The sequence below is a fragment of the Falco rusticolus genome, chromosome 8 (genome assembly GCF_015220075.1).
Source record: "Falco rusticolus isolate bFalRus1 chromosome 8, bFalRus1.pri, whole genome shotgun sequence".
Classification (NCBI taxonomy): Eukaryota; Metazoa; Chordata; class Aves; order Falconiformes; family Falconidae; genus Falco; species Falco rusticolus.
The window spans coordinates 53984707-54551743 of NC_051194.1; the positions used below are offsets into that span (position 1 = coordinate 53984707).

Sequence of the window (567037 nt, forward strand, 5' to 3'; positions counted from 1 at the left end):
ATAAAGCTCATGGTTTATGAGGTTATGTAAAAATCTATTTTTCCTTTGTACAAAAATATTTCCCCACTATCTTTTAGTGGGATGATGCTTTTTGATCTCTGCATGAATATTTCTAATAAAAATATGTGCATGCATTTTAATATCTCTAACATAAATTATAAGGATTTTTCCTGTCTTAAAATGTCTAGTGTCAACACTGTTGTTGAATATTTAATGTAAAGTATAATGTAATTTGACTAGATAATTATGTCAGGGAAAATAGCAAATGCCACGTTGGTTTTTTCTGTTTATTTTTCATCATCTTTGATGGTTGTTTAAAGGAGAGCTGCAACTGAATGACTAACTTCCAAGATTCACCTTCTCTCTCTCTGCAGTCTGCTGCTGAAAAGAGACAGGCTGCTACCATACTGCATCTGAGCTAAAGGCATTGATTCCTCTGAGCTTTTCTCCGTTTTTTATATCACCCCTCTGATCTCTAGGAATGCCTAATGGACAGCGCAGTCTACTTACTGTACATGGTGTCTTTCCATTAAGATGTCTTTTCCACGATGCCCAATTCCAACAAAAGCATAAGGTCTCCTTTTTAAAAAAAAATTATAAGCTTTAAATAAATCTAATTTCCATTTGGATGAAGTGTAACTGTTTCTCCTTGATCAAGTCAACTGCTCATTCCCTCTCAGGGCTCCTTCTGATTAAGCTTTATGTAAGCCTGCATTCATGTTATCTAGGTGGTGAAAGAAAGGGCTTTGCATGGCCAAGTAGGCCTCCAAGCAGAGGCACAGAAGAAGACAGCAGGGGGAAGGCACTGCTGATCCTTGGGGTGCTGGGGACGCTCGTGCACATTCTTTGTGCACTGAACGGTTGTCTTTGCATCTGGCAGTCTGGAAGAAAGACTGCCTGCAGCAAATCCGTTCCCTCTGAAAGCATCTCCTCTGGATGGATATACATCACTGATGGTGAGTAACCAGAGGGGAACATGCCGGCTTTGTCCTCTCAGCAAGGTGCTGTTTCCTTTGCATGCCACTGATGTACAGATGAAATGCTAGAAGAGGGAAGCAGCAGTGGTGGAAAGTTCTCCCAAACAGCTCGAGGAGGACTTGGGAAAGGGACTGCGTCTGTAGCCTTGACTCACAGACACTTAAAAAGGAAAAGAACATTCCCTGATTTAACAATACATAAAAATACTTAACAAAATTATTTGGCATCCCCAAGCCACCTTACTGGCATTGTCATGGGACTGGAATATAATCCAATGTAGTAGTTGTTGAGGGATGGCCATGTCTGTCTCACAGCTGAAGGAACAGAAGCAATGGTAGGGCCTACGTTTTCCTGAACTTGTGTTTTGCCCACCTAGTCTAAGACACATAAAGCCCAACTTACAGATATAAAATACTCTAGAACACCTGCTAAAGTCCATGAAGAAAAAGAGCACTTAGTACTCCTGAAAATCATGCTTGAAATCAAGCTGGGCACCTAAATTAGTGAGGCTTTGGAAAAAACATTGATAGGGTACTTGCTCAGAGTGGTGCAGCAAAATGAAAGAAAACTGAAATTAGTATTTGAAGTTTTGGCACTGCAGTATGGGTTACAGTTAGTGCGTGTTCTGGCACCCAGATATAAAGAAGAATAGCAATATTTATCTTTACTGGATGAAAGCATAGTAGCTGTTTCAAAAGCAGGTATTAGGCTAATACATACGTGACATAGAATTCCGGGTTAAGGTTCTGACAAACTGGCTTTTGCACATTGGTTTTTAACAAACCCATTAGCCTAACTTGTTTAGGAAATGGAAAAGGTAAGACAGTACCATTTTACTCTTTCATCTCCAGCAAAGGGAACTGAAACCAAGTGACGCTGACTGAAGGGTGCGATGGGCCGAGGCTGCAGCTCCACCACCTCAGCGGCGCTGCATGATGGATGGCTTTGCCCTTGCCTGCTTTATGGAATACGGAAACAGTAATGGATGTCCTGAGGGGCTGAGGGGGAAAGTTCAGTTTGAAAAGCTGGCAAGTGACATAGTAATAGAATCTCTGTTACTGCCGGATTCCGGGAGATGGCTGGAGAGCTCGGCCCTACAAGACCACAGTAGGTGAGCTAGCAGGGTGCAGCCTCGGAGGTGCCATAAATGCGGTTTTTCACCTCTCTCACCATTATCCGTTCTCTTCCCCCAGAGGGGAAGGGGATGTTCGGTTGAGCTGAGCCTCGCACCGCCGGAAGACCCAAGCGCAATCAGGTGAGGGGCTCTCGGGGTGCTTTTCTAGACGGCGGGACGATGGCCCCGCGGCAAGGCAGGGTGTCACCCGCTGGGCCGCGGGCCGGCCCCAGGGCCGGGACCGGCTGCCGCCGAGCCCCGCAGCGGCCAAGCCCCGCTCCCTGCCAGACGGCCCCGCTCCCTGCCAGACGGCCCCGCGCAGGTACGCGGCGGCCGCGGGGCCCCTCCGCAATGCAGGGGCCGCTGCGGGCGGCGGGCAGGGCGCGGGGCGGGGCGGAGCGAGGGGGCGGCCGCGAGGGGGCGGCGGCGACGGGCCGGCCGCTGCTACCGCCGCCGCGGGGGCCCTGCGGGAGCGGCGCCGGGGCCGGGCCGGGGCGGGGCCGGGGGCGGAGGAGGGGGGCGGGTCCCGGGGGCTCGCGGCGCGCAGGCGGCCGCGTCCCGGCGACAGCCCCGAGAGCGGCGGGGCGGGTTGAGGTGGGCACGGCGGCGGCGGCGCGCCCTCTCTCTGCCCCTCGGCGCGTCCCGGTGCCGGCAGCCGCCGCGGCGCTCAGGTAAGGACGCTCCCGAGGCCCCAGCCGCCGTCCCGCTGCGGGCGGGCTGTCGCCGGGTGCCCATCGGAAGAGGAGGAGGTGAAGAAAGGACGGGACGGCCCGTGGCGGCGGGGGGGGCTGGCGCCCCTCGGGGGGGTGGGCGCGCACCGGCCGCTGGGGACCGCTGGGGACCGCTGGGGGCCGCTGGGGGCCCGGGCCCACACGCGCTCCCTCAGGCGGGCGCGGGCTGCGGCGGGGGGCGCCGCGCCCCGGCCGAAGTTTGCAGCGGGTCGGCCCCGCGGACCGCCCGGAGCCGTGGCCGGAGGTACGGGAAGGGGGCGGCCCCCCAATAACGCCTCTTCGGCCTTCATAGGGGCGGTGGGCTCGGGCCCAGGGCCTGTCAGGGTGGTGAGTATCTCTAGACGGTAAAACCCTCTCAAGGATGTCACCTCCTGTCCTCTCCTGCCCCCGCCCCTAAGCTCCTCTGAAGGGACCTGTAAGGCTGAACAAAGGGCGCTGTGTGAGACCGGGGGGTGCGATGTTTGCAAGCGCTTTTAATTTGCTTTGGGGAGGTTAAAAATTACAAAAAAAAAAAAAAAGAAAAGAAAAAGAAAAAAAAGCCATTCCCTGTATTGAATGGATCAGCCGTGGAGAGGAAACAACTGTGCACGGGGAGGCTGGTAACCGCAGTGAGGCGGTGGAGAACAAAGCCTTTTTATGTAAGAGAAAATTATGCAAAATGTGCCCCGCTTGAACTGCTGCAGGTACAAGCCGTGAGCGTATGCAGCTCTGTGGTGCCGTAATGTTGCACCGAATATCATCTACCAAATAAAGACTGCTTGCCTCAGTTTGTTGCGTATATGTTTGAGACACTAATTGCAACCTGGCGTATGAGTAAAATATTCTTTATGAAATACCTCTGGGAGAGAAGGGGGTGTGTCGCATGCCGGGAGAGTTGCTTTCTGTGTGTAAGGTACCGACATCATTTATTTCCCCGTGCTAAGCAGGAACTTTCAGTTTTCCTCTGAAAAAAGATACACTCCAATTCATCGGTGGATTTTCATGTAGGCTTCTTCCCGGTATGAAGTAGCAGGCTTTCTCGTGTAAGTGGCCATTAGCATGAAATCATGCAGTAGAATGGGATGTATACATATGCATTTTTAAAGTCTTATTTATTCTAAGTCTCTAGCATCCCTTTTCATATTTTGTTGTGTGTTTGTGGTTGTGTCAATAAATGTTACTCCATCCTTTCTCAAAAAAACATTGCTGTCCAGCATTTGCGCTGCTTGCGGTTCAGAAAACCTGTCCCTTTCATTTTCAGAAGGGTTCTTTCTTGCCAGATTGAAGCACATATCCTTTATGTTGTTTTTTCCCATTTCCTCCCCAAACCTTTGTTTTCCATCTGTGAAAGAACCTGTTTCTTTTCACCTGTGCTGGTTTAGACTTGCAGGGATGTCTAGACTACAGATCTCATAGCCCATGCACTGAAGAAGAGGCTCAGCTGCAGAATTCTATTTATTTTCTACAGCTTCTCTCACTTCCCTCCCGACTGGATGATGTGATCACAGCATCTCAGCCCTTCCTGGGAAGAGAGGGAGAATGTGCTGAGAGCATTATCTAGTGAAGTTACCCCTGCCGTTACTTCATAGATCACTGAGAAGTGATTCACCAACAATGAAAGAATGGGCACCTTCCCTGCGTGTGCTAAAATCTCTCTTCAGTTAGCACAGAGATGTTCCGGTTAAGTTTGTGGATGGGTGTGTGTTTCTGGTGCTAATGTTCTGAAAGTCTGATGTGTAGAATGGAGACCAAGTTCACCCATGTAAGCATCTAGGTCTAGGAACTGCTGGATTCCTCACTGTGTATTTCATTTCACTCATTTGCAAAACACTGATGATGCAGTCAGCAGTGGGCAAGACCCCCATCTTAATATGGTACCAGTCTCCTGGAGCTCAGGCATTTACAGGTGAGCTAAACTAGTACACTGCAAATAATCCCGGTGGCTTAGTGAGTCCGTTCAGTGTGGAAATGGAACATGCAGGTGAGCCCTGGTGCAGTAGGACTCTGGGAAGAGGGGTAATACCAGCAGTGAGGAGCAGTGCCATAAGCGCTCTCTCTTTTTCTCAGCTTTTACCCAAGGGACAGGGCTTGGTTAATGGAACTTTACAGTGTGTTGCACCCATATTGCACGTTGCCTGTGGGTGTTTGAGAGAAGCCAAAGAGCTGTCATCCTGAGAATAAAAAGTTGCTGTTCTTCTGTGGAGAGTTCTAGCATGCTTTGAGCATGGAGGGCAGTTCGTTGTGCTTATAATGCAGTTTGTTATATAAAAGCAGCATTTGCGCCCTTGATTTAGAGATCTGATGTAATTGTTATGGTACGTTATGTCACTACCCACTTAGCTGTGCTCTTTAAATATGTTCTGACAATAAAGAAAAAGTTGTAATTTAATGACCTCTGAGGTGCTGTGCCTAGGCACGAATGATCTGATCACAGTAGTCCCTAAGACTTGCTACAGTCTACAGGTTAAAAATTCCCTTGTCGCTAGATGTTTTTCCAGAAGCATACCTTTCCTTTCAGCCTGTGTTGTGCTGCTTTCTGTATGAGTTACCATTTGCTAAACCATATATCCGGATTCATGGGGGGGAACACTTGCTACATGTACTGACACCAGAGCAGGATCTGGCCCCGAGTTCACTTAACAGTTGTCTGAGCCATGGAAATCACTAGAAATACCTAAACACAGTGGTGGTGTGGGTGGGTGAGGCCCACTGCAGACTCTGCTGGACTGTTTCAGCTATCACCCCCCAGATGTGGGATGCCATACACATGTGTTGGAGACAGGTTTGTTTCCTTAAAGGGGTGGGAAGAGGGAGAAGTCAAAATGAATTTAGGTTGTGAGGACTTTATGATGATGGCTTTCAAAAATTTGCTTCTTTATTACTACAAGCTCTGCAAAGTCACAGGGTACTGACAGAACTTGTAATGGAGCTGCAGCATCTCGAGATCTGAAATCTGATCAGCCATGATGGGACAAATGATGGTTAGCTTAAGAAAAAGGGGTAAAAAACATCTCAGACAGTGCTTCTCTATAAATTGTGGGTGAGTCCAAAGGCCTGAGTTCCTTAGAAATCTTTCACCTATAGCACAGGCAATGGTGGTGCTGAAAACTGATCTGGTATAACCTTTGGCTCACGGCAAAAGAAAAAACCCACCCCTAGGCTTTGTTGAGGTTCCCCAAAGAGGCGCTCCTGCCTGCAGGACATTTGTAGCTGAACTGAAGCCTTACCTAGAAAAGGATCAGGGAGCATTGCAGTTAACATGCATACAAATGAGTAACAGCCAGAAAACCATCACTAGGTGACTTCCCAAGGTCCCTTCTAGACTGAATTAGCTGATGATCTGGGTATTTTGTTTGTGTGCTACCTTAATGTCCGTGCGTGTACTTGATGAGGAAATAAAATTATGCATGTGCCAATAAGTAGAATTTTCCCCTGAGACTCAAGGATGCTTGTTTTGGTCCATCTTGATTTATTCAGTTGTTTAAACACAAGCTTAACTGCCCTTGAAAGTGAGCCTTAAGCATGCTTAGAAGTTAAGCGTATTTCTAATGGAAAAGGGAATGGTTTTGCTTAAAAGGGAAGGAGTGTAAATTCAGGATATGTGGGCTCACTGGTGAAAAACCCTTGACGGTGTTCGGTGGTGCCGAGTACCTCCAGAGAAAGCACAGAAATGAACAGTGTTCCGTGAAACCACAGCATTGTTTATTCCTCCCCAAACACACATGCACACAGTAAGGGAGATTATGGGTGGGTCTTTACATGTTTAGGGCTTGTGCTTTTTCTTCCGTTCTTTTGCTTCACGTACAGGTGTGCTTATTAGCAGCAGTTCTGTAGTGCATCTCAACAAGTAACAAAAACCAGCATGAGACTGATTTCCATAGGGTGGAGCTGACTTAGAGGATTGGCGCTGGAAACAGAGGTGTTGTTTTAAGCTGCCTGCCTCGGTAGTGGAAAAAGCTTTTATTTCATGGGTAGGTTTAATCACAAGTTATGCTACTAAACTATAGGAGGGTGTTTTAGAAGGAGATTCAATGTGACACTTGTAATTGCTTTCTAGGTATTGGAGGAAAGGACTGATGTATCGATAGGGTTAATTTGGTTTGCTGTGGGCACATGGGTTGACTGTGCTAGCTGTTAAGAAGATTTGAGGTCTTGATTGACCCATTTTAGTTTAACACTAATTGTTTGCTGCTGTATTAAGGAGAAAAGATGAGCTAATGCTGTTGCTCCTTATGGTTTTACACTCACTGCTGTTTTTCCCTGCAGCAGTCTTGCAGATGAAACTGATCTTTGTTCTTTTATCTTGGCTGGGGAGGTGGTGAGGAGCTCCTCACAATCATTCAAAATGATAATGAAACAACAGTTTCAGAGTGTCAGTGTTTGTACTCAGTATCTTGCAGCATTGTTAGGGTGCCGGTTTGAAAGGAATTATGGTGAAAAGGGGAGGACTGGGCAACCTCAGGAATATAAAGATTTATCAAATCTCTTTGTTTTCTGTATTCTGTGAGACAGGTTAGTGCTGGTTGATAGGCTTGACAAATGTTACAGTATACTGTTTCTCTTTTAGCATTTTTCTAACTGTTTTTCTAACTTTCTGTGGTGTAATAAGTATTTGTATATTTTAGCACATGGTGTCCATCTTGCAGATAAAATATACATACATGTATGTGTATTTGTATGTTCATATACTGTAAGGGAGACAGCGGACCTATTGCAAGCAAGAGTGTTAAGTGGAGAAAATCAATATAACTGTGTTGAATTCATTGAATCTGCACCTGACTCGCACCATCTGGAAAAAGACAATGCCTCTTTCTGTCCTGTTTTCTCATTATTGAAAATCTCGGATACTTTTCTCCTTCAGGAAAATAAAAGTTACAGATATGTACGTAGAATTCTGCCCCTCTGGAAAATTCTGCTCCTTCATTTACAGCTGGCACTCATGGGTATGTGGATCGGAGGAGTATTTCTTGTCGCATGTTGGTGAAGCCCCTGGCAAGAAGTAGGAGGAGTTTTCTGTTATTAATTCTACTAGCTGTAGTGCAGTTAGATCACAGTAGCTTCCACTGAGTTGAGTCTATGAAAACTTAGTATTCTGTTTGTGAAACTTGTCATTTTGTCCTCTGAGGGAGATTTAAATTTCAATAACCATTTGCAAAATTACTTGTATTTAAAGTGTATGCAACCTCTGGATAAATAACTTTAAAAAACCCCCAACAAACAACAACAAACCACCACAAAACCAGCAGTCCAATCATGCCAGCTAACTTGGCAGCATTTAATTATAAGACCTATTGATTCAATTAACCCTATTTTTTCACTTTATTTTCTGGAGGGAATGATAGGGGCTGGTTTCTGGTTTAAACTAGGATCTGTCAGTTCTATTTTGAGGAACATACATTATCTGTTAGAAGAGCTGCTACACCGTGCAAAACTTGCCACTTTTCCAGAGGTTCTGATCTTGGATGAACAAAGTTAGAAAATATCTCAAAATGAGAACATAGAGTAGGGATATTATAAAAGTTCAGAACAGTTAGGGTTGTGCTTTTGAAAACTCCAGCCTTGGTCCAAATTTGGTACAGAGATGAACAGTAGAAAGTGCTGTAGACCTTCAAAAGTGAACTGAGTGCTTTACTACTGGGCCAGAAACCCAGATCTGCTGGCTGTGGGCGCATATCAACATTGATTGGCCTCCTTCCCTACATAGCTCAACCGTGGTATTGTCCAGGCTGTGCCCGGAGAAACTCTGGCTGGATGCAAGGTAGGGCTAAGTGTCTGTCTCTCTTTTTTTTTTTTTTTTTTTTTAATTTTTTTGCGTGCGTTCTCCTTATTTTCTGTGGATGGTTTCTGTACAAGTTGTTAAGCCAGTGCAGGCAGTTTCAAGGTGCCAGACCTTAAGTGCAAGGACCCCCTTAACCTCTGGGAAAGCTCAGAGACTGAGTGGAACAGTGAGGAAAGCCTCTTTTCTGTGTTTGCTGTGAAATGGGCTGAAAGTGTGTGTTCAAAATCCTTTTTAAGGGTTCAGGTCTGGATCTGAATGCTGGTTAGCTGGGGAAAGCTGGTTAGCTTGTTTTAGCTAACCAGCTCTTTTTGTGCCGAGCTACTCTGTTTTTGGCAGCAGCCTTTTTGTGACTGGAGTGAAGATCTGATCCCCTCATGGGGAATTCTGTCTGGACCTGAGGTTGTACACTGCAGTATAACGGCTCCCAATGAAATGTTAACATGATTCCACTGTCCCCTGGCCGATGTGGGACAGAGAGACCCCACAGCCTTTTAAAGCCCCTGTCCTGTTCTTGCAGCTGCTTCCACGTGATCCGGTAAGATGTGCTTGGGCACCCATTCCTGTTCTGGCCATGTGGTATCACTCAGCGCAGAACTGCTACCTTTGTTTGAGCTACTGTGACTGTGGCTTGATTAACAGCAGCTGTATGTTCACGTGCAGGGTGCCTCTCACTGACAGATCCCTGTCTGCTGGTGCCTGACGTGCTTTTCAGGTGTCTCAAGCTGCTGTTTGGTGGTTGTGTCGCAAGGCGTGCCAGGCAGGCTGCTCCTGTTTGCAGCAAGGCTGTGTTCTTGCAGTTAGGTATTCGCCTGCTTCCTTTGAGTCACGCTGAAATCAATACTGGCTTTTGTTTCCCTCAGCAATTAGAAAATGTTCAAGAAGGCTGAGGAAAAAATCCAAGGGCTCAAAAAGGGAGAGATGCAGGGTTAGAGTTGAATGGTTTGCAAAGGAAAAGGAGAGTAGAGCTTGCACAAAGGGTGGTCTGGGTGTTGGGTCATTCACATCCCATGCTGTTTGTCAACCTGTAGCTTAGGATGGGAGGGAATCGGAGATGGAGCCAGCTGTGCTGGCACCAAGCTGCCTCCTGACCTGCAGAATTACCCTGCCCTCCTTCCCCTGCTCCCCTGTGCCTGTATAAGAAAACATGTGGTGCGGGGAGATACCCACAAGAATAGGAGAGAGGTTTCTGAATTAAGAGAGTCAGCTCCTCCAGATTTGTATCAGAGTCGTTTTTGATTTCTAGTGATTCAGTCAGGGCAGAGTCTGGCCCTAATGATGCTCTTCACAGGCTGTCAGCATGCTCAGAATACACCTGGGAGTTAGTGTACATGTTACCAGGAGTCCAGAGCAGACCTGACATTTAGTGTTGGGGCTAAGTGTCTCTGGAAGGACAGTAGCAAGGTAGTGTTTTGTCCCCATCCCTGTCTTTTTCTAACATGATTGATTTGATGTCCCGTAAAGAAAGTCTCCCCCAGGAAAATGATGAAGAAACCCATGAATCAAGAGGAAGGAACTGGTATATTTCTTTTGGTTAGGAGATAAAATATGTATATTTCCTGAAGTAGTAGAGGGAAAGTTGGTAAACATATGTGAAAGAGTAATTTAAAAAAAAAAAAAAAAGAGAGAGAGAAAAACAAACAAACCTCTGTGTGTGTGTGAACAGTTAATAACATGATTCATTCCAAAGAGCAAGGGATAGAATGTGGTAAATAAGAGCTTTCATTCCACGTTGTTCTGCAAAGTTAAGCTTTTTGGGGTATAGAGAGCTGGTTGTGCCTGTGGGTAAGACTTAGCAAAATATTCAATGTAAGCATTTAATATTAACCAGTGCTATCCGTTACAGCATATAATAAATTTATGTCTAAGTGAGTAAAAGGCATTGTGTAATATGAAAAATGAATTTCTATAATTTCATATTCCACATAGTTTGCCAAAATTAGCATCAGTGATTTATAGATAAGACCTAAAATCTGTTAGGTTAGACCATTTTAAATGGCATGCTACTAGTGTTGCTTAAAACACTGTTGGTATTTTGAATGCGAGATTAAAAATATAATACTTTTGAATGTGCCTTTCAATATGAATAGTTGAGAACTTTTTAGTGGAATGTGTTTGAAAAAAAAAAAAAGTGTAGTCAGATTCCATTCACTTAGAATGATGAAACTTTCTATGGGCAAAACCCCTGAATTCAGTGAGGCTTCGCCCCCCTTTTTTTTTCTCCTTCACTTGTTTTGGTCCACTGTACACTTGCAGCATCACTGTTAGCAATAAGTGGAATTAATAATATGTTGCAAAGCTTTAATTGATAATTACAAGGATTCAGAAGTTACAAACAGAATTTCTCATTTTACCTTATTTATGATATTGATTCTTCAGATGCTTGAATGGTCGTGTTTGTTTAGATGGTAACGCTGGTATCAGCATGCCAGCACTGACGTGCTTTATGTGCTTTATTACCTGTAATTACCAACAGGGACAGAGTCAATCAAGCCTTTCTCATCAGCTGCCCCTGCAGCTCTGGAGTTCATTTAGGGACTGATTTTTGGGCGTGTGCTGACTCGTCCAGGTGCTCCCAGCATTGTGTGATGTGCACCGATCGGCTGTAATCATGGGGGTTTTCTGTTCTTTGGTTCTTCTGGACTAAGTTGTTTTTGAAACCCGCATCAGAAACTCAGGCTTTGAGACACAAAGTCAGGTCAGTATCTGCTGAAACAATGCCTTATGCCTTGCTTTGAGATCTCTTTATCAACTTGATTCTACTTGTTGTCTTGCAGTGCAAATAAGCATGTATGCTGCTATTTATGAGAGAGTAGCCCTTGACTGTAACTAATTTTTTCTTTTAAAAGATGCTGACAGTGGCAGAGTTTAATTGGTAAAGGTGTGTACCTTTCTGAGCCAGCAGATAAAAATGCTACAGGTTATTTTAAGGCAGATACTCCTTTTCATGGGTGGGGTCATGAATTTTCTGTTTTCTTCCAGCAGTGGGGACAAAGCAACATGGTGATGGTGACAGCTGTACTTTAAGTAACTTGTTTACACTTAGAATTAAATGTTCTAGAACCAATTTTTTTTTATAGCCTGTTACAAGCAGGAGGAGGGAATAAGTACTTGGGCAAAAATATTGGGCAAACCTAATGTTTTCCATGCTTCAGGACGTGAAGCTATGTTTACTACCAGGATGAGAAAGAGCTATTTCCTTAAAGACATGGTATTGCACAGTTGACATTATGGGTCCTTTCTCTGAAATACCTCTGGCTATGGTCAGCACCAGGTGATTTGTCTTGCCTATACTGGTCTGCCATTCTCAGGTGAATTCCAGTTCTGAAATTTCAGTCACTTGGAAGATCTGAGTTATTTTTGTTTCTAATTCATTTTATATACTATATAAAGTAGTAATTTTTTTCTGAAGAGTGTGGAATTTTCTTATGAATTTTAGATTATAGCCAGATCAGTCCCAGTGACATTGCTTATACCAATGTGCAACAGACTAAGTGATCTCTCTGTGTACTGGGGTGGGAAAGAAAATGAATATTTTAGATGCAGTGGGGTTTTTTTTGTGTTTTCTCTGGCAATGTTTTGGTAACTTTCTCTCACTTGCCTAACAGAGAGGGAAGGTAAGTGAAAAATGAGTTTTCCTCCGATAGGGGAGTGAACTCTGCATGCATTAAAAAGGCAAAAAGCGAGGTTAAAGGCATGTGTTGTTTTTATTTGAAAAACTAGCTGTGGAGGCTTGTTTCAGCTGTAGCTGGTAGGTTTCAGAGCTGACGCAACAGTAGGAATACAATTTGCCTGTCTAGGATTTCCAGAGACTGTTGAACAACAGATATGAAGAAGCAGCTGCCTCCTTATGTTCACCTCTTCCCCATCCAAACATGATATAAACATAACTTTCTTTTGGATTCTGTTCCTCTCATGCCTTTGCAGTTGGAAAGTCTGGTGTATTTATTGTTTGCTCTACTGCCCTTACCTGCAGGCAAGGCATGATCTAGATTAAAGTGTAATCCTCCTAGATTAGTAAACAAGCCCTGCCCCATGCCTGTGTCACTAAGCAGATGAGTAGCTCTCTGAAGAATGTTCTGAGGCTTGCAAAAATGATTTCTAGCAGAAACCTTCCTTTTAAAATATAGTAAAATATGCAAATAGTCAAACAAGCAAGCAAGTGTGCCTCAAGAATAAAGGTGCTCAGTCTTTAGTCACTTGTTAATATTTTGCTTTCCATGATGGATTTACTTTGCAGCTGAACTTGAAAATCCTTCACAACTGGCAGTGGTACTAGGCAGTTTTCCCTTCCACTGTAGCTTTGCCTGCATTTAAGTGTTTCTGTCTTTCCATTTGATGCTTTTAGTTTAATCACTCATTTTGCATTGAAACATAGCTCTGGGCAGAGCTTCACATAAGTAAGAAATCTACTATATAGATGAAACCGTGGAAAAAAGAACTTGCGATATTCTCCTGCTGGACCTTGTTTTGAAATGAGGAGTTGCTCCTCTCCTGGAGAGCTTACAGGAGTCTTGGATCATGGGCAAGACAGCCATGGGGTGGGCAGCATGTGCTAGCTGGTGGGGCTCTGGGCTAGTGGTGAGAGCCTCTGGCATGTCCATCACAGGTGTGCTGTTGGGTTTGATTTTAGCTTGTCCTGTTTGCTTAGGTCCTGATCCACAGTAGTACTGGTGAAGCTCTTCTTGGCTTGGAAGTGATTCCTGTGGGGAATTTCTGCGCAAATTTCAGCCTTGTCTTTGCAAAATCATCCTCTCTGTATCCCCCAATAATTTGATTAGGACCTCACGTCCCCATAGGCAGTGCAGTCCTAGGGCACCTACAGCCTGTGCTAAGGGCTGCAGGCTGCTGGAGCAGCCTCTGGGGAGTGGCTCTGCTGGGTACTGTGTTTATACCCAAGCCTGGAAAACCGTGTTCCTGGCTGCTGGGGCAGAGTAGACGTTTTTACCTTGTGTGTCTGCTGAGCAGGAGCAGTTGCTGTTCCTTATCCTACTAATTCTCAAGGACAGTGTGAGGATCAAGACTGACTCCCTGGAGCTCCGAGCACAGAGCCTCCTTCCATACACTGGGAAGACTCACAAGGTCTTTTTTTTTTTTTTGCTGTAGCAGAGATCTGTTTTCCCCACCCTGTTTGAGAAATATTGAGACAATTTTGCTATGCATGTCCAACAAACCTGGTACTTGTATATAACCAGCCTGAAACAGTTTCCGAAAACTGCCTTCTGCAAGTGCCCAAGTAAATGTTTCCTGGGTTTAAGCTGAAATGTGAGATGCCTTATGCAAACTAAGTCTTAGTGCGATTATGGGAACCAGGAGAAGCCTTCTATTTGGTGGTCTGGGATGTGGTCTCTTGGCAGCCAAGGCTTATCTCAGCTGGTGCTGGGGGGATCCTGCACCTGTTTGCTCCCACGGTGCCTGGTCCTTGCCTGACCCTGTGGCAAGCCAGCTCAGTAAGTTGAGCCAGGGCAACGTTAGTGCTGTGCAAAAATGACTTTATCAGTTCAGCTCTCTAAAATGCTTGAGTGCTGGTGAAGGGAAGGGGCAGGAATGTGTATATGAGAGCTGGAAGGCCTTTACCTGTCTGAAAGACAGGGATTTTAAGGAAGCTAACGTGCCATTTTGAAAATAAAGATCACAGGATCCAACTTCCCTGAATAGCTTGCGTTGCTTCCTGAAAGACGTCAAATTACACTGGTTGTGAAGTTGCCTAGTGCTATTTGCATCACTTGCTTTTTGTGTAAATGGTCCTGTTCTGGAAAACTTCTCTCTTACCTTTAAATTCTTTGGGTGGTGGTTTGGTGTATGGGTTTTTTTGTTTGTTTGGGTGTTTTTTGGTTTTTTTTGTTTTTTTTGTTTTTTTTTAATAAGTGAAGGACACAAGGTACAAAGTTACAGTGAAAATGTTGCACTTGGCTCCCTTCCTATTAACAGAAATACAGTTGGTGCAGTCTTTTGCTGGTAGTCACAGGGAGATACATATGGTAATAAACAGCCCTTCTAGGCTTTCTGCTGCAGGCTGTGAACATTGCTGTGCTGCAGCTGACTTGCTTGCAATAAAGCCCTTGCCTGTGTTTTTAATGAAGGACTGTCCTGAGGTAGAAATTGCCTTCCTTGGAATTAGAGGAGAGGAGGAGGGATGTGTATTGTGAGGAAGAACTAAGCCAGGAAACACCTGGCAACCAGATGGTCCCTAGCATGCTGCATCATACCCACACCTTCATTAAGGATTACTGTGGCTGTCTCTGGGTAATAGATTTAGAGGTTTGGGGTCACAAAGAATTAGAAAATTGTAGCCAGTTGCAATTAAACATAAGTTATTCTTAGAGGACAAAGAACTGAGCTGAGCTGAAAGCTGAATTAGAGCTACTTGAAACGTTAGGGCTCAAATACTACGGGTGGTATTTTCTAGACAACTGACAAAAGAGCCCATACACTTCAATCAGGGGCACAAAGCAGCCCAGGGTGGTGGCAGGTGGGCTGGAGACAGCAGAGCTGTGAGCAGTGGCTGTAATGTGGAACTGGTATTATTCTGCTTTCTGAGGGCAGCATTATGTACTTTTGTCTGAATATTTATGTATGCAACAGATAAGGGTTGCTCAGACCATTAGTAGGATAGGACTGTGTGGTTTGCACTATAAGCCTGACTCAGTATCTTATACTAATGTTTTACCTGTATTTAATTTTGTTTGATATTTCCCCTTCAGGGCGTCTGCCATCCAGAAAGGGCAAACTCAAAGTTTTTTAAAGTTTCAAGTGAATTGTGAGAGTATTGGTGGGGAAGCAGAGCTACGGGAAGAACTGTGCTAGCACACAAACCCTTTCTTTGTTGGTGACCAGTCAGTGGCAGCAGTTGGTGGCATGTAGTGGGTCAGGAATTCAGGCTGGCTCAGGTGGATGCACAGAAGTGAACGTTGGGAAACTGTTCTCCCTCCTACATACCCTGTACTCACATGACTACTCTGGCAGGTAGAAGGGGTATGGCAGTACCGACATGTGTGGGTAGGTTTTGGCGTGCTCACTGCTGCATTGGAAGATGGGAGATGCCTCTTCCTGAGGAAGCTGTTTCTGTGAATCGGTGGCTCTTGTCTCCCAGCTCTTGCTGCATATGGGACCGATTGATACCGTCTTGCACTGCTAACCTGCTTGCAGCCCAGCTTTGAAAGATCTTTTGGTTCTTTGTGGGAATAACAAGTGAAGAAAAAACTTTGCTAGTCCAGGGGCTGTGTAAACTTTAATTGCCTTCCTTACAAACACTTTGGAGCATCCACAGGAAGCTTGAATAGGTTGTTCATTACCTCAGGTTTTGTGGCGTTGATGGAATAATCAGTGTCGCTGACTTTTATCCTGTATATTCTTTGAGCAGCTTCTTTGCAGACAGTATATCTCTTGTCACTTTCATACTAAAATGTTGATAAGTACAACTTGAAAACACTTATTGAAATATCTGTTTAATTACTTGTTAATGTTGTTACCAACACCTATTGTAAATTTCATGCAGTGGGTTCTGAGGAATCCATCTCAAAAAGCTTCAGTGTTTTAAGGCTGCTGCCTGTGAGATTGGTTCTGCAGCTGAGATCCTTGTTAAAGGTGAGCTAACTTGCATTATGGAACGCAAGTGTTTATATTTTATTAAAGACAAGCCAAAGGCACCCTACCATATGATACAGGGCAGCCACATGAATATGGAACAACTCTGTCTTGAAAGGGTGTATCGAGTTGTTCAGTAAGTCTTTTCATTTTCTAACATTTCTGAATCTGAAAGACTGTATGATATTTCTTATTTTACCCTTGGGAGAGGAAAAATAAATCTACTCAGTTCCTGAAAGCTACTACCCCAGTTTAGGCAGTCCTTACATTAACAGTTTGTTATCCAGAGAGGCTCAAATTTCCTTTTGTTATGTGTTGATGTGCTTCAACCAATGCAAAATGCCACAGCAGCAACTTGGCAAGAAGAGCAAGGGGAACGTGCCTGAAGGATTTACTGTGCTGCTGTTAGTTTTCCCCTGAGAGGAGCCCAGCTGTCTTGAAGCTGAAATTAAAATGTAAATCCGAAAATAGGCATAATTAGGGTACTTCCTTTAGACAATGTCTGGTACAGGCAGCTTCTGGTTTTGGGAGTGTGCAGTTTTTTTCAGTGAAGACGTGTTTGAGGAGTGGATGATTCAAGCTGTGTTGGTGCTCTCCAGCTTGAGGAAGTTGTGACAAAGAACAGAGCCCAAGTTCTTTTACCCCGCCAGTCATGCTGCTGTAGTTTACAAACCTGATGAAGACTTGTAGCTCTGAATGTACGGAATTACTGCTTTAGTAACGAGCAGAAGGTGCTGGTGTGGATCCTGTTGCAATCTTGCATGGTATTTTGCCGAGTTGGGATGGAGAGCTCTTGGGGTGCCTCATCTTAGCGGGGGCTGCCATGGGCCTGCTAAAGTGCTGAAGACCTCTGTGAACTGGGCTGTGAGGGGACTTGCCTTTGGTTGGAATCTTTATTTTGGCTCTGCTGGACTTGCGTTAGTCCTTGAAAGCAGCATATTTTGCAGAAACATTGAAAGCAGAAACCCAGGCACAATAACCTCATTTTTGTTGGGGAGTTTGAGTTAGTTGTAACAACGTGTGGAACTTGCTGGAGGCCTGAGCATGTATGAAGCAGTAAGAGAGAGCTGGAGCTAAGTTTTGGTTGGAATGGGCCTGGAGAAGCAAGCTGGGACTTATTCCCAGCTGGAAGCTGGGCGGCTGTGGTGTTTGTTGTTCTCTGTTGGGGTTTTGGCACCTGCTTTCACACCAAATCAGCTGTTGAGAATGTTGTATGTCTGTGTAAAGGTGCTTAGAGCTCTGTGTGTGTGTGTGTCTGACAACTCTGGCATATTTGCCTCGTAGGTGTTTAGCTTTTTTCTTTATTTCTTTATTCCCTGGAAGACTTGTGGTGTAATTGTGTAGGGGACAGAATAGTTTCAAGACTCCAAACTTATACCCACTTAATAGTAGTAATTATTGTTTATATTACTTTGCTTGGGGAATGTGATGAAGTACTTTGCCTTATTGGGGTAAGTTTGATAGACATTAATGGTCTGAAGAGATCTTAAATGGTCTTGAGTTTTATTGCTAAGGCTGGCCTACAGTTTCAAACCAGAAAAAGACCCCTTTCAGCCTGGCTTTTTAACGGTGTTATGAAGTGGTGGGGTGTTGGATTTAATCATGGTCCTGTCCGTTGATGTTTAAATTTGATGGCTCAGAGACATGAATAATGTTAGAACAGTGCTTTAAAATATTGTTTTTCACATTGTCTAGCTTAACAGATGAAAAACCCGCAAACTAGTGAGGCAGAAAACAGAGCAGATGTTCATTTTCCTTTTTCCATACTGAAAAAGCTGTAGCTCAGTTTTGGTTTTGTCATTTAGATTTTTATGGTGACAACTGGTGAAACTATGCTGTATGTCAGTTGGAAAAGTACATCTTTATAAAATGTCGTTTGAGATACTGGAAAATGCCTGGCTGGGCTAATGCTGTCATTTATTCTAAGCAAATGTCTTTGATACTTTCTGTGATCTCCAGGAGTCATATGACAGTTTACTTTAAATCCTGTATTCATGAATCATGAGCTATGACTCAGGGTTTCTTTTTTGTTTCTTTTTTGTTTCTTTTTTGTTTCTTTTTTGTTTCTTTTTTGTTTCTTTTTTGTTTCTTTTTTGTTTCTTTTTTGTTTCTTTTTTGTTTCTTTTTTGTTTCTTTTTTGTTTCTTTTTTGTTTCTTTTTTGTTTCTTTTTTGTTTCTTTTTTGTTTCTTTTTTGTTTCTTTTTTGTTTCTTTTTTGTTTCTTTTTTGTTTCTTTTTTGTTTCTTTTTTGTTTCTTTTTTGTTTCTTTTTTGTTTCTTTTTTGTTTCTTTTTTGTTTCTTTTTTGTTTCTTTTTTGTTTCTTTTTTGTTTCTTTTTTGTTTCTTTTTTGTTTCTTTTTTGTTTCTTTTTTGTTTCTTTTTTGTTTCTTTTTTGTTTCGGGAAGAGATTGGAATAGAGATGACTTTCCACAAGAGCCTAATCTTGAATCTGACAGAATTTTATAGAGAATTGCTGCATTTCTGTGAAATTTTTAAACCAACTTCTGTCCTTTACTAGAGAATTATCCCTGTTTCATAATGCCATCTGTTAGTTACCAAAAATTCTTCAGGAAGAATATCTACTTCTTTCCCCCCAAAGTGCTGAGGATATCAGATTTTTTAACAGAATTGAGTTGCATCCTTGTGAAGTTCCCCAAGGCTTCTCCATACTGATCAGCATAGGTGCCTTTCAGTAATTTTCAGTAAACTTTCCATTGTACATCCTTACTTTTAAAAATACTTATAAATGTGCATACATTTGTGTGCACATATATTACTCCACTGAGCTGAAAGGAACTTCTACAAATACTACGGGAATCTAACACTTGGACCGTGTTAAATAGAATTAGTGACAACAATAGGGCCATTACTGTCAATACATGAGAGTTGTCACCTGGACAGTTTCCTAGTGAAATATGTTTTACCTGCCATCAGTGCTGCTTCAGTCAGTTTTGTACTAATGCACATGAATGACTACTACACTTGCACGCTAGAGCAATAGCTCCTCCACATACAGAAGGACTGTAAATGGGAAACTTTTCCTATGACAGTAATGACTTCTGCAATAAGAATAATGTAGTACTGCACCAAAGGAAATAAATTGTTATAGAGATCATCCTTGTATAGTCTGTCAAACATGATGTGTAATAATGTATATGTAATCTCTGTCAGCTCCATGGAAAACGCTAGAATATGAAGAATGACAGAATAAACTGTGCATGTGTGTTGAAATATGAACATTCATCTCATAACCATCTTTATAATCAACTGATGAGAAAAGAGCTATTAAATAATCTTACTCATTTCCTGATTTGCCCTCCTTGCCATGCTGATGTGTGGATGGCTTCTACAGTGTATATTGATAAGTTCGCCCCTTGTCGTCTTCACTCAGTGACTTGGTAGCATTTTTGGTTGTACAAATTGCAACTCAGACCTCAAAGAGAAGAAATAGTTTTTGTTCATTGCTCTGTGAGGGGGAAAGTTCTGTGATCTGTTTCCCATTGCAAGTGGGAGAAGTTACGCAGTTTAAGCTGGTTGTTGAGAGGCTGATGTCGGCTTCAGTTGTGAGTCTTAGCTTCTTGATTGACAGTTTTATTGTCCTTAAGGAAGGTGGCTGTCATGGAGGACTTTACCAGTGGCCCTGGATAGCAGATCAGACCTGAAGTTTCAGTGTGAATCCAACCGGAGAGCAGGAGTAAAGGATGGAAAAGTGATACATGATGTAGATCCTGTTTGATTCAGTGAAAAGAACCATGCATTGTTAATTAGCATCTTCCATTGAAAGAGTTTTAGAAGGCAGATAGTATGTTGTGGGAGAACCCATAATCATCACTAATATAATGTTTGACTCCTACTGAGACATTCTTTACCCAGAATCCTCAGAAGAATTAAAGGATATTTTATTTTCATTTGATATGGTTACTACAGCTTTATAACAAGCCTATGGCTTTGGTTTATTTTCTACAAAGTCTGTGGGAAGGATGGTAATAACTTGGATGAGATTGTTAGTGATTTGCAGAGCTTTTTTCTTTGTTTTTATTCATTACTTCTATCAGAAAGAGTAAATTTGCTGTAATTTTCTTGACTGTCCTACAAGAGAGCAGCATATAGACCTTGCTAAAGATTGTGGCTTAATTGCTGATGTATAGGGATTTATGAAGGGATTCCTTGGGGACTGAGGGCAGTGTGTAACAAAATCAATGGACTGTCAGCTCTACAACATCTGTCTTCAAAGGGAGAAAGTACAGATCCTTCAGTGTCGCTTGCCAGTTATTGCATGTAACTTGCATCATGACTTCTGAGGAGGAGGAGGAGGGAGGTGTCCCACCCGTTTGGGCCATGAACACAAGCAGGCAAATTCGTGTAAAAACATAAGTATGTTCATATCCATGCACAAAGGTGACCATTCATGTTTCTTCTCTGTACTCCACTGAAGTAGTAGGGAGAGAGCGTGGTTTGTGCTGGGTCAGATCTAACAACATTATTTCAAAGGTAACTGACATTTCTATTTACTTTTTCTTTATATGGTATTCTGTGGACTTAATAGTTTTACTCATACTGTAATCTCTGGAAACCTTGTTATGAGTGTGATATTTTCCAGTAAAATAGCTAGCAGGCTTTATAAATCTTGATGTGTCAGTGGAAGGTCACCTGCTTAAATGCCACTGAACAGGGTTTACTGTTCAGGTATAAGTGACATCTGTGCCTGAATTTCTTGTTGGCCATTAGTTAATTTTTAGTTATTGTATCAGAGTTTGTTTGGCATTTTACAGTCTGGGCCCAAACCTGGTTTTGGGTGTGTTTTCCAGTTGTGATTGAGTCCCTAGTCCTCCATCAAAACCCAGGTATCTCTGGCATCAATGCATACATGTGAGCTCCCAGCCTCTTCATTAGGGATAAAGAGGAGTCTGTGCTTGTAGGCTATGTTGCAGGATTAGCACCTAAAGCGTGATTATGTGCTTACCGGCATGATTATTCCCTTTGCTGCCCTTTGAACAGTGCACACCCTGCTGTGGCACTGTCTTTAGACCTTTCAAGCCTTTGGGGCAAAATTCCTCCTTTGCTCAGAACAGCCTATGTTAGAGTCTGTGGGTATAAATTTGAGAATTTTGGGTGTATTAACAAACAGGTGGGTTTCAATCTGCCCCTGCAGACTTGGTTTGCATTATGGTGCACTAAGATGAGGGATGCTCCTAAATATGCAGGGAGACCCATGTTGATGCTAACGGATCCAGGGAGTAAAGGCATGCTTGAACTGAGCATTTTGTCTGCATTCCTGCTCCCCTGGTCCTGAACTCCTGTGTTACTTCTGAGGTGTGTGTTTGTGTTTGGCTGGTTGGTTGAACTGACAGTTGCTAGTGAATGGCGATGGAAATGACAGCTGCCTCCTCCACCCAGCCTCTCTAACTAGTGTGGGTAGGCAGGAGAGTGCCTTCTTTTGTGGGAAATGGCACTTCACAGTTCCTCTGTCCTGCAAGGATCTTCAGGTGATTTTGTTATTTCCTTCATGGTTTTGAGCTCAAGAATATTACTTTTGGTGTGGGTTCTTAAAGCCCTGACACTCTTTACAGTAGTGCTGCTGATAGCATCACGCACTGCCCAGGTAATCATACAGACCTTCCGATTCATAAATGTTCATCAGTTCATATCACAAACATCAATCCCATGAGCCAACTCCAATCAGCAGCTGAACTGGGGCCAGACTTATTAGGAGAACCAACAAGTCTCTCTTTGAATGCAGGGCACACAGAGGAGAAAAGGGCAGGTCTTAAATCAGTGTGTAGTTTAATTGTTTTTATTTTCTCAGAGGCCCCGAAGCAACGTAATGCAGGTTTTTCAAAGCTGACATCACAAACTACTGGGACATGCTGCCAAGTCCATGTGGGTGGAGAAGAAAGGAGGTGTTTTTGATTCTTATAAACACTTGTGCTTCTGTTCTCAAGGAAGAAAAAAGGAACAAACTTTCCCGATGATTCTCTGAGAATGTAAATGCCACATGAGCATTTTGGCTAACGGCAGAAATGGCATTTCCTGTGCTGTCTTCCCTGCTCAATTGTCTTGTCCTAGTTACGTAAGTTGTGTTTTATCAACTGGAGCATATGCATAGAAAACCAGTTGGAGAACTCTACAAGTCATTTATCACCTCCTCATAATTTCCAGCAGAATTACTCATACTCACAGTTGCTCTGAAAAGAGTGTTCAGGTATTCTGCATCAAAGCATTGAAGTTGCATCCTTTCATCTGTAAACTAAGTATTTTTTGTCTTACATCTGATGAAGTGTAGGTTGCAAAACCTGAAAATTAGCACAAACATCTGTCATTTTCCTTCGGAAAGAATCTCAAAACTTTTTAGCAATTATGCTACTTTTTCATAGAGGGAGGATTGTTTGGCTAAACTCATCCCTCATAAAACTTCATTTCTCTTAGTGATTAGAGAGAAGTAAATTTTCACACATACAATTACACCCTCTGTGCTGTGCAGCATGGGAGGGATGCTTGTCACCAATTTACACAAATTGTTTGCTTTACAACAGTATATTGATCAGCCCAATATAGTCTTTTATTTATATAACCAAATGTAAAGAAGATGCTTTTCATTCAGACATTCTACGTATAGAAAGTGAATTAAGACACTTGTGTAAATAGTGTTCAGGTCATTGTGAGCTCCTTAAAACAGCACGGAGAGTCACTTTTTGATTATTTGAGAGTACACAGTGTGGCCTGGAAATGGAGACTCTTTAGAGGCTGTTCAGTTTGATTGACTCATAGCAGAAGAGGCTTAGAACCACCTAGATTCTTCACACTGTTTGGTTTGTGCTTCTTTTATCCATCATTGAGAACTTGTGCTTTTGATACACTGAAGATGGCCCTTTAAAGATGCTGTATAGTTTTTATTAATCTTGTCATCAAGCACACTCTACGTAAAAAGAGTGCTTTGCTGTTCCAAAGCTCTGAGATGCTTCAGGGCTGGAGCAGCATTACTTGAAATAATAATGACCAACTTGGCTCCTGGCAAGCCAAGGAAGGGGATGTGGGAAGAAAACAAATTTAAAACTTTAGCCCCAAATGGAGTGGAGGACACAGTGTTTAGCATAGCTCAGAATGGTCTGGATGTATGACTCTGGAAGTGTCTTGCTTATGATGCATGTCTCTGTTTGTGGGAGTGGGGAATTAAATTGCATAGTGACTTTAGCAGAGTGGAATGTGAATGGAGGAACACATTTGGTTTGGTATCTTCTCACATGCCTCACCTGAACATGCTTGCCGGTAGTAGCTGTGGAGATGTTGATCCTAGCAGGGAAAACAGCTTGCTGTACTAATTGTTGAGGCAGGCAGCGGACTGCTAAATCTTGTTTGCTTTAATTGGCCTAGTAGTGCCTTTGAATCAGTGGGACTAGGGCGTATAATGCACTCAAGATTTGTCCTGGTATCTCCATCGCAGGCCATAGGTCTTACAATGTAAACTATTAAATTACTGTAGATGAAACACCAGAGAGATTGGTCTTGGAGTCCCTTGGGGATTCTGGAATTGCAAATTAACTCCTCACAATTTACTTAATCAGAGCATGTATTTATTTTTTTCAGAAGACATTCTCTTGTGAGAAAAGTTCATGAAGCGGCTAATTGGAACCGAGGTACAGCTGGGACTCCGAGCTTCCTTCTGATAGTACTGTGCTCCTTTTGTGTGTTTCTTTGTCTACGGTCTATGATGTAGCGTCATGTAAGGACTTACCACTGAGTGCTGGTGGGGCAGGTAGGCCCAAAACCAAACCACCTCAGCACTTGCTATGGAGGGAAGAAAAAAAAAAAAATTAGCTTCAAATTCTTTCCCAGAAGTCCCAGTAAATGATGACTTAACATGACACAAAAATGCACATGGGTCAGAATAACTGTACTGACATGGTGCCTTGTAGATAATGTAGTTTGCTCCCAGTTTCTAACATGCTCCTCTTTGTTCTTCCCACTATGATTAATGCTGCAAGAGATATTTTTGTTATGTTACTTTTCCTCCAAAACAAAAATTTCTATTCTGTTTTGTGATAGTGATATCTCTCCCAATCTATTGGATCTGCAGTGTTGACTACAGCTTGTAGAGTTTGGATTGTAGAAGGGCTTTTGGGCATAGTGTCTTCCCTGTTAGCCTGAAAAATCTAGGTCCTCAAAGGAAATGAGTACAAATGTTTGTTTCCCCTGTGAATTCATCTGTTGCCTTCCACATGCTTTCAGGTATGGTTGCAGCGGCCAAAGCTTGTAAGGTTGGCATTTGCAAAAGGATTTAAGGAATGAAATGCAGTGGGAATTCAGATGCACACAAATCCTGAATTTCTTTGTACCTGGTCCCATTAAATTACCAGCAGCTCCTGGGAGCTGTGCGCATAATGTGTTCTTTCGTATGTAAAAGTACAATGTTTCCCTTCTGAGCAGCTCAGTGTCTGGGTGGGTGACCCCACAGAGCTGTGTGGGGTGGGCATTCAGGCTTCTTGGTGCCACCTGGCTGAAGACCTTATGTCTCCAACTGGCTCTGAGTTGTCCCAGAGGACTTGAGGGTAACTCTTGGAGGGGAAGCAGACTACCTGGGCCTTGGTGGAGGTACTGTTGATGGTGATGGTCTAATTCCCTCCATGCAGTGTACGACCAAAGGAGATAAAGGCCTTTAGGTCTTGAGTATGGTGACAGTATTTCTTCTCAAAAAGTGTGTCAGTATTTCAGCTCATGAGATGGAATGAGGCAAAAAGCTTTAGTGGTCACAGTTAAGTTTTTATTTTAATAGAGGGAGACAATATGTGAACTTGTCACTCAATTTACTTTCCCTAACGCTCATTAAATTTTTCTTCAGTGCATTTGTTTTGTGTTCAGATTATTTAATAAGCTTGCAACTACTCCTTTTCTTTTTTCTCCCCCATTTCTCATCCCTGTCATCATCATGAAGGAAAACATTCTGTAGCAATAGGTTTTGCTGCTCAAAAAGGAGGCAGTTCTGTTTAATAGATGTGTCTAAAAATAGAAAAGCCCAGGCTTGTCTCCTGGATCAGGTAGTTATAATGGTGAAGACCACCTGTCACAGGAATTTTGTGTTTTGTTCTTGCAGGCAAGTATTTTTCTGACAAAGAAGGATATGCAACTTTAGGAAATTGAGACTTGTAACTACTTCAACTCTGATGTCAACCAAAAAATGAACTGCATGTGCTCAGATAGCAGAATATAGTTTTTCTGTAGTTAAGGCTGTGTTTCTATCTCAGGACTTTCAGTATCCTTAGGGATTACAGGATAATAACTCAACAACTAAAAAAAAAAATTGCTATTGGAAGTTGGCTTCAGATGTGTTCTTCTGAGTAGATTTCTTTAACCACATCATAAAAAAAAAATTACTGATATATTTAGATACTCAGATTAAAAAAAAATTCTTAGCAGTATATCATCTGGGGTTGGATCTGCATGGTGAGAACTACCATCTCAAAAGGAATAATGCAGTTTTGCTGTTGCCACGTCAAAACTTACTGGTTTGGGTAGAGCTTTTTAAAATGCATTGGTGATTTCCAGCTGGTTGGTTGTGTTGTTGTTGTTTTTTTGTTTGTTTTAAAGTGTGCTTAACCTTCCTGTAGTTGCAAATGCTGTCCACAGCTAACTCTTACTGGAAGTGCTGGGAAGTGAGGTGCCTGGGCACCTATCTGCCCCTCTAGAGACACAGTTGTGTTTAAGGTTGTGTCCCTGCATGCCATGTGCTTCTAGTGGGAGCTGGCTTCTTAGTCATGCAAGCATGCTGTGACAGTTCCCATGCGGATGCACATCTATGGATGTAGATCCTGATTCTGCAGCACATGCTGTAGAAAGCCATTCTAGCTCCACTGGGGTCCTTTGAAAAGGAATGGTTTGCTCTGGGAAGCCGTGCCTCCACTGCAGCTCTGCATATGGGTTTGCTTTCCATTTCCCCTTCTTCTTGTCTTTGAGGAGGACCAATGCCTTGCACAAAACCTATGTGATCACCAGGAAGTCATTCCAGCCTGCTTTGCAATAATTCCCCCTTCAAGTAGTTTGTAATCTAGCAATAGTGACAGGCATATTGAGTGCAGTTTGCTGAAGGAAAAATAGATAAATTCCTTTAATATGAAGAGTTAATTAATGTGTTTCTGTTTTGAAAATTAATTTTTGTACAGTTTTGGAAGCTGGATGGAATAGTTCTGGAAGCACAGAGGAACAGGAATAGCAAATGTGCAGCTTGAGTGCAACATCTGAGATACTGTCCTGTGCAGAGGCAGGCCTGGAGATTCTGCCCTGGTGCTTTGAGGTGGAGTTGCTGAAACAACAGTCCTCTTTAAAACCAGATCTTAGTGTTTGTTTTGCTCTTTCTGTAATAAGCCATTTGTGAATCATTGTTTTTGTTATTCATCTAGCCTCAAAGATGGAGAAATAACATCTAATGAATTCATGCACTAATATTTTTCCATCAATAACTGAATAAATTACTGGAGGGTGAGCCATCCATCCACTTCCATTTGACGTATGACCATTCAGTCCCTGGGCTCTTTGCTGATGCTGTCACTGAAAAAGCCAGCTGCCTGGGTAATGGATCTTGTGGCCTGGATTTCTGTCCATGAGCAGCTGGATTGCACCATCAAGTAATTTCATATAGGCCATTTGCGCAGGGGTTGGGTGGAGCAGCCAAGTGAGGCCTGGGGAAGAGTAGTGTAGATAGGCAATGCTGTGGTACTATCCAAAATAATATTTTCTTGATTGCTCTCTTAGAGCACCTGTGCTTGTCGTAGAGGTTAATGCTTCAGCCACTGATGCCCGTTCCTGTCTGAACTACCTGTGTTTGCAGGCTCCTTCTCCCAGTTTGATGAACTGAGTTATTGTGTGGTGGTAACTCTGTGCTAACCTACTGTGGTTTAACAGATTTGTGTGCATGACTGGATTCAGGGCAGCAACCTCAAGTAGGAGACAGTGTTAATGATTCCTGGGGAGTAGTGACTGGAGAGCTTCCTATGCATTTTGTTTTGTAGGCAGTATAGGAAGGTCAGCTTTGAGTTTAATTTTTTTAAAAAAACTTTCTTGTAATTTAAGTCCATCTCTCCATTTAGAGCAAGTATTTGCATTTCAGCCTTTGGAACTGCTTGCAGTCGGAGCCACTAGCAGCACTTGCAGGCTGACACCTCAGCTAATACTTGGTACCCTCTTCAGTTTTGTGGCAATTTGGGTAGGGAGATTAAAAGACTTGGGAAAACTGGTATGCGTGAGTGGTTGAATCGAAAACAATTTGGGTTGGTCCAACCAGGAATTGTTGAAAGATGCATTCACCTGTATGGTAGACAGGACACTTCCCGGGCCTTGCACTGGCTAGCCAGGGTTACATGTGTCAGGTGACAGTTGAGGACATTCTCTGCTGAGATAAACCAAATGCATATTTGCAGATATACATATTGCAAATGGATGGGTCATGTAACATCTTGCTGGCAGGTTAGAAAGATGTGCTGTAGTTTGTACCCTCTTGTGTTACTAGGCCTTCTCTGCAGACTTAAACTTGACTCACCCGTATGCAGTAGGCTAGAGGCTTGCTAGCAGCAATTGCGTAGTTCATGTCTGCAGTTGTCCTGGAAAGTCTGATAGCGTCTGCTTGGGTTCTTAAGTTTCACTATCTCTGTCTGACCAAAGGATGCTGGCAATTTGTTAAAGACGTTGTGGCTGCTAACAGCCTACTTGATTTTTTGGAGGGTTGCGGTCACTTGAAGTGAAGGATGAGAGATAGGTGAAATGTGTTCCTCTTCTAGACTTCTGTTTAGCTAAATGGATCACATGACACTAGACCAACCTCTCCAGCTGTTCAGATGCTCTTGCTGCACAGAGGCCCAGGTTTGTTTTCAGAACCTGGTGAGGGTTTTGCCTTGCACTTGGGCTCAGCTTTCTGAATCACTTAGGGAAGTTTTATTGTGTTTTCATCTTGGTAGGGAGTCCCTCCTCTGGGAGCTCAAAGCAGTTGCTCCCTTCTGTGTGAGAAGTACGATCTCTCCCAGCAGGTAGGGTGGATAGACCTGAACTCCATGTGTCCCACTGCAGCTCTGGGAAATTCCACAACAGTAATATGGTGTGTCTTTGGGAGCTATTGTGCCGTTTCCCCAGTGAGATTTGGTTCTAAACTGGATAATAAATAAATAATAAAATACACTGCATCAGGGTGTATGCAGGTGAGCTTTCATGACAGAGCAAACACAGTGGAATCTCCAAAACATGTCACGATGGGAGCAGAGGTCTTGCTACAAAGTGAGTTAAGAACAAAGATTTGACAGAAAGTAAATCAGAATTTCAGGTGAGCATCTTTTGTCTGTCTATGGGAGCTCCATATTGCAGTTTCTGTGAAAAGCAAAACTGTAGTGCTGTCATGTCTCAGTGCACACCAAGTGCATTGTTTTTAGCTGATACATACTACAGCCCGCCCTTCAGGCAGGTGATCTCTAGAGTAACAGCTGAGTGTCAGAGCTCACATCTGGAATATTATGTCCAATTTGAGGTTTCCCAGTGTAAGAACAACATTGATATGTACTGGAATGAGTCCAGTGGAGGGCCACTGGGGTGATTAAGAGGACAATGAGGTATGAGGACAGACAGAAAAATATTTTTCTTCCATCTGGAAGAGGGGAGGCTGTGAGGGTATCTCAGTGCTGCCTCTAGCTACCTTATGGGTGAGGAGGGTGTAGAAAAGATGTTGCTGGACTCTTCTCAGAAGTGTGCAATGAAAGGGCCAGGGCAAAGGATACAAGTTGCAACAGGGGAAATTCCAGGTAGATAGAGGAAAAACTTTTGTACCACAAAGGTGGTCAAACACTGGAATGGAGACTGCGAGGAGTTGTAGACTCTTCAGTCCTGGAGGTATTTTAAAGCTCAACTCAGTGAAGTCTGGGTGACCTGCCTGGGACAGGTGCTTGGACTAGAGACACCCAGAGGCCCTTCCAACCTGTGTCATTTTATGATTCTAGTTCTGCTTGAAGACCGTGGCCTCTTCTTGAATGGAAACTGATGATGAAGATCTGATGCGCTGAGGGTCATCAGTTCTGGTGTGACTTGTGCAACCATCAGTTTGAGGTTCTAGCATTGACTTTGAGCGCAACAGAGAAAGTAAAGCAGATGTGTGGGCCCTCCCTCCATCCTAGCTCACTCTCTGCTACCATTCTGCTTTGGGGAGTTTGCTGGAGGTTGTTGAGTAATACTATTTACCTGTGGGTGGAGTTGCGAAGAACAGTGAGGGTACATCAGTGGATGTGCAAAACTAGAAGAGTAGCTTTCTGAAACAGAATAGGTTTTTTCCTTTCCTGTCTTTGTATGCTGTATCTGCTTGTTAAAAGGGACTCCTCTATGTGATGTTCTTGGCCCACCAAAGAGTCAATTTTAGGTGTCAGGGAAAGAGCTGTACTGTTGTTGCTGAAGAGGGAGGGCACAGAGGCCCAAATAGGTCAACAGAAGATATGAGCAAAGATAGGAAGAAGCAGGTTTTATTTTTGACACTTCACAGTTCAGCTGCTGAGCAGCCACGGGGTCCACATGCAATTCATGACCAAAATAGCTGTTCCTGCACTGCAGGTATTGTCTCGCAGCAGCAGAACATTATCTGCTGCTTGTAGGTTACTTTTTTTTTTTTTTTCTTCCTCCTCTGGCTAGTCTTCAGTTGGCAAAAATTTTTATCAAGATCAAGCTGCTGACTGTTGTAGCTTGTGCCAAGGTTAAATCTCTTCTGCCCGGTTAAGGCTGACTTCTGTGAGGTAGGACATGAAAAGTGCATGAGCCTGGGAGAGAAACAGAGGAGCAACACCAGCTTCTGGTTTGTGTCTCAGCAACCTGCTTGGGAATCTGCTATGGAAATGCTTGAGGATTACAAAATTCCTTTCTTTAAAGGTTGAAAATGTCTTTCAGAAGCTCATTAAAAAAGCTTGAGATAAACAGCACTTTTCATTTGTGGTTAATGTCAGAATATTAAGATTTATGGCTTTCACAATGACCTCTTCGTTCCAGTGCATTACTGCGCTTGGGCTCTCTGCCAGGCCTGAGCCATGCCCAGTATCCCTTAGCAAATGAATGTGGCGTGTGAACATATGAACATGATATTTGTGTGTCCATCACTCTAACAGAGCAGAAATCTTGCTGACCCCTAAAATTTTATACAACATCAGTCTGTGTTATTTCTCTGATGCTGTTCTGTACTTTCTTTTGTGTTTTGCAGTTTGGGATAGGTCTGTTAGGCCGTTATCAGGCACCATAATGCCAAGGCTGTCCGTGCCCCTGAGTTCATTTATGTCTTCTGAAGACTGAAACTGGCAGATATTGTAGTTAAAATGGCCCTGTTCACAAGGCTCTTGGTGGGGTTCAGCCCAACAGATTGGACCTTGGAGCCTCCTTCCATCACAACACATCCCATGCAGCCTGAGCTGAAAGCTTCACGCGCATGGCAAAGTGGTGTTTTAGAAAATCTGCCATAGCATGTTTCCTGAACAAATCACATTGCTTCTCTGTCTTGGGGAAGTATCACAATGATAATTCTCTGGAAATGTTTGTTTCCCATCTGTCTTGGTGAATGAGGAAGGGAGATGGAATAAGACATCTAAACTGTTTTCTCGCAGGCAACGTTGCCTATAGGTGGTATGTCGTTTAACTGCTAAGGGTCTGTTGGCTTAAACTGCTGGAATTCAGCCAGGACCACTTTACTTTTCTCAGTATTAGTACATTCTCTGGGAGTGAAATGTTTTTTTGTTTCTGCTGTCCTATTGTTACTACTACACAGGAAAGATTCATACATCTTTTGCAATTGTGTTTGAATAGATGCTTCACACACAAAGGCAAAAGTTGAAGAAGCAAACCAAACCCAGCCAAACCAACAAGAAAACAAACAAAACAACTGTGTTGGGTAGAGATGTTTAATTAGTTCTCCCGTGTGGTCTCTTTCTTATTCTGCTAACATTGCTTGCGTTGGTATTAAAAACACGTACGTTGGTGTTTCCTAAACATGTAGTATTTGGGTCTTGCCCCAGGCAGTAGCTGTGGTGTGTGGAGCTGTGCTTGTGTGGGAGGAGGAACTGGGAGGTTTGGGAGGTGCTTGGGTAGTGGGACCTCTGCCTTAATCTCTCTCTGTCCTCCCTGCTTGGGCAGGTGTGTGCTGAGGGCTGTGCTGCTCCCCTTGGCAGAGTGGGAGTGTGTTTGATGTCGTTTAAATGAGAAACTTTTCAGAACAGAAGTCCTTATAGTATTTATGATGCAGCACATGACTCAGTTAAGGTCTTCATTTCATCTGTGGCTCCATGACATGTTTGGTATATTAAAAAAAAAAATAAAATTGTCTGATAGCATTTTATTTTCACACTTGGTAGGTTGTTCCATACCACTGACCTTTTCGTAACAGGATGACAAGTTTATTTCCACTGATAGTAATTAGATTATGATAAAACAGTAACAGTGTACTGTAGGCAGTAAAAGTGTTATGTGAATGGTAAACGAAACATTAATTGTCATGATACTAAATGAATTGCCTTTGCATCAAATAATTGTTCATTTTCTGTATTGCTGTTCCTGGTTTGCTGCTTTGTTCCTGCTATTAATTACTGATTTCAGTTCAGATACAGTAGCTTTGTTTCACTGCCTTTTTAGTACTGTCAGGTTCCTGCAGGAAGTAATGGCCAATGAGTTTCACTTATTGGTTTTGGGATTTTGTGTTTGTACAGTTAAATACATCTCAAAGGGCTGAAAATCCAAGTATCTCATTGCTGCCACTACAAAGCCAAAAGTATTTTTTACCTTTTTAAAAATCAGTATTTGCAAGTGATTGAATGATAAGTTTCTTCCCTCATATCGCATAAAAGTCTGAAAATATTAGGGGATTTCTTACAAGGGTGCTTTATAGAACTACTGATTGGCTAGACTTGCAATCCTTTGAAGTATTACTGATAAATGCAAACTGTGTCTGCATAGATAGTCTTCTGCTGATAAACATATTTGTAGATTTTGATGTTCTTGACTTAAGAATGACAAGACTGTGCGGATGTGCTTCTCAAGTTTGTGAGAAGATTTCTTCTCCAAGGAGATAATTTCCTTTGGGCCTCTTGGTATTCTGATCTTGGAGCTATAATCCACGAAGTCAATTCTTAACTGGGCTTAAGGGTATAAATGTTATCATAAATGAGACAGTAATACAGTTACTGGGAGCGAAGCTGAAGAATAGTCGATGATTGTTAATCAATACTTTTTTTTCCCTTCCTAAAGATAGTGCAAGACAAAGCAGTGTGTCTGTCAAATGAATACGGAAATTGTTGTTAATTCTTTTGAAGTGCCTTCTGGTGGTAATGAAAACTGCATACACAATTAAGAAGAAACAAAAATAAATATTTGTCCAGATGAGAATGTGAGGAGGAGATAAATAAGGCAATGATAATGGGGCTGTCAGAACCATCTGAAAGCCAAAAAAACAGAGAAGAAAATCAGTTTGGATTTCAGCAGCTAATTTAGGACGGAAGGTCACTGAGGGCAACAAAACTCAAACTTTATCAGTATTTAGAGTATGTTCTGATATGTTCCAGGGTATATGTGTGTGTGTTATTTTTCTTACTGGGCTTGGAGACATTTAGGTCCTAAAACAGAGCTTCCCCTTTTTTATTCAGTCAATATAGGAGAAGTGGAGTAGCTTTGTGGAAGCTTTAGTACCTGCAGAGAGGTGCCAGCTGGAGCCTGCTGAGTTGCAGCAAGGCTGACAAATGTTTAAATGGCTCTTGAAATTGGAACTTAAGTTTTCATGTAGCTTACATTGATGCTGGATGCAAAGTGTCCTTGCTATAAAACTATTTGTGCGGTAGCAACGTCTACATGCTGCAAGGGAGCCTGTCTAGGCTAGACAACATAAAAATTTGTGGTAATATGCATGTTGTTGTTCTGGACAACTGACATCGAAGTAGGATAAGGGTGGAGGGGTGCTGGGCACTGATTCACCCAGAGTTATTTGGAGTGTGTGTGGGGGTGTGTGTGAGGAGAGTGAGGGATGTATTGTGTAGAAGCCAGACCTGCTGATTGCCATCCCCTGCTGTCCCTGCACATCAGTGAAATGTTTGCTTTCAATTGTTCCCAACCTGCACAAGTACTACTTCTCTTGCAGGGGCACAGCTGCCTTTGAAGGGCTGCAGAAGGTAGTTTCTGCCCTAAGTTGATTGGAGCTGTCCCTTACTGCTCTTGCTTTCAGAGGGGCTGAAAGTTTACATCTTTGCCTAATTGTACTTCTTAAGAAGTGGGTTCCAGCAGCTCTTGTGTTAATAGCAGAACTGTGAGCTCTGAACAGCACACTGAGGACCAGGTGTGAGGTGTTCACATTAGTGTTGGTGGGTAATGAGGTATGGTGTTGTACCAGCTGCTCACCACACTGTACCATACCTGGGCGTTCTCTCAAGTTAATCCTTGTGGCACATCTTTCTACTGAAAGAATTTATTATCATAGGACTTGCAGGAGTGGTTTCCCTTCTGCATCTAAAGTTTTTTACCTTTACCTTTCTGTATTATTTGTTTCTTGGTCTTTTGCCATACTGTCTCCCTACTCCATGTCCCCCTTTCCCACAGCTTTGGTTCTTTGGTCCCATCCTATTGAATAGCCCCACATACTGTCATTCCCACAGGCCGAGAAGCACAGCAAGTGGCTGGATGCTCCTGAAAAGAGAGGTCAAAGAGTAATAAATGATGCTCATTAGCCTAAATATGCCAGACAGCCCTGTACACTAAAAAAGGATGCTCATGATGTTTTAACATAACTATTACAGGGTCTAATTAAGCTTATATTAGTTGAAATCAGTTTGTATTTTATGTGTATTTGAAAGGGAGAGTTTTCCCCTTCAAATATTGCATCTAAGTGTCTTCATTTTCTTTGAAACGCAGACTTGTCTGAAACTCTTGATGTCACTAGGGGTAGTATGTGCTGGCAAACAAGGATTTTATTTTTACTTTTATTTTATAAATCAGGCCAGCCTGATGGATTTTAAGGGTGGGGAGAGGAAGGCAGTGAGACATCTGTGCTTTAATCCCCTTATGGTTGTTTTCACAGCAGTGAGAGCTAGGTGAGGAGTCACATTTGCCAGGAGGACTATTGAAAAGTTCTGTGCATGACTGGGTTATTGCTGGGCTTTGGTTTGCACTGACAGTACTAGTTTTACTTGTGCACATGCCATGTTGTTGTGTGTTGGCCAAGACCGCCTTCTGGCTGAAAACCAACCCAGTTGCAAAGCTGGCAGCAACAGTAACAGACTCCGTTCCTGTACAGTGGAAGCAGGTCTTAGGAATGTGCAGCAGATGTTGCCCACTGGATGACAGATGCATTTAAAATCAGTTGTAAAACTGGATTTGGGATTTTGCAAATTAAGTTGAACAAGGACAAGTGCTATTTAACAGTCCGCATGCTTTAACGGAGAACTGCATTTCTGTTACACTGAAGTTCTATGAAAGAATAAAAGCCAAGGCTTGGAGTTCTGCTCTAAGAAATAGGACACTGGATTACACCTGGACCCTGGAAAGCCAGGTTTAGTCCTTGTTTTGTATATAAACTCCATTTGAGTGACCACATGTGGCTAGCAAAGTGACAGGCTGTATGATGCAGAGATCCCTGCTTTAGTCCAAGACCCAGAAGTGGGTGTATTAATAGAGATGTGAAGGCAATTAGCCCATGAACAAATGCTGCACTATTGCAGCTGTACAGCTTCTGGGATGCAGGGCTCAATGTGTTTCTGGTTGTGTGGCCAGAGCAGCCACCTTAGCATTCTGTCACGCAGGACTCTGGTCTGGTCTGTTCTGCTGTGAGAGTGATGTGGTGGCAGTGAGGCAGCTGGGCACAGTTGTGGTAAGGACTCTGAAAGCTGGTGAGTTACTTAGGTTGCATTTCAGACCTGCCTCTGAGATCGTGTAGGTGTCAACATAATTATGCTGCAGTAGCACTGCTTTGCATTTGTTTTTGTTTTAGTTTTGGAGGTGTATGCTGCAGGTACAGGGAAAACACCAATGTCAGTGCCATTTCTGGAAAAGAGTTGAAACAGTTTGTACTGGTCCACTTTGAGGCTTTATCTCAAGTAACACCTAAAGTCAAGTCAAAATTCATAAAGACTAACATGCTGGCAAGACCATTTGAAGGTGTAAACAGTGGTGTGCCATACATAATACATTTCTCACACGCAGGAAATGAGGTGGAATGGTGGTGTGGCATTGTGCCAGTATCTCTGTTTGGTTTATCTTTTCAAACGTCTGTTGTTCCTTCTAAATATTTTTACTGTGTACTTCTGAAATATCATTTTGATTGTTAGAGAATAAATGGAAATAAGATACTGTAATATACCGCGACTGCCTGAATGGCTAAGGGTGGCTGTGCTGATGGGAAAATGATGGAAGAATCAAGAAATGACTTCTAAGTAGAATATCCCAGCTGTTCCAAGCACTGAGACTGTGGTACATGACAGTTAGAGGCAAAAACTCTGTGTCTTTTAGAAAAGCACAGAACATAAAAGATGTAGCACTTAAATGTATAAAATACAAGGTAAATACATGCACTTCTAAGAGATGCCTTATCTGTCCTTATATTGATTCTCATTTGAGAATGGAAAGAAAAGCTGTGGTCAGGTTCCCAGATCTGCAGTGATTGCTCTGGGGAATATCCAGTTTTTCCTGCTGTGTTGTCTGGGTGGAGTGCCCTGCTTTGTCCTTGTCTGTTGAAGACATGATAGAGATGCCTTAAGAAAAAGGTTGAGGAGGAGTTACAACCATCTCTGCCACCCTACCATTGTATTGCATGGAGAATTTTTCTTTAAGCTGGTGAGTTTTGCTACTGTATAATATACTGCAAATTCTCATAGGAAAAAAAACCCAACCACTGAAGTACTGGTATCTTTTCTAGTTTTAAAACATTTATTTGAAGTAGAGGGCAAGACACTTGTCAAGCATCTGTTTGTGGTGAATTAAGTAGCATCAACGACAACGTAAGAAGAACAGAATGAGTGAATAAAACACATTTTCCCCAGAAGGTTTCTATTTGCAAAGGAAACTCCTTTAATGGTTTGAACATAGAATCTCCTTTTAAAACTTTGATATGCTTGATAAAGAAATTGAGGGATTTCCATTGGGAAGCTCAAGATCTAAGGAATAATTGTCAAGAACAGTATACAAAATAGAAAACAAAGATTCTGAAAACTATACATGTTTGACTTTTGTATGCAAAAATCAGGCAAAAGGAGAGCGTACAGATAGTATTCTTTGCTACATCTGACGTATGCAACACTGAAATGGTTGGGAATGTTTTCACTGTCTGTTATTGTAGGAACTAATTTAGAAAAGAATCTGAAACATTCATGTCTGATGGACAAGCTTCAAAAATAGTATTTTAAAATTTAGCAATGTAAATTCTTCTTTCCATTGGAACAGGATCTCATCATTACTAATAAATATCCTAATTAAAAGATAATGTACAGCATTGTTGCTGAAACTGATTTTATGTACCATAATGAGGGTGGCTTGAATAATAATAAATGAACATTTCTGGCAGATTCAAATAGAAGTCAAACTTTCACCAGCAGCATTTAGGGGAAATATCTTTTTTTTTAATTTTTGCAAATATTTCTTTCAACTGAACTACTTGCACATTGTTTGGAAACAGTTTGAAATTCAGAAAATCTCAGGCTTTTATCGCTGGTCAAAGAAACTCAAACAACCCCAAAAATTAAGGAGACTTGAGGCAAAATGGAAAGCTTTTTGCTGGTTTTGTCTGAGTAATAAATTTTTCCAAGACTTTACCTGTTGTACTCTGAAGACAAGACATAATTGAAAAAGACTGTGTTCTCATGGTTGCTTTTTAAAACTAGATTTATATAAAAAAAATTCATCCTCTTGTATTTGCTTGAATGTTTTAAATGAGTAAAAATGCAGTAAGCCTACTCTGAAGAACAACAACAAAAAAAAATACCTTTTTTGACTGCTGCTGAGGCACCCCATTAATTAGCCTTCTTGGTTACAGCATGACAGCGATGAAGAAAATACCGAGATACTTAATTTTCTTTTTCCCCATGGCCTTTGCAGAAGGAGGAGTATGTTGTGCACCTTTTCCCAAGGACATTTGCAAGCACAGATGTTTTTAATATAATAATGAATGGAATTATGCATTTTTTCCTGTATATTGCTGGAAAACAATATTGGAGGTTATATTATTGTCAAACAGATAGTCATATGAAAATTCTTTATTTCCCCTTGTAGCACAGTTTTGAATGAGCATTCCTGTTACTCCAGTTATTCTTCCTTAGCTGTTGTCTAAATGTTTAATGTTAAATATAATCTGTCTTTTGGAAATTGCACATTCAATTTACAGGCTTCTCCTCTTCCTGTTATAAAGCATAATTCATGTGTGTATGCTTTCCTGCAGTACTGGGTAATATGAAAGTCTTGCTCCTTGTCATGGAGCATCATCTTTAGTAGATGGGCAAGGCTGTGGAAGCTCATGGTGACATATTTGCAATGAGAAGAAATCCAATGACACTTTTTGTTGTGTTAAATACCTTAATAACTATTAACTATTACCAACACCACTCAGTCAATAATATTTTTTTAATTGGAAGACTGCCATTTTGATGAACTTTAAACTATTGTATTTGAAGAAAAATTGAAAAGGCCCCCACACTGGGATTTGGGACATTTTTCCCTGGCCTGAGTAAAGATGTATTTGGTAATCATCCAAAAGCAGCTGCTCTGTGTATAGCGGGATGGTTATGGTCTTGCTTTTGTAAATCCACAAGATTTTCCAGGCATCTGGGAAGGGAGGAGCAGGGAGGATATCCAGCTTGTGGTTCTTCAGAGAAGTAGCCAGAACTGTATTTTGAGGTGTGTCAGTGTGTATATGTATGTATCACCTCCTCAGTGGGTTGCTTGCAGAGTATCCAAACTAGATACGTGCAAGGAAAAGGTCCATTCTGTGCAGCAAGATTTAGCTTTTTCCTCCTCTGTTGCAGAAATCTCTTAGATTTTGCTTGATGAATTAAGAGTGGTCAAAGAATATGGTTTATAATCCCCAGTTCTAGGTCTTACTTTGAGTATAACTAGTACTGTGGGTCCTGTTACCTTCAAAAGGAACTGAATATTTGAAGGCACGCTTCTTTTGAAAGATTATTAGGAATTTGCATTCTGTCGTCTGTCCAGATGGTACTGTTTTTAAAAATTTCTACCCTAAAGCAGACAAATCTAAAGAATTGGTTTAACACATCCATTTTCTTGGAAAGCAAGAGTAATTTTCACAGAATCACAGAATGGTCAGGGCTGGAAGGAACCTCTGGAGATCATCCAGTCCAACCTCCTGCTAAAGCAGGTTCACCTAGAACACCTTGCACAGTCGTGTCTGGGCAGGTTTTGGACGTCTCCAGAGAAGCAGACCCCACAGCCTCTCTGGGCAGCCTGTCCCAGCGCTCTGTCACCCTCAGGGTAAAGAAGTGCTTCCTCACATTCAGATGGAACTTCTTGTGATGCAGTTTGTGCCCGTTGCCCCTTGTCCTGCCGCTGGGCACCACTGAAAAGAGCCTGGCCCCATCCTTTTGACACTTGCCTTCAAGATATTTATATGCATTGATAAATTTTTATCGGTTTATTTTCTAATCTGACAAGAAAATAAATCCTTTACTTAAATGGATTCCATATATGCCATGTTTGGCAGATCTTCTCTAAAGAAATCCTTGTAGCAGATTACTGAGTAATTCAGTTGATTCAGAGATTGACAGGGATAGAATATATAGCTGAATATCCTAATATCCTAAGTGTTGGATAGGAACCAGAACTGCTGTCCTGGACAAGTATGAATTATGAAAGCAAAGCTGTCAGTTCATATCATCAGAGTTAACACCGGGTAAGATGGTGAGAGTGATTTTCCTGTAAAGATAAAACAAGTGGAAATTAATAAAGCCTCCAGCAACCATTGACTTTTTTTTATTATTATTTATTTACCCATCTCTTATCCTTCAAGAAAAGGAAAAGTGAAAACAGTGTTCACTGATGGGGATGGCGAGGTGTATTCTCTTTGTTTCATTTACCTTGTTTAATTTTTGATTTAGGGTCTCAGTTGGGAAGTTGTGCTTTGGTTCTGTGCCTTGTCTTAAGGCATAGTACTTGCTGAGAAAATGAGAATGAGGCAAAATATACAGGCTGTGACCACACGACCAAGTCTTCTGTGCTGAATGTGTGGTCGGTCGTTGGGTTTGCCGGCAGTAATGCTGCATTCTGCAGAACGTTAGGCCTGCCACGCTATCCTGATGGCTTCCTCTGCTGTGCCTGGGCCAGGTGCATCGTGTGTGCCTGACAGGATCTATTCACAGTGCTGAAGTGACTTGCAGGTGACAGCAGGTGCTGAAGTTTTCTCTTACCAGCTATGGTCTGACTTTTGATTCAACCTTTACCGAGTGTTGTTTCCTTAGGGCAGAATTATCTGGTTCTTTGGTTCAATTACCGTCGCTGCTGGCATATTTGCCTTTTAGCTGGGGGCAGTGCAGAATAGGCTGTAGCCTTAAAAGCCATCATCAACTCAATGTACCCGCGTATGTAACCACCATTGCATTTGACTTGAGTGATGTTTGCTGATTGTTGCTTGGTAATTTGATCTATTGAATGCTCTTTCTTCCATGGTCAAGTGCAGAAGAGTCCTGTGTGGGTAATTATGGCCGTGCAGTGTTATCTGTAGGGCTTTAGCACAGCTATTTTGCCTCTCAAGTTCCCACATCCCATGTCTGCCTGAGGGCCACAGATGGCAGGACTTCGTTGCAGTCAGCTGATGGGGAAAGTAATTTTTGTATTGAACTCTGGGTGTTTGTATCTCATGCTTCATAAGGTGGAACAGTTGAGATGAGATGTCAGTGCTAAGCAGAGAAGAGAAGAGAAATCATGGGGTTTGCAAGGAACAAAACAGCAGATCATGTGCCTTACCTGTTTGGTGGCGATGACGGTACCCCTCTGCTGTTACAGCACTTGGCTTACATGGTCCTCAGGACTTCTGGAAGCTGTAGAAAAAAGTGCCGACAAGGGTGACAGTAGTTGGCCTTGCACCAGCACATTGCTATGGCTAAGTGCTGTAGTGGAAAGGTACTTGAGGATTGCGAGCAGATACTGGGAAAATGAGAGGGGAAGGTGTTGTATTTGTAGAGCAACCTGCTGAGGATTGAAACCTGAGGGAGAAATTCCAGAACAGTGTAGTTTGTCTAGGTGGCTGACAACAGGTACTTGAGTGCTGAGTATCCTAACCAAAGACAGCTGATTTTAAACACTTAAGTGGTGAACACCTGTATCAGGGTTACCTGGCAGTACATGTGTTTCCTGATACATTCCATAATGTTATGCTGGGGCCACATATTCTACAGTATACCTTGGGTCAATGTGTATGGGTAAGATGCCACTCTTAACACATGAGGGGAGGAGATGAGAAAAACCCTGAGACCTGGACAGAAGAGCATACACTTACTCATTCTATATAGTTTTCAAATAAATTGGCACCCTAAAGGTTCTTGCTGGAGTGTCTGCCTTAATTTGCCTTGGCTAAAGGTGTCCAGCTACCAAAAGCCAGTATTTGTCTCAATGATGTTACTCGAGAAGAGTGATCTAAGGATGACAGTAGGAAGTGATTTGTCTGCATTGCTGAGAGACTGCAAAAAGCTGCACAGTAAATAGGGAGGGGTGAAAGGGAGAGAAAGCCTAAACCATAAAGCCAGTATAGTGCAGACAGAAACTGAAAATTGGATGATGGGACTTACCAGTAAGAGCAGATTCTTTTCTGAAGAATTGTATGCTTACTATATAACAGAGAAAAACTAGCTGCATGTATGGAAGGGTGCAGCGAGACTGCAGTCATTAAGTCAAGTTTCCCCTAACTCCCATATGTTGCGGGGTCTGTTTAGCAGGGTTCAAGTGGGCTGTTGGTCAGAGGTTCACAAGTAAGCAGTGGAAATGGGTCCCTGTCTCAAATGTCCAGCGGCTGAATGGTCAGCAGTGAAGTTTCTGGAGTGAACATTTGTAGTTTTAGGTGCCTGTACCTAAATTTAGGGATTGGTATTGCACCTAAGAAGTGATTTATGCTTGCGGTGTTCTCTTGCAGCTTCTGGCTTACTATACCTCTGTGGACCACATACAGGTAATTCCGTCTGTGGTTTGACATTGATGCGTATGAGGAGATCGCAGCTGTTAGTACAGGCTTTCCATGGAAATGATTTGGCATCTGAGGTCCTTTTGTTATTGTGCTGTCCTCTGCATTGCTCTGTTAGTGATCTTATTGGTGCTTTTCGAAACCTGCAATTACAGTGAACTCTGTGATTGATGGGAAGCAGCATTAAAGGATTAATGAGTTGAACTGAATATTTTGTGATTCCTTGAAGTGTCAACATCAGCATGCAACAGCACACTGCTGATTAGCTTGATTCAGTCTTTGGCAGCCAGCACAAAGCATTATCCTGAGTGTGCAGTACAGCCACTGCAGAAGGACTCAGTGTCAGAGTTAACTGTCATGCAGGATTAAAAAAAAATTAAACTCTTTAAAAGTGGGACCATGGTTACATGCTTTGCAGGTATAAATTGACACGGCATGAAGGCTTAAGTCAGGTGTGCTCTTGGTTTGACCTCACAGAGCAGAAATGGTTATACTGATGCAGTGGCAGTCTTGTGCTTGTAGGAGCCAGTGCACAGAAAATACTTGCAGAACCTACTATAATTGAATTGAATGTTAATTTTCAATAGTTTTGATTTTCAGATGTTTGTTTCCTGGCTGCCTTTCATTTTCCATGTGCTTTTCTTTCCAATCTCTCCTTAAAAAAAAAAAAAAGTTTCTGAAATTACTCTGTGTGTATATATACATATGGACACATACATGCACGCCCAAATATTCAGGACCTGAACCTGTGCAGCTATCGCAAACCCTCTGCTCCCTTTGATGTGGGTCCTGAATATAGTTATTTCAAGTGGCCTCTGCCTGTGTAGTGAGGTTAACATTGCATGCCCTGTCAGACACCTTCTCTATCTCAAATCAACACATGGTTTAGAGTTTCGACAAGTGTATTCTAATTTATTTACTGCTGCAGCTGTACTTGCTTGCTCCCAAGTGCTTTCCTTGTATCTTTTGAAAAAATATGCTGTCAAAGAGGCTATTCCAGAATCAAAAAGTGTCAGCAGAAATGTTGCATGGGATACCTTGAATCCTGTGCTCTGTATGTCTCGGTTGTAGAAACAGTTATGTGGTGGGACCCACTGAGGTTAGCAGGGCTGCTTGCATGATTAAGGACTACTTTCAAGAATCACAGCTTGCTGTGTCAGAGCCATTTCCTTTTTTGCTCATAAGAATAGTTGCCACAGTGGTCACCTTAGGGCTGTTGGAGCAGTTTTCTGAGTATCTGCTTTGAGTGACCAGCCCCTGTTAAATCAAACGCCTCCATTCTGAAAGCCCCTTGAACCTTTGAAAATCTCTGCCTTGAAAAAAAGCTGGAGATGAATTATATATGTAGTGTTTTGAAATGTACCAAGACAAGCTCTTTGCTCAGCACCTATAATTACAAACAGTGTTCTGATCCTGAGTACAGGGTTTTAAAAGATCACATTTAAAGCTACTCATTAATTATGTTACTGAGTGTCAGCCCTTTTAATAAAGGAAAAAGTTTGTTCTATTTTGACTGAAATACAAATACAAGAGAGACCACGTCACTTCCCAAGGAAGAGTTACTTAAAGTTAGTGATCCTTGTGCCTGCTAATTAGAAGTTAATAAATCTGCAAAAAATGGAATTTCTAAGACAGACTTGAATGAGTTTGCCATTGTTACTTGTGACTGAGGTCTGTGGGTGAGGCACCTAGAAAGTCCTGCTACGTGTCCTTGTCTTCCCCAATTAACCTTTAGACTGGGTAGTGTTGTTAATGTGCTGTTTCTATGATGCCACTGTCATTCATACAGGGACTAGGAGGCCACCCAAGGCAGTATTTTTATATTTTATTCATAATAACAATAATAAAAACCTAATTAAAAACTATTTTTAATGAATTCAGAGTTCTGTAGGCTTCCACATGTGTTTCTGGTATGGCTGTAGGGATAGATTGAGTGCTAGTCAGCTCTTGCAGCTCAGACAGTGCCTCTTTTGTCATGTTGTAGCACAAAATGTTACTCAGATCTGTAATGTACTTGACCTCAGTTACATCTAGATGATGTATCACAGACCGAAAAAGCTGTTAAAGGAACCTTTTAACATTGCTGAGTCAAATGGCTCATTTCAGGAAATACCGGAATAAAGGCTGTTTGTGCACTCTTTGTGGCAGCCTTCTGCATATGTATTATAAAGCAGTCTTTAATTATGGGATCACATTATTACTTGTTTCCACAGAACTCCTGCCTCATTAAGTGCATGGTATGGATGTTGCTCCATTTGGGAACAGCCGCTCAGTGTCTTCATTTTTCTCCTGTATTTTCAGTGCATGTCTTCATTCTTTTTGTTTTCTGCAAACTGTATAAGACTGTTCTGAAAATACTACCTTTTCTGTATCAGTCAGTCGTATATTATCTTGCTGTGTCACATGGTTAGGAATTTTGTATTTCAGAACCCTGCAGTGAAGTAGACATGCACTCCCGCTGTAGAGGTGGAACAAACTTTTAAGGTCCAAGTAACCCTACTTGGAGGTGTCCAGTGAAAGCTGTAGAGGTTCACTGTGAATTCATCAGTACTCTGCTCTGGCCCTGTGTGAACAGTTTGGGCACGGAGATGCAGGCAGGACACCAGACCCTGGACAGAGGCTGGGAAAAACAGTTATCTAAGACAACCTGCTTTGACTCTGAGGCCATCCTTCTCACACCTGCACACTTCTTTCCCCATCCTCAGTCCTTTTTTTATTATGTGCCTTTGAGTTTTGGTGTCAGAGTGAGCTGTCCCACAGATACCTCCTTTGCTTCATCCCTGGAGTAGCTTTAATTTCTGTAAGAGTGAGGAGCAGGTCCTGTGGAAAGACACTGTGATCTTGTAATTAAAACCTCAGGAAAGTTAATTCTTTAACTTCTTAACTTTTTTTTTTTTTTTACTTATCTAGAATGGCAGTCTTTTTAGATTATTCAAGATTCATATTTTCAAATCAGCCCATTTGAAAGTTTCTGATCTTCAAGGTTACCACCACAAATTGAATTGATTTGTTATCTAATTGAGAAATATGCCTCTCTAAAGTGATCCTTTATGTGTGTGACACTTAGAAGCTCCAGAAGCACTCTCATTGATTTCTGATATGAATACCTTAAATTGAACTTGATTTTTAGAAATTAGTGTCATTTGGCTGGTGTGTTTTTCTTCTCCATATTGTTGAAGCTGTGCATTGTATTTTTCTTTGATTTGCTGGTTGCTGAAAGGAAGCTGCCTATGGTGGTTGTTGAAGAGTTTTTCATCAACTATTAACCCTTGAGTAGGGCTGCTTATGAACTTTTCAAAGTAGTATAGCTGCTGTGAGCCTGTTTAATAAGTACCCTTAGCATCAGCTGCGGCTGTGTGACAGATGTAATCTGAACTGAGGTCTGTGTCTGTTTTCAAAGATTTTCTTGGGAACTTGCAGTAAATAGCTTAATCTCTCTGTGCCTCAGTTATCCTTCCGTATTGGGATAACTAATCTTTTGCCGTATTTAGAAGAATCTGGAAGGTGAAGGCTGTGGACTGAGAGGTGTTTGGACATTAAAATAGGACCCTGTAAGACAGGGAACACTGTTCATTGAATGCTTCCTAATGAAAAGTTGTGGTTGGCAGGGCTGACTGTGGTAATGTGGCTGGCAAGTAGTGGTCAGTGGTGAAGCTCTGATTGACTTTGTGGGCTCAGGACCAGATGTTTTACAGGAGTAACACTCAAGGATTTGCTTTAGGGAGAGAATAGGAACATAAAGATTCTCTGGCAGCAGAAGAAAGCAAAGAAAGATACTTTTCAAGCATCTTTTCATCACTACAGAGAAAGGAACAATTCACATTGTGGTTCCTCAAGATATGTATCTAAGATGGGTCCTTAGCTACTATGAATCAGTGGCATTCCCTGGAATTTTGGTAGAGCTGTGCTCACCTGTCCTAACTAGGAGTCAGGCTTTTCAGTATGAAATTTCACCTTGAATGCTGTGTTCAGGTTTGGGCCCCTCACTTCAATAGGGACACAGAGGTGCTGGAGCGTGTCCAGAGAAGGGCAGTGGAGCTGGGGGTCTGGAGCACAAGTCGTATGGGGAGCGGCTGAGGGAACTGCGGGTGTTTAGTCTGGAGAGCAGGAGACTTGAGGAGGACACATCTAATCACTCTCTAAAACAACCTGACAGGAGGCTGTAAGCAGGTGGGGGTCGGTTTCTTCTCCCATAACTAGTGATGAGACAAGAGGAAACAGCCTCGAGTTGTGCCAGGGGAGGTTTATATTGGATATTAAGAAAAAATTCTTCACTGAAAGGGTGGTAAAGCATTGGAACAGGCTTCCCAGGGAGTTGGTGGAATCACCATCCCTGGAGTTGTTTTAAAAATACATAGATGTGGACATGGTCTAGAGGTGGACTTGGCAGTGCTGGATTAACATTTGAACTTGTTGGTCTCAAAGATTTTTTTGCAACCTCAATGATTTTGTGAAATCTTACAGAAGAAGAAAAAAGTTTCAGGCAATTCTTTCCTTGCAGGAAGCTTCCAACCGTGTTCTCTCTTACAGTGTTGATGCCAATAAATTGAAATTGCCTAAGCAGGTAATAAATGAATGTAATTTAATTTGTAGGTCCTAGATAAACTTCCTGTAAATCAGAATTGCTATGAGGAAGACGTTGCCTATGAATGAGAATAGGAAGCAGTTCAGAATTTGCACGTTCATGCTAACAGAATTGCCTTGTCATGAGAGGATAAAGAATTTGCTTGAATGGGAGCAGTGTTAGACCAAAACTGATTGCTCTTGAAAGTAATTTTTTTTTTGTTGTTTCTGCACTGTTGGTACCCTTGCAGTGTGTTGAGTTGCACCTTTGAAAATGTGTTTAAGCATTAAAAAATGGCAAAAGGATAACAGGATCAGTAAAAGAACAACACAGAACTTTGAGGTTCTGTCACTGCAGAAGTACCAAGAGCACACAACGTACTTTTGGAGTGAATTCCTGTTCTTGAAACTGGGAGATTAAAGGTGAAAGGGTATGTGCTGCATATAGCTCCTGGGAAACTAGGCTCTCAGCTTCCATTAACGATACTGACTGTGTATCTGCTCCTTTTTTTGCACAGCAGGGAAGATGCCCCACAGATCTGTTACATTACTCCCTCTTCAGCTCTTATAGATCACTTTTCATATGTAAACAATCTAAAATGTTCTGGGGTTTTTAGAATTGATTAAACTTTTCATTTCATGAGATGTGGTAACAGAAGCTATCAGAAGTACCATAGCAGATGAGGAACGGTCTTACTCCAGTTAGAGATAAAGTGGACTTGGAATTTTTTTGCTTTTTAAAGAAACAGAAGATTAATTTGTTCTTCCTTCACACAGTCAGCTCGTAGTGTGCTGCTGCAATAGGCTTTAAATATGAAACTCAGTTCAAAATGAGTATTAGCCTAGTGTATTTTCAGGAATGAGGCCTTCAGAATACATATACAGCTCCTGCTGCTCAACTTCATCACATGCAGGCAGGCAAACAACCAAAAAATCTTGGACTGTCCATTATTTGCAGTGGACGGATCAAAGAAAGGTAAATGCCACAAAAGGAAAGAATTGCAAGGGATACGAGGCAGACCTTGGTTGTGGAGGCAGGTTCCCTGAGATATGCCTGTCCTGTTTACCTAGATATTTTTGACTGTCCAGTGAAGGTGGTGTACAGCTTCAGTAGGTTCCTAATTTAGTTAGATTATCTTAAATCTCCTTTGCAAGTCTTTCAGACATGTTGAACAACTGCTAGCTTTATACTTTGGAGGATTATCTTCTGTGTTAAGGCATGTCTGTGTTGCAGACAGCAGTTAACAGTACTAGGTTGATGGATCTGACAGAAGAGCTCTGGAAAATCTGACTGTGGAAGCTGAATATCCAGTTGTTCATTTCACTTTTCTGTGGGGTGTGACTGGCCTCCACCTTAGAGTCATCACAGCAGAGAGGAATGTGGGTTTGCACGCCAGCTCCTCCTGTGCAAACTCATGTATCTGGGCTCAGCCTGCTGGGCTTCAGCTAAGATGTTGGTGGATGAAGCTGTGTGCTGAAACGTTTCTTCTTGCTGCCTCTGCAGCAGCACTGCTACAGCACTGAGTTTGATGGCATCAATTTTGGACCTAAGGAAATACTTGTAAACTCTCCTGGTTCTGTGCTTTCTTTTGGCTAGTCACACAAAATACTGTGAAGAAGGGAGCCTAAGGCTGACACCTCTGAGAACTCAGTTCAAACCACTGAAGAGTATAGTATGTCTGTGCTGTCCCTTTTCCAGTAAATATGCATACTGTAACAGAAAACTAGATTAGACCAGATTAAGATTAGATAGATCTTGGTTGGCTCTTCACAGAAGCAGATTTGCTGATTTTGATCATCTAACCATCTTTTGGGTATTTATAATCAATTAACAATTTGATTCAGCAATCTGAGTTAGTCTGACAGGTCTCTAGTTCCCTGTGTGGTCATCATCCTCTTTCCTTTTAATGGTAGCTCTGTGCTTGCCTTTGGGCAGAGCTTTAGGGCTTCCCTCATCTCCCATGAGTTCACAGTGTCAGTGGTTTTATCCATTAGTGTGTGCGTTTTTTGTTTTGGGCTGTGTTTTGTTTTTTTTGGTTTTTTTTTTTACATAATAAAGGAATTGTAGTTTAATGTCATCTGTTTCCACTGGCTTGCTTGCTCGAGTCTCTTCTTAATATTCTTTAAACATGTGTCTCTGTTTTGGTCAGTACTGTAGTTACTTAATGTCCCATCTTTCTTTTGCCAAAGCAAAGTTAATCTTTGTATCTTTATTCCATCTCCAGCACTTGTAGCCTCCCATGAAGCCCTACAGACCTGTGCAGGGTTGCTTGAAATTTTTTATTTTTTTATTTGAGACTTACTGTCCTTAGTCTGCTGCACTCATTCCTTCCATTTGAATAGTTGGTGTTGTCACTTCGTGATCACCATTACCTAATGCATCTCCTGCCTTCAGATTTTCGAAGTTTCTTCCTTTTAGCCAAACCGACTCCATGTTTTGAAATGAAACGTACCCAGGGTGTTAGAACATCTTGATGTGTCCACTATGCCAGTGGCTATTTCGGGTAAGTACAGCTGTCTTCACAGCATGTGCCCCTCTCTTGAGGCTGGTGTAGGCTGAAAGATTGGAATTACTGGACAGCTGTATTTTCCTAATGCATGTTATTGGAAAGCTGTTGGTGAAGGACATTGCTAACCAGATCTGTCAGTGTGACTCCTTGCGGGAACACTGGCTTCACATAAATGCTGATAGCGTTAGCAAATGCCACTATAGTTACAAGAAAGGGGTAGATAAATTATTCAACATAGGCATGTTCTTTAATAACAGCTCCTGATTTTATTAACCAACAAGTATTCAGAAGACAAAATGCCAACATATATCAGTGCAAATTGTGTTTTCTCTGAGTCAAGCAGCAGGCATGGTACTTTATTTATTAGTGATCTTTTCCTAAATGGCTCCTGGGTGTTCACCACAGGCTCCGTGAGCCAGGGCTGTGATTTTGAAAATTCTGAGGCTTCTAAAGCAGAGTCAACTGAGTGTAACTGTAGCAGAAAAAGTAAATAGGTGTCAGATTGATGTTTCACAGCCATATTATATTGCTAGCAACAAGTCTGTTTTCCTTTTGTCGTGACCCAAGATACTAGGATATGTAGAGTCTCCCAAGGAATAAACATTGTGGGCCAGGCCTTAAAGATTCTGGAAGTTCTGCTTGCTGGAGGTGCCAGGGTTGTGTGCTTGTCCATCATATGCTCATCAGAAGCTTTATAAAAGGGATCCTGCCAATACTGGCTGTCCTCATCTCTTGCTTTGGAGATGGACTGGGAGCTCCTTGGAGATTAGCAGGTTCTGAATGGGGTTCTACTCAAGAGGGGAATGTTATGTATTAGTTGTTAGGTGGCTGTGTTTTGCTGACCATTATCAACAGTGTCTGGACAGTAGCATCTTCTTAAAGAATGCCAGATCTCTGGTGCATGACACCGCACCTGGGGGTGGGGCTTTAGACAAATCTCTTTTAGCAAGTCTAACCAGCTTTAAGCTGATTTCCTTCTCAGACATATGGAATTAACTGAAGATAATAGGTACCACGCCTGGCCAGCATATTGTAAGAACTGACTTCTCATTTTCTGGTATTGGGGGGACTTAGTCTTTTTACCGACTTAGTCTTAGAGTTAATCTTTTTGTGCTTTCAGAGAGTTGCCCCATGCTTAAAGGAAGGAGGTAGGGATGGGTCTTCTTTCTTTCTGCTCATGATTCAGCCAATGACTCTTGTTAACTTTGACAAGCCACTGAATCTGCCCTTCACCAGCTTTCTGTGAAATGAAGCGCTTCATTTCTAAGTCTGATAAAGTCAGAGACAAGACTCCCATTGCTTTCAGCGGCCATCCCTATGCTCATGGGTACAGTGAGACATAGCAAAGTTGACTAAAAGTAGAAAGTGCTTTTATTCTTGCTAGCGTTTATCTTCTCCCCACCCTTCCCTTGTCAAGCAGTGAATATCTTATATAGCTTTGTTCAGCTGTGATTTTTGTTACTCACAACTTCTGGCAGAAGTTAATTCTGCAGGTAGAGCACGTGCTGATTAAGGGTAGTAGTACTGGAAAATGGTCTGTTTGGCTGTTGGCTTGAAGCTAGGAAGAGAAGTCTGTTTTCCCTTCTTCTTGGGCAATCCAATGCAATTCGTAAATACCAACACTTTGCACTTTATAGGTGCTTCTTCCCTGCCCAGCGTTTCCCAGGATTTGCAAAGCAGTAATTAATCCTCATTTATGCTGTTGTGATGATATTATACTTATTGTATGATATGGTAGTAACCAGAGCACAAAGTAGTTAAGGAACTGCCCAAGGTCATACAATAAATGGCGGTAGCACCAGAGAGAGTTCTCCTCTATGACTGCTCAGCAGCACTTCCATGTTGCAGCTTTTCTGTGGTTCATGATCCTCTATTAGATGATCTTCGATTCGTAGATCACATCAGTCTGGTCCACAGCTTGTAAATGCATGATTTTTTACTGTGTGATATAACTGGGATTCCTGGAAACAAGGAAACTTTTGGTAAATAAAGTGTATTGTCTACACTCTTTTTTGTTGGCTCCTTGTACATTTGGTTGTTGCTGTTACCGTCTTTTGTAATTCTTGGAGAACCATCCCCAGTGAATCTAGATACATGCAAGGTCTTCTGCCTGCCGATCTTTTTGTAAAGGAAGGAGGAATTTAGTTGTTTCTGTGAAACTCTGATCCTAACAGAAACCATCAGTGTAGCCTGTGTTTCAGTAGAATCTGCTTTTCTGTGGATTTCCACTGTATATAAGAGTAGGCGTTCTAAAGGCCCAAGATCTTTGATGGGATGTGGTCTGGTGCATATGACAGGACGTAAGCTATGATGGCAGGAGAGGTTCTAGTCACTGGAAAGGAAAGCCTGGTATAACTTCGCACATGTTACCAAAAGCAGAGAAAAGGGGTATTTTGTTAATCACATGTTGCAATTCATGAGTAATTCATTTAATAAAATGAGAGCATTTTCCCTTTAATAGCTGCCACTAACTGAGAGCTTTTACTTTCTTTCAGATTGTATAAACCTGAACTAAAATATCCTGTGACTGACAACGGGACTACACCAAAAGGTGGGTTTTCTGGTTTTGTTGGCCTCGTGTCAGTCATTCCAGAGAGCTGGAAATGCTGTACGTTTTGACTTTACTAGGATGGATTGCCTAATAAATCTCTGTGGCTTGTTCAAACAAAACCAAATAGTTTGACAGGATTCCTCCTGCCTGCGTGTATGTGTGTTATGTATTTGGATCGTGTTTTAAACAAAGAACGCATGCATTTCCTGGGCTGTACAGTGAAGGTGTTGATGGCATAGAGGTGGAAACTTAAGTGAAAATAAAAACACGTTAGGATTTTTGCCAAATTTTTGTGCAGGTGTCTGGTTTTCTGTAGGAAATATCCTGCTGGCATTACAAGTTGAGCTATCCAAAAGCTGATGCTGCTGAGTACAAGTACTGCAAGCTGAATCTATGACATGGCATTTTTCTCTTTTCACACTTCAAATTTAGGGTTCATGGTTGCCAAGAATGTTCTCTGCAACATGTGCTGATTATTTGTCTATCAGTCACCACATCCACCTTGTCTGAGGGTTTGTTGCTCTGCCTTATTGAAATGTTTTATTGAGATTGTTTACAGAATGCACAAATTCGCAATGCAGCACAGATGCAAAGAAACGCTGATCCCTGGATTTCCCACTGCACCCTGGCATTATCTGTTGGGAGGAGGGTTCAAGAAAAAAAAACATGGAGAACTGACAAATACCACTTTCACTTTATCCAGTAGTTGTTGCAAGTACAATTATTAAGTCATTCCTCTTGAGCCAAGAAACATGCTGATCTCAGCTATTTGAAGTTTTCAAGCACCAGGTTTATGTGGTGACACTGCACAGCCATGGTGAAGTCATGGGTTTTGTTTTGGGGGTTTTTTTTGATTGTTTTTTGTTTGTTAGTTTTATTTTTTCCTCTTTTGGAGCTGGTTCTTGTCTTCTTTCTAGAGTGGGGAATGGAGTAAAAACTGGGACATGGTTGCCTGCATCTGTGTGCTGGGGGCAGTTTCTTCTGGCCACAACATTGCTGCTCTTACTGCAGCCTCTTGTTTCTCTCTTGGAGGTCATAGCTGTTTTTTCCTAAGTCTGAAGGCACGAATCTTTCTAGAGTACATGTCCAGAGTACATCAGGAGAGTGACCAGCAGTATTGCGGTGCAGAGCAGCATTATCTTTGCTGGGTATTTCAGAGTGGAGTGTTTGTCATCAGCTCTGACATACTGCATTACAGCTGTGATGGGCTGCAGTGCAGACATACTGTTTGTATTTTCCGGTTGCTAAAAAGAATTGCCACAGTCACGTAAGCCTTGTCTCATGTGTTTGTGGAAGGCGGTGAGAGAAACAGGTGAGGTAGTGAAAATTTATAAGCAAGCCTGCAGTTGTCAACATACTTGAAATGAAACTGCCAAAGGTCCTGCTGATGGTATTAATCCTTGTCCAGCAAGAAATGGTCTAGCTTTGATTTCAAGTACAAGATTTGAGTACAAGATGCTTCTTCTAGCTGCTCCTTGCCAGCCTCTGTGTGTCATTGAACATGATTCATTAGGCAAAAAGTTAAATAGTCAGGAAGAGCAGTGTCTTTCAAAGCTGTAATGAGGCCAAGTCCAATAACTCTAATGGGAGGGACTGATTTGAGGATCTGAGCTTAAAGTGTCAACGAAGCTGTTTTGGTGGTGCTTTTTGCAAAAAGTAACAGTGAAGTCGAGGAGAGTTCATTCTGCATTTTAATTCAGTGGTGCTAGTCTGAGCTTCCGAAATCTTTATGGCAGGTGTTGCATACGCTGTCTCCTCTTACCAACAGCTCATCACAAACAGTAATGTGTGTAATCAGGAAAGCCAGTGCAGGCTGGTGAGCTGTCAGCTGAAAGGGATAGGTAAACTCCTGTCTGCTCTTAGAAGTGCGTAGTAATCTAATTTTTCCGGTACACAGCATATGGGTACTTTTAGCTGTATTCGATCTGCATACAGGTTATCATGTGGAGAAATAGTGTTCTTGCATAAATGGGGAGCAAAAAACCGTCTTGTAATTAATCAGTTGCCTAAGTCTCACTTTAGTAGGCTGATCGGACAGTGAGTACAATCTTAAGGAGCAGCTCTGGACCAGGACTGAATAAACACTGAACTTTTTGAATTTTGTTAGTCTTGTTCTCCTCTCTGATAGCATTCTCTTCCTCTTCTCCTACATGAATCTAACATACATTCAGATCATGTTACTTTTTCACAGCACACTAAATGTTCAGCTCTCCCTTCTTTTCTTGATAGCCTTCCTTATAACCTTCTCTTAACCTTGTACACAACCCATGTAATGGCACAGAAAAATTCTTCACCTGTTTCTTGGTCTCGCTCTGCATCACTTTCTGGACTTCCCCAAAGCACTTTCCCTCTCCTCCTTGCTCATTACATAGCAGTTCTGTATCTTGCACAAAGGAATGAAAGCAAGACCACTTGTCTCAAGCCTGTCTCTGCAAGCTCAGGCACATATTGAACCAAAATATTACCTAATTTTTATTGCCCTGCAAGTGTGAAAACACAAATCCTCAAAACAAGAAATGTAAGTATAATGGTTGTGTTTTACTGAGAATTAAAAAAAAAAAACAACCCAACAACAAAAACAAGAAAACCATGTTTTTAAATTTTATCAGAGTATTTCACAGGAATGTCACAAGTGCATGTAGGAAACAGTTCCCAGATCTGTACTAATTCACGGTATTTTTCAGTGTGGTATGAAAAAAAAAGAATTGAGAGAATTTTATCAAAAGCCTGAAGACCTGCATTGCCAAGCTTAACATAGGCCCTTGTGTGTGGCTTCTGCTTGCAAGACATGTGCTCATCCTGCTGTCCTGCAGAGAGCAGAGCCTGTAGATTAGCACCTCAGGAGGACTGTGAAGGTCACATGTGGTTGAGCCATTTCCTGGAGAACCTCTCTCTTTCCATCGAATCTAGAAAAAGCTTTTGGTATTTGGACACCTCTGTTCTCTGTATAGTGTGAGGTATGAAGAAACTGAGTGAGCTGTTGTTCTTACAAGCCCTACAGAGCTAGCTGAGCATTTACCTCTATCCTGTTGAGAGTGATATGAGAACTGTGATCATCACTTATGGAGTCTTTTTTGCTTCTGTCTTTAAAATTGCTTCTCTTTCAGACCATTTATTTTGTAAAAGTGGTCTGCTATAACATAGCAAATAAACAATTGTAATAAGGCACCCGATTTCTTGGAGAAATCTAAGTGTCATTCCACCAGGGTGTACTGGTTCTCTAATTCCCCGTGTAAGATTATGTACCTCAACTTGTTTTCCAGAGCTGCTCACATATACTCATCGTTACCACTCTCTCCTACTCTACTACTAGGAACAAAAACTGTGAAGGGATTCAGCAATGCAAACAACTCCCACAGCAGAGGTTTCTGAGAAGGGCAATGTCACATGTGTTGTACAGGGGAGTGAGGACAGTCCACATGGCCAAACAACAAGGATGTTATTTTTAGGCCCACTCCTTTCTCTATTGCAGATTTCCTGTGTAATATGCTTCTCTTTGTGCTAAAATAAAGACGAGAGTAAGCCAGGCTTGCTTCCTCATTGAAGGTGCTGACATCACATCCAACATCCTTTGGTTTAAATCTAAAGGCATATCTAAATACCATAGACAGAGAGTCACATGAGGCAGAAGCTGTTTAGACTGAGCCGAGCCTTGGCTGTTCATATTGGAATCACAGAGAACTTGAACTTAACAAAAAGAAAAAAAAAAAAATTAAAAAAAATCCAGCTGATTGGAAGTGCTCCTTGTATTGTTGTTCCAAGTGCTACTCTTGTAAGGAGCATTCCAGAGTGTGAAGCAGAGAGGGAGAGTTTCTCCATCTAGAGATCTCCTGGTGTTTGCCCGCAGCAGCACTTTGCTGGGATGTGCAGCATACTGCCTTGCATGCTCGGTGGTCAGTTGTGAGCCATGGGTGGCAGGAGGGCTGTGGTCTGGCCACTATGCTGGAGTTAGAAAAACACATGTCCTGGGCTGCATCCAGCAGTTCAGGATGGAGACCGTCAAACTGCACTGTTAACCAGCCCTGTCTTGTGGACTGAGAGCACATGTTGCAGACCGGTGTGACATTCCCCGTGTTTGTAGGTGGAAAAGTAAGAAGGGTGATGATGTGGCACCTTCCTTCCTGGGACCCTGTGGGTCGGATGGGCACCAGGGAAGCCCGTCTGCCATAGGTCCTGTGCCAGGGAGGAAATGAAGGGGGAGGTGGTAAATGAATGCTGTGGCTGTAATATCTTTTCTCCAGTAGTGTAGGGCAAACCAGCTGGCACCCATATGACTCTGAACCAGCTATACTTGCAGTATTAAGTCAGATGAACCAGATTTCTAATTGGCATGGCTCTACTGAAGTAAGCATAAGCGTGTCAATATTGCACAGCAGCAGAACTGGCTTGTTGTTTTTGTTCTCTTTTAGGTCCATCTGGGTGTACGGACTACATGTCCAAATCCCACTCACTGCAAATAATTCCAAGCCTGAGATTATGAATATACAGAAATAGGTGCTCTTTTTCAGGGCTACTTTGTTTTTTGTTGTCTGAGACTCCATATAATGTATAAAGATGCAGAGTTTAAAAAGCAGCAGTTTTCTGAGTGATAGCAAATGCTTGAGTTAATATTCTACCAAACACCAGATGTGAAATGCAGAGGCAGGGCCAGAAAAATATTTATTGAGGGAGTATCCAAGGAAGTTGTTCTTATTGACGCCAGCAGCTCCCGAGTGCTAGTTAGTTAACCAAGTAAGTGTTCGTGGGTTGTTTTTTAATGACTAAGTCCATTGCCAGCAATGTCTTCAAGAAAAAACAGCAAATGGAAGGAACAGGTGGTATACAACTTTTTTTAAAAGGAAACAACATATTGTAGAACTGCAAGCATCTGCTTCTACTTAATGCTCAGTCTTCAAACACTCTGTGATGCAGTTCATTTATGTGGAATAAATTACTAGACCAGCCAGTAGGCCCTTACAATATATATATATTTTTAATCCTTATTTTAGTAATTCAGCGGGGTAAAAGCATATCCCTTGTTACTTCCTGCATGCCATACCAGGAGGCTGGAAGGCAGGAGGATAATAACAGTTTTGATTAGTTCCTTCTCCTTAGCAATGAGTGGGAATTTTGCTCTTGACTTCAATGGGAGTAGGAGCCAGGCCCTTTCTTTGTAATACAGCTGTGACGTCTTCTGAGACAGTATTAAAGAATAGATGTTAGGCCCTTTCATTCTAACCTGAAAAGTTAAATTAAGCAAGACGAATCTCTTTGGAAAGAGAAAACATCTTTTATGAGATTATGTGATACAGCAGGAAAAACTGGCAAGTTTGCAGGCCAGTGGTGAAGATGTGTATAAAAGTTTCTGTTCCTGAAAGCTTTTCTTGGTGTAGGTTGTTTTTGGGTGGGTTTGGTTGGGTTTTTTTTTTTCCCTCCCAGCTGCAGATGTTATCTCTACCTACAAGTTTTACTTCACTTTATAGCCTTTGAACATAGAGGCTGTAATGACTTTATGACTTGAGTATCTTTTGTTATTGGTGGGGAGAAAGCATTTCAGTGTGTAGCAGTCAGAAATAGAAGCTTTTCTGTTTCGTACAGTCGCGACTCATACCCTGTTCATAGATTTTTATCTCCTTATGTCCTCACACATTTCTGGAACCATTACCCCTCAACAGGTGATTTGTCAAGAGTCTTTCCTTTCTCCCATAAAGTCACTTGTAAATTTTTTTTCCACTGGTGTCATTAACAACAGAACAAGTGTTAAAGCTATTTGATCTGATAAGGCAGTATGGAGGATCTCACTGCAGCTCTGCCTAAAGAGAATGTCAGATTTTCCATGTGGACGTGTGGAAAGGGGTGGAAAGAAGGAAAGGGGTGACATCCTGAAAGAAGTGAGATTATAGTCATAGGAAGAATTGGTTATTTTTCTTTCAGCTCTTAACTGCTGCAGGGGTAAGCAGTGCCTCCTTATCTAAAGGCATTACAGTATCTCTTATAGTATTGCCTCTCACCTTGGAAGCATATGGAATTAATGACAGCCATTCACGAAATTCTTGATTTTCAAACTTTGAAAGGTGGATTGTAGAATTCAGTTGATTTCTCTATGAGCTTCAATCATTTGTCTGAGCAACGTATAAAGGCAGGATGTATTTAACTTTGAAACTTTCATATGAAACCCCACTGGTTTTGCCTGGAACTGATTTGCCTTTTTACTATTACAATAATCTGGTTGTTTTACTGTGTGAACAAAAAACATGACACTTTTTAGGATAGAGAAATCATACATCTTCAGTTACCTCTTCTCTAGACGTTGCTGTTCGCATTACTGCTGGTCTCGGAGGTTGTGGTAATAGTGAGCACGTGGTGGAGGGCTTGCTTTCTTTCTGGTCAGGCTGGTCAAATTGTCTGGGAGTGTAATGCCTACCACCTTAAAACATTAGCAGTTATGGTAGTGGTGCAAGGACCCAGCTTTGAGGAACCTCAGCTTTGCTTCAGTGCGGAGGTTTGGCAAGACATCACACAGGAGCATGTCTCCATGATTTCTTCTTGCTTTCCATGGGATTAATGCTTCCTCTGTGTGAAGTCTGGCCTTCCTGAATCCATCAGAAACTTTGCCAGCAGGGTCTGGTGCCACTGTTTTCCCCTTGCAGGCCCTCTGGAGCGCTGCTGCAGGCTCTGTGGGCAGCAGCAGCCCCAGGTTTCCATCCCATGGCAGACCCTCTGGTTTTGCTGTGTTGTCTGGGGATGAGAAGGAAGCGCCTTTTGTGCGTGGCAGGGGAGGTGGTGCTGGTGCTGGGAAAACAGTCGTAGGCCATGAGCAGCGATTATGTATTCCTCAGGATCTGCATCCCTGATGGTGTTAATCAGCACTGAGGCCTGAGATCAGTGAAGCACCTGCTGCTTGGGCTGCTTTTTGCCTGTGTTCAGGTGCCTTACAGTCTTATGCAAATAAAGCATTTAAGAAAATGAATTACTTGGATCAAGCCATTCTGGAAAGAATAGCACCGGATCCTGTAGAAACCAGGCAGACACCTGAAAGATGTCCTGTATTTACGCAAAACATAGCAATTAGGTTTTCCTCTGGTATCTTTTATGTTTTTCACATTGTTTGTCTATTATTTCTGCAAGGGTAAGAGGAGGAGGTAGCGTGAGTGTTGTAACTACTGCCTGTAATTATACAGCCAAAAGAAACAGAAAAAAAGCCTTCTGGGTGTTTTCTGCATCTTGGGATTTATTAGGTATCTCATGTGCTGACAGAACAAGATGTAAAATTGCTTTCAGTGTTCATCTCTCACTGTGTAAGATGGAAGAAGCAAGTCTCACAGAAGTACTGTAGTGCAGGAATTCGGCTTGTTTATTTCTACCCATCATGGGCAGTTTGCTCCCTTTTAAAATTAATTTTCTGGTCTCTCCACAAATAGACAAAAGTGATTCTGTTTTCACAAATGCAGTACAGGGAGAGCATCTTTCATGTAAAGAATATTTGGAAACAAAATCTAGAGCTGAAGACTTTCAAGTGTTTGGTCTGTTTCTGCAACACTGGTAATTAACAAATAATGAAATAATTTGCAGTTTGGAGAAATCCTGTAGCCTATTTGTCCTGCAGGGAAATGTTACTACTTTCACCGTGTTACCTGGGGTAACTGCAATTATCTGGGTGGGGGGGGAAAAAAAGTTAAAAGAAAAGAATGTTCTGCTGCACCTCAGCTGAAGCAGCTCTGCATTTTCTTTGCTACTGTAATGAATCAAAAACCTCCAGTTAGGAAGATGGTAAAAACAAACATGTGAACAGAAGCTGCTTGCCGGTTGTCCTGCCCAGCCCAGCGCTAGGACCTGATGGATGAGCTCTCGCTGCCCAAGTGCTTTTATCGTTCCTCTGTCGAAAGGCCAGAGAGCAACTGAAAGCAAATGGGGGAGTCCCACAGACCCAGCTGCTGCTGCTGGGGGGAGGGCATGACTGTTCAGACCCCCAGATTCAAACTCTTCTGTATCACATGATTGCAGTGAAGGCAGCAGGTTTAAAGCTGGGTGGGCCTTGCAGCCTGTTTGCTGAGGCAAGAAGGTTCAAATTCAGCTGAGCAGTACATAGAAAGGCCGCCTGGTTGGAGACCGGTGGGTTTCACAGGGGGTGCACCATTTGGACCCCGCAGGTTGCCTGGACAAGCTGCATGCTAGATAACCGCATTTGAGGTAGGGACAAGCGGATATTTTTTTAGACAGAAGTCATGAAGAGGATGTCTGTTTCCTTTGTGCTGACTTCACCCACCCTTCCTCAGCAAGGCCTTACAGCTGTGGGAAGAGTGAAAGCCCTGACTGCACAGGGATGCTGCTCTTCTGTGTGGGAGTATCTCCTGTCTTCCCAATCAAAAAGATGTATTTTGAAGATGCAAGCACTCATTTTTGGGAGCAGTATTCATTTGACAGATCACAGACACTGGCCACTGATGTAGTCAATACAGTCTTTTTTTTAAACCGTAATCTCTTCAGGCATACTCAGATGTGTGTATGGTGTTTCCAGAAGCTACTCTTTCTCCAGCCTATATGTGGTGATGCTGACATTACAAAGTTGTGGGATCTTGGAGCTCTTCTCCGAGTGTGAATGGGGTTTGTATTTTGCTGTGCTTTGGCTTTGTTAGGGAGAGAAGAGAGGTGTGGGAGATGCCAAGGGGGATAGTAACTCACCTGTATGGTGGGTATTTTGCAGGTAAAGAACGAAGGTTACCTAGCTTCCATGAAGGTCACAGAGTATATTTGCAGAAGCAGCAATCTGCATCTCATTTTTAATCTTCAGAATTAGTGTCAGTGCAGAAGAGAGTAGGTAAGCCTCAGACAACTTTATTGTGGTTATGAATCACGTGCCCAGGCACAGCAACTGTGATTTGCGGGTTCAGGGCATTTTTAAGGTGCATGACTTTGTGGATAAAACTTGCTCTTGCAATGGAAAAAAAAAAAAAAAAAAAAAAAAAAGAGAGAAAGAGAGAGGGACATTTAGGCTATAAGTAGAGTGACAGCTGGTCCAGAAGTTTTAAAACAGCAGTATGGTATTTTTCAGTTTTAAAGGTTGATTTATAGTCTTTGAGCAGGAAAGCCCAAGATTAGCCCTACAGGGCTGGAAATACTGCTCGCCTGTCTGCAAATCCTGTGTTTCCCCCTTGCACAGAGCCCTGTGGAGCCTTTGGAGCCAGAGCAGGGGGTGGCATTTTGCAGACCTTTATACCAGAGAGGGCAATGTGGCAGCCCTGCAGCCAAGTCAGCATAGCTGAAGCCTTGCTGTAAGGCTAAGGGGTGAACGGTGTGTCCTTCTCTGTAATGGTGCAGAGTAGACACTGCCTTGCCTCTGTTAAGCTGTGTCTGCCTCAATCAGGAAGCAGTATTAGCTTCCTAATTAGCTTTATACAGCAGTTGGAAGTTGGGATTCAGGTAGGTTCAGCAGTGCCAGGTGTGGACTCAGAAGATGTGGCAAAGCAGGGTGAAATTCTCAGTCTTGCATTTGCAGGTGCAGATGTCACTAAGACATTCTCAGGAGATTTTAGACCAGAGTGTGTTTTTCATACCAACTTTCACAAGAGCAACAGATCTCGGGAGGCTGTGATCTACCTTAGGAGTCTGAAAATAGGCCCCTTTGAGGAGGGGATAAGCAAAGGTGATGCTGCTGTGCTAATGGAAGGGCTTGGGACCTGATCTAGTTGGATTGCTCCTGGCCTGTTCTCAAGGCAGATTGAACAAAGTATTTTAACTGTGAAATAAATCTGTGTTCCTGAGAAGCAGCCTTTAAAATGTCAGTGCTTGCATTTCTTCAAAGGCTACTTTCTTCAGCTCCAATTGATTTCTTCTGCAAATATGCTGCCTAGTTTTGTAGGGTTACATGAACTCTGTGTGTCTCAATACATATGCCGGTAGACTCTTTGCATGGGAGCTGTCACATTCACCACTGCGATTTAAAACTGTCTTTGATTCTTCTGTTTGAATTTTGCCCTCCTCTGAAGGTGTTTTCTGATCTCCACTTGATTAAAAAGTATGGTACAGACCCTCTTCTCTACTGGTGACCAGTGGATGGGTGTTCTGGTGAGTTGTTGGGAGATGGGTACTGTGCTTGCCCCCATGGGCATGCCCTGTTGCAGAGGGCAGTCTGCATGTTTTATGGGGCACTGTGCCTCTCCACAGAGCCCCTACGATTGCCTGTCTCTCATCTCAGTCTTACATAATGCAGTTGTGCTGTGTTGTGCTAGGTCATGCTTTTAAACTGCAGGACTTTTGAGTGCTGATTGCAAATTGAACAGGAAAGATTGCTTGGATTATCAGCAAGAAAACAGTAGAAGGCATGACCTTTCTTCTGCTCCTTGGGGCAGACCAGAGATTTTTGTAGTGTTCTGCTTTGAAACAAATTGGTAAATAGCAGGGATATTCTTATCTATAATAGGTTAGCTGCTGAGTTGTCCATAGGCTTCCCAGTGCTGAAGGAGGTGGGGTGGAAGACATTAAACAGAGATAAGAACTTTAAGGAATAAAAAAAAAAAAAAAAAAAAAAGTCATGCAGAGGTGTGGAAGTAGCTTATTCAGGCAGGAATAACAAAATACAGGAAAACTATGCCAAATCAAGCAGTGCAGATGAAAATTTTGCCTGAGTGCAGAGCACAAGCTGTGACTATTTACCATCATGAGGTTAGATTGGGGATAGTGTAAGCTGCAGGGAGTGCAGCAGCTAGGAAATAAAAATGACCATAAGGTCAGTGCTCAGAGCCAGGTAAATGAGCCATGCTGTAAGACGGGACAGGGGCAGTGCCAGAGCGCCTTGTAGATGTGATTCCAGAGGTGACGTATGCTGCTGTTGTCCTTGACAAGGAGAACGGGGCTGACAATGACTGGCTGTTCCTTATATGCTTGTTTGAATTTGTAGAGAATTTGTCATGATAAAGTTAGTACAGTACAGCCTGCATGTAACGAATCAGCAAAAAACTTCAGGACTTTGTCACAACCTTCATTTTTAACAGTTTGATTTTTTTTTTTTTTACAGTACCTTGTAGTGTCTCTGTAGCCATGTATCATGTAAGAGTAAAGAAGACTTGCCCTTTGAGGTGAGGAGGAGTCCAGCAAACATGAGCTTTACAAGGACCTGGGAAGAGCCTCTTACCTGCCTCCCGATGGGCAGGGTGCCAAATTGTTCTAAAGGCTCTTCAGTAGAGAGAGACACTGCGGTCAGCCACACCTTTTGTAAAAGCCTGTCTTGGTGTATGTGGGAATTATGCTGGTGTGGAGTAAAGGAAGACTTGGTGTCTTAAACATCTAGAACTTTAAATTGCCTTTTAGTAGAAGTAAGTTTCAGATCCCCTTTTCTGTTCGCTAGCTGCTGGAAGATAGATTTCCCTTATCAAACATGATTATGACCTGTGAATTTCTCCTGAGCTTTCATGGCACATACTGGGGAAAACCATCGTTCTGCATAGTACGGGTTATTTCTTTGAAGTGGTTTTCTTTGAAAATACAAATGGAAGAAGATACTTGTTAGAGAAATATAGGAGCAGCTGGCGTATGATTGTATTATGAAGGATAACATAGGTATAACAGTGGCCTTAATAATTCTGGGAGTGAGTACCAGGAGGTAACAATACTGCCACTTCTTGTCTGTACATTTAGGTATAGAATCTGAAAACTTACCTAGATTTCTCAGACCAGATGTTTAATTTGTTACGTCTTTAAAGTTTGCAGTTTCATATAACTTCTTCTCCAGACCAATCCTTTCTTATGATCTATAATTTTGACCTTCATATCTGTGGCTACAGCCCGGCTAACCTCTGTAGTTTAGCACCATTGCTGGTCCTTCATGGTTCTGCTGGCTGCCCAGGAGCCAAACTCTGCTGCAGCACTGGATTTGTTGCAGATTGCTGCTGTAGCAATGGGAGTGTTTGGGGAAGAAGGTGCTAGATAGTATGCATATCAGGGGCAGAATGTGGTCCTTCAGAAGTACATAAAAAAAATGCTGTGGATGGAGGAGTTACCTAGTCCAAGCTGGTGAATGGCTTTTCTAGGTATGATAATATTGAAGCCACATAATGGAAATAATAGAACTGTCCTAAAAGTCATGGGTCAATGAGAAAATAGAAGCTTAGCAGGTGGTGGAAAACAGCTCTAGCTTGTCTTGCTCTTAGTAGTATGATAAGAGGTTTGATCCAAAGTTTGCTCTGTATCTAGAACTACTCACTTTGTGACCATGACTGGTTTTGAACACTGTTATACAGGGCAGAGCACGATATAATACCTCTGTGTGTGTTGGTCCCATGGCCAACAGAAAGGGAGATGGCGACTGGGTGGGCTGAGCTCAAAACCCAGCTCTGCTATTGACTTCCCAAGTGATCTCAAGCAATATAAAAAATAACGGCTAATGATACACTTACGGTGCTGCAGAACCTTGGAGCAAGCACGCTGTTGTTACTTGTGTAGCATTGCTGTCAGGAGAACTGGTTTCACAAACAAAAACAAATTGTCAGTGAATAGTTCGGCATTTTTTTGAGAGAAGCCTGCAGTTTACTGCCTGTGGAGCACTGAGGAATAACTAGTAAAAAGCTGCTTGAAGTCCTAGCCAGACGATAGAGCCAAATTGTGATTATGATTGCACATCACAAAAGCTGTCTGTTTGGGAGGAGATTTAGCTATTTGTTCATTCATGGCTCAGGCTCTATCATGCAATAGCAGCCACAATTTTGCAAATGTTTGCTCATTCTGTGACAAAACCACTCGTATTGGCAGGTTAGGAAATGTAGCATTTTTGTATTAAAAGGCAATAGGTAAGCTTTGCCTGTAGCTGTAGACCTTTGTTAAGTAATGTGCTATTAAGCTCAATTAGAGTGGCACAGTGAAAATAGGCGTAATACTTCTGCAGTGAAACAGCATGTAAAGACCTGAACAAATAAGACATTATTACTATGAATAAAGCTCCCTCATATGAGTAGAACCGCTGAATTCAGGGGCCCTTCACCTCTGTTTTGTGGTGTATCTGTTACTGTTTTGTTTACTTTATTGCAATGCTTTATATTGGCTGAAGCATTTTAATGTTTTTATTTTAAATCTCAGTAACTGAAAGTTGTTAATGCAGTGGACAAAGCATCTTCTGGGATACTTTCTGCTTTGCTGGTATGGACTGAAAAGGAAAAGCCTCTCCATTCCCTTTCTTCCCAGCATACAAGATCGCAAGCTAGGTTGTCCTGTGATAATGTTTTTCTGTGTGTGTGGAAAACCATCCTGTCTCTGCACGATCCATGTAATACATGGGAAAAATTTTCCCATCCAGTTAACTGATGAGGGCAATTTCCTGTAAGCCAGCTCTTCTTGTGGTCTCTGGTTTCCAGCCAGTTCTATTTTTACTGCCTGCCCCCACTACCCACCCCCTACCCCCCTTTTTCTTTCCTTTTTTTTTTTTTTTTTAATTTAAAAAAAGGGGGGGGGGGGAAAGGAAGTTTCTGTTTGGCAAGCTGTTACTATAGTGGTTCTATATTGCTTTGTACACCCAGACAGGCTACAGTTTTAAAAGGCACCAACAAAAGCCATGAAGGTAACATGTATCCTGATCACATTTAATTAAAGCTTTTGAGCCACATCATAAAGTCAGCATGAGCTGAAGGGAACAGACAAGAGTGAAGCCTTGGCTGCCCTGGTTATTGTTGCCAACTTAAAGCCAGGTCCAAGTAATTCTGTATTACTGTAGTCAAAATTGTTTTGTTCCTGACACTGCAAACACTTAGATCGATGTACCACCTTACTCATGTGAATAAGGATCCGTGAGCACGTAAGTAGTTGCAGTAGCAGGCCTGGTAAGTCACTTGACTGGTGAATAAAGCTGGGGAGATTTACACTGAGGGTGCAAGAGGAATCAGTCAATCTAAAGCCTGGTGTCAGTGAAGGCGGTCTGAATGTATGGGCAGAGTGAGGAAATGGAGGGAGATCCAAGTAGGAGCGCAGGAGGGTAGAGATGTGAGAGGGGAGCCATTTAGAACAGTCACTTTACATTAAAATAAATGGAAACCTTGGCAGCATTTACAGAAATATCATGCTGAAAGGCATGTGTGTATTTAAAACCAGTGTCAGCCTGTTTGAACCTTTTCCCAAGACTTTAGGAATCTGGGAACTCTTCAAAAAACAGTTAACATCATGCAGGAGAGTGGGTTGGAGATATGACTTTATGATGTTAGGAACTGTGCTTGAAAGGCATTCTGATAGCCAGATTCCTAGAAATATAAAAGGAGGAAAGCAAGATGATGTTGTGACAGTTACTGTTTCACAGATGATACTGTCGGTTTCGGAGCACTGGGGCCTTACTTGGAGATTTGGGCCTTCAGGCATGCTCCACCACTCCCTGACTTTGCAAACCACATCTTTGGACTGGATCAAGAAAGCTGCACATTCAGCAAGCAAAATAGCAGAAGAATGCAGCATATGCACAGGCCAAAGTGTGGGTTTCCTAACTGAGGGACCATGGATGTGTATTGGTGCTTGCAAACAGTTACCCTGGTTTGTGCCTGCAGTATGGTAATGAGATACTTAATTAGGAAGATGAATATCCCTGCTTTCTCATAGATAGTTGAGAAAAGATGCTGAGAACTTAGCCCCAGGAGTCATTGGGCATCTGAAGTACAGTTTGTACAAGTCAGATCTAGCAACAGTTGCATTTTCATCCCATTACATTTGTGTCTTGAGTGGTTGTAGATTGTTTTAAATGTTTATTAACCTGACTGCTGTAGCCTGAGTGCATCTGGTTGTCTGATCTTGGAAAGGGGAAGCATCTGTGGATCTGCCTTCAGGTTTCTGGGTACTGGTCCCTCAAGCCACTAAGATACTGGTAAGCTTTCAGTGCACAAATGCTGCCATGCATTTTGAAAAAATAAATTACAGAAAAACATTTGCTGAAATGGCCCTTTTTCACATGAAGTGTTGGCAGATTTTTTTTTTTTTGTGCTACAATGACAACGCATCATTAGAGTGGTGGATTTGATGTGTGACTTCTGCCCTTTTGACAAGGTGCCACCATTGCTTTGAAGCGTTGCTGGGGGTTGGAGGGAGTGTTTCTGATCCTCGCTGGGCACAGCGGCAGCCTTCACAGCACTAGCGCTGGACTGGGGCTGACATTTCATTGCAGGAAATCATATGGTTATTGCATGTTATTCCTGAGAGCTGCAACATCACTTTGACTAAATACTGCTGTGGGTAGGCTGGCAGTGGTGTTTGCTGTGAATCGTCCCCACTGATGGAAACTATTTGATAGAGAAACAATAGTTATCAGCAAGATGACACTTCTGTTCTGAATCTCTCCTCCTATGTCTCTCTTCCCCCCCCCATGAACTGTTTTGTAAGTTAGCTTTGGGGTGAAGGGCCTCATTTGCTTTCATTCTAGCAACAAATACTTTGGTATGAGTGGAAAATACCTTCAAGAACAGGAGGGGCTTTTTGTTATTTCTGAACTCCAAAGGTGTTTGCTTCTGTTGTGTTTTTATTCTGATTTCATTTTGCACTTGAATAACCATGGATGACTGGAAAATGTTAAATCAATCATATAGCTAGTGCCACAGGTGGACTGTTTAAATGTGTGTATTTTTCAAGTGCTAAACTGAGGAGTGTGGGCATTAAATAATAATGTAAATAAAGTTGCCTTGGAATGCTGCTATTTACCATCACTTTAGGAAATCATAGGCTTCCTCCCTCCAGAAAAATAATCCAAGTATAGTCTTAATTTTCAAGCCTGTAAATAGACTCTAGGGGATTATGTGTATGGTTAAGGTTATACTCCTACATATGAACTTTTTTCTAGGCTATGGCCAGAACTCTCAGGTGTGAGTGTGGCTGTTTGCTGTCTGTCTGTCTGCTTAAAGAGCTTTCTGCTCTGGGTTTTTGGTTGTGCAGAAGGGATGTTACTGAACCAACTCCTGTCCTCGGGAATAATCTCATGCACCAGCCGAGGCTGGGGCTGACCTGCTGGAGGGCAGCTCTGCAGAGAAGGACCTGGGCGTGCTGGTGCACAGCAAGGTGCCCGTGAGCCAGCAGTGTGCCCTGTGGCCAAGAAGGCCGATGGCACCCTGAGGGGCATGAGGAGGAGCGAGGCCAGCAGGCGAGGGAGGTGATCTCCCCCTCTGCTCTGCCCTGGTGAGGCTCATCTGGAGCGCTGTGCCCGGTGCTGGGCTCCCCGGTTCGGGAGAGACAGGGAACTGCTGCAGAGGGGCCGGCGGAGGCTACAGAGATGGCGGGGGGAGTGGGGCATCTCCCTGGTGAGGAAAGGCTGAGGGAGCCGGGCCTGTTCAGCCTGGAGAAGAGAAGGCTGAGAGGGATCTTATCAGTGTACACAAATCCCTTAAGGGCAGCGGCAGGAGGATGGGGACAGGCTCTTTTCAGCGGTGCCCAGCGGCAGGACAAGGGGCAACGGGCACAAACTGCAACACAAGAAGTTCCATCTGAATGTGAGGAAGCACTTCTTTACCCTGAGGGTGACAGAGCGCTGGGACAGGCTGCCCAGAGGGGCTGTGGGGTCTACCTTGTCGGGAGACATTCAAAACCTGCCTGGATGTGACTTTGTGTGACCTGATCTAAGTGATCCTGCTTTAGCAGGGGATTGGACTAGGTGTTCTCCAGAGGTCCGTTCCAGCTCTGACCATTCTGTGATTCTGCCCCTCCCACCTCGTTCTAATGTTCTCCGTGAAGCAGGGGAATGAGTGCTCTAGGTGAAGCATGTGGGATCCATCCAGGAGACCTCTATGGATGCAGGTGTGGACTAGAAAGTTGAGGCAGATTCTTCAGGGGCTTGAGAAATATCAGAGGAAGTAAAAATGTCTTGTGCTTCTGTGGGTGGAAGGCAGTTTGTACCAATACTTTCAGGGCTGTCCTAAAGTTGGCTCAGCTAACTGAGAAACGCCAAAGGCCTTGAGTCATTGCATTCTCCAAAGCTCCTGGTGCCTTTCAATGGTAGAAAACCATTACCAAAGTGATGCTGCAAGGACTCACCCACATGAGTTGTTTTATCTACCCAGTTTCTGGCCTTTAGGCAGCTGCCCTTTCAGTTTAATAATACTGAGCCCTACCTTTCATTTCTACCCTTCAAGTCACCAGGGGATCTCTCTTGTCCTCTACTTGTGCAAAACAAGAAAGAATTCAAGACACTTTCCAGGCAGGAGTGGGGAAAGCCTCTCTGACGCTCACCGAATGTCAGTCAGAGGCCACTAAGGCTTGATGCATGGTCTTATAGCAAGGAATGCAGTGATGAGACCTATGTGAGGAGACAAGATTCTCAGCAACGATGCAAGCCATAGCCTTGCTCTCCTGATATGCATCGGGCGAGTGGCAGTTGTTTTGCTGGAGACTTTTGTGCTAAAGCAAGTGCTTTTTATCAATATGAGGTGGCACAGGCATGAAGCTGGGACTGAGAACTGATCCCTGGATTTCTAAAAATCACAGTCCTGGATGTGTGCTTTTTATTTCCTTACCTGCTATGTATCTTGGACTTCTGTCTTACATCCTTTTCCATTTATTTTCTTTTTTTTTTCTTTTTTTTTTTTTCCTGATCTCTTTAATGGGTGTGTGTGGAGTGTTAGTGTAAGCTTTAGCAGGACTTCAGAGAATGGGTGGGTTTGTACTTGTATGGAAGACTTTTATCCTCTTTTTGCGTTGCTCTTGTATTAGGAATACAAGTATGGTTTAATAAATCACACACAGAACACTCATGTTTTTGTGAACCTGTAATGTTGTGCAGTGTTTTATGCAAGCTATAATACATGATACTGCGTCGTCCATTTAGAATGCTGTGTGCACTTTCTTTCTTTCTTTCTTTGATGTAATTCAGTTGACAGCAGTGGGGTTGTTCCTAACACACCTAGAAAAATGAACAGGGAGTAAAGAGCAACACAAGTTCACACCCAGGGTGTGCTGACTCATTTGCTTGTACTCTTATCTGTAGCAGAAAATACTTTTAGGGTACTCCTGAGGAATGCATCAAAGTAGTGTCTCAGATGTCAAGTTCAAGACGAGGTACAAGTTTAGCGAAGGGCTGTGTAAAGCCCAGAGGCTTGCAATACAATTCATAATGAAGGTGAAAATCTGTGTTTTCAGGTGGGAAAGGACTAACATCCACTGACCTGACCAATTAACATGCAGGACTGTGACGTTTTAATTGCATTTCTAATTAAACTGGACCAAAGGGTTATTTTAAATGGGTTGCTTCTGGACAAATATTTGCTGATGTGAATAAATGCAACCCTGCTTGTGCAGAGGGGTTTGGACTAGACAATCTTCAGCGGTCCCTGCCAACTTCAACTAGTCTGTGATTCTTTTCTGGGAATGCACAAGGACTTCTGCTTTTTATAAAGCAGTTTGCTTTGTGCTGTCCTTCATTTTCTGTCTGTCTGTTTCATTTGGGATGTTTCCAGTGTGTGAGTTACCTCATCTCAAGTTCCTCCTTGTCTTCTCCTCCCCTCTGCTGGGACCCAGTCACAGATGTTGATGTTTCATCATGGTGATCTATGAAACTGTTGCCTTTTTATAGTAGTTCTTGCACCTCTTAGCTCTGGGTGTTTTTGCAGTGTGAAATACAGGGTAGGCTGCAGCACCTCAGACCTAACTGTGGCTGACAAAAGCCTGGCTTTGTATCTGGATCAAAGCACCTGACACGTGCTTAAGTGGAGCCATCTTCCCCAATCTGCTAGTGGAATGTCAGTAGCTTGCTTTGCCTTTCCCATGCCAAAGCTGTCTGGACCACATTAATAGTCTGGGCCTGTGCTAAGATGCTGAATATGTTTAATCTCTTTGTTCAGAGAGCTTGGGTTGAAGCACCCTCTTAGCATGAGCCAGGGATTTACAATACGAATGGTGCGTCAGTCTGATCTGATGGCAGGCTCTTAGCTGATGGTGTAGCCATGTGCTTACTATCTTCTGTTCCTCTGGGGCTTTCCAAGGACAGCTTGGTCCTGCCTGCATGTTTTGCTGGCTCAGTTTTCAGCCAATGCTCTGTTGTGTCCTAGTTAGCTTTTTCTTCTGTGTATGCAAAAACTGGGTGGCTCTGAAAGAGAAATATCTTGCTGTCCTGTCTACAGTGTTTCTTGGTTAATAAATACAAGTTTTAAAATTGCTCATCTGAGGCAAAAAAAAAAAAGTATTATAACCGGTGCAGAGAAGTCATCATTGTTTTGGACTCTATTGCAACTTCCAAACCGAGGTGATAAAGGGTCGATACACCAAAGAATGATACCTGGGATTTCAGAGCCAATATTTTTTTTTTCATATTAAGGGTTATTTTGTTTTTGTTGATTAGATGAATGGGAACAGCAGTAATTAAATCAGCAACAAGCCTGCCAATGACTCGGGTGGGCTTGTGATGAAAACTGTTAAGTAGTTGACACAGAGCTCAAATTGCACGCCGGAACCAATGCCAGAAGTAAATCATATAGACCATTAACCTTGAGACCTGCAGAGGGCAAAATAAAGAGCCTGGCTGTTTGAAGCACCTCTAGTTACTCAGCGTTTGGAGATGTGCATGTGGGGGAGACATCTAAATAAAAAACATAAACAACTCCAAATCTGTTCCAAGTTGGCTGAAGGAAGGGAAAGGAGAGGCGTAAGTATCTGGTAGTTTTAGATGTGCTGCCATGGTGACGAGCTGATAAACTAGAGCAAAACCAGGACTAATCCATAACTGAAAAGTATAGCAGATGCAAAGTTGCAATGCTGTTTGCACAGATTCAGGTATGTAGTAGTGAACCTGCTGCTACATCCATTGTGCTCAGTCCTGCTCTCATCCTGAAGAGTGCTTGTATTTACTGCTGGTTTCCAAAGGTTACTTGTTAGTAAAAACACATACATTTATTTCTTTTAACAGCAAGTCAATGACACCTGTCAACATCTGATCCCAATCAAAGCTTTTCATGTACTGCACATAATAGGCTTATGGTACACTATCTGCTAACCATACTGTCTTCAAAAAGCTAAGCCAATTTTGGTCTGTAACTTCTGGAGCTGTTGGCTTCATATTTCAGTCACACTGTGGAAGCTGGATAGTCCTGTAAAGACTTAACATTAAAGCCTTGAGTCAGTGAAGCCACCAAGCACATGATTTACAGTAAGTGCTTAAGTGCTGTGCTAAGTGAGGGTGGATTGCCCAAGTGCCTGAAGTTATACAGATCCTTAAATGCTTTGTAAACTCAATGTTTAAGAATTTTATCCCAAAGGATGCTGTAGGAACTTCTGCTGAAATCAGGATGAAGGGGACCTCGTGCAGTGCTCAGCTGCTACAACAACTGTGTGAAAGACATTATTGCTATTATGCTTTTACATATTTTACTATGGAAAGAAAAGTTACCAGAAGGCATGATTTCTGGGTTTGGGTTTTTTTGGGTGTGTGTGTATAGTATGGTAAGAGTTTGGATAATTTAGTCAGTATTAAAACATGCCTTGAGTAGAAAACTAGTATAGGCGGGCAACGGGACAGAATTCCGGAGACAATCCATCCTTTCAGGGTTGTGAATAGTTCTTTTCATTTCCAGAGACATTTATATAAATGTTAAAACAGGAAGGAAATCATTCCATTGATTTAAAAATTGAAGTCAAAATTTCTTAGTGACTAAAACAATGACTATTCAATTAATGCCTATACATAGTCATTACCTAAACCCTCCTACTCTTGCTTCGTATGTTAATTAGCTTATCAGTCTTTTGTGCTTGCACAAATTCTTCCAAGAATTGTGGGCAGGGGTCCTCGGGATGTGGGTGGTGGTCTTTGGGAGGAAGGTCGTAGGTCTTCCTCAAGGTGTACTTTTCACCTTTTGCCAGAAAATGCTGAGTTGGGTGAGTTACCGGTTTCAATCAGCTCTTGCTATCTGTCTTTCCTCCTTGGGTGTTAGGATGCCGACAGATAACAGGTTGTCCACAGCCTCACAAGGTGTCGGTGGATAACAGGATAGCATTACAAGATGTTGACAAACACAATACACATTGAGGATGTCATTATTCTATCCTACAGTGAGTTCATACAATATCACCATTCAAAATCATGTTTATGATCCATCCCTTACAACAAATTTTCAAACTGATGTTAACACACCAGGATACTAATCTTTTAATGTTATTTACAAGTGTTAGTGGGATTGTGCACTTTGTTTTACTTGTGTTTAAAATGAGAGATACTTTAAAAACAAGCAAATAAAAAATCATGGTATAACATTCTGATTCTGTGCCACATCTAGGATTTTGCCCTCTAGCCCAAGTCATCTCAAATAATAAAAAAAATCTGCTGTTTTAAACAGAAGTTGAGGCAGTTAATGTAATAGTCCCTGTTCAGAGATATTTTGTATTTATACTATATAAATGAAGGAAGGCTGGTTTTTTGTTTGGTTGTTTGCTTTTCCTTTGATATTTAATGATGACTGAGATAGCAAACTCTTTGGGACATAGATCTTCCTCTGTCTTTCAGTAATACCAACGTTTTCGAATTCTGAAATCTTTCCTGCTATACAAGTTCCCACCAGATTAAAATAGGTGCATGTAACTTCATGCAAGGCAACATTTTTACCACATCAGAGAAGAGGTCCTGGAGTTGCTGGAAGGTTTGTTTGTGGTACGCTTTTACAGCTCATTTTCCACAAAAACATTGATACTGTACAACACCTATGTATCTATATAAATGATTTTGCCATGTGTTTGTACAGTACCTGGTACAATGCTGCCCCATTCTCAGCTGTTTCCTGAGCACTGCTGCTATCAAAATAAGCAGTAATATCTTTGGCTTGATAGGTATAAGCTACCATAAACTTGCTCACAAAAGCACTCTGGTGGAATACCTTGTTGTGCCAAGGGAGCAAAGCAAGCATAGATGGACAAGGAGCACTTCCTCTGTGGAGTGAACAGAAGAACTAAGAGGTTTTCAGTGTGGTGCCTGCTGGTTGAGGCTTACGAGTCAAAGCATGTGCAAAGTGCAGAGGGCAGATCTGCAGCATTGCGCGCTGCGGCAGTCCTCGTTCGGTGCAGGGTAGGATGGCAGCATGTGGGGCAGAGCTGTAGTGGTGTTTGGTTTCTGCTTATTGGGCCGAGTTGGTGCTGAGACATTAATCCCTTTTAGAAAGCTGCCTGCTTTGCCTTGCTGCAGCCATGGCAGTTGCTGGCAGGGAAGGGAGCCGCGGAAGCGGAGCAGCTCCTGGGAAGCAGCCCTGTGATCCAGATGGTGCTGGGGTGGCTGTGTGGGGGTTAGCGTACTCCTGCACTGTTCCCTTGACAGGGCACCACAGCATCGGGTCAGGCCTTGCAACAAGTGAGCAAAATGGGGAAAGGATTGCTCCTCCACCAAAGTGGTGCTGGTAAGAAGCCTGGTCCTGGCTGAGCACAAGAATAGAAGAAGTTGTAAAGAGATGACATAGAATGTAAAATTGTAAGAGACGATCACTTCTGCAGGGCAATTGAGCACCATTATGAGTTTGGTGGTGGTTGCAGGATTGGGGTTTTTGGTACTGCTGGTGAGCCATGTAAGCAGTGCTAAGCCTGGATGTGAAAGAGGCAAATCAAATCCTTCCCCATTAAGCAAATGATTAACTCCACGCTCCCTATGAGAATGTTGTTCATGTTGGCCTGACTCGTTCAATGTGAGACGTTTCAGGAAAGGAAAATCTTGTAGTTGGACAAAAATTTTCAGTTTCATTGCATTTTCTCCTTGATTTGGGGGGCAAGAGTGGCAAAACCCAAATAAACCCCCTAAACAGTCGAGGAAAAAGGCAGGAAAGTTTTGTGGAGGTTTTATTCTTGCACTTTCTTTTCATGTTCTTCCACTTCAGATACTACCACTGAACGGAAGTATTTACCCCAGTAGTTCTAAGGCTCAGACCTATAGGCAGGAGGAGGAAAAAGGCCACACATTCTCTTTCCCTCCTGCCCACCCCTCCGTACTCTGCTCAATTACTTTCTGTGTTCATACAAATAAAAAAGGTAATTGTTTTCCTCCTAACCTTGCTTGAAAACAGCCCTCATTAGACTCTTTGCGGGGAGGCGGATTGGATGGAACACCAGCGTGTTAAAGGGCTTCTCTGTCCGACTTGGGGAGCATCTTACGTAAGGAGCAGTCGCACCGTGGCAGAGCTGAGGGCACAGAGACAGACGGTGCCTTTTAACGTGACCCTAACTAGAGATCTTGCAGCGCCTAGGGTGGCCCTGGGTGAACAATGTGGTGGTTCTTCCCCGCCAGCCAAAGTACCTCTGCTCTGCAAGATCCATGTTGGTGTAGCCTTGCTGCTGCCTGCTGGAATGAAATCAGCACAGAGCTGCCTCTGGCCCTTTTACTACAGACAAGCTTTACAAGGGAGACAAGACTTTGTCATCTAATAGCACCCTGCTGCTTGAAGAAATGATTGGCCTTTTTATGGCATATATTGTCTTTTTCTTGTGCTTTCCTAGCTGTTTTTTTCTCACCAGATGACCCAGCTAGTGCGCTAGTGCCTAGAAGGTGTTCATGGGATTGCTTCTGAATTAAAACTTTCAGCAGTGTAGCAATATGCACCCCATGGTGCCTTGCACATCACAGAAAATGGAAGGTTAAAATCTAGCAGAAAGGCTCTTTGCTGCCCCTAGCAGCAGGACATTAGCTCAGAGGGAATGAGGCAGGACAAAATTATGGTGTATTAAATTGAAAATCACAATAATGGAGAGGAGAAGCAGCTGTGTTGGGAGCTGTCAAAACTGCAAGTAAGTATTTGGGTGGGTGAAGGAAGTTGGTTAGCCAGAAGTTAGAGCTCATTCCCCAGTTCCCTCGCTGTGGTTCAGGGATGTAGTGCATACACCCGTCCTAGTGCTCCTTCATTTCTGATTCACTGTGCTTACCGATAGAAAATTTCTTCCAATAACTACCTAGATTTTTAGTGCTTTGATAGACCTGTTTTTCATATCTCTTGCACATATTCTCTTTTCTGTACAGTAATCTTGTAAATCTTAGAATATGATACTTTAATTATCTCTCTTCAGTATTATCTGAACTTATCTCTTGTTAACTTAGTCTTTTTTTTTATAGGTCTTGCTTGACTGAAGTACAGTTGTTTTTATTGCTGCACCAAACCGGGTAGCCAAAGGGAATGAACTCCAAATGATCCTCACAGAGAAATGGCTATCAGTCTGGTGTTTTTGGAGAGGCTGCACTGGCTTTGGCAGCTCTGCTGAGCTGAGTTGCAGCTGTATGACACAGGTGAGGAGGGGGATGCTGCTGATACACAAGTGAAACCAAAATGTGTCTTGTAATATTCTGAAGTCCTGTCTGCAGTTGCATTCGGTTCAGCAGCACAGCAATTGATTACTTAAATCTGAGCTTTTTTTTTCTGCCCTGTCAGCTTTATCCTTGGCCACATCAAGTACTTGCAGCAAGTTGCCTTTGAGAATTCAGCCTTTGGCTGCTTCTAATTCAGAGGACAAGATTTTCTGAATTGTGAATAACATGCTTTTGTCCTTGCATTTCCCTTCAGTTCTGGCAAACCAGAGTTTTTTATATTTCAGCTTAGAGGGACAAGAGAGGTGGAAAAGAAAGAGTTGAAAAACGGTAGAACTGCATTCAATTCAGGAAGAACCGTGGTACTTTGCACCATCGTGGCCTGCTGGGTACAGTGGCTGTCCTGCTGCTTGTCGTGCAGCCTGGCACCAGCTCTGGTGGGCATGTAAATGAGCAAACACCTGGTTGTCACTGAGAAACTTGTCTTTCTATAATGCGAGTACAGCATTTCTGCCATATAGCAAACCTGCCTGGATTCGGGTATTAGGAGTTTTGCACCAGGTTACAATCCGGTATATATTTAGGTTTTCTTCATACATGTCCTTGGAACTAGATGCTCTTTGAGGTCCCTTCCAACCCAAACTGTTCTATATGTAGACATGCCTCACTCTACCATAGAGGTAAAGGAATGGTGATTTAGCAGTAAGTAGGCTGGGTGACAACGTAGTGACTACTTAAGCCAGTTACTTTGTGCTATGTATTCGTTTATTATTTGTGTGTGAATTTCTCACAGAACTCTCATGGTCTTATGTGGGACTCTGGGGAGATAACAGAGGGAATGACAGGGCTGCTTTAGTGCGCTGCTTACGGAGGTGTCTCTTCTGGGCTAAAGGCTTTGCTGGTGCATGTGTACGTGGCTGCAGCAGCATCACTGTGCTTGTGAGAGTCTGAGCTTCAAAAGCAAACCTTACTCTCTGCAAGTGAGAGGAAGTGTGTGTGTCCTGGGGCGAGCAAGCTGGGGGAGCTATCGTATGTTGGTGCAGTTGCACAACTGTCACCTGTAAGTGTAGGATGAAAAAGGCTGCTACAACAGAATGATTTGTGTTTATTTAGCAAATATTCCTGAGTAATTTGGTCGGCTTGACACCGGTTTGTGACGATACACTTTGAGGGGTTATTGGTGTCATCAACCAGCTTGTGCTTGGCTGGTGCTTTTTTGTGGATTTTCTTGCCCTGTTTCTTCTTGAAGAACCAGGTAGGTGTTGTTATTTAAGTATTATCTTTCTCCTAACCCCAGGAGATACATGTGACATGGTAGATATTATGACACATCAGGTTCCCTTGGTCTGTTCATCCTTGGCTTCTCATTTGGTTTAGTAATGCCTATAAATCTAGCTATTCCTGCTTCCATATAGAGCCTACACCTGTGGTTTCTGTCAGCCATGGCTATAAGAAACTGGGTAGGTGAGACCAACATGTGAAATAGCAATCTATAAATGGCTGGTTATCAGAGCTGTGATTCTGTCAAGAATTTATGGTGGTACAAGAATGAACAACAATGAATTTTCTACGGTTCGTAAAACATTAGAACAGAGCCAATTTGGGCATGCAGCCTTGTAAAGCACATGATGATGCTATCTCTGAAATAACAGTAGTTTCTTAAACACACATACATAAGAGCTGCTTCTGAAGCAGCTATATTTATACAGGATGTTTAAGAAACTGTTTCAAATATCCTCCTCAATAAGTGTATTTCATGTTTCTTACCCCCAAGTTTTATTGCTTGCATCTGCTACAGTTTTAGTTAAGTAAGGACAGTTTTCAGTAAGATTAGTTTTGCATTTAAAGTCACAGTATTATGCTGATACTCTTCTTGAAGAAGCAGCTTCCATAATCCAGTATGTTATGAAATAGTCTTCTCTGCAGTGATGTAAACAGCTATCAGCTTTTAGTAGTGGTTGGAAAGGGGAGGTAACATGCATCTTGGCAAACTAGGACAGGCACAGATGAGTGGTTTAAATTGAATGTTGGCTTATTGCAAGTTTTGTGTGTGGCGTGCTGGGAGGAGAGTGCTGGTGTCCCATCCAGACCAGGTAGATGATAACCGTGAGGTTCTCCATCATTTGAGAAGACACACGTCCTGTGCTTTCAAGCGAAAGACTTGGAGCACTCATTTTACAACAGTATGTCAGTGAAACGTTCACAGTAATGGTATTTATCCAAATATTTGTTACTTTGATTCATGATGTTGGCATCAGGGTGTTGGATTAAAGGTTGTTTGACCGTAGGAACCATTTGTGCTCAAGGGAGTATAAAACGCCGCTTTGTGTGTGATTGTGCAAATGGGACCCCGTTGTGACTGGGTGAAACGTAAGTGCAGCAGCAGCCAGGCTTCTAAAAAAAACTCAACTTGCAGAAATGGAGAAATCTGGTCCTGGGGTCCACCCAGGGGAAGCATCCAACTGCTTTTAGGTAACACGATGAAGATACAGCATTTGGCTTGATCGCTTGCTGAGAGGAAGCACTGCCTCAGGGAGTGTGGTGAGTCTTTCAGCAGTGGCATAGGACTCTGTGGCTCCAGACTCTGCAGAGGAGGAAGAAAGCCAGCCAAAGTCACATGTCAGTGTTTTGAGGGTCCCTTTAGGTAAAGTTTATTTAGCTTTCTAGGAAGCTGCAGTATTTAATCTGACCTGAAGCAGCAAACAGATGGAGGGGTATATTCTGTCAGAGGAGAGAGCTGTATTTTTGGCTTTCACTTCAAGCAAGAGGCTTGTAGGTGGCTTGCTTAGTGTTTTATGAATTTGATGCTCTATATATGGCTAAACTGGGCCTTTTTTTTTGTAAGTAACATACATAATTTTTCAGCCTCTTTAAGCTTAAACTTCTTCTTTGCCCAGAAGTTAAAAACAGGTTCCTTCAAAATTAGATGCCCTGTTAGACCATACGTTCTGCTGCGTCAGGGAGCAAGTCATTCACGTTGGCTTGACAGGGAGTTATTTATATCCTGTAGTAGGACTATGAATTTCACTTCTCAGATGAACCAGTGAATTCTGGGTTTGTGTTTACGTATCTGAAAGACAGGATTCTTTCAGAATTCTTTTCTTTATAAGGCTTTTAACTGAACAGAGGCTTTTTCCTGTTAGATTGAACTCAACTTTCATCAGTGTGTATGTTTGGAAATTTTTCTCTCTCCCTGAGACCATATCCAGTTAAAATAGGAGGAGAAAAGTGAACATTCTTGGGAGGATTTGTTCTCGTCATGTAACAACTTCTAAAATAAAAACAAACCCAAAATTGTTGCAGTGCTGCTTAATTAAATGACAGTAAAAGTTGGGGGCTTGGAAATACTGTGGTTCTCCCTTTTTCAGGGTAAGCCATTCAGCATTCCAAACTGGCTTGTGCTGGGAGAATCAGACATCACCAGCAAGGTATTTCCTGGCTCCTTTTGCCAAATGCTAATAATAATAATAACAACAGTAATAAAAATTAAAAAAAAAAACCCAAAACCCTCAGATCTAAACCAAGCCACTTGTGACTTCACTTGGCAGCACAGGCCTGCTCTACGTAACTTCTGCCTTTATTTTGTTACTCATATGCCTGCCAAGAGCTTCTGAAGTGATTTGCCCCATTCTCCCTCCCTCTCTTACCCCTGCCAAAATGAAGGCATAGCATATCATGCTTTGTGAGCCAGAGGAACATATGGGCTGGGGAAGCTTCAACCGACCAGACCGAGGGCTTGGCTGGATGTGAGGCGCCGCTCCAAGTCAGGGCAGTGCCTCGGCCACCAAGGTTGGGGTATCTCTCTCTTTGGGCTCCATCTCAGACATGCTCTCTCTCCTGAGCCCTACTGCTGCTGGAGGTTTTAATTTCTTGCTGGCTTTTCCTGGTGGTTTTCTCTCAGCTTGGGCCTCCTTTCCAATTGAGTTTGGCCAAACTGACCGTAAGAGATAGGTGCCCACCTTTTCTTCCCTGCCTCCTCTGGAGGAATAAAAACATGCTTTTTTTATATGTACCAATCCAATGAGAAAACAACTTTTGTGGGAGCACAAGGTGTCTCTATTTCGTTACATGAGTGCCTCGTCCATGTCGGATCTTAGCCCTGCTTTAGAATGCTTCAGACCCCTTGATCTGTGGTTACATCAAGGAAAGTGAAATAAAATGTGTGTAGTACTGAGTGGTGGTGAAGAAAGGGAGTTTGTATGTTAAGGGTGAAAGCCTGATCTGCTGCAGATATGCAACAAGAAGGCACAGCCCTGCCAACAAATTTCAGTGTTGCAGGGAAAAGCGTGAGAACGTTTCTGAAGTTTCAGAGTCCTGCAGAGAGTAACCAGGAAGGAACGACTGGGAATTTCTTTTTCATTGAGGGAAAAGGAAATATATGAAAACATTTTAAGTGTGAAGCTCTAAGCTGCTGAAATGGTGGTACCCTGAAGAAGCAGGCTTAGATTGTTGGTACATTAAAATGAAGTAACAGTTTCATGGTAATTGATAGTGCTTTATGACACATCAGTTACAGTTTCTGCTTTGTTAAACACTATTAAAGCTGCTTCAGTGCCTCTGGCTTCCCTTCCCTAACTGCTGGGAACTCTGTGAACCACTGGCTTGTCTGTCTCCAGCAGAGCTGGAAATGCTGCGTTGGTCCCAGCGTCCCATTTTGCCTAGGCAGCACCTGTGTTTCCTCAGGTAAAATCTAATATGCAAACGTGAGCATCACTTCTGGAAACTGCATTCTTGTGGTCCTCTGTGTATGTGTTTTTCTGAGTAGCTTTTCTTCGAATTGCTAAATTTGTTGTGGAAGAAAATGCTTTCAGTGGAGCCCAATTCTGATGGGCCTGTATGGGTTAAAAGGGAAGGAGTTCCTGTCCAGAAATCACTTTCTTTTGGCATGTTCCCTCTACATTCTCTGTGACCTCACCTGAAACCGTTTATCTGACATTGGTTTTGGGTTGAGTCTGCATTGCTGATGGTGCATTTGGCTGTAAAGATGAGATTGGTAATGGTTTAATTGATTTTCAAGGGTAGGAGAAAATGCAGTTCATGATAACCATTGTGATTTCAGGTGATGTATGCTAACTTTGATGTATGGGCTGCTCAGAGCTAATAATAACCTGTCTGACCTGACCTGCCTTGGCTTCAAAATGCTTAGTAGGAGCTCTTCATGGCTTTGTAAAAGAGATTTTGTATTTTTGTGTGTATCTGATGATAGATCTCTACTGTGAGTCTCCCTAGCTTTGCATCAGGATTTAATTATCAGTATATAAACAAACCAGGTTGCTCCAGACTTTGTCCGTGTTGTTGTGGCTCCTTAGGGTGGAGGGGCTTTCAATGAGGGGATGAAAAAGTTGTACCCTCCTGGAGGACAAAAAACCCTGTATAGACACTACTCTAGCTGTTTCTTGGGATAATGCACAATTTACGTGTGTCTCAATGGTGTTTCATGAAAGTTCAGGTTAACAGCCTGATGTATGTGGTTAATAAATACCTTGGTAGCTTTGACAGTGAAAACTGGGCACCCTTGTTGGCATCTCATGGCTACTTCAGAAGTCAGCAGCAGGCTGGAAAAACTGCATTACATTAATTTTCACCTGACCTGTTATTCCTGCAAAGTTCCTGCCAAGGAACTCAGGAGGAGACTGAGTTTTATTTCAGAGCACCAAGGAAAAATATTTAGGAGTTTGGAGATTAGTTGTCAGCACTGGAAGGGGGGCTTGCCAGAAGTAGTGACAGACCAAGCTTGTAAGGCAAACAATGCTGCACCACGGACTGACAATACCCCTCCCGTAATCTGTATTAAAAATAGGTTTTACGGCCTCCACTTTTAGCATGATCCATTCAGTAATTCATATGGCATTCCATATGTTAGGGTGAGAGGAAGGTGGAAATAGTGGGAGTCAGGGAAAAAGACACTGACTGATCCAGATTCTTATGCCATTTCAGTTCAGTTAATTGCATGCATTTAAAGTGTTGTAACGTGAGCAGATGGGGTGTTTCACAGTTATGTGGGGGGTGTGTGTATATATATACATATATATATATATATGAAATTCTCTAGCACTTGATTCCACAGGGCTGCACTGAGGCTTTACCAACCACAGACTGGGCGTGTATGGGGGAGAGGATGACAGTAATCAGTAGTGGGATGGGTTGAGTGATTGATCTAGTACTGGGATCCCCCAAACCACATGAGATGTGCTTGTGGATATTTAGTGAAGAGTCCAGTAGCCTGCAGCTTTGTTGCATTTGGTGGCAACCTCAAGGCGCCCTAAGGTTGTCATGTCTCCTTGTTTGAAGCCACCCAGTAGTTTTCCTCAGTCTGGGGAATGACCCTTTTAGAAGAAGGAGAATTAGCCCTGGAAGCAGGGACTTTGTTTCCTGCAATGTTGCAGGGATGTGGGTTCCCTCCTCTTGCTAAGACTGCTGGAGCAGCCGGGCTGCCAAGCTCTGTGTGCCAGCAAGCACTGTCCAGCTCACGTGATGCTCTGGTTACAACCAGGCTAACAGGTGATCTGAGCACGGGGGCAATCCCGCTTCCCCCCCCCGACTCTACAGTCTCCCTGCTCCCCCTCGCTGGCAGTGCCAGCGCTCAGGCTGTGATGGGACCCCGAGTCACTGGGCCACGTGGGATGAAAGCGCTCCGCTTTTCCCAGCCATTTTCTGGTCTCGTTCCCCTGGCTGTGTCCCCGCCTGCCTGCCCTGCACCCTGGCCCCTTCAGCACGGGTGCTCTGGGGGCAGGGGCAGCCTGCCTCTCCGTGCACCCCACCACAGCAGGAGGGTGGCAAACAGGCTGTCTTCCTCGCTGCTACAGCCTTTTGAAGAGTATAGTAAAGCAGATGGCGCCGTGCTTATACATAATAAACAGCAAGCAAATGAATAAGCCTGTTTGTCAGCCTGGGCTTTGCTCTGCGCCATCTATCCCTTGATCACAAATGCTGGGCCTTTCTGTTGGAGCCTCTGCTCCTGCTGGGAGCTCACTGGGAGAGGTTTGCCGGGGGGGGGGGGGGGGGGGGGGGGGGCCCTCCCGGCTCTTCCCTGGGGGCAGCCAGGCCTTCAGCAGGGCATTGATGGAGGGTTGGGCTTTGTTTAGTGCAGTGTCATTTCTCTGAATCTTCAAGTAAGACAGAAATGTTGTTTTTAAAATTATTTTTCCTGTTTTTCTTACCTTATAGAATTCTGTGGCCAAGTCTTCCATTTTTAAGAGGTTGAATGGACCTGGCTACGTCAGGGGTTTGGCTGTCTTTAACTTAGACTGGTAGAAACATTTGCTTTGTTTGTCCAAGGTCATCATGAACTGTAAATGGTTTGGATCCGACTGCTCTTTATTTACAGGGATTTTGTTTGGGTGGAGGTTTTTGTGTGTGTGTGTTAGTCCTCTTCCCAGTCCATACACCACTTGCTGCCAATTTTCAAGGTGCATTCTCTTTGCTTTTTTTCTTCCCTGCTTCCCCTCCACATGGACTGGAAGGTGTGAGGAAGCAGCTTGTGGCAGCTAAACCGTGGTGCTACCCAGGGAGGATTCCCATGTCATACTGTGCCAGCTGAAAGTGCATCAACAGGTCCCAGCTGAGATACCACTTCATGGTGCAGGCGACTGGCATTTGTTTGCTGTGCAGGTGATAAAAGGTTGCGGTACCTAGTACTCTGGAGCTGGTTTGGGACCGAAGCCTCAAGCTGCTGCAGTGTAGATAAAATGTAAACAATACAATAATTGTTTGCCGTACTAGTGGGTAAGGAAGGCCAAATGTGGGGAAGAAGCTGGGTTGCAGGAACTATTTTCTCACCCAGTTTCTGGAAGTCAGGGCAGAGATGCAGGAGCTGGACTGGTCTCTTGCCTCTGGTTCCAGTGAGCTACTTTGCGCCTTATGGCCTCTTTCCTCCTCCCACCCATTATCTCATCTCATGCATTTATTTCTTAGCAGGTGTTTGTGCAGTGCCCTCGTGCTGAGAGTGCTTTCACTGCTGAAGAGGTTTTGTAGGCTTCAGAAGGAGCATAATAAAAATTGACTGGGCAGTGCAGGCAAGGATCAGCTGTCACTACCCTTGGTGTACCCAGGGGGAAATAAGGAGATTCAGTCCAGTGCTTTTCAGGAATGAAAGATTAATTCAGGATGAGAGAGTCTTTTGGTCTTTTAAAGGGGCAAAACCTTGAGCCACGGAAATTAAATAGCAACATGTGGAGTGGTAGTTGAATAAAAATAAAATGAGATGGCAAAAAAAGCCTTAAGCTTTCTAGTTTATCTTGTTCTCAGAGTTCTCTATCAGATGGCAAACACCTGCTCAATGCATGGATATTAGGGGCATGCTGTCAGGAGACTTATCTTCAAGTGATACCTGCCTTTTGCACTCTGCCTTCTGCTCATCAGATTGCATGTTGCAGGGTAGAAGACATGTGCTGGTCGCAGTGACTTATTTTTCAAGTTAATGAAGTGTAAAATCATTTCTACCAAGGCATAACAAAATAAAATAGTGTTTGGTTATTTCTATCTCGGCTATATTTTGGAGTCAGTCTGAACCAATGTGTGTGTATACTTATTTATAAAATATAGCTTTGTATAGAGAAGGTTCCTACACTTGGTTTCTCCCTTGTTCAAGGGGATGGAAAGAGACAAGAAAAAAAGCTTGAAGGTTAGGTGGGGAAAGTGGAGAGAAAACTGCTCCATTTTGCTTGCCCCAATGGCATGCACATTGAATTTTTGAAAGCAGTTTGACGACAAGGTGCAGCACATGTAAACAGCTTTCACTTGAAGATTGATGCACGCATTGCAAAACGGTAATTTTTTAGGCCTTTTCACACCACTGTGAGATGATTAAGCCATGCTTGATCTGCTTAGGATGAAGCAGAGCAGGGGGCAAGAGGGAATGAGAGCCAGAGGGTGGAGGAATGCGGTGAAAGATGCACCAGGGACACTGTGTGGGTTTGGGGCATGGCTGGGAGTAGGTGTTTATACCATGTGTAGGATGACCTGGCCGGGGACATGTGTTTAGCATGTAACCAAGGATCTGCAACATGTTGCAGCGGGGGTGTAATGTGGCTGTGGAAGCCTTGCTCTTGGGGGGGCTGGGAGCTTGCAGGCCTTCAGGGGAGCCTGGGTGGAGGGCAGGCACAGCCCGCAGCAGTGGCAGTGGGCAGGTGCTGGGGCAGAGTTCATGCAGGCCTTGAAGATGCGGATGATGGAGAAAGATGGTAAATTGAGTGGAAGGGAACAGAGATACAAAGAAGCAGCAGGAAGGGGAAAGACATGGATGGAAGCCACAGAGTCAAAGAGAATTGTTGAATATTGCAGCAAACAGGTTGAAGAACAAGGGAAAAAAAGGTGGAAGAAATGGAGTCCTAGTAATGTAACTGTGTATTCCACATTTATCTAAATCTAGATTTATATACATTTGTCCTATTTATAACACAAAAACATGTCAGAATTATCCTAAATCTTTCAGGAGAAAACATTGGTTTCTTAGCCTGAGAGCATTGTGAGGTTCAGGGCAGGAGAGCTGCTCTTCCCTGCCGTCCCCATCAGAAGTGACCCCTGGGTAGCGACTCAGGAAGCAGAAATTAGAGAAGATAACCTCATCCTTTTATTTTTTTTTCTTCTTTCTTCCTTAAGTGCTTGAATACTTCTAAGTATTCACAGCTTGTAATTGGTTTAATAATTGATAGATCCTGTTAAACTCTAGAGTAACAGAGTATTTTGGAATTTGGGAAAGGTGGGAGACAGGAATCAGCTAGTCTGTTTGACAGTCAGTCAGATGGGGCATGTGTAGGGATGTCTTTTTGCTGAGAAGATGCTCTTAAATCTCTCCAAAAGGTGTAAGGGAAAACAAGCTCTTTTGTCCTACCAGTGCCTTTCACTGAATGTTGGTGTATGCTCCTGATGTGACTTGCCTCTCTAATGTTGAACTCTGCCCTCAGGAGGGGCTGAAGAAGAGAACAGAGAAGAGATCTGTGAGTGTAAGTGTGGGTAACAGCCGCAGGAAGGAAATCTGATTTGAGAAAGCTGTTTTCATTAGGGCCCCCTTTTAATGGACTAATGGTGGGGGGTCAGCAACTGGAAATGGCCTAAATCCAGCAAAAAGAATCAGCAAGTACTGTCTGCTGGGGGAACAAAAAGGGCTGGAAGAAAAGTGTGTTTCCCAGCATTGCAGTCGTTAAAGTTCAGATTATTTCCAGCACCCAGGTGTAACCAGTCAATGCTTTTTGAGAAACAATTAGTGTGAGTTTTTTCTAGAGCTCCCAGTCCTTTGATGGCCTTAACAGATGACATCTTGTACCAAAGAATTGAAATATCCTGGAGAAAAATCACAAATTAACAAAGGCTTAGGTGGCTTTACCAAATGTGAAGTTTTCTGACTCTTGACCTGCAACTTCCTGCAGCAGGTGTAGGTTTCCTGTGTTTTGTTTGCATGCTGGGTTTTTATGTGTGAAGGCTGGTTATTTTGGCATGGACCTATATTTTTTTATTAGTAAAGCTGTTCATGATTTATTAATAACTTTTCATGGTTTTCCTTTATTAAGAAGTGTGATAAATATTTATTTCTCTCTTCTTCAAAATGTCATCTCTGAATAGCAAAGAATAAGAAATTAAGTTGAAGTGAGGATTAGTAGTTTTCAAATAAATGCACAGGCTGGTTTTGTCCCTTAAAAATCTCACATATGCAATGAATAGAGAATACATCCCATAATGAAAACCTATTCCTTTTCCAGAAATCTCTTGTCCTGTGAAAGCTCTGTCAGGCAGAAGATTTATAACTGAGTGTAAGCAATGAAAATTTGAAGGGTGATGTTGCTAGTTGTCCAGGTTCTGAGGTTTTTGGTTTGCATTGTTGGAAAGCAAAAATAATTAATGAAGGCAGTACAAAATACTAGACGGTTTGCAAGTCCTATGAATAAGGGCTGCTATTAAGGGAGGTGAACCCCAAGATTAACATACTTGAGTTGCCATGGGGTTTGGTTTCTAGTCTGAGCTGAAGTCAAGGCTCAGTTGTGGGAGGTAGGTGTGTGTCTTTGGGGGTGACTTGTACTGAGGTGGGTGGGATGAATGGCCCCTCGAGCTCCCTCTCTGCTCATTGGAATGCTGCTGAGCCACGGCACAGCGGGCTAAGTGTTTTTCCAAGTTTGCAGCAAGTTCTGTAAAGAGGGACGAATCCCAGGAAGGCTCAAGAAAATAACACAGTTCCTAAAAGCCAGGAGTTACAAAGGTGAGTCTACATGTTAGAGATCCCCAACAGCTAAATAAGATAATGCAACCCCCTGCCCCTGTTCCCATAAAACTGGGTTCTGTCCATTCTGCTTCTGTGTCTCCATGTGTGTACCTGCAGCGTACAGCCAAGAACAGGGTCTGTCCTGCCACACTTACCTGGGTTGAGTAGCTGTTACAGCTCGTCACCCTGCTGATTGCAGTGGGGATATTCAGAGGACAGCAGAAGGTGACTTGAGCAAAGCTAGCAGACCAGAAAATGCAATCTTTGTGTGGAGTTGGGAAGAAGTCCTCTGGGTGTGAAGGGTTGCAGGAGGGCCACCCTACTCCTTTTTTCAGGGCTTTTTTCAGGTGGGGCTGCAGACAGGTTGTGCTGTGTTGTGTTGCTCTGTTGCATTTTCTATCTTAACTTCTTGCGGAGTGGAGTTGTTTCCCATCGACTTAGCTGTGGTGAGCAATGAAGCTAGAGTGTAAATCTGAAAATGCCTTTGTGGTTTGCATGACCATGTTCACGGGGCTTGGAAAGGTTTGCAAGAGTAGCTTTTTGAGTGAATATATCAATAGTTAATTTGGACTTCGTTACCCTTGACAGAGCTTTAGGTTCATGACAGGTTGCTAGTAGTCCCCTCTGTGCATGCTGTGGAGTTGTGGGTTAGTTTCTTTGTTTGCTGTGGGGTTTTTTTGCCCCCCATTCCCTCCTCCTAGGAAATTTATTTAATCTCATCTTTTCTGTACTGTTTTTGAAGATGTAGCTTTTTATTCTTTATGATGAAAACAATGCATTTCAGTCTTACTGAATACTTTTCTCCCAAAATATGGCAGTGAGCCAGTAAAATTAACGTGTCCTTTGTTCGTCTCTGTGCAGTTTGGTTGCTCAGAAACAGTCTTGTGCAAAACTCAAGGCTTCGAACCAGAGGCAGGCATTGAGTGTGTGTGACTCCACTGCTGGTGGCCTTCAAAAGGTATCGGTGGAAATTCCTCAGTGCAAGATTCAGCTCCTAAGAAGTGATACCCTCCTTTCTTTTTTTGGTTGATTTTTTGCTAGTAATGTTGGTCCTGACTTGGTCTGTAGGGCCAACTTCCAAAAGCAATGAAAGCCCAAGCTCCCATCAACTATGTACAGAGAATCATCAGAGTTAAGAAAAGTTTAGAAAGCTGGATGCTTGTTAATATTCATCCTTAAATAAATTATGAGGCTAAAAAATGTAAACAAGTGACACTTTATATTTTGCTACAGCAGTCTCCTATCCTTGTTTAATATTGTTAGTGGAGAGCTTGTGTCCGAAAGGGTGTTCAGTGACACCATCAGTTGAATAAGGTCTTTTAGATGGGTCTGTCTGCATTAGTAATGAGAATGCTTGCTCTCATTTTACAAAGGAACTATTTCTTTTAAATATAACCCCCTCCTTCCCAGCCCCCCCCCCCCCCCCCCGCCAAGATACCATCATCAGAGTTCTCATTACAGCCCTCTTTCATCCCTTTATCTAATGTTGGCTGAAAATGCCTTTGTCTTCAAGTTCCTTCAATTATTAATGATTCCGTTGTATTCTTTTTGCCAATTGGTGCAGAGAGAACCTTGGAGCAAATGTGTATTAGTTATTCCATTTATTCTCTCCTCTTCATTCCTTCTGCGGTCTTTCTTAATAGTGTTGCTCTCCTGGGTTTTCACTTGCAGGTTCCGCATCATTGCTTGGGTTTTTTGCTCAAATATAAGAGCTGTTGTGTCCCAAAGACTGGCTTTGATTCTGAAACCTTTTAAAAAGAGGTAAGGAGCCTTCTTGCAAATGCTAGGAGCATCTGTGTTTTTCAGTCTCTACTTTGACATTTGTAAGTGGACAGACACCTTCATCTGAACCAATCCCACTCTGTGGACCAGCTGGAAGTCTGGGAGATGGCAGGTCGCAGACCTAGCAAAATGTTGCTCCCAGACCCTAATGTATGATCTCAATGGCACTGTGGATAGACAAGGGCCAGCCTTGGCGCCCTCCCCAATCCATTGAGGTGCTCCAGCAGCAGAGGGTAGCAGGACATAGGATTCACGTGGAAGAGCTTAGGCCTTGTCACACTTGCCTTGTCCTCTGAGAGACCAATTTAATGTAGTGGGAGCAATGTTGGTGCAGTGCCGTGCTCCCCTTGGTATGCCTTTTCCAGCCCCGGTGTCCTTGGAGCTGTAGGCTTTGTGGCTCTCTGAATGCTAATGGCAGGTTGGGTCTGGGGCTGAGATCCCCCGCACCATGGCTGGTGCAGGTTAGAAAGGTGTGGAGGGAGCAGTGTTGGTGCAGTGCCGTGCTCTGCACCGGGGATCCTGATCTGGCTTCTCGGGAAGCCTCCTGAAGTATGGCCAAAAGGCAATATGAGTCAGTCCTGTGGCCCAGGTGAATTTTGCGGGGGGCTGTACCAGTTGCCCAGTCTGTGCACAGTTGCATGGCTGTAGAAACCATGTGCCTGTAGAACAGGACAACAGGATCCTTATTCACTCCGAGGAGGATGCCAGCATGTCTAGGCACTGTCCTTGATGCTTTTTTAATAAAAATAATAAATAAATACATTTTGAACTTCCTCAGTAGCTGGGTTTTTTTTTTAAATACCACATCAAAAAATCATCTTTGCTTTTAATTAGCTCAGTGAATTCCTTTATCCACACACTCCCACACCCCACACACACCCCCCACTCCCCCGTTGTTTTAGAATGTAATTGCTTGCTTGCGTTATCTTCACAAATTAGATACCCTGGAAGATTTTTATTACTGTTTGGTATTCTGTACTTCAGAGAAACCTATCTGAAAACATGTGCTTTACAAGGAAAGATTAGAAGAATGTTTTCCCAAACTCCCTTTTGCTTGTGTCTGGACTCTCCCCAGTTTGCCAATATCTTTCTTACTGTGCAAACCCCAAATTTTGGCACTTCGCCAGCTGAGACATCACCACCAACAAAGAAAAAGGAATAATTATCCCAGTGTTTTAGGGACAGCATCCCCATTAGGATAAATAAAACTGATTTCTTTTTTTTTTTTTTTTCCCCACAGTAAGCCTTTTCCTGCCAAGCTACTGCCTAGCTACTTCTGATTTGTCTAGTTACGTGTTTGAGGCCTCGTCTCTCAATATGCTGTTCAGTCCGTTTCTTTTAGATTTGGGAGATGCTCTGCAGTATGCTGCAATGATCTTCATTTTCAAAGATTCTTTCCGAAGCGTGACAGGCTCATCTCATCTTGGGGTCAAACCCAAATTCTATAAATGCAGAATCGGGAGGCAATGAGGTTAATTTGTTGGGATTTGTTACTGACAAACTCATACTGTCAGTAGTATTTTTTAGCCACAGTCTTGTCCTGTAGGTGCTTGTAAACTACTTTTTTGTTTAGTTTTTCCAAAACCTTTGCAAGGATGAGGCTTAACTGACTGGTTTGTAATTTCCCACAGCTTCCTTTCAAGAGGGAGCGTGACATTCTATCTTCTCTGGGATCTGTTGTGAAACCTTAAGTACTCGTCTTGAGTCAGGGAGGATTCACAAAATTTTCTGATGTATCTATCTTGTTTTGAGTGTTTCTGAAGCTGCTCTTTCCTATTCTGACCTGAGGTTCTGCTTCTTTTTAAAATTAATTATATGCAGTATTTGCTCACTGTTGATCTTACTTGTGAAAATTGAGGCGAATGTTGAATATGTTGAATCATACCCTTCTGTGCATCATTTTTGCTGTGCCTCTCTGCTGAACCGTGACTTGCCCTGTCTGCTTTTCAGATCGTATTGAATTTTTTTAGTTGCCTTTTATGTGCCTTTCTAATTGTAATTCATTTTATTCTTTCGCTTTTCTGATTATATTCCTGTGCTTTTGCTGTCCCTTAGTTACACAATGTTTGTCTTTGTTTTTGGTAAGATTTTTATTTGAGCATTCAGGCTCTTAAAAAGCGCAGCATATTCTTCCTCTGTACTGGTAAGTGTTGTTAAAGCTGCTAAACTCTCTTATTTCTGTCTTTCCTTCCTGGTTCTGTGTACCTTGGGAGCCTTACACAGAACGTAAACCCTTATCTTTTGAGCTGTCTGTGCTTTCTTCTGTTACCCTCCAATCTGAATGGAAATCTTCCAAATAACCAAGATGGTATGGTAAAAGAGCCGAGAGTGGCAATTTCTCTCTCTGCCTTCCCTCCTTTTAGCTCCAGATCATATTTTCATCAGTGCTGCAGCATTGCTGTGGGATCACTCCTCTGCTGAACGGTACCATCCTTTGAATACAGTATAAACCAGTGTCTGGATGGTTTGAAGTAGCAAGAATTCCTGTGGCACTTGTCGAAACAGCAGGGCAAGTTCCCTGAGTTACTGGCAGTGCTGCCATTTGGGCCTGTCGTCTAAAATGCCATTGATCAAAGTACTACTTTATCTAAAAGAAGGTCATGTCCCTTGAGGTATATCAGATAAGTTCCAAGGTCCTTCATTTATCTGGAATTCCATTTTGCCTAATGACTTTCTTGTTTTCCACCCCATTCTGATAAACCAGATGTGACTATAATCACGTTACACCTCCCCAAAGTCTCCCTGGTGATGGCGATTGGATGTGGCACTCTTTGCTTCATACCCTGAGCTCATGGGCAGTGTAACCAAGTGCTGTTGAACAGCTGCTGCTTTTCACCCTTGAGGGAACTATCTGGTAGAGATGAGGGAAGTAATTCTCATGTACAAAGAGCTTTAAAATATTTCTGGACAGTACTGTGACACCAGGGTGAATGAAACCTATGTTTAAGTTACCCAATCCAAGTGCCCAGTCATTAAACCCATTTTAGTCTTGACATAGCAACTGCTGTGGGCTCAGTGGAGCTGTGACTGACTTAAATGTGTGTAAGCAAAGAGGGAATTGGGATCATTGTTAACCACAGGAAATCTGCTTTTATGGTGATGAAAACAAGAATCAATCACAAGGAGCTAATGAATTAGCCTGCAGTATCTGCTATGTTCATTTCACAGTAAATGCAACAGTCCAAGTCCATTAAGAAGCCCTTTGCAGCAGGGTCCTCTGCAAAGAGGGTATCTGTAACATACAGCACACACACTGCCAGCCCTCTTTGCCTTTATCTGAAGTGCTTCAAGAGTGTGTGTGAAATACAACTTCTGATCCCAGTGCACCAAAGTCAAGGAAGGGCTTCTGGTGTTTGTAGCTGGGCTTTGTCTTAGAGGTCAAAGTGGCTGTTAATTAAGGTTGGCTTTACTGGCAATCTGCAGTCTGGGAGGGACAGCTATTGGACAGGCTCAGCTCCATGCAAAGGACCTGGATGCCTGTCCGAAGAGGGAATAAGCTGTTGCATCATGCTGGCACAGCGTCACATCTGCAGCCATGTGGGTGAGGCTGACTGGTTGGCGGCATTCTCATTAGGCGGCTTTCATGGTCCCTCCGTAGCGAGGACAGAGCTGCTTCCCTCCTGCCCCGCTCGGCAGCTGGTTGGTTTTCCATGGGTTTCTGCCTGACTGCCTTTGTTACATAAAGCGCTGCTAAGTGAGAAGCTGTTCAAACCGATTCTGCTACATGTTACTACACGTTACTGCAATTTCCATTGCCTGTCTGGTTGGTTTTGCTGTCAAGGAAAAGCAGTGAGTTATTAGGGCTAACCAACATTTTAAAAAAATTCTTGAAGGAAAGTGCAGACATGGGAGAAAATAACTATCTGGCAGCTTTTAGGAAGACAGTACTTAGCTGCTAGGGAAGATATCTCTGGGGAAAAAAGAAGTTTGATCTTTAAATTGACTTATGAAAATGAAGGAGCAAATACCCTTCCTCTGAAAGGAGTCACAGGTGGAGAGGGACCCACTTCAGGAAACCTGTATTTTCAATACTACATTTCAGTAGGTGCTAGTGTCTCACGGACTGAAACAGAACTTCACCATTTGCTTACACATTATCCTAAATACAAACGGAATTGAAATGGAGATACTGCCCCAAACCTATGATTAGACAAAATGGTTAAGCTTCTGTATTTTATATTGCAGTTATTGCTTCATATATGTTTAAGGCTGTGCCAGCTCAGAGTTTATTTTTCAATTGCATGTCATGCAAAATCTGATTCAACAAATGATTCATGAATTTAAAGTCTTTTATTTATAAACTTAATATAGATTAATAACTAAAGGTTCTGTTATGAGGTATGACATGACAGTTGATTGAAAAACATTAGGTTACATAGTTAAGTGAAGTACAAACTGGCGTTTGAATAAATTCTGTCTCTGTAGCTGTGATATTTTATTGTAAGCAAGTTTTTGTCTTGATTCATCACCCCACTGGTAGGCCAGGAGAGCGAAAAGATGAGAAGTGGTAGGGTTTGCATGTGCAGTATTTTTTTAGTCATAAGCGATGTGATAGGATGGAGAAACACTCAGCGTGTCTCTAAGATGCACATGGTATGACAGACTGTTGTGTGGAACCCCACCAGGCCAAGGGCTGTGCGTACTCAAGGGCTACCAAGAACACCTGTGGCTAGGCTGAGGTTAAGGCTGGGGTTGAGCTGGATGGTACCAACTGTTACGTGCTCTCAGGAGTGTCTCAGTCTAGCCAGGGGTGTCATGGGAAAGTTGACCATGGTTTTCAGCATTAACTGTTGGGTTTGGATCCTGCAGCTTTAGGAGCCTGGTTTAAGCATCTCTCAGAAGCAGGAATTTATGTTGGGCAATTGCTTTCCTTTTGTCTGCAAGCAGAGCACGAAGGGCAGAATTGCCTCTAAGGACAGGATGAAGCTGTGGGGGAAGGACTAACACAGGCAAGCAGAATAAGTAACAGGATGCTCAACAGACGTCATGCAGCCCATGCTGTTCACGCTTTTGACTTCTCTGTGTCCTTTACCTGTTAGGGGAAGCAAGGCTTGTGAGGAGGAGGTATCAGAAAGAGGGAGGTAAAGGAAGGATGCATGAAAAAGAGAGGGCAGTGATGGAAGCAAAAGGGGAAGGGTGGAGACAGTGTAACGGGAGCAGCAAGAATGAAACATTGTTATCAAGAGCTGGGAGGAGGCTTTTGGGGCAAAGAGCCAAGCAGTGGCAAGGGGGATTTTGAGAACTGGAATTACAAAAAGTGGTTGGTTACCTTGTAACAGTCAAGGCAACACCACAAGCACTGTTTTTACCTATATCAATCTATCTTTGCCTTTTTCTGACACCCTTAACTCTTAATTTTCATTCAGAAAATCAACTTCTGAGTGTGACAAAACCTCATCTTTGCATTTAACTTGGGGGTGGCCATGAATCCTGAGTCTCTTGCAGTCTTACAAGACTCGTTGCTTGTGGTGGCCACAGGAGCTGCCTCCATCTCTTGTTGGCACGTGAGGGAGGGTTTGTAGGAAAAACAGTATCTTTAGGTAGACCATAGGGTTAATTATAATTTGTGTTTTGACTGGTGCGTGCACCAGCACTGCTCTGATAAGAGCAGATACTATTCCCTGAAAACTTGCCTTCTGTTACAACCTTAGCTCGTTGTGGCTATAACGCTACGGGTACTACTTTATGTGGTAACGCAAAACTGCAGTTTAGCTTCCTGAAGGAAGTGGAATGAAAGACGAAATTAAAACGGAAATGGAGAATAAACCCACCTCTTCACCTACATGTTTTAAACGGTAACAGATCTATTGTAGACACACCAGTGGCTCGGTACCGTCAGACACTGGCACTCCAGAAGCAACAGGCTGAACAAGTGGTGAGACAGGACTATTCCCTTCCGTGTGCAGTAGCCAGGGCAGAGGTGGTGGTTTATTATGGGGTTATACAAAAGTTTGCATTGGAGCTGTTACTAGTAACTATACCACATCAATGTACAAGGTTTGGGGCTAACAAACACCTTTTTTGAATTTTTCTTTCTTAGTCTTTTGTTCTCACTGGCCTGTAAACCAGAAACCAAGGATCTCCTAAGAAAGCCCAAGAACACATTTGTCTAGTAGCTTCAAAGTGTTCTGTGCAGAATTAGTTGTTTTGAAAAGCAAGCCTGGGAGGATTTCAATTATCTACATCTTCCAGCTTGATTTCTGTGACATGCTGGCACAGAGTGAAATGGAAATAGGAGATCCCTTTCTAGGTATTGCTCATATCTATTATTTAGTTGAAGAGAGTCAGCTTGGAATTCACAAAAGAGAGATCATGCCTGAAAATATGTGTCTGACAGGTTTTAAACTAATAAGCTGAGGTAGGGGAAAGAGAGGATGTAATTTCCCTGGATTTTGAAGGCTTGTTTATATAACCATGCTGCACAGAAGCCCATGTGGTGTTAATTGCTGGGTTAGTGGGTGCATGAGAGCTGGCTGTGGTACTCGGTGTGAAGGGATGCCTTCGCATGGATGCTGGGAAAGGGCAATGTCACCTGTATGGGCCTGTTTTATTTGTAGCCTGGGAGAAAGGACAGGTAAGTCCTGTAAAGATGTTGAAATCTGCTGTGGATACAAAGCAGGGGCACTGCTGTTGTAAAGCAAAAAGCACAGCTGAAAAGGCTTTGGAGGGGCTGGCTGCATGAGGGAGGTACATCAGCTCTTGCATGCTTGTCTTCGGGTGGGGGGGAGACTACAAACAAAACCAGGCCCCCTCTGCATCCCACATCTTTCTAACCTGCCTTGAAATCCTTTGCACCTTGTTACCCACAGAAGCTGCTAACTCAGCCTGCAGCTTTTCCTAACTCCTCCCCATCCTTCAACCTCTCAATTATCAGTAACCATAGAGATACAGATGGTGACTCCAGCCTCAGCCTTCCTCACCGTGTAGCTCTAGTGAAAAAGCTAGTATGCTATATTGCATGTGTTTTTTCAGAATTGATTAATGCTCTTCTGTTGTCATGTGTGCTCCCCCTACAAGGAAGGAAAAAAAAATAAATATCAAGGCTGTCCCTCAAATGGCTGGTAAAATAGGATAGTCTGATGTTTATTACTACTGCAGAACAACAGGCAGTATTTACAAAGTCAAGTGAAGGATCCATCTCTTCTCAACCTCTCCAGCAGACAAACATCCCCAGCACAGTTATAACTGGTAAGACAGTAGTGAATAAAATTAAAATCTCTTGTTCCAGGGCTGTTTTTACCAGAGTGGTGCAGTTTCTGTTCAGTAGACTTACTCTTCTTAATCTAAATCACTGATGATGTTGGATGCTATTTTAGGCATTGCATAAAATGTTCACCCAGTCTTTGCTAAAAAAGAAGCAGGCAACCCCCAAGTCCTTTGTTAAAGGGATGTAAGATTTCAACAGCGATTTGAGTGGAAAGATCTTAGATGGAGGTTCTTGCAGGGTCTTCCAGCTCGGCTTGATAACAGAGGTTGTGTGTGACCTTGAGCAAGCCCAAGCCCCTTAATCGTTCTTTTTTTCTATTATCCTGAAAATTAGTAGAATGCTACCGGTATTCCCCTTTGTGTTTTGGCTCTTCTAAGTATTCTGTTCTAACAGAAGCAGTCTCCTGTTTTGCCCAGTACCTTGCAAAGAGGGATCCAGTATGCAGCTGGATTTTCTAAGCTCCTCCTACAGTGCAGAAACTGAGTGGACTATCTTCCATCTGTCAGAATTTAAGAGAAAAACTCACCTGAACATGCAAGATCTTTTGGAGTTTAGACCAGGCTTCAGTCACAGTCTCACCACCTCCTTTACTGAGACTGTAAATGTCTTTATTCCTTTTTGAGAGGTGCGGTGCTGAAAATGCATGCTATGTAGCATGAGTTCACAACTTAAAATGTTTTCAGGACCTTGACTTGTCAACTTACAAATGTTTGTGTATTTCTTTTTGCTCACAAGTGTTCTTGTTTCACTGTCTTGGGGCGCATTAATTTTATGTGATGAGTTTGCTTTGTGACTGATCCCGCTTTCCTGGCTGAGCCAGGAAAACCTGACGTTAAATCTCAGGCAGAGCTGAGTGTTCTCTGTGTTCCAGCATCTACCTGAATTACGCTCTTCATCCCTGTCTCCTCCCTTTTTGTCTTGTCAGAAATGCTTTTATGGGAATATGAAAAGACATATTGCACAGCACCCAGAACAAACTTGATTACTAAGATTATGTCTTATTTGCAGTATCTGGTGATGAAACCATTTGCCATGGGCTGTTCTGGCAGATTGGGTCCCCATAAATGCTTGTATTGGTAGGGTGAGGGTGATTTGGGTGGCTGGTTTGAGATTCAGTTATGGGCTCTAGCATATAGGGGACAGCCTGGCAATATGATCAATCCCTTGTGAACCACATAAGGTCTGTCAGGAACATCTGAGAGCAACTGCAGGACAGTTTTCAGGACTTCTTGCCCCCTCTACCATCCCAACCCCATGGTGGTGTTTCTGGGACCTCCCAGAGCTTCTGGTTGCTTTGGGGAAAGAGTGGCTGGTGGAGGGGAGCTGTAGAGGGGAAGTGAGGGAGGGATGGTAGCAATGCTGTGAATAAGCACCAACTGTTAAATGGTGGAGGTGAGGAAGACGAGGGCAGGATTAGAGTTTCCTTGGTTTCTGCAGAGGATGAGCTCTGCAGTGGGAGGTTTGGCAGCAGCAGGCACCCCTTCCGATGAGTCACAGGAGGCTTTCTCAGAGGAAAGGTCTAAGAATTGTGATAGTGCTGCTCTTGGTTGTTTTTTCCATTCCTTCTGAAGGCCTTTTTGCTGCCATGCAGCACCTCTTCCACTGTTATCTTTGTCCCATACAAGCTGTCTATGGGGGCTCCATTACTTCGTTTCCTCATCCTCCTCACTGCTGTGGTGATTTAGAGAGTGAGGGGAAAACTGGCAGGTCAGTACAGATGCTTTTAAGGCACTAGGATCTGTTTATAGCAGCGAGGGTGGAACTTCTGGTTGATGCAAAGTTTGATGGATGTGTGAAAAGTCATGTTGTCGTAGTTGTGGAGGAAGGCAGGAAGGAATTGATTCCCTTTGCAGCCCTCTACCCCCGGAGTTTTGGTAGAGAAGCTCTGGAAATCCATTGGAGATTTATTACTCCTTCCTGTAAGCTCCTTATCCCTCTCAAAGGTAGATGGGGTTTGTTGGGCCTCTCCCAACCTTTGTGTTGGGGAGATGTGTCCTTTTCTTGTGGACATCCTGCCCTCTCAAGGGTTCTGCTGTCACAGGGACTGAGAAACGCCAGCTTGCTGTTGGGAAGTGGATCTGTTCGGCTTGTGTGTCGTGACTGCGGAGACTCAGTCCTTCAGAGTGTGGTTGGGTTCACTGGTTTCTGTTGACTGCTCCTTTGCTGCTTGCGCTGTTTCGTTACAGACTTACAGAGCTCAAAACAAACCAGTTCATCTTTCAACTGTTTCTCTCACTCTGTCGTTTTAAAAAATGACTTCATGTTCCTCTATCCCTTCTCTGCTGCCCCTCCCCAGTCGTGCTGTGTCTCCTCCCAAAACACTGGGTGATTTCCCAATTTGCAGGTCCCTTGTCCTGCTCAGGTTAACGTTGTTGTGGGGAAAGCCTTGGAACAGGGAGGCGAGATCAAGGCAGACTTGGTGGCTGCACGGGGGCAGTAAAACCAGACTCCTCACAGCAACTCGCTTGTGAGCTGAACCGTGCAGTGAGCCTTGTTCCTTTGTTGTGTTAGTCCTGAAGGGTCCCCGCTTGTCCCTGCAGGCCTGCAGCACTTCTGCATTTTCCATGGTTTTATTTTCCGTTGGTGTGAATAAGCAAATGCAAGGCTCAAATAACAGCATAGACGAGTTGGTTCCAACATGTGAACAGAAGCGCTAGATAGAAAAAATAAAGGGGGAGAGTGAATCGCCCTGCTAATCCGTAATGCAGAAAATGCTAAATCCCTCAAGACCTCCTTTTCAGCATGTACCGTCCGTAAAACCTGTTTAGGATTTGGATCGGCATCACAGTGGAAACCGGGTGCGCTGCTGTCTCTGTGCAGTGCGTGCCTGTGTGTGTTTGGCAGCAGCACAAAAGAAACCAGTTGATGATATTCATAGGATTAAAGGCCTGATTCCTGGGGACACACTTGGTTGGATGCAATTAAAATGCCTGTCAGGCATTTGTTACCAGCAACCCCCTGACAAACTGCTTCAGCAGCCGCGAGGTGCAGCATCCTATTGTAAGTGGATGATGGCGGAGCCGGCTGGTTTGTCATCATTCTCGAAATTTCTGTGGCCAGTGAACTCCCTCTTCCTCTCCCACTCACCCTCTTTTCCTTTTCACCACTGCGGGGACTTCTTCTAATTTGCAGTTTTCCTTTTCCTGACCTACACATGGTAGATACAAGCTGGTGGCTTGCAGACTGCGTCTGTCTGGAGATAGGCAGCGAGCCGATGGATAACAACACTCCGGGAGAATGATTGTGCAGCAGTTATTTAAGGATAGGCTTTTGTGGTATGGCAGCGTATGAGCTGGTAATAATTTTCTTTTTAAAATGTCAGCTTTCTTTGCTTCTTGAGGATTTGAAAGAGTTACACCTTTATGCTGTAGCTGTTTGGATTTAGTCTGCTGTAAATTAAATTCTGTAGCGGTGCACACTGGATGAATTAAAATGTATAGGTAATAAACTTCTGTGGTTTTGTTTATAAATATATTTGATGCATACATAATATATATCATATGCACTCACACCTTCATATACACATACTTGTATGGATATGTTTATACATCTATGTCTTTGTGTAATAGAAAAAACCCTGCTTTTCTCATAGCTGAAAACTCTTTTTCAGCAAAAATTAAGTATTTTCAGTTCCCCCACCCCCCAACACTTTTGTTTTATATTAACAGATTCTCCGGTATATAGTCTTGAACGTGACGCACTGATTGGAATCTGCTTATTCACAGATTGAAAAGGTAGGACACCTCTGTATTTGGACATGATTTTGAGAATGTGGGAATGAATGTGATACAGGGTGTGGACTGTTGTTTGGGTTTTGTTTCTTTTGATTTTACTTAAACAATAGTAGTTATTCTTTATTTTGTCAAACTATGTTGTGTTGCAGCTTTGCATAGATTTTCAAATTGTTTTGGCAGGTACTGTGAAGTAATTTTTGATGTGCATGCATATGCTGCAGCTATTTAATTAGTCCTTCCAGCTGCAGCTACCAAAGAGCGAGAGACAAACCTGGGTGCTTGTCTATTGTCTTGGGTTAGTACAACAAGGGTGCAAAACTGGCTTCTGTCATATCAGACGTGGGGTTGTCTGAACATTGATTTTAGCATCAGCAAGAACAGGGTTAAACTCATTGCCTTGCTCAGAGCAGGTACAGTCTATCAGGGCACTAAGCATAGTGGTGGTTTCATGCTGTATTGCTTTCATGGAGGAGGGAAACTTCTTTTAACTTGTTCGCTGCTGCCGAGAGCTGCATGTGTCTCGGCTCAGGGGTTTTATGCCCAGTGTTCCAGTAGCCTGGCAGGGTGGGGCGGTGCTGGATAAGCATCTGTCTGATGGCTTTTTGACATATTGCTGGTGCTTCAGAAATAATTTCTGCGTACCAAAATGAAGCAAACTGTGGGTTTTTGACAGTGTCATTGCTAGTTCCCAAGAGAAGTAGTTTATTATCCTGTTCCCCCTAATACCTCTTGGCTTTGGTTGCTTTAATCCCTTGATGCTGTAAAGGAAATGGTGAGATAAAACCCTGCAGAATAAAAAATGTTAAGCAACTTTATATTAAACTTTCAGATGTGTCAGTTGGGTAAGGAATGCAGATCTCATTGATTTGCAGTGGGGACTGCCCCCTTAAAAAAAACCAACGAGGTAGATAAAAAAAAGTCTAAGCAGGATTGAAAGTCTGCTCCCTCCACCTTGATGGACAGAGGGAAAGGTGTATCCATCTTGCATTAAGTTCTGAGGTGCCAGTTCTTGCTCAATGTCATCCAAACCAGACTATATCCTGTGTTGTTCTTCCCAGGTGTCCTCCAGGTGATTATACTTAGCTTTGCATTTAGACCTGGAGGGAATATGTGTTTGTAGGGCAGCAATCAAAACCTGTGTATGTTTTTACTCTGAAGTTTCAGGGTGCCTTTTGAAAACCAGAATAAAAGAGGTGAGAAGTTATTCAGGAAAGGCAGTTATGCTTCTAGCCTAGGTAGCTGTGAGAAAGCTTGGTCTCCTGAAATGGCCAGGCTAGGTCCACAGACAGGCAGGAATCCCAAGCCAGAATGTCAGCGCTGGCAAAGATGTGAGCCATTGCTAGCAGCAATGCATCCCTCTGAAACGTGATGAATAATCAGTTTCATTGCAGTAAATTGCTAGGACTGATTGATACACGCTGTTCCCTGGGGGAAAACATTTGTGAATTTTTCAAGATATTCTCTCTCCTGTTTTTCTTATGTATACAGTTCTATTGCTCGTTTTCCTCGTCTATACATCTTTCTGTTCTCTTGGCCCTTGTGTATTTTCTGTCTTTGGCAGAAGGCATCTTACCTAACAGTTTTTCCTGGCTAAATAAAATTATTCAAAGGAATGCTGTACTAGTTAGTTTTTCTTAGTTGCTTTTAATACTATTTCCTTCTGGTTTAAATTATCACTAGACTTACTGAAAGAGAAAACCTGAAGTAAATAGTGTATAAAGTATTTTAATTCTTGAAAAATGCACTCAGCAGTCTGTTTTTAGCAACGAAGCAAGTCCCTTGTCTTCCCTCTACTTTTAATTTCACTTCTATTATCCAAGGGCAACAAGCTGAACTGCAGTCTCATTTTGATTTCATTAATGTTTTGCAAACTGTCTCAAGGACTAACGCTGCTTGCTGGGCTTGATGTCAGAATCCAAGGTTCTGCTGCAGCATTGGAGAAGGGGAAAGGAAGGGTCTCTCACAAATAGAAGTGATGACATTGTTAGCAGATGAGTAGAAATGCCTAGTTTTTACAGTATCAGTGTACAATGAGTCAAATTTGTTGACAGTGTGATCCCCTCAGATGAAAGGTTTTCATCTCCTATGGAAATGTCTCTTATCTCCTGTGCACAGCATCTTATCAGTCCTTTATGGTCTCCTAAAAACAGAGAAAGGCTGTCAGCTGTTTGTTAATAAATCAAAGTTGGTGAGGAGACTCTGGGTTTTTTTTTTTGTGTGGGTTTGGGTTTTTTTGTTGTTGGTTTTTTTTTTAATGTAAACAATACATGCACATTTCTTACACCTCTGTTTTATTTGTCATTTTAACTTCCTCCTTTGATCTGTTTTTTTAAGATTCACATCACAAATAGTTCCTTCTGGTGGCCAAGAAGAAAATGAGATGTTATGCTGGCAAAAATGGAAATTATTTCAAATAATATAATTTTCTTGAAGTAGAGGTCAGGGGCACTTATGCTGTAAGAAGAGAATTAATTCTAGATTGACAAGACTTAAATATACTATGGCCACAGGGGTAGCATAAGATGGCTTGGAATATCAAAAGCAAAACATTTTCTTAGCTGATGCAAAAAGGCAACAGAAGCCAGAGCGTGCCGTGTCAGTGAGGTGTGTTGGATGGCAGTCTGTGGACTCTAGGGCATGCACCCAGAATGACGTGATGTTTGGCACTTGCCTTCACTTAAACAAATGACATGGTGACCAAATGCGCCAAAGGCATTCAGAAGCAACGTGTGGCGTCAGTTCATCCCCAGGGCTCTCTTGTGGGGAGCAGTGTCAGGAGCAAGCTTGGACCCCTGCATCTGCCTCTGTCCTGAGCTGAGATAGTCATCTCTTTTTTAACCCCAGTTGTTAGATGGCCCTCTCTTGGCGTGTGTGATGGAGGTAAGGAAAAGGTTTGCTTTGTGACTCTTCTGGGTCTCAGTATCCTCAGTTTGTTTACTAGGGTTAGGGTTAGATCACCAGTATTAATGTTGTTTTTTCCTATGATTACATGAAACAAGTATTTTTTTGAGCATCTCCATTAAGGGTGCTGACTTCCCTGTTGATTTATGCCTTGTGCTCACGGAAGAATTCTCAGTGAAATTTTTCCTGCAGTTTTACAGATTAGAAAGGCTGTCTTCTAGGCAAATTTTTCAGCAGCAAATAAGGGTCCTATTTTATGGCTTTCCTTTCGGTTGAGACATGAGGGGGGGTCACTTGCACGGTCTGTCTTTTCTACTTGTATGTCTGTTTTCATGTGACTTGCAGGAAGACAGTTATCTCTACTTCTATACCAAAGCAGGCTGACATCGGTCATTGGGCTCAAATTACTAGCTGGGGAGAATGAAAGCCACGTAAAACTGGTTTTCTATGGAAGACTGGAGCGAATACATTGTAGTCCTGGTGAAAGTTGTTTTCACACGGGTTTACGTTTTGTGTCCTCTCCTCCCCTACCCCATTTTCTATTCCCTTTGCAGTAGAGTAACCCCATTTCTCTATGGCCTTATGCTGTCACTTAGCCAGGATATGGCATTGAGCTAGAGCTGCTTTTGGGGTGCTGGCTGGCCATCATGTGCTGTAGAGGACTGAAGGCAGTGGGCTGATTAGCATCGATAATGTGCAGCTGTGGCCTTGCCTCGGCGGCAGTGGGTTGATTGACATGGATGATGTGCAGCTGTAGCTCGTTCCCACAAAGTGGTTAAATAGCCCTGAGGATGGTGGGAGAGGGGGTTGGATGGAGGAGGAGTAGTGTGGTCTGGCCTCTGGAGGAAGGAGATACAGCACAGACAGTAGAATCTGACCAACGGTAAAGCCTTGTTACAGTCTACTAGGTCGTTTGTGTGTGCTGCAAGGATGTGCATGTGCTGCTTGCCTGGAAGATCAGAGGCAGCAAGTGGTGAGGTTATGTCACTGTTTTCCTCATTTGAGGGAAAGGAGGACTCATTTCAGTTCTGCCTTTCATTCTAGGAAGAAAACACATTTCTTTCCTTCACTGTCTGTCAAGCTATGTTTAAATATTCAGTGTTAGGGACAGTTAGACAGCAGAAGTTTAGTTTAGTAACTTTAGGAAGGACCCTGTATAACCTGTCAAGAAAACAACCATCAAAGTGCAGAAATCCAATGGAGTATGAGCTGGACCAGGAGATCAACAGACGTGGCCTCACCTGGAGGAAGAAGTGATTAGAGGCAGGCCTGTGGTTCCTGTGAGGAACTATGAGCTGCCAGGTTTGTTTCTGAAAGTTTGTGTACTCCTTCTCTTCCTTGTTTTTTTATTTTTTGTTTGTAAATCAGACAAAGAAATGCCAATGTGTTCCTCAGTAGGGGTCATCGTCAACTTGGCAAAATGATTGAGGTTCTTGGTTAGAAGAAGCTGTGTATGTGCAAAATTTGATGATGAGGCTTGGTATATGGGGGCTTTTGTCTTGGCTGCAGTAGCAGAGGTGGTTGTGGTATTACTGTAGTAGGAGTACCAACAAAAATGTTAAAAAACATTTAGTAAAAGACTTGATTTCTCCCACCTTCACCCATCAACTCTTTATTCTTGTGGAGCTGTTTGCTGTATATTGTGATCATACAGGTCTGCAATAACTTTTAACACGACAATGAATAAATGGCAATCAATTCACCTGTCCCATTTTATACAAAAGGTGGCTATTTCCTGATGGACATTTAACGCTGACATACCAAAAGCTGGAAAAGGCAGAAGAGACTCTGCTGCCAGTAGCATGCTTGGTAAAAACCTCTACAGCAGCAGTGCTGCTGACTCATGCTTTACAAACCTGGAACATTCCCTGAAAGGCTGGAAGTGCAGATTAACTTCCTTTCCCTGTCTTGGTCAGGGGACAATTCATTGTGTTCTTTGCCACCAAGTGAAGCCTCTAGATAGTTATGCACGGCTGCGTTTGGACTGATGTTTTATGGAGTGCATTAGCATGGAGCTTGCGAGAAATCATGGGCAATTTATTTTAATACATTGGGTGTCAGTCGGCGCTACATCACAGAAGCTTTTTACATTTGTTTTCTGAGTCATCCTGGTTCTTGCGATAAGGTGATTTTTCAGTAAGTGTGGTTAGTAAATTGGGTTCGCTGCTTCTTTTTCTTACTTGGTGTGTATATTTGCTCTTGAAAATGCAAATGTACACTTTAATTGGCTAGAAGGAAATGAGTCACACTTAAGAAAGTGCCTTTCTTTAGCCTTTTCATCATCAAGGGTGAGAGGTTCATGACTGCTGGAGACAGGAATAGAGAGCAGTGGGGGAGAGATGATAGATCTGTGTATTTAAATGTCAGTATAAAACTCCCCATATTGTCTAGTTGCCTGTGCCTCTGGTTCCTAAGTCGCTTCCATCTGCATGCCCGAAGGGACCTGAGCATTGTGTGGCTCAGCATTGTGTAGTATTTAATACTGAGAAACTTCATCTTGTGGTGGAATCCGTGGCCCCGAGTTCGGCTGTGGAGAGAAGGGTCCATGTGATGGCTCTGGGAACTTGGCATGCAGGCACATCCTCAAACACTCATTTCGCGTGTTTGAGCTACAGATACGGAAACAAACACACAACACATCTCTGTGAAAAGTTCCTTGGCAAATCCCTGCTGACTTCATGTGCATGGCAGCACAGTCTACTGCGTAGGTAATAGAGCAGAGAAGAAATCGTGTTAAACTCGCATCTCATTTTTACGCTGGGGAAAGCACCTAGTTCTGCTCTGTGGTGAGGAGCACTGTTCACATACTTTGTGTATCATTATGCTGTCGGGGTACTACTGGTCAGCATGCTGTCAGGCCCCACGTGTGCTTCTGGCAGCAATGGACATCAGTGACTGCGACTCTTGCAACTGTATTTTACATCCTCTGTGTGCGCTGGGAAGAGTGTTAGGGTTTTATTGGTAATTCTGTAGTGATAATTTCCAAGATAAGATGTCAACAGAGATGATTTGGATTTCACAGGGTTAGAATCCTCTCTTTCCAGTGTGGATTTTCCAAATTCCCCTACTATTTTTTAAGAGATTTGAGACTGAGGTATTGTGGAGAAAGGGCAGCAGGTGTGGAAAACACAGGGCTGTCATGATCTGGAGATTGATCAGGTTCTGCCTTTGGACAGTGTAGCCCTGGAAACCAGGCTGCCCTGTCCGGGACTCAGCACCTTTCTTCCCTTGTATCCAGCCCTGAGCACACAGGGAGCAATCTCGCTGACAGCTCCAGCTTGCTTTTGTTTCTGTCTGAAAGCAGAGGCATAAAACCTCAGTCTGCATCATCCACCTGAAGCTGCCTCTGACTGGGGTCAGAGAAGGGACAAACCCAGTAACATTTAATAATTTCAGACAGAACTATCTGCCTTAAGATTTCCACAGTCACAGCAGTTTGATATCCCTTCAAGGGTGGATTTCCTTGCATCAATCCAAAACCCTTCTCAGCACTTCTTAATGTGATTGTGGTGACCTGGCTGATGGAGTGGCGTTAGGTTCCTCAGTGTTGACTTAATGCAGTATAAATCAAGTTTATAAGAATTCAAGATGGCTGATACCTGTATTGAGAACTTGATGTTAAATCAGGACTTTGTTAGTGCTGCAGTTCAAGAGTATGCCAGCAAGTCTGTGTTGCCAGGCCTCACCCTAGTGCTACAATGGGGTCTAGTCCTGGCCAGCCATGGAGGTGCTCAGCTGCCCTCAGGATCAGCTGTCCGGTGAGGACAGATCCCCAACCCAATGACATACTGCTCTGGTGACTTCCCTATGCTCCCAACAAAGTCGAGCATAGTCTGAGTTGATTTTGTGTCTTTCTGAAGTTTAGAGGATGTTTGAAACACACCTTCTTTTTTAAGTGAAGCAAAGTGTAGCTGAATGTGCTGTGCAGTGGGTCCTCGTAAAGTGCTCTGCTAAAGCCAGCGTGCAGCTCCTACACCGCGTGCTCTGAACCTCTAAAGGACAAGACAAGAGTTGAGTAATCTTTCCTTGGGTTTAGCAACATGACAGTAAAACTAAAGGAACATTAGATGCCAAAAATTGAGTCAAGATTGATCTGATAATATTTTTTTTCATAGTCAAGATAAGATAGAAGTTAAAGCAACAAATTGGGATGCTCAGTAATGTGCTGAATGCCCTCAGAGAAGATGGAAGTCTGAAACATAAAGCTTTGTGATCCCCCCCTCACCCCGTATTCCTATACGTATACCAAAGGGGCCTCCTGTCTCTTTTCAAAACCCACTGGGATCTGCAGAGGTTTGTGCTCTCGGCGCCTGGTGCTGTGGGCTCCCTGTACTCGGAGCTGCTGCCGCCGCCCCCCTGAACAAGAGCTCGGTTTCTCCTTGGATGGATGTGTGGTGCCTAGGAGAACTGAATCCTCTTCCTTGGAAAGTTGCCACAAAGTACTGCTGCAATACAACTAAGCATATTAATAATCATTAAACTAAGAATCGCTGCTATTATTTGTAGTGATGGTGTTACGTAATGAATGATAAGGGCAGCCATGAGACATGGACAGAACTGCTAACTGCAGCAACCTTTCCTGCAAAATACACAAAATGCCCTTGAGTATTTAAATGAATGTGCTTATTCTAAGGTTTATTGTATTTAGTGTCCATTAGTAAAAATCTCTTTCAGCGAGCACTTGTGGAAGTAATTATGAGAAGGTAAATTCAAGCCTGATGTATACAACTACTAAAAGTAGTTTTACATTTGTAAAGTTAGCCAGTGTGTGTAAAAACTTTAAATACTAATGTGTGTGATGGGCAGGAAACTCGAGCACTTTAGTGATTAATTATAGAGCAGAAGGGATGGAAACAGTGCTCCGTGATACAAGTAACGCATCCATGTGGCTTGCAGTTTGCAAATCAAGAATAGCTCCCTTGAAAGAACTCACTAAAGAATATTTGAATTAAAAATAAGCAACAAAAAAAGAGTTCTCTGTGGCTGTATCACACACAAAAGGAAATTAAGACTGTCATTCTGAACTGTTGCACATCTCACTGGTCCCTGTTCAGTCTGCTCTGTGCCCTTACTGTTGTGTTTGCCAAGAGGGGTGTGTGTGGAAGAGCAGGGTAGTTAGAGATTTTGATCTTCATAAACCTTTTAGTATGATGTGGCTGTACAGCCCTGAGTACAGTGGGACTGGCTAGGAAGGATTCTTGGGGGGTTTTGAGCAAGCATATTGTTGTTGTGATGGAATCCTGTTATTTTCCGTGTTCTTGTCCTGTAACTCTTTCACCTCAGAGTGATCTTTACAGATCTAGCAATGCTTAGAGCCTACCTTTTTTGTGTGCTCCCATTCCTCATTTACGTGTTTTGCAGGAAACACAATATGTTTGATTTTATTTAGAATATCAAATGCAGGGAACAACGGCAGAAGGGTGCATGAAGTGTAATGAGTCCTGCTCCTGGGGTTTGTGCTTGGCAGCCAGACGGCCCAGGTGCAGGTCAAGGTCCTCCAGGCAGAAGGCCCTGCACAGCTGTATTGCTGTGGTTTGACTGTGTGAGTTGTCTACGTGGATGCCTTTGGGTAGGAGGTTCTGCGGGTGTCCAAGAGGTGCCTCCCGATTCTGCTGTCTCTGTGCTGGTGATGTTCTTCACGGCTTGTGAAGGCCACTGTTACTGCTGCTAGCTGTGTCACTCCAGCACAGGGGGAAGCGAGGCAATTGAACCTTTTGCAAAGATCGTGCAGCACTCTTGAGCTTCCTGAGCAAGACCTGGGCCTGGGGAACTCTTCTCATGACATCAGTTTGAGAGATGTAGCAGCAAGACTGTCTGTCTTGTCCTTTTTTTTTTTTTTTTTTTCCCCCCTCCTTTTTCTTTCATTTTTTCCTCTTCCAGTTGTAAGGTGATCTGTGTGTGTGTAGAAATCCCTCCACCTTCTGCTGCTTATGTTTAAAACGGGACTCACAGAGGCTTAGGGCTATTGTGATGTCCTTTATAGGCAACTTGGCAGATGATTGTGGTTCTGTTCCACAGACATCTGAAGTGCTGGAGCCGCCTCAGTTACCTTTTGGATTGTGATTTGAGATCACCACAACTGTGCTACAAAATCCTTTTTGGTGGTGTGAACCCAGACTTATTTTTTGTTCTTCGTCTGTTGAAAGTTAATCTGTGCCCAGCAGGGCAAACAAAAGTATTCAGCTGTGGTGTTAGGTTTGCAATATAATAGTGATTTTTTTCCCCTAAAATACCAACCTGTAATGAAAAAAATGGAGAAAAGCAGTGAGACAAGGAGGGGGATATAATCAAATCATTGCATCTGTGTCCACATGTTCACTTAGATTTTGTTAGTGTTTACATTTACATTTTTCAGAGTGCTTTTTATTGTGAGGAACCCTTGTAATAACACTGTCTTGACCCATAAAATCCTTTCTGCAGTATCCAAATGGGCAGGAGAAATACCAAAGCAAACTCTTCTTCCTAGTATCAGTGGAGGAGTGTTGGAGTTAGAAGTATTTTTATGAGGTCTGTTGGAATAAAGTACTGTGGAAAATCTAATTCCTGGAACAAATCAGCTTTGTTCTGTAACCAAATATGAGTTTGGCCTGTGTATATGTGTGTATAATCATGTATAATACAGAAACATAGACTTTAAATTCATAATATTAGGGAGAAAAAAGGAGCATACCTTCTTTCACTTACCCAGAATTTAACTCGGTTTATAAAACCCCGGTGTTTGGGTTGTATTTTTTTTTAAGCTTTCTACATCAGTCAAAGAGGAGATGCTTGTTTCTGTTGACAGGCAAAAAGGTTATTTAGGTGTTCTGAAGTACTGTTACTAAAGTAATATTGATAAAATTATTAAAAAAAACCCCAGTCCTACTGGGTGTAACCTAGCATCTGTGGAATTGACTGTTGACCTGAAAAGCCTTAGGCTAGGCTTGGGGTGAAGGGTAGTCCCAGATGTAAGCATCTCCTTTCCACCTGTAGTTCTGTTTGTGTAGTTTACTAAATGTAATGAGAGGCCCAAATTGCTCACGTGCATTCTGCCAAAAAAACATTACCACCTTTGGATTCAGTTCATGTTACGGTACTAACATACTTCCTTGCAGTTATGTTTCCGTTCTTCTTAATACGAGGGAAAGAAAGAGTTGTATAATAAACTATGTCATGGGAAAAAAAGTCATATGTTATGACAGAGCTTAAAAAGGCTTTTGAGGATTTACAGCCATGAGTGTTTATGAGAACTGAACCCAGAGCATTTTCATTTCCCAGCAGTGCTGCTTGCAGAGGTCGCCAGAAGACAGGTGTGTACAGAGATGCAGCAGCGCAGGGTGCCGTGCAGGTGGGAAGCAGGGGCACTCAGCCCCGGCAAGAAGCTGTAGTTGCTGGTGGTGCCTGATGTGCTGACTGGCCAGGCTGCGGCTGAGGGACCAGCTTGCAGCCGAATGACGGTGGCACTGTCTCTGCGCAGGTTCGCTGTAGGAAGGTTAAGCCTATGGATTGAAGTAATCCTTGCATTATTAAAAGCCCCAGTCTTGCAGTGTCTCTGGGGGAAGGGCCTGTCAGACTTCATAGAAACTTGCTGAGATGGTCTGTCTTGCCAGCCCCCTGATGCTTCCCTTCCAGTTTTTCCACTTCTTTCTAGCTGCTGGTTTCTCAGACTCATCAGTACCTTTTGATTTTAATAAAGTGCTCCCCATAGCAGAAATTGGTTTTGGATCCGAGGCCCTTGGCTGCTTAGTAGAATTAAGTCTTTTACCAATCCATGTCGTTCAGTGCAGCCTGCCCGCTCTGGCCACCCTGGCTGGCACTGGTGGCTTTCTGTTTCTTTTGATCTGTATCTGTTACTGATTCTGTTTGTACAGAAAGTCTGCTTGGGGATGGCCTGCATCTCTGAAATGAAATGGGAAACACTTGTGCAGCCCTCTGCTGTCCATGGCAGTTTGTCTCTGCCGAGTCTCAGAAATGCAGTAAAATACTGGACTTGCCAGGCTGGTGGCTGCGTTTCCAGTACAGTGCTCCTCTGCCTCTTCCGGACCTGTGCCGCTTTGTCCCGGGACCTGGAGCACGTGTTTGCAAGGCACAGAGGCATAGCTTATCGCTGCTGGGCAGGAGCATCTGTCCCAGGCTCTGCTGACTTTGCATTTGATGGAGAGAATGGACAAATTTGTAAATGAGAGTGTGGAAGGAAAAACCGTGACCTGTGCACCTGTTTCAGGTTAGAGGGCTCCATGCAAGGAGAGCCAGTCTTTGAATCAGCACGGCTAGTGCTGGGGTGGGCGTTAGGAAGACTACTTATCTGTTTAAATAGACTTGATGGCTATTGTGTGGCTGCCATCTGTCCCCTTTCACACAGGAGAACTTTTATTATTATCTTTAACCATATCTTACTAGGTCTCTAAACTGCTGGTCAGTCTGCATTCATTGTTGGATAAAGGAGCTGCCACTCTTCTTAACAGAAAATAGTCTTACTACAATAGTGGTAAATGAGCCTCCCCTCCTCCCTTTTTGGCATGGGTGCCTTTCTGCACAAGAAATGTGATTGATAGCAGGGACCTTACTGCAGCATTTATCATCCTGATTAATCACTGCGCTTTAAAAGAGCCTTGGCTTTAAACAGAAGAGACTAGCCATGCAAACAATAGCTGGAGCATTAACCATTGAAAGCCAAAATACACTTTATGATTTAATATAATAGGAGGGAGATAAATGAAACGTTTGGAGAAGAACATTGGACATGGAAGATGCTTCAGGGAACTGTAGAAATTTTGCTAGCAAGAGTTGAGAGGTTTGAAGGAGTTTTCAAGTGGGCTAACAGTAATAAAAACGCAATGGTAAATGTGTCACATATTTTAGTCATTGTGCCAGTTTGTATCCAAGTCGGTCTGCTTACCTGCTGTTGGGAGATGGTACTTATTCGTGAGCTGGTGGCTAGTTCTGCTGTCTGCGTGGCAGTGTTGAGCAGACTGAAGGCCTTTGCATCTCTGGACCAAGTCCAAAGCTAGTTATGTGCAGCAGCTGCAGAAGGTCTGCAGCAATGCATGTGCGTGGGAGTAGGAGTCAGTCTGCAGTTCATGTTTCATTGATCTGTTCCATCCAGGTGTTCTCGACATCAACGATGAAGACTTTTTAAAGAGTTGCAAACCTAGAAGTGCCCAAGTGAAATTCTTCATTTAGACAAACTGTCCATGCCATGAGAATTTTAGCAAGTGCAAGAAAGCAGGAATATTCTGGAAGATTTCTGGAGGTGTTTGTCATCCCCAGACAGAGGTTAAGCCTGTGCAAGTTCAGACTCCCACTGTTGCTGCTGGAGGCATCCTCCTACTGTTGTGCTCCTGAGAGCTGCAGGGTTAGCCCTGCAGGTTTTGCGAAGACTAAAGACTGTCAAATTGTCCTCGGGTGCTTAACACAGCCTGTCACTTGTCAGTTTATGGCTGAGTTAAAAATTAAATGGTGTCTTACCTCACTTTATACAAAGTCCTGTACAGCTTTCTGTGCTGATAGGTTTATGGGCAGGGGTGAAATGTGGCAACGCGCTCAGAACCTTGCTTCCTTCACCGAAGGTGAAAGTTGGGAGCTGATTGATGTGCGAGTGGGTTAATAAAAAATTGAATTTTGAGGTCTTTGCTGTTACATATTGATCTCTTTTTGCTGGTTTCCAGTCTTTGTCCCATAGATATCTGTTCAGCTTCTACAAAATGTTTGAAGTACCCCCAAAAGCACTGTATAAATCCATTCTTAATATATCCTAAAGGAGATATTGCTGTGGAGTGCGGTGCTTGGGCTGTTGAGTCAGTGATGGTGGTAATCAGCATATCAGCAAGCTGAACAGTGTGACCAAGAAAGTATTTCCTTTTGGTACTCCTGGTCACAGCTACAGCATGTTGGCATCCCTTGCGGGAAGGTGGCTGCTGGAGGGGCAGTGTCTATCTTCAGAACTTAAGCAGGGGGACTGTCTTGGGAAAAAAAAACCAACCAGCCAACCAAAATCAAAGGTGGTGAAGGAAGGAGGGGAAGAAAAAGATCCTTTTCTGTATTGAATTCCTGTTAAGACTGGTCAGTAGTGTGACTTTGGTATTGTCCTGCTCCAGCAAGTCACAATTTGCAGAAAATCAACCTTCATCCCTCCTGCCCTAACCACCGTGAGCATCATTTGCATTTAGGACAGGAGGAGGAAGGACTGTGGGGCTGCTGCAGTCACGTTTAAACAAGACTAAAGATCATCTACAAACCAGTCGGGCCATTGTAAAAGAAAATGCAAGTAACTGTAGTTGGTTAGGCACACTGAATAAAACAGCTTGAGGCTTGAGAAACTGATGTGGGGACACAGACACAACACGATTGCACGTAAGAAAATACATTCTTAGTTATTAAGTACACTTCACTAGCTGTGATTTTTAAATTCAGAGCAATGGAACAACTGCTATCCTTAAAGAGTAGAAAAATGGATTAAAGAAAATAAACACCTTCATGTGAAAGACTTTTTTTTTCCCCACCTTTCCAGCACATTGTACTATATAGGTACCGGTCGGGAAGTCAGGTGTTCCCAGGGCTTGTAGCACATCAATCACAGCACTGCTGCGGGAGCCTGCTGCCACATCTCCTGGGTGCCTGTGGCAATGGGTGCTTGGAGATTGTCCAACAGCAGTTGTGTGTTTACTGGCTATTGCTCGGGTGGTCTTGCTTTTAGGATTTTCCTCACTTTAGTGTTTCAGGTGTGTTTTTTGTCTTTTTAGGCTTCAGTCATGCAACTGGTGATCCTTGCAAAGCCCCAGTGATTTCATCCTGCTTACCCTGGTATCGGTTACAGTTTCTGTAAGTGGGAGAGGAGGAGGATGGAGGTGAAGGAGCAATCCACAAACTTTAAGTACCTTATGTGATGGGGCAATCCTACAGTGCTTAACGTAGAGTTCTCTACATGCTGTTACACAGAACTACCTGCATGAAGGCAGTTTTCTTCTAGATCTTTCACTGACAGCTCTGCAACGTGGGATGAGTAATTTAATTCCTTCCTTCAGACCTGACTACGTTACTCTGCTTTCTTACTTAGAAAATGTATGGAAAACCCCAAAACCTTCATGTATCTAGAGGCGATGAGGTAGATACATAAAATATATGCATTTATATAGTTATCTAAAACCTGTACGTGCCCTATATTGGCTTGAAAGTTAAGTGACTGGGTCAGTCACTTGCCGAGACTGGACCTAGATCTTGCAAAAAGATTGCAGTCTTCCCAGGGGATTTTCAGGTTGAAGGCATTGCCGTGAGAATGTGCCGTTGATGGGATAAGTCCAAAGAGCTAAGTGACAGTGCTTTGGTTTTTGGAGCAAGCAAAACACTGCAGTCTGTAGCATGCGAGGGCACTAGCCTAGCAAGTGCTTGTATAAGCAGAAATGGTGAATGCATTTACTGTGATACTTAAACCACCAGAAATGAGCATTTTAACTACCTAGAAATCACCATATGTAGAACTTGATATTAGGACCAAAGGTGTATTGCACAGCATATGTTAAATGAAACTCTTGCGGGCACCTTGAGTCTTGAAACTGCCAGGTGAACCGCTTCAAAGGGTAAATCCTAGTTGACTGTGTCAAGGCAGAGCAATCAGGGGGCTTGGGTTTTGTTGTTTCTTCGCCTAATAAAGACCCAATTGTTGATACTGAAGGCCAGAGAAGGAGAAATGCTCCTGGACTCTCAAGGCAGAGAACTCCTTACTACTTTTTTTTTTTTTTTTTTCAGCATTCCCTCACAAAGTTGAGATGTAACAACGGATCTTAGCACTTTAATATGCAGCTTTACCTTCCTGCTGATTGTCCTCTTTCTTGAATCATATAGCCTCACCATGGCATGGGATGAATTTGTGTACGTGTTTGTGTGCAGTCAGTTCTTGTAGGCTTGTCTGCATGCAAAGACAATACCATTTTTCCCCATACATGCCCTACGGGACTATGCACAATTAAACAAACATGCATTTTCTTTTTTATATCATCTAAGAAACTCTGATGTTTCCTTCATTCTTGGATCATGTCCCTCCTCTTCTTTCCAGTCTGTCTAGCTGTTAGGTCTGTAGAGATTTTGATGTTATGGGAGACTTCTTTGGTGTCCTATCGCTCTGATACGATGGTCTGTGTGGTCTCAGCCTTGACGTGCAAGTTCCCTTTTGCGAGAGAGCTCTCTCCCTGGGAAGGGGGTGGGGACTGGAGGTGATGTCTACAGGGGCAAATACTCAGCTCCTATAAACAACCTCTGTGCACAACCATATCCAAGAGGGAAACAGATGTGCTTCTGCTGGGGACATACCCCACATTGCCACTGGGTCTCTTCAGCTGGTAGCTGTCACTGCACTGTGCACCACAGCTGTGAAATCAGCTTGTGATGGATTCCTTAAATCAACTCTTGGGTCCTAGGCGCTCCTGATGTAACAGAATGATCCTCTTGTCTACTCTTTCCTTAAGGTCAGGGGAACACAGGATTAGATTAAAACAGGTTCTCACCCTCTTCCCCTGGTGTATCTTGTGGGAAGTGTGTGATGGTCTCAACAGAACTTGGTTCAAAGCCCTACTACTGAGAGCAAAGTAAAAACCTTGATCAGCTTTAGTGGGTTTTAGATTGGGCTTCTAAGGAGCCGCTTACTCCATGAGGAGAGCGCACTGGGCTAGTTTAGATGCTGGCATAAGGGCTGCTCTTGCTAGTGGGGACTCTTTTTGCTGAGGTCCGTAGGTGAGCACAGTGGCTCTTTGGGTTCCCTTCCACTGTGCAGGGAGGGAGAGGCAACCGCTCAGCCGGGAAGCTGGGGAGGAGGGCATGTCAAATGACAGCTCGTACAACGTGCGGAGGGACTTGTACCAAGTGGAGCTGAGATGGCATGACCTACTTGACTTAGAAGAACACTACACCTCCGCTGCAGTCTTGTTCTGAGAGAACAAGGAGTAAACATGCATTTTTTATCAGGTGACCTGTGAGGTAAGGATGAGGAAAGTTAATTGGAATTGTCACTGCAGAGCTTCTTGCCAGAGGCTGTCATTATGCTGAAAAGTGACATTAATCATGTTGGCAGGATGGGACAATTTATTGTTTAATATTAAACTACTAAGATTTACCTTCTTAGTTATTCAGTCATGTTTTGCTGGTAGAGCTTTGGCTTGCTTTAGTTCCTGAATTGCCATTTCCTCTAAAATGCTCGTGGCTGCTATGGATATACTTGTAATACAACCCTTACATCTAAAAAAACCTATATAAACATCCACGTTTTGCTGGTGGTGTCTATTTCTTGGTTGATCATCTTTAGTAAATTGGTGTAATGACATCCCATACGTTGCTGGTTAAGGTGTAGCTGTGGTGTGAATGTGGAGGTGTTTAGGTATGTGCTATGCTTATACAAATGAAGATGTTTTAATTCACATATCTACCTAATTGTAATGAATATGTAGGCAGTAATTGTGATGGACTTAGCTGAATGTTTAAGGGTAAGAATGGGGGGGGGGGGGGAGAAGTACTAAAAAGGCTGTTTAAATTATATTTCTTCCAAGTGGTTTAATAGCAGCACATGCGGCTGTGTGGGCTCAACCTTAAAAATTAAACTCACGTTGAAATGCTTTCATTTCCATATTCAGACAGATTTGTGTGGTTTTATTGACTGGTTGCAAACAGTACATTAAAGCATATGCCGTCAAAATTAGGGCACAGTTTCCTACAGTGTAGTTCCTTTCTGCATGTTATTTACTGTTTCCATCTACGGAAATCCCAGTGGCAGAAGTCTCTACATATGTTCTCCATAAACCCACAAAAGGGGTGTGTGTCGTAAAGAATGGGGCTCATTAACGATGTGAAAATGGTACAGACTTTTGAGATAGCTTTTAGCTTTCCTGTACATGTTTCGGGATTCAGAATGTGTTAGAAATTATTAGTTCCTATCCGAGCACCTTATCAGCTGTTGGAGAATGCTGGAAGTTGGATGAGGCTTTGAACTCATGGTGTCTGTAGGGCAGGCCACATTGAATATTCCCCCTTTTGCTTCCTTGTGAGCTCCTTTAATTGATGCCAGCCGATGCTGATTTCCTGTTGAACTGTCTCACTTTTGGAAATTATTTTCTGTCAGTTTGTTCTATTAATAATCAGTAGTAAAAAGTAATGTTATGGAAGCCACTTCTAGGACAGGGTCCTTTTGGCTCTGTTATAACCAACAAGATCTTTCCTTTGCAACTGATGTGATGGTGTTGGATGGGTAAAAAGGTAATTTGCACATCGTGCTTATCAGGACTGTCCTGTGGTACCAGGTGGAACGGCTGTGAGCAGCTTGGGAGGTCCATGGAGACATGCATCTTTCTGCTGCTCTGCTTTCACCTATGGATAGCAGGAGGGGAGCTGGGATGTAGCTGTCATCTGATACGTGGATGTGGGGAGGCAAATCTCGTTCTCGGAGGGATCCATGAAGCCGTAGTTGCTCTCCTGCTAAGGCAGCTACCCTTTTGTGTCCGCATATGCTGCGATAGGAAAGAAGCCTTTTGTGCCCTTGTGGCTCTTAGTTTGCTGTTTCTGGAAGCCGAGACACACACTAGCTCTCACCATGCAAGGCATTGCCTCATGTGCAGCGTAGTTCAATTAGTTCTGATGATAAAATACTTTTGCAAGATTTTGTCTGTAGGTGGTCAGATTAGGATGGATCATTTGTTTAACTAGTTACTCTATTTTCCTTAGGAATAATAAGATTGGAACAAGTAATTCACAACGTGCAGTTCATCCAAAAGAGTAAGTCCTCTCTTCCAAGCTCTTGAAGCATATGAACACCCATTAATCTCCTAGCACTAGAACAGCCACGTGGACTAGTGTTACTGAGACTGTTTCTTCATTGATTGTCCATCAACAACTGAAAATAGCTGAAGCAAACGTATTCCAAGTGCACAGATAAATACAGGAAATTGTTTTGTAGTAGTGTTTTCTTGCTTTAAACTGTTACTTTCATACCAAGTGTGTGCTCGGTCTTTATTTCCGCATTTCTTTGTTTCGTTTTCCTTGGAATTTGTGCTGGTCGGTTAAATCCTCCTCACCTATTCAAGGTGTTACTTGTGAAGCTGACTAAGGTATGCCATCTCCTATGTCCATCTGAATTGAAAATACCATGGCTAACTTTGCAGAGTAAACCACTGAAATACTAGAATAAAGCAAAGTCATTTTATGCAGTAATTACTGATACGTGAGGGGTCGGTTTCACCTAGCTCTGCAGTTGGCAAGTAGACGTTGTGTGACAGCAGGAGGATGTAGCCTAATTAAGACAAATTGATTATTTATTTTGTGACACCGAGCACATGTACTGGGTTACAGGAGATTTATTCTATCTTCTGTTTCCCAGACTTCATGGCCCCACGGTCACACGTGTTCAGGATGAGTTGTGTCCGTATTTACTTATGGTGGAGCCTGTTATTGGGACACCATATGTCTTTACAGAACTCAGACACACATTTTTGGTATGTTATTTTGGTGGCAGCTTCTCCTCTGTTTATGCCTTCATTTTTCCTGAGTGAAGAGCACCATGTTGTAGTTTTGCCTTTGTAAGTCAGATTGGGCTTAGCAGTTGTTTATAGGAAGCCTTTGAACCTCTCTGTCTCAGCCTTAATTTCTCTCTTCCACTCTCCCCATCATTAGACAGGGATGTGGCACAGCCTGAACGCTTGCATCTGGGCTCTTTGACCACAGGAGGGAAGACTGTAGCTTCCCTCAAGTAATTTTGGGCTAATGCCCCCGTGACTGGGGTATAGCAAGGACATAAAAGACCATGATAGTCAATAAGGAGAGCAAAATACTGCTTCATGAAAATATGCTCAGCCAAGAGGCAGTTCATTTTGAAAACAGTTTTAATTGGTTTGGAATGATTTGGGGTGAGCTACTTCACATGGCATATGTTTTCTAGGAAATGGGCCAGCTCAGTAATAAGGCTACCAGAAAACTGGCACTGTACATGTGGATGCAAGGGGCTTGAAGGAAGGAAACCTTAATAAAGGCTCATACTATCTTATCTGAATAACCTCAAGAGGGCTCAGTTCAGATGCCTCGTAGTTTCCAGGAATACTGACAGTTCTGCTACCATAACCAAGGTAATTGTACTGGTGATCAAACTTTGAGGTCTACCTCAATTAGCTTCTGCTTCAAGGCTGTTCCCTTGGCTGGTACAATCTAGGGTTGTGCCATGTAGGTCTCTGTGGCTGTTTTGAGTCAGGTCAGGTAACAACATACCTCTTTGGGCAGAGATATACTCGTGGCCAGGCAGGCGTAGAGAAGCACAAATGTGACTAAATTAGGTGCAATCATATTAATAAGGTACAGTTGTATTTTTCTGATATCTGATGATGTCATTATGAGATAGGGCATCATCCTTTTGTTGGCAGATCCAGCCCAGTCTTGTTCCCATAGTCTTATGACATCATCCCCAAGATGCACTTAGAACTGAGGAGACCATCTCCCCAAAGGAGGGAGCGTGTGTGCTGGGTATCCTTTACCTGATATTCTCCCTCCTCACCCAGTTGGGTCCTCATCCAGCAGGAGAGAGAAAACATACCATGCCATGGCCAGACTGATGAGGAGATAGATATCCCTTCTTTCTGGTGGAGAAGCTGGTGTTTGGCAAAGTGTCCTAGTCCATGCCCAGAAGGAAAGATTGGAATAAGGAGCAGCTGTCCATTTGTAATAGCTAACAACAAGGTTTTCATTCTTTCCACACCTCCAATTTGGTTGTGCCTCCTCCAGTCTCCAGGCAACTTTTTCTGATCAATATGCAGCTGGAGGGTGGCCTTCAGCACCTGAAAGGAGAAGAGTGAGACTTCCACCAACAAGAGGAAGGAGGGACCAGACAAAGCTCCTTGCTGCTCCACTGCTCATTTCCTGTTTTTATGTATTTCCCCAATTCCTACAAAACTCAGAAATCTGTTTCTTAATGCCTGAGAATAAGAAGCGGTAGAGCACTGGAATTTCTTAGTTTGCATTCAAAATACCATGTCTTCTAATCATCTCAGAGCCACAGACATGAAAGCTCCTTCCAGAGAGATGTCACCAGAGGTCACACGTTTTCCTTTGAATGATGAGCGGTGCTTTTAAAGGAGCTTAAGATAAACTTCAGGCCTATGGCCCATATGATCTATTTACTGCAGCCCTTAGTTAAGCAGGAGCAGTGATTCTGTTATTAAAGCTTGGATTGAAACTCAGAAAATCTTGCGTGCACTTCCCTGATGCGCTATAGAGCCTGTGCATATTTTCAGGCAAGGCATTTTATTTTCCTTGGCCTCAATACATAATCTTTTTTTTTTTTTTTTTTATTAAAAAAGGCACAATACAACATAGTTCTTAAAACTATTTTCCTTGAAAATGAAGCCACAGATAATCCTCCAAAATCAGAGACAGGGAGCAGGCGGTAGCACAACAGCTGGGGAACAGGAGACGGGCTAGGGAAGACCAAAGGCAGGTAACCTTCCTGTTGTGTAACTTATATATGAACATATTCTGCACCGATGCTGAATTACAAGTTACTCATTTATTTCAGAGAGCCTCTGTGTCATACATACAGGTACATGGTAATAACTGCGGTTTCCTTTTCTGTCTTCTGTTTGTCTATATTGGGCTATAAACTTTTCAAAGACCAATGTCTTTTCTCAGTATGTGCACTGCCTACTGTAATGGGTCCCACTCTCAGGCAAAGCCTGCGTGCGTTAACAATGTACTTGGCATGTAGTTATAAACTAGAAATAAATAGGATCAGATCCTAGAAGGTTGTTGGTGTTTGCTCTTGTGATTACATCTGTGAGAACTGTGGGATACAGGACTTCAATTTTTTTTTTTTTTTTTTAGCAGACTGCCTTGGAGTCTTTCAGGCCCTGTGGTTGAAAGGAAAAGTCTTCTTTTTCTCAGCGTTCAGGCGCCTTAGTCCCTGATCCTGACCTAGAAGACAGCTAGAAAAGCTTGAGCTGGTTTAGCTCCATAAGCTGCAGTGCGGGGCTGACTCTGTAAGTGAGATGGGGCTCATCCTGAGCTCAAGATGCACAAGGGTTGTACGAATTGGCTCCAGCAGCTGTTCTCCAGCAGCTCTGTGCTCCTGACAAACGGAACCCATGGCTATAACATCTGGCAGCACTGAGAGGTGTCTGGCTAATCATGTTGCTGGAATCTGATGGTATCTTCCACATGTACAGGAAGAGCAGCCTCTCAACTCTGGGAGCATGTGCAGGGCTTTCTGCCTCTCCACAACAGCCATGGAAGTTTCCTGTTCCTCTTGGCTCACCTTCCTTATGCTCTTCTAGCACAGATGTTCGCCCTCAGCAGAGCTCATGGCCTGACAGGCACTCAGCCAGGAGCAATCCCTGAAGTCTGGACCAAGGACTGTGAGTGTTGTCACATCCTCTTGCATGTGACATGATGGGCAGAACATGATTCTAGAGCTGAAAGGTAAGGCTTTTCCTTGTGGCATCATAGCATTTAGGTTGGAAAAGACCTTTGAGATGATTGATTCCAACCGTTAACCCAGCACTGCCAAGTCCATCTCTGAACCATGCCCCTAAGCACTGCATCTACATGTTTTTTAAACACCTCCAGGGATGGTGATTCCACCGCCTCCCTGGGCAGCCTGTTCCAATGCTTCACCACCCTTCCAGTGAAGAAATTTTTCCCTAATATCCAATCTAAACCACCCCTGGCACAACTCGAGGCTGTTTCCTCTTGTCCTGTTGCTTGTTGTCTGAGAGGAGAGACCAACCCCCACCTGCCTATGATTCATCCACTTCTCTTAAGGAGACCTAGTATCTTTCTACATCTGTAGAAATAGTTTTTAAACTGTAGGGTGGTTTTAAAATTTTAAATATCCCCCAAATAGAAATTACAATATTTTGTTACCAAATGCATCAATGCAGAGGTTGAGATTCTTATTGTGTTTTTTATTTCTATACACGAGTGTTTTTAAACAGCTTTCTGTTGCTCTGTAATGTTGTGTCTAGATCTGTGAATCCGTTTTTAAACGTGTGGATCAGGAATGTAAAGATCAGTATTTGCCAGGTGGGCAGAAGTGCTGGTCACTATATAATTGAGTTTTAGGACGTTGTATGCTATGTGTGACTCATTTGACGTGAGGTCTGAACTATGCTAAAGTGTCTGAAATCCTCTGTTACAGAAGGTTGCGGTCCTTCTGGTCAAGTGGGTCAGTAACCTTTGGTTTTCAGTCACTTTCTTTAATATTTGTTAAGGTATTTATGTAACACAGCTTAGTGTTTCAAGGAAGCTATTACGCACTTCTGATTAATGAGCTTCTGTTCTGAAAGTTCCCCAAGTTTTAGATGCTAGCTCTAAAGAAGAGACAAGTTCGCTAGGTAAATTAGGTAATAAAATACTTGGTTTTAAAATTGTTCCAACAGGTGTTTGGTGTTGGTGGCTTTGCTGTGACCTATCAAGTCTGTAATCTAAAGGTCAAAACACTATTTTTGACTTGTTCTTTCTTTATAAAAGTATTGCAATCAGTGTTCTTTTTTGTGGGGAAAAGCATGGCGCTGTGACTAACCAGTGCAGCCTGGTACTTATGTAGTCTCCAGCAAGTGAAGTACAGCTTTCAGTCTGCAAATCATTTCCTGAGATTGGTCAGCTTAGGAAAAAGCATTGTTATTTTAATGCATTTTGATACAATCAGAAGCATGTGGTGCCGAGAGAGAATAATAATTTTCTTTACAGGGATTTAGTTTCAAGAGGGTAGAAATCTGTATTTGCTCTGCTTTTCTTGTTGGCTTGCCATTGCTAAGTGTTTTCAGATGTGCCATACAGTTCTTTTTGAGGGAGGAAATAAGGCATCTAATGCTTTTGACTGTATTGCACCATGGTTTCTCATCTCCTTAGCACCACCTGCTTGCTTAATCCGTAAGCCAATTAAAGTATAATAATGGAAAACAGTTTTGAACTGCTCATAAATAAAGGGAATTATCAGAGAAAGGGTGATAGGAAATTGAGAGGAGGAACCATGAGCATTTTGCCCAGCACTATAATCTGTGTCTCCTGCGGTGCTGGCTATTAATGTTCATGGTGAATTTGTCTCATTTTGTCTGGTCACCGACACCAGGATTTTCAGAGGAGGGAAGGGGATATACCATGGGGATTTGAGAACACCAGGGCCCTTTGAACTTCCTCTGGTTTCTGTTTCACTGCTTCGTCTTGCACTAGTCTCATGTCACAATGTCATCAGCTGTTAATTAGTTCTCTCTTGGGAAATGTCAATATCAAACAGGATCTGAGGAATTGCGGTATCTACGTGGCAGAGACCCCCGCCTGCCCTGGGGCAGCTGCGGGCAAAGCCTGTGGTGAGATGCAGGGCTTCATCCTGGAGACTGTGAAGCCTCAACAGATCAGTGCTCCTCAGCCTATCTCAAACCTACTGCTCGAGCCAGGGCCTTTCACATTAACTGCATCCTAGCTGATGCTCAAAGCCTCCATAATTTGCAAAAAAATGCCTTTGGATTGGCTGATTCCTGGTCTTAAAAGCCAAGTCCCATGTTAGGTTAGTGGCGAGCAGTAACAGGCAGCGATGATCACTGCTTTGCCTGGTGATTCCTCTGCGTTACCCACGGTGGCCAGGAAGCACAGACTTCAGCACCCAGCATCGACCACCTGAGCTTTGTGAAGCAGTAGATGATGACAAATCTGCTGCAGCTAGAGGCGGTTGCTCCTACAGGCTCATCTTAGCTGAGCCAGATGGCTGTAAAAGAGGAGGCGGTACTGATTTCTGTAGGATTCCTAGACCCTCGACCCACAGGAAGTTTTCCCAAAATGCAGGAACCTCCACACAGCTTCTGGCTTCTGACAAAAGTAGTTACAAGTTAGCATTATTTTTTAATTATGTGGGAAAAAAGATGCCACAGTTCCTCATGAAACTGGGGTATAGTGGTCTCCCACTGCTGGCAGCTTCTCTAATTTTTTCAAACTTTGTGAAAGATGTAGGGTATTTTATGAAAGTAAGCAGAGTTATCGGGAGTGCTGTAAAAGGAAGATACTCCTGTTTTTACTGAAACCCTAAACTTTAATAAGGACACACAAGTGTGTATTCTTCATGGGCATGCTGGCCTCGGCTTGACCTCAGCTAGCCATCTGGATCCCTATTTCTTAATAACATATAGTCTGCTGAATTTGGCTTTTATGATTTATAGCTTAAGCTATTTAAATGCAGAACATTTGTTTCACAGGAACTATGTAATTTTCAAATAAACAAGTGCTTGGAATATATATTCCATTATGGGAGAGAGTTTTCACAGCAAACTCTTCTCCCAAATGAAGGCAGGTCAGTTTTTCCTGTCTTGTCTTTGGGGAAAGCACTTGTTTCCCCGAGTTAGGTTTGGATTTGATGTTGAAAAAGCTAGGAAGTTGAGCTAAATGGACTTTTTCTAATCAAACCTTTTTTTGTTAAATGAGAAAAATACTATTCATAAAATGAAAACTGTTCTTGCGAAAGGATTGGTTTCAGAACCTTCTCATTCCTGAAAATTTCTCCCCCTTTTTTAGACACCTTTAGACAAACAGGAGAAAAGAATAATTCAGTTTGGAATAGCTTGAATTTCTGAAGGAAAACTCAACTCAGAGGAAAAAAATAAAGTAAAACCCAGTTAAAACATTTGAGTTGACCCAGTCTGAAATATGCAGTTATGGGTTGCTTTGGGGTTAAAGGGTCGGTGTTTTTTGTTTGGTTGTTTTTTTTATATCTTGAGCTTGGATTGAGGAAACGTTTCAGAAACCTTGTGGGACCTGCCAAGGCAATCCCTGCCAGCTCTGGGCGTTGGTGATGGGTGCAGCACCATGCCGAGCAGTACCGATCCACCTGGGGAATTTCCACCTGGCTGAGTGCAGCCCAGTAAGGAAACAATAACTCAGGTTTCCAAAGCAGTGTGACTGCCTCGCCTGGCACCTCAGCCCAGCTGAAAGTATTCGTGTTTCAGGAAGGCTGAGGGTGTGGGGTGCTGAGTCACCCTGGGCTTCTGCTGCGTCTGAAGCTGAGAGGGTCCCCATAGCGTGGATGACTCCCAGGAGCTGCCTATTTATTGGTACATGGAGAAGGCCAGTCCACAGTTTCTTTAGAAGCAAAAGAATCAGCATTAAAATCAGAATTAAATTAAAAATCTCTTTTAATTTAAAAGAGAGGGGATGAAAAAAGATACTGGTCAAGTGGGTAGCAGCAAGACTTGTGTCATTAGCTTTATTTATGGACGTTGTTTCATTCTAGCCCTGCTGCCTGTGTTCTGAGCAGAAAAAGCCCTGAAAATAAAGTAGGATTTGTCTCTCACAAGAGCAGACAGGCAGAATGGATCAATGAGAGGATGCGCTTGCAAGTGCCCACAACCCCCAAACACAGCTGAGCAGTGGGATGGCTGCTCCCGGCTGTCAGGCTGGCCCTTTGTGCCCGCATGTTATAGAGGTGGTAATGTTGATGCTGGTAAGCACTGAGCCTGGCTGGGAAGGTGGGTAATTGGCAGGAGGCTGCGTGGGACTGCATCCCCAGAGCCTGGGGAGGGTAAACGAGCTGGGGAGTGGGTGTTCATGGGCCCTGGGGAATGGGGAAGCCAGAGATTGCTGCTGCAAGTTGAGCTTCAGACTTTTTATGAATTGTATAAATGGAGGGTTACAGACTTGCTGAGTATGGTGGTCTGAACTTTGAGAAATTGTTTACACATCCATTTTGGAGAGAAGATTTGAGCCTGGCCTTGACAGCATCTCAGGGAGCACCCACAGTCTGTTTTGGAGCCTCTACCCCAGCTTGAAATTCTGGTTTATGACAGCCCTCTGCCCAATCCCAACATTATATTTCCAGCTTTGCTACCTGCATACAGTGAGGCAGCTGTGCCTGAATTGTTATCTGCTGAACCCACCCATGCTCCACTGCAAACAGGCAAGGGCTTGCATGTAACTGGGAGAAGAGGTTTTGCCCCTTTTCTTAATTTCTTTATTAGATACAAAGTATGAGGTTTTGTTTTTAGGGAATCCATGGAATGAGACTCTTAGGGACTGGAGAACTATCATACTTCAGTTTCTTCAGACTGTTTTCCTACTGTCACATCTCTGGGGACTGTGTGATGGTGGCACTTGTGGGGCCCCTGTTCCATCAGCATCACTGATCTTTGAAAGAAATTTGCATTTCTTACCAAATGCCTCATGTTAAGCAAATGTCATTTGAGTTTGCTGCTCTTAAGAGTTTAGCAAGGAAGAAGACGACAGGTGGACAGTGGAATGAGAGGAAAACCGGAGAAGGGGGTAAGCCTGGATGTGGATGTGCTGGTGCCAGCTGTGTTGAGGCTGAATATGTAACTGCTGGCGCGTCCTGTTTCACAGTGGAAATATCTCTTCCTGGCTGGTTCTGGTATCATATTTTCTCTGGCGGGGAGCGTTGCTCATTTACTTAAGTCATCAGCAGGTTACTAGTTTTCCACAAAGCAGGAACCAGGTGTATACTAAGAAAAATTTTATGGCAGGTGTGGCTGCTTCAGCAGTCCCCAGCCTGGGAGAGACAGTCTGCTTTTATGAGCATTGACATTGGTCAAGCAGAAAATCAAGTTCAGATTTGGGGATAGATGTTGTCTGAGTGAGGAGCTGAATTTTTTTCAAAGATTGTTACTTCTTACTGAACTACAGGAAGGCATGCATATATGCGGGTCTTTGTCTCCTTCCACTACAAGTGGCTTCATGCAGCGTGCAGTCCCTAGTCATCGTGTCTGGCTATTTGTGCAGTGGTTCTCCTACTCATGGCCTTCCCGACTGAGACACAAAACCTGGCAGCACTCGCTGTCGTGACTTGAGATGTTCCTTACATGATGTCTGTTCCACCTGTCTGTCCATGGTGGTCTCTCCCACTGTAGGGGCAGCAAGACAGACCATGTCACAGGGCTCCAGGTGACTCAAGTCACAGCTCAGAATGTTAGGTTGAGCTACTGATGTGATGAGTGTGAGCTGAAATTCAAGATGAATGATAAAGTCAAACAGCCAAGGCACACATGAAACTATTTTCCCCATCATGCTGGCTACTAGTCAGGGAATCTTCTGCAGCAGTGTCAAGCAGCTGGCCTCGGACAGCGGTGCCTTAACCATGACAGCTGCTGTGGTTAGACAGTGTCTATCCAGAGTAGGAAGACAGTGGTGATTCTGTCCTCAAGGGCTGCTGTCACCCCCTGTCCTCTCCTAAGTCACCTCTCGCTATACATTCTTGTTGCAGGCCCTGGTGAGGTCTCAGTCACGGTCTCTGGTTCCTCCAGTGAACTCCACCGTGGCACAGAAGGGAGGCTGGCCCTCACCAGGGTTGATGTTCAGTCTGTGGATGTCTTTTTGTGAAAGCGTCTGGCACCTCAGAGACTTCCCCAAAACCTCTGAAGCTGAATGATGGAGTTGGTTGCTGGGCTGTCCTGCTTAGCAGCTCCTGAGCCGGTGTGATGTGGCTGATAGTAGGTTGATGACAGTTTCTGGATGCTGTTCCTGGGGTGCCTGGCTGGGATGTGCAAGGGCTGGCAGCAAACATTTCTTGGGACTCCAGAGGTGCCTGGAGGAAATGATGACGGGGGATGTCTGGAAAATCCCCAGCAAAGCAAGCAAAAATCTTCCAGTTGTCAACTACTAAAATACTTTGCTTTACTTAATTCCACTTCACTCTGTGACAGGTGACTTGTGCATTCCAGATTGCTAATGGAGATAAGCAGTTTAGAGGTGATTTAAAAGATAAAAGGTTTAAAGTCTCTGGGAGCTTTTGCTTTGCAGTTGTAGGATGCATAGGAAGGCCATGTGTTAATGGGCTGTGTGTGAAATGGGTCTGTCAATATGATCATGAGGAAAGCAATGTGGTTCGTTCCAAAATAGTGCCAGTAAAACTTCCATAATTCGCCATGGTATGTGGTCAGTACTGCCCCACTGCTGCTTGGCTGCAATGCTCTAAACTGGGGAGAAGGAAGAAGCAGAAATGCAAAGTACAGTACTAAAATTTTTTTGGGGAAAAAAAAAAAAAAGGCTAGGAATGTCTGCTAACCTGTACTGCATCACCTGTCATGTTTGCTCCCAGGTGGAGGTCTTCAGGCAATGTTTTTATGCCATTTGTATTTATCTTGGGCATCTCTGGTGGCACATATGCCACAACATTGGAGTCGTGCCTTCGAGGATGTGCTCTAGCCAATGTCTTCTGTGTCCCTTCATTGTTTAATCTGGTGCTTTCAGCCTTATTATCGCAAATATATCCATCTCAGTGTAAAACTGCAGCTTAAACTCAGTTACCATGGGTACCACACAATTTGCACAGCCTGCTCTCCACTCCTTAAAGTTAACTTTGGAGCATTTAAAATTAGAGATAACATACAGCCAGCTGATTACAGAAACCTGTGGACTAGCTTCAGGCTAATGTGGCTTCCCCATAACGGCCCCAGAGCAACCCCGAATCCTGAACCGTGGCGTTTCTCCTGGCATCATGTAGTTTGTGTTAATACGCATGCTGGGAAAAAGCTGCCCTGGGTTACTACAGGATTATGGAGTTATACAGTGTGTTACATCAGGGGCAATTCTGAGGATATGTGTTCAACCTTATTATTAGAAGCAGAGGCTGAGACACCTTGGTTTTCTCCCTGTCTCGGGGAGACAGTGCTCTGTGTGCTCTCTTACACACAGGAATTATCTCACTCTCCAAACCTGTAAAATGGGATTTAATCAGAACCATCTTCTGAAGTTTAATTAACACCCTTAAACTGTGTAATATCACACCCACTAGAACAGTAAACCCAACCCAAGCCAAAAAAAAAGTGACATATTTTTATTGTGTTATACTTTGCATTTCCATCACACCTCTGAAATACCAAGTTGACTTTTGTGGGTATAGGATGTACTGAGGAAATCTGTCTGCCTAATATATCCCAGGAAAATCTGCAGGATGAACAGAACTGGTGTGTTAGAGGATCCTCAAGCAAGAGAATGGAGCCAAGCTAATGCAGCAGCTCTTGCTTTCTAACGCCCTCTCATGTCCTCCTTCAGTTCTCGGGTGCAGAAGGGCCCCTTCCTGCCCCTTGAGACCCCCTGTAATGGTGAAAGACTCCTGCGCTGTCCTTTGGAAGGCAGTTGTTGCAGCTGCCTTGTCTGTTCACTTCTGCCCTGTGCATCGGCTGTATCTGTATTACAGTCCTGTATGCTCTAGGGAAAGGAAACCCCGTCTTTAACTTTAGACGAGATTCTGGAAAACAGAGCAGCAGAGAACTTAGCATGGAGAAACTACTGCTGCTTTCCCTCTGGGATGAATCTTCTACCACTCCGGTAGCACAGGACTCAGCAGTAGCAACCGAGAAAATGCCCTTGTTGCTGCTGGGTTGGAGCGTGTCCCCGGAGTTGCAGTGCAGGCAGCACAGACCTGCGGCTGGTCTGCAGTGTGTGCTTGCAGCAGGGTTGTCCAGATGCGCAGGGTCCTGCTCGCTCTGGGCAGCGCACCTGCAGCTTCCCTAAACCCATGCTTAGCAGAGCTGGAAGTGGCTCTGCCCAGCCATCGGTCTCATTGCAATGCTTTGTCCTGATGCTTTGTCCCAGCTGCTCAGGCCCTCTTCTTCCCTCCTCTCCTCCCTCAAATTATGTGAGATCTGAGGGAAAGACTCCTATACTGTTGGTTTGCAACAGCCTGGCTGTCAAGGCTTTTGTAAGGAGATGAAAGGCAATGGCTGATTTTCCCTGTTGATGGTGTCTGTCGCTCATGACTGAGTCAGAAAGCCCTCTGCGATCCTGGCGCATCCTGGCTTTATTCGCTGCAGGAGCTCTGCTTGGGAACAGCCTCGTTTCAACACGCACTTTTGGTTTTGCATCCATGAGCTTACTGAAGGCTACGGTTTGTTTTGGAAAGTGCTGTTAGTCCAAAGACAGATTAAATGCAGTATTTAATAAGACACATGTAGTATAGTACCCATGTTCTGAAGTCACTGGGGTTTTTTGTTGTTGTTCATTCAAAAAGGGGAAAGAATAAAAGGAAGAAATCTCAATCACTTCCTACAAACTTAGTAGTAGTGTTTGGCAAATTCCTGGCTACGAGAGGTAGCGGGGAATGTAAAGTAATGTCCCAAATGGAAAAACCTCCAGCTTCTGCTGGGAGCTCTGTGTGTGTGGTGCTGGACCAAAGTGTGGAAATATGTCTTCTGGTGTGTGATGTTAAGGTGAGGACAGTGTGCCCTAATAAGTGGAAGATTCCTTAGTCCCAGATCTTAAATACTTTCTCTTGGCTACCAACTTGCAGGGTTGCTGGTTTCTATTTCACTAAATGACTGTAGCAGACAGTCCGTGTCCAGAAAAGTCTCTAGTGATCTTGTCCTCTCCAGCATGTGAAGTTATAGTTTGTGTCCCTACAGTGGTTTAATGGGTATCTGAAATAGCTGAGGCTTCTTAAAGCAAATGGCAAAAACTGTGGTATGTTTGCTATGCCAGCATCTCATCAGCAAGTCTTGTAATGGCCCTTCTCCTGGAGGCCAGATTCTTCCGCAAATGAAGCCAGCCAGAGCCGCAGCCAAAGAGGGTGTCTTGGAGGAACTCAAAGTGACCTGAGCTCTTTCTGTTTTGCTGATGAACTGAGAAAAAAATAGGCTAGCAAGTCATTTTACAAGTCTCTTAAGCTATCATAAGAATTTATAGGAACTCATTATAGAATAAATTATAGATATAAAATAGCAGGTGGCACATCTTTCAGGCAGTATGCATTAAAATTCATCTTGACAAGACCAGGAAAACAGCCCCCAGACCTATCTTCACTGAGCAACTACAAAGGAAGTAAGTTGTGGTTAAGAGAAATTGAGTATTAATGACAGGTCTATGCCAGTAAATGCAGCAAAACGCCTCAAATGCCTCAGCAATAATTGTCATCAGAACAATTTCTTTCCCTGCTAGTTATAAAATCAGATACACTGTTAGAGACACCATTTGTAAAACCCAGACAGCATATATTTTCATCAAACGTAGCAATTGTCTCTGAGGTTCCAGAAACAAACCCCCTTGGGGTCTTAACTGGGCTGCTATACGCAAGCTGTGAAAACATTGATGTACTCGTTTTATCCTTTGCTTTCCTTGTCCTTCTCAGTTTCCTTTCTTTATTCCTTACTTTCTGGCAGCCACTAATGCAGCCAAGTTACTTCTGCGCCAAGAGGATGAGGAAACTGTTTCCTCCCAAGCCAACTATGCTGACATGGCTAACTTTGATTTCCCTAAATGATTGAGCACTGTCTCCTGTCTGCAGCGTATTTCAGACTCTAGTTACCCAGGATTCTTGGATGCTGAGAGCGCTTTTCATCTTTCCCAGCTCCTCCTCACAGCTAAAACCAAGCTGGACTCTGTCTTCTACCTTCACATGGGCTGTGAGCAGCTCCGACTAGCAGTAGCAGCCCCAAGATGCTTTTCTCCATGAACAGACTTCTCTCAACCTGTAGGGTTTTAAAAATTTCTTCTAACCTACTGAAAAATTTGATGTGGATGTTACAGTGCAAAGGAAATTTCTGTAGTCACCAGACAAGCAGTGGGAATGAAAAAGTATTGAGAGAAATCCAGTCATTTTGACACTGAAGCACTTTAATAGCTTTTAGAATAAATAAATATGTGATGGCAAGATCAGCACTGCTTGTTTTTTTGCAGCATTAAAACTTTTTCTAGATCAGCTGGATCGAAAGGGAACATTTCCTAAGAGTACTGCTGAGCCAGCTTTCAGAGGTAGGACATGTTCTAGGAGTGAGAAGAGTACTGGGTTATGTGCTGCCTCAAGCCCATTCAAACTGAGGGCGAACATTTTGGTGTGGGTTTTTCTCAGTCAGGGTGGCAGTGGACTCCTGATTCCCAAGTTGGGGCAGCATCCTACTGCAGTCCTTCCTCAATTTCTGGGCCATGTCTGCAGCAAGGGTAGGCTGCTGCCTTCTGCCGATAGTCAGCAATTTACACCAGCATAACCTGGTGACTGGATTGCCTCCTTTAGCTGCAGTGCTTTAAAAGGTATTTGCTATCCACATCAACGCCAGCGTAAATTGAGATATATTTGACCTTCATTCTGCAGCACTTTGGAAGACTGAATAATAAATGCATAGTGAATTCTGCCCTCCAGATATCAGATTCTTTTTCTTTGCATCCCTTTGAAAAATGTTTCTTATCTTATTTTAAGCCTCTGCTGCAGAGGGAAAAGCATGGGGGGTGTGGGAAATGGGAAGGAGGAGGAGCGTGTACCCTAAAAGGAAAAATCTATGTGGAATCGGGGCTAACGGGTCAGATACGTTTGCAGCCTTAGTGTTTGCAGACTAACGTGTATAGTGCACTGCTGGGCCAAACACTAAATGCTTAAAAGTATTTTGTGGCAATTCAGGTTTTTATCGTTGCTTGCATGCTGCTCTGGGGGATTATGTAGGAGAAGACAAGCTCCCAGACTGAAGAGTTTAAAGTCTTAAATGTGCAATTCTGCAGCCAGATCGGTGAAGCTAATAGAACTCTGCAAGGCAGAGTCAGGGTCTTGGGGGGATGGGCTGACCCCTCAGGATAACAGCACAGCTCCTTTCTGAGCGAGCAGCTTAGGAGAGGTCTGCACTTAGTCCTATAATTTTCATCACAGATAACTGTGCAGAACAGGTGTGGTATTGGGGAGGTCATACCCGGAGTCTTTTAAACAGCCCCCAAAATGAAAGAAAGGGAAACGGCTGTAACAGATTTTTATTTTTTTTTAATTGGATAAAATATATAGCTCTATCGGGCCAGTTGTTTTTGCATGTTTAATAGGAGGAGAAGCAGAAGCAGGTGCACATTAATGAAGAACAGTTAACAAATACCTCGTACACGAAAGGGAGTCTTAGTCCTCTGTTGTACATATGTATGTATATGCACAGTGGGGTTTTTCTATCAGTTTTTATGTTTAACCAAAACACACAAACATGTTTGTTTAACAAAATGAAGGAAACGCAATCCCTAATATATGCAACAGGACAGTAGGATGCAGTCAGTGATATGTTCTACTCATAGGTGAATGGCAGAGCCAGGATAAGCAGGTATCCTTACCAATTTTACACTAGGTTGCAGTGTATTCAGTTTAGAGCTGTCTAGACCTGTGTTAGTCTGCATCAACAGAAAATCTGTACAATGTACCTAAGTGAAAGTAAATGTATGCTAAATGCACTTAGGAGTCTGTATTTGTGAACAGGACTTCCGCAAGGTTTCTTCATGGTGATAAGCTCGCATGATCTGATAAAGGTTTCCATATCCAAGATTGAAGGGTCTCCTAATGGCAGCTTCCCATTAGGAGTGGAAAAAAACTCATCTCTTTTGTGCCCTGTCTCTTGGGAAAGGTGACGCTTGGACTGGCCAAGGCGCTGTCCCCTGCTGTCCTGGCTTTTGGACATTGACAGGCCAGAGTCTCCCTTTTCTAAAGGCTGTGCCAGTTTTAATGAATTCCTTATTGGGACAGGTTCTTCAGGGATTTCTGTCTGAAGCAAGAGGGTTAGAGAGAAAAACAAAAAGAAACCCATCCTAACACATTCTGCACTGTGATTATTAAAGATGCTTATGGGAAGTGGAAAAACCCATTCATGTATGTGGTGCCAGGTTCTGACCAGGCACTTAAATGTTAACTTCTTGCTTTCTAGATAACTGTCCCAAACGTGGAGCTGTTGGCTGCTCTGTGTGACCAGGTGTCTCCTCTGTTTCCTAAGGGAAGAATCTTTGAAACATCTCCCTTACTTCCTGGTCGGCAAGAGGTAGAAGTGCTGATGACAGCCTGTCTTCAGCAAATTCCTGGGGCAGCAAAACTGATTTCCATTTCTGGCATCTGTATTTGGATTGTCTGGTATTTTTTGTATTCTACTGCCAGCTAAAATCACATTTATTGCAGTAGAACTTTAGCAGAAAGGTGATCGATGTTTCAGTTCAAACTATTAGAGTGCACGTTCAATGGTGCTAGTAGACCATGTGAAAGTACACAGCAGGTTTTTTTAATGCCATCTGATCATCTGGCGTACATGTTGCAGGTGTGTCCATGCTTCTGTTAATGTCTCTGTTGAATGCCTCTGTCTTCTGCATTTACCTTTCCCAAGAGGCGTGCATCCACCTCCTCTGGTTCTGACTACGTGGCATTATTTTGCATCGGTGACACATCAGAGGGCTGTTGGGACGCCAAGTGCTGAACACTCAGCTGTTGAGAACATCGATCTTTCTGCTGAGCCAGAGCAAATTTAATTAGCTTATTTTAACATTTCTCTTCATCCTGCGGGTGGGTAGAATTGATGCTGTCTGGAGCCTTGTTTCCACGTAGCTCATTTAGTGTAAGTAATTATTGCATGTAAGTGAATGGTACACTCTGCTGACAGCCTTTGCAGTAAGGTGGAGCAGTCACTTTCCACTTATGTGCTGTCGAAACCATCTGAAAACTTCCTCCTTCAAGGCAGCAAAATCTTTCAGTTCTTGCTGGATGTTAACTGGGGAAACTGGTGGAGCGCTGCAGTTAGCACAGCCTCGCGCCAGTGACGTGGTGCAGGCAAGGAGACTAACTCGGTGTGAAAGAATGGAGTCTAGGCTTGGAAATAGGAAAAGCCTGAACTGCTCTCCAGTTTAAGGTTAGTTCTTTCTGTGTGTATGCATTATGATTCTCTCTAATTGCATACCGGCATCCTGGTTTATCATTACCTTAATGTTATCTTTCTTTTTAACTCTGTTTTAGTAATATATTTGTCACTATTCTAGTTCCTGGAAATGCCTCGTTTGTTCTTGCTGAAGCTTTAAAACAAACAACTCTTAAACAAACCCATTAGCTTGAGTCAGATATCATACATGGGGAATTACTTTCTGAACAATTAAAATCGGCAACATGAAAAGGTGACTGAGCGGTGAGAAACTGTGCAGTCTTAAATATAGGTGATAGTACCAGCTGTCCCTGTAATACTTAGGGGATGCTCAAACACCACACCTGTGGCAAGGAGGCTCCTTTCTCCCTGAATGCAGCCACTTCAGTGCCTGGCTGCTGCTTGCATCTGTAACGTTCTCCCCAGTGCGCCGTGATCAAAGACTTACAGTAAGGAGAGAGGGTGCGCAGCAGGATGTGCGGAGGAGGATATTTCAACGGGCTAACAACATTTAATGTCCAAGCATTTCTTACTGAGTACAGAGGGTCACAAAAGGGGAGTAACATCTGTGGTAACTTTTGCTATTTATCCCAGATGAACTGGAGAGAACTGAAGACCCCTCCGATATATGAGTGAGGCAAGAAAAACCGTTTTAAGATGAAATTGGAGTAGTTCCCTGCACGGGGATCTTCAGCTGCTCTGAAGTGTCATGCTGGGAAGTCAGCGGGGGGCTCTTGCTCTTCTTCCATTACTTTCTGGCCATCTTTGCAGCCCCTTTCCTTGTTCCTGCTTGAGATCCCCCTGCAGCAGAGACTGTGTGTGTGTAGCAGCCCTGCCATGTCTCCCAGTGGAGGGAGTCTGGCTGGGAATATGCTGTGCTCCATTTGCCTTTCCTGATGGGTGGCTTTTTGGAGCCATTGCCACCTTTTCTTAGGGAAGGTGTAGGGATTAAGCAGCTCCTTGGTGGTCCCAAAGCAGGGTGGACAGAACAGAGTATCTGAATTAATGTGTCTTAAGTGAGCCTTGGGAAATAAAGCCGAGAGAAAAAGGCTTGGACATCAATGTACAGATATGCAGTATGTTATAGTCCTCATAGTGTTGAGTTTATTCTAAATTCATTGAATAGAGACTAAATAGTGTGTATTTCTCTATTTCTTTATAGGCAGAGAGAGTTTCCCTTGTTTAACAACCAGACACAGCATCCTATCATCTGCTTAAACAGGTATGACCTTTTTACTTGTTAGCATAGTTTCACAAGGAGGCTGCTTCAACAGAACCAAGGAGGCTTGAGAAGAGAGCAAAAAGAAAACTCCTCGAACACCTTATTTTTCTGTGATCCTCCTTGGTTTTCATCTTAAAAGCCTCCTGTATCTGATGTGAGCCACCATACCATTGTCAAAACAGCTGTCATCTTAGTTTTGGCTTAGCAAAAGCCTGCTTACGGCTTTGGGTAGAAAGGGCCTAAGATGTTGTTGATACAAAGGCAGAGCATCTGAGACAGGTGACTGTTGCTGCTTGCTCCTCTGGTTTGTCATGTCCTGCTACTGCAGTGAGTTCTACCACAGAAAAGATGAGAATGGTTTGGCAGAGTAAGGGCAAGTAAGTAATATTGCCTTGTCTCCAGAACAGAAAATGATTTGTGTTAGATCAAAGAAATGCGCTTGTTCTCCAATTTGGGAAAGAAAACTTTCAGGAGACCCCTGTCTCAGACGACTAAAAACAAGTAGTATTTGAGGCAACCTGTGCTGCCTCTATCATGTAGATGAGCAGATACTTGTTTTGCCAGTATTTCTGTAGGCTCATGTATTCATTTCAGCTTGATTTACAAGCGAACATAGTTTCTGTTCTTAAAAGCATGAGTTTGAAATGCTAAAGACAGAATATTGAACTCCAGCAAATGGGAATGGAGTTTGTTTGAAAGACTACATATGAAGCGTAAGGAAGAAATGCGGGAGGGCAGCGTGGGTAGGGTGGCAAAGCGCCCAAGTTTCTGCTGTTGTAACTTGGCTTGGGCAGGGCAGGGTGAAATACTGGCATTCTTCTGGGGTGAAGCGTTGTGATCGCTCTGGCCTTACAGCACAAGTGAAATAAGCAAGTTTCAGTGAGCTCAGGAGATGCCTGTAGAAGCTCACGGAGCGTGAGATGTAAGACATAATGGGATGGTGGTCCTCTTCCCAGGATCTTCTCTCAGCTTAGCAAGATAGAGGAGGTTCAGACTCCGCGTCCTTTGAGGGGTAGCGTGAACACACACGCAAAAACCAGTTTTATTCAGCTGGTTACTGCCTCTGTGTTGTTATTAATAAAAAGGTGCTGGATTATGCCAATTTAGGACATGTTTCTTCTGTGAGATTATACTTAAAACAGCGAGCAAAATTTATCTCCCTATTCTCCTCAAGTACTCTGCCATGCTTCTGAGGCTGCCAAGATATTTAATGATGGAAAAATGGAAAGATCAAGCACAGCTTTAAAGTAAGGCAAGAAGATACTGAAGAATGAACAACAGCCATAACAGTATATGATGGGGATCTGTGCGTACACATACATATGCACTTAAATGTGAAGTATTGCATACAAGGCTGGCTTTGGACTTCTTAAGCCCATAAATATATTCATTTCCTGACCACCCCCTAGTTTAATTCTGCATACAGTCTCTTCTGGCTCTATGAATTTGAAGGAAATGGAAATCAAGATTCAAATTTGGCCCTCTAGGTTTTTAGGCTGTAGAAAGCACATGTGCAAGTACCAGGTGGTTCACTTCTGTCCGTGAGCTTTTCTCTCTCGCAGGCCATGGCAGCACAGACCTGCCATGGGCTGTGGGAGTCAGATAAAGGCTGTGTGTGTAAGTGTCTCGGGGACAGGAGACACTGACGTGCCTTATGTTTAAGGTGTCTCTTGTTGTCACGCTAAATTTCAGTGCAACTCCTTCCCTTGGAAAGCATGGCACAAGCAGCGCAGCAGTTCGGGAAGGAGCATTCGCCTTCTGGATGGTGAACTTGAAGGAGGGCAGGAGCTGCCCCAGCCCTGGCATTTGCTCACGTCAGGCTCCCTGGGGCAGCCAGCACATACAGCAACCCAGCATGCCTGCAGGCTGGCTCCCTGCCAGCGTCTGCCAGGGTGGAGGGCAGCATAAGGCTGTTTGCAGTGATCTTGCACGCTTCAGGAATTTTCCCATGGCCCCAGAGTACCCTTGCGGCAGCATGCATGTACTAAATGAAGGATTAAATTAGCCTGTAAGACTTAAAGTAATGGGCAGTTTTATTGCATTCACCATTTGTCCATTGATAATATTCCACTGGTGATAAAGTAAATTCTCAGGCGTCTACTGTGCAAAGCTTGAATTGTCTCTGCATGTCCCGTCTTTATCTGAAGGGCCTAAATTATTGCTCTTGAAATCAAACATATATCTGTGGAGTGCCCCATAGCCTCCTGGTGCTGCTGGGATACCATAGACAGAAGTGGGTGGGCAAGTCTGAAATGAAAAGGGTAAGCAATCGTATGTTAGAACTAGCATTTTCTACACAGAGTTGCTACATCAGTGGTTAGGAGGTAAAAACCAAGGTATAATACCTTGTGACGTTGCTGTGTTTCCTGTGTCCTTTTCTAAGTAACAGTGAAAACTAGCAGTGGAAATAAGGTGCTGCAGGTGAGTGACGGGGGAAGCTGTGATAAAGGAGGTAGAGGCTCAGGAAAAGGACGCTGTTGCGTTGCCTCCTGTGTAAAAGCATCCCCCACGGCTGGGCTCTTGGATGGGGGGGAGGAGTAACAGAACCAGCAAGGTGGTACGGAGGGCTGCAGGAGTGGGTGATAAAGCTCATGTCTGTCTGAGCTAGGGCGTCAGTACAGCCTGTTTGCAGCATTTGGAGTCGAGGGCTCAGCTTTGGATGTGTTATGGCATTATCTGATAGTGTGTTTTTGTGTTCTGTTAGTGTGTTGTGTGTGATAGTTGTGCTTCTGGGTCTGCTGCGGTGACTGTTCACCCTGGTCACCAGGCCCCGTGATCCCTGTGTGCTGTGAGCAAACTCGGCATCTCCTTCTTACACGAGCTTTTCACTGTGCTGTCTCTGCGTGTGAGCTGGGTCTATGAAGGCACGACAGGAAGATACCAAGACAGTTTGCTCACCTATACTCTGCTTAGGCCTGGTGTGGGGCTGCTTCTAAGCAGGACGGCGAACTCTAACACCTTCCAAAGGCTCTGTCTTGTTGACATTCCCAATGATTTTGAGTAGCCTTTTAAGTATAAGCGTTACTTGTGCTTTTTCTACTGTCAGTCTGCTGATGCTCAGAAGGAGAGATGCGTAGATGGGGATGGTGCTTGGCAGCAGCCATCCTGAGCAGAGTCTCGAGGATAGCGTGAGGCCAGGGTGAACATGCAGTGTACTCAGGGAGAACATTTCTGCATTAATATTTTGTTTGATTAGATTGGAATGTCTTCAAATACAAGTGCATCTTACATGCATTCTGTAGAGAGCTAACTGCACTTTAAATGACTGCACTTTAAATACACTGTAGCTTTTATTTCAGGCTTAGAAATTTTCCTCACTACTGGTTGGAAGTTAACATTGTACAGAAAGACGTCATTGAACAACGATTAGAACCATTTTTAGGAAAAGGGTTGCAAATTGATACTTGTTAGAAGGACTTCTTGTAGTACCTACAGATGAAATGCTGTCTTGATTTCTCAAAAGTCAAAAACTCGAGGTGTTCTCTTTTTTCATTTTTCTTGCTTTGTGGGGTTTTTTTCTCAATGATCTTTGTAGCGCTAGGAAAAGATAAATGGGCAGAGCGCAAGATATAGCTTAGTGGTGTTATTGGCATTGTCTTCACTTTTCCCATGCAGCCAGCTTGAGTGTCTCCTGTTTGACATTGGGTGGGTCGCAAGGAGGCATTCCCACCTGGGTAGTTCTGACACAGGGCTGAAGGAGGGCTCTTGGCATGCCTGCTGTCACAGCTAGTGTTGCATCCAATCCTCCTTCTTCAGCCTCCCTCTTAAAAATAGTCTCCTGCGAACCGGTAGGCTGTACTGCAATCTCACTTGCAAGGAACCTCTAGCTTCCAGCTAAAACCTACCAGTGGCCACAGGGTTCTTGTACCAAACTAGCCTTTGGTTTTTCCCCCTTTGTATTTATCCCTTATCATCAATCTACTTCTTTCCTCCTCTGCAAGGAGGGCTGTCATTGATTTTATAATCAACCTTTCTCTTTCATCCTTTCTTCTGATTATCTTAATAGCCATTATCTGCACCTTCTTTTGTTTCAAAACACCTGTTTTGAACCAAAGTTATAAAGGCAGAGCACTGTGTTACTGTATTTATCAGCTATCCAAGGTAGTATTTGCTACATTTCTAAAGAATTCAGGTGCGGTCTTTAAGCCGTGGAAAGCAAGAAGAATGTCCCCTGTCACTAGTAAATCACGATGATGATGATGGTAGTGTTAGTACTAATCCTGCCTAGCAGGGTGACTCACTAGCAGATGCTTAATACTTGTTTGCATCCAAGAAGCAAAGCTGTTCAGGCAGGAATTGACAGGCAGAGGTTATGTGACTTGCTGTGGCTTTTTGGTAAGCATCTCCCTAGCTCCTTGGGTGCAAGAGGTGGGCCAAAGAAACTGGGTGGGGTGGGGGGGGTGGGGGGGGGAGAGGAAGAGGGAAATGTCATCTTTGCTTTTCTATCTGAAGTGATGAGCAAAGGGGCTTAATTCTGAGGAAGAGTTTGGTAGGTAAGGGAAACTGGACTGTTCTCTGCGTTGTAGCTTGTACTCAATGTTTTTGTCAGGATCAGCAGCCAACCCCAATACTGAGCTCTTCTATTCTTCTGCAGTACTTAAATGACTTTATAGAAGGGCAAAATTAAGCAAGGTGAAGGTGAGCTGATGAGCTGATTTTTGGTTTTGTACAGACTTACTGCAGTTGAGAAGTATATTTTCTTTTGCATCTCCAACAGTAAAGTCAACAGAATACGTCCTGTAGCTCAAGAACCAGTCCAGTGTGGTAATGCTGAATTCTCACAACTGTGAGTTTTGTCTCCTGAATCATGTGGAGGGAAAGAAAACACCATGGAGCAGAAGCTCAGCTCCCTAAAGGCAATTGAATTTTTGCCACAGACACCCTTTTGAAAATATATCATCTTGCTAAGGATTATAGCTTTATGGCTATATGAAAAAGGAACTACCCACACTCTAAACCCGATTGTTTTGAAAGGTATACAGTCCTTGCCATGCGGTGCCTGTACCAGCCCTTCATTAATGGGAACTGGAGAGCAGTTGTGTGCCAGTCTGATTATGCCATCCACCACGATGTGACTGGACTGGTGACTACCCAAAAAGGGCTTGTATCACATGCCTCTTCCAGTGGTCTGACCTACCAGATCTCCCCTGTTTATCTTCACAGCAAACCCAGCTGCTGTCTAAAGTCACCTTTGTCTATAGCACCCCGCTGCTGAGTTCTTCTGAACTTCCCTATGAAGCATCTGGTTCTGGCTGGTGTCAGGGCCAGGATACAGGGATGCGCTCTCGCCTGTCAGCACTGAGGGAGGGATGGAAGTCAGTGCTGCCTACAAAGCGCTCATGGGAAAAATTATCCCTTTCCTACTCGTTAACTGTAAATGGCTTTGTAGCGCGAGTCACCAAAAGCCTGAGCATCACAACCCTGTTACATTCAGTGCTGGGAAACGACACTCAGAATGAAGCCTGAGTTTCGTGTATTTAAGCAGTTGTGTTAGTAAACACGCTTTTGAAAAATAGTGGGAGTAATGGGAGTGCTGTGAGCGTTCTCCATGAGAGGAGTGTGAGGGGCGCAGGTTCATTGTATTGAGGAATGAAACTTATGAGGAGAACAGATGTTTGAATCGTAATGTTCTTTCCAGCACAGTTGATGAAAGAGAACTCTTTATAATCGTGACCAAAAAATACTCTAGTTGTCATCCTTAAGATGAGTCATTTTTTTCCCTCATTTTGAATCCCTCCAAGACTTCAGTCCCTTCTGAAGCAGGAAGCTGTTGTTCAGCCGGGGCTCTGGCCATGACACTAGCCGTTGGGCAGCTGCAATAATTACGCAGAGCGAGCGATGTAATATGTGATTCTATTCACGTACAAGTGTGGTCTGCACAGGAAAAGTGAGATCCTGACATTACAGACACATCTTGTTCTCTTTGTTTTCCATATCATCCTGGAATTCCAAATCAGAAGGCTTCGGGATGTTTTTGTAACAAAATTGTAAGATTGCCTGTTGTTGTGCCTTTTGCCATGTCTGTGTGAGATATCTGGGGTAGGTTGCAAGGCACTTTGATCAGTAGTCCTTCCTCAATAATTAATTCATGATGTTACCAGTCTGTAAGATTTTTCTGCAGTGTACTCTTAATAATAACTCCCCAGTGTCCTTATTTTAGTTATGACTTCTTGTGCGCAAAAAAAAAAATATTATTTTGCTTGCTTATACAATTATTCTTGCATCAGTTTTGCTGCTAAAAATTGTCAGAACATGGAAGAATTATATTTCCATTTAATGAGTGTAATGAAAACAGAATTAGACACAACAGGATCGAGTCTGGGGTTAGTGGCAGCATGCCTGGGAACTAGATATGTGTGCAACAGCTTTGCTGTGATTCTTGTTAATGCTCCGTGATTCATGGCTCTAGCTACCATAATATTAAAAACTAGGTGTCCAAGTCTGGATTAGGTCACTGTTGTGTTAGACGCTGTGTGCTCAAACAGCAGAGTTGTTCCAGACCCTGTAGAGCTTACAGTCAAATCTACAAAGAGGTGTGGAGGTATAAGCAGCCAGACAAGCACACTGGTGAGGACCGTGTTTGTCAGTGTAATTAGTAGCTTAGAGACCCCGTAGTTCATGCTGGGAAGTTGTAGATGGAAAACCATACCCATGTGATTCAGTTCACCTGGGATGTATCAGCATGAAAACATATACATTATGCAGCTACAAGGGATCTAATCCTATTTTACTTTTTTTTGTTTGTTTTTACTTAAAATCCAGTGTATTATGAGTTGTAAAACACATGTGGCCAACTTAATCTCTAGTCTCTCTGCTGTTTTAGCATGTTTTCTGTTGGGAATATTTTTCGCTCTAATACAGCAAAAGTTCGCTATTGCAGCTCCATATTCCTGCTTATTGGCCAGCGTAGTAAGTAACAGAACAGGAAAAATAATTCAGCTCCATTAAAAACTAATCTAAATGTTGGACTTAAAATGGAATTAGACCCCCATGCCCCCTTTTTTCCCCCCAGGTTCTGAATGTTTAGATATCTGGCTTCAGGTAGCAATAAACCCAGCAAATTAAGATGAGAAAAGCTATTATTTTCTGGCCTGAGTGAGGAGGATGTGGTAAAGTCATGAAAGTGCCTTCTCTCACAATCTGAAATGTGCCTGTACCTTTCAGAGCAAATCCGTACTTTGAAATGCCTGAGATCAGATCTCCCTCTTGGTTAGAGTTCAGCTCAATGCTGGAAACGGTGTTGCCAATTAAACTATTTTGTAAACTAAAATAATTTGTATTAATTTTTAGGAGGGGGTGGTATCCAGTGTGGGCACTCTACTCACAACTCCTGACCTTTTACACCACGCTACCTGCAGCCTACACCTAACTCTCCAGCCCCTGTGTTCCCTTCCTGTGGTACCAGGTACCACTAGTGTTCTCATCTCCTTGCTTCCCTGTGAAAGATTCACGCTCTCTGCTTTGATCCTTCGCACCCACAGCACTTGGTTCTTCCCTGCATCCTCAGCTCTCTTCCCCTGATTTTTTTCTGATTCTGAACCAAATTATCTCCATTTACTCCTCAGACCTTTGGGGTCTCCTGAGTTCGAGTTCCACGTAGCATTGTCTCAGCAACTTTCTATGTCCTCTCTGCCATGACTTCCCACTGTAGGTTAACCAGCACCTGTTTCATCCTCTACCTGTCTTTGCTTAGACAGTTAATCAGGCCAGAAAGAGCATATGCTATGGCTGCATGTGAGCTCTACATCTGATTAGACCGCCAGGACACTGATAATCAGAAGAAATAAGGGCTGAGCTCTTCTCCTTGCATTTCCCTTCATAGAGGCGTTAATATCTTATCTCTCCTCTACCCATCTGTGGATTTCCTATGGTGAAAGGTAGGAGCTTAACATCTTCTGTCAAACATGATAGGAGCTGGCTGGTGTGATTCATAATTAGGGATAGACACAGCAGACAGGCAGAGACAGGAAACCAGAGCACAAACACAATGAGAGAATTAGGGAGCACGTATTTTTGGGTTGCTTGTACATTCACACAGCTTCAGCTGAGTTAACCGGCAGAATTGAGCTGGGGTTGACAATACTGGTTTAATGTCAGGGAGAAATTTTAAGTACCTGGCATGTAGTTGTGGAGGCAGGTTGGCATCAGGGACTCGATGCGTACCTTGTGATTTATGTGGTCTTAAATGCATTCTGGCACTACATGGTGTCACATTTTTAATTTCTACCAAAGGCAGCTCTTTGTAAAAGTATTTTTGGAAATGAGCATCCATCAGAAGTAGAAATGCAAAAAGCTTTATATAGATCTCTGGAGGAAAGAGGGGGGAAGAGTTAAGCCATTTAGAGACAACCCAGTTGGTCAGGCCAGCAGTCCTACAGAGTTGAAATAAGAATCTGCATTTTTATTTGTTTTTATGCTAGCATCAACAGCAGGGGCTCCTTAATGTAGTCTGTGGGCTGCAACTTTCATCAGAGGCTTCACATACATATTTTAAACTGTGGCTATTCTTGATAGTCCCGCCTGATCATTGAGAGTTTTAAGAGATCAGGGCCCCTTTCAGCAGCACCAGGGGTCTGAGCTGAGCTTCTAGGCTCTCAGGGGCTAGAGCTGTTAAACAGCCAAAGCTGAAGGCTGCCTCTGTCCCCAGAGCTGTCAAGCAGGCACATGGCGTCCCAGATTCCTCTGCTTCCCCAACATGCTCAAGAAGCAACTCTGGCTCTGGTGCCAGTGGCTAATGTTGCAGTCCTCTCCTTTGGGGTCTCCTTTTTGTGGCTGCAACTTTGTCATCCTGCCTCCAGGCAGATGCTGTGTCTGATAAATGTCCCTTCTTGAGCAAAACTTTGTGAGGTCTGGATGCAAAGGCTTTGGTTGGGAGCCAGAGCCTCCTCGCACATATGGGAAGAGACAGCCCTTGCCCTGAAGGGTTTGCAGCATAAATAGTCAAGTTACAGACAGTGTGAACATTATAATCCATGTTTTACAGCTGGGAGAACTGAGGCACAGCTTATTTATTCAAAAGTTCAAGGTCATGGAGCAGGTAAACAGCAGAGCCCTGGCCTGAATCTTGCATCTCGGTGCCTTAACCATAAAACTGTTCTGCTTTTCACAGGATCCTCGTGATTATAGGAATACCTATATTATACCACAGTGGTAGGAGAAAGAAAACCTCTATTTGAGTGAGGTAATCTTGAAGGTACTTAAATCAGTGCATGAATTTCTTCATCCTTTGGTCAATTTTAGGAAATTCTATGCAGCTAATGCCTAATGGAAGAAGATTAAGTTGCCAGCAAATAATAAATTAACAATAATCCAAAGAAGAGGTGAGACAATCATAGTCTCAGCAGTCTATAGATAGTAAAAGCAAAATCTCTTTATTTAAAGAACCTTATAATTGCTAACGTTATTAATTTCCTGGAAAATCCATGTCTATGAAGAATAAGCCAAGCTTTTCCTGGAACACAAAGGAGAGAAGTTTTGTTTATCGTCACTGATAATCGTAACATTCTTTGTCCTCTCTTTGCAACCCTATGGGAATGTGATCCTGGTTTCACTACAGTTAGCAGGAAGAAAAAACAGAAGGAAAGGAGGAAAAAAATAGAAAAGTGATGCCATTGATCCAAGGGGCTGTCTGAGCTGGTCCTGCTGGGCTAAACTGGCCCATCCACAGTGTTACGTGTCCTGGGCCTGAAAGCAGGTAATGCAGAGCTCACCCATGGCTATTGTAACTCTGGTTGCTCTTTGTGTCCCACCTCATACGTCTTTTGTCAAATCTCTTTGCACCATGTTCCACCCTCAGGCATGATATGCCCATTGTCTTCTGTATATAGGGTCAAGCTTTGCTCATGTTTTGGCTTCATGGTGTATATCCCATGGAAATTGGTGGGAGTCAGTCCTGTACGTGTGTGGGAGCAGGGAGAGGTTGAGGTGGGAGCTCCAGGCATTCAGTGGGTGCCAGATTTGGAGGTGAGTTAGTCAAGGTAGTTCTCTTGACCTCACTGAAATCACTTGTGATGGATGCTGCGTAGAATTCTTACCCAGAATATTGATTGACGGTGATTTTTAAAAAAAATCTCCTTTAGGACCTTGCCTAATAGGGGGTATGACACACTCCCAGTCTGACCTTTTAAGTTCTAGCAAGTAGTACACTTGTATTTTACTGCACAGCTGTGAGCATCCAGTGTCACTGGAAGATGTTTGTACCTCTCTGGCCTAGGTGGTACAATCTCCCTGTACAGCCTGAGCTTTTCCCTGCTGCTGCTTCCTGGATTTGTCACCTCCTCTGGTGAAGAACACTATCATCTGTGATGCTTAACTCATGACAGGTCAAAGTACAGCTGCAAATACACACATTACACATAACATTCAAAATGGATAGACCTGTAAAGATGCAAGTGAGGAACTGGGTCTACTTCACTGAAGGTCTATTTTTTCCCCTTCTTTCAACTCACTTTACATTTATTTTCCTCTTGAGAAGATGGTAGCCAGGGTTTCTGGCATAGGGCATGCCATCTCTCTCTGGCTGATGGATTTTTCCTCTTGGAGCTGGTTTGTTTGAAGTCTAAAGGATGCCTAATGCTCTGGCATGGACAGTATCCTCAAGAGGGTGATTTGGCTTTCACAGGGAAATTCATTCTGTTCTCACCTTAAATGGGATACAGTCTGGCTGATGTCTTAGTGAGAACAGTGGTAGTTTCCTTCCTGTAGATGTGTAGATATGTCATAGAATCATAGAATTTAGGTTGGAAGAGACCGTTGTGATCACCAAGTCCAACCGTTAACCCAGCACTGTCAAATCCATCACTAAACTATGGCACTAAGCACCACACCTATGCATTTTTAAAACGCCTCCAGGGATGGTGATTCCACCGCCTCCCTGGGCAGCCTGTTCCAATGCTTCACCACCCTTCCAGTGAAGAAATTTTTCCCTAATATCCAATCTAATCCTCCCCTGGCACTCGATGCTGTTTCTTCTTGTCCTGTCACTAGCTATCTGGGAGAAGAGACCGACCCGCACCTACCTACAGCCTCCTGTCAGGTAGCTGTAGGGAGTGATAAGGTCCCCCCTGAGTCTCCTGCAGACTAAACACCCGCAGTTCCCTTGGCTGCTCCTCATCTGACTTGTGCTCCAGACCCTTCCCCAGCTCCGTTGCCCTTCTCTGGACACGCTCAGCACCCCTACGTCCCTCTTGCAGTGAGGGGCCCAAAACTGAACACGGCATTCGAGGTGCGGCCTCACCAGTGCCGAGTACAGGGGGACAATCACTGCCCTGGTCCTGCTGGCCACACTGTTTCTTGTACAAGCCAGGATGCTGTTGGCCTTCTTGGCCACCTGGGCACACGGCTGGCCCATGTTCAGCCAGACATCACCCAGCGCCCCCAGGGCCTTTCCCACCAGGCACTTCCCAGCCGCTCTGCCCCAGGCCTGCAGCGCTGCGTGGGGCTGGTGTGACCCATGTGCAGGACCCGGCGCTGAGCCCGGTTGAACCTTGTACCATGGAACCTTGGCCCATTGGTGCAGCCTGTCCAGATCCCTCTGCAGAGCCTGCCTGCCCTCCAGCAGATCAATGCTCCCCCGCAACTTGGTGTTGTCTACAAAGGACATCTTTGTTAAGGGAGAGCTGTGTGAGATGACTCCTTGAGTAAGTGGCTAGTAAGTTATTCTGATCAGAGGTGTGAAACTCTTCCTCCATCCTAGCCCACCATTGCTGCATGTCATTCCTGTAGTCTGTCAGCTGCAGCATTAAACACATATACAGCTGAACAAGCTACTTTATGTAGTTTATTACTGGCTCTTGATTCAGCTACGCTGCTAATTACCTCCTGTGAAGCGGCTGCAGGCTTGGGGTGCTTGTTCTGCAAACTATGGCTCCTAGTCAAACTGCAGTAAAGCAGTGTCCATAACCATTAATCCAAAGGTGATGAGACTGTAAATTAAAAAGGAAAAAAAAAAAAGCCTAGATGATACAGTGTTATCTTTGAAATTTCCAGAAATATAGATACATAAAAATCAACCTAAATTTATAAAGCTAGCAAATGGATAAAGATGGAGAAGAAACTGAAGGGTTTCATAGCTTTGGTTTATCTCTGATATCACAAAAAAAAAAATATTTTGTCCTGAGCAGCTGTCAGAGTTGCCCCCGGCTTGTATATATGTGTAATTGTCTAGTTTTCAAATCAAGCCTTGTAATATGGTGCAGAACATGTATGTGTGCTTTATCTTCCATACATGGAACATTGCATAATAGTACTGGATGACAACCGTGCTGTCAGCTATATTTTTTCCAGAATAAAGTGTTCAGCAAAATATATCTGTCTGGGCATCTCTGCTGCCTCTTACTGCAGAAGGTTGTGAAGCTTATGAAAATGCTGCAATGCAGCAAGTGTACTACCAGTGATTAAAAGTAGATTCTTTTTGTTGTTGTTGTTGTTTTCCCCCCCTTCTGCAAGCTTGAGGGTGGCATTTTGATCAAGTTCTCATGGTAACAAACATAATTTAAAAGCACTGAAGCCTACAAAATTAGGGTTTTTTTCTGTATGTGCTTGAGGTGGGTGTTAAGTCATTACAACTGCAGCAATGCTGGGTTTTCAGTGTTTCTGGTGCAGATGACAAGGGAAGTAAAATGGAAGGCGGTGTTGCTGAATGCAGAAAATCTTTTGCCAGGTTCTATTGTTGTCTTTTCTCTGAAGAGGGTGCCATTAAAGTGTAATGCACTCCTTACATTGCTTTTTCGTTCTTTTAGATGTATTCTGGCATCACAGTTATGTCATGTTTGTAATTCCTGAGAGAGGAGTTTTATTGACAGATGTTTTGATTCACTATCATGAACATGAGCTCCCATCAAAACACATATGAAAATGCATGAGAAACTGGAATGCTGTATGAGTTGTCAATTGTTTTTCTATGTATGAATAGATGCAGAGAAAAGCAGGAGGAAGGGGTTAAAATGAAATCGAGTTGGGTCTGAATTGAATACTTCACTTTCTGTTAACGAATTGATCTTGAAAGCACCACATGGCTGAAACATGCTAACTCACGGAAACGAGGCAGTCATGTCCAATCGCTAGATGGTCCGCTGCTTTGCCATGTGTAATGGAAGTGTGTTCAATTGCGTTTGATGCATTCCGTGTTACAGTTAATGAATTTATACTGCAGTATATTTGCAGTCCTGCAGATATGCAGTGATCGAGGGAATCCAAGTCAGTAATCCCGTGGGGGTGTCAGAAAATGTAAGATACAGTTCCCTCCTGGCTGCCGAGGAAGAAGTTGATTTACAATGAGATGGGCTGTTTCCTGCTCTTAAATATGTGTGGAAATGATGTTCCAGTGATTATTTTTTTTAAAATTTATTTTACTGCAACCTGCCTATTAGGACCTGAACAGTATAGGATTTAACCCTGTAACACCCGAAATGTCCCTGCCTGGCTTACCTGTAGCAGAACCTACAACCTTGTCTCAGGAGCTGTATGTCGGGGATGGTTAATGCACCGCGGTGATCTCCCCACACAGAACAGGCGGGTCTGGCTCTGTCAGTATGGCCAAGCCCACGCTGTCATTAAAGTGTTGAAAGGAGGGTTTTCAGAAATACCAGGCTTGCCAGTAAGACAAAATGCTGCAGTTAGGGGTTGGGAAAAGACAGAGGTGTCTCGGCTATGGGAAAGAAAGCTCTCCTCGGCTCCCTGGTCTTCCACACAGGTATTGATCTGCTTTGCAGCGAGGCCGGACTGCTCTGCTCTTACTCCTCCTCAAGAACAATGTGTTGGATGCTTAGACTTTTTGCTGCAAAGGGGCTGGTTATTCACTTTAGTGTATAAAAGTCCAGTTGTGCCCTTTCCTGTCTAATTTGGTCTTGCATAAGCACTTCACAATGATTTGCAGAGATGGGACAGTCCAGGGACCTTAACGTATTTTCTAGCATGGCTACAGCACTGGGCTTTGCTGCTGCCCCATGTTTTTATGCTCTTGTAACTTCCTTGTTCAGCAGTTGCTGAAATGGAAGAATGGATGATAGAAATTAAGTTGTGATGAATCTTTTTATCTAGAGTTTGAAGAAGAGCTGGAGTGACAATTATCTTAATGCCATGTCTTCAGAGTGTTTTCCCTGACCATTTTCCATACCACTGATTGAGAAATTGTCTGGGATTTGAGCAGAAGGCTCTGAATGCTGTACTGATCGTCACTAATGTGAACTCGTTCTGCTCCTCTCTTGCCGTGGCAGATTGTTCTGATGTGATAAGGAGAACGTTGGACAGTGTTCATAAATCTCTCTGTTCATTTTGGAAATCTTTCATGTTAAGACCTCCTGGGATTCTGAACAGGTAAACCATCAGAGAAAGCAGTAAAAGGTCAAGAGCCAAAGAACATAGAGCCACTTTGGTTTTTTACTAGGAAACAAAGAAGGCAAGGAAATATTAGCTGTATGGAGAGAATGGATTCTACAGTAACTTCCTGTCACCTTTGTGTTCATTGAGTATTGATAGAAAGAAATAGAAAGCTTTCCATTTAAAACCACGTTGTCTCAATAGTCATTTCTTGCTGTGGAAAAAGGAAGAATACCATCCTCGTTTCAGAAACTGCAAATAGTTATGAGCAATGCTCCTTGGAAGCAGTACAACAAAGTGAAGTGCAATATATTCTTCAAAGCAGTGTATCATTTGAATGGTTGTGTTTGAAATATCAACTGTATCTTTTAAATGCTAATTTTTTGCACTTGACCCTGGGCTTTATGTCAAATATAATGATGTGGATATTGTAATTTTTATTAGCGTAATATTAACAATTCCCACTTCACCAAGTAAAGCCCCTCTAAAATGTTCAGGAATTTAAAGAAAATTTGAGTGTGCTGAGGACTGCATTTTTGGAGTATCCTCCCACATCAAATCCTTCTGTATCAAAGAAGGTGCATCTTTGAAGGACAAGTAAAAATTTGCTTCAAGAAAAATCTTCTGACTTTTGTAATATTCCCGGAGAATACTGACAAAGCACCGGAGTAAATCCTCACTGAAAATCTCTGCCAATTGACATGCACACAGTAGGGTTTGAATCCTAGCAGTACTTCAGGAAAAGGAGCTTTAGGGTTTTATTCTGCTATTTTGTGCTGCAGCCTTACTTATGTAAAACGTTAACAGCTTTATTTCAAACTGATAACAGCTAAAAGGACAGTAGCAGAGTCCTCCTTTTTATAATATGCAAGTATTGTGTTTTTTAAAAAAAGTGGTTTTCATCGTTTCTTTGTTCCTGAACAAGGCTTACGTAGGGTACCCAGTGATACTGGAAAATACCTCTATACTGTCCCCTGGAAAAATGCCCTCACATGCCAGCTCAGCCTAATACAGTGTAGAAGTCACGTGTGGGGTGGGAGGTTTCCACAGACCATAAATTAGTCAGGAATTGAATGCCTGAACCAGTCTGTGAGGATTTAGCACTGGCCATAGGGGAGTTTCAAAGATTGGTGTGAGGCTAGATGTGGGCTGACGTATGTCTTCTCTTGTGCCCGGAGCTGGGGTAGGAAAGGAACGAGACTGAAGAGGGACACCTTGGTGCTGGGGCAGCCACTTTGTACCTTACTGAATGTAGCACCTGTTTCTTCATGGGCACGTTCTTCACAGTTTTGTAGGGGTGCCCAGCATTTGATGTTGGGGCTGTTCTGTTCCATATGGTGTAAGTCTAAATGCAGAGAAAGTAGTGGTGGTTTTATCGCTTCAGAGCATTTTTGGAGGTAAAGAGGTATCTGGACTTCAGAACAAGGTGCCCTGCCGTTCTACGTGTGGTCTGTCCCGTGGGCTGCAAGGAACCTCAGTATGACTTTTTTTGGCTATATCCTGAGTTCTGGCCAGGACAAACCTCAGCTCAGAGCCCAGGCTGAGTAAATTCAGGCCCTTTTACACCTTTAAGACAGGATCTGGGACAAGTGTCTTGCTGCCTGTTACTCAGCACTAGCTTGCTGAGAGAAGAGATTAGGGGAGGTCCCAGCATGGTGTGCTCCTTTGGCTGGCTGGGACCTGCCTGGGGAGGGCAGCTGGGGCTCAGACATGTAGTGGTGGCAACGCTGGAAGAAAGGACCAGAGATTATGGGACCCACAACAGGAGACATGGATGCAATATTACCTTCAGCAAGAGGCACCCAGAGGGTCCAAAGCCATTCTCTTTGCAGTCCCAGCATCCAAGCTGGCTCTTCCCGAGCCACTCCACCAGTAGCAGGAGTTTGGGCAGGAATAGCACCCAGATCTGAATGGCTGACAACTCTTTGCTGGTCAAGAGTGTATAGCAAAGCCTTTGAGATGCTTTTGTTGGGAGCTCTTACGCTTTCCCCTAATTGAACCTATACTTTCTTTTGGGGATGCAAAGAAGGGTTGTCTGCATCTCTGGAAAAGTCTTTCCAGGTCTCTTTACACCCTGTGCTTCAAATTAGACCATCAGACTCTGGCCTGCAGTACTACCATTGCTTCACTTGCCATCACTATGGATACAGCGATCTTACCTGTCAGCGCACCCCTGAGCATAACATACACATCTCTTCACACACGCTCCATTTACTGATTGTGGTGTTATAGGTGAGGCTGCCAGCTGAGGTGGCTTGCTACAAGACCCTGTTTCTATTACCACTTTGCCAAACTTTTTGTGGTTTAGGCTGCACCTTTCCTCTCTGGCAGTCAGGCTTGTCTTGCCCTCTTAGGCACATGTTTTGGTCCAAGCCGCCCTTTCCTGGAGCAAGGCTGCCTTCCCAGGCTGGGTTGAGGAAGCCAGGTTTGCTGTTTTAACTCAAGATCTTGTCTGCAAAGTTCTTTTAGCATCCTGGTTGTGGAGGAAGGGACAACGTATCATTTGAAAGTTTGCGGAGGAAGGGACAACACATCATTTGAAAATTTGCTGAGGGTCAGGAGAGACTTGCTAGAGCCTCTGCTGCTTCCAACCTCCCTGAGCCTGACCAGCCCAATTTATGTCATGTCACATCGTATCACTGTGAGTGGAAAAAAAAAAAAAAAGAATAAGCTGCCTCTCCTTTGCTTATAATTGCTGAGAAAGGAGAAAGTCCACACTTTCAAAGGCAGAGGCAACCAAAATTAGAAAACATGGCCAGGAACTTGCAGAAGCAGGGGATCCAGGGCAGAAGAGAGCTCTGATAAAGGATGTGTGGAGAAAGGGTACGGATGGGTAAGGAACGAGCTGGATGCAAGTGAGGGACTGGATGAGAAGTCCAGGAAGGAAAACTGGAAGTTAATAGAGGAATGGGAATGAGGAAACTGCTGCTTGGCATGAAACCTGCAGGAGGCAATCTGAAAGTGGGCCTTGGTATGAGGGGGATAAAACTTTCACAGTTTGCAGTGGTGAAATCTGTGGTCTGGACAGCAAACATGGACAGGGCCTGGGTGAGGGGCTGGAGCCCAAGTGGGCAATGCCTGGGCTGCGACAGGGGGGTGATGCAGTGGAGACTGGGATGATCTAGGCAGAGGGAGCAGGAAGTATGAAGTATGTTTGTTGAACTAGGCAGTAGCTTAGTACATATGCAGAAGGGGCCCTAGCTACGATTATGCAGTCATCTCTCATTTCTTTCACAGCCAGCCTCCTGAGGTATAACGGTGCAATCTGAATGTCAAATAGCTTTGTATGTGTGATACATGTTGATGCACCTCTAGACAAAATCCAGCTTCTGACAGTTACTTCTTTTTCTCTTTGCATTTTTGGCAGTCTTTAATATGCTCTGTCAACAAAGGCGGAAGAAAACTTTCCATTCCTAAACAAATAAAGTTCAGCACTATCCAGATGCGTATATTTAAGTGGCTGCCATGGCTGGATTTTGTTGCTGCCAGACAGACAGTGATTTATTCTGTAAGTTTTGTGCCCTGAGCTTTCAGAAATACACGTCTTTTCATCCTGAAGCCTGGCAGAAGTCTAGCAGTAATAATTAGCAAGCCATAAAAATCGACCTGATTTGAGGGAACCACTGAAGGATGCAAAGAGACATTGCTGTTCAAGGAGCGAGGAACAAAAGCGCGTGGTTACTGACCCAGTCATGTCAGACCTAAATTTTGAGGGAATCCCAAGTGATAAGCGTTCTGCAGTCTGAATACTGCCTATTCATTCAGCCCTTCTAGCAGAGTGAATGAATCATCTTTTCAACCAGAGACAGCCCCTCTGGGTCAGAGTTGAGTTCAGTGGTGGGGCATGTGTTTCCGACTGCTTGCCCTAAATGAAAAAGAAAACACACAAGACTTTGCTTATGCTGTGCAGCTTTGAGCATCTCATCTATAAAACATTTACATATAGTCTAAGACCTCTTACAAGCGGCGGCCCTGGATACATAACCAGGTCCTTCTGGAAGGGCCATCTGTCTTCCTAGCTGTTCATGTGCCTATTCTCTTCAGCGTCACCCCTACTCGAGAACACTTTTCTCAGTTTATCTTCCTGTTGATGTCCCCAGCCCTAACCATTAGCTCAGTGTCACCGTGTGCTGTCTGTAGATTTTCAGCATAAGGTGGTCAGGTTGATTCTGCCGAGCAGCTTACAAATTAGCATCTTCTTTCTTCATCTGGTGAACCAGTCCCACGCAAGTGGCAAGACGTAACCTGCAGAGCCTGGTTTTGCTGCATCAGCAGAGGGATGTACGTGTCTGGGATGTGAAGTCGTGTTTCAGTTAGAAACTTTGCAGACCACAAAACTGTTCGTTTGCTAGAGCCTGGCTGTGTAATAGGTGTTTTTCATTTACTGTGCAATACAGTCTATGTCATACAGTGCATTTTCATGTAGAGTTTGCTAAACGTAACACTCATCAAGGGGCTGTGACATTCTATCACACTTGATGGGGAAGAGTTGCCTTTAAAAACCTATGACAGGAAACCACACAATTACTTAAAGTCAATATTAAAATAGGAGGTAAAGCCTCTAAGCCACGTTAGATCTAGATATTACTTACATGGTAAAAACATTCCTTTCCCAGAAAAGGCTCTTAAATTGAGAAACCATGGGCAAATCAATGGAAGAAAAATTCAGCAGCTGCTTTTTAACCTATGCAAACTTGTATTGTGCACCATCCCCTGCACCATGGAATTTCCTACAGTGGGAAGAACCACCATTTTTTTGCAGGGAGCCTGCCACCAGAGAGTTCTGGCTGATGCACCATAGCTCTTTGTGGAGAGAGTGACTGTTTTCTCTTCCCTGCTTTTCTTCTCTGTGCTGCATGTGTTTTTATAAATGTCTGGCCCATTCCCTTCTTTGCCAGGATGAAGAGTTATAGCCTGTCTAGTCAGTTCTTGCATAGAAGCTTCTTCAGATCTTTTATCATCTTCATTGAGCTCTTTGTACCTTTTCCAGGTCTACTTTATTTCATTTGTGATTAATAGTTAATGCTTTCAGGCATCCTAAACCAACATAATCTTTAGTGCTGCTGAAAGACTTTGCAAAAGAGAAAATACAGAGAAATTCAAGATGAATCGTATGTTGGATCCTGCATACCTCTCAAAAAAGACATCTGAATCACCTGAACTGATAAATGTACGCATGAATTTTCTGTCTCCGTCAGTGCTCTGCACGTCCTATATCCCATTGTGCTTTTTGTGTCCTTTATCCTTTTAATGGAAATCTCTGATGGCAGTCCATGGAAGGACACAGGTTATTTCCCTTGTCCACAAAGTCTCCTTGAGGGTATCTTCTGAATGTACTGCTTGTATTGCAAAGAGCACAATGATCTGGATCTTCATAGACATGTAGGCACCGGGCTCTGATGGAAATCAGCAGGTCAGTGTCACCGGGTGGAGACTTTGTGCATTGAGAGAACGCTGATGTGAGACTGAAGCTCTGTGGAGCTTCTTGCCTCTTCGTGTGGAGCAGCTCGTGCTGGCCACTGCTTGTGGCAGGAGTCTAGGCTGGATGGTTTGATTGGAGATGGCACATCCTAGCTTCCCTCCTTCCCCCTGGCTGTCTCTTTATATTAAAGCAATGTGCGTTCAGCCCCATGGCTTGGGTTTTTTCCAGACTTTTTCCTCAGTTACTGAATTTGTTCGTCAGTCACATCTTATCATTCTTGACATGCACTTTCTTCATCCAATGCAACTTTCTTACCCTTCCCTACTCCCCGACCCTGGGCTTGTTTCATGCCTCCCACAAAACTCATTCATTCTTCACCTTCTCCCAGGAGAATGCCACTGGTTCATGTACATATGCCAACCCCTCAGCACAGGGTAGGAAGAAAAGGGGTGGCAGCAGAGCAAAATTAAACCCAACCTGTAGCAAGAATCAGGTAATTGCATACACCTGTGGGAGCCTGGGGAGGAAACAATTCTCTGAAATAGTTCTTTGCTGTGACAGCAAGTCCTGCGATTAAAATTTCAGAAGGACTGAGTGACTTAGTGAGTTGATTCCTCCTCACACTTCAGATACTTGAATTTTCTTAATTCAAAACCCCAAGGAATTAAAAGTTAAACTTTCAAAAAGATCACGGTAGTTAAGGTACAAGCTGGACCACATAAACTCCTGTTTCTGTTTCAGTGCACATCCCAAGATCTTAGTTGAAGCCCTTCTGAGGGAAAAACTTCCTCTGAAAGCAAGGGCTGCAAAATCAGCTCCTGTGGCTTCAGGTTCCTTCAATATTGGCTCTGTCCTCCCTGCCCTCCTGCCCGAACAGGCTGGAGGGGTGGCTGCTTGCCTTCTTTTCTTTTGTAGGCAGTAGGGTTGGTTGAGTAAAGATTTGGCAGGAAACAGCTACCACATGATAAAATTATATCCCAAATATTGTGATTTTACTGTCTAGAGCATGTAAGAATACAAAAGATTACTGGGTATTCTCATTTCCAGGTAGGGAGAGATTATTTTATTTGCCTGAGTATACAGTCACAGGTCATATGGGTGGGTGGCTAAATGTGGGTGGACAGCGTATTTTTGAGTCATACAAGCACAGGGGTATATTTAAGTTAAAAGAAGTCCTATGTTTATAACATTGTTGGTTAGAAAATAATACAAAGGCATGAAATAATCTTACCACTTCTGTAGGACCAAGGTTTGCAGCACAACAATTCACCGCCCAGATGTGCCCTAGGCAAGAAAATTCTAGTACTAGCTAATCCATGCCAAGTTTGCTGTAAATACAGAAGCAAGCAGACTTTGCAAATAACCTCATTCCCAATCAGTTTTCCAACTCTTTGTCTCCTTATTTCCATTTTTTTTATTTACAGTTAGATGTTTTGTGTTGCAGTTAAAAGCATTGGCTTCTGTTGGCTGTAATGGGTTCCAGGGCCCCTGCCTCTAAGGTTTTCTGACCACGAAACTGAGAGTCAAAGATGCTTAAGTGAGTCTGGGTGGAGGGACCTCAGAACAAGCTTTCTTCTGTCTTATGCTCTTTTTCAGCATGAATAAACAATGCCTCTGTTAGACAATGAGATGCTTCTGCTCCCACTGTGTGCCTGGCGTAATTGCCTGGTGTGTCTGAGTATTATGAAGTGAAGCTAAAAGCATTCTCAGCAAAGGAATGATCTACTGACCTTGACCTGGGGAGGAAACTTTTTTCATGCAAGGAAGAATTTTCACCCAAACAAACTAGAGCAGCACATGGCCTTGAAGATCCTTTCCTGTTATCACCTCCATACTTCATTTTCACATCAGTGTCTTTGTGTTGCTTGTTCAGTTGCAGAATAATTGAGTGTGTTCCTTCAGCATATGGAAGGACAGAATTAAATTGGGATGGCAGCTGCATCAGGAAGTCTGCCCCTGGAGTTACTGAACTGCCCCCTTTTTAGGGGTCCATGGCCCTGGGGAGGGCATAGAGAGCTGGAGTGGGATGTAGATGCCGCGTTCCGGTTTTCTACTGTAAGCTGGTTCTCCTGCGTGTATTTATGGGGAAGAATCTGCCAGAAATTAGCCCAGGACATGCTTTTTACCATTTGTAGTAGCTGACGTGATGGTGATCCCAAAGATAGCATTAGGGTATTTTCAGAGATCGTACTGTAGCAGAGATAGAATTAGTTTTAAATGTTAGGTAAGACCTTTGAAGAATCAAAAAATTGTAGAGGCAGCATTTTTTTTTTCCTAATTTAAAGCTCACTGAGTAAAGTTAAGATCATGTGAAAATGTGTCATGCTTGATGACATCTCAGTGAAACTGGAAGAAATAAGGGATGTAAAAGTAATTAAAGTATGCAGATAAGGAAAAGAACGCACCAGTGTAGTTAAAGTGCTGGTTCTGGAGTGAGATTTTGTTGTGCGGGTTTTTGCTTAGCAGTTAAGTTTGTAGCACCTCTCTGCTAAATGGTCCAAACTGCCTCACCTGCATGCAGAGTAGCTCCACTGAAGTTGGCAAGAGCACAGATCTGTCAGCGTGGAGAATATGGGGTAACATTAGCATAATTAATTAATGGCTCACTAGCTAATCTTAGCTGACATTTATCATGGAGTCTCATGAGAGAAGAGATGCAACATCAAATCAACGTGTCTTAGCAAAGTCAGTGTGGGGGAAAAGAAATCCTGGAAAATGTCACTCCAGTCTTTTCGTGGGCTGCCTTTACCGGACCCTGTCCGAACACAAGTATTGATCAGTGCGACTGAGAGTACAGCAAGCACAGAGCTATGTAGCCTGTTGGCAGTAGCTGCGGCAAATCCACAGTTTGGCTGGCATTCCTTCCAACAACAAGCTTGGAAATCGGAGTCTGAGAATTAGGCAACTGTAAGCTTGGTAGCGTGTGCTGCTGTCAGCTTCTGTACCTGTGCAATAAATAAGCAGAAGATGACTTTACTTCAGCCGTTTATATGCACTGAAAATTATAATGGCAGTTGCAATGGGGAGGGGAACCAAGCATTCCGTGTTCATTTTTATTAACCAGCCAGTGTTTGTTTCTGACAAGTTTTCAGCTGGCCAAACTTGTGAAATGTTGACAGCCACAGTGCTTTTAGTGTTACGTGTTTGTGGGTATTTCTAGTAGCTCTACCTTTCTTTTTTCCGCAGCCTGCAACGACAATATCAAGTTGTATATTTCTTCTTCCCTGACTGATGAAGAATTAAGAATTTTTCCCCTTAAGTAGTATTGTGAGCATTCTTATGTAGCCCGTACTCCAGCTCAGCTCTGTTGTCCTTCCGGATTTTCAACTGCCTTCTTGCCAAGGTTTGAAGTGACCACTGGGGTAGGAGGGAAATAAATAAATAATAATAATAATAATAAAAAAAATCTGTTGGAGAGGTGTTTCCTTGATGCTATCTGAATCTGCTTTTCCCTTCAAAATCATCATCTTAAAGTTTTTCTCTGTTCTTTGTGTTTTGAAAAATTATCTGTAATAAGTGGGGCAAATCTTTTATAATTGCTTCAGTAGCAAATAACAGACTGTAAAAGTATCAGTAAGGACTGAGTTGTTGAGTGTTTATTTAACTGAGATTTTTCAACTCTATATTTATTCATATTATGGAAGAACCACCAAGTACCATGTAGAAAGGTTTAATTTCCAGTTAAATTACTGCAGTGCTTTGAAAACCAAAGAGGTGAGGAGGGGGAAGCTGTGCAGAGGGTGACAAAATATTTCAGTGGGGAAAGACCACTTCAGTGTGCCCACCCTGAGCAATCCTGTAGCAAACTGGTGAGCTCAATTACCCCTGAAAGTCCCTGAGAGGGCCATGTAGTGCAGCTGCCTCTTCGAGTGTTTCCCTGTCTGATCAGACCCCAAATAACTTTACCTGCACACAGCCCTTGGAGATAGCTCTGTTTATTTTTCTTTTTTTTTTTTTTTTCTGTGCCTCCTGCACTGAGCGTGAAAAAGCCAATGTAGTTACAGTGTTGGTGAGTCTTTTTCTCTGCCAGGTTTGTAAGTCAGGGCCTTGGCATGGGTCATTTAGATGGTCGCTGGCTGACGGCTGCGGAGCCTCATGTTTCAAACAAGCCTGCCAAATGCAATGGCTTCTCTAAAGTGCACAGAGAGGGCTGGCGATGCCCATTTGAAATTGTGCTTGGTGGAAAAATCAATGCAGTGTGTCTGACTCTGAGGTGCTCCCCTGGGAGCAATCCTGTCCTTGCTCAGGGCTCATTTCTACGAGTCTCCTGGAAACAAAAGACTCTACTGAGAAATTTGGGAGTCTTCTGGCTGCCAGGAAATGTCCCTGCTTCCCGGCAGCACTTCTTCCATCCTTCAGCCCCTCCAGCTCCCTGAGGCAGGAGAGATCGCAGGTAGGATTGAGCAGGGGCTGCTTCTGTTTTTACTGAATCAGGAGAAGACAAAGCTGTCATGGTGCCTCATCTTAAAATCTGGAGAAGAATTGTGTACACTTAAATCCAGAGAGACTTGTGTTTCTTCGTGTTGGCACATTTACTGACTGGTGGTATTGCTTCTTTAGTGCTTTTGCCATCCTTATCGTGGACCAAATTTATTGGTAATAAGTTTTTGCCTTATTTCTTGTTTCAGATATCACTTACAGTCGTCATGGTGCTGTTGTTATGGTTACCATCTCCTTCACCAGCTAAAATGCGTTTCCTCTCTCCTGCAGGAAGGAATAATGATTAGTGATATATGGGTGTGTGTGAGGGTGTTCGATGAATGGTAAATGGTGCAAAACCACAGCATTGTAGATAGAAACGGTTTGTTGAAAAGGGGTGATATTGGAGCAGGAAGGGGTGTGCAGGGATTCTTCTGGCTTTTTAGCTAGAAGTGAGCTTTACAGTAGACAGGTTTTTTGCATGCAGAAGCTGCTAGTACCATGCTTTTACCATTGCAAGAGAAAAGGGCACCTGGTTTTAGATTTCTGTAGCTTGAGCAAGTTTATCAGTCCCTGGTCATGGGAGCAAGGGCAGCCCTGCATGCCAGGCAACCTTGTGTCGTGGGAGAGGAGCATGCAACAGCAGGTTGTCTCCGGTGTGCTCTGCTGTCCAGCAATCTAGAGGGATGAATGACTTCCCCAGGGAGGAAGGGCTCTGACAGTCAAGCGTAGCAGCTGAAAGACTTGTTCGCATATGTTTACCTCTTTCAGTGTTCTCCAGCAAGATGGACCTGCTTGCTGCCAATGGAAATGCAACTGGTGCTGCACCTCGTCCCTCCTGTACACCGCCTGGGTGTGCTGCTTGGCCAAGCAGGGTTTGTTACTCAGTACAGAGTAGAGGGGCTCTGTCAGGTTCCCTTTTCTCCCAGTGAAGGCATTCCCCGTCACCAGGAGCTGTACAGCTCCTGCAGCAGGGTGACCCACCCTTCCGACCTGCCTGTCTCCGCTGATGCCCAGCCCAGCTTGTGGGAAACTCGGAGAGGGGTTTAAATCCCTGCACCCACAGGGCAGGACAGCGTGCAGGAGGGAGCGGAGTGTGTGGAGCGGGAGCAGCCGCTCCTCTGGCGCTCTGCTCATCTTCTGCCGAGCCACTGCTGCAGGTCTGATCGACTGCTTCAGAGCCTGCAGCCATCTCTCCTTCTCAGCTCTGGCAAAGCTGCAGATTGCGGTAAATTTTCTTCGTCTTTCCACAGTGAGCCTCCTTTGTTCAGCCTCTGGTCCAGGCACCATCCGTTATTTTTCATCTGTTTTCTGATCCAAGGTACGATCAAAAGGATTTTCTACAAAGAATATGTGACTATTGACTAACTGTTTGCAGTGTGGAAATGGAAAAGCCTTTGAAAAATGCCAAAAACTAATACAAGTGTGAGAAGAACGCTGCCTGCATTTTTAACAGTTGCAAGGTGGTATTTAAGAGGGTAGTCTTGCTCGTATTTTCTAGAAAGAAGGAACTAGCTGCAAATTAATAGTTCAAGCAGTGGATAAGGAAGAAATAAATGAGATCTGTTTTAAATTACCAGAGAAGCTTGTCCATCCTTTATTAGGCTTGAGAGGTAGAGTGCCTCAATTGGAAGAATGTATAATTCTAATAATATACCATAGTACCAGAATTATGGCACTTAGATGTTTAGCATCAAGTGGACTTTTGTTAATCATTTAGTGGCTTCTGAACCATGACCAAGCATTTTAAGTAAGAGGGAAGCTAACATGTTCCCTGTCAGATGCCACGAGACTTCTTCCCCATGCACGCTGTTTACTGTGATTCTTTTTGATCAGTGTGAAGCACACTGCTCACATCTGGAAATAATCAAATTAATTTGAGAAAAGATGCACATTAGCTGAAATGAAGGCGTGAAATGTGGCTGCAAAGCTCTGCATGTGTTGATGCATCCAAAATTAGCCCTCATGTTTTGTAGATATGTGGGGAGTCCATGAAGACAATAGCACCATTAGGGTTTGGGTCCTACAAACTACAGACTGAGCTTTTTGATGGTGGCAGGAGGTTATTGGAATTTGTCCATCTAGATTTCCCATTCTGTCTCTTGTTTCTATTCCAGCCTCATGATACCTACCCACTTTCCTTGGCTCTTCTAAACCTAAGTTGTCAGTAAGTTAAATTTACTGACTATTTTTTGGGGACCTTTTAATCCACAGTGCCTGATACTTAAATTTCAGACACAACATCTCAATTGGCCAGTTGGTATGTGGACATGAATTAAAGGTTTTCTTGGTTGTGTTATTTACCAGTAGACATTAGATTGCACCCCATATATGTATGTAGTTTGGGTTTTTTGCATTAAGGAAGCATGGAAGTTTTTTATGGGTTTGGGGTGTTTCAGTGTAACTCATTTTGAAGAACATCTTAATTTCATTCTTCTCTACTTCTTGGTTCCCTCTCTTCAATTATTTATTAACACCTCACCTCATAAATTCCTTTTCTCTGAAAGAATTTATCAGAATTTCTTAGATTTCATAATTTAGGCAGTCTCATTCGGGAGTTTTAGAAGCTCTAGGTACCCGAGGTCATGGTAGCCGTGTCTCTGAGCCCCAGCCTGCCTCCACAGAGCAACCCCACCCTCTTCTTGCTCTGGCCTTGGGAGCAGGGTGGCTGAGTCAGTGCTATGCTGTGTCCAAGCTAAATAGCCTTCTGGGAAGCAGGATTTGGCCCTGGAGAATATCCCTGGAGGACAGGGAGCAGTTCCCCTTTCCTCCTATCTCCTCCCACTGAGCTCAGGATCTGTCCATGCCCCTTGTTTTTCTTTTTGAAGGTCTGTTGTCTGTGCAGAAAACTCCAGTGTTACTCTCTCCCCTGAGCTGGAATTGTAGCTCTTGCTCCATGGATCCAGATGGCTGTTTCTCTTAGTTAATGAGTTAGCTTCTCTGAAATCAGGTAGCCTCATTTCACTGTGAATGGGCTCATAGACACAGGAGCAGGTAAAACCATGGCCTGAAGCAGGAAGGCAGGGTATTTGCAAAATCCTTCAGTATTCGCCTAATTCTGTTCTCTTAAAAAGTGAAATCTGTAGAAAATTCATCTGCTTACATGCAAAGGCAATGTTAATATAATGCTAAGATGATTCTGCAAGATGTACTCACAAAATATTTAGAAGGACAGCTAGCATGACAGGGTGTTTACATCAGCATTATCTTGGGTTTTGCATATCATGATCTCATGATCTGTATTACTGCAGGTGATTTGTTGTGTGTTGAGTTCAAAACAGTCAGGTGCTTCAACCCAGCTGTGGCAGCAGGAGCTGGTGTCACATATAAGAGCATATGGGGAGGGCTGTGCATGGCCCACAGATGTGGGTCAGTATCACTGATGTCTGTGGTGCATAACAGCACCTGCTTGATCCCTCTGGAAGGAGGGGGCATTGCCACCCCGCTCCCATACCCTGATTTGCACAGCTGGCTTTGATTTGGCTTCAAGGTGAGGAACATACTGAGGGAGGAGTGTTTCCACAATGCCATGCCGTGTAGCTAACGCAGCCTGTGCTGAGGCTCATACTTGTGCCCCGTGGCATACCAGCGTGGTGTCACCAGAGGTGGCTTTGGAGTAAGGGGCCGTGCTGCGGTGTTGGTGCAGCCAAGGCTGGTACAGCCTGTGAGCCCCAGTGCCCTTCTGGCCGTGGTGCTGTGCCTGCCTGCTCACCCTGTCACTGCCACTGACTTCAGCTGATGGAGGAGAAGAGTGAGAACATACTAGTAAGATCTCTGATGATGAGGTTCTGCTACAACGGGTAGGGAAGAAAGGTTCATAAATATCCAAATTAATTTTTAATTAAGGCAATGTGATATTTTTGAGGACTGGCTGTGTCTTTTTTTTTTTTTTTTTCCCTCTGATACTTTTTGAAAGCCTTTGTTGTAGTTTATGCAAAGAATAAGAAAATTGTAGTGGAAAGAGCAACTTTTTGCTTCCCTGAAATACTGTGTTTTCCTAGATTGTCCAAATTATTCCAGGTTTGTTCTTTTTTATTTAAATTCTACCATAATATTTGTCCACTCTTGGTATTTCTATGTCAATATTTTCAAATTACCTGATTGATATAATTCCATGGTATGCTAATGAAATGACAGAAAAACAACTAGCCTATGGTAAAAAGCACACCTGTGTATTCTGGATTTGAACCTGAGCTGCAGATGAATCACGCTGCACAGCAGATAGTTATTGCTAAATTGCTGAGTATAAAGATGCATTGTGTGACTCACTCGCTGTGTTTCTACTACCATTATAAACTCTGAGAGCACTTGATGAATAACAGAGAGTCAAGAATGAATTCATCCATGTTTCACTCTGTAACCATCTATTATAAATACTGAGCCAAATTCTGCCTCCAGATACACACAGCTCTCATTGAAGCCTGCCCACTGCATTTATTTTTAAAGATAAAAGCACTTGTTACTTTCATAGAGGACTTCTGTGACACAGTGCATTGTAGGGATGTGAATAACCTTCCTCAAGAGCTTCAAGTGAAGCGGGGAGTGTCTGCCTGGAACTGGGAAGGGCACCTCAGGGATAATAGCCTCCAAACTGTGGTGTGGGATCTAACTGTTGCGTTCGTCCCAGTGATTTCCAGAGCCATGCTCCCCTCATGGTGAAGCTGATGGGCAGGTTTGTACTGCTCCTGGGACTTGCTGCCAGGTTCAAAGCGCACTGGATCGGTGGGAAAGGCCTTGAGTTAGTTTGGGGGTTGGTTTTTCCTTCCCCCACCCCCCGCTGAGCTTTCCTCAGAGAGAGGACGGGGGAATGTTTCCTTTTTTCCCAGAACAGGCTGTGTTCTGTCCTTGGACCCCAAACATTGGTGGCTTTGGATGTGTGCTACTCACTCCTGTGCAGAGGGGGACATTTGTCTTGTGGCCTCATGTTTTGGAAAGGCTCCGATCAGAAAATGTTCCCCGGTGTCCTGTGGTAAACAGACCTAGAGGCAGAGGGTTATCTCTTTGGTTCGCAGGAGGTGTCCTTTGCCCAGCTTGGGCTCGCTCCTTCATCGTTACCCCGTCAGCCCTTCTGGTATGGTTTGAGCTGGCTGCATGAGGGCTCTTGCTGTATTTGTAGGATGCCCACTGAGGAGTCTTCCATCAGGGTTGGAGGAGGGGGGGGCAAGGCAAAGAAATGCGGAGCGTGTTTACTGTTCCCGTGGTTGACTGAGCCATGTCTCGTTGCCATTGAGCTGATACTGCTCAGCCCACCGTTTTCATTACAGCTCAGAGGAAACGCTGGGCTTGGAGTTTCACCTGCTCCCGCGGTCTTCATGCAATTAGTTATCCCCAGGGACTGGTGCTGGGTCAGGGTGAGAGCAGACGGAACTGTGCTTCCCAAAACACTGGGAGGCAAAAGAGTTATTAGTCCTTTCTGGGGTGCAACTACAGCTTGAGTCACGTATTGTGAACGAAATCTTCATTTTCATGATCTACCATGATTATTTTTTTTTTCCATTCTAAAGTAGCTCTGTGAGCCTTTATTAAACAATAATATCTGATCAGAAAGGGGTTGAGTTCATTGATTGTGAATGGTTATCTGACCAGGTACCAACAGCTTTTTCTCATGTTTAGAGGTTTTCTGCAAACTGACCCGACCCTGTGGAAACTAGGGCTTTTTTCTGGTTTGTTTATTGGGGTTGTGTTAAATGTCTGCAGAATATAAGCACCATCCAGTTTTGTGCCTTCTTTTCTCTAGGCTGCTCAACCTCTGAGATAGGTGGCAGGTTGACTGCGTTCAGCTGATTTCTTATACGTGTGGGTTTTTTCTCCCAGGAAATAAAAGGTGGGAAGTGCTTTTGGAAAAGGCTTGCTGCTGGTTTTCACTTTGAAATAGCTAGCTCGGGTCAAGCCTTTGTCTCCTCCTCAGAGGCTACTTTATCATCAAAAGACAGATTATGATAGATTTTCTTTCCTAGGTTTACATATTAAGTAGCTACTAATACATTTTTCTGTGAGGAGTAGCTGAAGTCTATGGCTTGTGCAGTGGCTTCTTTTCCTGGCTTGGACAAATGAGAGCTAATTAATAGGAGTGAAATACGTGTGAAGTAGCAAATAATGATTAGTTTTGTTTATGTATAAATACTGATAGTCATAAGAGAATGCAAATGCTTGTCTGGGAAACAGCTGTTCCCCATGAGCTGTTTTGGACAAAAGGGAATGAGTGTGAATGTTCACAAAACAGCAAGTAAGAGGGGATATAAACAGGGTCAGATAGCACATATGTTTGGGAACCCAGTCAGTGTTCTCAAATGTGGTTTCTTTCATGGCTAGCAGCAGATTGCACATGCCACAGAGGACACATCACCTTGCGGTTCTGTGCCTGAAGAGCACCTGCTTTTTGCAACTGCAATGAAAACTGCAACAGCAGCTTCACTTCTTTTAGCAGTTGTGGCATTCTTCCCATTATCACCCTGGGAAGATGTCGTTGCATTATGATGACCAATTCACTTCTCATTAAGTTGGTCAACATTTAAGTGTAATTAATGAGTTAAAATTAGATTAATGAAAGGGCAGCCCTCAAGAAACTGATGCTAATAATTGCAAGGCATATGAGAGTCAGGGAGGACATGACCCATAATTTTTACCGCTTCTGATTTGTTTTGGTTTTAAAGCAGTTCACTCATGCCCAGGACAGATAAGCAGAGCCACTTCTGCATTTAAACCCTCTCTCATCTGCTGGACACGAGTTTCCCTGGCAGTATTGCTGGTAATGTGCCTGTGCTGCACCCGGTCCCTGCCTGACAGTCAGGGGCACGGTCACCCGCTCGGAGCTGATCTCTCCTGCTAATGTCGTTACAGGCCAAGTGGTGAAGGCAAGGAACCATGGCAGAGGATAGGAAAGACGAAGCCAAGGCACCGCACTGGACTTCAGGTCAGCTAACAGAGGCTTCTTCACACCCACATTCACCTGAAATTAAGGAACAGGGCGGTGCAGGTGCCGGACTGGTCAGAAGTGCCAATGGATTTCCCTACCGAGAGGACGAGGAGCCGGGGCTGGGCGCCCATGAGCAGCCGGGGACGTATGCTCGGACCAAAGAGAATGGGATCAACGGCGAGCTGTCGGCAGGGGACAGGGAGACCGCAGGTAACGCACCTCGGTGCCCTGCCACAAAACACAGGTCTCTGGAGACCACCGGATAATGCTTCTCCAAGGGAAAATGTTAGGTGGAGCCAAGCATGCCCTGGGGCATGGGAGAGCTGCTGTAAGGGAGCATGTGCTTTGGAAGGGCACTAGCTCTTCACAGCAAAAGCTGCATCTTCATCCAGGTTTGCACAGCTTACCTCCTTACCCAGGATCCTGGGCAGTGCTCTGAGAAGACTTCAGGAAAGGCATGATGGTGCCTTAGTGCGTCTTGGTAGGTGGGACAGGCTCACCTCTCTAGGGACGAGAGAACAGGCTGGCGTAGGGCGGCTTCCCAGCTCCTCTGGGCTAGGAGGGAGTAGAAAACCGCTGAGCTGTTGCACATGGATGGCTCATGTTGCTCTTGCATGTGTTTGTGCTTCTGCGTACATTTGCCTGAAGGATGGGTTCTCCCGTTACTGCTCACAAGTAACAACACCTTCTTGAAACCACCAACTCTTTGCAGAATAATGTGTTGCTCAGTCTGACCAGGAATGCCACTATTCAGTCAGCATTTATTCACCCTCGCCCAAGTGTATTTCATTGGGACTTTATCTATTTGTAAACTGTATTGGGATTTTAGGATTCAGCTTGTAATTTGAGGGGGGAAAAAAAGGGTGACTGTGTGTCAAAATAGAATATGCAAATCAAGTTGCCTGTTTTAGAAGTAAATGCTAATTCTCTCTGTGCTGAGTTCCCACTTTAAACCCCGAATACACATTGCAGGAGGAATTTCTCTTGTACAGACACAACTGCCCTTGATGCATCCATCCATGCGTGCTAAAGAGATCTTTCTAGCAATGTTTATTGGCTGTTGAAGCATTTGGAGATGCCTATTCATAATTTCTCAGCAGCTGGAGAATTTCAAGGGTCTTGGACTCTACAGTTGTTTCGAAAGCAATTGTTCTGGAAATGGATCTCTCTGCTAAAAGGGAACAAGTTTAGATTTTAAGACTCTCTTCTTGTGGATAGCCAAAATGTGAAAGTGAAAGGTAAAAGAAATCTTGTGTAAGCATTCAGATGAACACACTGTTTGGAGAGATGATAAGAAGGTCTTGTCTCTTTGCTGTAACCCAACTTTGGGCTATGCTTAGCCAGCAGATAAGCAGGAGCAGGTGTGCAGGAATCTCAGGTGGAAGATGCTGCAGTTCTTAGGGGTTGACAAGGGTTGTGGGGAGACCGAGTGTATTTTTCCTCTTTGCCACAGATTTTTCGCACAATCTTGGACAAGTCCCACCCATACACGTGGAGAAGTGGGATAAACTTTATGGGATGAAGAGGAATTTCCTATCCTTAAAAAGGGAGGAGAGAAATGCTCTTCTCAAGCTCTTTCACGCTCAGGTTCTGAGTGGTGATGACTGTCTGAGACAGACAGGACCATTTAATTGAGGAGTTTGCAACTAACGGGTGAGAAGAGGCAGGAACCCACTGCTGCCCAGCAGCAGGTGTTGTTGTCATGTATTTTCGTGTTGCTTTCTGAGGCAAGGGGTTAAAAAGCAGGACAGGAAAAAAATGAGGCAGTATGGTCTAGGGCAGGCAGTGCGAGTGGGGACTCACATTTGCCAAGGGAACAAACTACTCTTGATTCAGGTAATGTTCTCTGATCACCACCGTATGGCCTCATTGCCTCCTCTCCTGCTTTTTTTCTCAGTGTCTGCTTAGATTGAGAGATCTCTGGTGTGGGGACTTACTGTCGATACGTACAGTTTTTGTTTGGGAGTCTTATATAGCTTGTCACGTGGCATCCTTGTTTGTCCTTGAACATCAGAAGAGTCCCTAAAAATGCTTGCCTTCATGCATGAATTCCTAGCTCTCTGGAAACTTGTACACTGCACATGCACACACTGACTAAGCCCATATTTGATTAATGCAATGTAAAGCATCTTACTTAAGATGTATTTAACTATTTTTCTCTTTCTGAAGGAGAAACCTGTTGGCAACTTACTGTACTGACAAAAGGGGACCAGGGCAGTTTTGCCATTTTACACTAGTATTTCCTAGCTGGATGTGCTTAAAGCTTTGTGAAGCAGGAACTTTAAAGTGGATTTTTGGTGTTTGATTCAAAGTTAGATCTTGAAATCAGGATTGCCATTTGCCACCAAATTCAGTCATCTTTGCTGTGTTTGTCTGCTTGCAAATTCTAACTGCAGTGGGGTGGTGTATCAGGTAAGGTTTTTAAATGCCGCTCCGATACACATAATTACCAATGAAGTGAATCGTTTAATCATTTGTAGTAGCTTACCTATTCCAATCAGCTGAGAAGAAAATGCACAGGAAGCCAAGGTCAACTGAGATGATTAAGCCAAACTGTGAGTTTGAGTGGATTTACAGGGATTTTATTTCCCTGGTGCAAGTCCAGCACCATAACCTAGGAAAATCTCTGGCTTCTCATCGTGTCAGAGTTCGTAAATGCCCAGCAACTGCAATAACCAGCTCAGCCACAGTGAAGCCCGAGTATAAACAGGGCATTTCCCCAGCAGCTGCCCATCGCCCCATCCCTGGTGATGAGAGCTCAGTTACATTTTGAGGCATTTTGCCTGAGGAAGCTCTGCAGTACCTGACTGACCCAAGAGCTGGGGTTCAGTCACGAAATGGACCTCTCCTAGGGAGGGGTATTCTGCAGCAGTGCAATAGTCCCTTCAGGGCACAGAAAAGCAGCAGGGTGTACCCATTTGCAGGGCTCGTGCTGTAAAATCCGAGGGCTGTGTGTTAAGGGGAAGGTTAGAGCCAGGCCACCGGGACAAAAGCACCTTATGTCAACACTGATGCAGAGGCAAGGGGTGTTACTAGGGGAGGATATAACAGTTCTTGCCAAAACGCATCTAATCGATCACTGCAAGTGACATTTTTAGATTTGCACAGTTAAAATTTGCCTTCCTGTATATATGTGTCTCTCTCTCTTGGCATCTGTCTAAGAGTTATTGAGTCTGACCTCAATTTTGGAATCCTCTGAATCTGGCTGTTGTGTTGCCTTTGATTGATCTGTCTCGGTATCGTGCTGGTAATGGCTGCATTATGGAGACACATCAATGCCCTCCTTTCAAATGGACCGATGGGAACGTGGGAGAACGCACAGTGCTGCGGGCAGGGCAGCCTCAGGGCCTGATCCGGCAGCCACTGAAGTCAAAGGCAAATACGTATGAGAGAACAGGCCGGGGTTTTTGGCATAGTGCATAGGAAGCTGTTATGGACATGATATAAGTAAGAGTGGTAACGCAGCTATTCCTTTTTATATGTATTTGTGTATATAAATTTATATATATACTTGGGCTGCCCTTGGCAGACCATCTCAACCCCGCTTCATCCTCAGCCCCGTGCCTCTGCCAGCTGCAAGTCCCATGCTGCTCCCGAGGAGCTCCTGAGAACACCTTGCCTTTGACACGCTCTGTAGCATCCCGCAGCCACGACCCACCAAGTTTCAGTGTCCTCCCTCTGATTCATGCCTGTCCGTGTCCTTTTCACTTACACACACACACACAGGGCATCTTTGGTGAGGATTTTGGAAGTATTAAGAGTGGAGGATGAGATCTGTAGCTCTTGTTAAGCCAAACATTTTCATGTCACACGAGATGTGTGCTGCAAAGGAGACGTGATAGAGTAACCTTCAGAAACTCACTCTGGAACAGGCTGATGTGGGAAGCTTCGGATTGGACCCCACGGTAGAGCACAGGATGTGTTTGTCTTGCGATGGAATATGAAAAGCTGTGGTCAGGTAACTGGGAGGAAGCTGGGGGGCAGTACAGGTGTGCTGCGGCATTCTCTGGGAAACAGCAGTTCAACACAATCCATCTTATTTGACTTGCAAGGAACATCAAGCTGCAGAGATTTGTTTTTTTACACTTAAAATGCATTTATTGTTCTTCTCAGTAATGTAATGAATAACCTGTCAAATTTATGTAATTAGGGGCAAAAGTGGTTAGATTCATTATGAAGCATCTTCTACAGTATGTCTTTATGTACAGTGACTCAACTGAGTCACTTTATTATATGCCAAATTCAGGTTTATAATTGGAGGGGGTTTGGATTACCCACACAGTTATTTGATGAATTATTTTCTTGACAGATGAAGGGAAAGCATTTCCTGAAATCCTATTACCAGAGCCTCAGGACAGTGGCTCTGTCCTGGTGTCAGTCAATGTTAAGGATGGTAACACATCCTGCCAGAGTGGCAAACAGAGCCCTTCATTAATTGGCAGGGTACCCAAACCATGTGGGATGCAAAGAGACTGCCGGAAAATTGTGGCAGAGTTCCTGACTCAGCACAGCGGACCAACTGCAGGTTGAGTGCTCCTGCCTTGTTTTTCAGAGCTCTTGACTCATAGGAAAGGTGGGTGAGAGGGAGCTCATGACAGATAAATGAGAGAGGCCAGCTTTTCTGATGGCTGGGGGGACCCAGAGATGTCAGTCTCTAAGTGAAACAGAAAGAGCAGGGAGACCTAGACCTGTGAAGAGGAATGAAGAAGTGGCAGTATTGAGCTGAGGAAGGAGTACGCGACCCGGGAATGGTGGGGGAACAGATCCAGCGGTGGGAGAGCTAGGGGAGCTAAAAAGGGCCAAGAGCTGGCGAGATGAAAGCTGTGAGGGAGCAAAGCAGGGGCAGGAAATGGCAGGGAAAAAAGAAAAAAAATTAAGATAAGGTAAGGACAGTAGAAAGAGGTTCAGTTTTATCTGTTCATCCAGAGCCAACTCAGTTTTTGCATGATGGCAGATACTACCCTAAAGAGGAGGGGATTCAGAATAGCACAGTCTGCAGGGAACAACTGACGAGAAAAGTGGGAAGGGGCAAATCGTCTTACAGCCCTAAATGTAATTTATTGTAATTGAGCCATTTGTTTTAGGCTTTGTTCAGCTGGACCAAATGGACATCTGCAACAAATCTATTCCTGTGGCCAAGTACTCATTAAATAAGCATATTTCAATAATCTGCAGGGAATGTGAGTCTGAAAGATTGCCCTGGCATAGCCAGTAATACTTGAGCAGAGGTGGGGAGTCCCTTTAGGCTGGCTGTGCAAAAACAACATGTTGAAGACAGGGATTGTGCTCGTTACAGCCACCTGGCAGTGCATCAAGGAAACAGTCTGTATCCCATCACCTTCCATAGCCTTGCCCTGTAGTCAGTCTCCAGGTAAAGAGGATCTTGTTCACAGCGGTCATCACCACTGCACTTAGAAAATCACTACGATGCTTAGTTCTGCAGGCTCAGGGCCCTCAGCTCAGAAGGGCCAGGCCTGGAGCATCAGTGATGGCAGGCTGTGTTGGGGCAGGATTGCAGCCCTGTGCATGGGGTCAGTAAACACAACAGCTTCTACAGGCTGAAACTTCACTGAGTCGTCTCCTGGTCCCATGTGAAAAAAATATGTTCCCCCACCCACCCACTCCCCTAGTGACATCTCGTTTAATCTTTTCCTTTTTCTCTCTCTCGTGCTATACAAGTGATAATACTCAGATGGCACTGCCAGTACACATATAGACATGCCTTCTTTGTCTTTCCAGCAGGACGGCTTTGTCAGAGCTTTCCTTTTCATTTGGCTGCGTGCACTGGCTGTCCTGCTGATGCCTAAGCCCTCCTGGAGTTAGCAGAGCCCTCCACAAACTCCCTGGATGCCTTTTTCCCAAAGGAGCCTCCCTGCCCTGTTGTCAGACGTGCATTTTCAACAAGCGGCTTGTCTCAAGCAACACAGACAAAATGCACAGAAGGATGCAAAATCGATGACATTCAAAGATAAATGTGATTGCTGTGTTTGTCCCATTTCAGTTGTTTATTTTACAGAGCTGGAAGAATGCATCTTATCATGTCATTCATGGCTCCCATGGGAAAGAAGCTGTTAATTAGGCATTTTGATCTTCCACCCTTTGCCCAGGGAATGTGACAGTAATTACTGTGCACCATCATTTTTGCCAATTTAGATACAGGCAAACATACCGTGCTTCTGAAACTTTTCTTCTCTGTGTTAAAGAGTGATGCAAGTGTCATTTTCTGGGACACACTATTGCAATATTTTAGGCACGTTCATATTATGTTGCTGAAGATAGCGTAGGTGGAGGTAGCAGAGCCTCTTTGGGGCACTTGTAGAAAATGGGGGGTTTAGCGTTCTCTGTTAAGCTTACTCTAGAGGTCCTTCTCAGCTGCTGTTCTGCAGAGGATCAGGAATGAAACCACAGAAATTCATCTTTTGCTGTGTGTGCCCTACCCCCAGCTATCTTCCGTCTGACTCTGAATACTTAATAACTGCTGTAGAGACGAGTCTGCAGGTTTTTCTGTGTCTGGCACTTGTATTGGTCACTGAATCCAGTAAGACATCCCGTTTTGTCCAACCATGTCCTCTCTGAGAGGCTTCCTGGGACTTCAGAAATCAGTCAGTGATTGAAATGTATTAGTAGGAGCAGGAGGGTCTGGCACAGTTTTGGGCAGTTCAAGCGTGCAAAAATTACTGCCTGAAAGGGGGTGGGGCGAGATAACCCAGTGTGCAGGTGCTGTTGACTCCCACAGCTGGGAGTCAGATACCCAGAGGAGTTTAGCCATCGGTCTCTTTTATCCCTAAAGGTCCTCTGAAAATGGCAGTGTGGGGTTCAGATTTGCTTTTGAAAACCGTATTCCAAACCAGGTGCAGTCATCAAGAGTCAACAGTTGCATCGTGCTGTGTCAGTGTTGAATCTGGCCAAGAGAAGGCATCAAGCAGCCATTTCTTTTGGGCTCCCTGTTGGTGTTTTGGTTCACTCTGCTGTGCTCTTGTTAGGCTATGAGCATCTTAAGAGGGAATTGCATGAGCAGCTGTGCTTCCTTAAGGAGTAAGAGCAAAATGCCTGTGATTGTGTTGGCCTGGCAACCAGCACTCAGTCAGTGCCATCAGTGTTCCCAGAAAACATAATTGGTAACAACCTTAGAGATGCAACAAGGAGCAATGAGGCCGGGATATGGAGGAAATATCTTTCATAACATGTTGTTCCTACCACACTGGAAATTCAGACTGTACGCCATGAGTGCTGTTTATCAAAGCTGCCTTTTGAAAATATCTGCAGCCATTCTTGGGCGGCTGCTGTAGCCAGGATAGCTATTGCTGTTGAAGGATGAAGCCTACCAAATACGGAACATATCCCGGGAGTCAGATTTTCACTTTTGTCTCTTCTTTTTGTGGACAAAAATTTGCCCTTTGTCTGTTCGCCTCTACCCTCCCTCCCCGCCATCCGTGTTTGGCTGCCTGCTCTGGTGGGGGCTGTAATGAGGACTTTGCTGTTTCTGTGGGCTGGATCTTGACCCTCCAGCACTGGTGTTAGCTGAGTGACTGCTGGGGCAGTTAAGTCCAGAGGCTGTGTTCTAAATTGTGGCCTGGTGCGCTGGAGTCCTTTTCCGTGTGTGGTAGGAGACAGTTTGTGCATTTATGAATTGCATAAAGAGACAAGGCTTGTAAAGGCCAGGAGAGAGGGCACGCAGGTGCAAAGAGAGCCACCCCAGGTCGCCCAGGAAGGCTGCGGCAGAGCTGTGGGCAGGTGGCACAGCCCTGTGCAGAGCTGCGTGCTGCCTCTGCAGTCTCCTGCCCTCTGGGCTTGGCTAAGCTCTGCCGCTTGCAGAGAGGTGGAGATGGAGCACTTCACTGGCTCTTCCTTGTCATGTCTGAAGGGAAGCCATCATGGTCTCCATCCCCAGGGTGGCAGCATGAAGGATGTGCAGGAACACTAGGCAATATTTGGCAGTGGGCAGAGGTCTTTGCGATTGCAGCTGGAAGGTGGTATTGCTGGGGATTGTGCCAGCATATAATCTTCCATTCCAGTTTTGATCTGAGGGCAAGAAGATTTGGAGGAAGGTTCATTACCAAACAACAGAGCCTTGTTTCGCAGGCACACAGCTGCTCTTGTTTCAAGCAGACCTGAAATGGCAACTTCTTCTCCAAAGTCACCTTGAAAGGGAAGCAGCAGGTTCTTAGGTGACAGCCTGGGACGTGCTGGTGGGCATTCCCTGCCGTTCCCCGCCTCGTTGCCTGCCCCTCACCCTGTGCACAGGCCATTACTGGCTCTCAGGGTCTCTCACACTGTGGAGCAGAAGAGCCTGGAGGTGCAACCATCAACCTGCTGCTCGCCCCCGTGCTTCACAAATCCCTCCTTCCCCTTTTCGCAGGGCAGAAGCTGATGCGCGTGGCTCGGTGCACTGCCAGGCCCAGCTCCCTGCCACCCCCAGGCATCTCCCGAGGCCGGGCCCGGGCGCAGCCGGCCGGGGGTTTAACCTTTGGCGGGGAGGAGGTAGGTGCCATCAGATCACTTACAAAAATGAGTCGCACAAACAGTCTGCTGCTCCTGCGAGGAGTGCCAGGCGCTGCTGATTTCTTTTTTCCCTGTTGCCATGCCAACACGTCCCTGAGTAGAGTGAGATCTCTTTATAAGCTCCGCTGAGAGAAAGTATGTAGCCTGGGAGCTTATTTAGCATTCAGGAGTGCACAGCCTCTCGGTAACGGCTCTGAGACACAGCCAGGCTGTCTGACAAAGGAGAGGAGGATTTAATTTTTTTCCTTCCTTTCCTCTAGCATTTCATTCTCAAGGTTAAGTGAGACAGGGTAGATGGGGAGAAAGACTGGGAACACTTTACGATGGGCACCTCGCTCTGCTGTCCTCACTGAGGCACGACTTTAATGGAAATGAAAAGCAGATATCACTTTGGGGCATATTTACAGTGCAGAATACATGTGTGAGAGATATATATATGCAAATTTCTTGGTTCAGCTAACACTGATGAGCTACTGTGTATTAAAATTGGAAAACAAAGGCAATCCAGGTTTTAATTTTAGCAAGGAACTCAAAAGGAAAGATTAGAAGGAAGCCAGGGACAAGGCCCCTGTCTTGATCTTCCCTGCTGTTTTAGTCTGTAAGGTTACAATACAGAGCAAGAAATCATCTCTTCTCATGCTGCCTTCATATCCTGAGTAAGGACAGCAAAACCCAGTGTGTACTGGTGCTTTGGTTTGGGGTTTTCTGTTTTGTGGAGTTGCTACTGGTAGATTAACTGCTCACTTTAAATTAAATCTTTATAGTGATGGTTAGTACAGGTTTGCTTGCCTTTGCAAGCTGAAGGGGTGGAAATCAGCATAAAGTAGCTGGCATTAGCTGGCAGATGAGCACTGATGATCCAGTGCCTGTCCGTACCAGCTGTGAAAAGGTTAATCTGGAAATTCAAAGGCAAGACTCAAAGTGAAGAAGGCTATGTGCTGGTGTTGACGCTGTCATTTGTTCCTTGGGAGGTGCTGAGCAGAACATTTATGTTTCCTGTGCTGTTTCACAGATCGACTGCAGAGTGGAGTCAGTGGAGCTTGGAAAACCCATCCTGAGGTGATGGTTTAGAAATGCAGTCTGTTTTTTGGGGGTTTGGTTATTGCTGAAGCATTCCTTGTGACATGCAAAAAGTGCAGGAAACTGAAGGCATTCCAGCTGTGTACGTTAGATCGTGTGAGTGAGCCCTCCTCCTGTCTGTGGAAAATACCTGGTCAAAATTTTAATTTTAGTTGCATGCAGTATATGGAAAATAACTGTGAGATATCGTTATCTCCGAGGCAGGAAAACCTGTTAGCTGCTTCCCAGAGACTCATTTTCAGTCTGGACTGAGTAGATCGAATACTTCATGGAAATCAGTTTCACTTGGTAGCACTATATATTTTGGGACAGGGAAAAAAACCCAACCCAGGTACTTCCCTTTTTTTGTTGCTATTTCTTTCCTTGAGGCTAATTCACAGTGATATACGATCAGTTTGCTACAGCTCCCAGCAACCCATATAGCCTATGGCAGTTATAATAAAACTCATTTATAGTCTGGGCCTCCGTCCGTGGCAGTCCCCGTGCATCTGGCGAGACATACTTCTGCTCTTCTTTATTAACCGATCAGCTGCCCATGCTGCATGGATGTGGCAGTCGTGCTGACGTACCCAAACAGTTTTCAGCCATAGCCTTGCACCGCATAGAAGGAAAAGGCTTCAGCTGTGGATGTTGCTTTTTACCCCAAATTCAGAGTATGTGCCAAATCCAGGGTAAACACAACCTGCACAAGCTGTTGGTGAGCTGTAAAGGGAACTAATCCTTAGCCATTCCTGCCCATGAGTTGCTGCTTTTTGCTTTCACTGTCATCTGTTCTCTCCATTTAAGAATATATTGTCCTTCTCAACAATTACTCTGTCAGCTTCACCTTCTTTTTCTCTTTTTCTCACTTGCGTTGCCTCTAGCTTCTCCCCGCCCCTTGTTCTATGTACCCCCAGCTTTATCCCAGCCATCCAGTGTAGCTTCTCTGTGACCTTGAATTTCCACTGCCACTCCTCATTTTCAGTACACTTGAGAGCTCCGCTCTGGATGCAGACCTTTCCCAGTGGCTACAGTGACCCAAACCCTGGTCTCATCTCCCCACAGCACCCACATGTCCCCAGCACTGGGGCTGCAGAAGCTTGCAGGTGTTTAAGTGCCCAGAGAAGACGGCTCTGTTAAAGTGGAAGAGGTAGTTCAGAAGGTGCACTGAGGGCTTTTATGTGCATCTCTCACATCTCCCTTCTGCAAGAGTAGGTGCATATCTCTCTTTCCTAATCATTTTGCACACTTGAGTTGTGAGCCAGTAGCTTCCAAGGGGGGGCAGGCAGTGGACGGGAGCAAGGTGTGTGAGCAGGCAAGGATGAGTCCCAGTCACAGACAGCGACCTGGCAGAAACAAGGCTCCCTTCAACTGGGGTAGTGCCAGAAGAGAGGAGGAGAGAGGGCAGAACTCTTGAGCAGGGCTGAGAACTGCTCTGGAAATCATCCACATCATGACATCTGTGGGACTTGGTTAATTTGTATGTGACGTAGGACCTGTTCCGCTCTGCCTGTCTGTGGGAACACCTGCACACCCACGTTTGTAAGTACGCAACACTGTTCTGCACAGGCGGCAGGAGAAAAACATCTGTCTTGGTACAGGCACAGGGCTCGGCTGGGAAGCGGAGCTGGGAAGAGATTAGCTGCGCAGCTGTAGCTGCATTGCAGAGCTAGCTGGTTAAATGGGGCTGGACTGGCTGCGTGAGCCCTGGAGCGAAGAGGACACAGTATTGCTGCCTTTTGTATGTCACTGTATCCCCCAATGGCTTGAACCAAAGTTCTGTTGCATTGACAGAATCTTCAGTCCTTCTGGCCAGGCACAACTAGAAATCCCACACAACGCATGCACAGGTTAATGTTAATTTAAACTTAAATTCAGCAGAGTTTGTATAGCATACCTGGAATTCTTTTTTTAAAGAGATCACAGGAAACGCTGTAGAAAGTGTTTAAAATCAGCTCAAAAGGAGCTAAAAATGACCTTGTAAGGCACATGTCACCTCCTGCTGTACGTGGCTGAAGCTCCATTGACTTCTGTGGGCATCCTTAAAAGTCTGTTTAAAATCTGAGCTTGTACTGAAGTTCAAAACAAATATTGATTTTTAAAAGTGAGTTTCCTGTTACGTGTATTTACTCACACTCAAAAGATTAAATATCTGGTTCTTTCTTTGGAAGCCAAAGTGGTTTCTTCTGCATGAGTCTTAAGGAGCTAATGTTTTAATGAAAGCAAGATAGAGCTGCTTTGTATGTGTGAATGATGTTTTCAGCTGATACCAAGTCCTGGGAAAAGCAGTGGGACCTCACTGCATTGTCCTGGCTGAGGGTCTGGTGGTGTCTGCTTCAGTATTGCATGTTAACTGTAAATTGTGTTGCAGATGCATCAGACAAAACAGAACCAATTAGCTTTTCCCACCTCTGACTTGGCTGGGAAATGCTGACAGTAGTAAATATTTTGTTCCAGACAGTAGACTTAAGAAGATGCGACTCAGGGGATGCACAGCGAGCAAGTATTTGCAGTAATGAGTGCTCATTTTAAAAGCATTGCTTTATTGTACTGACATTTGTATGACTCCTTTTTAACAGTCTTTCATATTTCAGGGGAGGAGGGGTGTGGGGACTGATCCCTGGCTGTTTTTACAGCTGCTAGACAGCATGGCAGAGGCCTCTGCCTACTGAACGTGCACTGGGGTGTTGGGGAGGCAGAGGAGGGGGCTTACTGGAATGGTCAGAATTGCTCCCTGCTCCTAGCATGAGTCGCTTTGGATTTCGACACTTGAGTGCCTTGGAGAGTTGGACTATCTGTCCAGCTCTCTTGCTGAAGAAGGTGACCAGGGAAATGCAGTCAAGGCAGTGGAGCTGAGGTACGTGCAGAAGGTGTGGAAGTGGTCCAAGGATGGGCAGCCCAGGCTGCTGCTTCCCCTGAGGCAGCCAGGTGTGCATGGCCAAGCTGCCCCCCAGCCTCCCTGTTTGCCTGTACAGAGCACGACCGGTCCGACCCAGCTCAGCTGCAGCCACAACACCACCTTTGCTCTGTTATGAAACAGATACGTTAAGGGGCTGGATGATGGCAATTCAGATTTACAGTCTTGAGTTTGAGAAGGTAGAAGGGGCTGTTGAATACCTGAAGTAGCCCAAAACACAGAGGCGTAAACTGTTTGCTGTGGGGCACCCCAGGGCATGAAGCTACTGTGTCAGGTATCCAGCTGTAGTTCCCCCCGCACATGTCACTGCAATATGTCTTTCCCCAAAGGTTGTCTGAATGTTCATGCCTTTGGGTTTCAATGCATTAAACAGTCAAAGCTCTTTTTCTCTCAGAACACAAGCCTTTTCTGACCTGTTCAGTTGGTTAGCTGGTAAATCCTGGTGATTAATCTGTCGCTATCCTCATTGATGCAACAGTAGCTTAAAGTCAACGAGTTTATTAGGGAAATGATACTTGTCAGTTGTGTTGTGGTTTCATTTAATTTAAAAGCTGATGTTCCCATTATTTGCCTTCATACCTCCTGCCAATTACTGTTGATACTGCCAACATCCAGATCAAGGACCTACTTACAGCAAAATATTTATACTCACGAAAGCCATTTGAGAGCAAATATTTGAATTCTGTAAAGCTATGTTACTGCTTTTTTTCTTCAATCGCAAGCACTAATCTGTTGGCATTATTTGGGTTTTCTATAACTTATGCCTACTGCTTTGATTGCTGCTGTGCATAATTCTTTTCTAACCTGAGTGCAAAAGGCAGTACTTAAGAGTTGTCGTGATCCCACTGATAGAGTCCAAGATGTGTCTGTTTTTTCCATCAGAACTGTCACTGGGTGAAACCCAGATCTTTTTTCCCCCAGGATTGCAGCAGTCTTGACCCAAACAAGACTTGTCCACCAGCTTCCAGGAGAGCTGAGCATGAATTCAGGACCTGGCCTTAGGGGACTGGCTAATGCCTCTAAACAAATCGAATAGCTATTTGCTTTATAGTCCTGCTGCACTCGGAATTGCAGTACCCGAGGGGGGAAAAAATCCATAGGTCCTGTTTGCTTTTCAAATTGTCAAAGATAGCAAATAGCCATTTTGTGTCTTTCCTTTCTGCAGGAATATATTTGGAGTATTTTGCCTCACTAAGCAGCACAGGTTGCTCTGTGCTTTTGTCATTGACTCGATTCCACTGTGCCAACAATTAGTGCTGGTTACCTTGGAAACTGCTCTGCACCCCACTGAGGATTTTGACAGGCACATTTTGACTGAAATTGCTTTGTTTTCCCAGTTCTGCAAGCACACATGTAGCTAATCCTTTTGCTGGGCTCTGCCTGTGTTTCTTCCTTAAAATGCAGCAAAATTAACAAAACATACTATTTTATCCTTTCCATCTGTTTGCATCTTTCTTTATCCCTGTTTTAGCCGCAGTGCTCCAGGAGCGTTAATTACCCTTCGTTTTAACCGAGCTAACTGTTAATTTTCTTGGTAGGTGTCTAAAGGGTGACATTGTGAATGCGTGTAAAGTTTTGACACAATTTTCAGTCTCCTCCTCCCTGTCCCTCCTTCCTGTCATCCGTTCGGTTTTCTCCTGGTGCATTCGTTGTGCCATGCAGTTCCAGAATGTTAAACTTTGTTTATGTCTTCAACAAGTTCTGCTTTACAGAGGCCAGGTGGCATCTTCCATGGCTATGGCAAACTCGGGATCTTCTGCCACCATAGTGGAATCAGTTAGAGCTGTTGCTAGAAGAAGCAAGGGGTGATGCTGCTTCAGTCTGGGAAGAGTGTCTCAGTGGAATTATGGGGACGTGAAATGCCTTTTCATTTTAGGAGTAGCTGTCCCTGTTGCTGTGAAATGGATTCTCGAGTGGGAAGAAGCGATAGATAGGTGGGCTGACTGAACTGGATGAATGGCAGTAATGGAGCACGGGTGACTACAGTCAGGGAAGGAGAAGAGCTTGGCAGACAAACTCTGGTCCAACTGGGGCAACTCTGGCCTGAGGAATCACTGACACTGTTATGTGAGGTGACGAGACGGCTGTTCCCCTGGGCAAGCTGCACCAGCCCCGGTTCCTCTGCCAGCAGGATCCTTGCGGTGGTGCTGGTCACGTACCTGCGAGGCTGGAAGACGCTGGGAGCACTGCCCATAGGAAATGTCTCCTGTCAAAAACAATCCTCAGGATAATAATACAGCATTGCATTGAGGGGTAGGGGGGAGAGAGAAGATGAAAGGTACTGCTGGGTGAGGGCTGTCAGAGGCAAGTATCTGAGCCTGAGCGGTTTCACCTAGGAAGTGGTGTTCGTGGCAAACTCAGCTCCTCAAGAGATTGAGCCTGAGGCTGTGGTACGTTGGAAGAGAAAAAGGTGCCCGAGGCTGAAGTAAAACCATTAAAAAGGGCACAAAGCGAGCAGACACCACACATTGCTGCAGAGAAGTGTTGCAGCTCTAATTTTTGCTCTTGTCCTTATAGTTGCTAATTATTTCTGAACAATTTTCTGGAAATATTTGGTGAAAGCTCAGACACCATTTTTAAAGACTCTTGCCACCATCTGTACATCTGTCCCTGGGGCTGGTAAAACCTGTCTGTTAAAAAACTTAATGGACTGGAAAGGTTTCCTGGGAAATGGAAGTGCTGTAGGTAATGGATTCAGGTGCCAGTGGAGACATCTGCAGCCCATTGACGACTGCAGCAGCATCAATAAGAAATGAAGGACTTTGAAATGACATCTTGGCCTTGTACAGGATTTGATCCCAGATCTTTGGCTGTGCTGTAGCCATGCTTTGACATGTAACCTTGCTTAATGGCCCCTGGTTGAGTCTCTGTCAGTGAAGGGGGGCTCAGGTGTCTGAGGCAGTGTGTGGCTGACACCTGCTGCAGTTTAAACATTGATGCCAGAGCAAGCTGGGGTGAGGACCGGGCAGCTGTTGTGCCCTTGGGTGTGCTTATGAGGAGTGCAGCAGGTTTTGGAGGCACCAGGCGTTCTAAACCCAGCCAAGAGGAAAGGCTGCGACTCCCCATACCGTCAGCAGCTGGTTCAGCATCCCCTGTGCTCTGAAAGGGTTTGTGTCCCTGAGTTACGTGAGGGGCAGGGAGATTCCAGATGGCCTGATTTGGTATGCTGGGTGCTGGCGTTTGTAGAAGAATTGGGCTGGCTTCTAAGTGCTCTCTGCTCCTGGTTTTACTCATTTGATTTTTAACTTCGGTTAAAATTAGCGTAGTGCCCAAGACAAGGTGCCTGCCCTCTCAGCAGGGCAGAGTCCTCTGTTCCTGCCAGAGAGCAGCCATGGCACTAGTTGCAACTGGCTGCAACTTGACCTGGCAGCCCCATCAGGTCTTGCTCTGAAGTGGCGACCTTTAAGAGAGCAGCAGAATCCCTGTCCCTGTGTGTTAGCTCCTGGCCTCTCAGCTCAGCCTGCTCGTGTCAGGGGGCTTTTGAAAGCCTGTGTTGAGGATCTTCCACAATGTCTCCACCCTATTATGGACGTCACATTGGAGGACCACCCGTACTTTTGGGTACCACATTCCCTGACATCAAACTGGGAGACTCGCTCTGTGTCCTGTACCCATGGGCAGCTGATATCTTGGTAAAAAGGAGAAGCATTTTACTCTCTGCAAAATGCAAAGGAAAGCCATGGTGCTGTTCTTTGTTGTGCTGGAGTCTTATTTGAAGCCAAGGTCCTTGTAGCCTTTAAGAAATGTATATTTGGTGTTACTTGTCATTTGTTAGTGCCGTTTTGGTGGCACAAATTAGAGTCAGAGAATGTCTACCTGCCTAAAGAGAAGGAAAACAAATCTCTAGAAGCAAAACTATCTCAAATGAATCCAGAGCTTTTAGGCCATGAAAAATTTGCCTGGCATCCTTTTTTTTTATCCTTTTTTTTTTTTTTCTTTATCATTAGGCTTCCTTGAACTTTAACTGAACCATGAGGAAACTATGAAGAGTCTCAATAGCTGCCCTGTGAGGATTTGACTTACCCATTGGATCTGCTATTTATAGTGTCCATTAGTACAAAAGTGTCTGTCCTTTTGCAGCAGTCATGTACAGGAAAAGCAGTGCTCTTCTGGCGAACTGCCTATGCCTCCTGTGTCACCCAAAATATCCATCAACAGAGTGTTCAGAAGTGAGCCTTTCTTGATTAAAAAAACCCAGCCAGACAAAACAAAGCAAAAAAACAAACCCAGAGGCCATTTGTATTTTTATTTACTGATTTTGTATTGAAATTTCTATTTTTCATGAGACAGCCTTTCACCCCCAGCCATATCTCCCTGTGGAACGTAATCTTTGTCCCAAGCAAATTAAATCGGGAAAAGAGCTGAGAGGGTGGGAACTGCCTTCCAGGCTTGGAGAGCTCATCTGCACCACAGAACCAGGCAGGATATGAACAAGTATAAATTCTGTAATGAAGGAGACCTTTTTTAATAGGCATTTGTCTTACCTTGCTGGAAGGAGGCTTGCAGTAGCTTGGGTGATAGAGAGCAGGTGACCGAGTAGGTTTCCTTTAGATATGCTCTAGGGTAAATCTGCATAATCTGTATCTGAAAAATTAATTGGAGTCTTTTCTTAGAAGTTTCATGTGAAAATAAGCTTAAAAAATTGATTCTCCTAACATCTTCCTAACGGAGTCTTGATTTGCTCATCTGAACGAGCAGTACAGACTCGATGATGTTACTTTTGTCAGTAGTGTTCTGATCAGTAGATTCATGGAAATTTTGATAGAAGGGTCATGTGTCACATCCTCCAGGTGTAAAGCGGGTAGTGTCAGTTGGCGTGGGGTCTTCTGGAGCTGTGGTACTCTGCGAAGCTCTGTGCCATTCTCCACGCTCACCAAAGCTGTCAGGGCAATACTCTTTCCTATTCTGAAAGAGCGGAATCTGAGCAGGATATAACCGAAGGATGCTGTGTGGTTTGTTTCCTACCCACGTGTCCCACCCATGCAAGGTGCTGCAGCATGCCAGCTGCGTGGCGTGGGAGAGGGCACCACGGGTCTGCGGGAAGAGGCTGGGCCAAGCTGCAGGTTCGTTCTCCCAGTTTCCCCCTGTACCGCTTGTGCTTTGCAGTCAGCGTGTCCCTCACAACACGGGGAATTGTCAGGACCTGTAGTGATTCCAAGGGACCATTTGTGTCCAGCTCACTGCTCTGCAACAGCAGCACCACATGACAGCCTGGGAGGGTCTGCAAGGTATCTATTTCATGTTTCTCACAAGAGGAAGGAACCAAGAGGTGCCAAGAAGCACCCTCAGCATCCAGCAGGTGTGGAAGCAGGAGAAGGTAGAAAAGCCAAAAAATGAGGTGCAGGCCTTTGAAAGGCAGCTGGGAAGAGTGACGGACTTTAAATCAGTGTCCCTGTTCTTTGGTCCATAGGACTAGCCACATGCATGACTTGGTTTATGGGGGTTATGGTGCTTGATTCGATCTGCTTAACCACAAAGTGGAGTTTTATCTCACGCTAGGGGCGCGTTCTGAACAGAGGGACAGAGAACTACAGCTGCCATTCGCAGTCTCCTGCTTATACAGGCGTCTATATCATGTGTTGCTCTTTTTGTAAATGTATTGAGCTCCACCTTGAAACCAGTTGAGTCCTTTCCTGCTGTGTGGAAGACTGCCAGAACTTCACATCCCTGACAGTAGGAAAGCAGCGTTCTCAGATTTCTAGTCTGAATTTATCCTTGGGAAGTTTATACTCACGTATTCTTGGACTAATGGTTTTTTATTTCAGCTGATTTTTTTCATTGCTTGGTACATGCTCTGACATACTCATCCATCTACTCTTGCTATTGGCTGGAGCAAATAAAACTATTGCAGTCACTGCCCTCCTGGCGACCAGTCAGGAGGGAAGTGAATTGTAAGATATAAATACCAACAATTATGAATATTCTTCTTTGGCAGGTGTGTGTGTTTTAATATCTCATTATGTAGTTTGTGCAAACGAAGGATTAACTTAGCACTTTGTTTTTAGATAAACACAACTATGAAAGTCAAGTAACTCACATCTGTGCTTTTGGGGAGAAAAAAATCGGCTTTTCTAAAAGACAAATGAAGAGGAATAACTTTACATTAAAAGTACAAAGGAATTCTGTAAGAGTACTAGCTATGAGAAGAAATCATCATTATTAATCTAATGGACAGCATCCCTCGTTGGGGTGGTTGCTGTAAAGTTACATGTAGGGCATTGATTTAAATATACTTCCCCTTCCCAGCTGGTCCTTGCCTGAAGGATGCAGTAATGGGTGAGCAGAGAGCTTTTATTTCTGCCCCCAGGGTGGTGATTAATGGGGGCTCGGTGAGCGTCTCCTGTCAGGAGCAGGGTGTTTTGCCGTCTGCCGTTAGGACCCTCGGTCTCCACGCGAGGGGTGGCTCAGCACTGAAATTCTTGCTCCGTTTTCAGGGGTGGGCCCAGCTGTGCAGCTGGTGGGTCTGCAGCTGTGCAGCTGGCTGCCATCCCTAGGGCTCAGCTCCGTGTGTCAGGTCCTGGCACCCTGCATTTGAAATACCTCTCAGCCAGCACTCGGAAACAGCCGGGGAGTGAAGGAGTTTATTTCCACCAAGTTCGGCTGTGAGAGGGAGGAATATTACTGAGCAAGGGAGAGTGGGCTAACGGATAGGAAAACAAAACCCTTTTTCTCTGAATTCTTTTGTAGATGATTCTGCTGGACTAACCCCTAAGTCCTGGATTTGCTGGATCAAAGGTGTCTTAACTGCCCTGAGGGCAGGAAACCTCACCGGTTACTTCCACATGCAGTCCTGTGCCTGGTGACGTTTCACTGCACTTTTGAATGGGTCTAGACCTGAGATGAGCTACAGTTTCTCATTTTAGAAGCAATTACTCCCTGAGCGGTCCCACCACCATCCTCCACTCACCAGAGCACCCAGTTTCTCAGCCCTCTGGGACATGCCACACATCGAGGGCAGTGGGGAAGCCTGGGCACCCAGGTCTGTCAAGCATGCAGTGCCTCAGCTGGCTTCACACACATCCCCCCTTCCCAGCACAGCCAGCGAGTGCGAGCGGCTGGGAGCCAAGCCTTTTCCAAGACCAGGGCCTGAGAGCCCACCCCATTAAACAAATGTTATCCTCTGCAATCCTTCTGCAGGGTGTTCAGACCTACTGTTTAATTAAAGCTTTATCTTGCAGTCTTAAAAGGGGTGAGGAGGACAAAGCATACATTTTAATCATACAGAAATGTTATTTGGCCCTTCTTTTTCAAGTCCTTCATCAGCATAGATGTCTGTCTGGGAAGTGCCTTTAATGCGTACTAACTGTGTGCTGATGAGGAGGAAGTATCATCCAAAGTGCATGTACGAATGCAGCTAACTCCATATATTAAATGTCAAGAAATCCCATTGCTCAGCTGGCCCTTCTACCCCTGTTTGCAAAACAGTACCTGCAGAAAAAAAATTTCTAGATGTTTAATAAATGATCATCTTGAAATTTTGCAGTTGCTGCACGTTGTCCCTAACAGAAAGAACATTTAATAATGATGCTCTGTGCATCATACTGTAAAGGCTGGAGTCCTGTTTTTTATAAATAATCACTGTTTTCCACTGAGATAGATCTTTGGAATATCTGGTCTTTCTGTTTTATTTTTAAAGATTTGCTCATACTTCAGGAAAAAAAAAAAACCTTTTAAAGATGGATTGTCAGCCTCCATTTTTTATTGTTCAAGCTAATCTTTATCTTTTTAAAACATTGTTCTCATTAGCATACTTTTCTTTGTTTTTTCTAACTTCGCTGCTGCCACAGAAGAAGTGTCTGCGAGGATAGTACAAGTAGTAACAGCTGAAGCTGTAGCTGTTCTGAAAGGCGAACAGGAAAAAGAAGCCCAGCACAAAGACCAGCCTGGACCACTACCTTTAGGTAAAATGAGACAAAGAAGTTTCAAAGTATCCTTGTGTCTGCAAATGTTTATATATTACAAAAAACACTGCTGTGTATTCGCATACATTATGGTCATGGGTAAACTGCGTCACTGGATAAATGCTGGAACCACGTAATAACAGCGGTATCCTTGTTGCCCCAGTTCTTCGTGGCCCTGTGACTGTCTCACTCGCTGTTTGCTCTAACAGCAGTTCTTCACCTGGGTTCTGACTCCTGAGTGGCACAGCTGCAAACGTAGTCAGTGGCAGTGCTTTTGTGGCTGTGTTTGGTGGGACCCAGCAGCATTCTGAGCCCGATTGTGTTCATCCACGTACAACATGAGAAAGACTGATGGATTGATGTCTGGAGAGGCCTGTGAAAAGAGAGGCTTTGCTGGTTGGCAAGAAGATGGAGGAGGAGCACCTCAACAGGAAGCAGAGGGGAATGGGGCACACCGGGTAGGGATGGGAGGGAGGCTAGCAGCCGGGCAGGGTGAAGGGAGGCTGTGGGAGAGGGAGTTATAGGTGGTAGAAGCAAGTGGGAGTGGTCCAGACTGGGATTAGTACCGCTGCCATTGGTCCATGCTGTACCCCCATGCTTCTGCTGGCTCCCTTGTGAAATGTCTTTCTGAAATACAAGTATGCGTGTGTGTGTATATATATATATGGATATATAAGTGAAGTATACAGCTGTTTGTACCTACAGTGCTCCCTGCCTGCCAGAAAACTTCCACAGTAGCTCAAAACTTGTACACCAAAGGCCAGAGAAAGGCCATACTCTGTCCTGGGGCAGAGCCAGTCTTGCAAGCCTACCCCAGGATAAGTTCTGCCCGAGTGCATGTACGTTGTGATCAAATCAAAATAATGCCTTCTGGTGTTTTCCCCTCAGGCACTCTGTTTGGTACAGTGGCTGAACCCTGCTCAGGAATGAATTCAAGTCAATGAGTAATTTAGAATATTTATTTGAAATTTGGTTCCCAAGGTCTTTCGCTTCATTGAACTAATTTTGTACTGCAGCAGGGAGATGTGTTGCTTGGTATTTCCCTTTTTTACAGAGACTCAATTTACGTGGGAGACCCCAATTCTGCAAAACACTTCACACGTACTCACACAGATTGCTTCACTGGGGTCTGGGTGAGGCAAAATGGATATTCAGTTCCATCTAGTCAGATAAAATATTTTAAGAATAGTGTGAGGAGAATGTCTTTAGTTAGCAACTGTTGGTGTTACAGTTCCTGTGGTCAATGACTATTAAATAAGTGCGAGTAGAATTGCATTGCGATGAAGATATAAATACTCTGTCCCTGGACAGCACATCTTAAGGGCAAGTCACATAAGGGTCTTTCCCAAACCACACGGAAAATCAGTAGGAAAAGGCCTAGCAAATTCTGCTGGGACTTTGAAACTGGCATTTCTATGCTTGGGAAGAAGCCCTGAATCAGAAAAAGCCTGTTGAGAGGTGCCATTTGTAAGACAGATCTGTTAAAACAGATTTGTTGGTTTTGTTGTTTGTTTTGTGGGGTTTTTTTAAAAGCATTGGTTAAGCTCCAGTATTGGATCTGGTTGTAAAGAAAAAAAAAATTCTCAGTGATCGGTACGAGATCAGATGCACAGGTTATGTTGAGTTCATTTAAGAAGCAGTTTGTTTAGTATTTCAGTCATGCTTGAATTGAAATAACTGAAAAAAACATCATCTGGTTTCAGCATCTTGTAACTGAGAATGAATCTAAAGCCTAGTGTAAGTGCATTTAAGATTTCACTGTGCCTTTGTCAGCTGAATCATTGTTACGTCATGGCTGACATAAGTTCCCAATGTTGATGTCTTTTGTATTTGGACAGGCAGTCTTTTCATGTGTTCTGTGATTAACCTTGAACTCAGCAAAAGGAAAAAATAATTATGCACAACATTTTTTGTTCATGTACTCTGGGTAAATTGGAGATTGGATGCCAATTTCTGATAGTCACCATGAACTTATAAAACACTCATGTTCAGATGCTTTATTGTTGTTGCCTTGGGTGTCTGAAGGTTTTCTAAGGGGCAATACTGATTTAAAAGATTATTTCTTAGTTTTTCTTTGTATTGTACTAGATGACCAGAATTTTGAAAATAGTTCATACCATCTGAAATAAAAAAAGTCCTTTTATTATAACTAAAAATCTATGTATTCTGAAAGGGTCTACCTGAAAATCCACTAGGCAGAAGTCCCCATTGAATAATCCTCTCAGCTAGGCAGTACAGGTTGACTGCAGCTTGCATCAAGTGCCGGTCTCCCTGGAATTAATTGCTGTATCTCATTTTCATTGTTCAATTTCCAGCAGTCGAAGAGTCAGCCAACCTGCCTCCTTCCCCGCCTCCGTCGCCAGCTTCCGAGCAGACTGCAGCTCTGGAGGAAGGTAAGGGTCTCCTGGATGTTGCAGTGCACAGCTGTCAGCAGAGGGATGAGACATGAATCCAAAAGATGGGGGAATCAGAAAACGGAGATTCATTCTGCACCTTCATGTGAAAAGATAAAGCACTCCCCAGCAATAACGCCCCATCTGCACACCAGCCACAGTGCATGGATGAGGTAGACACTTATGCACAGAGGTAACTGACAGGATACGTTAAGTGCATCCATGTTTAAAAAAAAAAGGAAAAAAATATGGTAATGCTCACCTTTTTACTTGTTTTATGCTATATGCAACAACACGTCTGTTGTCCCAATGTGGTCACCAAAACTGTGATTCAGTATGGGTCATCTTTCTTTTCTTAGGGTTTGTTTGGCTGCTTTTTTTTAATTACCATTAGCTTTGTTTTAGGAATCTTAAATGCATGAAAGCAAGGAGATTCAGAGTTGAATTGTTTCTTTGGTCTTTGACATCTAATTCATGCTGCCATGCCTGTGTGTATTGGGGGTTCTGTACACAGAGTGCAGGAATCACATTCTCGTCTCACAAGACAGACTTCTCCTCTGTTCTGCACAATTCCAGCAGCCCATGATTACTGCATTTTGCTCATGCTAATATCCCCTCCAGCAAAGAACTTCAGTGTTGGCTTAATTTTAAGCAGAGGCTTAAATCCCAGTGAAGTTGTCACACGGTAAGCACGTGTGTCAGTGCTTTGTTCAACAGACGACTGCTGCATCAAGGCCATCAGTATAGGGAGACAGCAATACGTTACACCTGAGCTGTATCATCTGGGTAAAGAGGGAAGGATTTGGGTTCAGAATCTCCAGAGGACTGTCAGTTGAACTCTGCCAATATTAATAGCGTTTTTATCTGTCCATTTATTTCCTTCTTGGATTTTCTTTTAGCATTTTTTCTTTCTTTTTGTTAAATAAGTGCATGAAAATAGTTTCTTATCATATGCTGAACAAACTTGGTTGGTATCTTAACATGGAGCCTCTATTAATTTTGCAAGTGGATGGTCACTATTTCATGTGCTAACATAGTGTGACTGTTTATCAGGACACTGCAATTAGGCATGTTTCATCCTGCGGTCATTTTTGAGATCATGCAATTACAAGCTGTGTTAACAACAGCCTTTGTCGGTCCGCTGTACTGGATGTGGTTAGCAACCAATATAAAGAATTTGATTGACTGGGTTTGTTTTTTTAAAAAAAAACATCTGCCCATTGTGTGTTTAAAGAAATATTACAGCAGTTCCTAGACTCATCACCCAGAGGTAATGACAATCAAAACTACTAACTGAAAAGGAAGCTAGTAAGGCATTAGCAAAGGCTTTTAGAATTATTACCACTATTTTTAATATATAGTTCACTTGACTAGTTCAGCATATGCTTTCTGATTTTTTTCATATCACAATAAAGGGCTTGTTGTTCTGCTCCAGGCCAATGTCAAGGTTCTTCCATTACCCTTATCTGAGGATTAGCTTTGTGTGCTCTTTCTATCAGCAGTATTATTTGCACCTATTTTAGGATTTTATAAAGTACTCGTATCGATTAATTGGCAAGAGGTGGTAGATTGCCCCCTAAGCAAATGGCAACCATTTTGCTAGTTGTATTAACACAAGAAGGTGGCAAAACACTATGGAACTCGAAGTTATTATGAACTACCAGACTGTGCTGTTCCCAGCTGTGCATATGACTCAGCAAGTCACTTAACATCATTGTTTTTCTCTTTCCTTGCATGTAGAATTGAGCTAATATAATAGCACTTACTTACCTGCCCCTCAGGGGTGGTTGCAAGGACTGAAAGGTCAGTGTTTGGGAGACATTTTGATGATTTACTCAATGCTACAGTTTTTTAAAAGTCATCAAAATAATTTCCTTTAAGATCAGTCAAAAGAGACTCTTACATGACAAGATTTTGATTCAACTCTTCAGTTTTCAGAGCAGATGACCTGTATAAATCCTAAAAGTTCAGGTTTGTAAGGCAAGTATTGACAGAAATGATCCGCTGAGTCATTAATGCATTCTGCTGGAACCTTCTTGTTTGTGTCCGGCTCTGAAACTGGATCTTACAGTAGAGTTGGTTGATGAACGTAAGGAACTTCTTGATAAAAATTTTGCCAGAAGTATATTATGTTAGTTTTTCCCAAAATATCAGTGTTGTCAATTCATTGTAATTAATAGTAGTAAAATTATCTTATATTCTCCTCTGTGTTAGATGTGGCCCTTATTTTCTGTGGCTAAGTCAAGCTTTTGCTGACTTGAGTGAGCCAGACCTGTCATTTTCATTCAGGCAAAGCTCCCATTCAGAAGAGTTTGCCTCAGTAGGGTTTGACCCAATTTTACTGTACTTGTTTAAACGTTCGGTTCCCTGTACCATCTGGCTATCCCATCCTCATGCACCTTTACATTGTCTGTCTGTCTTTCTGTTCTGTAAAATACAATATATGAATTTAACAGAATTCTACAGTTGTTGAACAAAAAAGGTGTTTGGTGTGTGTATCTACCTCAGACCTCCTTTTTTCTCCTTCTCTTGGAATGTTTTCCTAATGCACTTGTCAGTATGTGTTGCATTGCTTTGAATCCAAAAGAGACTTCCTTCAGTCATAGCAGGAAGGAAATCACTGTTGTAGATGTGACAAAGGTGGACATGGCCAGCCATGCAGCAAACACAAATTAAAAAAAAAAAAAAAGGTAGTAAAGACAGAGAGGTTTGTGGGTCAAGTGTATTTCATGAGAGAAGGAGTCAGTGGATGTAGGTTTCCGCCTTTCATTTGGCTGCAGAAAAAACGATCAGATGAGCCTGTCCCTTTTTACGGCTGCAGAAGGTAAGATAACTAATTTACCTTATTGAAATTATTTCATTATTTCAACTATAGTAACATCATTTTGCTTAGGAAATGAAATTTTCCCTAGCATAGTCAAATCCTTTTAGCAGTTGCATCTGGACATGCAGGGCATGTACAGTATTTTCTTGCCAATTTGGCATTTCTTTTGTGCTCTGCGCCTTTTGACAATGGTCAACAATGTCTTCATGTAAACATTTTTTCTAAATGTTGCAAGACAGAAGGATGCCTTTGACAGACTGTCTTCCATTTTGAAACAGGCATTTCAGATTAGGCTTTATATACCAAATAAAAGTATGTTGCAAACTGAAAGGAACCAAGTGTCCTATAAAAATTGATCTATTTACAGTGAAAATTGCTTCTTGAAAGGCATTTTCAAAAGATACCTGCAAGCTAAAGCAGAATTAGCCCTTGTCAGAAGTGATTTTAATCTTGGACTTCAGAATAAATTTGGGGATTTTTCCCACGCTTTGAGATGAAAAAGAACTATTAGAAGGGACTAATTTAACAAAGAAAGGATTTTTCTTGTTGCTGAAATAAAAGCATATCCTCCTTTAAAGACATCATTATTCTGTTAATGAAATTATCTGCAGTAATTTTGAAAATACCTTTATTGAAACTGACAAATAAACAGTGTAAATCTGTAGTGGCCACAGACGTAACAGCCCCAAACAATACTAGACTTTGCACTCCTACTGATTTTAGGGCATTACAGTAATATGTATTAAGCATTGTTGCTGCTGTCAGTTCCTGTAGTTTTAAGGAACAGAGGCAGGGCCTATGGTTTTTGCCTACAATCATTGAGAGCCTATAAAGAAGGAATTTTCAGCCTTGTTTGCAACAGTACAGAGAAGTCCTGGGGTTTCATCTTCACTCTTGTTGATGCATTTTACTTCTGAAGGGCCCATGGATTAATATGACCCACAGCTGGAAGGAGAACCTCCCCTTTTGTACATCCTCCTTGTCCGTGTCCTGCTTGTGACCGTATGAGTCCTCTGTTCTTTTTTCCACGATGTCCCAGTTCCGGCAGAAGAGGTGGCAATTGCATCAACCCTTTCCACTCTTGTCCACAGTAGTGCATGGACTAGTGTGAGGGCACCCTGTGAAGAAGCAGGAGTTGTAGTTTTGAATCTTCTCAGGTTTAGGAGGGAGTTGATTCCTGGTCTCCCACACCCTGAGACATGTCCTCTTTCCCTACCCTTTTGGAAACTGTGATCTCCCTTGAATCTGTCACTGAATTTTGTAGAAGTTTCTGTAGAGAAGAAATCCACAGGTTCTGCGTTGCAGGTGGATCAAAAGGCTTCCCTAAAACCTTACTGCTGAGTCTTAAGTATGAGGGAAAGGTGGGAGCTCAGGTACAGCCCTGTGTTTAGCATTTCCTATTGCAGTGCTCTGCTTGGCAGAAGCAGGTTGCTGGCTTATCTTAGATATAGGTAGACCCACACCTACCTCTTTTAAGCATGCATAAACCCCTGAACCTGAGGTTTGAGTTCCACTACAAGAGTGAAGCAACTAAACTATCAGTGGTTCAGGCACTCTTTGTGCCCTGAAGAAAATGGTGAGAACTGTTCGCTTTAAACTTAAGTTCCAGGGGTGGTATTTGTGTACGTACATAGGTGCACGTAGCATACCTTCAGTCCTGGCCAGCCTCGGGGCTGTCACAGGATCTTAAACATGGATAATCGGGCTTTTGCAGCACGGTGGCACATATCGGAGTTAACAGTATTGCTGTCCATTAATAATTTTTCTTCTTTTTTGTGGATGATTGAGCCTGAATGGGTTGATACTGAGTGTTCTTTTTCCCAGGCAGAAGAAATACATGTCATTATGTTACTGGGCACTTGCTGCCATGTTGGTGCAGAAAGCAGAGGGTGCTGCTTTTAAAGACATAGATGTTGTCTTGTCATGGTGTGCTATAGAAAGAAACTTAAAACTTACCGTTATTTGCTAGGAAGAACGTTAGAGCTCTTATAGATGGAATTGTTTTGTATAAAAATTGCTTTCCAAGACGGGTGATGGCAGTTCCGACAGCATGCATGAGCCATCTTGTTTTCGGGTCACACACAGAGGTCTGGTTAGTATCTGTTACGCTGCCTGTGTTAAAGCCTTGCTTTCTGACTCAGTGTTTTGGATCTGAGAGGGATGTTTTGGAGGCTCTGGGGAAACTCATTTAAGTTGTAATTGCCTGGAGTAAGGCCAAGGACACCAGGCATGGAGTTGTTATTGAAGCTAGTAGGAAATCCAGTGGGATAGCTGCAGCTGCTAAAGGCACCCCAGGAATGTAGTGTTCATCAAACTGCTAGTTGTCATACACTGAGAATGGGCTTAAACTTATTTTCTCTGGTACTAGATGCTTAATGTTTCATAGCTCTATTCATGGCAAGAGGGCACCTTAGCCTACATGAGCTCTCCAGTCTCTAAGTTTGTATGGATCGGATGGTAGGCCAGTCATTTTTATTTGGCACTATTGTTTTTCTTTGTTTTGCAAAAACCCACCCAATCTCCCCGTCTCTGTAGCTGTCAGTAGCTGGTGTAGTCCTGAGATGATTAGGTGATAATCTGCGATGCTACAGTGACGGGTGAATAAAGCTGTCATTCCAAAGCACTGCCAAACACCCGGGTGGGAGCTAGTTCACCCACAGAAACGTGACACAACAGCACAAAATACAGGACTAACCAAGATTGCCGTGAGCAGCTTTATGTGGCCTTTATCAGGAAAAAAGGTAGCTAGCTATTTGGGGAAGGGTTTGTTTTGCTTGTTTGAATGTTACTTATTTATAGGGAAAAGAACAAGGTGGGGAATTTTGAAGCAGGTACAATGAGAAATAAAACCACCACTGACCAAAGTGTAAGCTGGCTTGCTTTTTAATTAAAGGACTTTTAAAAATCTACACTTTCAGGTACTTCACCTGATGACTATGAGGGATACAACCGTGTCAGGATACTTCAGAGGTTTTTAATACAGTCAGTCAGCTGTATAATACATATGAGTATCAGTGCAAGTTGTGAGATGTGGTCTGTGTACAATATGTTCCTCCAAGTAATGAGTTTTGAAATTGATTTATTCTGACGGCTTGTTTCTGATCTTCATAAACACTGTAGGAAATGCCACATACATGGCCCATGTGTTAAAATGCACAGCTGCCTCATTCCTCCATCCTGCACTAACCCGCGCCCTGGCTGATTTCATCCACAGTATGACATAGTGGCTAGTGTTGCTAGCGCATGTATCCATCCTGTCTTGTCTTTTCTGTGTCTGTCTGTCTGTCCTGCAGTTTTTGTCTGTGTGTGTCTATTTGTAGATGAAGGGGCGGAGGATAAGGTGGGACTGCTACACCACTGCCCAGGCTGTGGGCCTGCTGCCGGCAGGGAGTGGCGTAAACACCTGGCCCCCTCCATTTCAGTGTCTGTGCCTGATGATGAGCCCTACAATTCGGATGAGGAGTACTATGAACACCCTTTGTTCAGCTCAGAGTGGACTGGCTCTAGTACACACTCCAGTGCCACAGTGAAGAGCACAGAGGTCTTGTTGGGCCATGATGAAGGTGAACTGAGCATGGTCCCATTTTGTTCCTCTTCCCTTCTACCCACCTGACATCCATTCCATTATATATGTGCCTGGGATTGCTGCTTTCTGGGGAGGGAAGCCTAGTTGTGTTTTCTCCCCACATGGAAATGACGCCCCTCCAGAGTATCTCCATGTCAAAGTGAAGCTTCAGCATGAGCGATGAGTGCAACTTTGGGGTCAGTGAAACCATGGTCCGTATTTAAATCGGGGCTCTTGGTCTACTGGCCTGGCTTATAACAGAAGAAAAAGGAGCAGCTAGTTAAAAGAAGCCTAAGCTAAACTGTTCTTTGTGCCAGAGAACTGCTGCCAAGAACAGTGTGCAAAATAGGGCAAAAGATTGTTGCTGGAGGTAAGTCAGTTGATAATGCAATGGGGAAACCCCCATGTCTATCCCTAAGATAGCAGTGGCGGGTCCTTAATTCTCCAGCAGGCAAAGATAATCAGTTTTACCCCAGTATGCCCAGGTGACTTCAGGCAGTATTGGGTCATGTTTGATGTCCAGTTGTTTTGTGGATGCAACCAGTTAACATCGTGTCATTTGATTGCAAAGGAGAAGAAAAAAAAGTTACTGTGTTTCTGTATCCCCTTTTTCGATGGCCTGAGCACATCAGTATCATTTTGTCAGTGGGGGTTACGTGAAAGTGAAATGGCTTTTGGGGAATCAAGGGAGAACCTATTTCAGTGACTACCAGGAACACTGGCGTCTTCTCCAAGGCAAAATAAATCACGTTTTATCTAGCAGGATTTGACTAAGTCAATCTTGGGACACAGGAGCCGAAGTGAAAACCAGTACTGAATCCTCTAAGGGTTTGAGTCTCAGGAAGATGAAGGTGTATACCTGAAATAGCTCACTGGGTCATTCCAAAGAAACCAGCATTGTTCAGAATTAACAGGATAATATAGCCTAATACTGCAACAGCACCAGAGGAGATCAATGCTAATAATTGAAGGTTGTTAAAGTCAGCATGTCTGCCTGAAGCTAGGGGAGGCAGAAGATCACAGGAGAGCAGCCTTACTATAGCTGGGTGCCTATAGCTGTACTTAGAGCTCCTTCATGGGCAGCTTCCTTTGCAGTCACATGCGTCTACCTCTGGTGAAAGTGTAAGATCTCAGAACATCTATGAGGAAAAGAAGTACAGAAATAAGACGGATCATCAGTGAAAAGACAGGCATTGTGAAACAAGCCTCCCCACCCTGCTGCCTGTAAGCTAGCAGTCTGTTTGGCTTAAGAGAGTCTGCTGCACAAAGGGAGCCTGTAGGATTCCATTGTTAAGTCAGGGGTAACTTTCTACTTTGGTGAGTAATTAGTTTTAATCATGCGGCATTGTGTAAAGTGTCTCAAGAAATGGAGGTGTATACTGGAAATTCTTCAGAGTAAAAGGAGAAGCTTTGCTTAAATTTTTTTTTAATTGAAAAAGATGCAAATACAAAACTAAATAAAATCAAAAAAAGAAAAGTAAAGCAAGTTACTCAAGGCAGGGCCTCTTTTAACTGGACACCTGCTGTTCTGCCAGGCTACATTTACAATCTGCCCATGTGTAAATATCCCTGTAATACTCAGGCATCGGTCCAGTTCTGATTCTGAATCTTCTGGCTTCTGTTCATTTAAGATATAGTATGTAACCTTAATTACATTTTTATATGTTATGAATAATGTGTTGTACTTCTCAGAGTGATATTTTCTCAGCCTCAGATAGTGTTTGTGTTCCTTAAATCACTCTTTAGAGGCCACAACTGAAGCGGATGGTTGATTGTCTAGCTTTTGCCAGGCCAGTCTCAGGAAAACAATCAAGCCCTGGTAAAGAGGTTTTATTTGAATAATAAGAGGCTGAATACAGCCATTTCCAGATTTGAAACGCTTTGTTCTAAGTCTTATTCAGCAAAGGCCTTAATCATGAGACACAGTTTAAACCCAGGGAGGTCACCAGGTTGACTGCAGCATGGCTGCTGGTCAGCTGCTTAAGTATGTTGCTGACTCAAAGGTTTCACACTTAATACTGACTCCTTATCAGAGGGGATACTAATAGAGCAGGGTAATATTCTGTCTGAGTGGCAACGGCCGGAGTACAGTCCAGAATGGAGACTTTTCTTCTGCTGTGGCATGAGTAAAGACTGATCTTGGTACTACTGTACTGATCCTAACAGCCCATAGGCTGAGTGACGCATTGTAGAAATTCGGGTGAACAAATAGTTACATTGCATTCACTGGTTTCTTTAGCATAGTTGGTGATGAGGAGCTTGGGGGCTAGTGGGGAAGCTAGAAAAGAAAATTGAGGGTCCTTATGTTAAAACTGCGATTTTCATATACAGCGTTCAGCTGTCAGGCAGCCTAAGGTAGAAACTGTTTATAATGCTCAGTGTAGAAATCATGGCTGAATTCTTGTGAAACCGTTAGTTCTCAGCCATGCACAAGACTTACTGAGACTGTGGAAGTATTTTGCCAAATCCAGGATTCATGTGATAGATTGACTTGCTGGCATTTAGCAGTCAGTGTCGCCAAGGTCAGTGGGAAGAAGTTACTGCCTCATACCTTCCTCCACCTCAATTGAATGTCTTGTACTGGATTAAACGGCACATTTATCAGAAAAGTACCAGTGTACTTTGAGTTCATTGATGCATTGGTGTTGTTGGAGCCATCCATCATTCAAGACCATCTCCATTTGCAAAGAATATTTAATCCACAGTCATCTCTGGGAGAGGTATACCTGTAAAACACTTTCAGCTCTCGTCTTACAGCATAAACGTGCTTCTCTGGGGAGATGGGTTTCTTGGTTTGGTTTGGTTTTTTCCCTGAGGAAAATTCAGTTCCACAGTGACTGGATAGTAGCAGTCCTTTGACACACTTCAATTCAAAATGCTCAGAGCTGAAAGTGTTACGTAAAAGCAGTCCTATTGAGCTGTGTGCTTGGTGTTTACTGTTAGTGTTGATGTCGCCTCCTTTTTCCATCCCCAAGAAGAAGAACCAGTAGAGAGTCCGATGGCTGTGGAAGTGAAACCTGCTGCTCTTCCTGGGAAGCAACTGGGGAAAGAGCACGGGCCCACTGAGCCTTCGGACCAGGCAAAGGGCCTCTGTGAGGGCCCGTCGGATTCTGGTTTGGATGCCAAAGTGTGTTGTGAAGACAAAGTGCCAAGTGTGGCATCCAGCAGGGAGAGTGTAACCGTTGTGGCGGAAACACCCCTGAAAGACACATCCCCTTCCTCGGCTGAGGAAGGTGTGTCCTCCTTAGGTTTGCATGTCGTTTGCTGCTGATGTAATCCTCCTCCAGCTTTCTCCAGCGCTTTCCAAGGCTGCTTCATTTCCTGTTTTTCCCATTTATTAGTATGACTGCTCTTGTTATTATGCTTGAAGAGTGTGTAGCAGATAATATGGTTGCATAGGTGCTGTATGACAACATGGTTTCCCACCACTGCGGCTGATTCCTGATTTTTTTTACTTTGCCATGATAAAATGTGCTTTGCAGCTAAGCTGATTCCTCTGCGTAAACCTTTTTCCCTCATCTCAGATGTGTTTGCCAGTCACATTGCTATGTATATTTTTTTCTTTTTGGTGCAGAGATTCATCTGCTTTTCTTTCAAAAAGTAGATTTATTGACTTTGACTATGACATAAAGAGGCTTAAACTGTAGAAATGTTTTCATTAGCAGTGTGCAGGTGTTTTGTTTGGTTTTTATTTTTTGGTGTGTGCTTCAGTGCATTCTGGTTTAGCTTCCCTAAAGCTGTTGCTTCTTACATCACGTCCTTGCCATTCATTGCAGTCTACCCCTCCTCTCCTCAGTCATTGCCAGAACTCTGATTTTTTGTGTCTTACCTTATTACAAATGTTTACGCTTGCTTGAGTGCCCTTCTTTGGCAAAACCTCCATCACTTCCACTGGGATGCTTGTCTTCATAGTGAAGTTTAGCATAGGGTGTATAGGATGAAGTTCTGATCTGCTTACTGAACAAAATATTTACTGCAGTCGTCTTTCAGTATGGAAGAATTAGGCTTCAGGATTTTCCTTTTAATGGTATTTCTCTTCAGCTAGTGCAACAAGGTGTAAAGGCACATTGTGTGGAGCAGTGATGTACCCATCTGCTACCTGACTAAGAAATGCTGCATTTGGGAGACTGGTGTTCTAGCTGGCCCAGCTAAAGAGTATTAAATTCCTTTGGCAGTCAGAATATGTTTTGGTGCCATTGAGATTGTTCATTTGCACTACAGTAAGAGGTACAGTAGGATACATAAAGAAAGTCAGTATCTAGCTATTTAATTTCTGTGAAACGAGAATGACATCAGCTCAATGGCCATATTTTTATACCTCATAGAGTTTGCAAGGAAGTCACTAAAAGTAAAAACATAAAGAAGTAAAATTGCTGTAGTTGTAGACCTCTGTTTTTTCTCCCTGTAGAGTTTAGAATGGCCGTTGCTTTTTTTGACTAAATGTTAACATATGCAAGTACTTAAAGAATGACCAATACTTTGATGCTAATTGTTCTAAAAAGTACAGATTCATCAGAGCAAAAAGGTGGCTTCATGGACAGATATGAGGGGATTCAGTTGGCCCAGTACTTGTTGTAAAAAGCTTTAGAAAAAACTCATAAAACTTTTTTTGCGCATTGCTGCAAGAAAGCTCTGCCACACTCTGCAGTATATCTCTTCATATTTTCCATGATAGGAATATTTCCATATAATAGAAATCATTATTTTATTTTTAAAAGAACGAGCTATTAATAATTAACAGAACAGGTATTAAAAAAAAATCGTAACTTGGTATTACTCCCTAAAAGCGTAGTGGCAGACATTGAGAGTAGCATTTTTAGCTTCAAATTGACTTAATTAGGGCCTGATCGACAGTCATTGAAACATGCCAGCTATTCTTTGACTTCATTTACAGCTGAAGGTGGCTGGCCATTTTGAAGACCAGACCTTCAGGATCTGGAACTATTGATAGCTCTGTTGCTGATTTTACACATACTGGTTTTGTGACAGCAGTGAGATTTCTCTCATTTGCCAAAGAGTGAATGTCAAAAATCGGTACAATTGGAAAAAAACAGCCTCTTCTAACAGTTGTGAAACCTTTTGTATGTGTTATTTCTTTAGTTTAGGCTGTATGTAGAAGAAAAAAGAAAAAAAAGATACAGAAATGTATCATAACTATGTATGTTTAAATGTCAGCAACGCACAACTGACTGGACTTACTGGCAGACTTTACTAACACAAAACTAACCTAAGTTACAGAGTTCAGCAAAGCATACCAATGAAGTGAGGATTACTTGTGGTTTTGCTCTTGTATATAAACCATGAAGATGAAGAATTCATACTAAATCATCTCATTTCAGTGGTCACATATTTATATGTGTACAACTCACATTTCCACTGTAAAACCTCATATATTGAAACTAGGATTTAACACTTTAAAGCAGATTTCTAGGTGGATGGCCTTGCTGCATGTTTGCATCTCTCTCCCCCTCCTTTCCATCATTCATACCAAGACGATGTTGTAAGCCACATGACTGCCTGCCTGTAAGTGCTTTAAATAATTTTGTTATAAAACCCAAACAAACTACTTCAGATTTACTTGCAGCCGCGAAGATGGAATTCCGCATCCAGGAGGGCGCACGCCCTTTCGCAGCAGAACCATTAGACACAAAGCAACATGAATCTGGCAAAGACAGTAAGACTGGTGAGCAACCTAAACATGATGCCTTAGTTCCACAGCCAGCAAAAACAGAGGCTATAGACAAAAAGGATTCGCAGAGCAAAGACAAAGAAAAAATGCCTACACCTCTATCAGAACAGGTCTTAGAAACTGATTCACAAAAGAAAGGGGAAGCCAGTTTGGCAGAACCTGCGGTCAAGCCTCCTCCTCAGGAACAGAAGGACTTCTCATCTGAACTGCCTAAAGGGAGCAAAACAGATGAAAGGACTGCAGATGTGCCCTCATCATCCAACCAGGTTATGTCTATGAAATTTAAAGATGACCTTAAAGATGTCCAAGATCTTGCTGTCAGCCATGGTGAAAGTTCTCGATTGCTATCAGAACCCAAGGCAGAAGCAGCCAAATGTGAACTTCCTTCAGGCCCAGCTCCTGCTGTCCCCCAGGAGCTTCCACTCAAAGGCAGTTCCAAAACAAAATGGGAAACCACCGACCAACTGTTTGCCAAAGATGTCACTAAAGATGAACAGATCCACAGAGACAGGACGCTAGCTCTGCAAGAAGTCTCAGCAGTAACTGTAGATGGCCTGAAAACACCAAGCACCCAGAAAATCCCTGTGTGGGGGGAGGAAAAGGACCTGACCAAGGATGAGAGTGATGAGGAAGAAAGGTATGACTTCTATGATAAAGGGGAGGCTCGAATATTAGATGATGGTAAATTTACCACAGAGCCTGAAGTTAAGACACTTTCCCTAGACAAAGCAGACTTTCAAAAGGATGATGAAGCTAAGAGGTCACCTGATCTTCTCAAAGCAGAAAAAGAAATGGACCAAAGTGGGCTCCCAGCAATGGTAGACATGAAGAAGGAGGTGCAGCCAAGCACACAGCCACCCCCAGCCAAGTTAGGCCATGAACTGAGCCCCGAGAAAACGGTAGAGTACCCTGATACCACTCAGTTATCCAGAATAACAGAGAAAACCCCTGCAGCACCAAGTTTAACCACTGACAAGACTCCTACTCTAGAAGCTTCTCAAGAGAAAGATGTTAAAAAAGATACCAAGGAGGATAAGACAAGTGTTGCAGCTCCTCATCAAATGAAAGAAGAGGAGGATCGATCGGGAATGTCGAAGTATTTTGAAACCTCTGCTCTGAAAGAGGAAGCCTTCAAAGCCGAGGCTCTGAAACAAGGCAGTGATTACTATGAGCTAAGTGACACTAAAGAGACTGTGTATGAGCCTTATCAGACAGATCGCCTAATACCTGAAGACAAAGAGGAAGAGGAGGAAGAATTACAGGCAGAACTGGATCAACAGCAGAATGTGCCTGCTCACGAAATAGGTTACAGTACCCTGGCTCAGAGCTTCACACCAGACAAATCTGAAGAACCGAGTTCCCCAACAGAAAGAATGTTCACAATTGACCCCAAAGTCTATGGGGATAAGAGAGAACTCCACAGTAAAAATAAAGATGACCTGACTCTGAGCAGGAGCCTGGGACTTGGGGGCAGATCTGCAATTGAACAAAGAAGTATGTCTATTAACTTACCCATGTCCTGCCTGGATTCAATAGCTCTAGGATTTAGCTTTGGTCGTGCGCATGATCTTTCTCCCCTGGCTTCGGATATTCTAACTAACACTAGTGGAAGTATGGATGAAGGTGATGACTACTTGCCAGCAACCACACCAGCACTGGAGAAGGCCCCCTGCTTCCCCATTGATAGTAGAGAGGAAGATGAACACATCGAAGAAGAAAAAGCAACGGTGGAAGAAAAAGTCCAGCCTGAGACCTTAGCCGAATCACCTTTCCTTGCCAAAGATTATTACAAAAATGGGGCTGTCCTGGCTCCTGACCTGCCTGAAATGTTAGACTTGGCAGGGACAAGATCTAGATTAGCCTCCGTGAGTGCAGATGCTGAGGTGGCGCAAAAGAAGTCACTTTCTTCTGACACTGTTGTGGAAGACAGCAGTGCAGCCCTGCCACCTGTGACAGATGAAAACCACGTAACTCCAAAAGCTGAAAGTCAGCTAGAAGACTTGGGCTACTGTGTGTTCAATAAGTACACCGTCCCACTCCCTTCTCCAGTTCAGGACAGTGAGAATTTAACGAGCGACACCTGTCCCTTTTACGAAGGCACAGATGAAAAACTGAGGCGTGGCCTAGCTCCTGACCTGTCTTTAATAGAAGTAAAGCTGGCAGCAGCTGAAAAATCGAAAGAATTCCTCAGTGAAAAAGACTTAGGTCAGCATGTCACTGGTGAGTCTGTTCTGGCAAGGGACCTTGAGCAGGAGAAAAAAGAGAAGCTGGATACTGTGCTAGAAAAAAGTGAAGATCAAGTTGACTCTAAAGAGGTCTATCCCGTTAAAGGTGCAGAGCCAGAGAAGACAAGACCTGAGGCAATCTTAGAAACGAAAGAAGAAAGTATGGCTGATAAAGTTCACGTAACTGATGATACCAGGTATGACAGAATATCAGCTTCTGAGTTAGCAATAGAGAAGGATGCTGCTGCTTTGTTGATGGAGAAGGAGGAGAAGTCTCTTAGTGTTGTTCCTGAAATAGCTGAGGTAGAAGCTCCAATTAGACCTGATTACAATGCCATAAAGCACGATTTGGAAGTGGCTGCAAGGAGAGCTGACCAAGAATATCAGAGTCAGTTAGAGACTAAGATCAGTGAGGTGGTTTCTCTCCCTTCAGGGAAGGACAAAGCCTCTGTTAAAAGAGCAGAGCCTGAACCCAAAGACATTCAAGAGAAAGATCAGACCATCCTATCCAGAGAAGCAAAGGATGCAGATGTACTTTCCAAGACCGAGCCTAGTTATGTGAAGGACAGCACCAAACTGTTGGAAACAGAAATTAAGGAAAAAGTAACTAAGCCCGATCTGGTACATCAAGAGGCAGTTGATAAAGAGGAATCTTACGAGTCTAGTGGAGAGCATGATCAAGCCCAAGAAGGTTCGAATGGTGAATCCTTGAAACCAGAGGATATCAAAGCAGAACCTCCAAAACCTCCCATGTCTGGGGAAGAGACGCCTGCACAGTTACCAGCAAAGGAGCCTTCTGTGGAGCTTCTTCCAAAAACTGAGCCTCTCCAGGAAGAGCCTGCTGAGATTCAGATGGAGACCATACCACAGCCTGCGGAAGGAATTGAAAAGATTCCTGATACAGCTGTGAAACCTACGGAAGTCCAAAAGCTCCTGCCATGTGAAGTGACAGCTGGGGCCACAAAAGGGGAAGAACATGAAGAAGAAGTAGAAGTAGAGCAAAAAGAAAAAGAAGAGGATAAACAGCATCTTGTGTCAGAAATGCCCCCAGAAATAGACTTTGGGAAACCCTCTGCTGGAGAAATGCTAGCCAAGGGTAGCCCAGAAGCACTGCCTGAACTGAAAGGCATTATTGAATCCGTGGTGACAGTAGAGGATGACTTTATCACAGTGGTGCAGACAACAGTTGATGAGGGTGAATCTGCTTCTCACAGTGTGCGCTTTGCTGCTACTCAGCAGGAAGATATCGAGGCAGGGGACTCCCAGGCTGAAGAGGAGCTGGAAGTTGAGGAAATGGTTGACATTCAAGCTGAGCCCAAGGAGGGCTCCCCAGAAGCTCCTGCTTCACCCCAGAGAGAAGAAATCCTGCTCACCGACTACAAGACAGAGACGTGTGATGATTACAAAGATGAAACAACAATCGATGACTCCATCATGGATACAGACAGTCTCTGGGCAGATACTCAAGGTGTGCATTATCCTTTCTGTTTTGTCTGTTAAATATTTTTTCTTCCAATTCATAATGATCAAAAAGCAAAATTATTATAGTGGTAATAGTAATCTCAGCATGTTTCAGAAAAATGGTAAAATAGTCTGCCTTTTTTTAATAATCCGTCTGCTCTGTCTTCAACTATTTTTCCCTGCTCCACCACAGTATTGTTAACATTTGTTACTAATCTTTTGTTTGTTGTTATAATTTGCTCTGATCCTACAGATGATGATAGGAGCATCATGACTGAACAGTTAGAGACTGTTCCTAAAGAGGAGAAGGCAGAGAGAGAATTGCGAAGATCATCTCTCGATAAGCATAAAAAAGAGAAACCTTTTAAAACTGGGAGAGGCAGGATTTCTACTCCTGAAAGGAAAATAGCTAAAAAGGAACCTAGCACACTCTCCAGAGATGAAGTGAGAAGGAAAAAAGGTTCATTTAACACTCCCTATTACAATTTTTTTTTCTGTTATTAATTTTTTTAATTATTTTTTACTATTGTACGATACTATCCAATTACTCTATTGCAGATGATGTGCACCTTAACAGTATTTACAGTAGTGCTTTATAATGAGACATTCCACAACTATATGAAAAGCCATGTGCAAGGCTCACTGCTCCACCGGTCCCGTTTCATTGTAGGCGTCCCCACTGATCGCTGGGTAACACATCTGAGGTCAATGCACCAGTGCTGCCCCTCTTCCAACTTTGGATTTGTTCATCCCAGTAGAAGCGGCGCATCGGGTTGGAGTTGTGGAGCAGTGGGCCTGCCACTTGATGTATTGTCATATGAAACTGTTTGCTGGGGTTTTTTCCTGATTCTATGTTTTTGTGTTTTTTTTGTCCATAGCAGTGTATAAGAAAGCTGAACTTGCTAAAAAAACTGAAGTTCAGGCCCACTCTCCCTCCAGGAAAATCATTTTAAAACCTGCTATCAAATATACTAGACCAACTCATCTCTCCTGTGTTAAACGGAAGCAGACAGGTGACTGCGTTCTGTTCAGTTATGCAATGTGGCTGGCAAACATAGACATTTTTTTTTTTTGTAAATCTCATGGCTATAGCAGCTTCTCTATTTTTTTTTTTTCCTCCAAGAGTATCAGTCTTCACAAATAGTATTGCTTTTGTAGTGGTTTGTATCATCTTTCTTTTCTTTCTTTCTTTCCTGGTATTTTTTTGTTTATTTAATGGAGGCCATGATCATGTATGCTTGTCATTGCTTGGACCTCCCAAGTGCTGTGGTTGTACCTTGGCATCGTGCTTATAGTGTGGTGTTGTAGGAATCTTTACTCATCTTTTTGTTCTTTTTTCTTTCTTTCTTTTTAATTACCCATGTTTTGTTTTTTTTTTCTGGTGGGAAAATGTTGACAGCTTAAACCATGGTATGCATTTCCATTATTTTGCTTTTTTACTCTCATGCATAATAAGAAGTGTTTCAGACTTATACTTTGTTGATTGATGTTATCTGCATTGACGCTTCCCAATCTGTTACTGATGTTTATGCTGTACAGTCAAAATCCACAGGGGGAATCCAGCCACATGCAGCATGAAGCTGAGAGAGAAGAAATCTGAGCTCACACTACGAATGCATTGCAAGCAAAAATCTTAATATTCAGTAGCGGAAGATGAAAGGATGAAACAAATTATTCCTGTTACATCTTGATAAGTGTATCATTATTTAAGGACCAAAAAGAACACTTCCAGCATTTTCATCATACTATTCATTGTTACTGTGAGTTCAGGGTGGAAAGATGAACATCTTCTCTGGTGATCTTAAAAAAAAAAATTTTTGCTAAGAGAGGTCAGGTTTTCTGTCATATAATGTAGCCGCATAGTGTAGCGCAGTTGTTCATCAGTAAAACTCAGGCTATTAAGAGAAGAACCATGCACCGCAGTGCAAAACTGCATAGGCCTCTTCTCATGGCTCAGAAATTAAGAACAGGATTTATTATCCATCCTGTAGTTAAACAGTGCAATACCAAAAGTGTTCCTAAAAAGCCATTCCCATCCAGTTTTGCACCAATGAGTCACTCCTGTTCTAAATTCAGACCAGTCTTGGTATGGATGTGTGACTACTGAAAAATACAGTAAGGGGATAGTTAAGCGAGGGTAGCTTTAATGTCATGCCTCAACTGTATGAAGTGTGTATTGTTTCCTAGTTGCATTCCATCAGCACAACAGAAGTAAATACTCAGTCCCATCCCCTTGATCCTGTGAGGGAATCTGGTCCTTTTACTTCCGCCGTCACGAGGAACGGAGCCAGGCAAGGAAAGGCTGATCCAGGCGCTCTGTGTGGCAGGGACGGCTCCTCCTCAGTTTGCAGTTTCTCTGTGCTAACTTGCACTCTGGACCAGAACAACTCAGGAGTGAGGAGTATTAAAAAAGGATTAAAACAACTCTTGGTACCTCTTGCTCTTTGCTGAAGCGCAGCTGGATCGGCTCAGAAGTTATGACCCATCATTGCCATATTGCTTCAGAAGACCCAGGGGGTTCAATGAGCAGTGGAAAGGGGGGTGGGCGGGGAAGTGTCAGGTTTGTAGTGCTCTCAACTTCATTGCACTTCTACAGCCATGTGGTCAGTGCTGTCTTGCCGTCAGGTACTCTACTACTAACTACTACTGACTCCTCTGAATTCTTCTGGCCCATATTGTCCTGGAGAGTCCTGAGTTGTATTTGCGTAAGGAAATCTGCCAGGTGCCTTAAATGTCTGCTGCCTGGAAACTGTCAGAGCCTTTTCTCTCTCATTCCAATACATAGTGAAGCAGATGTGTTAGTCAAAGTGAAAAATGTAATACAAAACTGACCTCCCAGGACATTTAAATCCTGAAGTGGAGAGCAACCAAAATGATGGACACAAAATGATCGTAACATTTTCAGTAATGTGGGTTGAACTTTGAGGTTTGGGCTTTAAAGCAGAGGAGCTTGAACCACACCACAAAGTGAACAAAATTATCTCGTAGAATGTTTCACCATATCAGCGTTGCTGGAAAATTCACAATAGCCTGTATTTTCTTCTACCTCACCTTTTTACACTTACTGATGGGACTTGAGTGGAGGCTGTGAGAAAGAGTCCAGTGCTATGTGATATCCTAAGAGTGTGGGCAGCCATATGTTAACCTACATATCCTTGAGCCTGAACCAGTCATCCAGTTCTTTCCAGCATCTGGAATTTAGAGGGACATTGTATGTCTCCCATTTTCCTTTTATATAAAATATAGCACCATTTCTTGAAGCTGGATTTGACTGTCAGTGTACTTGATTTGGAATGGTCTTGTCAGCTTTAGTGATACCTGGCCAGTGGGCCCACACCAAGTCCCTTGGCAGTGTAGTCTAGACAGCTTTGAGTGTATTGCAGTGAAAACCTCCATGTTGCATTTCTTGTGGCTTTAAAACGAAACATGTCCAATCATAATGTACAAGTGTCTAAAAAAAAAAGTTAATATTTGCTCGTGTTTTCTGTGTAGTGGCCTGGGAAATGACATCTTTCCCCTATTTCCTCCCAATACCAGAAGAAAATTCCCATGTCACTGGTAAGCACTGGCAAATACTGGTAACTTACAGTGCTGTAGCCACAAGAGTGGGATTGCTTTTTAAGAGACTCATCCTTGCCATTTGAAAAAGAAACTGCATGGCCAACTCTGAGGAAAGACTTGTGAAGTCTTTGCCTTGACCGGTGTAGCTCCATGAATGAAACCCCAATCTGACTGGTGTTGCGTTAGCGGCAGTGAGATGCCGCTGCATTTATGCCATCAGAGCAGTATTTATGGTGGCAAGGCCTGGGCAATTACCTGGCTATGAGCGGGAGTCGCTATGTGATACACTTCTGTTCCTTGTCTTCAATTCTGGGGTCACCCCCTGAGGTAAAACATGTCTGTTGTGTATTTAAACTGGCAGCAGAGCCTGTAGAGATCTTTTGTTCAGATGGAGAAGTGATGGTGCTTTCAGGTAAGTCAGCACAAGCAGCACGCTATTCTTTCCACTTTGTGATGGTGGCTGGTTAGGGTTCGATACCAAGGGACTGAGGGAAGATGCTATTTGTGGTTATTTAGAAAAGGTGCAAAACAGACCAAACCCAGCAGTAATGGATGTGCTAAAATGTGATGCAGGAGGGCTGTGTTGTACTTATCCCTGCTACAGATTTAGAAAAACTGAAGTATGCAGTTACATACTCCTTTACCTCTCACGAGTTTTCTCTTCTACTCCTTCAATTAAACAAAAATAAATATATTAACAGGGCAGAACTAGAGTGGGAACTGTGCCAGATAAACCAGAGGTCTCCTCACCACACCTGGGAGCTGCACAGGGAAAGGAGGAAATTAGTTGGTTCTGTCCTGTACGATGCATTGGGGTTGGTTTTACAGTTGGAAGACAGTTGGGTTTACAGCAGAAGATTGTCATCTGGGACTACTGTCCTGCTTCTGCATTTACTAAGGGCATGGCATCCTGGCATAGATGCCAAAAGAGTTCACATCTAGTTTTTGTGTGGCAGATTACATCCTAAGCAGCAGTGTTGGGGTGAAACTAATAACCTGCTTTCCAAAAAGCTGCCCCATTCCAAAGCTTCTCGTAAGGATGGGATCTTAAGTCAGAGTAAAATCTTGTTGTATCAAATAAAGGAAATAATGAATTAACGTACTTGATGTCCCAGATAGAATTTGAGTTGGTAAAGTCTTGGCTTAGTTGACCCACAGCACACTGACCTTGTTGATGCAACTAGGGTGATAATTCAACAGTGAATCTCTCTCTTTCCATTAGGAATTTTAGCTAATATTTTGACAAGTGGTGATTTCAGGGGCCTCTCTTAAAATTTTCGTTTGTGGATTACTTAAAGCAGCCTGATTTTTTTAGAAGACAGTCCCAAAAATCAGGTTGCTAAGGTGTTTGAGGACTGACCTTTGGAACTAAAGCCTCTTATAGTTGTCAGCTATTTCTTGAACTCTACTGTAGTTTCTAGACTTCTAGGAACATGAATACAAAATACTGATTTGTTTGGAATGTGTAGAATACTATTTTGTTACAAGTATGATGAATACAGGACATAATTTTAAGGCAGGTACATTTCTGCATACAGATCACTGAGAGTAATTCACAAAGTACTTGCTTTGCATGTAGTTCCAAGGCATTTAATTGTTCTAACAAATGTACTAAGTGGAAATGCTTATTATTATTGATTTTAACTATCAAGTCTTTCTTTGTGTCTCTCAGCAGCAGGTGGTGAAACTAACCAGGCTCCCAGTGTATTTAAACAAGCAAAGGAAAAACTCTCAGTGAGTAAAATCATCTTATTGTTCATCTTTATGATCTCTGTTTGTCCTCATTTCCTATCTTTTTGTGTTAATTCAGTAAGTGTGTGTTCCATTTAAAATTTGTGTTCCATTTAGAATTTGTTTGCCATATTCATTATTCATTTAAAAGGGTAATTAAAGCCACCTTTCCTGAACAAGCTCTGAATTACAGTCCCGGGTAGTAGATGATGACAGTTTGCAGATTCATAGGGGGTACACAGACTCCAAACTGCAAGAGTTGGATGTGTTCAGCATTTTGAGCCAGGACATCCTCTGGGATAAACTATGTACCGTGGCCTTTTCTGCAGCACCCAACTCATAGTGCCACCTTGTTCAGTTGCTGTGTAGGCAGAAACCCTCCCCCAGGACTCACTGGTCTTCTGACGCACCCCTACATAGCCGTGCATTCTGCAGGAGCCATGCCTGTGTAGAAGTTACTGGCCATTAGCATTTTCTGTGCAATTAAGTGCTTTCTGAATGGCCATTTCCTGGGCTGCCAACTTCTGTCTGTGTTTTAATGTGACAGTTAGGTGCCCTGCCTTCAGCTGCTCTGCAGCCTGTTCTGTTCCCTGTGTTTGGCTCTCCCCCGCTGAGTTTCCTTCAGCAAATGCTGCAGTGCCTCTCCGCCCTGCTCCCATGCTGACCCTATGCTCTTCCTGTCCCATCCCTCCAAAATCCCCAGGAAATCAACTTACTTTCACTATTCCCTATGCAACTGTTTCTTACATCACCCTGGCACACGCTAATTCACATCTGCAGCACAATGCTTTGTCATTGTAGCCATCATGAACAGTGAAGTTCCTTAGGATTCCTCTAAATTTCCAAAATATTCCATGGCTGATTCGTTTCCTTTGTCTAACCGGATCACCAGTTCATCGGGCAATGAAAAGGTCTGCCTCATAAAGTGCTATGCATTATTTATGAATCATAAGAAATCATTAATGATAACAGCATAACTGATTGGAGAGTTTGGAGGAGCTGTGAAATTCAGAGTTGAAAATCAGCCGTGGATTCTGGGATTTCCTGTGTTTTTTCAGGTCTGATCGATTTCAGCTCATAGCTGGAAGACTGCTAGAGCTTCTTTACTAGTACAGTAAGAAATATCTGGACAGGTTTCTGGGCTGAGTCAACAGTATGGTTTATTACTGTCTTTTCTCGAGGGATGATCAGCACTTAGCACAAGAGGAGTCAATACTAGCCTATTTTCAGAGTCATCTGTGTTCATGCAGTGCTCTAAGTACAAGCAATGCAAAGTCATTCTCTGAAATGGTCTGCTTTCTACACACCTTTCTTATTCCTGTCCTTTACATTATAGCAAAGATCAGAAGTCTGTCCCCTGCTTACTTTCTCTCCCTGCTGCCTTGCTTCTCTGACTGCCACACTCACGCAAATCTTGGACATTTTCTCTTCTTTGCCTTGGCTTCACCAGTGCTTTTATAAAGACCTCTGCCTTTTTGTTGTTGTTTCTGCCTGATTTTCAGCTTTTACGTCCTTCAAGTGCAGTCTTTTCCTCTCCACTGGTAATGTGAGATCATCCAAACTGGTCAGTTTTGTTACCCATCTTCAAACTACAGTTTACATACTGCTTTGCAGAACAAGTTCAGGAAAGGCTAAGCAGTTCCATCTGCTGGAAGGATCTGTGTACCTGTGGTAGCGAGATGATAAAAACATTGCTTATGTTAGGAATACCTCTGAAATAAAGTGAGGTTACTGCATCCCAAGTTCAGCAATCCTTGAGTCTTAGTCACGGTTACGTAGATCTTTGTGCTGTGGACAGCTGGCACTTCCAGCAACGTGAATTATAACAGTCAAAGGTAATGTATTGCTAACAGAGAATAAGAATGTTTTTCTAGGTAAACCACAGGCAGAGATTGAGGCGTTTGGTTTCTTTGGTTGCTTTACCAGCCTCAGGCATGTCACTGAAATCTGGTTGGACCAAGATTCTGCTGCTTTTACTGATACTAAAAAGTGCTTGCTCCCTAAATAACGCTGAAGGGATCTAGACTGTGATAATCTCAGAGCAGTGCATTAGCTCAAGGTCATGCATTTTCCCCAGCTGTTCCACTGAAAGATCTCAGTCTCATCCATCTTTAGCATCCCCATTAGATGCACGTATTCACCGAGGACGCTATGCAACACGAGTAAAAAGGACAAGTGTCTACATTGTGCTTAGAATCTTAATCTGTAAAGAGTTTTCCAGTTGTCTTGGAGGAATCGTTTTGTATGACCCACAAGTTGGAAAAGATGAAAACCACTGAATGAACATTTGGGCCTCAGACTGTGCATGCTTAGTTATATCTCAAGTTCAGAAAACCAGGTGGAATGTGTTCACAGAATATCTGCTCCTTGGAGCCACCCAACATAGATACCCTGCTTCCACAGAGTTTAAGCATCAGTAAACACCTTAGTGGATTTGTAAATAATGGCCCAAAGCTTCAAAAGGGGCCCATAAACTGAACTATGACAAATCAGTCAAAGTCTGGAGGAGCCTTTGGTGTGACAGAAACACATGTTGTGCAGTTTCTATGTAAAATATTATTCAGTGATTTTTTTGTTTATTCTCAGACAGTGAAATAAGTATTAATAGAAAGAGTCATAAATGTGTTGCAAAATTCATTCTAGGAAGATGTTCTTGCACTTCCATCCTTTGAATTAATTTCTTGTCTTGCTACTCGATATGGATGATGATATCCAGTAGAAGTCCTCTGAGCTGTGTTGTAGGGCTGGGATTGTTTGTTACACAGTTCTGCAACTCTTAATCGTATTGATGATGTCACGAGTGATGTTCAGCACACCAGCCTCAGTTTTCTATAGGCGGGGTACGTAGCCTAAGCCAGATCCTAGACAATCCATTCTCTTCTCATTTTCTAATAAAGACAACTTAAGAAATAACTTATACACCTTTTCTGAACATTGAGAAGGTCTAGGTGACTGACTTAGATCAAATGCCAAATTTTTCATTGCTAAAGTTCTGTATCAAATCCCATAATTACAGGCCCATTGGGATTGCTCTGATGTATGAATACAGAGAGAATCAGGATCAAATTGCCAAGATAACAGCCCTGCAGTTGTTCTTTGTTTTATCAGTTATACCTGTGGGAGAAAAAAAAAAAATGTCACTGAAGCAAGTAGCCTGGTTCTCTTTCAAGGAAATTCTTTTTTTCAAAGCAGTTAGGCGCTCTTAAGGTTCAACGAAGAATTTTCAATCTCCCCTATTTGTGTTTTGATTGTTCTTTCAAGGGGATATATCATTATTCAGAATCAGAGAAGTATCTGATCACAATGACATGTCAGCTTTTCAACCATATACGGGTTTCTTCATCCCAGAACTCCACATTGTCAATATAAATCTATGAATTTCTGTAGAGTGACACCAAGTGCACAGAATACAGTGTTTGAGGTGCATTAGGGATTTTGTGTGTACACAGTGGCACAAGAAGCAATACTGTCTTGTCCTTCTGCCATTGTGGGAATGCTGCTCTAACTTTGCTTTTAAGATTTCCACCATTTTATTCTTGACTGTAGCCCTGGAGGGTTATATTTCAAATGCACAACTTAATTTTAAAGGACTAGGATCTCTTGGTGCTCCTGTAGTTTAGCATTTGTTTCTAATGCAGCCAGCCAGCAGTTGTACCAGTAACTGGCACCAGTTTTGTCCTATTAACACAAGAAAAAAATAGTAACTTTGCCCAGCCCCAGACAGCACAGAACGGAAACTTTCATGCATATCAGAACTGCATAGGCATCATTACCAGACACAGGAAAAGTATTAATTCATAGCTTGGCATTTTTTTTCGTCCATGTTGCATGTATTTTCCTTTTGTCCAGCTTCATGTTGTGTTTTCTTTTGTTTGTTTTCTCATGACTAGACTGCCTCTTTGTCAAAGATTCCTGCCTCAAAGTCTAGAGCAAAGTCATTGCTTCCTCCAAGACCCAGCTCTGCTTGCTCATTAACTACTAAAAGGGCCACTTTTCTCGATACAGACAGTTATTATGTACGGCCCTCCTCAGCAGGCCCAAGAGACTGCTTGCCCTACTCAAAATCAGATGCTAAGGTAAGGTAGCAGATTTGGTAGAGAGAGTTAGCTTGGAGAAATGTAGGTGAACTCCATGGATGACATTCTTTACCCACTGAATTTGAGTAATTCTCTGCGAAGCTTACGTGGGATTACTTACATCCTGATTATCAGGCTACAAGATTTGTGCTACCAAATGTATAAAAATGAAGATTTTCCAGAGGAAACATAAGTGAAATAAGTTATAACTAGAGGGAAATATCTTCTTTCTATTGGTGATATGGATGCTGCTTCATTGATCGCTAAGAAGTTGCACCCATTTGCACATGGGTAAGTGGCAAGGAACATAGTACTAATTTGCCTTCCAAGTTCAAAAAACATAATTTTCTACCAGTCAGTATTCTCTGAAAACAAATTCAGTCCCCAGTGTAGGAGAGTACAGTTCTAATCACCAGCAACAAGGGCAGAAGCCAAACACTCTGGGAACCAAATTTGGCCTATGCATGGGAACCCTGTTGAAGTTGCAGTACAAATTTAAAGAGGTGTTTGGCAGTCCACCCTAGCTTCCCCATGTTTACATTTCACTTGTGTTTCAAATCAACTTGATGCTGAGTTGATGACTAGCCCCATTTAAAAACTGTTTTGACTATTGACTTCCATTTTCTGTGTAACACTGTGCTTGGTGTGTCTTTTACTGGTTGGGCCCATCACCGTATTTGTCTTTGAAAGGGCTATATGCTTATGCAAGGCTGTCTTTGGCTGCCCATCCCGTAAGTTCAAAAATATTCTAACATACATGTCCATTGCTCTAACCATGGTAAAAGAAGGTATCTGCTGATTTCAAAAAGTAAAAAGTTGAGTATGGGAGTAAATAAGTAACCACAATTAATAGTCCTGCACTCAAAAAAAACCCAAAAAACTGTAGCTAAAAATTTTTCTCTCTCAAAAAATTACAAGTTAGTGTTTGAAAATGGTATTCTAGGCACCAGTATTGCAGTTACTTTGCAGGTAAATTCACATAGGAATTTCAAACCTGAGCTCCAGAGAATTCTTTTACTTTCAACTTGCACTTAAAAAAACCCCTTTGTTCCTTCTTAAGAACCAAATATTCAATCCGCCCATATTTGGATCCAAGATTAGCTGTATCTGTCTTAAGGTAGCTCAGAAGGTGACTATTGGGTGTTTTGACACAGTAGAGAAGGACCAGGGAGCTAAGCAGAGGGCATTGGGGGGTGGCTGAATCCCCACAGGTTCCTATGTGAGTAGTAAACTGAGCCCATAGGATGAGGTATCCTCCTCTGTATATAGGTTGAGAGAAATCGCAGGCCAGAAAGGGAGTTTTGAAAACTAAACCTTCCTTTTTTTTATTTTGCTGCTATTAGGATGGAGTAAGCAAGAGTCCCGAAAAGCGTTCCTCTTTACCAAGACCTTCCTCTATCCTTCCTCCTCGAAGAGGTGTATCAGGAGACCGAGACAGAGAGGATAACTCTCTCTCCCTCACAGCTTCACTTTCCTCTTCAGTACGACGGACTACCCGTATGTTTTTTGCATATTAACCTTCTCCTACTGCTGTGCGTGTCTCCCATCCTTGTTACATTTAGCATCATGCGTCCCTACCTTTTATGCAGAGGGGTAGGTCTGGGGTTTGCTGTTGGAAATCAGAGCCCCACAGACTGATTTTGTTCAGGTAACAAGTGCTGAGCAGCAAGGGCTTGAAACGAGCGACAGGAAGCACCCCTTCCATAGCCTGCAGTGCCCAGAGCGAGGACTGCTGTTCAGGCTAATCACTGACACTAGGCAATGCCTTTGCAGGAAGCTCAAAGCCAGGTAAGATATTTAACACAGGGCATTTACAAACAGCGGGAAGAAAAATGAGACAAACCTGAAGCAGGCAATGTAAAATATTCTGACGGATCTTGGAAAAGTGAACCTAGTAATTACAGTCAGTAATTTGCTGTTTCATAGTAATGATCTCCCTGTGGTCTAATCCTAGGGTAAAAACTCTGCTGAGATGTTACCTAGTGGAATGAGTCACTAGGGGAAATTAGGATAGTAAACCAGCAAGGTCCTTTTATGTGGACCAATGTTAGCAAATCACAAGGCAAAAGAAATTACAGGACAAAGAGAATTTTACCATGTACCCCCAGAATTTTTAGCTAGATTTGCATTCATCCGAGGCCTCAGAACCTGGATGTGGCTCCCTGATTTCCAATAGGAATTCCTCTGTGTTCTCTCATTAAAAACCAATCTCAGCACTTTTTAAGACAGCTTAAGGGAACTAGATGATTAAATTTGACAAAAAAAGCCCTTTGAAAGTCTTGGGTGATGCTCCAAGGGTAAAACAGAGACCCTTTGTAAGCAGAGTGACCCCCAGCTGGCACAGCAGCCCATTCTGCTGACTAAGAGTGAGAGGCCATTGAGCATTTGCCAATGTGGTGATGGCCTGAGGAATGAAAAATAAATATACCAAAGCTGCAGGGAGCTAGGGAAAAAAAAAATCATTCCCGTTCTGTCTCGGTATAGTGAGAAGGTTCTGGTTTAGGGTTGATTTGGAAAGAAAGAAACCGTTCAGGGAAACTGGAGGTAAGTGTGGAGTATGTTCCATCTATCTAATGAGTTATGCAGAGAAAAGAGTTTCTCCTGGACCCCAGGGGCAGCAGTGAGTTGGGTTTGGTCCACCAGCATTATATGAACAGAATGATTAAGAAATACTTTAAATGAGATTTTGATTAGTCCTGCTGGTTGCTGTAGAGAGGCCCATTGGATCTATAGTTCCTGAACATTTTAAAGATGAAAACCTATGTTCACCCCTTTGGTATCAGGGTTCCCAGGTTTTGGTGGCTGGTTTGTTTTGTTTGTTCTTTCTCTCCCTGAGTATTCTCAGCAAAGCTTTAGTTCCAGCAGCATATGGAGGTATCTCAGTTTCTGTTTATTTGCGTTTTGAGAGTTACAAGCAGAACTGGCTGCGGAAAGCGCAGTGCCACTCCTAAACTGGTTCTTGTGCTCAATGAAAAGGACTGACAATGCCATAACACTGAATGGAGCTACTACAAAATGTTACAGCATTTATTTATTTTGAACTTGCGTGCATTAACTGGAATGTGACATTTAATTAAGGTTGCCTTCTGTAATTGCTTTCTTTCACTGCACTCATAAGAAATAGCAATTGAATGCGAGGGACACCTGCCCATCCACACAACAGAGCTATGACTTGTTCATCAGCCAAATGCTCACCCAGGCTTCAACTGGAGATACCAGATTACCGGCAGTGGTATGTGACCAGCAGCAGCCAGGTACTCAGAGCCTTTAGTTTCAGGATTACAATCAGAATTTTTCCCACTCTCTCGTTTAACACCCATATCCATTGAAATTGGTGACAACATTCTTACTGGCTAGTCAGGTTGTCAGATCAAGTCCCAAAGGTTAGATTCCAAGGGTGCTTCTCGTCCTTTCCCCAAAACAGAATTCAGTGTGATATTGTACATGGTTTACCAAGCTTTGCAGGAAGCATAGGTGTTACGGGAAGCACACCTGTGTTACAGAACAGAGAGCCCAGTTACCATATAGGCAATTTACCAGCTCAGTCGCACATGACAAGGTAGCTCCTGGCAGATTGATTAGTAAGACACAGAGGCAGACATCCAGTCTGCTGTTCCAGCCCTAGCATGGCTGTATTAGAGCTGCATCTCACTTGGCAGACAGGGCTGCAGTCTTGAGAGGTACAGAGGGAAGAAGACCTGTATATCTGTGGGTCTAATGCTGTGATTTTTTTCTTGCACGTAGGATCAGAACCAATTCGTAGCAGAACAGGGAAAAGCGGAACTTCTACCCCCACTACTCCTGGCTCCACTGCCATCACTCCAGGGACACCACCAAGCTACGCCTCCCGTACGCCAGGCACTCCAGGGACACCCAGCTACTCCAGAACCCCACACACTCCTGGGACCCCTAAATCTGCCATACTGGTTCCTACTGAGAAAAAAGTTGCCATAATTCGCACTCCTCCTAAATCTCCAGCCACTCCAAAGCAGCTACGAGTTATTAATCAGCCTCTACCTGACCTCAAGAACGTCAGGTCCAAAATTGGATCAACAGATAACATCAAATACCAGCCTAAAGGGGGGCAGGTAAGGATTCCACTCTTTATGTTCATCCATATGTGATTTAGTCCTATGTGTGCGCTTTTGGGATAGGTATGGGATGACAGACGTTTTGAGTTGCCTCACAAATGCTGCTTCTATTGTCCATACATATTGTTTAAATGATGTTAAATGGCGAGAGCTAGGACAATCTTCAGAAAGTATTTTGTCACCTGAAAACTAACAGTGCCTCACTGAGACCAGTTGAAAATTTTCAAACAAGAGTTTGCACTTCATGCCATAGATCTGTTTCAGCCTGAGCCTCAGCAGTTGCTGCTTTCTTAGTCTTCATCACAACCATCACAAATGAAAGAGGTTTGTTTTAATTCAAGCAAGTGTAAATTCAACTTAGATAGATGTTAGCAGGATTGCATAGCATCATGACCTTTTCCTGTGTCATTTTACGTAACACATGCATTGTGTTGGGTGATGTTACTGATGGTTGCAGCCTCCAACCTGGTAAATCTACCCCCAGTTAAAGATGATGGGAGGGGACAGACCTGTTTTTCTGTAGAGTTTGAATAAGCAGGAACAGGGCTTAAATTTTATTAAAAAAAAAAAAACTAAATTGTGTATTACATAAACTGGAGAATGTACATAATATAAGAAAAGGTGAATGTGTAATAAGGGAGATCAGGATTTTCTGTTCTCACTTTCTGAAAGAACAAGAATTCAGGGACATGCTGATGCAGTTAAAAGGCAAAAAAAAAAAAATACTCTTTCATACCTTGCAGAGTTTTGCAATGAAGTGCATTTTCATGAGGATTGCTTTTGGCTGAAGACTAAATATGTATGTAGGGCAACAAAATCATAGAATGGTTTGGGTTAGAGGGGACCTTAAAGGTCATCTAGTTCCAACCCCCTCCAGCGTGGCCTTGAACACTTCCAGGGATGGGGCCTCCACAGCTCCTCTGGGCAGCCTGTTCCAGTGCCTCACCACCACCACAGTGAAGAATTTCTTCCTTATAGCTGGTCTAAATCTACCCTCATTCAGTTTAAAACCATTAGCCCTTGCCCTATCATAACAACCCCCGCTAAAAAGCTTGTCCTCATCTTTCTTATGAGCCCCCTTTAAGTACTGGAAGGCTGCTAGAAGGTCTCTCCAGTGCCTTCTCTTCTCCAGGCTGAAAAGCCCCAACTCTCAACCTGTGTTCATAGGAGAGGTGCTGCAGCCCTCTGACCATCTTTGTGGCCCTCCCCTGGACTCATTCCAGGTCCATGTCCTTATTATGTTGGGAGCCACAGAGCTGAACACAGTGCTCCAGGTGGGGTCTCACAAGAGCAGAGTAGAAGGGGAGAATTGCCTTCCTCAGCCTTCTGGCCACGCTTCTTTTGGTGCAGCCCAGGGCTCGGTTGGCTTTCTGGGCTGCAAATGCACATTGCTGGGTCATGTTGAGCTTCTCATCCACCAACACCCCCAAATCTTTCTCCTCTTGGCTGCTCGCAATCCATTCTCTGCTCAGCTTGTATTTGTGCTTGGGATTGCCCCCACCCATGTGCAGGACCTTGCACTTGGCCTTGTTGAAATCCCCTGTTACTACAGACAGAACTTAGCAAACTTTGGAAAGGACAGTAAAGGTGTAGGCTTTTAAGCTAAGCAGAAATTTTTGGAGATTGAGGAAAAATCAGATAGGAAGTCCCATATATCTTCCTGAGATATGGTGTTTATACCTTCCTCTGAAGTGTCTCTGTTTAATGCCCTACCAAGCAGAGCTAAGGCCAGTGCTGGAATAGTCTCTCATTTGAGGCAATGCAGAAATGGTAGCACAGAGGGCATTCAAAGCCAAAATTACATCCAAGCAATTTGTCTTTCTGTTTGGAAGAACAGTTGCTCTAGCTTACAGCGTTAAGCATTCCATTCTATTAATACTTAAAGAGTTATAAAACCATTTATAACCTTGAAGAAATTCTATTTTATTTAGAAACAAAGAGGCTGAATGAGGGAAAAGAATATAGCTTACCAATATTTATGCCAAAAATATAGACAACTCAGTCTTGCGGGTGTAAAAATTATGTTGATTTATTTTTTGTAAAATGCACCTGTGCATTTCATATTGATTCTGGACACAACCCCACAAGGAAAACACCCAGTGCCCCCAGCTCCCTTTTCTTCCCTGGGATTGCTGCATGACAGCAATGGCAGTGTGAGTGCTTTAGAAAAGGTTCACTTCTCAACTACCTCCAGGGACAGGGCATCAGGGTGAAAAACATGCTCCCCCATTCAGCTCTCCTGACAAGACATTCCAGAAAGTTGAGTTGCACAATGTTTCCTGATCAGATACTTACATATATGTATCCGAGTTTTGGAATTCATAGTGAAACGTACTGAACAGTGAGGTTTGCCTAATTCTGTCTCAGAAAAAAAAAAATAAATTTGATCAAAACTTAACACTGGAACCCTACATCTACCATAGATCTTCCAGAGAAAAAACCTTGGCTTATATTTTAAACTGTATGGTCTCTCTTAGGTGTTGATCCTGGTTTTATGGTAAATTAACACTTTCACTGCTTTCCAGGATTTGCACGGTAGCCAGTTAGATAAAGTCAGGAAGACAATGCCTTCAGCAAAGGTTCTTCTCTGTTATTTTTGCAAGTGTCTGTGTAATTATTTTGTACGGGAGTCAACTCCCATTTGACATATTGCATGGCAGACGGTCACAGTGCACAGGGGCTTCAGGAGGCTCGGAACAAGAGTTCAAACTGTGCATCTGGATGAGCATTCCTCAGAACAAGCCCAGGTGCTGGACATGGGGCTCGAAACCAGCACCATGTTAGCCTGTCCTCCTCCTCCCTGTTACTCTTTGTAGACTGTAACAACCTACAAGACCAGGGATCCGGGCCCACAGCAAATCGTATTTCTTTGCAAACAGCACGCCTAGACAGCTATGTTTCCTGAGCAGTTCTATAGAGCTGCACAGAGTCTTTGCTGGATACTGAAGGATGGCACAGCAGTTGGTATTTCAGTCTTTCAGAGATCACAGGGGAAATCTGCTGGGTGGACGTAATGTCATTGAAGCTAAAGCATTTTTTAATTCCCAGTGGTATGTGGCTATCGAGCTGTGGAGAGACTCACTGAGTTTTTCCTTTATGTCTCCTTTATGCCATAGTTGCTCAGTCTAGACAAGAGGTTTCAGAATGAATTCTTTTCCAGTTTCTGCAGTTGAATTTCATAGGGTCTGTGAGAGGAACACACGAAAGCTAATTTCATTTCCTTGTGTCTGCTCACTTCTTCAGTGTCCGGTGGCAAATACTGCACTGGCTGAAATGAGCTGTTATCTGCTATCTGCTTTTAGTGATGATACGTGAAACAAACAGAAAGCTGTGTAAGTTTTATAACCTGAAATGGAAGTGCTGATAGTGATAACCACACAAAAAACAAGCAGACAAAAAGCCAGCGTATATCTGGGCAAGTTAAGTACATAAACATGACGTGCAAATCCCTAAATGAATACAGATATGCAGCCCAAAAGTGTCATTTGGAGACAGACTATCCTTTTTTACCAGAGGCATGTCTGAACCTAGTACAAGGTCTTTTCTTAGCTTGCAGCTGTCCTAGAGAAAGCAGCCACACTCTGAAACTGCCAGAGGCTAAGGTGCAGAACTGAAGAAGCAGGGGATGTTTGAATGCTAAATAAATCAAGAAATACAGTGCTTCAGCCTTGAATTTCATCAAAAGCTCATCAGACAGCAGACTGATTTTACTTCAGCTCTGACTTGCCAGCCACAGAAACAAAGAAAAGGAGAGAAATTGCTCCACCTGACAGGGGGAGGAGGGGAAAGAGCATGCTTCTAGGGGAAGAAGCAAGCTAACTTTGCACTGCATTAAGCTCCTGCTAGGAATAGATGGCTTGAGATGTTTTTAATTGGTATTCTGCAGTCTGGAGAGATGAGAGCTGCTCTGCTCTGTGATGCAGCCAGTAGGTGGTTGTCTGGTTTTCTCTTTATAGTAGAGTATGGTGAAATGTATCATTCTTGGCAAAGCTCAGAGGCGACTTGCTCATGGGTATGTCTGCTGGGCTTCAGATGGATTTTCGCACCGCATCAGCTGTGGAGGAAATGCTGTGCTTTCAAAAGTAACCCATTTGCATCTGTTATTTCTCAGACAGCCCAAGGGAAGCATGGGGGAACGGGGGGAAGGGGTTTTAAATCTGTTTCAGATGCCAAGACTGGGCTTTTTCTTCTCTGTTCAGATTATTTTTCTTCTTGAAATTCCATCTATGGATGTGGTTTGTACCATATTAGAGAACAAAAGTGCACTAATTGAATCTTTTTGTTACTGACCAGGCAGAATATTTAGAAAGCATCATAGGCCAGCAACCAAGGATAGATTTCTTTTAATTTAATCTGAAAATTTATATCTAAAATCTCAGCCGTGGGCAAGAACTTCAGTGGATGTGAATCAGCATAGCTTCATCGAAGTGAATGGAGCTGTACAGACTAGACTGCCATGCGAAAGGTTTAAACTACCAATAACTATAGTAACAGCCAGGCACCTTGTAAAGAAGTAAGATGACACATAGAAAAATGAAATGCCTAAGCCATATTGAAGAATGAAGTGTTCCTTGAAGGTTTTTAGGAAGATTAAGTACAAACTTTACCATCTTTCCTAAACTGTAGAAAATGAAGTGCAATAAGTCATGGGTCAGAAAGTCTGAATAAATTGATGACATCACTATTCAGTCCAGAAACTAAAAAAAGGTTGGCAAGGAGAATAGGCATCTGCATTAGATGATAAAACAGACTGGCACAAGGAAAGATAAGACATCTCAGAGCTGGGCAGAGGAGGAAGCTTGGATAAATATCTGTCACTGTCTTTGAACAATTTTTTATTAGCTTCAAAATCAATTTGGATGGCAGGAGAGATTCCCTCACAACACACACACACACACCCCCCTGCATCATCACAATTTACAACCCCATCTACAGAGAACAGTAGGCTCCTGAAGTGTTCCCTGCCTTGGCTGCAGCTTGCCACGATGCAGTCAGTGCAGAGACAGACAGGTCTGGTGGCGCACCAGAGCTGAGCACCTCCTGAGAGAACTGCAGGTCAAAAAGGAATTCAGGAAATTCCCCTTGAGATGGCGTCTTAAGCACTCCTCTCCCTCCTGTTTCACATGTCTTTGCACCACATTATGAACACTAATGACTGCCCAAAAATTAATCGGAAGTTCTAGGTTATATGCTATTGGTGCACTGGCTGATGAAGTATCCTGAGAGGTAGTGGAGAATATAGCCCAACAAAAAGCGCAGTCTGAGCTGTTGCTGGGTTCCATTCTGTCTCCCATCTCTTTCTGGTACGTTATGCGCTTCTTCTCCAATCCATTGTGATCTGCAGCATAGCTGAGCCAAAAACACTTTGGCCCAAGTTAAGAGAATGTCCCTGCTCAGGACAGCAATGAACATAAAGGAGCTTGTGAGGTTCCAGCTTTGGTGCTTTCCCTAGCCAGAGCCACAGGAGGCAGCTGTACAGGGAGATGTGGATTGACATAGTAACGTTGTTGTTAAAATACTTGGCTAATGAGAGACTGGGAGGCAATTGTTTCCACACTGTTAGCTGCATTCATTGGAATAAGTTTCTGCATTTACCAAGTCAACAGTTCACAACTGTAAGACAAATTCATCTCTGTCAGTCTCCTTTTGTTTTCCTTATACATTCCGGGTTTTGTGGATTTGCAAGACATTTCAAGGGATTTGTTCTAGACTGAAAATTAGAGACTAATTCATTCTTTTTTAATTGCAGATCTACAAATGCAAAGAGAAATTAGGAGTTTCGGGCACACCTTCAAAACTCTGTCATAGCACAAACCCCTCATTTTTAACCTTGAAATTCAGAGTTTTGGCTGATCGCTGTGGATTGTACAGAAATAACATCTTACAGCTCCTGTGTTCAGACTGCACTTATTTAATGGAAGGCTTGCCCGAGTACAGTCTGTACAGTTAAGCCTTGAATTATTCTGGATAAAAAGCAAGATCATCTTCCTGACTCATATTTTAGAAAAATGAAGCAATCGTTGCCAGGCTCTAGCAAGTTTCAGAAACTTTCTTTGAGGAAAGAGGTTGGTTTGGTAGAAATGAGCAGGAAACTAGGACTTTCCATTCAGATCTAACATTCACTTTCTGTGTGGCTGGGACAAAGTAACATCACTGCTCTGCCTCAACCACCTGTAAAATGCACATCATTTTACAAAACTTGCTCATTGAGGGCAAACTGTGAACCATGACTGAGAGAGTCACAAGCTGTCTGATGGGGCTCTAGCCAGTAACAAAGCTTCCACTGACTACAGTAGCCATAAACCAACACTTTTCCCTCTTTTGAAGGCAGTTGGCAGCAGTGCACTGATTGCTGCCAGTCAGATGAGAGTGTGTTCGATCTGTCTACCTAGAGTTGAAGGTATCACTTTGTGAAGGATTCAGTATCTTTCCATCAACTACAGTGGCAGCTTAAGTGACCGGTTCCAACTCTTAGCTGCCTAATGTTAGAGAAGACAAATCCCAGCTGTGACATACCATACTTTGTTGGTGTCCTATTAATAGCAAGGGGAGAAGCTGATTATTTTTTTTTTTTTCTGGAGTAGATTGAAATTGCCAGGACATAAGTTCCTAGAAAGTCTGAGTCATCCCAGGAGCAAGTTCAGCAGAGGAGGCTTTTTCACCTGTGCTCTAACTCGTCTACATTTTGAGAAATAAAATGGGGAAGGTTGTTCTTTTGGAAAAAAAAAAAAACATTCAGGCAATATATAATCTGGTTTAGAGGTGTTTGGTCATATAGTCGTGTTGTCTTTCATGGAAATGTGAGAGCAAGAGTTTATTTTGCTATATGGGAAAGGGCAGGAAGGAAAGGGTAAAAATATCAGGTTTTATCTGGAAATTTGGATTTGAACAATAAAAAGAGATGCTAAGGGACACATCTGCTGAGCTTTGGGAAAGCCAGCTTGTACGAAGAGATACATACAAGTTTATTTTTTTTTAACTTGAACTGAACAACCTACTTTTCTCCATTATGCTAAAGAAAATCCAGACATAGTGACTCAAAACTCATCCTTTCTTAAAGGTTAGGCAACTGATTTGAAAACTATGAGAGCTGACGCTCAGCATTTGATACTTGAAACTACTTGTACTCTTTCCATGAGTGGGGACTGTTGCCTTTAAAATTTAAGTATCAAACTCTGTAGTTACGTAAAATCTGTTTTGTTGGGTTTTTGTTTAAGGGACTACTAAAACAAGGACCACCCTGTATTTTAGATGGATTAATTGAGCTCCTAGGATCTTTTTGATTTCTTTTAACATTCTTTTGATTGGCTCCCCAGATGTAGTAAGGAGTATGATTACAGAGCACGTGTTACAGTTCATCTGACATGGATCTTGTACTTCCCCGAGCTGTCTGTTCAAATCAGTTGTTGTTTCTTGACTGTAAACTCTTTGGCATGGAAAATGGTCATTTTGCTTTGTATTTCCCAGCACAATTATGCAAAACCTCTCAGTGTTTTTTTATAGGCCTTTTCTCCCTTTATCGGTAGGGACATGCCTAGTTCAGTATGGCCACCTTATTAATTAGGTGAATGCACTGATTTCAAGTAGGTAGAAAGAAGCTTGTAAGTCAGCCATCGTTGCACTGTCCCATGCAAGTATTAGACATGGCTGATTGCAAGACACCTCTTTGATTTTACTCATACTTTCCACTGAAAGCAGTTGTTTCTAATTGTTTCACAGTTTAGCTGTTCAGGCTGAAATACTACGTGCTGTGTCTGTCTCTGGGTACGTTTTTAAGAGTCAGAAATGAACCAATCTTGTTCCCCTTTTACGAGGAGCAAGAGGAGGATGATACGTTATTTTGTCTATGCTATGTCCAGTGCAGCCTTTTCTTTTGAATCTCACTAGCTTGTAGGCTGGCAGCTTCACCAGTGTTATGTATCCAGTAATTTTAGGAGTGCAAAGGCTGAACATGGTTGCAAGCTCTGTTTGTAGATGTGGAAAGTCTGAGGCACAGTCTTTCTCTTCAAGGACTTTGCTAAGCCAAATAAATACCCTTCCCCCTCCCTTTCCTCTACCTGGAGCCTCTGCCAGGAGCATGAAAACTGTAGTATCATTTGTCCTTGGCAGCATATAGATTTGGAAGCACTTAGAATTGCTTCTTGATTCTAATCAGGTTTTAACCTTAACCTTGCTTCCAATGCAAGACCAGTTCTTGTCTCATTCAATCCCTGTGTTAACCAGCAGACCGAACACTGAAATAATGTCTAGTTCCTGGGACGTAGCTCTGTCAAATTACTATGATGCTGTGGTAAGCAGGAGGAACCTGCCCTTTTTGATAAGTCGTTAGGAGTCTGGGAGCTTTTCCCAATATCACAGCCCCACAGCATGTTTGAACTGCAAGCTGTGCCAAGCTAGAGTATTTTGAAACACTTCAGACACAGTGTTTGTGGTAGAGCTTCTCAGAGGCCATAATTGCAAGGCAGGGAGAACATAAATCATCAGCATCTTGGAAAATAAATTCAGAGCCTGTAATTTCATCAGCATCACAATATTTGTTCTTCAAGTATCTTTGTTTTGGTGTGTACCAGTGTCATACACCATGGGGAGGAAGCTGTTTACGGATTCTGTGCCCAGATGCTGGTAAGTTAGGGGCTTTCCCTCTTGTGACAAGTAGCTGAACTAAATGATTCTATGCACCCATGGAACATATTTTTTTCTTTCATAAGCAGTTTTCAGTTATTGATGTCTTTAGCAGTGAGGCACAACTGAACTAAATTCTCTTGCATTTCTCTGCCTTTCTGCTCATCAAGAACCTAGCAGTGCAGTACCGACAGAGGAGGGCCTGCCTGAGGTCATGTCAGCCAGCTAAACCCCAAAACATCCCCTCTGGTCTAGTGTAGATGTTGCCCTTGGACCACAGCCCTTTCCTGTTTAGATTGCCAGTCAGGCCAGAAGGGAATTAGTTTACCCTGATGAGTGCAGATCAATATATTCTTCATCTAAATTAACTGTGGGGAAAAATACCTTCAACACTTGGTTTCCTAGCAGACTACTCGTAAATGCCCTGAATCTCCCAGTACTTTTACAGATAGCATTCAAACGGCACAGAAGGTATTGGAGCACAGTGTCTGATTCCTGCTGGGGATTACCTAGAAGTACTGTGAGTCAGTGAGGCTGTGGCCCTGGGCTTCAGTTTTGGACTAGTCACCAGAGGACAGAGTGGGGAGAGGGTCTTGTCAGACTTTCAGAGCTTCAGAGAGAAGCCAGTTTTTCCTTGGGCAATGTGGTTTTCTGGAATAAACCCAGCATTGTCTGTAACGCTTAGTTTCTCCACTGTGGTTTCACTTCATAAAGCTGAGGAACCTCAGCTTGGTCATGATCAAATTACTGACTTCCAGGCCCTATCCAGCATACCTGGGCAAACCAGTGCTGGATCAGAAGAGAATGTACCCATTTCAGACTGGCAAATCAGCACAAGTGTTACGAGGGACTGTCAGGACATCATCTTGTTGGGATGTTTAGTGAGTGTGAAGAGAAAGCTCACTAAAGGGACTAAAATGTTCCCTTTCTTGAGTGAGAGTATGAACAGGCTTGATCATTCATTTAATGCACAGCACAACTGAAGTGCATATATGTACATCCCTACAACACCTCCACCCCCGTATAAGATGTACATACACATTCAGGAACACTGAGACCTTCCTGGTGAGTCATGGTGTTCATGCTGTCTCTAGTGCAGGCAGCTGCATCATCTAATTCCTTTCATCAAGTGCCATCATAAAAGTTTATAATTTTCTTGTTGTAGCTCTGTTCCCTTGGGAGGCAGCTCCAGAGACTCCCAGCTCTGGTAATTACAAATTTCCCTCTAGGTTCCAGCTTCAAATAATTCACAGTCAGTTTACACTCTTTGTTTGCAAGCCAAAGTTTCTCTTTAGCCTAAATAGTTCCTGTCCCTCTCTGGTACTCTCTCTCTCATGTTTACAGACCGATTTCTCAAAAGAAACAAAGCTCATGCAGTCACGCTGTCTGGCTGGCAGTCTCAGCCTTCCTCAACTCATTTGTAACTTGTTGGCTGATTTCAACCAGTGCTGGCAAGGGAGCAGTGGTTAGAAACACAGGTGGTCCCTCCAAGTTGGGTGATACTTTTTGACTGGATACAAAACAGAGACTCAGCATAACACAGTCATTGGTGTAAAGGCAGCGGTAACTCAGCCCTCCTCCACAATCAGAGACAACAAACAGCTGATGGGTTGTGCATGGGCTTCTGTTCGCCGGGTCTAGCAGACCTGGGAGAAAGCTTAGGAGATACTGCTGGCGAGAGGGGATCACTGAAGAATATAGGGTGGAGGGATTAAGCAGTTTAAAGCCTTCAACTATAGGAAACAAGACGCCATTAGTTTGTGGAACGTTTAGTTATAGAGGGCAGTCATGATTTCAGTATGTGCAGGGATATTGATATATTCCAGGAAAGTGAGAAACAGATCATCAGGGAAAACCTGGATCACTGTAGCTCCTCCCTTGCCAGATGATCAGCACAACACATCCATATCACTCAGCTCACTTCAGCCCTCAGCATAGGACATAAATGATACATAGGTCTCCTGCTGGCCCCTCTACACAGGGGCACATTTCACCAAGTGAGACAGAGTATAATTGACATGATTGGTCCTTTACATGTCTGCTAGCCAGGTCCATAGGCCGTGAGACTCATAAATTGTCAGACTTCTGGGTGCAAATCAACCTTTAGGCACTTGATCAAAGGCACCCTCTCAACTTATCACCTTGCTTTGGCTTCATTTTAAGCTACAGGCCCCCAGTGCACAGCACTGAGGTCTTGCCATGACCCCTAAGTTAGCATTTTCAGAGCAGATGCTTCCCTGTGGCCATTGCTAAGAGGTACTGCTGATCCATTGCTGAGAGATGTGCTCAGAAAGTGCTAGGAAGGTTTTCTGTTTTGCCCAGTTGTGTCTGGCCTGAAGCTGTCCGAGAGCCAGATCTGACTGCACATCTGACATGTGTTTCTGTAACTGATGTGACACCTGTCTTCTATAGTACCGCGTTACATTTTTAAAGGAATAGTATATTTGGAGAAAGCACAAGCATAAAACTCCAAAGGCATTTGCATACAATGTTTCAGTGTACGTTGGTTTACTTGAAAGGATTAAGCAGATAGGAGGGAGAAAGACAGAAATTGGTTTGCCTGCAGAAGATGCCTTTCTGAAGGTGACCTACAAGTTGTGGGATTTTCTGGCGCTGTTATCACCCTTATTGCTGAGCATGCCATCACCACAGATCTTTAACAATTAAAGCAAGAGAACACTTTAACATCCTAATGGTTCGAATGCTTTAGCAGTTATGTTATATGTAATGAGGGGGACCCATGAAACAGCTTGCTGTGAAGGAATTCTTCACATTAGCTGCAAAGTGTGATCCTCTGAAAGTTTCTTCTTGGAGTTTACTGGACTTAAGTCAAGGGTGTCCTCCAGATGCTCAGTGCCTGAGGATTTGACTCGTTACCTAAATGTGATGTTATGCCCACTGCAGGAGCCAAAAGCTGCAAAATCTGATATCCCTGTAAGGGGGCAAATAGTCTTTTCCTAGTTTGGAGAGGTCAAGCACAGAGAGGGAGTGTCTCAGATTTATTAGGGAGCTTGGGGCAGTTTGGGGACCTGAAGCCAGGAAGCAGAAACTGCACAAAATTGTTCTTCCTCCCACTGACTGCTTCAGCTGGTTTGCAGCTGCTTTGTGTTCCTGGAGTGGTAAGAAGCTGCAATAAGGTGCTCCAGTGTATTTTTCCCTCTCTTTTATCTCAATGTTGTTTTGTTGCTGTAGGTTTACTTACAGCCAACAGGACTGTTCTAAGTCATATGTCAGTGAATCTCATTTAGCAAAATTAATAGATAGTGCCCAAAATTCTGTGGCTTTCTGTACAGGAAAGAGTGTATATTCATATTAATAATATAGAGATAAATAAAATCCAACATAACATTTGAATAGACTTCATATTTACCTAGAGAAAGAATATGTTGCACAGGTGGCACTCTGAGTAACTAAAAGCTTCTAGTGCAAAGAAGGCTCTGGTGCAGCCTCAGCCAGAAACACCTTCTCACACACCTGAAAAGCCTAATACTGGTGAGGACAGTCCCCTGCCCTTGTGCAGAAAGAAGTCTGGAAGTGGTGTCACTCAGGTGTGTACCCTACACCCAGTTGTCCCTGCCTGCTGGTAATGGCCATCCAGCAGCACATCAATCCCTGGGAGGGTAATTACTGGTGGCACCTGAGTTCTGCCAGGTGGAGGAACTGCTGTGACATGAGGGTCAAGATCAAGGTCAAGCATGGGATAATGTGGCCTGCCCTTTGTGGAGTGCACCTCCAGGCACTGCCATATGCCTGCAGTGCACCTGTGGCTATGGTAACACAGAAAAAATGTGGGCTTCCGGCATCTGTAAGGGAGACCGGTGCCATCAAGGGAAGGTCAGGTACTTGTTCTGCCAGAAACAAAGAGCACAGGAGAGAAACACAGTGCCGCTAGCACCAGAAAGTTGTAACCAATTTTATGGCCAGCAACAGAAATCAAGAAGCAGTGATTGCAGCTGTACGTTTCCAGATGCTGTTGTTTTCTGCATTGCTCTTTAGTAGATGACAGTAAAGAGAGTGAGCAGTAGAGAGCTCTGGTTTCAGTTTAATTAATTTTATCAGTCCCCTTTCACAGGACACTCTGAGGTCTGTTGTATGTATGTAGCCACTGCTACGACTGTATGGCAAGGAGGGGCGAAATACCTCTGGATTTGAACCCATGCCTGAGCTGGCTGGATCTGGGTTTTCTGCATCAAAGGCTGGAGGTGCTGAGCTGTGGGAAGGAGGGTTTACATCTTTACCTTGTGGCCAGTTCAGCAGAAACACTGGTCATTGCTCAAGAGAACTTAGGACAGGCTGTCCAAGGACTATTTCCAGTCCAGAGAAGCAAAGAATTCTTTGAGTTTTTCAGGGAAAAGGCACCTTTCATATCTCTCATCATGAAAACTTTCCCCTTTATATTTCACCGCCACTTCATGAGATAGAAAAAGAGAAGCATGGTGTATTTACATAGGCTGTGTTAATATACCAAGCATAGAGAGTCACGTGGTTTACTTTCTCACATTTCAATACAAGTGTCAGATGAAGTAATCACAGCAGGAGGTAAAATTACCCCGGCTTCCTCGTCCTGCAGCCTGATGGAATGTGTGTACAGTATATAGTAAGTTACCTCCGATTCCTTTTAGGTTAGGATTTTAAACAAGAAGATTGATTTTAGCGATATTCAATCCCGGTGTGGTTCCAGAGATAACATCAAACATTCTGCAGGGGGAGGAAATGTAAGTAGTACAGACACCCTGTGAACAGGCATCTCCACTGTGGTGACCCACCTTGCACAGCCAGACCCCTCTGTCTCCCTTCCTTTCAGCACTATTTTCCTTCTTGCTATTGTTTCACATGTGAGTCTGGTCTGGTAGTCGTGTGAGCCCTGTGTATGCAGTGGTGGCCTCCTGATCTTTCTCCATAGAGCACAACACATTTCCAAAACTTGGACAGGAAAAGAAAATGAGAAAAGAAGGGTTATCTCTAAGTGCCCAAAGGTGCCAACAGTAAAAGTCCAGTGTGAGCCAAAACGGTTCAGTGCCTTTCATGGGAGTGGCCCAAGGAAGTAATTTCCAGGAAGAAACTGCAGCTCACAGTGAGACTCCAGCCTTGTACCTGGGTATCTTCCAGTGCATCTGTCCTTCCTAAGCTAACCTTGCAGTTACATGTATTCATCAGAGAGGAAGAAGAAAAATAAAACATAAGGACAAAGAAAGCTCAGAGAGAGGGTGTGAGCAGCCAGCATGCTGAGTGCTAATGTTAATGTCACAGCATTATTCCAGTATAACAAACTGAGGTTGCTCAGGGTTTGGCCAGATGCCCATTAGTTCCAGCGGTCATGCCGGAACAGCTGAAGGTGGTGGCTATGACAACCCTGACAGAAATGATCTCCTGTTCAGGTGGGAGAGCTGATGGCATGGGCATGTCTGATCCAAACAGATTCAGCACAGCCACCGGTGCTGGCTTAAGTCATTGCTGGTGATGTGAGCAAACCAGTGGCTTTGCAGTCATTCTGAAGCTCCTGTCTGGCTTGCAGAGGCTGCAGCTTCTCAAGACCAGTGAACACAGTCACTGTGATTGTGGGCTGCATATGGGAGCACGATAAGGTGAGATTGTTGCTCTGTGGCTGTTCTAAAGTGGGGCTCACCACAGTCATAGTAATGTGGCCGGCAGCAGAGGAAGGGAGGGTGCCTGTGCTGCTGCCTGGCTGAGCAGAGTGGTGCCACTGCTCTCCTGTGAGCACCACCGAGCCGAGCGGCTGGCTGAATACCAGCCAGCTCAGGTACAGCTGCGGGAGTCACATCTGTAGATTCATCAGACTCTCAACAGCAGATTAACATGAAATGCATACCATATTTAGATGCAGAAAGATATGGAACAGATGGTAGAAGAAAAATAAACAGCCACTGAAATATTCCTAGTTGCCAGGATGCACGTTCAAGAGCAGAAGCAAATGGAATGAGCCCTGATACATGCAGGGCTTTAGAGCCTCCACCCTGAGAGAAGGCTGAGAAACATTTTAGAAAGAACCCACAAGCTGATCTTCTTTGTCCTCCTCTTTGTTTTGCTAATAGTAAAGCTTAACCCAGCTCTGTCATTTCCCTAGGCGGGAAGGAAGCTTGCTGTATTAATGTAGGTGTTTGCTCCTTTGTGGCATGGTCTGTTTTCTACTAACCATCTCTCCTTTTCCAGTGGTTTGTAGAGGCTTGGGCTCTCCCTCTGCAGGGTTTGGCTTTTTTGTTTATTTTATTATTTTCATTCCTGTAATTCATGTGTGTGTGTGCTTTTGACAGGTACAAATTGTAACCAAGAAGATTGACTTGAGTCATGTGACTTCCAAGTGTGGCTCACTCAAGAACATCCACCACAAGCCAGGTATTGTAGGAATTTCTGGGAGGCAAAACAAAGCAAAGACCTAATCCTGTTATGTAAAGGAGAAATCATGGACAATAGTATTCTCTTTTATAGTCTAAGAGAAAGTAAATACACTTTGTTAATAAAAGTAATATTCTTAACTCTACTTAACTACATATATAAAGACATAAAGGTATGGGACCACCTAGTTCAGAGAGGAGATAAAAATATAATGCGGAAGGATGCTACTGTGGCATAATGTTAGTTTGATAAGATACTGAAATGCAGGCTGAAGTTAGCAAAATACTTAAGCATGTGCTTAAATGCCATGAAAATCTGTAGGGCAGCAGCATATGCTTACAGTTTGAATCTGTGTTGTAGATTTTACATTCTACTGAACAGGCAGCATGGTTTTCTGTGCTTCTCTAAAACCATTAGATCTCAACTAAAAGGGAAGTAATGTGAGTGCATCCATGTGCATCAAGTCAGACTTTCTCCTGAACAATTCCAGCCTCTTAATCTGTATTTCCTTTTTCTGTGTAGGAGGTGGGCGTGTGAAAATTGAAAGCGTGAAACTGGATTTCAAAGAAAAAGCTCAGGCTAAAGTTGGTTCACTGGAAAATGCCCACCATGTACCTGGCGGTGGTAATGTCAAGGTAAGGGGACAGCTATCAGAGAAAAAGACTACCACTGCGCCCCTGGCCCAGTGAGGTTATGAGAGCTGTGAATTCAGTGATGGCTCTGAATTGAGTAGGAAACATCTGTTTGATCTCCTTCAAGCACACTCACATGATATTTGTTCCCTTTGGAATTTGGAAGGACCAATCTCACATCCATTTCTAAGCTGAGAGTGAATTTTAAAGTGAAACCTCCCGTAGTTTGTGCACGGGCTTTCCCCCTAAAGGTAAACCTTGTTTGGGACCATTGTACAGCATAGGTATGATCTAGCAAGTTTGTAATGGGGGTATCCCAGAGGATCAGGACTACTTTGTGAAACAGAAGGAAAATATCTTGAAAGTAAGATCACTCCCACAAATATAAGAAAATACAGATTTCAGAAACAAATTCAATGCCCATAAAATATCTGTTAAATTCATACAGCTAGGAACAATGGTACTACTCCTTAAAGCATCCATCAGAGCCAGAAATAGAAAAGAGAATGTGACGTAGTAAGCCAGCATATATAAAACAAGGTGCCAAAATCTTCAGCTTCAGTTATTCTAAGGAGTAAAAAAGCTTCAATCCTTCTAAAGAGTTCTTAAAAATAAACAAAATAAGACCTAAATGATGATCTATAATAAGATAATTTGGTGAATACATAATGTGTTAAATTCTTTGCTTTCCTGGAGCAGATTGACAGCCAGAAGCTAAACTTCAGAGAGCACGCTAAAGCCCGTGTTGATCACGGGGCTGAGATCATCACGCAGTCACCAGGCAGGTCCAGCGTGGCTTCACCACGCAGACTCAGCAACGTCTCATCCTCTGGAAGCATCAACCTGCTTGAATCACCCCAGCTTGCTACCCTCGCTGAAGATGTCACGGCAGCCCTTGCTAAGCAGGGCTTATGAATTTGCTCATTTCGCGTTGTATGAAGTAATAATATTTAGGCATGAGCTCTTGGCAGGAATGGGCTCAGAGCAGGTGTTACATTCATTCTTTACCATGTCTAAAACTAAGTCACATCCCAAGACTTGTAGTTACCATACAGTTAAATAAAAGGAAAAAAAAATAATTAAATAGATGCAGAAATTGGCCTGATCTCCATTTACAACAGGAAGACACTGGCTTTATATGGGTATACAACTGCAGTATGTTACATTGGACAATTATTGTTGCTCTGCTCTGTCTTGCATGGAGTACCGTACTATGATAAAATGCATTTTTACCTTTCATGTGCCTGAAGGCCATCCACCTCTTTCTGAAGAGCCTTGTTAATATCCCAAGTTGCTCATTTCACTGTTCTGTTGACAGATGGGGAAATAAAAAAAGAAAAGTTGCCCATTGTAAGTTATTACAGGTTAAATTAACAGTCTGCTTACCAGAAAGAAGGGCATATAGAGAAATTCAAGTTTTAAAAAAAAAAAAAAAGTGTTATTTTGTATAAATGAGTAGAACAAAAGTTGGGTTAAGTTATTAACATTTTTTTGGGCCTGGTTAATTATGTCAGTGTATAGCTGAAAAGCCAATAAATTATTTAACTAATAACTAAAAATAGTTGAAAACATTTGAACCATGCTTGGGGAAGTGATGTAAAAATGCTGTTGAAAGCAAGCACGTCCACCCCAACAGACTTGTGTCTGATTAGAAAGTTGGTTAAGCGGCTAGATTTGTGTACACACCACTGGTTTCACATCCTTTCCATCTGTTTGATACAGTATTATAGATATATATATTTCTCTGTGGCCATTTGTGATATACCCTCCTCATATACTTGAATATTCTACTTCTTTATTCACAGTATCTGTGTCTCTTGCACCCTTTGGTGTTGCAATTTTAGGTATGTAAAAGTAGATGTTAGCAGGGGTTTTTTTCCCTATTCATAAGAATACATTTAAAAAAGAGGAAAATTTTAGCATGAAGTTGCTTTCTGTAACAACTAAAAGCCGTGACCCTGTTTTAGTGCCAGATGCAAGTCTCTTCTGTGATGCTAGAAAAAGGATTCCTTCCCTCTTCCCTTCCCTCCCTTTCTTCACAAAGCTATGATTTTTGTGGGGTCCAGACGTTTGTAAAAGGGTCTCCAAAGATGGCAGAGTTTGGATTATGGATTTTTTAACAATCCACAATAGTTTGGTTCTGGATTTTTTTTCTTTATTTCCTGTTTGTTTGGTTTTTTAAACTCCCATAGTTAACAGTGAATGTTAGATTTATTTATTTTTTTCTTTTGCTAAAGTTGAAACACAGAAAAAAAGTATTCAGATGTTGTTTCCACTCCTTTAAGTGATGTCTCATGTATACACTCAGGCACTCAGAAAACAGTGATAAACATAACAGAGATGCCTGTAAATTATAGTACGTGAATAAATAAAATGCGCTCCCTAGACTGGGTTGCCATAGCGATTCATCGATAGGTAGGCATCTTAAAATCTGAGCTGAGCAAAGTGGGATTATATCGACTATAAAAAGTATAAGAAAAAGTGTGCATAAAAGATAAAAGGCAGAGATATATAAACAACTGATCTAACGGAGTTACCTGTGAGAACTGCAACACTATTGTATGGACACTAAGAGAACACTGCAGGTAATATGGTAGTATTACTCATCAGCGGATAATAATCTGCTGATACTATATGTACAGTAGACATTATGAAATGACCAGTTTACATTCTTGCAGATTGTTTGATCTTTTCCTTTTGAAATCTCTTGACTAAACGTTGCACTGTCAGTTGAGCTATACTTGATACATGTATTAGGTTAACATTGTGTGTTGGAAGCTTTTGATCTGTTCTTTTTCCTTCCTAATGTGTGTGTGTGTGTTGGGGTTTGATCTGAAAAGACTCCTAGAGAAGATTTTTATGTCTGTGGAGAGGTATTCTAATAATTAATAGCACAGGATTCCCTGTCATTAAATTCAGGTAGTGAATGTACAGTTACTAGACAGTAAATACTCAGTGGACCAAAGGGGGATTTTGGCTAAGCTTTCACAGCAGTACAAAGAAGAACAAAATGGTTACATCTCTAAAAATGTTACTGAAGATGAAGTCCTAACAGCCTCACACACAACATTTCAGCTCTGCAAAAAGCTTTTTCACACTATAAAGTACCTAATACTGTTTGTAAGTCGGTTGTTATATACAAAGGACAGTGAGTTTAGAACCATGCTAAGTGCATCTGGAGGATTCTGATTTCTGCCTTCTATTTGTTATACTTTTGCTTAGAGTAATCCTAAGAATTCACATGGAAACAGCGTCAAGTGAGGTGCATTAAAAGCCTCTTCCCATTTTTCTCTTCTGAAAAATAACAGACAGAAAGAAAAAACAACAGTATTTATATCATGTTGCTCTGAACATGCTATCAATTAATATAAATTAGCCTTGCAGTGCTTCTTATTTTATGCCTTTTGCCAATGTGGGAGAGGGCCTGCGGTACTACTGAACCTCAGCTTCTCTGAGGCTGAACACCAGCTAGTGACAACAGTGTTAACTTGAGACTCAATTTTTTTTTTTATTCTGCTTTTAAAACTGACATGATGTACTCGTACTCTAGGAAATGAAGCTTAGTTAATCCACCTATGAGTCCAAAATTAGAGTGGTGTAACACACAGAGTCATTGATTTCATGCGTTAAAATGAGCTTTCTTGTCTTGACTCAAGCAAAGACCTTTGTAATCATAATCATCCTTCCATAGAAAGAATCCTAGAACGATGTGGAGTTAGATGGAAAGAAATCAAGAGTTTTGTGCTATCAAATAATAATTTAAAAAAAAAAAACAAGTTACATGACTCTATATGTTCACTGAAAAATGTCATATTAATCTTAACTTCTCAAGAAGAGTGTTGGTTTTAAAAACAATGGTTTTGTAAATATGTAATGCCCACTAAAGAAGATAGAGCCAGCTTCCTGGAAACTGCATCCGTTGTGTTTCTTTTCCACAGGCATGTTGAGCCAGCAGGTATGTTGGGTGCCTGAGACCCAACTCTGTAACAAAGCAGAGATAATCCAGACAAAAGGAATAGTGAAACCTTAGCTAGGGGAGAGCCCCAAATCAATAATCCATCAGGTTGTAGGGACAAAAGAAAAAGTGCTTCTGCCCCATCTGCAGAGTTCTGTTTCTATGTAACTATAAGCAGAAAGAAATCAAAGTTGAGCAAACCTCTGTCCAGCAACAATAAAAGAAAAACTAATACTGATGAGGGAAATTGTGTGCCCACAAGGGCTATTATATTTTCACTGTACAGCAGTAAATGGTATTACCCATTCAACACTCTGCTAAGGTACAGTAGTAACCTCATCATGACTGCTTACAAATCTAAGTGTGCCTATATACACGACCCAAAGGGAGTCGAAAGGCAGCCTGTGTGGACTACCACATGTGAGCAGAAGGTTTTTCTGTGCTGGACCAAATACCGTTTGAAACCCAAGTACAAATGGCCCTTCAAAGGCAAATGCCTTGAAGAGTAGATCATGTTTGCTATGAAAATCAACGCAGGTAGATTTCTAGCCTAGGTGTGTGTCGAGTTCACTCGCTAGTCAGATTGCTAAAGCAACTCCCTCTGCAACTCCAGCAATTCCCACTGCAGGAAGGTAAATTAGTTTCACACTTGGAAAAGTCAAGCGTGTAAAAGCCACTTCAACTTTAGCAAAGAGAAAAAGCCAACAAATAAACATGCTGTATGCTGGGATGTTAAGAAATACAGTCTGCTGTTACAAACCTGTGTTTTTTCTGATAATTCTAGAGCCTGTTACCATAAAAGAGGCATTTCTTGAATGGCTGGTGGTAGGTAGTTCATGTTTTTCAATCCGATTTGCAATTGTATTTGTTGCTGTATAGTGATTGTTTTGCAAAATAAAATCGCTTGTCATCTAACCACTTGTGTCTGTTTCCACTGTTTGTGACACAGCTCCTGCTACATTCAACCTCTGCGCGTCACTGCCCAGTGCGGAAAAACGTGTGATCCACCTGCTGGTAGTCAGTCTCGCCAGAAGCCAGGGCGGATGAAGTCGTATTTCTCAGCTAGTCCCCGTTACTTCTTGCCAAAAGAACCCGGTTTTACAGCTAGCGTCCTCTCTGGGCGGTACTATTTCCCTGCTTTGTGTGAATAGGTTACCGCGGCCTTGCCCCCCGGGGTGCCAGCCCGGAGGCGAGGCTGAGCAGCACCCCGCACTGAGGCGATGCGCCCGCCGGGCAGGGGGTGCCCACCGCAGCGCCCGCCTCCCGCCCTCCTCGGCGCTCCCCCGGCTGCCTCGGCGCGGGGGCGTGCGAGGGCCTCGCCGACGGCCGCAGCCGCCCCTCCGGCGCCAGCGGGGGCTCGGCACGCGGTTGGGCCGCGGCTCCGCCGCCTTTCCCGCTCGGCTGAGCCGCGGGGCAGCCTGCCCGCCTGCCGGGAGCCGCTACCCGCCCCCCGGCGCCGCTACCCGCCCCCCGGCGCGACCCCCGCCGCGGGACTGGCGGCCACCCCGCTGCCCGGCACGGCGCGCGCGGCTAACGGCTGCCTCGCGCACGCAGCGGGGCGCGCGCGCTCCGGCGGGCTGTGAGTGGCCGCGAGGCCGCTAACGGTCGCTGAGCGGCCGGCGGCTCGGGGCGTGAGGGAGCGCGCGCCGCGCGGCCTCCCCTCGCAGCGGCAGGGGGCGGCCCCGGCCGGCCGCGGGGCGCTGGGCCCGGCCGGCAGCGGCAGAGGGGCGCCGCGGGGCCGGCTCCCCGCAGCGGAGCAAAGGTAACGGGAGCCGTGGGGGATGAGCCCCTGGGACCGCCCCGAAAAGTAACGGGGAAACGGCCCGAGGTCTGGGGTGCTGCTTGAAGGAGTTGGTTGGTTTGGATCCGTTGGCGGGTGCTTAAGCCCCTCCCGTAGCTCGGGTCAGGGAGAAGCATAGTCCGTGTTGCAGGTGGAATGAAGAAATATTCCAGAAAGTGTCTGTGTGCTGGCCCGAGCCCCCCGAGCGGACCGGGTGCTCCCTCGGCCTTGTGAGGGGCTGTGCTGAGGGGAAACGCCTCCCCCAGGCTTTCCCGCCCTTGCGCTGCCAGCTCTGGGCCTGCTTAAGCAAGGCTGCTTCTGGTGCCCCCCGCTCTGGTGCCTGCCCCGGGGGGGGTGTGTGTCTCTGTGTGTGTGTGTGCAAGCCTGCGCCATGCAGCTGGAGGTGCAATGACACAGGTAAAATGAGCTTCAGTATCAGCTGCTGTGTGAGCTCTGCAGGGTTGGGTAGCGGCTAAGTGGGGACTTGCTAAGAGAAGAAGAATCCTCTGAGCATGGCTGGTAGCCTGAGCAGTAGGAGGGAGGTAAACTGAGTACGCTGCCTTAAGTACCCTAGTCCCTGAGAAAGCTGGACTTTTCATGTAGTGCTGCAATATTCATAAATAAATACAGTCTAACTACCTGGAGGAATAATTAAGTGCTGTTAATTATCCATTAGAAGCACCCTCCTAAGGGTGCTTAGGCACAAGGCAGAACTAATGTATCATCTGCTAAAAGGGAAAGGATTAAGAGGTTGATAACAAAAGGATAAATCCTGATTTAAGCATCCGCAGCTAGAGCAATGGTTGAGGACAGCTCGTAAGAACCTGTTTTCTACTTGCAAACTGAATGAAGAGTGGATGCGATTTCTATGATCATTGTGTCTTACTAGCAACATGTGGTAGGTAATGTATTTTATAATTTGCTAGCAGATTGTGATGTTGGAGCACTGAGGTGAGTACAAGCTGTGAATAAAATCCTGGTTAACTACAGTGTTACTGAAAGCGAGGGAAGCCCAGGAATCCAGCTACAATGTTTGCTAGATGTAGAGAGGACCTGTTCACCCCGTGCCTATCACAGCTCATGGGGTTTTCCTTGCATTGTATAGGAAAATGATAGAAAATCCAGGTGAGTCAGTGACATGGATCAGATCAGAGTGGCAGGCAGAAGGCCTAACACCTACAGGTGTGTGGCCATGTGGAAGTCTGATGCTTTGAAGGTAAAAGACAGTGTGGCCCTGATGGAGGGGCTACCAAATCTGACTTGTGTGAGTGCCCTTGTTCTGGAAGGAGAAGCATGTGGTAGAGGCAGTTCTCAGCTCTCTGCAGAGTAACAGAGAGGAAGACATGTTTGGTAGCTCAGTAGAACAAGAGTTCCACACTTTCTTCTCCAGGAATAAGGTGAAAAATGTGTTTGGGTGTGGTGAGGTTTGGGGGGAGGTGGTTTGTTGTCCTTCAAAGTAAAAGTTTTGCAGCTACCATCAAAGCAGTCACATCCCAGAGCTTGGAAAGTCCTGATGCAAGGGGTGGTATGATACCCTGACACTGAAGGCTGGATTTTTCCCTCCAGTCTTGTCCAGAGAATGACACCCTCCCCCCCATCCCCCACCCCCCATGTCATCTCTAGGATTTTGTTTCTCTCCCTGCCTTATCTAATTAGAGCACAACCTGCACTTGTTATGTATGTAATTGCGATTAAATGGCTCTGTGAATATGATTTGTTGCTTGAACATTATGCAAAGGCAATAACTTGCTGTGCTGACTGTGGAGGATTTGTTTCTGCTCTGTTCGAAATAGGATTCTCAGATGCATGAGTGCTGTGCCATTCCCACTGACTTCAGCTAAATGTGGCCCAAGGATTAAATATCTGATTGTCCTTACAGAATCTGATCCAGCTAGACTAGAGCCTGCTCTTGCCCAAATTCATGTAGCAATATGAGAAAACCTGGTAGTTTTAAGAGTTCATTTATCCTTGTTTCTGAATGTATAGTTGTGCTTGAGAAGGGTTGACAAGAAGAGCTGTGAAAGCGACTTCTGAAGAACCTCAGTTGAAATGTTTTCATGCTGAATTAAAAATGCTTAAAGAAAAAAACAACTTTCCTATGTTTCTTTAATTTTCACAAAACACCTGGGAATGAGAGATTCAGGCCTTTGTTTTAACCCACCCCATACGTCTACCTTGTGTAGCTCATGACGGTGCAAAGAGGATGTATACAGTTGCTATGGCAAAACAGCAGCCTTTGACCCACTCTACACTGATGTAAATGACAGTGCACACTGTACTGCTAACGAAACAGCCCTCTGTGCTCGCTGTCTGCTGATGCTCTTGCTGTGTTCTACTGTAGTTACTTAACAAGGTCCAAAGACTTGCTAGAAAGAGAAGTGGATAGATGAAGGAATAACTTGCTTCTCCTTGACAGACCCGTATTAGAAAGGGTAAAATGAGTCGCACCCATCAGTTACTGACTTTCTGTGACTGGCTGTCCCAAGAGAGAAGGGGTCTTCAGCATGGGTCCTTTCAGCCAATGATAAAAGCCTGCTGGCAGCTTATGGAGGACTAAGCTCAGCAGTGTGGCAAACAATTGTGTTTGTTCTCTGCTCTGGGGTGTACTGTTAGGACCTGTTTACGGCTTTGCTCTTGGAAAGGTGGCTGCACAACAGAATGGCTCGAGGTACTCCTGAGAGTTTGGATTATGGCTCTTTTTGCACAAAGAGAATAACAGATACATTAAAAGGTATGAATACTTAGGAGTGTGTTTGGCAGGGTGGGGGCTGGGGACTTGGAGAGCATCAGCATAGAAACAACTGTGTAGCTTGAAGTTCCCTGCTCTGGGCACTTCTGTGTAGGGTGGAGGCTTCATGCTGAGGTTCTGCTCAGTGTTCCTGCTCTGTGGCATGCTGTCAGCTTTGTTTCTGGATCAAGACTGAATCCTACTGTGATGGATGTGTAAACATGACTGTGTGATGAGTAAAGTGGTGATCAAGCAGAATCAAGTGATCTGGGGGGATGTCAGACTGATGCTACCTATAGTAAAAGAAGAAATGGAAAAATAGTGTCGTGGGCATCTTTTGTGCCCAAGCAGTTGGGTGGGCTGGAATTGCTGGAGTAGAGCAGAGCCTAATGATGCCATCTCTGCTCTTCCCCATGCCTGCTTCCTGAAAGCAGTTACTCCTCACACTAGCCTTGATCTCTTTGCAGGCAGGCAGACCTGTGTTTCTGTGCCAGCCCAAGGTGCCAGTGTAGCCTAGTAAACAGAGCACAGGTTTTTCAGGACACCTTGTTGTTGTCCTACTATAATGACCTCCCTGAAGGGTTTGCTTCCTCTCTAACCCCACTGTAAGGGAAAGCTGGGGGGACTGATCTGGAGTATTTTCTCTTTGCAGTACCCACTGCAGTGTTAGTATTTATGTACAGTCAAATGCTGACTGCAAATCTGAAAGCAGAAGTTCAGTATAGAGATAAGTAAAATCTTCCAGGCTGTAAAGCTCCTCCTTCTCCTACACATGCAATTCCCAAGTTGTGAGCTGTTTCACTTCTATAACTTACATCGGTACAGATCACTTCAGCTTTGTATTCCCTTTGTGGTGGGTGGGTGTTGTCTCCAAAATGAAGGAAGAACAAAATTGATCTCTAGCCGCTAACTAATATAAACCACCTTTGCTGCCTCCTGGGTTTAGTGCTGGTCACAGCCAGGCTGGATTGGAGAATCTGAACCTTTGTGACTGCAGGTCTTATGACAGTGCGGGCTGCTGGCAATCTTTTTGCTTTCTGATTTATTTTGCGTCAGAAGTTCTGTAACTTCAAACCTCTGTACAGAGGGATTTAGGTGTCTTTTATGGCTGTGTGTTGTGGAGAGCAATACCCTGGACTCACAATGGCAAATTTGACTAGAACTGCAATTTGCAGTTAGGTTTTCAATTACTACAAAGTAGTAGCTATGCCGTTTCCTCTCAGTGTCTGTTGGGCTACCTGAGCTCCACTTGCTAATGGCTGTGTGACAGAGCAAGGTGCTGGCTCTGCACAAAAAAAGAGTAAGAAAAATAATACTGTACTTCAAAACTCTTTGTTTCTCCTGAAGAATCCTTCAGGAATGTAACAGAAAGTAGGGGTACTAGTGTATTGTCCTGCTTTCTGCGTCGTAGTTGGCACTGACAAGTATGCAGCTAGTGTGCAGTTGCTTCATGCATGCTCTGCTCCTCCTGCTCTGACTGAAGGAGAGGGTATTTGGATTCCCTTTTGGAAGCTCGATGAAGTGCTGCTAGTGAGTTTCCAAACTCTGCTCTCTAGGACTGCCTCTGTTCAGGGGCAGCAATGACGTTTACCTGGGGAGGTTTGAAACCAATGCATGCCAATGTTTTCCTACTAAACTTGTTCTGGGTTTTTTTTGTGGAACTTTGTGTTCATGTTTTCATCCCTGTTTACCCATAAGCAGCTGCCTTGGACTGACCACACCAAGTGTCTCTGGTGTCCCTGTCAATCAGGAAAATTAATAGATTTTGGTTGTAGTCTGCAAGCAAGCTGCAGTGCTCTTTCACTCTTGTGGGAATAATAAGTTTAGGCTTAGAGCAGCAAACTGGAAGCTATTTTAAGTGACTGTTCTTGAATGCAGGAATAAGGAGAGATACTGGTTTAAGGAAGAAGGGGAAAAAAAAAAAAAAAGGGAAGAAAAAACCAACCAAAAAAACCCCGCAAACTAGATCTGAGCTGTGCTTACCAGTTACTGAGAGAATGCAAGTGTCTTAAATTCAGGCCAGTTCAATAACTAAAATGCCTGATGGCACTAATTTTGAGAGTAAGACTATACAAAGCTTAAAAGAACAGCCAGGTAAACCATCCCTACCCTGCAATCCTGATCTCTGGCTGAGCCTTAGTAATTCTTTTAACTGTAGTGAAGCTATGAGTTCTAGTTATTGTGAATGTCTTTTTTAACGGATCAGTTCAGTTAACTTATTTTCTTTAATTGCAAATAGCATTGAATCTTTCTTTGGTCCTCATACTTCTCTTGCAAGAAGAGCATTTCTCCTGCTTGGTAATTACTAAAACTCCAAATAAAATTAGACTTCAGATTTGTTATTAACTGAAGTTATGCTTTATTCAATGATTTCATAACACATTACAGGACTGGAAAAAACAATTTTTTAAAAATACATTTATCACTCCTACTGCATTGTGTTTCTGTCTGACTCTCAAGAGGCATGCTGGTGGGAATTAAAACTCAAATTTGCTCTCCAAACAAGAAGACTTTGTATAAAAACTCCTGGACACATTCAGGAGTTGTGGAGTAGTTAAACTTCTTTTAATATGTACCTTGCACTTAGAAGCAATTTGTTTTAACGATCTTCTCTCTGTAGTTAGTTCTTATAATCTTGATTTCTGAAATCTTACTTTTTCCTGTCTGATCTCACTTAATTGAAGGAAAGAAAATAGTAATTAAAAACTTTCCTGAGCAAGCGAATCTTGTGAGTAAAGGCCTTACTTCTGTGCACTAGCAGAAAAAGTTACTGCTAGAAAAAAACCCAACCACACAAGACAAACAAAACCAACTGGTTTAGCATTTCAGCACTCAGGTTGATTAGTGATTTTAATCATTTAAAACTTCTTAGTTGCAAACATGTTGCTTAGTTTTTGTTTAACAGATTGGCTTCTAATTAACTGTCTTAATACTCCTTTTGAGCAAGAGGAGGATTTTAGCAAAATGTAGACCACATAGATTCCTGTTCTCCGTGAGTGGAGTTGAAGATCAACCTATGTCACTGCAAGGAAGTGTTGGGTTGGGCACCAGAAAAAAAAAAAACATTATCCCAAGTGGGAGTAAATGCAGATCATGAAAGTATTAGCACTGGGTTCTCAGAAAACCTGTTTCTCAAAGTGCCCATAGGAAAGGAAATACAGGTGTTGATCAGTTCAGCTCTAGTTCAAGGAAGGAATGACCTTGGTGAGTCTTTAAGTGCCCAATATTGAGTAGGAAGGTTGAAAGACAGAAAGAAATATGGCCTTGGCTTGTTGGAGCATCTCTCTTTAAACTTGCAATCGTTTTATATAAGCAATGGAATATCGTTTTTGGGGGTTTTTTTTGTGTGAAAAATTAACTGATAAGGGTGGACTTGCATTGCGTTTTCATTTTATTCTATTAATTATTTGTAGTAGTAGATGATCTTGTGATATCCTTAGGTATTTAAGGTGAGCTAGTCTAACAGTGACAGAGAAATATTTCCAGCAAACTTGACTCAAATATATATTCCTATTAGTCAAATCAGTCTGGTGCCTAGTTGGAAACACAAATCTGCTTTGACACTGGCCACCCTCCCCACCTGTTTGTCTCGACTCTTCGTAAGAAAAAAACGTGGAATAACTACCCGAAACTTCCCCTGCTCCTACCCCCAGCCTTCGCCTGCTTCCTTTCTCCCCACTCTTGAGACGAACGAGTATCTCCCCGTTTAACAGCCCTGCTCCGTGCTGTACCGGGCGCCGGGGGGGCTCCTGCCTTTGCAGACCCCGGCCTTACAAACCTCAGGTGAGTCCCCGCCACCAGCACCTGGAAAACCCTCCTCGGTCCCACCCCGCGGCGGCTGGCGGGGGTGGGGGGGGGCGCAGCTCGGCCAGACCCCACCCGGCCCGCAGGAGCAGCCCCTTCGACCTCTCCCGGCCCGTGCGGTTCTCGGCTGCCCCCCGCATCCCCCTCCCGCCGCGGGGCTGTGGCGGTTTCGCAACTTTCCGCCGGTGGGGCGGGGGCGCAGCGGGCCTGTTGCTCGGGGCCGGGGAGGGCGGGGGCGGCCCGGGGCGGGCGGGGCGGGGGGGGGCCGGGGTCCACCGCCCCCCCCCCCGCCCCGCCCGCCCCGGGCCGCCCCCGCCCTCCCCTGTCACCGCCTGCCGGCGCGGCTGGCGGTGCTGGGAGCTGTCCACAGAGGGAGGTGCTGAAGGCAGGGAGGAAGCAGAGGGACGCGGACATCTTCGCTCCCCTAATTTCCTCCCTGCCTTCTTGCAGCCATTTTGCACCAGCAAAGCTGAAGGGAGGTGTGAGGGGGCGGGGGGGGGTAGGCTGCAGAGGATGAAGGGAAGAGGGTAAAAGAGTTACGGAGAGGCAGCCATGGGAGAGCCCGACCGGGGTGTCTGCTAAGACTGGCTCGCAGCGGCAGCTGTCATCAGCATCATGGTGAAAAGGAAAAGCTCAGAGGGACAGGAGCAGGAGAGCGGCCGTGGCATCCCTCTACCCATCCAGACCTTCCTATGGAGGCAAACCAGGTGAGAGCAGCAAGCCCTGGGTACTTGGGATGCAGCTGCAACAGGGCAGTGGAAGTGGGGAGGGGGGGCGGTGGGCCAGCTGCTGCCCAGTGGCAGGGAGGAAGTGGTTATCGCAGCTGCAACATGAAGGCTTGAAACAAGCTCTTCTCTTTGCACTCAATATAGAGCTATCTGTGTGCGTTGGGGATGGGGGAAGGACTGGAGGCAGCTTAACCTAGTGGCAGTCCCAGGCAGCTTCTTGATTTGACTTTAAAACATCCATGTGTATATGTATCTGTGCAGCTTTCCCCTCCTCCCTGTCCCGTACATCCCCCCCCCCCCACTTTTAAGAGGACTCCTGGAGCTTTGGCACCAGAAGCAGCATCCCTCTGCGCTGCACCAGACTGGGAGGTTTGCTTGTGTCTGTAATTGCAGCCGTTCTGGAAGTGTAATCTATGCTTTGAGAGGTCAGCATGCAAACAGATACGTCCCAGTCTCACCTTATTTCATTGGATTGCAGACTAATGATGTGTGAGGGGCAGGCTGAATGTGTGGCTGAGGTTTCATGTTCCTTGTGAATCCTGTCTATCTCCTGTCTCAACAGCATCCTAAACTGAAAACATTGCAGTAGGGGGGGTGGGGGGGTGGGGGGGCAGGTTGGAAGGTTTGAAGGTTGTGGCTCTCATTTAAGGCCTCAGTCACAAACCCCCTTTATTCCACAGTTTCAATGTCCTCAAACAAAACAAAACAAAACACACCACCCCCCAAAAACCACAAACCAGTAATGCTGCAATAAGGTGACCTGATTATTTTTTTTAATATTTAACTCTGATCCCATTATGGAGGGGAATGACAGTAGAGGGTGGGTATTCTCTACTTACAGGGTACAGGCCTGCGTTTCATCATAAGCCTTCCACATCGGCAGTTATGTAGGAAAATACTTAATACAAAACTGGCAAATGGCTTAAATCTGGCTTAAAATAGAGGCAAGGCAAATTTCAGTAATATTTAACACATTTTAAACAGAATGTATTGAAAATCTTTCACTGAGGTAAAATGGCTGAAAACTGTCTGATGGAAGATTTTATCCATGGGGAACAGGACTTTTCTTAAGGGTGGATTAACTAACTTTTGGCATATCAATGTGGGTACTTATGTCTTCTAGAGAAGATAACAGCATTTTGTCAGATGTCAACAGGTATCTGAACATTGTTTTGGCCTTATGTCTCCCTTTATGTTAAGTTTCTCAGCCTTTTGTCAACCTTCTGACATGAGAAAAATCCTAAAAATGAATATGCAAAATCCATGCTTGAAGTAGTGGATCTCTAACACTTTTTCTCCCTTCCTTCAGTGCATTTTTAAGACCTAAACTGGGGAAACAATATGAAGCTTCCTGTGTGGTATGTACATGTCTCTCTTTTTCAACTCTTATTAGTAACTAACTTTTCATGCAACTTGATCTGACCATTGTGGCTTATTGTCCAGCTTCTCAGCTTATGCCAGAAGTGGATTTAGTCCATTCAGCTCAATTTTGTACTCTTATCACATGGAGGATGTGAAATCTTTTCCCATCTAGAGAATTTGGATATCATGCACCTCTCTAGACACAACAAAAATATATTGATTTGGACACTAGTAACTGAACAAGTTAGTAATTAAATAAAGTAAGTAATGGTATGAGCAGACTGATCTATGACAATCTGGGTCTAAACTTGGGGTTCATCGTGTATGTTTTCAGATGAGATTGATGTATTTTCCGTTTGCGTTTACTGCAGTTTTTTCAGACTTAAAATATTAGACATCTAAATATTACTAGCAGGCTTTAAACAATACTTTCACCATTGTGTAAGATGAAAATACCTCCTCCACTGGAAAATACATGGAGCATGTCTTAGCAGCATAATTAAAGAGAAATTATTATGCAGATACTAATAACTCTTGTTTCTATTTCAAATGAAACCTCAATCTACTATCTAAAGGGAGGAGAAAGGGAAGGCATGCAGCAAGTTCAGCGAAGATGGGTGCCTAGGCAATTTCTGAATTCCTTGAACTGTTGCTGATCTTTGGATAACTTAAAGTACATTAAGCAGTTGCAGCCAAACTTGACAGACTGGAAAAACTTGGTCTGGACATGTATCTTAATAGTTTAAAGTACTTAGGTCTCTCTGCAGCAATCTTCTGACTTCTCACAAGATGTTAAGCTGGAGAAGCCCTAGCTGCTGCTGACTAATTTTCTTCTAAGAAATCCATAAATTTTTCAGGGTTATTGCTAGATACCACATACTAATAGAGGACTGCTGGCTTACTGTGTTGGTGAGTAAAGTATTTTGCAATTCTGGCACATGGAGCAAAAAGCATCATCACTGGTTTATACCATTGACAGTTCCTGGTTGTTCAGAGACTGGAAAATGGAGCTTGTTGCCTTATGTCCTTTACCAGAAATCTCAGTACCATGCAGGAACCATGCCTTGAAGCACCTATAATTTGAGGTTATGGCCCCACCTGTGAGCTAATGACTATTACTGTTGGACAGAGGGACAGAGCTTCTTTCTCTGTTGCATTCTCTGTGATGTACCTATCTGTCTCTGATTTCCTTGCACTTCGTGCTGTGCTGTTGGCTTCAGGTCTTCCTCTATGTCCCCAAGGCTGATTCTAAAGCAGCTTTCTTCTATGAGGACTTAATGGAATTTTCTAAGTGTGAAAAAAACCCCAAACCCCCAAACCCCACCAAACAACTCCCCAAAACAAAAGAAAAGTTGTCACACAAAAAAAAAAAACCAACCAAAAAACAAACCCAAAACTTGACAATATAAATCATAAACTTCAGCTAAGGGAAAGGGAGCACTGGAAAAATGCATTTCACAAAGATCCAATCCGTTTCCACCCCTTGGATGAAGGAGAACTTGATTCTTCTCCGATTCTTAATGTAATCATTAGTTAATGAAAAGTGAGGCTTAGTTTTGAGTAATTGGTGGGATACAGCCTGAGCTGCTGCATCTGCCATCTTCTTTTGCCCAACAGTTTCCCGTCCCTGCCAATGCACCGGAATTTTTGCCCGTATCAACACCTTCCATGTTATTCAGTGGGGTAGCAGAGTGCTGCATGCATGGGTGAGACAGGGTTTCTGGAAATTGTCAGGTAGCTGGCTTGTCTTCTGAAACATCAAGCTGACTATCTAACACGACTGTATTGACTAGTGTGCCTAAAAATACCGTGCACCTGTTATATGACCTGTCCTTTTAAAATTCTTTAGCTTGAATTGTTCTAGGCATGTCTATTGGCAGTTAGCTGTCGGACAACGTATATGTCACCACATTGTACAGTATTCTATTATTATTATTGGCTTTAAACTTCCTGCAGTAGAATTTGCTGCATATTGAACATTGAATAAGCAGATGCTGGAGGCCTGGATTCAGCGAGTACAGCATCTGGTCTGCAAGAGCAGGCTGCATTGCTTCTTTGAGCTTTTCTTTATACCGTAATACTTAAGGAAAAGCCTGGACCATTCAGTCCCTTGTTTTCCTTACCTGAACAATGACACAGACTTCAACTGGTGTATGAATAACAGCCTTTAATCTGAAGATAAATTCCAGCCCCCTGCACGTTCTCTTACACTGTCTAAATGCTCATGTGCTTTAGTATGAAATTAATGTTCTTCCTTCTCCCCATTCTAAAGTTCTTCTTCCCCGACACAATGTCATTTCTAATGTGCATAAGTCGAAGCTCTAAATGACCTCACATCTATGAGAGTGCTGTACACAGCTAATGTATTTTTTGGGGGCGAGGGTAAGGGACTCTAGGATATGCTTTAAATTCTTTTACTCTAGATTGCATTGGGCATGGAAGAACCCAAAGGTTTTCACAGGGATCCTGTAAATTCAAACTTTACCTTTTTCTGGTTTTGTTTTTTTTTTTTTTTACTTGTTTTTTCAAACACAGCAATATGTTTTGTTGTTATGAATGATTAAAAGATAGATACAGAACAAAAAGAGGCCACCTTTATTTTCTCTAGCCAATGGACATGGTTGCAGAAAACAGAATTATTTAACACAGGAATTTTGTGTAAGTGAAATGCTTGGTATCTGTTTTCCCTTGTTTGTCAGTGTTTGTACTATTACTACATTTAGTAAACAATGGAGCCTTACCGTCCCTTGTGCTATGAACTCCTAGATTAATGTTTTAGATTTTTCCAGGAACTCTTCCCTACTTGGGGGACCTTCCCCAGACTAACAATACTGTCTGCCTGCATTTCAAGTTCTTTCCAGTCAGTCTGAAGCGACTTTAGCAACGGTTTCTGCCTTCCACCGTGATGCAGCCTCAGCTTTGGAAGGACAGGACAGTAAGGTTCCCTCCAAGGACAGAAGTCCAATTCAAGAAGCACTAATAGTCTCTCTGTGTCACTGCCAGGGTCCTTCTGTACATACACTAGTCTAAGCACTGGGCCCTGATCTCCTAGATAATCTTTTTTGGATGGTTTAATTTTTTTCAAGTGAGATCCTTTAGGGCTACTTCCCCGGAGGAGACTTGCAGCTTATCTGGCATTCCTGAGAGGATGGAACAAGGGTGTGCTGAGATTCCCAAGGTCCTGGCTGTCCAGTGGGGGCTAGGGGCCTGGCTGAGCCCTTGCTGCCTTATGCAGTTTGCTGCAGATATGGCTACCCTGGCCTTAGAGCAGTGGAATTCCATGCAACTTGAGCAAAGCTGTCTAGAAAACCATGGCAAAGCCCAGCTGGAATCTGCTCTGTCCTGTAGTGCTTGTCTAGGCTTCTTCAGGCAGCTACCTGTTCCCATTCCAGCAGCAGTGACATACAGGCTGACCCCGGTCACAGAGCGTTTGACAGCCCTCTGGTTCCTGGTGGAGAAGAAGGTAAAAGGAGAACAGCAGCAGTGGGAAGGCAGCCAGACAAGACTGACCGCCACTCTGTGAAAACAGATGGCATCACCAGGCTAAAAGGGAAAATGCTTGTGGAAAGTGGCCCCGAGGGAGCTGAACACACACACAGTGTGCTGCTGAAAGGGACTGCCCTTTCTCTAGCCAAGGCATAACAGTGACTTCCCTTGCTACCACCTTGGCAGGTGTTCCTTATCCTTTGACACATGGGGTGTTGCAGGCAGGGACAAGCCTGCTCTAAGTAGGGAACTGTTTTCTTAGCCAAGAAGAAGCCCTGAGGCTGCAGCTCCAAACATACCCATAGGCATGACAATATCTCTCTTCTAACTGACTTACAGGGAGCTTACTTCTGACATTGTTATTCAGCCTTCTTATTGAAGCATGTAACTCCTCTCAGCTGTAGCAGCAATTGCTTAGTTCTTGTGGGGTGAAAATTAGGTCTTTCATCTTAATGTCTGTATATTCTCTGTAGCAGGTCCTGGAATTTAGAGTAGAGCCATAGCAGACTAAAAGGGAGGCTCTACAGGAGCAAATGCTAACCCAGGGCATTGCATCTTGAACATCTGGTGTAGGCAGAAGCTGATGTGAGCTGGACCCTTATGGAGAACTCCAGGCAAATCCCATGGGAACACTTGTCCAAAGAACTGCATGTTCTTGTTGGGCTGATTGTGACAGTTATCAGTGTGGGGACTGATGCCAGCTAGATCCACTGACAGCACAGGCACAGTGGCAGTTGTGTACTAGCCAGTGCCCGTAGCACACAGGGACGCTTGGTGCTTTCCGTACAGTAGCCTTTGTGTTAACATTCTTGTGGTGACATACAGTACTTCTGTCTCAGATGCTTGTGATCACATATGCTGTTCTGGAAGCTAATTTTTCGTTGTGGTACAGAAATATATTTAGCTTTGTGCTCAGGCCAGGAGAGAACAGAGGAATCTGGTGGCTAACTGTGTAGGAAAAGCTTCATGTGGCTCAGAAACACAAAATGTTGAGATGAATATAAGCCTAATTTAAAGACATAATTGCAGACTCTTTGGCTTCCTTTTGAGGTTCTGAGGTATGCAGAATGTGGGCCAGGGCTTCCCAAAGACAGTTGTTGGAGGACTTTCTCCCTGATGCCATTGAAATACCTGTGAATGAAACCTTGAATGGAAAGCCAGAGAGCAACAATGTGTCTTCCATCACAGTTCAGAATGATGTTGCTGATCACAGTGGTGGTTTCGTGGGTTTTGTTTATTTTTTTTTTCTCTCCCTTGGCTGTGTAAACTGAATAGCTTCATCATTGTACTGAAGTATGAGCTTATGGTTTGGCTTTTCTACTGGAGGTGAGAAGATAATTTCTTTAGATAAGCCTAGGTCATCACTGGTGCTTGGCAGGCCTTTCAGTGAGCTAATTCAGCTCACTAACTTGATGGAAACTACTTACCTCTATGCTGAGCTTCATTTTGGCTTGTGTATATACTTGGTTTGCCTGAATGAAAGCTTCAGTGAGCCCCAGAGCTGATGCAGGAGTAGAGGTGGGAGTGTGTGGCTGGTGCAACAGGTAAGGAGTGCCACCCTGTCCCCTTTTGACAAAAATAAATAAAATGTCATGGTTTTCACTGGCTCTTTGACTTTGTTTTGCAGTCATGCATTAACCACGCATCTCCTGTCTTGCTTCTGGGGATATTATGTTGTTTTGTTCCCCGCTATTGTTTAGGTAACCTTGTCTGGGATAGTTGTTCTAGGCCTCTTGTCTTTATAGCAATGTGCTTTTGACTGCTACCCTGATTTGATGACTTTGTAGTTCCTGAATAGAACAGAATACTCAGGCCATATGATGAGTACTTTGCTTCCCCGCCTGCAAAGGCTTTACAAGCATCCGCCATCCCTTCATGTTCCCCCCATTCCTGAACTGATAGGAATGAATCGGGAGGTTCATAGGAGATTCAGTAGGAGACTGTTTACCTTTGTAGACAATGTGGCCCCCAGCAGATAGCTGCAAGAGTGGTTTGAGGCATCCTTTCCCTGGTAGACACGTTAGCCAGTCCTGGTGCTAAGAAATACATGTTGCTGACAACCTAATCCATGGCACAGTATTTTTGACTCAGGCAGCCAGTGGTTTTGTCCATATACTACAATTAATGCCCTCCAGTTTCAGCCATTGTTCTATAAATAAAGTCTATTAGTTTCCTAACTAGAATCTGGGATTTCTTATAGGTGGGCAGTGTGACTTCCTATACACTGACGTTTGTTGGCAGCTTTGCTTTGTGACCTGTAATAAGGTCTTTGTATATGGTCAGAGGGAAAACTTCCTGAAATGGTTGGAGCAACTAGCAATAAGGAACTTCCTTAGGGATCCTTCCTTAGGTTGTCTTGCTTTGTGTTGCTTGAGGTGGAAATAATGAACTTGCTGTAGCCATCAGCTCTTTTAAGTGTTCACAAAACCATTACATCATGGCTCAACATAGAATTCTGTACACTGATTATTTTTTGTGGCAGGGTGTGAAAACATTTCCTGAGGCCCACATACCTTTAATGGGTTGCCCTTTATGTTACATTAAACTGAAAAAGCGTGTGTGTGAGAAAAATACCCAGCTCTCAGCTCCACAAATACAGGCTTCATTAGCTCCTGTGACTTCCAACAGGATTACTGGCATGCCAGATTAATACCCAGCAAAATTCTAAGTCTGGCTTGATGTCAGCACTTACTAATATACACATGATACTTGCTTTAATTCCTTTTTATTACATAAAATATATTGAGTGGCCAATTAATTTCTTAGCCAAGGATGTCCATATGTCTGGTGAGCTTTAGCTACAGTCTGTGGCTTTCAGGAAAAATATTATAAGGCATGATTTAGTTACGTAATGAAAAATTACAGTTTTTTAAAAAAGAATGTACTTACTATGTACTAGAAGGTATGTGCAGAAATAGATACATAATGTCTTTTTTTCCCCCTTTGTTCTTACTTTTAGTCTTTTGAAAGAGTTTTAGTAGAAAACAAGCTGCATGGCCTTTCTCCAGCTCTCTCTGAAGCCATCCAGAGCATTTCTCGCTGGGAACTCGTCCAAGCTGCACTCCCGCATGTGCTGCACTGCACCGCAACATTGCTCTCCAACCGAAACAAGCTAGGTTAGTGCTCATGTGAATTTGTTTTTTACATTACTAAAGTTATCACTCAAAATACGATATGTTGATGATCAGGGTGCCGACGTATTCTAAATCTTAGAATCCCAGTTAGCTCATTCTGTGGATTGTCTTTCTTGATCTGTTCTCATATGTAGCAGGGTAACCTGTGAGATCTTCCCCAATGAAGCTGATGGTCTGATGAGCTGAAGAATCAAAGTAGTTCAGTAATATTTTGCTAGTTATTTTCCAGAGATAATAAAACTAGCTTTATCAAAAGCCTTACCACCCAGCAGGCATGGGTTCCTTGAAGGAATGCATATTTCTATCAAGGCATGCTGCAGTGGCCAGATGTAGCCGGTATTTTCAACATCTTCAGTACTCTTCTTTTTTTTTTTTTTCTTTTCTTTTTTTTTACTTTTTTTTTCCTTCTTTTTATTCAGAGCAATGCATGCAATTCTCAGCAGATAAGTCAATCAGATAATAGTGTTAGAGACAGGTTGAAATCTAACTTACTTTACTAGTCTTTCACTGATTTCAGCAATGATTTCAGCAGGAACTTGCTTCGTGAGACATGCCAGTAGGGAACATCAACAGGACAAAGCTTGGGCACCTTGCAGTCCTCACTTGCATTTTGTCTTATTCAATAGAGTCAAACAGACAAGACTGTCAAGCTGACATCTTTTAGGATGACTCTATGTCTGTGCATTCAGTTGCCTTGCAGCAGACATCTCGGGGACTGAACTGCAAACACTGTGAAGTAAATGAAGGCTTATGAATTAGGAGGTTTCAAACACAGTGAAACAAGATGCTGATACTTTTAATGGCAGAATTTTAATTTTCAAATTCTTATCAGGAAGTTGGATGCCCAGTTTTCTGTGCAGCTCTGAAAGTCTCAACAGTGCCATTAATAGAAACCTTGTGAGATACTGTGATGCATTTTTCCATCCAGGACATCAGGATAAGCTTGGAGTGGCTGAAACAAAGCTTCTTCACACTCTTCACTGGATGCTGCTGGAGGCCCCTCAGGACTGCAGCAATGACCGATTTGGAGGAGACAGAGGCTCTAGTTGGGGAGGGAGCAGTAGCGCCTTTATCCACCAGGCTGAAAATCAAGGATCACCAGGACATCCCCGGCCCAGCGCCACAAATGATGATGAGGAGAATAACAGAAGGAAGTTTTTCCAGAATTCCATGGCCACAGTGGAGCTATTTGTATTCCTCTTTGCTCCCCTTGTCCACAGGATTAAAGTAAGTGGAACACTGATGCAGTACTTTTGTGGAGACAGATCTGAGCAGGAAAATGATTCTGCTTGTGTGATCATTACATTTCATCCTACAGCGCACACTGGGTTGGCATTGGAAATGTTTTAACAAGCTGGCAGAACACCACTGCCATCAGAAAGAAATACTTCCAGTCACATGCACAATCACCACAACATCAGGCAGACACAAAGGCAAATAAATATGAAGTGAGCCATTTTCAGCCCTTGGGAATGTCAAAGATCTGTGGTCTTTGGGAATTCTTTGAGACACTGGAACCTACAGAAAGGATGGCAAGGTTTAGCTTGCTCCAGAGATTCTCAGCCATTGCTCAGAAGGGCCTTGCTAGCTTTTCAGAGATTCTACTGTGGGGCTGCTACTGGGATTTGTTGTTGTCATTACTAATCATCTTGACGCTAATTACCAGGAATGCATGATAGTGGTATAAGCATGGCAGTAGGAAAGGCAATTGAGCATTCCTTTGTTCTGAAATTGGAAGCAGGCTGTGGGCTTCCTGTCTACTGGGGTCCTTTTGTTGGTTTTATGCTGAGTGCATCAGCTTTGCAGAGCGGTGTGATGAGGGGACATTTTCTGCATGCTTTGACTCCTGCCTCTTGTCTTCAGCTTCTCTGGAGGGCCACCATTTAGCTTTTATGTTTGCAGGTAGGCCTTGGAAGAGAAACTGGCTTTGGAGACTAAGTGCTTGGAAAAGGTCTATAAAGTCATGAAGTGATGGAGGCTGTTATCTGTCCTAATCTTGCCTCATATGCTGCAAGAATTGAAGATAAGAAAGTACAGGAGATAAAGAATAATCTTTTGGTTACAGCAGGTGAAAGCAGGTCTGGAGAGCTGCATTCTTTCCTTACTTCTGCTACTGGGTTCCTGTACAGTATTGCTCGATTTATTTAGCCCAAATTTTTCATACTTGTTTACTAGTTCCACATTTTTTCTGTAAGCTACTGAGAAATGACAGGAAGAAATGTTGAATTCTTTCCACTGCTACGCACACAAATGTGGGCTGCCCTTTGAGTAAAGGAAATGGAACTGGAGGTAGACCCTGGCTATTAGAGATTAAGTTTCCAATTTTTTCATATTAGTTTTTCTGGGATGTAATTTCCCATTTACTGGATGGGGTTTATAACAGTATCTCAGGTTAACCTTGAAAATCTCTGAGATACTGTAGGGATGAACGTTGAAAAGCCTACGAAAACAGGTATGTTGCTGTCACCAAAGCAAAGCTCAAAAAAGGTACGGTAAATGAGGCATGTAACTGGCTCACTAATTTAGCATTGTCCCCTCTGTGTTTTACAGTTGTATAGGTCTCAGGGGAAGAATACTATCTGGTTGGATAACCAAAGTAATTCATGTGCTCAAGGAAGATGATACATGTTTGCACAGGCAGACCGAAATGATGGAATTCTTAACTTCTGAGAGGATCTGTGTATTTAGCAATGTGATTTTAGATGAGGCTTTTGAGGGGCGAGTGGGATACATGTAATCCTGTAACTTAATAACTGTAGATAAAAGTGGTGGCATGTCATCAACAGCTAGTAGTGCAAAGTAAAAATGCAACATGTTACTGCTACTGCTTCCAAAAGCATTGCAAGGTGCTCCCTAGTAAAAGTAATAATTAAAAATAAGCTTCATTTATAAGAAAGCTTGTGAGCTCATTATGACAAGACAGCACTAATAAAGAATAGGGAACAGAAAGGCTGGAGATGTACAAGCTGTAAGCTCCTGCCATTCCTTCAGCTCTGTCTGCATCATCAAGTTCAACTGCTGAGGCATGAGGAGCTGTGCCAACAGGGAACTGTGGTGCAGCTATAAATATGCTGCAAAAACTGCTATTACCATGTTTGTTTGCCTTTTGGGGATAGCTGGACTATACCAACATCAGTGCCTCCTAATGCAGATCTGACCTTAGGTCAAGTAAGTGCATACCTGCACTTTGATGCTGCCAAGATTTACTTGTGTACTACTTTACGTGATTTCAGCTACTTGCATATGTAAGAAGATGATGGCACAAGTGTAAGTGACTATGTATTGACATAGCTCAGGTACTAATAGTGCTAATAATAATATTATTATATATGGCTATTTCATAGTAATTTGTTACATTTCGTATTTCCTCAATTTCTAAGTAATGTTTTAAAATTTAGTATTCTTATTCCTTTGGGGCAAGAAGTTCAAATCTTGAAGTGTCAATCCTAAGGCTGAGATTGAATGCTAAATATGCAGTGGTTATATATGGTCAGAAGGGATGCTTTCTGACACAGGAATGGCCTTTTATTTTACAGCTTAATGTCCTAGGAAAAAATGGGGTTCATTAACTAGTATAGAATTGTCATTTGGAAAAAGCTTCCTGTATATTTTTGTATTGAGATTTCCCCATTATATTTTAATAGCTGTCCTTGAAATGTCTGCTGGGTAGTATCAGTGGCCCTTTAGTTAGCATATACTGACCACAGAACTGAACATGGTATCACTCATTTCTTGAAAGATCTGTGCATCACAGAAATGACAGTCCTTTAAATGGGAAACAATGTTCTTTTGTGTGAGCTTGTGTGATACAACCTCTGTTTGTCTTTCTAGGAGTCTGACCTTACATTCCGGTTGGCTAGTGGCCTTGTTATTTGGCAGCCTATGTGGGAACACAGGCAACCTGAAGTTTCTGCCTTCAATGCCCTTGTAAAACCAATCAGGAACATCGTTACAGGTCTGTGACTTTGCTGTGGTAATGTAGCTCCTGAGAGCTGGGAAACTTTTCCTTTGTTTGCCTGATGCTACCTTACGTTCTGTAGCCATCATATTTGAAGGAATATGTTAATCCTGCAGGAACTAGCCAAACCTTTGAGACTAGTTTAAGGATGTTTCCCTTCAGAGTCAACAATTAAATAGGAGATGAGAGAGAAATCACAAAGAGGAAATGAGAAACTCTTCAGTGGAGTTATAATTACCTGTCATCCTCACATCTCTCTTTCACCATATCTTCCCTAGCTCCTAAGAAGGGCAAAGGCAGTATTTAGCAGCAGCCTGACACAGTGGAGAAAGCTTGCCCAGACTGGCATGGGACAAAAATTAACAGTGAAGAACACTCAGTTGGCAGTGTAGGTTCTCCTCCTATCTAAAACTTGAATTTCACCATGTTATGAAATTAAACAAAGTAGTTTCAAGAGGCTCCAAAGAAGGCATAGGTTGTGAATTTCACTTTTGCATACTGGAAGGGATTGCTCTTCCTTTGTACTTCAGCCATAATGAGACTGGAGCTGGGTGCTTAGGCTTCCAAGCCTTTGTGTCTGGCCTAGTTCTAAAAAACAGGTTTTGCTGTTATGTTTTTAGGCAATGGCTTTGCATAATTCCTGCAAGGCAGTGAATTGAAAGTGTGCTGGGTGTATCACTGTAGCATTGCTTGCTTGTTCTCAAAAGCACAGAACTGTAATTTTCACAGTAGTGAAAATGTAGTACTCTAAATCAGATTTTTCTGATTAATAGCCATTCTGGATATCTTATTTTGTTCTGAAGGCTTTGTGGGTCTCTAGGACAGTTCAGAATTGAAAAGATTCAAGTCTTTCAAATGATTCAAAACCATCTTTGACATCTAGCTCTACCTCCCTCTGCTTCAACTTCTGGAATTAAAAAATAGGATTTTGCCCCTGAAACTAATAAAAGGAATTAGTCCTAAGATTTCCTTGACTGTTGGAATTTTTTCCATAGGTCTGGGGTGTGGTCAGAAAATCCCTAAAGAATAACTTCAGGAGTAAAGTTGGAAATGAAAGTACTATTATGTTTTGAAAACATTTTCAGCAGAATGGAAATAGAAATTGGAATGAGGCTCTTTTTATCAAGGAAGATTTTGCTATCTTAGCATTTTTGTCTCAAATTGGGACAAAATGTTAAATTTGCTTATATTTTCCTTCAAGCAACAAAATAAAAAAATACTGAAGAAGCTTTGCAATGTTTTGTTTGGAGTCAGTATAATACTAAGTCATATCTGAATAGCTTGCAATGTGACAGGATTTCAAGAACTGTCATCCTAGTCTTTGTGATGCCTTTGTTCTTCTACAGTATTGTTGATTACACTTTCTGCATGACATCTGTGTGTTTCCTGTGATAAAGGCATTTGTCAAATTGTAAATCACAATGCGTTCTGAGAGATGTAACCTAGAAAAGGAGTTGAATATATGTGAACATAGGAGGAGGAAGATCTCCAAAACAAAAAGCACTACTATGCACAGGAAAACACAATTTGATGCCAAATGGATTTAGGATAAAATCTATATTCAAATTTAATTTTAAAGAAATACAGTTTTTCAGTAGACGGTGTTGTTGACAACACAGTTGAATGAATTGTGGAAAAATTTAAGCAGTTCTTTTAAATTTTTCTCTTTATGGCTGAGGCTAATGCCTAGGAAGTCTGCAGCAGACAGGTGCTGCTTTGGGTTTGTTTTTGTTTTCTGGTTCATCCTTTCAGTGATACATTTTAATATTAGAGGCGATTCCTGAAATGTCCTCCTTTGCCTTCTTTCCTCAGCTAAGAGAAGTTCTCCCACCAACAATCAGAGTGTGACTTGTGAATCCCCTAATCTGGACAGTGGACATACTGAGGTAAGTTGTATGCTAACGTTAGACAAGCTTGAAGAAGGAGCTGAGGGAGGGGGGAAATTAATATTGAAATGGCACTTGCCGTTACCACCCTAAAGTAATTCCATCTCCAGAAATTACAGTTCTTCACAGTTCTTCCAAAAGCTCCCAAACTTTTCTGCAGTGGAACCAAAGGGTATTGAGTATAGTTGTCAGGATCTCCTTGGCTTTATCCTATCTTATAAGATGGAAGACTGATCTTATGGTTTATCCTGGGCAAGAGCCCTGGCTTACCCTTTGGATTTACCATGCCTAGTACTGAGAAGCCCCAGGCTTAATTGGTTTCTCTATGGTATTACCATGGTATTACAGTATGAGTAATAGTCATGTCAAAGCACAAATTGCATTAAGAAAATTAACATGGGAGAGATAAATATGTTTATATACCTATTTCCTTTTATTAAAACTATCCAAAGGGACTACAGGTGGTCTGTGAGACAACCCAGCCAGATTCTGTACCTCCAAAAGCCACTGTTTCAACATGTCATCGTGGAAATTCCTTGGATGGAAGTGTATCCTCCCAAACCTCTCAGGAGAGAGGTACTGCGCATCCCAGGTACAAACCCTTCAGTAGAAAGTTAGGCTTTCTTTAGTGTGACTCAATAGTGGAGGTCACAGAAGTCCTTTATCCTGAATATGCTGTTGTCAATACATGCCAAGGGTACTGGATGTTTATTTCAAACACTTAATTCAACAAATTCCAGTTCTGGGTGATAATCAAGACAGTGACATTTGATATTTAATGTCGCTTTCATTGGAGAAATCTCTAGCTGGCCTGTTGGGACAGTTTCTTTGGTCTTTTCTAATATGTAGGCTTTTTATAATTAAAGGTACTAACAAATAACCTGCAGGTTCTACCCTCCTTAGCTGGATTCAGCCTCAGGCAACCAGTATCTTTTCTGGCTTCCTTCTGATCAAATTTTCTTTCCCTTTAGCAAAGGATTTCTGCAAACCTCTCTCCATTGCCTTCATTATGCCTTCTCTGTACCCTGCTGCTTAGCTTTCTTTAGACTGCTGGCCCAAAGGAACAGATCAACAAAGAAATGCAGCCATGCAAACATTCTCCCAGCTTGCCTTGCAGAGCTCAGGCCATGTTTTTCCAGCATGGCGCTGATAAATTAACTACTTTTAATCTAGATTTGGGCTTTGGTATTGCCATCAGGTAAATGAAGCTGATGAGTGTTTTCAGGGGGTGGAGAGGGAGGGAAGTCTAGCTATATTTTTAGATCTCTATGGATTTAGGGGTGTTACTTAAAGTCCTCCTGAAAATTTTGGTCCTGTTGCTTATCACTTTTGGGAAATGTCATATCCAAGACACTGCAGTGTTTTAAGAAATCGCTTCATTACACTGACTGAAGTGATGCGGGATGGAGTGGGTTTCTGAATATAATCTAGGAACAGCTCTGATATATCACAAAGGGGTTTGGTGCACCCTTTCACAGGTGGAAAGGGCAAAGGTATTCTCTAAGGCTCTGATCCCATCAGGAGGCTTCCCGTGGGATTTTATATTAAGCTTGTTGTCAGTTCTGGGTCTTATTTATGTTAAAGTAAGCCAGTAAAACTGAAGTTGGGGACAGAACTGCCTTTCAATGTGTGAATGCTACTGCTCAGAGAGTGCACAGCCATAAAAAAATAAGCAGCCTTTTAAGAAGACAGAATCAGGTGATCAATTTATCAAGCTGGGTCTGGTGGTTGCCATGGGGATGAAGCTTCAGACAGGCTTTGAAGAGAGCATCATTACGCCTTCTCATTTGCAGGACTCATTGATCAGTTAAAACTGTACAGGGAGCTTTGGTTGCCAAGCAACAGACAACTGGGGAACAAATGTTGTTTACTTACCAACAGCCGCAGTATTCCTTTGTCCTTGGCCCGGGGTTGAAGGAAGGCTGCCTTTCCACTCTCCCTGCAGTTACAGGCAACCAGGAGCCGATTATATGAACACTAGGTTTCCTTCTAAATGAAGTGCAGAGTTTAATTTCTGGTTCCTCAGACACTTCTTGAGCAAATGGCTTGTTCCTCTGATCTTGGCTAATTATCCCTGCTCCACTCAGTGAAATTCTTCATTTACGGATGCTACAGTTTAACACTGAAGCAAATAAAGCCACAGCCCTTTATCTAGCTGCTGCCTTGAACACACAGCCTGGGAGATAGACTTTGCAGGAAGGACTTCAGAGACAAGTATTTTATAAGGAGGAGAACATGCCTTGCTCCAGGGTGTGTTGTGCCTCAGGTTTGCCTATGATGTGTACAGAGGAGCATGAAAGACTTTGTAGACTCAAACACTGATCTGGGTCCTGCAAAGTGACCAGAGAGCAGTGCAACATCCTCTACAATTGCTACTGAGTTAATGGGCTTTATTTCCTTTGCTGGGATGCTCTGAGTATCTGTCTATCCTTATGGGTTTTTACAGGTTGCATCTATGTGACACAGTCTTGACCGTGACAAAACCAGCCTTCGCATCAGGTTTAGGAGGAAAACTTTGTAGCATATTTCCATTTATCATTGTTTTCTCCTTCATAATTCAGTTCTACATATAACAGCTCATTTTAAAGTCATCAAACTTGTAACACTTTTACCTTGAACACAGCACTAGGGGAGAAGGTTTGAATCTATAGATTCCATATAGTGACATATGCTGACGCAGACGGGCTGATCTGCAGTTGCCAAGTCTCTTCAGCATTGGCCTGTGGGGCTGGCAGCAAACCAGCTCCTGCAGGTTTGAGTTCTAGATGCACACGTTCCAAGCCCAGCCTTGCCACCTGCCCACTGTTTCCAAACGTGTAATATGGAGCAAGGTTCACATAATTTCAAGTGGTGTCAGTGTCCACTGCACACATCTTTCTCCTTTGCCAGTCCTATATCTACCTTAGACACACAGGGCAGCTTTGTGGTGGTGGGCAGCAATCCAGCAAAGCACTTCAAGCATGCATCTCACTTAGAGGTTCCGAGGTTCCACTGGTCAGTATTGCTGCTTGTTCCTTAATGCTTTGCTGGGCTGTGGGCTTGGACACCTCTGTTCAGAATGTGGTGGAACCCAGCTGGAGATGGGTTTGTCCTGCCAATGATGTTTGCATGTTGTTTAACAGAGTTGATAATATTAATGGCTTTTAAAAAAAAACCGACCAAACAACCCAATATTCTTGTGATGCTTCCCAAATGCCTGAGAATACAATTCATGGAAGTGCTGTTGATTTTTAAAGAATTCAAAAATCAACAGAAGTATTCAGTTCACAGAGGTGTGTTTTTAACACAGAGTGGAAACATTCAAATTATGTACTTCAGCAGGCAAAACCAAAACAGACAGCTCTCCAGAGTTCCTGCCCCACCCCCAGCATTTCACTGCTTTTGCCATGTGTTTCTCATTCCTCTGACTCCCTTTCACTGCTTCTTTTCTGACAGTTTGTTTCCTAACAGCTAGTGACTAGTCATACAGAGGGTAGATCAGGCCAGTTGAACTCTGCTGGGAACGATGAGGTAGAAAAAATAAATAATAAAAAATTTGGAGCATTTTTATTGCAATAAGATTGGCTCTGAAAACAGGTATGATCCCTTTGAAATCTGAAATCTTTGAAGTCTCCTTTCTGAAGCTTACTACAAGACATCTTGCTTTTGCATGCACAAACTTCTACAATACTTAGGAAATTGCATACTAAAGCCCATCAGGAAATGACACCATCTGAAAGGCAGGAAAATTATAACGAAGGCTAAAAATGGTCCTTTTCTCTGGCACACCTTGGCAAAGATGCCCATAACAGTAACTTTTATTTGTGTAAGGATCAATTTAATTGACTTAAAGGGTTAACTGGTGTAGCTGCCCTGCCTGCTCCTTCTTAGGTAGGGCCTGATGTGTACAAATGTAAACCATTCCTTAATATTTATTACAAGTATCTGAACAGCAGATGCTCAAAGGTTGAATAATTTGTTCAGCTGGAAACAGACAGCACAGGTGCTGGAGGCTTATCTTCAGACCATAGTTTAAGAAAGCAACCCTATCCAAGAAAGCGCTTAAGAAAGCATGTCCTCTAGGGAGCTGAAAGCTAAATAGCCACTTACGTGTCTTCAGTAATGCTTTCCTCAGTCAGGGCCTTAGTCCCAAAGGGTAGTGTCAAACATCCCTGCAAGCGCTAGCTGGCACAGCTGTGTGCACATCCTGGTGATTTCTGCAGGTGGCAGGAGAATGAGAATGGCTTACAGCTCTTGATGAGTGGCTACATTTTAGGCCTCTTTAGTAGCGCTCTTGGGTCTTATGGAGTGGACCAGCACGTATGCTAGGACAGAACTGGTTTCCAGCTAGCAAAGAAAACTTTGTGATATCAAGAGTGGCCCTTTAAGAACAGTTGAACATACAAACCTGACAGACCATCTAGTGGTTCTTTATTCAGAAAGCTGAGCATCTAAGAAGGGCTAAGGAGCCTGATGATTAACATTTGTACTCATTTTTGGAACAGGGTGTCCTTGGTGATCCCACCATGCCAGAGGTCTCGCTATGCCACATACTTTGATGTGGCAGTGCTGCGCTGCCTGCTGCAGCCACATTGGTCTGAGGAGGGCACACAGTGGTCACTGATGTACTACCTGCAGAGGCTGAGGCATATGCTACAGGAAAAGCCAGAGAAACCACCTGAGCCAGAGATCACCCCTTTACCAAGACCTCGCAGCAGCTCCATGGTGGCTGCTGCACCCTCTCTGGTGAATACCCACAAAACTCAGGTAAGCAGTTACCATCAATAAGAGAACAGCAACTGTTGTGGTGATGCTGGGAAATGATGGCTGGACAATTAGTGAAAAGCACAGCTTTGGTGTTGGTTAGACTGCTCAGAGGTCAGGTGTGTGCATTGATTCAGAAAGAGACTTTGAGAACGATGAGGGATTTTGAGGCAGAGTCTGATGCAGAGTCAGAGCTGAAAGCTTGAGGGTTGATCTGAGATAGTTACTGTAGGGTGAACTGTGATAACATTAGTCTTTAATGTGAGAGTATACTAATGTGGCTGTCAGAAGAAATAAGACTGGTTTTTCATTATGGTTGAGCTCCTTTGGTGTAACCCCTCAAAAGAGAGAAAAGGAATTGCAACACTTCGGTTAAATATTTATTAAAATAAATAGGAAAGGCAAACACTTGGGTTAAAATATTGGAGTAGATTTTGCAAATAGTGACAGTGAGCAAAAGTCCTCCATGTTGTTACCTTTTCTGCTGCTGTTATTCTTATTGTGTAACTTTTATATTTGCCAACACAACCTCAATAGACATACTGCCGTAATAGGTGTCAAGACTTGCTCCCTGTTTTGCTGAAAAAGAAACTTCAGACTCCTGACCTTGGTGCAGTAAATATCTTTGTGTTAGAGCTGAAATGTTTTTTCTTTTGGGTAGCTCGCTGTTGTTCCAGGGATAAAAAGGGGATGCTGCTGTGGTTTCAGTTAATCTGCTTGTTGATTTGTGCTACTTTTAGGTTGTGCACTCTTTTTCTGCCATGTGGGCTTTTAACAGCAAATTCTGATTTACTGACTTGATGAAAATGCCTAACTAAATTTAATACAGATTCTATTTTTGCAATCCAATTTTATGACACACCTCAAGTAAAAGGCTCTATCTTCTGTTAATGTTACTTTCAAATGTCTTTTTTGAGTCGGAACTCTCAGAATTTTTGGTGTTTTTTCTTAAAATCCTTGCTTTCAGTATTGTAGACCTCTGGCAGTTTTTGACCTGTCATTTTACAAGGGAGAAGGGTGAAATATCTTTTTTCCCATACAGCCCAGATGCTCGTAAGTCAGAAGACTAGCATAAACAATGTAAATATTAGTACAGTTATTTTTAAATCTCCATATTGTATAGCCATTCTTACAATTTTTATGAGGGCTGGTGATTACTTGTGGTTTTAAGGGCTCAGCAGCAGCAGTATTGTTTAAACTGTATTATACTTCTGTGTCATTTCTATAAAATGCTGTCTGTTTTATCCCTGTAAAAGCTTGACATATCTTCATAAAGGCCAGGTGATATGCATTACTGTTTAGTTTTAATCTACCTTTGCATGGGGATTTTATAGGATTGCTGTGCATGTGCAGAAAATCCTCCTTAATATCATCTCCTGGAGGGAGAATTGGAAGATGTTGCTGTTGATGTGGTTCACTGTTTCCGTGCGTAAACTGTCCCTTTGCCCTTGCTCATAACAACCTCGTTATTTTGCACATTAGCAAGTTCAGCTACGAGCACAACCGGGAGTGCAGTCAGTGGTTCTCAGTGGAGTGGCAGCATGAATGGAGCTACCTTCCATTGGCACTGTTTGCACTAGTATTGTGCTGGTTCTTTTCTATATACTCTGAGACACTTCCCTCCTTGGCTATTTCTTGCTTTTCCAGGCTGTTTCTCTTGCAGAAGATTCCTTTGCTCAGTTCCTCTTGACTAACATGTTTCTGTTAAAACCATTTGGCAATTCCACTGGGTACTTTCTAGCTGTTAATGTGAGGACTCCATCCAGGGCATTCTTCCCTCCAGGGCTAGGTTTGATTGCTTTTGGTAACCTTTGTGTCACTCCTGTGTATTTTTACCGTGCTTCATCAAATTGGAATCCTGTTTTAAAAGGTTTCCAATTTGTTGCACAGAACAGCTGTGATGGAGGAGGTGAAATGGTCTTCCATGCAGCAGAAGTTTCAGCTCGTGCCATTCTGTACAATGCTGAGGACTGAAATTCGTGCAATGCACAGAGACACCTAGGCTCTCTTTCATGCCAGCCAACTGTAGTGACTTAACTGCTGTTCTTAAATTCAGAGTCTCATCACTCAGGGCTGTCTGCTAGCCAGAGGAGAGAATGCCACCTCCAGAGGGCTAAGACTTGTCATTTTTTTCTGTCAACATGAGGGGTTGTATCCTGAGACTTCACAAGCTCATCTGACACAGGGATATGCTTAAAGCCTACTTTTTCGGTCTAGATCTTAAATTCCTAACACAATGTCATAGTTTCTGCTCAAAGGTTGATCAGTAACTTCTCAAAAATATCAGCACATTGTGTTTCAGCAGGATAGATTTAAAAGGCAGGCAAAAACTGATTAAAGACAAAAACAGCTGCCTGCAAATCACATCAGGGACCAGTTGATTTTTCTGGTAAATCCACATTCTTTCTATTGTTCTGCAGTTTATCAAGGTCACTTCCTCCATCTCCCTAAGCCTCAGCAAAACTTTCACACTTTTTGTTGGTTTCTGTGTGCCTAAAATTATGTTTCAAATATAAGCTTAGGCTAAAGCAGTTGGGATCAAGAAAGCATGAGAAACATCCTCCATGTATTGCCTAGTAAACTGAACAGCAAAGTAGAAAAAGATTCAGTGCAGCATGCCAGCACTCCTTGTGGCATAGGAAAAGCAGTACTGGATGGAGTGTTAATGAAATGAATATTAGCTTCCTCTAGAAAGTTACTTTAGTCTAAACATATTTCAGACCTGGCAACATGTGACAAAGGAAACCTGCATTGTACCTGTATGCAGTGAATTCAGTATAAGGACAGGTCTAGGAACGGAAACCTTCAGAGGCTCACAAACCTCTACAGTCTTGCACTAGCACCACAGGGGCAAAGAGCCAAAGCTTAAATTAAGCATAAGACCAATGCAGCTGTAGTGCTTGCTGCAATGCTAATATAAAGCCAAGAGTCTCAAGTGTAATATCTTGAGAGCTGAGAGAAGTACTAATGAGCAAGTAGCCATACAGTCACGCAGAAGGAAGACAACAGAAACAACAAAATCTATAGAAGCAACCCCCAAACTATTTTGCTTTCTTATCCATCTTATAATTGCCACATGGTGTACAGCACAGAATAGCCATATTTTTAATCACTCTTCAACAGGAATGCTTGCTTGATTCCTTAAAATAGAGTAGATTTAAGGTGATTCTGTAATTTGCTTTTCTAGTGTTGTTTGCTTGTTACCTACCCTAAGCAGGTTTCAGAACTGGGACCGTGCCTTTCTGTGTGTTTGTATAGCTTGTATCACAGTAGGCTCTGATCCTTACTCTGTCCTTTTGGTGGACGTGAGCCACCTAATAAAACACTGATTTTGTAACTAGCGGACAAAGATAATGATTCTGAAATAAAAATTCATACAATGTTTTCCAGCCAGAAGAGGCCAGAGAGCTGGAAAAGCTCCAAACCAAGCCATGTGGAGTGCTTGCTGGCCTTGCTGTTGAGAGCACCTAGGGCTGAACCTTGATTTGCTGTCTGTGGGATTTTGTGTGTGACTCCTCCCCTGAATCTTTAGCCATATATGCAAAATGGTTTAAAAGATACCTTGACTGAGAATAATGGTGAAGAGGAATCTTTCTGTGGTGTGTCTCCTTCATTCTTGTGTTGATAAGAGTAAGAGGAACAACTCAAGTGTGATCTTTGTTTAGTCTGAAAGGTCTCTGAAGAATGTGTGGTCCTCAGTTGCAAACTAACTGGTGCATAGGACTTCAGCTGCAAAGACTGTCACTGGCTTCTGCTGGACCTTCATTGCATAAAACTGCACACATGTATTGCAGAGCTGGTTTTCTCTGTAATATGCAGTCTGGCTAGGCAGAATCTAAACCTCCCATACCATAGGAGTCACTTCATCTATCATTGGTATATGGCTATCTCTGGATTGAAAGCAAAAAGGTATTTTAACATGACCCAGTTGTTTAGCAGAACCTTTCTGACGGGCAAGCAAGGAAAAAGAGCATATCCATTGGAAACAAGCTGATATTTAGGCAGGAGAAAATTATCCTGAGGGAACTTGGTCAGGTCAGCTGCACAAACATCTCATGAAAAGTGGCATCAGATCTTTAATGAGAACAGATGGCCAGGAGCTGAGCTTATGCCACCTTTTGTAGCAAAGCCTTTCTTTACGGTAGACAGCTGTAATGCATTTTGCTCCGTGCAGTAGGGGGGTAGAGCGCCCTCTACTGTAATTAGAGTAAATTAGTCTCAAGGTTTTTGCTGTCGGACATTCTGTGCTATATCTACAGAGGCTTTCACAAATATGAACTGTGATGGACAGGCCTTGGAGCACTGTTATTAAAAGTGAAGGCTACTTCCTGATGTAGAAGTCTTGGGTTTCTTTACTGCGTAAATATTTTATTTTTTTTTTACAAATCACCTCTGTTGAAGGAACAGTGCTGCTTATTACAGTTCAGTTCCAAACCACATTTTTAAAGGTATATGTTATTAAGGGCATATTCTACTAGATCTTAAATAAAACGCTTCAGAAAAGGTAGTCATTGTGATTGCTTATAAATGTAAACCAAGGCCTCAAGAAGATTGTCAGCTACCCAGAGTTGTATCTGTGATCAGAATCAGAGTGGAGCAGAACATGGCTTCCATGCCACTAGATCATACTGATTGCAATGCCTGAGGCTTTCTGTGGTGGTACAATGTGCTGTACTTTTTTCCTATGGTGACAGAAATATTAGACAAGGTCAATAATTCTAGGAGTTTCTAAATTTTGTTTGTTTGTTCCTTTGGTATTCTTTAAATGTGTAAGTAGTGTTTTGTGTAATGAGTTGAAGATCCTTTTCCTCTACAGTGCTCCTGTGACAGCTCTTGGAAGTAGCTCTTTTCTTTTAAGCTGACTATCCTCTGTTTCTCCTTGTGCTTATTGTCTTCTTTTGGGAGCTGCAGGATCTCACAATGAAATGTAATGAGGAAGAAAAATCACTAAGCACAGAGGCATTTTCCAAAGTTTCACTGACCAATTTGCGTAGACCAGCAGTTCCAGATCTCTCCACAGACCTGGGGATGAACATCTTCAAAAAGGTGAGAAAACTGTAGTTTAATTTACATATGATTGAGCACCGCAATGTCCTCCAAAGTCGCAGCTGAAGGTCTATTTGGACTATATATTCATGCCATGTGTGAGATTGACATCTCTTTTCATGGGAAGTGATTCCATGTATTATTACATAGGGGATTTTATGCACATTCCAAACACAATACTGAAATCTTTATTCAAATACCTGTCCTGCTGAAACTGCATGAGAGGAGGGTACTCAAACAGTGCTGATTTTTAAGTGCTGGTTCTCAATGTAGTTCCAGCTAATGCCATGAGTTCTGCTGGTTTTACCTCATGAAGCTTTGGCTTTGCAGCCACCCAAGATACTTAACAGAGTTTTGTGGATTCTGTAAATCTAGAGAAGGTCTGAGAATGTCATACAATTATACAAGGGCATCCATCCCAGTCTAGGGCAAGACTGATGAGTTCCTTTAAATTCTCATGTGGTCCCAGAGTGCAGGTAGTTGCTGTCAGGGTAAATGGCCAAGATAAAAAAGTGGAGGGTTATACTTCAGCCACACATCTGTGTTACCTTTTTCCCTCAGATGGTAGTTTGCTATGCCTCAAAGCCTCTACCTGCTCTCATATCTGCTCCTCTTCCTCCTGCAGTTTAAGAGCCGCAAAGAGGACAGGGAGCGTGAGCGCAAAGGGTCAATTCCTTTCCACCATACTGGGAAGAAGCGTCAGCGAAGGATGGGGGTACCCTTCCTTCTTCATGAGGATCATTTGGATGTCTCACCCACTCGCAGCACTTTCTCCTTTGGCAGTTTCTCTGGAATTGGAGACGACCGGCGTGGCATTGAGAGAGGAGGATGGCAAACCACCATATTAGGTGAGATGATGTTATCTCTGCCCCAGGTTCTGTGTCATTCCTGTCCTGAGCATTCAGAGAACAGAAGCTCTTTATTTCTTCATCCATCCTATTGCCACCTTATGTCCTTGGCTCTGCAGCTTTATATACCCGTCTGTAGAAGTGGCAACTGTGCTGACAGCAAATCTTGAATGACTTGTGCTATAGCTCACTTTTCTCTGAAAACTATCAGCTTTACTGGAATAATAGCTACTGTAGCAACCTGTAGTGATGTCTGTACCACTTGAATACAATTTTCCTGAGTGACAGCAAGCATTGCACAACTGCAGCTTAAAATAGATCCAAGGAACGGTTGTATCCCCTTTTAAAGAGAAATCTCTGGAGAAGCAGCAATATAGTCATTAGGAGTATGGCAAAAAATATTCAGTGTCTTCCGCAAGTAAATGTTGGGTACAATATAAACAGGGTATTGCCTCAGATAATGAGGCTTATACTGTCTTGATATTGCAAAGATACAGTGTTTACATCTAAATATTGGCTCCTTTAAGCATCCAGATTTGTCGAACAGTGTCTAGGCATTATTTCTGTTTCACAAACTTACTCCTAATGTCATAGATTTTCATCCTGGCACCCTTTCTTGGAGATGATAGGCAGCAAAGTGATTGCCTAAGGCCATGCCACACCTCCTCTTTTTCATTGGCTTAGATAGCATCATTTAGGTAAACTCTCCATTGTAAACATGTCCCTCTTTGGCACGATGAGCTCAACCAAGTGAATTCTTAAAGACTCGTATGTGTTTTGTCAGTGGTTAATATACAAACATCTACAGATTTGTACAGGAATAACAAACATAGTATCCAAATCCTCCTTTCCATATCTTCCATAGCTGAAGAAGTTAGTTAAATTTTGATCTCAGTGGCTTCAGATTCCTATCTTGGCTTAACCTTTTGTTCATTCTTTCTGATATCTCAGTGAAATCATGTATTTCAGATCTGATGGTCAACAGGTCTTGCCTACTTCAGAGACAGTCCCCCTCTTTCAGTAGGTTCTTTTGATTTGTATTTTATTGTATTCTGGGAGAATTTCCTTTGCCTTGGCACTCCTGAACCTAATATATATATTCCTTTTGGACAAGGGGAGAAGAAACCAAATTCCTATAACCTTCCCCAAAGGTTGGAGTCTTTCAGTGCTGACCAATCTTATTTTCCTGGAGGGTGACAATGTGCTGAGGGGAAGAGCCTTGCAGAGAGTTTGTATGTTCAATCTTCATGTCAGTGAACTCCTGCGAGGTATCCCACTATAATATTTGGTTCTGCTTCATAGGATCCTGGAAGGCCTTGACTTTTGTGGATTCCAATCCTTCAATTTCTAACCTCAGCTACTTGTCTCCTGCCTCCCAGCACCTGTCAGAGGAGTAAACTAAACATCCGCGTCTTGCCTTCACCCTAGGGAAGTTTACCAGACGGGGGAGCTCTGACACAGCGACGGAGATGGAGAGCCTGAGCGCCAGGCATTCACACTCTCACCACACGCTGGTTTCTGATCTGCCGGACCACTCAAACAGCCATGGGGAGAACACAGTCAAAGAAGGTAAATTTAACACATCAGGAAAGAAAATTTTTACTGAAATCCCAACTCCAAGAAACTGAGGAAGTGTTGCTGTTTCTATGTATGAGTATATGACTATTTTATTTATTTATTTATTTTTGTCCTACCTCTCTTAAGGGTTTTTTTTTTGTTCAGTGTAGAAATATCTTGTAAACTTTCATGTTTATCTGGTGCAGTTTATCAAAAAAATTGGCAGTCATCAACAGGGAAAAGGCAGGTTTTGGTGGGTTTTTTTTGGCTTACCACAACACATCACAGACGTTTGGGCAGAACTTTAGTATTGCTACCTTGTGGTTTCATGGGGAATCTTGTGGTGTTTAATGTCCCTTCTCATTTCACTGCTGCTGGATTGTGCTGAGAATCACAGTTTTTTCTTAATTCTCCTGGTTCTAAATAGAAGCCTGGCTTTGAAATCTGCTCAAAGTGTCCCTGGGGCCCATCTGTCTTGGAGGCCCCTGCAGAAATAGCAATGCCAGTGTGACCATGATGGGAGAGATGGAAGAACCCCTGGTGGGATGAAGTCTGCTCCAGAAGGAAGAGTCTTTCTGTTAGCTAGGCAACACCACCTTTGCCAAACAATGTTAGCCCAGCAGATGAAAGCTCTTTTCTGTCAGCAGAGCTGTCTGCACCAGGGCACTTTGCTGGCACTGCTCCTACTGCCTAAACAGCGATTTTATTTTCTCCTTCATGTGTAGCGCTACTGGCAAAACCTGGTCATAGAGATTGGGCCTCACTTGTGGCAAGTGCAACCTTAAACCTTGCTGAGGGAACAGGATATCATGCACCCCACGGAGCAGAGCACAGTCTGTCTCTGCACAAGCTGTCAGGCAGCATACCTAGGAGGCTACAGATGCACTCATGTGATACCTGCTGTAGCTTTTGAGCTCTCAAAGATCCATGCTATTTTAGCACAACAAATCTGAATAGTCTGAGAGGGCATGGATTTGCATCAGCTCTAATCCAGCATGGGTGCATCTCCTTCATCTCTGCTCTGTGTCTCCAGGGCAAAGCTCTCCTTCTGGATCGATTTTATGGAGTCTGTCTTCTTGACCTGCACTCATTCTATAGGACAGTAATCCCAGTCACTACACGAGCTTCCTAGCCAAATATTTTCTAAAAGAGAGCCATATGCAATGCTTTTTTTTCTAGTTGTACCCCAGGTACAATTGTGCAGCAACTATATGAACAATAGGACAAGTCATTAGTAGCCTATGACTTTGAATAAACCATTCTGGAGTTACAGAATAAGTACAAATATTAGGTATTCTTTTTTGTTGTTGTTGTGGGACCAACTATATCCAAGTATACCGGTCATTCATATTTTCCTGTCTTGTTGTCTACTTTCCCTGGCCAGGAGACATTTGCTAATGAACTAATTTCTTCTTGCTGACACACTGAAAAGCAGAGATGAAAAAGTAGTTGTGTCCTAGGTAGCTGCTCAAGAGGAGTCATGGGCACATGCTGCAGGCATGTATTGATATAAATGAAGAGTCCTTAGTCCTCCTTCCCTGTCTCTGTGTGTCCCATCCAGCAGTCAGCTCTATCAGTGATAATGAAATACAGATTCCACACAGGAAATATTACTTTATGCTGAGGTGAGTGGCTCCGGTGCTGGCAGGGTGGGCAGCAGAGTGCTCCAGTGTGGTGCACAGCAGGGTTTCCCAACCCGGGGTAACCTCGGGGGAGCTGACAGACCCACCTGGAGCCCACAGTTCATAGAACAGCAGCTGAAGGGACTTGGGTAGGGCCAGGAGCAATGGCGGCCAAGCCCCCCACATGTAGAAAAGAAGCCCTTGGGCAGTGCTAGTGACCAGCTGCACTGCCAACAGGGCAGGCAAACAGAGCCTGGTGCAGCGGTTTGTGCGGCAGGGCAGGTTCTAAAGCCATGTCAGCTCGATGGGAGCAATGATATTCACCCATCAGAAAGCCATGGCCTCTCTAAGCTCTGCACCCACCACAACTGATGCAGCTGCCCAGACAGAGCTCCAGTGGGAACACGCAGCCACCCAGATGCCAGGCTGCTGACCGTGCCCTGCTCTCAGCCAGTACTGGGTGGCACAGTGAGCACAGCTGTAGGAGTGCACCCGGGTAGAGGACCTCCGCTGACCAAGCTCCGGGAGGGCGTGAGTAGGTTAAGGATTATCAGGGAGAGCGACAGAGACAGAGAGTGTTCAGCATGAGTTGTACAACAATGGTGAATCCTTGACAAAAATTGGCCTGTGTGGCCAAAATTCTGCCACTACCTGAGCTAACCAATTTAAAGTTAAGCTTGGCTATGTCATGAGGTCCTTTGAGCATTGTGGACTTAGACACAACATTGCCTTTCTCACCAGTTAGTTTTGCATTTTGGAGATGGTTTAGACTGTCACAAGTACTATTAGGAACACACTGCTCCATTCTTTTCAACTGGCGTGATGAAATATTTCAAACTGGTGTGACTTAGAAAGCTCTTCCAAATTGGTGCTGCTGTTACCCTATGCTCCGTCCTGCATCCAGCTGCAGTGTCCTTCCTTTTTTCCCTTGCAGGGTCTGTACTGCTTTTAAGACCAGGCACTGGACCAATACAGGGAGCAAAGCTAGCCAAAATCTAATCCCCCTCTTGGATTAGCTTTAGGCTGGCTGAGCTCCCTGATCTACTTAGCTGCCCAGTTGACTGAGATCAGCTTAAACTGCCATGGAACTGTACTGCTACAGCAAGCTTGGGATAGTTCTAATTTACACTGGCTTAAAGGAAGAAATGAATCTATACTTTCATCCCTGTACCCATCATAGGAATTACAAACCTGTATTGTCTTTCGTCATTACAAACTGCATTAAGAGCAGCTCCCTTCTTGTAAACAAGTGCAGTCTCAGTTTTCCATTTCATAACTCTAGAGATGGAAATTTACAGGAAGCCATTTCCCTCCCTGCAGTGCGGTCCCAGATCTCTACCATCACTGTGGCAACCTTCAACACTACCCTGGCCTCATTCAATGTGGGCTACGCTGACTTCTTCAGTGAGCACATGAGGAAGCTTTGCAACCAGGTGCCCATCCCTGAGATGCCCCATGAGCCGCTCGCATGTGCCAACCTCCCGCGGAGCCTGACAGACTCCTGCATCAATTACAGTTGCTTGGAGGATACGGATCACATTGATGGAACCAACAACTTTGTCCACAAGAACGGCATGCTGGATCTCTCGGTAATTGGCAAGGAATGAGGAAAGCCAGGTCCCTCTTCTGTCAATATAGCTGTACCATTGAGATCAGGGGTTTGATGGGCTTTTCCTCCACCTCTTTATATGACTTCTCTCAGCAGTGCGTAAAGGTCAGTCAGATACATTTGTGCATATCATAAAAGTCTTCTCTGAGATACTGCAACTCCTATTACTCCTTGCAAGAAGCGCATGTGCATGTGGAATGCACACATCCAATCGGAAGCGATACTATGTAATGGCTGTGTTCCTGGGGCATGCACCAAGTTCCCTATAAAATAGAATAAAGCTGAATAGCACCTTCGTAGTGGCACCTTAAAACTCACCTTTTCTGCATTCCCCTTAATGACTTGGCAGGTCCTGGTGTGCTGAAGCAGAGCTCTCAGGCTCACAGATGTCATCTCATGGTTTCCTTTTCTGCCTGACTGTGCCCGGCCTGTGGTTTCCTGTCTTACACTTAGATTGTAGGCTCTTGGGGCTGAGGGTTGTGTGTACTTCATTCTGAGTTTGTACTGTGCCTGCTATGATGAGTCTCTGGTCTTTGACTAGAATTTCCAGGCACTAAATAGTTTTAGGAGAGAAAATAAGTCTGACTTTAAATACAATGTTTGAATCTCCCAGGTGGTCCTGAAGGCTGTTTACTTGGTCCTGAACCATGACATCAGTTCCCGGATTTGCGATGTGGCACTGAACATTGTGGAGTGCTTACTTCAGCTTGGTGTGGTGCCCTGTGTAGAGAAGGCTCGGCGGAAGAGTGAGAACAAAGAAAATGAGGCCCCTGAAAAGAGACCAAGTGAAGGATCTTTCCAGCTCAAAGGGGCTGCTTCTAGTAGTTCAGCTTGTGGATTTGGGCCTCCTCCAGTTAGTGGAGCTGGAGATGGAGAAGAAGGAGGTGGTGGAAGTGGTGGAGGAGGTGGAGGTGGAAGTGAAGGAGGTGGTGGAGGAGGAGGAGGAGGGCCATATGAGAAGAATGACAAGAACCAAGAAAAGGTTTGTCTTGCTTCCCTTTATACAATTTCTGAATGTACTGTAAGATCTGTTAAGATTGAGTATGCATGTGTGTGCAACTGTCCTTCTGTTTTCTCTTTTTTTTCACCACAATGACGAATTAATTTGTTTTGCTCTGGTACTTTGGAGTTCCACTGAGGAAACATGATTGGGAATTCAAGCACTGTAACTACTCCAACAAAGCAACTGCCAAAAGCAGAGTTTGTGAGCCTTGCATCGACATTTTGAATATCTTGTCAAAGTGCCTGAAACCTCAATCACAATGATTCTTTTCAGGTTCATTATTCATAACTTACAAGAAAAAACAGAATCCAGTGTGTGAGCACAGTTTCTTTTCTTTGATCACCAGAAATCATAAATTTTTCAGTATTGCTATGAGAACTGGCCAAGAGATGCTGTTGCTGATCTCCAAAGTTGCTATTCATACTAGCATAATACGTAAGACATTCTTAAAAGATGCTTGTTTTTCTGCTCAAGCAAGTCAGCTCTTGGTTTTTCAGGCAGAAATTTTTGAAGTGCTGAATGGTATTCATAGTAGCATGTAGGGGGCTTTGCATTTATAGCATGACTTTTTTAGGTGAGCTGAAAGGGAAGGGGCTGGTCCCTAAACTTGAAAAATAATTGGAGGTAACATTTCAAGAGTAACTCATCAGTAATGGAGTGTCTGAGAGGATAAATGGACAACAATTTGTTAAAAGTACAATGCTAACAGAACTCCAGTAGTTGTGCCGGGGTTTCACACCATCTTCCCCTCTGTGACCCTCAGGATGAAGGCCCATCTGTCAGCACCCATAGGCTGGCACTCACAATGCTGATCAAAATTGTTAAGTCCCTGGGTTGTGCCTATGGTTGTGGAGAAGGACACCGAGGGCTCTCTGGAGATCGCCTGAGACACCAGGTATTCCGGGAGAATGTAAGAGAATTAAAGCTCATTAAAGCGTCTCCTTTGTACTTTCGACATGTGCTGCTGAGATTGCTGTCTGCCCCCTCTGTAGCTTTTTCTGTATTGACAGTAAATGTGTTGCTCTTTGCCCCAGCTCACAGACTGTGTTGCAGCCCAGCTGTAGCAGATTTTCAGCTATGGTGTTACCTTCCAGCCCTGGGGCTTGCTAAGAGCACACCTGAGGCTCAGGGTGCTTCTGACCACCCCAATGGATAAGTTGTCTGGGAAGGGACAAATATATGGGAGCAATTCCCCTGTGTGAGCTGGTGTAAGTAATTTTTCACCTTGTTGGTACCCCAACAGAGTATGCTGTTTACAAGAGATGCAGCTATCTTGGGTTGCATATCTGAATCCAGAAGTCCAAGGTTATGTCCACCTTTCCTAATGGTGATTATGACTGGTTGCTGCTGGGCTGCTCCCTTGGCTCCTGATAGTTGGAGTGCACTGTACTTGCAGGCATTTTAGTGTGCTGCAAGGAAGCAGAAGACTCATGCCCTGTCGAAGGGCAGGGTGGATGGTCACCGTTGATAGCTTACATTTTTTGGTTCTGACCAAGTTGAAGCAGTGGAAAGTGCCCAGGATGTAGACCAGACACCTGATTTCACCTGGAAGAGTTTGACCTCCTGAGATTAGTCCAATGCCCTGTCAAATGGGACCCTTTCAAAGGCTGTCTCCAGCACATGCCCCCTCCTCACCTGTGTTTGCAGCAGGGAGCATTTCTGATGACTGTAATGAGTATTTACACTGTGCCCATCCTCAGCGTGGGTGGGAGCCAGGTGCTTTGGTTAGCCTGAGCCATGCCAACAGAGCTATGATTTGGTTCTGCAATCTGAGCTACATGGCTCAGAGATGGTTTGGCTGCCTCTGTATCATGCAGCATTCTTCTGTTAGCTAAACTTCTGGGTACTGAGGAGGCTGCAGCAGTAACATTTGTTGGGGACACAGTGGGACAAGATGGGGTAAGAGAGTCTCAGTGGTAACAGTGGAAGGGTTCTGCACACAGCAGTGGTTGAACATACGCCATATTCATCAAAACTGTGAGTTAGGCTTTTATGTTGTGTTGTAGCTGAGCCAGCAAAACATTTAGGCCTATACATAACATTAAGCATAAATGAGTAGGTCTCTTGGAGCCAAGGTCCCTATCAGACTCATTGAACTGAGGTTTTTACAGTAAGAGATTTTCCTACGTGTCAAAGTTTGCTGCATTTCCTGTGCATTTGTCTGGCCAAACTGCTTTGCATGCACCATCTGTGTTGACTGCATGGACAATCATGTCTGAGTTTACTGGAAAATTAAGCACCCTATTGTAGGTAGCAGAGGAGTTCATGTTTCCCATAGAGCTGATATTTCAGATTCTCTTTGCATGGGGTCCTGATAGGGTGGATACTTTTATGATAAGAAGTTGACAATTAATAGCTTTTAAATAAAACTCTAATGTTTTGCATGATATAAACTGGTCACTGGGTGTAGGTGCATCAGATGGGTTGGATCTGAGCCAGAGGCTGAAAATCAGATGCCTGAGGCTAAGAACCTGTTTCACCAAGGCAGTAAGCCTTGACTGAAGTGGTACGTTGCTACTTCATTCATATTCAGTGAGATTTTACCTTGGGCTTGGGGCGAGGAGGACAAATCTTGAGACATGGCTGGCAGTGACTTCACCGCCACCTCCAAACAGTGGCACCCATACTAGTGCACTGTCTCCTTGTGCTGAATTTCTTGTTGGCTTCAGAGGTGAACCTGTATAATGTTAGAGGACCCGAACCTTCTGACTCCTAGGGGAGGTTGCTTTAGACAGCACAGCAGAGCACTGGCTAAGCATGAGCAAAAAATACTCTGTTCCTGTTAGCAAAACTTGAACATGTACTTTGATGTGATGTGATTTGGTGGATATCATTGCAGGCTCAGAACTGCCTCACAAAGCTGTACAAACTGGATAAGATGCAGTTCCGGCAGACCATGAGGGATTATGTGAACAGGGATTCTCTCAATAATGTGGTGGATTTCCTACATGCTTTACTGGGTTTCTGCATGGAGCCAGTCACTGACAGTAAGTATAGACGGCATCAGAAATTCTCACATGAATATTCCTAAACTATACCATCGGAAAGAAGCCACGCTCTTTCATTTTCCTTTAAAAAAAGAAAAAAAAAACCAACTGTGAATTAATATACTCAAATTACACAGAGCATATCCTCAGCCAGTGTGGGTCAGGGAAGTTGAATCTCTTCTGATTTGACTCATCTAGCAATCTTGTATCACCCAGTGCACCTAAAATTGAAGGTCTCTCTTTTGATTCATCCTACCTGTTGTTCATGGCTCTTCAACGAAAATGTTTTCATTCAACTCTGCCTCAGGCAGGAAGTTTTCTGCTTCATGACATGACCAGGCGCCAGCTGGAATGGCCTGTTTAATCCAGGGTTTATTCTGAATGGAGATATAATTGAGCATTAAAATCTTCTGTGGTGCCTCCAGTGAGGCAGTAAATAGCAAGACCAGATTGAATGAACAAGAACATGAACACGCAGATGCGCATGCCTGCAGTTGCAAGCATGTGTGCATGTGTGTCTGTGTAGGCATTTATGTTTTCTTTTTTTAAGTTAGGAAAATTATTCCAGGTGCTATTAGAATTACCAAACGATTATGCTTGGTCACTGCATGCAACAACAGTTAACAATGACTGTGTACAGAGCAGGACTAGTTCCTCTGAAGCACTTGGAGAGTCTGACTATATTAGCCTACCTCTGATCCCAGGCATTTCAGAAAAAGCATCAAAAATACTATATCACAGGATTTTGTGAAGAATATGCCCGTAGGAAGTTTCCCCAGGTATTCGTCAATTATTGACTGGCTTATGCTTTGAAACATGACAGCTCATACAGCTTTTGAAAGTCTTTCCTGTCACCTAATGAAACTGGGATACTTCTTTTTATTCATATAAATGTAATTCTTTTTTGACTCTCTAAGAGCTTGGTCTTCTTATGCACCTTGCAAGAACAGCATTCCTATAGTTCAGATTTTCTTTTCTTTCCATGGGTGTTGTCACTTTGCAGTTTAATCAAGCATTTGTGGTCCTTTAGAACAGTAAATAGAAAAGCTGGAGATATTGTTCAAATGTTATGCCTTATTCTGTACAGCTCTAAATGAGAGATATGTATAAAAGGAGGCCAGAATGGTCCTGATCTTTACAATCCTTTTTCGTACTACAACTATTTCTGGGAAGATTTCATCCTTCTCATTTATTTTACCCTTCCCTTCTGCTTTATTTGTGTTGGTTTAGGATTGCAAGAACTGAGCATAAGCTATTAGGTGGGGACTTGCCATTGTCTTACATATCTGAATCCCTTTACACATGTCTTTAAGCCATCTTTTTAAACTGTTCCTAACAAGGGGGTTTTCTTCTACTTGAATTTTACAGACAAAGCTGGATTTGGGAATAACTTTACCACAGTTGACAACAAGTCTACAGCCCAGAGTGTAGAAGGGATTATTGTGAGTGCCATGTTCAAGTCATTGATCACTCGCTGTGCTTCCACTACACATGAGCTGCACAGCCCGGAAAACCTGGTAAGCACTTGATTTCATGTTAACAAAGTTACTTTTTCACTTGAGTGTCACCAGTGAGACTTTACAGTGAAGAATTAATTTGGTTTAGCCAAATCCCTTGGGTTTAGCAAGCTATACAGTCACAGTTAAAACATGATATAAATTTGATACCCTCCTTGCATGCCTGCCTTGGAACCAGGGGAGTTATTCAGGGTAAAAGTTGTTGACTCTGAATTGCATTTTCCTCTCTGTTCAAGCAGCTTCTGCATTTTTTTTGGTGGTTTGTTGTTGGGGTTTTTTTCCCAAATGGATTAGTAGTTTAGTCTGCAGCAAGGGATTGATGAACAAGACTACAGCCAGCATGAATCAACTTTCAGCAAAGTTAAAGCCAGTTTAGTTGGTTAAGGACATGGCCCACCTGTGACAGAGTATGTGAGTTACTGAACTGCAGTTTGGTAGGCCTTCCCAAGGGTTAGACAAACATTCCATTTACCAACACCTGGAGGAAAGTAAGATGCTGCTCGTTGCTGCCGATGTGCTGTTTCCCCAGAGCAGTCAGTAGAATGGATGACATGAGCTCTCTTCTTCCAAATTGGTGCAGAATCTAGCAGCTAATTTCAAACCACCTCCTTTATTATCAGAAATTAGGATTTGTCATGGAAGCAACCAAGAAGCGCTCTTGTGCTCCATCCTTATGGCAGAGCTGCAGAGGAACTGAAGTCCAGTTAAAGGGACAGTAATTCTCTGTGAGGGGAAGGGAGAGGGAGAAGAAAAACACAGTAACCTCTTAAACCAGCAGAGCTGTCTGCCTATGCCAAAGTCCTCTTGTTCTTATAGATATTCCTTCTTTGGAATGTTTCTCAGCAGTGATTAAGTGTTGGGATACAGAAAAACAAGCAACATTGTGGATCTAGATTAGGATCACGAAGTATAAATTTTCCGTGTCAACTATATGTCTTTCTGGACTCAATTTTCCTTAATGTGTAAGGTGAAACTTATCTTGAAGTGGAGCACCATTAATTGTGCCTGTATGGAGGACATGGTATACAGAGTATACATGAGGATTTCCTGGTGTTGGATCACTCTTTAATGTCAATCTTGTGTTTCAATATCTTATGAAAAAAAAAGCCTTAATCAGTATACAGATCCAATTATTTGTCTGTTTGGGTTTTTTTTGTTGAAGGCGGGGAAATTTGGAATAATGCAAGATCTTTCAGAAAAGTTCACAGATCATAAATCAGGTCTGGTAAAATTGTTCCCTCCATCCCCTTGCCCTCAGATATAGAGGTGGTTTGTCATATCAGATGTGTATGAATGTTCAGCACTAAAAAGAGCCTTGAGTGTAGGAGTAGGCTGGGGAATGAGTGAGTCATTCCTCTCTCTTCCCGTGATGTAAGGCTCTAAAATAATTAAGAAAAATCCCAAGACACCCACTGGTTTTGAAACAAAACATGCAATTTTTTGCACTCTACTCCCCTCCCCTCCACCACCCCCAGCTTTTTCATGCCTTTTAAGATTATGGGCTAGATGAAAGGAATAAAATAGGCTTTAAGTCATCTTTGCAGCTCCCTCATCTTTCAGCTGTTTTAGCCTCTGATACCTCTACATCTGCTGTAGTCCATTACAGAGCATGTTCCATAACAGTAATGCTCCTCATTGTCTGCTTCTTCTGAGTGCACTAAATGGAGTTTCCACATTTTGATCCCAGCCAGAAAACCCAAACCCTGTACATAGAGAGTATATCACACAACAGCCAAAGGAAGTAATGGCCTGCTCTGAAGTACCTTAGAAACTGTTGATTCTCACTGCTTCTTCACAAACAACAGACTGAATTCTTTCATTTTCATGATGTCTTTCTACTCAGGGCTTGTACTGCGATATCCGACAGCTGGTCCAGTTTATCAAGGAGGCTCATGGGAATGTATTTCGCAGAGTGGCACTCAGCGCCCTCTTAGACAGTGCTGAAAAGCTAATACCAGGGAAAAAAACAGAGGAAACGGAGCAAGAACCAAAACCTTCTGGGAGCAAAAGGTGGGTGTCTAGGAGGGAGAAGGCAAATGACTGACTTGCATATGGCTATATGACTACATGAATTGAACACGAATGTAGAAAGGTTTGTGTGTTTTTTCTTGATAGCATATTCAGTTCCTGATGTACAGAATCGTATTGTGGCAGCAGTCTCCTTTAAATTTTAATGAACTGAGACAATAATAGATTTGCAGCAAAAAGTGTTATTCCTCATGTACAAGGAAACACTGGGAGAAAGAAAGGTTAAGAGAAGTAAGAAGCATAGTGTCAGTCCCAAAACACGCATCACATCCTTAATGTTGTTTATCTGACAAGTAAACTCATGTATGCAAAACAAGTCCCAGAAGAAATCTAATCCTGACATGCTTCTTTATCAAAGATACATTTTCTCTGGTGCTTTGAGACTTGTCATATTAAAATGTTGGGAAGGATTAAGAAAGTTGAAAAACTCCTAAACACCTTGGCTTTGCTTCTAAGCGCTGCTGCCTTTTTCATGAATTATATGTATAGAGACAGTAAGTTCTCAAAGAGGGGGTACAACTCTAAGGGTGCTTTGTTGCTCAGCAGCACTGGTTTCCATGTCTTGTAGCTGTGTGATGACCATGAGATGGGCCATCCATTTGCTTTAGCTGATGATTTATATTGTCTGTATAGGTCTGAGGTGGGAAGTGTCATCATTGACAAAGGCCAGGCATCAGCTGCCCCTGATGAATGCCGTAGTTACGTCTCGAGCCGCCCAATGCAGACTCCAGAACAGTAAGTAAATAATGAATTTTTTTTCATGTGTTATTGCCAGCAGCTTTCTTCTAGGATTAGTACAAACGGGCAGGAAAGCAAGGACTTATCTCTTTGGATGGTACAATAAATGCATTGACTGTCTATTCAGGAGCTGCTGATAACATCCGGATAATGCCTATTAACAATGCTGCCAGCAGGACCCACCCTGATTTTGATGGGGAACTACCAGAGATTTTCAAAAGACAGTGCAATAGATTTGTCAATACCACATACTACCATAGCCACGAATAGTGTTAATTCCTCAGAGATGTCATCAGAGATGTTCTCCATGCTTTGTTTGTACTTCTGGGGAATGATTCTATTAATTTTCAGCTTCCAAGTTGTTGCTAAGGGTCATTAATCCTTTACTGCCTCACAACAGCCAGCCCATTCCTGACCTATCTTGGGCATGTAGTCTCCAAAGACTGTTGCATTTCCCTTATCAGCAGAGGTTCTTTACCAGTTTTCTTAATGAGCAAATCAACCTGCTGTTAGGCATCGCACGTTTGAAGTCTCTGTTGTCCAAAGAATTCTGCCATTTAATATTGAAGTAAATTTAATCAATACTCTTAAGAATTTTAGAAGATTTCATAAGTGGTGACTAGTCTCTAAGTAACTTTGGACAAGTCATTTAACTTCTCCAGGCCTCTGAATAGTCCTCTGTCTTGTTAAAGTGCTTTGAGATACACTGCTTGAAGACCTTGCTTGCACAAGGGCCCAGAGCTCTGTATTAGGTATTCTTCTGCATTAACTGAGCTGCAAAGTCTCACTGTTGCTGAGACTGCAAGGATAACACAAAGCCCTTTATTGCTCTGCAGAACTGCAGCAAGCTGTTCTGCTCTGAGCCCTGCCACAGCCATGGGAGATCTTAAGTGTATAGCAGATTTGCTGTCCCCATTCCAATACATTAATGAGAACTGTGACTCCAGCATCTTCAGAAATGGCTACCGTGATGTTCAAAAGCTCTCCAGTACACACGCTTGTAGAAAACAGCAATGTAGTCCTATCAACATAGGTCATTTTGACCTAAAGAAGATGATTTCTTTTTCACATGTAGGAACTAAAAATTGGAATGGACTGTTCTGTGGACAAGCTCCTTAGGGTAGAAAAGATGGTTATTTTGTGCCTTGAACAACACTGAGCATGTTGTCAAACTTGATTATGTCCCACTGAGAAAAGTATGTTTGGAATTCAAAGTGAAACAACCTCAAATAATAGAGAGGTTAGGAGGGGGCTGCGGGAGGGAGGCCTCATTTCCCTGAGCATCCAAACTTCACTGAAATGCAGTTCACACTCTGCATCCCCTTTCTTCGAGTGATGAGCAAATCCAAGGGGCTGTTCTGGGACGCAAGGACTTCTGGCGGAAGATGTTCAAGTCACAGAGTGCAGCGAGTGATACCAGTAGTCAGTCTGAGCAGGACACATCCGAGTGCACCACTGCACACTCTGGGACCACCACAGACCGGCGTTCCCGCTCCCGTTCCCGACGAATCTCCCTTCGAAAGAAACTCAAACTCCCCATAGGTAAATGTATGTTTCTTCCTATTCTATACAAATATTGCATGTGCAGAGAAACACAGATAGATATGTGTCTTAAGAAATATTGCAACACAGTTCCTTATTGTCCAAGTATATCGTATGTTCTCCCAAGGAAAGCTGGGAAATGCTGCTCTCTCTGTTTTACAGATGGGGAGCTGAGGCAAAAGGAAATGTAAGCAATTTGCCAAAGATAACAGAGGATATCTGTGGCAAAATAGAATATTGAATCTGTGTCTCCAAAGTAGTAGGCTAGTACCTTAATCTCACAGGCGTCGTTCCTCTCTACAGAAGAGAAATATTCCAAATAGTGTTTGATAGACAAAGAATATATCCTTCACAAGTCCCAGGACCTAGCCTTGCATGGTAAATACATGTAACATGAAAAGGTTGCCTCCACCTTTCCTCCTGTTTTCCCATGTCCTAGCATGGCCACTTTGGACAAATACGGTGCAATTGCTAATAAATAGGTTCTGCTTGGAAGCATTTTCAGAATTGTCCTGAGTGGCTTATTCTGCAACAGGGAACTGGCTGAAGCGCTCCTCCCTCTCTGGCCTGGCTGATGGGGTAGAAGATCTCCTAGATATCAGCTCTGTTGACCGTCTCTCTTTCATCAGGCAAAGTTCCAAGGTAAATGTGTCAGGCTGGATTGCAGAGAGCTTGGAAGGACAGGATCTGGCTGGTTTTAGGTGTCCAAGGAAACATTCTATTCAATGTGGACACTGCAGCCAATGAGACTCGGTCACAGAAGCCTTCAGAGTAGAGTGCTATGGGAATTTGATAATGGACTTGTGCAGCTCACGGTGAAGACTAGGTTAAACCTACACTGTATTTGTCAGTCTGCCTTGGTTCACTGAGAAATGCAGGCTCTGTCAACACACTTAAGTTTTAATTGTTGGTCACACTTGTCCTTCCTTCTTTGTGCCCTTACAGCCTCTTGCGAAAGACCAATCACTTAAGCAGAAAGTTTAAAAGACGAAGTGTTTCAGCGTACGTAAATGTGTGCAGACCCACTTGTGTTGCTATGGTGATCCGCCGTGTTACAGCTTTTCTGTAGATGCTTTATGCCTAAGCGAGGAAGACCAAGAGATAGCGGTATGGCACAGCCTGACCCGGCCCTCTGTCTTTGCACAGGTGAAGTTCACCAGCGCAGTGAAGCTGTCAGAAGGAGGGGGGCCAGGAGGTGGCCTGGACAATGGGCGAGACGAAGAGGAGAATTTCTTCAAGCGTCTTGGTAAATGGCGCACCTGCCGAAGACACCCATCCAAGCTTCATCACACAGAAGAAAAAGATGGTTAGAAATCAGGGTTCTCGTCTCCTTTTTCCTTTCCTTTTAACTTTTTTTTTTTAAAAAATGTTTCTTTCTGTATTTTACCCCTTTCCCTTTTTTCATGTTTTCTCCATAGTTTTTGTATCCATTCTAGCCTTCTCCAACTTTTTTAGTCTTTGCAACTGTTTTCTTTCCCTTTCTTCTTTCTTTTGTTTTGGTTTAGAAAAACTGTAGTAAAGACAATTTTTTAAAAAAGCAAGACTATCCAAATAAATTACGCAAGTACAACATTTGGGCTTTTTAAACCAATTTGAATTTGATCAATACACTTGAAAAATTAATGCTTGCTTCAAAGCACTTATTCAGTTCAAAATTAGGTGTGTAAATCTTTCATTGCCTAATATGACAATGGGTGTTCCATCAGTTTTTTGTTTGTTTTGGTTTTTTTTTTTTTCCCAATTTGTGACCATTTGACAGTTTTAGCAAAGATCAGCACAGAAATGGAAAACCCTGCACAAACCTTGTTATAATTATCTCTTTTCTTCTGTGTTTGCATGTCTAGTGTCTGCATACCATTTGTTAGGGATGCTGTCCCTTTTTCTTAGCACACAACATAACACCACCACCACTTTTCCTTTCCACAGAAGTATATTTAATTGCAATGTATTTTCAAAATCAGCAATGCTTGAAAAGTGCCTTTATGAATAATACAAGGTCATCATATACTCTGTCTTAAAATGTCATGCAGGCATTCATATGCTCATGTCCTCAGCTCAGAGCTCATCCTTGCTGTCAGGGAGACAACCTTATATCTTGAAGTTATGTTACTGTTTTTTCAAGAAAACACAACCTGACTCCCAAAAACACACAAAAAGTAGATTTTCTTTTTCATCATGATTTCTGTAGCATTATGTCTTTTATTTTCTAACATTATATTTTGACACTGCGTTCTATGTATTTCACCATCATCTGTCCCAGACCTGCAGTATAATGCATGTAAGGCATGTTCAGGCAAGTGACACTAGCAAAGGATGAGCATATCTTGCCAGTGTAAACTGGTCATCATTCTACCACTGCAGAAACACTGGTGGTGGTTTTCAACTAGCTCCTAGGTAGAATGTATCATTCCTTTAGCAGGAGAATACATCAGCTCAGAAGTCTGTTATAGCTTGGTAGCTGAATACCCCCAGGATGGAAGGAACTGCATTGTTTTCTTCATCACATACTTTGTGCTGAAGTAGGTGTGAAATACTTCCACCATATTTTCTCTCAGCTCTTGCTGGGAACAAGTAACTGAGGGCAGTCAGATTTTTATAGACTGCCACAGATGTTTCTACAGTGGTCATGTGAGATGTTCTTCGTATTTTCTTGTAGGAATTTTTTTTTTCCATCTTGCTAATGCTGGTTTTATGCCACTGTGAGTCTGCTTCTGCCTTGAGTGCCCATATTCTTGTTTCAACGGCACAGATTTAGTCGTGGCCCTGTGAGCATCAAAAGCTTTGTTCAGTATGTGTGGCACATCTTGTATGTATACAAAACTCAGATGACACACTAGTATTGGATTTTTGAACTTTGGAAGTTTTGTCCGTACTTCAGCCTTCTGTGAGTAACATCAGAATTTATGTAATTAATGAGGGGAACTTGAAACATCTTTTACCTGCCTGTGAGAGAAGAGATGTACGTGACACATGCTTGATTTTGACATAAGCATGTGCTAGAAATGCCATAATAAAAGTGATGCAATGGGTTAAAGACAGAGAGACCTTTGCATGTTAGTATGAGAAACAAGCAAATTGTCTAGTGATGGTGATGAGGAGGACTGGGCTATTGCCTGATCGTTAATTGAAGCGAAAGGAGGGTATTTAAGGTTTCTAAGGCAGCGTGTGACAGTTAAGGAAGTTGTATCACCACGTCCACACGGATCTCTGGTATGCAATGAAAGCCACATATCACTAGCAAAAATAGTAGAGTACTTGTACACGCCTGTGTGTGCATGCACTTGCATGTGTGCAGTGACATTGACGTGAGGCCTTTTCAGTGTAGGACGGTTTATAACACAGAACAGCAACATTACTGACAGCCTTCAAATTTCCAGTGCTTCTGTATCTTCCACGAAGGTCAGCAGGTTTTATGTGCTTATGGAGAAGAGAATAAAAGCCTGTTGTAGGTGGATGGGCATGCTATTAAATCTGTTAGGGTCTGACCCCAAAGCTGGTTTTGCCTTCTCATTCTTGTCATTCATGATGCTATGCCATTACTTTGCTCATGCTTTTCACATGTGGTGTTTCCTCTTGTGTTTTTGGGTTTTGTAACATAGTAAACCAAACTGACAGAGAGATGAGAAATACATTACAGTAAAAAACAATAACGTAAAACAATTTGTCATATCATTTATGGATTGCGATCTTCATTGTATCATCTAGACCACTGGAAATTCTGTGTTGGATATGTAAGTAAGAGTGTGTGTGTATATCTGTATGTGTGCGTATGTATACATATATATATGCACATTAATATATGCACATTGATGCATAACAAAATGTTGTTTTTTATGATCTTTTTATGTATACTAAGAACAAAGTACATACATAGAAGTAAGTTACAGTATGTTTACATGAGACCCTTAACATTCCTTTGGGCACTTACTGAAGACATTGTGAGTGACCGCAGAAGTTGCCAGGGTGTCCAAGGCACAACAGCACAGATGAACCACATCACATGCTTGCTCTAACCGGTGATCTCACGTTCACACACGAAGTAACTGTGGGGGCAGGAGCTTGGTCGTCCATTGTCCCCCTATGTTAGGAATGGTCTCTGCTCTCTGTATGAGATTTTCTCCAGGGCTGAGTTATGTTAACATTAAGCCAGTGAGGGTTCCCGTGATTACAGCAAGGCTACTCCAGGATGGGCATAGTGGAGGACAGTCACCAGCTACCTCTGAAGGATTCTCTTGTAATGCTTCAACAAAGTGCAAGGCTGGAACGGCAAAGGGCAGCAAAGTGATAGACTTAGGTAGTACCGCTGAACCCAGATAGACAAAACCTCTGCTAGATCTTTATAGCAGGGGTTAGGGAGATGCCTTAGGCATGCCTTTCTGGGTCAGAAAGTCAGGTTTCTGTTCTTTACCTCATACAGGCCCAGCCCTAACAGGGCTCTGAATAGGAAACACTAGTTTATACCTCAAATGAGTTAGTGTTACAACAGCCATAGCAGGAAGGCTCAGATAGTATGCTACAGGCTATAAGGAAACAGGAGCTGGAAGAAAAGAGTATTTGTGCCCGCTCATTTATGTGATTGTTTTGCCTGTTCTTTCTACTTTGTTTGTTTGTTTGTGCCATTTTGATGAAATATTTCCCAATATAGGAACATTTTGTTTACTGGAAAACTATGTACAGCTTCACAGAAGAGAGAAAAGCCACAGGTGTCATAAAGAATCCCTTAAATTTGATATACCTCTGTCTTCAGGGGAAATTTGAAGATCTACATTGTCATTTTCTGTTGTGACTATTGTTTGTGGTGCATAAGTGCTTTCCAAGTAATTCTAGGGAATGCGATCTCAAAGGAACTTAGATTTTCAGCCATTCTTTTTTCCTGAGGAAGGAGAAGTCACAAAGTCCTATAGAGCTGACATTTTGCTTCCAGTCTTTCAGATCCATGTTTAAAGCCCATCTTGAATTCTCTACTTGGTGTTCTCTTCTTCAGATATTTATCCTTCAGTATTCTGTAAGCTTCTATACTTTCACATGTAAACAGGGAGAGTATTATAGATAAAGACAAAAAGCACAGAGCTGACTATTCTTGTTTTGACCTGAAAATACTTTCCTGATTTTTCATATATGTCTTTCTACCCCTCTCTCAGCTCTCGGTAATGACTGCGTAATGATCTTCTGCATTCGGAAGTGTCCATTCCAATCTGCATTGGGATTAGTTCATTTATCATGTGAACTCTATACCTGGAGTTTAAAATTGTGCTTGAAGGAAACCTTGGAGTGGGGTGCTAGCTTCATTTCAAAAGGAACTCTTATTAGGGAGCTTTCCATCCCAAAGAGTGCAAGACACTTCAAGAGAGAGAGGCTGGAATGATGATGATACTTCGTTGTTGAGTCCAGTCTCACTTTGGGTGTTTTGGTAATTGTGGAAGATGTATGCCTGAAAAAAAGGACAGTACTTGACTTCCACAGAGAACATTTCTGATATTTGGTACTGATTTTTGTCTCTTAGTAGATGATATATTACTAAATTGATACATGAGAAATAAGGTTTTTGCATGCCTCACTTTAAGGTAAACTTTGAGGCAATAGAGAAGTAAGCTAGGAGATTATTCAGGAAAAACAGTAAGCAAGATTATATGCGTTAAAGAGGTGGGGAGGAAAGGCCATATCTTGGTTCACCTATGTTGAAATAGGTCCTGGGCTTTGACAAGGAGTATATGGTGGAATTGTTTTGGGCAGACATCAGTATGACCAAGGCCAGAATCTAGCTTGCTGCACGTCTGTTTCACAGAAGTCATTAATATTGTAAAAATGCCCCTGTTATCTTCAAGATAGCACGTCAAGGCGAGCAAGGGGTTTAGACTGTATTCATCAGGATTTTTGTTCCACTTTTTTTGTTGGTGAGAAACTGTGTTCCCTTCTCCCCACCCCTCCCTGCATCCCCTCTGTACTTTCTACCTCTTTAGGTTGCCATAGCTTTGATGATCACTTGACCTCCAACCAAGAAGGAGGAAAACCCAAGAACGTTGTGAACCTGGGAGCAATCCGTCAAGGCATGAAGCGCTTTCAGTTTCTCCTGAACTGCTGTGAACCAGGCACTATCCCCGATGCCTCCATTTTGGCAGCAGCCCTAGATCTTGTAAGTCATTTGTTGGTGTATTTTTACCTGCTGAGTGAGATCATGTTCATATGTGGTGGTCTGTTGTCATTCACTAATTCTGTTCATGCCTGCACAGAAAGCAGGTAAAGCGTCACAGCAATGCCAACTGGTGGTGTTGTTATTAGGTGGAGTTTTGGCAACTATGACTGGATGAGTATGCAGACAGAATGGATCTTTTTTTATTACATGGATCCCCAGAACTATACTATTGCCAGCATAAAGCATTTATTGTAAGACTTCAAATTTTGCTTATAGCCATTCTGCTTCTGCCCCTAGTGTCAATAATAACCTACAGAGTAAGGATTGAAGACTGGATAGCTACTTGGAGAGGCACAGGAATTCCACTCAGGAGTTCTGACAGAGATATAAATATATTGGGCAACATTGAACTATTAGTCACCAGAGCCAGTCAGTGGAAAAAACTTCAAATGTCAGAGTGTGCATGCTTTTAAATGCAGTTATTGCTAATTTGCAGATACAAATCATAGACGTGATACGATTCAGGCCCTCCTTCCTGACACCAAGTGTCTCTTCTGTATCTCCCTCCTTCTTTTCCTTGCAGCTGCTGTTTTTTTAACAGTTCCTTGATTTCTAAAACAGTGTCCTTTAGCCTGTGGTTCACAGGCCAGTGGGGCTCTGTGAGGTGCTTATGTGACAAGCACAAGAGCGTGACAAATATGAAAAGCTATGAAAAGCCAGCCAATGATTAGTAACTTCTCTGCACAGTGCTCTTCTGCTTCCTTCCGTAAGCGTTTGGATGTCTACAAACTGAAAAAGATTGAAAGCCTGTGTTCATAGAGCACCCATACGTTCTCTATCCCTTTGTCTTCCCACTCCCCACCTCTTGCCTCTCTGAATGTCATGTCATTTATGCTTATATTCGGTTTATTTGCTCTCTGCTGGAGAGGCCAGGCTCATGGACTCTCCTGTTCTGCTAGTGCTGTGCCCTGAGCTGTGCTGCCTTTCCGCTGCATAGTTGTAGGGACGATACACTCTGTGCACCACTCCTTTATACTTTCTTCTTAACCTTGCATCCTTAAGCTGCAGGTTCAAGCAAGTCTGCATTAATATTGGCCCAAAGTCACTGTTGCTATCAGTTCACATCTCGCTCTACCATTTGGACTGGTCTGTGTTCATCTTCCAGTAGACAGGTATTTTCTTCACTACTTCCCACTCTTCCTGTTGGAGATCGTTGTCCCTCTGGCTGGAAGCTATGGAAGCAGTGGCTGATAGGGAAGCCTGTCCTGTGCTCTCACAGTCAGAAGTGGTTCCTAGCAGTCAGGGTTGCAGTGAGCTCAGAAGGTGGGTTGAGGAGATAGTCACTCCTACCAGGTGTGCTGCACAGAGAGAACTTGGTTATTTAAGGCTGCCAAGCTGCCGCCCCATTGCAAATTTTAAACTAAACAGGAAACATAAGGTGTATGGGCAGGAAGGAGCTTATTGCTGAAAAGTATGTCATTAAGATGCTTCTGGGCATGTGCTACTCTGTGTACTAATAAATCTGATGATAAAATAGGGGTTTGAAAATTATGTCCTATTGCCTGTAACCCTCTTGTTTATTTTATAAATTTGCCTAACGCTTAAGCTACAGACCAGCTTACTCTGTGCCCATGTATGAAGTTAACTGAAAACTACCAATCAGAGTGAACTGTTGAAGATGTCTGTTCCGACTTCCAGAGCTGGCTTTTACAAAATGGAGTCTTGACTCTCTTTCCTATCTGCTTAATGATTCAGAAGGCTTTGGTATCAGAGTTTCTAGAAGGTCTGCAGCTAAAGATGAAAGAAGCCTTGCTCTAATTACAGACTTGGGAGACTCCTTACAAGTGTCTGCTCAGCTGGCATTTTGTCTACAAAGTATTGGAGATATAGGAAAGTCAAGAAGTCACATGCAATGCAGATTTCAAAAAATGACAGCTTGTCATCTCACTGTATTGCTTAATAACAATGTATGTTGTTATGGAAATTTCCCATATTTTATGTCAACAGAGCGTACCCAACAGAAAACATTCTGGTTTTTCAACTTCTGGTTTTGGGCTTTTGAAGTAATAGTTTGAATCAGGTTTCATACAAGTTAAAATCTTGAGTAATTTTATCCTTTAAAAAATGAAAGACAAACAGCTCTGGTTTCAGTTCTTTCATAAACATTTTGAGCATGCTTTTTCATGCAGATTTTCAGAATTCCATTCTTATACCAACTTCAAGATCTTTGATCAGCCTGGATGTTTATACAGGTTTGCCACAATGATTTAGAGAAATTAGAACTGTGAAACAAAGGCTGATGAATCCTTACAGCGGTAGTGATTTATTTATATGTTAAAATGAGTGTTGCTTTAGGTTTAGAAACTACGTAGTTAACATATTTTCCTAGAAATAGCATCCATCCTTGACTGAATTTTATAAAACTACAATCAATTTACAGCTTTGTAAACATTCAGTGACAATTGATAATATATTGCAGACAGCTTTATCCTTACGGTGCCAGCTTAAATTCAGACTTGGCAATAATAAAGTTGATTTCACTTCCCTTCTTACGAAACTTTGGAGGTTGATAGGCAAGTAATATGATATTTCAGTCTGTGGTCAAGTTTCTGCAGAGGGTTCCCAATAAACTGTCTAGCACTGGATAAAGATGTTACCTAAGTATCCCAATTAGACTAGTGTAAATGACTCAGGTCGGGAAACAGAAACTAAATTGACCAATTTAGCAATGTGTGAAACCTATCACCTTTAAATACCTCCAGTAAGATGTGTGAGCTGCTCTGTTCTAACACGTTCTCTTATCCTTGCTGAAATGCCATAATGGCACTGCTTTATGGCAGGGTCATGTTTGAGAGGACCTACTAAATATTGGGATGGCAGAAGCAAAGTCTAAAGTGCACAAATACTTGCCAGTATCCTGACTCCATGTCACTCAGGGTCTTAGGCAGGCTCTGTTGTTCCCATGTCCCTGTTTCCATACCAGAAATATTGTCTATAGGACGTCTTATGACCTGGAAGGAAACCAGATATTACTCCAAACAAGTTCCCGAAGTAGAGGATTGGAAACGGAAACAAAGACCTGTGTCATGGATTGTACTTGACCGTTTTGAGATGTAATCAGAGATTGGAGCTAATTTTCCGAGGCAATTCTCCAAGACATTGGTTAATAATTTACCCACAACCTATCTTCATATACCTGCTAAGCTTCTCCTCATGTCAGACTTATCCTGTGGCTAGACAAAGCAGAGCTATCTAGTCAGCACCATTTGACTGTCCTTGAATTTACTTTATTTACTCTTAAAAGTAGATTGTTGCTAATTTGTGCCCTTTTTTTTTTTTTTTTTATCTTGCAGAGACCAGTGGAAATTAATTTTGCTCAAATTGCCTGTGGAATATAAGAAGGGGCACAAGAAAATTACCACTGGTTGATTAGTCTTATATAATTGATTATCCTTGGAAACAAAGCTAGACTTAAATGTTCTGCAGTCATAAAACTCTACAGAATCAGCTTTACTTGAACAGTAATGTGATGCTGTAAAATTCCAAATCCATTCTGTATTTGGTCCATCCCACTCAGGCCATTGCTTTTACTGTTATTAGTACAAATCAGGTAATCTGTTGAAAAGCTCCAATGGGAGTACTTGAAATTTTATTTAAAAAAGGTGGTTCTTATTCATGTCAATTTATATGGGAAAATTTTCAAAAGGCAAAGTGATACAGTAGACCTAATGTTAAAAGTTGACTTGTGAACAGTTTCACAGGCATGGGCAGGCTTGTGAGAGAATTGCTGCTGTGTTAAGTTTTGACAGTGACTATGGTAACTTGTGTTCTTTTCAGCTATGCATCACCTGCCTGATTCATTTCTCTCCATTTGTGATGTGTTTCTCTGTGGTGTGAATCCATCCTGTCCATTCTGTCACATCTTCATCTTTCTCTTGCTGCTGCTTCAGGTTTCTCTGATCCTCAGGTAAGCAATCGCAGGGAGCTTGTGCCCCATGATATTCAGAAAGTCCTCCTTTGTGCAGGAAGTCTTTTCAGTGATTTTTAATTTGGAACTCCAGCTCCTCCCCTTTACCACCCCCCCACCCCCCACCCCCAATTCCTACATATCATCCTTTAGTTACAGTAGTTGACTGCTTCATTCATTTTTACAACGAATATTTTTACAAGATTCATATATGCTAAGAAATTTCTACTTTACCAGTGGTGAACTAAAACAGGAGACTAAGTCTGGGGCTTCATCTTTTCATTTATGTCTCCATGGTTAAGGTTTTACTCTGTGAAAATAAAAGAATGAAATCCTCTCCTATTGTGTTTCATATTGCATGTGAGCAACGTGTAATTTGTAATGGTTTTTCCAGGTGCTAGGTGATTAGTTTTGTTTCTGTTTGTCAGTAAGTGTCTGGCTTCAGATTTCTGCCTTCTAAGAGAATTTCTAAAAGATTTCTATTTTCTTCCAACACTGAAATAAAATATGAGCAAAAAGCTGCAACAGGATGTTGTGTCAGGAAGCAATTAATACACATTTTCTTGTTAATCTATAAAAAACATAAGTCTCTCTCTTTTTTTTTTTTTTTTTTTTTTTTGACAGTCCCCTAAAAGGCTTGACTTTTTTCAGTCCTGTTAGCAGTACTTTCTGGCTATAATTTTAGCTGCAATACAGAATTTCTTAAATCAATTCCCAAACTTTTGGAATATTGGTCCAAAATTTCTTGCTTTCTCCTTTTGATTAAAGCACTCTTAGAAGCACTATTTAATAACGTTCTATAGACCATCCCCATGGTCTCAGGACCTGTCTGTTATTTATGGACCACAGATGAGGAACCTCCCCTTATAAGTAGATGCTGATCTGTTTAAATTATCTCATTAAAGCTGTCAGCATCTAAATATGTGGAATACACGTTTCTGTCCTGTGAAATCCCTGTTAGGGAATCTTTCAAAGCCAACTTGAAAATTGTGGGCATTGTTTTATTCTTAGTTTTACAACCTGCTGGCCACACGGGGTTTTGCTTGTGAAAACTGCAGGAAAAGAGGGTGGAAGTTAAATGGAAATGAGGAGAACCATTTGCTTTTAGTCGCTTTCCATTCTGTAAAGATGTTATTTTTGCAGAGTTGTAGACTGCTGGGAAGAAAGCTTGTTCCTGAGTCTAAGTTATACCCGTTAGGAAACAAATTGCAGTGTCCATTTTTGAACGTACTTGAGAGTTTCAGAAGCATTCTTTATTGGTCTAACATGGATCCTGTTGGGTGATTTAATACAATCAATATAATTTTGCTGAGGGCAGGAGGATTTTCCTCTGGAAAATAGTCAATCACTTCAAAACTCAGCTGCCTGATGTTGTTTCAGTGCTAAATTGTCTGATGCTTGCTAAGGCCATTGAAGTTAGGCCAGCACAATTTTGTTGACTTATGCCAGTAATGGACATCTCTCCTCATATCTGCTTGTTATAAGTGCAAAGTAGCACTCTTGCTAGTTTCAGCAAGCCTCCATTCATGCTTCCACCCCGAAGGTGTGCAAGCAGAACTTAACATGACAAATGCCAGGATTCATGTGGCCGTGCTGCCATTTGCACTTGCAATATTTACAGCCCTACTAGCAAAGGTGAAAAGAAAACTTGATGCATTCCTCCAGTTAGTGTCAGATGCATGCTTCTGCTTTTTGGAAGTCATGTGGTTTCTGAAAGAAAGCATTACAGGGGGCAGTGATACAAGGTTGTTTATAGGATTATAATGTGGCTCTTTCTGCCCGTCTAGTGGCTGGACTAAGTGTAACTGTTCAGTACTTATGAGCCTTGGTTTTATTAGCTCAAGAGGATGAGACTTACGTCAGAGATCCTGTTTTCAGTTTTTGATGGAGAGATTGCTCAGTCTGTGCAACTCCATGGCAAGCTTGCAAACCAATTGATTGAAACACAAAGTCCTCTAATGTTCAGGGAGTTTTTCCAATGTGTTTGTATTTAAGGTGCTTTTTTGCAATCATTGCAGGAAGCTCCTGTAGTGGCGAGAGCAGCCCTGTTCCTCGAGTGTGCACGCTTTGTTCACCGCTGTAATCGTGGCAACTGGCCTGAATGGATGAAGGGCCACCATGTGAACATTACTAAGAAAGGCCTGTCCCGCGGACGTTCTCCTATTGTGGGCAACAAAAGGAACCAGAAGCTGCAGTGGAATGCAGCTAAGCTTTTCTACCAGTGGGGAGATGTAAGTGTTTGTTTCTCTTCTACTTACATTAAAAAATATAGCCAAATGTGAAGATAATTGGATCCTATACAGAATTTCAGTTCCAGTAAAATGGGGACTCATAAGCCTCCCTTCCAACTTGACTTTGCAGCCTGCCAGAATTAGTTCTTCTCCTAATAGGAACAGACTTTGTTAGGACACAACAGTGTGCCCTTCCCTCCCCTCCACTCCCCCTGCTTTGTTGCCTCTGAGGATCCACTTGGTCCGCTCTGCCATTTCCAGCACTTGTCATATGTGAATGCCTAAGGAACAGTAAAAGCAGGGTGTGTGATACTACTTGCTTTTTTCTAGCTTTGAAATATTTTTAGCCTAGGGCTTCTTGAGCTGGATGTGCTACTGTATATTTAGTAATAGATTTCTCTTTGACATACTTACTCAGTCTCTCTTTGCACCCACAGAAACTGTTAGCACTCATCATTCTTTGGCAAGGAATTCTACAGGGCTACTACATGTCATCTAAGGAACTTTCTCTGTTTGCTTTGAGCTTGGCTTCTTCAAGTTTTATTTGATTACATGAACCAGGCAACTGCGCTGTTTGGCCCTGTCAGTGCTACTTGCAATTCCTTTGGAAACCCACCAGGGTATACCTGCTGAAGGCCTGACACTTATTGCAAGTAATTTCACACAATTCAAAAAAGTGGGAGAAGTTTCTTTGACCTCTATGGTGCCTGTTACATATGTCTGTCTGGAAGCAAGCTTTATGCCTCTGACCTCTTCTCACAAACCCAGAGATTTTTACAGTGAGCGTGATTAAAAAAAAAAAAAAAAAAAAAAAAGATGAGAAAAAGAGACAAAAAATCCAAGGCTTAGGGGAATTCGAAAAACATGTATTCTGCAGTCTTGGAGTACTTACATAAGCCATGCCAAAAAAGCCTTGCTGACCTGTATTCTCTTAGGTTAAGCCAATGCATGCTTCTCAGTGGAGCACACTGTAGGGAACCTTGAGCTAGTGCTGACCATGTCAGTACATTCCCACTGCAAAACGCAGCCCAGAGGGAGAACCTAGCTAGCATCTGAGCACCCAGGCTAACATGCTTTGTCTCTTGGCAGCTCTTCTCCTTCCATCTCTAAAGCTAACTCAGGGAATGCTACCAGGGCACCATACTCTCTTGTTACGTATCAAACACAAGTGACTATCTTAATAACAGCACTAATACCAAAGTTCCTTGGAAAAGTACATAGTGTGAAAGTATTTGCTTTCTGTGAGGTCATCACCTTAGCCTAGCTCCTTTGAGAACTCTTTCTCAGTGGAGAACATAGGATTACATAGTCCTTGTATTTTTGCATGTGTTGCTGACAGTCAAGACTATCTCTGTTTGTGGATTCCATGCTTCTAGACATTCCTTTTTTTCAGAGTCTGAGAAAAATCGGAGCAAGCACGTCAGGAACTGGTAAAGCCAGTTAGATTCCACCTTAGCTGCCATTTTTAGAGACTGAAATAGCCTGAGCTGGAAAAATTCCAGGAAGGTTTTCTTTTTAAAACGTTAAAAGTACAACTTCATGATGCAAGGTCACAAGAAAGGACCCAGGGAAATGTGATGGCAGGCAACTTGGTGTAATTCTTTTCCCCTTAACTTTAATGGCATCGTAAGACTTACCTGGATACATTCTGCCTGCTAGGAATAGCATATGTTTGGTGGCTGCTTAGGAATGTCCCAGAAGGGAAAAGCCTTACTTTTACTTTTACTGTAAGGGAGGAGAAGAATTGGAAAGTAGTCTTTACAGTGCACATTTCTTCTCTTTTTACTGCAAGGTGTCCTGCCCCTCATTAATATTTGTGTTTCTTCTCACTGGAGTCTAGGACAGTACAGTTACCCACAGCATCACTAGCCCCCAATCAAGCTCATGCTTCAGGATTGGTCTGCACCAAACACTGCTGAGGTGCAATTCCTTTATGTCCTTTATGCTGAATAATGGGCAAGGCTGGTCCTCTGGCACTGCTTCTCCTCCCAGAAGCTGATTCAAATTAAGCTGGCTGCGAGTATAAGTGGCAGCCACCAGCCAAGCCCGTAGGGCTGGAACCCTGCAAGCTGTGCTCCTCAGGTGGCTGCTTTTGTTGGCTCTGACCAGATTCCAACCAGATAGGCTGAACTATAAGGAGAAACAGCTCTCTGTTGCTGTAGTACAGGCACCTGCTGTAGAACATGCTGCCATTTCTGTGTGTTAACCTGCCCATTTCACCATGGGTAGTATCAGCATGAAGGGCGGTATGACTGCACTCATATAGCTCCTAAGCAGTTCCAGTGCCAAGAAGACGGGCTACCTCACCCAGCCCATCTCTGCCTTCATGCTGCCAGATCCTAGTCAGCACTACAGCACACCATCCTTGCTGCTTAGTGGCAGCAGAGCTGCTGCTGTGGAAGGAAGATTCTTGGACAAAGAGAAAAGACTATATTAATCTCTGAATGCACTGAGGCCTTGTTCTTTTTTCTTTTTTTTTTTTTTTTTTTCTTTTCCTTGCAGTAAATAAGGCTGGAAATTTGTGCTCATTAGGGATTCTTCCTTGTCTATCAGTGCTCATTAATTGTGATATAGAATGCTATTGTCAAAGTTTAGTGAGATCAAGAATAAATGTAAAACATTTTTTTCCTCACACAACTCCTTTAATTCAGCCTCCCTAATACTTATTGGAGAATAACAGTGGTAAACCCTTTCTACCTGAGGTAAGGTTTGGACTGCTCCTAATAGTGATAAAGCCTACTGAATCAACCAACCTCACTTGTTATGCTCCTTTTTGAAACAACACAATCTTAAATCTATTCTAATTAGGTTAGTCTGTCACTGCCTTTGGCTGCTACTGTTAAGATGCATTTTCTTTTTAAGTGTGGCATGCTCTCTGTTTGCTAGGAAAACCAAGCATAATTCATGCAGATAATACTTCAGGAATTCAGTGCTCATTAGGTAGGAAGCTGTGGGATTATGTATGATTGCTTTAATATTAGGGTGGACAACACAGTGTAAATAATATGTGATAAAGTACTACTTTGTGGAGAGGCATGCAGTACATTTCTTCCTTTAAAAGCCTGAAACATGAAAAAATTGAGGGAAATGTGGAGTTTATTTAGCGATGTGCAAGCTCACAGACAGCTGAGATTAGCAACTATTTGCATCAGCTTGCAAACCACAACAATATCACCTTATTTTCTTTGTGTAGCAAGAGTCTACCCTCTTCATAGTTGCTGGATTTCAAAAGGACTACTTAGTAGCAAGGAAGAGCAGCTGTAATAAGTGCCTGTTTATGTATTTCTGCGTCACTTCAGCCGAGACAGCAAAACTATATAGTGCTGGCATGACTGTCAGTTCTGACTTTAGAAGATTCAGAAGTTCTTTTAGTATCTTCCTCTGAAACTATCCCAAAATCAAAAAAGCCAAAAGACAAGTACTGATAAAAATTCTGTAATTAAACACGTATCCTCCCTTACAGATTTCACAGAACAAAGTTTTACATACTATGTTCTCTTCACCTACCTGCAGTAAAGAAAGTTAAGGAAATCCTTAATAGCTCTGAAATGTTTTAGGAGGAATGCATTCTTCTTGCTAACACACCCTTATCTGTAGCTTTACTGATAGCACCATGAGGGTGGTTTACATGCTGATAATGATGCTGGCAGACAGCCACAAATAAACCATCAGTGCCTTTCTGGAAAATGTAACAGTATTCAGTGGAAATCTGTCTGTCTGTGTTCTTTACATGGATTCCCTCTACATCATTGCCCATGCATGCTCCCAGCTTTTATAAGCATATTCTTAGTTCACTTTTTGGAAAGTGCATCTCCTTTAAAGATAGAAGCAGGCTTTCCCATGGGCATTCAGCAGTTTTGTGGAGGAAACAGGGGCTGTTATTGGATTCCTAAGTCACAGGATAGTTTCTTAAACAGAAGGCGTACACTCTGAGTGGAAAGGCTTAGCAAAAGTGTGGAACACACATATCAAGGGGAGAAAAAAAAGTGGAAGAAATGCATGCAAAATAATGGCATAATCTCCTCCTCCCTATCATGTAGGTTGGGTGTTTGTGTTGTTATCTAACCAAATCTGCAAAAAATTTCACCCTGAAAATTGACACTGTTTGCAAATTTTGGATTAAAAAATGGGGAAATAAATTATGGTCTTCATAGTAATTAATCTTCTTTCATCTCTTTCTCTACTTTACTGTACTTCACAGATGATAAAGCCAGGACATTCTGTTCTGGCTGGAACATCTCCACAGCCTGCATGGGCCAAGCCCTTGACCACCAGTGAGTTGGCCTGAAATTCTCACCTCCTTGTGCTTTCTCTTCCTACCTGTCTGCAGGCAATCGGCGTCCGCCTCAACGAGCTGTGCCATGCTGAGAGTGAGAGCCCTGCCAACCTGCTGGGCCTCATTTATGATGAGGAGACCAAGAGGCGCCTGAGAAAGGAGGATGAGGAAGAAGACTTTTTAGATGACAGTAAGGAGACTCCCTTTACTACAAGAACCCCCGCTTGTAAGAACCTCTGTTTTAGGAGCACTTAATTTTTCTTCTCTTTTCATCCTCTTGCCACCCAGCTGTATTTCCCAGTCCCTCACCTTCACCCCAGCTTTCTCCCCTGTTCTTTCCGTGCCTAGATGTACAACATGACAGATGGGTAGCAGCACTGAGAAACTGAAGGAAAAGGGCAGGAAACCAGACAGTGAGTTGCAGTTCCTGTATAAATCATAGAATCATTTAGGTTGGAAAAGACCTTTGAGATCATTAAGTCCAACCGTTAACCCAGGACTGCAAAGTCCAGCACTAAACCATGTCCCCAAGCACTGCATCTACACATTTTTTTTAAACACCTCCAGAGTTTGTGATTCCACCACCTCCCTGGGCAGCCTGTTCCAAAGCTTGACCACCATTTCAGTGAAGAAATTTTTCCTAATATCCAATCTAAACCTCCCCTGATATAACTTGAAGCCCTTTCCTCTCGTCCTGTCAATTGTTATGTGGGAGAAGAGACCAACCCCCACCTGCCTACAACCTCATTTCAGGTAGTTGTAGAGAGTGATAAGGTCCCCCCTGAATCCTTTTTCTCCAGACTAAACACCTGCAGTTCCCTCGGCCACTCCTCATCTTACTTGTGCTCCAGACACTTCCCCAGCTCCGTTGCCCTTCTCTGGACACACTTTAGCACCTCAACGTCCCTCTTGTAGTGAGGAGCCCAAAACTGAACATGGTATTTGAGGTGCGGCCTCACCAGTGCCAACCAGGTACAGAGGGACAATCGCTTCCCTGGTCCTGCTGGCCACACTGTTTCTTGTACAAGCCAGGATGCTGTTGGCCTTCTTGGTCACCTGGGCACACTGCTGGCCAATGTTCAGCCAGACATCAACCAGCGCCCTCAGGTCATTTTCCACCAGGCAGCTTTCCAGCTGCTCTTCCCCAAGCCTGCAGCGCTGCGTGAGGTTATTGTGACCCAAGTGCAGGACCCAGCACTGAGCTTTCTTGAACCTTGTACAACTGGCCTTGGCCCATGGGTCCAGATCCCTCTGCAGAGCCTGCCTGCCCTCCAGCAGATCAACACTCCCCCACAACTTGGTGTCATCTGCAAACTCACTGAGGGTGCACTCAATCCCCTCATCCAGATCGCTGATAAAGATACTAAACAGAACTGGGCCCTATACTGAGCCCTGGGGAACACCACTTGTGACCGGCTTGCCCACTGGCTTTAACTCCATTCACCACCACTCTCTGGGCTCAGCCATTCAGCCAGGTTTTTACCCAGAAAACAGTACACCTGTCCAAGCCATAAGCAACTTGTTTCTCCAGGAGAATGCCATGGGAGATGGTATCAAAGGCTTTACTGAACTCTAGGTAGACAAAATCCACAGCCTATCCCGCATCCACTAGGTGGGTCACCTTGTCATAGAAGGACATCAGGTTTGTCAAGCAGGACCTGCCTTTCATAAACCCATGCTGGCTGGGCTTTATGCCCTGGTTGTCCTGCATGTGCTACATGATGGTGCTCAGGATGGTCTGCTCCATAACCTTCACCAGCACCAAGGTCAGGGTGTCAGGCCTGTAGTTCTCCAGATCCTCCTTCCAGCCCTTCTTGTAGATGGGCATCACATTGGCTAATGTCCAGTCTTCTGGGACCTCTCCAGTTTGCCAGAACTGTTATAAATGATGGAGAGCGGCTTGGTGAGCTCCTCTGCCAGCTCTCTCGGTAACCTCAGGTGGATCCTATCCCGACCCATAGACTTGTGTGTGTCCAAGTGGAGCAGCAGGTAACTGACCATTTCCTCCTGGACTGTGGGGGCTTCATTCTGCCCCTCATGCTTATCTTCCAGTTCAAGGGGCTGAGTACCCTGAGGGTAACTGGTCTTGCTGTTAAACACTGAGGCAAAGAAAGCATTAAGAACCTCAGCCTTTGTCACTATGTTTCCCGTACCCACATCCAATAAAGGATGCAGATTATCCTTGGCCCTCATTTTTTTCTAATGGATTTGTAAAAACATTCTTTGTTATCTTTTATGGCAGTGACCAGCCTGAGCTCTAGCTGGGCTTTTGCCTTTCTGATCTTTGCCCTGCATAACCTCGTGACATCCTTACAGTCCTCCAGAGGTGCCTGACCCTTCTTCCAAAGGTGGTAAACTCCTTCTTTCCCCGAGTTCCAGCCAAAGCTCTCTGTTTGGTCAGACCAGTCTTCTCCCCTGCTGGCTTGTCTTTCGGCACACAGGGACAGCTCGCTCCTGTGCCTTTAAGATTTCCTTCCTGAAGAATGTCCAGCTTTCCTGGACCACTTGGCCCTTCAGAGCTATCTCCCGCGGGGCTCTGCCAACCAGGCTCTTATACAGGCCAAAGTCAGCACTCCGGAAGCGCAAGGCAGCGGTTCTGCTGAGCACCCTCCTTAACTTCTCCAAGAATTGAAACCTTTCTCATCTCATGATCACTATGCCCAAGATGTCCTCCGACCACCACATCACCCACCAGTCCTTCCCCGTCTGCAAACGGCAGGTCCCGCAGGGCATCTCCCCAGGCTGGCTCCCTGCCCAGCTGTGTCAGGGAGTATCTTCCACACACTCCAGGAACCTCCCCAGGCTGTTTCCTCTCTGTTGTGTTGTATTTCCAGTGGACATCTGGTAGATTGAAGTCCCCCACAAGTACAAGGGCTAGCAAATATACGTATGTATACTGGCAACTGCAATTATAAGCAGGGTAAAAATTTATTTCTTGAGTCGAATTTCTGTCACCCAAGTGCCAAAAGTGCTTCAGACTCCCATTCTTCCCAGTTATTTCTGCCAGAACATTTGTATAAGATTAGCTGCTTTTCTGTTTCTTAAGATTGAAGAGTCATCTCCTTACCTGATGTGAATTGGCACAGCTCTACCAGAGGCTTTTAAATCTTGACTTCAGTATATTTGCCTGATTCTCAGACAGAAATACAGTACAGTGGTATAAAAAGTATCATTAAAAATCTGTGTAACAAGATGAGTAAAACACACACAGTTGTGCCTGTGTGCATGTATGGGTGGGAGGGGTGACAGATCACTGATTCTGAAAGTCTAGATAGGCATGCAAATTATAAAAAACACTGTGAATTAAAACAAATTAAGTCAAGCACATACTGTTGTAGATGTAGGTGAAGGTGGTATCAAAGTTTATGTCCTCTCCAGATGTCATTTGTATATATGTGTGTGCTGTAATGTACAGGTTCCTGTGTACATGTACTGTTGTTCACCATTGATGTAGTGTGCTAGCACTGTTTTATCTTCTGGTTTCTTTTTCTGTGGTTCTGGGTTTGTTCTTACTGCATACAGGCCCACTTTGGAGTAGAGAGGAGTAGCTGGGAGCAGTGGAATGGCACTTGTGGGAAACAATCTCAAGAGAAGGTATTGGCCCTAAGCTAGACCTTCATATGTGCCACTGTAGTGTGCTAGTGCTAGCTACGTGAATGTGGGTGGCTGTTCTGGGTATTTTATTTGCCCTCTAGGAGATATATCTAAAGCAGGAGGTGGGTGCACCCGAAATTTCCCCTTTTCTGCACCATGAATGAACAACTGCATTTCCATGACTGAGTGACAGAATAGACTTTCTTGTCCCTGTTCAGCCACAGATACTAGGCACTCAAGGGGGTGTGGAACTGCTTTTTTAAAGGGTTGCCTAAAAGAAGTAAACAGAGAGAACAGGTTGTGGTCTAGCAAGCCATTTAAAAGCTTAAGTACTCTCCTGAAAGCCAGGGTCTGAAAATAACTGATTTGCATTCCTGATGAAGGCAGAGACTTTCCAAAAGCTGACCTGTGTGCTGTTGGGAGTAGACTGAGAAGAATAAAATATGCAGTTGGATATTCCGTTACACTGTACGTCTCATCTGTATCTGATAGTTCAGATTATTTTAGTCCCTACAAAGTCCATACATAATTCATTACTGGTAATGCATACAGAGGAATTAGCAAGCATCACAGAGTTAATGTGGTTTTAACTGATCCATGCAGTGTCCTCTCACTTGTTTGGTTCAGACTGTTTCTTTGCCAAAAGTAATTAGATCATACATGGGGGAAAGCAAGTGAAAACACAAATATCTCAGAAATGTATGTAGATGGTAATATCAGGCATTATTAAAAAATGGGTATGGTCAGTTGATTTTACAACTAATTTTATTTTTTTTTTTCCCTGTCCATTATCCTAAACATTATTTTTCAAATTGATCAAGCACTGAAGAAACCTTTATACTTCTCAAGCTTTGAATGGCATTAGATGGGTTACAAAGTATAAGGCTTTTGAAGCTGATTGTTTAGATGCAGTTGAGACAAAACTCCAAGTATTTTGATAATCCTGCTTCCCTTTCCCAGTTTTGTTTTATGTTAAGCATTTGAATGGATAATTTGATTAAGCACTTTGAATTTTTTTTCCTTGATTATCTCTAAATAGCACTTGGATTCGCTGCACAAATAAAGAAGCCTGACTTCAAAGGAGGCTGTCTTTTCCAGTTATCAGGGTAGTAATTAATAACAGGCACAGTACCTCTTTGCTGGCTAGTCATAATTCCATGTGTTTTGAGAAATTTTCCTATATTTGAAAGTGACTCTTTTCTAGAACTGCATATTTGGCTGAATGCAAAACTGTAAACAGGAAGAAGGGTGTCTACCTGTTAACTTGTATAAGTTTTAAAAGAGGTGTATATAAAATGCTGTAAGATCATGTTAGTTTAGTAGGTACCTCACCGTAATACACTATAATATATACTATAGTACACTACAGTGTTACTTCACTATAACAAAATATAATACATGCTATAGTACACTACAGTGTGTTAGTACTGTTGCATATGCTGGTAAATACATGGATTCATACTTGTTTGACTGTTACTTTTAGTGTAGGAATAGTAGCATAGAGAGAAGTCTGGGTTCTCCTTGTTTTTAGTGCAGCTTGCATTGTGGACCATATGTGAAAATGTCAATCACCTCTTGGTTCCGGATTCTGTGTAATCCCCTTGCTCACCATAGAAATATTTTTTTCCCAGGCACTGTGAACCCTACCAAATGTTGTTGTCCTTTTGCACTGAAAATGGCGGCCTGTCAGCTTCTCCTGGAGATAACCACTTTTCTCCGAGAGACCTTTCCCTACATGCCCAGGCCACGTACTGAGCCTCTTGTGGTAAGTGGACAACACACTGTGGAGAAGGAGCCATGGCCACCAAAGTCATTGGGCTCTGAGCCTGTCTGAGGAGAGGCAGGGTGGGGCAGTGGCTCAAGTGGATCTCTGACGGGGAGAAAGGAGCCCTTGTCTGGTGAATGGAAGATGGGCAGGGCGCTCAAATGGGTTGATTAAGAAGGTAAGACTGTGGAAGCACATGCACTGGAAGTTCAAGAAAGTTTCAGAATAGAGAAGAGGGTAGCAGATGGATTGAGAAACTAGTGTGGGGGACCTGAGAGGGGTGGGAGATGGACTGCAGGAGGTGACAGCTCATGTGCTACCTAGCTGATTAGGAGGGCCAGTTGACAGAGAACTGAACAAGGCAGATAGAAGACAGGAAAAGGATGGTTTACAGAGAATTTGCTGGAGCTTAAAACTTGCAGATTTTTCGTTTGAGTTAAACAACAGAATTGAAGGGACTTGGGGGGAGAAAGAAAAGAGACAAAAGAAGTGAGGAAAGAAAGTCTCTGTGAGACTGAGAGGCACAGACAAATCCTGACATGAATAGTAAGCTAAATGACTGATAGGTGACAACTAATTTTGTGAATAGCAGAGCCCATGAAACCTGATTTCCAGTGGTTCACTCTTGTGTGGATTTTCTTATGACTAATGTGGTTTAATGCTGCCTTCAGTCTGTTGTTTCACAAAATACACAGGCACTTAGTTATCTTTTGTCAAATTGGGTTGAAGGTGACCATCAGCTCTTTAGAGGTGGTGGGAATGGCATGAGACAAGAACTGAGTGGCAAACATGCAGTTTCATCTTATAAGCCTGATTTCATTAGGAAATCAGGATAAAAATTATAAAGAAAGAATGAGAAGTTAAATTTCCAAGTGAACACGAAGGCTTTAGCCCTGCTATTCCAGTTTTTGTTAATGACACTTAGATCATATTTTGCTGATGACAGTTGTGCTTGACAGGCTGATTTGGCTGAGCATTACTGTAATTAAGTTATGAAATTTATTTCAAAGGCTTTAGATGACCTATGATGAAGTGACTCAGCCCCCAGGTATGCAAGAAGGCCAATTTTAAAAAACAGGGATAAATTCAGCAGAAATCTTCCTAAACACTTTCTTGATATTTTTACCATGTAATAAATGACTGCGTCCAAAAGCAGGATAATACCAGGGTTTAGAATTCATTTCAGTTAAGTAGTTAGGCTTGGAACTAAGAATATGCTGGGTAATGAAGGTCAACAGAATTTGTGCTTTTGTGCCAGACAGAGATGTAACTGATTAATAGCTTTCCAGACTTGTTTATGGGATAGAAGGAGGAGGAATTATTCTGTGATGCGTAGGCAGAAGAAACATTAAGGTCACATTATGCAAGAGCCTATTAGAGAAAACGGCCATTGAGTGCTGCTTTTAACTTTGTATGGAGAAAAAAAACCAAAAAAAACCCAAAAACCAAAAACATGGAAGTTTTCAATTCTAGAGATACTACAGACCATTATTTTAGGCACCCAACTTTTCATATCCCAGGTTTTGTTATTGAGGAAAATAAAATATTTCCCTTATGGCAATCAACTGTTAGCTTTTCTGACAATCACTTATAATTTTCCCTGGAGATGCAAAGCTGACTGCAAATGGTTTGGGAACTTCAGCTGGTGTTAGATAGGCTAGTTAACCCATTTCAGCACAGCTCAGTCTAGAACATATGTTTGAGAAGACCATTTTTTATTTATGTATTTATTTTCAAACCCACTCTTAGAGTAGCAGGCTTTGTCACTACCCAAGTAACTCACAGTAACTTCTATGGGAGTTTTGTGTGCAAATTCCAGTATAAGATCTCCTGAGCCTACAGAATTTTATCTGGAATTTTTGGATAAATTCAGTGATATTATCATTCACATTCATCAACCATTTATCCACAGCAAGGAACTTTGTGTCATCTTAGATTTTAGCTCGTTCCATCTTGGGTGGGGAGATCTCAAAGCTGATGATATCCCCAGTCAAAAAGCACAAATGGTGTTCTAAAAGAGCCCGGCATTTTAACTGTGTTTGCCAGCGTGGGAGTTCGCAGTCATTCTTTCTCTTTTTTTAGCTGTGGTTAGAGAAAGTGGATGATAATCCACAGCTTGTGGGATTTTAGGACTTCTGCTTTTTTGGCCCAAGCTGGTAGCCAGTAGATTGCACAAATGGTGCCATTTCTGTTAAAAGGAGAAAATGAGGGTGCAAAGTAGTTTCTCTCTGGTGCAATGGTGTTTGTTTTCTAGAATTTAAGTGCAGTCAATGCTTTTAATACTCCCTGTTTTCCTCTGTGTCCCTTCAGCCTGATCTGCACACATAAAGCTTTCTGTGGGCCATGCTGTCACGGCTGTCACACTGCAGCTAGCTTTCTCTCAGCTTCTCTGCCTCTGATGAGTACAGTAGCAATGCATTCCCTAACCAACGACAAGGAGCCTTTTGGAGCAGAGACCTAACCATCCTCCCCACATCTTGGGCAACAGTCACCTTTTATTGCCACCTATCCATTAGGGACCATTTATGTGATTTATGTGTTTTCCCTCTTGTGAACTTGCAGACAGGGTGCCAATTCACTCAGCATTGTTCACCAGGCCCGTGTGTTAACACCTCTTAATTCTTCCATCCTGATAGCATGGCTCAGTGCGCTGCAAGCTCAAAGAATAGCTGGATTAGAAAATGTCAGGGTAGATGGAGAACTGTGTGGTAGAAATAAATTCCCATCTAAAGCGGTTCTTCCTGAAGCTTCTGTGGTTGCAGTGGAAAGCATGGGGGCTCATACCGCTCGCACATCTGTGTGGTCTCTACATTCTGATACAGGATCTGGAGAGCTGCAGGCTGCGTCTGGACCCTGAGATGGATCGGCACAGGTATGAAAGAAAGATCAGCTTTGCTGGGGTTCTGGATGAAAATGAAGATTCAAAGGATTCCCTGCACAGCAGCAGCCACACCCTCAAATCTGAGGCTGGTTTCGAGGAGAAAAAAGGTTTGTCAGCACAATGAGGCTTTTGTATTCTCAGGGCTTGTGAAGTGGCGCTTGATTTTATGTTTTCATTTGCATAGACTGTGTTAAAAAGCAGGCGGCCATGGAGTCACGTGGCTTTGAATCATTTCTGAGATGCTTCTGGCCTTCTGGGTTCAATATAATAAATGTGAGAAGCAAAGATGTTAAATTTTACGAAACACTGCTATGACTGAAACCGATTGAGAGCATTGCAAGATTTCTAAAAAGGAGGATGCCTTGATTCAAACTGTCTCTCAGTGAGATGCTGAGAGAAGCATCACTATTTGATTCACTTTAAAAATAAAGATCAAAAGTGTTCTTGATTGGTTTTTATTCTGATTACAGTTTTTAGTTTTGGGGAAACCACAGAGGGAAGACTGTGATCTTTCTGTGAAAATTTGTACTGGTTTGGAAGTCATGGCATCTCACAGAATTAGTGGTTGATCACTTGATCTCTTGAATTCTTTGCTACCACATGAAAAACACACACATGTGTGGCTTTTGATGGCTAGCAGATTATTGTTACCAACATATTGTATACTGTACAAGCAAACCTCAAGCTCACTGTGTTTGCTGAGAACAGCAGATTGTTTCCATTTTTGAGCCATCTCATGCAAAACTCACATACTATCTGATGGTACAAGTGTTGCAATACAATAGACAGTCATCGTGCGTATTTGCAATTAGTGGCTAAACTGCTAGGCAGTTACCTGTAAATGATTCTCCCTCTAAAAAGTCTTGTAGAACTGTTTAAATTCTGTCTCATAATAGCCATATAAAGGTGTGGATGTTTGAATGATAATTTTGATGATTGCTTGAAAAGGATAAATGTTTGATGATCATTTGAAAAGGATAGAGTCTGTGGCTGGTTATCCTCTAGGAACTGTAATGTGTATTAATGATTCAGAGGAGCTTTTACTGACTTCAGGGGGATTTGGATAAAGTTTGCATTGTCTTCAGCTGTGACCCTGCCACAATTACTGGAGAAAATATCAGAACTGCATCCAAGACTCACATGGTGTAAAACTGCCTCCAAGATTGTGTCAGGTGAGACAGCCCATGAAGATAGCGAGGTATCCACCTGAGAAAGCTGGATAAACTCATGCTCAACCCCATTTTTTGTACCCTTGGTATATTGGCAGCCCAGAGAAGCGCACAGCCTTATGGTCTGTCTGACAGTCTAAGATCAGTAGGATAAGATGTCTCTAACTATTTAGATGAGGAAAAACTTTGTTTGGGGCTTGGGTTTTTTTGAAGGTAGTTGTGTCGATTACTTGAAACAACTTTTCAGCCTCTTGGGCAGCAGTCCCATCCACTGGGATGTTACCTGAGTGGGAGAGTGCCTACAAGCATACAGTCCTGCTGGAAAATGCTGGTCTCTAATTGTCCTATTTTTATTAGAGACAATGCTGACTTAGGTTTTCCTTCATGTGTTGTTGTGCTACAGGCATCATGCAGAATTGAGTTATTTTTGCAAAGACAGTATTAGCTTTCTACATCCTTGTCTCTGTCAAAATACATTTTCCCTGCAGTTTGAGCTTGATTTTTTTTTTTTTCCCCACTCTCCCTTTTCCCTAAGCTGTCATGTAGTATTCCTTTACTAAAATTGCCTCTTTAATGCATTTTAGAGATGGGAAAAGTGATTCTGGTAGGAAGGCTGAATCCTAATATACTAATATACTCTAGGAAAAATATATTTGCAGTATTTTGGAAGGTAAATAAATGCAAGATAATGTTATATTTAAAATTACAATAATGATGTTCTTGTCTCTGGCCACAGCATATTCTTCTGGGGATCCGCCTGGGCCAAACATAACCGATGCTGAGGCATCTTTCATAATCTGCACTCTTCTAGATAAGAAAATGCTGTATGAATGTAACTAAATTTTTCTTGCCTGCAGTGACAGGTTTCTTTACCTCAACCTCTTTAATAAGTACTAATCTGTTTCCTTTCATTTTTTCCGGAGTGTTAAAAACTTTGCTCTCATTGCTTACCCCAGGTGTGGCTTAACAGCTATCCAAAAGCTACGAGTTTACTGTATAGAATCTGCTCCAGGTAGGTCTGAAATACAGACACTAAAGCTAGGTAGAGGCAAGCTCTCAGAGGATCATATATAGTATTTGTGTGCTAAAATGGGGTTCTGCAGACTTCATGCAATGCAGTTACAAGTGTTTAAGTGGTTTGGTGTTCAGGGGAACTGAGCCACTCTATTGAGGCTAATCTGAACAGAATTCAAGCAGTAGAGATTGCTAAGGAACTCAGCGTGGTCACTTGGAGGGAGATTCTCTGGTCACTCAGCAGTGATTTGCCCAGCTCATTCACGAGGACTGAGGAGTAGCTCTCAAAAGCTATCCACCTGTCTTCGGCCAGGACATTAGCCACTGGAAATGGGAGTGGGAATTTGGTTCTGGAGGAATTAGGGGCACTCTCAGGAGTAAAGGTGTGTTTGATTTTTCCTGAAGCCAAACCACAATTCTATTAAAGTATTTTGCTTTCCCGTGGTATCCAAAAAGCTGTATCCTGTTCATTCTCAACAACACACCAAAAGGTAATCGATCACACATGGCCTTGCCTGATTAGATCTGCAGTAAAATGACTGAGTGTTGCAACATTTGGACTGACATTCTGCCATGTACTGCCTTTGAACTAAAAGGAGAATGAAAGTGCAAACGGTTGGTGCTTTGAACATTGAACCATTTCATGTCTGTGCTCATCAAAAATGCAGAGTGTCAATGGATGTTGTTAATGCCTGAAAGCTGCTGATTTGTCTGAAGGAGAGGATCTACGTGCTCCCGTTTCCTCTAAAGCATTCTAATGACGAAGAGTAACATGCAGAGACACGGATTTATGCAAATCTTACTTCAAAGAAGTCTTGCGTGCTAACCTCATGAAGCAGACTACTCTTCTGCAGTCACACGTGCTGTATGAATAAATAATTGATCCTACTGCAGAGCTCAGTGAGGTTTACAGAACCCAGGCCCACAGGAAAATAGGTTTGTCCACGGTGCCTTGTTCATGCTTGGGATTCAGCCATCTATCCCTAGCAAGAGGTGATTCTGCACTAATGTAAACCCCAGGGGCTGGCAAAGAAAACTGCAATTTACATCCTTTGGGCAGATCCTGTTTCCTGTCGGGAATTGATTCAAATTGGTGTAAATCGTAGGTTTTCTTTGTCCATATTTTGGGTTTCTATTAGAACAGCTGACTCTACTTGCTAGTGGTTGAACGAGGGCTAGTTCCAAATACAGACAAGGCCTGAGGTGACGTACCAGGTCTCCAGGAAATGAGGTGCTGAACACATTTCCGTAAAGCATCTTTACTGCCTGATTGACAGAGCTGCATTGGCGGTGGCTTTGGAAGGGAGGCTCTAGCCCCACATTCCTTGGTAGAAGAAAAAGACGCTGCAATACAGGCTGGCAGCAGCGGGTCGGGAGGGAGGGGAGGGCCAGGATATCTTTCTTTTTTAAATGGGGAAAAATTAAGGGGAAAAAAGTCCTTTTTTATTCTTTTAATACAGTTCCCAGCAGGAAGATCAGGATAGGAGGCTCCCGCTTGCTCCAGATTAAAGGAACCCGCAGTTTCCGGGTGAAGAAGGGGGGTTCCCTTTCCAGCATTCGCCGGGCCGGCAGCCTAAAGAGCACCAAGTTATCACGGCAGGACTCAGAGTCTGAGAATGAGGAGCTGCAGCTGTCCCACAGCAGGGACACTGTCACTGATATAGGTAACTTAGACGAGTGGGTGGAAAGGGAGGGGACAGTAGGCAGGACCTAAACTCTCGATGTGATTGCAGCAGAGCTAGAAATGATGAGAGACCCCCATCCCAGCAGGCTAGGAAAAACCTAGGCTTCTTCGTAGGGACTGCCTGAACTAGTACCTGGGAGGAACATGGTTCAAATCCCGGGTGCAGCGTTGGCTCCGTGCACAGGTTGTCAATCGAGAGCTCCGTGTTAGAGCATGAACTCTTGGAATGCTGATGCCTGCCAGCCAAACGCATGCTGTCTTTAGGGGAGCATATGCACGTGTGTATATGCACATACACACACCCCTAAACTGTATGATATAATGAATCCATGAGGTTATATGCATATATGGTATTTTATTGTCCATAGTAACAGATAGGAGATAAATATATATGTGAAGACATGCCCTTCATATTCTGTGTAGGGTATGATGTCATTGACATGTTGTGTGACATGTAATATATATATTCCTATATGTAGAACATAACATGTACATGCTACATACTATATTTCTGCATATTGGCATATACATATATTTTTACAGCTTGCAGATGCTTTCCTTAGTCTTCGAAAGATGAATCACCATATATTTATCTTATGGAAACCAAATGCGCATCCTGCCACGAGAAATCTCCTTTACAGCTTAACTAAAGGGGCTCCCTCTGCTAGGGGTGTTAACAAAAACCTACAGTTTGGATACATTTGGAGCTGAAATAACCTCCCAGGCTTAATGGTCATTTTTATGTTGCCCATAAGATGCTTCAATATGTTAACATGGAGACTGGGATCACCTGTTCTGTAGACTTTGGCAAGTCACAGTTCACTTAAAAAGGGAAAGAAAGGATTAACCACAATTCATCCCCAGCCATCTCTTAACAGCATTAATGTTAGTTTTATAGGAAGCCTATAGGTTATACAACAGCTGGAGGAAATACAGGGATCAGTGAAGTTCCTGGAGAAATCTCCCTTGCCTGAGTTCTTTAGGACTAGCATGCTAGAATCAGGATTTTTTTCCCCTTTCATCCCCACGACATTAGCAGTTTCCATGGGCAATTAGCAGTGACGTTGCCCATTGGCATTTCCAGTTGGATGCCACTTCTGGTTGGATTTTTGTTGACATTTTTAACCACAGAGCCCAGTCAATGCAGATCACTAAACCAACCATTTGCAGCATCTGAATGGTACAAATAATTTTTCTGACGTTTTTCATTTACCTTCTCCCCTTCCATTAAAGAAAAAAGCAGGGAGGGAGCAGCATTTGCTACTGACAAGATGGCCTGTGAGCCAAGTCTAAATGGTTCTTGTAATTGTCAAGCCAGCATGGTACAAGGATTGGGGAGGGGCGTCCAAACGCAGTCTTTCCAGTGTGGCATATTCTGTGTACTCTGGTCCATTCCCACAAGGCTGGCCTGGCTTACAAGTGCTGTCCTTAGTCTTAAAGCACATAGGGAGCAATAAAAACAACCACCTTTTGGGTATTTTTCTTTTGAAGAAGGGAGCCCTTGGAGCGCGAGTGAGCCTAGCATTGAGCCCGAGGTGCTGAGCAACACAGGCGCGGAGGAGAACTACCATCGGAACATGTCGTGGCTGCATGTAAGTATGAGTCACCAGCAGTGCTCTCAAGGATGGCATTTTCAGTAGGAATACCTTTGTGCTGGCATTAACCAGATCACAATCTGTGCTTTCTCCATATAGCATCAAGGATCTCAAGTGTAAACAAGCTGCAACCATTGGTAATCGTCTGTTTGCTGTTTCTAAAATGGACTAAACCCAGGAAGTTTTTGTCTTGCTTCCTCCATCTATTTCATATATTTAGTTTGTAAGGAAAAAGGGACTATTTCTCTCTAGGGGTGCAGGGACAGACTTGTTACTTCAGCTGAAAAATCCATTAGCTCAGTATCTCCAGCATGGCTAGTAGCGGGGGTAGGTCAGGAAGACTAATAGAAAGGACTACAGTGTAAACTGGGCTCCCAGCTTCTGGGAAATGGCATTTGAGCTGGAGGTTCTGTTGTGACCACTGTGTTCACTAACTACCAGAATATTTTTCTTAGGGAGTTTTTCCAGCCCCTTTTTGAGCCACTTTATATATTTTTATTTCCATTAACTCTGTGGCAACAAACTTAATTATGCATCTTGTGGGGAAAAAAAATGTTTTGGAGCACTTTCTTTGATTCCATTAGATGCGTTCTATCGCACTGTCTAACACAACAGGGCCTTGTGTAGTTTTGACTCTCAAACAGATGAGGAGTACAGCAGTGCAAATGTGGTTTGATCATGCAGGGCCTAAGACATGCATTTTGGTCATCTCCTATGTACCTATGATTTAGACATGCTAAAACTCAGTTGGGCAAGTCTACACAGTTCAATCCACTGCTGTCCAAGGACTGTCCACCTCTACCTCTGTTGCCGCATGACACGCTGTGATGGTGCAGTACAGTCAGTGTGTCCTTGTGCACATGCATTGCAGAAAAGTTGGACTGACTCCCTGTGCACAGATCGATTGTATCCTACATATATGTATGAGTTTTAACTTCCGAGTTGCCTTTGGGAAAAACAACTGCCAATAATGAGTTGATATACCCCTCTTTCCTGCAAGTATTTCATACAGTCTGTTCTCAACTGCCCCGTTCCTATAGGGTGTGGGCAAGAACAGGCTTAATCTGGTACTGTGATGTCGGAAGCGGTTCTTGATTGTTGTCTTTTTTGGAAGAGGGTGGCAGGCCAGGGAATTTAGATGTCATGTCTTCCAAGCTAGTTCCTCAATCCCTGGACTACCCTGCTTCTCTGTCAGTACTCTAATGCTCTTCATAATGATTAGATCTCATTTGGAAATTCCAGTGTGCTAAACCAAGTATGTTAGACATGAGAGTGTGTACTAGGTAATGAGTTGCTCGAGGATAAAGGCATCTCCCTAGCTAGCAGCTTAGGATAAGTCATGGTGCATTTGCTCAATGTAGGAGGATGCATGGGCTCATAAATACGAGGTATAAACTGAAAGGAACTTGAGATGTTTGTCTCACTTTACATGTGATTAGCCTGCATAGAGGAAAGGAAGATTTGAAAAATCACCCGTTCCATTAATGCCACGCAAGTACCAGTATCGCATGAGAACTTTCTCTTTTTGTTTGTTGGAAGGAAGGTGCGGGTGGATGGTCACTCAAACTACAGGCAAAACAAAGACCTGCTTTACTTAATGGTCATGAGCAAGCCACTCAAAAGGATCACTGGCTCCAGTTGCTTCTACACAGGCACCAGCATTTCCTCTGCCTGTCCCTTATGGCAGCCCAGAGCATGATGTCCTCACTCTGTGTCAGTGTACCGTAACTACAAGTTATAACAGTGGAGCAAAGGCTGGGTAGAGGCTATACAGTGCTGATCAGATTTATACCATTTGCATGTTGATACAACACTATTGGCTTGAGTTATTCCTGATTGACCCCAAAATAACATGAGGCCAGAACAGGCATGCAAAGACAAGAATCCTGCATATGCAGCACAGACTTGTTTTAAATCAAGCTCCTGACTTTTTAGAAGCCTAAGTATTTGAGGGTTGAGAGTGAAGTGGCTGCCTTACTTGACAGAGCTAGTAGACTGCAGCTGCACAGACCATAAATGGATGGGAAAGGTGAGATAGCTTCTTTCTGGTAGTTCTGAGCATTTCTGCACTAGGTTGTAGGATGAAGAAGAGGATTCATAAAGGCCAGTTATACCTACAGCATGAATGGCTTGGGGCTGCCTGTGTGTTTTCCTCAGAGTGCTACTACTAAGTGTCTGGGTTTGTGTGTAACATGAAGCCCGATGTACAAAGAGCTGCTGGACTGAGCTTCACTCCTCTGGGAAGAAACCCTCTGAGTTACACCAGAGAGTAGACAGTGAAGTCTTGACTTACCTCAGGCTGTCTTTAATTAGTTTAGGGACTAATAGCAGTGCCACTGTGGCAAAGCAGGGTTCAGAATAGCTAAATGCACAGATATTTACTCTGTTTCTTAGATGGGTTTTTAGAGCTCCTTGTTTCCATATAGCAACACCACTAGATGTAGTAACTGAGCCACTAACATAAAGCCAGGCCGGGTGGGCCTACACAAGCACAGTGAGGGAAGCATATGCAGAACAACTGGCACAGCTTACTCAAAAGCATACTGAGATGTTTCCTTTCCTACTCCTTGAAGGAAACTAACCCTCAAACTTGATGGGTTTGCAGCTTAAATGATGATTGAGTAGTTGACAATTTCTGGTCTAAGCCCTCATCTCAGAGTGACGATACAACAGCTTTTTGCAAACTGAGAGAATACTGTTTTCCTCAGCCTTACTCTTGCCACCAGCCAAACATCCACATCTACAGCAGCTCTGTCTCTTCATTTCCTTGTTAATACTAGTGTTTCTTTAGCCATGCCTAGCTAGATTGTAAACCACTTGTAAGTACGGAGCTCTGCACCGACACGCATGTCTTTTCAAAAAGCTGTGTTGAGCTTCACGGCTCCCCAGCTAGGCTGTGGGCAAGTTAGCTTGACTGTCCCCATCACAGGCTGTCCTACGCAGTTCGCTGTGTAATTCCCTTTCTATAAGTAACTCTTCCTTTTTTCCCCCCCAAGGTTATGATCCTATTATGCAACCAGCAAAGTTTCATATGTACCCACATTGACTACTGTCACCCACACTGCTACCTCCATCACAGCCGGTCCTGTGCTCGCCTTGTCCGGGCCATCAAACTCCTGTATGGAGACACAGTGGACTCTCTGCGAGAGAACAGCACGTTGAACAGTGTGGCAAGAGGCAAAAAACAAAAGGAAGTGAGTAGATAAAAAAAAGCAGAATGTTTTGGGGTTTGTCTGGGCAGGTCATAATTACCTTCAAGGACTGCATAATGTACTCAAACAGTTCTTTCACTACAAAATGAACACAGCCCTTGTAAATGCAGCTGTGCTGTAAAAAGAACTATTAAGTCATTTAGGATTCTGGAAGGAACGTAATCTGTATTGATTGGGAAGAATCTCAGTTGCTGATAAGGTTGTTTAAAAGCTTATAACCTGACTTAAATTTTAATGTTCTTTAATGGCCGCTACTTCTCAGCCCCTGGAGTCCAATCTCTGTTTTTTTCAGGGTTCACCTCATCTGTTAGTAAGAATCACTCTTGAAATTCCTCTAAAATCTTGCATAATTTCTTCCTTTTAGGACTAAACTCTCAGAACTGTTCCAAGAATTATATGCATTAGTATTTAATGTTAGTCTCTTTAGTGGCACATTTGTAATGACTAGTTCATCAGGTTATTCAAACAAGATTGTGCCTTTTTAGCCATATAAGTGGTGCCTTTAACTTCAGTGGAAATATATTTCTGCTTTCAGTGAAATGCCCACCCAGGTACCAACTGAATCATGTCAACAGTTGGTTAATACTTTCATGTTCTTGACCACAACAGACTAAGTTATTCTGAATACTTGTAATAGTAGAGCCATTGAACTACTTTGCAGTAATGTTGAAAACAAAAGTGTTCACGAAATTCTCATGAAGATTTGAGTAAAGAGGTTACCATCCCTGTAAGTGGAAAATGAAGGAGTAGGAGAAAGTTCGTAACATTTCTTTGTCAACCAGCAGATTGTTTCCTGTCAAGTTGGAAAATCGAAGGGTACTTGTATGGAACAAAGCACAGAGCATATGAAACAACAGCTAATGATTCTACTTCGCTGAAAACTGTAACCCTTTGACACAGAGAAGTAGTGTGTCAGTTATTGAGGAAGACAGGCAGTCATTTCCCCTACAGAAGGCAGGCTTGAGATGAGCAGCTGGCAGTGTTCATGAAAGGCAGCAAAAGAACTCCGTGCATTACTGTGTGTTGTTTCATCTATAGCTTTGAATTGCAAGGCAAAGTGATACACATTTAATCATCCATCAAACCATCAAAGCCTTTAAGCAATAGCAAGGAAAAAAGAGGCTGGGAGGCAATAAGGTTTCCTACAAACACGTGCCCCATGTTTGTACAGATGAGACTGCGGGAGAGTGATAACTTCTGAATTTCATGTAACTGTAGACTTTTCATCCCAGTTCTTCATACTCTGGAATTCTTCAGGTGTTGTCATTCTCTGACTGCATGGACACCATTTCCACACTTATCTGGGATCCAGAGGAACCTCTTTTTTTACAGCTTGCAGAATGAAAAGCTGGAGGTAGCTGCAATATGCAGACCTGGCTGTGTGCTCCATGGGGCTTTGTGAGCTCTCTGGTAAACGAGGACCCCCTGTGTTAATCATCAGGCTACTTGATTGAGGAGAAAAGTCTGTGGCAACCCAGCATTCTGGGAAAAGTCCTTGGTATTGCGAATAATAAACATTAAAAGGATTTGTCATTATCACTGTCATTGACAATCTGCTAGGGACAACTCTCAGGCAGGTGTGAAATCTTTAGATTTTAGGAAATCTAAATGTGAAGTCCACTCTTTTTTTTTTTTCTTTTTTCTTTTTTTTTTTCCTTCCAGTGCTCAGACAAGTCATGCTTGAGAACTCCTTCTCTGAAAAAGAGAGTGGTCGATATCAACTTGGAAGGGAAGAAGGACTCTGGAATGCTGAAATACATCAGGCACCAGGTACTGACCAGGCCGTATGCTAGTTAGGGAGGCTGATACATAGATGTCAGGTTACACTGCAACAAGAAGGAAAATGTATATGGATCTCCAAGCCTGTGTGAAGAACTGTTCCTGAATATGAATCAGTTCAGCTCTGCATATTTTCCCCAGCTGAGTAATGCTAAATTTAAGCCTCTTTAAGGAAACCCTGTCAAGAATCCTTCAAACATGTAGCTCCATTAAACTGCAGTCTGCATCTCTGGCTTCCTATAGGGACATATGCATCAAAACTGGGGATTAAAAAATAATAATAATTAAAAAACCCCACATATGTGTCCAAATACAACCTGTCAGTTTACAGCAATAATTTTCTCTGTTCTTTCTTGTTCAGTATTCCTGAAGAAGCAACAGGCTTTTCACAGACTTGTTCTTGGCAGTCCTTGATATTTTCATGGATCTGTATCACTGTTTGTGCACCACCTTGGGAGAGTCTGGCTTTCCTTTCATCCTCTTTATCAGTGTTTTTGTGACATGAGTGACTAGTACATGATTCAAGGAACTAGGCTGCAAACACTGCTCTTTCAGTGCAGGCTGAAAGCGATGTTCAGAAGAAGCCTTATCTGAAATGGCTGAAACAAGAAGTTAACAGTGGGTAATGTGCAGACCAAAACTAGGGTTTGCTGTAAGGCATGACTTGTTTTTTTGCAGGTAATGAGCCTCTCCCCTGCACCTTTGTCACTGCTAATCAAGGCAGCTCCTATCCTCACAGAAGAGATGTATGGGGACATCCAGCCAGCAGCATGGGAGCTGTTGCTCAGTGTGGATGAGCACATGGCTGGGGCAGCAGGTAAGAGAACAAAACCACTTAGTATGGCTAACCTTGCAAGACAGCTTTGTAATGGAAGAGTCTGAATGCCACCAAGGGTTTATTGGGAACTGTTTGGTTTTCATAGACCTGCATGTGTTTTTGGGCTCTGTACAAAAGAGGTAGTCAGAAGGATCAGGAAGGCAGTCTCTCAGACCCTGGTTGTGGTCCGTGATTAGAGAGCATCAAAATTAGTATTTGTGTTTAGTTGGATTTCTAGGCAGAGGAAATAGTGATTTTGTCCATCTAGAGTTTACTCAAGTGCTTTGTATGTTGCCTCATGGAAATTGTTAGTACCAGCTGAGGGCTGATACAAAAACAGAGAAAAGGGATAAGAGTGGAACTGTCATAGCCCCTCTGCTTTGTTGAAAGGAAAATTCTCATATTGCATGGAGACAGCAGCATTGCTCAATAAGTAGTCTTACGGTGTGGTATTTATCTAAATTTTCCATTTCCCTTTGGTATTAAATTGTGCAGATGATATTTGCTGATGACACATAGTTGGGAGTCATCTTTAAGACAGAAGATTAGAACATCATACACCTGTAAGAGTATTACCTTGAAGAAGAAATTCCAGATATGAGTTGAAATTTATTACTACAAAGTGTAAGATCATGTCCTTGCAAACTAATAATAAGGATTTTTCTGTTATGAGCTTGAATCTTCTCCACCAGTGCACAGTGTACTTCCTCAGCCGCAGGTCTTCTCTGTGCTCTTCCCTTCACCTTTGTCTTTCCCAGGCCAAGACAGGAAGAGAAAGGAGCGAAATAAAGAAAAGAAACAAACTGCCTGAAACTGCACTCTTTTCTCTCCTTCAGGTCCCCTTCTGGGGGAATAATTTTGGATACTCTTTCTTTCTTGTCAAAAATTTACCATGGCTCACAGGGAAGGGAACAAAGCTTTGCTACTTTTCCTGAGGAGTGCTAGCTGGCGGCTCCTCCAAAGCAGCCTCTGAGCTACCTCTTTCTCCATCTCCCATTCCTGAAGGAAGGTTTAAAATCGATTTGAGGGTCTGTAGTAGCTTTTTTAGTAGAGAGTGATTTCAGCCCAAGCATAAATCACCTTCATCAAGGTCAAAACCTGAAAACCTATAATGTTGCTATCCACAAGCTGAAGAACTTGTGTGTTGGTGTACAACAGCACCATCTACTGAGCCCTGCCAAGGCTGTATTTCTTTTTTTGGTTACCTCAGTACGAGACTATGAGTTCACACTTTTAAAATCAGTCCTACAAAGACTTGACATAGTTACATTGAAAAGATGAAAGAGTAGAAAGTTCTCTGAGCTGGTGAAACAGAAGGTCCCCACAGATTTGGAGCAGGGACGGGAGCCTTCACAGTGCAAGACAGGACCCAGGCAGCCAAAGAGCCGCCTTGTTTTTCTGCAATGTTCAAATGGCCTCCATTCAGCACTGCTCTCATGCCTGGCACCTTCTGAATAAGTGTTGAGGCAAACACGATGGCAAATGTCCTGTTTCTGCTGTAGACAAACAGCCATCAAATCTAGAGATATTGCCTCCAGTGCTCTGTGGTGAGCAACTGGTCAAAGCAGCCATGGATCCTCTGACACCCACCGAAATCCCACAGCAACACTGCTCTCTCTGCTTTTGTTTTGTGCTCAGTGCCCCTCAGACACCCATCTAAATTAATTGGCTTCCATCAGTCTGGAGCTTGACTATGTCTGTTTATACTACAATATGCTCCACTGAAATGACTATGGGCCAGCTCAGCTTCTATTGTGCTGTTTTCCGTCATGACCTGGTCCTTTGCCTTGCAATTCGTAGCAACCCCATTTTCTCTTGGAGGCAGTTTGTGATGATTGCACGGTGCCCATTTGACTAAGAACCTTTCTTTTTGGTTTTACCTGTGAAAATAGACAGGTGAGACCTCGGGGCACTGTCTCCTGCTCTGAGGGGAACACAGAGCTTCTGTTAAACCAGTCTATATTAATCATCACAGAAATCACTTGGAAGCTGAATCTTTGAAAGTCAAACCTGATTATTCCTGTTACTTCAAGAGATGCTTCTTATTTAAATTAGTAATGACTGAGATTTTTCATGAGAGGAGCAAAGCTGTATTTTATTTTAAAAGCAGGTTTTCCAGAAGCTTTTCCAAGCTTCACGTGTAATGCTGTGTGGCTCCAAAAGGTGGAATCCTGCGTGCTTGGTTTCATGAAGCAGTACAGTTTTTGCTAAGCCTGGTAGACTGCTGATCTCATTTCTGGAGCCAAGATTAGGTTTGCTTTGGTGGGGGTTTGTACAGCTGCAGTTTTTCTCTGCCAAATAAACAGATTCTTAAGGAAAACAGATGATCAGATGTTGTCTCCCTGCAGCCGCCATGTTCCTGCTGTGTGCTGTGAAAGTGCCAGAGGCTGTTTCTGACATGCTGATGTCCGAATTTCATCACCCAGAGACAGTGCAAAGACTGAATGCCATTCTCAAATTTCACACGCTGTGGAGATTTAGGTATCAAGTCTGGCCAAGGATGGAAGAGGGCGCACAGCAGATCTTTAAGGTAGATAGGACACGTGAAAGACAACATTGCTGTTTACAGCTTGCCTTCTGGGATAGATGTGTAATGACACACTGCCATGAAATTGCCTGAAAATCTGTTTAGAGAAAAAAAATGGTTGTGTAAGTTACACTAGTGGGGGAGGTGATGTGTAGAACTCCTGTATAAAATGGGGAGAGTATAATGGGCACACAGGTCAGGAAAAACATCAGAGAAAGAAAAAAATGCTTGTCATACATGGTGTTACAGTGTAGTGAGATAACAGAGTTGGGAAAAAATTCCAGAGGTAATTAATGTCCTGGGTACTTTTGCTCATGTTTAATTAGCAGTACTGACATTAATAATAGTCTGCTGTAATTAAATGTCTTTCATGATTTTGTTTAGATCCCTCCTCCAAGTATAAACTTCACTCTGCCTTCTCCCGTCCTGGGAATGCCATCTGTGCCAATGTTTGATCCACCCTGGGTCCCTCAGTGCAGTGGGAGTGTGCAAGATCCTATAAATGAAGATCAGTCGGTAAGCAGACATTGTGAGAGTAAGCACTGTTTTTTCTCTGTAGCAGCATGGGGGAAGTTAAGCAAAAAGATGTGGACTAACTGAGTTTTCTTGTCATCCTCAGCTGGGAAAAATCTTGTACATAGTGCGTGTAGGGCACACAGAATTTTCTGCATGGGCATAAGGCTTTTCTGTTTGCTCACTGAGGTACTGTACTGCATATCATATCCCTGTGTGAGCAGTAACTCAGATCTTAGGAGCACACAGCTGTTCTCTCCCCAAAAGAACATTAGTTCACTTGAACTACTTGACAGACAGTTTTCTCTGTGGCATCTCTTGGGAGAAGTCTGCACCAAAGCTTGTTGTAGACATAACTGCAAGAGAAGTCTCCTGGTGAACCTCTGTTCAGCTAGCACTAGTCTGATTTGCATTTTGAAACTGAGTTGCTGAATGTCACTGAGGTCTCTGGCAGAAAATGCAGGATGCGTGCATCTTAACTAACAGCTTCAGGCTGTGTTTCTTCTCTTTTCTTCCTGACAGAAGTCATTTTCAGCCAGAGCTGTGTCACGTTCCCATCAGCGAGCTGAGCACATCTTGAAGAACCTGCAGCAGGAGGAAGAGAAGAAACGCCTGGGCCGGGAAGCCAGTCTCATCACTGCCATCCCCATCACACAGGAGGCCTGCTATGAGCCAACTTGCACACCCAGCTCAGAGCAGGAAGAAGAAGGTGTGCTCCAGGGCCAGCAATGGCATTCCAGGAATCTGAGAGCACCTGCCACCAACATAGAGCACTGCTTAGGGGTGTGATGTCCAGGAACATAGATTGTTAGTGTTAGGAAAGTCACAACCACATCCATTTGTTGAAGAGTCCAAGTCATTGAGAAAAAGTGTAATTAAAAATTTGTGCAAGAAAACCACAAAACCTTGGACATATTGAGTGCTCACAGTGTGACCTGAAGCCCCTTACCTTTTCTGCCCCAACTTCGGTGGATCTTGCCTGCATGTAACATCTCAAAGCTCCCAGCATCTTGCAGGATTGAATTTGTGACACTAGGAATGAAGTTTGCCTTTTCTAACTTTAACTGTTTAATAATTAAAGTATGGGAGGATCTGTCTTAAGACACATAGCTTAGGATAGACTGAATTGACCCTGGAGTTTTCTACCTTTGTGGTGGCTAGTGGGAGAGTCTAGATGACCCACTCAACCTCAGTACCAAACTTCCAGACAGCCAAAGTTATGTGATGTGATTCATGAAAAGCTTAGTCTTTGGGTGAGGATTTTCACTGGTCCAGGCTAGCAGCACAAAGCTGTCATTAAAGGCATTCCAAGGTATGTGCATTAGGTGAGTACAGTGATGTTCAGGTCTAAACATACACTGGGAAATCTGTGAGCAGAAATCTGTGAACAGGATGTAGATGAAAAGAAGTACAGAGCTGACTCAGTTACAATGTGACTCACCAAAGCATTGTTATGGAGCAGTGCTCTGCTGGTTCCCAAAGCATGAGCAAATTACTTATCTGACCAATCTTTACAGATTTTAAATTGTGCCTTTTGAGTGTCACCTGACTTGAATTTTCAATGTTCCAATTTGGTTGTAAGTGCTGTCCTCCAGAAAGTTCCCTAAAGTCTGTCAGTTGGACCTGGATTGACATTTCCCATTCTCTTTGTCAGTAGAAGAAGTTGCCAACCTGGCCTCCCGCCGTCTCTCTGTGAGTCCTTCCTGCACCTCCAGTACATCTCATAGGAACTATTCTTTCCGCCGTGGCTCTGTCTGGTCAGTGCGGTCAGCAGTCAGTGCAGAAGGTGGGTTGACTTCACTTTGAAGTGTCCTTTCCTGAGATTTCAGTCACTGGAAGCCTTTCCTGTTGAACCATAAAGCTGGTGGCATTTCCTTTTGCTGAATGTATTCCCAGGCTTGAGCCAGTTTATAATGAATTACTGCCCTGCATTACCTTAGTCACCCCTGCTGTCACAATGTCTTCATCTTTCATTTAGACAGTAGTGCCATCGAAAGCATTCTAGCTTTAAAATGGTAATGAAATGGGATTTCATCAAAAAGAAAATGGGTTCCCTACAAGAAAAGAAATGGAAATGGAAAAAACATATATTTACAATGAAAATTCTTGATCAAGAAGTTGGCTGGAGGCTCAGTTTCTTCTTGGGTAGAGAGCAGTAAACCTGCTGTGCTTGCACAGCAATCAGCCAGCCTATCATTTTTTGTTCTGTTTGTACAGAACCTAATATAAATGTTTATCTAACCTGCCTGGATAATACCAGAGCTTATTCACTAACACTCACCTTCTACTCTTCTTACTGCTCCAGATGAAGAACACACTACAGAGCATACTCCAAACCATCATGTGCCACAACCACCTCAAGCTGTGTTTCCAGCATGCATCTGTGCAGCAGTGCTCCCCATTGTCCATTTGATGGAAGATGGAGAAGTTCGGGAGGATGGAGTAGCTGGTACTGCCCTAGATTAAACTTCAAGGGGTTCTGGCTCAAGGGTGGTGGAACCTGTGAGGACTTTGAACAATGGCTTACATTTGTTAGGTGCCATAACTAAAGTGGAAAAGAGGTGTAACACAGTCACAATGTATTTGCTCACAGTTCGTGTTTCCTAGAAGTATTACGCACCGCATGTTGTTATGAGTATTAATGAATAATCTATTAAATCCTCACAAACTATTTGGAAGTAGATTCACAACAGAAATGTGAATTTGTAGGGGTTTTCCTTTTTATTTTTTTTTCTTCACAATTTGTGTTTTGTTTTGAGAGTTTTTTGATCTTTTGGGGCCCTAAAAAAGCCATCGATTCAAAATATTGAGAAGTGAAAAGGGTCTAGTGAGGGGATCCCAGGATGGCAAGTGGCCTAAAACAGGTGTTTTGTGAGGAGTGGTTGCAGAAGCTGGACTTGTTTGCTGTGATGAAAAGGAAACAGTGAGTTAGCGGAACTCTGACCTAGAGGTTACAACTTGGGAAGTTCAGGTTAGAAATTGGTAAGTGACTTCATAGCCAGGAGCATAGTGCAATTTCCATTGCTTGGTTGTCCACAGCAGTTATCAAGCCTTGGCTAGTCAAAGCCATGGTTGGCATAACCTGGTGTAGGTGGCAGTTCTGCTCTAAGCAGGGCTTGGACTAGAGACCTTCAGAGGTCTACTCCCATGAGCATTTATTTGATCCTATGACATGGAAAGCCACCTATATACAGCTTGAACTTTTTGGTTATGTTCTGTGATGTATTCGTAAAGTAATAATGCGGGGTTTTGTATTTTTTTCTCTAAAATGTTTGTAGATGGTGGAAGTGGATTGTTGCCCTTCCTTCCTTTCTCATCAGTCATCATGTCAGTTGATTGCACATTTAACTTTCTGTAACATTTTATATTCTGTTTTCAGTGGATGTAGTCAGCTACCTAAATAGTGTAGTTGTCATTTTGTGATCGGGAACTGAATACTGAAGACAAAATAATGAGTAATTCTCTGTTGTTACTAATCTTCACAGGATTGCAATTAATTTCACACTGGGGAGTTGATCATCAACATAATTCCCTGCTATCTTACGCTGTTCACCAATACCAGACAAAATCAATGAATCACCATGATGTATGAACAAAAAAGTACATGTATTTATGTTTTTTAATTGCCAGATTTCTCCATCTGGAGTTGTGAATCCAAATAATTATTTCTTTATTATTCCTCTGACTACAGTGGTAAAGTGCTTCCCATCATATCACCAGTAGTTAGAGAAGGTTCAAATATTAGACCTGTCATTATTGCTTGAGATGACTGCACTGGTGACCAGGAATCCTAGCACATCAGAGGTGCCTGTGTGTTTCTGTACAAAACATGGCAATTGCCGTAGAGAGTTCAAAACATTTGCGTCTAAGTGTACCAGTTCGAGGCTTTTCCAAGGGAGATGGTTCTGACCTTGTTTTCTCTTTTACAGTAAGTGCTGTTGCTCAGCAGGTCCTGTGGAACTGCTTAATTGAAGACCCCTCTACAGTTCTGCGCCATTTCCTTGAGAAGCTCACAATCAGCAACCGACAGGTAAACTCTTCCTCTCCCCAGTGGGTGTTATGTATTGCTTAGAGCAGGGAGCACAGCTGCAAGCAGAATCACTCTGTGGGCATCGCTGGAGGAAAACATTTGCTGTTATAATGTAGCTCAAAGTCTTTTAGGCCATATCATCACTTGGCCTCAATCTTTGCCCTCTACTGTGAATGGGACACAGCTGATTTACCGCCACTAAGGATCTGACTTGCTCTAATCCAAGCTTTGAACAGCTGTCTGGCAAAACACAACACTATCTAACGTAGGCAATATTGCCTCCACCCATGCCACTGTTCAGCTTTCTTGGAAAGACGGGGGTGGCCTCTTCTTTCCCTGGCTTATTTAGAGCACTTTCTAGTGCCGTGGCTAAGCTTTACGGAAGAAAGATAATGAGACTCTCCATACCACTTTCTCAACTGTGGACTTGGTGTACGATATCAGAAATATCACTGTCCTCAACTTCCAAGACACCACCTAAGAACTGACTAAAAAATGAATGTTAAGCTTAGAGAAAGGGCAGGAAAGGCTGCTTTTTGGTTCCTTGAGCAACCAGGTCTCAGTGGCCTTGCTGTTCCTGAGACATCTCAGCCACAGTTCCCAAAGCTTCTATTTCAGTTTAGAGGGTTGTTTCTGTTTGTTGAGTATCTTTGAGAAGGAAGCTATATGCTGTGTAGCCTCAGAGATATCATAGTCTGCTGTTCTACCATCTCTTCATAGAGCTACTACAACCACAAGTAGAGAACATAGAGAAGATGTGGAAGCTTTCAGCAGATAAGATCACTGGCGTCAGTTGTCCTATCCATATTTCATGCCTGTAACACTAGCTCAAATCTGCTGTGCATTAAGAGGATGAGGGCCATAGAAGACATTTTAGATACAATCTGTCAGTCCTTAGCCATTAGTGAGATTCTTTCTCCTCTACAACTCCTTCCCACCACAAGAAATGTATTAGCCTACATTTATAGCAGGCAGCCTCTAAAGGAAGAAAAGTTAGATTCTGCCTGCACCTCCTTCCCAGCAGCCACAAGCTATTGAATTGAGCTGAACTAGATTTCACAGGTCATTTAGGTAGTCATTTGTTGTGATAAGCAACATGGGGGATTATCACAGAGAGAGAAGTGTAGAATCAGGATGCTACAGTGAGTACAAATTGCAGTAGGAGATATTGGCCTCTCTGAGATAAAAAAGAAATACACTGACTGGGCTGCTGTTCTCTGAGCCTTATCTGGGGAAATGTGGGAGCCATCACAAGCATATAATTCTACTTCATGCACTGAGAGACAGAGCTGAGCAAGGGAGTATGGAAAAATAGGAAGAAACAAAGCCAAAGAAGACAAAAGGGAGAAATACATTCTCTGTTTTGTGATAGGAAGAAAAAATAATTGCTCTTTTTCCAGGATGAGCTGATGTATATGTTAAGGAAGCTTCTGCTGAACATTGGAGACTTCCCTGCCCAGACATCTCATATCCTCTTTAACTACTTGGTGAGTAGCTTGTGGGTCCGCTGTGCAGCCCAGAATCTCACCTCTGCCTGCATGCATCCTTAAAGTTAATCTCCTATTTGCAAGGAAATAAATGCTCTCAACTTTTCCTATATAGCTCATATCTTCTTCTGGCTGCAGGTGCAAGTCACCAGGCTTACACACCAGCCTTTGAGTCCTTTTAGGGAGAGGAAAAGGAACCCTTAATTTTTTATTAAACTCCTAAGCAGTCTGTCATGTATTTCTGAATTGAACCACGGACAGTGAGTTGTGGACTAATAGAAGGATCCCAGTGCCAGAAACCTTTCATTATTTTCCTTAATTTTGATTCAGACATTGCTTTCCTCTTGGATAGTCCTGTTGGAGAAAATCTAGCAGCTTCCTTGAAGATTGTGGAAAATGCATTTGCTGCAGTTAGGAGATGAAACAGACAGGATGTATGCTACTCCAGGAGGCCTCTGTTGGTTGTCAGTTGTTTATGTGGCAGCAACACAGCAGAAGGCATAGGGAGTCTCTTGCTGTAGAGGGTCTCCCTTTTCCTCATCTACAAAAGCTTTTAAGGCTGGGCTACAACAGTACTTTTTGCCCCAAACCTCATCCTCTCTAGAAAAAGGAAGAATAGTACAGGCAGATTGTTCTGTAGTATGTATAAACTTTCAGCTTATCCCTCTGAGTGAAGAAAGGTAAAAGAACAATGTTCTTGTTCTGTGTTTATACAATGCTCTGCACAGTTAAAAGAGTGTGTATAACCTGATATTCCTCTCACTTACTACCTGCAGGTAGGACTGATCATGTATTTTGTACGCACTCCATGTGAGTGGGGCATGGATGCCATTTCTGCCACACTTACCTTCCTTTGGGAAGTGGTGGGTTATGTAGAAGGACTCTTCTTCAAGGATCTTAAACAGACTATGAAGAAGGAACAATGTGAAGTAAAGCTGCTGGTGACTGCCTCAATGCCAGGTATAAGAAATTATTATTTAAATCTCCTTCACTTCCAAGTTCACGACCAGTCTACCGAAAAGGAGATGCATCAGAACTAGATCAGAAAAAGACCTGCTACTAATGGCTGCATATTCTAAGTCAGTTTTCCTTGAGCTGAGGATGCAGTCAGTAAATTCCATCTCTAATTCCCTGAGATTCAGATAGCCACTTCAAGAGCTCTAAAAGAAGCAAACAGAAAGTGAGTGAGAACAGTCTTTTCAAGCCAGAGCTTTTTTGCCAGGTGGGCTGTGAAAGGTTGGCAGGGTGATCATTATAAGACTGTACGATTCAGACTCAGTTTGATTTGATGCATTGCAACCTCTCATTTAAGTCTTGAGAGAGCCCAGGAAGAGCACGCTGTTAGCCTAGGCCGTCATGAGTCAGGCAAGAGATATCTGGCTGAAAAACAGATTTGACCTTTTAGGTTTGTTCCTTCCTCAGAGTGACAGTTGCTGCTAAAACCAGCTCATCCTTCAGAAACAGATCAATTTCTTATTAACTATGGAAGTGTGAGGCTACGCTAACACCACATAATGGATTCCAGACAGGTCTGGCATTGTCTTTCTGCCCAGGAATGAATTTGAACCATCACTTCTCCTCCATGGACAGTCTTTTGAAATTGAACTAATTAAGGAGGCCATGGAGACTGCAACTGCTTTTCTTCCTTTAGGTACAAAAACCCTTGTCGTGCATGGACAGAATGAGTGTGACATCCCAACTCAGTTACCAGTCCATGAGGACACACAGTTTGAGGCTCTTCTGAAGGTAAGAATGAGTTTCTCAACCAGACAAACTGCTTAATAATACATTTACTGCCATACCTGTACGCCAGCAACACATTCTGCTTGATCATCCTGTTTCGTGTTGGGAAGTTTTGCTGACAGGCATTTCTGCCTCCCTGTGAGGACAGCTTGGTTGCAATAAACAGGACACTGTATTAAAGGATAACAGAAATGCCCTGACCTCACAGACAGCCAGAACCCTACAAATGCAACTATATTTGAAGACATTGCAGCTTATTGGATATTTGCTGTATATTATGCTTTGGATAAATAGATAAATCGTTTAAAAGTTTGGCTTTTTCAACACTAAAGGCAACAGAATGATCATGGAAATGAGAGTTCAGTAGCTATGATGATATCTTGGGATCTAGGAGATGTAAGGTCAGTTCCCCCTTCTGCCAAAAACTTCCTGGATGGCCTTAACTGAGCCACATAGGAAACAGATTTGTAAAAGCCTTCAGTTTGTCCAGCTGGTGGGAATCACACATCTCAGTACTTTGAAGGACTGGAACTTCAGTGCGTCTGTGCAACAATTATCACTAAAGCTTGATAAATACATAGTATGGGAATGGAAGCTGCAATACCCATATGGCTCATATAGCCAGACAAATATGTGTGATTATGAAGACATCAAAATTCAGTAACATCAGTCTTCAGGACTGTGATATCAGCATGGCTTGATTATCACAAACATATTCATGTACTTAAAGAAAGAAAGTAAGAATCAATGCCAGAACTGTGTAACAGCCTGTCTGAGGCTTGCAGGTTTGTGCCTTTGTGCATTATTAGCTGGATATTCTTCTTTTAGATGTTGTGGTCTTTCTACAGGACAGCTAATAAGTAACAGGATGTTCTCCTTCCTTCCTTTTCAGGAGTGCTTGGAGTTTTTTAACATACCTGAAACGCAGTCTTCGCATTACTTTTTAATGGATAAGCGATGGAATCTTATTCATTACAACAAGGTAAGGCAAAGGTCAGGTTCAGATGACTTTGTTCTTTCCATTATGCCCCTTTTTAAATATCAGGGTTATCTAAAGGAGAACAAGCAGGCCATAACCACACAGAATTCTGTCCTGTGGGCACCACATCTTGGGTGTTTAGTTGTGTGTGGTGAAAGATTGGAGTCTGACAGAAGAGGGAAGATTGGAGTCCCTTGCTCTTAGGTCATTAGTGTCTAGCTTTCTTAGAAAAGAGCAAATTTCTCTTCTGTTTATGCTTTTCCATGATGCCAAACACTGTCTGAAAGCCCCTATCCAGAAGCTTCAGAAAGGGCTAAAAGACCTTTTTTTTGATTCTGTTGAGTGATGCTGTTACACTTACATTTGTTTGAAATACACTTGTTTTCTTTCCTGGCAGACCTACGTCCGTGACATTTACCCTTTCCGGAGGTCCGTTTCTCCCCAGCTCAACCTAGTGCAAATGCATCCAGAAAAGGGTCAAGAGCTCATTCAGAAGCAGGTAACTTACTGCCACCAAACAACTCTGCCCAGAAAAAAACCCTGAACCTAAATGAACCTTTTTTTTCCCTTTAAAGGCCTTCACTCACACTGCATGCAGGTAAGAGAGCTTTGCTGGGGAAGTAGCAATTGGCATAAAATCTGCCCTGGTGCCGTTGGACAGGTGTATAGTATTTTAAGAAGAGTCAAAGAACACAATGTGAACTCTCTCCCATTCTCTCCAGCCAGCTTCTTTTAGGCAGATTGTTTTGCATTCTCATATACCTGGCCAGAAGAGCTTCAGTTGCCTCAGCTTCAAAAGTTGCTTATTTCTTTCTTTTAGATTACCTCTGGCTGTGGAGCAGGATTTCTCCGTTCTACCTTCCTCTCTGTCCTCTCACTGTAGAGAATGTTACCTGTCTCTCTTCTTTGTCCTGCTCTCAGTTGCTAGTCTTTTACCATAGCTACTCCTAGGGGCAAAGCAGTAGCAACTGTTTCATCGGGGGAATATCTGTCCTCAAAAGAGCAGTCTTCCCTATCTTCCAGCCTCATGACCTGATAATCCAGCCTCATGATCCTGCTAACGTTCTGCAGATCCCAGGAGCTCTACCTTAGGAACTAAATCCTAACTAAAGTGGCAGGGCAATGCCTTTAATGTGCTGCAAACCCTTACAAGTATCATTTCTTTGGACAGTAAGATGATGGCATTGAGCTCACTCCACCTGTGGAAGCCGCATGTTCTGCTTTCCACAAAAGCAACGTTGTCTCAGTAACACAGAGTTGACTGTTTAGGGAACAGTTGCTTTAGCTGTACCTGCAAAGAATGGTAATAAGCAGGGAAAAAGAAAAAAGGAGGGGAGGGTGGGAATGTAGTTAAACAGTGTAAGTTTGGTGTTAACAGTTGTATTATTCTAGCCAAAAAACAACTTCTGTGGTTGTCTGTAGCAATGTGAGTGCAAGGGCAGGAAAATATCATCAGGAATGGTTATAAAAAGTGGGTATAAAGCTGCTTAAGATGTACTAGCAGCTAAAATAATGGAGAATACAGTTAATGATGTCTCGTGTATAGTACAGAATAGGGTAATATTTAATGTGCTGTATCTATCAGTGGGAAGTCTATAAAAATTGGAAATTTCTTGGAATAATTTTGGTTGGTTCTCTGACAGAAATTATTCTGGCTCTAGTAGATGTGCCCCACATACTACGTAAATGAGTTTGATGTGCCCTACATGACCAAAAAAAGCTTAAAATGGCCCGTCCAGTTTTGTCAGGGCATTATTTTGCATTCCGCTTTTTTCTGTTTAGAGTACATAGAGGCCAAAATATTTCTAAGGTAAAACTTAAATCAAGTATCTACCAGCCTCTCTGTAGTCATGCAGTAAGTTGCTGGACAACATCCAGCTTCAGCAGAGAAAACAGCACGTAGAGCCTACCCACAGAGCTGCAATCCATGGAAAAGTACTTTCTTTACTGTTGATTGACTGAGCACCCAATTCTAAGCTGGGTGCTCTTCAGAGCAAGGTCATAGCAACTGCAGGCCCTGGGAAGCTGAGCTTTGTCACATGGTAAGCCGCATGCTTAGAATTTTGGCTTTATCCCAGTAGCTAAGAGCTGTCGTGAAACGGCTTCCAAAGACAGTTGCTTCTACTACTGAGCATCACTCTGCCTTATGGTTACTTTTAGCATCAAAATAAAATAGCTAGCCTGACTAGCCTTATCAGTCAGAAGTTCAAAGGAGGCTGGTAGAATGGAACTTGGTTTCCCAGTCGGTGTAATCCAGTTGGTGTAATCCAGAAGCGATAATCTGAAGTGAGCAGGGCTTCACTCACATTCAGTAATGCAGAATCTGATCTGCTTTGTTTTATTGGCTACTTCTCTTTTGCAACTATACATACACTTCCTATGGCCGGACATGAGCCAATCTCAACCCAGAAGGTAGATAATATTCCAGCCTCATGTTGACTATAGTCTAAGACCTTGCAGAGAGCAACTACAACTGTATGGCTTTCAGTTTGGAGTTGGCTTGCCTCTGAACCACCTTGGGGTTCACACTGGCAAAGCTTACATTAATCTACAAAGGACCACATGTCACAGTTGCAAAGTGTTTGACAACCACTCCAAGTCCTCCACAACACTGAAATAGAAAGTGTTGCTAAAAGCTCTTTTGCAAACAGTATCCATCTTTGTGGACCTGGGCTGAAGAACAGTGGTCACACAAATTCTAACAAAAGGGTGCAGCGTTAGCCCTGTGAATTCTAACAGGATCCTCTGGGCCACGAGCGCAGCATCCCTGCCATGGAAGAGAAAGCCATAGAAGCTAACCTAGAAAAGTGCATATACATTGTAAAGAACACTTTGATCAGACTGATTCTGATCCTTGTCTCTTTTTCTCTTTCAGGTGTTCACCCGCAAGCTAGAAGAGGTGGGGCGGGTGTTATTCCTCATATCACTGACACAGAAAATCCCTACTGCCCACAAGCAGTCCCATGTATCTATGCTCCAGGAGGACCTCCTCCGCTTGCCTTCATTTCCCCGAAGTGCCATTGATGCCGAGTTCTCACTCTTCAGTGATCCCCAAGGTATGGCCCTTTGATAGCTTTCTCTGGTGGTTGTACAGGGTCCAGAAGGTTTTTGTGAGGCACTTAATTTGCCTTAGAAACACACAGGATTGTAGCATTACTGAAAGCTAATAAATCTCTTCCCAGGGAAAGCAATACATAGCTGTTGGTTTGTAAGCACAACAGCAGAAAGGGCTTTGCCCTTAGAGGTCTCCAGACAAAGCTACTTTCTTTGGATCCAAATGAGAATAAGTTATAATTATATATTAAAATCATGCATGAGGCTACAGCTAAAATACTGTGTCCAGTGGCATAACTGCACCTAGAAAGGATTCGTCAGAGCCCTTCACCACCCACCCTGAGGAAGGAAAGGACTTCCAATGAGGACTGGCAAATTCTGAAGCAGGGATATAGAAACAGCCCACTTCTTAGAAGCTTTGCTCTGAATGTCAAGTAGGGTTTCCAGCCTGACTTGTGGATTAAACAGGCCACTGTTGCAGGGTGGTAAGCACTGGCAAGTTTTGTAACAGGCCCTAAAGGCACTTGCTTTCAGAAGCATTATTGTAACTCTGCATCAATGTCCTGTAATGTCTGGGACACCTGAAGAATAAAAATTCAGCATAAATCCACACAGCCATTCAAGTTGTATGAGGCAGATGATACAGGTACAAGCTCAGATCTGCTTTCACTTTTTAAGAGGAGAATTTCCAACCAGTGGGGAGCAGACTTAATGAGCTGTGTGATATTTGTCATTCATCTTTAAGTGTGTTGCTTTAAGTGAAGGTTTACTCGAGCCCTATGGGCACTTTCAAAGTACAGGATGGGTGAAATAATTTTAAAAAGGCAGAACAATGGTCGGTGTTGTGGGATGATTCTTTGGAAGGGCCTTTGACTTCTGGGAATGTTGTGAGGCTGGCTGTGGTGGACAGAGTTGATTGCTGTTGCCTCTTCTCCCCCACAGCTGGGAAAGAGCTCTTTGGTCTGGATACTCTTCAGAAAAGCTTGTGGATTAAGCTGCTGGAGGAGATGTTCCTTGGCATGCCCAGCGAGTTCCCCTGGGGGGACGAGATCATGCTGTTCTTGAACGTCTTCAACGGTGCCCTGATCTTGCACCCTGAGGACAGTGCCTTGTTGAGGCAGTACGCTGCCACAGTCATCAACACAGCCGTGCACTTTAACCACCTCTTCTCCCTCAGCGGGTACCAGTGGGTCCTCCCCAGCATGTTGCAGGTGAGCCATTTCCATGAACAATACAAAGGAAGACTTCCGAGTGAGCACTTTGTCATAGAACTGACTGTTAAACTGCTGAGTCCTGGTGAGATCACAGATTTTGGGGGCCCCAAGAACACAACAGATCAAGGTGGGATGGCTCAGATCAGAACTCCTGAGACTACATTCCCTTTTCTTCTTGAGTACCTTTTGTCGTCTTCTTTATGTTAAGTAAATGAATGTCTGCTTCCCTTACTATGTACTTCCACATAGAAATGTGAAATTTCTGGAAAAACTTTGGACCTTGGGTCTCCCTCAGTGTTCTTTCCTCCAGGGATGGCTGAAATTTGGGGAATAGTTGAAATATCTGGATTTGCTACTTGCTGATGGAAACTAAATTATATTCACTTTTTGAAGTATGATAATTGTATTCTCTGCAATTTAAACAGCAACAGAAAAGAAGACTAAATGTTTGTGAAAAACTGTATGTGGTCTTTGCATGTGAGTGATGACAAATATTGGAAGTGTTAGAGGTGGAGTTTCTCTTTCCTTTGGGGTGTACAAACATGCCTTTTTCCTGTTGACATTTGACAAAAATCAGATACTGAAAATAAATAAAAAGTAGATACAGTTCTTTTACAGACAGAAAGATTATTTCTGCAGGGCTTGAAGACAGTATCCAAATAAGGATTTAGTATTATAATGCAAATACAGAAAAAAACTATTGTTTCTGTAAAAGAAGCAATGACTATGGCATCCTTATGCATGCTCATTTTAATATAGTTAACAGAGCACAATAACTAGGACCAGTGATGAATTTAGCTATCTAAACAAACTCTTTAGTAACTGGAAATTCTAATGTCATGCCTTGCATGGTTGGATAAGTACATATTAGATCCAGGTTTGCAATGCACAGATTTATTCATTAGAAACAAGACATTTTGAAATAAAATAACTCAATAGCTTAATTTGAAGTATTTGGCAGTATCCATTCAAAATTGTGGAGGACTCTCCCTTCATTTCCACTTGTCATATTGAGAGAAATTAGTTTTGTAATTCTTTCCTATCCTCCCTTGCCCCATACCAATTATTTTAAACTACTTAATGAAATTAATGAAATACCACTCTTAGGAGGCAAAACAGTAATTCCAAAAGAAAACCCAAGTGTTTCTGAGTTTATTTGGTTTTGCAGATCCTCACTTCTCCATTCCAGGCACTCGAGATCAGCTGATTGGTTTGTGGTCATTACAAAGAAATTCTTCTACCGCTTCTGAGCTTGAACCAACCATTAATAGCTTAATTCCTGATGCGTACATGCACGTTTCCCCACAGGCCTCTTTTTGTTATGCTTTTCTTGGTGAAATGCACGTACAGTTAATTATTTCCCGTTTGTCAAGTAAATGAGATATTGTAAGTGTAACGGGCCATGGTGATTAACTGTCCTTATAAGCTCACTAGAGGCTTCTGACTGTCTATAAGACATACCAATCTCTTCAGCCTACTAGGCTACTAAGCAGTGAATACATCTCTGCAGAGGTGTCGCACACTAACAATTTTTTAGGAACCTTCAAGAGCCCTGTGCTGTAATGCAAATTTTGCACTACCATAAAATCTCAACTTTACCTGTTGCCAGCAAATAGCAAGAAAATCCTGCATACCCCCACCCCAAACCTCCCCCAGACTCATACCAGGAGAGAAGTTCAGACAGGCTGTTGAACTGGACAGAAGGAGGACACACAGTGATGTTGTTCCTAGCAATTTATATTGTTTACATACCTGAGAAACAAATCCCACGTCTTTGGCAACACATTGGCTGCATGGTTCAGTGGCCAGCCCTGAAGGAAATGCCACTCTAAAAAACTTAAAATATGTAAAAAGTGGGCAGAATTGACAGTGTGTTGGAGGACAGGCTAGGAGTTCAAATTGTCTTGACAAACTGAGGGTGCAGTCTGAAAATAAAAGAAAAACCCAGATTATGTTGAACAGGTTGGACATACGTTAAGTCCTTACTTGTGAATAACCAGCGGCATAAATAGGAAGGGAAAGCAGCTGATTCAGTAACACTTCTGCAGGGCAGAATACTGGAGTTGTTACAGATCTGAAAATAAACATGAATCAACAGTGTCCTGTGGAAGGAAAAAAAAAATCTCTCTCAAATGCCATTCTTGGGATGACTATACAGATTGATATCTTGTGAAAGAAATGTGGAGTAATTCTGCTGCTCCAATCGGCAGCACTCCTGGCTTGAAATGTCCAGCCATGGGCACTGCACAAAAAACATCAGTTAACTGGAAAGACTGCAGACTGGAACAGGGATGTACATCTAGAAAACATGTCATGTGAGAAAGGACTGAAAGAGCTGGGACTTGCCTAACTGAAAAAGGTGAAGACTGAGGAAGAAAGCACTACTTTCAAACAAGTGCTTCTAGGAAGGAGAGGGAAGGAATCTATCTCTGATACATAGGACAAAAAATAATGGACTAAAGCTGTGACAAGGTTCAAGCGTGACAAGCAAAACTTTTTTTTAAGGATAGTTTGTCCCTGAAATGCATTGCCGGGGGGGTGGTCAAGCCTCCACCTTTAAAAACGTTAGGCAAACATATGGGGAATGACAAGGCCATAGTTGATTCGATCTGGCGTCAGGAGATAGAGAGCCCTTCCACTGGAGTAGTATTTCCATGTCCTTTTTTATTTGCTCAGGTATACGCCGACTATGAGAGCAACCCACAGTTACGCCAAGCGATTGAGTTTGCATGCCGCCAGTTCTACGTTCTGCATCGCAAGCCCTTTATTCTGCAGCTGTTTGCAAGTGTGGCCCCTCTCCTGGAGTTCCCTGTGAGTAAAAGCTGTTCCCCAGTCTCAGTGTGGGGAAGCCTGTGTATGCAGCCAGACCCTCATCAGAGATAACAAAGAGAAAACAGCTGGAGCAGCAGCACAGTTCTTACTGAACACGTCCTTACTTGCACATGGTGCTGCACAGAGCCATGTCTTGAACTTATTTCTGCGTGCTTTTGTTCATCAATTGATTGAGCAGGATGCTGAGGTAATAATGGGTCACTGGTATCCAGGCTAGTAAACGTGGTTTCACTTTAAAGTCCTGTGTATAAATAGGTTATAAAAGGACAATAATTATTTGCAACTCTTTAAATGCAAATCCTTTCTTAGAATCCAGCAATGGGAACTAAAATTTTAATGCCAAGTTTCAGTACATGTGAACTATAAGACTGGATTAGCTATGCTTTGGAATATTCACTAATTACTTCTTAACATTTTAGTGAGTTAGAACAAGTTAATGAAACTTGAATTTTAAATGGGACTGCCAAATATGACTGCATATACACTGTAAACACACACAGCTTTCTCCTTCCCACGACAGCAAAGATCTGGTTTTTCTGGAAAGTAAAGCTGTGTGCAGTTTTTAGATCATGCTTCCACCGTTGCACCAATCCATTGAGTCAGGCAAGGCTTATCGTTTGACAGCAGTAAGCTCTCGAACTCCATGTAGGCCCTTTGCTAAAAAAAAAGGTTGCCCACACCTCCAGGTAAAGATGCCTGGGATGCACAAAAGCCCTCAGAAAACCAACCACGGATGTCTGTTGTTGAAACAGGATGCTACAAACAATGGGACCAGCAAAGGAGTGTCAGCTCAGTGCCTGTTTGACCTGCTGCAGTCTTTAGAGGGAGATACTCCAGACATTTTGGACATCTTAGAGCTGGTGAAAGCAGAAAAGCCTCTCAAGTCACTAGGTAACAGCAAAGCACCCTTTATTCAGTGATTCTGGTTTGTTGTTTATTGATTCAACATGCATTTGATGCAGCATGATTTGTTCAGGGCCCTTTTCTTCTCCCAGAATGCTGTCCTAACAGTTTCTTATGCCTCATGAGGCTTTTCTCATGAGGCTTTATCACCACTATCCTTTTGATATTTTCTGCAGGAGGGGAATTATTAATTTATTTTATTCTAAAGCTACTTTTTCTGCATTGAGACTGCTAGTGTGAGACTAGCCCCTGGCATTTTGAATTTTATCATGTGTGGGTGAAGAATAAAGATGCCTAATAAACTGTATCATGCTGACAAGATCAGTGTCATCCTCTCCACTGCTCCATGTGGGCAGGAAACAAAAGCATCCTCTCCCGTGGGCAGACTATGACTAGTAAATGATGGATGCCATTCAGACATTCAGCAGTGCTGAGCTGTAGGGGGTGTGTTGATTTATCACAAAGCAGAATATATACGGCTGTATGATGTATCCAGGGTACTATAACTCTTGATAGTTATATGTGCAATGTGGCATTTAAGAATTTGGCTGCTTTGTGATTTGCAGGGAAGTAATTTTTGCTGATTTTTATAAGGATCTTTAACTTATTTTCCTAATTTGCATTTCCCTTAAATAATACTTCTTTTGATGAACCGTGAAGCCTGTCTAGCCTTAGAGCTAAAGCTTTCTTATATACTGGGATTTTACAATGCTGCACAATTCTATCACAAGTTATAATAAAAATGGTACAAAATATCACAAGTTATAATAAAAATGATACAAAATAAGATATTTCTTCCTCTTTGTGGACTGTAGTAAACGTTACATAAAATATTTAGGTTTTCTGTGGAGGGTTATTTGAAGGCATCTCTGAAAATTCCGAAGTGTGTGTTGATGAGACTGTGGATGAGTATGTTGTGTACCTGGTATTTTTTATATGAAGATCAGAATTGTCTAAAGCATCTGACTTCCACGTTCCATTGTTCATAGTCATTTACATGCTTTGGGACCTTAACTTTGACTTGGGCTTCTATATATCAAAGTCACTTCTAAAAATGGGACTATAGTTGTATTACAAATATTGTTCTTTGGATACTTTAGTTTCTTGGTGCCTGGCACTAATTATCCCCAAAGTAATATTTGTAGCATGGGACTTAAATGCTTTTGAAATTTTTTTCTCAAATCACTAGCAAACCAGACCCACTCTTGTGCTGGTGCCCATGTGGCTGCCAGCATAGAAGGGGCTTGATTTTTCAGAAGTAGGACTATCTTCTGCCATCTGTGGTGTATCAGCATAATTTTTAGTGTGGTGGAAACATCTAGGAAAAAGTGGAGGGAGCATAAAAAATGTCATTAAGTTGACATGTGTTCTTGTCATGTATGAGCTTAAGATTTTGCTTGTGATGAGTGATGTTTGAAATGGGACTCCAGTGGCAGCTGCAGGCCTTATGCTCAGCATAGTTGACCTACTGAGAACTGTTTCTCACCTACTGGGTTCTTGGATGGCGGGGTGCAAGTGGGAGTGTAACATATGTTTCCTTTATATAGACAGATTTTTGTCAAAAATCAAGAGCTTATTGGGGATTGTTAACGTGAGAAGCAAGCAATTGAAGAGGGAGAAAAAGAAAGAGTGTGCTAGCTCCTTTCATATTCGCTGTTTGTGTGATAGTATTCTCATACTGCTTTACTCCCTTAGATTTCTGCTATGGGAACGAAGACTTGACCTTTTCAATCAGTGAAGCCATCAAGCTGTGTGTGACGGTGGTGGCCTATGCTCCTGAATCATTCAGAAGGTGCTGATCTGTTTTCTTGGTTTGTGCAGACTCAGAAAAAGCATAAAAGCTGTGTATAGCATGCGAAAGCAAGGCTGACAAACGGAGGCAGAGGACATAGCAATGCATTCCAAGCACAGGGCTTCTCTGTGAGGCCAAACCTCTGCCTGTTGATACCTTTCCTAGGGCACTTGGCTCCAAATTCTGCCAGCCACTGGCTGCAGCACTAAGCTGGATGGCAACCTGAGCAGCAACACATAAGCCGTACTTCCAATGTGGAGATCACGCTGTGTCCTGCAGGTTTCTGTTTTCAGAGAAGCAATGGAGAGGGAGCTGGAGAGGGACAAAGGGGTAGCTGGAAAGAACAGGAAGATGCAGAAAGAGGGGAGGTGGACTGCTAAAGCAAAAAGATTAGTTTCCAAGAGGGAACCAGAGAGGAAAGGAGTCTTTGGAAGGGAAAATGAATGAAGGCAAATGGATGACATGTTCAGAAGATATACCCAGAAGTTTAGGTTATTGTTTCATATATCAGCTGATTTCCCCCCTGAAGTCCCTGACTCAAGAGTTTCTTTGTCCCAGGACTCCTTATCTAGTAAGAAGCAGTGAAATCACAAGGCTAGTGAGAGATCCAAGGGTCTTCAGATAGAAGCTTAAGCCTCTGCCTGATGGGAGTTTCAGGACCGACAAAATTAAACAGACCAAGTATTGGTTATTTTTCCAGCCTCCAGATGCTGATGGTCTTGGAAGCGCTGGTTCCCTGTTACTTGCAGAAACTGAAGAGACAAACCTCTCAAGTGGAGACTGTGACAGCAGCCCGTGAGGAGATTGCTGCTATGGCTGCCCTTGCCACCTCTTTGCAGGCCCTCTTGTACAGTGTAGAAGTTCTCACCAGGTAACCCACATGGTTCCAAGGTCTGAGTCTGCGTTTGGTTATGAGTGTGGGGAGAGGCAGTGCACTGGAGGTCACGATACGCAGCTTAGCTTGAATAATGGTTGAGTTTTAGACATGGTAAAATTAGCGCCAAATTTCACCAGATCACAAGCAGAATTTCAGTGCAACTGTTAGTCTTTAGTGTGCTATTCACCTTCCCTTTGCCAGGCCTATGACAGCCCCACAGATGAGTCGATGTGACCAAGGCCATAAAGGGACCACAACAGCAAACCACACCATGTCAGCAGGTGTGAACACCAGGTAAGTCAGTGAGCTTTTCTGTCTTTCTCATTTTTCTGAACAGGTTTTTGTTTGTTTGTTTGTTTTTTTCTTGATTGGTTGGGGGGGGGGGGGGGGATGTTAGGTAAGGTAACATCTTCATCTTATTGCTCAGAGTGCTTGGAGCACTTCCTCAGCTGTCCAAGGAACTGCTCTAGGTACTGTGAGAGAAAATAGTTGGATAAAAAGAGCATACAGCCCAGGACCAAAATCCCCAAGACTAGAATTTCTAGTTTAAAACCATGGGACTACATAGAAGACCAGGATATCAAAATGGAGGACATGCCATCTTGTTTCCCTTTTCACACTCTAGAAGCATACTGACAAAACAGCTGCGTCCCTCAGTTCTCTGCGTTGCCTTCTTCTGAGCCCACTGTCAAAGCAACCACTGGGCGGAGCCCACTTGGATAGCAGAAGGGTCAGATTCCCTCTGGCTTTTTTCTGAAAGACTGAACAGCAGTACAAGCTCAAACTGAATGCCGTTTGGGATTCACAGAGACTAGCACCTCCTCCAGTTTTTCTTCTGTTTCCTGATCACTTTTACTTTTCCTACAGTCCCTTTCCGTCATCTTTGCCTCCACGTTGGTCTGGATTTTTTTGCAGTTACAGACAGCAAAGGAATGGGTGGCAGAGGATTTGAGAGAAAGGGAAGAATGACTGGGAATACTTTTGTTCTTAGAAAAAAAAACACAAAAAGCTCACATAAAAACCTCACATGGAAGGAGGAAGTAAGGAAAGAGATGGCACCAGCAGAATGTAATACTGCTCCCTGGCCATACTGGCCATCCCAGTTAGGCTGCTGTGAATTAGGCGAGGCCACTGGACAATTTACTCAGTCATAGGGCAAGGGTTTAAGAAATCTTGCTACAAAATCCACCCACAAGCACTTGGGATTATGAAGGTGTTCTTTGCAGTACTGATTACTGTTCTGGGCAGCCCTGCCTTCTCCTGGCCAGGCTATGCCTTACTGTGCTTAAAGTTGAATGTTTGTGCGGACTTAGGAAGGGAATTTTCCCCTAGCAAAAGCTGGAGTAGCTGTTCTTCCAGAGCAGAGTATTTACTCTGGATTTCTCATTTGAGTCTGTGCACACCCAATAGTCTAGTACAATACTGTGCACCATATAAGACGGAAAATCAGGAACGCTCTCCTGGCAAAGCATGCTTTCCAAGTTACTCCCTGTCTTTTTTTTTTTATATTGAAGAGAGATAGAAATCAGTCTCTGCATGGATCATCAAAGAGCTATTATGACAATTTATAGATGTGTAGTGTAGAAATCTTGGTTGCTAACTCTTGGAATCAGTCTGTTATTCTTTAAGACCAATTCAGGCATCGATGAAACATAGCTCTGAATTTCTATCCCGGATCTGAGAAGCAGATAAACCCCTTCATGCTCAAGTCTGAAGTGGATATATGCCATTTACTTCCATTGCAAGATTGCCCGGTCTAAGGTAAATAAGGTGTAATGGAAAGTAGTGCTCTATTATTTGTCTGCTGATTTTGGAGAGCAGTTAATATGTATCTGCTGACAGGCAATGTAGAAACTCCTGATGCTGTGTGACTCAGACATCTTGGTTTACATTTCCAGATCTTTCTGGTTATCAGTCGTTCAGTCTCTGATCCAAAATATTTTTGCACTGCTCCAGGTTTCCTGCCCTTGTTTCTTCTGTTGTGTTACCATTGCAACAGACATCTGCTAGCAACAGCAGGAATCTTGTGATGGTAGAATGGTCGCTGTTCCAGCCTAGGACGTGTTAGCCAAGCGGTGCAGGGTTTGTTAATGCTTTCTCAACAAGAAGTGGCAAGAGAAAATGACAATAAAACAAAAAAAAACACTCACTAGGTGAGCTCTGGCTTCTTGGAACAGACTGAGCACTGGGGTGAAAATCACTAAGAGAAATTGCTCGAAAGAGAGCTATGGTTTTTAAGCCTGAATTTTTCCTTTTGTGACAAGGGCAGTAACTATAGGCATCTCTAGTTTTCTGCCAGTTGGGAGGTAAAGGCTATTCAGTGTGGTTGCTCACTGCATGCAGCCATTGTTCCAGTGACACCAGATACCATCCTGCCCATGGTGAGTATCTATCTGGGCTAGAACAGGGTTGCCTTCTTTCAGAAAGGCACAGTTTAGGCACTACTAAGTTGCTGTTTACAATTGCACTGTTTCTGTTTTTCCAGGTACCCAGAACAGGGAGCCAAACTACACTTTATCAGGTACGTAAATTCTTCACCCAGTCTTCCTTGACATGTGATGGACTGTTCCCCAGCAGTTTCCAGGTTCACTGAGTCCCACCCACTGTTTCTGTGACAGGCAGCCTTTTCTCAGGGGAGGGTAGCAAAGGATAGTTCATATCGAAATTATCTGTATTTTTAGCATGAGTTTGCAGACTATAATTTGCCCTTTTTTTTTTTTTATTGCAGGTGCATCTCTCTTTCTTTTCATTTGCAGTAGAAAACGTGTTGCAAAACCAAGTTGGAGAGGTTGTTATAATCTGCCTCTGCTGTTCCACTGCCTATAACACTTCCTACTTTTTCCTCATTTTATATCCTCCAGGGAGAACCTTCACTTACTGGAAGAGGGCCAGGGTCTTCCCCGAGAGGAGCTAGATGAACGAATTGCCAGGGAGGAGTTCAGGAGACCGCGGGAGTCGTTGCTGAATATCTGCACAGAGTTTTACAAGCACTGTGGTCCAAGGCTGAAGATTTTGCAGAACCTGGCTGGTGAGCCCCGAGTCACTTCTCTGGAGCTGCTGGATGTGAAGTCCCACATGAGGTATTCCACAGGCATTCTGCTTTTACTTGTTCATTTCAGGGGGATTCCTTTCTTTTAGCTCTTCATTTTTCGTAATAGCAGATGGAATCACTTTTTGGTACTGCAGTTGCGTGTTGCTGTCTGAAACATGCAGAGCTTGTTTTGGATGTTGGATGTTCCTTGGATCATACCTTATGCTACTTGTGTAAAAGAAAGGTTTCATATGTTCTCCTCTGGTCTCATTTAGACCCCCACCTCCAGTGGCTGAAATAGCTCCCTGGCAGCCCATCTGATACATCAGAATAAATTGCAGCAAGGAGCAGAGCTGATAAGGCTGCCTCTGCGAGGCAAGGGGTGGGGAAGCTGCCTGGCTGGCTGACTACGACCTTTATCCTCCCCTGTGACACTGTGCATCAGAACCAGCTGCTAACGAGCAAGAAAGGCAGAGCAACCACTGTACTGCATAAATGCCTGAAATATGGGGGAGGCTGGGGCAAAAGGCATTTAGGACCACCACCTCAGTGTGTGATACAGCAGCTGCATATCTTTTAATAAGGTGCAGCACTGAGTCCAGCTTGCTGATTAGATGCTCACTGCAAACCATTCCATGTGATGCTGGCCTAGAAGTTGGGGGTATGGCTTTCTAAGCACTTTGGACATGATTCTCCCCTCTGTGTTCGCTCATGTGTTTGTTCATGGTAAACACAAAATAGCATTAAGTTGCTACTGAGACGTTTGCCCAGGTGTAAATGACAGCAAAAACTGGGACAAGAGGGAATGGACCTGATTCCGTTTTCAGTTTTTCATTCATTTTCAGGGAAACCCCTTTCTGATGTAGTATTCCCTCAGGAAGCATAATCTCATTAGATTTGTTTCATGGTAAGGTGTGTCACCATGAAAACAGCACAGATATTCTCCAAGTGAGCCACAGTTAGCAGTGTTCTGACTGGCACCTGTCAGAAAGAAAACTGGGATTAATATGAAGCAGTTCTAGTGCATCCCTTGGCAGGGGTCACAGGGAGACAGGTATCCGAATTCTGAAATCTGAATGGCAGAGAAATACTTCAAGATCATTCTTTGAATACAGAATAGCTTAATACCAAAAGGCACTTTTTTATGGCCTAAGCCAAACGGTGCCCAGTAGAGTATTAAAGTAAATAGGAAAGATAGCAAAGTTATCTTAAGCTGTTTGGGATGGGCCTCAAAAGTGAATCACAACCACCTTAAAAGGAATTTATGTTGCTCCCTGAACCCCAAGAGGCCTGTGAATTATTCCTCTCTTTGAGTGCTATACTTTTTTCCTCAGGAATACCCTGTAAAGTAAGATGAAGGGTGACAGATACTAGCAATGCACTGAACTAGCTCTCTTCCTGCCCTTGGATCAAGGAAAACCCTCTAAAAGCCCTTCTACCTTTTGCATGCATGCTTTGAAAAAAATGGCAAAGCTCCTTAGCTGGCAGATTCTGTCACCATCAGAGATCGTTGGAATCGGGCTGTCTCTATAGAACACAAAACCGTGTTTGTTGTTAATTTAGGTCATCTTTAACAAATGCCACAAATTCCTTTGGGAGTTGGGAGGTGGGTTTGTGTGTTTCCATATGAATTGAATGTTGCTGTTCCCCCCCCTCAAGCCCTGCACTGGCAAATATAAGAACTGTAATCTTATATTAGAAACAAAGGTGAGATTCTCAGGACAGATTATGCCCTCGGTTAGACATGGGTTGGTTTTCTTTATGATTTTAATGGGAGTGAGGAACATGTATCTGATCAATGAACTTTACTTAATACAGTAAAGAAAGGGGCTGGCTTCTTTTTTATTATCCTAGTCTTACATTTGTATGTAACATAAGAATGCTCTAGTGTACTACCCAGAAGTATCTGCAGTTTAACAGTAATGTGGGAACTGAATTTGTACAAGTTTTTATATTCCTGAGTACTTGAGTTTAATTGTTCTTGACCTATTTTATATCCCTCTCTTAAAAGATGAGCTTAACAAAATTAAATCTGTATGTACAGAAGGTGTTATTGGTATATTTTCTGGAAGGATACTTTCTTGTGAGAAGATTTCCATAAAGCAGAGTCGCAGTACACAGTATTAGCTGGCAAATACTGCATTCTTTTCAAGAGAGGTGGTCTTCCATGGTCAAAGGTTACAGCAGTAAAACTAAGGGATTGATGGATTGATTTGCAGAGGACTATAAGTTGTGCTCTAATTCTCTTACATCTCCTGGAAAGTGTTAGAAATAACTGGTTTATTGGGGTTGGAACCTGAATTGCTTTATCATAGTTAGCCCTAAATAAAAGCCAGCATCATCTTGATTCTTACATAAATTCATTTCATAAGTATCAGTGGAATGACTGACACTATTTAACCACTGTAGGCAAAAACCTTACCTCTAAGCAGAGAGCAGATTTACCAGAATGTGATGTGACAGCTATGGTCTTGGGAGGCTGGCAGATGCCATTTCAGAGACTTCAGAAAACAAGATCATATGCTCATCACTTCAGACAGGATTAATCTCACATAATTGTAGCCATTTAAAAGTTAAATGTTTAGTCTGTAAAAGTCATAAAGATCTTTTTTGATCCAGTGAAAAGAGATGAATATCCAATGAGCTGTTTATCCCAGTATTTCAGGAACAGTAAAATTTTCTAGGTTGCTTGTTTCTGCATGAACAGAGCTGGAAGATTAATTGAGATTGACATCTCAAGTCGGATGAGATGGCTCTTATACTTTATAATGCATAAGAAAGTTTCCATACATCATTATGTGCCACTGATACTGTATTGCCACTGATACTTTATTTCCAGAAAGAAGCATAATTATATGATAATTTAAGTTTCACAGTGTTTAAGAAAACAGAACTACTCCATAATAGAACAAAGTTGTTGTATAAAGTAATAATAAAGAAATACTGGATAAAGAAACACTTTTACAGCACTTTTGGTCAATCTAAGGAACTCCTTTCCCTTGACATTGCTAAGCAGATTTTAAAGAGAAGTATGTTCCATTGGTTGAAAGCATTTCAGAAGAAGCCCCCACAATATGAGCAGGTTTGTACTGTACTTGTCCACTACAAAGTCTGTTCGTGTTTCAGGGAGTATATAGATTTCTGTCCCTTTTATTAGTAGGTGTATTTTTATTGCTTCTCTTTGTCTACTGCAAATATTCAAGTATTTCAGTAGATCTTTGTCCAACCGCAAGTGTAAGTTAAATGTTGCCATGGTATTTCACAGTCAATACAGAAAATGCCATCGGCAAGGCCATCTGGGAGGGTTAGAAGAAGAAACAGCAACACAATCTGTAGAAGTGTTAGGAGAAACAAATCAAAGCTGCAGGGAGTAATCACACAGAGTACATGTTGTGTAAACCTATGGGACAGCACATTATTTTTAAATTTAACGCCAAGAAATTGCACAGTGAGACCTCTTAGAAGTGGTGACACTGAAAAACAACTACAAACCCGAACCAAATCACTCATTAATTGACATACAGGTGATGTCAGGTCTGTGTTTCAGAGGCAATTGCAATGTTATAATCTTATGAACAGCTCAGGCACTTCGTTTTTAGCTGCACAAATTCGTGGTTCCTGATGTTTCTTTGGTGCATTTAATACCAATGTGAAAATATTCTTTAGGCCATTCACATGTACATAAATATAAACAGTGATTTCAGCAAAACAATCTTCACAGACCAGGAACTATGATATTGGATCTAAGAGTTTAAATAGCAGCAGATCTGACTTTTACAGTTTTTCTTTTTACTAGGCTACTGAAGATTTATCTGTTAGTTCATAAGCACGTGTGGAGAAATGCCGGTTGTGTTTGATTTTCCTCTTAATAAACCCTGTTTTTAGACTGGCGGAAATTGCACATTCCCTGCTGAAACTGGCACCTTATGACACACAGACGATGGAAAGCCGAGGTCTCCGGCGCTACATCATGGAGATGCTGCCCATCACTGACTGGACAGCTGAGGCGGTGAGACCTGCCCTTATCCTCATCTTAAAGAGATTGGATCGTATGTTCAATAAAATACACAAGATGCCTACTTTGAGGTGAGCAGGTATAATGGAAACCCTCTGGGGTCCATTTCTGATGTTGCAAGCCTTGAAGTGTGGGTATGTCATCTAACTAAAACTGCCATGTTAGAGTGAACCTTTATAACGTATCAGAAAGTGAACAGATGTTTCTATCTCTGTAAGTGTGCATTTATGTTGACATTTTTGTTGTGTCTTCTGGTAGCCAGAGAAGAAATGTGTGGTTATTAAGAACTACAGAGGGAACTTGCAGAAATATCTTTTTTTTTTTTTTCTTTCTACAAAATAAGTCTTCAGATTTATACTATATCACTACCCCCTTTATTTTAGCTGTGAGTTGAGGAGATGAATTTTATTTTTTAATGGAAAGTTAAACTGTAGTAATTTCCAGCATGCCTCCTCATGAAAATACTGTTATGTTCTCTGTAAAGATAAAAACAGTCTGGAGCTATGCAGTAGCTTCTGAATGCTCCTTAGCGGAGGGAACAGAATGGCATCGATTGCATCCAGTCAGTGTCTGGCAAAAGCCTGGTGCATCACATAGTAGCATTATGGTACAGGCTTTGGTGACTTCAATACGGAGCATTCCTGCCTCAGAGGCAGTGATACAAATCCAGTCTGGGTAGTATAAAATCTCTCAGCCCTGTGACCTGAGTAAGAAGAGTCACTGGTCTCAGTCACCCTCATGGGCATATGTCCTCAACTGCTTCAATTAGTCACTTTGTTGGCAGTCTCAGATGAGAAGCCAAATGACAGAGGACATCAGAATTTAGGACTTGGACACAAAATTTTAGGTCCCAGTGGGAATCATATGTACCCAACTAAGGTGGAGCAAATAACAGGGAGGTGATCTCTTCTTTCTGGCATCACTGTCTATTGCTTTCCTTTGGCTAACGGTCTGCTTTAAAAAACTCCTACCCTTGTAGGGAATTCAGAGGCAGAGATTTTGATGCTTCTCCTTCCTGTTGGTTTGATTCTTTTGGACATGTCTTGCCTGCTTCTCAGTCCTTCTTTTCCTGCTCATACATTCCTCTGCCTCAAAGGCAGCTTAGGGGTCTTTCTGTTCCTCAAGATCTTTCCTTTTTGTGTAAGCTGAATGAATGCTCATAAATTAGAATTCCCTTCATATTCTCTCTGTCTGTGCGTGTACCTACACCTGCTGAAATTGCTCTTCTGTACCCAAAGGGAGAGACAGCAGAGCCACTGAACCAAATGCAGCAACTACATTTAAATGTCATTGGGCTATGAAGTCTCTTAGGGATGGGACTGGGCGCCAGACCCCAGGAGCCATCCGTTGGGGTACTCGCACCAGAATCTTATACACTGTATCCTGTGGGCACCCCCTTCCAAAACCAGTGTCTGATGGGAGGTGGTATATGTGTAACAACAAGAACAAACTACTGTTCAGGAGACTTAGGAACAGTGGATGCTGAAAGACGAGATGTATGCTCGTCTGCATAAGAAGTAGTAGATACTTGATCCCCCACGTGACTCTAAGAAGTCCTCGGAGGAGCTTGACTTATTGTTTAGCACTGAGCTAACAAGTTGTGCAAGCCTTGTCTTTCTGTCCCAGCGAGTGCACAGTCAGATGCTGGCTTGAGAGCTGTGCTTACTCGGAGGAGTCAGGCCCTGAGCTGAAGGGTGCAATCCGCTTTCATGTTACCTACGCTGTGCCTGCTTATGATTAGGAAGGACACCATCAGCATCTGTCACAAGCCTTGACAGCTGTTTTGGTGAAAAAAACCAAAGTGTCAGGGAAGAAAGAATCCTGGAATGAAGGACTTTGGTGCTGGTTGGGAACAAATCAGCCCCCCCCACACACAGGGTGAGGAAGGTAAAGATTGTACTGCTGGGCCAGTCTATGTTTAGGGCAGACTGTGTCTGGGAGTTGCTCTGGCAGAGCAGGCCGGACTGCAGAGCGGCTTACCGAGGGCACTCACGGCTGATGGGGTTTGTTCCCTTCGGTGAGAACGCCCACAAGCCACAAGGGATGGAGGAGTCCCTTCTCAGCTGGGAGCGTGGCACAGCAGACCTTTTCCCCACACAGGCACCCCCGAGGCAGCTGGCTGGTGGCTCCATTGCATTCACCACCGGCCAGAGGGAAGCACCAGGGAGTGAAACACAGCCCGTCCGCCACTGCTGTTGTGAGGGGGTTTGTGTCGCTAGCGCGGACCCCTCTGCTACGTTTCTTGTCTCTCTCAAACGCCCAGTGTGCTCTGTGGCTCTGCGTGGATAAAACCTTTTCTCTGTTGCGCACTTTGTGCTCATCTTGGACGTCATCGCTGTCTGAAACGTTTCCTCTGTGGGCATCACTGTGTGTCGGTCGCCGTGTTTGCAAGCGTCTGGTGGGGGGCAGGAGGCCCGCGGCTAACGGCACCTACTGTTGTATTGCAGGCGCCAGGTTGAGTGGGAGCCTGCCAGCAATTTGATTGAAGGGGTTTGTTTGACACTTCAGAGGCAGCCTATCATATCCTTCCTGCCTCACCTTAGGTCTCTGATCAATGTGTGTGTCAATCTGGTGAGTAGCCGAGCGGCAACCCCGTGAACCTTTGCTAAACCTCCCCCTGGCTGTTGACTTCTCTGGACAGAAGATAGTTCATTCCCATTCCTGTCATTTTACCTGTCCCCCTTACCACTCGCAAGGGGACTTCGCAAGTGACACTAGAGAGAGCAAGGTTCATTTTTGAAGTGGTGCATGGGGAGATACAGTGACCGGTAGCAGTGGTCAAGTGATTTATTTCCGTTGCTTCCCACGCACCACTTTGAAGATCCACCTGTGCCAGATTGAGCTGAGAGTTGAGGGCTGCAAGTTGGAGAGTGGGGTGGTGGAGACTGCACACACCTGGTAGAGATGGGGAGAGGGTGGCACTGGGGATACCTACCGTCTCCAGTGGGGAAGGACCCCGATGGCCCTGACAGAGGCCATCAGGTGTTGGCTAGTCAGAAGGGTTTACATGGGTGGATTCACGCCACTGTTTGCAATGTCCCTGGCTTGATCTAGTACAGGTTTGCACTGTACAATGTTCAGATCCCACTCTCAGTACATTTTATGCTCCTAAGCGTGTTACAACAGAGGCACGATACAGACGGGGTCTGGTCATGCAGTGACAGGCTGTAGTGTTTCTGCAGCTGTTACACTGGGGGCAAACCCTCGGTTTGACATCAGTGTAACTCCAGGCATTTGGACAAACATGCCTGCTTTCATTCCATGTTGAAAAAATACAAATAAATGGGGAAAGGCTGCACTAGCTTTTCTGTTGTTGGGTTTTATAACGCTTTCTCCTTAGAACACAAACGTCATAACTTTTTCTAGCAGTTACAAGACACCTATCAGGGTTCACCAGTGCTCTGAGGGGCTTTAAAAACAATGATAATCAGCTACAATGCAGTATCAGTTCTTGCCAGGTTCCTGTCCTTCGAGTCCATTCGGCACTCGTCGCTGCAAGGGCAGGGAGGCTCCAAGCTGTCAGAGCCCATAAGACTCCTTCCTTGTTCAAACTGAGGCAGCTGCTTGGAGGTACTGCAAATGGGGGCCCTCAGACTACTTGGGGTTGCTACATGGGGAGGTTGCTACAGAGTTAGCTCAAATACAAGTTTAGAATGGCCTTGCAGTTTGGCAGGCAGGCATGGTAGAGTGAATCACGCCAGCAAGCTCTCCGGAGGGCCTGCATTAACAATTAGCCAGCACTCCTAAAATAGCAGAAAGCTCCGCAGTGCTGAAGTGCAGTCATCATGCTTCTGTTCAGCTGGCTGGGAACATCAGGGAGAGCTACCAGGAAAAGATGTACTCTTACTGCTAGGAGTAAATTACCTTTAGCTGTCAGAACTATGATGGCCTCTGTGAGCTGTGGGAGCACCCCTAACTGCATGCTATATCATGTGTAGACCAGTTGCATCATGAAACTCAAAAAGACACCAGCCAGGAAAGTGGGGAAATGTCTAGATTATAATCCACAATGATACAATGAAAGGGCTCTGCCTCTTCCCCTTCTAAATTGTCCTTGGTTTTCTGGCAGAATACTGGTTATGCCTTTTTTCCCCAGGCTGAATTTGTTAAAAGAAGAGTGTGTTCACTTCCCCTAAGCTTAGGCATCTGCCAGGAAGCTTCTCCCTGTTCCCGTCATCTAGATGCGTCTAGTCCTGGAGAGAAACAGGCATATGCAGGCCTGCGATTTAATTCCGCCTGAGGGACACATCCAAACTGGTTTGAATAACTCTCCCCTATTTTTTTGCACTGTTATTTCAAGTTGCTCGAGACAACCAGGTCACATGCAGGTGACTCTGCTTCAGACGTCTGGGGTCAGGTGAGATTAATCGTAATTAAGAGCTCCTAAGAGCAGACTGTGTTTGAGAGGAATCTGAACATTGTACAAAACCCGACTTGGGTCATACTTAGGACATTATTTTTCAAGTAGATCAGCAAGAGAAGGGGAATGATGTACAGTTTCAATGCAGACTTTTTGCTTTGATGACATATTTTTATCTGTTACAGTCGTTACATGACATATCCTCCAACTCTAACTGTTCCACCAGTCCAGTGCTGGTCATTCAGGGCTGGTACTGGGTACATTTATAAATGTACCAGGTTACCTCTGCACTCCTCCCATCCTTGCTGGTTCCCTCTTCTCCCTTCCCTTTCCCTGCTAAAACTCCGTCTCCTCACTGGCCCCAGCTCCCACAAGGACCACTGGGGGGGCTGGTTCTCCTAGATCCACCCCAACTCAGTGCTCAGTGGAAGACACCTCCATTTCACTGGCGTTGGAGGATATGGCATGGATGAAACTCTTAAGTAGTCAGTTGTGGTGATGTGCTCTGTTTGTATTGCAGGTGATGGGAGTGGTAGGACCCTCCAGTGTGGCTGACGGATTACCCCTTCTTCATCTCAGCCCTTATCTCTCGCCACCTCTGCCCTTCAGCACAGCTGTTGTCCGGCTTGTAGCATTGCAGATACAGGTGTGTCTGCCCTGGCCTGTGGCCAGGTCTGTTATAGCTTCTGGTTGAGACACCAACTCATCGGTGCTCTGTTTTCTTTCTGCAAAAGCTGGGCAAAAACTGTGGAACATACACCAAAAATGAAAGAGAAGCAGCATGTAAATTCTCCCTTCTTTTTGGAAACTTGAACTAAGCTCAGGATTCACCTTTTGTGGCCAAGTCCACAGCAAGCATCCATCAGCTTAACGCTGCCGTTGAAGTCCAGGGAGTTCGGCTGATCGATGCTGTTTATGGCTCTGACAAGCACGTTAGGATTCTTTGCAGGATCCAAGGATTTAGCATAAGCCTCCTGCCACAGGGAGATGGGCCTCCGCTTAGGTCACGTCCACGCAACCCTACCTCTTACTGTGGGACCATGTGTGCAACTGAGAGTGGAGTTTGTGCTCTTCTACTCTTACCTGAGCTGGTCACACAGTGCGCCAGCTCAAAAAAGCAGGGCAACTTGGCTTTTCAGCTGCTGACTCAATAGCATCCTTGTTGTCCAGAATAATAATAGAAAAATAAAAACATCCTGGAGTTTTTGGAGAATTTCATCACTATTCCTTTCTCATAGCAGTGCCATAAGTGTTGCAGAGTCTTTCTGCCTCTGTATCCCTTTCCCACCCACCCCTACCCCCCATTGGCATGAAATCAGAGAGAATGGTGACCAAAAAAGGGATAAATTTCCTAATCTAGCTCCAACCTGCATTTTTAAATATGCATTGGCACATTCAGTTGAGTACTTCAGCAGGTATTTCTGAGCAGCAGGGCAGCTTGGGAAGGAAGGCTTACAGGGACCAAAACACTCTGCTGTCCCTCAGAGCATGAGGCACACAAATGCTTTTTGGTACCAACATAGAAAGAGGACAGACTTCTTCCAACTCTGAGGTAATGGTTCTTTAATCAAAAGCAAAAAAAGGGCCACCTTCACCTTCTCTGAGGTCTTTTCTCTTTTTAAAAACCAGATGCCAAATTAATATTTTTTTAAAGTATTGGGACTTTTTACTTTTGTTTTCATCTTCTCCCTGCTCACTTGTTCATGAACTTGAAATGTAATGAAAACCAAACGTGTCAAAAAAAGATGGGAGTGATCATAATTCCTAATACTTCCAGCAGGATATGAAACAGAAGTACTTCACACCCCATCAGAAAACATCTTGTCCTGGAATTTCTCAGCCCAGGTCTGCAAGCTTGAGGGGTTGCAAGGTTCAGTTGCATTTCACAGCCAAGTCTGCAGCAACTGAGAAGCTGTAAATGAGCAGAGGTTCTAGTGACAGTCCTTTATTTGTATTACCTCCTCTAAAGAAGATGAAAGACTTTTCAGTCTAGGCTTGACTATGTGTCAAGGAGTAAACATGAATTTTGTTTATTTTTCAGTTCATTCCTTGCGTTGGGGAGGATGATTGGACAGTACAAAGTGAGGCAGAACAAAAAATGTGTTTGGGAATAACCTCCATGTTTGGACAGCAGAATATTTAGATTATGCCCTTTTTGCAGTTTCCTCTGTTCCTTTTTTTATTCCCCATAGCCTGGGTCAGATCCTGATGCCGTTTACAGCAGTGCAGAGTTTAGGACAAACACTCAGCTGACTCCTGTGGGATACATCCAATTTTGGTAATGGTATCTATGGAATCTGGGCTTCTTACATCTTGGCTCTGAGGAGAGAAGGTGACACCTGTGTTACTCTGTGAATTCCTTTTGCTCCTGACTAAGTGGTCTCACAGCTTCTAATTCAATCAGGTCGTCAATGCTGGTGTTGTACTGTGTAAACAGGGTGCCCAGGGGATCCTCATTCCCTGCAGTAACTTGTGTGCATGATCTGCCGATGAAATCATTTAATCCTTTCTTATTATTACTGCACAGGCTTTGAAAGAAGATTTCCCCCTAAGCCATGTCGTCTCCCCATTCACCAATCAGGAAAGAAGGGAAGGAATGCTTTTAAACCTACTGATTCCATTTGTGCTCACAGTAGGATCTGGAAGCAAAGGTCTGACTAATTTAACAAAAAGAATTTTTCTCCCCCTTTTCTGACAACTGATGTTTGCACTTTCCCTGCCCTCTGTTGTTTTGGGGGGTTTGTTTGTTTGTTTGCTTGTTTAATTTGGTTTTCTGTCACTGGCAGTGTGTCAGCTAAGTGCCTGTTGGGTCCGAGACTGAAAAGAGCCCCACTGGGAGAAGTACTTGTTGTTGTTTCTTCTCTTTGTTTCAGCTGTGCCATGGTTCTTGAGTCAGGTCTTACACAGATGTGCTCCTTCTTTTGAAACTGGAGTGCAGGGCAAGACAAATCTGTTGTAGCAGAAGCCACAGAGGGAAGCAGAGGTCGCAGAAATTGTGTGCCCCTGTGGATCTCAGTCTGCCCAATCCATGCCGCTTGTCTGGCACAAGTCCTGCTCCTTGCTTTCTTCTATAGAGGGTGATCACTGGTGAATCCCTACATGAAAGCAAAAAGTAAAGGGAAAGGGGAATGTCAAAAGGAAATGAGATCATGAGACAACTGAACAGGACATTTCTTTGTGCTGTGTAGCTCTGTGTTCTTGTGTGTTTCTGTTGGTGCTAAAATAAACTTTGCCTTTGCTTGCAGGAGGAGAAGCAGCATAACAAGGTGTGGGGGACGGAGTTTTGGCTTAGGGGACATTTGAGATTGCATCCCATTTTGGAACTGAACAGGGTCTGGATCTTTTGGGTGTCTTTGATGGGATGTAGCCTGATCTTTCTCTCTCTCTTCCTTCCCAATGCATCTCAGACAGCCCCTGGCTGGAGCAGCCAGAGGTCCTGCTGCTGCTCCAGACTGTTATCAATATCCTCCTGCCACCTCGCATCATCAGCACTTCCCGCAGCAAGAATTTTATGCTGGAGAGCTCCCCTGCCCATTGCTCCACCCCAGGGGATGCGGGGAAGGACCTGCGGCGGGAAGGACTCGCAGAGTCCACCAGCCAGGCTGCCTACCTGGGTGAGTGATGGCTTCTTCTGACCACTGAGAAGGGACAAAATGGAGTGTTCAAGACCGTAGGCAGCACCAAAGAAAACCCTCTCAGGCAGGAGCTTACTGAGCTCTTTAGAGCTGCTTTAGGTCTTGTCCTGAACAAGGGGCCAGGCCAGAGCACGAAGCCAGGAGTACCTCTGGAATCTATTGCAATGTGAGCAGTGTCTGCACTGCAGCTGGAGGAGACTGCAGCACAGGTAGAAGTCATTCAGTTTTCATACTGCCAGAATATAGCAGTGAAGCCACGAAAGGCAAGTCACGCTGCCTATCAGCCTCTAATATCACAACTTTACTGGCCCTTGGCTAGCTAGGGTGAAGTGCCTGCTGGCCCTGCGCACACACGGTCCTTACTGACTGGTATTCCCTCTACTCGCTATATACTGCCGCAAGGTAGTACTATATTTTCTCATATATGACCCACTGGCACAAAGAAAGAAAAAAATCATTGAATTGGGGATGCAGCAGCACTGCAGGTTGTCAGAGCTATATGGTTAGAGTGTTTTGTCTCAAAGCTCTCGCTCCTTCAAACAGCTGCTGTGTTTTATGACTTTGTGAGAGTATTTATCTAAAGACTTATATTCAGGTCTCCGTTAACCCGTGTCTGAGGAGTGGGGTAACACTGATAAAAGAAGGCAGTTCACCAACTGATTTAGTTCCCCCACCCCAACAAACCTGGATATGTATGTGTGATGGCTGAAATGTCTTGGCCATCCCATCAAGGAAAATGGAGTACTCAGCCTTCCCCCAGCAATTCCCGGGCCTCCCTGTTTGTTCCAGACCAGGGGAGCATGGAAAGGAGGACATTCCTTGTCTCTCCTGTGAAATATCTTGGTCACTGCCCACCTTAATATACAGCATTGTTTTGAACCTCGTCGCTGTTCATCCCCATTTGTAACACAGTGCTCTTGTGAATTACGGCCCTTGGCTTACTGGACCATATTTTTGTTTAGATTACAGTTTGGCCATGACTCATGCAGCTGCGCTGCTAGAAAGGTTCTTTTCATTAGCCCATAAATAACCTGGAGGTTATTGTGCTCACAGGCTGACTCTTTGTGTGGATATGCTTGATCAGAATTTTTGAGGTTGTCTGATCAGCCAGGGTTGTACTCACCCCTGAGCTGCTTTCAAAATATCTGAATTCCAGGAAGACAAAAGAAATCTGCAGGGAGGGAGATTGGAAACTACAGCAAGAAAACACAGAGGAACTTAGATGTGAAGTAGGAAAATTTATTTGCAAATGGGACTCTCAGTCCTGATCCTGAAGCCTTTAATGTAAGAAGGTTGCCCTCCTTCCCTGCCACGTTTGGAGACTGATAAAAAAAGACAGTTGTGAGTCTGAGGTGTGTGGGTGTGCATGTGCACGTGCATGCATGCATGCCTGTGTAGGTTGGTGCCCACTGTGGGGCCCCCCCCCCCCCATTCCTCCCTCCATGCTTGCAAGGGACACTGATAGCACCTCTGACTGCCGTTTGCTGGTGTGTGTTCCCCTGTAGCCCTGAAGGTGATCCTTGTTTGCTTTGAACGCCAACTGGACAGCCAGTGGTACTGGCTGAGCCTGCAAGTCAAAGAGATGGCACTGCGGAAGGTGGGAGGGCTGGCCCTGTGGGATTTCCTCGACTTTATCGTACGAACACGGATCCCTATCTTTGTGCTCCTTCGGCCCTTCATCCAGTGCAAGGTAACCATTGCTTTGGCTCCTGATAGATCACTCCCTGAAGGCAAGATACCCTTTGTTCCCCTGCTGAGAACAGAGGAACAGCACTTCTGGAAGAACTGTGTTTATGTAGGGAGTGGCTTTTCAGAAGTTAGTAGCCTGGGAACCCTTTGAAACTAAATCACAGGGCTTCTTCCTAGGTGACACTGCCAGTCACACAGGAGCTCTGATCCATGGAGCACAGCTAGTCTTAGTTCCCCTGGATGGGAAAGTACTCTCAGGCTTGACCAAGAGGGCTTGCATGCGGACTTGCTTTTGCAACAAAGACCCTCAAAGCACTTGGAAGTAGCGTGGATGCTCTGCACCTAGGAGGGGGTTGGCATAGTTGGCAGAAATCTTCCAGAAATCTCTCTTCTGCATAGAGCCAGGCAATACAGGTAACAGCCAGGAAGGACCACTCCACTTCCCATCTCGTGGGTGAAGGTTCTGACAGGACTTCTGTGGATGGACAGACAGCTGCTAGGCTGAGGCAGCCTGGGCTTAAGTTAATCGTGGCTCTTCCCTGCTAACCAGGTAGGCTAGCACATGGTACCCCACGTACCCATGGTACCGTGTCTCACCACCCTGACAGACTAAATCATTCTGGAGAAAGGAGCTGTCTCACGTCTGAGGGTAGAGCTTAGCATAAGCAAGCCTTCATCCCCACGCACCAGTGTCAGTGAGGTTTTGATATCTGTTCAGTCAAACGTAAGGTTGTCCCTGACAGACAGGTGGAAACCTTGTAGCTGGAGTCAAACACCTCATGCCTACAACGAGGACAGTCTGCTGGCTGCAGGCTCCTGCTGGTCTGGAGACTACTCCCAGTTCCCTGGGCATCATTTCCCTGCAGCGCTAACCTGTCCCAATTTTGCAGCTGCTGGCCCAGCCAGCCGAGAACCACGAGGAGCTGACTGCCCGACAGCACATCGCCGACCAGCTGGAGAGACGGTTCATCCCGCGCCCGCTCTGCAAGAGCTCCCTCATTGCCGAATTCAACAACGAGCTGAAGATCCTGAAAGAGGCAGTGCACAGCGGGTCTGGTAAGGAGGAGCGGGGAGAGCCGAGGGCCAGCAGCCCAACCTGGCCAGCGGGCTCACTCGTACGTTAACCTGTGAGGCCAGACCTTCCTGCTGCCCAGGAGGGGATGGGGTCATCGACTTGCCCCCCAGCAGCCTGCCCCGGATCGGGCCCTGTGCCCAGCCCAGGCTTATCGCTGGACAGCCAGCACAAGCCAGGTCGGTAGTGACACGCACCTTGCCGTGCCCACTTACTCCACCGAGTCCCGTCTCCCAGTAGCTGCCGCTCGCCGTCCCAGCTGGCCCGTGCAGCCCCCAATGCGTGAGCCCCCAGCCACATCTCCCTAAAGCCAAAGCTGCTCATGCAGCAACACGTCAGCTTTTCTGCAGCAGATCGGCCTGCTCCTCTCTCCTCTTGGTTTCTTCTTTATTTTTCTCCACTGCAAGGTGCAGCCCGGCGTCCCTGAGCTGCCGGTGCGCTGCGTTCGCCCCTGCACGAGGGGACACGTTCTCCTCTCACAGCCGCGCTTGTTGCCACGAGATGGCAGCCAGTGCTTACGCACGGCAGGAGGTTTTATGTGCTTTGTTCCCAAGAAGAGAAAACAAATTCGAAAGAAAATGCCTCAGCCTCGTTTCCTTGGTAATAATTTGCCTTGTTCCTAAATGTTGAAGCTGATCTGGAAAAAATGGCGCCAAGGTTAAGGGAGAAAACCAGACTGCGTAAGAGGAACAGGCAGAGATTTTGGAGAGCTGAGGTGAGCTGGGGCAGCCGTGTCTGGTTTATCACCCCTGCCCCACTAGTCTGGGCACAACCAGGTGCCTGACGTGACAGGAATGCTTGGCTGGTTTTTGATTTCCGGTGCCATCACTGACTCGGGTTTGGTTTTCCCACTCTTGTGCAGCTTACCAAGGGAAGACATCTGTCAGCACCGTGGGGACCTCCACCTCCGCTTACCGCCTGAGCCTGGCCACCATGTCCCGCTCCAACACCGGCACTGGCACGGTCTGGGAGCAGGACAGCGAGCCTTCCCAGCAGGCCTCGCAGGACACGTTGAGCCGCACGGATGAGGAGGATGAAGAAAGTACGTGACTACTGATTTGAGTTAAGCCCCCAGCACTGAAGATGTTTTCCTGATGCCCCAGAGGATGGCTGGGAGGGGAAGGCAGTTGTCCCCGTCCCAGTGTGAACAAAAGACCACAGAGGCATGAGGCAGAGAAACCGGTGTGGTCGCTACACAGCTCAAGGTGCTAAAGCTTGGGTCGTTACACACCTCCTCGTTCCCCCGAGCGCTGGGCAGGGGAAAGGGAAGGGCACTGGCAGATTTTTAGTGTGTGAGACCTGGGCTGCGATGCAGTCCTCACAGTGCTGGCAAGGCACTTGGCAACCAGCCTTCTCTGACCTGCGTCCTGGCCCTAGGCTCTGTAGTTAGGATCCTGTTCCTGCAGGACCTCAGTACTCCCTGCTCATCGCTTCTCTCCAGGTGCTCCGATGTGGAATACCTTGTCATTGTGCTGCAAGGGGTCCAGCCGTGACTTTCTGCAGGGTGGAATGTCTGTGTGCTTGTGTTACTCGATTAGCAGAGGAAATTAAGCCTTAAACCTACTGACAACAAAAGCTTGATCTCGCTTTCGGTCGGCAGGCATGTTCAGGAGTTGCCAGGCTTTCTGGCACCAGTTTAGAAGGAATAGGGTGGTGAAACTTTTGGGGACTAATCTGCAATGACCTGAATGTTGCTTTGTCGTTACAGTTTCATGTTATTCTTGGAATTTTGCCTTCTCTCTGTTTCTGAGCTGCCTATTGTTTCTGGGTTGTCCATCACAGAAAGCCAGGGTAGAAAACTCTGCTCATACGTCATCAGGCTTGGGCTCCCCCCTACTTTAGCAGGGATACTCTCTTCTGGTGCTGCAACTGTTGGTTGCCTCAATGCCTGAAACTCAGGTGCTTCACTCCTCTATCTGAGGACTGCTGACTATTCCCCAAAGGCAAACATGAGGAGTGGAAATGGGTGCCTCAAAAAAAGGCCTGTGTGGTTACAGCAGAATTGCCTTTTGGGAAAGAACAGCCTGAAACTTTCCAGGCTCAGCCCAGCTTTATTTTAGCTGGGTTCATCATTAAACATTGTACGATCCGCTCAGCATGGTACTGCTGATACATTGCTCAGAAACTCACTGTGGCAAACTCTGGTTTCAGCCTCAGATTAATTATGAGCCACTGTGTGGAACGCTGAGCACTATCTTCCCATTTGCGTACGGCCGTATTACCTCAGCCCTGCCTTGGCTTAATGCTGCCATAAAATATTTCAGTATATCAAAATTGGAAAATGTTGAGAAGAAAAGAGAAAATTACACAAAACTTCCCCTTTGTTTTATTTATTTATTTGTAGTTAGAAGTTGTCATGGTAAAACCCACAGAAGAGGTATTTCTTTCCAGGTACTTCAGGTAATTTGAAACGGCACTGACAATTTCAAGCAGTCCTGATCACAATCCAACTGTGTGCGTAACTCAGTTGCAGTATGATGTAGAGTCAATTTGTCCTTTTTTTGGATAACGTTTTAAAACGCATGTCCCGAGGAGTGTTCAAGGGTGTCAGTTCTGCATTTTGCTGTCAAGTATTGTAACTTTGGTAAATGTGCTTTGCTATATCATAGCTGCAGTTTATTTCATAACAGCAAAATGTCCAGTTACAACCTTTATGCCAGAAAACACTGTGTATCAACAAACAATGTATTAATCACAGGAATTAAGCCCTAGTGGAAGCCGAGTTTCCCAAACACGTTTTCGAGAGCCATATAAGCTGAAAGCATACATAAACCCCCTCCCCGTGTGTGCTGAGTTCCTCATCCTGCAGGGTTTCATGGATATGTCTTTCTGAACTGTGACTGTAAAATCTAATGGAAGCATTCAAATTTGCAGGCTTGGCGCCTTGGTAAGTAAAGTGTTGGGTACACCTTTGGCATCCTGTTATCTCTTGACAACTGTGAATATGTAGGTGGGGTTTGGGGTGGTTATTTCCTCTCCTTTCCTGTTTTTCCTTTCTTTCTAGATGACTCCTTGAGCATGCCCAGTGTGGTAAGTGAACAAGAAGCATACCTTATGGGTGCCATTGGGAGGAGGCGGTTCTCCAGCCATCTCTCCAGCGTGTCCGCACCTCAGGCTGAGGTGGGCATGTTACCCAGCCAAAGGTAACGACATGGACTTTTCACCTTTCCCATTATATTCACAAGAGCAGAAATGGTGCAGGTATATTATGTGTACGTCAGAGACGTGGGATAGTAGAATCAGTGCCAGCATAGTGATGCTAAATTTATTCATCCTGAAATCGTGTTGAACCAAGGATGCAGGGTTGGAAAGAATGATTTTCCAGGATGATGTGTTGTGTAAGGTCCATAAGAGCAAGTTGCCATCCACAGAAACCTTCCTCTTAAATACCTTCAGAAACCCTCAGCACTATTATTTTCCTTTGCTACTACGGTGGACAGCAAAAAGAAACACGTGATTCTGGGGTTATGCATTGAACCAGGGGACCGTACCCGGTCTGTGTAAGGAGTGGGGAGGAACCCTGAGAAGCTGGAAAGGGGGGAAGAGGCATTCTATTTGATTCACTTTGTTTTCTTCCATGTAGTCTTTGTACTTCCTAGAACAGTAGCTAGCTCATCACAGAAACTGAATGTCAAGTTCAAAGACGAGATTTAATGCTGTTTAAAACTAGAAATATACTTGTTGATAGAAATAACTTATTCCTGGTTAACATGGAGTGTGAGAAAGAGATTGGAATTTGGGAAATACACATCTTTAGAAGATGTAGAGAGAAGTTTTGCATTTAAATGGGATCTTTTTTCAAAGTAAGCAATGTTTATTGTTTTATTTGTCTGTGACATAGTTATCCAAGGATATCTGACAATGGACAGATTGATTTATGTTATTTCCTTTGAACCTTTAAAGAATAAATTCTACATTATCTCTTGACCAGCCTTGGAAAATCAAACAACATTGTTCCCTCCCCAGTCTCGCTTGGAATTAAAGAAATAACCTTAATACACGAAGGAAAAGTAACAGCTGTGGTACATACCAGCAGAGATAGGAGAAGTGATTTACAAGAGAGAAGTTACACAGATTTTTATCTGGGAGTTTTCACAAAAGGGCTTACAGGAACTTATTTGACTTTTGAACTCAGTTGATTCAGTCCCTTTGTTTCTTGAAAACTTAATATGCAAGACTGCATTTTCCTCAATCTTTCACTACCATCTTCAATGCATAAGCTTCATAAGAGTCACAGTTGACTGATAGCAATGTTTGCTTTGTGCAATCCCAAGTCACAGTGATGCTGAGAAAAAAAGACTTTAATTACAACAGAGCTTTGCTCTCTACTTTTTAAGTACACGGTATACCAGGAGAATCGCTTTTCATCTGTGTAGGGAAGTATAAGCTCAGCAAGCATAATCATAGTCCACAACGTCATGCCCTTTTTATTTATGGATGGTCTCTGGGCTTTCAGACTGCCTCACAAGCGTAAACTAATTAACGTTAAGTAATATTATTATTGCTTTCCTGCTGGTAACCCAGCAGACTGCCTTCTTTCTTTCATGTTTTTCCTATGGGCTGAGAAGGCTGCTCCTGCCCAAATGGCTGAAGTGTAGAAAAGCAATGTGATTATGTACTCATTTGCCAGGATCCGTGCCAGCTGTTTACTTACAGTTTAATTGCACTAAAGACCTTGTTTTCCAGATGTTTGTCCTTAGAGTCCTACCAGAAGGAGAGTGGTCTATAGCTCACGGGAGATAGATTAGCCCTCCCTCAGGGAGAACTGGCTCGTGAGGAAGGGGGAAGAAAAAAGCTTTCTATGAAGCTGGAAGTAAATAGAACCAAAATAAATGGAAATGCTGCAGGAAAATGGCTTTGAAAACAGTTCCCTGCCCTTATTTCCTGTGGAAACGCATCCTACTGAACTTCCCAGCTCCCCAGTTCTCGGCAGAGATGTATTAAGTCTCCACGTACAGTAAACTCCCTCTAAAGGCTGTTCCCGTTATCAGATGTTCTTTCAGCTCCTCTGAGTCATATATGTGCTGTTGAGCCTGCAAGACCAATTAATGTTACCGTCCTTTTTTTTTTTTTCTTCTTTTTTATTCCGTTGATATTTTTTCCCTTGAAAACAGAGACAATCGCATGCTTTTTGCATTTTCTTTCCCTAAATTCTCAATCTCCCTGCCCCTCCTGCAGTGAACCTAATGTCCTCGATGACTCCCCGAGCCTGGCCACTGAGGGCAGCCTCTCTAGGTACAGTGTTAACACTACCTGTCTGTCAGTGTGTGTGCTGGGAAACGAGCCGTTTCCAATCTCCTCTGTCTCTTCCCCTCACCTTTTGTTGCTCTCTCCATCTTTGTCTCTTGTGGCTCATTGATATTCAGGCCTGCAAGTCAAAGGTGTAGCAACCCACCTTCAGTTTTCAGCTTTGATTGCCAGTAACTTTGAGGAGGCTAAAGGGGAAGGGGAAAGAAAAAGCTGTAGCAAGTAAAATAGCGGTCTGGCTGGCTAGCCTCGGGGTTTTCCCCTTGTTTAGCTATTGCTTGAAAGGCATGAGAAAGATTATCCGTGAGGCATTAGCTGTAGCCTGTTATAAGCATTAGTCTAGAGGCTTATATAAAACAGAGACATCTGTTTTTCCATTCATCTCACAATGCTGTCACCACAAAAGACTTAATAACAATATCAAGCTGTGTTCTTTAACATTCACTAATAAAACTAATTATAATAAGACCTGGGGAATATAGTGCTTTGTGGGTGCTTTACAGTAATTCTCATTATTTTTACAAAGTGTTTCCAATTCTCAAATGACGCCTTAGAAAACTTGCAGGTGATCACGATTAATATGTATTTCAAACTGCCCCATCAGTGCCGGAGTTCAGTTCTAGCTGTTCCCCATTACCTGTGGACGGGGGGGTTCCTGTGCAAACTGTTATGGCCATGCCTGCCAAATGGGTCAGAGCTTAGAAGGGAGGGCTGCACCTTTAACGGCCAGCTCAGTCGTGTTAATCATCCTTACTGTCCTGCTGCTGTGCTCGAGCCTCCCAACCCCTCACACCTTGCGAGGTCGGAGAGCTGTCACTAGTCCCAAGAGCATCTCTGTTTCCTTCCAGAAGAACATGGCTCCCTACATTGGCAACACAGAGGGTAACACTCTGGCTTGTTACTCTACCACACCGGCTGAAGATGTGGATATGTTGAGAGGCATTTGTGTGAATGGTTTCTATTTCTGTTAGTTGGTTGTAGATGTCAGTAGTGGCTTTTTGGGGTGGGGACAGGCTGCTTTGTTCGTTTGTTCGTTCTCAGCTGACAAATGGAGGGTTTATCGTTGGTGGTGTCACTGAGATCATCCCATGAGTTGTGGTGTCCTCTGTGTGTGTGAATCCTGCTTTGGCAGATCAGTCTCTAATTGGTACTGCTGTGGAAGTGGCGTTAGGAAAAGACATGGGCTTCTTGTCAGAGGCAGGAATGTTGTTACCTGGTTTTGTGATACAGTAAAATGGATTGCTTGGTCGTCCGAGCATGTTTTGGGGCCTAAAGAGAACAGAAATTACTCAACCAAAGAAGTTAAGTGCTGTGTCTCACCTAGAGCTAAAAACTCACTACAGCTGAGGAGGATGACAAAGGAGAAGGTCTGCATCTGAGTTAAAGCCATAATGACCTGATACCAGGTTACATCAGTGTTTAATTTGAAATGTTTTGACCTTGCTCAGTGGGGAGGAGTCACTCCTAGTAATGGTGGTGAGGCTGAGGACTATGAGACAGCTAAGTCAACGGATGAGTTCAAATGTAATAATTTATTTTGAACCCTGAAATGTAATCAGCTGTACTGTGGGTTCCTTCTAATTTCTGTCACACTGGGGACCAGGACACTATCCTCCACCATGCTCTACGGTACAGAGATTTCCTTAGGCAAAAAGGTTAACAGATGTACTTGGGAGTCAGTTCTTGTTGAGGTTTATTATTCTTTTCAGGGAGCGGGCGCTAATGTCTGAGGGAGGGGCATCACGGCTGCAAAGCCTTAGAAAGAACAAAGACAGGGAAATACTGCAATTTTTTGTAAAAAGGCTAGTTTAGAGTTCTGTGAGGAAGAAAAGATATTTCAACTGCATTGTTGAATGTGCAAATTGGATTCCTCCTCTAAAGGACAGAAGTAATAAAGCAGACATTGTGGGAGCCTGTTGTGCTGTGGGGTTCATGCGACAGTTAATGTGGTTTTATATCAGGAGTGTTAGTTTTGCATAAGGAAGACTTGAGTTTTTCTTAACTTTGATTTCAGCTGGAGCATGATGGTAACTGTTCAGGATTCTCTTCTGCATTCCAAAGCTGATGCTTAGTCATAACTGACTTTATTTATATTTCTTTATAGAAATAAATCATATGGAGGTTAGACCCCTATGGAAGGTAGGAGCTTTAAATAAATTAAATAAATAGTGACAAACACAAAAAAGAATAAAGTTTCTTTCCCTTTGTTCTACAGCACTTAGAGCCAGCCATGTAGAAAAGCAGGGAAGACAGGAAGCGGGTAGCATTTAAGTGCTCAGAAGTAAACAGATAGCACAGGGTACAGGGCTGAGGAGCATATGTGTCTAGCATTGTGATTTGTTGTGGTTATAATCTGAGAGGAGAGGATATTTTCCCAAAGCAAAAAGGAAGAACAAGAAGTCACTGTAATGGAAATCTGTTGCACAAACACATTTCCCTTTAATGTTTGTCATTATGCCTACCTTAGCTTAATGGTGCCTAATGGGGAAAATCAGGGCGAGTTCACATTGCCAGGGCACGCACGGCAGATTTAACACTAGCTGGGCAAGGATGTGTCTGGGAATACAAGAGCTGGAGTTCCTCTACATTTTAACCCGTTCTCCACTGGCCTTTGTCCACCAACCCTCTCACTCAGATGTCTTGGGACACAAAGTGTGTATGTTCTATCGTAATGGTGTGGCAAGCATGTACACCTTTTTAAAGCGACATTTAAACTCCTTGCTTCCTTTGTCTCTGTTTTACTTTCTTCTTTGTTCTTTCTTTTTTTCTTATATTTTTGGCTGCATGGTTTCTTGTAATTTGTGAGCATCACTTATTATAACTGCCAACCTGACAACATTTCTTTTAGCCCCCACTGTGTGACTGCACTGGCTGTCATTTCTTGTAGTGCTGGCAACATGCTTCCACGAAGTTGGTTTGGTTTGATCTTTTGCTCACCTGTCTCTGCCCTAACTATGTAATGGGAGTAACACGATTGTGAAGATACTCCTGACAGAGATACTCAGAGAGTGACAGAGCATCTTTGTGTGGGCAGGAAAAACTTCTCTTTTGATACTCCGAAAGAAATCTGGCTTATGTACTGCAGAAACCCCCTTCTTATTGATCACATTGCCACAGGAGGGAAACATACTGTCAGCTGAAATGGCATTTGATTCTGTGTTCCTCGGTTGGGTCCCACAGGCTGCCAGAAAAACAGTATACTGCTGGTCAGGTCTGGTAAACAAGGAGAGGCAGAAAAGGAGGAGGGAGGGCTACACGGAGCCAGCAGTCTGCCTGCCACTCTAATTTTCACGGAAACAAGATCAGTAGTGCTGTTCTTTGATGTGAAAAGAAACCCTCACAAACCCTCATGAAGTGAAAGGTTATATGTGAAAATTCAGCCACTCATCTGAAATTTTCGGTCTTTACAATTCTCTCTCTCTTGCCTTCTTCAGAATTTGGGGATAGAAGGCAAAGAGACAGCCACAGCAGAACTGTGCTGGTTTTGAGGGCAGCTCTGCAAAACTCAGCTGCTCTCGGGTCCACCATTTGCCTGCAATAGATATCTGCAATTTCAGCTCATAAGATCATCGCAAATTATACCAATTTGTGTAATGATTTGGTAAAGGAAACAAACATCCACCAGCTCACTAAACTCATTTCACTTATGATATAAGCCAGGCTGAAAATCCCAGACTCCAGCAGGAAGACACAAAGTCCAGCCTTTCTTTTGGTCACCCTATTGTTTGTCTTCAGTGCACATATTACTTCATGGGAATTGGGTTTTTCCTCATGTATAGCCTCTGTGCCCGCATGCAGTCCATGTACTCCCTTTTCCTAACAACTTTATCAAAGCATTTTCATGATGCACGTGAAATGAGTTTGTTTCACCACTACGAACAGTGTTTCGTGCTGACCATAACTGTAGTCTTTCTGCTACAGATATTTACGTCGCCTCACTCACAGAACTAAGAATTACTGTTCCTTCATCAGAAATTGTAGCAGTATTCTCAAAAGCCAGTCCAATAGAAAACTATTTTTTCAAGACTTTCTTCAGCTAATTCCTACTTAATTCACATACTGGTGACTACTCTAAAAACTTCTTAAAATTCAGAGGGGCAAGTTTTTATGTAATCCTAGAGAAGATTAAGAGAGTCTACAAGCTGTAATTTCGGGTAGTCTGGATCACAGACCTAAAGGCTAATTTAAGTGCAGTCTCTTTGCGTTAATAAGGAATGCTGTGTTGCTTCTGAACCTACCAGTCATGTGTGCTGCAGTCATTGTCTGGGTCAGGAATACCGTCCTACCAACAGGAAGTAACTCTGAGACTCTGCTTATCCATAGGCGGGTGTTTGCATGATGTTTAGGATGCTTTGTGTGTAAATCATCTCAATACCCTACGTAAAAGCTGGAAAAGATGTTCCAGAGACTGGTGATCTCATTCAGAATTGCTGTCTGAGGGAGAAAAGGACTCAAACGTATCTTGTTTGCTCTGGCTTTGAGTTTGCAGAAGCTTTTCCTTTTTTCCCAAACCACTGCAGCTGTGGTGAGATTGCTGAGGGCATGCCTAGGATTATTAGGCTGTGGTCAGACAACCAGAGGAGAAACAGCTTCAGGGTCTTAAGCTGTCTCTCTCCTTGGAGTTGCCCATTGTCTCCCCAGTAGAGCTGGCAGAAACGCACGCGTATGGTTTAGTGCAAAGTGTGGCCAGTTTACACTGGTAAGGCAGGGAGGAATAGGACTTTCAGGTCAGGTAACCCGACTGTGACCCAGAGCAGATCAGGAAGTTCTCATGTTCTGTTCCACCAAACCTTCTAAGGGCAAATAACTTCTGCCACACTAAAGAACGAGCTGTTCAGGAGACAGAACTTTTTAAACCTCTCCATAGACATCCTCCATGTCCTCAGGTTTGTCTTCTTCCTCTGCTCCTGTAAGGTCAAGAGATAAAACCTTCACCCTGTTGGTGGTACAGAGCAGCTCCAGGGAGATAAAAGGAAAACATCTAGAGAAAAGAATGTTGGTTTCCTTTAGATTAATGCAGGCCGAAGGCAAAATGGTTTGTAATACCGAATCGTCAACAATGCATACCAGATATAGCTGGAAGTTGCTTAAATAGGATGTGTGGCTCAGTGGATTCCAGTCTGCCCCAAATAAGCAGCTGCCTGATTTAGAAGTCGTCCATCCTAAATGTTAGTTGCTGTTGTAACCATATTCCTCTCAGACGTAGTTCATTCAGATAAAATGTTTTGTGACCGCTGTCTGCTAAATGACCAATTTTTAACTGTTTGGAGGAGTACAGTGTTTTGATACAAACGAGGGGAGGGTGATATTTTTAAGTAGATTAAATGGTCAGTTGAATAGTAGAATGAGATTGTATGTAGCTGAGTATGTTCTATTGCTAAAGATTCTTTTACTGCAGATTTTCAGATATTTTGTGCCAAGATATTAAAAACTAAAAAGCTGTGTTTATGTATATATATATAATATGTAATTTATGTTTACTTGTCTTTTTTGTTTGTTAGCCCCAAAAAGACTTAAGGCTGCAAGTGTTGAGTGCGGGGCCTTGTTCACATAACTCATGCATCCATTATGTGAATGGATCCTTTGTCACTTTGTGTTTGTTTTTTTTGTTTGTTGACTTAAATTGAAATTAAAACCAGATGACAAAATGGTGATGAGGCTGTGGAGTCTATTTGGGAGGAAAAAAAAAGCAGGTTTTACAATATTGTCCTTGAAAAAGGAAAGCAAATAAGAAAGCTTTTGAGCTAGGAAGCTGATATTCTTGCCTTAATTGATGTGGCAAAGGATGCAGAGAAGTGAGTGTTGCTCAGTGGGATGCATCAATCAATGACTGAAAACTGAAATCTGCAGTTATTTATATTTGGATGCTACCTGTGCGTGGCCAAGTCCTGAATGCCATGACTCCACCTCCCACCCTTTCCTAAGCCCCGGAAGCCACAACCCAACAGACACGTCCCCCCCATCCTTCAAAGACAGTGTTGCTCTTTGAAGTGACTGTGCCATTAGTGGTTGGTTTATTTATTTATTTATTTATTTTAGCCACAATTGCCAGGACACCTACTAGTTATATCGGGTGCTTCTGTGCTTGGCCTAATGCTGTCAACATCTAACAGGGTGGCAAGCGTGCAGAGTGAGCCAGGACAGCAGAACCTTCTTCTGCAGCAGCCCCTGGGGCGGAAGAGAGGCTTACGGCAGGTGAGAACATGGGGAGCGAACAAGCCTTCTCTCCTGCTGTTTGAATTGGCTTGGTTTTTCTCGTCTGTTTCGAAACGATTTGTGGTTGTGACATGTCCCTTTTACCCGATTTGTGATATACTAGCACAGCCCACTGAGTTAGTGGGAACCGTAGCACAAGTCGGAGCTGTAAGACCTGACAAATCCGTAAGGGAGGAGGTGCACGTTCTTTTGAATTCCCCAATCTCTTCCTCTGCAGGCTTTTTGTTTTGTTTTAAACAAACACGGTCTGCATTGCATTACATACAGTACTGAAACTGAATAGGCACAAACCGCAGAAGCTCATATGAAGAAGATGTCTGAGCCATGGAAACCTTAAAACATGTATCTGCTAAAAGTAGAGGGAATGGACATTTAGAGTATTTAGACAATGACGATCTGTTCTCCTTACAGAGAAATTGCGTAATGTGTGAACATACATCAGCCTGACTCTTTCTTCCAACTTTTAGCTTCGGCGACCACTGCTGTCACGTCAGAAAACTCAAACCGAACCTCGTAGCCGTCACGGAGCTCGACTTTCAACCACGAGGCGGAGCATCCAGCCAAAACCAAAACCTGGCGGTAGGGCAGCGCTGCATTTCCAGAACCAGCACTTCATATTTGAAAGCAGAAAATACTATGTCATTGTTTCAGCTGAAATTAGAGTTAGTATGTTGTTAGTAGCCTATATTAAAGTGAAGTCCTCACAGTTTTATCCTTTTTCCTACTAAGTGGATATCCTATCAGAAGATCACCCCCTCAAAACACTTTGATCATTTCTCCAAAGGCTTTCAAGGTAGAACTGCACATGGACAGTGAATTATGATGTCTCCTAGAGGTGTAGAGAGTTGAATAGATATAGAAATGAATAGATATAATAGAATCCTCTATTCAGGATGCCTTGTCCGCAACCTCCAGATGTGCAAAACCTGAAGCTGCTGTAGAGAGTAACAGAAAGAAGGAAATTTCCCATCATTTGTAAGCAGTGCAGAGTTTTAAAGGTTGCATATGGAAATGAAAATAGGACTGTTCTAGTCCATGCCGTATGTTTCCAGGAGTCAGCAGTGCCAAGCAGAGCAGGAGTTTGTATTCCGTATAATCTGAAGCCAGCAGTTAACTTTGGAGGAAACACCTGGCAGAGCAAAGGTTGCTTGTGAACTTTCTGGGTTTCTAACCACTCAGCCAGGACTGTGCTGGGGCAACAGCACTGCTGGAGATGTCTGAAACATAAAAATTGATCCCAAATAAGTAAGAGTAGGAGCAGGGGTATCGGGTTTACTGTGACATTTCAGTCTAGCTCTCTTCAACCTGTGCTGGTCTGTTATTCCCAAATAGTGGACTTATCTGCAGGAATGGGGGGCAATCAGCTGTCCTATTTCTTTTCTCAGATTTCCTGCAAAACCTTGGGCAATTCCCTTATATATTTGCATTTCCTTTTGCCCTTTGCATCTCCATATTTCCTTTCCTGGTTGAAGGCAAAAATGACTAACTCGCATGGGAATTCAATCCAGTATGTTCTGCTGGGATGGAAAGATGTTATGGGTGGCATTTATCTCACCAAGTCATGACAAGGATAGGTAGGGTGAGTCTTCTTCAGGAGATCCCCGACTCTTGCTGCGGCTTTAGAGGAAGCCCAGGGTAAAAGGCTTTAGACTGGACTCCAATTAGACAGCTTATAAAGATGGAATGAATCATGAATCCTGCCTTCATTGTTAAACCTCCAGAGATTCTCTTCTTTTCTTGTTGTGTTTTCCTTCCCAATTTGTAGCATTTTAATATTAAATTTTCTGGGCTTTGTACCCTTCAGCGGAGCAGAAGCGGTCGGTGACTTTCACTGAAGCCCAGCCTGAGGCAACAACAGCCTCCCCAGGGGACCCGTCCTCGGCTCCAGCTCCAGCAGCCCCGCAGCAGGGCTGCAGCCACAGCAGCCCCCAGGCGACCAGCAAGCAGGAACCTCTCAGCAAACCTGTGCTGACTTCCTCACCTGCCATCGTTGTAGCTGATCTCCACAGCCAGACCGCTCAGGTAACGTGATTGATGATTTTATCATTTGTGTCTACCTGCTGCTTCATCACAGTTGCAGGGCAAATTTACAGGGAAATGCCCGATGCATTACAGCACTGTAACAAACGCTGACAGGTGGGTGAAGACATCTATTCTTTAGGCTGAGTTTGCTGTCTGACCCCTTCCTTTTGCAAACTGTTCACTTCTCGATCTATGCAATGATTCTTAATTTGCAAATATATTTCCTGCATCTTCTTTTCCATCTTCCCACCACATATAGTTGTCCTTCTGGGCCTGCTCACCAGTGCAAATTTTCATCAATGGGTTTTTACAGCTTGCTCGCTGAGACATGCATCCTTAAGGAGCAGCTCCCTCCAAACCTCAGGACTGCTCTGGCAAAGGCACCACATTCCAAAAGAAATTGCTTGTCTAACCTTTTCCTGTGTTGGACACCACTGAGGACAGTGCAGGGACAGTCACAGTCATCCCTTCAACACGTCAGTGACATTGAGCTCACTTTCATACACCCACATACCTAGTGTCTTTTGGGGGTGTTGTCCTTTGCCATGAACAAATGAAAGACACCCGTCTTGAAAATACACTTAAAAAACTGCAATGAGGATGTGTTAACGACTGAAATCAGATAACCTTTCTGATCGTTGCTGCAAATTTGATTCACCAGCAAAAATATATCATTGGGGCAATATATTCTGCAATTATAATCTGCAAGTGCCTGGCCCTTTATGGTAAACAGTATTTCCAAATGAGAAAATATTTTATTGATGTTCCCTCGCTTTTTCCCCCCTCTCCCTCCCACTTCCTCTGAGCCTGATCACTGGCTCTCCTCAATTGCAGAGTGAGGCACTTTCTGCTGAGGAGAAGGAAAAAGAGGAGGGCTTGGAGTCCTGGCCAACAACAGCACAAAGCACCCCACCCACCCAGCTCTCTGACACCGACGACTACGCTGGCCTTGAGACCACAAGCTTGCTGCAGCATGGGGACACTGTCCTTCACATCAGTGAGGACAACGGGATGGAGAACCCCTTGCTGGCCACTCACTTCAGCTTCACGCACGTGGAGCTTGGGGAGACTGACGTTGACCTAGATGAATCTCATGTTTAACTCTTGGGGAAGTGCAGGAGTGGGAGGAGAAAATGAAAGTGTGCCTTCTCCTCGGAGTTCCCTGCTAACTAGTAACTAATTAAACAAGAGCACTTTATTATCTGAAAACAGCCAGTTGCTACAGACTGGTACATTTCTGTTTGTGAAATCTATTTCAGTTCAGGGCAAGACGGCAGGAACAGAGAATTTGTACAAAATTCTCAGGGTAGGGGTGTGTGGGCAAATCTGTGGTGCATAAAACCTTGATCTGGCAGCCATGTGCTGTGATCAGCAGCCTTGTTGGGTAAGTGGGCTCTCGGACTGTCCGAGACGGAGCAGAGAAGCCTCTTTTGAGATTGTGCCCAAGATTTATTTTTGTAGTAGTTTTGAGAGGAGGGCTATATAGTAGCTGAATCCAAGGCTCTTACACCTTGGTACCAACAGTGAAAACACTGACAAAAAGTACCCGTCTAAAGCTTGATTTTTCACAAGCCTGGAACCATCGTTTCTAACTTGCAGAGCAATGAGAAGCACCGTGGAGCAATTAGACCTTTTTCTTTTTTTTTTTTTGTTTTGTTTTGTTTTGTTTTGGGGCACTGCAGACTGTGGTTGAATTTACTTTTGTCTGTTGGTTTCATTCCACTCTGTAAGATATTGCCCTTGTGCTACAAAAATATTTGCTCTGTAAAACTAAATACAGTACATACCATAAGAAGGAATGCACGTGCTGTGCACAGATATAGATGGGCAGGGGGTGAGTGGTCTGCAGATGGTATACATAGTCCATGCTCCCCTGCTTAAATGTACCCAGTAATTCATCTCCACAGCTTAAAAAAAACCCCAAAAAACCGCATCTGGAATGCATGGACCTTCTGGTACCTAGCAACTGCTCCACTGATGCTGTCGTATGTCCTCACATATAGGGATTTAGAGTAAATATTTATATATGGTATTTTCATGTTGCTATATATAAAAATATAAATATATATGTACATTGTAAACAAAGATGGATATTGCAGGGCAGAAACTTGATGAAAGAATCTATTTTTGGCATGTTGAGATTGTATTTAAAAAGGTTCCATTTTATGTACGTAATGTTCACGGCTGCAAGTATTAGAGAGAGAGGGAGAGAGATATATGTGACATTTATACGTAGGTGGAGATCCCCGTAGGGGATCGGCTGAAGTCACAGCCGAGTTATGTGCTATGCTGCAGCATCACGGAATTACACTGAAATGTGAACTTAGCCATTAGCTTCTTACGGGCAAACTGCAAAACAGCTGTGAAACAAACCATGAAATCATAAGCAACGCCCAAAGTTACCCTGTGCTTTGGGAATCATATACTGCCTTTTTCAGCTTGCACTAGAAGAATACAGTTTATAATCATGGCGTTATTGTGCAGAGGAAAATGTTTTAGATCATCCTGAGAGTCTGTAAAATGTGCTAATTACCAGTTTGTCTCCCGAGGGCTTGTCATTTGGACACACACATCATAAAACCGCCTTACTGAGGAGCCAGAATGATATCCTCCTACCCATCTCCAAAGAAAGGACTGGCATCTCTCTTCAACAGCTCTGAAACAGCTGTTTAAAACCCTGCCATGCAAACGGCTGCCTCACTGCTGTAGTGCAGCATGCAGTTTCTACTGTTGCGTGGAAAATTAACCGTACACCTGACAGCAGGTTTCAGCCCACTGAAACCCAAGCAGCCTTCAGGCCGTGCTGTCTGGTGTTTGCCAAACGCTCAAATTTGACAGGAGCTGGGCGCACCAGTCTGAGGAGGGAATTCAACCCCTTAAACCTCTGAAGACAGCAAAAGCCATCCCTCTCCCGGGGCCCTGCGTGCTGGGCATGCTCTGCTACCCCTGCATTGGTGAGAGGTGGACACCTTCAGCACCTCTGGGGAAAAGCAGGGCTGAAAAGGCAACTACTTTTATAGTGCACCACCTGTATCACCATAGGGGTGTGTACATACATATATACACACACACACACACACACATTTAATGCAACTTTAAAGTGTACATGGCTTTTGCAAGAGCGATGGTTAGGTGAAGATGGCAATGTCTCAGTGTGTGTCCTGAATGACAAACTGCTTACTCTGCTGACCAAAACATGCTGTACTGCTTCCTATCTCCTCAGCGCACTGGAGCCAGCACCAGCTACCTGTAGGAGGCTGCTTTGGATTAGCTCCTAGCTTGGAGGTCACTCAAAGAATTGCAAAATTCCAGATGCTAAGTTTTATTATTAAGTGATGCACAAATGAGAAAACAGCTTCACTTTCAAATCCCAAGGTAGGCTGGGTTACTGGTAGTTGGGTGCGGGAGGAGAGTTTTAGACCTGAGCCGAGTAAACCGCTGGGATACCACACATAGAGAATTCATGGTGCGTTTTATAGTGACCTTTTCTGCTGAAAATGAGGAGGAGGCATGTTCCTTAATGAAAGAGGTAGATGCCTCACCACGGTACTCCACTCTAACAATGACGATATAACTGTGATTTACTTCATTTAATTCAGTATGTATGATAAATGTTTCCATTCAGGTTTCCCACTGTCACCGGTGAATCCACAGTAGTAAGCCATAGGAAGGACTAAAACGCCTCTTTTTAACGTCTACCCTGCTAGAAATCAATGCTGCTTATAAATGATGTAACCCGTAACTTAGTTTTATTCAGGTGGCCAGGAAGATGGCTTTGATTTTTGTTGGGTGACTGTGGAGAGATGGAACAGACAGGCAGACCAGTCAGTCTGTTTTCTCATGTTTTACTTGCACATCGGTCGCACTTGATACTGTCCTAATGAGGTGCATTTGACGTACTTGGCTGGTTTTGTGCTTTCCTCCCGTATCTCTGTTAACAGAACTGGTGTATTTCTGCTGTGAAGACAAATGATGCTGCTTAAATAGTGTTAAGAGGCCTTAAGTGCATGTCACATTCAACAACTGTCCAGGCTGTACAAGTCTTGTCAGCGTGTCGGTCCGTCCCATCGCCTCAGCTTTTTATGCAAATGTTGTCCCGAGTACTAAATACAGAGGAGTGACGGCAAAAGGAGAGTTCTGTCTAAGCCTCTTGCGCAACACTGGGTCGGTCTCTCTAAAGGGCTTTGATACGCTGCTATTTGAGGCTATTTTGTTCGCAGGTACAGCCAGCGCTGTTCAAACGCACCCCTCTGCTCCTGGTCGGTGCCTTACCAGCACCCACCGGCCCCAGCCCACGCCTGGGGTGCCACCGGGGCCTGTGCCCGCGCCCGGCAGGGCCCGCAGCGGCCCGTGAAGGGTCTCGAGGGGAACGAAATATAGTGTCGGGGATTTTTTTTACAAAAACCCAACTGCCCAAGCAGGCTGCCCCTCCGCTGCTTGGGCCCCTCGCCCGAAGGCGGCCGCCGGCGGGGCCGGTGCCCTCCCAAGCGCCAGAAGCGGCCCTGCTCTAGCGCTGGGCCACAGAGCCTGCAGCTCCGCCGGAGCCGCGGGGCCGGCCAGGCCGGGCCTCGGTGCTAGCGGCGGGCGGCAGCCCCCGCGCCCCTCACGGCCTCCCCGCGCCACCTGCCCCCTCAGCGCGGCGCGGCCGGAGCAGCGGCCGCCGCTCTCCCCCCACCCAGCCCCGGGGCCCGCCCCGGCCGCGGCCCAAGATGGCGGCGGGCGGGTTGCGGCGCGTAGCGGCGGGGCGGGGGCGCGCGCCCCTCCCGGCAGGCCGCGCGGCGGCGCAGGCGCGGGACGGCGGCGGGCGGCGGCGATGGCGTCGGGGTGCCGGATCGGGCCGTCCATCCTCAACAGCGACCTGGCGGCGCTGGGCGCCGAGTGCAGCCGCATGCTGGACTGCGGCGCCGATTACCTGCACCTGGATGTAATGGACGGGTAACGGCCGGGGGCGGGCGGGGCCGGGCCGGGGGCGCGGGGGGCGGCCGGCCCGAGGGTGCGGGCGGCCCCGGCCCCCCCCGGGCGGGCGTAACCGGCGGGCGGGCGGGTCTCTCTCTTGGGCTCAAGACACTTCGTCCCGAACATCACCTTCGGCCACCCCGTCGTGGAGAGCCTGCGCAAGCAGCTGGGCCAGGAGCCTTTCTTCGGTAAGGGGGGCCCGGCGGGGGGCGGGGGGCCCGGGCCTGACAGCCGCCCACCGCCCCGCTGACGGCCGCCCCCGCCCCCAGACATGCACATGATGGTCGCCAGGCCGGAGCAGTGGGTGAAGCCGATGGCTGTCGCCGGCGCCAACCAGTACACCTTTCACCTGGAAGCGACAGACAATCCCGGGGCGCTGATAAAGGACATTCGGGAGAACGGGATGAAGGTGAGGGGAGCGCGGGCTTGGCGCGGGAAACCCGCCGTCCCGGCTTCGGGCGCGCAGGGGTCGGCCCCAGCCCTCTGTGCCTGCCCTCTGTGCCTGCCGTCGGGCCTCCGCTTTGGCCCAGAAGGTCAGGAATCTTCACCTGGAGCGGGCTGTTGCTACTGCACTCGCCCAGGCACATAACTGGGTGCCTGTACTGAGCTCCCGCCGAGGTTGCTGTCATCGTAAGGTGCACTTGGATTTGTCTCTCCTCTCCTGCAGGTTGGCCTGGCGATCAAGCCTTGCACGACGGTTGAACACTTGGCACCTTGGGCCAATCAGATAGACATGGCTTTGGTGATGACGGTAGAACCTGGATTCGGAGGGCAGAAATTTATGGAAGATATGATGCCAAAGGTAAACTAGGTTTCTCTCTCCTTAATTATTGAGAGTTTAAAGCTCATTAACAGGATGGAGCGTAGCTATGAAGTGAATAAATCTTGTCTGGGCCTGTGAGAAGGTAAACGTAACTGTAGCAGCTGAGTGTGGGTCTCGGTGCCAGCTGTTCTTATGCTGTTTCTCAGGTTCAGTGGCTGAGGACACAGTTTCCCTCATTGGATATTGAAGTGGATGGAGGAGTCGGGCCTGACACCATCCACAAGTGCGCAGAGGTAAGAGGCTGAAGCGGAGCAGCACTCTCAGTCGCTGTGCAAAGAGAGTTAATTGTCCCTTGGAAAATAAAGCTGAGGAGGAATTGCGTTTTGACTGTTAGTTTTTGGAGGGAACAGTAAAGCACGCTTAATAACAAGATCCACTTGAGGTTTAATCTTGTGCCTTTTTTAATAGTGGCTATAGAAGCCTCCCTTAAGCCAGAAGAGTTGTGTGTTTCTTGTATGTTCAGGTAGAAATTTCCTATTTGGGGAAGAGCTGTCTTTTCTGAACTTGATTTGTGGTTGTAGTTAGAGGTATGTTACGACTGTCCCACAAGAAGTGCTCTGTTTGCCCACCAGCCTAGAATTCACCACCTCCTTACATACTTCACAGCAAGAAAAAACTCTTTGTAACAAGTGGATCTGTTCTGTGTTATTGAGTGGGTGTTTAATGTCTTTCAGGCAGGTGCAAATATGATTGTATCTGGCAGTGCTATTATGAAGAGCGCAGATCCAAGATCTGTGATCAATCTTCTGAGGAATGTGTGTTCAGAAGCAGCTCAGAAGCGTTGTCTGGATCGATGAGACCTACCCAAGCAGTGTTCAAGAAGGCTCTGTGCGTGCAGGAGAACCCTTGTTTCTCATGCGTAAGGGAGGGCTGGATGAACATTAATTATGGAAACTTGTTGCTGCTGAACAGAGGAATTGTTCCTTCACTGCAATGAAGCAAGCGGCAGTGAAAAACATTCTGGCTGTCTTTCAAGGTTGGAAATGCAATGGTTTGAACCTGTCTTGATTCTGTGGAGGCTAATTTTATGGCACAACCTATAACGCTGATGGGACCGAACTAAACTTCAGTCAGTTGGTTTTTTGCTTGCTAGAAGAGTGTAGCATCACCACAAGCAATCTCTCTTGTGGAGGACTCTAATCAAACTGCCTTCTGCTGTCTGTATCTTGTCATTTGATCTGTGCATTCCTACAAAACTTTTCCACTGTCTGCATTAAACACCCCTCCCTTGGTGTGGTAAGTCTCCTTTGAGCTGACTGTCAAAAACAAGTGGTTTGGGGAGTAAGTTTGGGAAAAATGCAGTTTAAGAGGGCTAAAAAATCCCACGGATGCTAGAAATGTTCCTGTTTTGCTTTTCCTGCATTGAAGTAGCCTGTGTAAGCCAAGCATCAGACAAGTCAGTGCAACATCTGTACCCAGCCACAGAATGGGAAATAACTGGCTATTTGAAAGGTAAATGAGAAGGTAAGACAGCTGTGTCTGAAATTCCTGGAAGTGGTGGGATTCCATGGAAGAATATTGCTTTAAAACCCTACGTAGTTTAAAAAACTTTATCTCGACCTACAGCCTTCTCAGTTTGTAGGTGTGCTTGAGCAAACGATTAAGATAGCGACACACAGGGGCGTTGTCTGCTGAAGAGATTTCAGTGTATGCAGTCTGAACTGCACTGTGTGGAGATGGCTCTGTAGAAGGGCTTAATGCTGCTTTTAGTTAGGAAGCCAAATAGTTCTCATACCTTCAATTTGCTCGGGTTGACTTCACAGCCTGGCCTGTTTGGGCACGTGAAGGTTGGGGTTACAACCCAGTAGAGGAAGACCTGAGCAGGTCATTTTAGATAGACCTGCCTCCCATGGCTCTAATTAGTGTTGCTGACTCCTTTAATATTTCATGGTATTCCGCATGGTATTTTTCCCTTTAAGTTGTAATTACAGAAGGGTTGCAAACAGTCTGCTGCCCCAGCGGAAGAGGCCAGAAGCTCCCCAGCTGCAGCCAGTCCATTTCCACAAGGCCAAAGTCAAATCTGTTGTCGTTGCAGCAAAGCTGGGCACGTGTCACCTACCAAACGCTGAGGCACTCTTTTCCATGCCCAGACCGCGTGGTGTCCTACAGGGGGGCCTCTGCTCGGTGGCTGTGGAAGGAGATGGCTGCGCTGCAGTGTGGGTCACTGCCACTGTTCAGCAGGAGAAGCCAGGGCTAGTTCAAACAATCCAGACAGGCATCTGAAATGGCTTAACTACTGCTTTTTCCTGGGTGGTTAATAGTTGTTTAGGTAAACAAATGTGTTTGCTTCCTGTTTCCACTTGCAACTCATTTGAGACCTAGCAGAAGAAAAATGGAGTCATCTGGACCAGACGTCTTTCAGAAGAGGTTTGCCAAAAGAAAGCTTGGCTAGGGAGGGTCATAGGCTGTATGGCTCTCAGGTGTGTTAAAGCAGCTTGTTCATACTTCTGGGAAGAACCTGTGTAGGGTCTAATACAGTGTGCGTAGAGAAACCGTTGCGGCTCTGGTATCTAAGATGCAGGCCAAGCAGCCACAAATGGGCTATGAACTGTTAGTTTAGGATTTGGAAGTGTGGCCTTTCATGCTATTGAAAGCAGTAGGATAACAGCTGTAGTATCCTTGCCTCCTACAGTTGACCATAAGCTGGTTTGAAAGGGTAATCAAACTGTTTTTACCACAGACAGCCCCCCCTTTTTTTTTTTTTCGGATTAATTTTGTGGGGAACAGGTATCCCAAAGCCGTGGTAGCTAATTGATGGTACTGTGCCTATTTCAGAGCACAGAGCCGTAAGGGTATGGTTTCTTTCGGAGGCTGTAGTCACTTTGTCGTATTGACTCTTGAGTTAGGAGTGTTGTGGGAGAGAGAAATTACACACACAGTAAAACTACTCAATTGCTTCTTTTTGTCTAAATCCCACCCAGGGTTTATGGAGCTGGCTACTGCTGCAGCAGCTTTTTACACATCTAAGGTTAATTTTTTTTTTTTTTTTAGTGACCACAGAGCATCCATGGAAGTAACAGTTCTTTTAGTGCCTAAGACTTCCAGTTTCTTGCCTCTGTCTATTAACAGAAGTTACCTCTTAGGGTCTAGTTAGGGCTGTCCTCCCATGCTCAGTAACGTAACCCCATAGTGGAAGCACCATAGCCGGCAGGACTTGAACTGAGCACCAACAGGAAAACCGGGAGCTGCTTGTGTGGTATCCACAGGGCCAACCAAACCCCAGGACCGTTAGATGTTGCAATTCTCTGATAAAGCAAAGTTTCAGCAACAAGGGAGGGCACACTCTAGTGATACTGAGTCACATGGTCTGGAGCAGTCCAGGGTGATCTGACAGTGCAAAGGCTCTGCCTGCACTGGAAAACAGGATAAAAGGAACTCTGAAATAGTGGAGTGAGGCTGGGCTTGGCCATGTGCTCCACAGGGTGGTACAGTGCACAACCCTGTGCAAGATAAAAAACTGCAGTAGACACACACAGAGCTTAATTTTAATAGGGCTTATAAGTTTGTATTTGTACTTACATTCCATTAAGGTCCTGGATGCAGAGATGATGTGTTTAAACCTCACAGCAGCAGGGAACAGAACATAGGTGGCCTTAAAAAATGTCTTCATTGAAAATGGTAAACAAGTTCAAGGGAAATGACTTGCTTTGTGAAGCTGCAACACCCCAGTTTCATGGGGGGGGCCTCGCTGCCTTACATTTCAGCTGGTATTTCACAGGCAGCCTTTGTAATACCTTTTGCCAGAACATCAGGAGCAGCGCTGACAGCTGTTTTCATAGCTTAACAGCCAAAAGAGAAATGGGTTGGGGTTTCCCCCCACCCTGTTTAAAATTTTAGAAAGGAAAGGAGACGAGCAGGGGTTTCTTACACATTTTATGGTTTCAAGCATGAGCCTGGCTCTGAGCACTCAGCCTGTTCCCACCACCAGCAGCTTCCTCATGACACCAACGTTCATGCAAAACTGAACTGTCTGGAGGTGGGAGTCCAGCCCTGCAGGGAAAAGGGCTGCAGGCAACAGAGTACTTGTGCTGCATGCAGGACAGGGAAAGACAAAAGGAGGGGGCTGCTGCTGTGACTGGGTTCAGTTAAGCAAGTTTGATAGCCTATCCCAGTAGTGAAAGGGGGTTACTGAAAAATTAGGTGCATAGATGGCTGGAGCAAAGACGCACAGGGTAGAAACAGAGGGCAGGGCACAGCACCTGGTCTGCTCCAAGAAGGTGGCAAATTATTAGAGGTGCTGTGGGCGAGCAGCACAGCCCAGGGCTTCCCAAAAAGCATCTCGCTTGACCTGTGCTGTGTTCCCCATCTGCCCCTGCCAGGTGAAGGGCTGCGGGAGGTAGGCAGGCGACGTGAGAAAAGCAAGTGGAGCCTGTTCTTGGTCACCCCTGCCCACTGGCCTTTGCCTGCCACACTTGCATGTGCTCTCATCTGATGATGAGAAAGCCTGCGCCCCACTCTGCCCCCCCTCGGAGAGCAGCACTGGGGTGGGCACGTGCGGAGGAAGAAATGCTCGGGCCTTGCAGTTGGTCAGGCAGCTCTTCGTGCGAGGGCAGTTGCAGTTTGCTGCCACGGGTCTAGCCAGCTGAGAGGCAGCTGTTAGAGAAAAGACTTCTGAGAGTGGTGGGGTGGGGTGATGACCAAATAGACATTTTTATAGTTTCTCCAGGGATTTTTTTTCAGTCTCCTGGCTGCCCGCCCTTTCTTTGACTAGCCTTTGCATTGCTGCCTTGTGAGGCACTAGCACAACAGCTGACAAAGAACATCTGAAGAGGGGACAAAGAAAATGTGCTTAACCTTGCTCGTATTGATAACCACTTGTGTGGCTCCTGCAGCTGGCAAGGTAACAAGCAGCTGCTTTAGACCAGCGCAGCGGAGCCTGACCCAAAAGCAACACAGTGGTTCAACAGCACACTGCAGCAGTGCAGGAACAGCTTCACAGTTCACCAGGCTGACCAGACTTGGTGAATCAAGCTCCTATCACACAGGGTTGTTTTGGCCTGGTGTTAACATCCTTCCCTTCTCACCCTCCAATCTAGAAGAACACTCTCCTCTTGCTTCTTCCTGTAAAACGCTGGATTGCATTTCCTGACAGCACCTTCAGAAGACGGAAGACAGCTAGCTGGTTTACTTCGCCTATCCCACCTCTTAAATTGCAGAAACCTGTCACACGGCCCCCCGGGATCAGACAGAGCGGGCAGTCTTGACCTTGCAACAAAGCTGAGTGAGAGCTGGTTGGATCAGGCTTCTTAATGAATGGATGTGGGTATGGAAAAGACCTGCAAAGCATTTGAGACACGTAACTTTCAGAAACCTTTTCCCAGCAGCAGATGCGCATGCAGGACAAGAGAGATGGAAAAATCTACCTCTGTGCTGAGATGCTGAGGGGGACCTTAGCCTGGCAGCACCAGTGCAGCTTCAGTGCGACAGCAAAGCTGAGCGTCGCTGCCACTTCAGGGTGTTTGCAAAGCCATTCTTGGGCCAAGCAGGTCTCTGTGCCAAGAGGAAGCATTACTGCTATTTCTTCACTTCTAAAAGGCCATCAAATTCAGACTAGATACAACATATATAGAAATAACTTTTTAATTAAAAAAACCAACCTTGCATCAAAGATTATTGTATCAGACATCGAGGCAAGATTCAAGTTTAAGACAAACCAGTGTTAAAAAAAGTGTTTAAAAAAATAATCAGAATGTGCAATAAACTACAATGTAGCAATAGGTTGTAGTGTTGAAACTTTACTGAACTGTTTTCAGATGCCTAGGGAGTATTTCCTGTCATTTTGACCAAAAAAAAAAAAAAAAAAAAAAAAAAAAAAAATTGACAGTAAAACTGGGTCATCTGTCCAGTGCCATTCCAGATATTACACGTGGAAGAAAATTTTGCACAAAGACAGAGACCCCTATTAAATTGCCTTCAACTGTCCTACACAGAAAAACTTCCTGTTGATGGATTATACATACATTCAATGTTTAATCTTTGTTAATACCTCTTGAGACTGCAGATACATTCCAAACTATGCTATTTAGATGCAAGTTTAAACAACTTGCTTTTGTTTCCTCACCAGGAACTCGCTGGGAAATTCAAATTCTATCTGGAATCACAATGGAAAGCTTTGGGGCTTTTTTCTTTATTGGTCTTCTAGACTTCAATCATCTTTTCCTTTTCAGCTAGTCACCAAATGTTGGCATACTTGCGAGACTCTTACAAGGCACTGTACAGAAATCAGAACAATTGTCTTTAACATATTAAAGCAAAATATTATGAGCCTCATTAGCTGCTGAAGGACTAAGGAAGTAAGATGACCCAAAACACAATATTCAAAGAGCTGCGTCACTGATTTGACTTGACTCCTCTTTGCTGCAGAAACCCTACTTTCTGAGGAGCGGATATACTGACTATTGAAATGCAGTGGTCTATTTCTACCTTATTGCTTGAGGACCGTCTATACGAAACATGCCCTGGCACTACTGAGAGCTGAGTACAGATTTTAAGCTAGATGCAAGGCTTCCAGAACACCTGCTTTGAAACTGCCAGTTCTCACCTACCCCTTCTCTTGCACATGGGTTACACACATGCATTTAGAGAGGCAGATTTTTGCCCCACGGTCATGCCACACGGGAAAATAATCTGAGGCTATTGCTTCTCCCCACTGTTTTTTTCAAGTAGTTTTTCTGTGTTCAGTTGAAGTTGTTGATTAAGGTAGACAGCATATCCTGCTGCACCAGAATCCACTAGAACCAGAAATGCATTTGAAAACAAACAAAACAGAAAAGGATGATTATTAACAGATGTGGCAATATGACAACAGAAAGTGAATGGTGCCAGCAATTTATGTGTGCCCACTCCCGACATCGGGAATATTAGACTTCCAGCTTGAATTAATTACTTTCTCTTGGGGTTCAGGAAGAAGAAAGTGTTGTCTTTGGGATTTATCCTGCCTGTTACAAAGCAAGAAAGAAAATATATTATATGCAGCTAACATACAGGTTTTGAATTGTGCTGTCATATGCTGGGTGAACAAGAGAGATTTTACCTTACGCTTTTCTCCACCTTAATTGGCTTTCTTAATGAACCACATTATTCCCTGTCACCTTTGTTTTCTTGTATTGTTGATTCCCAGGCAAACATTTTCGCAGTCTTCCGAGTCTTCGGCAGATTGTTTTCTTGGTGGATGGCCATTGTCTGGCAAACCAATGGGCGTGCATGAAGTACAGGGAGAGTCACTGGGGAAAGCTGCACTTGACATTTCAGTCTGATTTGTTATTTGATCTTGGCACAGTAAAGCTTCTACCTCTTCATTTTTTAGTGGAAAAACTCGAAGTTCCCACAGCCCAGACTGAAAGGAATCAGAAGGGTAGGAGTGAGGGTGGAAAAAGAGGGAAGAGGGGGAAAAGGTATTTCAGTTCAGTCTGAACCGATTAGCTGTGTGCACAATGATCAGCTATCAAGTAACAAATGAGTGTCTGTCTGTACAGTGTTTGCAGGGCTCTTCAGATAAAGAATACGACGCTGCTAGGCACCAGCTGTCAATGTAAGCTGGCTTCATGTGGTTTTGAACTAGTAACAGAGCTACAGTGGAACAGGCACGGTATGGGAAGGGGGAAGCTCTTTTCCATGGTGCCAGACCATCAGGATACCTGACACCGTAACGATCAGGCCTGTCTGGAACCCTGGCCAACATCCCTGGTAAAAGATCCAGCATTGCTGAACGCAGGCATGTCATGCTCACCTCAGAAACACGTGCCGTGGGTACTGAGCAAGGAAATTTTTACATGTTCACAAATCTTGGGCTTCATTGATGAAGTGTAGCAACCTAGTTCTAAACAGGAGCGCTACATTCAGGATAGTTTCAGGTTCTTTGTTTTAGGTTAGATATAGTGGTCACTGAAGACCTGACCAGACCTGGAAGCTATTGGAAAGACCCACCTTCGCTTCCTGGCTCTCCCTGCAGACTTGTGCAATCCCTGAACAGACGGAGCTGTGGGCTTCTGAAGTCAAGTCGGGAACAGGTTCAGCAGCACAATGCAGCGAGGCACAGGAACTGCCGTGGTGGTCTTTCTGCACTGAGTCTTGGCTGTGTCGTCCGTCAGCATTTTTGCTGTAAGATCTAGTGTGAGATAAGAGACAAGAGTCTTAAGGGCTGCTCCCTGCCCTTTCACAGTGCCTGGAAGTTTAGATTTTCTTTCAAAGTGTGCAGTTTCTCCTTACATACTGTCTATGTTCTACTTCTTTAAATCAAAGGAGATGAAAACACATGGTTCTTGACAACCTTGTCACAAGCGGAGTGCTGTGTGGAGGAGCTAACTGGGTAAAACAGGGCTGGAACAGGTACACTCTGGCTGCAGAACAGCTGGTGGCTGGTCCCACTCTTGCACCTCGCTCCACATGCTCACCAGAACTGTAATTTTGGACAAGAGAAGTCAGCTGTGGGCTCTTCCCACTCAGGAGAACATGGCGTCATTCACAGGAGCCTGCGGAGTCCAAACCGCAATGTCAGCGGACGGTGCCAGTGGAACTCAGGAAGAAGCAGCAGGTCCTCGGGCTCCCCCTTCCCACCTCTGTTCTGGACTCGTCTCCAAAGCAGTCAAAATAATTTAAGACAACTAAAAAGGCTGACCTCACCTTTTGTACAAATTTGAACTAGATATAAAATACTGGCATACATCTTAAATGCCAGGTGGCAGTCTGACCTTGCTCATGTCAAGGGCAGTTTTACTTCTGAATGCAAAGAGCACTAAGATTTCACCAAGGAGTTCATAGTGTTTCAAAATTAAGGGGACATACAGAACTTGTATTATTCAGTACACTTTCTAAAGCTTTTTTGATGTTCAAAATCGCTTAAAATAAGAATTCCTTAATAGAGTTTAGCTCTAATTTTATCCTGCATTAAAAAAAAAACCCTCCCTTTGCATATTTATTCATAGTGTCACAGTTCACTTTCAGCCAAGAATAGACACAAGCATATGATAAATAGCAGAAAAAGTTATCCCAGCATTTATAGGATGCTTTTTGTCCTGGCAGATCCTGAAGCAATTTATGGGAGTCATTTTCTCAGAGCCAAACTGCAGATACGGTTTTATGATGTTCACTCTCATATGCACTACTTTTTGCAAGACTTCTAGGGCTTGTATTTAATTTCTGATGAGTTTTGCACCAGACGGTAAGCCTGTGAGAATTAACTTATTTCACGCAATGACTTTTTTAAGCCTACGGTCCCTGGCACAGCCTAGGACCCTTCAGTAATGCGTCTCTGAATGCAGTGGACTTTCATCTAAATCAGGTGAGTGAAGAAGGGCTCATTTTACACTTGGTGGCTAAAGTCGAAATAACTGGGAGTGGCACAAAATAGCAGAGCTATGCGTTCGGTATGGGAGTAAGATTTTTATTCACTAATACCAGTTCACTAACATGCCAAATTTTGGTAAGTATGCATGCTTCAGCACTGCCTTCCCTTTCCAGCCACAAAACCAAACATGCCTGGTACTGTCCCTGATGAGTTAATTAATGAAGAGTGCCCCTGTTTTCAAACTTCTCTGTGACAGCATTTCTTAAACTGCTGCACCAGCAGCCAACACCAGTGGTTCAATAGGAATGCTCTTATCAAAGTCAGTACACCTGCCTGCTATTCCTTCTGGGCCAGCGGCTCTGCTCCCACAGCGACCACCTTGCTCGCTCTCTTTCTTCATACTTCGTATGACGTAAGGAAAAAACTTCATCTGACAGATCTTCTATCTGTAACGAAATACAGGGGTAGCAGCTGCCATAATTAGGAACATCACTAGAGACAAAGGCAGCCAATATTATATATAATTCTGCAAAAGCCTGTTCACCAAATGAGGAGGCAACACAATGCATGCTTGCGGTGCAAAGGCACATCAAAACACATATGCATTCAGCTTAAAGTCTCACTAGAGCGCTAGTATATAGGATGCTGTCACTTTCATTTTATTTCTTTACATGTCTGTCTGTGGTTGATGTGAATGGATATACAAATTATACCCCCTCCCCCCCCAACACATTTCTCTCTATGGTGAGAGGCAGAAAATTAAGAGGACAAGTATTCATTTGCAAATCAAGGCAGTATTAAAAGCATGTAATAAAGACAAGCAAAAATTCTAGGAGTTTCCAGAGACTGCTTTAGGAGGAGAGGCTGGGAAGCAGCAGGATTTGCCAGCACGGAGAAATAGGTCTGCCTGCGATCACCAAGGACTTTGATAGCTCCACATTGAGAGGAACTCAGCAAACCTGAGATGCTGCATTCCTGCTACGAAACCAAGCAGCAAATGGTTTCTGCTTCGAAAGAGACTATTTCTTAGCAAATGATTTGCATGACTCCTGTAGAGCTTAAAACAGCCTTCATGTGAGTACTTTTAACTGCTCATAGCCAAACAAGAGCCAGCTTTTTAGGTAAAACTGAGATGTAAGCTATTGCATCTGACCTTCACTGTGAAAGAACCATCTTCATTTTTCCATTGGCAGCACACCAGGAAGTTTGCTCAGACATAGCTGGGCGAGAAGCACTTTGCTGCCCTTCCCCCTCACTCCCCAGATGGCCGGGTGAGCTCTTGGCCGGACCCCTCCAGCACAGCTCAGAGTTATTTCAAAGTGCTCCAAACCATTCAACCTCTTCAAAGTTCACCTAAAAAGCCAAGGTTGGCAAAAGCATATGAGTGCTGCAGCCATGGATTTTATGCCAGCCACTCCCAACTCAAAAGCAGAGGAATTCTAGGAAAGAACAATTCCTGGTTGTAGGAGCCATGAAGCTGCACTGCCAGATTGGTCCTGGATGAGAATCATATGAATAATAGGGGGGGGGATGTCATGGAAAAGAAATTTATTTTTTCGGTAAAGCAAAATCCGCAGTGGTATTATACAAGTAACGTTTATCTTCTAATTGAGTCTGATAAAACACAGAACCAAACACAGAGTCCTCGCTGCAGTGCCAGATAGCGCCATACAATATAGGTTGTGCTGTCAGCTAGAAGTACTCCGCTCCAGGCAACTTAGGGCCCTGAGGTTTTGTGCAGAAGCCATTCTTTGTATCAAGTCTTGCAGCACTAAGGTAGTTCATGACCATTATGGTACAAGTGCCAAGCATTAGAATGCTGTAAACTATCTGGTAGTGGCACTCAGCTTACCAGAGAGCACATTTCCAACCTAGATGGCTGGTCATGAACTACAGCACCGGAATGAAATTTAATGGGGTCAGTGAAAAGGATCACCTGCTGTAGCAGGGGGGTGGACCGGATATCTCCAGAGGTCCCTTCCAACCCTGACCATTCTGTGATCCTAAAGACAGCAGTACGATCTGACTCGGCCACAGGACTTGCTTGCTAAAACTGTAGCTGTCCAGTTCCTCCTCAGCCCAGTGTTCAACAGGAACCTTCAAACAAACAGGCCTGCTTTGTTTGCCCATCTCATGACTGCTTTTTGAAGATTCCTCATTGCTTTAATTTATTTATGTTAAACACAAACGACTTTGTTAGCTGCTGGTTTCCTTTCATGTAGGTCAACTTAATGGCCTTCCTCCTCTCTCTGGAATTCACCAGCTCTCTCACTTGGATGGCATCAGTACGGGGCTTCATCTCAGTTCAGATTCTGTCTTTCCAAGGTCAGTGATGTATAGCGTGAAAGTGAGAATTTTATGAACTACAAAAGTGCTATTCCCTCAGGGAAAATTCAGGATTTTTCTGTGTGCTCAGATTTCCTTTGAAGTGGAAACAAAAGATAATTTTGAAAGAAAAACTTAGACTTTGAAAATACTTTTCTTAGCAAATTGCCAAAACTTTTCATGCTGGGAAGAAACTTCATTTTTAACAAGCTTCCTTTCAAGAATCAAAGTCCACATTCCTGTCCAAGCAAAGAGTTTTGAAAAATACAGAAATAAGCCTTACTGTTCCTTTTCCATAGCTGGTGATAGCAGATTTAACTACTTGCTTATTTAAAATGAGTTTTACATTTTCTTATATAAAGATTATTCTTTGTTCTACGAATAAAATCCTGTTACATCGGAGTAAAAGGTTCAGCACAGCCTCTGCTCCTCCCCAGCTTTGTGACACTTTATATATTTACTCCACCAGCTTTAGGTTAATTTAAACTTGCTTTAACTGGAGAAATTTGATTATTTTTTTTTTTTTCCCCTTCACTAAGGTTAGTTTGAAAAAGGACAAAAGAACTGTCATTCCTCAGTGGATGGGTCTGGCAGTGATGTTGAGAGAAAAGACTATTAGGAAGGCCTGCTTGTAAGGCATGTCTAATGATTTCACTCAAAGAAAAAGACTTAAAGCAAACCAAGATTTGGACACACACCCACACACACCCATCGCATCTAGTTAAGCTGCAAGACACTGTGCATGAATGTTGAATTGCACCAGGAATATTTCTGAAAGGTTCTCAAAACAACAAAGTCTGTGCTTCGGTCTTTGGCTTCATGGGAAACACTGAGTCATAAGCCATGAAAACACTTATGCAAAACTAATTACACACAGAATTATTCCAAAGTATTTGTCATTACTAAAACAGCTACAAAATAAACTTGAACGTTACTTTACAACTATGCCTTGCCAGAAACTTTAACCTGGACAAAACAAATTAAAAACAAAATAAAACAGGAAAACCTGCGCCACACCCTCCCATGCCTTAAAGCAATAACAGACTGCAAATTCATACATGCAAACCAGGAAACTCAAATGCTCTATTTCCAAAAACTAAGTATTTTTAGAGCAAGTAATAGAGCAGACATAGATAGTAGATTAACTTTTGCATTGCCCATTTGTTTGTTATGTTTGTCCTTGTAAGGCGGAATTTCCAGAAACAAAAATGAGACACCCGAAGAACCATAAGCTTTTTGTACTCAAATAGAGACAATAATGGTTAATAAGCCTGACTTTCAGAAACTGCTGAGTTCCTGTCCCTGGAAGTGTGGCTCCTATAGAACATGACACATTTGGGACCTCACATTTTAATGTAACTTGTGGAAACTTTGGATGCAAACTTGTTGCACAGATTCAGGTTGTTGCATTGAAAGCCTTATGGAGAAGAGGGAGAAGATTAAAAAAAAAAAAGAGGAAAAAAAGGTATCAAGTAGAACAAATCCCTAACTGCTGGCTGACACAAGAACTACTCCAGAAGTTTTAAATTTAGCCATGCAGAAGGTAGGCAGAACAGAAACTGTTACACAGTCCCACCACAGGCTACTATGCAGTGGCAAGCAAAGGAAAAGCTTACTTATGTAAAAGCAGAAAGTATGTTTTGCCCTCTCTCATCCTTCACGAATAATCTACTGAAGCTTGCCTTGATTTCAGCACAAGGAACAATTTCAAGAGTCTCAGAATGCAAGTGCAGAAAATGCAAAAAGGTAATGCTGCTGTTTTCTCATGTCATTTCCCAAGCTTACGCAGTAACAAATCTAACTCGGCCTAAAATCTAAAGCAAAGGAAGTGGAATTATGATCAGACAACCACCTTTTCTTAGTATTCTGAAAAACGTCCAAACCAATTAACATGATCCCAAAACAAAAGGGGAAAACTGGCAATAGACAAACAAGAACTTTTAGCATTTTTCTCTTGTCTGACATCTCTCTCTTTCTACCCAGCAGCTGGCAGACAATACAGAAGCAGTGGACCACAGCAGGAGGCAAAGCTGCTTTATTGTTAACTCAAGTTATTTCCTGGCCAAAGGATGAATCATACAGGATCAACTCGTCATGCCAAATACAAATGTAGTGGGAGGGCTACTAAACAAGAGATTAGCCCATGAGCTTCAGAGAGAGACACCTTGAAGTCCCTTCAGCAAAATCGCTAAATGTACATGAGACAAGTCATCTGTATGGGTTCTGAAATCTAAACAAGACATTGACCGAGTCTTCCAAGCAAGTCCTTTGAAGCCCTGAAGTCAAATCACTGTTGAAATTCTTCTTTTTCCCCTGCGAGTGAGCAATGAATAGTAGATTCTCAAGGGACAGCGACTTGCTGCCGTTATTATTATTCTCCAAATGGTTTAATCAAATATCCTTGCAAGATGGTTCTCCTATGTATGTATTTTGACCTTCTCACTACAAAAGATCAGGAATGTTTCCTGCTAGCAGAGATGGCACCAAACTAAAAGGCAGTGGGTCAAGGTCACATAAATCTGACCACCAGATTTCACAAGAATTTCTCAAGTGATGAGGAAAGGCAGGGACAGAGTAAGTTTTTCCTTTCCGTCTGATCCAAGAGTATGGTGCCAGGTAAGTGCAGCTACACCAGGCAGGGAGCTGAGACGGTGATGCTCTCCAAAAGAAAAGGTTCATTTCCATGAAGCAGGCAGCTACAGACCTAGTAAAACTGTGTGGAAGCTAGCATCTTTGTGGAGAGTGTATTTTCTACCCCAAGGGAGTGGCACAAAGCTTTGTTTACTGTGTTTAGGATAACCTTCTGTACCGCTACCCAAATGCAATCTTTTCCTACTAAGGCACTTAAACCCTGGTTGTAGAGAGTGTCTGAAAAAGGAGCTCAAGAACAAACATTGTGCATGAAGGTACAAATGTAAGTCCTAGAGTTACTACAGCTGATAGTGGCCGACAGCAAAGACTGTAATGAGGTTAGAGTTATCAAAAAGACAGCAAAACAGGCATGTTTCTGGAAAAAAAGCCACAAAAAGACTGGAAGGACAGAAAACCAGCCCAGAGACCAGACGTGCTGGTACATTCACACTGGGGTTAGGAAATGCATCCAACATCTGATTAGGGGAGAAAGGGACCCCCAGCTGCAAAGTCCATGGGCATTCCCTGGAAGAAAAAGGTGGATTCTTATGTCTGGAGGAAGCAACAGTAGCACACGATGTGCAAACTTAGTGCAAGAGGCAAGCAGGAAATGCTGAAGGTTATGTTGTTCCTGACAAAGCAGAAAGAAGAAAAGTTTGCTCCCAACAGGATGGTTGCAGGAAAATGAACACCGAGAAGAAAACTGAGGAAACCTGCTGGGCCCATGTGCAAAAAGACTGTTTACCTTCTGAAGAGCAACGCACCATGGGAACTGGCCATGAAAGAAGAGGATGGGAAAGGACAGACATTATGGCACAGGTAGCCCTGAGGAGACAGTCACAGTGCGAGATCAGGTATCGCAGTGCTCAGGAGCGGGGGCGGCAGAGGCCTGACCAAAGGGACCCTTTTGGGAGCACTGACTGTGCCAGCACCAAGGGACAGAAGAGCCAAACGAACAAGTGACCAATGATTATTAATGGATTCGCTCACATTTCTGTCATCCACCATAGGGTCAAGTAGGTTGGGATAAGACATTTTCACAATCTGATACTTAATGCTTCATTTTTGAAATTTGAAGCTTACCAGGATTTGCGTGAAGTCAGTGACTTTGGAAAATATATACCGATTGTCCCAATTATATATCTAGTTTAATTAAGAACTGGTGACTTAATTAAAAATACAGCCTACCTCTTCTTCATCTGTATGAGATCTTTCTAAAGGTTGAAATTCAACAACTCTCCAGCTAGAAATGAGACAAGGGAAGTCAAATTAGTTTACTTAAATGCTGTTTCATTGTTTCAGCAATACAAACAAATCTTCTGTTTCTACACTATATTGTTAGTTACCCCTTCTTCAACACTGCTATGGCCTCAAAATTTCTTTCAATTAAAATCATTTCTTATTTAAGGTGCCGATAACAGATGCCAGAAATGTAGGTTTTCCTTTCCCAATCCAATATCCAACCTTTCCTTTTCCCAACACAGTCTTTAAGCTATCCAATAGAGCCTTAATAATATTTTTAGCTTTAAAGACAATATAAAAGCAAATACAAATTAGAGATTTAAAATATGTAACAATTGCATTTAGCCATTTCAGGCCATTTGCTAGTAAGATACTGAATTATAGCACAGGAGATTAATTGCCCTGTTTTCACAATTTGAAGATTATTTTTTTTTTTAGAGTAAGAACAAGTAATTTATACTATGGAAAAAATTAAGCTTATTCTACTGTATCAGAATGGATACATTTTGGAAAAATATGCTAAAACCACTTCTGTTTAATTCACTGAAGATAGTTAACTATTTTCATATGACCCATAACACACAAAACCCCCAGTAACCTCCAAATAACCACTCAGAGTGTATCAGCCTTATGGCACATTTAAGGCCACAACTATCACTACATTTAAGATGATAAAAACCCACTTCTGTTTTTAGCTTGTCTGTGCATCTGCCACCTCCCTGTGTGTATCAGACTGTTTCCCTTGTACTGTCAGTTGTCCAGTCTTCCCACCACTTCAGTCACACAAATTGAAGTGCACAGAAAAAAAGCCCCAATCGCATGAGAAGTTCATCTTAATACTATAAAATTATGTAACTACATGTTCATGATATTCTTAGTTAACACTCTCATGTTCATTTTGGTATCTTCTTTGCAACTAAGGAGGTAATGAACAAACCTTGGCGTAAGGATTTCTTTGTACTGTAATTTCTCCAACTTCGATGGTGCCACAAGCGACATTGGAATAACGATGTTGTCTATATCGTAGGAGCTCTCACTTCTCAACCTCCTCCTGGAGTTATGCTGTAGAATATAATCAATACAAGAGGAGACTCATCAGCTCGAGCCATAGCAACTACATGTTAGCTGAGAAATACAGAAACTGCCCAAGGAGAAAGTCTGCAACTTGAACACACTGTCTAGTGTCTTAATGACTTCTGACTCCATTCCCTCCCCTCCCTCTGCCCCAGTGGAATCTCAGCAGACCTTAAAAGCTATCTCATGTCTGAGATTTACTTCTTGATGGCAAAACTCTTATTGAAATCAGTGGGAGTTTCCCTTCCTTAATTTGTTACAGTTAATTCTGAATACTTAGGAGGACTTGAAAGTTAACGCTGCCTTCTTCATAACGTTCAGTCTACAAAGACAACCTTCTATAAGCTACTAACCCATAACTCAAGTGGTTCTCTTCAGTGTGACACAATTAAGAATTCCAAAAGAATGAAGCTACATTGAGCAGTGAAGAACAGCCTATATAGAAAGTGGTTTTCTGAAAAGAAATGCAAAAGACAGAAACTGAATTTCTTTGCTATGATCACAGTAGGATTCCTGGTGGTGTTCTCTGCCCACTAGTGCAAGGAACCTACATGGGTCAAAAACTGAGATTCATCGATTACAGGAGAAAGTTTAGGTTTAAATCACGATACGTTCCATAATACATGATCTCAATTTTCAGCTGAACATTAATGGAGGCAGTCTATTCTAAAATGCTCATTTAGGTGTTCTTTGACAATAGTCTGCTCCAGCAAGGGGAAGAAAAGGGGAGTGTGCATTGTCAAAACTGCGTTGGGGACACAGATTTAAACTCCGCTCTCCAGGAGTCATCACCAGATTGAAACATGATGACTTACAGAGTACCAGCATACCAGTAAGCTTAGCAGAACCGCGGGACTGAAATCTGAATATTCTTATGAAATTCTCAATGAATTCCAATAAAACAAAGTGTGTTTCTGCAGGGATTTTACTGAACCAGAGCTCGGCTGCTTCTCAGCAAATTTATATACCAGAGACTTTGCCTGTAGTTCTACACAAAAGGTTTTAAATAGTAAAGCTGAGAGTTTACAAATTCTGTGACTGTATTTGCACCATCAGGCCATTTTATATAGCTGCACCAAGACAAAAGGATGATAAGAGCCCTTGTGTAAAATTGGGAACATAAATCACAGTATATTTAATGAAATTTGGGAGAAAAAAAAAAGAATAAATGAAAGGCCCAATGCCAATAAACCAAACTTACACTCCAGTTATATGGTCTGCAGAATTTTTTTTACAAGCAAGAATCTGTTTTAGGAACACCACATACTCAATCTGGAATAAATTACTTAATGTAAGCCTTTTAATTCACTGTAAAAATGCTCCATGCTCTAACAATAAATGAGATGTAAAAGGTGTGTGGTTTTGGATTATTAATTTGTATGACCCTCTGTTGATATTTTAGTTAAGACAGTGAGACATTTTTGGTTTACCTGCGATGAAGTGCTGTGAGCAGGCCTAGACATCGCATTGACATTGGTCACGGCAGCAAAACTGCTATGGGATTCTGGTTCTGTGTGTTGAAAGGAGAATGTCTCAAACCTAGCATTATGTTCGCCTGTCACAAAAAACAGTAGTAAACAAATGCATACTGGCTGCTGTCTATTAAAGATATTTTTCCATACAGTAATAGTAAAGTCATTTCTAGAAGCCCACAGCTAACCAGTTACAATTTAACAAATAATAAAAAAAGCCATCTAAATAAACCCTTGCTACTCATCCTGTCATTGTTGTTCCACAAAACCCATCCCTCTCCTTTTACAAAGGATTTCTTCTTGTGGAACCAGTTTCATATGGGCAAATCCTACTTTTTTGTTTGTTTGTTTCAGGAGCTGCCATACACTACACACATAGCAAATGCAATCAGACTTAAGAGGAATGCTCCCCAGCATTCCCTAACAGCGCTCTTCCCTGGCTGGGGTGCATCTCACTGATGAGCCCTCACTGACAGTTTATTCTTCGATAAATCATAAAACAAAACCGGCAGCAAACTAAGAAAAGTTAGTTTCTAGATCTCCATGTGTGGTTTCTTCTAGTAGTGGTCCACTGCTCCAGACAAATCTTAATTCTTGTTTACTCTTATTCACTTCCACTGTAAGCAGCATTTAGGGGGATTCCAAATTTAACCAGCTGTGTTCTGCTTTCTACCTTAATTTCCAGTAAGAAAAGAGAACTCAGATTTAATACACCAATGAATAAAAAGAATCAGTGCATTCCAACATGGAAACAGAGGTAAGACTGATCCTAAAGACTGTACTGCACAGGCTGGGTCAAGGACATGAACTCTCATCTCCCAGGCGGCTCCGCAACTCCCTGGCACACAGCTTTTATTTTTGGCCTTGTTCATCAGGCTGACCTTCCCCATGGATAATTTCTCCTAGACAGAGCCCAAATTAGGAATAAATATGTAGTACTACACCCATAGCACTAATAAGCTAGAACTTCTGCTGCTACTCATGAATACACTACATAGCGGTTTTCTGGCATTGGGAAACTATGATCCTCATGATAAGACTGGTTTTTTCTGTTCCATTAACGCAAAGAACTAAATGCTATTGACAGAAGACTAATTGTAACTTCAAAAGGTTAACGGCAAGAAGTTTTCGCTCTTGCTAGTGCTCCCAAGTAACTTGAATTGTTGATCTGTGTGCGTGACAATACACTTAGGCAAACAGCGTGGCTGCAAGAAACACTGTGTCAGCATCTGTCTTTTGGGGACCAGCAACTGGGTAGGGAAGCGGGTGGCATGGGCAAAAAAAGGATCACTGATAGTGAGAGGGGACAGGGCACAGCACCCCTGGCAGAGACAGGCACAGAGCGTAAGAGAGGGCTGTACAGCAAAAGGGAGGACTGTAATGCACAAGGGGAATGACGCAGAGAAAAATACCCATCCAAATCAGACAGTTTTCAGTGTGTCCAAAACCACCTTTTACTCTCTCCTGTAACTTTCTAATCATAGGATTTTTTTGGTTTGGGGCTGTGGTTTGTAGGTTGTTGTTTGGTTGGTTTTTTTTAAAAAAATAAATATCATAATTTTTGGTTAAATCATCTCTGCATTAATTCCCATATCTCCACCTCTATTGCAAGATTACACTAGCAGTTTTACCTGGATATGCACCAGAAGTGTATTTTTCTACAATGTTAACAGATCATTTATATCTTTTAATTCTTTGAGGAAAATTTTAAATATAGTTTGTTCTCTTACTCAGTTATTTACTTTCTTCAAATGTCTTGTGAGGAATTTTGCCAAAAGTTTGCCAAAAGTTCACATAAATGAACTTGTAACAAAATCTGTTAGGTTTTACATTCTAATAGCCTGGAGAGGTAAGATGTTTTTTATGGTGTGCTGAATTTTTTGTCCTTAAATTGTCACATTATTCTACAGAACTTTCAGGACACTTTCTATTAATTTACCAAGTGCTGAAGCAGAGATTCAATGGCTTGAAATATAAAGATAACAAGGATGAAAACACTAATTATAAGCACTGGCTACCCACAAGTCATTTTAACAGTCTGGAAGGAAACTAGAACCACAAATGACAGTACACAACAAATGAAACGTAGGTAACCAAAGATGCCAGGAATACTAAATGTTTGATTGGGCACATGATTGGACAGATAACTTTGCAATTCAGTCTGTTTCACTGACTACTATAAAAAAAAAACCTTCATATTAAAAATAATGACAGCCAGTATGTGAAAAACACTGTTGGACTGCTGAGCAGTTTCCTTTGAGAGTATTCAAAAAATAAAATACAGAAGCTTGTCTCTTTTTGCAATATATACTCAAGAAGAAGACGGCAAATTATTTTCATGGTGTCATAAGTCCATTTCTTCACTCCTGTAAAGTTTCATAACAGTATCCTTTTTGGAGACAACTTACAATTAATTCCTAAAGCCCAGTGATAAACTCATTTACACAGTACGTATTTTAAAAGAAGTAGTGCTGTCTTAAGCAATACCATTTTTTTCTTACCTACTGCTGTCTCACTTAGGTGTCTTTTCTTTCTTCCTTCTGACAGCTGGTCAGATGTTCCTGACACTGACTGAGATTTGGAATTAGATAAACAGCCACCGCTCCATTGTTTGACAGAAACGTTGTGTTGATTATAGTCTACAACAGAAAAAACATGTATCGAGTTGAAAACTTATTTTCCATTGGTGCAATTTACAGGCAATCTCAACTGCTGAACTATTTCTAATGGAAAAAAAACCAGACTTCCGATAGGAATCCAAATAGTAAACAGTACTGCAGTCAGGCACCTGTGACTGCAGAGCGCCCATGGTGCAAATTCCCCCCACTTGTATTAGTGCCCTCCTATGGCTCTGATGAGATCATTTCATGCAACAAGGGAGAACCTGGCAGCGTGGTCTGGGAAGAGATTCCTCTTCCACCTAAAGCCTTAACCAGTTACCTTCTCTGATAACCTGCTTTGTGGTAAAATTCTAAATTGAACCTATTTCAGTTAGAAAGTTTTAAATATATTAAATATTAAAATATTTTGCTTTACATACCATTTTCTGGAGATACTTTAAACTCCACTCCCAAAGATGAGGTATCAACAGGTTCTCCTTTGATGTCATCCTTCCTTAATAATGTTTCAAAGTATATGTGAAGAGGAATATCTAATACATAAAAAAAAATATCCAAATGGAATGGGGTCTGTATCAGAAAGATAGCAACCTAAAAGCCAATGAATTATGCATCATTGCTGAAAGTCTATGAATTGATTTACACAATATATAATACAATATATTCTAGTAATATAATCTGTGAGGAATATTGCTGCCTCGAGTCCTTCAATTCATGAAGAACGGCAGAGCTCAGTAACTCCTGTGAGGACTGATTACTTGTCTACGTGGCAGCAGTGTCTTCACATGGTCAAGCTGAAGACAATATAGGAAAACATGTCCTGAACGTGGTGAGAGCAAAGGAAAACTCGATGACAATATACCAAAAAATCCCTGCCAGACATTTCAAAGAAGTGATTTTTGCATGAGTGAAAGAGAAAATTCGAGGAAAGGTAACTCATCAACATAGTTATTGTACGAGTGCTGTCCTCCACTACAGGCAAAGATCTGTAGTTTTTGCTATCAGTTATCTAAGTACTAGTAAGATAAACTCCAGTAATTGCCTGGAAGGAGGAACTTAAGGTATGTGTCTTTCTATTAGCACAAAGTGAGAATTATGCCATGGTAAAAACAAATCCATTTTTAGCTGTGAAGCTGCACTGCCATACTACTGACCAAGTGGTTCCAAGCTCTCCCACACTAAGAGCTTCTAAGGCTTGACAGGGCAACTCAGATCGAGGTGGGATCAAACCTAAGGATGGCTCCTGAACAAGTCCCGGTGCAGGCACACACACACATTGTAGATTAACAGCACTTCTTTTGGTGTTCAAAGTCAAGGTAAGAAAGAGCAAGGTTGTCTTACTCTGGAATAAACTATGTTCATACCTGCAATTACTCCAGAATTACACTTCATGAAAACAAGCTCTGGATGGTATCAAGTAAGAGTAAAACCGAGGTCTTGCCCTCTTACCTAACTCCTGCACAAAACTCAGCACAGCAGAGAGCACACGGTGCGCCTTTCCTGTCATCTGAAAAGGCTTTGGTTCAGCCTTTTGGGTACAAGTAATTAAGGTTTTTGGAAATTGTGACTACCAGGAGCCATGAGGTAATTTCAAGGTACATTCCTCCCTTCTCTCTCTGGCAAAGGCTACAGCAGGGCAATGTAAATTCATTTCCCGAGGGAGTTCTAACTCAGAATTAGTCTGCAAAATATCTCAAATGGTAAGGACTTTACCCACTGTTGCAAGGCAGGAAGGCTTAAGAAAAATAGGTTTCTATCTGAAAAGCCTTTCCAGAAACAAATTTACAAGAAAGAAGAGAAAATAAGTAGAAATAAATATGTCAACATAAGAAACAAGCTTGACATTACATTCAGAATGAGAAGAGGACAGAGGGCAGGGCCAAAGGGTGGGCTTTAAACTACTTTTATTTACATACAACCTTAGCCTTGTGTGCCTTCAGGACTTGCCAGGACAAAACCTTTCAATATACTTTGCTAACCAGAAAGAACAATTTATTTCGATTTGATATGGATCTAACTAGATATTTTGTCACAAGACCCCAAGGTTTCTGCTGTGTTTCCTATTCTACTTCTGAGAAAAACATAAAGAAGGTCTGAAAGGTTTATTAGTCACAACATTTAAGTAATGAAACAAACAAAACATTCTCCTGTGTTCTTTTGTCTCAGAGATTTTTTTTATGTGCTTCTGTATCTTAATCAAAAGGTCAGGGGTGTTTGTTCCAGTTTATCCACAGACTAGGTGCAGAAATGCCAGAAACCCAAACTTCTTAGATAAAACCTATAATTTTCCAGTTATCAGGGTGCAAATTTAAAGAGGTGCTTTTATGTTCAAGGGATGCTGCAACGACTGACGCATTTTTGGTCAAGACTCTTGGTAGTCTGGAAACTCTGAAGGCAAGGGTTAGAACCACAAGGATGACTATGCTTCCAGAAATGAGTACAGTAGTGAGCCAGTCCCACTACACTATATTTACTAGGTTGGCTGCAAATTACGATTCTCCTTTGAAAGTAAAAAACAAGAGAATAAGTACCCTGAATGTAAAAAATTAGGTATAACAGAGAACAACATTTGAATCTCAACCTTGAGTCCCTCCTCTTACACTGAAAAATCCAACTCCCAGATTTTCAAAGTGGAACAAATACCACTAATCTTTTTTTAACTCACAAAGGAAATTAAGACAAAACCCTTTTATTTACTCTGTTGACAAACATTTTTTTATTCAGAGGACAGTGATAAAAAAAGAGGTAGGCACACCACAAATGGTATTTTAAGAGAAGTTATCCCTTTGGAAAGGGATAACTCTAAGGAAGCTGCAAAGAAAACACGAAAATGAACCAGGCTACCTGACCATGTTGGAAAATTTCTAGCGTGCATTTATTCACAATAATTCTTTCATATGAACGAAAATGACAAATAGACTAGTGGTCTTCATGAGGAGGTAGAGACAGCAAAGTACACAAAGCACAGACTAGAGCATGAATCTAGCCTTCCTTAAAAACAAGAACTGCATCTGAGCAGGAGATAGTAAGTCTAGCACTTTTTTCCTGTCTCAACTATTATTAGGAAGGCTAAGGCTCCTTGAAAAGAGAATAAATATTCCTCAAAATAAAGATGTTCTTGGTATCGGAATTAAGTTAAAATAACATTTGCTTCCTCCATCCTGGCAAAGGGACCAAGAGTAGCCACAATGCAATCCAAAGCCTTTCATTTTTTTTCATGAGTAATCCTTTTTCGAGAAAAGAAAACATCAATATTCTTGTTAAACTTCCTAGTCTCCCCTGAGAGTAAGGTAAGGATGAACACAAGGAGCATAGCCTTATATGACTATCCTTGAACAGATTTCTAACCACCCTGGCTCCCGTCCAGCTGGGCTGTCAGAGTCACAGGGTAAGTGATGGAGAGCGTGTGTAAAGAAGAAAGATTTAAGAAGTGTTTTTGTTTCTTTTCCACAACACAGTCCTGCTGACTAGGATGTTTGCTGTTGCACTCTTGAAGTGAGTGTTCTGTTTCCCCTACCTGTTCCTCAAAATAATCTTCTGTTTACGCCACACACGGGATGTAAAACCTTGTAAACCTGCAAGGGTTGAGACCACCACAGGATTCCATGTCCACGCTTGGGTCTTCTCTACTGGCCAGCGATAAGTTCCCCAAACCCAAGACCTACTTATTAAATTACTACCCTGACTTCCTAATACCAGGCTGCAGTGTCTGTGCTGTCATTCTGGGAAGACAGTGGGTTTGATTAAAGACTCAAACAGTTCCATGGAAGTCCCTGCCTCACTTCCAGGATTATTTTGTGGCAAAGCAACTCCCTGAACAGCAGAATTCCTGTACTGGTAGGCAACTACCTGGAAATAGGTTTTTCCCAACATACCATAAAAAACACACCATCCAAAAATCACATAGTATGAATCCCTTCTGCTGATAACAGCATTTAATATCCTATTTTGAAGCCCCAAGTGCTGTCAAGTTGCACCTGCACTAGTTTCGGGGCTGAGTCATAAACAACATCAACTGCATTATTGTTCAAAAAGATTAAAGAATCAGATGACAGAAACCATAAACTTCAAAGACCACAAAAAAAGCTGACTATCACAAAAACAATTAGAAAACCTAAATAAAGCTTTTTGGACCTAGTCCAAAGGGCCTGAACTGAAAGTTGTTTATGAAAACACCACAACCAAGGTATCATATAGTCTGTTGGTAAAAGCACCATCTAAAGGACTAACACTGACTCAATTAGACACACCATGAAAACACACAGAAAAATCCCATTTTCCCTGCCCAGTCTTTCTTGATTGTAATCACATTACTGGTATGGGAACATTAGAAAATGTGTTTTTCAAATGGATGAAGTTAAGATCTTAATTTAATCTAAACGTATTTATTTTGCCGCTGTGAGGTTTTCTGTAAAAGAACTAAGTTCTAAAAACCCCTCAAAAGAAAAGGTAGTACATAAGCTGCACAGCTCTCACAAGCACAACCACCCTCTGCTAGTGTCATTGCATTACTTACCTGAAGGGAATGATAAGACTGGATGGAAGGAAGAGTCCAACTCTTGCACATAATCTAGTATCTTAGATTCTGCGCTGTAGTCACTACTGCTCAAAGTGGAGGCGGGCATCATACATGGTAACCGAGTTTTATATGGAAAGGAGGCATCTCTAGATGGTGAAGTCTGCAAGGATACACAGAAACAAAGGTTAACTTCTCCTTTACCCTCTTTCTTCAAATTAGAGCAGGGGGGTGGGGGGTGGGGTGTCAGTGAGCTACACTCTTCAACATGGGAATGGGAAAAATATTCCTACAAACTTCAGGCAGTTTAAATATGAATTACCTCCACTTATCATGGACTGTAGTGCACAGTACAAACAATACAAAAAACCCCTTAAATTATGGCCAGGAAACAGCTGTCAAAGTTTCCAGAGAAAAACGTAACTGTTTCCAATCATTATTTTTATATATCCTATGACAAACACCTATTAAAATTCTATTCCAGCACAATAGGCATGGTATAGATGCACAAACAAAACTAACACCAGACTAAATACAGGAGTCTCCTCTGTTTATCCCCTTAGTCTTAGAAAGATTCTTAGTATCGCTATCTCTAGACAGTTTGAGCTTGTACATTTTAATGCAAGACACAATATTAAACATTTTGAGCACACTGAGTTCTTACACAAAGCAAGAGGGCAAGGTCCTTACCTTGTTATAATTTAAATATCAGATAAGCAACACAAACAAAAGAAGATACACAGTAATAAATACAGAGATGGATGCATTGAGCGTTGATTAATAGGTAGTAAGAAGAATTACTAGAAAGAGGAGAGCTGCAAAGAAAGATTAATTTAGCTGTTTATTTGCAAGGCTTGTTAAAGCACAGAGGGTGAAATGATGGATTGCATAGAACTTGTAGGCTTGAGGTAACAGGACACAAAGGCAAAAAGTAGGGTGAAATTGGGCAGGGGTCAGCAGCAGAGTGCAGGCAATATACTGAGCTCTGAAAGACAGAAGGAAAGAACTGAACATGATACTACAAGGCAGCAGTCAACAGTAATCTGTGCTTCAGAATACGCTACAAAAGCACTGCAGGGAGATAGTGCTACTTCCAGCCTTACAGGATGCTACAGTAGTAACTTCAAAGATACTGACTTTTTTAAAGGCTTCCGCAGGTTTTTGATACTTTGCCAAATGCTGCAGATCCTACAAATGGGAAGGGAGGGAAGGGGGCACTGGGGTACCTTCAAGGGTCTCAGCCTAATGCTGTGCAAACAGCCACAATTATCATCTCCTGGAAAAGGATTTCAATGTAAAAAACTGTAAGACTGAATATAACAGTGGTCATCTGGATTTTCTTATCACTTTTTATGGAATGAAAGGAAAACATCGAGCAGTTGCATTAGAGGCAAGATGATCAAATTACTTGTATTTGCAGTACTTTTGCTTTCCAAATGCAAGAAATCTCTTCAACTGCTTCTGCCTGCAATATTCCAGGCTGTATTCTAGCAGTGCCACTCATCCGTTAGTGATGCAGTGATGTTATCCACCACATAAAATCCTCTTCCGCTTACTGAAATCGGTCCTTCTGCCAGGTGGCATCAGTATTCACAATGCACACTAACTCAGAAAATACTCCATTAAAAAGCTCCCCTTTCCATCTCTTCCCTTTTTCTCAATCAACGCATTCCCTGATGCTGGTATTGTACTGCAGGAAGTATTAAAATCAAGTAAGCACCTTATGATGCTGGAGTAGAGGAGACCCTGTGGTGGCGGTGGTGTTCTTGTATTTCGCTTTCCCCCCACACACAGGAAAACATTAACAGTCCTATATCCACCCTAATCTCCATGCACAGGTGTATGCATGAATACTTTCAACTTAATTTGGAAAGAATTATGGTCCAGGACTCCTTCAAATCAATGTTCTGTTATTTTCCTGTACAGACATATGGGACTCTTCATCTGTTAAACTTTAAACATCCATAAAGTATTGGCAGAACTGGGACCTGTGTTTGGGAACACTAAAGGGATAAATGCTAAAGCAAATTTAATGTTTCCCATTATATGGGCCATTAAACTAAAGCTTAAAGAGTTTTTAGGTAGTTGGTCTACCTTAAATGCAATAAGAGCTTGCTTTTCAAAAATGCACAAAAGCATATTTCCTCTTGATATTTGGTTTTTAGAAATGAACTAGTTTACTGAATCTCCACTGTTTAAGCTGTGACTGCAACCCTTCTGCTTGCATTTTTTTTTTACAGAAATGAATCCCCATTACAGTAAATAATAAATCTCTCATTTTTAAAAGAAGAAATTGCCAAAATTAATCAGTAAAATTACCTATAAAACATATAAAGATCAATATATACTGACATCCCATCCTTTAGTCCTGATTTTTCTTGCTTTAATTCACTTCAGTCCCAAACACATTTGGACTATAACTTAAACTTAACCCTGCTCAAAAACATGCATACATGGTCAAATAAATGCCACAGTTTCAAATTATTTTGAAACAGTATTAAAATCCATTTGCAAACATCAGTAAATGCAAAATTGGTTTTCTCCTCTTGCCTGTGGTGGGAGTAACAAAACCTTGCCTGAATTTGTGCGTTATTTCCTTGAATGCTCTGGCATCAACACCTAAATAATTAAATCTTTCATTAAGTCAATTTGTAACTAAAAAGAAAATAAGGATTTATGGAGAAGCAAGAGTCGCTTTATTTAAATGCCTGTGAAGTTACTAGAAAAAAGCTAAAACAAAAAACAACCCTGGCAGTGTCTGTGCTCCTAGCTACCGGATCTGGTTTGAATTTCTGATGGAGTAGTTTTCCACTGGAAAATGCTGAATTAGTGAAATCATGATGTTTGTTAGGGATGTCAATTTAATCAGCTCTTGATGAAAAAATTTCTGAAGCCCTTCATTCTGGAATGAAAGCATGCTGCTCAGTCAAAGAAAGTGTTTCAACCTTATTGAAACAAAACTGGAGAACTGTTTATTGGAAAACTAATTTCTCCCCCCCTTCCAATTCAGTTCCAGTTCAGTACAGTCTACAATCCAACTGGCTTTTACAGCAGTTAATTACTGATTTTGTAACACAACAACAAAAAGTCCACCAAAACCCAACTGAAAACAATCCCACAAATATCCATTCAACCACAGCAATGACAAGTGGTTTCACAAAAACCATAGCATACAGCTTTGAGAAGACAGACCTCTACCATAAGCTTGACCACAATGCCAACCCTTCAGAAAGCAAAAGATTACTAAATTCTTACCAATTTTTCCCCTGCTATACTATACTTCATACAGCTCTTAAAACATTTTTCTTCATTACTGAAATACAAAACCTCATGCTTCCTGAGCTCAAGTAGATCTGAAGAATAACATTACATTAAACTGATTCTATCAAGGAAAAGAAAATACATCGTATTTAAGAGGAAATCAGAAGTGTGCAAGCTTTAAATCTTCAACTAAAATAGCAGCTATGTTTTAAACTTCATAAGGAATGGTGTCACCAACAGAATCTAATTTTCTAGAGTATTATGAATTTTAATCTTGGACTTTTTTCCCCACTTAGTACTGTTTTATTGGATCACAGAAAATATAGTGAGCAATTTATTTTGATATTCAAAACAATTCTTGCACTTGCTTCTGATAAATTGATGCATTAGACAAAGCATGACTGGCTCATGCCTCTGTTCTAGAAGGGTCAGAAGGCTGAATGTTACTGGCCAACCATTCTTCTGCAGAGAAAAAATTCTGAGTCTATGAAGCATGCCATAATTGAAAAGAAAAATGTTTTGTGCTCCCAGTTAAAAATTCTGAAATGAATACTCGTTTCATGGTTTCAGCTACTGATCACTGAAAGTCCTACCATTTTTGGAAGCATGCCTAAGTGTAACAGTACGGAGCGCCACAGTTCAATTACACCAATGTGTATGAATCTAGTAAGTTAATTAAGTTAGCTCAAATACACTCTGCTGAATACCTGTCACGTCTGCTTCTGATTACTCTTATAAGCTGAAAAAGGCAAGGAAAAAGCATTTATTCTCCCTACATGCACAGAGAACTTTTCAGCAATAGAGGAGCTATGCCCCTCAATATTAAAAACTGTTCTCCAGTAAATGACTAGCCAATTAAATTGCAGATATTTAATGATGGGACCCAAGAGAACCACTGTGTGGGTGGCTGATGCCTCCCCTTTGAACACCAAACACACTGCTAACTTTTAATCCTCCAGAAGTGCTACGTACAGTTCAAACGAACACAACACCACGTTACCCACTTGCTTCTGTGCTTTAGCATCTGCCTTGAAGGTGAGCTCACTTTTCCATGGCCTCCCTCTGGTGCACACAACAATCTGCTCTGAGCAGAGCTATGTCCCTCTGGCAGAACGTACAGTTAAATGAAATTTTTTATTTCACAAGCTAAACATCAGGGGTCTCTAAGCAGGACTTCACTGCACAGTGCTTTTGGGAAACATACAGTACACAGTGAAAGGTTACTCTGAAAGCCCCAAAGATCTTTTCTCTTATAAACAGGTAGTGGGGGAGACGGCGGGCAAAGCATCTAAGACATCCCTACATGGGAAGGTGCATAACATATACTGATGATGCATACTACATGACAGACTCCCTTTCAGATGGAAGTTTCTGTATATGTCAAATGGACAGACCTTTCCCATGCACTTGCCTGCAATCTGTATGCAGGTCAGGTACAGCGAAGCAAGCTGCCCTGGGATGTAGCCAAATTCATCTGCCCCTGGCCCTTCTGAAGCTCTTGCTAAGGGCAAAGTGGCAGATCCTGTGGCAGACACAAGTTTTTTCCAGGAACAGAACTGAGACTTTCGTAAAACACTAATGACAACTTACTCAGCATCTGTCTTGTCCCAAATTCAGATTTTTGATCATTGTCATAAATGGAGTGGTAGCTTCTACCATTCTCAGAGACCACCCACACCTTGTAAATATATATGGAGTTTAGTTTCTTTAATCCTGTCATAAGCCAATGGGAGATGGACTTTCACCTGCCCTGTGGTAAGTGGATGCTGTCCTCAACATCCTGAAACAAAGACCTTTTGTTCAACTAGCCAATCCATTGGAAAATCAAGGTTAGCGCTTAATCTTTGACCACTTAAACCAAAAGAAGGAACAATGTTAATCCACAGGGATATCTTTTCAAAAACGTCATGCAGAAATTAAGAGTAGATGTGATTAGTAAAACATGACAGAAATGTCATAATAAGCTAAAGGTACAGGACTGCAAGAAGCACATTTCAGGTTTTTCATTCTGTAAAAAAAAAAAAGAATTTGCAGGCTGACTGGCTTGCCACAAACCTCACAAAGGATGGATTTAGTTCCACTGGCCGTACCACAGTATCACAAAGCTAAAGGTGTTCTCCCTTCCTTCCAACTAGACAACGGTCTTGTCACACATTCAGAATAGCTGAATGCGTAGGAACACTTTTTTATCCCATTCAGGTTTTGTTGACTTTTAACTAATATAAGACCTTATTTTTTAAATTCCTATGTTAAAATAGTAATTTTACCAACTATCATTTTCACTTACAAACTTGGTAAACCATAATCAAGAGATTCTCTTCTCCAGACCAAGAGACTGACATATCCACAGAATACACCATTTTCATTGAAGCAGGGTGCATCCTCTTCTTGAAACCAGTTTGCAGGAGACTTGGCAACACAACAACATTCCCTGTATTCATGGCTTTTTAGAAATCAGCAATGCCAGGAAACTATGCAGAAGCAGATGGCGGAGCCAATATCTAGGGATACCGAAGAGGGAGATGACAACCAGTAGACTCCTTTCAGTGCAACTAAGGGGAAATGACTACTTCACTGTGTGAAAAAGCAAAACTTCTAGCTGGCTACTGAATAATATGCTTCACAGTTACTGCTGTAACAGTGCGGTGTCTTTAAATCTACAGACTGAGGGAGCCACATGGCCAGCCAAAACCAGGACACTACAGAAAACACTAATTGATAACAGCCACAAAGAATTCACTTGTATCTCCTTAAATGCAAATAAACCACAACATGGGATAATATGGGAGAGGAAATGGGATTGTATTCTAGGAAGCAGGTGCTAAAATATTCGTCCCCAGACAAACATATCACCTGTCAGAAAACAGTGTACAACTCCCCCCCCTTCTCCCCGTCCCTTATTCTCCTTTGCTGCTAGCTATAGACCACTTGCAGATAGCAGACATTTAGCAAGTAAGAGAAAGGCTCTGCATGCTGTATATAATACAAATTATAAAGTATATCTACACATGCACTCTTTCCCAAAAACTGAAAATTAACAAGACTTTGGGAAAGACCCATATGTATCCTGTATATATTTATCAAGTGGCATCTACAAAAAGTATCACTGGCTCTAAGCATGCACTGGGAATGTAGCAGGACACAAAAATCATAGAACCAGCATAAGAACTAGATTAAAATAAGAAACCAAACCCCTAGAATTTAAATACTTTTTTCCTGTCTGTTTTGGAGCCTTCTGGAGAATCACTCACTTCCACCCTTTTTTTTTTTTTTTTTAAACCGCTAAATGAAAGCAGATATTCTGCTGCTCTCACTTAACTCCTGTTTGAGACTGAAGAAAAAAAACATGTGGCGATAACTCAACTGCAAGAGTTGGCAACATTACACCAACTGTTTGCTTGTGGTACCTAAAATGTAAGCTTTTGCACCTCAATTGCCAACTTTCAGGGTGTTGGCACCTTTGCAAGTTTGAATTCTGGTTTTCTCCATGTGCCTCAATCCACACAACCAACTCTTCCTCCAGCAGGTGGAGATACAAATACAATGAGAATTTTCAGATTAAAAAAAACCACCGTGCTCTACAGCCCTGCAAAGAAACGGATAGGACCAAAACTGATAGTACTCAGATCTCACTGCTCTATTACCTCTTACCTTTATTTATTTATAGCTGTATAAAGTTTTCATAGATTAAAACACCACCTAGCTTCAATGACATCTCTTGGCGAAGCACAACTTGACCAAAAAAAAAAAAAAAAAGTTGAACTAATGTCATTACTTAGGATATTAAATGAGAAACTAATAAAATGTACTGGCAAAACAAATTCCTTGTTACTATGAAAACCCTGCAGCAAGCCACAAAGATAAAATGAAAACATCAGGGCATGGCAGCTAAGCACAGACCTCTGAGTTTCTGACTAGTGACAACACTTCTATGCTTTTAAACAAACTTAACAGAACTTTTAATATCTCACAGATAAATCAGTTCCCTCAAGTTTAGGCCAAAAATAGCCAGAGAAGGAGATACTATAGGTCCTCACTATAGGAAGAGCATTTGCAGAAGCATCCATAGACTTTGGGTAATCTGGGTGGGGGGAAGCAGTTACAAATGCAACAACCACTGGGAAATGATTCAGTTGGTACTCATGTCTCAAAGTCCTGACACAGATCTGTTATTTAAAGACCTTCTTAGTTTTAATGTTTTCATACTCTTGGCCTTCTTTCTCAGCGTTAAAACCACGTTACATGCATTTTATAGGAGGAGACAATGACCCAGAGGTTGTTTGACCTGCCAGCTGTAACAACGCAGCAGATCAGGCATTTGAATGAAGCACTCTCAGACTTCCAGTCCCTGCCTGCAAGCATGTGTCCTCCTACTAGACCATGCCTGCAGTTTACTCCTTTGTGCTATCTTACACGCAAGTTTTAACATTCATTCAAAAATCATGCTGAAGAAACGCACCACTACAATCATGTCTTCTAGACTGAAGCACAGACTGCAGTCTTAGGGTTTATTGCGCATGTGGATTATTCCGAGTGGCTTGTGCGCTGACTCACATTCAAGAAATGGCCTGAGCTCTTCTGAAGCTATTTAGATAACGAAAGAAGAAAGATACAAAACAGATTCTGCGGCCAAGAGATGACGCATCGTGAATTAGGGGACAAGCGGATTTGGCCCCAAAGGATGTTTCAAGTTCCTGAGGATACTGGATGGTGGTAGATAAACCAAACACCCCACATCCTGTTTTATTTATCTGTAATCTAACTATCTTGTAGATCTGGCAGGTATTCCAGAGTTTCATAGAGTTCTATGTTTTCTTTTAGATACTACTCTGTGTAAGCATTATTAAAATAGCAGAGTAGGGGAAGGTGTGGTCCTCCAGAAAAGAAAGAGAGCAAAGTAGAGGACAACATAGAGCCTCTCTCAACAGGCACTGGGAGGCTACTAGGTCACTCAAAACTCAGACTTTTGACAGCACTGTAAATGTATGTGGCATGGCACTAGATAAGAGAAAAAATGTGGCTCTCTTCCCAGTGACCTTATGAACTGACAGATGGGATAGCAGTTCACAGTTTCATACTTTGCTCTTCCTAACATGGATATTGGGGGCGGGGGAGGGGGTAGATGAGGTTCCCAAGCAAATCTGAAGAGATGTCAAGGGCAACACTCTGAACGCCATTCAATGCACAAAGGGTACAAACAGTCATCCCCCCCAAAAAACCAAATTCCTCAAAGCTATCCCAGTGTTTCTTAATCTTCCACACATGGGAAGTCTGCATTTTGCTGTGATTCTCTGGTCAGAATTCTTTAGTCATCATCTTGCTCAGATTACTCTGCAGAGCAGCATCGCCCATCAGCACTGCCAGGCACTCACTTGCCAGCTGTTTGAACCAGGCACTATGAGGAAGATGATGCAGGAGCTGTGATGTTCAGAAGATGCAATCTTCTCCTCAGACTTTGGCAAGCTGGTCTCTTAACTTCATATATGCTGCAGGGAGGTGGCAGCAAGTCTTACCTAGCTCTAGCTTGCTCTCAGGCAAATGATCTTAAAGAAATGGGGGTCCTCACAGACCATGGTACCAGGAGCTATATAAATACGCAAAACTTGAAGAAATACGGGAGAAGCACTTGCTAGAGATTTACATTACATTAAAAATCCAACTATTTTCCATGCTGCTAAGAAGTAACTCCTTTTTCTATGAAAAGCCAGAGGAAATTTGCTGGACTACTATTGAGAATATAGATGCATTTTCAAAGAAAACTATCAGTCCTAAAGGCCATTCCTCATTTTGCATCCCTACCCTTAGACATCTGCCTAATCTAACAGACAGCCTGGGCTGATAGCCAGTGTTCTTCCATTACAAGCTGAGCAATCTCATCAACAGCTGGGTAACCAAGTGTGGCAAGTGCAGGACTAAGAAAGTGACAGGGGCTGTTAGAATAAGATTTCTTGAATGAAACAATACACTGATGATGGCTCTTAATTCAAAAACTCGATACCCATTTAGGTGTGATTGTCAGAATGTGCTGGAAATGTCCAGTCCAATTTTATCACTTACTTGCCCAGCAGGATCCCTGCTACTCTGCTTTTAACCAACACTGTGTAAGAGGCTTTGTTCACTGCTTTACCTTAATTTTGAAAGCATTGAGGTTGGCACTTGCATGAAGTCTGAAGCTGACAGCTTGATTGCTGCCTCCACCTCTTATTTTCTCCAGGAACATGAGCAGAATCTATCTGTAGCCCATGACGCAGTTCTCCACATTGCTTCTCGGTTAACTTGCCAGTGGAGCGGACATTAGAAAGCAGAATCTAAACACAGGTTTTTGAGCTAAGCACTACAGTAAGCATAAACAGCATTCCCTACAGGGGTTTTTACCACACTGTCTTTGGGACATCTCTGCACTCTTGGTACAGAGACACTGGAGTTGGGTTAGCATACGGTAACCCAGCACTAGAACTGTCAAGAGCATGGAGCAGACATACAGTTGCACCAACTCCAGTATTTGAAGCCTTAACTAGTAACTTAAAAATGTGCTTTTTGATTGCAGTCTACAAACAAAGGTAAACTATGAATCTATCTTTTTAGTCTACAAGTAAAGGTAAACTATTGAGCATACAAAGCAGCCCAGCTCTATTGCTGGTTGAAGATAAAAATGTAAACTCTGCTTTGAACTCCTGCTGCCAGGCTGCAGAGATAAAGTTTCTGTTCACAAGCTTCTACTGTTATTCTTTGAACTGCACTAACTCTGCCCAGTTTTAAAAAGACAGAGACACAGGCAGTGCTTGTAGAAATATGAGATACTTGAGCCTGCAAGATGCAGGCTTCTAGAGGAGCCTGTGATTAGAAGTTGCATCTGGACTGGAAACCCCTATGTTTAAGTAGAAGGAAGGGAAAGTCCTGGAGTCTCTTGCTGAGGAGCAAGAAGCACTGGTATTGGAGGCATCAGCTGGGGAACAAGGCCTCCAACCTTTTTAACAGCACATGGATTGGACTGAATGGGAAACAAGGAAGTCCAAGTCAGCAACATCCTCCTTGGTTAATGCAAGGCAGATGAAATGCCTAAGTGGCTAGGAGGTAGAACTCTCAAACTCTAACCCTCCACCCCCATCCTCCACGATCAAACCCTGGAGGCAGGCTGCCAAGTCTTTAAGCCTCATTGCCAGGGAAGTCAAGCTAATAAGAAACCGGACAGTTTTTCAATAAAATATCTTGCTAAACTAGGACACTTCTGCAATTTTGCAGAGGATGCTGAATCCACAGACTCACACAGAACATCCGTGCAGGGGAAATTTCTCCGCAGACCACTTGGTACACTTATTAAATCTGAGACAGTTAGCTGAGGAGACATGGAGATTTCTCTCAATACACTTTTAAAAGGCAAAGTAAAATCAAGAAATTAAACCCGCTTGGGATTAACATTGCTCTAAAAAAATGAGTGCATACTGTCTCTGCTTCTGAATTAGGCTGTTGCTTTAGGCACTGCAGCTAAACTCATTATATACTCTTACCAGCAATATGCTATTAATATCAGACATGAAGAGCTATGCCTTGCCCTGCACAACAGACAATGCTTCTCCCCCCCCCCCCCCCATTTTAATATATTAATTCCTTCGTAACGTGGAAAGTTTTAAAAGTTTTAAAGCATTCATAAAGTGTCATGAAAAAGGAATATAACTGATCAGGAACAGCAAAAACAGAAACAAGATTAAGATATTGCAATTTAATTTCCTAGAAAATAATGTGCCACCAGCTGTGTAAACTTTCTTGTAGCTAAAACAAATATTCTGAAAACAAGCAGGCAGTTGATTTACACTGTAGCGTGTTCCCTCAGCAGTCAAGCCTCCCAAGGAAGCTCTCAAGTTGTCTCTCAGACTGTACAAAGCCTTTAAAGATAGCCATACAACAAACTGATTTGATAAGCAGGATTCTGAGCTATCTTTAATTTTTAAGTTCAACTCATTAACTCTGAGCTCCTGCCGACACATCTAGTACTCCCACCTCACATACTATGTGCTCCCTGAACGTAACAAATAACCAGCACAGCATGCACTATTCTTCTGACATACCAGACAAGGCACATGCAGACTCTAGCAGCTGGACTCTTTTAGTTTTGTCTCCTGAAGAGAGAGGCGAGGGCCTACCTGCTGATTCCTGTAACAGGCACTGTGCATTCTGTAGAGTTTCCTCTTCTGGAAACTATGAAGTGGCCTTGTTCGGGCAGATGTGCTCACATTAGCCATGGAGAGAGATCTTAGTCTTGTCCTGTCTCTTCTTCTTTTCTTGATGTGCTGATGATCAAGTAACCAGCTGCTCGAAGAGGATACCTCTCTGTTGTCTGAAGCTCTGCAATTTCATGATTAATGGGGAGAGGAAATACAAAAATTAAATGCGGTCCACATGCACAGGTCAAGATTTCATACGCTGATGAGCATTAGCCATATAATTCTAACAGAATTTTATAAACACTAAAATGTTTTAGCACACTGTTCCAGAAAATCATGTATATTATTTGTTTGCTTGTTGATTAATTCTATGTTAGATCACAAAAGGAAGTTGATCATTCTTGTCCGCCTCACAGAAACAAATGTCAAAATGAAGTTAAGCCCTTAAGCATGTAATGATTTTTGGTTTTTTCCAAATTCAAGAACTCTCTTTCTAACAGTCCTAACATCTATGTTTTTAAGTTGGAATTAACATTTCCCTACAGACTTGCATTCCATTCAAGACAGCAATCATGCTAACGTAAAGGACACCTGGAGTCCTGCCCTAATACTTTCAAGATTTTTTAGTTTTGCTCAAGAACTGAAACTTGAGTAAAGCTTTACAAACCAGCATCCATTCAGCATGGAGGTTGCAACTCACTGTGAAGCATTTATATCAAAATTAGGAACTGCATGCTTAGTTTAACCAATACAAGGCCATTAAACTTCACTTCCAGGGGCATGCCAATAGAACTCAAGCCCAGCCTGAGGGAAGCTCTTGAGGAAGGAAGAAAGTCTAGCCTGTTTGTCTGCCTTTAAGACCTAGAAGCTGGTGAGACCTAGGTGATTTGGAAGATTGCAAGCTCAGCTCCAGTCACAATTTGACAGGGTCCACATAAGCACATGGAAAGCTTTGTATTAAAATGAAATCTCACTCTTACCTGCATTTCCCCATGTCTATAGCTTCTAAATCCCTCTCAGTGTTATAGCATCATCCCTCCACAACTGTACCTCCACGCACACTTGCTGTACTCACATCCTTGGTAATACAGTAGGCAATCACAAAACCTACGTGACAACACAGGGCTAAGAGCAGTAGAAAACCCTGTATGTATAACAACCTTGGATCACTCTCACCGATCTACAGCCAGCCTGCTCACCAGAACAAGGTACACTAGGTGGGAATGACTCCATGGGAAGAATGCACTTCACTTGTATAGGTATCCTGATTTTATTTTGTTGCTGTAGCAACATCTGTCTGCAAAGCTGAAGGCTTGCTGCAAAGAGCACTCAAGTGTACATTTATTTTTACAATACTGAAGACCTTGACTGCAACTAAACTGCCTAAGAAGTGCAAGTATACGAGATATTTTGGCCTTGATTCATAACAGGTCATCTATCTGCACAAATGATTATTTTCTCTAATGAACGTTATCTGGCGAGTCACAGACTTATTAGTAAAGTTGTAACACACAATAAAATATAAAAATGAATTTATGACAAGGCCATTTATCCATCTTTTTTGACAAGCTGCTTTACTGTTCTTCTAACAGTACATTTTTTATTAAATAGAAGCACTTGCTATGAAAGCATGATTAAACACCATCCCATGCTGTGCTGGTGTGGTAATAAGGCTTTATGGGCTTGAATTTGAGCTGTCCTTCTGACACACCAGAACAATCCCAATAAGCAACACAGACTCAATGAAAAAAATGTGCTAATTAAAAGAGGGATAGTACAAAGTATTTAAAGGAACATATTAGTAACTGCTGGAAAAAGCCCCAAGTACTTAAGCATGACATCTTTAATGCTAACACTGCATTTTTAAGGCTTGAGAAAGAAAAATAATGTTTAAACTCCATGCAAAAGAGTTCTTCAAATATTTTCTCTGAACTCTCAAAAATATTTTCTCTGTAATTATCCGCCTTGAAGTTAGGTGGTGACAAGGCCTATTTCTAGACTTTCATGTAAGAGGGAGGTATGTGGAAGACAACTTGGACAGGTAAATTAGAACAAAAAGCTCCTCAACTTCTGTGATTCCTGCCTTGGTTCTCATGGTTGGCCCAGGTCTTTGATAATCTCTCTTCAGCCTCTGCCAGCTGCTCTATTTACCCTCCTGGGCCCTGCAGTAATGCACAGCTCCAATTTCAGATGAAGCAAAGATCTCAGCTCCGTGGCTTGGAGCTCCAGTACACAGCAGTATGGTTTTCCTGCTACTTGTGTAAATAGGCTTCCCAGTCAAGGTTTGAGTTATCCATTTATTTTGATCTTAGTTTGGGTGGTTTTCAAAACGTGATTCTACAGAAGAGCAAAATGAACCATTGCCAGATGTAAAATCCATGAATTTGCTGAAACATTCCTTCCAAAGCTCATAGGTTGGCCTTTCTTGCTCTGTAGCCTAGCTAAAGAGCAGAGACCTCACTCACAGATACACACATGCACAGTGAGCCTTCAGACAGGCACTATTTGTACTGAAGAAATGAACTTTTTCATTCCTCTCATAAGAAAGTGGTTACTGCTAGCTTAGGGAACTGCTTCTATGAACATTTACCTTCATACAATGCATCTGGCTAATCTTGACATCTAGATTTAATTAGGCAAAGAAAAGCTACATAGAAAAAGGAAACCACTAATGAAATTAGACCTTGACAAATGGCAGTTCAAGGTTACCCACATTTAATCAACCAGGAATCATACGTACACTTCCATTTCCACTGGGATCAGTCCAACTAACCAACCATAGTGCAACCCCCCATGATTACCTCAAACCATCACACACTTAGACATACTTTAAACATGGACTATTATATCTTTCACATCAACAGCCTACAATTAATTTCAATAATTTACTTAAATAAAAGTCACTATAATCCCTTTTTTTTTTTTCCTCTTCAAGAACAAAAAAATCACCTTACTTTCCATTCAGTTTTGGCTTCTACTTTCTCTAGTAGTTAATAAAGTGAGCTCTAGAAAGAACAAGGGGAGAAGCAGCCAAGAAATGAAGTTAACTGGAGTCTGTAACTGTCTCAATTAATTGCACACAATACTATACAACAACATACCACAAAAAACTGGAAAAAAACCCAAGAAGTAGGCGGCAGTGAATTTTCCTGCAGGATTCTCATGATAACCACTCTATGTCATGTTTATTTACCATCTTTAATGAATGGTATTCATTTGCAGATTTCAAAACACTTCACAAGAAGTTAAAAATTAAAATCAACTATTCAACTGATTTTTAAGATGACATCTAGAAAGCTCTGCAAGTCTCTCAGATTCCCTTCCAACACCTAACTCACCGATTCCAGTTTAGAGCTATAGCACTAAGAAAGTCTTCCAACTCTTCCTATTCTTCTTTGGGCTTTTATAGGTCACGAGTAGAAAACAACGAGCCTTAGACAGAGTGGTCTGTGAGCAAACAACTGTGCTGCTCATAAAATGGAAAGAAGACTGATTTTGGACAGTGCCTGATAAATCAGAAGAGAAGTGGCTTGAAGTTACATCATTAGAGTGCCTCATCATGAAGTCAACTTCATGCACTCCTAAAAACATTTTTAATAGCAGAACCCTTCTCCTCATCTGTTTCATGAAAAAGTCACAAATTCAAACACAGCCTTCTAACAGCCTAAATTACTCTCTTCTTCCACATACCCATCTCTATTAGCAACTCTTAATTCAGGCCTATTTATATTCCAAAACTCAGAGGAATCTTCTGATTTTCCCCTACATTATCTGTAAACAACTGATATGTCAGGAGCATGAATGATACATGACAAGACCCCTTCATCCTTAAATTTAGGGCACAATCACACAATCACTTGGGAACAGACGGCAGTTAAAGAAGCTGCCCATCCAAGCTGCTCATTATAATCTCTTTGTGGGAGGCTACAGCCTCTGCGGCAAAGCTGCTGAAACAGACGGTGTAGCCAGCTCCTTTTGGAGCTGGGAGCCAGGGAATTACATTCTGCTGCAGACACTACCATAAACCCCCAAGCTCTAGTAGGGAACACTTTCTTCATCCACCTGATATTAGTTAAGACCTATGAATAACAGCAACCCCTCCATCCTCAAAAATCACATTACCAGTATCTCAGGAGAAATACCCAACATACATACCTAGGTCTTTTGTAAGACAGGACCATAGTCAATTACCTTAACGCTGTTTTGACACTGATTACAGCCTGTACTGTATTTTAAAATCTTTGAATAAAAGATGGAATTACTAAGTATGGAGTAGTACTAAGAAACATTTTTCCACAACATTAATTTTGAGCTGCTATAGTCATCCTGCAAGGTATACCCATCCAGAACAAAAGACCACAAATGGAAAAACACTATCTCCAAATTCTTGAAAAAGTAGCTGATAAAGAAAATTTTGCCTTGTATTGACAACTGGTATGTTTAAAATTAATGAAGCTGCCACTGGTGCCATCGCTTATGTATTTGACTAATCTAGTAAAGTCTAGTTCATCGCTTTTCCAGAAATAAAGTTGTAGTCATCATGACAGAATGCATTAATTCTGAAATAATCAGTAGTGTGTTACTTACTGTATCCTTTCACTACTTCACAGATACATTCATCTTCCCAGGACTTAAATATACTTAGTGACTGCATACTTCTACGATGTAAGAACAAAACCCTACTATTTTCAACCTTACAAGCAAGACTTGACTTCTCTTGAAGCTTGCAGAAAGCAGCTCTGTTTTCCTGATTTACTACTGTAGTGATGATCAGTTCCATCTACATAACTTTACTAGAAGTTATTATCTAAGAAAATGCTACCATCCTGTCACCTACCTGAAGGAGATGCCATTGACCAGGTGTCTGTGCCTACAGGTCTTGGATGAAAGAGATGAAGACGATGGAGACAGATTGAGTGGAGCAATTAGGCTGCTAATGATTTCACTCAGTTGCGCACTCTGGAAAAAAAAAATAAAATAAAAGGTAGTCAGACTTTTTATCCAGTCCTGGTTTTTTGGGGTTTTTTTCCCTACCGAGGATTCCAGTCACACACATCATGGAATAATCATATTTAGTTTCTTCTTGTGAATAATCAAGTGTGGCATGTTTTTCATTCACAATTATGTTCAACTATACAAGAAAGAAAAAACCCAACAACACACCACCAACAAAAAAACGACACAACCCTGAGCAACCAGCCAAGCACATTGTTTGTACATTTGAGTTAGTAGTACACAAAATACATTAGAGATCTTAGTATTTTAGCCAGTTTTTTTAAAAAGGCAAAAGAAACAGAACACTTTACAGCTGATGTTACAACAGCTGCAGCCCAGAGCAGCTAACTGGCCATTCAACAAGCATTTCAACAAGGGAAAAAAAAAAGCCTGCTGTCTACTCGTTGTACATTTTGTTCACTCCAAGTATTTTTCTTAGAAAAATCCTCTTCATTGCTCACTGTAGTTTGACAAAGGTGTTTTTATAAAAGGAAGTGTAACTACAGGAGGACTACTATAACTACAGACAGAATGGCTAAAATCTTCTCGTATCCTCAAAAATAGCAAGCAGAAGTCCCCACCCCACCAACACTCGGACTTTCAGAACTGCCACAAAACAAATGCAGCTAATTTGTTAAGACTAAGAATTACTCTTTATAAAGCAATGAATTGTGGACTGACTCCAGATATCTTTTCACAAAGATTTTTTTGTTTTAAATGTCAAACCTTAAAGGTTATTCTGACAATAAATATAGCTTTCTTAGAGGAAACTGTGTTCTGCACATTAAACAGAAATTAAAGGATCTGAAATGGTGTAATTTTTTTTTAAAAAAACCTTTTACATTATTTTGTAGGATTTTCATTCATAACTAAGATTGTTTAAAACAAGACTTGCAAAAGGCTACCCAGTAAGTTTTCTTTACACTTTGAAGGGACTACCATTTATGCAGAAAGAGGCAGAAGAAATTATTTTCCATTTTATTACAACTCATGTCTTTTCTGTTCATGTGTAAGTGATGCAGTTGGGTAAAAATTTTGTCTCAGAATAAAATATTCAGGGGTGGATATTAAAGCCCAGAAATAGCAAGTCATTTAAAAAAGGTCTGGACAAAGCAAACAAGATGCCAGAAAAATATTCAGCAGATTGACTCAAAAATCTTAAAAGTATTCAATCTGTAAGGAACAAAGTCTATACTGAATATAAAAGCACTGAAACAATGGCAGACTTCCAAATCACAAGGAAAAATATACATTTTTAAACACCACAGAGCTATGAAAAGGACTTGAAAACAGTATTAATAAAAATTGCCAGGCTCAGTCGCTTTGTATCTCTATGAATTTTTTTTTTATTCACAAGTAAAATTGTTTCTTTTTAACAAAGAAATACTTTAACATAGGACTGAAGAATTCTGTGGGAATATCTGTGAATGTTCACAGCCTACAGCATCACTAGTCCTGACACTGAACAAGAAGAAACTCAGACCTTCAGAGTTAAAGTTGATTTATAGAACTGATAGTCAAAAAGGAAATCAACCCCCAAGCTTTTTGTGGTGTAAAGGGAAGAAATCTGATGTAATCTGTGAGATGCCTTAAATGTAGAACACCTTTACTTCCAAGTAATCAAATTTCTTAGACCTCTGTTTGTAACTACTTAGGGACCAGGAAACACACCGCTATTATTTTAATCGCCAAATGTCTTACTGAAAAGTGTATTTAATTCTCCAAGTAATCACTTAAAGAGGGGACATTCACCACATTCTAAAAATGCTCTTTGGTTTACCTTGTGCAATTGCCAGCACTGCGCATATAAATTTCCTGTTTCATTGCTTCCTTACTCCTGTCTGTTGTGGATAAGATCTATCAAACAGGGGAAGCATTTTAAGAACAGGAAAGTATGACTATCAAATAAGAAAAATTGGCACAGAGATTCAGGAACAGGCATTAGTACCTAAAGCTACTTTTATCCCATTTAAAAATGTGTATATGACCAAGAATTTTGTACGGCAGAGAGCAACATATTCACAAACCATAATGGCCTTGTCAGGTTTGCTTTACGCTAACTGCATAAATTCATTCTGAAAACAAATTTCCTGTATCTCCTTCAGCAATGTGATCCTACCACATTCTTTATGTACTTTCTAGCAAAAGAAAACCCTGCTGGAGTCTATATCGTATTTCCTGGAATTAACCTTGGAAATGACTGTTTTGAACACCATGAACCGAAACTCTGCTCACAGCTACGCCTACGCTATGCCTGTTAAGTACCTGGAATTCCTCAGCTCCAAACTAGAGTCCTATAATGCTTGAAAAGACAAACCAACAATTATATTCTGTTGGGGCTCTTTTTTGGTTTTGTTTCAAATGCAACATACCTCCATCTTCAGCTGTACCCTTTCATCTCACTTAAGTATTTCCTGAAACAATCTGTGGCAACACTACATTAAACCTAACTATAAAGGAGAGGCAGGTTTGTGGATAACTATTAGAAGTTGTTATGTGGCCACTTTGATGGAAACAAAGCGGTAACACAGACACGTCAGAAATAAAAGGTTAATTTGTAAACCTGGTGTACAATGTAGTTATTTAAGCCCTTCAATTCATCAGCACGCACCCTCAGTTGCGAAATATCTTCCTTTTTGGAAGTCATCACCATGGAACCTGCCCTATTTCTGAAGTAAATCATTTGGCGCCATTGATCGTTCAGTTTTTATTTTACTTTACCTGTTTTTCTATGTTTCGTAAAAGCAGGGTAGGACTGCTGGGTGACATTTCAAAGTCATGCTCCGGCAAAGAATCCTGTCTCTCAATGGCAGCTTGCGAATTCCCTGTGGCGTTTAATAAAGCTTCTTGGTCTGTCAATTGTATTTGCTTCTTCAAAATGTCTTTTGGAAATGGGAATTCTTCTAAGATCACCATCCCCTAGACAACAGCAATTGAACACAGTTGGTTGACAACGGATTAACCCTCCTAAATCATTTTTAAGGGGCAGTCAAACCTGGCACATGCCCCCTAAATCCTCCCAGCAACTCTTTGGAGCACACAAACTAGATTTTAAATATACTTAACAGCTAAAATATAGAAATAGTAGGTATTTTCACTAATGAAAAGCTGCACCATTCATGCTACTCCTTATAACAGGAATTGCTCTAGTGTTACACCACTGCTTAAACATCTGTGCCAAAATTCAAATCAGAAATTCATACTTATTAGAGCAACTATATGATCATTTGCCCGCTGATTTAAGAGGTTTTTCTGTAAGAAACAATCACCCTTTGATTTGAAGTTGGTTACAGTCTTTGCAGCCAATAAATTTTGTGGAGGCATTTTAAAGTGCTCTATTTCTCTTATTCCTATCCACGTTCAAAGCAAAACATCAAGGTTGTTATTTTTTATGTAGCAGAGATGTATATGATTCAAAACAAAAGCCTTTTACAATTTAATAATTTATTTTTTTAAGATGAGCATTTTTAGAGTTTCATAATTACAGAGGTAACTATCCTAAATACTACAGCAATCTCATTGCTTTTCAAGACAATCTGTGCAAATGTGGTATCAGACATGGTCTATCATCTAGAATGCCACCTTATAAGATAAATATAACTGTATATGGTAGAGAAATAATAAGAGTTTCGTAGATGAACTAGGAAAAGAAACCCCATTGCATTTTCCACATGACAGATTAGAAAACAAGTGTCAAATACAAACCTAGGTAACATCTCACTTGGTTTGTTTCAACAACTTAAACAAAATACTAAGCACAAATAACTTTGTAACAGTCAAAACTAGTTCCTCAAATAGTCCCTTAATTTGTTATTATCTTGAGCAAATCAATTTAATACTCGGAAAAGACTATCAAATCTCTGCAGACTTCTACCAAAAAGAAAGGGAAATAACTTACTTGCTTTTAAGTACTGCCTGTTACTCAAATACCAAGCAGATACTGAAAGAATGGGACCATTCAACTACACTGCCTCAATTTTTAATTCCTAGTGAGACCAAGCAAGACTGTCATCATGTGAACACAAGGAACCCCTGTATTATTTCCTTAAGCAAGACAAACTTCACCTACATTGTGGTTGTGGAAAATTAGGGATCCTGTAGTTTTACTAACACCTTGACTGTTGCTTCGGCAGCAACTTGCCCTGAAACATGAAAGCAAGTCTCAAAGAGACTTCAAAGGGAAGACTAGCAGAAAATGTGAAATTGTCCTGTTCTCATTGTGTCTCTAACTTACTCTCCTGTTTGAATTATAAATTCAAATCTGAGAACAAAAACATTCTCTAAAAACAAATGTAGGTGCTTGAAGACTTGATTTAGTACCCAAAAGGGGCACAGAGATTCTGAATTTCAATCAACTCAATGCTAGATTTTCCATGTTCCTTATCAAGCACTTATCAAGTAGTAGCCCATCATCTGTGCTTTTCCATTTACAGCAGATGGAAACGAATCCAGACAGTATCATACTACAGTCTGTAGACAACAGAAATTACAAAGTAGGCAGTACGCTGAAGGAAATTCAAGTACAGATCTAATTTTTATGTGCCACAACAGGAGGACAAGCTAGCTCAACAGTTTTAGACTCTTTCAGAACTTAGAATCTTCAGATCTTTTTAGCGAAAGAATCATATGTCATGACCACGGAGAGAGTGGAGAAAAAACCCTCACAAAAGTCTAAAACACAGATTCTGAAGGCAGAGTAATAGGAAGACACACAGGAAAGTGGTGAAAAGAGGGGGACACACCCCACACTTCCACTGGAATTATATTTTAAGTTGCAGAGTCCTGTTGACCAAGCAGAGAAAGATGAAAGCAGAAAAGGAAGGTGCAAGTTGACAGACTGTATGAAGAGGGAGAGACGGAATAGGCACAGAAGAGGAAGAGTACAGAATTAGAAGACTAATAGTGACTATATAGGAATTATAAGTTAAATGGGTTACAACCAGTAGAGTTTGACAATGAACTCCCACCTCCCCCACTCCTTAAGTGGAATTTTTTTGTTTTGCAGCTATAATTTTTTTAAAGTGGAAGGACTGTCAAAGATCCAGAGCTGCTACTTCTACGTGCATAGAGATGGAGAAGACAATGTAGTAGGCCAGGAAACTGCCCACAAATTAACCATCTCCCTTCCCATTGCATTATGGTGTTGGAGAAGTGGTGTTTTGCTTGCAATCATTGTTCACTGGCTATGAATCACACTTTTTTCCACTCAAAATACACAAAAACTGCTCTGAAACCATTAAACACAGCATAAAAATCCTAATGATATTGTGTAACTACTCTGCAGTCACTAAATGAAAACAAAGAGCTCTTCTATCAGCCTGTGTGTCCTTCTGTAGCTGCTGCACTGGTGTACGACAAACGTGTATACAAAAAAAATCGCTGCTTAAGAAAATATGTGTCTACGTTCACTATGGGACACAAAGCCAAATACTTAACACCACAGCTGGTAAAAGGGGCATGAAGTTTGCAAAAAGGAATGTCACTAAAGATCCCCACCAGGAAGATGACTAGGCTACAAGCCAACATACCACCTAATGCGAAGAAAACGCATGACAAAAAGAATGTTCTTTCTCTCATTTCTCTGTTATTCATTTCTCTGTCTTCTGCAGCTCATGAGACCTATGCCACCCTAAAGGCTGATAGCTCTTGAGTTTAACAGTGTGCAGGTATCTGCTATTTAGGACAACACTAAAATATGGGCATTCTCACCCTTCACCTTGTCTTCACCAAGATACAAAATCTAATTTTACTTGTGTGAGCACAGAGGCAGGACGGACCCTCAAACGAAGGCTCTTCAAGTGTTTTTTTTAATGAAAAACCTGACTGGGGAAAAGTTTGGAGCATGAGAGACAAAGTTCAATATGAAGAGAAGGGCTTTGAAGGCAATAGGGGAAGAGGGGATAATTTTTCTTTACGTCATCAGAGGGAAATGCCTTCTGGGGTGACTTCCCTCTCCTTTTAAACTCCCTCTAAGTCTCATGTTCAGCCACATAAAATCAAAAGCATCTTCTGGCCCCTCTCCATCTGTGCTTATCTGACCCCAGCATAGATAAAACGACCTACATGAGACTCGTCTATGGAGAGTCGAAGAGCCCTCCTCTAAACCCCCTCAGTATCACACTGCCAGAATTATCACAAGTTTTGGCTTCTTACACGTAAGAATGACCTGGGGAACCCATTAAATCGATAGATAGATTATTAATGGTTTAGGAATGTGACTTTCCCACTGTCTAGCCAGTTCGATTTACAAAAACTAGTACATGAGTTACACACATTGGAATTTTAGTAATAATTAATCCTTGACCTGTTCAAAGTGCTGTACAAACATTAACTAGCTAATCCTCAGAATAAACACACATTGTAAATAATAAAAAAAAAACCCACCCTGAAACCCCACAACACAAAACTGAATAACCAAGCACCCCACCAGAAAAACAAATCTTGCCTTTTCTGCAGAGTGAAAAAACTAGGATGATAAACGCAGTAGCTTTTGCAGGGCCCCTGGAAGTTGCTAACAAAGTCACCAACTACCACAGATAGGAAGGTAAGAGTTCCCAACTCCCAGTCCTGTACTGGTGCCTCTAGGGTACAATACTTTTTAGCTCCTGATGGCCTTCTTATTAACCTTTGCATGCAATAGGCTGGATGGATACAAGAACTCTAGGGCAAAACAAACAAACAACAAGGAACCAAAGAAATAAATATTACAAGAAACACTGTCAAAAGATAACTTGAAAAGCCCATTTATGAGCTTACAGACAATACCTTGGTGGCACGTATCTGCCTGTGAAGGTCAGTTAGTTGTTGGATTTTGTATTCTAGTTCTGAAATCTGGGCTTGAAGCCACGTCCAACGGCTGCCAATTCTGGCTCTGTCTGCAAGCCACTTCCATTCAGAAGTATAGCTGCTGTGAAGACAAAATGCTGGTTAGTCCAAAAATAAAGATAACCACATTTGCACAAGAACATTTTTGACAGCTGCTCTGCCTCATGTTGCAAGCATCTCAGTTGCTTTCAAAAGATATCTGATTATACCCATTCAGTTTCACATCAGCTTATTTCTGTAACTACAGAACTTGCCCAAACCAGTACAACCAATGTTCACTGGCTATTCCCAGGCTAAGCTGGTTTTATGTTCAGTATTCTAAAACCCAAAGCTGAAGAAACTACCAAACTATATCGGTTAATGCAGATTACAGATTTGTAAAGAATTCCAGTAGCTCTACCAGCAAGAACCCAAATTCTTACACCACACTTCCTCCCACAAGCTTCCACAAATATTGTTTGCTAACAATTGGAATCAAATAAAATACCATCCAGCAATGACAAGCTAGATATCAAGTCACGGCCCAAAAAACCCAAGTAGCTTAAATTCCCTTCATTCAAGCTATTTTATAAATATAATTGTGTCAGTATAGTATACCTAGGTCACTCTTACTGCTGTTTACAAATAGGTGTAATTTGTAACACAAAAGATGCCTCCCAGTACTTGACACTGTGATTAGCTTAACTTTATTATGTCAAATTCATCACTGGTATCAGCAAACTTTACTCAACCTACATATTAAATAAATGAATGACATAACAGTGCCACTCAATAAATAATCTTAATATCCAGTAAGTTTAAGCAACAGAGACAACACAATGCAGTATTTTAGTATGCAACTTGCGCTAGTATCCTACCATTAACTGAATTAATTTATTTAAAGAAAATGACTGGGGGTTTTTTCCCCAATAAGTTGTAAAGTAGTTTGTTACAGCTAACTTAAATGAACTGTAAAATCCAGCTTCTGGAAAAGAGGAGCTTTTATTCAAGTTATTGGGATAACTACTGGATTTAAATCCTGGATAGTAGTGTACGTAAGTTTTGCACAGGCCAAGTATGTGATCCCCCATTCCCCAGCCAATGAAAAGTACTCAAGTATCACAAAAGACACAAGAAAAAGCAGATGCCAGTAAATAGGCATAGGATCATCACACAAGCGCAATTGTTTCATGCAGAATTTTGTGTCAACTACTTCTACAATAAAAGGAAAGTACACATCACCCTGCAAAAGATGCTACACATTTCCTGGCATGAGTAGAGAATCACCAAACTTGAGAATCCTAGTATTTTCAGACATTATAAAACATAACAGAACTGAAAATCACAGAACTTTCAGTCTACTTTAGTTATCATAAATAGTAAGAACAGACACAGACTCCAGTAGGTTACTTCTAAAATACGTAATTTCTCCCTTTTTTAACATAAACTATCTGCCCACATAGTTTACAACCAGCTTAAACTCTCTCCTACACAGACAAAATGAACATACAAAATTAGACAGAAGATTGAAATGTCCTGTTAAAATCCAGATTCTATGTGCAAGCAAAGGTAATCACAAGTGGATTGCCATCAAAAAGAAACTCAAAGAACTCTATAAGTAGCTACCATAAGGACTTCTTCACGCTTTATATATTCTATTAGTGATTTTGTCCCAGGATAAAAGGCATACGAAGTCATCTTGTGAATATTCATTTTTCTGACAACCCCTTCTTATTTCTCTCTGTTTTCCCCACTATCACCAGTACATAATAAATAGCCCTAGTTACTTAGGCTTTAACCAAGTCTTCTTGCCAAGAACTTCTCTGTGATTGAACAATTTTTGCACATTTATGCTTCTGGAAGTCATAAAATACAATTTGTGGGGAAAGGGGGGATCCAAATTACTAGTTGACCCAAGTCACAGTTCAATTGACTAATGTGTTCACACAAGTGTGGTGGCTGGAATAGTTAGGATTTGTCTCAGGACCATGGGATGGCAAAAAGTTAGTCCTAAGAAAGAGCTGCTTAATAAGGCTATAACAAATCCCTTAGTTGATCATTTTAATAAAAAGTTTAAGAAAAACCCAACAGGAGTATTGCGGTGCTTACTTGTACTCCTTTCTCAAAAGACAAATGAACAAACAACAACCACCCCCCCCCAGACCAGGACATTGTAACAAGAAAGCCCAGGTGAAAGAAAATAAATCACACTGACAGAATTACCTTCCAAGCTAGATGCAACAGTGTGAGGAGAAAGGTGAGCTATCCTCAAACAGACTGAGAAGGGAGAAGCACATGAGAGAAATAAAGGTTCACACAGCTGGGAAACAAGTGGAGTGGAAAGGGTCAGAGCTTGTCTTGTGTCCCATACACTGTATGAAACGAGCATGGCAGCAAGGAAATCACAAGTTATTTTTCAAAAACATGTTTGCAGGTTTTTTTCTTAAACACAATAATAAATCCTGAATTAATTGCATTCACTGTTGAATATATTATGTATATTTTGCTTCATTCTAAAAAAACAAGTATATATGCAAGTATTTCTTAAGGCTTTAAACCGTACTATATAATTAAACTAACAGGTTTTAATTACAGTGTAATAATGATGTCCTTAGGCTCCTCTAAGGAAGAGCTTCCACCGAGGTAAGCACAGACATTCTAAGCTCACACCAAAGGAAGCAATTTTAGCTTCTCTCTCCTGCCAGCCCAGGCTGCCCCATGCCCAGTGCCTGCACAAGCACTCAGGCACCTACACAGTGACATGTATTACAGAGTTGCTCATGGTTAATTTTAACTGTGGAGGCCAGGGTGAATGAAGCAAGTTTAAGTCTAGATGGCTTTCCCAGTCTTGATGCCTTGCAGACACACACATTTGCACTGCCCCAAGGGAAGAGGAAGGAAGCTCAGGCAAGGCAGCAAGCCTGCGTTCGCATTTACAGGACAGGAGGTGAAAGCACTGCTAAATTCTGTTCCCATCTCTGTTGCTCATATTTGATTGATCTTGCATTATTTATTTACCATCTTTGCCTCTATTTCTCTACAAACTATTTAGACCTTGTAACTCCTCGGAGGAAGATAAAATCGCTATAAGCAATCCCCACACTCCTGAAGTGAACTGTTTGCATGCAAAGTAGTACAGTCACTCAAGTGACAAATGATAACACACTACTGCAATTAAAATAACAACATTTAAAAAATATTTGTAAATCTGTTCCTGGGATGTTAGAGAGAGCGTAACATTCACTCAGTAAAGAAAGCTGTTTCAAGGTGGCACCAATGAATTAATCAATTCTGCAAATCCAGAGAAGAAAAAAAACCAAAACCAACCAACCAACCAATTACAAAAATAACCAGGCCTGTTGCTGAAGGAGGAAGTCGGAGCAGATGCTAAAGGAGAAGCTCCTGCCTTGGTTCTCTGTTGGGATTGAGACAAGAAAAAAAAAGTTTCTGTCTGTCCTGCTTCTGGTGTGCTCCTTTTGCAAAGCACCTTCACTTGGTTTCTGTGCTGTCTAACATCTTACATCCTCCACAGGAATTTCAGATTTGTTCTTCTGCTGACAATTCAATATAAACCACGTTACATTTGCAAAAGGTTCTAATGTTCAGTACTGTTGCAAAATGAAATATTAAACTTACATATAAACTTATTGCTCTTGCAATGACTGAATCTGCAGACGATCTCCTGCATTCATCCAAGACCGTTAGAATTGGAAGAGAACAGAGCAATACTGACTATGTATGAATAAAACATCTCATTTAGATTTCTCCAGAAAAACATTCTGGAATTGCATTAAAGGCACAATTTGTTTCCATGCGAGATACTGGCTTGCATTCCCCCTGTTCTCATTGAACTGCAGGAGGTCAATCCTGCACAACTTGCAAGAGAAGAAAAAAAGAGAGAAAGAGAGAAAGAGAGAGAGAGAAAGAGAGAGAGAGAAAGAGAGAGAGAGAAAGAGAGAGAGAGAAAGAGAGAGAGAGAAAGAGAGAGAGAGAAAGAGAGAGAGAGAGAGAGAGAGAGAGAAAGAGAGAGAGAAAGAGAGAGAGAAAGAGAGAGAGAAAGAGAGAGAGAAAGAGAGAGAGAAAGAGAGAGAGAAAGAGAGAGAGAAAGAGAGAGAGAAAGAGAGAGAGAAAGAGAGAGAGAAAGAGAGAGAGAAAGAGAGAGAGAAAGAGAGAGAGAAAGAGAGAGAGAAAGAGAGAGAGAAAGAGAGAGAGAAAGAGAGAGAGAAAGAGAGAGAGAAAGAGAGAGAGAAAGAGAGAGAGAAAGAGAGAGAGAAGAGAGAGAGAAAGAGAGAGAGAAAGAGAGAGAGAAAGAGAGAGAGAAAGAGAGAAAGAAAGAGAGAAAGAAAGAGAGAAAGAGAGAAAGAGAGAAAGAGAGAGAGAAAGAGAGAAAGAGAGAGAGAAAGAGAGAGAGAAAGAGAGAGAGAAAGAGAGAGAGAAAGAGAGAGAGAAAGAGAGAGAGAAAGAGAGAGAGAAAGAGAGAGAGAAAGAGAGAGAGAAAGAGAGAGAGAAAGAGAGAGAGAAAGAGAGAGAGAAAGAGAGAGAGAAAGAGAGAGAGAAAGAGAGAGAGAAAGAGAGAGAGAAAGAGAGAGAGAAAGAGAGAGAGAAAGAGAGAGAGAAAGAGAGAGAGAAAGAGAGAGAGAAAGAGAGAGAGAAAGAGAGAGAGAAAGAGAGAAAGAAAGAGAGAAAGAAAGAGAGAAAGAAAGAGAGAAAGAAAGAGAGAAAGAAAGAGAGAAAGAAAGAGAGAAAGAAAGAGAGAAAGAAAGAGAGAAAGAAAGAGAGAAAGAAAGAGAGAAAGAAAGAGAGAAAGAAAGAGAGAAAGAAAGAGAGAAAGAAAGAGAGAAAGAAAGAGAGAAAGAAAGAGAGAAAGAAAGAAATGCAGAAGAACAAGCAAGCCACAAGGAACAGAGACACAAAGACAGACAAAGTATGATCAAAAGTATAACTAGGAAGTGGACATTCAGACTGTACTGTGTCACTCCAAAGTATGGGAAAGAATTCAGCTAGGTATCATCAATACCAGCAGAAGCAGTGTAAGCATTTCATCAAAGCTACTTGGTTTTGCTGAGGCCGAAGAGGCAAGTAAAGAGTACTAAGTAATACACTATTACAGTCAGTACTGTTGCTTAAAATGAAAGAAGTTTTTAGCCATGATCTCTGGACAGAATAAAGGACAAGAGTAAAGGGCCTCAAGTTGCGCCAGGGGAGCTTTAGATTGGATGTTAGAAAACATTTCTTTGTTGAAAGGGTGGTCAAGCATTGGAACAGGCTGCCTAGGGAGGTGGTAGAATCACCATCCCTGGAGGCATTTTAAAAAATGCATAGAATTGGTGCTTAGTGACATAGTTCAGTGGTGGACTTGGCAGTGCTGGGTTAATGGTTGGACTTGATGGTCTTAAAGGTCTTTTCCAACCTAAATGATTGTATAATTCTATGATTGTATATGGATGAACCACTCGGCCCTCTCAACTTCCCCAAAAGAGAAAAAAGAATTGAGAACAGACCATGCTTTTATGTAACTAAAGCAGCATCACAGAATGCAAGAGGACTATGAGAAGCATTTCCAGTGCCTCCATTACGTTGTGGGTAGGATTTATGTTGTCCCAATACCTAAGATCAGTCTGTCCTCAAAACCAGGCAACCTTAATGCTAACCAAGATAAATTTGCTGTGCTACATACACACACTGTTGTTTGGGTTTTGTGTCTGGTTGGGTTTTTTTGTTTGTTTGTTTACGGGAGAGGAAAAGGGGTGGAATTTAAATCTTTTAGGGATATCTTACTTTTATAAGCAAACAAAACAAGAAGCCTGATCATTATTTGATAAATAATGAAGCAGAAACACAGTAGTGTTTAAAATGCACAAAAAATACAGAACCTGGGATTGATACTTCTGTTAAGTATCCAGGATTCAAATAGGGATTGTGAGCATAGGAAAGAGTGTTTTATAGCATGCAGTCCTGTGCCCAAGGCAAGATTCTCCACAAGTATCTTATAACCTGAAAATTAAAAGGAAATCAAGGCCTTCCAGCCTCGTAACTCACAGTGAGAACAAGTAATATAACCCTACCACGACATTTCTGCAGGGACAATGACAGGATGCTTCCTACTGAACAGGAAAGGAGCATGCTTGCAACAGACCCACATCAAAACTCCAAAATGCAGGTTTGCCAACCCAAAACACAAGCCTCCTTCCAAAAGGTTGCTTTTGAAGAATACCAGCGTTTTCTAGTTACACCATCCTCAAACTTGAACAACCCAGAGAACAAGGCACCCACATAGTGAGGGTGGAAAAAATTTCTCCAATTCCAAAATTCTGCATTAAACGTAAGAATGGCAGTTATTCCTCATTTCTGATTACATTTTCTGCTCAGTTTCCTAACACAGTGTATTTCGATCTTTCTGCCAGGCCGTGTCCCCTTCAGTTTAATCCACGTTGTTCTGTCATTCAGTTTCCAGAAGAGTTAGCTCAGAAGTGACCACCTCCATGATCCTGACCTCTACCATCCCTGCTGGTTCATCTCCTCCTCTCACTGGAAACTCCTGGGCCATCAAAGGCCTGTTGCCAACCATGTGACAGTGAAGTATTTGGGAGCAAGAAGCAACTCATACAACTATAGACTGATTACACTCAGGATAAAGAGCTAATTACATTCCTTGGTGGGAGTCACTGGAAACAATGGCAGAAGTTTATCATTTTGATGAAGGACTCAACTGAAAAGCAAAAAATCAGAAAGTCCTTCAGATGTTTAAATCCTACCCAGACAGCATATGACTCACAATGAATTTCATAAGACTTAACACACTGGGGAAAAAAAATCACAGAGCTCCCAATTCTCTTGGGACGCTCACTCAGCTGTAGAAAAATACAAACCAGTTAATATTCACCACATGGCAACTCTATCACAAATGCTCAACAGCATATTAGTATGGTGTGGGGCTCTCCCACGACCAGAGCTGCAAGCCTGTGAATTTCCTGAGCTGCCCCTAATTTTACACTACAGTCAGTTTTCCTGTGACTACACATGGCAATGCTCACAAAGCAGCTGGCCTGAATACAAGCATTTTCTTGCAAGCCATTAAGGTGAGCACAGGGCTTCTGATACCTTCTGTCAACACGCTGGTAAAATTTAATGTGTCCATTTTTTCTTCTCTCTGCAAACACTGACAGTAAATAAGAGATTACCTATGAAAACTAGGAGATGGCATCATATGAAAAATTTAAATTAGGTGAATCCAGATATGTAGTGCATGTATTTTAGACAATCTTATCTAGATTTTACTCACAAGATAAAAATGCCCACTCCCAACAAAAACTTCCAACACTTGTAATGGCTGAACAAACATGTCCAACTATGAAATGACCCGTAAATGCTTTCTCAAGGACTAATTCTTCCAGCACACCTACTTAATGTTTGTTTTAAGAATGAACTAACTTCAGTTGCTGTTGAAGTATTAATTCCCCTGGACCAGTTAACAGTTAAACCCATAATAACCACATGATTAAAAAAAACTGAGTGCTGTTTTATGAACTCAGTCTCTCCTATGCATTCGAGAGTGCAAACAAGATTAAAACAAACTGCAACGAATATCATCCTCTGGTATCATATCTGATCAATACTACACAACAAAACACTATTTACTCTGACAGTTCGCTATCAGTCGTTGCTCAGATAATCCAGGAGTGCTTGCTGCAGTCTGACTGCAGAGAGCAATATGCTGCTGTTTTGTGACAACCAGCACCAAGTCAAGCTATGCCCTGGAAAAAAATAAATAAATTAAAAAAGCAGTCAATTAAGGGAAGTTCTCTGGTACTCAAAATTATACTGCAATCTCTGCAAAGATCTGCAATCAGGTCATTCTTCTGGAGCCTCCAGGGCTGTTATCTTCTTTGGTGTTTAACAGAAATTTTTTACCTGGCAGAGATTTTCCTCTGAAACACTACACAGCTTCAGAACAGATGGGTTACAGTTCTCCCTATCATCTACAGACATCGGCAACTGCTTATCACAACAATTTCTGGCACCCACGCCTGGTCCCACCATCGCTGACATGCTGTTACCATTTAATACTTTCAGAATTGCATCCAATAACATATGTTGATACTAACACATAATATACAATCTATCTTCTCAAACCAAAAAACTTCATCCAGCTGAATATTTCTGCTAAACCATCAGGCCTGAAGTATTTATGCAGTAATACCAGAAATTATCAACCATACCTGTGATTTTCCCTTGAAGAGAAAATTCGTAGTACAGAACTAGAGTGGAGGAAAAAAATCAAGTTGCAACAGAGTAAGATTTTTACATCTTCCACAAGTAAGTTTAGAAGGGACGGTGGGAAGGGGAGAAGAGGAAAGCAATATTCAGGAAAAAAAGGCTGTAGAAGAAATCTGACAATATAAAAAGGAAAAGTCTTTGCGCTTGGATAGCAAAGGCGAAACTTCATAAGCATTTTGTATGCTCTCTCATCTGAGAAATCACATCTTCCAAACTGAAGAGATGCTACAGCCAATACTTGCCTGCTACAGGGTTTCTGCAAAGAATCACGCTATTACTACAGGTTTTACATCAGAAACTGAACTGTTATACTTGCACTGCATTGGTAACTCAATTTAGGGCTTAGCAAAAGAAACTAAAAGTTCAGCTTCTTAAAACAGTGTTGTTTGTTACAGTGCTGAACTTTTCCAATGGCTGGTAGGTGCTTGTCATCTTCAATTCTGTTTACATAATTCTTTAGAGCTGTTAATGATAAAAGGCCAGATTGGTCAGTGAAGGTGGGGTCAGTTAGAATATTAACTGCCCAAGAAGTAAAAACCTGCAAAAGATGAACAAGCAGCACCAGTTTCTCTTTTAATAAAATAAAAAAATACATTGCAAAATGCAAATCTGCTAATGCCTTTTGTTAAAAATAATTTTTTAAGATTCCATTGGCTCCCCCAGCATCCCAATTTCCTCCACTAAACCTCAGCATGCTGTAAATCAGACCAATATGGAGCAAAGAAGCAGGTAGTTCTAACATGCAAAGAAAGAAACTTCAGGAACACCAGGGCTGCCTGGAAACAAGATTCTTTTCTTGCCTTTGAAATGGCACAACATCAATAGACTAACAACAAAACACCGGGAACACAGGCCTAGAAATCTCTGTAACTATTACACAACTGGCCTTGAAAAAGAAATCAAGAAAGTAGTGCTATGTCTGGATCTCACGCGCAACATAAAATACGATAGAGCTTACAATATATTCCTTTAAAGACATGTGCAAATGGAACGTTATTACAGCATACAAGTAGCATATCAATGCTGTCCAGCCACTGAAGCTGGTCCCCAAATTTATACATCTGTTCTCAAAAGGAATAGGTGAAATTCACATAATTAATTCCAGCTTATAACTAATTTCTTTCTAGCTATATACAGTATCAGATTTCAATGTCAAAATGAATACAAAGCATATTCTTTTTTGAGACTTTTTGGATAGACAACTAACAGTTGATTCAGAACCTGCATGCCAGACACACTGGAAATCATCAGCTGGTTTTTGGTAGTGGAGGGGCTGCAGCCCTGCAGAACAGGGGAAAACTGCCCAGGCAGGGACTGAGAGGAGACTCAGAAGTGGCTGTGACTGGTGGGGGAAGCCCACAGCAGAGCAATTGGGTGAGAAACGGGGAGCAACAGCAGCAAAAGCACCATCACACACTAACCTTCACCTCCTGCTGTCCCTCACCTCACTGAAGGGGATGTGCCTTGATGTCAGGTGGTGTGAACAACAGGCCCACCACTGTCGGGGGGGTGCTGCGGGGAATGGGCTAACAGGAGAGCTGGAAGAACCCCAAAGCACTCCTCTGGGTGGGAGGGCAGCTGAGCAGAGCTGGGACAGGTCCTACTCCAAGCCCTGAAGCCTGGACCCACCCGACCTGCGGGACCCAAAGGAAGCTGCAGAGGGGCCGTGCCGAGTGTGAAAGCCCTGGTCGGGGTGAGCCCCTCGCAGCGCTGCCCCAGCAGTGACCTGGCATCTGCCCTGGGAACACACCGGTACATCACAGAGTCCTTTGGTCCCCCTGCAGTTGCTGTAAGCACGCTTCGATTAGCAGAGGAGGAACCAACTAGTACTTGGCTGTCTGCTTTGCAGGGCAGGGATGGAGTTTGTGACAAGGTTAAAACCCTACAGTCTGGTCTGCAGGAACAGGGAGTGGAGACTATAATGAACGTAGGTTTGAACAGTTGCAGCCTTCTTGGTTTGGGCATTTTGTAGGAGCTTGGGGTGGAGTTTCACTGCTTCCCAGTCTACCCCCTTGGGCAGGGAGGGAGGGGTGTGTGTTATAATGCTCATATATTCAAACATGGATGTTCAGGTTTATTTTTTTTCAATACCAGAATCAGTAATTAAAATTTTGCTAACTGAAAATTAAATTGATTTAAATTTCCCAACAGAAAACTTTTTTGCACCCACAACAGCTAGGTAAAATCTTTTGATGAAAATAAAATAATTTACACTTATTCCAGTTTCAGTAAAAAAGAGCACAGGTCAATATATTTAAATCCAACATCTAAAGTTACATTCCTAACCCATATTTAGCTGTATGAATGAAACCCTGTTACAGGAGAGCATTCCTATTTTGGGAAATCTTTACGCACACTTCTTTATTTCATGTGAAAAGGAAAGCATTTAAATGATTTCCTGTATCAGGGGCCCACGTATGCTGATTTTCAAAGGCACTGGATGTATCCCTTTGAAGTAGGTTCTCATGAAATCAGAGTTATCTATAAAATGAAATAATGCTGCCCTCACTTTACAAGGTGTTAAAAAGACAGTTCACTATTGTTTGTAAACAAATATTTTAATTAAAGCAAACACATTTCACAGCAAAAGAAAAAGCGCTAGCCATAAAGCACTGATTAATCAGCAGTTGACACTAAGCACTAAACTCTTGTCTACCATTTAATTAAGCATGCGAGGTTTCCATGTACACGCGTGTGTCTGATTATTATTTTCTATTCTACTATACTATGTTCACTGTGTATTAAATTGCCATTCAGAAAAGTAATGCCAAGTTTTTTATTTAATATGCATCCAACACCTATCTAGCTCAAAAGCTTTGACATTCCTGGCTCTGAGATTCCCTTGCAGGTTACAACTTGTTAAACCTTCTGCCTTTCATTAAAACCTTTCAGTCTGCTTTCAGCAGCTGCAAAAATATTAATGTAATTACAGGTTAGAAATCAGAATCCTCACTCACAAGAACATTACTCTGGTATTGTGAGAAGGAAGTCTTGCTCAAAAGCAAGTTATTATTACTGTACATGAGATCTCTAAAGAAAACCAGTAAATGCATGTGGGACCCTAAAGAAGTTGTAAATCCATCTTATGGAAATCCAACCAAGTGAGGTTGAACATATTCTGATATAATACATGTATCCCTAGAGTAAAAAGTAGAAGGTAATATAAAGCTATCTTTTCCTTCATTCCCTGGTAACAATTCTCCTCCCACATCCTAGTGATGGGAGCCAAGAATTAAGAGAACGGAATTAATGAAAAAGCAATGTATAAACCATTCCAAAATCAGCATTATTAGCACCTGTGAATTTATACTTATTCAAAAGCCCTCACATTAATTTTCTATGCAAATAAGACATTTCCCAGACCTGTAAACTAAAAAAGTCTTAAAAACTGGAAACAATTGGGGTTTTGTGCTTAAGAAAAACGGAGAGCAGTATTTAGTCCTGGCAGAGTTTCTTCCTCCTCTTCCCAAAAACAGAACTGACTTCTCAGATCAGGTATGAAGCAAAATTACAGCTCAGAGTGGAAAATTAGGATCTGACCTTGCAAAACCAAACAGCTTCCCCTTATAATGTGGCTCAAAGAGTAGCAATAAACCCCAGCCCCTGAGCAGTGCCTTCTATAGTGAGGCCTGCAGAACTGCATTGATGTTGCTCAATTAGCCATGAGAAAAAATGCTAGGAAAAATGGAAAATAATCTAGAACAAACAGATTAGAACTGGAGATACTAGTCATAATATTTTCTTCCTTCCTGTATTCTCTCCGCCTTACTGCTCCCCTCCCAACCAAGTATTTGTACTAAAAGCAGATTTCCCATCTTCTCCCTTTCCAACTAGCAGTCTAAGGGAAAAAGAAGGGGGGAATGGGGGGTACTATCTCTGCACATTGTAAATGTTTCCAGGCACAATAAACTCTGTGAGCACGGAAAAATATAATAGCGCTTCTTCATCAGGCCTGAGGTTGCTGGAGGATAATCAGTAAAACATGTCTTCCAAAAAATCAGAGGAAAAGCATGAAAATATCTCTGAAGGGAAAAATCCCACCAAATGATGCAAAAGGACTGTATTCAGATGGGGGAAGGAGGACTAGAGAAACAGGGCACAGGACTTCTCATGAGTAGACAGAGCTACTTACTTTGCAGAAAAATCTATTGTAAGCAGGTTTTCTCCCTGATCAATTAGGTACATGTATTACTATTTGATAGAGCAAGCAGCTGTGTCTGACAAACCCCAGAGATGATCTATCTTTCGATTCTAGAAGATCATACACATAGTGCGTGTAGAAGAAAAACTCTACACCCTGCAACTTTAAAGGTTCTCAAATAACCACCCCAGCATTGGACTTTTGTAGTACACTGTAAACAACGAGAACTTCCTAAACACATCAGGAATACGCACAAAATACACAAATAACAATGTGAAGTTGGCCTGGAAGGATGTAATACATAGCTCCCAGAGTAGAGCTGTGTTGCTGAAAAAAACTTTCAGCTCACATCCTCCCCCAATTCACCTTATTTGAAATCTGTGACTGTTTCTATGAATAATCTTCCATCTTCATGAAACACAAAGATCAACAAGTTCCAAGTAAATTCAGCTGGTGAAATGTTGTCCATGTTGCATTTCAAGTGGTTGATGTTAGTTGTGAATTCCTGAAGGAATTACTTATGGTCAGCTTTGTGATGCCCTCCTTGGGCCCTCCATCCACTTTGGTTGCTAATGCCTAAAAGGGAGCTAGCGAACAGCACCTAACTTCTGCCTTTGAGAAACCAAAGGGGAGTACTATCGTATCCCCTATGAGCATCTTGGGAACTTCCTGCACCCAAAGCTGGAATGGTACTAGAATACACTACAAATTACTGATGGAAATCTGGTGCTTTGCCTAAGAAATCCTCCATGAAAAGTGGCAGGTTAAAGACATTCATGAGCTGACACTAGCAGCAAAATGACAAAATTCCTGAGAAGAACCAACTGGGGTTTTTTTAATTTCTTTTTAGTAAATACTCAAAGGACCAAATGTGTTTCGATTAAGCTCTTGAAATGGAATGAGGCTTTCCAATTATTCTAGAAACTAGAGTTTCTAGACATAAGTACTGTGAATTGTCAACTAGAAGAACTGAATTCACCAACAGATGAAGGATCTTTCCTGTCTTGAGGACAGCACCTATGTAAAGCACAAAGGATGAACAATGGTCTAAATATCTTATAACAGCCATTTGCAACTAAACAACAATGGTATTGAAATAGATGGATAAAGACAATCTTACCTGAGACACAAAGCATTGAGATACAGCTCAGAAAAGCTTATGTCAACACTCATTGAGTAAAACTCTTTTCAGGATAATGAGAATGAACGGGTTCATAATGCTAAAAATAGCTCCAGGTTTTTTCCTACCGTGAAGAACTGGAGCCGGAATCAACTTCTCCCTCCTGATGGGAAACAGACTGTTCTCAGGTAAACATGGTAACTGCAGGTTCTTGCCCCCCCATGCACATTGGATTGACACCTCCTCCCCCCCAAAAAAGGATAAAAAGCACTGCAGTCACGACAATGACCAGCCACCAACATGATTATACCCTCAAGTTAAATGCAATCAGTATACTGTGATATAGGCAAAACAAAACCATTTTTCCCATTCATCAGTGCATAACAGAACCTGATAACATCTACAGTTTAAGCATTAAGAATATCACACAAGAAGAGTCTTTCCAGGTCAGTAGAAGTCTTCACTATGAAAAATAAGCCACAGGAGAGGAAACGAGTGTTCTCTCACCCACATGATCACATGATTTCTGGAAAGCACTAAGAGTCAATTCCTGAGGACAGAAAGGCATTTCAAAGAATGTAAATCCACTTAGCAGAAATAGAAATGGATGTTAACTTTGTTTCTTTTGTCGAGGTGAAAGGCAATCCAAAAAGCCTTAAAGTGGTAAACCTCAGAAAACTGCAAATCTCAGCAGCTGCGCTGGTGATAATCAATTTACCTTTGTCACCCAGAAGAAAAAGTGCAGCCTTTTTACCCATAAAGACAAATCTTAGGGTAGTTGGAGAAATGAAGAAAACCATTCCAAGCTGAAGATAATGACAAATTCAACTAAGAGACAGCCAGTCCTCATTGCAATGTTAATTCAAGCTATTGCTTCAGCCTTTACAAACAGACAAGAGTCTTCTACTTAAACTAGGTAGTACTTTAACTCTGAGCTTGCTGGCCCAGCAGCACAGTTCAAACAGCAGTGATCCTCACAGTGCCAATGCTGCAAGGCCTTAGCTAATGTACATCGCTAACCTTGTCACCGTTGCTGCCCGACTGCTGTTCAGCAGTAAGAACATAAAAAAGGGAGGGAAAAAACCAACCCACAAATAAAGGGTTGCACTGAGTCAGACTATAGATGATCTACCCAGTCTCCTGCCTCTTCGCAGTGGCCAAGATAACAGTCTTACAACAGGGCAGGCAGGCATGGAGGGAGCAGTGCTTCTCCAGAATACACCCTCAGCTGCCAGCAACAGCAGCTTGGGGATTTCCTGCGCCAAAGGTGGTGCCTTTGTATTTAATAATCCTCCGTGGATTTTTTGTCAGTGCAATAGAACAACCCGAGTAGGCCTTAAGTGGAAAGATAACTTCAGGAATTCAAAAGCCACAGGAAGAAATAAAGGTAGAAGACTGACAGGCAGTTGGAAACTTGAATGTCCCTGGCAAGAAAGAAAAAGAAAAACTTCACAGAGAAGCTCGGTCCAAGTTTTACATTATCCACTACCCTTCAAGAATCAAGAGTTTCTCATCAGTTTTTCTTTTTCAGTTCATGTAATCACAAGATAAGAATCCCAGAGGCAGAGCTATTATCATCTAGGAGAGGAATGTGGATTCTCCTACGCTGGGAAGAGGCAAAAATGCTGTTTTTTCATCAAAATATTTCAAAGGGAGAATAATTCTTTTGCAAACTCAAATATTTAAGGTGATACTAACTTAGCTGGCAAGTCATCACACTTTGGTTGGACTTTGGTACAGTATTTACCATTCTGACAAAATGTAAAATAAAATTAAAACTAGTTCTTACTTTGCACTTTTTCTCTTCTCTGATTTCCAGGCCTACAGACTTTAACGGAACACAGCAGCGATTTGATACAACCACGCTATACTGAAGCTTCCCCAACTGAAGCTGTAACATGTAACAGGTCACAGCTCTCTTCCAATTAAGATGGAGCTTCCTTGATTTCTTCTGAACATTATGCTTTTCAAGAAACAGACTAAGAAATATGTTAAGTGTTTATTTTTCCTCAAACACCAGTGTCACTCTTAAGTCTTTCTGGACACTCCCTAACGGCAGAAAGTATAAGAGATCAGGAAACACAAAACCAGTCCTGACTTAAAGTGCTAGAAATACAGGTGCTATGAAGCTCCTACCCAGCTCCTGCATTTGTGTGAAGCTCTGTTCCATGTGTCACTGTCCTGACTGTCACTTCCTAACAGTCCTTAAGACATACTCCATTCTTTCCAGCTGTAGGAAGGTGAAAGCAGCTGTCCTTTCACTGCTTGCTAAAATGTCTTGACCAAAGAGATTGCGTTAATAATGTAGCAAGGTAAGAGGGGGGGGGGGGGGGGGGGCGGGAAGAAAACCAAAAGAGGCTGTACCATCAGAGATTTTCAAACCTACAATAGGTTATGCTGACAGGAGCTGGGCCAATGCAAGACAATATTAATGTTATTAATTTCCCTCTGGTTCTTCTTGAAAAAGATACCAGCAACAATAAAAACACCACTGTTAGCTTCACTCAGAGTAGCAAAATAACTGCAGTAAGTAAATTAACATTTTTAAAATTATAATTCAAAGAATGAAACTTTTTCAGTATATAATCCCCAAATATTGGATGGCTTGACACTTGCATCAGGTGTTCATTTTTACTATTGATCACATCACAGTGGACTTCAAGATCCTAACATCGACTAATTCTTAATAACTCCAGAATAAAATTAAAATTATTTCCATACCATCCAAAAATATCATTAACAGCACTGCTAACACTATTTGATTTACAGCACCAACTGAGTATTGAATAATTAGCAGTACTAATGTAATGCAAACTGATAGAGTGCAGTACAAAATCTAGCTCTCTACAGTCTAGTAACCATTCCTTAAATGCTGTAATTAGGAGAAGTGCTTACTTTCTGTCTGGCCCCTGCCAAACCTAGTTCACACAGGTAGTCCTGCTCATTTCAGTAGGACTATCCATTGAGTGAGGTTACTCACACAAGAAGGAATCTGCAGGTCTAGACCCTTCCATCTTGATTTATAAGCATGAAGCACATGAGTCTAGCAGGAATTTAACACTTACGCTTCCACTGTTGTTCTTACAGTCTGTTCCTCACCATCTTCATCTGAGCTGCTACATGTTGCATCAGAGTCCAGATCCTTCTCCACACGAGACAGCAGCCCTCCAGTAGAAAGTGCAAACCCCCGGACTTCACCTGGTGCAATGCTAACTCCGTTCTGTATGTCCGTACTCAAACTACTCTCCAAAGTAGTCGTGCTGTTTTCATGCCAACCTTCAGTGCACCTGAGGGAGCTACCGCTCAAAAATCTGGTTGGCTCACGGAAAACCTTCATTCTTTGTAGCTGATGTTTCACGAAGCATTTCAGCTGCTGATCACAGTGTTTGATAACATGCTTTGCCAGGAGCATTTGTAAACGTTTCTGAGTTCTTTTGGCGCGACTGATTTCCATTTGTTGCTTAGTGACACACTGGAGTAAGCGAGCACACACCTCCTCTGGGGTGCAGCTCAAAATCCCTTCTGAAGGCCCATGAAGAATTTGGTGTAATAAATCCCCTTTTATTGTTTCAGCGCAGACTTCCAAAGCCCTACCCAAAAAACCATTCTTCTTGTACCATTTACCATTTAAAAGCTGCATTTCTTCTGCACTACTGGATTCAGTTACACTTGAATCCAAAAGTCTCTGCATTTCTGCCAAATTCGGAGATGTGGTCTCTGAAAATGTTTCCCCTTTGACCTGTTCCTCAGGTTCTGAATGACTAATCTGACCAAATGATGTGTCAGCACCATTATGTAATGACTTTCTCATCTTGGAGCAACTGGGCTCTCCCGCTTTCATTTGCTTACCGGTTTTGTTGCTAAACGCAGAATTTGTACTCATTAACAAGACAGACTGATAGTGCTTGGAGGATGGTGGAGAACCATAATTCTGCACACTGAAGATATCATTCCTGAGGTTGGGCTCAGCAGTGGGGAACCCCAGGACTGAGCAAGTAATCTGTGCGATGGAGTCCTCTTTTATCTTCTCTTCCACTGCTCTGGAATTTTCCATGCACAAAGCTGTATCAGACTCCATAGCTCTAGAGGACAAAGAAGGTGACAAGTGGATACCATGACCTTTTGTTGCTGCCTCTCTGAGGGCTGGTGTCATTATAACTACGGTAGGTAGTTTACAGCAAACCTGAAAATAACACGGGCCACGTAAATTTCTCATTTTCATGACACAGTACAAATACAACAACTCTGTCAGATATTTCATTCTTTTGACATTATTCAAAGATCCCATAAAAAAATGACATTGTCTAAAGAACATGGATAGACTATGGTCCCTACCAAGTCAAACAAGAATGAATACTCTTTCTGTTTTTTCTTTATTTCATTCAGAGATTGTTTCATGTGCAATGAAAGCCTTTACCTCTCAGGGGAGCGAGTGTTCATACCTCACTGCATTCCTGATCCTATCAGTCTGAGAAATAAGACTCACAAAGTTCAAGACTGTCATTTAACCTTGCCCAAACTGGAAAACATGACCATAAGCCATGTGACCAGAAGGATGGATTTTAAAATATGTGTGCGAGTGTATGTGTAAGTACATGCACACACAGAGATGCACATGCACAAATTCCCACCCCAGAACTCTGGCTGGGTTTTACTTTAATCTGCTCTGAAGATAAGTTACTTTTTGAGTTGTGTTTAGTTTTCATTCCAGTTTGGGGTTTTTTAATACTTAAATGAGTCAGCACCAACAGTATCACAGAAATGGGAGCTATGCAGCAGCTACCTATTACAAGTTCAGCAAAGCTGAACACCTACCACATGATGAAACACTCTGAAATAAACTGAGAGGCACTATTGGGAGAAATGTATTTAATGTAAATCTACATAAAAGGAAGCATTTGATGAATTAATTTACTATATATTCTCACAAACACACTTTAGAAACCAATCATCAAGACTAATGCCTTAAAACCAGAGAGCTGTAAGTTCTAATTGTTACCTAAAAAAAAAAAAAAATATCATTCCCATGCCTTTATATCCAGTTTTATTCATCAGGCACTGCCTGCATAATGCACAGACAATATTCTTTGATAACAATTTCAGTAAAGACAAACACTCTTCCTTTACAAACCCTTTTGCCTGTGGCTTGCCACAGCTTAGAGGAAGGGTTCCCAAACTGTGGGATCAAAAGACCAGTGTCAGCCTTTACCACTTCTTGTCAGCAGCTATACTGCTATGTCATGCTGTATCTATTCCACAGCCTACAGAGCAGGAATCACTGCCTTAATGCTGTACTTGCAGCTTTGTTTAGGAGATGGTTAAATAGACCCTATGAAAGATCTAATTGAACACAGCCTGGAGAAGCCTGAAAGATAAGCTACTGTCAGTTCTTCGTTAAGAAGCTAGAGACAAAACTAGAAGCAGTAAGAGAGTACTAACAAAAGTGAGTGCAGCACAGTAATTCCACAGTAAATTCTCTATTTAACTGGTGTACTAGTTGAGCAGTGTTTCCACTGCCGTCCTTTTAAAGTCTTCAGTTTCTTTGATCTCCACAGCAACTGCCTAGCTCAGCAATTTTCAATGCGCAGATCCCATAAGGGGTCAATGATTCTGAGACTGCCATGTATGGGTCTTAAGAAAAGAAAACTCCCTGTCTGAAGCCTTAGCTTGTTTATAACTACAGGTTTCACACCGAAGGTGGAAACATTCAAAGGGAGGTGTGGAAACCTAAGGAGCTGAGAAGTACCAGTCTGGATACTTTCTCCTTAACCCTAAAAACACAAAGAAAAACAAAGAGCCACATGCTCCAGTACTGCCTAGACAGTCTCCATATGCTTTATTCACCTTTCATTGCTTCACATATACTTCAACCATAAGGTTTTCACCTCTGTACATTATCTACCCAGCACCACAGGGACCAGGCTTGGTGGTCCTGATGCTAATTCTAAACGATGCTATTAAAATCCTCAGGATTTTAACTTTTATCAATGAGCCAGTAACTTCAAACTATAGAGGAGTTCAGCACAAAATCCTCCCCGGTGGACAGCTGTTCAGTAAGAGCCCTGTTACTAGCATCAGAGAGAGAAAGGCACTGACAAGATCTGGAGCTCCAAATCACAAAGGCTCTGGTGATTCGGCAATGCTCTCGGCATCTGGCTGACTTGTGGAGTTGTGTCTTTCCACTCTTTTAAGACCTAGCAGTAACAAGAATTTTTAAATTCAAAGGAGTATGGATTCAGACACCTATGCCCATGCCCCTGCCCCCACCCCCCTCCCCAACGTATGGCAAATAACTATAGTAACTCAAAGTGATTTAGAATGGCTAAAATATAAGGGGGAGAGAATTGAAGCCCACACTTTCTCTGGGAGGTTTCTACGGACTCAGGGGAATCCCCATGTTAGATCTGTCCCTGGGAACTCCAAGGAGCTCTCTCAGAAAAACACTGTCAGCCTGATATCTACATACACTGAGCCATGAGTTTATAACTATTCCAATTTCACCATCTACCTTACCTAGCCCAAGTGGTTTAACAGTCATAGATTGCTACTCCTGAAAGGCAGGAAACATTCACACATAGCAGAGCTGCTGCTCAAGCAAACAAGAAGTTTGGAGATGTGGATCTCATACCTATATGAAGATGAAGGCTATTCAAAAAACTAGCAGCACAAAACTTTCAATGTGCTGTGTTTTAACTTGATCATAGTCCCTCAAATACTACATACCCTTCTGGTACAGTTTCAAATTTCCTAAATTGCAATTACTACAATTAGCAAATTATTTTAAGGGATTTGAGTTTGGGGGACTTCCCCCCCCCCCCCCCCCTTATAAGGGAAAGAGGTGAAGAAATCAAAGTACCCTCTGACTGAACCACAAACATTAAAGAGCACCAACAAACCACCAATTAGGAGCTCCTGTCAAAAGATGCTTAAATTACAACATAGCTAAAAAAATAAATAAAATGCTTTTGAAGAAAAATTGCTCAATTAACTCCTTACTCAGCAACCTGCAAACTTCACACAATGTTTCTGCCCTGAAGATAGTCATGTGAGACACTTCAGGTGTGTTGCTCTCACTTCAGTGGCATCAAAAAGACTTTATAAAGGCTGGTACTGTCCCAGTCTCCAGTTCTTGGCATTTCTGCAAGTTCACCCCCACCCACCACCACACAGAGTCATTGGTATATGAGCAAAAACAAAGTATCAGCTGCAAAAACTTTTTTTTTTTTTTGTACAAGTACTTGGCTCCACAAGAATTGTACAATTTTCATTTTGACACATTTAATTTCATTTTGGTAGAAAGCAGAAAAAATAATTTCACTCCACCTTTATTGGAAGTGAACTTCCAGAGCCAAACCTATAATTTGCTGGGGGGAAAAGCTGGGGGTGGGAAGTGCAGAGGGACAGAAGATAAGTACTGCAACATGGTATTTAGGAACACTCTGTATTTTTATTCTGGGAAAAGCTTTTTTGTCATAGGTAAACCATTTCAAGGATTTTTTCCATTGTGTACTACTTGAGGTTTCAAAACCAGAACAGCTGAAATGCTACTAAACTGGCAAAGATTTTGCTTTTCATCTGCTGAATATGTACTCTGCTTGAAAGACTAAGAAGTATCGTAAAAAGAAAAGCTGACGTAAAATAAGTACCAGGGAAGGGAAGAAACAAGTACCAGACACGCACAGTGCAGCAACTGATGTTTAAAGTGACTTTACGCTTATCCTCCCCTAATGCCTTAATTACCCAGGGGGATATAGCTGGGAATTGCAGTTTACCATAGCTCAAGCGCTCCTGCACCCCGCACCCCACTCCCTTCTCTGGCCACAACTACAGGTCCCTAATTCCCCAAGGACCCCTGCTCCTCTAGCCCTCCTCTCCCCTCCCCCCTGCTACCTCTGTTTACTTTCTTAGTCCTTACCCAACACCTCCACATTACACCCTTCTCTACCAGACTTACCTCAACGGAATTTGCCTAAATCCTGAAACTAGTGTCTTCATGTTGGTAACTAGCAGCACCCTATTAAAATAAACACAACAAAACCCAACCACAAACCTGCCTGCACACAGGGTGGCATTCCCTTCCCAGCTTTTGTTTATAGTCCTTTTCACTTTTTGACTCTTCCCCCCTTGCATAACACTATCACTTTTGTTACACAACACTGCAGACAATGTTCTGGGGGATTTTTGCTGGGGGGAAGGCGGGTAGGATTGTTTTGTCTTTTAGTGGATTTCTGTTTGTGATCTTTTCGTTTTCAATGACAATAAAACTACATTTGCATGAGGGTTTGTAAGGCTCCTCTGTACCAGCCTTCTTTCCTTGTAAATTGAGTTGTGTTTCCTCATCCCAAACACCTGAAGCTTTCCTGCTAATAATGAGATTCCTGGAGATCAGGAGGAGCTTTTTACATTTACTATTTCAGATCCAGGGGCCTACAAATAACATTTCAAATTAATACAGCTGTTTCCAGTTTATTCATAGATTATCAGTGTTTCAGATAAGTGCACTTCCAATGTTTATTCCTTGTCTAGAAGGCATTTCAAAAGCAAAGCAAAGTAACTGGCAGCAGACAGCATCTGGTGAAACACCCAAAATCAAGCTTAGCTAGAATGTTCAAAAATACTGTATTTCAAACTGCCAAGAGTTGCTTTAAGGCCTCTTAGAGGAAACCTGCAGATGAGATGGCAGCTACATGAGCAAGCCTGATCTGCCTACAACACAACTGACAAAACCTGGTTCCCTACAGCTTTGTGTTGTTTGCCCCGTAATCCCTAGCTCCTCTTGGACAGCCTTCCTGATAATCGCTGGACAAAAATAAAGCAGTGCTCTGGCAGACAAGCACTACTGTGGCACTGCCTTAGCTGTGCTGCCAGGACTGAGAGCCACCGCCGAGCTGAGCATGCAGGCGCTGACTTTGGCCAGCTTCTCCAAGCCTTGCCTGGTGGGAGGCATCCACTTGGGTATACTTTACCTACCTCTCCCAATTTTTCACAAAACTTACATGATCATAATAATTTCTAAGAATAGAGAGAACAGCTCAGTAGCATAATCTGCATTTTCTCACAGAATAGCTTGCAGCAATGACTGCAAAAGAGATATTGGTCCCACTGGGTATGTCCTGGTTAGGAGTATGAAAGCAAAAGGAAAAAAGTCCACATTTAACACACCTGGGACTAGCCTTTAAGAAAAAAAAAAAAAACATCTCAGTAGGCAGCTTTTGTTTTCAGTTCAAAAGCAGCCCAGTTACTCATGACGTGTATTTAAGCATTTTAGTATTTTGTTCTATTAATAGATTGGAAAAAAAAAAACACAAAACCCAAACAGGATTACATGGGGAGTCTCAGCTTTCAGCAGCATTCACTGCAGGCAGTACTGTATAGATGAAACTGCAAACTCCAGTGTTTTGCACTCCCCAGAAAATATAAGCACAAATTCCTCCTCTTTGGAAAAAAAACCCCACAACCCAACAAAACATGTGCACACCTAAAAAGTATCTCTCTTTGAACAGTAAGAGAACTCAATTTAATACAGACCACCCAAACAGTTTTAATCGTAAAAAACCATCAAAAAGCACATACTTCAAGTGGAGCTCATTAGTATTCATTTATGATAAAATCCATGACTCATTAAAATCTCTGAACAGAGTTGTTTTTCTCCCTGTTCATAAATGCTTCTGAACAGAGAATCATATATTATTTCCAAGTTTATTACCATACCATCAACTAATTCCTGTTCAGTCTATAATACCATATATTAGTAACATAACATCTCAAGTAGTTTTTAACATGTGCTAAACAAACACATTTTGTAGTATATGACAGGTGCCTCTGTTAAGTAGGTTGTACATATGTCTCTAATATAAGTATCTGTAATACCTTTAGATCCATTGTAAAGTCCATATCTACATTTCAGTTACCCTTTTGAATTTCAGTCTTTGAAGAGAGGGCCATAAAAACTGGTCTTAAACAAGACCCATTCAGCTCTCAGACACTAATTAAGATGACTGGAATTTAAACTCCCCAAAACATTTACAGGATTTCACAATGTGGACCAATAAGGAAGGACAATCCTAAGGCACACAGACTAGCCCTCTGAGTTGGTAGAGCTACTAGCATTATAACCATGCTTTATCCAATTTAATTTTTAATACCTTATTTTTATTAAATTAAGCACAAAAAGGGGGAAATATCTAGCCTTTGACAAAGAGCAGACTGTAGTCATCTGTATTTTATTTTAATTTTTAACCGGTTACTTTGTTTCCCATTGTTGATGAGTATCAAGTACCTCAGTCACTGCTACACTTTATTTTGGGAAACGCTTCAGCATTTTGCAACCGCAGAGCTGATACACAAAGTGGATTAAAAGACCAGCTCAAGACCACACAGGAAACCTCAAGGAAGGCTGAGGGTCGCACCTGGATCTGAGCCGCTGTCCAGAGCTTTGCTATCTACTTTATCTAAAGTATTCAGTTTCATGAGTGAGTGGTCTGGGAAGCCAGCTCGGTCAGGGTCACTCGAAGGCAAAGGAATCTGTGGCAATCTTTAGATCAGAAGGAAATTTTAACTCAGGAATGAAAAAAAAAAAAAATCGCACATGAAAAGGCAGGCTAAAGCTTTCCACCCACTGGCTCAAACATTAAAAATAGGGCCAGGCGGTACAACATTGCGTGCCCGCAGCCCGCCGGCGCTGCACAGCAGCCGGCACCTCGGGCCGGCGGCACCGCGGCCAGAAGCCAGGGTCGGCCGGTCGGGCGGGCAGCGACGCTCGCACGGTGAAGCGGGGGGCAGGCGGGACCCCCCCGGGGAGCCCCGCTGGGAGCCGGCGGAGGGAGCTACCGTCCGCCGCGCCGCGCCCCGCCCCCGCGCCCCGCCCCGCGCCCAGGCCGTTCGCCCCCCCGCCCCGCCCCCACCCCAGTCTCCTCCTCACGCATGCGCGCCAGCGCTGGCGGCGCCACAGCCGCTCCCGCCGCGGGAACCAACCGCCGCCCGGCCCCGGTTCCCCCCCCCCCCCGCCGCCCCTTACCCTCGCCCTCACCGCACCGCTCCCCGCTGGCGCGCAGCGGCTGCCTCGCCACCCGCCCCCGGCCGCCCTGCGGAGCCCCGCGCTTGCCTCCGCCCGCCGGCTTCTCCACAGCGGCGCTGCCACCTCCAGCCCGCGCGGCGCCCGGCGCGGCTCCCAGTGCCGCGGTTGAAGAGTCCGCGCCCAGCTAAAGCGCAGCTCGGCGGGCGGGGCGGGGCCTCCCCGCGCAGGGGGAGGGGGCCGCGCCGCTCAGGGGAGGAGCGCGGCCAATCCGCCGCGCCCGGGGGCGGGGCTCTGCGCGGGGGCGACCGCCCGCCATTGGCTGGGCGCCTGACGCGGGGATGGCCCCCCTGCCGCGCGCGCGCGCCTCCGCGGGGCGCGGCGCGAGGGGGACGGTGGCGCGCAGAGCGGCGCCTCCTCCTCTCCCGCTCGGCGCGGTGAGGGGGAACGATGCCCGGGCTGACAGAACCCCCGGTGTGCTTAAATAATAATAATAAAAAATCGTTATTAGCATTTTTACTGGGGGTAATAACTTGGAAATACCTCAAAATATTCACCAGCACCGTGTTCCCTCCCACAGAACTCCCCCTCCAAGCCCTGATGTGAATATGGGCCCAGAGGAACCATCCTGCTTCTCCCTCGGGCTTTGAGTAGTGCAGACAACCGTGAGATTGCATAGAAATGCTTTATTATATTTAATTGAACAAAGTAATTAAAATAAGGCATTCTGGGTTACATGTAAACATAGAGGTCAGTGGTGCATTCCCCGGTCCTACAGCGGGTGGATGCGGTGCAGTAAGCAGGTGCATAGTAACAGTAGCAAAAGTTTCAAGTTCCGCTTTGCAGAATGATACTTTTCAAGGGGAAACATAAATTCAAAGTTACATTAACCTTCAACTTCTGTTTATTGGTAAGGAACGTGGCTTCTCTGGAAAAGGTTTGATTCTGAAAAGCGAGGGTTGGATTCAATGTAACAGTATCAAGCCTGCAATATCAAACTATAAATGAAACTGCCTTTCACTACCAGAACTTCTGGAACCCAGAGAATTACCTACCCTCTGTTGTCCAAAGATATTTAACTTGAAAGTTCATCAAATATTAGATATCCTGCATATGAGCACACTGTTGTTATCAACACTTTTTTTTAAAAGTGTCACTTCCCTGAAAAAATTTGATACACCACAATTATTTTACTTACATTCTGATGTCTGATTTTATGCCATATGTTAACATAAAACGACTCTGAAGGACTCCAAAGTAGTAAGCATCTGCCCTACTTGTCACTGACAATGTCTCTAGCAATAAGTTCTTTCATTATTTCATTGGTACCTCCATAGATTGGCTGAACACGGGCATCCACGAAAGCTCTGAGGGGAAAAAAAAAACCCAACAAAAACATAAAAACAAGGAAAGATTAAAAACAATTCCTCAGAATGGACAATCAAAAGAAAAAGATCAAGCCTGATCTTTGAAGATCCCTCTTCTCCAAGTATGCTATCTATTCCCATTTTTTAAGAGCTTCACGCTTTCAAAGAGGTTTCAACTACCTAAAATAGTTCACCTTTCCAAGGTACTGTGCCAAACTAGGCATCTGGTCAGTATCTCTTCCATGTTTTTTTGTTTACTTTGTAAAGCCTCCACTATCCCCCCTAGTTAAACAAAAATGAAGTAAGATTTATGAGAGCAGACTCCCACCGCTTCCCCCGTCCCCCCCAATTCTTGTTCCCTCTCTTCCTCATGTCAACTGTGCATTAACTCAACTCCAGACACCAAAGCCCCCATTCACAACACCATGCTCATCTTACAGAACAGCACTCCTGCATGAACCACAAGACCCAGGTGCCTTGTCATTGCGAAAAGAAACTCCTGCAGAGCTGAACCAATAGTTATCGCAGTAACGTGCTCTAATGCCCTGGCCTGTCTGATCCTGTCGAGAGGACTGTTAACGGTGCTGTCAGTTCTTTCTTTGAGGTGGGACTCAAATACTTTGGGAGGAAAAGTAAGTGCCGACTGGCTTCATGTCAGCTGGCTACAGCCTTCTACTGAAACCAGCTCTCTAGCTCCATTTGGGCCAGCAGCCGAAAAGCTGCATGCAGCCAAACCACTTCCATCCTCATGCTGGAACCGGCCCCAGTACATGCACAGCTGGTGACAGCACACAGGACGATGACAGCGTGCTTTTCCATCTTAATTCTGCTTCATTATACAGAGAGCAGCCCAGGAGCTATGTGGCATTCTCTGGAAACACACATGTTGCTGAACCATGAGGATAATAAAACCCTGTACGGACAACTACTGCACACACAGATAAGCAATGGTTCGAGGACACCATGAACAGGGCTTGCTGACCTTCCTATTTAGTAAGATAGGGTGCAGAACACTCACAAATTACACTCATTAAAAACATGCAGGAAAAAGTTATTTTGAAGCAACATTTCATACGCTTGATGTATTCAGAATAAAATAAAAAAAATTTAAATCTACTCAGTTAAGCAGATAACTTCAACTAATTTTTTTAGACAACTGCACAGCAGTCCTTGTTTTGCTACTTCTATTATCAGATTACCCTTTCTTTTTCTTTTTTTTTTTTTTTAAATAGAAACAGCACCCAAAACTCTACTTAGTGTGGCAAGTGGTATGTACACAAAAGGAAAACACATCTTCACAGATAGTACACCAGGAGTTATATAAAAGAACTCCATAAATGTCCCTAAACTCATAAAATAGCCAAAGAATTGGGAATGGCAAATTCCTCTTTCTACATATAAATCTAGATTTTTCATTTAAGAAGGTGTAAAAGCTGAACATAGCCAGTCAAGTTCTTGATGAAGCAGCTTCTTATTTTGTGGTATTACACAAGATTTAGATTTACCAACATGTTTTCATTCATATGTCAGCATTAATTTCAGATAAGACATACAAACTAGCTCCTCATTTTCATTTTTACATTTCTTCTGTTTTTCCCAATTAATGTTTTCTGCTAGAAAAGCAACTTCTATTTTGTGAAAAAACAGGTAATAATTGCTCAACAGCTTATGAATTATTTGGAGAATCAAAACAAAGCCTTCCTGCAGACATCTGTACAGTAGATTGCCTTTCAATAAACATGATAAGAAAAGGAACAGTAAATCAGTACCAACACTAAACAACTGACAATTAGACCTAAAGGAAGTGCCTCATTTTACTTTGCTGGTAATCTTTCATCACTCAAGCCTGAAGTGTTACACTTACTTTGCAATTGGATACTCCCACATGTACCCCCATCCTCCATGCAGTTGCACACACTGTGTAGCTATGCTGTTTTGCAGATCAGAACACCTTAAGTGGTCAGAGAGAAATTTGTTTTCAGAAGAACGTTATGCTGTGAAACATGACTATAGATACAGGCAAGTTAGCGAGCCAAAATTATAACCAAACATTTTACTCTATATAACTGATTTTGAATGCTGGCCATTAAAATACTTTATATTCTGAGGAACTTTTTTCTTCCTCTTCAATTTAATGTATTAAAGATACATTCTCCTTATGGTAGAGCTTTCAGAGCAGGAAAGCTTTCAAAATAGACAAGATTATTTATCTTTCTTACAGGCTAAGAGATTTATTTTGTAAAGCAGGTGATAGTCTCTTTTCTTACCAAATCCCTCAGCTTCATCAAAAATTAACAGCATCACTGGCTTCCCTCCTGCCCCCCCAACTCACAGCACACTGGAATGCTCCGAGTATAACCATCACCTAAGGATAATTTATTTTCCTCATATTTTCTGGGTTTCAATTCTAAAAAAACACTGCAATTCTTGAAGAGGATTGCTCACCACAAAATATGGATTTAAAGGCAAAATATGTATTTAACTGCAAAATATGGATTTAACTGCATTGGGAGTTCAAGCTAAGGTTAAAAGACATAACACACACACCCCCAAACGCTTTCTAAGCATACAACTTTCAGAGTGGCATTGCTTCTAACGTAAGAATGTAAGAGTCCTTTTCTCCAAACCATCCTCTCATCCAGTTAAATCCTTACAGTTTAATTATACTAACTTTAAGCCTGCAGTAGTGAGTTACTGCAACTGTCTTTCCTAAATGTATTTTCAAATTAGTTTAGGTATATCATACAACCTGTCACCACCAAATAAAACCTAAAGCCCTTTCACAAGATATTAGAAAAGAGATGCACAAACTATGTTTTAAAATCCTTCAAAGCTCTAACTCAAGTCATTGACCGTACTGGAGACAGTCTCCTGAAACATTAGGGAATAACATAATTTACATTCAAGTATTTTCTATACCATTTAAGATAGTTTTATGGAAGGGAGTCACAGGGACTCCGCTAGGTAAAGAGGAAACACATAACAAATTGTGGCACTAAACAGTTGGGAAGGTGGGGGAGTTTCAAATGCCTCTTTGGGAAATTTGTTGAGGAAGTAAGTCTGCGTATCTGAGCTGGCATGTTTCTTCCTCCTCCTCAAAAGTGAATGCCTCTGCTTATGTAGCTGGTACTTCTAGGTAATCAGTGCCAGGAATAGAACCCAATCAAAATCCTTTCTTTCCTTGTAAATATTCTTTCTGGACTCCCTTAGTACTCTCTGCTCATTTCCTCAATCCTTATTCTTAGAAGCCTGGAATCTGTAAACCTATGCATCTTCCGTGAAATTGTTTGTTCATGTCTGATGTGCTTTTCTCTCCTTTCTCTGTAAGCAAAATAAAACTGTACAAATTCATATGCCACTATCTTAGATGCCTCTACCCATCCAGCTTGCTCTAGTTAAACCCAAGTTAACAGATAACACTACCAAGGACAGGGAGAGGGAGGAGGAGTTCTGGCCAATAAAGGAAAGCACTGTCTCAGTTACAGCAACAGTTGTAGCCAACTATTTCTTCCCAAAATCAGAGAGCTTCAAAAACCAGGTGGGCCAAACAACTGTTGCTAAGTAACAGTATCTAAAAAGTGTCATATGAGCCTGAAAGAAACCTATGCTTTAAATAAAGCCAACAAACATCCCCCCATTAAAAATAAACAAACAAAACCCATATCTAACAACAATTAGCTACAGTAAAATGCAAAGCTTTGTCTAAACACCAATGAAATACTCACTTTTACTCGAACCTTAAGTTGAGTCCTGATCTTGTTATTAATGGAAGCCTATTTTAAAAGCATGCTATTATTTTGAAGTTGATCTGTTTAACTAACACTAGTTTTTAATGTAACTAAGATTTTTGTTGACTACATGATTAAAGTTAAAGCTAGTGGTCTCTACTAGAAGCTGACAATGTTATTATTAATCAGACAGTAATTTTATCTTTTCATTAGATCTGAACAGTTCAGCATTTTTATCATTAGACTCCTGTCAAGATCATGCAAGTAACACTTCCAAATTACTTTTAACCACATACCAATACTTTGCCATAGAAGCTGTGGAGGAGTCCAGACGTTTATCTGCATGCAGCTGCAAACAGTTGTCCATAAAAGCTCGGCCCACGCAAATCTGCGTTTTCATTTCTGCCAACTTGTGTTGTACTGTCTTAATTTGGAAGTGGATGGGTGAGGCAGAGGAAAGAAAGAGCAGAATTAGTAGGTTTTAAGTGATATTTGAAGCAGAAAATGGAACATTTTCTAGAAGGATTTCTGTTAAAAACCACCATTTCAAATAACTTCATCACTGTACACCAGAAGGCAGCTTACTTTCCATACAATTATGTCTTTACAAATCTTATTAGAGAAAATTACTGCCCTTTCCTTCTCAAGACCAACTTAAAACATTCCTACACATGGCAGAGTAGGAGGCACTGGGTGTTCTGTCACTCTCAGCTCCCTCTTGTGGGGGAACATCCTTTCAGTCTGTACAGCCACCGATTTCCGCAATTAATAACATTTCACCATCTACTGAACCCTTTTTCTACACATTCAGTTCTTCAGAGTTTGTGTCATATGCAAAGAGACACAAGCAAAAACAAAGGAAATTTTAGACTACCTATCGGAAAGGTTTTCAACACCGAGTTCTGTCACATTGGAAAAGTTTCTCAATAGAAGGGGTTAAATTCATTGCTAAGGTTATATAAAACCAGACCAGGCAACCATTCAACCATCTTCTTATAATTCTGGTAGGGAGGGGATAAAACCACCACTCACTAACAGATTTTTTTTTCTAATCTCACAGTTATAAAAACATGTATTAAAAAAGTCTTCTCACTTCCCTTGACAATAAATATAATGGACTTGGTCTACTATTACAAGAAAAGATTTATTTGACACATTGTACTGTGGCTTGACTAAATGAATTGGGCAAGGCAGAGCTCTAATTAGGAAGGATTTTTGATTATATGCACATTCTAGCCATCAGCAACAACAATGAAACTGAAAAGGTAGGCAAGAATGGCTTATTTTGGCAAAAATAATATACTTTATGAAGTTTATTGGCCACCTGGTGGTTGGCAATGGGCTAGCCTAAAAAAGGAGATTATTTTGGAGGTCTCTGCCCAGTGAACCACAGTTAGGAAGCATCCCTTACCTATATTAAAAAAAGGTAAACCACTTATTTTGTGTTAAAGCTGCACACTGCACATACTAAATTCCATCTAGAATTATGGATTGCTGAATGTTAATTTTAAAAACAGATGAAGATTCTAATTTCCTGGAAGATACCTAACATTCCAGCCTCTAAAGGGCCCAATTCTGCTACTATTCACAACTAAAGAACTGATTTTGCAAAGGAAGTCTCAAAACTTTGAAATGGGTATTTTTAAAAATTATTTCAAATTTATATTAAAAAAGTGAAAAAGAGGCAGACAACATCCTCTAACCCACATGAGTCATCTCCATCTATAAACCAAACATGCAGGAGCTTTGTCTGCTTCAGTCCTAACAGTTAAATGTGGTTTTCAGGAAAACTGTATCACAATACTGCGGAAAGCAACATCTGGTTTATGACTGCAACTAAGAGCATAGGCATAAACGTCTCAAAACACAATTAACTACCACTGTCAGGAGTGAGGTACGCTCACAGAGAATGACCCAACAGTTTTATGTGCAGTCACTTAAATACCCAGCTAGCTGCTAGCTGAGGAATCTCATTACAATACCCATAAAGCTGAATACAAACACCCCTGCAGGCATTCAGACAGCAAGGTCACTGCCTGGGAGCCCCCACCAGCATCAAAGTTCAATTTTCTGCAATGCATTGTGTGCAGAGAAATGCAGTACCTGCACATGCACCAAGCAGTCTGTAGGATTCCAGGCAGATACAGAAATACATGCAGGTGTAATAGACTCTGTGATGAGGACCTCTGACAGCAAAATGCAAGCTAATATTTTTGTCGGCAGCAGCAAAAAGCCAGCATAGTTTCTGCCTGCATATCTCACTTCCAAAAGCAGCACTGCTGGGAGTTACCTCTGAACTGTAAAATATATACACTAAGGCCTTTGTGGTGTTGAATTTTTAAATTATTTTTGTTCTTCAGACACTAACGATGGGCATGGAGGCATGCAACAGCCACAGTGCAACAGTGCAACCTGTGCAAATAGTCCTTTGAAAATAGCCCAGTGATTTTCATTTGCTCACTATTTCGCATACACAGATATAAAGCAAACGCACACTGGAATCTGTATACAAAGTCTCCCCATTCAAACTCACCTGCAAGTGTGCAATTGTCTTCCCAAAAGCTTTTCTCTGCTTCACATAATTCCTTGTTTCTTCAAACATGAATTCACAACCAGCAAGAGCCATATCAGCAATTAGCAGTCTTTCCTTTTGAAACACAAATTATGGAATCCAGTTGAATTAGTCCTACATTTCTCTGTATCAGATGCACAATTGGGACACAGATGTTCAGTATTGTTCATTAAGGGTGGGGAGGCAGAAATCACACTAAGTCCCAAATCAGACACACTGCATTACTGAAATTAATGAGTGAGACAAATGCCTTGCTGCCTGAAGCTCACTTCTAAGTCCTTTCCAGGGTAATGTTCTATCACCACCATGACTCAAAAAATAGCTACAATCAACCACATGACTCGTACTGACTGAAAAATTCACACCAAATTCTGTTTCAATTATTGGCTTTCACTGCTTGGTTTAAACAGCTGTATTTGACAGTTTCAATTGACATCTCTAGAAAAAACAAAATCTACAAAAAAGGCTTGGCTGTTTTTTCCTTCCTTGTAACATCTTTAAAAACACAAACTAAGTACAGAACAATTACTTCTAGCACTGTTGAAATCATCTGATGCATCATGTTGAAGCTGTTCACAAGTGCATCTATTTCTTTAAAGCAGTAAAAGATTTCCTTTCATCAGGTTTCGTATTTAGTCACAGTATAAAATTAAAACAAACGTGATCCCTACCAGATGAGGCAAATACAAAGTCATAGTTTTGACAAAGCACAGTCATGTTTTGAGGAACCACATTGCCTCTTTGTCCTCCCAAATAATTCCAAAACTCTGTAAACTAAGTTGTAAACTGTTATTTCCACTAGCAAGGTTATTTTGGCAACTAAATAATTTCTTTACTTTGCTACGTGGACAAATAAACAGTTCCTTATATCTTTAATATACTTCTGCTGGTAAAAAAGCTAGAATTGCAGTGCTTGCTTGCTTCTTTAAAGAGAATGCCAAATGCATCACAGACCTCCAAGCCATATTAAATTTACTAACCAAAGTGGTTCCATGCTAGAAGTACACAAGAAAACAGTCCTATCTTCTTTTAAATACCCTCAGGTTCTCTTCAACAGCTGGGTTGTTGATTAAGAGACCCAACTTTGAGCTGCTGTGATATCAACATTTTTACCAATGCCTAAAGAATTGCACTTTTAGCACTAGGAACAGTGTACTCCAACTAAAAAGCAGCAGTTTCAACACAACATTGCCTACAGACATCCCAATTCTGAGCCCAAGATGGCTCCCCAAAACACATAATCTTAAGACCAAGGCAGATTCTTGCCATGACACAAATTGTCTCTGTATTCTTCCTACAGACTGCAAACACGTTTCTCTTACCTGAGGGAGCTCTGCCATGAGGTAATAGAAGCCTTTATTCTCTTTTCCAAGCAAGGCACTGGCTGGCAACCGCACATCTTCAAAAAACAGCTCTGCTGTGTCCTAAGAGGGTTTTAAATGCAACAGTTTATAGTTTGACATTCTCATCTCTTCATTCCATTTGTTTACCTCATCATTTCTGGCTACTGTACATTTTAACTTGTTATCACACACTTAGTTAACACACACACTTAGGTTGGAAGGGTCCTTCAGACATTGTCTAGTTTATCTCCTACTCAAAGTAGCTCCAGCAAAACAAGCAGCGGAGGGCCTTGTCCAGTTACGCTTTCCAAAGCTCCAAAGATGGAAGCTCCACGACTTCTTTGGGCCCCTGTCCCAGTATCTGATCACTTTTACGGTGAATTTTTCTTCTTAACACCTATTTAGAATTTTCCCTAATGTAACTTGTATCCTTTGCCACTCTCCCTTTCACTGTGCTCCTCCAAGAAGGATTTGGCTCCACTATAGCTACAGCTGACTGTGAGGTAGCTGAAGACGTCAACAAGATCCCATTCCTCCAGGCTTCTTCAGAGCAAACAAATCCACTTCCTCAGCCTCTCCCTGCACATCACATGCTTCAGACCTCCCTTGGCAAACTCAGCATACATACTTCACGTGTTCTGACTAAGACTAAGAACTAGAATAGCACCACAGTTCCATTAAAGTAGTTTTAGACTTCCTCCAAGTCTAGGATGTGTTAGGGATTGTACAAACTCACTTGAGCTTTCAGGCCTATTTTGTTCAGCTTGCGTCCTTTGATGAAACCTTTTGTTCCATTTTCCACCAGAAAAAGGCTGATTCCGTGAGCAGGAGATCGGGCCTCCCGGTCTGTAACTGCAACCACGATCACTACATCGCTCATCCAACCATTAGTGATGAATACCTGTAAAAAATGCAACTTGGAATAAAGCAACAAGCTAGGTGGACAGAAGTCAGGAGAGATCACCAAGCAGCAGAAAGAAAAATTGCATTGATACTTTCACAGGTGAATTGAAAGGCAAGGTTTAAGTGTCCAGCAGAACTGTAAGCTTTCTGAATTAAGTGTTTTGAAACAAAGTCTATTAAAGTAGGAATTATTTTGAGAAGTATTGTGTGGACTAGAAGTTAATGCATAGATCTGTCCTATGAGGAAGAAGGAATATGGTATCAAAATGTAGATAGAAAATGAACACAGAGCTTCTCTTTTTTCTAGAACCTAAAGTAGCAACATACAACATGCAAAACTATCAACAGCTTCTTGTCACAACTGCTTACTATAATTCTGTAAAATGACTCATGAACCTGCCAAAGTGATCCATCTTTACTCCAGCAAAAGAAATGAGCTATCTGTCCTGCTTGGCTTGTGCAGCATAAGCAAGTATCCTTTTGAACATCTGTGTGTACATATTTGTTTGCACACATTCTCAGCACTTGAAATTCTGCTAACGGCCAGAAGGCTGTATCAGTACCATGTCATCATCAGAAGTACAAAAGAAGAGGGGGAGAAAGAAGATTAAGTCTTTTCATAGCTTTAAAAAAACCCATGTTGAACCCACACTTCCATCTGAACACTATTTCCGTCTTCCTCCTTTTTTATTATGGCAATGAAAGAAGAGGTTAATGCTGCCAGCTTTGCAACAAATTGACAACACACAGAGAGCATCTGATGCAGTCTTTTTTTTTTTTTTTTTTTTTTTTCCCTCCCCCTCCTTCTAACATAATCAGGCTCCTGAATAAAGACTCCACTGTTTGCATTGTGGAAACCCAAGTTTTTACTCAGGCCACAGAAAATTTCAGTGGTACTATATATGTTTTGTTGTTCAACCTCATTACTAAAACAGCCCTGGTCCTGCTTATACTATGTAGGATTTTTTTTTTCTTTTCCTTTTCTTCCCAGTTTAAGGGAAAATAAGCCTTTTGATAGTTATTTAAAAGCTACAAAAATAACCTACTCAAGCCCTCCCATAATTTGGTCTGTAAATTTCCAGCAACAGAAACATCTTAAGTCCTCTTAAAGTAAATGGGGAGAAAACCCCACAACATAACCCACAAAAATAAACAAAAGTGAAAGGACTGGGGGAAGATGTTAACAGCGGTGTGTATTCTTCACCACCTAAATGTATTCAGTTCTCCAAGCCTACAAGCAATATATACGTCTATTCACTTACCTTACTCCCATTAAGAATCCAGTCACTTCCATCTTTTTTCGCGTAAGTTCGTACTCCCTGCAAGTCACTAAAACAAAATTCAAAAGGTCCTTCAAAAAAACATTCCAGAAGCTAAAATTTGTATCTTCAATTTCACCCAGTAAAAAATAAGGTAGATTTTATACAGTCCAAGCATAAGATCAGTGAAAACACATATGAAGATAGGGAAACACAGTGAAATAGCTCAGAGTGTAACAGAAACCACAAGCTGTGGAAAGGGATGATAAATCTATGCAATCGTACAAGAATAAAAGTCCCATTTTAACATAATCTGCTTGTGGAAGGTGGTGTAATACAAGCACTGGCCCCAATGGGTCAGCATCCCCTTACCCCAATATGCTTTAGATGACAAACACCAATCAAAACCACATCCTCTAAGCAGGCTCAACCCTGATCAGGAGGCTCTGTAAAAAGCCACTGGCAACATCTACCATTTGTAGAGGCATGACACCAACAGGTTTTGCTCTTCACCTGTCCTTCTCTGTTTGGGAAACTGGCCAGGTCGGCCGTGTCTACTCCAAACATGTGCTGTCTGCCCTTCAGTAATGACAGGCAAGGAGGAACATTTCTCTGAAAGGGTTCAGAGGAAAGAAAATAAAGTGTTCTCTTCCAAACAAAAGTTAATAGCAAAGTCAAGCCCACTTTACAAAAATATGTAATTTTCTCCTGACTATGTTTCATATTAAAAGTATGTTCACGTGACAAGCAAGTTAGTAACTATGAAAGCAAATACAAAGCATGTGCCCACAGTGAGCCAATACAGAAATGGATTCTTGAGCAAGTATCTTAAAATGATAAATCTGTCATCTATAAGTAACATGCTTTTTTGAAGTCCCACCTGATCTAGGATTTGTCTAGTCACTGAAATGACCATATAACCAGGAGGCTCAGCATTTTTTCACTCATAAATAAATAAAGAGTACATACTGTCAAGACCATTGTTTCAATATTTAGCTTACCTGCCAGCCCCAGGTTCTGTCATGGCAATAGCTCCAATACACCTGCCTGCAACCATTTCAGGGATAAAGCGTTTAATCTGTTCTTCAGAGCCATAGTTTGCAATGTAGGGCATGACTATATCTGAATGAAGACTGAATCCTGGGCCTGTACAGTTAACATACATCCTTGGGGAGGGAGAAAAAAATTACTACAAAGATTTAAACACTGAACTGCACACTGTTACAGCATATACCAAACAATGAAGAAAACCCCACCACACAGAAGTCTGAGACAATTTGAGCCTGTGGCACTTGTACTGTTATTTATAGAATGTACTTTCACAGTCAAATGGGTATATAACCTACTAGACCAACAAAAAAGCTTCCCCCAGCCACAAAGTCCTAACCGTGGAGTACAATGACATTTAGTAATTAAAAAGTCATCTGGAATATTTAAAACAGAAGGGATTTACATATGTCTAAACTATCCTTTCCACAAGTAAGATAGGACCATTTTCTCTAAACAAACATATTCCATAACGAGAACATCTTATGGAAAATAAATGCAGTCTCTTCATAACATCACTGAAATTTTTCCTGAAGTGTAGTACTTACTGCTCCTCCCAGACTATAGCTGAAGAGAGAATATCTGCTCCAATGCCTCCATGTTTTTCAGCAATAGCAACACCCAGCAAACCCTGCTGTCCAGCCTTTTCCCAGAGCTCCCTGCTCACCTGGCCATCCTTTTCCCATCTGCAAAATGAACACAAGAACGGAGTCATGCATTAAAGCCTCTATGTGCTACTATTTGTCATGGCTGCTGCTTCACACTAGAACACCCACAGCCAGGTTTCACTGCATAGGAAGACACCTTCAGTCTTGCCAACAGACAATGTGTAGGGTACACAGACAACTGTATTTCACAGCTAAGAAGTGGTGGCTTAACAATAAGCTTAATAACTGCGTAAGAAGTCTGAACTCCGGCTTCCAACATATAGCCTGACATCTCTTTCAGACTTATTATGAAAGGCAGTGCTGCCTATTGGTCTGAGTACCAGCCTGGTATTTAGGAGATTTAGCCACAACCATCTGGATAATTACAAGCAGGTCTTTATCTTCCTGACATTCCATTTTCCTCATGTACAGAATAAGTATAATACATCAGCATCTTTTGTGAAAGATTTCCACTCTACCAATGAGAACTGCTTTATGAGAATGAAGTGTTAACAGGTTAACAAATTCTGTATCAAAATCAGTCCTGTGCACTTATTACAAGCCAGTACTGTAAGCTGGTCAATTACTGCTTTAAAGTGGTTTCAAGTTTGTAAATAAATAGTTGAGGCTTATCTGCTGACAGTCTGCAAACTTTAACACCACAAGAATCACTTATTCTTGGAAAAATAGTGCCTCTATTGAGTTTGTAAACTCAACAGAAAGCTGGATGGCCATTAATAGCCCAGCTTTTTGTCTTTTTCTTTTTAAACCATAATTTTAAAGTTGTATGGCACACAGATTGTATCTGAGACACTCCTCTGACACACCTGTGTGCAGCAGAGCTATACCACAGCACTCTACCCACAGTTCATAAAGTATCTTACCCTACATATTTTAAGCTCATTCCCAGAGCTTTTGCTCCTACACTGGAAATCTTAAAACCAATCTCTCTTGCAAATATCTTTGCTTTTCCCTCCCATCACTTTCAGGGCCACTCCTGTCTCTGCTTCACCCATCATCAAAGCTTCTCCTCCTCACAATAATGCACAACTGCATTCACTGATGGTACATTTGCCTCTTCATGTCAGCCCAGCCAATCAATGCCTGAAGCTTCCTTGTTTACTTGAAAGGCGTGAGAACAGAATGGTTCATAGGTCGCTGAAATGATGCAAGAATACAAGTCATACTTCTTCCAGTCTCTCTAGGAAATAGTTCTGTCAGCAAGCTAGCAAACAGGATCTTCAGTAACCTCGCACCGAGTCAGTACCTGTTCACAAGCCTGTACTGGAAGTCATTCTAACAGAAGACGAGGAAGAACATCTGGTTTTGTGGATGGAATATGATTGTACAGTGGAAAAGCATACTACTTTGAGGTCATGGTTTGAGGATGAAAAAAATAGTTAGCAACAATCCTGATGTAAGCTGTTTCCATTGCCTCCTGCTGTTAATTTCTGCCCCAGAGCCACAACACCCCACCCACTCAATTGTGCCATCTCAACTGTTTGTGGATACACACTGTGAGCTGCATCAGAAAACTCATCTAGCAGCATGATTTAAGAATAAGCCCTTCACTACCCCCCGGCGTTTTTGCAGGAATGTTTTTCAAGTAAAGTAAAAATTGCTTAAGACACTACTGCAGCTTAATGCTTTCTGTTCAAAAACATGTTCTGAGTTCATTTATTTTCCTTTCCCAACTATAACGTGATTTGATATAGCTAAATAAGGGTGAAAAACACCCTCCAGCTCTAGTTCAATGGAAGCATGACACTTCTACTTTGTGAAGACCCCTACTTCCACAGAAGAAAAAAAAATTTAAACAAAGATACATTGTGCAAGTTTCTTGGTAATACATAATTCAGCTTACCATCCTACGTGTACTGCATTTACAAAATCTGCTGCAATGCAACCTAGACACAACATCAATGCTATTTTGGATGACAGCAGTACAACAGCGTAGGAACTGAATTGGCTCCCTAATTCTAACACCCAGATTTCAGTGTCACAGTTAATACCTAGCAGGGATACTTGCGCTGCAACTCTGCAAACTGCATTTGCCTGCTCATAGGCCTAAGGCGAGGACACCAGATTGCCTACACTGGCACTCAAAAAAAGCAATGAATTTTGATTATGTGTGATTTTTTCACATGATTTTCATAGGCAAGTTTGTTTTAATTGAGTAAACTGGAAATAGAAAGCTTGTAAATGAAAACAAATATCCTGTTCATCCTGTCATGTTAATAGTGATACCCCAAAAAGCATTTTTGGGGAAAAAATATACTCTATTTGGCAAACCAGTGTATTTAAGAGGTATCTTACTCTGCATGAAAAGGCAGCACTTCTTCCTGAAAGAACTTCCTGGCACTGTCCCTGAAGATATCATGATCTGATGAAAAGATCCTCCGAGTGCCTATATCAATCAAACTTTTAGCAGAAGATGGTTCTTGGCGCTTTGTGCCATGCTGTTCAGTTTGCAGAGGACTAAAAAAAAGACAAATGAAAGGATCTGTTAGGACACAGACACCTCCATTTACATAATGCTTTTAAAAGAAAGGAAACACCTGTGGTGTTAAACATAGTTCACATTCCAAATCTAGCACACTATTGGGTCCAAAGCATACTCACGATAAAGAACCAACATAAAACTTTGCTGGGCTGTGAAAGGAAGTAAAGCAAGACTGGTCTGTCCTTAATGCTTCAAACAAATTAAAAACAATAGTAAGACATACAAAGGTAAGAGGATAAGGTTTCTGTTCTTTAGAGATGCTAAAAAAGTCACTGCCTTCTCCCTCTGCCACGCAACTTCCAAAACGCAATTCAGCTCAATTTAAACTGAGGGGGTAACTTTTTGAACAAGTAAACTTTTTGTGGGTTTGTTTGTTCTGTACATGCCCCCCAAAAGTGCCAAAACTGCAAATCCATGACACTGAAAATTCACACAGTCAAAATAAAAATGACTACAATATGGATCTGCATGCTCCGAGGGCAGTATTATACTCTGCATTATTACATATATGTGCATAGTTCCAACCTTGAAAATAATGCTATCTAATTTCTTCTAATTTATGCTATTTTTGTTGTACAGGAAGGCTAACCCTCCCAATACTCTGATAAAAATATATGTGAAAATATAATGCTGCTTTAACAAAAAATATGAACTCTAAGAGTGGTAACTGTCAGCAGTTGAAACCATGCAAGAGAAGTATAATTGCAAATTAATAGCGAAGGGTTTAAAGCTTTTGTAGGGGTTTAGAACATCAAGGACAGTGTACTATTTTAGGGCTGAAATGAAAATTCACTTCTTACATTTACACATTGAGATCTTGACTTGCCTCTATTTTATTGCCAAAAATCATCAGGAATTATAAATACAGATCTAAGCTATATTAAATGGAAAATGCATTTGCTGTTCCTTTCTCCAGCTATTTTGTCGCTTCTCGGCACTGCGCAGGAACTGCACGTAGTCCCACAGAGCCCAGCTAAGCCTACGCTTATTTACTCCACTACCGAGACAAAGGCTTTTGTTTATTGCCACATGAAGTTACTGACGCTCTTCCTGGTGCAAAGGATTAAAGGCCCCTGAAACACAGACTATTTACTTTTAGCAATCTTTGGAAGAAATGGGCTCCTGCAACTCCAGTACTCCCTACCCTTAAACACAGGCTTCCCACGCCAGGCACGCAGCAACTCTCCCAAAAGCTCCACGTTAATTTTGAAGCTGTTTCGGATGGTACCGAGGTTTATTTAGACACACACACCCCCCTTTTGTCTAATTGCGGCTCGCAGCCCCCTGGCACCCCGGGGAGGGCCGGACTGCTCCCGCAGGCCAACCGCAGCCCCGGCAGGCACCGCTCGAAGGGCAGGGCAGGCGGCAGCCCCCCGCCGCGCTGCCCCGCCCCCCCTGCCACGGGCCCGCGGGTCACCGCCGTGCACGGCCAAGGTCGCGCCCGGCCCATCACGGGGCTCGGCGTCCCCGGCGCGTGGACGGGAAGTGGAGCAAAGGTCGGCCCCGTCACGGGGCGCGCAGGGCCTGCCGGGCCCGGGCCGCTCGGGGGGCCAGCTGCTCACCCAGACCCCAGCTGCCTCCTGCAACGGGGACACAAGTGCACACAGACACACACGCGCCTATATATGTATATATTTACAGGCACAGGCGTGTATCACACGCGCCTATGTATGTGTGCATATGTATGTATTTACAGGCACAGGCGTCTACCGTTCCTGCTACACACTTACAGAGCACGCATCCGCATCCCTCCAAATACATACTGGTATATCCACCACAGCTATATATTCATATCGATATGTGTATATATATATATATGTGTGTGTACATAGAGCACGTGCAACCCCACTAACACGTACACCCCCACGCAGACGAGCCCCCAGACATACAAACCCCTTCCGCGCCGAGCGCGGGGGCGCACGCCCACCCTCACGGTGCGCCGCGGCGGGGGTCCCCCACCCCAGACTGCCGGGTAGCCTCCGCTCCGCCCGGCAAACACCCGCCTCTCCACCCACGCCTCAACCCCAGCACCGCGGCGAAGCGCAGCACCGCCGGCCCCGCTTACCTCGCCTGGGCAGAGAAGGGCCGGGGGCCCGCGGCCCTCAGCAACCCCCGCAGGCGGAGCAGCCGCGCCGCCATCTTGCGCCGCGGCGGGACAGGGCGGAGCGAGGCAGCGCGCACCGCAGCTCGGCCGGCGGCGGGCGGCGCGATCCTCGCCCCGTCCCGGCGGCACGTTGTAAAGCCTGTGGGTTGGTTATTATTAATTTGTTATCCTCGTTTTCTTTCCGGGTCGTTTAGTGACAGCTTCTCGGTTCTGTCAGTGTGGCTCCTCGCCTCGCCCTGCCTGGCGAGTGGAAGGATGACTGCTGCCCAAAGCCGCTTGCAACACACATCCCTGTAGTCGCCCCTGCTCCCGTCTTAGGCAGATATAAATCTCTTCTGATACACCTAGACTTACAAGAGGATTATGATCAGACATCTGTGTTGTTATAATTATTATTCTAATGTAGTTTTGAAACCACGTTACAGAGGGGAGCGGGAGCAAAGGTGACTCAGGCGCTCCCGGGGAGGGTGAGGCGGCCGCCAGGGCGAGGGAGATGATGTGCTCGGGTGGGGGGTGATGGCGCTGGGCGTGAGCCGCTCCCAGCCTTGCCGCGGCCTCGTCCTCCCTCCATAGGGGCGGCAGCAGCGGGGCGTCCCTCAGGGACGAGGCTGTCACGGTTTGGGGGGGGGGGCGCTGACAGCCCCAGCCCTGGCCAGGGACCAAGAGGGGGAACCGGGGTTGCCCTCCCCTCGGGGCTGCGCCTCAGGGTCCATTTTGGCGGCAAGACGGCGGCAGCGGCCGCCCCTGTGAGAAGGCTGCCCCACGGCCTCCTGATGTCGGTGGGGTTTAATCTGTGTAACCTGCACACCAAAATCTTTTAGCACTCTTATTTCCTGCCCCCTCCCCCCCCCCTCCTTTTTTTTTTTGAGGGCCGCTTCCCTAGGTGGTTTATGATTATTATATGCTCGGGCTTTCCAAAGCATGGAGAAAGCATTACTCTCGGGAAGAGAAAACCACTGGAGGTGGGGGAGAGGATAAAGATGTAACAGTCTGCTCGTAGTTCTTCCTCCCTTCAGCTCCTGTGGCCACCCTGGTGCACAGGACAGCCCTGACAGATACTACTCTCCTGAATCAACCATTTGGGAAAGTTTTGAGATGTATAGCAGCATCTTTCACTGAGAAAGGAGGTCCTGTCCACGTCGTTAACCAACACAACCCTGAGATACAAACTGACTAGAAAATAGATGTTACGAATCGCCATTGTGATGAGGATTGGGTTAAAATGATATACAATCCCCATCAATGGGATTTTATATGCTTTCCTTACTCCCCACATGGTGTTGGGGAACCATCAGATGTTACCTTCCAGAACCATGAGGTTGCACAAAAAGTGTAAGCAAAAAGTGAGTTTTGAGCCTTGATGTTTGTTGGGAATAAAACAAAAACTGAAAAGCAAGATTGTAATGGCTCAAAACACAAAGCAAATCAGCCCAGAAGATATTTTTCAAAACCTTGTCATTTTAAAACTAATAATTTACTGGGAGGTGAATTATATGTAATCTGTTGAGAGAAATCCCATGGTTTAGCTGTTTCTGCATATTGATCCACAGTCTAAACCTGTTGTAATGCTTTTTAACAGATTAAAAAAAATATCTTTTGATCAGTCCCATTTTCCCATATTGTTCCTACAACCCAAACCAGAAGATGGCACTACAGGAATAGCTATTCCTATAGATGGGCCTGCCTGAAAGGAGGCTTGCCTCTCCAAGCGTGACTGGCAATGTAGAGAGCTGGCTGGCTGTTCTTTCAGCCAGGCGCACCCGCCTTACAAAACCAGTTGCAGCCCGAAAACTTGTACTATTTTTCGTTTGGGAGTCTGATCTCGTACCAGAGCAGGCAGGAGAGGACCATGCAGGGGCAGTTGAGAGGAAAGAAGTAAAACAGAGTTTGGTAGGAATTACTGAATCTGCATGCCCAGAGGTGAGATTTGGGCATGCCTGCGAGGTCCCATCAGGTAGAGCCTCCCAGGGAGTGCCCTCCTTGGTCTGGTGGAGGCTCCAGGGTGAGCCCACCACCTTGGTCTGTTAACCGGCAGGAGGCTGACAGGGAGATTTTCATTCACAGGGATGCCTGGTCACCCAGTTTACAGTCTCGGTGGCTTTGTTGCAGCAGGAAGATCTGGCAGGACATATCCTACCACCCACGCACAGGGTAAAGTGATAAGGGAGCTGAAAGATGGTAGATCCTGCCATAAGCCACAGAAAGGCAAACTTTGTCTGGGTTTCGAGTGTCAGTTCCTGCGATCAGGAAATGCCTCAAACAGCAGCAAAGACTGACATTTTTTCATACTGTTTTTTGGGGAAAGAAGGGTGGTTGTAAAAAATGGGACATTAAGAACCTTTTTTTTCTTTTTCTTTTTCTTTTTTTTTTTTTTTTTGGCATGTGTTTGCAGGAAACAGAGTAGAAATATATACTGCAGGAGGGCAGAGAGTGCAAATGCATTCATGGCCACTGAGTGCAAATGCATTCATGGCCACCTTCTAGATGTTGTTTCCAGTTTGGGATTGTGCTTTTCTTGCAGCAGCCTAATGGGACTTAACAGAGACACAGCATGGCCAGGCTTAAGTGACAGCGGTGTAAGTGATGTATCCCTTCCCAGCACAGTCTGGTCCCTGCACCTCCATTCCTTGTGTGGGTATAGTCATAGGGTTAGTCTCTAATTCTGATTTCCCCCCTCTTAATGGTGATGCTTTTTCTTTGTTACAGTCATCTCCTATACTAGTAATTGGCCTCTCTGTCCTTCCTGACCTTTTGTATTAATGGTTCAGGAGAGGAATATGGTTTGCTGTATGTTATTGGGTGTAAATTCTCCCAAATTAGTAGCTCCTCTATTCTCATATTGTGTGGTTAGTGGTAAACTTATTCCTTTGAGACTCCAAACTGCTAGAGATATGTATGTTACACTGAAAAACATGGTATCCCCCGGTCATACCCAGCACCAGCAATATCCACCACTCTGGAAGTGTTGCCAACATGATGTAAAGATACCAAGTCAGTGGGCTCCCATACAATGTCTTACTGCCCTGACCTGAGGACTCTGTGACACTTGGGCTTTGTTACAAATTGATTTGGTTGAAGTGTCTTTTGAGTCACCCATTTACGTGTTGGGGTTTTTTTATGATTTCCAGTGTTGTTAGGTCATTGCTACAGCTGGAAAGAATGTGTATTCACTTCAGTGCCTGCTTTGTTGGGAGCAATATCTAACATGTTTACTACAGTGAACATAATTTAAAGCATTATCTTGCTTAAAAAAAAAAAGTCCATGGCCTTGCAAGATACACAGTTAGTAAATAAGGGAGATGTAGGTTAACTGAAGAAAAAGCATTTAAGTGAAGCTCTGTGGGTAAGACAGTTTAAAATTAAATTTGTTTTAGTTTTGGTCAAACTTAATATTCCTGTTGTTCATCTGAGGAGTACTTATTCTCCAGACATGAGGGCTGTACAAGTATACTGAGGTCAGAAGAACCATATAAAAGGAATTATCCTTTTTTTAGAATTTATATATGTCTTTCATTCCCACTGCAAGTAAAAGAATTTTTAAAGGAACTGAGAAAAAATATCCCATTGCATACATTTTTTTCTGTCAAACAAGTCACCTAAAACCTTCTATGTATATTACTGAGCTAGGGCATCATTATTCCTATTATGTCTGCAGGAGCATTTGTTGCTGTGGAAGAGTGTTCTCCACCAGGTCTAGGTGTGCTGGACTTCATGTGGAAAACTACCTGTTAATGCAGCCCTTGGATGCAAATGTCCTAATTTTTCTCAGAGCTTTTCCTGTGCCATTGGCATGTACTTGTTCTTTAAATAATTTTTTTATATCCAAGGTACAAATCTGAAGTGGAAGAACTGCTTATAGGTGTGTTCCTCTTGGCTGATTAGTCATTCAGAAGAGGTCGTCTGACAGCTGGTAAACACCATGTACAAGCCCTAAAGGTGATTTCTGCCAGATGGCTGTCTATGTATTTGGATAGTAAAGACTCCTGTTAAAAGAGCTATGGTTATGTGTATTCCTCTGTCCTGCTACATGTGATGGTGATACTGTCTGTAAAGCCAAGCTGCAGGATCTGACCAGAAGTTTGACACAGCACTGACCCCTCTCACAAAGCACTTTATCCCTTTTTAGACTTTCAGCCTGTGTCACAGAGTGTGTCCAACTATTCATGTCTGATATGAATAGCCCAGAGGTTTGGTTTCTGGGTAGGTTATTTAAAGCTTGTATGCTGTCTTCTTTCAAGAAGAACCCAGGTGCCAATTTAGCACGTCTGCCCATCAGGGGACCTGCATGTTCTTAGTCCAACTTTTTAATGTTGGCATTATAGTGCAGGGTAAGCTGGAATAAGACGCAGAGCTCTCAGCTTACTTCTCCCTTGATATGTGACTCTCCTTAGTGTGCCTTTGCATGGGGTCACACAGGTTTAGTCATGTGGGTGCAACATAATGTGACAGCAAGAGATGGGGTGCAGCTGATGTGTGTGCTTTCAAGTGAGCCTCCTGAGGGCATGGGCCCCTGGTAACTAGCTCTCGTTCCTCCATCCTGTCAGGGCACCACAATTGCACTCTTGCTTTCTGACCACGTGGCATATAGGAACACTGCTACCAGGAGAGCCACATCCTTCAGCATGTGACTTAGAGGACCAGAGAGATGCCAGAGACCTCCAAGATTTGTGTGTGAGGTCCAGTGATAGCTGGGTATTGGCAGGGAGAAGGACATGGATGTCAGGTGTGTGAGTCTCGTGAGCTGAGAACATGACTTGGCAGGCCTGAAGATTGTGGTGGCAGGTGCTTTCTCACCATGGGATCAGATTCTGTTTTTCCTCAGGTCTTTTAACGTGAAACTTCAAAATATCAGTTTTAAAAGGGTTGCCAGTCTAGTATATTGTCCTGAAACCTGTGCCAGCATGTCTTTGTTAGTTGGATAGCTGTCAGCAGCTTTCAGCATGTGGCACTAGTGATTTGCAGCAAGACTGTACGAGTTGCTCAGTAAATTATTTAAAAATCTGTTTCAGGGAGCATTCCCAGTGAAGACTGGAAGTTACAGACTGAAGTCCTGGTTTCCTCTGTAGGGAGAATTTAAGTCTGATACCTAAGAAGGAAACTTCAGCTACTCAGATGTTTGTCAGTCTGTATTCACTTTAGCATGTGGCACAGGATAAAACTTCTGCAGTATGGCTATGAAGAATTCAAATTTTCAGCAAAGTTTGTCTTTTGATCAGAGCTACATAAATCAGCTGCAGACCATTAAAAATGCACTTAACTTTCAAGTAACATAGATCAGAGCAGCAGGTTGTGAATATAAAAGGCACATAAAGGCATTTGCTGAAAACAGCAAATCTTAATATACTTCTAGTGTTGCTGAAGGTTGAAAGTATTGTGTGAAATAGGGCTGTGCAAGTATGGCATCATCTTCCCAGAACAAGGCTACTCCCTGTATGTGTAATCAGTATCGTATTTGTATACGGATGAATATATTTTTATAAATATTTTTATTAAAATGTATTTTTAATTATATCAGAATCAAAATGAGGGGCTTCCTACATGGTGGCATATGCACTTCCAATAGTATTTTAAAGTGTCCCTATTCAAGCAGTATTGATGCTTACAGTTTCAGGCTTCCTGTTCATTATTTGTTTGGCCTTTGGGAGAAAGCTGCTCTGTTGATAGAACTCTGGTTTGTCATAGATAGAAAGCTGATGGTTTGATAGAACTCAAACGATAAAGATAACGCTGAGATCAGCCTTCATGAACTACTGGGTTTTTGTTTATAAGTGCCAAGTAACTTTGATGTTAGGGTTTCCTAATCCTGAATTCTATAGCTTTTCTGCTCTTCTAACATAGATTTTTTATGTGCAAAATATATATGTTTAATTTCAATTAACCATCATTGAGGGTTTGGATACAGTAGCTCTAACAAGCTACTCAGCATTTCCTCCGCAGATCTTCAGCTGAAATCCAGCCTAACTCAGCCATTAACTGAAAACATTCTCACCAATTCAGAGTTGGTGTTGTGACAGGAGTTTGAGAGGTCTTGGTTTCAGCTTGTGGTATGAACTCATTCCCATGCTTTGTGCTAATTATGTTAGACACAGAGACCAGGAGCTGTACCTGTTAGTCCAGGCAAATTGAAAAGTAAGTTTTCTTATCCCTGTTTTAGCAAGGGGCTGGGAGAGAATTAGTCTGTATGCAAGAGAGTAGCACTAAATTTGGCGGAAATGGTGTGATAGAAGCTGCTGCTGAACTGGACAAATTAATGTAATGGGTTTTATCTGCACTGAAGAAAGAAGGATTTCTTTAACAGATGCTTTTTGGCTCTCAAGAAGCTGAATTAGCTAAGCACCACCCTTGCACAGGTGTAGGTGTTGAGCTCAGAGGCTGTAGAAAGGTATGCTAGGATGGTTGTGTTACCACTGTGGTGATTAGCAAGGCTGCCTTGTGATTGTAGGGCTACACTCTGACCTTGTGTAGATACTGGCCTGTCTTCTCTGCATGGCTTGTTCCACAACCTTAGCAAACTTGCTGAAGAAGTAGTTCAGTCCTGCTTTTCTGCAAATGCATTCATTCTTGCTGTGTGTGGTGGCCCCTACGAGTTCAACTGATTGTTGGTGTTTTTTCCCTCAGGGATGTGCAAAAAATACAGTTATAACATCAACCCTGGCTCAGGAGATCAGATATGTTCCTGCATCACTAAGGAGCAGGCCAGAGGAAACTTTGTAAGTTAAATTATTTGTAAGTTAAATTTGTTGTCTTCTAAAAACAAACTTAGCTTTTTCAGATATACAAGAATGTTACAGATAAGAAACTCTGAACTGAAACCACTTTTAAACTAATGAGGCAGTTAAAAAGTACTGTCATTTACATGGAGGAGAACAACCTGAAAAATGGTAGTGTTCAGTATAGCATGGAGTAAAAAATTGATCCGTCTTTGTCTCCCAAAGAAAATGCTTTCCTGAACAAACAGTCTGGAGAGCTAATATTTAGAAAGATAAAACCAAAATAAGTTTTCCTCTTTTGTGTCTCTGAATTGATAAAGGTGAGAACCGTAATAGCCTAAGGAGTGAGCATAAAATCCCATCCCCGATTTCCTCTGATGTGCCAGGTATATGTGGCATGTTAACATACACAATGTTCATGTCATTCCTTGAATGATACCTGGTTTAGGATATGTGTATCTTCTGTAACAAGACTGTAGGAAGCAATTAATCACTTTTACCTGGAAGGACATATAGCTTTCTTTTGTTTTTGCAAGGGCTTTTGAGATTCAGCAGAGCATGTGTTTCCTTGAGCCCTGGAAAAGAGCTTAGTTAATGGGGTCTAAGAGCCTGGGAAGTGGAGCTTCCACTCAGTGAAAAGAGACATCTTGTAAGTCCTGAGTACCAGGAACTCTGGAAAACAGACTAGAAACTTCATTTGCTTACTTTGAGAAGTGGATCTCTGCACTATTATGCACTTTAATGATGGGGTGGATGGCAATTTATTCGTTAGTAGCTATTTTAAGGCCTTTGTCATAATTTCTTGTAAGACTTTAAAATTGACCCATAGGCACTCTGTAGCCTCTCTCCAAACGTTTAATACTATGTGGTGTCCCCAGACATGATGAACTTACTGCAGGGTGGATGAGGGTTATGTTGTTAGGACTAGCTACTTAGGTAGTTTGTAGGAAAGTAAATACCACCACACTTACTGTAGCTGTGGGCAGAGACAATCACTGTCATGCTGCTTTGAAGTGTATACAGAGGTTGCGAAATGAAGGAGAAATCTGATTGGGCCGTTTGTGACAATAAAGGTTAAATTTTGAGGTTGTGAACTCTGTGCTATACTGACTTTCCTACAAGCTATACCTGACTGTAGGGTTTCTTCAGTATTTTCTCTTTCTTTACATCCTGCTGTGAAAAGTTAAGCATGGCTATGCTGTAGAGATTTTTAAAAGAAAATCATGCAACTGTGCCAGTTCCAGAAAGGGCTTTGAATTAAATAATACTTCTATTCTGAAAAGGAACTTTTTAAAAAATAGGTCTTATCACAAGGCTCCTTCCCCACAGTGCAAGCATTCTGTTGCTCCCAACTGCAAGTCTACATGAAGTGTGAATCAAGTTTCAAGTCCAAAACCCTGCAATTATGATTGGCTTAAATACATGAGACTTGTTGTTTCCCAAATATAACAAATTATGGGTGCTTTGTTTCTTCACCTTTTCACTTCGAAACCTGCTTCACATGTTTGATGGCAACCATGAAAGAGAGTTTTGCTTTTATTCCATGTGATGCGTGGGGTTCACTCATGATCTCTTGGTCCTTGTAGCAGAGCCCTAGAAAAATAAGCTCCAGTGTGGCCAAACTTGGTGAGACAAAAGCAGTGTTATGCATTCCTCCTGACTTCTGATCCTCTTAAGGGTCTACCTTCATGGAAAATGGATGTGATCTGTACTACATAGCACTACCCTGCTAAGTATGCTCAAAAGAGGTTGGAAATTGTTCAGACCGATGTGCTCTGATGTAGACCAGAGGCACAGCAGTTGTCCATTTTGGCCCTGGCATACAACTGGGAGGTATGAAGGGAAAAGGTCAGCACAGAGAACAGTGCACCAAAGAAAAATGTTCCAGATGGCTTCAGAGAACATAACTGAGGAGCCACGAAAAGCAGGTGCTGCTTTTGTCATTGGCTTTCTCAAGACTGTGTGCTGTCCACCTGTCCTGGTCTCTTTCTTAATGTGTTCCTTGTTGCCCATTTTCACTCAGGAGACCATGAAGAGGCCAAGTGAGCTTCAGTGGATGTTTGTGGGGTTGGGCAGGAGCTGAATTCCTTCAGAGCCATGCCACTAGCTGCAGTTCACCCTGTGACATTTCTCTGTGCCTAAATGCATTCCATCCAACAGAAGACCGTACACCCTTAAGAAAATAAAGAGCGTATGTAAACTATGGGGACACAGTAAAAATAAATTTGTTTAAAAGTATAATGGCAAATCATAATTATCATTGCTGTATCTTTTAACCAGCATGAACAATCCCTCTTGAAATGTTTTTCATGCTGCTGAGGAAATATGCACATACATTTTTATTGCTTTTATCAATCTCCCTTACTCATTTCTTAGTGCAAGGCCTTTCCAGAGGATTGGCAATAGCCTTTCTTTTGCAATAAACAGTTTGATTTAGGAATGCTGCTACCCATTATTGCTACATTGAGGGAGAAATGAAATGTTTATGAACTAATCTATACCATCCTCCCATGGTTATAGAAAGTTCAGTTTAATGCTCTGATAAACCATGGTTTGATATATACTGTGTCAATTAATCTAGAAAGTAGATGTCAGAGTGAAATTTTGTATTTTCAGCAACATTTCAGAATTTATTTTGAAGTAAATGTAAGTGTCTGGGTAAATGAGAATGTAAATGAGAAGTAATAGGTTACTAAGGAAGCACCTTTTCTTCACTACGCATTTGTGTACTTCCTTGTATCCCTATAAAAGTCAGTCTCCCCAGCAGAAGAAGGGAGTAGATTTAAATCTGCAGCAGAACTGCCTGAATAGTTAAGACAGTACTTTGAAGAAGACTGTTTGAACATGTTGTATTTAAAACCCGAGAAGGTTTAGTTGAAAACCTGCTGATTGTTCTTGTATTAATGGTATGAAATACCATAAGAGGGGAGCTATGTGAAAAAGGAAAATATTTTGGTGTGGAAGCAAGTTTATGTCACTGGGAGGGTTATCTTTGTGGAGTTTGTTCAGACAGGAGTGTTGTACACACTGTGGCTTTTTAATACCTCAGTACTAAAGAAGATGGATATGAAGGCTGAGAGGGCTTCATGATGTGAGCAGAAAGCAGACATCTTTGCCAAACTTTCTCCTCTTGGGTTTGCCATCACAGCATGAAGGCTGGGGCTAGCAACCACGTGAAGGACCCAAGCAGTGTTATATGAAGATGTCAGGCACCTCAGTAATACGAAATAATCACATTGTGTAAAAGTGTTGGAGATGCTTCTGAGTGGATGGCAAATCTTCAGAGTCTTGGGCTGATGCTGTGAGGTGGCAGTTGAGTATATATGCTGGCTCCTGCAGTGTTAGGGTCAATTAGTGCACTTTCTGTTCCTTCCTTCTCTAGGCAAGAGTGACACAGCTGCTGTTGTGCTTCCTTGGTTCCCTCCTACGTGGGAGGGAGGAATGCCCAGTGTCTAGCAGTTCCTGGGAGCGAGTAAAGAAAGCTACGCAAAGAGGGTTGTGAGGTATGTCTGTACAACCTTTGCCCAGATGAGCTTGGGGCAGTGGGTGGAGCATGCTGTATACAACACGCAGGTGCTGTAAGACCAGTAAATAACTCCTGACATGTCAGGCATGCCTGACTGCTGTACTTTGTTGCCCTGGGTAAATGCCCCTTTTTGTCCATCTGGTCTCTGTTTATGCAAAGAACTGCACCAACCACTGGCTAGAGACTATTCTTCTAAAATAAATCAAAATCTAGTCCAACACTAAGGGAGCACATTGTTTGAGTGCAGAAATATTTGTTCCTTTTAAGAGCCCAGTGTTCATGTTTTTGACATTCAACTCCTGCGTGTAAAAGGCAGGCACCTGTGAGTGGGGCAAAAGGGACAGGAGGCTGTGCCTGATTGTCTCTTTGGTGGGTGTTGATAATGTCAGTGGCTGTGCAAGCCCATTTGGGTCTGGGATATCTCCGAAGCAAAGCACCATGAGCAGTATGAAACAGCCTCTTCCTTTTCCTATCCAAACATCCAGACTCTTGAGCAGTCTTGACTGCTAGACAGAGAAGGGAATGCTGCTCCTCTTGCAGTTCCCTGCTGTCTGAAATCCGTTCTGCTCAGTGCATACAAATTCCCCTTTTGGAGGGGCGGCTTGGCTATCCCTGGCCTGGCAGAAACAGCTGTGGAGATATCTTTGCTCATTTGTGTGATGGTAGCTCACCTTTGATGAATACAGCCTGTGTCAAGAGCAGAATTACATTCTTGGGCTGGGTGACCACCTCTCCTCAATCATTCTGACTTTTCTACCTTAGTTTTGTAGGGTGCCTGCTCCACAGTGCTGGTCACTGTGTCTCATGCTGCATACCAAGGACCAGTGTTTTGCAGCTTGACCTTTCTCTGGGGATTTAGCCTGGCTCCCGAGGAGTTAAACTGTCAATTTCGTTGAGTAGTGGAAAGTATGTTCATTAACAATGTTCTATTTAAAATACAAAGCAAATGTAATGATAGCAAGAGGTGTCGGATGACAGGGACGAGAATTACTTTTTCCATTCAGAGCCTGAGTAGGCTCAGGGTGGCCTTCCCCAGCTGCCGGGGTTTTCAGTCTCTGTGGGTAAAGGAGTAGTTCTGTCATGGTGCATCATGTGCCACATGGGAGTGCAGCGGTACTTCTTGTGCAAAGTATTTCTTTCCTTAGGTGAACAAAAAATAAGAGGAAGCAGCCTTTTTCTGAGGAGCATTCCCCAGGAGCAGAGCTCTGAATGGCACTCAAGTATGAGGGCAGTAGGCTGAAACAAGTTCAACCTTTCAACAGTTTTGGGGCAAAGTAGGTTTCCCTGCTCTCCTATGGATGAGTCACCAGAGCTGTTCAGGCATTTCCAAACTGTGCTTTTTGGGTTTGGTATCTTTTGGATAGTATTCACTGATGAAATTAAAGCTGAATGTAAGAGAGGGTTTGGTGTGTTTCTCAATTAAAAAAACAACACATCATCAATTTTCTAAAACATCTTGTTTCTATATTTTCAGAATAAATAACAAAAAAAAATTGTTTATGTTGAAGCTGTCAATAGCTGACAGAGGTTAGTATATAAGGAGTTTGCCATTCTTTATTAATGTTTTTGTTTTATAAGAACATAAACATTTTTCCAGATATTTGTGTATGTCTAAATTTGGGGTGGGGACTTTCTAAAATTACTAAAACGTTTGAATAGCAAAGAAGTCCATTTCCTGTGCAGCTTTATGAAATACCTTGAGACTCAGTCTCAGCTTAATGTGAAAGAGGTATTCTCTTCATTTTCATCTGGTTTGTCTGTAAAAATTATCTCTGCTTTAATTTTTGAGGAGTGAGAGTAGTGTAAGTAACGTTACCTTGATTCCTTGCAATTAAAGTTCAGGTTGGTTATGTCTCATGACAGAAATATGAATGTGAGTTTTTAAAGATGGGTGGCTTAAAAATCTGTCTGCTTCTGCAGTGATGAGAAGTCATCCCGTTTTGTTAGTTATCCAGGCTTGGGCCCTGGATATTTTAGAATTATTAACATTTGCAGTTTCAGAAAGGAAAATCTGATGGAAATTTCAGCCTTTCCTTTAAAGCTGTGTCCAACCTTGGACTTGGCTGGTTTTGTGACTACATGTCAATGCAGCGTGACAGGGCAGTGTAAAAAGGAGGATTACAGCATATATGGTAAAATGTTTTGGGTTTTGTTTGTTTGCTTTCCCAGCAACTGAGATCTGCAGTTTCTTGGAAAGAGGAACCACATGGAGGCTGTGTATATAGGCAGTATGTTGAGGAACAGTAGGGTGTCCTTTGAAGAAGTGCCCTCCAGGCTGAGTCCCTATAAATAACTTGCTTTAATGTATCTCATGCTTTTTTCATTGCCTTTTTAGAATAAGGTTAAATAACAACTACCTTTTCTTTCTTCCACCTGTTAAGGGGTTTTCCCGTTGTGCATGTAGAAACTGCAGTCCCCTGTAAACTACCTGCTGGCATGAGCCTCTGGGCAGGGTATAATTCAGAGATTCATTTGGCCCTGTCAGCCAGCATGGTGAGGGTTTAAATGGCAGATTTTTTGGGAAGCCTCAGAAAAGAGACAGCTGCTGTTCCAAGGGCTACAGTTTATTCTGGTGCCAGCCACCCTCGCTGTGCCCTGCTGCACCTGTTGGCACTTGAATTATGGTCATTTCATACATAGTAACTTAATAAGGTGAAGTTGGATTTTAATAGAACAAGCTGACGCTCAGATGGGGATTAAGACAGTTCCATGAACGCTTAAGGATAAGAGAGAGGAGCTACATTTAAGGGCAGGGAGATGTGCAGGTAACAATACTTTCCTGAGCGATGGCTATTCCCACTGTCATTGCAAAAGGCGTAATTGGGCTTCTCTTGCCATTGCCCAGTGAATGAAAGCCCCAGGGCTGGTTCCAGGTACAGAGCCTTTTAGGGTGGCTGGTATTTCTGATGGCTTTTTCTAGTTGTCCTTAAAGCAATGAATACAGGTGGTAGCTAGGACCCTTTCCTAACAGTGCTGTGGACCTGTTGTTGCAGCATTACAGAGATTTTGCTGGGAGGAGTGGCTCTGTGTAGACCCCCACAGCAGGGCCACCCTAGCTGGTTTTGGGTCTTGCCTGGTGTGCCAGGGCAGGTGACACCTTGGGCGCTCTTCTGACACCAGCTACCAAGTCTCCTCCCAAAAACGTTTAAGTGCTGAGATAGTTCATTAATTATTCCTCCTCCCAGTCCCCAAAGAAAACACCCTTCATTCAGACTAAATAGAGTGACCTCCTGGAGTTGTATCTATATATTTTCTTTCCATAAAACTTTATTTGGTGAAATACAATACACAGGAAAAAGGAAAAAAAAAACCAAACCAAAACCCACCAAATTAAGTGCTGAGTGCTGCTTTGAGTGGGTTTGAAAAACTTCAGAGTTAAAAAAGACGTTATAGCCACAAAGTGACCACAGGGATTTATTGATACTTTATTTTTTCCAAGAGATTACATTGTTTCAATGCAAACAACATGGAAAAACATGCTTGGGATGGATGGATCCTGGATGGTAGCAGTTTATTCCATCTAGCTTGTCCTTGTGAAAGTTCAGTGATTTTTTTAAATGAAAATGTAGAGACCCCGAGGTGATACAAATGGATGTACTGGTAAAAAGTGGTGGGATTGGAGGCACGTTATCCAGTTCTATGCAGTTTCCATGTTGATGGTGACAGACTTTCAGGCAAATCTTGAGTGCCATCTGGTCTTTCTGAATTTGACTTATTCTGGGAAGGAATGGGAGAGTTGGACTTGAGGTCAACATTGGCTGAAGAAACACTTTGAAAATGACAAACTGAGCCCTTGTTTTTTGTTTTGAGGTGGTGTTTCATACAGGAGTTTGGAATATATCTTCCCTGGTATAGAATAACTAATGGTTCAAATAAACCCACAGACCCAAAATATTTTATGTTTGCATTTTAAAGACAGCTGCTGGGTTTTTCTTTGGACAAAATGGCAGCATATCAAGGTTTAGTGCTGGTTTTTTTGCTTTTTTTTTGTTTTGTTTTTTTGTTGTTGTTGTTTTTTGTTTCCTTACTTGTAGAACTGCTAAATGACTGGGTACTTTTGAAGCCCTTTTAACTATTGATCATGACTGTTAGAATACTCTTTTCCGGTGATTATTTTGTTTAAAAAGCTGTTCTCAGTAGTTCTCACAAGTATTCAGGCTACTCTGTCTTTACAGAAACTTATAAATTATCAGAAGGCATTGCTTTGATTTCCTTTTCTAAAACAAAATCTCAATGTGCTTGTAGGATAAATGTCTCAGGCTGCCAGTTTGCATAGTTTAAACTCTGATTTTGTATGACAACAGAGATCTAGAGTTATATTTAAGCCTGAGTACTTCTATACTCATGAATAAACTGAACATTTCTTTTCACAATTTGGGTATGTTTGAAAAATTCACTAAACACATTTTCCAACCAGTTATAGAACTGGGAACAGGCACTCCTGCTTTCTTTGCTCTTGGACAGCAGTATCCTTTTCTGCTTGTATCATTGGGAAGGTGGTGTCATATTGGTTTCACAACCTATATCTGGCCATGAGCATGTAGAAGCCTTTAAGCATAGCAGACAGGCAAAATTAAGTGTGCAAATAAGAACAACGTACCATTTGGTATCTGGGGAAGTCCACTTAGACAGACAAGATGTGCTTTACAAAAGCTGTGGAAAAATACAGATATGCTAGTTAGAAGAAGCAGCAAATGTTACTTTGGGGAATACCTTTTAAAATAACAGCTGTTCATGAGCTGATGGCATTGAAAATACATGTTCCTGATCAGATTTGACCCAACAATGTGATAGAAAGTTTTAAGTGTTTAATGTTGTACAAATTCTCTTCCTGCTTAAGTGTGATAAGACTAATTATATGGCAAATAGAACACTTTGCCTAAGCATTAACTATAGGATTGGTTCCAATCACTGCAACTGCTCTACACAGTCAGAGAGTCTAGAAATCTGGCATCGACTGAAGTAGCCTTCTCTGCTCTGGCTGAGCCTAGTCTGAGTGGTGTGACGGCAGGCAAAGCATATTGCAACAGTTGTTTTCATGCATAAGCCTTTCGACCTAACTCAGCTGTAGCTTTGTCTGACTGATTTGCCTGAGAAGCTAAAAGCCAACTGCAATGAAACTCAAGAGAGCGAGTGAGAGAGAGAAGAAATGTAGAGTGAGAGGGTGTTGAACTCTTGCACCTACCCTCGTAGTTGATGCAGCCATTGGAGTCTTCCTGACCTTTCATGAGTTCGTCTACTTCCTCTTCTGTCATCTTCTCACCTGGAGAGTGGAGAGAGCTTGGTTTATTCTTTCACGCAGCTGAGCTGAACTCTACAGCCTTTTTGCAAAGGCTTCCCTTTTTTGCCTGAGTTAGTAATAAAATGACCTATATATGAACTGAGCATTAATTTTAACTTTCTTTAGAAGTTTTGCACTTGCATATAGTCAGGGGTTCTAGTTATTCATTCAGAGTAAAGAAACTATGCAGCAAATCCTCTACCTATGTCCACGTGCATTACATCACTGAGGCTTACAGCCTTCCTCTCTATTCCTCAAATAACACTTTTGATACCTAGTCTTAATTTAGAAGTAATAAACAAAAGCTTTTCCTTTGGACTTTCTACTGAGTTTTGTGTTTGCTTTCCTTGTGGATTCACAGTTAGGAAACCCAGAATCTTGTCTGGCTTTGTAGCCTCCTACGTCTCCAAATTGGTTAGAATATCTTTCCTCCCTCTCTCATGCCTTCAAACAGCAGTGATTTTAAAAGTGCTCACAAAGACAATAATCCCTTACCCAGTGTAGCCAGTACGTGACGGAGTTCAGCCCCCATGACTGTGCCGTTGCCTTCCTTGTCAAAGACACGAAGACCTTCAACAAAGTCTTCATAGGTACCCTGATCCTTGTTGTTAGCAGCTGCTTGCAACATGGGTAGGAACTCTTCAAAAGTAATTTTCTTGGCATTCATCTCTGGAAAGAAAGCACCAGTTGCCACATGCTAGATATTTCTATGTCTGTTCTTTTGGGATACTTGCCCTGAAATACGGGAGGACCTCCCACCTCATTTGCATACCTCTTTCCATTCTTTACTTTAGTCTTTGCTTTGGGATTTGACAGGGCCTTTGTAGAATCTGGATTCTCTCTTATTGTGGGAGTTAGTTTTCACATCCATTTTATTTTTTTTCCCACATCCTTGCTCCAGCCCTCTTCTCACATAATATTATATGCTTATGTGCATGTTGTATTTTCCGTTCAGAAATGAAACTTGCTGTCTGAGTTGATCTTTGTAAAGATTTGGGGAGTTGGGGAACTGCAGAACACAGTAAAAGAGAAATCTTGTACCCCAACAGTGGGAAAAGGTAATGTTGTGACTTAGACAAACCCCTGAGGTTGCTGACATGTTACTGACATCTTCAGGGTCTCTTGGATGTGGTAGCAAAGACTGTTAGCAAAATAATAAACTAATCAAAAATAGGAATGTTTAGTGGAGGTGGTGTCCAAATTTACTATTGACACGTTCAGGGCTCACAAGCTTAGGGCATCTAACCCGTTTGTTGTCATGAGCCAGAAGTTGTAGTCCTCAGTGAGGCCTTCCCCAAATGTTTTTTTGTTGGAGCAAGGCTGCCAAATAAAAGAATTTTTCTTCTTTTTTTTTATTTGTATGGATCTTTGCGAAGAGCAGCCTTCATCTGGACAGTGATGAAATACAATAGATGGAAACATGTGAGAGATTTTTTGAGTATATAATTGTTACAGAAACTATTTTGCTATGCAGCTGTATCAAAATCACTGTCAGTTATTGCTGTAGTCACTTAAAGTACTGTCATGGTCTCACCTCTGTGTTAGTCCTCTGCTCAGTGCTTCCTGCTGGTGCTAATGCTTAACTTTGGTCTTCTGCATTGTTCCTCAGAGCCATCTTTACCAGGCCTGAGGGTCTGAATATAATTTAGTCCATCTTAATATGGTTCTGCATGACTGAAATCAGGGATCACCTGCAGCTACATCCTTGTTAGAAAGAGATGACTACAATATTTACAATTTCTCTTACCTCTAAGGGGGTAGAAAAAAGGAAATAGAAAATGGCCACTACAATAAATGGCCAACATATGCCTCAGCATGCCTAGGTTTGTAGGAGCTTTGAGCAGACCACCCCAGTCAGCAGAAATATACAGGTGGGTTTCCAGTCCCAGGGAATGTCTTGGCTTCTGCAGAAGATCCTGCACTGGAAGGACCTGAAGGGCTGAGTATCAGCTGTTAGAAATGGACTTGCAGCTCCTCAGCAAGGGCTGGGGCACAAATGGGCTGTGAGCAGCAATGAGTGTGTTACACCTACACCAAGTTGATACCAAAATGGTCCCTACATAGAATTCTCTCAAGAAGAAGGTTTTCCTCTTTCTGAGAACAGTATTCCCCATCATCCTCATAAAGGAACAGGAAAAATTCTGTGTATTGTTGCTGCAGAGTCCCCCTTGCTCCCCATCAGAACAAAAGCTCTCTCCCTCCTGCTGTGACTATTGATGACTATATTGTGACTCCTCAGCCTCAGGAAGGGCTCATGAGAGACTGTAGGGTACTTACCCTCTTTGCTGGGGTTGCCCAGGATCTTGTTGATCTCAGCATTTGTAGGGTTCTGCCCCAGTGCCCGGACGATATCGCCAACTTGGCTCAGGGTGATCTTGGCATCACCAGTCCTGTCAAAGAGGAGGAAGGCCTCCTTGAAGTCTGCAAGGGGAGAGTAACAGTCAAATTGAGCCAGGCAGCTCCCTATTGAAAAGTTGTATTGACAAAGATGTGAGCCTGTTGTCATCTGGCACTGTTCCACCAACTCCAGTGGAGTTAGCCAGGGGAATTTTTGGCCCACAATCCCAAGAAAAAACTCCTCCCCTCTGGCATTTTGGTTTCACTATTTTTAAACTTTTATATCTACCTTTCACAGCTTTCCTGGCGCTAATAACCATCAATAGTTTTGCGATTGACCCCACAGTTATTTTAAGCATGGGGAAAGATAAGCTTTCTACAACACATTGCCATTCAAGAGCAGGTTTCTTTACATGACATAGCAGCAGAAGGCAAAAATGTTATCCACTCCACCTTATCTCACCAGAGGACTGAGACCCTTCTGTCAAAGTCCCAGCGGTGCAAAACATCTGACTGCTTTGATGAGTCCTGCCTGCAATCCCAGCATCTCAACTACACAATGCTAATGGGAACCTTGAAGGTAGATTTCAAATGTTTCTACCTTTGTTTTCCTTTAAAAGTGCCTTACAATGACGTTTCTACCCATGTTTGCTCCCTCTTCCCTTTGAGGTCTGTCCCTGCTTCTTACAGATGCATGTACATCCAGCTTTTCCAGTTGGCAGTACTTGTGTGGTGCCTTATTCCAGTGCTTTTGCAGTGCATACACTTTGAGGTTTTGCTTCTTTCAGTGCTGCCAAGTGATCAATGTTCGCTTATTTCATCTTTGCTACAGACATTTCTGCTACCAAAAATCAGCATAGACAGTTGCCTTCATTGCATTGCCAGTCTTCATCTTTTGCTGCAAAGTTCCATGTTAATCATCTTACTGTATTTTTAGAGTTTTTCAAGAGAATTTGTTGAATAAAGAAACATGCTTTTTAAAAAAGAGGTGGGGGGCAAGGATCTAGCTAAAAAGCTATCTTCAAACCTCTTATGTCAAGAGCATCTTGAACTGTGCTGTTGATCTTTTCTGCATTGCAGTGTCTGATGGTGATGGTGCCGTGTTTTAGCTCCAAGTAAGCCAAGCAAAATTGCTTTCCCTTGGCTGTGATGCACTTCCAGCAGCTAGACAGGCTTTGTGTTTCGCAGCTTGTGTAGGTGGAATGTTCTTTGTGCCTTGGGGCAGATTTAGGAGTAATAAGCCACATTTCAAATCATGTCTTCATTCATCTTGTGCTGGGGACGTGTGATGCAGAGGTATTTAGGTTCCTGCTTTTGCCATCCATATACTGCCTTAGTGGAGGAGTTGCTAGCACCCAATAAAACTGCTGATACACAATGTCGGCCTGCTAGGCTGTAAACTAATACATCTGAAACTAATCTTCTTACTGTCTGATGTGAGAGACCTATAACCCTTTACTGCTAACCCTCTCCCCTTACAGCTTTTATTGCAGGGTATGAAATCAAGGCCTTCTGGAGCTGTTTAGAGCTTCCTCCTACAATATACCAACTTGTTATCAGCTCCTGCTCTAGCAGCTGAGGTCAATAGAACTGTAGTGATTTATACCATATGATCCAATCTTTCATCTGGTGCATTAATGACATTTAGCCAGAGTGAGGTGTAAAACAATGCCAGTTTGCTCTTAGCAAAGCCATCAGGAGAGTTTCTCTGTTCTGTAAATCCCGTGAAGTTTTATGTTCGCTGGATTCTGAATGCTGCTTCCCAGCTTGGAGAAAAGGCCTGATTTTATTTTTGTATCTCAGGCATGCGTTTCACTGCAATATTATCTTTGCTGTGGGGTTTTTCTTTTTATTTAAAGCTAGTCCTAGTTTATCCATCTGTTGGGGTAAGCATGTCTAAAGTCCCTCTCTGAGGAGGGTATTACTCAGCTGCTGGTGCGTCAGCCTGTGTGGATGGAAATAGTTACTGAGGGTGGGACATCTCTGTTCCTGGGAAACTCTCCCTCTGTCAAGTAGCTTTTAATTGCTCCATTGCTTGGTTCAGTCATCTCAGCATTACAGCAGCTGGATGATCTGAAATATGTAAGGAAGCTGAAAGAAATATTTTGCTTTGTTATATATGCCAGCAGCTTCGAATTGATGCCATTTTTCCACGAATCCTCCCAACACTTTTGTAAAAGTTTTGGAACTAAAAAGTGAGAAGGAGTCCAAATAATTTTCTTTGTGACAGGGAGTATTTGGACTGCAGGAGGAGAAATGTTTCCAGTCTCCTGCACTATACCTCTCCTTATTGCTTTGACTGTGTAACCCAGAGCAGGCTGGTGTTCAGGAAGTTTAGGGCTTTCTCTTAAGACCTGCTTCTAGCTATTCCTCTCCCTCTGGATTTCTAGTAAATCCTTGTGTCTTCCATTCTAAATACTTTGTTCACAGTGAGAAGTCTACTATATTTGCTACCGAATTTTTGACATTTTTTTTAAACCTATGTTATTTAATATAGCCCAAATGCATCTTTAGGATATTTTAAACACTCCAGCTTAGGCTTCCAGAGCTTCAGTGGGAATTTTTGTTCATGTCACAATTTTTAATCAGATCTTTCTAGAAAAAAAATAATGGAACTTGCTGCTGCTGTGAAGCAAAGAATACAGCAAGATGCTCAAGAATTGCATCATATTCGGAGTATTGTATTTATAAGCAACAGTTTACACAAGTCACTTATTTGCTAACCATTTCCTTGTTTCATAAATGTGTTTATAGTAAAATAGCCTTTGTTCCTCCCTTACCACAACACCTCCTGGCAAAAATGACATGTAGGCCTCTTGCATCTCCTGTTCATGTAAAATTGCAATGTCACTGCAGCTACCTAAAATTTTCAGCCCACCCCATCTTTCTGTTGTCCTTCATCTGCCTATTTCCCCTATGACTTTCAAATGCAAGACCCATTTTCAGCATCCTTGTGAATGGCCAGTACAGGAGCACAACTGAAAAATGTTCAGAAAGTAGAGCTGGTAACACTAGCATATTTCCTCTTTGTATCATGGCTTAAACTTCTCAGCTTGGGCAGCACATAAGCACCCAGATAAATTATACCTAAATCTACAATCAAATTCTTGTTCAACAGAAGTCAGCACTGCTCCTCTGAAGTCAAGGGTCTGGTGATTTATACCAGCTGAAGTCCTAGCTCATCTGTTCATAAAGGTTGAACTTCTGAGCCTGTAGGTCCTCTCTGAACCCACATACATGTAAAACACACCAGCTCTCTTGTAACTTACCATCCTGTTGCTCCTTGGAGAACTCGATCTGTTGGAAGGAAATCAATCACAAAAAATAGCTTAGGAAGGGGGGGCTGGGGGAGAACCTGTTTGTTTTCTAAAGCATCCAGCTCAATCCTTGAGTCATCTTCCAAAACAGCAAAAATGGGGCCTTTCAGATGTGCAGAAGTAACGCAGGTAGCAAAAGAGCTGTTAAGACTAGTGAATATTTAGCATCTGGTAGCCATTATGTTTCCCCTCCCGCCCCTTGTTAAAGTTTAACTTTTATTTCACTTACCATTAATTTGGTCAGGAGTGAAGGACTGCAGTTGGGAAAAAAGAGAGAGAAAAAGAGCTAGTACTGCTGAAAATGCACTGAGAGAAAGCACAAAGCAGCTGAGTGCTCTCACATTTGTCTTACCTAACATAATTAGGCCATAGCAACCTGAACTAGCAACTTCTCTTGTAAAAATGCATCACCAGGTCTATTCTTAAAGATTCCATTAAAATTTGCATCCCAGGGAAAGCCGAGGTTGTGGCTAGAAGCAATGAAAATCTAGTTTCTTAACTAACAAAGTCGCTAATGTACCATCAGGTCACTTACTGTTTTAGTATAGACCTGTTTTACTAAGACCATCTGAGGTAAAATTGCTTAACAAGCAGCTTTTTTTACATTAACATAGAAATCAAATGACTCAACATTTGTGTTTCAAATTAGTTTTTGACAGTACATTGTTTCATAAAGTACTAAACTATATTTTCTTACATAAATATATTATTATTTTCTTTTGCCACTTTAGCAAGTCGCATCAGATTTTTTTTTTAAAAAAATTAAGTAATAGAAAGCTTAGCAGATAGCACTAGCGAATTGTAACTGTTCTGTCTGAAGCTACAGGAGCTGCACGTCTACTATTGCCTGGTGCAGAAGTTGAGGCTGACTGGAAAACCTCACATAGTCTTTAAGGTTTAAGGAGGAAAGCCAAGCAAATCTAAACTGTTTTCTAGATTGTCCTTCCCCCCCTTAGAAGTAACTTGAGCGAGAAGTCTGATCTACTTATGTAAAATACACTGGCTCACTGCTAACCATTAGCTTTCTAGTGGACCCACCATGGCTGAGAGTTGGGAAGAAGAGCAGCAGACGTGCAGGAGGGATTAGCTGAGAGGTCCTGAGAGTGGTCCTGCTTTCCTGGCCTTTCTTCCCCTTATTTATCTGGCGGTGCTGACGGCATTGCCTGGATTAGGTGTCAGAAGGAAGTGGTCCCTCCCCTCGACGAGTTCTTTAGCTTTCTTAGGGCAAAGTGACAGGAGGCTCCATGTCTTGATCGACATCTTATGATGGCTATTTTTAGGAGGCTGGAGAGGGGCAGGGAGTGGCAAGCAGTAAGTTTGATTCATGTCAGCACTTTCTGGGTCCATACTGTCAAGAGGAGATATTCCGTGTCGAGACCCACTAGGACTTCCTTATAGGGAAGGATTCTATTTCTCCAATACGCTATGAAGTCAGTGAGCAAGGAGCACTGAGGGTGAGAAGTGCCACGTGTTTGCCCAGCTGGCTGGTTTTACATGTGGCACACAGGCTGTGTGTTAGATGCAGCTGGATGGTCCTTGTACCATTGCTGGGGTTTGCTCACCCCCTTGTGAGGTTAATATAGCTCTCAGCATTAGATGAGTGTGCTGCTCCTGGTCTGCTCAGTGTGATCCAGTTCTTGGTACCAAGCAGATTAACCCGTTGATGGAGGTGGTGTCCAACTGTGAAGGTCCTCCTCTTCACTGGTCATGTTTTCCAAATTTTGAACATTTTTCAGGGAAAAATTATCCCTGTGTTTTGGATCCTGTGTTGCTAGGTTAGCGGCTGGTGCATAAATGTACCCTGCAGGTCAGTGGGAAATTTGCATTCGCAGTAGTCTGTGCTCTGTCGGACACTCTTCCTCTGGGGCTGGGGTTAGGCAGGGCACCAGTATGCCGCTTCAGAGCACATTGGTGTGGTGAAAGGTCGTACTACTGTGGGTTTTGTGATATGGAGGCAAGCTGTGATAGAAGCTAAGACCTCCAAAAGGCTTTGTGAACTGGGAGGATGACTGATGGTGAGGAAAGGGCTACTTGCTTTTTGGGTTGCAGAGTGGAGGGGTCATGGTGGGACTACAAGTGGAGAGTTTCTAGGTAGGTTGCAGGAGGTAGAGGCTGCAGCTTCTTCAGTAGCAAAGATCTAGTCCCACCATGTAGCATCCTCCAAGCCCATGTAAAATCTCTGAAACTGATGCTGTGAGACATTTTAAAAGGTTTAGAAAACTCTGTTCCAAACTTCTTCATTTCCTCGTCATCTCAACTGGGTTAAGAGAGCCATGGAGCAGAGGTGGGAACGGTTTTGTGATGACAACAGACTGTCTGTTGCAAACTCAAATTCCCTCCCTCGTTTCTATTGATTTCCTTTGTTAAGCGTTCACTGCTCCTCATTTTCTAATGACAATATGTGATTAGTGAAGGAAATTTTCTCCTGAAGCCTGCCTAGTTACCCTGAAATAAGCATAACACTTGTGAACGTCTCTTTTCAGTATATTGAGGGCTCTGAAAAAAAGAATCAAATCCAAGCAGACTTAACTTTACTGAGGGGGAGTTTTTTATTTTGTGTGTGGTTTGTTTGTTTGGGGTTTTTTGTATTATTATTTTTTAAAAATTGAACAATCAAAATAGATCAAAATATTTGATTGAAAATTGACCTCTTACCTCCTGTTTTAAAAACTAAAGATAGAACTGCAAAGAATTTTCTAAGCATGCTGGAATTTTAGCTGGAAAAAATTCTACCCAATCAGATTATTTGCATTTTTGGAGAAATATCTGAAAGTACACCAAGTGTGAAAAAGGCTCCACTGTCAATCCATAATTTTTTGGTTTTTTTCTGCTATAGTTAATCTATTAGCCTGTAGGAACAGGGATGCATTCAGAACAAAGTGTAGCCATGATCAGGTGTGGTTGCATCAAAAAGGGGTTTGATGCTTGACTCTAAATTATCTAACATAGGTTCAGCACAGTGCAGACCTCCTGATTAATACTGGCTGGAGCAGGATGTAGGCGGTGAGAAAGCTAATACAGATCTTGGCCATCAGTCCCAATGCATTAATAGAAGAGCCTTCTAAAGACTTTGGCAGAGCTGAAATGTTGCCTGGGTCAATGCAGTGTGTTGCCTTTTGCGGAATTTTCCTTCTGCCCTCAGCCTCTTGCTCTCCAGTGCTGGCAACTAGGAAAAGCTCCATGGAAAACAGGTTTACAAAAAAAGATGTTTTTAAAGGAAAACTTAGATTAATGTTCTTGAACATTTTTGCTTACTTCCAGGTAAGCGTTATTGTTGGCTACAAACAACACTAATCTCAAAAGACTTTAGATGTCAAGCAGAAAATAATTTGGGTGCATTTGTCTTGGGCATAGAAAATTGATACCTGGATTGGCCATCTGGCTTGAATGGGCTATCAAATATGTATAAATTGAGAAGCATCTACATATAAGCTGATCTTTTGACTATGTGAGACATTGGCTCAGAATTTAGATGAGGAAATACTAGTGCACCATATCAACCCTTCATTTTATTGCTGATTCTTGAATAAAAGCTCACTAGGCAGAGTTCTGGTGGGATGAAATATTCTAGCATGGGCATGTTGCATTCACTTGAATTAAGGATCACCCTGCTTTAAGCCAATAGGGTCTGTTGAGGGCTTAAAATGCTACTTGCTTTGAGTAAGGCCACCTACAAAGGGCCTTATTGTAGAAAGTATTTCAAACATCACTTAAAAACAATTAAAATTTCTGATCCTATAAGGAGCTTTCATAAACTTCAAAAAGTAGAGAGAAATATTTTGCAGTGATCTTTGTTCTGATACTGGCAGTGCTGTATGGATTGTCAGAGGACATGATGAGTCTCAGGGCTTTAGGGAAAATGTTGATATTGTTGAAATTTAGGGAGTTCAGCTTAAAATAATGAACTCCCTGCCCTGCTTCCCCCCAGTATAATGAAAAGTTGAAGGAAGTGCAACACATGGAAAGACCAGAAGGACCTGGATTTCTCTAACTTGGCTTATCCCTTATTTATAGACAAAGCAAAAGGTGGTGTGTTTTGGTTTTTTTTTCATTTGTTTTGAAGATTAAGGCTTTTCCCTGTGTAGTTTGTGACCACCTTCTAGTCATCTTGTTGCTAGGTAGAGGCATTTTGACCAGGTCCCAGTTATATAGGATGTGGTGGATAGAGTTGTATGCAACTCTTTATCACCAGCTAAGCAGAAGACCCAATCTGCACAAAACTTTATTTCCAAATTGTTATCAAAGTTCCTAATTTCCCTCCAAATCACTCGTTCATGGGTCTTAGGGCCCTGACCTTTGCAGCGTGGGGCTGTGCTCACTTGTTTAGGCCAGTGGGCACTGGGGCTGAGTACAGGTGTGCTGAGTGATGGTTGCTTTGTGTTCACTGTAAATGTGTAAATGTCTGGGCAGGGTGAAAAGCCCTGGGGAAAGATGCTGCTGGGAGTTAAAGCATTCAGCTGCTCCACCTGCTTGTTACCCTTTGGGTAAATTACAGAGAAGGGAATAATATTAGGATTTCATTGGACAGTCATCAGATATTTCAAGGTACTGTATCTGTAGCAGAGACTAAGAGCATATCAGATATCTTGGGAAATCAGAGAGGAGAAAATAGGAGAGTCCCCTAGGATACTCATTGTATATTTAGCCTTCTATTCAGGACTAGAGGGATTCTTTTTATTTTTGGGTGGAGATAAACTAGGATTGTGCCTAGAGCAGTTCATATGATAACTGTTCACCATTAATGCCTGCTCCTTGATTAATACAGCTGCACATCTTTTCCAGTAGACATCACTGAATGCTCGATTACACACTTCTCAATCCCTTCTGAAAAGCAGGCTGTCATTCTTCCGTCTCTCACCCAAGATCGATAGCTTGTACGATCAATGCCACAGATTTTAGAGAGGCTACTTCTCATTTAAGTAAGAATCAACAGTCTGATGGATTTGTCCTCATGTCTTTTATGAGGTGGAAAAATATTAGAAGCAGATGAGCTCTTGAGAAAGAGAGCTCAGTTTTGAGAACAGAGCTGCCTGGAAATACAATTGAAGAAACAATAAAAATGACCACCCTTAATACAAGAGAGAAAATTGTGTGAGATACCATGAGTTTTGGAAGAATAGCTCAAAATCTCTTTAAATTTAATGGACTGCAGATGAATTTGAGTTTTTTCTAAGCATTCTGTGTAACTTCCAAGTTTGTTTATTTTTAAAGCTTGGAACTTCACAGTTGCTTTACAGTGGTACAAAAACTTTTGGATGTGCCTTGCCAATTAATTAATGTGCCCTTCTGAAATGTCTTGGGAGTGAAATGTGCTCTAGCTGATCTGTTGGTCATACCAGTTTGAACAGATTTTATTAGCTTCGTGGTGGAAGTGCACTCAGTTGTGCTCATTTATGAAAGTGTCCATTTTCTAATTACATTTAGTTTTGTGTGAATGTGTATAATCGAGAGGATGTGTGCGGAAATGTGAGGCTCTGGGATTTGTTGTTTTAAGATGCCTCCCAGTGGCAATGTTAGAGTATTAACATTATTTAAACTATTGCTACTTGACATTTAAGTACTATGCGGTAAAGCAGCCAGTTGAAAGTGCTTTTTGGCAATGGGTATAAGATGGAATAAAGCCTCAGTGAAGTGGAGGCAAATTTCCAGACTGGCTTTTTCATATCTCCTTACAGACAGCTTCTTTCTTTACTTGTCATTGGCTAAATTAGTCACCTTCTTCTTGCCTTATGTAAGATAAACTCAAATATCTTGTTACTATCTGTTACACTCTGTGCTCTATGGGGGTTTAAAAAGTATTTTAGAAATATTGTGGGGTTGTTTTGATTTATTAGTTTATGGGAGAAAGTGTCTGCCACACAACCACTGTTGACACTTGAAATTACTCTGTGAGCTTTCGAAATGTTACTGTGTAATTTGCTTTAAATTCCAGTGTTTCTACCGGAGTTTGTCACTCCCCAGACCCTCCAAAGGCCATAAGTTATCATTTATAAATGCTGCTAAAGCTGTGAATTACTAAGAATAGAGCTTGTAAAAAAAATAATCACTGTTTTCCAAATAATTTTTCACGTTAACAAACATAAAATGTGTCTCTAATACATATGGGCAGTCACTACTTTTGAGGGACTCCTTGCTTAGCAGCACTTTAGGAAAATAAGGAGGCAAAGTCCATATGAAAACTTTGTAAATAAAAGTATAGTGAGGGCTTTTCTATTTGCTTTTCCTTCTGGTTTTCAGCAATGTCCTGCAGGGATGTCTTGGTGTATAGCTGAGTCTGATGTCCAAGTTACTTGTCCTGGGACACCTTTATGGCATGTCTTGACTCTGCAGTGATTTAGCAACTGCCACCGTGAGTCTGGCATCAGTGCCGGGGTTTACACGGGCAAGGGATTTAGCTGGAGCTGCTCTGCTCTGGGGTGGATCCTGAATGGTACCGTATCTCGGTGGTCAAAGCAGTAGCAGGAAGCTGGTCTAAATGGCATCAGGTGGGCGTCTTTGTATCTCTTAAGGCTAAGTCATGTTTGCACTCGTCCTCTTCCTACTTGAAAGGACACTTGGGACCGGTGACCTTGTTCAACAGGTATATCAGTCTTAGAGAATCTTTCTGGAGTTGTTGCTGGAGCTGGATCAGGCTTCATCTGAAGGCCTGAGCCAAAAATTTCAGGCAAAAACCTGCCAGTTCCTAATAAAGCCCTTAGCCCTATGAGCGAAGCTACTGTTAACATTCCTGTTCTCACCCCACAGCTTCACATGGAGTTTGTCTGCAGTGTAATAGCTCTCCCAGCACTTCAGCTGACATTTGCTGTTCTGCTTGCCCTCCAGCCCAGAAGCTTTCTGTCAGTGCATTTTAGTGAGTTTACCTCTCTCTGGTTATATCCAATGCAATGTCTGTTCAGAGATGACCTACTTGAGTAATGAATGTAACAAGAATTAAGGACACTTGGAGAAACTTTTTACTGCCTTAAGAGCTCTGTATTTAAAAACAAAAGATCACACAGGTTTGCTTCCATGCAGCAGGCTTTGTCATGCATCACACAGTTACACAAGGCCTTAGCAAGTCTACAAGTTGATAGCTTTAAATTATTTTTCCCCTAAAGATGTAGGTATCTTATCTGCAGTTGGACATGGCATAATTGGTGTCCTGGGATTTCAGTCTTGAAAACACTAGCATGGGAAACCTTGAGTACCAAATGAACCTCACTTACACCATGGATACTTGCAAGACCCCAATCTCTGTTTCTGCTCAAGAAGGGATATACAGGTGTATCCACAAGGTAAAGGGCCTGGTGTGACACTGGATCAGGGTGCTACACGTTCAGATCACCATCTGCAGAGCAGAAGCCTATGCAGCACTGCACTCAGCGTCTCCAGCACCCAGATCCCAAAACATCTCAGTTAATGTTATGAGCCTGGTCTCAGTCCAAGGACTGGGGGTGTGTGCTAGGAAGGGCGCTTAAATTTCCAGCAGGAAAGCCCACATTTTTCCTGTTAAACCAATTTGGGCAGTATGAATTTTATCCATTTCCCACTGCCTCAGTTGCAAAACCCAGCATGAGACATCCTCATCATTAATGTCTCATCCCAGATATCGCAGACATAGACCCATAGTAGTGCTGTTCATCAACTAAATGTTTCTTCTCACTCAGGCTTGTGTGGGAGAAGGAAGCTAACAAGACAGGTAACTATCTTTTTGGGAGTGTCCTTGGCTATGGTTTTAACTACAGAACTACCGGGAGTTCTCTGAAGAAAATGACCCATATGGTCATTTTGCTTTTACTCATGGTTGGTTCCTGGTGGTAACTCTCAGATACACCCATTGGCCTGTTTTTCTTCTCTTAGTTATGATTTAATCTTCAACCTTTGTACTTATTGTTTAAATCCAAGCCATGCTAGCAATAAAGAAAATTGGAAATAATCATTTTAGTCTGGAAAGGCTTGTGCAAAGCAGATTGAATTTTTTGGTTTTTCTTGAGAAGAGGGGAAAGGGTCTTTACATTTCCATTTAAAAACAAGTTTTCCCTCCCTGTGTTGACTCTCTTCCTGTGGTGGTTGTACCGTAACTTAAGGTGAGCTGAGAAAGGGCTGAGTTTAGAGATTTGAGTCTTTAGCAGTTAGGTATTCCTGTTACTCAGTTTTAGAGTCAATAGATGGTGCTCCAAAATAGAAAATCCCATACTAGCTGCTATTAGTACTAGCAACTCACCAAATATTTGCTTTCATTGGATTAATTTAAAGTGGGGGGTGGGGGTGGGGTGGGGTGGGGAGGGGAAACCCAGAAAAGAGTAAAAGACCTGCCACAACTTCTGATAGTGACAAGCAATTTTGGCATGTCTGCATCTGCAAGAACCCAGCTTGAGATCTCTTAAGGAAAAAAGAAAAAGCCTAACTTTCAAAGCATGCACTCCAAAAAGCTCAGAAAAACAGATTCCCTGCAGATGGGCCAAGCAGGGCACATGAGAGGAAGGGAACCACTGAAAGAATCACTACCAACATTTGTAAACCACCTTGCTTGTTTTGGAGAATATTACAATCTCTGATGCCAATTTAAAATGAAGTGCACTGCCAAATGTGGCTTATTTGGCTGCTGTAAACCCTTATTGGGCAGCTCTACTCTTACCCACTCCAGCTATAACAGTTAGAAGAGGCTTGGATGTCTATAAAAGCTAACAAAGCCTTTGTGTGTGTTTGCCTGCCGTGTGGCTCCTCATATTGTCGTGGCACTGCAGCCTGGCATTCCCATTCACCTCTCATTAGTAGCAAGCTCTGGCATGGCCACCAATTCCCCTGAGGATTGGAGGGGATGTTCTTGTTCAAAGTGCTGGAGGCTTTGACTCCACACCTGGTAAATCAGTGCAAAGAGCCCCAGTATAGGATCATTCACTGAGTCCTGGTCAAAAGCTTAGCTTTAAGTAACCCCTGGCTCCAAAGTTTTGCTGGAACTGGTTCTGTGCCTTTTCCCTTACTGAGACTTTAAGAGTTGAATGGAAGGACTCAAGGTTAATTAATGCTAAGTAAGGGGCTGGGTTTAGACTCAAAAGTCTTTGATTGCTGACTGCCATGTCTCCCAGGTAAATCACTTAGAAGAAAATGTTGTTTCCCTTCACTGCCTGAGCTCTGAAAGTGTGAAAAAGGATAAACCAGGGTGGCTGGTTGGGACCCTGGGAGGTTGTCAAGTCCCTGCCCCTAGGCAGGATGAAAAGTACCATGGTTGTTCCAGGTGCCTTCTTGAAGAGCCCAGCACTGGAGATGCCATAGTCTGCTTAAGCAGCCCTTGCCCGATGTGGGGGTCTTGAGTGAGAGGGGAAGATCAAGGATAGAGGGCACACGTATCACCCTCATGTGCAGCATACGTTTCTGCATCACCTTGTGGCCACGGCTGTGTCGTTGGGTAGAGTCACCCACTGGGGGGGGTTGGAGGAGGTGTGTCTTTGTCCACCCTTGCAACACCTCTGAGGCACTCTGCTCCTTGCCTGGTAAGGGCATGATGAAGAGTGGAGGAGGTATTTGCAGAAAGATACATGCTAGTAATAAGCATGCAGGGCAGGGGGCTGTGCCACCCACTTGATTGCAGGGTAGTCCTGTAACCTCCATCACACTATCCATATCTTCACTTATTAGGAAATGGGAATAGTAATCCTTACGTGCTGATGTTAGTGTTAATAGTTTTGTCTTGCTAATCCAGGGTTTTTTCTCCTCTCTTCAAAATGGAAAAAGTTTTGTCTGATATTATTTTCAAAAGAAAGATAATTTAGGGAGACTATCTTCTCTTATCAGTCTGACTATAACAAAACCAGAAGCGTTCTCTCTGTGCTAGCAGTATATATTTCCTGCCATTATAGAGAGCTGTCTGGGTAAAGGAGTGAACTGCAGAGACGCCTCAGACTGCAGTCTGCCATTTTTAGCTGGTAATATGCTATTAAGTCTATTTATGTAAAGAAAGATTAGCTAGAATCACTGGAGTTGAAAATTCTCTTTTCTCCTAATGAACTGGACATAGAAAGCTATCAAATCACATTAAATTATTTAGTAGGAAATCTAGCTTGCATTCCCCTTCATCTCTAGAGATGAGCAAAATGTGGGGTCTAATCTAATTTTCAGACAGTATTCTCAAAAACAGTGGGCTTTTGGTGTAGTCTTTACTATGATCTCTCAAAGTACTTAAAAATGTCTTTTTTTTAATTTCCTCTTGTTCTGCTTTGCCAGTGGGTTCAACTTCACTCTTGTGAGAAGCTACGTACTGCTTCAGAAAAGTACTGACTACTGATTGTGAAAATTAAAGTAAACTTCAAGAAATTTCACTAATGGGTCATGATCTTGGGACTATATGTAGTAAGATATTTGAAACAGAATGCATCATGAGATGAAAATGAGTAGGTCCTATTAGGAGCCTTTGTAGTCCTTCTTTTCTCCATAATAGGCATGATTCCTTATGTAGAATTTAGCAAATTGGTCCTGGGACCAATCAGCTTGTCAGGTAGGTGGAGAATAACTATTTATAGTTCTACCCAGAGAAATTGGTCTGTCTCTTAATTTCTTTAACTGCTTACCCTCCTTCTCCTCTTTCCTAAGTAAAGAATTTCTCAACACGGAGGAGTTTTCTTTGACGGGTCAAGGCAACAATCACTGATGTTGGTTGGCATGCAAAGTCTGAAGACAGTATAAGATCAAATGGAAGTGCAGTAAAAGGGAAACTTCCAAAGGGTTCTTCCTCTTTGTTGCTTTTGATTTGCAGCAAATTGCAAATTCTGAGCAAATATGTAAAGGTGAGAGGAAATCACTTGAAGCGCTTCCATCCATGGCTTTCCAGCTCATGGTGTCTATCAATGTTTGCTGTACAATACAAATAAAAAGAAAACAGATGAAACTGCCAAATCCCTTTTTTCTTTCTTTCTTTTTTTTTTTTTTTTAAATCTGTTTTGTTTTGTTTCTGCTTATAAAGATAAGCCATGCTGATCTCAAAACACATGACCAAATTGTCATGAGGTGGTTGCAAAAATTTTGACAGGAATTTGAGGGGAAACTGCAAATTAAGGTTTGGTTTTAGTACAGTGCTATGGGAAAACATTGCATTCCAAGTTTCAGTAACCCTTTCCTGTACTCATGCACCTGCTGCTTTAGAGGGTTTTGTTTTGTTGGTTTTTTTTCTTTTAAATTTAGCTTTACTGAACAGCTCGGACTGATACTGATTTGGTAAAAAGCTCTGAGGGCCACAGTCCAAAATACTTTTGAAATCCCCAGGCTTTGCTCTTGTGTTAAATCATGCGCCATGCCTTATACCCCTCCAGCTACCAAAACAATCAAAAACTCAGGCAGCTCAACAAATCCATTGACTGAGGTTACTCATTCATTTCACTGCAGTCTCCAAACCGGAACCAAATACACACAACATTTCACTGCAGGTCTCAGCTGGGACTCTACCAACATTCCCCTTTGGGTCCGCAATCAGCACACGTTCATCCATTTACCTTGATGCTCTTGAGATCGATTGCAGGTTCTTTGGGTTTAGCTGGTGCAGGTGCTGGTGCTGGTGCAGGTGCTGGTGCTGGTGCTGCTGCTGGTTTCTTTACATCTTTCTTTGGTGCCATTTTGTGCTGCTTAAACTTGAAAGTAAAGGTGCCCCCAACAAAAAAAAAACTTTTTTTTTTAAAAAAAAAACAAAACAAAACACCAGCCAACCACACCTTAGAAGTTGTTCCCGGGAGAGGAGCAGTGGTCAGAATGAGCTACAGCCTGTGCCCTGGAGGTGGACCCAATGTGCTAAACTCTATAAGGGCATATATATATTTCACTTAGTGCCTCATACAGTCCTGAGACATGTAGCTGGATTGGACAGCTTGCTAATCAAGGGGGATGTCATTCCAGCTCGAGCTATAAATGGAATATAGGAGTTCAGGGCTTCATAAGATCAAGGGACTTGGGTACCCTTTTTCCCCCCTCTTTAAAAACCCCAGCAACCTCCTCTGTATTTTTTTTCCTTTTTTTTTAATGTGTACAAAGGAGAGTGGAATATGACAAACCCAGTTTCAGATCTGTCATGGACATTCAGACATGGATTGAACAGTTCTTTTTCTCATCTGAATTTCAGTTCTGCTTGAGTAATAAATCTTCTTTCTTTCCTTCCCTCCCCTTTTCCCCCATGCCTATGTAGCATTCCAGGAGGATTCAGTTTCAAGTAGGAATTTTGACTTTCATGGCTGGGAAGATCATCAATTTCCAACCTCATTTGCCTCTCTCCCCACAGCCACTCACTCCTCCTCTGCTTCCTTGTTTTACAAGGAAGTGTTGATCAAGCAAAGGCTCTGGGTGTTTAAAAATAAAGCAGACAAATATGGAAAACACTGCAGTACCTTCAGCCAATACATCTCTCCCAGACCCTGAGTGTCTTTCAGCTGTTCTTACTATTCATTTCTATCATGTTAACTGTGCTTTAAATTGAATATTGCTTCCTTTAATTTTTTCCTTTGATCTTCTTTTTCCTCTCCTAGGGATAGGCTGTGCCCTGATAGAATGGAGATCAGCTGCATATTATGTTTTCCCACACAAAAGGTTTCCTTTTGTAATGTATTTATGATTGGAAACTAGCCATCGGGCAAAGGAGGCACTTCTGTTTTCACCTTGTTTGCCTGCCCATCCTGTGTCACTCATCTTTACAAACCTCAGTCTCCTAATGGACCTCCCTGCTCCTCATGCTCTCCAGGAGACACAACTTTCAGGAAAAGATTGCTTTTCTGTTTTCAGTAGACTTTTTTCCGGAACAGCAAAACAGCTTTCAACTCTTTCAAACCTGATGGTTCCCTTGGGTCCATATGATTGAGATTTTCTGCAGAAAAATCCAGGACTGCTGGTTTTTCCTTCCTTGTCCAGCAATCTCTCCCATGTATTCTCCAGACTCCTGAAGTTCTGTGCTATTAAGTGCAAGGGGTCCTTACTTCTGTCTCATGAACTATAATGTGGGTTTTTTTATAATTAGAAATTTAGAGCCTGAAGGCCTGGACAGATACTTTGCATTCAAAATCTGGCACAGTACCCAAGCACTTGCATTTTAGATTAAAAAGGTTTAAGCAAGTCTTACAAAACTTGTGACTTCTAAAACTGCACACCAAATAAAGGGATGGAGAATAGCTGAGTGTGTATTTTCATGTAAGAAAACCTGTGCTCAGAGCTCCTCTTTGCTGTAGCCCATGACCTTGAGCAAGACATCTTTTGGAAGTTGAGTCATCTTTTTTGAATCAATAGATCTATACTGATGCATACCATTTGAAGCTTTGGCTCAGTCTCTGCTTTAGAGAATGCAGACCAGGAGAGATTTTATTTCAATTTTTCTGCCTTCAGTTTTGTGAATGCTTTGGGACAGAGAGCCTGTGACTGATGAGCTCTGCTGGCTGCCTTTGAGGTGCTTGATGGAGGGATCCGTGCTCTGCTGGTCTGCCTGGGAAGGCATTGGCATGGCCTCTCCTGCACCACTGCAGGTTAGCAGGAGTCTGTAGGCTGTCATCCATGAGGGGCCTGCTGAGGGCATCTCCAGTGATGCTCATGTTTTACATTGCACAAACCAAACTTTAGCTAAAACCACCAGCAGAAATATATCCTGGAGGTATAACTTGGGTGGAAATTGTATAAAATAATTTTTATGTATCTCTAAACTTATGGTAACTTTAAGTAATTGCAAGAAAGAGCCAGTGATGATCTAATCATTTCTATGATCACCTGAGGTTTGTAATGACCTAAGTGTGAAAGCCACCATCAAATATATTTTAAAAGGAAGGCAGACTTTCAAAAACAAAGCATGAACTTAGTTCTGGCCCTGTACAGTGTGGCCTGTCTAAGAATGTAGATGTGCCTGGCCAAGCTTCATGCTTCCAGAAAATAATTGTGTATTGATTAGGTAAGAAGATAAACAGGTGCAGAGGAGTAGGAGGAGGATGGCAGGTCCTTGTTTCAGTTGCTGGGTTAAGGATTTGGATCCAGTCAGTTTTCTGGGCTTGGGACAGGACACCAAGGGTTTATCTGCCTGGCAAACTTGGATGTGTCCCAAGCCATCTCTGGGAGTGTGTCAAGTCTGTCCCTAGAGAGCAAGGATATCCCAGATGATGCAGAGGAGATGTGTCCCTGTGCTCTTGCATGGGAGCTACCATTTGCAGGTCTCTGACTGTGTTATACCATCTCGCCCGGCGCTCCAAAGCTGGTTCCAGGGGCTGCAGCAGGAAGGCTTTGCTTCCGCTTTTAGCAGCAGCTTTGTGCAAGCAGGCAGGAATACTAGAGCAAACCCCCAGCCTCTCCCTCATGCTTGCTGGGACTTGCCGAGATCTACTTCTAAGGGAAAGCAGCAGCAGCTGGGGATGTGAATTATCACTGGCATCTGCCTTGTCAGGTGCACAGCTCATGGGCAGTGCATGGATGCTTCTCTTCCGCAAGAGAATCCATGTCAAGGGGAGGCATAATGAACAGTGATGGAGCTTCAGATTTCATAAGGCCCCAGAAAATCCAGTAGTGAGAAAGCTGTTCGTTGGAAACAATGCCCTATTAATCCTGTTACTCACTGAAACAAGGGTCAGCTTGCTTGGGGCTTGCCTGGTTTTTACAAACAGTTTAATTGATGAGGACGCACTTCTGGCCAACACAAAACTTCTATGCATTTGGGCTGCATTTAGTTGAACTAATGTAAGGGAAGTGTGTTTTCCATCAGGAGCATTGACATGATTCATTCTGACACTGTTCCTTTTCTCAGGCTAAAGTCACACAGAGGTGGCATTGACTGCAGTGCCAGAACAGTAGTGGGAGTTCCAGTGCTGGGCTGCGCTCCCTGTGCAATTACTCTGAAGTCTCTGCCTTTATGGCCCAGTTTTAACAGGGTGGTTCTGTATTGGTGTTTCTTATAGCCCAGGGAGTCAGGCGCTCCTCCAGAAGGAGGGAATTGATGGTTTAAATTCATGCAGTTAAGTAGTAGACTAGATCTCCCGTATTTCAGGGGAGTGTGCAAGCCATGGATGGATGAAAGGGTGAGCACTGCTGTTTCTGCTTTGTTTCACAATGAACTCCTTTTGAGACTTTTGCCTTTTGTTGTCCAAAATGCCTGAAAATGGAATTAACTTACCATTTTCCCAGTAACTTAAAACTAAGGTTTTTCATTATCCACATTTTATTCACACTTACTTCCTTTTACACTGTTAGTATGTCCCCCAAGCCACACATGCTACAATGACTGCCCAATAGACACTTCTCATAGTCGCAGTGTATCTACAGTGTTGCACACAGGTCAGAAGGTAAGGCATGTTTCTTCCAGGGTAAATTTGCTCAGAAGAGCTTAGGCCAGGTGCTTCACTCTGCTTAAGATAGCCAGAGTCCTGGTTCAGGAGGTCACAGAGGAAGAAATCCTTTTTGGCCAAGATAATGCTAATTTATATGCTACTACTATATGACCAAAAGGGCTACTGCAAGTTTAGTGTGTCTCTGTTGAGTGCCTGCTTTGAATGTGGTTTCCTTGCTTTTTGTGAAATTGTTGGTGAGTTCACCACAGGATGCCAGATCAAGCACTAGGGGAAGTGGCGTCAGTCACTCAAAAGGCTCTGATGGGAGTTTGTTTTCAGGCAAGGTGTGTAACACTGAGAGTATAAACGATGTTTACTAATATCTAAGGACAGTCAACCTATTCCAATCTCTTCTTGAAGCCTTTCTCCTGTCCCATGCACACTTCTATCACTTCATCTGTCTGGTATGTTCTCATTCGTGTGATCACCTCCTGTCTGACACCTGTTGCTGTGAAATATTTGCCATGTTCCTCTTCTGAAGGTTGGGTGGCTTCAATGTCAGCAGGAAAAATTGCAAGTGTACGTGTACCATTTGGCAAGCAATGAGTTCTGAGAAAGATTTTGATGTGTTGAAGCTGTACCCTGATACAACCATCTACTTCATTCCGCTCATAAGCAAGAACAGATTCCATTATCCAAAGTTACAAAAAGTAGAGGGAAATTAATGGAGAAGCCTTTTGAACACCAACAAAGGAAGTTCAGTGAAATTCAAAACTAATATGTGGGAATTTTGCTTTTTCCAACACCAGTTAGATTGTGAAACTTGTTGCTGGGGGACTATTTGAAGCCAAGAACCTAATACGATGCAGGAAGGAACTGGGCATTTGGGCAGTTATCAAGAATATCAAAGTTAATATAATTCATAACAAATCTGGAAGGAATATATATTCCATTTCACTGTGCTTAAGCAGTTCTTGAACTGATAAGAGACCAGGTGCGTTTTTCCACACAAAGAGGCTGCAGACATCCTTGTACTTTCTCTTAAATGTGTGGGGTTGTCCATAAAAGAGAGATTACTGTCTCAGCCAAAATGCTGCTCTGATCTGATTCTTGCACGTTTCACCACAGGCTTAGAGTAACAAGCCAGGGATATGCAGCCTGCAAACTCTCTCAAGATCTCAGCCTGAGGCTGTAATTGTGTAACAGGGTGCCTTATTAATCTACTAATGTTTTGGCTTTCTCAGTGCTCACAATGTGCAAGGCACTTTCAACACAAAAAACCAAAGCCATTTGCTATCCAAGATGCTCACAGCTGCAGGACACCTTGATAAGCTGTGGGGCCTTGTGCAGAAGAAAGTCAAGCCCAATGAATGGCCAGGTCAGAATGTTTCAGGGGTCTTGGTCTGACGAGGATGCCCTATCTTTGGGAAGGCATTCTGGGAGTGGGGCATGGCACATGAGGACACCTGGAGGTGACTGTGCAGGCATGTCACCAGCAGACAGTCGGGGCTGGCACTATGGGATTTGCAGGTGGTAGGAAATAGGGCAATGATGGATGAACACTGGAGACAGCATTCTATAAAGGCACAAAGGTTGTATTACATACACAAATAAAGGGCTCTGTTGGCTCGAGGGAGGTGATGGGTGTGTTTTGGAGCGACAATTTGCCTCTTGGCTCCTCCAAGTGCTGCGTAAGGTGTTGGTGGTAGCCTGAATGCAGCTGCTGACATGCAGCAGTCACAGGGCAGTATAGATTGAAGTCAAACCATGCTGAAGAAGCAGGCAAAGGAATGAATATCTAAAGAAGGGGAAAGAAGGCACCAACTGGTGTGCCACATATAGCCTACGGCTGACTTAGCACTTGTGCTGCATTGCCCTCCTGCTTAAGGTTTTCTAATTCTGTCCCAAATGATGTCAGTGTCCTCCAGCAACTGGCAGCAAGACATACAAGGCATTCTTCGGAGAAAGGCGTGAGCATCTCCATCATCCCCCACCTCAAGCCAGGAGGCCTGACGAGGGGAGCAGCGGCTTCCTAAAGGTGTGCCTGCTTCTCAGCTCTTGCTGGATGACTTTGGGCTGCTTTTAGCTCATGTTCAGGCAGCTCACCTTCCCAGTACTACTGTTCCCTGAGGAAGAAACAGTGTCACCTGAGTGCTCTTTGCAGTTTGCTTTTCACTGTCCTGTAAAGCTTTTGATCATTGTTTTGGCACCTCAGTTTCCTTTGCATGAGCATCAGTTTACAGTTCATTAAGCAACCAGGCTCTGAAACAAGTGCCTGGCTTAATGTAACCAAAATATGCATGAGCAGGGCTGCCCCTTGCTCCTGTTGCCCTGCTCCTTTGGCAAGGGCTGCAATTGAGGCAGAACGTGCACATCAAATCCCACCAGGCAGGACACTTTACCAAGGAAAGCATTAGCTGATAGGCCTGGAGGGGTGCTATGTAATTTTAAATGTAATGATTAGGCGCTGCATAAGATGTTAATCTCAGAACGGTCTCTCACACTATGCAGGATAAAATCTTGGTGCTGCTTTGGGCAATTAGGATTCCTGCGTCTTCAGTGCCCCAACAGCCTCTGCATGAGCTAGAGATTCACTGCCTTTCCTCTCCTCTCTTTCCTTTGAGTGTGCAGCAGAGGAATTAAATTACTGCCCAGTTAAAATGAATTGTGTCTTTCTCAGGTCCCATTTTAACCTACTAGGACGTGGAGTGACTTCAGACTTGGAAAGGGCATTAAAGGATAGCTAAGTATATGGCACAGAGTCCCCACATACCTGCAGTGCCTGGAAGGTTTAATTGTGACATCAAGAGGCATCAACCTCTCCTGTTTCACCTTTTTTCTCCCTCTTATTTTTGACATAAAGTGCTCCAGAAGGTCTTGAGTCAGCCCAGTATTTAAAGGCCAGACTGGCTGGTGGGATAAATCCCCAGGCTTAACATGATGCGGGTTAAGTTTTGCTGGTTTCTGTTAGGGATGGTCTGGGATTAAAAACTCTCAAAACTTGAAGATCATATCTGTTTTAGGAAATCTAGCATTGTCACAGTCTAGACCTCTTTTTCTTTTCAGCCATCAGTAAAACTTCTTTTCGATGATGGTATGGATAGCCTTCAAGACCCGAAGCTTGGAGATGTGAACATCACTCTCTGTGATCATATGTTCTCTGTCCTTGTCATTGAAATCCTGTCTCTGCCAAGCATGTGGTCTGCATTTGCTTAACTATTTCTAAATGCCCAGATGCTCCAAAATGTGTTCGATACACCGGAAAATCCTGGTTTCTAATTGCATGCATGAGTCTTGCTGTTGTGTTAAGTGGTATGTAGCTTAGTCATATGCAAACCTTGAGACAGCCCAGCAAGAATAAAGTTGTAAGAACTAAAATTTTTCAGCTATTTCCATGTCTAGTATTTATGGAACCTATGTAGGTTTTGGATAACACTGGTGCATTTTGAACCATATCCATGAAGATGATATTCTTTGGAGAGGGGGGGCTATAACTACACTATAGTATGATCAATTGTATTGTACGTATCTCAAAAAACTATTTGGAGAATCTAAGTAGCGTTGTCAAGGCTTATTAAACCCTGATAGAGATCCACACAAATATCTACGATATAAGCTGTACCATGGTTTTCTGAGTGGACACTAATGAGCATAAAGCATTTGATGAGCTCCTCCTTTCTCATGAATCACTATGAGAGTGTTCTGGAGCATCCTGTAATGGATAAAAATAGATTAAAAGTATCCATATGTAGAGATTTGACACAGAAAGATGGAGCTGACATTTTGCTTTGGAGGTTTGGGGATCTGAGGTTATTGATCTGGTGGCAGAGTGCTCCCTGTGGCACCCCCAGCTGTAGCATCCCTCTTTGACACTGTGCCTTTGGTCCAGCCTCCTAGCCATCATGGTGCTCAGCTCGGTGTTGTCTGTGGGCTTGCGTCCTTCCATAGCATTAATAGGTGTTTTCTGATGGCACTGTGTCCCCTTACTCCAGCAGGATTTTCATTCCCAGTGCCCAGCACATGGCTGGAGAGGTATCCTCCAACCAGCAGGCAAAGGAGGCTACAGGAAAGGCCTGGCAGGGTTTCCCTGCACTTCTCTAGCCAGTCAGGGCTACAGATCCTCCTTTTAGAAATGTCACAAAAAGGTAGTGTGATTATCTTATGCTTTTAGTGGGAGAAGGGAGAGTGGGAAACCAGTTGTGTTGTGGTCCAAGGGGACAGAGCATTCAGTGAGCTGCCAGGTGCTTCTTACAGGAGGCAGGAAGGTATCACTGCTGCCAGAAATACATTAGATAAACCTGACCAAGCTGTTTAAAACTAGCATGATGGAGCTTGGTCTTTTGTGTTGTGCTTGCAATACCTCTGTGTTCCCTGTGTGTGTGAAAACAAACCTTGGTAAAGCACTGGGAAATCTTCTCATTGAGGCTGCTTTTAGGTGTGAGCCTGTTTTTTGAGGGGCAGTGATGTACACATGCACGTAACATCTGTCTTCCAGGGTCTGTCAAAAAACCATGCTGGCTTTCTTTAAATAGCCCAGTGTTCCTGCACCCCTTATTTAGCTGTAGGGAGGCAAGCGACACGGTGATGCTCAAGAATGTCATTTTGTTTCTTGTGTGACCTATGAGATCAGAGGTTGTTAGCAGGAGATATGCAGTGACTTCCACAGCAAGTGCTGCTGGATCCAGGACTGGGAAATTCTGCGAGGCCGGGCGAGATGTCAGAGCCCAAGGGCTGAAGGACACCCTGGGAGGGACTCTTTGGCCATAGGGAGTGACTGAACACCTTAAACACCCTACAAAAGCTTCATGTGCCTGGTGTTTGGCAGCCAGTGCAAGCTGCCTCTGCCTCCACCTGCAACTCTTTTAGCTATTAGGTTTAAAGTTGCTATTTCTTATGAGACACATGTAATCAGGACTTTGGAGGTCCAGTTACAGATGGCGATATGAGCAAGGCATCACCTTCAGCCACTGCTGTTTGAATAGCCAGCCCTGAGGTTTTTTTCTCCTGCTTGTTAAACTTCTGTCAAAGTCAGTTGCTTTGCAATGTGAGATGCCTTCAGAGCTGCCAGTGAGAGACTGATGACATACTTTATGAAGACTGTTAACCCCAAAGGTAGTTCAGAAATGCCTGTTATTTTTATTAAATACTTTTGTCCCAAACTCATCTCTCCCAAGTAACTCCATTAAGCTGATAGAACTGCAGCAGTTGGGTGTGGGCTGCTGTGTGCAGGTGTGACTTTTAACCCTTTGTGTTTATAAAGCTATTTCTAACTTTCTCCTTGAGAAATATTGGATCATGGAAGGGGGAACTGCAGCTGGAGCCTAAATGCCAAAACTGATTTGAATGAATGTTTGTAGCGAGGACAGTTTAAATGACAGGTGCAAGTACAGTGGAAGAAGTCTTCACTTCTGTAGTTTTGGGAACTCTGAAATAGGTGAGAGATTGGATCCTGAAAGGTGATGCAGCCACACAAGAGTCACCTGACACAAACTCCAATCTCATGACTCCTTAAACTAGTTGTGCCACCCTTTTAGTTTGTGAATGGTCACATTTGAATTGTTTTACCCAATTATTTTGGCAAATGGATTTTAGTTTCTGGATTTGTTGAAGCTGGGTAAATGTAACTATTCACAGCTTAAAATCTGGACAGTCTTGATTAACAAGTAGACCATATAGTACTTTTATTTTCTGCCAGGTTTGTCTAACTCTCAGAATGTGATGCTAGCAGAAAACTTTTGCAATAATAAGTTCATCATTAGTTTTAAGCGAATATTTTGAAAAACTTTTGTAAAGTAAGTAGATTTGATGAAGACTTTTGCCAAAGAATACAAGACATTTCTACAAAATGGAAGTGATTTAGAAATTCAAGTGTGTTTTTGTAGTAATTTTTTTCCCTGTACTTGTACAACATTATCCATTTAGTGTTTTTTACAAAATTCAGACATGCGTTTCATCTCTCATGTAGAAATAAAACACTAGCTTCTTGTATTTACCTGCTATTTCAGCAATAGTTTGTGGCACCTGTACAGTATCAAGAGAGCAGAATTCTGGTAGTGCTTTCCAGCTGGTGTGATAAAATGAAATAAAATCAGCTTCATCGCAGAAGAGCTTCCTCTGTGATCTCAAACACTGTGTCATAGTGTTACCTTCCTTGGGAATATAATAGGACAATCCCTGGCAGGCATTGTGCTGTGGACATGGGATTCTCATATCCATGTTGTCTGCAGGTGTCTATTGCTGTAGCACATTTCTGCCTGGCAGGTACCGGCAAACGTTTCATTTTGGTTCCTCCTGGTTGGTAATGTGTTTTGTGGCTGATCCCTGTGGGACACATGGAGTTGGTTTTGTTTCCTGGTAGATGTCTAAAGTAAACAGCTTAATGTTTGAATACTTTTAACTAGAAATGACATGAAACGGTATGTGCTGCAGTGAACACAAGCCAGTGCTTTTCCTTCAGAAACTGTTGCAAAATCATTTAATGTGTGTTTTGATTTGTCCTTGTGAATGTTACATACAGATAATGATTGATGAAGATGTTTTATTAATTCTTCTTATATTGTGCTTAAATGAATTGGCAGGGGCAAAGGAGATTGCTTAGAATTAAATTATAAACTCCTGGGGACTTAGCATTTGTATAGCAGCTATAAAAAAAAATATGATCTGCTTTCAACTCTGTTCCCTGCAATGAGTGTACAGGTTTCTTCTTATGATAAAATCATATTGAGATAATTGAGGAATCCGGGAATCAAGACATTTGGAAGTGTCTGTGGCTATGAGTGGAACCTTCACCTTACTGGATGCGTCTCCCAGAGGGTGGCAAATGGTGTAATGTTAGCAAACTCCTGCCAGTGCCTCCCTTCTCCCGAGTTGGATGTCAGTTTAGCACAGCTTCTATAGGATAGCTTGGAGAGGGGAGCTGCTGTACATTTAGTAATGCCGTAGTTACCAGCCTGTGAGGTTTGAGGCTGGAATGTCATTTTTGTGCCTGCTGCTTTTGGACCTGGGAATATCTCTCTCCCATTTGTTCTTTTTACTCTCAGTCTCTTTTAAAATTAGAAGGGGCTTGTGCTCCTTTAGAGCATCACAGTGGAGATGTCCTCAAGGAAGCTTCCAGTGTAGATGCAGGCCCTGCCACCATCTCTTTGCATCACTTTCTTTTGGGTTTTTTACCTCTTACCGTTTTCTTTTGTTGCCATCATGGAGGCAATGTTTTTATCTCTCCTGAAAGGTTGTTTCCACAAGGATTTTGTGTGGAGTTTTTATTGTTTTAACAGTACTTAAAGAATTGTAATCAAGTCTCTTAGTCTGCTGTGGGTTTTCACGTTTATACAAGCATACTAATAATCCTGGGTAGCACATTCGCTTCTCCGCCTGAGAGTGGTGAATGCTGAAACGCACCTTGCTCCCACTGCCAGCACACCTCATTTAGCGGATCTGTTTTCTTCACAGTAGAGTTCAAAACTGACATTCCCCAATTCCTGATTAACTTGACAAAAGTTTTTTGTCCCACAGTCCTGTCCCTTCAAAGGGAAGGAAAAATCCAAAGCTGCAGCATGGTTGTGAACACTTGCTCTTGTGGCCTGTCTGCTCACTTGAAGAAGAGGAGCCGTGCATTTGCTGCTGCTCAGGATTAGACAGCTGAAGAAAACAGTCCAGCAGAAAGTGGCATTGGCAGCTTTTGGGATAAGACGACATCTGCCAGGAGGAATGTGTTGTTGGCAGCTTCAGCAGCTGAGAGCTGCTGTTCCCCTCTGTGTGCTCTGAAGCAGACCTGCTTTCGCTGTCATCTTTTGCTCAGTAATGAGGATGGTAATTGTTATTTATTGGCCAAGGATTTCAGTACTCACAAGTGATTTGCAGAAACCAATTTTGGGTTTTCAGAAAGTGATGAACACTTTCCTCTTTAAAACAAACAAACAAAAAAACCCAACATAAAAAACATTGCACCCCCCAAAAAAAACCCAATGCCAACCCCCCCATCACCTTCAACCCCCCCACCCCCAACTCCTGCAGCCTCTTTTCATGGGTTTTTAAGCTGAACATCCTCCAAATCAAGGTGTCTCGACTCACTTTACTTTGAAATTCCATTACTACAGATGGGTTTTTAAAGAGCAAACGGTAGCTAAGTCTGCTTCTAATGATGTCTCTGGGGCCACAGGAATGGGTAGTGCACTGTACAGTGTATGTTGCATGATTAGGGTTCAAATTAAGGAGAAAAAGAACCTAATGGGAAGCTGCTATAAGGAGGATAAAAGCAAAGACATAAATACAGCCAGGCAGTCTTGTAAGTGGGTTCAAGGCATAGGGAGGGCTAGGAAAATATGTGCAAACAAGGGTATGGAACCCAGCACGTTCAAGCAGTATAACCTGCAAATGCTTGGATGCTGAACTGGTGGGAATAGTTAGCAGGGGTCTGGCATACATTTCCTTTCTGAGCTCCGGAGGCAGAACAAGTCTGCACAGTGGCCACATCATGGGGCCTGAATTCTCATCCCAGTGCTGTCATGAGACAAAGTGCTCAGCCCCTCTGAAAAGCGAAGATATGGTGAATTTTATTACTTCCAATTCACTTTAAGAAGATCACAATTCAGCGTGGTTTCCAGCTCCCTGTTTCAGGGTCAGAAGAGACTCCTAGTATGCCTTTCTTGTGTGTGCATTTGTTCCCGCCTTCTGTATGTTCCTGAAGGATGACACTTTTCACCTTCCCACAGTCGTTGCAGACTGCCAGTTGGATTTTTCTCTCTGTGTTGTCTTTTCTTCAAACCCTAAATTTGTGCCTATGCAAGGCTCCCAGCCCTGTGTCATATCTGAAGGTTATGTTCAGTGATTTAGCTGGCGCTGAAGAAAATGTGCCCAACAGCTAGTGGGGCTGTTGGGGTGCCTGGTCTGCTGTAGAATAGATCCCTGCTGTTTTTAATAGTTCTCTGACAGTCTTGGCCAGCAAGCATGTACACTTCATTAATACTCAGTTTCCATGCAGGCAAATGACCTTTGCAGCAGTTAAGTAAAGCACCTTAGACTTTCATGGTCCTAGTGAAGTGCTAGTGATGGTTTCCTTTCTAATGGACTGTGTACTCCTTGGGGTTCATATTGGGTGGGCTCACACGTGGGCAAAGGACAGGGCTGTGATCCACATTGCAGCAAATAACACTCCCTCCCAGGCTAGTTCCCTGTGACCTACCTTCACAAAGCACATCTCCTGTCAGCTTCCAGGGCTGGGCAATGCTGGCTAGGAGCACCAGGGTTGTCTGCCCAGCTTTCCCCCCTCTAGCTGAGCTGGCAGGCCTGGACAGAGGCAGGGAGAGACAGGTTTTGCAATAGTGAAAGGGCTGGCAGCTATCTGTGAGGTGTGGGATGCTGCCTTCTTCCTGACGGCTGCGAATCCAGCCAAGGCTCATCTCATTGCCGTGGTGGTACCTCCTGACTCTGAAGTACAGGGAATAATGGTGGCAGGGTGTGATGATAATGGATTAATCAGAGGAGAAATGATTCAGGTGTTCTTTCATCTGAGAAATGAAGCACTTCTATAAAGACTTTTTTCCCCAGATACTCTCTTACAAGACTTAGAAGGCATAATGTTGAAGACATAGTATTAATTTTGTATTGCTTTCATTTCTGTATTTATACATTTGGATTTTTAGGTATTGATTTCTTCCTCGGTAGTTCTTGAGCATGTTGAAAGTGCGGTAACAATGTTACTATTTGCAGTATGGCAAATGCAAAAGAAGTGTCTTCAGATTTCAGGCTCTAACTGGAGCCCCTATATTATGTGTCACACCAAGAAATAATGAGAAACCCTGCCTCAGAGATGCTGGAAAATGAGCAAAAGAAATGGGAGAAAAGCAAAGCAGAGAGCAACTGAATGACTTGGAGGAGCCCCAGCCTGGGAGTTGCAGACAGAGGAAGGACATTTGTCTGCTGAATCCCAGTCCAATGCAAGGCATGTCCACTGGAACGAGCTGTCTTGCAAACATTGCCTCCGGCCCCTGTTCTCTCGGTTTCTTTCCTTTTGATGAAATTATGTTTAGAGAATTGTCGAGGCATCATGTAGAGACTTTGTAGGCTTGAGTCTAACCCTTTGATGGTCTCAAGTGGATAGAGGTTTTCTCTGAGTTCTAGTGGAGCTCCCAAAGCTGCCTTCAAAAGTGTCATGGAGGCGCTGTCCTGAGCTGATCGGACAGAGGAGGCAGCCGTTGGAGCACACCTGGAAACCAACCTGTCTGGTGTAGATGCTGTGTTTCCTGCTCAGATCAGCTGTGGTGGCAGGATGCCATGTGAAACTTCCATCACCTGAAATTATTAAAGGGCTCAGCTTTGTCTGCATGGGCACAGCATGAACCTTTTACAGTAGAAAATATGTTGAGGATCATTATGCATCATTAAAGGATAATAATGTGGATCATTAAAGACTTTTGTACAGGTATATCTAATCCATTTGCTGTTTGAATAGCTTGGCTGTATTCTGTATTCTGAGTAATATGATTCACCTTCTTGGCCTGGTTTCCTAAAAAGGTGAGGTTTAAGGATTTGCCTTACATGTCTTTATTTCTGTATTCTCCCAGTGCTATTTCTAACTCCTTTGGAATATTTCAGCAAAATTAGAAAGAAGGACAGAAGTGTAGGAATGTGATCACCTAGGTTTTGTGAAAATTGCAGCTAGGAAGAGTCATAAATCAGGCCCTTTTATTCTAAAGCATATATCACATTTAAATCTTAAAGTGAGAAAAGCAAGGAAAGGATACCAGGCCTTTTTTCTCTTGTTATGGAGAATGTCTCTGTTTCCCCCTCGCTGATATAATGTGTCACAAATCAGGGGTATGAGAAGTCAGTGCTAGTATTATTGACCCTTGGTTTTATGAGGCAGTAATTCAACACTTGAATGCATAAACTATTGAGTGGAAGGCTAAGTGGTTATTGGAGCAAATTAATGAGATTATTGCTAATGAAAAACAGGAAATTGGAATTATTATGGTATTGTGAAGGTAACAAAAGAGAGGGAAAGAGAACAGAAGAAGATCTGTTTTAAAAAGGGTCTGTATGCTCCCAAAACCTGGACACATTTGGACTCATTTGGGATCCCTACATCAGGCTCTGTCTTCTCAATATGCTTGTAAAGCATGGGGTCAGCCCTGCTGGAACGGAGTATTTCCCAGCTTCAGTTGATATAAACACCTTGGAGTATATTCTCCGTGGTGATGAACCCCCAGGGTTCCCAAACGCTTCCACTGGCAACTTCCCACTTCTGGTCCGGAGCCCAGCTTCTTGCAGATGAATTTGTCAGCCTTGTAAATACTAAGTCTGGTGGGGTGGTGAGCCCTATTCTGGGAACTGCTGTGCTGTATCCTGGTGTGGCTTTCACCTAATTGCGACCAACTGTAGCTGCCACCAAGGTGGGGTTTGTCCTCTTTCCCACGGTGATAAATTTCTAACAAGGGTGTTCCTGGATATAGGATACACTCTTATCCAAAGGTTGTGGTTTATGGTCACCTTCTCACAGTCTCTTAGACTTTGTCTTCTGAGGTCTCTCTCTCTTATTTTTTTTGGCCGCTTGTAAAAATCTGATCCATCACTTCCTACCTACTACTGGGAGCATCAGTATGGAGGAGGAGCACCTCAGTGACAGAGCAATGGGCTGCAATAAATCTCCAAGAAGCTTCTGGGAATAGGGGGAGCCCCTGTAGCTAAGGGGTGCTTTGGGTCTCCCCTTCAAGGAAGCTGTTTGACACTACTGTGGTCTCACTCTCACCAGTGAGGGGTATCCTTAAAGAAGGCTAGCTGTAATAAAACTTGGCCAAAGTGTGGAAATGTGATTGGCTCCTCAATTAATCTGATTAGAGCCAACAGCTGTTATATGGAACATTTGCTCCTACCCTGTATGCAGCTGCATACTACAGCGTAACTATTTATGGGCCCGTCTCCAATGGGATTTATGGGTGATGAGGTACTACCAGTGGATTTGATTACTGCCTGTGATCACTGCAAATGCTGCAGCAAACTGCAGTGGCTGCAAAAAGAGCTTTTTGCAAGGGCTGCCTGACGTGTGTCCTGCCAACAAAAAATTCCCCAGCCATAAGGAGATGGAGTTAAATGGCTCTCCACAGCTGTGCTCTTTTTTCCCTTCTTAAGGCTTTCAAGTTGTTTTTAGCACTGCCTCTGCCTTTTCCATCACCGGCTGCCTTCCTTGCTGCAGAGGAAGCGGAGCAGTGTGCTGTCATCCACAGGCTTCAAGAGTGGCCATTCATTACAGGATCTATTGTACTTTTTGGGCAAATTTGCCACCTTTCACCCTCTGGCAGAAGCAGAGAGGATGCATGGTCTGAAGGTGAAGGGTGGCTGCAAGGTGCCCCATCCAGCGTAGAGGGTGGCAAAACCAAATGGCTTTTGTGCCTCTGGAGTTGAGGACTAAATGAAAAATAACTTAATCCTCTTCTCCGCTTTTTGCTGGCAACTCTTAGATTGCCCAAATGTTGGGGACAAGGTTGTTCTTGGGTGGTCCTGGGCTGTGCTCAAACACATCCTCCCCATGAGCAGCAGGGAGGGTGCAGGTTTCCTTGCACTAAGCTGGTTTTGCCTTCCTCCCACATTGCATTTTGCTTTCCCCTTGCTGTGATGCTGTAAACCAGATTTGTGAAATGATCCAGAGTAAAAGCCACCACCCTTCTTCCCAAAAAGGGCAGCATGGAAACAGAAACAAATGGGTGAGAAAGAGGTAGACAGAGAAGTAAAACAGAAGTGTCTTCAGGCAACGCTCTTGCAAGAGAAAACGGCAGGGACCACCATGCTGAGGGTGAAAACTGGCTCAAGCAACACTTGGGAATACAAAGCTTTGTGGGTGAGGCAATAGCAGGCTCTGTCTTGAATCAGCAACTGTATTGAGAGCTGTTTTGTTTTACTTTTCCCCCAACAGCTTTTTGAGGGAGTGGTTTTGATTCTGAAACAGCGAAAGTCCTGCAGGATGCAAAGATGTGATGGTCCTCTTCAGGTGTCAGAGCAGCTGTGCATTGCACCCACCCAGGCAGGCAGAGATCTTCATGCTTATACTCTGCTTTCAAAGGTCAGTTGTGCTAATGGGGTTGAACCAGGATGCTGGGAAATGTTCATCCCCAGACACAAAACACCACATTCACAGTAGTGCCAGCATGGCCATTGGCACAGTGAGACCCTCATCTCCTCTACAGAGAAAGCACCACCCAAGCCAAGCAATGTCACTTTTCCAGTAGCAGCATCCCTGATCCTTGCTCCAGAGCTGGGAAGGAGCTCTCTGAAGCCTGGTTGGTATGAAGTGATATTCTGTAATCTTTGGCAAAGACAGGGGGTACAGGAGGGATGTAAATATGTTTGTAGTAAAGGGAGAGTGATGTTGTGTCTGTTTCCAGCTCATGGTAAGGGGATGTTTAATGAGGGACATCTTAAATGATGGGAGAGTTCACTGGTTCTTTCCAAAAGGGAAAAAAACCCCAAACTAGAAAACCCAACAAAAAACTACGTGTGAGATCTTGCTAGGATCCTTTAATTAATATACCAAGGCTTGCTGTTAAGGTCAGGCACAAACAGGTTTATTAGCTGGGCCTGAAATTTGATCAACTGTTCAAAGTTAATTAACCTCCACCAACTCCTACGTGCAGCTGCTGCAGAAAGGCTGGGTCCTAAACTGCTCTAAATCACCTGAATTCCATGGGCTTTACACAGCTCTAGGTCTGGGCCACATAAATGATTTTTTTCCAGAAAATTACTGCCAACAAGAAAAGCAAAGGTAAGGTGGAAAAACAAAACCAAAAAGGCAAACAGAAGGTATAAGCTGTGTTGATTGATTCAGGGAGAACAGTCAATGAAGCAACCCTCTCTGTTTCCACTATAATCTGGAAATCCATGCTTACCCTTTTTGCTAAGGTTAATGAGCTGTGCTTGGTGTTGCAGCATCCATCCACACCAGCTATGGTACTGGATTTGGGGTTTTAAGTCTATGTTGTCCTGAGCTTAGTTATCTGCTCCCTGCTGTGTTTGTGAATGAGTTTGGATGCTAACGTTGCAACCCACTGTCACAGGGGTCCTCCCAAAAACCTGAAAGAACCCACAGGCCTGAATCCCCCGACGCCACAGGGCCCAGTTCCCTGCCTTGTGCTCCTCCATCCTCACACATGGCCAGAACAAGGGGTTGCCTGAAAACTTCCAAGACTGCCAATCAGCAGGGTCAGCAAGACCCAAGGCTGTTCTTGGCCGTGTTGGCTTCAGGCCGTGTCTCAACAGAGACAGTACTGCAAATCCACCTGCAGGAGGCATTTCTGCCCTACCTGGGCTTGGTTTTTCCCTTGACATCAAAATATCTCAGTGGTGAGCCTTGACACCCTTACACATGTGCCCAGCTGGGTTTTCTTGATGCTCTTGCCCTTTTGGGATGTCCCCAATCCCTATGGGGTTCTAGGGCAGTGAACCAGAGCCAGGGGCAGCCTGTGGGGATGGGGGTTGTTGGCTCTCTAGTTCCTGGGAGTCGGGAGCAGTTGGTGGCAGATCTTGTGCAACATCTGTAAAACTGACATGGGGAGGCATACAGTGTTTTCCCTCAGGATGTGGAACATTTCCTTGAAAACCTGCTTGAACATGTGGAATGTTTCCTTGAAAACCTGCCTGTGTGGCCGAAGAGCATGAAGAGTTGTCCTCCTCTGCTGGGGCTTGTGGAGGAGCTTGTGTAGCGTCAGGCAAGAAAGATGTGCTGTTTTGGTTTTGGTTTTGTTTTTCTTTTCCAAGGGTGTACATGACTCACTTAGAAGCAATGCACTTCTGAAGGGCTTCCACATTTCTCACATCTCTGTCATCCCACACAGTATACAAATACAACCTCATCTGTGTAGGCTTTTTGGTTTGAGTGACTTTCCCAGGGCTGCCCAAGAGCCGAATCCCAGCTCTCTGGAGGTATGACTTAGCAGCCGAGGGTGTGGGCATCTGCTTGGCAGTGGCAGGGTGGCTGCTGCTGTCAGGCTGCATTGCCACCTGCTGGGGATGCACAGCCCCTTTCTGAGGCCATCTCCACCCAAGCTTCAGCAATGGGTGTCCTCGGGCTGGCTCCCCTGCCAGGGCAAGCCTAGTTGGGCTCCAGCATGTTTCCTCAGGTGCTTATTTTGGGCAGATCATCTGCCTCTTGTTCTGTTGGATTTTGTCTTCAGAAAATTCATAACGTTGTGAGTTGTAACTCCTGGGATTTAGATTTCCTGTTCTGGGTACTGGTCTTCAGTTCAGGTTTCCCTCCTGGGTGCAGCTGAAGGGACATGGGACACTTTGGCTAAAGGACTCAGCTGTTCTGGGCAGAAAGATGTGAGGAACCAGGTTCTTCCCAATGCAAAAAAAAAAAAAAAAAAGTATCTTGCAACAAATGAACTGTATGTTATGGGACCTTGCTGGCCTGGAGCAGGACTTGGCAGTCCCACTGGGACCAAGCCACATTCCTTTGGGTGTTACCATAAGAAAACTCCATTCAAATTTGGCCAAGGTGGTGGAAAAACATGAACAAAGAGGGGAAGGGGCAAAGGTGAGATAACAGCGCAGAGAGATGGAAGTCAGATGAGATGCTGGAGAGAAGCAAGGTCTGGCTGGATAACTTGTGCAAATGAAGCCTTTTGCCAGCAGCTTTGCGCCCCACAGGGTTGCTTCTCTCACAGCTGCTTTTGAGTCATTGCATGTGGGACATGCAACCTGAATTCTCCACCTCACCCAGCTCCAAGCCTGTCAGATGGAGCAACATCCCTGTTAGGGGCAGGAGGCCGAGGTGGGGTTTGTGGAGGCTTTTTCCCTGTCAATACAAGGAGGGCAACTGCCAGGCCGCAGCCAGCAGCCTACTCTGAAGCGGCTTCAAAGTGAAACCCATGTGCATTAAATGATGGCAGTGGTAGTTCGTGAACTGATTTCTCAGATGAGCTGTGTGCCTCGCTGCTAATGCTGTTGGGGCTGAGAACCACTCATGAGGGGGACTTGTTTGGCAACATAGTATTAGCCATGGATTTAGCATTAGTGCTGATTGTAGTTTGTGGGCATTTGAAAAGTTATATGCAAGAATGGGAAATTAAATAAATTGGGCAGAGGCAGCAATAACATATCTGTCCTCTCACACTGTCCCTGTGTCACCTCATTCATAGCTGAGGCTGCTGTCAGTTCTTGAGAGCTGAAACCACAGCAGGCTCTCGGGGGAGATGCACACCTACAGCTGGCGTTTGGTTAACAGCGTGACATTTTTCATCTTACTCATCACACTGGTATACGCAGGAGGTGAACAAAAACCGAGCCACATGGCAATCCATTCAAAACACATTTTTTACTTATTTCTTGGGAGTATAAGGCACTTGATTTTTTAAAAATGGAACACTGTCATGGACAAACATAAACATCACCAAGAACTGTTAAATGTCTACATGTCTGATGAAGTCCCTCTTGTGTAGCTTGTTGAAGCAGTAGTGTTTATTCAGGCTTTGTCTTGCTCCCACTCCCTGCACTTGGCATAAAGATGCATGAAAGTGGGCAGCACCACACCCCCATATGAAAAAGGAAGGGCAACCAGAGACACTCTGCACCATGCTGCTTTCCCATCCCAATTGCTGGACCCCCCTCCCTGACAAACTTTACCACAAACCTCAATAGAAATGGAAATTGTAGAAAACCAAGCTGTACGGGACTCAAGCAGCTTAATTTATGCTTGTGCTGGAGCACAGGATCACCTTTACTCATACCATTCCTGACACTCTGGTCTTAAACACTCTGGTGCTGAACAGTCCCAGCCTGACAGGCAGCCTGTTCCTCCTGCCACTGGGCCAGAGGGATGCTTTTTTGGGAGGATTCACATCTTCTTTCTGGTGGGCAGCAGCGCACACAGGCACATTTTGGTGCAGTTAAGACTAACTTGCAGGACTGTCGTCTCCAATGGAAGCCACAGTGGGGAGGACATGGACTTGGATGGAAACAGCGTTGCCAAAGGATGTCCTGGGAGAAAAGCACGGCCTGCGATGGATTGGAGATGGGGAAAAATGTGAAATACTCTTTTGACACCCAGGGTTGGTGAGAAGTCAGTGAGACCCCAGGAGCCACCGGAGCAGCTGTTGTGGCATCTTGTTCTCTTCAGACATGAATCCTGGTCACAAAGTAGGGGGTAGAAATAACCCAAAGCTTGTTCATTTCAGCATTTTTATTAAACAGTGCTCCACTCTGCAGTTGTACACCAGGCCCTGACAATCCCCTGGGGTGTACGAACCCTGGGGTGTGATGGTGCTGTGACATCAGGCTGCACAAACCATCTCCTTTACAGAAGCAGTGCCCAGGAGAAGCCCAGGCTCAGAGCAACGTCCCTACGCTGCCATCACACCAGCCAAGTGAGGAGGTAAATTACAGCAGGCCTCACGTACTACAGGATCCCACCCCCAAACTGTTTTGATTAGCCAAATCACGCTCTTGGGGCTGTGCTTTCTCCTTTCCAGTCACCTCCCTGTGTTGTTTAGGCCCCATGAACAACAGGGGATGACCACTGCTGAGTCTGCACGAGCTTCTGATGGGGATGCTGGGCCCAAAGTTACTCTGCAATTCAGGCTGTCTTTTGATGAACTTCCAGAAAACATGTGATGGCAACAGGAGGCTGGGCTTTGAGGATCAGGCAGCCTTCCAGGAATGGTTTCTATTCTTTGCTGGAGCAGCCCACCCAGCAGGTTCTTGGAGGTCTGCCTATGCCACTGCGGCGAGGCTGCCTTGCATTCAGGCACCTGTGAGCTAGCTGCATTAGTATGCCAGGTCTGGTTCTCCTGCTTCACCTATCGCTGGTGCAGGAGCATGCTGGCTTGGAGCCTGCCGATACTGCCCTGCAGCTGCTTGCCTGCTCTTAAGCGGCCTGAGGCACTCAGCAACTGAGCCCTTAAAAGATGAGAACTCACGTCCACTGTTGTGCAGGCAGAGGAGCTGCCCTCAATCAGCAAAGTGGTACAGCTGCATCAGTAACTATCACTCTGCTCAGAGTTTAGCTCATGCTTAGTGCTAAGGAAGTGTTTTACAGGGTCATGTCCCTAATTGCTGCAAATTAGTATAGCATCAGCTAAGGATGGAAAAGTAGATTACCCCTTGCAAGTATCTGGTCTGCTTGACAGGTCAAAGCTATTTAACCTAGGGCAGATTTTCCAGCTGGGTTGATGTGTGGTTGCATATCAAACTACAACAAGCAGTAACAAGGCAAACAAGTGGCTCAAATTATCAGGTTCAGGAAAGCTTATAAAACAAAGCATGTAAACATCTATATAGGTAATAGGTTAAACACTGACAAAACTCAGTGGAATACATTTCATTTCCCATGCTGCTGCTGGTGGGCCTAGCATCAACTAACACCTATAGTATTCATACACAATTTTAAATAATGACTGCAGAATCAACTTTCAAAGGTAAACAGAAGAGACCACACCAGCAAGCGCGCTTAGCTCACTTCTAGACTGGGGTTTTCCATTAGATCATCAATGGACTTCTGCAAGGTTTAGCATAAGATGGGCAAATAAGCACAAAAGCTAGTGGATTATTTGTCTGTCACTGGAAAAAAAGCACAGAAGAGCTATACATAGCCTTTGTCTTTAAAAAAGACAGGTGAAAATTCAGGGCAAGGCTTTGGTATGTCAGTTCCAGCTGTGCCACTTGCAATCTTGACATTAAAAAAACATATATAAAGACTCCACAGTCCATCACATTTGCTTTGCGTGGAGCAGCGCAGCTACTGAACTGCCTAGTCCCTGGCTGCTCAGAAAGAAAACACTTAAAAGCAACTTGCAGGGCAAGGGTCTCAGTTTTTCATTTTCCAAAGGCAACTAAATTCCTGCAACTATTTGTCAGCACACAAAAAAAAAAAAAAAATGGCCAAAGTTACATTAAATAGAAAATTTCTTGCCAGGAAATGGGACACAGAAAACAGCAGAACTCTATAGCCAACAAAATACTGTGCATTTTATCCATGCTCCCACCTTCAGCTCTGTGTTTTTAAGAGACAACAGCAAAATGTGTATTCTGTCTTTTAAATTGAAACAATGCAATGAGATGACTAGAAATATTAGAAAACTCAGCATGCCCTCAGAAGGATGGATTTACATTGTCAGGTGAACAATGATGAGTTTGGAAGAAGGAGAAAACAGCTTCGAACTGTTTTTCCCAGTGCGGAAGGATTCAGGCAGGAAACTGCCAAACTCAGATTTAGAGTTCAAATGCAGGGAATTTCGCCTTGGTTGGCACCAGCAGGTCAGCAAGAAAGTAAATCGTTCCAGCCATTCCTGAGGATAAGAAAAAACACAACGTGCTTCAGAGAGATTCCTTTTGGGCACCTATTTTATCAGTTATCTAGGGGGTGAATGAGTCATGCAGACATAAGCAAGGAAAACGTTTTTCAGAAGCACCTAAATTTCCAAGGTCTGAACCCAGGTTTCCCGAGCAACTTAGGTACTTCAGTGCGGAAAACATTTCAAAGTTGTTCAAATGTTGCAAATCACCTGGGAAAACATGATGGGTCTTCCCCTCCTGCAGCTCCCTCCCTTCTGCTTTACCTGTCCACAGGTTTAATAATCTGAACATTTTTGCAAAACTTTGGACCCAGTGACATGCTGCCTCAGGTCCTCACTGATCTAACTCCCCTTGTTCCTGAAGCAAAGCTAGGGAGATCTATGTTAGCTGATGAAACGGCTCTTTCAGTAATACCTGCTGATGGCAGATTTTGGGGGAGAGCTTAGGAGGAGCCACAAAGTGCCAGAGGAGCCAACAAGGCCTACAAAAGCAGCCATTTGTTCCTCAGTCAACTTTGGAATGGAACTGGTTTTAATCCTTAAAAATGCACAGAAAAGAGACTGAGAAGCCAGGCTACAAATTACCGTAAGGTAGACTTTGGCCTGTACCCATTAAGAATTCCCCTTGAGACCTGTGTGCAGAATCTGTGTGGGAGGCCCAAGAGGACAAGATGCTCCAGCTAAGACATTAGTCTGTGCTACAAAAAGACTACTTATGGAAAAGGGTAAAAAAAGTAGATACAATTTCCTTCCCATCCTCTACACTAAGTTTTGCAAAGACTTCAGTGAAGCATTTATTTTGTTTTCCTTGGTGCTAGATTGGCTCAGATCGAGGAGAAAAACACAAGCCTAGAGATAGAGGTTACCTTCAAAGAGAGAGAATGGTGTGTCTGGAGTCCTGCACCCATGTTGGCCATAGCTTAAACACCACTCTGCAAACTGAGAGGAAAAAAAAATGTTTACATTTTGTTGAGGACAGATCTTAAATAAAATACCACCCTCATACTCACATTATCTCTTGCAGAGCTAAGCTTCTGCAGGGATATTCCTTCTGTACAGGCTGTCAGAAAATGACTGCACTGCTGAAGGACTAGTCTAGTGGAGCTAGTCAGATCTAGCTGCATCTCTGCCACAGTAGAAATTGGGTTTCAAAGGCAAAGCCAGTGACATAAAAGGCAGAAGTGAACAATCCCCTCTCTCTTCCTCACACAGGTACTTACCTTGCAAGCCCTGTACAGGTATTTCATATTCTGCGTGAGGTTGTACAGTGTGAGGAAGCCATAAGCGTTGCCAGCTGTCCCATGGCACAGCCCATAGCCTTTCTTCAGTAACCCATGCTGCCAGATCACTTCTGCACACTGCAAGGCATCATTTAGATACTGCTGCTCCCCAAAGACCTACAGAGACAAGAAATATTCCCCCTTGCTGAGGCAATTTCCTCCACACCAAGGGCATCCCTGTGTGATGGGGAGGCTTGGGTTAATTAGTTTCTCTCCTATGGAAGTCTTAATGCTGTGACTTTGTTGTCTACTTTAAAGGAGAATGTTTTTGATATGATGAATGGGACTGTAGGACCATTACTTCACAGACAACTAGTTGTCACCATCAGTCACCTGCTACAGGACACCCCACACAGCTGATGGGTATTTTCAGAAACAATTTTTAAAAAGACTAATTTCCATACCAGTCAGTGGTCACTGTGGGTGATTTCACTGTAACAAGCCATCCTATTCTCAGGGAGAGAGGGACTCTATTAATAGAGTCTTCTCCATGATGACGTTCCACCTTTAGGGGTCCCCAAAGGGTCTTTGCAAGATTTCTGGTACCTTGTAGGCCTGGACAAGCATGTAGATAACACCTGGTGCCCCATGGCACCAGTGGACGAGTAGGTCTCTGGTGTCATTGATGCATGGAGGGTAATTTCCAGATGTGAACTTTAGTTGGCAGACGTAGTCCACGCTGGGTTTGACTGTGTTGTGCAGTTTTACTTGGCTCACTCCAAGGCCAGGCTAAGAGAGAGAAAGTGTTAAACTGGGGAGAATTACCATTCTGTCTGTCCCTAAGAGGCCCAAGATCTGCCTGAAGGACAGAAACAAACCCAGCTATGACCATGTTCCCTCTTACTCCTTGTCAATAAAGTTATTTCTTTGCTCCAGGCTTTCACACATCACAAACACTCACTTGGCCCCAGGCAGCTCTGTCCTTCAGCAATGACTTATTTCCAGTTATACCCTGGCATCCCCAGAAACAAAGACTGCCCCCAGCATGTCACCTGGCCCTTTAGCAAGAGGGCTTGCTGCTTCTTTTCCTGATAAGTAGGAATAGTTTCAGGTACCCAGAGCTGGAGTGAAGAGATAAACTGTCTAAAATCAGTATTAAGGATGAATACAGGCAATGAGCACCTAGAGCATCTCAGCTCTGACCTGCTGGGCCAGCCATGCTGGTGGGCTGTGATACTGCTTTTTCACAGATGTTTCTGGGTAATTGCAAGGGGGTCACTTCACCGCTGACCTCAGATGGAAAACAAGGGAGTGGCTTGAGTCCTCTTCCAATGACACTACCTCACATGAAATCTGTGCAGTTCTGATTTCCCATGCCAGACTGCAGCGAGCACTCTCACCTAAGGATCACACTGTTCCCAGGTTGATAACTTGAAAATTAAAAAGCAATGCTTGTGCTGTAAAACCATTAGAGGTAAGAGTCCAATGTTGTCCTCTCCATATCTCCCTTGTTTGCTTCTCCCAAAGCCTTTTGTGCATCATGCCTGGCTGATCCAGGCTCCTTGTACTTCATACTGCAGAGAAGCATGAAGCCCATGCAGTATTTTATGGGATACAACCTCAGCGACTCGGTGCAAATTCAGGCTCACTGCACACCGCTGCCTTCTCTGCTCCCAACTAGCTGTTCTGTATTCCTGGGCAATAATCACCTCACATCCTCCTCTTGCCAAATCTCCTCCCACTTACAAGATACCAACCACCCCTTCCTCTCTGAGTCAAGTAAGAGGGTTATATTCACAGGAACTATGCTTATCTTGTATATGGGATTGAACTTTGAGGGCCCTGAAGGAAAGCTCAAATACTTGAAACCTGGTGGGTTCTTTTCCCCTTGCTGTGACAGCTGGGTCTAATAAAAGATATCACCTTCTTCTATGCTAAAATAATTTGCGTTGCTCAGTGGGTGCCCTTAATGCTTTGAAAAGGCAATGTCATTCATTGCTGCTATTTTTCAGAGCTTAAGCACTGTACATTTATGCACAAAGTGACCCACATAGGGAAATCACCACCCTCATTTGAGCTGGGGAAGGGAATATTGCCAGAGTTCCAGCAAGTTGTGCAAAGCTGTGAGAAAGACAGCATCAAAGCAAAGCGGCACTGCAGCTCCCAACTTCTCGTCTTGCCATGCCTTCTTCAGGCACTGCAGAACTCAGCTGCTTTATCAAAGTAAAAAGTCCCACCTCTTTCACCTTTAGATACAGGCCCTGATTTGGAAACAAAGCATTTCCCGCCTTCCTACTATGAACAAAATCTCTTTCACTATGATTTTCTTACAAAGATTCTCAATTTGTAATGGTCTGGGATTGCTCCAAGTAACCACCTCAAAAAATGCAGGCAGCCCGCAGACACCATCAAATGGGAATACTTCACAAGCAATTAATACAAGAGGGGGAAGCTCAAACCCAGCTGTCCTACAGGTCTCCATTATGTGAAACTGCTGGTATAACGCAGGTCACACTTCTCTACAGATCTCCATGGAGGTGGGAATTTCAATCTCGCACACTTGGAGAAAACCTTTAGAAGTGGAGATGCATGATCACCCACAGAAGTCAATCAGACAAGGGACCTTACCAGCCTGTCATCACCAAGAGCCAACTCAAATGCTCCTCCTTGTTCAAAGAAATGTGAAACAGCTGCTAAAGGTCCATCCCCTCCAGTGCCTCTTACCTGCATGAGATAGTAGTAAATCCCAGCCAAACCATGGGCTGCCCCTACATAGTACTCCTGGTACCACTCATACATCAGCGGGCTCTTTGCTGTGAAGTTCCTCCTTTTGGCCAAGCTCTCTCCTGAGGCTACAACTGCTTCACAGACCTATGGATGGGAACAGATGTGGGTGAAGGAAATGCTGCTGTATTGGACATAGCACAGTGAGTATCCTGACACAGATCAGAAGAGTTGTTTTTCTGCCCAAGCATAGAGAAGAGTGTGGGTGAGGGAGTGAAATGTATGCCAGGTCAGTACTGCCTATGGATTTGTATGTGTGGTGGGTGGGCATGTGGTGCTTTGTCCATTTGGAAGAAGAGCAGCAGGCATACCATGATGCATTTTCTCCCTTCCAGAGTTCTCTACATCTTGCATTGATTTTTACCTGCAGATGAGCTGCATGGGAAGAGACAGTTAACAAATCAACAGAAGCCACAGTACCTGCTGAATGTGACTTTGAGGGATCTTTTCCTCTCCAAAGTGCTTGTTCACAAATATTAGCGCATAGAGATAGCCTATGCGCCCGTACAGCAGTTCATCTGGAACTCGTGGGTCAAGCTTGTGTAGATGGAGCAAACTACAAAGAAAAATTCACATGGGGAAGATTAGAGGACACTCAAAGCCATCTAACCAAGTAGTGAGACTGGAGCTCAGAAACATGGTTGGTCCCTTCATGCTGCCTGTGCCCTGGGAGATGTCAGGCCAGTCTGGTTCTCAGCCTTCCAGCTACACCAAGTGCAGAATTCCTCCTTCCCCTCTGCTTTTTTTTTTTTTTTTTTTTTGGCTTATTGCTTTAGTCTGCTCAGCTCTTTACAATGCAGTCATACTATGTGCTTGTTCTTTAAAACATCAGCTCCAGGAAAGCTACTTGCAGGGAAACGTGGACTATAGGAAATGGTCAGCATAAAGTTGTTCAAGCAATGCTAGAAAGTCAAACTAGGGCTGATGGTATGTGGAAGAATCTCACCCCTTGCGCTTGGAAGTCCTGATAGAAAAGCCCCTTTCTCTCCATGCCTGAGAGGGGCACTCTGTCAGTGGAAAAAGAGGGGCCTCTATGAACTAAAAATCTAGGTAAGAGGTGGGGATAAGCAGCTGAAAATATTGTTTAACATCAAGCCTCTGTGGCACATACAAGACATCTTTTCTAGGGTTGAGCAGTAGTGAGAACAGCTCAGCAGTGTGTGCTGTGGGCTGGCTGTGGTGCGACCCCACACTGAGGACAGCTTGGCTGGCACTAGGCTTTAGCCCGTATGTGCAGAGCAAGAGGTCTGCTGGACTCAGATACTTTGCCATTTTTCTATTATCATGTTGCAAAGTTGGTGATATTCCCGTAGCGCTAACAGAGACTGACAGCTCTTCACACTGGTGTTTTGTAGCCCAGCTCACTCTTAATATGATTTTTCCGTTGGTTTGCCTCTCACCACACTTCCAGCAAGGCTGGATGTCCTTCCCTGTCAGAGCAGCAGGCAGGGATGTGACTAGTTTTGGGTTTATTTTTCTGTTCACCCCTGAGATGATAATCGGAAAAATGCCATCACTTTTAAAATACTAGCATAAGTGTCTTCACGGCTGTTCCCTCAGCCATTTCCTGCTGTGGCTGCAACAGGGGTAGGGCCGAGAAACTACCAGGAGAGCTGTGTGTGTGCGCAGGGCTTCCCTGTCACAGCAGTGTGAGGAGCAGAAAATGTGTCTTGGCAGCCTCTGCTCCTAGGCAGAACAATGTGTTGCACAGGAAAGAACCAAATGTCCACAGTACCCTCAGAGCAGAGAAAGGATGCTGGGCTGTTGACTCCCTTTGGCACTGGACTCAAAGTGAGCAGGGTTATTGAAGTAGAAAGGAAAGAGCAGTGTCTCAAGGTGGACTGGCCCCAGGCCTCATGTACCACTCCAGATGCGCATTGCTCCATGGGGGAGACTTCTCACAGATTAAACCCAAGAGACAGACTTTACATCCAAGACTAGGCATAAGTGCAGGTCCCTCTCAGTTGTGTGAGCTGAAAGCAAAGCCCTGCTGTCTCCTCATGTCCCCTGTCCCCAAGTCCAAGGAAGGCAGATAGAGAGGAGGGTTTCCAAGGAAGAAAACAGTGTTTTGACAGATGGACTGGCCAGCAGCACGCTGGCCAGAAGAGATGCTGGCTGGTGATGTTGTTTGGCTCTGAGATGTCAGGGAAATGTCAGGTGCAATAGAAGGAATGGGTGGGTGGATAAATAGTAATACCCATAGCAGGGATTTTCTGAGGTCTGGATGTGAAACCTTCTTTTCATGGGGAAATCCAGAGCAGCTGGAGCTACTGTTCTTGCTCCTTACACATTGTTGTGTCTACCTCTAGCTGCTTTCCCAGCCAGGATAATCAGGGGAGGAAGCCTGGCAGCAGTTTCTATTGTTTCTGAAATGTGGGGCAGGGCTGCATGGCGTGCATGCAGCAAGAGATGCCGGGGATACTGCTGGACTGATTGCATGCAGAATGCATTTCTTGGGTGTAAGGGGGTAAATACAGGTCCCTGAAAGGAAGAGCCACTCCTGCTCACATATCAGCCTATTACCTCAACTCTCAAAAATCAGTAGTTTCTGGACAGAAGGGAAGTGAGACAGCTGTAGAGCAAGATGCGAGTTTTGTATGCTACTGGCTCTAAAAGCAAATCTTTGACCTTCTGAATTGGTGGGAGATGGCGGTGAAAAGAGGACTCCTGGAACACAGCTCAGATTTTCACAGGCTCTTGGAAAATGGGACGCCCTGAAACATTAGTCTCTCCAGAGCATAAAAGCACATTTGTTGGTCATTAACTCATTTAGGCAAGAGCAAGGAGGTAAGAAAACACAAGGTTCTGTCTCTTCCACTGAAGGTAAAAACTGGCTGATGGATTCCCTCCTCGGGCTCAGTAAAGATGAGGTGCTTTAAAAGACTGAGAACAAAATGGAGAGGCCCTCCTTCTCCACAGCTGCAACAGAAGTGCACTCTCTATGCACTTGCACTGCATAAATTAGCAACTGGTCTGTAACTAAACAGCATATGCAAAACCCACTTAGGAGTTTTATTAAGGGAACTATTTCTTAAAGAAATACTCTCTTTTTAAAGGTAGCATGGTCAGGCTAACTGCTCTGGGAATTAGTGGCAAAGTAAGGATGTAACTGTTTCTTCGAGAAAGCCACATTTTTCTTTTTTCCTCCTCTCAGATGTATGAAGAAACCAATTTCCACGGCTCTGCCTTTATTATGCCATTAGATGGCAGTGCAGAATTAATAATGAGTTCCCATTCTGCCACAAAACTGTAGGCAGAACAGAAGGGATACGGGGAGGAGAGATCTACAGCAAGAAAACATTAATTAGGGTTTTTTCACAACTCGGGGCTTATGCATTGACCACAACTGGCCTGTAATGTTTGATAGATTAGTTCCCTTTTTGTTAGCAAATACATTACTCGTAGTGAGATTCACCACTCTGATACAGTATTAAGCAAAACCTAAACGACAGATTATTTAAAAAATAAAGAAGAGAGTTCTGTCCTCAGACTGACTTTATCCACATAAACCAGAAGCTATTCTTAGTTACAGGAGTGGGAACTTGCTGTCCAAACCATACAGGCACCTCTGATTCCCACCCGTGGCTTTTTAAATTGAAATTATGCATCACTTGCTCGGCTGCTTAAAGGCACTTAGTGTTGTTTTGAAATGTGAGGGGTTTTGTCTTGCTTTTGTGCTGACCGTACGTAAATGGAAACTCTTTACAGGACTTTCTCACCTTCTCAAAACTGATTTCCCTTAAGCAACAAAAGCTTGCAACTGCATCTCCTCCTTCCTCTGCCACATGCTGATCTGACTGTAGGACTGCTTGTCTGTGCTTTTCTGAAGTACCCAACAAAAATACATTTGGAAACAGTTGAGGAAAGGCAGGAAATGGAACTAAATGAATCATAACCAGCTGCATTCAGCAGTTGAAAGGGATGCTTTCCATCTTAGGTTTAAGTCAAGGTCAACTAATAAATAGCAAGTGAAAGCAAGTTACAAAATTAATCTAATAATCCTACCACATTTCTCCTTTTCATCAAAATGGCTGTAAAGCTAAATTTAAGGGTTCCGAAAAAATACCAAACCTCACCTGGTTTGTTTGTCTTTTTTTTTTTTTTTTTTTCTTCTTTCTGAGCTTACTGGAATTTTTAAGATGGCAATACCAGCTGAACAATATCCTTGCTCTGCAGGCTGACAGGCAAGTGTGTTTGTCTTTGAGCTAGCTCTTTCACCAAGTTTGTGCTGGCTCACTAAGTTACTGGCTTCTCTCTCAGATAAGACTGCAACAAAATGTATTCAGGCTTGGTGGAGAGTGCCCGCTACAAGCCCAAACCAGCTTTATGAGCAAGAGGAACTTCAAGTCACAGGCATAACCAAGCGTTTTACCGAGTGATGCAGTCTTCTGATTGCTTCTGGTTCTGCAGTTTGTGGTAGACAACAGCAGCCACTGCCAGGGGCCCAGCATCTCCACACAAGAAAGTGATGGATCGTTTTGTCAGACAGCTCAGGCTTTTCTTCACGTACTCGTGGGCCACCTGAAGGTAGGCTGGGTCTCCATACACATCATGCAAGTGCAAATACAGCAAAGCAATGCCTGCAAAAGGAACATAAAGGTTGCACCCACCAGAAAAGTTTACCCATTCCACTATGTGCCCTGGCTATTTTAACAAACTTAAAAGCCTGTCCTTCAGCCTCATCTAGAGCATAAGCCTTCTAGACAGACTTCTTGGTCACATCCAGGAGCATAACCCACAGCCTCTTTTCCTGCTTTGTGACCTTGTTGTACCTGATGCTGCTCATGAGTGGACTGCAGATCAAGACAAACAGCATTGTCTGATCCAGGAGGTCCTGGAGGACAGCAGAGCTTCTGATACACAGGTTACATACAGTTTTAGTAGCAAGGAGCAAAAGATGAAACATAGGCAAACCCACCTAAATCTATCAGCTGTACCTGGGACTGTTGCTAAACAGTGGAAGAAAAAAGAAATCATCTTTGAGCAAGATGGTACTTGCAGCAGAGCAGCACTGAGTTGTTGCCCTATCTCAATTATTTTTTCTCATGCCAGGAAGTAAAGGGCTGGATCACTTAGCTTGGATTGGATATCTTAGAAAGTGACACATGATCAGCACTGAGAAGCAGCAACCTTAAGACATTCTACTTGGCTTCCCCCCAACCCCACCCGTGCCCCCAAGGGAAGCACCAGCAAGGTTCTTACAGCTCCCTGGACACCAGTGCATCCTAGAAAAGAAAAGGGCTGTCTTACTCTCCTCTGCAGCACATCATTCATGATATGAGCCCTTGTCCAAAACAGAAAGAGCTACCTTGCATGCTGAAAAAGGCTGCATGGTCTTCCCTGGAGATTTTCAATTGGCTGGCCAGCTACAGAAGCAACTCCACTACTGAGAAGTCACATCAATTGCTGTCCTTTGCCTCTGCCCTGTCTTCATCCAGGTCTTGGAAGCTTTTAGTAGGTAACTGGAGAGTCCTCAGTAAGGCTGTGTCTGAAAGATCTGCCACATTTGAACTGTCCTTCTGATCTGGAAGGCATCCTCAAACATGCACTGAAGAAAGGTACTGGCCTATATCACTTTGAGAAAAGCTTATTTCTCCCCTTAACAGTAACCATTTCTAAGAGGACTGAGGTCCTGCTTTTAAGCCTAAATTAATTAAGCCAATCTCTGCAGGTTTTGATGTGGTAAGGTGAAGGGAGACAAGCATGCTGCAAAATCCCTTTCCATGATACTGAGGACAATTTTAAATTTAGATCATTTTCTCATTTTGCATGGGTAAGCTCCAAAGCTTCGCACTACAGACAATTCTATTCTGTGTGTCTATTACGGGCAAATTTCCATTTCCTGCTGAAGCTAATAACCTTGTCCTCTCTCTAAGCAGTTCAGCGTTAGTATTTCCAGAGAAAGCTCAGATGTACGGTGTCATTGCTCAAGTCTATGAGGATGTGGAGATGAAGCCCTTCTTTAAAGGGGAACCCTCCTCTTCCAGCTAGCAAATGTCAAGTGATTCTCCTTGATTTATTCAGCACCTAACACAGCTTCTAGCCTTTAATAGGCCTGATAGCTGTTTGAGCACAACTTGCACTCTTGACTTACCTGCTTTAATACATAACTTTTTGCTTTGTAAGTAGCTTCTATTCCCACTGCCATCATACCACCCTAATTATGTATGTAACTACCTTGCTGAGACCACTGCTAGAATTGAATTCTTAGAAAGTAAATGTTTCAGCATCATTTTCCTCTGACTTCTTTGCCTCTCCTCTTTAAAACATTTCTTGCCCCCTTTCCTCCCAGGCCCAAGCATCTTTGGAAAAGACTTCAAAAAACCACTGACCTACATACACTGAAGGATGGAAGGGATAAGCTGCTTCCCCAAGTCATTCATTTCTCCTTTAAAACCCAAAGGCCTTAAAAAATGAATCTAAAGCCAGTTTTCTCAACTCATTCCTCAAGGAATTCATACACCCAAGCCGATCAGAAGGGCACAATGCAGTGCTGCCTTTAGCCCACTGCTTGCTCCGTTGCTATCTGTGAGCCTAAAAGTAAGGAAGGCCAGCAAAGGAGGGCATATTCATGCATAAAGAGGCAATGTTTACAGATGTATGCAGAGGGATACAAAACACAGTCACCAGGGTGGGGAATAGCCTATACTGACCTGTGTGCCTAGATGTAGGCAGCATATTTCAGAGGCAGTGCAGTTGGGAGACAAGAGAGTTCCATCTGAAGAACCTGGCTCAGCTACGCAGTGTTGCTCTCCAGAAGCTATTCCACAGCTCTGCCTTGCTCCCTTTCCAATAATACCTTCCCCACCCCAACTGACGAGGTAGGGTTTGCCAGCTGACTGGTTGTTTGTTTGGCATGCTTCAAGTGCTATACAAACACAGCATCATCAGTTAAATGGGTCTAGGTAAGCAGTGGATCTGCTCCATTTCTGTGTGCCCTGGAGGTCCGTGTTCAGTGTCCCAGTTGGAAATGTGACCTTTTTTTTGTGACCTCGGAGACTCCTGATTGTTTCCAGCAGAACTGCCATGCAGCAGCTGCCTGTGGCCTGCTATTGCCAAAGATGTATGGGCTTTATTCTGTTTACTGATTGCTACTGGACTTTCTTTGTTGTGGTTTCTTCGATTTTTTTTGCTTCTTGCACTGTTGAGACCTACTGCATAGCCACATGTGATGGAGGATGCATCAGATGTCATTTGGTGCAGGACAACAGTGAACACGTGCTACTGACAGCGTATCTTTTAGCAGGGCTCTGATGACTGAAACTGTAACCTCTAGTGCGTAGGAAGCCAATACGCTGGAGTGTTAATGCCTGAGATGCTTGCTCACTGCAGGAAACCAGGAGGCAAAAATAAATTCTGCTTGTCTCTCACAAAGCCTGTTAATTTCACATCTTCAGCAGGACACTAAACACCACCTCTCTTCTTGCTGTCTTTTATGAGCAGTATTGTAGATGCAGAGGGGTACTGTGCATTAGAGATTTCTTTTGAGTGGGGCAGAGGAGACTTAAATGTACATAGTAGAAAATGGAATTGTTTGCACCAGCTGTACCAGTTGGCTAGTGCTGATGGCCCTGATTTTAGCAACCATTGCTTTCAACAGAGCAGACATCACTGGAGATACCAAAGAAGTTCCTGCTCAAGAGCTAAAGCACTGCAGCAGGCTGAGGGAATCTCTCATCCATATGACCATTCTGTTGATCAAAGAGAAGTAAAGCTGTGCCTCACCTACCCTGCAAGTTTAACCTTGCTCTTTTATGTTGGATTGCACTACCACTGCAAACAATTCTGCTGGTGGGAGAACAGCAGTAGTGAGACAAAGCTTCCCCTTCACACTGAATAGAGTGGATAACATTGAGAGGAAGCGTGGCTTGGTGTCAGCTCCCTGCAGTCCCCTCGCTGCCAGCAGCAGCACGGATGTCCATCAGATTGTTCTGAACACACCTCCTTGTCCACCAGGGGCTGAGCTGAAACGTGGTCCTTTCACACGGGACACTAGGTTGCCACATGAGGAGATTTCTTGACCTAATTTGGACCAGTTCCAAACCTACCATCTACAGCTCAGAGTTCTTGTGCTGACCCAGGGAAGTCAGCCAGCACCCTCAAAGCAGAATGTCAACACAGAAGAAAGAAGTGGAAACTGGTCTCTGCACATAGTTATGAAGCCTGATGGTTTCTGCTGAGAAAACTGATGTCACTCGTAATGAGTCAGGCATAGGGTAAAAGTTACAGAGGGGGTGGCATAGCTCTACTGCCCAGCTCAAAGGATATAAGCATCTTTTCTGGTGCAGATGCATGGATGTTATCTTGTGCTCAGAAGTCATGCCAAAGCCATGCTGAATGGGACAGCGAGACACCGCCTCTGGAGGGCTGTATCATGCCACGTTCAGAATTGTCTGGGCAGCTGCAGGTGCATTTTACTACAGCTTACTGCTTGCCTTCCTAGCGCATTGTGGGACACTGGGCATTTCTCAGGATGCCTCAGCTTTTTCAGCCTTAAAACCTGGGTAACAACACTTCTTTTGTAAAACTTTTTACAGAAGAAGATTCCCTTGCACCCCCCACCCCCCCAAAAAAAACCCAACCCACCACCAGTCCAGTCCAAACTAAACCAACCCGTTACCTACCGCATCACAGAACTGTGCAACAGACTAGGTTAGAAGAGATCTGTGGAAGTGATCTGATCCAAACATCTGAAAGTAAGGCCAGCTTCAATTTTACATCCCATCGCTCTCTGAACCTTGTCCAGTCAAATAGTGACTATCTCCGAGAATGGAGATTTCACACTACTCACCAAGCACTTGGCAGGAATGTGGTTTATGCGTGTGATACAAGGCACTCTATTCTCTCATCAAACGCAGCCTCACTGCCTCTTATTCTGTAGGGATTATTTTGTTTTTCTGAACCAAACTCTTAAGAGGATGCAAATTCTCTGGGTTCTGAGGTTAAAACTAAGATGCTGCGCTAAAGTGAATGAAAGGTGTTTTTCTAGAAGCCTTCCTGAACTGGTACGGTCAGAATTTCTATCCATTATTAAATGACTTTTCTTTCCTCTGGTGTATCTTTTGAAGAGTCCTTTCAAAAGGCAACTCAGCCCAGCTCCTCATCTCCACTTGCCAACAGGCCAGCCAAAAGCCACAGGTGGGGCAGGCCAGCTGGACTCACTGGTCTGTTTCAGAGGCCCTGAAGCTCTGAAAGCCATGACTATGACATTGCTAAAGAAGGGAATGCTTGCATGGCAAGCAAATTCCAGAGGCACTGCTGTAACATAGAAGAAGGGGAATCTCTTCCGTTTCAGGTGGCAGATCACCTCATTGTCTGGGAAGGACACAACAGTGCAGCACGCACTGGACACGGGAGCTTCCTAGCCTCTGCAGTCAGCTAAGAGGTTACAGGAGTGACATCAGTCTCCTTCCATTGGAACCTTCCATCCCCTTTCCATCATCTGTGCTCCCAGTCGTGGCAGTCATTGGAGCAAGGCCTCCTACGCTAAGAAATACCACCACACCTGTATATACTCTTCAGCACCCTCATGAAAATCTATTTGAAAACAGATGAGGCAGTTGTACTTCTGCCAGGATTTGAACTGCTACTGACTCAGAATTAGCTTACGGCAGTTTACATTCCCTCAGTCAACACTCAGATACCAGCGAAACCGATTAAGACCACAAAAGCTCTTACTGCACTCTAGCTATAAAAGACAAAACAGAATACCACAGCCAACCCTGGTTTATACCCAGGCATGCACCAGGTGTTGCCTACAGGGCCCTGATCTCTATGGAGAACTTAATGAAACTGTAACAAACTGATTGAAATGTGTTTTGAGGGCGTTCAGCCATTCACTGGGTAATCTTGATCCAAAGTGTGTTTTCACTGCCTCTGAGCTGAAAACAGAAGTCCTTCCCTCCCTCTGCTCCAACTTCAAGTGCCAAGAAGCCATGGCTTCGCTGGCACACATGCAGGCTGAGGGAACAGGGCTCTGTCAAGTGTGTTGGGAAGGCAACAGGCACCGAAGTAAAATGCCAGCATATGCTGTGTATTACTGGGTGTAATGTAGTACACTCTAATATGTTACATTTCACGCAGAGTTTGTGCTAAGAGAGCCGTATTTCAAATCTCTCTCATTAGTGGCCACAAGAGTGTGGGTTCATTTCAGACTGCTGGGCAATGATTTACATGAGAAGATACTCAACAAGCCTTTCCTACATAAGCAATTACAGGAAAAAGCTGCTGTCTTGGCCCAATTAATTTCATCTCTGGAAACCAGTACTGAATAAATTAATATAGCTAGGATTAGAAAAGAAGGGAGGGTGACAAAGATACAGCGTAGTATCTGCAAACTTTACTTCGCAGGCTGTGACCTGTGGGAAATCTGTCCATGGTTTTTTTGCTAATCCCATTAGCCAAGGCAACAAAGTTGTGTGCCCAATAAGGAATGATCTGTGGGCAGAAAAAAAGAAGAATCCCTCTTAAGAAACTCCCTTCCAAATAAAACTGAGCTGAAATCCTACCAGAGCTCTCAACCATTGTTGCACAACTGCAGTCACTTTCCAACATGATGCTCCTCAAGGCCACCCTAAGGAAAGGAATATGGCCTCTGGGGAAAGGTGTTTACGTTCTCCCCGCAGAATTTCAGAGTATTCCCAATATCAGCTAATTTTTATCTCCTGAATTATTCTGGCCAGAGGTTGACTGCCATCATGCCAAGTAGCACCCTCATGACTGAAGACCATCTTTATGTATGGAGTGCTTTTCATCTGAGGGGACCTCAGCAGGGTCACACAGGCTGGAAGACTAAACCTGTCTCCCAAGGTGAAATCAGCCAGCACTGAACCAAAATGCATAAATTCACAGGCAGGAGCAGCAGAGTGCTGCCAGGCAGCAACTGATAAAATCAATGCTCTCCCACGCTGGAATTTAATACTGGCATCCTACCATTTCACAGGAACTGCTCTAGAGCACTCTCAGTGCCTGTCTATGCCTGTCTACGTTACTAAAATTTTTAAGCAGGCATTTTTGGCATTGCTGTCATCAAGCTGCAACGTTAGTTCAGCACCAATGCAAATGAACACCATTTTCCCAAGCAAGTTCCACAGCATCCAAGTGCAAGCCAGCCACACCCAGATTATAATGTAGAAAATTGCCATTTAGGATTGCAGTGTACTGTCCCCCCTCCCAAAACCCCGCGGAGCAATGAAACATCTTGCAGCAAGCATGAGGTTAATCACAACTACCCCAGGGTCCCTCCCTAGAGCCTGGCACAGCGCAGAAGGCAGAAAAGCTGACAAAGCATGCAGCAGTAGCCAAGGATGAAGTGGCAGAGAAAGGTGTGTCCTCCCTGGCTCCAGTGGGAAAAAATAGGAGGCAGAAGGTCGGGCACACTCTCAAGGAAGGAAAACCAGGTTGAAAATGCAGCACAAGAGAAAGACAAGCTCCTGGAAGCTTTGCACACAAGAGTTAGTGTGAGGAAGGTTTTCATCCTTCATAATACTCACATTTGCATTTCTGCTCCTTCCAGCAGATACGGGAGCAGAACTAGCCCTGGCTAAGTGGAGGGGCACTACCTGGGGAACAGGAATGGAGCAACCTGCCAATCAGACAATGTCGTAAGATAAAACTCGGCCCAAACAGAAAAGACAGACATTATCTCAGGCCATAAGCTCACCGCTGCCATATGCAAGGTCTTTTTGCGGGTAAATGACCTATCTCAAGTATCTGCCTACTTCACAAAGCACTGATTTACTTGTCGCCATCCCCACTACAGCCAGATTTGGAGCCAGTCCCTTCGAAGGCTCCCGTGTTTGCTCTCAAGCAGGTGACGGCTTGGCATAAGTCTGGGACTGTCAACCAAGAGAAGCCCCAGCTGTGCCCTGCAACACTAAAGTCTTCCCTCTGCAGCTCGAAACCTCCAAAACCACAGTCCTGAGAAAGACAGCCCTTTAATGGATTAAAACAGCCAGAAGAAGCACTGTTCTTGACACAAGTCTAACATGATCATTCAAACACCGCAACAAACCAACAGTCTGCCTCGGCCTGACCTAGAAGTGGGCTCCAGAGAGCTCCTGCCCCATCTGACGCAGCCCAAGCAGGTGCCCTACCTGCCCAGCCGGTGTACGCGGTGCAGTCGTGCGGGTCGGCAGACTTGAGGCCCCTCTCCATCTGCTGCAGCAGCTCTCTGATTTTGTTATTCAGCCGCTGTGTGAATTCAGGGGTCAGCTGTGGAGAAAAAAACCCCCACCACTAAAAGTGAAGGCCACACCGGCAGGCGGATGGGGTTTTGGTAAGCTGGAGCTACCTGGAGGGCGCGTAACTAGGGCACCGGGTGGTTTTAAACCTGGCAGGTCCCCGCTGGAAACCCTCGGGTACCTCAGGGCCGGGCTGGGCCCCTGCTGCCCAGCTGGGGCCGGGAAGGGCCCGCTCCCGCCCCGGCTGCCTCACCCCGGCCCCGCTCACCCTCCCGGCGGTGTCGAAGTAGCCGGTGGCCAAGGACTTGTCATAGTCCGCGTAGGGGTTAGGAAGGGCCCGCTGCGCCATCATGGTGCCGCCGTGCCCGCTCCGCCGCGCTCCGCTCCGCTGGGCCGCGGCCCGCCCCGCCCCGGAAGGGAGCGGGCGCTGCTGTCGGTCCCGCCGTTCCCGGCGCTGAGGCGGCGCCTCGCGGCTCCGTGGGGAGTGCGGAGCCTCTCGGGGTTAAGGACCCCTTGCAGCTGGCTCTGGCGGGCTCCCCGGGGGTTAGAGGCTCTGTTCGGCTGGCCCTGGGGGATTTGGGGGGCGCTTCAGCGTTTAGGGGCCCCTTGCAGCTGGCCTTGTGGGGTTTAGGGATTGGTTTGGGTTTTTTTGCTGACTCTGTGGGGCTTAGGGAGCCCTGAAGTGTTTGGGGTCCCCCTGGCTGCTGACTCTGTGGGGCTTAGAGAACGCTGTGGGGTTCAGGGAACCCTGCAGAGTTTGGGGTCCCCCTGGCAGCTGGCCCTGTGGGGTTTAGAGGACCCTGTGGTGTTTGGGGGCCCATTGCAGCTGACCCTGTGGGGTTTAGGGGCCCCATGTAGCTGCTCTGTGGGGTTTAGGGAGCCCTGTGCCATTTAGGGGCCCCTTACAGCTGGCCCTGTGGTGTTTAGGGGCAGTTGGGCTTGGCTGGCTGTGTGGGACTTGAAGGCCGTTGGGGGGGCTGGGGCTCCTTGCAGCCGGCCCTGGGGATTTTGAGGTCTTGTGGGGATGGGTACCATGTGGTTGTGGTGGCAGAGGGTCAGTCCAAGGAGCATATATTGAGTTCTGCTCCCCTCCAGCAGCTCAGTTTAGGGCTGGGCCTGGATGAGGGACGGGGTGTCTTCCTTGCTGTCCCTTGCTGAGCTGCTGCATCTCACCTGTGCTGGCTAAGCCAGGTCTTCCTTGTGAATGTAGGGTAGGTCCCTATGACTCATAGGCCTGAGCAGTGCTTTCCACAGCTGCATAGCATTTGGGATGTTGTACTGGTGTTGGGCGTCTCCCTGCAGTCATCTTCTAGCCGTGTACCCCGCGCAGCCAGCCGTGTACAGTGTACCTTTGGCAACAGGATAGCATTCATTGGATTAAGTTGTCCTCGTGCTGTATGTCTGAATCCAGGCCTTCTTGCCTTTCTGCCTGCTATAACACTGTGCTCGGCTCCCCTTTTCCTGACCCAGTAGGCCTGAGAAGGATTGTGACATCCCTGCCTGGAGTCTGGCTCACTGAAGTCCATGACAGGCACAGCTTTGGGGCTCCCCAGCACTTCTAGCTCTGCAGGCTTGCCCGTGTGTCTCTCGGGGAACTGCAAATGAATGTGTCTGAGCTTGAAGCTCTTGGTGGCTTGTAGAGGTCTAAATGCAGTGGCACTGCCCCTTGCAGGAGCCAAATCCATCTGGGTGGGTTTAGGGGAAACAGCAGATCATAAGAATTTACCTTTCGGTGGTGATCATTAGGTCACTGTATTCATGCTTGGGACAGTCGTGTTATCTAAGGGATTCTGGTTTTCTGTCCATGTGTCCATTCTTTATTACAATCTGTAAAATCAGAGCTCAAAGAAAAGAAAAAAAAAAAGTTATTGCAGGAGATGGGGAGCAACAAGCAGAAAAGAGGGAATCCCAATTATGTTCACTTTCAGTTCCTTTTCCACTCAGCTGTTTCTTGTTTAGTGAATTTCAATCATGTCAGCATTGCCTTGCATTCAAGGCAGGGAGATGGACTGTGCAGCTTTAGTATTCAGAGAGGCAGCTCAGCAAAAATAATGTGGGGTCTTCTGCTTATAGCCCTGTATTACGGTCTTCCCTTCCACCTGCAGGTCAAAACAATATTCTATGCCCTCCTTCCCCCAGGCACAGTTCAGTATTAACTTCCAGCATAAGGCACACAATTTCAGCTTTGGAGTCTTTCTTTCATCTTTGATTCCTTCCATATTCTTTTTTTCCTCCCCCCGGATCACTTAAAGACAGAGACGCTTCTCCCAGATCATTCTGCCAGTTCTCTTCATGCACCCTGCCAGGGAGTTGTGTTTCAGTATGTTATTTTCTCAATTGTTGTGGTCACTTAGGCTTCAATGGACCTGTTGCTGCCCAGGATAAATCCAGAGTGTCTCACTGTGGCTGTCCCCCTGAGCCTGGGTAAGTGACTCATGATTCATCCTTAGTAACCAGCCCATGCAGAATAGGGAATGAAAGGAGGAAATGAGCCTGAGAGAGAAGCTGTTCCTGTGTTCTCATTCCATCCCAGTCATTTTGGGGTGATGGGGGGCGGGGGTGGCTTTTTTGTTTACTTTGTCTGAAAAGGGTCATGCTGAATTCACTGGGGGGAAAAAAGTGCTTAAAGCAAATCTGTTCAGAACACATCTAGAGATGAATGTTGTGTGGAAGCAGCTATCGGAGTAGACAGAGGAAATGGTGAGAAAGCAGGCTCTGGTAGCCTTCCTGGCAGTCCCATCACAGTTAGCCCTAGAAAATTCTGTTTCTGAAGTGACTTGCAATCAGTGGTTGAAAAGACATCTCAACAACTTTCTACCTGTGAGAACAGTGTGTAATATTTTCTGCTCCACAACATTGTCCAAAAGACAAATCCTTACTGAATTCTAGCAGCATAAGGATTCTGGCTGTTGGTGGTCCCTACTGGACTGGTAGTATCTGTGGTTCCTGTAGTTACATGGGTAAAACTGTTGTTTCACAGTCCACCCTGAAGAAAATCCCGGGATGTCTGGGTGTCTGCTCCCTCCTCATTACAGTGAGGATGTGAATCCCAAATCTCTGCCAGATGTTACACTTATCTACAGACTACTTGGCATCCTGCCTGAGGGCTTTTTGAAACACCTCCTACCTGAGAGTGTCCTGGGGTCACTGTCCTTCACTGGCTGTAGGCATCTGTCAATTCTGTAATCTCACCTACTGCTAATCTCGTCAGCAGGTGCCCAAACTGGGCAGTGTAGATGTGAATTTGCAAGTGGCTTTTCTAAAATGGTGGTTTGGCATCTACCCCTCTCCATAGGCTCCTCTCAGGGTTGGATCAACCTCGCGCAGTGGCCTCCATGCTGTGGGCCAGATGGGCTTGGCATGGTAATCCTGTAATAATAAATATGAGGGTTGCTTGTTTTGCCTTTGCAATTGCATGCTGTATGTGAGGGAGTGCAGTGAGCAAGGATAAAGTGTCCTTCATAGCCTTGTCAGCCTGAAAAGGGGGTTTGGGAGGCTGTGTGTGGAAGTGCTCCACAGGGCACGGTCATCCTCACTCTGTGTGTGAATGTCCTGGAAAACAGTAGAGGCAAAGTGCTTGAGTGGTGGGAAAGCTTTCATCTGCTGAAAAATCGCCCCAGGGATGTCTTGGTGTATTTACAAAACTACTACCAATTTTTGTGGACAGTTAAGAGATGTAATCCAAGTTATGTCATTTATCTCCCCATCTCTGCTTTATTTTGTTTCTTTTTTGTGTTGGTACCTTTGTGCTAGAGCTTCAGACAGTACAGAGTAAAAGTGAGAAGCTTCCCAGCTGTATTTATGAACCTCTTTTACACGTTATTTATTCAGCAGCAGCTTGGCTAAAGATACTACACGTTTAGGATTGATTTCCTAAGACATATGAAAAATCAAAGTCAAAGATGTCCTTTTCCTCTTTTAAAATAACAATTTTGGATATTGGATGTTTTTCAGCTCTAATGCTATGTATAACACAGTGATAATTCTAGAAACTTTGCTATTCTTTAATATTAGAGCCATGGCTCACTGTATTTGATTGCAATAAAAACTCAAGCCTGTATTAAGTCATTGAAGATCTTAGTGCCATTCCTGAAGATAAGTAGATGTGGCTTTGGAAGGTAAAGCAAGTGTTGTATCTTGGCATTATGATGGTAAACCTTTTCACTTTAGAAGGATATCCAGAAGAGGGAAAAAGAATCTTTTTTTATTGGATTATTTTTTTCCAATTCATAGTAAACATGATTGCAGATGGCACTGATTGTTTTTCTTTTAGCAGCTTCTATAAAGAGATCAAATTCTGAATACCAGTCACAGAAGCTGAACTAAGATAGTTGACTATATTGATAGTATATCTGAGGCACAGCTCACCTATATCCTGCCTGCATTCATTGTGGCCAGATGTTAAGCCCCTCTCTCTATAACTCTATATATACACACACAGTGGCGGGCTTTGAGCCAGCAATTCCCATTCAGATCTCAGAGATGCAGTGGGTGGTTCTGTGAAAACACCACCTTACTGCTCACTAGCAGGGAAAAGGAAGTCAGTGTTACTAGGAAGGGAAAAGAGCACAAAACCAAGAATGCAGTCACGTATGTCTGTGGCTCATATGCTTCTCAGGTGTTTAGTTTGTGTTTATTTCAGATCTCGTCTCAAACAGGATAGCAGAACTAGAAAGGGTGCAAGTTATAGAACTAATCAGGCCAAAAAAAAAAAAAAAAAGGTTATCAGCTATGTGGAATGGCTTATGTGCAAGCACTAAATATGCAAGCACTAAATAGCTAGGCTGGGGCTATTCAGACTGGAAAAGAGACATCTGAAAAGGGCTGCAGTGTATGTCTGTAAAGCCTTGAACAGTGTCACAAATGTGAAGGTTGTCGGGTAACTCTGCTTGTGCACAAGAGGTGCCTGAGCTGCTGACTTCTGGGAGTTATGAGACTATGTTAGGGCATGTTGCCACATGTGTTTGCTAGTATACTGCCTGAGCATCAGAGATGAAAGGTGGTACTGGAGGATTTTGTCTGAGCTGGTGTGCCCGATACTGTGTGCTTATATTTTGCTTTATGACATGCTAGCCTGGGTAGAGCAGTTAATAGCCTAGCACTTTTGTAATGAATCTGTCTTCATGTCGGCAGCAGCTGCATCCCACTTAAGCTACCAACATACCCCTAATTGCAGTGTAGCTGCAAGTTGTGTTGCTGTGGCTTTACCTTGCTTTTATGGGGCTCAGCCACTAGATGCCTCTGTCCCACAAGCAAGAAGCTGGAGGAAACCTGCTCAGCCGGGAGCACGGGGAAAGCCGCTACACCCTGCTCAGTGCGGATGTGCGGCTGTTCTCTGTTGTGAGTAATGAGCAGAGATCAGTGGCTCTGTGCAGCAGGCCAAACTCTTTGGAGAAACGCACGTAGCAATCCTCTGTGATGTTTTGCCATTTTCTCCTCTTCGTGGACCGTAAGATATTGATCTGCAATGCAATGGGAATCTGTCCTTTCTTAGCAAATGAAAGAGGGGCTGGAGAGCAGACCTGATTGAGAACGAGATCAGTAAGGGCTATGTGTGGGCAGGAGCAAGAGAAAAAACCAGACAGGGAACTGCTGAGAGCTGAAGTGCTCTGTTTCAGTAATGAGGTCATCTGGAAGACAGTAGGGTTTGTTGAGACTTTGATACACTTTGATTCCTGGACAGGACTGACATCAAGTCAGATTTCTTTTGCTTTGCTATAATGACTAAAGCAGCTCTGCATAGGGCACTTGCATCCTTAATGCTGTCTTTAAAGTTCAGCGTGAGGGTTGGACATGATTGCCAATGAAAACATGATGTGGGTACGGCTGATTGCTCACCCTGACTGTATTTGACATCTGTCTGCCCTGGGTTCACCTTTGCACATCTACAGGATGAGCAGCACACAAGCATGACTGTTGACTTTTTTGCTTAACTATGTGAACAAGTTGGAGTGGAAGTGATGAGTATATTTGTGACGCTGAGTGATAAAATTAGGCTTTACAGGTGATCTAAGGACTCTGAGGGGCACTGGAAGGACCCTGTTGTTTTGTTTGGTACCCTAGGAAGGTGCCTTTTACCCCTTCCTTATAATGGGATCTACTCTTGCTCACAGTGTGCAAAAGTTGTTTTTTGAGAAACTGTTGCATATCATGTTTTTAAAGGACCTTCAATGTCAAGTGTCTATACCATCAGTAATTGGGACACCCAGGCAGCATTGCAAGGTCTGTTTTGATCCAGCAGTGCTTTGGCACCTGTGCCAGTATCCTCATATTCACTCTCCACATCCACCTTTACGGTAATAGATTTGTCTAGATTTGGCCTGGTCAGTAAATATGTGCTGTCAGGTCCCAGGTTTGTTGTTCTGGGAGGTTTCAGGTATTTGCTGTTTCTCAGAGCATCCTTGACTCTCTGCAGCTCTCTGAAGATCACTCCTCCTGGATTCCCCATCAAGATCACTCACCTGTCCCCTGCCCCTGCGAGGCTTGTTGCTTACTGTTCTGTTTCTGTGACTCTTCTCACCACTGGAGAGGGGGGTGGTGGCTGGCACTGAGGAGGAACTTCAGAACTTCTTGTCTCCTTCAGGGAAGAGCTCATGAATCATGAATACTGGGATCAGCATTTTCAAACTCTAAATCCAAAAGGGAAGGCAGCTGGTGAGGAAGGAGAGATTCCCATTCCGATGCAAAGCAAGACAGAGCAAGCTCCTGCTGCTTGGAGCCTGGCTGTAATAAAACCTGTGGCTCAATTTATGCCCAAGTGTCTCCTCACAACTGGTATCCTAGAAGTCTTTCTGTAGTTTACAGATCCTCTTACCACCAGTCTTCTCTCCTGCAGGTAGAGTCAGTGAGTCACACACCTACAAGAGACAGGTATTCATTAGCATCACCTAACGCAGTCCCTGTGCTAGTTATAGCTGTAATTAATAGTCAGTACACAGAAGTCCTGAGACAGCTTCTAAATAAACTACTTTAAATCCTGCTCCCTGTAAATGTGTAATGCTACCTAATCAACGTAATTTCCTGTAGATTTCTGTCTCCTGTTGAGTACTGCAGGGACTAATAAGCTGTGAACTTCTGCTGAATTGTCTCATGGTTCAGATGCTTAGAATGGCTCTCTGCAAAGACTTCCAGTGTCTGGTATGCCCTGAATGCAGCTGGGTGCTTCTTGGACTGAAGCTGGGCTTGGAGTTACCTTGAACGTAGGGGATGGAAGTCAGATTGTCCTTTCTGACACGTTTAATTGTGTTGACAGTTTTATGACTGAAGAGAGACCGAAACTTTAATCAGTCATTAACATAAGCATGCTAGAAGAGGTGGTAAAGAATCTTTGTAGCTGGTGGGTATCTCAACAGGCAGGTGTGGTGAAGCTCCTCTTCCTCAGCTGTGGTGCTGGCTTTGTTGCTGCTGTGTGCGCCCCTGAGGCTTATGCATAGTACAAAAAGAAAATGGATCAGCAAGGCTTTTCCCAGGTGACCCTCATACAGCTCTGCTGAGACTAGACCTTGCTGTCCCCTGGGAAAGAGCTGCCTCTGACTAAAACACTGCAGAAATGCAGGCTTGGATGTGCAGCTGACCTCGGAGAATGCTATTTTGTACCTCGGATGTGTCCATAACTCTGCATGCTTTTTTTGTGGATTTTTTGTGTTTTGGTTGTGTCCCCCCTCCCCCTAAAAAAAGCGAGCTGCTGTACTGAGGCTTTTGGAGGGAGAGCTTATCCCGCTTGGCACAGGGCCAGCACAGCTGCCTGTCACTCAGCCACAAGCCATGCTAGCAGCGCCAGGAGACAGCCCCACGCTTTCTTCTCCAGAGAGTGACATCTCTTGATGGGTCACTGCCTGGAACACAGGAACAGAGCTCGCTGTGTGCTGGAGAGTTTCTTGCTCGCCTTGTCTTTTATATGTTTTGCCATGTTTTTGTTTTCAGAAGGGCTTTTTGAAGCTTAGCTGTAAAGGATTGAAAATATTTTGCCAACTCATAATGTTACTCAAAGCAAAGGGGCAGTTTCCTTACTATATTATCAACCTTGTGGCTTCCAACCTTGCAAGAACGACGTTTCATCTCAGTGAGCTCTCTTGTGACTTCTTTTTATGATGTGGATAAAAGGAAAAGAAATGAATTGATCAGAGCATAGGTGTACGTGTTATACTGGAGATACTCCTCGTCTAGGATTCTGTTCTGTAATGAACTCATTTCTAATTTCTCATTTTCTAATTTTCCCTTTCAAGGAGTCTTCAAAATGGTGTACAATGCTAATAAGAAGAAACCTGTTGCACAAGGAGAGCACCTTCCTATAGAAGGCCCTTGAATTTAGGGGGGTGCAGATGTTTGGTACTTAAAATGTTTGCCACTCTGCAGATTATGATGTGGTCAGTTGAGTAGATGAGTTGATGTTGTTTCCAGTTTGAATGACTGAAGATACATTGATGCAGCCCTTGCAGGCAGGCCTATCCAAGAGGCAGGAGAAAAAACAAGTGTGAAACCAGAAGTTTCTTCATTTAGTCAGCAGCAGTGCTGTGCTCAAGCCATAAAGTTCATGAGTTTCTATTTTGGGCTTGTCTTGTGCTGAAGGGGTTATGAAAGCAGGCAAAGTAACCACAGGTTTGTCTGTGAAGGACTGTGTAGACTTACGCTAAATGACACAGATGTGGCTTTAGTGCTTGTATATACTTCAGCCTTGGAGCAATATCATGGAAGCGTCCCATATGTATTATTTTAGGCATGTGAAGGCTGGGAAAAGGGCATGCATAACACCACAGCATTTCCAGTGTGGTGACTTTGAAAGCTGATTTCTGTCAAAACATAAAGATTTTCTCATTCCTTATTTTGCTTGGGTGATTTTTAGTTATTATTTATTTGCCCTCTGGAGAAGCCTAAAATGGGTTGCATCGTGACTTTTCCGGGGGGTGCAAGCAATGAAAGGATGAAATTCATCTCAGTTCCCCTCGCGATCATTTGCAAATTTGGAGTATATATTAGCTGGCTGGCAGGATGGATGGAAATGGTGTTAGGGACCTTTGCTAGAGAGCACTGTGGCTAATGTTATCAAAATGGATGCCGACCCAATAGAAGGAACATAGTAGCTTGAAATGGAGATTTATCACATCTTTAGCTACATCTCATGGAACCCATTTCCCTGGAAAAAGGCAGAATTGGCAACAGAAGGCAGTCTGAATTGCCTTCACTGCAGCTGTATTCATAGGTGATCCTGGGCTGGTGCTTAAACACAGGTCTTCATATTTCTTCCAAAATCCTCTGGATTTTTTCCCCCCCTCCAGGTTCTTGCTACCGAAGCAGCAGCCCTTCCTGCCTCTCCCACCTAGTTACTGAATCTTCTTGTGCCTATGAAATTACAGTCCATCTGTTTTAGGAGGCTGCTGATGAGAGGGTGGTGGTAAACAAGGAAACTGGAAGCATTCAAAGTATACCAGCACTGCTGTTCTACCTGCTGGATTGCACAGGTAAATGTATTTGGGTCAGAGTTTTGATGAAAAGAGTGTATTTTGCCAGGATAAGGTGTCGTGGTAAGGGTCAGGAGAGGAGGACGGCTGGGGCAAAGCCAGAAATTTGTATGGGTAAAGGTTTTAAGCTTCATCTGAATCAGCAGAATAAAAAGTTTGAGTATTTTCCAAAGCCATGGCTTGAGACCAATTTCTTCTGCTGTTGATGCTAGAAATCAGACCCATGCTGCCCAAAATGAGCTTTCAAATCCTTCAAAGCACACTCCTGAGTGTGCTGCAGCTGCAGGGGGATTGCTAGAGGCAGAAGGGAAAGAGAGAGAGAATTAGGTTGTCTGGAAAGGTTAAATGTGATTGCAGGAGTGCATGACTGGCTGACTCCCTGACTGGAACAGGAACGAGGTAACACTTGCGTAAAAGCACGCTATTGCGGATGATGTCCCTAACATTTCCATCCACCCTGCCTACCAGCTGATACGCTTTTTCCACTGTATCATTCCTAAATACTGTGCACTTGGTTCAAACGGTGCTTTCTGTTTCTGTGACTTCTTGCCACTCAGAGGCAGCCTGTGTGAGGCTTAGACAGCAGCAAGTTGTATCCCAGTTACCCGTGGTCCTTCTGCATTGCTTGAAGCACTGCTGAATTATTCCTTTACAAAGTTCTCTCTTGACAAGCTTTCTCACCCCCAGGAGTCTGGTTTAGAGAACTTATTTGTTTTTTGTTTTCTGCACCAGACATGCTGTGACCCTTCAGATGCTAATGCTTCAAATAGTTCCCTCCTCCCTTGCTTCAGCTTTCCTGTATTAGCTTTGGTGGTCCTGTTCTGTAGTCTGAAGAGACTCCTGTGCAATAAGGGATGTGTGTGATTTCTGGACAGCTGTCTGAGGTGGAGATTATGCTTGTGTTGCAGGGTGTGGATGCAGTAATATGCAGTTGTTCAGACAAAGTAGCTCTTCAATGCATTTTTGTTCCATATTTGAACAACCCTGGGCTAGGCTTGAACCCGAGTTTCACAGATAACGTGTCAGCTCACCATGGATGATAACACACAGTGATCTTGGATACCTCACTATATAGTTACCTGCTATTTAAGTGGTCCCAATTCTGAGTGGTCTGTGCTTTTTTCAAGCCTTATTTCCTCCCTCAAGTCAGAAATGACAAATTGAAGCTCTTCTTGTCCATGTGGCCTATATAAGCCAACTCATCATTGCTGTGATCTCCAAAGCACATGCTGTGGTTGAGACCTCTGTGATCACAGTAGTGAAATAAAAACATTTCAGCTGCACTTAGCTCTTGTGGATTTTTATCAGACTAGTGCAATTTCATTGCACTGAGTGTGGTAGGTTATGATTGCTTTGGTTATAATGGATTGTACCGTGATGGATTCCATAGGAAGTGGAAATAAATTAAATTTATTTTTTTATTATTATTTATTTATTTTATTTTGGTTTATTTATGGCAATGGATAAAGATGGAAAACTGAGTACTTAAACTACCTTAATCAGTACAAGAAAGTGAACAAGCTACCTTTGTACTAATCTCCTTTACAATTTGGTTGCTCATTTGACTAAAATCTGATAATACTGTAACCACATATGCTCATGAAGTTAACTATCTTAACACTGCAGTCTGTGTTTAGAGCTCTTAGCTGAAGTAGGTGTAAAACCCCCCATGTATATTTGATATATTCAGGCCCTAGCTTTCACTCTTGTGAGGCTAAGCCAAGAAAATCTACAGATGTGGGTGTTGTGTTTTTTTCTGTTAGTACTTACCACGTTGACACTGTCCCAGCTGTGGCTGTGCCAGGAACTCGATACCAGCCAGTTCAGAGGGCTGTTGGAGGACCATGAACCAGATGAACCTTTTTGGTGTCTCCAGCTTTGTGGTTAGTTGCTATGCCCTCGTGGGGGGTAGGTCTGTATACTTACAGGAAGAAGGAAAAGCACCTTATGTTAGCTTGGCCTTATCTGTGTGAACTGGGCCTCCCTAGTTTTTCTCAGTGATCATCTGCTTTGTCTTTCCTGAAGCTGAACGAGACAAAATGGTTCAGTATTTGAGATCCTGCCTTCTTCAAATGAATGCAGAACTAGGACCCTGCTGCCTTTGGCTACACAATGATTTCTTCCCATGGGTTAGTTAATTTTAAACCCTGCTGAACACTGGTAGGTGTCAGACTGAAGTGAGTGATGGGGACATTGCAATACAGAATATCTTCAGGGAAAGGGCAGCCTAACTGCACCCAAAGCCTACAGTACTGGTCCTATTCACATGTCTGCCAGGGTTGTGGGCCCTCTTTTAAGGTTTGCAATAAAAGTACCCACTCAAATGCATAGACTCCCTTTAAGTTAACTAGTCTTTGTAGAGAGGAGCCTATTTCTGGAGGTTTTGTTAAGAAAAATGCTAGTATAAATGGCTGTATTTGTTGAAGTACAGTGGTGTGTATATCTGGGTATAAAACTTTATCAAGTGTCTCTAACCCCCGTGGAGCATGATACAGTCTTACAATTAACTCACTCATGAAGTTTCCATGCTATTATAAAAATACTAGCTGAACAGACAGTGTTGGAGTTCTGGGGTTAAAGTCCTGGACACTTACCTGACAGCATCAATTAGTTCTTCAAACTTCTTTGCTTTCCTCCTCCAAAAATGTTTTTCAGTCAAAATCATCTCACTTTTCCCCCTTCCCAGCTAAATAACATTACAGAACATATCAAGAATTTGTTGTGCTATTTATAGATCCTCCATCCTTAGGCATGCATCTGCCTTATGCGTATCTATCTGTAAGTTAAAGCAAATGCTTCCATGCATAGCCCAGTGTACAACAGCCAAACCTTTTTTATCTTTGCGCACACACCCCCACACCCCCACACCCCCCACCCCAGGTAACCACAGGAAGGAAAAAATAATAGGAGTGAGAGAAGATAAAAGGAAAAAAATATTTTGCAAATCCTTCCAATCTGGAGCACTAAGCATGAAGCAATAAGGAAAATGCTGATTGATCAGGGATGCTGTACATATGGTGAGAGGCCAAGGCCATGTTAAGTAACTCCTATGAAATGTTAACTCCCCCTCCCACCAAACCCAGGAACATTTCATACTGCATAGACTGGAGCTAAAGGGTAAGAAGCTAGGTTGGAGAGAAACGTTATGTATTTCCTTTTCAAAGATTAAATATATTCATACCAAAGGGAAAACTGATTTCCTTTTATTGTCTCGAAGTTCCAGTGTTTGACTACTCCTGGTAAAAAAATGCTTCCCAATGTCAAGTCTGAACTTCTGATGCAGCTTTGAGCCATTCCCACATGTCCTACCACTGGATACGACACCTGCTGTAGTAAAAGAAATGTTGAATATATTGTTAATTAAGTATTTCTAGCTCAGGACAAGCTTGGTTGAATAAGGCTGGGAGATGATACTTTACCTAAATAGTTAAGGTACTGGCCCATAAGCTAATCATCAGGACTTGTCATGTGTTTCACCATTTCAGAGAGCTGCTTTTTTCCTCAAAATAAGCCCGTCTTTAGGCCTGACCCGGTAACATGCTGGCAACAATGACCCTGTTTTATTTGGGGTTTTGTGTAGACCAGAGAACAGGTGGCTGTCCTATCAGTGGCAGTTACCAGGAATCATATTTCAGAGTACCTAGCTGCGAGTACCTGTTGTTCTAGGAAATGCATATGCCTATAACGTGCTCTTCTGATCTGGTGCTTTTCTCTTCTGACAGATGCTTTCTCTCTCTACTCAGTTTCTTACTTCCCTTCTGGGTCTCTCTAGTCATAGATCTGAGATCACAGGCCACAGGGTGGTGTGTGATGGGTCTGGCCAAGATCATCTGTCAATGTCCACCAAGAAGGTTGGACCAAATGATCTGTCCACGGTGAAAATGTCCATGAAAACAATTTAGACATACAAGTTTTGTTTTTAATGTGGTTATATTTAAAAAGGACTATCAAGTCAAAGAAAAAATGACAAAACTGTCCAGCGAACACAGTATGTGCCTGTATGAATGCACATACACAGTTTTATAGTCATAAATTAGCAGCTCAGGGACAGTTTATGTTGTAACCTTCATTCTAGATAAAAGCCTATTTATTTACAGTCTGATCGAGGGCAAGTCAATTTTGTTTTCCTTTGCTACAACAAACACACTGGGGTAAGATAACCTATCAAATATTCACCCATGACAGGACTGCCACAGAAGGAAGCAAGCATAACATGAATCTTGAGCAAATGTAGTTAATCTTCCATTGTAAGGTCATGTTATTTTTAAACTGTGTAGAGGATGCGTAGCACAGGGGAGACAATGCTTGTGTAGCCCTTTTGATTTGTTTTTATTTTTGTAAAGCCACTTTGGCCTTTTTAGTGATCCAGGGGAACAAGCCAGTGGAATGTATGAGCCTCTGGAATCACAAGGGAAAAGGGATGAATCCTAATCCTGGCCCCCATTTGTAAAAATGTCTTTTTATAAAATGTCAGGGGATGAGAAATCTTGCTGCTTCCAAGCATTTTCCAGTAAATAAAAGTTCAGCTCTGGACTGAAGTCAGACGTTGCAGACTCCTATCGCATAGCTCTAAGACTCCTGGGGCCAGTCTCCCTTGGTTGCATCAACATGAAAATAAGAGTTGTGTCTGAGGTGTGGTGCTCAGTCGTGGCACTGGGAGTAAACTGCACTTTGTATAGTCATTATTGCCCCTCAGGCAACACTCTTCTGGCGGCTCTCAGTTTTAGCTAACTAAGGGTTTTCTGAAATTGGCCTTTTGGAATAATGTCAGTGTCTTTCAGATACTGCAAGGGTTTTCTCTATTTCTTCCAAGTCAGCTGATCTAAGAGAGCTGCTAATCCCAGTGGCAATGGAATTTGACCCATTTTCAGGACATTGATTCTTTTTCTCTTGTTGAAGATAAGAGCCTTATCTTTGTCAAGTTTGGGTGAAGCTTGGGCTCTGTATCCCAGACAGCAGATGAGTGTACCCTGGGCTGCTCAAGCCTTAAAAAAAAGTTTAATCTCCTTGAAAATGGGTTTTCTCTAACCTGGGAATAAATACATAACAGTCTTGTCAAGCATTCTAGAAACTTTACTGGTCAAAAGGCAGTCTTGATACACAAAATTTGGAAAAGAAGGGAGGCACGAAGGTCGGCAATTCAGAATTAACAAGAAATTGGCCTCTCTCTCTCTCTCTCTCTCTTTCTCTTTCTCTCTCTCTCTCTTTCTTTTAAAGCTGTCTTTCACATAGCCTTGGTTTGAAATTTTCAATTATTTTGTTACAGTATTTTTTCCTTCTACAAAATGAAATGCATTTATTAGCTTTTAAAACTATCATATAAGATGCTAACTGAAACTGTCACAGGGTCCGTTGATTGAGTGTTAACACTTCTGTATCCTGAATCCCTTTGGTATTTGCTACCACTGCTGGATACCTTGATCGTTTCGAGACACATTTCCTCCGTTTTATAAAACTGTGCATTGGGCATGAGGGTCTGTTTCTACAGCTAAGCATTTACCTTGCAGAACTAAATTGCTATTAGCTGTCAGCTAGACTGAACTAATATTTTTGAAGAAAAGTGAAACTGCATCTTGGTTTGAATCTGATGCTTTTTGACATTTCAATTAAAATATCAAAATGAAAGTCTTAATTTATTTTTTTTAACTGAAATTTTCTTTTTGGTTTGTGTTTTGAAAACAAAAAACCAGAAGGAAAAATATTAATTTAAAAGAGGAAAAATATGTTTATCTTAAAAAAAAAAAAAGAAGAAAAAACAGTTCTGCAGTAGTTCAGATAACTACTTGTAGTATTTTATAAAATCAAGTTTTTAACAACTCTGTTTAAAACGTTTCTTTATACTTTTTTGTTTGCTTGGACTTCCAAACAAAAAGTGACATTCAATGAATTAGAAAGAAGTTTCAGGTTATAGTTACTGTGTTTTCCATCCAAAAGTATGAATGTATCCATGTTTTCTTCAGACTGGGCCTTTGTCAGCCAAAGACCCATGAGGACAGCAGGCTGATTTTTGCACTGTATCCCAAGCCCTCACCAGCCTGAGGTTTGTGCATCTTATTCACAGCATATTGTTTTCTGTTAATTTACATTGGCTCAGATCTGTGAGTTCTCCTTCACTCAGACATGCATGTTTTCTGTGAGCAAGGACTGCATGTTTGGGACTTGGGAATACAAGTTCATTGTGCTGTTAAAAACAGATTTTGTACTGGTTTTCATATTTATTGTTCCCTTCTGAAGGAAATAGTTCAGGTTTGGTAGGATTCTTGCCATTTCTAGTGCAAGGTGCTAGTTAGCAGAGGTGGCAGTCAGAATCTGTCCTTGTAGAAAAAAGAATGAAGTAGAAAACTGTATGAAAACAAAGGGAAGAGGTATAAAGACAAGAATTAATTCTGCTTTTCAGGCTGACTTCTACAGTCCAATTACAGCTATCAATAAAACCTTTATAGCTTTGTCTTTGGAAGCAGATAAAACTGCCCTTGTATTCTCTCCATATTTAACTGAGTCTTTAGCTAGTAGATACAGGGAATGAAAAAAATAAATTAATGTGAAGTTATAAAAAGGCCAAAAAAAATTAAGCGTCTGATCATGTAACTAATCTGATATGAACTTGCCACCATTATGACGGATGTGAATTTTTTCCAGATGTTCCCCCTAACAATTTTTACTCAACCATGTTATTCAGTAGGTGTTTGTTGTTTGGGGTTTTTTTTTTCAAGAGGAAGACTGTTCTCAGTGACACTTGGAACTGGAAAGAGATTTTCTGAAACTCTACAAAGTAAAATGGTCAGCATAAAGAAACAATGGAGTGCAGAGTATGCTACCCTGATACAGTTTTAATCTGGTATGTAAAACTGTGCATTTAAAATTTTATGATTGAATGCCACCATGCTTACAAATGTGCATGACTTCAGGGAATAGTTCCTGGTGAAGGCAGCAGGCCTATTTGTAAAGTAAGACATCGACTGCCCTGTCAGGCTGATGTGTTACTAGTTGACAAATCAGGAGGATCACAGAGATTTTTGAGGGAATTACAGAAGTGTCTGCCACTACCACACAGGCAAATTTAAAAAAAATAAAAATAAAAGATGCCACAATTGATTTCTTCATTCTTACTTCTTGTTGTGTTCCTGTAAGTAAGTAGTAGTGGGGGAAACAACTTCTGTAGACAGGGAGGATGACTTCTTTCCTATGAAGCACACTCAAGTTCTCAAAGGAAAGCAGCTTTCAGAACCCATGGAGTGTGGTGGGCAAGAGAGTCACATCAAGGAGATGTCACTCATGCAGAGAAACTGTGGATGGAAGCAGAAAGCAAAAAGCCAGGTCTTGGCGTAGAAAGGACTAGGGATGGAGAGGGCTGGGCAGTTTGCATCTCAGCTTGATGGGCACTTGAGCTGGATGGAAAACAAGCTGCAAGCAAGAGCACACCTATAAGGACACGGGGCAGCTAGGAGCCATCCATTTTTTGTTCCTGTTCTTCTTGCATTGTCACTTGGAATTGTTTCCATCTAAAAAAATAAATCATCTGAGTTTATTTTCAATCATTCCTGTTACAATCATGTGAGTTGGTAAGGGTGACTCAAAATGCAGCACCCGAATCTGAAGATCTGCTATGAACCTCTCCATTAAAATTTAAAATACCCTTTTCCCCAGACCTCCTCTAAAATAGAACAAACTACGTGGAAAAAACCCACTTTCTGGCTGTGGCTTAAGTAACAGAATTCAGGAAAGCCAAGGGGTAAGGCATGCACTTGATTCTTATTCCTTTCAGTTTCTCTCCATATACTCAGGTGAAGATCAGCCTTAGTTTTGCAGTTCTTGGCTTGTTGCTCTTTGCATCACAATTACTGCATTTTCTAAACATTGTGGGTTTTGCTTGAAATGCTTCATTTGATCTGAGATTGGCTCAAAGCAGCAGACCTGAAAGCGTAACTGAGCTTGCTTTCTCTCCTACAGCAATCCAAGAGGATCAGGTGACAGGGGATGCCTGGATGTTGTTAGTTCATTTGCGTGTGAACAAGATACTTCAGTTTATTCAGTTTTTCCCCCCCCGCCCCCGCAACATACAGCAAAAAAAGTAAGTTATGGCCTCTGAGGTAATGGGGCTTGATAGGGTTGTTAGCGGAATGCTGTGAACAAAAATTGTTACTTAGATCAAACTTAATGCTGTATCCACTGTGGTGATCTTGCTTGATAACTAACACCCAATTAGAAAATGTATGGCAAATCTTAATATTTTTCAGGTGCTTTCAAAATTCTTCCCAAGTTTCTTGGGAAGCAAGTGGAACTTGCCTTGAAAATGGAAAACAGGGTTTCCAAACCACTTTGAAGGCTTTCATGCTAGCTGTAGGGTTGGAGGAGAGTATTCGTCTCGTTCCTTGTGGCAGCAGAAAATTTCAGTATTGCTGGCACCTTCAACTATTCTGCTTTTCCACTCTATTTTTGAAATGTGTTTTAGCTGAGGCAAGGCAAGGTGGTCAGAAATCAGAGACAACCTGACAGATGGCAGGAGAGATTTCCAAAAGCATTTGAAGAACACTTGGGGAGAAAAAAACCCTCCTCTCTCATCTCATCTACAAGCAAAGTCCAATCCATTCACATGGGCTGCTTGTTATACTGATTCCAGTCCAGGGGAGACTTCACTGGAGCTTCACTGAGCTGGAGGCAGTTACTTGGGACTTGCATTGACATGAATCTGGGCTGACACACCCACAAGTTGGCCCTGATCTTTTGTCTTTCAAGTAAGAATGGAAATATCTTGCAATTTTACAATGAACTTGAAAATGAAAAGTTCTACATAGCTTGGCTGCTTATAGCAGAGGTTCCCAGCTGTGATGAACGGCTTTGGGAGCTTTCATTTTGGGGTGCCAGTCCTGGGGCGCATAAGCAGAGCCTCAAGTGCTTTGAGCACTTCTCTTCTGAAAATCAAGCAGTTTGGTTTAAGCCTCTGAAAATGTAGGCACTTAGCTTACTTTCATTATCTTGGCCCTGGGGATTTACAAAGCCACAGACCACTGATTTTGTTTGATTTTTACGGTACAGTGGGACTGTGTGATGAATTTAATTTCTGGTCCCTTCACTTGTAAACAGTAAGAAAAAGCTGCTAATTTTAATGAGCACTTTGCTCTCCTTGTCCTACTCCCTATCTGTGTACGGTAGAGCATAGATGAATGTGAAACAAAAGGCAGCTTGTCTTTCTCTGAACAGCTATGCCAAGTCCAAGACCATGTTAAGGAAGCCCATGTTGTGAGTACTTCCCCCTTTCCCCCTCCAACATTTGAACTGTTCTTGTCTGAGTGAGTATTCCACCCTCATCGTTTTACATTACTGATTTCCCTGATATGTGTCCTTCCTCCAAGCTGCTGCCCAAACTTTCTTTCCTGAAGGGACAATATGATTGCAAGTCATGTACTGGCAGGCAAGTTTTAAGCTCAGGTAGTGTGGCTGCATCTCCAAAAAGACATTGGTTTCTGCTCTCCTTTTTCCAGTCTTCTATGGTTGATTTCTTTTTCCATATTGTTTCCCTGTTTCTCAGTGATTCTACCTCTTCTGGTCTTTATGTTAAGCTAAGTGCAAACTTAAGATATGTCCAAACCACAGAAGGCTTGTTTGTATGTTGACAGATTTTTCTGAACTGAGGCTTCTCTCAGGAATACCTGATATATTTTCTGGCCTTACAGTCAACAGTCCATCACCTCTTTTTAGCACATTGGTAGTGGGACAAACAGCTTGGATGTTTTTTACTGGTTTTGGCAGAGGGGAGTTCCTCTGTCATGGTGGAGGCTTTAAAAAGGAAGGTCGTTCTTACGCTGGAGGGATAACCTTCCTAATCTCAGGACGTCTGAGGTGAGCTTAATCAGTTTTGATAATATATGGTTGAAAAAAAGGGAAGACAGCAGGGTCGCATCTATAGCAGTGGTCAGAGGAGCATCCTTGCTGTGGAGGTGAGGAAGGAAGGTAGTTTTTTGCCTGTTGTTCCCCCATAGCATTTCATCCTTACTATACAGCTGCGACGTTAGATCTGTGTGTGTACCGCACATCCCTGACAAACTGAATCCAGTTCATGATGTGGTTATGCAGTTGTTTTTACCTGGGAAAAGATGCTGCTCTGCCAAAAGACATGGCCTTTTCCCGCTCGCTCATCCCCTGTGTTCATGAATGGCCTCCTGGTGAAAGAAAATTAGCTGGATCCATCTGCCTTATTGTGCAGCCACATTGAAACTTAGTGGGAGAAGGGGGTATTTAGGAATTAGCAGTTACGGTGCTGAAACTGCAAGCATGGATTGGTTCTGGTTCAGACACCTGTATAGCCAAAGTAACTTCCTGATGTTGGTAGAGAGTGAAATGGGGTGTCGAACTTGCCCTTCAGTATAGCTATAACAAAAGGTAGTGCTTGTAACCTTCCAAATGCAATATATGACATTTGTGGCAGTGTAAAGCTAACATAATATGAAATGCAACTTTGGAAGAAAGCTGGCTTCTGAATTGCATGTGTGAGTGCCCATGTATTTGTATATTAAGGTGACCTTTATAGTACAAGGTATAGTCTCTGCAATCCATTCACTTATAAGCATGCCTTTGCTTTCTGTATGTCTCCTTTTCTGTGTGTATCTCCAACCTGGATCATTACAGGCTAGAGCCAAGCAAATAGAGGAAAAGTTAACAAAAACATTTCTCAGCTCCCTGTATTTTTTTTGTCTGTTTGTTTGCAAAAAGTGAAATCTCTGTCTCTCAAGCTCCTATGAATCAGAATGATCATCAGGTATCTTCTTGTAGGAAAAATGGTTATGTCTTTCCTAAACGAAGTTACCAGGGAACACTGTTGGCTTCTCCTAGCTCTGCAAAGCTTGTGTTAAAGCAGTGAGCTCCTCTATACCTAGTCTGTCTTCCACCCTGTTTCTGTCTGCCTCTTTCTATCATCTGGATTCAGGCGCATTTCCCATGTGTTTCTCTTCCAAGTCTTCAATAAGCTTTCCACATCACAGAAGGTACCCAAACCCATTGCCCTCTCATCTCTGTCTTTTATTATGTGCATGGCGGTTCGACCTGGAGCTGTAAGAGCCATGCAGGAAATATTTTTATGTGATACTGACATCAATTTAGACTAATCTCAAACCACTGTACACAAAAAAGTCTTGATTATTGCTGTCAGTGATTATAAAAGGTCATCTAAATTCTTTGCAACAATATGTTGCCAGCTGCAAAAAAAGTTTGTATACCTTTTTTTTTTTCTTCTTTCTTTCTTGCTCTGAGCTAACTGAAGCTTTGATCCACTTGGGTTTGAAAAGATGCCTCACCATTTTAGCTCTTGAAGAATAATAAAGTGCATGTTTCTCCCACAGCTTTTGTCTTCATTAGGCATTTTCATGCCTGGCTAATGAGGAACATGATTCTGTTTGAGGACTATATGTAGGGTTATAGGAAATAAGTGATAGTCACAGAGGTGTGTAGTCAGGCGATAACATATGGAGCATTTCACCTTATTTCAGCTGCTGTCGATTGAAATTTTATCAAAAGATGTTTTTATTTTGCAGCCGTTTATTTTTGCTGGTGATATCCTTTTCATTTATTTGGGGAGGGGGAGCACTTTGGGACGTGTTCTAGGGCTTCTGGTGACTGTGTACTCTCCAAACACAGAATAAAAAGACTACAGCTTTCCACAGAAACTTGTCTTCCTGCTTACTTCTTCTAGTACAAGTATACAAGCTTGTAGCAGTCACAGGCTGTCTCACTAGCTGATGTGTGGACCCCAGATCACACATTGGAGAGCACTCAAAAGCATACTATGAAGAGACTTTTAATTTGCCTAGACCACGTGCCATTAGGAGAACAAGTGGTACTGTTCCTTGTCTCTTACTGAAACGTGAAGTGTTTGTTTCGGAGTGTGAGGACTACCTTCATTGCTGTGGGTGGGATTTCTCTGACAGGGTTTGCTGTCTTTCAGCAGGCAGAGCTAGTGTCTGGCCTGTGGTGCAACCCCTACAACAGTGCTCAGAGACCAACCTGAAGAAAAGTGTTGCAAGGGTGTCTAAGCAAGCACCCCTCTGAGGAGGGGCAGGAGGAGGTGGGGCTGCACCAGAGAGTTTTAGTGGCAGAATAAATGGGAAGGTGTAGGGCAGTGCTGTACAGTTAGTCCAGCACACCTGCTGTGTCTCTGTTCTCTTTCCCTGTGATCTGCAAGAGTATATTGTCTGCACCAAATTTCAAAGAAATACATACAAGCAGATTTTTGTTTTGTCTTGTTTTCTTTAAACTTCAGTGACTCAGCAGCAGCTTTCAAGATGACAAGAATTTTGACAGCTTGCAAAGTGCTGAAGACTTTGAAAGGCAGATTGGAGTTTTGCAATGCGTCTGCTGAAGATTGGAGTTTCTCAAGGACTGGTACCAGGTTGTTGAGCATCAAGGTAACAGTAACTGAGCTGTGGTGGTTTAAAAGATATGTTTGGCATGCTGAGAGATAGCTTGCTGCAGATAACAGGGCTTACCTAGACAAATAAGATTGAACCAAAGATTTGTCTGAACTCTAAGCAAGGGGGTTGCTTGGCTAAATAGTTTTATTAGCTAAGCAAACACACTTTTTGTGTAGTCTGGAATGGAAATTATAGGATAAATTGCGCCAAAAAGTGGATGTTCGGGGTTTCAGTTAATTATTATATGGTATTTTCTTTAGAAACACCCCACTGTTCTATAGGGCTGATAGCTAACAGAGCAGATCTTTCAGTCCGTATGAGCATGAATCAGCTAGATATTTAAAAAAATGCATCACATGAAGCATGTGATTAATCCTACTGGATCCACAAAGGATCCATTTTCAATATGTTGGAAACCGTGATGACTCTGAGAGTAATTGGAGAGATAGACAACCCTTTGTGAATGCATCAGTGTACCAGCTCTTGATTTACTGGGGCTGGAACCCCTTAGCTCATTTCCCCAACTTTTGTCTGTTGTTACAAGAGCTGCATTTGACCAGCTTTGCTAGTGTAACTCATGTAGGTGTGGCAGAGTACAGTGGTGTAAATGGGACTTTCTGGGTGAATTCTGTAGCCCTGGCAGTGTTTTGTCACTATGCGCTTTGCATTGAAAAGGTGCTCTTGCATGTGTATCCTCTTGAATCAACGCTGTAATTGGCAACCAGAGGAGTGATGTTTCAACAGGTGGTGGGGAAGAGCTCTTAGACTTGGACACCCAGTGGATGCCACCTTACCTGGCAGGTTGGAGTAGAGTGCTGATCAGTATTATTTCTGTCCATGGAGGACTAGGATTTCTTTTACCTGTCCCACAGCTACTGATTTTTTCAGGAGTTCTCTCAGCTCCTGGCAACAGACCCATTAGTTTTTAAACAAAAATTGGCTGCAGAGAAAAACTGCATAAGAGTCATCCCTATTTTCATCCTTTCCTTCAGCATATGAGTTCTCAGTTCAGCATTATCTCACCTGCACTGAAAAGCAGAACCTGTGTTGTGACTAGCGTTCTTGCTAATGGACCTGTCTTCTCCTTCCTGAGAGTGCCCAGCAGGCATGAACCATTACTGTGTTCACGGTCTTAAAACACAGCACAGTAATCTTCCTCCCAGCAGAATGATCCTGACTGTGTAATCAGATCTGGTTTAGAAGGAAGTTATTCATCCTTGTGTTGACAACAGGAGTCCTACTTGTGAATTAGAAAGCCATTATGGTTACCACTTTCTGCAGCTGCACCATTTGAAGAGGAAGCAGGGGTCTGAACTGAGGAGCAAGTTCCTTGGTTGTTCCTCAGACTGGTGAAGCTATGTTGGTTTGGCACTGACTGCACGTGAAAACTATGTCAGAGCCCTCAAGTGGGGCCATGCTGTCTCACATCTTCCAGGGTGGGTGCCAGTTTTTACTGTTCCATTTTGAAATCTTGGGACTGGGCTAGAAAGTGTCTCTTGGTGTGACAAAACAAACTGTGACACAGTTTGAACAATCTTTTCTCTTTGGGATTTGTGCTTCAAGTTGAAATGGGATAGGAGAAAATGGAGATGATTTTACTGCCAGTATTGCTGGAGGAGTGGAACCTGTGAATGCACTAAGAGGTGCTGTTGACAAGTGTCACAGTGTCTAGGGGACAGGATTCATACTTGGCTACTTGGTTTATGGCTGGGGATGGCCTGTAGCATCAGTAAGCTGTCGCTATGTATTGTAGAACAGGAGTCTATGAAGGTACATTCAAGTTCACCAGGGTTTTAGAAACTGTCAAGCTGACTGAGCAGGACTGCTGGAATGGCATCCTTGCTTGTCTCTATTGCCTCTGATACCTCTCTTGCTTTTTGGAGCTGGTTCAGTTATATCTGCCATGCTCTAGAGTACAGCAGTTTAAACCTTGTGATGCTCAAAGTGAGTTAAAAGATGCTTCAGTCAGCAGTGATAAGTCTGCTGCAGTAAAAGGCATCTCCCACTGGTGAAGCTTGGTAGCCATGGTTAGGATTGCTGGTTCAGCTTTTGATGAGACATCATCTTTCTTTACACATCCCCGGATAATTCTCGTAGGCACCTGCAGTAGGCTGGATCCGTTGCATTCTTATGCTGATGGATTAGCATCTGAAGTTTGGATTTGGTATCTTAAATGACAGATTGATGGTGTTAGGTACATGTTTTGTCACTCATTCAAGGACTGCACGACGACAAACTTACAAAGTCATATCTCATAAGGTTGAGGCATCCAATTAGGAAGTTTCATGTTCATGGAAGAC

The 567037-nt window shown here is 43.0% G+C and overlaps 7 protein-coding genes and 1 long non-coding RNA gene across 63 annotated transcripts; 3 read left to right on the top strand and 5 right to left on the bottom strand.

Annotated features, from left to right (window-relative positions):
* The first annotated feature begins 2624 nt into the window (after nt 1-2624).
* MAP2 (microtubule associated protein 2) lies at nt 2625-238257 on the top strand. Of its 43 annotated transcripts, none has more exons than XM_037397661.1 (19): nt 2625-2763; nt 50879-50934; nt 98964-99029; nt 134649-134708; nt 165709-165994; nt 186050-186163; nt 188479-188556; nt 197924-198178; nt 200530-204327; nt 204574-204780; nt 205199-205333; nt 209554-209615; nt 213503-213688; nt 215032-215185; nt 217433-217776; nt 231024-231116; nt 232674-232755; nt 233278-233390; nt 234087-238257. In XM_037397661.1, the coding sequence occupies exons 5-19, from the start codon at nt 165733-165735 to the stop codon at nt 234300-234302; spliced, it is 6099 nt and encodes a 2032-aa protein (XP_037253558.1). In that variant the 5' UTR covers nt 2625-2763; nt 50879-50934; nt 98964-99029; nt 134649-134708; nt 165709-165732; the 3' UTR covers nt 234303-238257. The 43 variants fall into 43 exon arrangements, with proteins under 43 accessions (XP_037253558.1, XP_037253574.1, XP_037253575.1 ...); XM_037397677.1 differs by having other exon boundaries at nt 209557-209615; XM_037397678.1 differs by having other exon boundaries at nt 205202-205333.
* On the bottom strand, nt 107284-111304 carry LOC119152434. The gene is made up of 2 exons (XR_005105777.1): nt 110809-111304; nt 107284-108167 (listed from the first exon to the last, which is right to left on the bottom strand). It is a non-coding gene; the product is annotated as an uncharacterized LOC119152434 (long non-coding RNA).
* A 7923-nt stretch (nt 238258-246180) lies between the features above and the next one.
* UNC80 (unc-80 homolog, NALCN channel complex subunit) lies at nt 246181-377275 on the top strand. 4 transcript variants are annotated; one of them, XM_037398225.1, is made up of 65 exons: nt 246181-246361; nt 247692-247740; nt 254190-254346; nt 255293-255591; nt 258196-258319; nt 260135-260208; nt 260661-260800; nt 264693-264954; nt 269863-269997; nt 270623-270845; nt 272274-272414; nt 275345-275613; nt 276247-276615; nt 277400-277531; nt 279476-279623; nt 280992-281140; nt 282984-283150; nt 283802-283903; nt 285240-285448; nt 285984-286090; nt 286595-286754; nt 291409-291581; nt 297567-297779; nt 302110-302245; nt 307281-307414; nt 310237-310402; nt 313939-314142; nt 315654-315754; nt 318754-318951; nt 320632-320739; nt 321427-321565; nt 323914-324095; nt 324477-324608; nt 325128-325314; nt 326260-326391; nt 326911-327054; nt 328535-328635; nt 330036-330122; nt 330899-331082; nt 331774-331868; nt 332758-332847; nt 333242-333343; nt 335720-335900; nt 336841-337109; nt 339789-339923; nt 340697-340835; nt 342543-342639; nt 343340-343510; nt 343718-343810; nt 346002-346037; nt 346378-346596; nt 350433-350633; nt 353010-353133; nt 355443-355568; nt 357450-357573; nt 358330-358536; nt 360063-360247; nt 361137-361302; nt 362181-362360; nt 364323-364461; nt 366497-366553; nt 372679-372760; nt 373249-373360; nt 374586-374803; nt 375638-377275. In XM_037398225.1, the coding sequence occupies exons 1-65, from the start codon at nt 246270-246272 to the stop codon at nt 375902-375904; spliced, it is 10044 nt and encodes a 3347-aa protein (XP_037254122.1). In that variant the 5' UTR covers nt 246181-246269; the 3' UTR covers nt 375905-377275. The 4 variants fall into 4 exon arrangements, with proteins under 4 accessions (XP_037254122.1, XP_037254123.1, XP_037254124.1 ...); XM_037398226.1 differs by having other exon boundaries at nt 326263-326391; XM_037398227.1 differs by lacking the exon at nt 366497-366553.
* Nucleotides 377276-379549: 2274 nt separating this feature from the next.
* Nucleotides 379550-381817, top strand: RPE (ribulose-5-phosphate-3-epimerase). Of its 2 annotated transcripts, none has more exons than XM_037396964.1 (6): nt 379550-379727; nt 379868-379947; nt 380029-380168; nt 380427-380561; nt 380729-380815; nt 381257-381817. In XM_037396964.1, the coding sequence occupies exons 3-6, from the start codon at nt 380031-380033 to the stop codon at nt 381377-381379; spliced, it is 483 nt and encodes a 160-aa protein (XP_037252861.1). In that variant the 5' UTR covers nt 379550-379727; nt 379868-379947; nt 380029-380030; the 3' UTR covers nt 381380-381817. The 2 variants fall into 2 exon arrangements, with proteins under 2 accessions (XP_037252861.1, XP_037252860.1); XM_037396963.1 differs by having other exon boundaries at nt 379588-379738.
* A 4329-nt stretch (nt 381818-386146) lies between these two features.
* Nucleotides 386147-453739, bottom strand: KANSL1L (KAT8 regulatory NSL complex subunit 1 like). Of its 8 annotated transcripts, none has more exons than XR_005105696.1 (16): nt 453611-453739; nt 445572-446588; nt 428930-429071; nt 424886-425083; nt 422007-422128; nt 417149-417350; nt 405747-405909; nt 401653-401763; nt 401114-401251; nt 398571-398695; nt 397004-397128; nt 396013-396067; nt 390202-390314; nt 388509-388689; nt 387616-387918; nt 386147-387520 (listed from the first exon to the last, which is right to left on the bottom strand). XR_005105696.1 is itself a non-coding variant. In XM_037396961.1 (15 exons), the coding sequence occupies exons 2-15, from the start codon at nt 446657-446659 to the stop codon at nt 387670-387672; spliced, it is 3012 nt and encodes a 1003-aa protein (XP_037252858.1). In that variant the 5' UTR covers nt 446660-446689; nt 453611-453731; the 3' UTR covers nt 386147-387669. The 8 variants fall into 8 exon arrangements, 2 of the variants coding, with proteins under 2 accessions (XP_037252858.1, XP_037252859.1); XR_005105694.1 differs by having other exon boundaries at nt 428930-429068; nt 445572-446689; nt 453611-453731; XR_005105695.1 differs by having other exon boundaries at nt 398571-398650; nt 445572-446689; nt 453611-453731.
* A 447-nt stretch (nt 453740-454186) lies between these two features.
* On the bottom strand, nt 454187-471081 carry ACADL (acyl-CoA dehydrogenase long chain). The gene is made up of 11 exons (XM_037397652.1): nt 470955-471081; nt 468703-468864; nt 466288-466425; nt 465694-465858; nt 464696-464762; nt 463267-463431; nt 462510-462611; nt 461149-461262; nt 458912-459039; nt 456752-456838; nt 454187-454887 (listed from the first exon to the last, which is right to left on the bottom strand). Exons 1-11 carry the CDS (start codon nt 471026-471028, stop codon nt 454794-454796), a joined length of 1296 nt encoding a protein of 431 aa, XP_037253549.1. The 5' UTR covers nt 471029-471081; the 3' UTR covers nt 454187-454793.
* Nucleotides 471082-484629: 13548 nt separating this feature from the next.
* MYL1 (myosin light chain 1) lies at nt 484630-503922 on the bottom strand. 2 transcript variants are annotated; one of them, XM_037397608.1, is made up of 7 exons: nt 503630-503922; nt 492117-492144; nt 488788-488931; nt 487006-487179; nt 486415-486492; nt 485830-485882; nt 484630-484946 (listed from the first exon to the last, which is right to left on the bottom strand). In XM_037397608.1, exons 1-6 carry the CDS (start codon nt 503747-503749, stop codon nt 485854-485856), a joined length of 573 nt encoding a protein of 190 aa, XP_037253505.1. In that variant the 5' UTR covers nt 503750-503922; the 3' UTR covers nt 484630-484946; nt 485830-485853. The 2 variants fall into 2 exon arrangements, with proteins under 2 accessions (XP_037253505.1, XP_037253506.1); XM_037397609.1 differs by lacking the exons at nt 492117-492144; nt 503630-503922 and adding exons at nt 492394-492418; nt 493203-493291.
* Nucleotides 503923-524564: 20642 nt separating this feature from the next.
* LANCL1 (LanC like 1) lies at nt 524565-543290 on the bottom strand. Of its 2 annotated transcripts, XM_037397540.1 has the most exons (9): nt 543144-543290; nt 542789-542906; nt 535066-535273; nt 531114-531249; nt 530634-530780; nt 528516-528698; nt 527910-528086; nt 527556-527628; nt 524565-526683 (listed from the first exon to the last, which is right to left on the bottom strand). In XM_037397540.1, exons 1-9 carry the CDS (start codon nt 543225-543227, stop codon nt 526607-526609), a joined length of 1203 nt encoding a protein of 400 aa, XP_037253437.1. In that variant the 5' UTR covers nt 543228-543290; the 3' UTR covers nt 524565-526606. The 2 variants fall into 2 exon arrangements, with proteins under 2 accessions (XP_037253437.1, XP_037253438.1); XM_037397541.1 differs by lacking the exons at nt 542789-542906; nt 543144-543290 and adding an exon at nt 536002-539213.
* Between the last annotated feature and the right edge of the window lie 23747 nt (nt 543291-567037).

Excerpts from the sequence above, each read along its gene's own strand:
- RPE (XM_037396963.1), top strand. The coding sequence starts at position 379,617 with ATGGCGTCGGGGTGCCGGATCGGGCCGTCCATCCTCAACAGCGACCTG. Across the intron at positions 379,948-380,028 it reads GGGCCAGGAGCCTTTCTTCG|ACATGCACATGATGGTCGCC; the intron begins GTAAGGGGGGCC and ends CCCCGCCCCCAG. Across the intron at positions 380,816-381,256 it reads CCATCCACAAGTGCGCAGAG|GCAGGTGCAAATATGATTGT; the intron begins GTAAGAGGCTGA and ends AATGTCTTTCAG.
- KANSL1L (XM_037396961.1), bottom strand. The coding sequence starts at position 446,659 with ATGACACCAGCCCTCAGAGAGGCAGCAACAAAAGGTCATGGTATCCAC. Across the intron at positions 401,252-401,652 it reads TAAAGTATCTCCAGAAAATG|ACTATAATCAACACAACGTT; the intron begins GTATGTAAAGCA and ends TTTCTGTTGTAG. Across the intron at positions 398,696-401,113 it reads CCTAAGTGAGACAGCAGTAG|GCGAACATAATGCTAGGTTT; the intron begins GTAAGAAAAAAA and ends TTTTTGTGACAG.
- MAP2 (XM_037397661.1), top strand. The coding sequence starts at position 165,733 with ATGGCAGAGGATAGGAAAGACGAAGCCAAGGCACCGCACTGGACTTCA. Across the intron at positions 198,179-200,529 it reads CCCTTCCTCGGCTGAGGAAG|CCGCGAAGATGGAATTCCGC; the intron begins GTGTGTCCTCCT and ends ATTTACTTGCAG. Across the intron at positions 217,777-231,023 it reads ACCAGCCTAAAGGGGGGCAG|GTTAGGATTTTAAACAAGAA; the intron begins GTAAGGATTCCA and ends GATTCCTTTTAG.
- UNC80 (XM_037398225.1), top strand. The coding sequence starts at position 246,270 with ATGGTGAAAAGGAAAAGCTCAGAGGGACAGGAGCAGGAGAGCGGCCGT. Across the intron at positions 286,755-291,408 it reads TCACACAGAAGAAAAAGATG|GTTGCCATAGCTTTGATGAT; the intron begins GTTAGAAATCAG and ends CTACCTCTTTAG. Across the intron at positions 343,511-343,717 it reads AGTGTAGAAGTTCTCACCAG|GCCTATGACAGCCCCACAGA; the intron begins GTAACCCACATG and ends TCCCTTTGCCAG.
- ACADL (XM_037397652.1), bottom strand. The coding sequence starts at position 471,028 with ATGGCGGCGCGGCTGCTCCGCCTGCGGGGGTTGCTGAGGGCCGCGGGC. Across the intron at positions 466,426-468,702 it reads GTGCTGCCTTTTCATGCAGA|ATGGGAAAAGGATGGCCAGG; the intron begins GTAAGATACCTC and ends TTCATTTTGCAG. Across the intron at positions 465,859-466,287 it reads GCTATAGTCTGGGAGGAGCA|GATGTATGTTAACTGTACAG; the intron begins GTAAGTACTACA and ends TCCCTCCCCAAG.
- LANCL1 (XM_037397540.1), bottom strand. The coding sequence starts at position 543,227 with ATGATGGCGCAGCGGGCCCTTCCTAACCCCTACGCGGACTATGACAAG. Across the intron at positions 542,907-543,143 it reads ACTTCGACACCGCCGGGAGG|CTGACCCCTGAATTCACACA; the intron begins GTGAGCGGGGCC and ends TTTTCTCCACAG. Across the intron at positions 526,684-527,555 it reads ACCATTCTCTCTCTTTGAAG|GAATGGCTGGAACGATTTAC; the intron begins GTAACCTCTATC and ends TCTTATCCTCAG.
- MYL1 (XM_037397608.1), bottom strand. The coding sequence starts at position 503,749 with ATGGCACCAAAGAAAGATGTAAAGAAACCAGCAGCAGCACCAGCACCA. Across the intron at positions 486,493-487,005 it reads TCACGTACTGGCTACACTGG|GTGAGAAGATGACAGAAGAG; the intron begins GTAAGGGATTAT and ends TCCACTCTCCAG. Across the intron at positions 485,883-486,414 it reads TGGCTGCATCAACTACGAGG|CTTTTGTAAAGCACATCTTG; the intron begins GTAGGTGCAAGA and ends ATTTTTCCACAG.